The sequence below is a fragment of the Lissotriton helveticus genome, chromosome 5_1, assembly GCF_964261635.1.
Source record: "Lissotriton helveticus chromosome 5_1, aLisHel1.1, whole genome shotgun sequence".
Lineage (NCBI taxonomy): Eukaryota > Metazoa > Chordata > Amphibia > Caudata > Salamandridae > Lissotriton > Lissotriton helveticus.
This window is the reverse complement of record NC_136065.1, coordinates 1,515,450,857-1,516,027,572: the sequence shown is the minus strand read 5'-3', so window position 1 is coordinate 1,516,027,572 and position 576,716 is coordinate 1,515,450,857. Positions and strand designations below refer to the sequence as shown.

Genomic DNA, 576,716 nt, shown 5'->3' with positions numbered 1-576,716 from the left:
TTGAAAGTTTTTCCTAGTTCTGGTGTGACTTCCATGATTTTGTTATTTCCAAGCACATGCTACAGTTGTGGCATGTAAAAAAGCCCATAGATGTATCCAAAGATGGTTTTAGTTGTCTCTTGTTAGTGAACTCAGATCTGCACAAGAAGTCCTTCTTGTTCTTCGCACATTGATCCCATTTGTGGAAAGGCTGGGACGTCAGTGTTGATAGAGAGGTTAGCTGTTAGTAAGGGCCAGTGTCAATCAATCAATCGAATAAAGTAAATAATGATCTAAGAGCCAGTGTCTTTTTATGATTTTTCTGATGCTGTGGTGGCCATTGTGAAAGTTAGTCAGTGTTAGACCTCGCATCATTGACGTAAGTCTCCCTTCCATTTTGTCTGAATGCCTCCTCTGTTTTTGATATGTTTTTGCAGGTTATATGCTTTGGGCACTGTGCCACTGCTATTCAGTGCCGTGGTGCAAGTGCTCCCTATGTTATATTGATTTACTAATTAGTGATTCCATGATTGGGTTATTTGATTTACTTGTCAGACCCTAGTACAGTGCACCATGTGTGCCCAGGGCTTGTAAATCAAATGCTGCTGGTAGGCTTGCTGCACTGGTTGTGCCACCCACAGAAGCAGCTTGTAAAGTGTGTCTTAGGCTTGCCATTGCAAAGCCTGTGTGCAGTCTAGTACTGCCATGTCGACTTGACCAGTGCACCCACTTGCCAGTCCCTAAACCTTCCATTTTCTTCATATCAGACACCCCTATGGTAGGCCCAAGGGCAGGGTGCGTTGTAAGTATAAGGTTGGACATGCCCTGGTGTGTGTAGCATGTCCTAATAGTGAATTACAGCCATTTTCGTTTTTCACTATTGCAAGGCTACCTGTTCTCCATAGGCCAAAATGGGCAGTTAGATTATTACATCTTATAATCCTAACTGACTCAGGGAACATGGTAGAAATTCAAATTTAGTATGCCTGAACTCAGAATGATGAAATACATCTTTTAGTAAAGTTGGTTTCAACATTCTGTGTTTGAAAATACCACTTTTAGAAAGTAGGTATTTTCTTGTCTAACTATCCAAGGCCTGCCTCTGCTAGGTTGTGTATTCCTTGTCTGGAGTTTGAGTGACAGGGCTGGGGGATTCCAAGAGACAGAATGAGTCAGCCCAGTGGTGAATAGGGAGATCTGCATCTAGATGGGAGGGGGGAGTTGCACCTGGGTCCTGAATAGGGCTGGGCCTTCCCTCTACAATGCTGACTCCACCCCCTGGGGTGCGGCTGATGTCTCTGCCCTGCACTGTGAAAGAAGAGAAGGAATCATGTCAGCAAAGTGCTCCAGGGCTGTGCTTTCCCTCCACAATGCTGGCTCCACCTCCTGTGGGGCGTCTGATGTTTCTGCCCTGCACTTTGAAAGGAAAGAAGGAGTCCTGTAAACCGAGTGCTCAGGAACTGGTTTGGACTAGGCAGAGGCCCCTCTGCCTTCAGAGAACAAAGAAAAAAGCCGTATAAATAATGGGACCCAAGAAATTTAGATCACTTCTGGGAACAAGAAACCTTTTGCCAAGGAGAAGAACCAAAGAAGCTGCAGGAGTTTGGACTGCCCCTCTGCCAGTGCGCTGTTTGCTGGGTTGGCCTGCAGTGGTTTCTTTATTGCCAAGGAAAAGGAGAAGGAACTTTTTAAGGACTTTCATCATCTACAGAATATTCTCCAAGGGCTTGAATGTGTGCTTGCCTCCTGCTGAAGTCTCAGGGATAAAAGACTTCATCTCTAGCTCCCCCCTGAATTTCCTTGCTGGGAATTCTAACTGCAGAAGCCTGCGTGTCGCTGGGAGCTGAAAGCGCTATGCAACGAGAAGAAGCGTGATGCCGACGCAGCTCAAATCGTCGCACCGCCGGAGAAGCGTGCCGCCACCCCATCTCCCAGAAAGCGCGTCCTCGTCAAAAGCAGCCTGCTGTGGCATCACCGGAGAAGCGTGACGCCATCAAGAGAGTCGCCATTGTATCACCGGAGAAGCGTGTCGCAGGGCCTGTCGCAGCTCCAAAGTACAGAATCGTCGCAAGGCTGCCAGGGTGCCTATGCATCGTCATCGCAGAATCATCGCATCGTCGCATCAAGGGCGCCGTCTTCTCGCATCATAACCAGGATCAGCGCATCGCATCGAGGCGCCATCTTGCGCATCGCAACCAGACCGCAAGCAGAGAACCTACACATCAACCCTGCACCGGTAAGGATCACGACGCATCCCCTACTCTGAGCAAGCATTGAGGCATGATTCATCATTTGCCCCGGATCACAGAACCGACGCATCTCCCCTTTTGCAAGCCTTTTGCTCATTTTGCGTTACGCATCCAGGTACTTTGTTGAGAACTTTGTCGTATTTATCATCAATTTGAACTAAGTAACTTTTATCATCTTTAAGTCAATCTTAAGTATAGTATTGAGGATTTTTGTCATTTGTGGTCTTGTGTTAAGTCTATATAAGGAATACCTGTGTTGGGTCCATCTGTAGTGTTTTCACTGTATTACTGTGTATATTCACAAATGCTTAACACACTGCCTCTGAGATAAGCCTGTCTGCTCGTGTCAAGCTACCAAGGGGGTGAGCAGGGGTTATTTAGGAGTGTAATCCCCTAACCCTGACTTAGAAGTAAGGGTCCCTATTTGGACAATGGTGAATACCATTGCCAACTAGAGACCTCCCGATCTAACATTGGTGGTCATCGGTGAGGATTTGGACCTGCATTTGTCTTTCATATACAGTAATTGGTGTACACTACTAGTGAGTGGAGACCAAACTTGACCACATACTTTTTTTTGGTAGAATCTTTTTCCTTGGACTGTTATTTTTTCCTGAAAACTCCCAATTCTTACTACCATGAGTACACCAGAATCTGTTGCATCTATGGATCTTGGTTTTGCGGAAGAGAGGTTGGAAACCTACACTTTGAAACAGCTCAAGTATCTCTGCAAGAAATTGAAAGTTGCTACACCAGGAATTTCTAAAAAGGATGACTACCAAAAGGCGCTGAGGGCCTGGGTAGAAGCAATAAATGCCCCTGATCTTGTGTTGGAGCCAGTTTGTTATGCAGATGGGCAACTGGATAAGCCAGTGTTTCCATCCAGGGGAGGGGTACCGTCCCCACCTGGCAGCAGTATCTCTTCCAAAGACCTGTCCCCCAGAGAATTGGAAGACAGGGAGGGAAATAGGGCACACAAGCTGGAGATGGCTAAGCTTAAGATGGAGAGTCAGAGGGAAGCAGAGAATAACAGATTGTCCTTGGAGAGAGAGAGAGAATGAGAATGGAACATGAGAGGATGTTGAGGGAGTTAGAGATCAAGGCAAAGGGCTTAGAGATCAATCCCTCTGGTGGCAGCACACCATCTGTGCCTTCAGAAATCAGGGTATATATTCCCAAGGATGTATGTCATCAAAGATTTCCATAAGCATGAAGATATTGGGCAGTGGTTTGCAGCCTGTGAAATAGCAATGTTGGCCCACCGGGTCCCTGAGGAGGGTTGGGGAGCGGGGTTGTGGGGCCGCTTTGTGAGTAAGGGGAGGGATACTTTGTTAGACCTACCCAGTGAGAATAGGATGTCTTATGCCCACATGAAGGAAGCACTGATGACAAGGTATGGTTTGACCCCAGAACTCTATAGACAGAGGTTCTGGAATTGTAAGAAACTGGAGGGAACTACTTGGGTAGAATATGCATCTTATTTTTGCAGAGCTATGGATGGTTAGGTGAGGGGTATCAAAGTGGATAATTTTTAAGCGCTCTATGATTTGATTGCCATGGAAGCACTTGTCTGCTAATTGTTTTCCAGAGCTATGCCAGCACCTTATTGCTAGCAAGTTGACTAACCCTAGGAAACTTACTGAGGAGGCATAATGCTGGGTCAGTACCAGGGTCCGCAAGGGTCATGTGGGAGACTCCGCCAAGGGTGGGGAAGGTCCCCAGCAGAAGAGTGTGGGGGACAAGGGTAAACAGAGGGAGTTCCAGAAAGGGCCCCAAAGTAAATCCCAAGGGAACCAAGGTAAGGGTTCCCAGCCTCCCCTTGAGAAGAAGTCAGAACCCCCGACAGGTAAACCTGTTCATAGGGGGCCTGTTACCTGCTTTCAGAGTAAGCAGGTGGGACACGGTTGGTATGATCCCCAGTGTCCCCAAAAGGGTCAATATGTGCCACCCCGTGCACCACCCTTTCAGATGGCCAGTGTAGCCCTGGGTGGAGAGGAGAAGGGTGCCCAAGGTGGATGGGGTCCTGCAGAAATGTCCCTTGTCTCATTAGGAGACTTTGAGATGGTCCCAAAAACTCAGCTGCCTGATAACACTAAAAAGTACAATCAGTGGGTGACCATCAATGGCCATAGAGTGGAGGCTCTTACAGAAACCGGAGCCAGTGTGACAGCTGTCAAGTGTGAAGTCTGAAGAGCAGGTGGTCCCCAATGCATTCTTCCAAGTTATTGCCGCTGACAACACAGAGAGCCATTGCAAAGTGGCTCAAGTTCCCTTTGAGTGGGGGGGGGTCTCAGGAACTCTTCAAGTAGCTGTGAGGCCAGCTATGCCTGTTGATTGTTTGTTAGGCAATGTTTTGGAAAGCTCCCCTTGGGCTAAGGTGTAGAAGAAGGCTAATTTAGAGATGTTGGGTCTGCCTGAGTGGGCATGTGTGACAACTCTGTCTATGGCAGCCAAGGGTCTTCATAGATCCTGGAGCCTGAAAGTATGGCCCAGGAACCTGCCTTACAGAGAAGAGGTAGGGGGCGTGGGAAACCAGCCACATTGTTCCCACGGTCCAGGAGGAGGCAGACCTTGAGGGGGATGCCCTGGAACCTACAGGGGAGCAAGTTTCTGAACTGGGGAGCCTACCTAAACTGACCCATTGGCAGCAAGAAGGGGGGCCCTCCAGGAAGGAATTTTGTGCAGAGCAGAAGAAGTGCCCTTCTCTTGAGGATTTGAGGCAACAGGCCACAAACCAGGCAGCAGGTCTGAATCAAATTAGATCTACTTGGAGAAAGGCCTCCGGTATAGCGAGCCTAAGGTTGCTGAGCCTGGGTCAGCCCGTGTGCTGGTGGTTCCACAGTGTTTCAGAGCCTTCCTACTGGGGTTGGCTCATGACGTTTCTTTAGCTGGACATCTGGGGCAGAACAAGACATTTGAAAGGCTTTTCTCCCACTTTTATTGGCCCCAGATGCGGAAGAGTTCAGATACTCATTGTAGAACTTGTCAAACTTGCCAGGCAAGTGGGAAAAGTGGGAGGAAGCACAAGGCGCCTCCCCGACCTTTCCCTGTAGTCAGTACCCCCTTTGAACGGGTGGGCATTGACATTGTGGGGCCACTGGACCCCAAGACAGCCATGGGCAACAGGTTAATCCTTGTCTTGGGTGACCATGCTACCCGGTACCCGGAAGCCATCCCACTCAGGACAGTGACGGCCCCCGTGGTGGGACGTGCACTGATGGGGATTTTCTCTTGTGTGGAGTTCCCCAGAGTGGTGGTGTCTGACCGAGGTAAAAACTTAATTTCCAGTTATATGAAGTCTATGTGTAAGGAGTGTGGTGTTACCTATAAGTTCACCACTCCTTACCACCCACAAGGTAATGGGTTGGTTGAGAGATTCAACCGGACCCTTAAAGGCATGATCATGGGTCTTGAGAAACCAATGAGGCGTAAGTGGGACGCCCTCTTGCCATGCCTTCTGTTTGCTTACCGTGAGGTGCCACAAAAGTCCCTAGGGTTCAGCCCCTTTTAACTGTTGTATGGACACCCGGTAAGAGGACCTTTGAGTCTGGTCAAGGAAGGTTGGGAGCAATCTCCCAGGAAACCTTCCCAGGACGTGTACAGTTACATGCTGGCCTTCAGGAACCAGACTCGGCAATTCAGAGATCTCGCTCAAGCGAATCTGGAATCCAGCCAGGAAGAGATGAAGCGGTGGTACGATCAGAATGCCACTCTGATTGAGCTTCAACCTGGACAGAAAGTTTGGGTCATGGCCCCTGTAGAGCCATGTGCGCTCCAAGACAGGTGGACCGGTTCATTTGAGGTGGTGGAGCGCAAGAGTGATATCACCCACCTGGTGAACTTGCGGTCTCCAAGGTACCCTTTGCGGGTCCTACATGTTAACCGCCTGAAGCCCCACTTAGAAAGGTCCGAAGTGGGCATGCTCCTAGCAACAGATGATGGAATGGAGGAGGAGACAGAGCCTCTTTCTGAACTCCTGTCTGCAACCGAGCAAGATGGGTCAGTGGATGGTGTCAGCCTCTCTGCCACACTAACGACTGATCAGCAGCAAGATTGTCGCCAACTGTTGGGACAGTTCTCTGATTTGTTTTCCTTGGTTCCTGGTGTCACTGAGTGGTGCGTCCATGATGTGGACACATGGGGACAGTCCTCCTGTGAAGCACAAGGCTTACAGAGTGACTGACAGTCCTCCTCTGAAGCACAAGGCTTACAGAGTGACTGACAATGTCAGGGCTTACATCAAGGAGGAAGTCTCCAAGATGTTTGCTTTAGGGGTGATTGAGTCCTCAAACAGTCCTTGAGCCAGCCCAGTGGTTTTGGTCCCAAAGGCTGCCGCGCCTGGTGCCACACCTGAACTCCGGTTCTGTGTGGACTACCGAGGACTCAATTCAGTCACCAGGTCTGACGCGCACCCCATCCCCAGAGCTGATGAGCTCATTGATCGGTTAGGGGCTGCACGATACCTCAGCACGAGTGATTTGACGTCTGGGTACTGGCAGATCGCCTTGACTGATGGGGCCAAAAAAAGGTCAGCATTCTCCACACCAGATGGGCAGTACCAATTCCGGGTTATGCCCTTTGGGATGAAGAATGCCCCAGCCACCTTTCAGAGGTTGGTCAACCAGGTGTTGGCTGGACTGGAGGATTTCAGTGCCGCCTACCTGGATGACATTGCAGTGTTCAGCGCCAGTTGGAAAGAACATCTGCACCACCTCTGGGAAGTGTTGATGGCACTGCGAAAGGCAGGTCTCACGATCAAGGCGAGTAAGTGCCAGATCAGGCAGGGTTCCGTGGTATACTTCGGTCACCAGGTAGTGAGCGGCCAGGTGGTGCCCCTGCAATGCAAGATTGATACCATCCTGGCATGAGATCCCCCGAAGACTCCGACACAGGTGAGAGCCTTTTTAGGACTCACAGGGTACTAGAGGAGGTTTGTCAAGAGGTATGGCAACATTGTTGCACCCTTGACCGAGCTGACTTCCAGGAAGCAGCCCAAGAAAGTGAACTGGACTGACACCTGTCAGAAGGCTTTTGACGCCCTGAAGACTGCCATGTGCACCGCACCCGTGCTACAGGCGCCCAACTTCTCAAAACAAATTATTGTTCAAACAGATGCTTCAGAGCATGGTGTGGGGGCTGTTCTATCACAGATTAATGAAGAGGGCCTAGATCAACCTGTAGCCTTCATCAGTAGGAGGTTACTTCCAAGGAAACAGAGGTGGAGTGCAATTGAGCGTGAGGCATTTGCTGTGGTCTGGGCACTGAAGAAGTTGAGACCATACTTGTTTGGGACTCACTTCCTGGTTCAGACCCCACAGGCCCCTCAAATGGGTAATGCAGATGAGGGGTGACAACCCAAAGTTGTTGAGGTGGTCCATTTCCCTACAGGGTATGGACTTTACGGTCCAAATCCACACGCCAACGCTGATGGTCTTTTCAGATGTTTCCGTCTTAGTGAAGAGAACTCCCAAGGGGAAGGGTAGTTCTCCCCACATTTCAGCTGGAGGGGACACGTGTTAGAACTGGCATCATTGGGGTGAGTCTCCCTTCCATTTTGTCGGATTGTCTCCTCTGTTTTTTTATATGTTTTTGCTGGTTATATGTTTTGGGCACTGTGCCACTGCTATTCAGTGCCACAGTGAAAGTGCTCCCTAAGTTAAATTGATGTACTAATTAGTGATTCCATGATTGGGATGTTTGATTTACTTGTCAGACCCTAGTACAGTGCATCATGTGGGCCCAGGGCTTGTAAATCAAATGCTGCTGGTGGGCTTGCAGCACTGGTTATGCCACCCACAGAAGCTGCTTGTAAAGTGTGTCTCAGGTTTGCCATTGCAAGGCCCGTGTGCAGTTTAGTACTGCATGTCGACTTGGCCAGTGCACCCACTTGTCAGTCCCTAAACCTTCCCTTTTCTTCATATCAGACAGTCCTATGGTAGGCCCATGGACAGGGTGCCTTGTAGGTATAAGGTAGGACATGCCCTGGTGTGTGTAGCATGTCCTAATAGTGAATTACAGCCATTTTCGTTTTTCACTATTGCAAGGCTACCTGTTCTCCATAGGCCAGAATGGGCAGTTAGATTATTACATCTTATAATCCTAACTGTCTCAGGGAACATGGTAGAAATTCGAATTTAGTATGCCTGAACTCAGAATGATAAAATACATCTTTTAGTAAAGGTGGTTTTAACACTGTGTTTGAAAATACCACTTTTAGAAAGTAGGTATTTTCTTGTCTAACTATCCAAGGCCTGCCTCTGCTAGGTTGTGTATTTCTTGTCTAGAGTTTGAGTGACAGGGCTGGGGGATTCCAAGACACAGAATGAGTCAGCCCAGTGGTGAATAGGGAGATCTGCATCTAGATGGGAGAGAGGAGTTGCACATGGGACCTGAATAGGGCTGGGCCTTCCCTACGCAATGCAACCTACCCCCCCCACCCCCTCCCCCGGGGTGCGGCTGATGTCTCTGCCCTGCACTGTGAAAGAAGAGAAGGAATCATGTCAACAAAGTGCTCCAGGGCTGTGCTTTCCCTCCACAATGCTGGCTCCACCTCCTGTGGGGCGTCTGATGTTTCTGTCCTGCACTGTGAAAGGAAAGAAGGAGTCCTGTAAACAGAGTGCTCAGGAACTGGTTTGGAATAGGCAGAGGTCCCTCTGCCTTCAGAGAACAAAGAGAAAAGCAGTATAATTATTGGGACTCAGACCCAAGAACTTAAGATCACTTATGTGAACAAGAAACCTATTGCCAAGTAAAAGAACCAAGGAAGCTGCAGGAGTTTGGACTGCCCCTCTGCCAGTGTGCTGTTTGCTGGGTTGGCCTGCAGTGGTTTCTTTATTGCCATGGGACAGGAGAAGGAACTTTTTAAGGACTTTCATCATCTACTAGGTATTCTCCAAGGGCTTGAATGTGTGCTTGCCTCCTGCTGAAGTCTCAGGGACAAAAGACTTAGGCGTCCATTAGGATGTCGGGCGGTGGCACCACCGCAGTGCTGATGGGGCGGAAAATGCCTTTTTCCACCCACAAGCAGCGGAACTCACGTCCGCCATATTAGTATAGCAAAACATAGGTCATTTACCGTCCGCCGTGGAGCGACGAGCACCACCATCAAAGTGCGCCCTCCACTGCGGCGGTGGGAGTCAATGGAGACTCACCGCCGTGCGGAATGATGTCCGCCCCGCTCCACAAATTAGGATGGCCCAAAAAGGCAGACGCACCGGAGCGGGGACACCGCCCAACCAGAGACCCGGTCCTCTCCACCAGGTCATGAACGCCATGGACCCAGCTCTACATATGCATCCGGTGATGTACCTGCTACAGTACTACCATCAAATGGGCCGTCGCGGATGCCGCTGCAGGTACGCAACTACACAAATACAACACACAACACACGGGCTGACACAGGGTCCAATTCCATCACAGATACCCTGCTGGGGGTCACAACACATCCACAAGGTCACCCACACATTGCCCACCTGCCACCAAGTCACCCCTCGCGTTTACTTGCCAGACACCGTTTGACGAGACCGCTGACTCCTACTGAGGTTGAAACCCTTCAACGAACTATCGATAATCTGCACGGGCATTTGATTTGCAATCGCCTAAAGAGCCCGTGGGTAATCTGCCTCTTTCAACTATAGAGTGTGACTACGGAATTTGATGGTTATCCATCACGAACTGATTTGGTCATTGGGATTAAACCCTATTTACAAGAAAATGTTGGTCCTGATGAGAACCCCGCAATCAGGGGTTTGAAACGTGTCGACCTGACCTGACCTGACCGGACCCTTTTGTCAAATCCAAATTCTTTAAAAATCCATTCCTGACTTAAAAACGAATTTGTATTCAATATACATAGTTGTAAATAATTTGAACTAGAAATCTAGAAGTATAGTACCATCTATAGGTCTAAGCACTTATATTTTTGTTGACAAAGGGCCTTATTGTTGTTTTTATGTATAGATGTTTGAGTGGAGTATGAATGTTTTTTGTAGGATGTGTATAAATTGTAAATATGTGTAAATTTGCCGGTTTGATAATTTGAACCTTATAACTGTTTGTACATGCATATATAGTCTTTGACATGGTTTAAAAATTGCAACTAGTGAAGAAAATAATAAATTTAACTAGTGATGCAAGACTAAAAACTGACCGTTATATTTCATTCGTAAAGGTTAATACAAAATTAGCTTGAATTAAGTCCAGTATTGGCCTCTGTTTTGTTGTTTTGTTATATTTGGCTCAGCCTTACTGTGAAAAGCCAGGACCCTGTTTTGTTTTTTTCCACCAAGTCACCCCTCTGCATCAGGGACACACATCGACCGAGAACTAGCAGCAACGTCCCGTTCCCGGTAACGTCACCGCCGCGGTCAACACATGCACACAATGCAGAAGGCAGGGCCACTCCAAGATATGGGCAGGGCACAGAGACCACAGGGACACACAACCCCCAACCACACATCAACACACCCCATCAAGTCACAGGCCAGGTGCCCATCCTGTGCACCACCATGCACAGCAACAAGCAACAAGCAACAAGCACAGCAACAAGAAAGCACAATACACACCCTGCACCACACAACAAACAACCAGGGAGATAGCCACTGCAAGAGTGGCTGACAAGGAACACACAACACCAGTGCCTCACACACACAGGGAAGCCTGAACAGATGCCTGCCCACAAACTACACACAAACACCACACAAACACCACAGGAACACACACAGAACCCCAACAGAAACAGACAAACCCAGTCAGCCAAACTGTGGAAAGGCAATCGAAGCACAAACACAACATGAGTGCACAACATCATCACTCAAGAACAAAAGACACACACAACATACCACAAATCACACAAGAAATGCACCTTCACAGAACTACACTGCCACATCAAACCAACCACAGATGCACATGAAAGCACAACTCAACAAAGACCACAGGACATCAGGGGATTCACATCAGGCAATGCCAAGCCCACATACACACAGCACTGTATGCACAACAAGCAGTGTGTGCACAACAAGCATAACAGCTACACACAGACATGACTGACACAACCTCAACACACACACCACACATCAGCACAGCACAGCACAAAAACAATAGCACACCCAGGAAGTGAAGCAATACCACAGCCAACACACATACATCCAACACAACAACAACAGGATGCACCACTCTGAGATACAAGAGCAGAACCATCTACACCAGAGCACAGGGCAGCACACACAGCTCAAGTGCACATGGGCAATTCTCACTGATAAATAGCTCAAAAACATCACACATCAACCATTGGGCAATGTCCAGAGTGGAACATCACACTTGCCCAAGAACTGCACAACAAGGCACAGTCTCACAAATGAAGTGATGGGGAGGCACATACACATGTAAACAAAGGGGACAGCTGACATCAAAGTGAACCGACTTGCATGTCAGTAGCAGACATCTAAGGCATGTACCATACACAAATAAAGGGAGTGTAGACCCACAATGGCTAGGCACAAGTGACACACATAGGGGATGGCATTATACCACACACACCATGCCACACACACCATGCCATACAGGAAGAGAAAAGGCATGAGGTTCAGTGAGAATCGTTATGATGTTTTGGGCATGATCGAATATGGGCAAGTTTGGTATCTATGAACCGTAAATGACGAGTTTAGTAAGTGTACGCGTTTTCGCTACACTACTTGGAAGGGTTCGCCTTATTTACGCGTTTCTTCATCTGAACCCTCGGGTTCCATTTTAGATACGGCATCCATTTTGTTTCTTGCCCTCACGTAGTTAGCTAGCAGGCAACTGTCCGCGTCATGACCCTTAGTTCCCAAGCCTTACGGAAGACGCATATTCCTTTCATGCGTCTTTTATGACCAGGGGAATGACACTGCAAAGGCAGATGGCTCCGCTTGAGGGTAATCTTGCCGTGCCGGTCTATTGTTTCAGCCGTGCATGTGCTAGGATCGAATCCTTTGATCCTGTGATCATGCTCCCGATATTACCCTCACACTCTTTTCTCTACTGTTGTCTGTCTTCCTTGCAGCTGTTCTTGTCTCTTTCTTTTGCTCGTTTACAACTAGAGTGGAATGTGCCTAACGGTGAGAAGATGTGCTTTTACAGTTGGGAACCGGCAATGTTACTGTAATTATGTTCTGGGTTTCAAGAAGCCCTTTTGAAGTTTATTGTGGGAACTGAGTTGTAACCTTTTGTTCATATGTTGTGCAATGACGAAAATGTGTATAAAAGGAGCGATCCACATTTGCAATTCGAAGCAGACTCTCAGAACCTACACTCTGTTGTACTTCTCGTGACTTTTGCCTCCCTGCAGTAATAAACGCTGATCTTTGACGCCGAAGGAAGTGTCCCGTGTCTCTGTCATTTGTGCGCTGAACAGGTATCCCACGAAGGTTTCAGGTGTTGTTCCCTGGCACCGCTGGACCTTAGAAAAAGTCCAGTCCTTCAGTTGGCGCCCAACGTGGGGCCACATCAGCGGTACCGGTCCAAAGCCTGACGATTGTGAGGAACTTCGTGTGAAATCTCCGAGGGAAGGTGCACCCCGCTTCATCGATCTTGTTGTCGAAATAAGTGGCCCGAAGATTTTTTCCTGCGAAGCTTCCCGCTTCCTGACAGCTGCGACGGACCGATGCCCTGACTGTCGACCTGTTTTGGCACCTGGCGTAGTCCTTTCGTACGGCGAGACGATAGACGGGCCTTCCTGGTGACGCCATTGTACTCTCAGTTAAGTATTTGTGGTTCGCTCCCAGTATCCTTGGTTGTTGTTGAAGCTTAGTTGTTTTGCATGGTTCCATTGCATTTGTGGTGCTTAGTTGTTGGTTCTTAGTTGTTATTTGACAGTTGCAATTGCCAAAAACCGAGGGTTTTGTCTTTCACGAAGATTTAGTGCTTCGATAACCCTTGAAGTTTGATACTTGGTTAGTGAGCAAGATGCCTAGCCGTAGTGGTTTCTTTGGTTTCTTTAAATGTTATAACACTGATTCCCGGTTGGAGTACTCGTGTCCGATACCTCCAGTTGGAACTCCAATTTATGAGCTCTATAGTCGACATGGTGTAGGCCCTATTATATATAATGAATATTGGGTTCGTTATACGAAAAACGATGGTGACCTTAGTTGGCCACCACATGGAAGTTTTGAAATTACGATTTTAGATAATCTTGAAGCTAAATTGTTTAAAAAGAAAGCTAGGCCTGCTATGTTCGATTCCTTTTGGTTATGGCGTAAAGAGGCCAAGCAGAAAGAAATCAAACAGCTTAAGAAAAATAAAAAAGAAGGTATCATTACGATGATGCAAGGTGCAGAACAATATCAGCGAGATAAAGCAGAAAAAGAGATAGAAGTTTCTACTAGACTGCATCACATGCAGGTAGATAAATGTTATCCGGTTTTACCATCTAATCATGTTAAAAGGGAAGAAGATCTGAAGGAGGATCCCTTGTTAGCCTATTTATTGAAATCACCACCTCCTTATGCACAGGGTGCTACAGCCCCTGTAGTTCCTCCTGTAGTTCCTCCTGTCGTTCCAGCGGCTGCTGGTCAGCCTGTTGTTGGTCCTGTAATTGTCCCTTCTACTGCTCCTTTGCCTGTACCTCCTCAGTCTATTGTTCCTGTTACCTCAACTGTCCTGGCTACCTCTGCTGTCCCTACGTTCACTTCTAATCTTGTTGCTCCTGTTCTTCTTTCTCCTTCTGTTCGTAATCGTATCCCTAATACTGTTGCTACCCTTTACTCCCCACTTTCTGGATCGTTATTTCGATCCGATGTCTCTGAAACTCCTCAGAGACGAAGTCAAATCCCTGGTGGAAGGGAGAGTGCCACGTTGGTAACTATGGCGCGTAGATGGATAAGACACCCTGCTAACTACCCTCCGCGCATGGTTTTTGATACATTCTCTCAGTTTAATGAGCCCACTCAGAGATTCGTGTTTGAAGAAATGTGTAACTTTTTGAGAGAAGAATGGTATAATGATGATTTAGATAATGTACCGCCCGATATGACTGAACTTCAGAGTCAATTTTCGAACGGTATGATTGTAGGTAGAGATGTACGACGTGCACTAGAGCGATTGTTAGCCTTTAGATCCACAGTGCCTTCTCGTGTGTCATTTGATGATAACACCGATAATACGAAAACGAACTCTGGTCAGTATCCTATGAGAGAGGTTCCGCCAGTATGGATGCCAGGTGATGCTAATGCTAATCCTGTGATTCTTCCATACTTCCAAAGAGTTTGGATACACCTCCCATGGAAGCGATCAGAAGTTTTGCAGGTGAAACAATCCTTGCCTGATCCACGCAAGAATCCGGCAGGTTATTATAAGGAGTTATCCCAACTGGTGGATGCTTCTATTATGAACCTTGCTGACATCGACATGCTGTTTGGAAATGTCGTACCACAACCAATTTGGGCAAAAATTCGCCAAGAAAATCATTTAGTTGAGTTAGGTGGTGACTGGGCTACACTAGTAGCGGCTGATGGACGACAAATTGGTGGGGCTAAGCCTGAGCAGTTAATTTTGGATCTACCCCAGAAAATCATTACACTTATGAAAACACTCATGCCAGCGATGAGGGTGAATTGGGATAAATTATCGGCTTGCAAGCAAAAGAAAGACGAGAGTGTCTCCGATTTCTTTACTAGATTCGAGGAGGCATTTGTCGATCATAGTGGTCAGGACATGAGCACCGAAGGAGGCCAACGGTTGTTTGTTGATAAGTTTGTGTTAAATTTGTTGCCGGAGCTATGCAATAAATTGAAAAATTCGGAAAGTGCATGGGCTGTTTCAACCACTGCACAGATATTAGCGACGGCTCAATATTATGAGAATAGGGAAAAGGAAGAAAGTGATCGTTCAGACAAGAAACGAAGGAGCTCAAAACAAAGGTTTTGTTGCAGCAGGCATATCCTCCACGTTCAAATCAAAATGATTTACAACAACAGTATCGACCACGAGCCCAGTCCACTAGGATGCAGTCGCGCTCTGACTCCTCTGACTTTAGATCTACGCTTGCGTATAATCAGTGTGCATATTGTAGGAGAGAGGGCCATATAAAATTCGATTGTCCCGCTTTACGTGATCGTTATAATAATGTTTCGGCTCGGGGAGGTCGTGGTGGTCCTCAACAGGCCTCTCGAGGCAGAGGTCGAGGTTTCGTTCAAAATCATGAGCGCTCTACTGTTTCATCAGACGCAAATAATTGTTTCGACCAGCGAAATGCGGGGTCCGATAAATCTGCACAGTACCATGTGGACGATTATTATGTTGAGCATGAGATTGTTACAGACGACCGTTACTAGGACAGCCATCGACAAAGAGAGGGAGTAGTGTCAGTTCCGGTTGATCAGAGAGGGCCTTACGTCGCAGTTGTCACATCTGGCGTAGTTGAGCCTTTTCTGTTGGACACTGGTGCAGCAAAAAGTTCCATCATGCATTCAAAACTCCCTGGCGCACCTTTGTCTGGCTTAACAAATGTTTCCATTGGATTCTCTGGCGCCCCTGTTAGCAATCCTGTCTCTAGCCCTTTGTCCCTTGCGATTGGTCCTCGTGAGCTGGAGGCTCCATTGATTTTATCTACTGGTTGTGGTGAGAATCTTTTGGGTCTGGATTTGTTAAAACGGTTATATGCGACTTTGTATTGCTCTCCTGAAGGAGTGGAGCTTACGTTAGGTCAGAGGGTTATCTCTCCTATGTACCTATCAATAGATAAGTTCCCACCGGAATTGAGTATTCTTCCTGCGTCTTTATGGGCAACAGGTCCCAATGATGTGGGCCTGTTAAACATTCCACCCTATGTGGTCCAGTTGAAAACGAATGTTCGATTACCGCGTATACCTCAGTATCGTACCTCTCTTGATGTTGAGCGAGCGCTATTAGCGATCGTTTATGACCTGATTAAAAAGGATGTCATTGAAGAAACTCGGGGAAATGTGTGTAATAGTCCTGTGTTACCCATTTTGAAACGAACTGATCCATCTAAGCCTCCTGTGTACCGTTTTATAATTGATTTGAGAGAAGTGAATAAAATCGTGATCCCACAGTTTCCTGTGGTGCCTGATATCACAGCCTTGCTGACCCTGATTCCAGCTTCTGCCTCCTGGTTCACGGTGATCGACCTAAAGAATGCTTTCTTTAGTATTCCGATCGCTGAGGAAAGCAGAGACCTATTCGGATTCTCATTAGGTGGTCGCATTTTTAGATTTAAACGCACACCTCAAGGCTACTGTGAGAGTCCGTTGATTTACAGTCAAGCCCTTAAAAGTCAGCTTGATGCGTTTGTGTTGCCGACGGGTGCGGCTTTGATTCAATACGTTGATGATCTGTTGGTGGCAGCCGATACCGAGGATATTTGTAGAACCGCTACGGTATCGTTGTTGCAACATCTATGTGACTTACATCACAAGGTGTCACCTTCTAAGCTGCAATATTGTTGTCAAGAAGTAACCTATTTAGGTCACTTATTGTCAAAAGAAGGGAGAAGGTTGACCCCAGAAAGAATCGCAGCGATTGCTCGAATGACTGTGCCAAAAACCCAGAGAGATGTACGTGCCTTTTTAGGTATTACGTCATACTGTAGACAATGGATTCCAAATTTTTCATTGTTAGCGAAACCATTGTTAGCTCTTACGTGCAAGGATGTTCCGACTCCTTTGCCTTGGACTGAAGAGTGTCAGAAAAGTGTTTCTGAATTACGTGATGCGTTGTGTTCGGCTCCTGTGTTAGGTACTCCTGATTACAGTAAGCCGTTTACACTATACGTTCACGAGAGGGATGGTTGTGCGTTGAGTGTCTTGACGCAACAATTTGGTGACAAACAGCGTCCATGTGCATACTTTTCTTCGACCTTAGACCCAGTAGCTAGAGCATTGCCGAGTTGTTTAAGAGCAACAGCGGCAGCTGCGGTGTCTATTCGACAGTCCGCAGGTCTGGTCATGGATAATATGCTCACGGTGATGGTCCCGCATGCAGTTGACACTCTCTTGAATCGAACAAAAACTCAACACCTGACAAGCGCAAGATTGTCGGATTATGAGTTGACACTTTTGGCAAGTCATATACGAATAAAACGTTGTAATGTGTTGAACCCAGCAACATTGTTGCCGGTCAGCATGGAATCAGGTGATGTAGCACCACATGATTGCTACTTAACCGCATGCGTGCGGGCGGAATTCCGCCCGTACGCTGGGATTTGCGGTATCGCATGTTACATGACGAGCTGGGCTCGTCATCAGCGTAGCAGGAGGCTACCTCATGACGAGCACAGCTCGTCATGAGCGTCGAAGGGGTTAAGAACTGAAGAAGAGACGAAGGGTCGTATTGACCTGAAAAACACTCCATTGGTAGATCCCGATGGTACTTTGTACGTTGATGGTTCGTGCTTTAAGTTGCCGAATGGTGATGTAACGACTGCGTATGCTGTAGTGACATTGAGTACGGTTGTGGAAACTGCGAGATTGAGTCAGAATTCAGCTCAAGCGGCTGAATTGATTGCGTTGACAAGAGCGTGTGTGTTGTCTAGAGGAAAGCGGGTGAATGTGTTTACCGATAGTCAGTATGCATTCGGCGTAGCGCATAGTTTTGGTCGATTGTGGAGAGACAGAGGATTCTTTACGTCGCATGGCACGAAGATTCAGCATGGACATCTTGTGAATGACCTTTTAGATGCACTTACATTGCCTAAGCAGGTGGCCATAATTAAATGTAGTGCGCATCGGAAAGTGATAGATGATGTTGGTCGTGGTAATGCGTTTGTGGATGAGACTGCTAAAGAGACAGCCAGAGATCTGACAAATCGAATGTATGTTACGAGTTCAGTGAGATGGCCAGCGGAGACTAGCATGTGTGAAGACACAATTGAAAGTGTGAAGGAAATACAAAACGAGGCCACTGAGATGGAAAAGACTAAGTGGAAAGAAAGCACGGGGAAGTGAGACGGGAATGGATGTTGGGTTGACTTGTCAGAAAAACAGAGATGGATGTTACCGGATGCATATGTGCTTGCTGTTGTTACAATGGCCCACGGCACAGCACATATTAGCGCGAAAGGCATATGCAAGTTGTTGTCTCCTGTATGGAAGAATGATGGGATTAGTGTGTGTCGTGGCCTAGGCATAGTCCAAAAATTTCATAGCGCTAATCATCTTCAGTCGGCAGGTTTGGTGGAAGGATATAATGGCACCCTGAAACTGAAACTTGCCAAAATGCAGGCAACGACTGGTTTATCGTGGCCGGATGCTTTGCCTTTAGCTCTCTTATCGACCAGGGCAACCGTGCACTCTCGAGTAGGGCTTAGCCCATATGAGATTGTGTTCGGCCGTCCTGCGAATATTTGGGGAGTTCCGAGGCCTAAGGAGTTTAACAGAATTGAATATCCAATGTTGATTGACTATCTTTATGATCTGACTGCTAAATTAAGTTTGATTCATCAACAGGTCTTTGAAGCTTTACCGGCACAAACTGAGGGACCTGGTCATCGGCTCCAACCAGGTGACTGGGTGCTTACCCGAAATTTTGGACGAAAACGAAATCTTGAGCCAAGGTTCGTGGGTCCCCATCAGGTGTTATTGGCAACAAGGACGGCGGTTCGACTGGAAGGCAGAAAGCATTGGGTGCATGCCACCCACACCAAGAAAGTTCCGTTTCCTTTGCCAGCAGATGCATGGATCAAGAAAGGAGTCGCCTCGACAGAGACCAGTACGGTCCCGGGTTTTATGCCATTCAGTGATGCTCAGCTTGTAAAGACCGATTTAGTGCAATCAGACATCCCTGTTGAATCAACCGAAACTTTACCTACGTCATCACTAGTGGAGAGTTCAAGTCCTGGATTATTACCTGAGCAATCGAACACTGCTTTGCCATCTGAACCGTTGTTTGAAGAACAGACTCGACCCGGGAGATGTCGATATTTTCTTCGACCACGCAATAAGGACAAATAAATTCCTTTTATTATTTTTGATTTTACATTACCCCCTCACATTTGCCTTGAATAATTGTGGACATTTTATATTGTGTGTACCCTTTTCTTTTCGTGCAGCTAAGAGACTTATATTAAATTGAATGCTCAATTCATTTAAAACCTATCATCTGGGTTGGCCGTAGGGCCGTGCGGGTACTTCCTTCTGTTTAACAGGTTATTGACACTAGGTCGATTTCTTTTGTCGATTTCTGGGAACTCCTGGGAATTGATAATTGCTACTCAGAACGAAGTGCGTCAAGAACGTCACGGACGGTTTTTAGAGGATGGAATTTACTATGCTGTCGAAAAGAGAGGAAATGTCGGCGCAAAGATCTAAATTGCATAAGGTGTTTCGCGCAAAATGTTTTTTGTTTCAGATTTTTATGTTATTCCTAACTGTTTCCATGTTACTAGTGGGTGGAGTATATTTTGGGATTCAATTATTATTGCCTTCTATTTCGCCTACTCCTCCTTCACATGATTTGAATTCTGCCTCCACTATTTCTCCACATTCTTTTCATCTTCTGCCTCAACATGAACAAGTCAGACGTGCGGAATTTATGAACAATTCCTTTGTTCAACTCCTGCATCAGCATCAGTTGGTGATGAATACTACCAACTGTTGGGTGTGTGGGTTAATGCCACATACCATGGATAAGGGTATTCCGTATTTAGTTCTTCCTGCTAGTCCCCAGGGGTCAGCTCGAGCATTCCAAAGTATGTTCCGTAGTGCACTAGATTGCTACCCCCATCGAGAACCACGCTCAGTAAACCTTGGTCCTGGCCCGTACCACAAGTCTTTGGCGATAGCTATTGCTGATTTAGATAGAGACATTTTTGATGCATCGCTTATCCCAGAGGGGGAGGTGCGAGCCTATAAGGATCTGAGTGAGATTGAGTATAGTATATCAGTGGGTGATAGACAGCTTAAGAGCTCGTCTCCGATTTGGATCGTACCTCACCTTGGTCACTTCTGTCTGCAAGGTCTTGGTCAAAATCCGAGAGCTCAGTTTGGGAAGAGTGCTTGTACTGAGACGTATGTCTTACCGATGCTCTCTTCCCCTGTCTTTCTGACTGCCAAGGGTACTTATTTTGTGTGTTACGATCGTGCTTATACATGGTTGCCTCGTGATTTCTCAGGCACCTGTTATATCGCAAATCTTCAACCACCGACTTTCACTGTTGCCTCAGACTATCACAAGACTAGAGTTGTGAGAGGCGTTATTAGTAGAGCGGATACTGCTGGTCAAGAGGCAGGAGACTTCTTTAAGGGTTTTCTACCGTTTTGGGGTCCTATGGTTAATAGTAGGAACTTGAGACAGCTGACTCGTGTGGTTGAATCGACTGCTAATATCACTGCAAGCGCCCTTGGTAACCTGACAGCAGAGCTTCAGGCGGATAGACTTATGACGCTACAGAACCGTATGGTTCTAGACGTTGTACTAGCAGATAGAGGTGGTGTGTGTAAGGTCATCCATTCGAGTTGTTGCATTTTTATACCTGATAATGCATAAAATCTCAGAGTCCATACACGTGGACGAGGGAGATTGGACGCTTCTAGGATGGTTTTGGGGCCTGATGTCGACCTGGGGTTGGAAGATTCTGATGATTATAGGGATTGTTGTGACGTTTCTGTTCACGTGTTGTCTTTGCGTGCAGTGTGGTCCTGCCTTATGTGGCCTTTGTGCTACTACGTGTATGAGAAGGCCATCTGTTACCAAAGAGGCATTGATGGATAGGATAATGTTCCAGCAACACCTGAATGATCTGATGAATATTGAAATCGATTCTGATTTCGACTAGTGCTTGCCTACATGAGGGCAAAAGGAGCGTCTGAGGTTCCGTGAGAATCGTTATGATGTTTTGGGCATGATCGAATATGGGCAAGTTTGGTATCTATGAACCGTAAATGACGAGTTTAGTAAGTGTACGCGTTTTCGCTACACTACTTGGAAGGGTTCGCCTTATTTACGCGTTTCTTCATCTGAACCCTCGGGTTCCATTTTAGATACGGCATCCATTTTGTTTCTTGCCCTCACGTAGTTAGCTAGCAGGCAACTGTCCGCGTCATGACCCTTAGTTCCCAAGCCTTACGGAAGACGCATATTCCTTTCATGCGTCTTTTATGACCAGGGGAATGACACTGCAAAGGCAGATGGCTCCGCTTGAGGGTAATCTTGCCGTGCCGGTCTATTGTTTCAGCCGTGCATGTGCTAGGATCGAATCCTTTGATCCTGTGATCATGCTCCCGATATTACCCTCACACTCTTTTCTCTACTGTTGTCTGTCTTCCTTGCAGCTGTTCTTGTCTCTTTCTTTTGCTCGTTTACAACTAGAGTGGAATGTGCCTAACGGTGAGAAGATGTGTTTTTACAGTTGGGAACCGGCAATGTTACTGTAATTATGTTCCGGGTTTCAAGAAGCCCTTTTGAAGTTTATTGTGGGAACTGAGTTGTAACCTTTTGTTCATATGTTGTGCAATGACGAAAATGTGTATAAAAGGAGCGATCCACATTTGCAATTCGAAGCAGACTCTCAGAACCTACACTCTGTTGTACTTCTCGTGACTTTTGCCTCCCTGCAGTAATAAACGCTGATCTTTGATGCCGAAGGAAGTGTCCCGTGTCTCTGTCATTTGTGCGCTGAACAGGTATCCCACGAAGGTTTCAGGTGTTGTTCCCTGGCACCGCTGGACCTTAGAAAAAGTCCAGTCCTTCAGGCACCATGTGCCTGCAATGCATGAGAAACACAAACACAATGCCAGTGAGGAGCAGCAGGGCCACACAGTCTACACACACACACTCAAGACACATTGATGATCAAACAAACACATCACTGATGTGTAAGTCACACACATAATTGACCAAAACAACAAGGAGGAGTCACACAGAACTGCATCGACACACCGACACACTGCACAGTGCACAACAGACAACTCACACAAGTACATACGATCATTTACACAGGGCAGGACAATCCAAACAACAGGCACACAACTCTTGGGTGACACATGTGTGTCTATCACAATCCAGGGGCACACACACATCCACACCCACTACAACGTCACACCCTTCACACTGCACACCTCCTCACCACCCAAGAGCACACATCTCATGTAGGCCAGGGGACCAGGACTAAGGGCCAACCCACAATGACCATACGCATACACAGCTGGGCAGATATACAGGAATAACACACATACATAATGACATTGCCCAGCCTGCATGCAAACCTGTGCACAGCATCACACCCTGTGCTGGCAGTGTACCCCAACCTGACATGGCAACAACGTAGCCAACAATAGCAAACCACTAAAAAGAAAACTGCATGACAGGTAAAAGAGCCAACGCAGATAACACAAGTATCAGTGTCTGAATGGACTGAAGACCCTGCCACCCCTGTTTAACAATGTGATGCGGGCAAAGAGCTTGGCAATGTTGAAGTGACACATAGAGCATGGGGCACAGGCAACCAAATGCACACACCAAAATATCTTTAATCAGCAAGGACACTGACAAAACACACAACAGGAGTAACTGTCGTTATTCACATATTGCACAGATGTGACAGTAGAACAACAGTACACAAGAGCAATGCACAAAATGCTGATCATATGCAAGATAATCTGCACAGGCAAACTACAAACAGGAAGGCCAATGGGCATGGCACAGGGGAGAGCACAACACAGCAGAGCAACAGGGCCAGTGTCCATGGCACAGGTGAGAGTACAACACAGCAGAGCAACAGGGCCAGTGTCCAGGGCACAGGTGAGAGTACAACACAGCAGAGCAACAGGGCCAGTGTCCATGGCACAGGAGAGAGTACAACACAGCAGAGCAACAGGGCCAGTGTCCAGGGCAGGTGGCACAGCAGGTACATGAGAGGCTGCACAAGGAAGAGTCCAACACAGCAGAGCAACAGGACCAGTGTCCAGGGTAGGTGGCACGGCAGGTACATGAGAGGCTGCACAGGGGAGAGTTCAACACAGCAGAGCAACAGGGCCAGTGTCCATGGCACAAGTGAGAGTACAACACAGCAGAGCAACAGGACCAGTGTCCAGGGCACAGGTGAGAGTACAACACAGCAGAGCAACAGGGCCAGTGTTCATGGCACAGGTGAGAGTACAACACAGCAGAGCAACAGGGCCAGTGTCCAGGGCAGGTGGCACAGCAGGTACATGAGAGGCTCCACAGGGGGGAGTCCAACACAGCAGAGCAACAGGGCCAGTGTCCAGGACATGTGGCACAGCAGGTACATGAGAGGCTGCACAGAGGAGAGTCCAACACAGCAGAGCAACAGGACCAGTGTCAATGGCACAGGTGAGATTACAACACAGCAGAGCAACAGGGCCAGTGTCCATGGCACAGGTGAGAGTACAACACAGCAGAGCAACAGGGCCAGTGTCCATGGCACAGGTGAGAGTACAACACAACAGAGCAACAGTGCCAGTGTTAATGGCACAGGTGAGAGTATAACACAGCAGAGCAACAGGGCCAGTGTCCATGGCACAGGGGAGAGCACAACAGGGCAGTGAATGACAATTTCAGTGGCCAGGGAGAAATGCGGAGTCAGGACATGAGAAGCTGCACAGTGACTGTGTTTCACTGTACCCTTCCATGACCAGCAACACATCCAGGTGGCAAACAATGAGCAGGACTAGCAGACCTGTATGAGAGAGGTGCATGAGGGAAACTGTGACTCACATTTGGCTGTCAGGCGGACTTGGAGCTGGCTGTGTGTCGGGGACAGCAGGAACACTTTACTGGGGAGACAGAGGCGCAGTCGTTTTGCAAACTGGAGGGCTGTTTGGACCAGGTGGTATAGTGGCACGTGGAGGTGGAGTCATGCAGACCTGTGACACAGTGTGGGTGGGAGAGGTTGGAGGGGTGCCCTTCTACTTTTTGGGAATACGAAATGGCTTCCCTGTCTTGGGGTTAGTGGGAACTGGTGATGACACAACAGGCACACACACCAACTGTCCTGCATCAGGTTCAGACACTGGCACTACCTCTGGCGACGTGCTGGATCCTGCGGAACGCTTTGTCTGGCTACGCCTCCGGACCAGCGTCCCCTGTTTTCCTGGTGTCCCACCTACAGTGCCCTCCTTTGCCTCTTTGCCAGGGGTGGCCCCTACAGTGCCCTCCTTCACCTGCTTCACTGGGCTTGGAATTGGAGTTGATGTGGTGGGGGATGTGGCCCTGTGCCCTTCCTAGGTGTACCCTTGTGTTAGGCATCAGGCTGTCTGCATAATCCCTTAGAGTCACGTAGGGTTGAGTGCCTGCTTTTATTGTAGATATGCTCTTTTGAGCAGGTCCCTTGCTGTGCTGGCGGAGGTGGAGTTTGTCAACACTCCCCTCCTTTAAATACTTTGAACGATCAAGGAGCCGATACTTGGCTTCCTTTCCCCTGAATCCACGCCCCCTTTCATCCTTGTACCAGCATTTTTTGCCTCTCCTTGTTGCCTTTCTGTCTGCTCGTGTCAAGCTACCAAGGGGGTGAACAGGGGTTATTTAGGAGTGTAATCCCCTTTTCCTGACATAGAAGTAAGGGTCCCTATTTGGACAAAGGTGAATACCATTGACAACTAGAAACCCCCAGATCTAACAGTCAGGAAGCATATTGTTCAGCTTTTTGGTATCACCTTGCTTCCAATCTGTCCAACAGTTCATCTGCAGAAGCTATAAATGAGTATTGTTATAATTACATTTAATATATTTACATTTAAACCTAAGTAGTTCACCCTTTGGAATATATTTTTAAATGTTTTTGGGGTGACAGCTGGCAAGCCTCAGAATAGAGTTTGCTGCTTTGTCTTTTCTGTAACGTTTTGCTTGTATCTTGCCATTGTTTATGTACAGAGTAATATCAATTTCTTTATTCAAGAAAGAAGCAGTAGTCTGGATGTTACATTGATTATTATTGATCCTTTGGAGATACTGTTGTAAGGTACTTGTTGGTCCTTGCCAGATGCAGAGTATGTCATCAATACACCTCCCTCAGGAGATTATATCGGGGTATGTTCCAAAAATTGATCATCCCAGATCCCAAATTACTCTACCACTCCCATGAGGATGCAGGTGTACTGTTGTTTGAATTTGGCTCCAATCGCCATACCCTGCATCTGCCGGTAGAGTTCATAATTGAAGCTGAAAATGTTGTTAAGTAAGCAAAAGGATAACAGTTTTAAGATCATGTTATTGGACTCAAGGAAATATGATGGTTTAGTATTAAGAGCCTTTATTACTGCTTCAATACGATCAGTATGTCCAATTTGAAGAACATAGGCTTACCACATCTATGGTGGTTAGTGTGTAGTCTGCCGCCCATGTGATGTTGTCAAGTTTGCCAGCATGTTTTGTTGCCTTGAATGTAGGAGGGAAGGCCCTTCATTATTAGTTGCACATGGCAGTCAATACATTCTCTTACCTATGAACAGATAGAATTGATTCCAGCAATGATAGGACACCCTGGCGTAGGAAAGCCTTTTTATGGACCTTTGGGTGTAGTTAAAAGGTCACCATCATGGAATGGTCAATGTACTGATGACTCTTCTCTTTCTACGTTAGAAGTCCTGCATTGTACCAGTTTTATTTTTAGTCTACTTTGGATGTTCCTAATGGGATTTTCTTGTAGTTTCTGATAGCAATTATGATCTGATAGTTGTATCATTGGTTCTTTGATGTAGTCATCTGTATGTAAAAGAACCACATTGGTCCCTTTATCTGCCTTTTATATAACCAACTCACTGTTACTTCTAAGGGTCTTGATGGCTTTTCTCTCATTATGGGTGATATTTTGAGGTAAGAATTTCTTCTTTTTGTCATATTTCTTGTATTCTTTGTCCAAGTCCTGCAGTACTGCTGTATGAAAAATGTCTATGGTATGTCCTGATGGTCATTGAGGAGGGACAGTTGACTTACGTTAGATAGCATTGGTCATGGTGTAGTTAGAGTCAGTTTCCATCTCTTGTGCCAGGGTCAGTACAGTTGTTTCTTCTTCCCCATTTTCTGACAATGTGTTGACCTGATGTATATCCTCTGGATCTTTCACAGTGAGGGTACTAGTTGTGATTTGATTGTTTGGTGTAGGTTTTTTTGGTTTATCACTCAAGAAAGAGAACAATTTAAGTCTGTGAGTGCATTTGTAGAAGTCCACCTTAGTTTTAAAGGGATCCTAGAAGGCAGTTGGGCCGAAGGAAATGGCCTGATTTATAATATGTGTCTGTTGTTGTATAAGTGTGGTGCTGGGCAGATTGATCATTAGTTGGAGTTTGTTCTTTCTTGTTCTTTCCTAACGACACTTGTCGTGACACCAACGCTGTTGACTGTTCTGCCTTGTTTGAAGGGTCTCTGTTCTGGTTCTTGCATCTATGGTGTTTGTATTCCATATATCTAGACTTTGATAATTTACATCCTCCCAAACATTTACGCCTACTGTTGTAGATGTAGTTTCAGTTGCACTTTCCGGAGAGTCAATGTAAGAGTTGGATCCCTGTTCAGTCAATTGGGTATTTAGCAAAATATTGAGTAAAAAATATTGAGGCACACATATATCGAGTTTTTAATATCGTGATACACAAATATTCTGATGCATTGACAAGAATATTGTTTTTCTAAAGTAATTAATAATCATGTGAATAATATTTATGCTGTAAATATTGTTTACAGAAATATTGTTGCAAAGAATATTTTTTTAATTATCTATATGTATTTTAGTAGATGTTTTAATTGTATATGTTATAAATATTTTGTATAAGTATTGGTAATTCTTTTAATATAGCTTGTACTTTTTTGTGATTTTTAAATTGAATTTTAATGTTATTTGTGATTTTTTGTGGCATAGCAGTTTGTGGGGTTTGTAGGGATACAGGGTGGGAAGTAAATTAATTATAATTAATTCATATTAATTATTTAATTGAAAATTAATTATGCCAATTGTATAATGAAGTTATCTTTAAGTAATATTTTGGGTGCAGGTTATGGGGTTTGTAGGGGTACATTTGTGGAAAGTAAATTAATTACAATTAAGGTTTCCGTTGTTTCCGATTTTACTGATTTTACAGATAAATACGGACAGAAAACAATGTGTTTTCTGTCTGTATTTATTTTTAAAAGCAGAAAAATACTGAAAATGGTGCTTCTTGTGAGAAACTCTCCATGTTTTTTAATGAATTCTAGGCAACAGCTGAGCAGGCATAAAGCGTGGAGGGTTAAAATACAGAATTAAATTTCCTTAAATACAGGTATATTTTACCATATATTTGTAGTATGATGCTAATATGTACCTGTGAGGGTAATCTTTTATTATACATGTCTGCTTAGTTTGCTACAACGTGACAGGCATCCATGTTTAAGTGCACGTTGAAGAGTTATATAAACACAGAAATATACCATTTTACTGCTACATTTATTCTTGAAAGTCAAAATAAATATGGATAAATATCAATAAGATGACCAAAAATAAATATGGATAAATACAGACGGAAATGTTAAAATTAATTAATTAATAATTATTTTTCATTAATTATGTAAATTGTGTAATTAAGATATTATTTAAGTTATATTCCAGGTGTGAGTTGTGGGTTGTAGGGGTTAAGGGTGGGACGTTTCACTAAATATAATTAGTTAATTATATGAATTAATGCAAGTTGCATTCATTGTTTAATTGATAATTAATTATGTAAATTGCAAAATTATTATTGAAAATTAAATAATACTTTTTTATTAATTATGTAATTGATAATTATGCACATTGTGAAAATATCTTATTTGTTGAGTTATACTTTAGGCGCATATTGTTTAATTTGTAGAGGTAGGGTTGGGAAGTTATTTAAGTAATAATATATTTAGAATTGTTTATGTATTTATAAAAAATTGTGTTTATTATGTAATATGTTAATTGTGTTATGCTTTTTAATTTCAATTACATTTTAATTGTTGGCCGTTATGATTGTGAGAATATAGTATAGTGTTTTAAATAAATTAATATTTGTTTTAAATTATTATAATTATTACAATTGTAATAATTAGTTAATTTGTTTAATTTGTCATCAAATTTAGACATATAATTTTAAAATTGAAGTATTTCTATTTTTTGTTATTTAATTGAGTTGTTAAAATATGTTATTTTTTTAAGTGAACTACTCTCTCCCTACTGTTGCACAGACTAGAATGTAATAGTAAATGTTACCACACCTGAGTCCAACGCTTTCCCCACTGTTGCACCCACTGCAGTGGGACTAGTAGATTTTACTCATCCTGAGGCCAACGCTTTCCCCACTGTTGTAGAGACTGGAGTTGGAATAGTACATCTTACCCCTCCTGAGTCCAACCCTTTACCTTCTGTTGCACTGATTGGAGTGGGAATAGTACATTTTACCCTTCCTGAGTCCCCCGCTTTCCCTACTGTTGCACAGACTGGAGTGGGAGTAGTACATTTTACACTTCTTGAGTCCAATGCTTGCCCTTCTGTTGCTCCGACTGGAGTGGGAATAGAAAATGTTACCCTTCTAGAGTCCAACGCTTTCCCTAATATTGCACCGACTGGAGTGGGAATATTAAATGTTACCCCTCCTGAGTTTAACGCTTTCTCTACTGTTGCATAAATTGGAGTGGGAATAGAATATTTATTATTTATATAGTTTACATTTTATTTTACTAATATTGCTCAAATATATAATTCTTGCATGTTTGTGTATTAAATGTTATTTTTTATATATATACATTTAGGTAATCTGTAAGATATTTTGGGAAACATTTTTTTATATATTGTTTACTTTTTACATATAATTAAATTGGAAATATTTTTGAAAAAAATCAGTTTATTTGGTGTCCTTTTTATTTTTTTATGTGCTTTTAAATATATTTTTTCAAACATCTTTTTATTTTCATTAAAGTTATTGACAGTATTACATATTATTTTTTACCATTGCTTTTGGTGTATCACAAGAAACGGTTATTCACAGGGATAAACGAGTCCTTCATACTTATCTTGTTCCCACACCTCCCTTAATGATATCTTATGTAATTCAGTGATACTTCCCTGTGTCATCTTTTCATGTCTCTAGAGTTATGACAGTATGGTCTACAATGTTTGTCTTGCGTGCAATTGCCTTCTCATATTTAATCAACCCACCTTGAGGGGGTGTCCGCAGGAGTACCATCCATTTGATATTTAATGAAGCTACGATTAATCAAACAAGCATGTACATAAGGGAACATGCAGGTGGGCAGTCACTACCATAGCTCAAGCATTCAGTGGGGGGATAAGATTACATGGGGTACGGGGATCTGGGGTTACCTTTATGGTTTCTTGTTCAGTCTATACTTAACTCACCATGTCATTTCCTTTAATGCATGGGGCAGGGAGGCGAGGTTACAGGTATGAATGAATAATAATTATTTCCTTTTAGCTATCACCTCAACTGGGTCTCACAAGTCTAGAGGCTGTTGTCTTCCCAACCTATAGACATCTTTGAGTTGTTCATGCATACTATGTGTTATTTAGGTCTCGTCAGTGTCTTTTCTCTGTGGTTTATTCCTGTCTATAGTCTCATCCTCATCTTCCTGGGCCTGCTTTGGGTTCTCCCAGTTGGACAACACTTTCCTCCATTGCTCAGCCATGGGGCGGCGTCTCAGGGTTCAAGACTCTTTCTGGACCAGGACTCTGCCCACTGCCCCTGCCCAGTAAGTGACATCTCGTTTCCAGAGTCCCACCGACGGACTCCAAGGAAATGGCTATCCTTCTTTTAGCTAATGCCATGGCCATGCCGATAAATCTATTGCCCATAGTTTCTTTTAGTAAGTACATGTTAACAGATAGAAGTTGGGGAGTGTTTTGTTATGTATATCTATTTTATATTTTTAAGTTTATTTACAAGTAAGTTTTAGTTTAAATATAAGTTTTACTTAATTGGTTAGGTAGTTGTCAAGATGTATTGTTTTATTTTTTAGGGTCTGGTTAGAGAAACTGGCAGAGTTTTCTCGTCTTGCAGCAATTGTCATTTTTGAAGTAGTTAGTCGATAAAATGTGTCTGACTTTTATATTGTTGATTTAATTGTTTGTCTGATGTTATTGGTTAGGGTTGTTCATGGTTTGATTTTATTGGTTAGTTTAGTTTTAGTTTGATTTGATTTAATCAGTTATGTCTTTTTATGGTAAACACAAGTTTAGGTTTCATTTATAATGTAGGATATATAGTTTTGAATATAATTGTATTTATGTATACATATATATATTTATTAATATTTAGGTTGTTGTCTTAGGGCCTTATTATGACGTTGACCGTCTCAGAGCCACGCTGTCACCCTGCTCTGAGACCTGCTCCGAGACCGCCAAAGCCATAAAAAAAAATACCAGCGAGAAAAAGGCACCGCAATGGGAGCATCAAAGGCAGTTCCTGCAGGTCATGGATTGTCAAGTCCATTCCCAGCAGAAACTGGGGGTGCATGCAGGCAGGGGGGTACAAAGTGTGCCTCCCTGCATGCACCCCTTGGAGCAAGGGCACAAGGGGGATCTCTTGGGACCCCTTTGTTACCTCACCGCCACACTTTTCATGGTGGTCAACCGCCATAAACAGTGTGGCAGTGAGGAAACTTGTAATATGCAAGCATATTGCGGCCTGAAGACCACAGCAACACTGGCAGGGGTCTCTGATCCTTGGCAGTTGCGGCAGTGCCAATGTGGTCCGACCTCCCAAGTTCTAATGCCTGCACCACCACTGTGGCGTAGTCATAATAAGGCCCTAAATGGTTGTAGTTAATGCAAAGATTTTTTGCGGTTATATTGTTCAGATTTTAGGTATATATTTTATTGGTGTGAATTCTCAATATTTTTGAGCTGTAATATTTTTTCAATGTAAACGTATATGAATGTTTAGATTTATTTTGGATATTTGTTTTACATAAAAAGTGCTTTTTTATATTTTTGAATGATAATCTAATTATTTTGGCAATATTATTGTAGTGAATCGATATTTTTGACATATTATATGTTTATTTAAAGGTGACAATAGTTTTGCTTTTGATACTTGGGATTTTGATATAAGTAAAGATTTCTATTTTTCACAATGATATTTGTGTTCTCAATATTTGTGGCTTTATTAGTTAAGTATAGGAAGTTGTTATTTTTGTTAACAATATTTAATTCCCGATAATTTGGTGTTTCGATAATGTATGCATTGGCATTATGTTGCTGAGCCTGTTGAACTTCTATCTGGATGTCATGATTCTTACAGATATTTGGCTTAGTGACTCATCAAACATTATTTGGGACTTTCTTCTTCCCCCTCACTACTCCTTTATCCGTAGTAGCAGGGTGTAGAAGAAGTTATTCACAAAATTCTCAAAAAATCTCTAAGATGAAGACTTTTTTGTGCCACGCTATTTCCTTGCCATCCAATGTTTGTCACTTGAAATATCAGTCCACAAAACCCCTTGTATTAGGTTGCTGTTATTTACCACCTCAGTTGAAAATATCACCTTCGTCAAAGAAAGCATGAAGTTTATTACTTCTCAATTTATCACCTCTGTAAACACCATTTTCTTTAGGGGCTTCAGTCTTCATTGGGGTGGGGAGAAGAGCAAACCTGTGAACACCTTCTCCTAATTTTGTTTTTCAGAAGTGCCAGAAACTGACGCACTGTAAAGATTCTATTTTGGACCTGATGATCTTCAAAGACTCTCTCCTGACTTCTAACAATCCCACACCAGTGAATTGGTCCAGCCAAGATCAAATTCCATTCATGATATCTTTTACGCATTTGAAAATCTCAGTCCACCATATGAATGACAAAATCTAGTCTGTGATACCAACAATATTGATATTGATGCCTTTGTTAACTAAGCTCGATTTAATCTTGCTTTTCTTATTCCTCTGTAAAACATCAATGCTTCTGCTGACAGATGTATTTAAAGAGACAAAGGTCCTAAACATAAATCAGATAATAAAACAATGTAATATAGACCACAATAGGCTCTATATATTTCTTTTCCTTGTCCAGCCGGACAGGGAATTTTAATAGTTTAGGTAAACAAGAATCTTATTTTTGATACAAAAACACAGCAACAAATCATTGCAGTACAACACACTCCTGTGCCGTACCGTGGAGAACAAGAAAGAAGGATAAGGTGATAGGAAAGGGTGTATCAGGCAAAAGGAAGAGCAAACAGGACACTGTTCTGAGTCAAGGATTTTAACAGTATGTCCTGAAGTGGTACATACAACAACAAATACACATTGAATATACTGAATGCCCACTCGGAGGAGTCGACGTTTCGATCCCGTGCTCTAATTATCAAGGGATCATCATCAGGACTTAATTAAATATTTGCCTGGTATAATCATTATAGTTAGCCTGTTGGAGAGAAAACAGGGAGGAAATAAAAAATAAAAAATGCAAAAGGAGAAATTATCAATATGTAACTGGGGAGAGAGGTCAGTTTATAGCCATCTTCTGTAATTGTAACAATCGGATTCGCAGTGGGTGGGACATGCAGGTGATTGTGAACATAGAATATTCCAATTACTGCAGGAGAGCATATAAAATATATACAAAACACTCAAAAATCAGAATCGCAGTGATGGGAAAGTGGTGGGTTGGAGTCTTGACGGTGCATACTTTCGACTAAAAATTACGCTCAACCCCCTGTGTTCGTGATGAAGGGAGCAGTGTGCACTTATCTATATTCAAGGGTGGAACAGCTCAGGAGAGCCTACCTTTGGGGTTAGAGGCCGAGAGGTATCGCAGGGCGAGGGACAGTCAGCGAGTTGCAGTGCCCGCAGGTTTCAGTGCACGTGGCACTAGGTGGGATAGACTGTGGGAGAAGAGCGCGGGTGAGACCACAGTTGGGCCGGTCAGTGCCGAACTGAATGAAACGGTGTTAGGAGACAAACCTTTGGCTCATCTATGGAGCATTCAAGGCGCATCAATTGGGGTCAGAAAGACCGTTCCCTCTGTCGTTTTGAACAGTGTTAGTGGGACCGGTGAGCGGTGTCCTCAGGATCTAACAGACAAGGAATAAGGGTAATGATGACATTATAGATGGCCGCCAATGGGTAACATGATAGTGAGGGTTGTGGAAAGTGTTTAAGAAATACCCTTGAGTTCGAAAAAGGGGGGGGAAATATCCCTTTACGTTGCTGTCGCGCTAAAAATTGCACGATTCTGGGTTGCGGCGTGGTTTGATGGCCAGTGCCGGGGGCGGTCATGGAAATTCAGTGATCGGCTGGGGGAAAGAAAAGGATTACTTGGTTCCGATTCCTGAAAAATAAGTTGTTCAGAAAGGGTGACGGCGGAGTTGGAGCTTACCTGGTTTGGGCAGTGCCATGAACTGCAATGGTTCGTCCGTGTGCGCGCCGTGGTTGGGGGCGGGCACTCGAAGAAGACAGGCGAGCGAAGTCATGTGATCATGTACCAGCTCCTTGATGGCTTCAGCCTCAATTGTGGCGCCATCTTGGAGTGGGGAATAGTTAAAAAACTTGGGTAACACTTTCCAAGGACATCAGGTCCGAGCGGACTATTGCCAGAAAACGCCAGTTTAGGCGCCATTTTGGAATGGTGTTTCAGTGCGGCGAATAAAGTGAGGGGGAGTCGTGATCAGAAGCGGGGTGATGATGAACAGAGTGAATACGTGCATTTAGAGCATTCGTGCATTGGACACTAGTAATTATCTGTGGTGGACAGTAGTGCATGAATACAAGGGAAAGTACACCTGACACATGAAACCTGCATGATTATAATCAAAAACAAGAGAGGATTCATAATACATTCAAGACATGATGTCAGCCATTGATTCAGGGCTCTTAGAGGAGGTTGGTCCAATCCTCACTTCTGTTGAGTCCAGTGTGAAGGGTGTTGAATTGAATTATGGACTTGAGTTCCTCACGATTCAACAGTTGGCTGAGGTTGCCCCCTCTCTGTGGTAGCTTCACCACTTTCAGAATTGTCAATTTTAGGTCATCCACAGTGTGTTTGAGTTCAGAGAAGTGTTCAACCAGAGGCGCATTTGGAGTCCCACATCTAATGCGACTTCTGTGTTGGCATATTCGTGTCTTCGCCTTTTGGGTGGTTTGGCCAACGTACATTTTTGGACATGGGCATAGGATTGCATAAATAACGTTGCTGCTGTTACAGTTGGTGAGGCTTTTCATATCAACAGTTACGTCATTGTGGCTAAATTTACATGTTTCAATTGTGAATTCACACACAGTACATTGTCCACATTTTACATGCCCTCGGATTGGTGGGAGGCCCTAGATGGAATCAATGGTTGTATTCGGGCTTGGGGCTGGTAAGGCTGCTCGTACCAAGTGGTCCCTTAAGTTCTTGCTTTTTTTTAATGCAAAGATGGGTCTTTCTAAATTTATTGGACCGGCATTTATGGTGGGCCAATGTTTCAAGACAGACTTACGAATTTTATTCGAGACGGGGGAGAAGGTGGTAACACACGCAATCCTCTCTTGTCTATCTCGAGTCTTTGGTGAGAGTAGCACCTCTCGTGGGCAGTACCAAGCTCTTTTGGATGCATTTTTCACTAGCCTCCTGGGGTAACCACGTGCTTTCAGTTTGTTGGTTAGATTCAGGGCCTCCCTAAAGTAGTCAGCTTTGGATGAGCAATTGCGTCTGATCCTCAAAAATTGTGAATAAGGTAATGAGTCCTTTAACGCCCTGTATTTTTAGCCCTTGTCTTCTCACATTTAATCCCTCCAGGATCGTTTAAAAAGACCCTGACCTACCTAATTAGACTTACCTGGAATCATGACACCAGCTCCTCCTGCACTTCTTTATCATCGCTTGCAGCCCTTAAGAAAACAAAACAAGACATCGGAGGATGGGCAGGATTAACGTCAAAAACCAACCACAATCACTAAGAAAGGACTCTGTTTTCTAGGCAAAAGAGGGAGGAGTGAGAGGAGTAAAAGAAAGACAGACTACAGAAAAGCTGAGCGGTAGATGACGACTTGGAGGAGGCAGGCGAAAGTAGTAATGGAACACAGTCGGAAGGAAACACGACTTGGAGGAGGCCAATGCACAGAGTAACCGACCAGAGTCAGTAGGCGAAGATCGGAGAGGTGGTGTACCGTTAGACTGGGGAAGATCATGAGGAACCTCTTGAGGGTATGGCAGTGGATCGCAATGAGGATAAGGTAGCAGACGGAGACCCAGAGGAGTGGAGTGACCAGTGGTGGACACTGCCAGTGGAAGAATTTGATTTCCACTGGTTAGGAGCGAGTGAACCATGTATTAATGTCGTGAATTTGTGAAGCTTTTGTCTAAAGCCCTATGAAAGAGTATTATGACTCCATGTGAGGATAAAACCCTTTCCTCATTCTTAGAAGGTGAATCTATGCTGGATTTACGTTTGAACTTTACTGAGTTCTTTGCTGTATTATTTTTGATTTGTATGCCTATTGACTATTTCATTTGAAGGCCCAGTTTATTAATTTCAGTATTTTACTTTATTGAGTAAACCTTTAAATGGAGTACCTTGTCTGTTTTACTTTACCTGAAATGCCTTACTCTTGTCTCCTGTATGTCCTCTACATAGCTTACGGAGAAAGATGAGTCCAACAGGGACCACCAAAATCTGTCATGGTTTACTAACCGTTCCCGATTCGATGTCAGTGCGATGAGGGGAAATTTAATGTATGGATTTGCGCACTGACAGATGCCTTCTCCTGAAGCTTCCCACATGCAATGTAGAACGCTGTATGAACCTGTCGTTACCTGGAAGTGCAACTAGGAAATGGAACTCCCTCCCTCCAGCCCTTCACAATACCTCATGTCATGCCACTTTAAACAAGCATTTGCAATGCAATAGGTCTCGATTAGATGAGAGTCTGAGCTATTGGCATTGTAAATGGCAATGCATTTTATTTATGGGTTGTTTTTAAAACAGATAAATAAAAAGCATTGTCATTTACAAAGCCAATGGCTTACACTCGCACAAATGCCAGACCTATTGCAAATGCGTTTGTGCTATAAAACATTTTTTTAAAGTGATAGGAAAGAGCTTGTCCTGCCTGCAACACCGGGCAGGATAAAGCCATTTGAGAAAATAGTGCTCAGAAGCTGTAATTAAAGCTTACAGAGTAACAACACACGGAACAGGGGTTGTCACCATGGCAGGTTACAAAATAAGACAAGGCGGTACTAAGAAGGGACTTCTAAGCCTTTTGACCAATGAACAGTCACAGTTTACAGTGGGCAATGACACAAGCCAAATAAAAATATGGGCGGAGAGTGGGCAGAGCTTAAAGTCCCTAACTGCATAAAGCATTCCTGGCAGAGCAGCGCATGAGCTGCCCAGGCTCGACCTAAAAAGAAGTGGGCGGACTCACGAAGTTAGGGAGAGTGGGTGTGACATCACCATGTGTGACATCACAGGAAGTGACATCATGGCGCATGACATCGCATGTGGGATCACAGGAAGTGGTATCATAGCCCATGACCTCACAGGAAGTGATATTAGATCTTAAGACCTCACATATGTTTAGCATGTCTATCATGAGTACATTTGAGCGCATTACAATATTTAACAAATTTGATTTTGCATTGGGGTTGCATCGAAATATGGACGCAACCCCGACAAAAAATCTGGGCCTCAACTTATAATTTTTTATTTCAACCCTGCACCAAAGAAATTGGCAACAAGGAGAAATGGGGCAGTAAATCTGTTCTGCTTAATTGGTTGCAATGTCTGCATTTTAAAATATCTTATCAGGTTGAGGCACCTGCTGCAGAGATCTTTGTATGCCAGCTAAATCTCAGGGAATAATAATGGCAAGATAACTCTGGAGGATAACATATTTGCTGGAGAGATCTGTGTTTTGCCTAGTCCTAGTTTTGAGTCAAAGTACCATAGAGGGTTAATATGTTTTCTGCAAAGCACATTTTGTAACACACAGATGACAGATTTTAATGTTATGTAAATGGGTAAGTGAGTTACTGCTTTGAAGACAGACATCCTTTTGTTGCTTGCAGTTCATAAATTGTAATCCTAATATAGGACAGTCAAGTATGAAGGACACGTGGCACCTACTACTTGTAACCCTCACTGTCACTATGTAACACATCCATAATATTGATGTACACACATAAGATTTATTGTCAATGTATAAACTGTACGTGCGATGTAAAGTGCTCTGACACCCTGCATTGGGATGAGTAGTGGCACTACTCATTCCAATGCAGGGTGTCAGAGTGCTTTACATAACAGGTACACACATAACAATTTAAATAGCACTTTTTTGTTTTATTTATTTTATAGCGCTTTAGCACTACTGTAGTTTTAAAGTGCAATAAAATAAATAAAATAAAAGTGTTTTTTTTAGTTATTTGTGTAAATACTGGGGCGACCAACACATCTGACATTCTTACAGTTTATCCATATCTCTAACGTACAGGAACTGAACAGGCAAAAGCATTTCTCTCTAAAGTACTGATGAAGAGATAAGATGGGAGTCTTTGTTTCCCCTCCATTGCATCTAGGTGTGAGGCTCCCGATAGCTCCCAGCCAGGATACTCCAACAAAAAGAGGTCTAATGGTCTCTTAACTTCGGCTTTTGTTAAGGGCGACGCTGAAATATGACGAGACCCACCTCTGCCTGCACCTTGCTGCTCGAAGCATAAGCAAACAACGTGCAGGCGCTGCTGAAAGTGTCCCGGTGTCAGAAAATGACACCGGACGAGTTCAGCATATCAGGAGAAGTAGGAAAGGAATGTGGCGCTTCGTTGAAGGTGGCCAGCTTTGCAGCAGGGTAAACGGCATCTACCAGGGCACAAGTCCTAAAAAAAGAAGTGGGGGGACGCTGACGTCACGACAGGAATTGATGTCACAAAAGGTGGCTTGCACCATCAGACTCATTGCCTCCCCTCGCTCACCTCTTAGATGCGATTGCATCAGAGAAGCCAGTGCGTGAGCAGTGTTCTGAATGAGCTCTGATCTCGCCCCAGAGGGGCCAAAGAGTGAATGTGTGGCTCCATTTGCTCCAGTTATCGAGCTCTCAGTAAAATAAGTGGGGGTACGCCGTCCACCCGCGTGGTACCCCGACTCAAGCTCTGGCGTCCACCCTGTGAAAATAGTGGGTGGACAGCGTCTACACTCGACTCGAGCCCTGGTGCCAAAGTTCCCCAGGTCCATAGTGAAGGGCTCATCTGTCCGGGATTCTGCTATGTGATGCCTCTGCTGTTTGGGCCTCAGTCGGCATGGGGCTGGAATCGCGGGCTTGCGCGGGGGTAAGCTTACGCGGCAGACGCAATCAGGTAGACCACACTAGATGCCCAGTCGGAAGTGACGTGCCCCGAGCGGCCGTCCTCCTTTTATTGATTCCCCGCAGGCCACGCCTGGCCTGCGGATGTAGGGATGCCTGCGGTGCGAGACTAGACTGCAAACCATTACATCACTATCCAACTTTGTCCTTTGTTTGTCTTTGTTTGTTCACAAACACCCACAGTTACAAATGTACCTCAGATCTTACGAACAGGCGTAGTCTCTCAGCCGCTGGCTCGGGGGTGGATTAGGCCGCAGGCTGTACCGTTGGGAACCAAGGCGCCCTCCTCTGCTGTTTAGACTGGGGCTTCCAGAGTCCACTTCATGGGGAGGAGAGGAAGGGACTTCTGGGGCCTCGCCGGACTGGCTACTTGCTGGCTCCCCGGCATCGTCTTCAGCCACTGCCGTGGCCCGGGAGTTGGGGTGGTCACTAGAGGTCTCCCTGAGGTGTTCCGGCGGGACCTCTTTGAACCAGGATGTGTTTCGGGATACTTTCTCCGTTCCCTTGCAGGCCATCACCATTGTACCATGATTCGCCGTGACTTTCCAGGTACCAGGTTCGTAGCGCGTCTGGAATTTTCCTCCTTGACGTCTGTTTCGCAGAATGACCAATGCCCAAGTCTGAGTCTCCTGGGGATGGCTCGGCGACGGATATTGGCTTCCTGGTTTTGTCGCCTTCGCTCTTGTGTCTCTTCCACATCCAGGGGAGGTGACGACCATCCTGGGGAAGTTGGTAGGAGGTCTCGCTGGTGTCCCTGGAGCACGAGGGCCCACAGGCTCCGCTGGGTCGTGCAGTGAGGGGTGCTTTGGTATTCTCTCAGGAATTCATGGAGCTGGTGTTCTTGGTCTGCCTGTTCCACAACAGATATGCGAAACATTTTGTTCAGCGTGCGCATGAAACGTTCCACGTCTCCATTTGCCTGTGGCCACTGGGGGGTGATGCGGCGATTGGATATCCCACGTTGTTGGAGCAAAGTGGCAAATTCAGCCCCTTGGAATGAGGGACCATTGTCACTGCGTACCTCCTGAGGGAAACCGAACATCGCAAAGATCTTTTCCAGGATGGGTCCTACATGACTGAACGCCGTCGACACAACTGGCTCGACTTCGGGGTATTTCGAGTAGGCGTCCACGATGACCAGTGTGTGTCGTCCCCCTGGGAAACTTCTGAAATCCATGCTTACTTTGGACCACGGTACAGTGCAGGCTTCTTCGGTGATAACCGGGAGGGGCTTTTCCGGGTCACACGTTAGCTGGTATGACGCGCACCGCCTGACATATTCCTCCACCATTTCTTCGAGCTCTGGGAATCACACCTTTTCCCTCATTCGCGACTTCATCTTGGTGATGCCCTGGTGCCCTCCGTGGGCTAGTTGAACAGCCCGGTGCTTGAGGCTCTGAGGGATGACTAGCCGGGGTCCTCGCATCAGGACGCCATCTCCGAATGCACTTAGCTCATGGCGAACTCGCCACATCTTCGGGAGGAGTTCCCGGTCTTCTGGAGTCCACGCGTTGGCTTGCCGCAGATAATCGGTCCAGGAGCCTTCCTGTACAGCTCCCAGCGTCTTGGTGTACACTGCATCGGTGACAGCTGCTTCTATCACCTCGTCCAGCGACATACTCTGGGAGCACGACGTGTGGGCCACCCAGTGGGCGAACTCTTCGCTGCCTCCATCTTCTTCGGGTGTTTCAACCTGAGCGGGGTGTCTTGAGAGGAAGTCGGCGGGGTTCTTGGATCCCGGGCGGTAGACGACCTCCATCTCGTAGGGTTGTAGTTGGACGGCCCATCGCTCAATTCGTGGCGGCGAATGGGGCGCGGTTCCTTTGAAAAGGGGGACCAGTCGTTGATGGTCGGTAACCATGGTGAACGGTTGTCCTGGAAGGTATAGGTGGAAATGGTTGCAGGCCCACTTGATGGCGAGCCCATCACGCTCGATCTGTGCAGACCTGGCTTCTGTCTGGTAAAGGCCTTACTAGCGAACGTCAGGGCGGCCCACTGACCTTGTTCACGTTCCTGAGCCAGTACTGCCCCAAGGCCGACGGGGCTTGCGTCCACCAACACTTCTGTCGGCTTGGCGGGTTCGAAGTATGCCAGCGTGGCCTCCCCTAGGAGAGCGTCCTTGATCCCTTGGAACGCCTCTTCCTTTTTCCTGCCCCAGTGCAAGGCTGCGTCCCCTTTTGTGAGGGCTCGGAGAGGTTCGCTTCGGGTGGCAAGGCCTGGTATGAAACGCCCACAGTAGGTGGCCATGCCCAGGAAACTCCTCACTTCCATCAGTGTGGTCGGAGCAGGGGTGTTCTTGATGGCCTGTGATTTTCTCGGGTCCACCTGAATGCCATCTTGGTTGAACACGTAGCCATAGAACTCAAGAGAGGGTTGGAAAGATTGGCATTTTTCTCTGTGGAGGGTTGCTCCACGGGCGCGGAGTCGTTTCAGGGTTTCGCTGAGGTGTTTGTGATGCTCAGCGGCTGTTGCTGAGTGGATGAGGATATCGTCACTGACGTTTAACACTCCGGGCAACCCAGACAGCAGTTCCCTTAAGGTGTTCTGGAACACTTCATCCGCCGATGATATTCCGAAATGTAATCGTTTGTACCTCCTGAGCCCAAGGTGAGTGCTGAAAGTTGTGATGAACCGGCTCTCCTCCGCCAGGGGCAGTAGGTGGTACCCTGCGTTCAGGTCGATCTTCAAAAACCACTTCGACCCGTTGACGTCCGCGATGATGTCACCCATTGTGGGTGTTGTGTGGCGTTCCCTCTTTATCGCTTTGTTAGGTAGGCGCATGTCAATGCATAGACGGATGGCTCCCGGTTGTTTGGGTTTCTCCGCGATGACCATCGGGGACACCCACGGAGTTGGTCCTGATACTTTCACGATGACCCCTTGCTCTTCTAATTTCTCCAACTCTTGCTCTACAAGAGGTCGCAGGTGGAAAGGCATCCGCCAATGTCGCAGGGCGACTGGGGCAACTGACTTATCGATGTGCAACGTGATGGGCTCACACTTGATGCATCCAAGGCCTTTGAACAGCTCCGGGAACTGCCCTAGGAGTTCTTCCACCTGGTGCGTCCGGATTCTCCTGGCGAACGCGATCAACTTCAGGTCTTCGGCGGTGTGGCTGCTCAGGAGGGTGTCCGCTTCTCTGTCGATGAAATGGATCGTGGCCATTACCTCGAGGTCATCAGCTTTAATGGGTACTATCATTTTTCCTTTCAACGGCAGGGGCGTGTCGGCTCCATACGCGTATATCCGGGTCTTGGATGGAACTACGGGAGGGCGAGGACGCAAGCTCTGGTATTGTTGTAGACCCATGACGTTGACTGTGGCTCCTGTATCGATAACCGCTTTGACATCAGTCCCAGCCTCTTGGACTACGCAGGTGGGTTGGGGTCTGCGGCGTTGTTTTAGTTCTTTTGCGAACTATACTATGTAGGCCTCTTCATCAACTTCGTCTGACAAGTCGTCCACGGTTGGTAGATGTCTCGCGGGCTTCTTCTGGGTGTGTCAGGTGGCGTGGTGTCTGCTACAGACAGCTGTCGGACCGCACTCGTTGGGCGTCTCTGCCCTCGAAAGTTCAGGGTATTGTTGCCCCGTCTACAGACTGATGTTAAATGGTTGGGGATGCCACAGTTGGTACAGGTCTTTCCTTGAGCAGGACAGTCCTTGGCAGCATGGGGCTCGTATCCACTGTACCCACATTTCGTCCTGGGTGCATCTCCCCGGGGTCCACTGGACTGGTCTCATTTTGGTTTCGTCCTTACCGCGTCTGCCCGTTCCGTCTTGATGGTTTCCACCTTCCCTTGGGACTTGGTCAGCGCCTGATCCATCGCCGTTGCTCTCGCTGTGGACAGGTCGTGCGACCTGGCTAATATCAGGATGTCTGCTAACGTGATCCCCGGTTTTCGCAGTATGAGGCACGTAGCCTCTTGTCACGGCATCCTTGAATGAGTTGCCTCCTGATTGCTTTCGGCTGATCCTCGTCTGTGCACGTGCTGGCCAGTTCCCTGACGCGAGCATAGAATAAGTCCATGGACTCTCCTTCCCTCTGGCGTGCTTGTCCTTGCTTGAAGACCTCGAAATCCGGGTTCAGTTGCGGGTCAAAATGGCCGTTGAACACCGTCACGGCCGCGTCATAGTCATCCGCCGCCCCTGTATTCGGTAGGTGCTTGAACAATTTGAATATTTCGTCCCCGGCGTAGTGGAGAAGCAGGGACCTTTTGACTGATTTGTCCATTTCCCGGGTGGCGACGAAGTAGTTGTCTAGGCGTTCTAGCCATATCTTCCACCTGGGGGAGGAAGTTGCTGGGTCTTCAAGCTCACTGAACGGGGTAGGACTCCTGATGCCGCATGCTGGAATGGGATGCGGATTGTCGCAGCAGCGGCGTCGTCATCTCCCATGTTGCTTGGCTGGGGCGTGTTAAGACTGGCGGGACAGTCTCTGAGGATGGACCTTGTGTCTTGTGTTGTTTATGGCGTTGTGGCGGCTCTTGTTCTCGCCCTCGGGCCACCCCGTCGCGAGTGGTCCTTCTCCTCCCTTCCACTTCCACTCTCCTTACTGTGTGTCCCTGAAGGGCCTCTTTCCCTTGTCGTCGTGCCACTCACCGTCTTCTCTCAGCACCACCTTTCTCTTCCCTTGTTCTTCCAGTTCTCGTTACCCCAGGCAGTGCTGGGTGACCGATGCACATTCACCAGTTTGTGTTGGGGCAGCTATGAGGAGGTGTGACTTCCTTGAGGATCTCCCACGGTGCTGCAGCAAGCAGAGGACAGTCAGGCCTCGCAGGATCAGGGCCTTGGCACATGGGGTGTGGCAGCTCTTCTTACTCCTCTCACCCGTGAAGCAGGGGAGAAATTCGGCTGATCGGCAGGCCGGCAGGAGCCTCGCACGCGAAGGCGTGACGTCACTGGCGCTCCGAGCGCCTTCTGGAGGCAGCTTCCCGGTGTGTCTTGCTGCGGTAGATGCAGCGCCGCAGGGGCTGCGCAGAATCACCGCGGGCCCGCGGCGTTGTCGGGCGGGAGAACAGCTGACTCAGTGTCGCAGTGCAGCCACGTATGGGAGGAGTTCCCGGTCTTCTGGAGTCCACGAGTTGGCTTGCCGCAGATAATCGGTCCAGGAGCCTTCCTGTACAGCTCCCAGCGTCTTGGTGTACACTGCATCGGTGACAGCTGCTTCTATCACCTCGTCCAGCGACATACTCTGGGGGCACGACGTGTGGGCCACCCAGTGGGCGAACTCTTCGCTGCCTCCATCTTCTTCGGGTGTTTCAACCTGAGCGGGGTGTCTTGAGAGGAAGTCGGCGGGGTTCTTGGATCCCGGGCGGTAGACGACCTCCATCTCGTAGGGTTGTAGTTGGACGGCCCATCGCTCAATTCGTGGCGGCGAATGGGGCGCGGTTCCTTTGAAAAGGGGGACCAGTCGTTGATGGTCGGTAACCATGGTGAACGGTTGTCCTGGAAGGTATAGGTGGAAATGGTTGCAGGCCCACTTGATGGCGAGCCCCTCACGCTCGATCTGTGTACACCTGGCTTCTGTCGGGTAAAGGCCTTACTAGCGAACGTCAGGGCGGCCCACTGACCTTGTTCACGTTCCTGAGCCAGTACTGCCCCAAGGCCGACGGGGCTTGCGTCCACCAACACTTCTGTGGGCTTGGCGGGTTCGAAGTATGCCAGCGTGGCCTCCCCTAGGAGAGCGTCCTTGATCCCTTGGAACGCCTCTTCCTTTTTCCTGCCCCAGTGCCAGGCTGCGTCCGCTTTTGTGAAGGCTCGGAGAGGTTCGCTTCGGGTGGCAAGGCCTGGTATGAAACGCCCACAGTAGGTGGCCATGCCCAGGAAACTCCTCACTTTCATCAGTGTGGTCGGAGCAGGGGTGTTCTTGATGGCCTGTGATTTTCTCGGGTCCACCTGAATGCCATCTTGGTTGAACACGTAGCCATAGAACTCAAGAGAGGGTTGGAAAGATTGGCATTTTTCTCTGTGGAGGGTTGCTCCATGGGCGCGGAGTCGTTTCAGGGTTTTGCTGAGGTGTTTGTGATGCTCAGCGGCTGTTGCTGAGTGGATGAGGATATCGTCACTGACGTTTAACACTCCGGGCAACCCAGACAGCAGTTCCCTTAAGGTGTTCTGGAACACTTCATCCGCCGATGATATTCCGAAATGTAATCGTTTGTACCTCCTGAGCCCAAGGTGAGTGCTGAAAGTTGTGATGAACCGGCTCTCCTCCGCCAGGGGCAGTAGGTGGTACCCTGCGTTCAGGTCGATCTTCAAAAACCACTTCGACCCGTTGACGTCCGCGATGATGTCACCCATTGTGGGTGTTGTGTGGCGTTCCCTCTTTATCGCTTTGTTAGGTAGGCGCATGTCAATGCATAGACGGATGGCTCCCGGTTGTTTGGGTTTCTCCGCGATGACCATCGGGGACACCCAAGGAGTTGGTCCTGATACTTTCACGATGACCCCTTGCTCTTCTAATTTCTCCAACTCTTGCTCTACAAGAGGTCGCAGGTGGAAAGGCATCCGCCAATGTCGCAGGGCGACTGGGGCAACTGACTTATCGATGTGCAACGTGATGGGCTCACACTTGATGCATCCAAGGCCTTTGAACAGCTCCGGGAACTGCCCTAGGAGTTCTTCCACCTGGTGCGTCCGGATTCTCCTGGCGAACGCGATCAACTTCAGGTCTTCGGCGGTGTGGCTGCTCAGGAGGGTGTCCACTTCTCTGTCGATGAAATGGATCGTGGCCATTACCTCGAGGTCATCAGCTTTAATGGGTACTATCATTTTTCCTTTCAACGGCAGGGGCGTGTCGGCTCCATACGCGTATATCCGGGTCTTGGATGGAACTACGGGAGGGCGAGGACGCAAGCTCTGGTATTGTTGTAGACCCATGACGTTGACTGTGGCTCCTGTATCGATAACCGCTTTGACATCAGTCCCAGCCTCTTGGACTACGCAGGTGGGTTGGGGTCTGCGGCGTTGTTTTAGTTCTTTTGCGAACTATACTATGTAGGCCTCTTCATCAACTTCGTCTGACAAGTCGTCCACGGTTGGTAGATGTCTCGCGGGCTTCTTCTGGGTGTGTCAGGTGGCGTGGTGTCTGCTACAGACAGCTGTCGGACCGCACTCGTTGGGCGTCTCTGCCCTCGAAAGTTCAGGGTATTGTTGCGCCGTCTACAGACTGATGTTAAATGGTTGGGGATGCCACAGTTGGTACAGGTCTTTCCTTGAGCAGGACAGTCCTTGGCAGCATGGGGCTCGTATCCACTGTACCCACATTTCGTCCTGGGTGCATCTCCCCGGGGTCCACTGGACTGGTCTCCTTTTGGTTTCGTCCTTACCGCGTCTGCCCGTTCCGTCTTGATGGTTTCCACCTTCCCTTGGGACTTGGTCAGCGCCTGATCCATCGCCGTTGCTCTCGCTGTGGACAGGTCGTGCGACCTGGCTAATATCAGGATGTCTGCTAACGTGATCCCCGGTTTTCGCAGTATGAGGCACGTAGCCTCTTGTCGCGGCATCCTTGAATGAGTTGCCTCCTGATTGCTTTCGGCTGATCCTCGTCTGTGCACGTGCTGGCCAGTTCCCTGACGCGAGCATAGAACAAGTCCATGGACTCTCCTTCCCTCTGGCGTGCTTGTCCTTGCTTGAAGACCTCGAAATCCGGGTTCAGTTGCGGGTCAAAATGGCCGTTGAACACCGTCACGGCCGCGTCATAGTCATCCGCCGCCCCTGTATTCGGTAGGTGCTTGAACAATTTGAATATTTCGTCCCCGGCGTAGTGGAGAAGCAGGGACCTTTTGACTGATTTGTCCATTTCCCGGGTGGCGACGAAGTAGTTGTCTAGGCGTTCTAGCCATATCTTCCACCTGGGGGAGGAAGTTGCTGGGTCTTCAAGCTCACTGAACGGGGTAGGACTCCTGATGCCGCATGCTGGAATGGGATGCGGATTGTCGCAGCAGCGGCGTCGTCATCTCCCATGTTGCTTGGCTGGGGCGTGTTAAGACTGGCGGGACAGTCTCTGAGGATGGACCTTGTGTCTTGTGTTGTTTATGGCGTTGTGGCGGCTCTTGTTCTCGCCCTCGGGCCACCCCGTCGCGAGTGGTCCTTCTCCTCCCTTCCACTTCCACTCTCCTTACTGTGTGTCCCTGAAGGGCCTCTTTCCCTTGTCGTCGTGCCACTCACCGTCTTCTCTCAGCACCACCTTTCTCTTCCCTTGTTCTTCCAGTTCTCGTTACCCCAGGCAGTGCTGGGTGACCGATGCACATTCACCAGTTTGTGTTGGGGCAGCTATGAGGAGGTGTGACTTCCTTGAGGATCTCCCACGGTGCTGCAGCAAGCAGAGGACAGTCAGGCCTCGCAGGATCAGGGCCTTGGCACATGGGGTGTGGCAGCTCTTCTTACTCCTCTCACCCGTGAAGCAGGGGAGAAATTCGGCTGATCGGCAGGCCGGCAGGAGCCTCGCACGCGAAGGCGTGACGTCACTGGCGCTCCGAGCGCCTTCTGGAGGCAGCTTCCCGGTGTGTCTTGCTGCCGTAGATGCAGCGCCGCAGGGGCTGCGCAGAATCACCGCGGGCCCGCGGCGTTGTCGGGCGGGAGAACAGCTGACTCAGTGTCGCAGTGCAGCCACGTATGGGAGGCGGATGCACGCCGGGGCTGTGCGGTGTACCGGCGAGGGTTGGGCCCCCTCCGCTCGTCACCAATGTGATGCCTCTGCTGTTTGGGCCTCAGTCGGCCCTGGGCGGGAATCGCGGGCTTGCGCGGGGGCAGGCTTACGCGTCAGACGCAATGAGGGAGACCACACTAGATGCCCAGTCGGAAGTGATGTGCCCCAAGCGGCCGTCCTCCTTTTATTGCTTCCACACCTGGCCTGCGGATGTAGGGATGCGTGTGGCGCGAGACTAGACTGCAAACCATTACATGCTATATGTTCTGGGCCTTGTAGGGCCGTTTAAGCACTATACAATGCACTATGAGTCCCGGCATGCTGAGCAAAAGGCTAGACCTGGGAAACTCAAAAGGTCTGAGCCAATCCTGCCATTCTAGCAGCAAGGTTCATGACCTGGCGGTGTACCTCAAACTTAAGCCGTAGCTTTCACAGCGACTGAAGAATTGTGGTCATGCACAAGGACAGCCCTTCCGAAGTACCTCACTGCAGGGACTAAGTCTCGAAACACAAAAAAACACAAATGTGAAAAAAAGCGATCAATTGGCTGGCAGCGCACACAAGCCGCAAATCTCGTACAAGCAGAGGATGGTTACACAAGACCGGAAGTCAGATTTCTTTGATATTATGTACGTCACAGCTCAAGCGGTCTTCTGGGGTGAGGACGACGCTCACTGCGGAAGTGGATACAAGAGTGGCTTTTGTAGTATTCCTACTTGGAATGTCCTCATAGAATTGTTATGTTACATTGTGGGTTGAACGTTCTGTATGTGGGAGTTGGGCACTGGGAGTTGGACGTCTGATGTTTGTGGATGTACAAGCTGTTTCTCCTACAATAAACTACTCTTACCTGGAAATCCTGTCTACTGGAATATATCATAATTTGGCGACGAGGATGGGATCTATGGAGAAGAACTCATCTTGGGAAGTAATTTTTTTTTACTTCTATGAACTTTTGAGACAGCGTTCATGCATTTCAAAAGGTATTTTTGTATCTTTGTGTATATTGATTGCACCAGGGACAGTTTTGAAGTATGTGCCCTGAGAATATATCAGCTTTAAAACAAACGGTAAAAAACGACAAACAAGTCAGACATCAATTCAAATTAATACATTAATACACACAGTAACACTTGTTATGTGTATATATATATATATATATATATATATATATATATATATATATATATATATATTCACTGAAAAAAACCATAGGTTATAGACCATATATAGTTAGGAATTAGCATTTACAAAACCTTGAAAATTCACTGAAAAACCCATAGGTTATAGACCATATATAGTTAGGAATTAGCATTTAAAAAACCTTATTTTACTCACACAAAACCATTGAAATTCCATATATAGTTAGTTGCACTAACTATATATCGCGCACCCGCAATCCACTGCTGATCATGTCACATATTACATCATTCATGACATGGTCAGTGACATCACTGATGACATCACTGATGACATCTCAAATGACATCACTGATGACATCACTGATGACAACATCCAGTGACTGTATGTTTCTGTAAAGTTAAAATATGTCTTACATATTGAAGAATGAGTGGATGTATAAGTGTCTGGATGAAGGATTTAGTAGGTGCGTGACTGACTGTATGAGTGAGTGATTAAATGTGTCTCACTGAATGCATGGGTTAGTGACTAAACTGTCTTAATTTGTGCATCATTATGTCTGTTGTTCTGTAAACTGCTGCATGTGTTGATCATTAGCTATACGAGAGGCTATATGTGTTATTAATTGGTTGCCCAAGTATTTCTATGGGAGATTGAGTTTGTGTGGGGGTGGCTGGAAGGTGTGTGACTCTATGCATAGATGTGTGAGCAGTTTATTCACTAGGTGTATGAGTTCAAGAGTGCATGTGGAAACAGCTACATAGGCAGTTGACTGTGTGCATGAGTGAATGGATATCTCAATGCTACATGTCATAGTAAGTACATATGTAAAACACAGTACATGTGAGAGTTGGCATATATAAATAACTGTGCATGAGAGCCACTGAATGAGTGAGTGGTTGTATCGATCATTGTGAACTTGTATCAGGGATTGTATAAGAGAGTAAATATGTGTTAGTATATGTTTCAATAAGTAAGGTGTGTTTAACTGTATAGTTGAAGAAATGGAGGTGAGATTGTTTCTTTGCATGACTGACTGGGTGTGTGAGTAACTCCATGGATGAGTGGCAGTGTGTGAGTGTCTGTATACACTGAGTGTATCTAAGGTTATATTAGAGTCTGAAGAGGTTTATCGTATTAGCACAAGAATGATGTCATTTGAGATGTCATCAGTGATGTCACTGACCATGTCATGAATGATGTAATATGTGACATGATCAGCAGTGGATTGCGGGTGCGCGATATATAGTTAGTGCAACTAACTATATATGGAATTTCAATGGTTTTGTGTGAGTAAAATAAGGTTTTTTAAATGCTAATTCCTAACTATATATGGTCTATAACCTATGGTTTTTTCAGTGAATTTTCAAGGTTTTGTAAATGCTAATTCCTAACTATATATGGTCTATAACCTATGGTTTTTTCAGTGAATTTCAATGGTTTTTTAATAGCAAATATCATAAGCTGTCGAATGTCAAGTACGTGGTAAGTGAAAACATTTTCGCTTTTATGCACACTGATCTGCTTTGAATGGTGCCCCCCCCCCTCATTTCTATTAGGAGTACTCTCTCTTTGCAGATAGTGAAAGGTAGTTAACGCAGGCCTTTGCCCCCGTTGTAATCCGTCGTGCCTGCTTCTCTCTCCATTTGATTGATTGTTATCCAAGTATTTACTGTTTTAGAATTAGTTCTCTTTGGTTCATTCTCTATTTACAAACAAACACAGAGTCGCAATACTCTGTTTAGTCTTTGCAGATAACGAAAAATCGTGTAAAAAAAAAGAAAAGGAATCGAGCAAAATCAGTAGGCCACTAATGGGATCTCTTTTTGACCTCGCTAAAATAGAAACATTAGGAACAACCCCTCATGACAAATACAAAACTAGTGAGATGAACTGAACTCCACACAATGATGGCTGCAAAACAGCTCGGCTCCGCCACCCACCCCGCCCAAAATAACGACAAAGAACGGCTGCCATGATTGGTTGCGGAATGACCACGACGGAGCTACAAAATGGTGCTGCTCTCATGCTAACCCCAGCTTCAGTCTGAAACATCCAGAAACACTGTAGACTACCAATTCGATCAGTTCCGGTAGCGCCCCAATGTAACCCGGTAGAGAAGAACTAGCCCTCCCCTCTTTGACTGATGGTTCTTGTTGCCTGTCCCTTCTGTTGTCATTTAACAGAACTATTTAGCCTGCTGAAAGGGGTTGTGTTCCGACCGCTGGTTGGTGGAGACATTTTGACTATATTCTGTACCTGCGTTGTCGCGTAATGCGTCATATGACGCGCCGCGTTAGCGCATCCGGAAGTCATCCGGGGCGCGCAGCGCGTAACGTAAGCATAACAAGTCATGTGACTTGTTAATAAAACTTTTCATTGGTTCATTTTACTTTTCTTATTGTAATGATGAAAGGCTTGGTCATATGACATAAAAATTACGCTTTTCATTACTTCCGAACATTATTTTTTCTTAAATATATGTTATAATGTTCCAGGCTAATGTACTTTCCCGGAAATTTTACAATTGTCCTGCAAGTAAAATATATTCTTTTTTCGAGAAAAAGAGCGTTTCTTCGTCCCATGACGGAGCCGTTGAGCAAAAGAGGGTCGACCTGCTGTCTTAGTCGCCGATACGCCTGAATATGAGATTCTTATCGATCACTTTATGTTGCAGGAATAGAAAACACAACAGCCCTTGACCATTTATCTTTACTGCGTTCCTTCGTATTATACCTTTTACCCTTCATGTAATTGGTCTGCTTTATTTCACTTGCCTTTTAATGATTCTAAAACAGTCACTATTATTAAAAACTTTACCAATGTATATACTACTACCATGTTTTCTTTTAAAAACCTTTATTGTGAAAATTTCATTATACAAATACTTGCCTATAACCACGTGGGCCTGCCACAGAGCAAACTGTAATCGTATATGATGAATAGACATTTACACTGTAGAGGAACGTAACGGGCGGGCCATTAGGTTGCAAGAACTAAGGTGTCTAACAGTTACGGAATCGGTGGACGTACATTTTATAATTAAAATACGACAGGGCCAGTTACAATAAAATTATCTAGATATACATTTGCGGGCAAGTACCATGGGTGACGTTAATTCGAACTTTCAACAGTACAGTAATCAATAACACATCAGAACTTAATATCAATAGGGATGTCGAAATAGTCAATCAATTCTCGTCCCCGCCCGCCATGTGCTTCAAAACTGCATACGTATCTCGTGATTTCAAGGTTCTGCAACCAGTACACAACAAGGAGTTACGAGTCCCATTTATTCCGGCGCCATTTTGGGCGAGGACGGGCAGGTCCAGGATATAGTCAAAATGTCTCTACCAACCATCGACTATGATGATGTTCATATGCTGTATTTATTAGAGTAACACTCATTTGTCCACATGAAATTAATTTGCCACAATCTAAACATGTCATTTTAATCTTTCCAAAGTTCTTCTAAATATTTGGGACCGTTTCCCTTGCCTCTGAAGCTCTCAGTGCCACTTCTTTGATGAATGTACTAGCAGGTCAGGGGTTCTCCTCCAAATCTCTCTTTTATGAAGCACTATAATTAATTGGTGCCACCTCTCCATATGACGATGCATGGTATAGTTACCACAACTATATTTTTTTTCGGTTCCTCTGGAGAGTTCATCATGGCAGATGAAGCGTGTAACGTACCGGGCATTTACCTTTTTTTGCATGTACAGGAAAGGAAAAAAAAATCGAGCGTCCGAGTTCTAAGGTGTCCCACGGCCATTTTAGTGGACCAGGCCCAAATCCAAAGAACAGCCATCTCACAGGCTAATGGGGCGACCCACGCCGACTTTCAGCATTGTAGAATGACCACACCAGTACAGCAACTTGCTAGACATCACCTCGGTGCCATCCGGATCTCGGCGCCCCACTGCAGATGAAGTGCCTCTCAACTATGAAACCACCACGGTGACATCCGGATCTTGGCGCGTTGTGCTGCCTTCGGCCTATTCGCACATCGGTCCGCTACTGACGCCATCTCACAGGCTAATGGGGCGACCCACGCCGAGTTTCAGCATTGTAGGATGACCACACCAGTACAGCAACTTGCTAGACATCACCTCGGTGCCATCCGAATCTTGACATCTCAACGCCTAGTGGTATCTTCCATACAAAAAATATTGTTACGCTGCCTTTGGCCCCATTCTCACATCAGTCCGCAACTTAGACATCACCTCGGTGCCATCCGGATCTTGGCATCTCAGCGCCTTGTGGTGTCAGTCAGAAAATATTGTTGCGCTGCCTTTGGCCCCATTCGCACATCGGTCCGCTACTGACGCCATCTCACAGGCCAACGGGGCGCCCCACGCCGACTTTCAACATTGTAGGATGGCCACAGAAGTGCGACAACTTACTAGACACCACCTCGGTGCCATCCGGATCTTGGCGCGTTGTGCTGCCTTCGGCCTATTCGCACATCGGTCCGCTACTGACGCCATCTCACAGGCCAACGGGGCGCCCCACGCCGACTTTCAGCATTGTTGGATGGCCACACCAGTGCGGCAACTTACTAGACACCACCTCGGTGCCATCCGGATCTTGGCGCGTTGTGCTGCCTTCGGCCTATTCGCACATCGGTCCGCTACTGACGCAAACTCACAGGCCAACGGGGCGCCCCACGCCGACTTTCAGCATTGTAGGATGGCCACACCAGTGCTGCAACTTGCTGGACACCACCTCGGTGCCATCCGGATCTTGGCGCGTTGTATTGCCTTCGGCCTATTCGCACATCGGTCCGCTACTGACGCCGCCTCACGTGCCAACGTATTTTCTCCGCATTTTATACCCTATGCCGCATAACAGGTCATGTGACTTGTTTATAAAACTTTTCATTGGTTCATTTTACTTTTGGTTTCCTAATGATGGAAGGCTTGATCATATGACCTAAAAACAACACTTTTCATTGGATGAAAACTTTTTTTTTTTTCCCAAACGATGAAAGCCCCACCTTGTTTCTGGATGTTTCAGACTAAACTGGCGTCAGCATGAGAGCACCACCATCTCGTAGCTCCGTCGTGGTCATTCCGCGAGCAATCATGGCAGCCGCTCCCCACCAGAAGCCTGCAGGAGTCGGGGCCCCCAAAACTTTTGATGAATTCTCAAGGCGGAGGGGACGCTTTCGAGAATGGGGTCCAAGACCTAGCAGACAAGCGTCCGATTTCCAAGGTGTCCCAGGGCCATTTCAGTGGACCAGGCCCAAAAAGGAAAGAGCCTGCCGCCATTTTGAGAGTCCTGTGACAGCCGCCTATCGCTGCACTGCAAGAGTGGGCGCAACTCAGCTGAATTGCGGCTTTTGACACAGTGGACCAAAAACGGACGGAATGGCAACTAAAACGGTAAAGGGGCGCCCCACTACAACAGATGACACTCCACCTGGAGAGGCCCGTTCACGCCGCCTCCCCCGGGGCGCCCCACGCCGTTATTCGGAGCAGCATTGTAGGATACCAAAACCAGTGCGGCAACTTACTGGACATCACCTTGGTGCCATCGTTCTGCTGCCTTGGAACTATTCGCACAACAGTTTGCTACTGATGACCCACCCCCCGCGACGCCCCACGCCGTTATTTGCTGGGTGGCAACTTACTAGACATCACTTTCGTGTCATCTAGATTTCGGCGCGTTCTGCTGCCTTGGAACTATTCGCACAACAGTTTGCTACTGATGACCCACCCCCCGCGACGCCCCACGCCGGAAATCTGGACGTTGTGCTGCGTTGGGACTATTCGCACAGCCGACCGCTACTTCGTTGTTTTTCCCTAAAAATGTTTATATGTTATTACTATTTTTGTTTTCTTGTATATATTTATAAATTATTAAAGTTTTATAATCTTACTACTTTGTCGGAGTGCTATATATTTTTAATGTGACACATAATTGTAAAAACTTTGATGTACAAAGAGTCATCCCTGGAATCTTCCGCTTCACGCTCGGTCCCCTCCCCAATCACAATACAGGATGGTTTTCAGATAATAGCAACGCTTCTGCTGTGACGGATCTCATCGAGTGTGGGCCTTGATCTACTATAACTCCTTTGAAGAGGGGTGATTCTTTACAGCTGTGGCCATAAACTACATCTGCAGGGCTAGCTGATAGCCTAGGACCGGCCTGGACAATCGGACACAGAGGAAAAGGAGTGTCAGAGGGTGCGGTAGTGAATAGGGCGAAAGGGAGGTGTCGGGCGGGCACAGGGTGTGATTCTCAGGGAAGAGCAGCGCAGATGGGGGGAGGTTTATTACCCATGCATAAGACAGAGAGCGGGGGTGACCACTGCCTGGGTGAGATGCTTGCGAGGGTGGGGAGCCATGCTAAGGATCGACAGCGTGCACAGAGTGGGTCTGGTCAAGGCATCTAAAATGGCTGCCGTGCACGACAAAAGTGTGGCATTTGAAAAAAGACAAGATGGCGCAGACAATGTTTTTCAACACTTCCTGATTTCCTTCGAATCGAACGTTAACAGACGTTGGGGCATATTACCAAAGTTAAGCGATATTTATCCCTAACGATGCATTGCAAAGATTTTTTTACCGTCAGAAATTATCGCAGATAAACCTTGCTATTATCAAGGTTTATCGCAAATACGATAAAAAACGACCGCAATGCATTAATATCGCTGAAAACTCAGCGATATTCATGCATTACCGAGCTAATGCTCTTAGCCATGTTATCCACCTCCCATTGGATAACATGGCTAAGAACTGCTCAGGGCAGCTGTTACTTTTTGGAGATATTCGCGCTTATCTCGAATATTTCCAAAAGTTGATAATAGGAGATAGCGATGTTAGCGACTGTTTCCAGTCGCTAACATCTTGGCATGCCCACTTTGCATGTCATTAGTGATAAATATCACTCACATGCAAAGTGGGGCCCAAGATGGTCGCTATCTCCTACTAGCCGTCGCTAACTGGTGTTAGCAACAGCTAGGTAATACAGATATAATTTTATCTCCGCGAAGCGGAGCGCTGTTACAGATATATATCTTGTTTTTGAACGTTAATTTCTCAAAATGCACTGAAGCACATATATTGAGACCTAGCAAAGGCACATCGGGCAACCAGTCCCTAATATTTTACCAAGTTTCGTGCAAATCCATTCAGCCGTTCGATTATTATTATTTTTTTTTTTTTTTGCCCCGCGGGGCCCTTTTAAAACCTCCACATCAAACCTAGGGGGTCAGCGAGGATCTACTATGCCCCCTTATGGTCATTTGCCCCTTCGCTTTGGCCTCCTCTTGTCTCTCGATCCTACCGAGAGACAAGATGGCGGCCGCTACGTACTGTTTGGAATGTTTACAGACACCGGAGAGCCAATCAGCTTCGCTTCGCAAAGCTCCGTAACGCGAAAAGTACGCGAAGCGGTGCGCTGTTACAGATATATATCTTTTTTTGAACGTTAATTTCTCAAAATCCACTGAAGCACATATATTGAGACCTAGCAAAGGCACATCGGGCTACCAGTCCCTACAATTTTGCCAAGTTTCGTGCAAATCCATTCAGCCGTTGGATTATTATTATTCTTTTTTTTTTTGCCCCGCGGGGCCCTTTTAAAACCTCCACATCAAACCTAGGGGGTCAGCGAGGATCTACTATTCCCCCTTATGGTCATTTGCCCCTTCGCTTTGGCCTCCTCTTGTCTCTCGATCCTACCGAGAGACAAGATGGCGGCCGCTATGGACTGTTTGGAATGTTGACAGACGCCGGAGAACCAATCAGCTTCGCTTCACAAAGCTCCGTTGCGCGAAAAGTACGCGTCCTGGGACGCTGCCCGGTCCGCTGTTACAGATATATATCTTTTTTTAAACGTTAATTTCTCAAAATCCACTGGAGCACATATATTGAGACCTACAAAAGGCACATCGGGCTACCAGTCCCTACAATTTTGCCAAGTTTCGTGCAAATCCATTCAGCCGTTCGGGCTAAAAGTGAGGCCAACCGCCCTATGGAAAACTCAATGTTAAAAACACGTTTTGGGACCCCCCTTTTTTCTCGACCCCCCCTGGACGAACCCCCCCCCAATTTTCAGGGGCTGCTCAGAAACAAAATGTGCCATTTTCCTGAAAATTTCAGCCAATTCCGTCCACAAACGCCAAAGTTATTAGACATAGAATTTTCAAAAATCCCATAGAGAAAAAATCCTAACTATATATACCTACTGGCGCCCGCCAGTAGGTAATATATATATATATATATATACACACACACACACACAAATGAATAAATTCAGAGTTACACATCTCCCAAAAAAGGCCGCTGTTCTACATTACCTATCTACCATCACTATTTAATGGGGTCAAACGTTTCAATGAAGAAGGCCTGGACGGTAGAAAAACAGGCTTTTTTAGTGTTTTAGTGCATAAAATAACCACAAGTCCACCTGTAAAAAATAGCCCATGGAAAAAAGGTCACGAATTCCTTTATTTATGTTTTCTAATTCGCCCCATTCAGATGCTATTTCAACTTCCTAGAAACCCCTTTCACATGTTACAGATTTCTCTTTATATCTTGGTCACATGCATTAACCTAGCAAGGCCACATTGGCCTTAGGCTTCTACCGTCCTACACCGCATGGGCTGAACGAATCTACTGGTTTCCATGGGCTGAACCAAAACATTGGCTGAGATCATTAGCAGTGACTAAACTATAATCAGGTACCACTTAATTTTTGAGGCAATTAAAGACTGTACTAAGATAAGTGGTTGATTAAATTATGTGACGACAAAACGCAAATTATGCGTAATTATGCAGATATTATTTGTCAATTTACCTCATAATTTTATTACAACACACATTGATCCCAAAGGAATGACATTACCATGGAAAATTAAGAAGGTTCTGAACTTAAAAAGAAAGTATATACATCCACGAAAGGCAAGGGCGCACAGGAACACTATTTTATTCACAATACCCCTTCTAACTTCCAGAGTGATAGCGTTTTTCTAAAACATGCAAATGTTGTAGTCGACATTTTATACTGCATATCTCAGTTTCAGAACTGGTATCCAAGTTAGGGTTTACTCGGACTCAGCTCTATGGAAATCGAAAGCACCACGTGCTATTGAGAAACAAGCCTGCAGAACAGTAAATCGTTTGGCAAGTGTATAATACAAGCGTCGCGCTAAGAGACGCAGTAAAATTCGAAACATAAGAACATAAAAATGGAAATTGTATTCCCCTGTCTTCTGGGCGCCCTCCTGGAAAAACCACTCTTTTGAGAACCGTGTCAGTGAGGTAACACGAATTTACACAAACAGTAAACAAAAGTGTTTAAATTACAGAGAGAGATAAACTCAATTACATTTCAATATGCCACAATTTTTCCATGGAGCCAATAAAAGCCCTCCCGTACTCCGTCAATTGGTGGCTTTAAATCCATCTGCATAAAAGTATCACCTTATTAGAAGAGATCGAAGTGCATTAAACAAGGTATGGGAGTGTGATGCTGCACGCAAATGGAAACAGGGTAAGTGTGGGTGGGCGTGGTAAATATATTCTTTAACTTTTTCTGGCCTTTGACCTTCAGGTAACTAAATATATAACAAGCATTTACAATGCAATAGGTCTCGCATTAGGAAAGTTTGAGCTATTGGTATTGTAAATGACAATTTTTTTATTTATGTGTTGGTTTTGAAAATAGCGAAATTAATAGCTTTGTCATTTACAATGCCAATAGTTTTAACTTTCGCAAATGTGACACCTTTAGCATTTGTAATGCAATATGTGTTGTATTTACGTCTTAGATGTATTGATTTTACAAATAACAATGAATTCATTTTTTAAATAATTAATACTTAAATAAAAGTTATTGTAATTTATAATGGCAATAGCTTAAACTTTTGTAAATAACTTTTGTGAAAATTATGTTCAGTGTATTTTATTGTGACGAAAATCCTAGAACAGAAGTGAAATATTAACATCTTTTTGCGACATTTGCAATAAAGCTTGAAACATTGAGAGAACATATTTGAACCAGTTGTTGAATTATTGCACAGATTGATGCTTTGGTGGCGACGAGTGATGCTGTGGTGTTCAGTGATGCTGTGGTAGCGCATAGTGATGTTGTGGTGCCCCTGAGTGATGCTGTGGTGATGCTATAGATAGATAAGAGTGAGTGCGATAGATAGATAGAGGGAGGGCGATAGATAGATAGATAGAGTGAGGGCGACAGGTAGATAGATAGAGTGAGGGCGACAGATAGATAGATAGAGTGAGGGCGACAGACAGAGTGAGGGCAACAGACAGAGTGAGGGCGACAGACAGAGTGAGGGCGACAGACAGAGTGAGGGCGACAGACAGAGTGAGGGCGATTTTAGATATTTTGAGCACCTTTGAAAATAATAGCAGCTGTTGATGTTTTCAGTAAGGGAAATTGCAGTGGTTTGGCAGAGCAAACGTAGCTGTCCCATTGATTCTAACCAATAGTGTTTATCACTTTGTGAGCTGCATTATTTTACATATAAAAAAACTGCCCACCAGTAAATCCTAAGCATAACTTTCAAAAGCCACTGTAACCGTTCCTGCAGATAAAGTGAACCCAGTGCATGTGAGAGACCCTCGATGTGACTACCTTATGAGAAGTGGGCAGGGCATGTTCAAGGCTTGATTAACATGTTAGAAACCCCCTGTCCCCAAAGAGCACGCGTTGATTGCCATGTGACTAGGAATCGCGGAAACCAACCCTGCCTGGTAAGGTCAGTGCTTTACAGCAAATGCACATCAAGGCTGTTGAGTCATGACCCGCTGCTTGGAGACAATAAAACTGCAAAGGATTTACAGCCCTAGGTTCTCCTGCCACTGGCCTGATTCAATAAACCACAAGCCCTTCTCAAGCTTCTTATCTGTGTTTTCACGCAGGAATACAAAGATGTGCGTAGTCAGCATGCACGAGTTCTGCGTGGAGAGCTGATGTGCCGAAGCCACTTGCTTTCACTTTCAGGCTTTAGGATTTGTTGCCAGGTGCTGAAATAAGCAAAGGCTGAGACACACTTTCAACATGCGTTCTATAATCATCATCGTAGGCGATAGTAAAGCTCCTTAAGAGTGGGCAGGGGAAGACTAGCTATTGAGGCAATTCGAAATTCTGGTGGCCTTATCACAAACGAGTATGTCGCTGGAAGACTGTTTCATGTTGTGGGAGTGTGTCTATGGTGGGGTGAGGGGGAATGGTGTCCGTTCTCTACCGAAGAAGTGATTGCGATTTTGGCTCCAAACCGTATGGTGAGAGGGTTCGGAGAGCAGCTTGTGTCATTGGATGGTGGTTTAAAGCCCAGTCTTCCTGCGATCTACATTGCAGATAGTATGTTTTGCATGGGAACCCGAATGGATGTTATGTGAGGGGGAGGTGGTTGCACGAGTAGGCACGATCGGGTGGTTTTTGGAGTGTGGTAGGGAGGTGGTTTTTGGAGTGTGGTTTTTGGAGTGTGGTGGGGAGAGTGTTATCAATGCGGGTCAGGTATGTGCGGTGCTGGGAAACGCAGATCAGCAGTTTTGGCGCTATTCACAAGAGGATGAATGTTTTTGCCAGGCTCGGCCCACGGATATGTGCCCAGCTGGGGAGGCAGGGGACGTACTACAGGGTAATTTAATGCACGAAGACGGGGGAGGGAGGGGTTGAGTTTGGGTGCGGGTTTGCATGGGTGAATGGTGTGGTAGTTCGTACAGCAGAGGGAGTGCGGGAGGGTTCGGTACAGGGGTGGCGCTTGTATTTGTAAGGGAGGAATGTTTATCTGGCTTCGGAGGGGCCGCGGATTGCGGAGGGGATTCGGGGTGCAGTGTTGTTGAGGCACGCAGTGGCGGGTACCAGGAGGCGGCGACAGGCCTTTGAGGTGGAGAGGTCGATTTGGGGCACTGGGAGTGGCGTTCGGATGCAGTGTGGAGCGATGTCCGGTGATCTTGGGCAAAGTGTTTGTATTCCTCGGAATAGCAAGGACTGAGGAGGAGGGGGTGGGGGGCTTTCTCCGGGTATGACACAAGGGGGCTCATGAAGGCAGACGTATCCAGAGAGAGGTGCGCGGGGGGCAAGGGGGCACTGGTTTGAGCAGCTGGACAAGAGGCATCCACAGGTCTGGTTACAGGGCGAGGGGGCGTCCTGCAAGTGGTGCGCACGCAAAGGATTTACAGCCGTAGGTTCTCCTGCCACTGGCCTGATACAATAAACCACGAGCCCTTCTCAAGCTTCTTATCTGTGTTTTCACACAGGAATACAAAGATGTGCATAGTCAGCATGCACGAGTTCTGCGTGGAGAGCTGATGTGCCGAAGCCACTTGCCTTCACTTTCAGGCTTTAGGATTTGTTGCCAGGTGCTGAAATAAGCAAAGGCTGAGACACACTTTCAACATGCGTTCTGTAATCATCATCGTAGGCGACAGTAAAGCTCCTTAAGAGTGGGCAGGGGAAGACTAGCTATTGAGGCAATTCGAAATTCTGGTGGCCTTATCACAAACGAGTATGTCGCTGGAAGACTGTTTCATGTTGTGGGAGTGTGGCTATGGTGGGGTGAGGGGGAAGGGTGTCTGTCCTCTGCCCAAGAAGTGATTGCGATTTTGGCTCCAAACCGTATGATGAGAGGGTTAGGAGAGCAGCTTATGTCATTGGATGGAGGTTCAAAGCCCAGTCTTCCTGCGATCTACATTGCAGATAGTATGTTTTGCATGGGAACCCGAATGGATGTTATGTGAGAGGGAGGTGGTTGCACGAGTAGGCACGATCGGGTGGTTTTTGGAGTGTGGTAGGGAGGTGGTTTTTGGAGTGTGGTGGGGAGAGTGTTATCAATGCGGGTCAGGTATGTGTGGTGCTGGGAAACACAGATCAGCAGTTTTGGCGCTATTCACAAGAGGATGGATGTTTTTGCCAGGCTCGGCCCACGGATATGTGCCCAGCTGGGGAGGCAGGGGATGTACTACAGGGTAATTTAATGCACGAAGACGGGGGAGGGAGGGGTTGAGTTTGGGTGCGGGTTTGCATGGGTGAATGGTGTGGAAGTTCGTACAGCAGAGGGAGTGCGGGAGGGTTCGGTACAGGGGTGGCGCTTGTATTTGTAAGGTAGGAATGTTTATCTGGCTGCTGGGGGGCCGCGGATTGCGGAGGGGATTTGGCGTGCAGTGTTGTTGAGGCAGGCAGTGCCAGGTCCCAGGAGGCGGTGACAGGCCTTTGAAGTGGAGAGGTCGATTTGGGGCACTGGGAGTGGCGTTCGGATGCAGTGTGGAGCGATGTCCAGTGATCTTGGGCAAAGTGTAGCTGCGGTGCGAGTCTCCTCCGAGGAACGCCCACTCTTTTAGCATCACTGCCTCCAAGCAAAAGCCTAGATTAATGACAGCGGGACTGCGGATCCCTTTGAAGCACGGCCTCGCGGCCATGAACAGGGATGTAATTAGGGGGGAGGAGAAGTGGAGAAGTGAGGCCGAGCAACAGATGGCTCTGAAGTGGACGCACTCGAGGCAGGCGGATGGAAAGCGCGTGCAGCAGGGGGCCGAGCGGATCCCTAGAGTTGCATCAGGAAAGCTAAACCAGCAGGCGGATGCACGTTCACGATCACATGCACTTGTGGAAATCCGCCGGCTGGTTTAGCTTTCCTGATGCAACCCTAAAATTCACCCCTATCCATTCCTGTGGAATGGGACAGGCTCGACCTAAAAATGCACTAGGTCTCGCCTTTGAATAAATTAAAGCCATTTGCTTTCCTAATGGTACTGTATAGCAAAGCAAATGGCTTTAACTTAATGAAAGGCTAGACCTATTGCATTTTTAAAGGAGGCCCAGTCTGGGCTCCACATTGGAAGTGCTTTTCAGTGCAGGGGTCTCGGTCTCACATTTGGGAAAGTTAGAGCAATTGGCCCTGTAAATGATGATGTTTTTTTTACGTTTGTTTGTTTGTCTGTAATGGGCAAATTATTTAGAAAACGAGAGTTAGAGCTATTGGTGTTATAAATGTTAATATTTCTTTACTTAAAAATTGTGGAGTGGATGTATGTGGTATGCAGTGGAATTATGTGGATAATAACTATGTGGTATTTATGTATTGGAATTTTGTGGAGTGGGATTGTGTGTCATAGAGAGTAATTATGCGATATTGTATTTTGTGTTGTGGAGTGTTATGTAGTAGAGTTTAAATATGTTACGTGCTGTTGAATTTTGTATGTGATGTAGAATTATGTGGTGTGGATTGTATGTATGTGGTGTGTTATGTAATTGTGTAGTCGATTTGTATTATATGGGTTCTTGTTTAATTATGTAGTGTGGAATGGAAATGTGCGGAGTTGATTTTGTGGAAATATGTGGCACTGAGTGAAATTCTGGTGATTGGAATTATGTGGCATTGTGTGGAGTGTGATTATATGGAATGTTGCTATGTGGTGTAGATTGGTTTTGTGTGAGGTGTATTTATGTGAGTGAGATCACATCAAGCCTTCAGTGGCTCACCTCTATAGGCAGGGGCCGACTGGGGAACCAAAAGCAGCCCTGGCAGAAAATCTCAACCCAGCCACTCTTCATTTTTTTCTCCTCATGCTCTCTTTCTCACCTCGCTCGTCTCCTCTTCTGGTTACTTTCTGTTTACCTCCCACATCTATCTCTTTAGGAGCCTTCTTGTGTCTTCAGCAATTAATCTCAGAAGGAGGTGACAGAGGCACTAGCAGTGGCGCTAGGTTTTCAAAACTAGCCTCCAAGGGATCCAAACCACTGGGGGAATGCCCAGTGGAATCAAGGGCCAGCATGGCTTTGCCTCTAGGCTGCAGTTATGCTTTATCGTATCATTCAGCGGCAACGTGTTTTTTTTTTTTAGTTGCCCTGCTGTCAGGAGGCACACCCCCAGACTGTAGGATATATGCATTTAGCCTACCCTAACCAGTGTCCTTTGGCCTGCAAGCAGCAGTAAATGTAGCATAAAGCAAACTGTGATACAGTCTGATCTCAACTTGCAATGTCATCAAACTAGAAACACCGTTTCTGTGTAAAACCAAAACTAGCACATGTCCACCAGGCTTTTGCTTCAAAGCATGCAGCTGTGCTATAAAGTGAATACCATTAGTTGTCTCTCAGCAACAAGAAGTGAACCACAGTCTGTCGGGTGCACGTGGGTTATCTTATCACGTGACCTTTTGTTCCTCTCGCTTTGGTGCGTTTAATCTAACAAATATCCTTGACTGGATTAGCTACTCACACCTGCCATGAGACCACTTTAAATCTCACTTGCACCACCATGTGCCCACCCACTTCACATCAATCTGCATTTCATGTTTTACTTTACCATGCCCCGCTGAGGTGCAGGGCACCAGGGGTACTTATGTGCACAACTACCTGGGATCCCATCGACAGTGGATATGGTACACCTGCATGCAAAGGGAGAGGTGTGATAGTTGGTATGTGTCCGTGGATGCCCGAACGTTTGTGGCTGTGTGCCTGTATGTTTAGAGGACAGCAAAAAAGCCACACCTAATGACGAAGTCAGTGCTGCTTATACTTTGGTGATTTTAAGTTGCCTCCCAGCGCTTATCCATAGGGTACGTGTTCTTTTGTGGCTAACAGAGGATGGAAGGCTTTGGCACAGCTAAATGGCGTCCTGTGTGGCACAGCTATGAGTAGCTAGCACATGGAGCAAAATGCCCCACCTCACTTTCAAGTCGCAGCACAGACGGTCACGGTCGGAGATTCACAAGAAGCCCAACGGCCTCAGCTGAACAGAGCACAAGGAGCCACAATGCGATGAACGTTCGTGCAACAATGTCATTAGTGAACTAAGAGGCAAGTCACTATAGTGTCATGTAAACCTTGAACAGGACAGATTCTTACTGTACATGGAGCTACATTGTAGTCTATTCAATCATTCATAACAGTTGTTGCACAGTGCACATTGTGGACTCAAGTATTTGAAAGAGCTTTCATGTGTAATAATAAAGCTCTGTGAAATATGTTTCCAAGGATCACACAATTTGGGCAAGCTGGAAAGCCGGTATTGAGTCCAGGTTATCTGATTTCACGTTTTGAAATGTAGCCACAAGATATATATTTCGGTGTCTCTCTCAGTTTTACATCGAAGGACATTGTTTCGTCTTTAATTCTTGGCACACAAGGAGACTAACCAGCAGACTTAGCTGACCCAACTCAGAGCCCCCTGACCCCAACTACCACGCCAAGAATGCATTTGGAAGTGTCTCACACCATACACCCCCTCCTGAAGAAACACCCCTGAGGAATTACATGCCCGAGAGAGTGAAGAGTGGGTGTTGAAGAGGAAAAAGATCAGGTGTGTGATATGCCTATGGAGGATTTCAAAAAATGTAGGGAGAAAAGGACCTGAGTGTCTAAAGATTGAAAGATTTTAGCGGAAGAGAGGTGCAGGAGGCTCAGGGGTGCAGGGGGCAGTCTGGGAGAGGTAATGATCTTCACAGACCTTAGTAACAGTTAATCCAGACTCAGAATTGAAACATTTTCACTTCTAATCATTCTCAACAAAATTATTTTGTTATGTATTTGATTCTGGTAAGAAACATTGGCAAAGCAAAGAGGTCTGGCTTGTCTTAGGCACATGTTTGTGGTATGTCCAGAGGTACCGAAACACTGTTCAGGTGGTTTAGTGTGTGAAGCACAGAATATGAATTTACGTGGTTAATGCCACGTCCTTAAGTACACAAATAACACTTCTTAGAAAGGATTTAGAATTTACACTTCTTTGGCCAAACCTTCTAGAGACACCCCACTTTTTCAAGCCCCTTAAAGCCATTCCTGCTCCCTCAAGGCAATCCCTGCCTGAGGATGCCGTCTTTTTAGAGGCCCAGGGAGGGTATCACTTGAGAGATGTTCCCAAAAACAGCTAGGTAGGCCACCAAGTAGGTAAACATCGCAGGGATACTTTTCCCACCCTCTGGACAGCTCCCGGATACAATCGCCTTATATTTATAAGAAGTTGGGCTTAAATGCAGTGTGTTCTCAAACTCTAAAAGTCAAGGGATCTCATAGGCGCCGACAAGTAAGTAAATTCCCTGGGTTTCTAACTATTTAAATCACAACCAGGGGGGCTGCAGAGCCCCCAACGCACTAATGGGTTGTTGTGCCATAGCACCAGCTGCACTATTCTGTGCCCCTTTACAAGGTCCAGGGTTTTAGATTTTAAGACAAGCAAAGCATGCAACACTCCCACTCAAGCTCATTACCAGCTGCGAAGGCTCACTGACAAATGTAAACAAGAAAACCGTTCAAGGCATGCCAGGACAGTGATAGAAAACTGCTTCGGTGCGCCTGCATTTCAAACCAACACTATAATAAGAAGCGAGCGCGCTCCGCTAACCATTCATAGAATTAAAAAATAAGCACGGCAACACCAGGATACAAAAATATGTTTACATGTCAATCAAACAAAGAGCAGTTCACCACTTTTAAGTTTACAGCTGGCAACTGATTGATCCAACGTAAAAGTTGAAGCTCAAGCTAAACATAGGTCTTTCAGTTGCTGTCCCCACAAAACCACTGCAGTCAACCTCCCAGTATTAACCCCAGACAGTAACTCATTGCACTGCAGCGTTTTAAAGGTTCGCAAAAGTCCAGTCACACTTCCCCCAACCTATACAATTACAAGTTAGAGGGATCAGAACGCGTGAAAACGTGTAATTTGTAAACGTTGCCTAAGCGATTCAACAAAGTGCCTTTTCACGGCACACTTCCCGTGGCGTTTTTTATCAATGCTTCAAAACATGCTGCAGAAAAAACATTGCATGAAAATACGCGCAAAGGTCAACCTAAGTAGCGCTGAAAACGGTAACAAATTCAATGTGTCGCCATAAACGTTTTGCAGCACGCGAGAGCAGGTTACAGCGTGACCATTTAGAAGTTATACACTAATTAATATAGCCGTATAACGAGAGGAGCGAAGCGGGTGCCACTCACCTGGTTTTGCACTCTCCGGGCAATTTTGATATTCCGGCAGCAGTGCTAGGTGCATGGGCAGTGAACGGCACAGCGGCAGTAGCTCCAGCCCTCAATGGCAGACACCTGGGATCTTCAGGTGCCCCGCCTAGCGCCCGACAAACTTACGAAGGGGCGGGTCTCTTCTTCTGTCACACACCCACTCCAAGCGGGCTAACAGACGCGAGCGCTTCGATGTACCAGGAGACAGAAGCAGTAATACTAATGAGAGCTGCGGCATTTTTTTCATAAGAAAAAACAACAAGCTGAGGATCGCCGGGCGGGAAACAGCGTGGTGACGCAGCACGAGAGCAGTCGCCGTGAGCGTGCACGGAGGCTGAGGATCACCGACGAAGACACGCAGAGCTCCGAGTCTGCCTGTGCCGAGACTGACCCGCTGGTGAGTGGGAGGTGGGAGGTGGGAGGGGGTGTGGGGGTGTGTGTGTGTGCGTGTGTGCATGTGTGTGTGTGTGTGCGTGTGTGCGCGTGTGTGTGTGTGTGCCTGTGTGTGTGCGCGAGAGAGAGAGAGACTGAGAGAGGCATGGCTGACTTGGAGATGTGCACGGCTCGGGGGCTCGGCATGCGCGTTCACGCTGTAAAATCTACGCGCGTGCCCCTGTCTGTGTCCCTTGACAGCCGACTCAACCGCAATAGGTCTCGAGCGAGACCTAAAAATGCCCAGCTTAAATGAAAAATAAATGCAGCTTAAGTTAATCAGTGGGAAATGCACTATGGTGCATTATGAAACCTTTATTAGTTAATGCACTGCTGAGGTTTGTCTCTGTAACCAGAGAGCCACATAACTGAATCTTGGTTGGTGCAGTGGAGAATAATGACTTTGTATGTTTAATGATACAAGGTCCCAGTCTGTGACACAAAGTACTGTGAATATTTAAGTCATTATTTTAAACTTGCATTAAAGACAGGCAGCTACATAAAGCACAAAAAGGTATAAGATAAAAAAATAGCTTCAAAATATAAATTTCAGTAATACCCAGACTGTACATAGTGCTGTTCTGTTTTATAACTGTTCTTTAAAAGCACACAGTTCACAGCTCAGCAGGTAACTCCTGAAAGCACTGTCATCAGGAAACTTGAAGGGATTCCATCTATTAAGGTCACTACCGGCTTCCAAGCAGATTTACAGATTGACCAGTTGCATACATTTACATTTCTTTCAGGCAATCAGGCGCCCTGGCAAGAAGGCTTGTTTAGCTGTCTGCCCCTCCCTCGGTTAATCAGCACAGGAAACTGCCTGCCATACACTCTAGTTGAAGCATCGGAATTATTCGACCTGAGATGTCCTTTTCATAAAATAGTAAGGGAACTTTATTGCATTAAAACAGTATGAGCATGTCGTGCCCCTCAGATCCTGCCCACTTTGAACACTGCTTATTAGTTTCAGTTTAATATTAATAACTGAAAATGACCAGTTGGTGGTTGCACAGTTTCTGTAAGATCACTGCGCCACTTGCAGCACATTTTTTAATATAAACTTTGATCTGCTGGTAGTGGAATCATTAAGCGAGGGCGTGAATCACGACCCCCTGATTCTACCAGAATTATATATATATAATATACTTAATTATAAAGGATGTGCAGCCATCTCTTCATCAAATGGTCTTTTGTTGTGTCATTTACATTTTTCTTCCACATGTGGCCATGCACAGCCCACTTTAGCTATTGGCTAACTCCACTGCGAGTGAAGGCATTATTCTCATTCATGGAAGCACATCCACACACAAACTAGTTCATGTTAGTGTCACAGACTTACCCATGCAATGTGTGCTGCTAGCATTTTTCTGCAGCTCCCTCAACGATAAAATGTAATACAAACCATGTCAAAACAAAAAAAAAACATTGATAAAGTCAAAAGGGTAACAGCCAATGCCATACCTATTGACTTTGCCAATGCTTGTTTTGTCATGTTCAAAGCTGAACATTTTTACAGCAGATGGATGAATATGTGGCAAGAGCGATACAACCATATGTGCAGTGAAAACGCCACCACTGCAGAAAGGGACAGTTCCAGAGGCCATGGCTGAACCCAGAAAGTTTGGCTGAACTATGCTTCCTCTGCAGACAAAGAAATAGAAAGCATTATCCCACCGGGTAACGTCCCCCGATTTCACAGCCAAACTCCCGAAGGAGATTCATCCAATGTTATTCAGCAAATGGACAGTAGGTTGGAATTAAGTAATATTTATTCAACAAGATAGGTGAGATCATATTCAAATTCCTTCAAAGAATAGTATCATCGTAGAAATGAATGAGTCAAGTAGGTTGAACGCAAAGCATTTCGGGTGAACCCTTCGTCAGGGGAATTAGATTGCCATAACGACGACTTTCATCCATAGCTTTACAAAAATTTGCATTTAGGGTGGTACCGCATTTTAACTTAGAAAAATAACCACTTTCGACGCCTCGTCAGGAGTAGTAAGCGCTATAAAAATGCAATTACAATACAATACACCCAGGACAACACATTTTGATTCCATGTTTTGAAATAGCCCAGCATTTCACAGTCAGTTAGCTCTCACAACTTTAACAAAATCAAAGAAATGTCCCCAAGGGCTCCTGGGCCAGAGTAAACTATCACTAGCTTAACTCTAAAAAATATTTTCATCTTAAGCCATTTGCTTTGCTGAATGCTTGTTTTCATGGTATATTTCTTTAACCAATGTCAGGAGAGTGAACTCAGCTAGATTTTGTAGCCTGTACAAGGAGTGTCAAATGATTAAACTAATAGGCCGTATTAGCTGAACTGGGCTGTGTAAGTAGAAGATGGCCATTTGGTTGAACTGCAAGGAAATGTGGCCAAATTAACCAGCAATGAACAACTATACCAGTGTTTCTCCAACTCTGGGTTGGGACTAAGGGGCCGATTATGATTGCGGATAATCCCCATCCTTCGGGCTGGCGGAAGCCACCGCCGGCCCGGAGGATGCGGATTATCCGCTGCGGACTGGAAAAAGACCCCCCGCCAGATTAGGATGGCTGGGGGATATTTTTTCTGTCCGCAGCTTTTCCGCCGCGGTCGCCTTCCGACCGCAGCGGAAAAGCTCTAACATGGCTGGCGGTGTCTATCAGACACCGCCAGGCATATTAGGATGTCGGCGGTCCTATGCCTTTCCACGGCGGCATTTCCGCCGTGGAAAGGCATACGGTCTTTTCTTTGGGGGCCCGTTGCGGGCCCCCAGGGGTGAAGGGGGGGTGGGGGTGCACATGGGGGTTTTTTGCCTGCACGAAGCGGCAGGCACCGCGTGGTGCCTGCCGCTTTGTGCATGCAAATGAACTGCTTTCATTTTTAACATTGCGGTGGGTGCTGCTTCAAGCAGCACCCGCCGCAATGTTAAACATACAGGATGTGACCGCCAGGGTGGCGGTCACATCCTAATTTGCACGGAGGGACCGCCGCTGCCCCTGCGGACGGTCCCTCCACCTCTGGGGTGGCGGATGGACACAGGTCCGTCCGCCATCCTAATAGGAACCTAAGTTGGGTGGGGAGGCTCGCGAGCCAATTTTTGGTTGGTTGCGAAAGTCCTGGTCTACATGTAAGTAACTATTAAAACGATTGGTGCAAAGATACTGAATAATGTCCCCTAGTCCACTTTTAAAAAAGTATTCCCAAGCAAGATTCCAGGTGAACCACCTTGCAGTATTTGTTGCTGCTGTTTTTTAACTTCACAAAGCCATTTCAACAGACAATGTGCTCACTGTACTTGAACATACACAAGCTACTCCTTGTATGACTTTCACACACAAATTAGGAAATACGACTGTTTGTGTCACAGTTTTGACTCAACGTCCTTTGATTCTGGGCCAATCACTTAACCTCCCGTGTTTTTGATAAAATCAATCCGACAGTGTGTAATGTAATCTGGTGCTCATGTCAAGAGCTCCAATGCCCCTCGACTGTGGTCATACTATAGAAAAGTGCAAATAAGAAAAAACAAGCATTGGAAATGCAATAGGTCTCTGATTTTTTTGAGTTAGAGCTAATGGCATTGTAAATGGCAATGTCTTTTAGCCATGTGTTATGGAGTGTATGCATGTGGTATGTAGTAGAAATATGTGGGTTGGATTGGAATTGTATCAATGGTGGCAAGCTGCGCTTTAGATGAATACGTTTAAAAGTAAAGTGCACCATACTGCGATTGGTACAATAGTTTATTGTGGATGTGTTAACAATTGATGTGTGCACTGATGGCTGTTGGTGTGTGTGCCCGTAGAATTTGTTCACTGACGGCTGGTGGTGTGTGTGCTTGGTGGAAGCGTGCACTGCCGGCTGGGGGGGGGTGTGCCTGGTGGAAGCGTGCACTGACGGCTGGTGGTGTGTGTGCGTGGTAAACGCGTGGACAGATGGCTGGTGGTGTGTGTGCCTGTTGAAAGCATGCACTGATGGCTGGTTGTGAGTGCGCCTGGTAAAAGCGTGCACTGACGGCTGGTGGTGAGTGCGCCTGGTAAAAGCGTGCACTGACGGCTGGTGTTGTGTGTGCCTGGTGAAAGTGTGCACTGATGGCTGGTGGTGTGTGTGTGTTTGGTGAAAGCGTGCAGTGACATTTGGTGTTGTGTGCCTGGTGGAAGCCTGCACTGAGGCCTGGTGGTGTTTGTGCCTGGTGAAAGCGTACACTGATGGCTGGTGGTGTTTGTTCATGGTGAAAGCATGTACTGACGGCTGGTGGTGTGTGGTTGTGTGTGTGGTTGTGTGTGTGGCGGTGAGTGTGTGGTGGTGTGTGTGGTGCTGAGTGTGTGGTGGTGAGTGTGTGGTGGTGAGTGTGTAGTGGTGAGAGAGTGGTGTGTGTGTGTTGTGTGTGTGTGTGGTATGTGTGTGTGGTGTGTGTGCGTGTGGTGTGTTTGTGGTGTGTGTGTGGTCTTATGTGTTCTCCAGTCACACTCACTCTGCAGTCACTCTGCAGTCACTCTGCAGTCACACTCACTCTGCAGTCACACTCACTCTGCAGTCACTCTGCACTCGCACTCACTCTGCATTCACTCTGCACTCACTCTGCACCTGCACTCACTCTACACTCACTCTGCACTCACTCTCACTCTGCACTCATTTTGCATGCACTCTGCACTCACTCACACTCTGCACTCACTCACTCTCACTCTGCACTCATTCTGCACTCACTCTGCACTCTGCACTCACTCTGCACTCTCTCTCATACTGCACTGAGTCTCACTCAGTCTCACTCTGCACTCACTCTGCACTCACTCTCACTCTGCACTCATTCTGGACTTGCTCTGCACTCACTCTGCACTCACTCACACTCTGCACTCACTCTCACTCTGCACTCACTCTCACTCACTCTCACTCTGCACTTATTCTGCACTCACTCTGCAGTCACTCTGCACTCACACTCTGCACTCACTCTCACTCTGCACTCACTCTCGTTCTGCTGGCCTCTCAACCTCTGCAAAGGGCTGCAACTAGTCACTGCGCTTTGGTAACTTTTGAACCGGTAGAAACAGTTTTAATTTTATCTAGAGGCTACTGATAATGCAGCAGATGACGGATGGACGGTGATAACATCAATAATTATGAGAAAAACGCTGCAGCTGCAGATTTGCGCCAGTGGCCATGGTTATACTTAAACTGTTCCATTGCCATTTAATCTCATATCAAGTTCCCTCACGTTACTTTACGTTATGGTATATTTTATGGTATGTTTTATGAGACCAAGGAAGGATTCAATATCGACTACGAACTCCTTGTTGTATTTAACCCCAACAAACTAGGTACAACATGTGAAACAACTAAAAACCCATTATGTGGCAGGGTTGACTGCATTTTGTGAGACTATTAATACATTTTTTCCCCCTCATTTTCGCACTTGTTAAAAGTGTCTGGGCATAGGTTGCAACTCATTAGTACCAGTGTAACCCCCATGTGAAGCAAAAAGTAACAGAAAGTTGGCCTCTCAACCTCTGCAAAGGGCTGCAACTAGTCACTGCACTTTGGTAACTTTTGAACCGGTAGAAACAGTTTTAATTTTATCTAGAAGCTACTGATAATGCAGCAGATGACGGATGGATGGTGATAACATCAATAATTATGAGAAAAACGCTGCAGCCGCAGATTTGCGCCAGTGGCCATGGTTATACTTAAACTGTTCCATTGCCATTTAATCTCATATCAAGTTCCCTCATGTTACTTTACGTTATGGTATATTTTATGCTATGTTTTATGAGACCAAGGAAGGATTCAATATCGACTACGAACTCCTTGTTGTATATAACCCCAACAAACTAGGTACAACATGTGAAACAACTAAAAACCCATTAATTTGATTCTGAAGTGATCGAATGTGATCTTATTTACGTGCACCTACATCTCGTTTTTTTTTGTTTGACTGCGATGTTTTGAAAAGAACACAAGGCTGTGTGTTGAAAATGCATTCAAAACGTGGGCATTAAAACACGGAAACACCGTCTGGAAAGTTAAGCTCCCCATTTCGTGAAGTATATGATCCTGCCAAAGTATAGTGTCCCTCGGGCAATGGGAGAGCGTCAGCCTCGGCCAATCCCGACGTGTCTGCATCTGTGTCTGGAAAGAGTTTCTGCGAAGGAAAATGTGTGGTACCTTTCTGCAGAGAGGCGGCTTGTGGAGGGGAACACGCTGGATGCTGAGTGTTAGTGCACGGGGAACGGAGGAGAAACTCGTGATCCAGCTGGAAAGCGCTTACAATGGCAAGAGAAACACCGTGACGGTGGCACGGCAGAGAAAGTTATTACTTTTTGTTCTGTTCACTGGAGAAGGATATATATATATGTATAAACTAAAAAGCCTGGAGGTAGGAGAGAGCCGGTGCTGTGGTTACCTGGCCTAGTTCTGCTGTCCCTGTCGTCCCAGCAAACAGTTTTTGCCCCTTGCCCTCTCCCCCATGTCCCCAAAACAGGCCCCTATGATGCGAAAACGACAGCCCCTGGTGAAGGGGTCACGTTGAACCTGTGCGCGTGACGAGATATCACCTCCTGCGTGTGAAAGTGTGAAAGGAAGGTGCGTGTGTGCATGTGCGGCCCATGTTCACTAGTTCTCCGGCATCGCTCTTAGCTGACAATACTCCGGAGATTATATGCTATACATCTCAACAGAAGCAGTGCGGGGAAGAGCGTGACACCAGGGCTCAGGAGGACTTCCCCCACACAGGTGCGTGTGCACGCATGTGCACTTTGTGTAACTGCCGGTGTAGGAAAGTACACTAGAGCGCGAAAGGCCTTGGAGTCAGCTTTTAAGTCAGTCAGCAACGGCTCCACGGGAACGAAGTGCGAGGAAACCCGTCCTAGGAGTTATGCGCCTAACTCCGTGTTATAGGCTTTCTAAGTGCTGCATTGCGCCGCCAGGAGCAGTGCGCCCTGAGTCGAGTTTAGATGCGGCGGCCAACTCACAACAAGGTTTCCGGGAGGCGGCATGCTCACACACACAGCTGAGAAAAAAAAACTCGAGAGTGGTGCACGTGCGCACAGCATCTGTCTTCAACTACCGCGGGCCCTGACAGCCGCTATAATTGCAGAAATATGGCCTTCTGGTGCGCGTGACAGCACGCAATATGCCATAGGCGGAGCTACTCTACCGCCTATGGCCTATTGCGTGCTCTCTTCCAAAAACACACGCACGAGAAGGCCAATTGAAATGCAGCTGGCAAAAAAAAGACGAAAAATCACGAGCAGCCAGGAATTTGTTAGGTAAGTTTTCGGAGGCCCTAAGAAAAGGAATCTTGGGCTCCGCCCACACTGCTACGCAGTGTGACGTAGGCCCGAGCCCTAGAAAGGATTACAGAATCCATATTCTTGACAGCCATTTAGATTAAAACTATGCCAATCCGTAAACTTTGGACTTGTCTTGTCGATTTTATACTTTCACATTGTTTTGCTTAGAGGTTGCTCTTGATGAGAGTTCAAACTTGCTCTGTCACATCCTGTTGATTTTGTGTTATTTTCTTATTTTGCTTATATCTTTGCTCGTGAGCGTTGAACCTGTCCTCTAATAAAGTGCTGAAAGGCCCATAGACAATGTTTGCGCTATAAATAGCTGACAAGTTTCCCAGATCCATGTGTGACTAGTTAGGCCAGTCCTGTTTTTTTCTTAGAATTCTGGGACTTGTAGTCTTAGTTAATCCAGTAAAAAAACAGGATTACAAGTCCCAGAATTCTAAGAAAACAAAGGCTAGGAATAACTATTCATGTAGGACATTGGCAACTCAGCAGCTATGTATACAAAACTGTGATAAACAATGAGCTCACCTATAGTGTCATGAGACTATGCGTGCTAGGACCCTTGTGGTTCTGCGCAGACTCAATAGAGGAAGTACGTAACTTGCTGGGAGGTGTTAAAGTGTGGTTATTAATGGTTATGACATAATCAGAGAACAGAGTGTGATTGTATGCGGAGAAATAAAAACGTAAAATCCGAGGTTGCATGTGTGAGGTATTAATTTGCATGCTCCCAGACTGGGAGGATGCTACAACTGGCTACAAGTGCAGGGTCTGTGCCCTGAAGAAATGAGACTTGTCTTCCTGGAAGTTTACAATGCTATAGCAAACTCCTGTGTGCGCCGATTTCAATGAGAAGCAGTTTGAAGTTGGCCTGTGTGGAATTTAAGACCAGCTCCAGCAAATATAAGGCCCTGAAGAAGGTGAAGACCCTGCATAAGAGCACAGTTGATAGTCAGCCAGAAACCCAGTGGTAAGACCAAGAAGGGAGAGACTGCACCACAGCCTAACACAGAGCCATCATCGATACAAAACGAAATGCTAAACGCAGAGACAACCAGGTACAAAAGTTCAAACGTACTTACCAAGACGAGCGAGGGAAGTGCCACACTACCTCGAATCAGAGGTGTTGAGGGAGGGGGTGAGTCTGATGTTGTTAGGGAGCTCGTTCCAGGCCTTGGCTGCGATCTAGTAGAAGGCTTTTCCCCCTGTTCTGGCTCTGCGGATGCATGGGGTTTTAGCGAGGTCGAGGTTGGTAGAGCGGAGCTTTCTTTTGAGTGTGTGGAAGGTGATTCTTTCATTGAGGTATTGGGGTCTTGTGTTGTGGGGGCATTTGTAGGCATGGGTGAGTATCTTGAAAATGACTCTCTTCTTGACTGGAAGCCAGTGGAGATTCCGCAGATGTTGGCTGATGTGCTCATGGCATGGCATGCCGAGGGTGAGCCTGGCTGATGACTGGTCCCTGGATGCTTGTTTCTGGTTCAGGGAAGATCTGGCTTGGCAGTTTGGGCTGGACTGATCTCATGAAGCACAGGGTCAAGACTGATTTGTATATAGCTGGGTCTGAACTGAGGTGGCAAAGTGAGCTAAAGAATGATGATGGATTCAACCCAGATCTGTGACTGGGGGTGAGGGTCTGATAAGTTTCAGTGATCTGTCCATCATCTCCTTGTGTTTGCTTTGTTCGCCCTTAGTTGGCAGGGTATGCCCAGACGTGGGTCCCTTGCTTACTTTGCCACTGGATTCAAGCAAGCCTGGATGATGGAGGGTGTTACCCAGAAACCGGACCCAGGATGCTTGTTACCGGTTCAGGGAAGACCTGGCTTGGCAGTTCGGGCAGGACTGTTCCCAGGAGGCACAGGGTCAAGACTGATTTGCATATAGCTGGGTCTGAACTGAGGTGGCAAAGTGAGCCAAAGAAGTACCGAGGCCATCATACCCCCCTGTCCACAGTCTCCTGACCACCGTGCATAAGTGCTTGGGCACAGCATCCTGTTCCCAATTCCCCACTTAGGCAGCTTATTCACCCTACCTGCCGGGGAGATGCATTGGCCCATGACATGACCGAGGCTGACACCCACGCAGTGCCACCCACTTTTTTAGTTTATTTTATTCCATGCCTCCTTTCCTTCTCCCTGCTGCAGCGTTGAACCAGAGGCTTTTTTAACAAAGGCCTCATTTCACCACACCACCGCCCAATATCACCACTCCATAGGCCAGCATCCTCCTTTTGTTTTAACCACACCACCGCCTGTGTTTCACCACGACACAGGGGGCAGCTCAACTTCCGACGCGCAGATGCCTCCTTCTCCCTTGTAGACACATCCATGCTGGGGACATCACAGGATATGCCCCTGGTGCTCGTTGGCCGCGCGCCGACACTGCAACTGGTTGCCAACCTCCTGCATAGCCTTTTTACTGGCTTTCAGCCAGTACCCCCTAATGGTGGCACATATTCTTAGGGTGCACCCAGCCCCACAGACATCCCAGTCCCGCCCGTGTTACCAAGACCTCTCCATGAATCACCACCCGTGCCAGGACCCCCTCCCGGGCACAAACATTCCTCATCCCGCTCGCACCACCACCCGTGCCTTCCTCCCGGCCAAACAGTGCCTGCGCTCATTCGCATCCTTGTTTCCAACAGATACAGCGCACACCGGCCCTTACCACGGTGGCCTGTGCAGCCCGGACTACCACACACCTCCGTTTCCTCACCAGGGAACGTGGACTTATGGTACGTACGTGTACTTGCATGCATACAAGATGCACATGTTACGACTTATTTTCTTTTTTTAATGTAGTCTCTATGGGTGGTCCAACCTAGTTTCCAACATAGGGCTGCACATGATAGGTCACTGGCATTCCTACTGTATCATGCTCCCATTCACAGTGCACCTTGTATATAGTAGGCGTTTACATTTTAACAGGAATTGCTCCATGACAACACCAAAGGTGGGCACGGCACCATCATGTATTTTGGGGTTTTACATCATTATGCCTTCTTTGTCGTATTCGCCTACAATACCGCAGGGACCCCCTTAACTTCAAACTCCTTACATTGGACATCCGTCTTCCTTTAGGCACTGGTGTTCTAATTTGTAATCTTCGATTTTTGGACGGCATGAAATGTTATTACAGATGTATATATGTGGAGTACTATGGTGCACATTGTGTTTTGGTGGCTTCCATAAGCCCCGGATGTCCTCTCAGAAATGCTCGGGCATCATGATGTTGTCACAATACACTTATTCTACTACCCCTGTACCCTTCAGCCCACCCCCCCTCCTTCACAGATACCCTTACCAGGTGTCGCTGCCATCCACATTTCCCCCCTTCCCACATCTCCCCCCTCCACACAACTGTTTAATTTCCGTACTCACAGCTGTGTCAGGATAATCCTGTATTATACACTTGTATATGCATACTGGTGCACATTCTTAAGTGTTTTTGTTATAATTTACAGCCCTGAAGAAGTTCATACTCATGAACGAAACGCGTTGGCTGGCAATTTTTGTAAATAAAGGATAATTCAAGACTTTAATATCACAAGACTCATTGATTAATTGACTACCACTTGTCTCAACACTGAGTGGTGCACCGCTCCAATAATTTGACTTCTTCGTTTGTCTGCACAGCAGTTGGCACTCAACGACGGCAAGTGCCGGAGTAGCCTTGTGCGCACTCAAATCAGATTGACTATTCGCAATACATAACAAGGGAACACCACAGGAAAGTGCGGTCACTGTGTCCACCGTTGTTGACCAGCACACCTGACCATCCCACCAAGAAATGTCTAAACTAATTGACCGACGAGAAGAAATGGCACCAAAGCTCTTTGGGAAGGGTTTCAGTGCAGCGGCGGCCGCACCACCGACAGTACAACCTAATACTGGACTCAAATCATGCTTTTTCCATTAAAAAAAGGTCGAAAAACAAGAACTGGCTCGCTGGTGGGACGGCATGACCCTCCAGCAATACATGGACAATGACAAAATCCCAAGAGGCCTCAGGATCCTCATTTTCCCAACATTTGATGACCTGAGTGGGGGCCTCTTGGACGAATCGGAACATAATCTCAAAGAATCATCCTTCACCATGATGAGAATCCTGCTACAGCATGCTAGTGAGAAAGGCTGGAAATTGCAGGCAGAAATAGAGGAGATCGAAAAACAGATAGCAGCCATGAATTGTCAGGACCTAGTTGAGAAAAACTACGCCATACTGAATAAGGTCATTGAAGGACACCAACAATACCTCAGGGACCAACAAAATGGGAAAAATTAGAAAGGACGACCGGGACTATAGAGACGGCAGAATTTACACCTTTGCCCAAAAATATGATAACCCCACAAACAGCGATGATAGGAAAAGAGGCAGGGAAGAAAGCCTAGAAACCAAATCTGTTAGCAGCAGCTCACTAGCCTCAAGTGAAAGTACAGCATCAAGTACAGCACAACCCCCTATCCCTTTAGAAGAGGGCACATCCAACTTCAAAGGGAATTGGAAAGATTACATATGGGGAGAGACAGGCAAAAAGTAACACAAGAAGACAAGAAGAGGCGGGAGGACAGGGAGGTAAAATAGACAGTCATCCAATGTCCCTCTGTCCCAAAAAGAACAAGTAGCCACCTCCACCACTGAGCAGCCTGAAGCATCCACCATGGGGGGAGATAGCGGGCCACAACGCCCGGCATAACAAAACTCGGAGTTACAGATCATAAACCTTTCCAGCAGGCCTCTTGATAAACATGAATGCAATGTTTTAAAGATGGGACTAGGATTCTGCCCCACACAATATGGGGACTTAGTTGATTTGTACAATTTTCTTAGAACACTGAATTTAAAGGAATTCTTTGCACAGCAAGCGATTAGACCTGTCATCAATGTTGCACCCACGGTACCCACTGACCGCACTATTGGGGACATATGGGGGGTACAAACACTCATGTCTATCGAACATGATGAAACACCTGATATACAGACCGTTCTGGATGACTTGAAAATTCAAGAGAGTTACAACAGAGACCCTGGCCTTAGGTGCAAATATAAGTTCGTCCCCCCAGGGGGTTTCCATGCTAATATTGAAAATTTGGGGAACTCATCACACAGGAACTCAGGAAACTGGAGGTCCATGACAAATACACCCCACACCCAATCCCAAACCTGCACCGTGAGGAGAGGTAGGCACTCCAGAGACTACAAGATGATCCCAATCTTGTCATTAGAGAGGCAGATAAGGGGGGCAATGTGGTTGTCATGAGCCTGCAGGAATACATGGGGGAAATCGCACATCAATTGAACAACCCTCTTTGCTACAAACCCATCACACACAACCCAACCAACACCTTACAGACCACCATTAACACCAGATTCTCTGAATGGAAAGAGGAGTGCTTACTCACTGACCAGGAGTACAGATACCTACAAGTCAACAATGCACGGTTCCCATGCATTTACATCCTGCCCAAGGTGCACAAGGGGGGCCTTTCCCACCAGGTCGACTCATCATCTCTGGGGTGGGTTCCCCCACAGAAAGACTGTCCGAGTTTGTTGACCTTACACTCCAGAAACATGTGACTAACGTTCCAGCATCCTGGTGAAGTTAGATGGATTTACATGGGCTGAGGAACTTAGGTTTGTGACACTGGATGTGGTAGGACTATACACATGCCTTGACAAACACTACGGCATGCATTCCACATGCCACTACCTCGATACCGAAGGGACAGACCACTATGCTTACAATAACATGATCATGGAGATGATAGAGTTAATCCTCACCAACATCTTCTTCATACACAACAAGAAGTGGTACCACCAACTGCAGGGGGCCGCCATGGGTCCTAGATTTGCGCCTTCGTACGCCAAGCTCTTCATGGGCTGGTACGAGAAAGAGCATGCATGGGCCAGACGTGCCTCCCCCTGGACCCAACACATCGTTTACTGAGGGAGGTACATAGACAACATTATGTGTATTTGGTCTGGTTCCAAAGCACTCTTGCATGACTACTTGCACCACCTGAATGACAACCCTTTCAATGTCCAGCTCACCATGCAACATCACCCAGCACACTTTGAATTCCTTGACATCCACTTTTTTGCCAAGGATGGAGTAGTACATAGTTCACTGTACCGCACACCCACCTCCTGCAACAGCATATTACACATAGGCAGTGCACATGCTAAATCAGTAATCACCAATATTTTGTATGGGGAAATGGTACGGGCACGGCCCACATGTAGCGAGGAAGGGAGTTTCAGGAAGAACATTGCTGACATCAATAAACACGCTTCACGTCCAGAGGCTATGAACAAAGGGTTGTGGACAAGGCTGAGCAAACAGTACTTGCATTACCAAGGGCAGACACACTCATAAACAACCCCCATGTGGGACAGCTGCCCACGGTAGCAAACTGGTGAAGGACACGATAGCCTTTTTTACTGACTACACTGCACACAGCGATAAGATATTCAAGGCCTTTAGGAAACACTGGCACCTCCTGGTCGAAATTCCAACACTAAGCCCTCTGATAAACAGCCACCCATCCCTAATTTTCAGAAGAGGGTGCACTCTAAGAAGTTCCTTGTGCCCCAGTTACGTCACAACAAGGAAAAAAGGCGCCAACAAGTGGTTGCCCTGCCCACCAGAGGGTTTTTTCACATGCACCAACTGCAATGTCTGTTGTCTGGGACAGAACAAATGCAAAGACTTCAGTTACAACTCAAGTCAAACACATAAAATCAGGCACCACATAACTTGCAACACAGAATATGTCATTTACATCCTGGAATGCCTGTGTGGCATCATTTATGTAGGAAGCACAGTTCGCAACCTGAAGACCAGAATCCAAGAACACCGCATGGCTCTTATCAACCACGATGACAGGTACTCCATGACAGAGCACTACCGCACCACACATAATGGACCCATTATATTCAGCTTCCTTGGTATTGACCATATTCCATCAAGCAACCGGAGTGGCAATAGGGAATTATCACTTAGAAGAGCGGAGGCCAAGTGGATATGCAGGCTAGATGCGGTGAAAAGGGGACACAACTCTGACCACGAGTTTCACTACTTCCTATGACACTGTTGTCCTGTAGCACAGCCACCCACCTACTAACACCATGACTGCATGAGCCCTGATATATGCACCTCCAGATCATAATCAGTTCACAGTCTATAGTCCCCCCTGTATGAGTATTCTTCATGTCAGTATCCTACCGCAATGACCATTGGCACATACAACCCCCCAGACTTGACCTATATCTTGACCTATATCGAGATTTGCTGTTGTAATTTTTATATTCATTTATGTCGAGTTGTCCCTTTGCCATTTTTTATCTTTCTCTTTTTTATCTTCACTTTTTATCTTCACTCTTTATTCCCTGTTTCCCTGGCCCATGGACCCATCACCAGCACCCCACAGGGCCTCAGCTGATTCGCCCAACACCACTATTCCACTCCCTTCCAGAGCAGCTTCAACCTCATCAGCTGTCATTGTATGTGCTAACACTGCAACGGTCCAAAATTCAAGGTGGGCAAGCCCGCTCCAGACTTACCCACCCCAATATAAGCGCCTCTACTTTTCTTAAGCCTGGGAGCTACCTATCTAAAAGTGACAAACGACGTGCATTTCCAACAACAATTTTTTTTTAATATATATCTATACTACTATTATAAAGAGAGAACACAAACCTTTGAGCCAGGTAAACTCGGGAACCACAGTGCCAATCCACACACCCGATACATCGTTGAAATTGACAGGGTGTGCAGATGGACATAGGCTATATAAAATAAAAATTTAATGTAAATTTAAAAATGTAACTTAAAAAAAAAAAGTAGTCCCCTGGAAGTAGCGCCGGCCGCGACATAGCGCTGGCCACGACGAGCGTGATGACGAGGAGGAGCGGCGGACATGAGCACGGGGAGGAGCGGCGGACAGGCGGGGAGGAGCGGCCAGGCGGGGAGGAGCGGCAGACAGGCGGGGAGGAGCGGTGACGAGCGGCAAGGAGCGGCGGTGAAGTCAGGAGCGCGGGGAGGAGCGGCGGCTCAGGTAAGGCAAAGGGACACGTAAAATGTCGGGGCGGGAGAAGGAGGGGGGCGGGAGGTTGGCCCTGAAGAACGGCGGCTTCAAACAACACAAGTGAATAGGCATGTGGGGCGATTGAGGCGCAAACTGCAGCCCCGACCCGCCATTCCAGGACACTGCGTCAGAGCGACCCGCGAGCTGCGCGTGCTTTTTTCCCCGCTTTATCCTGTCGGCTTAGATTTGCTGCAAACAGTGGCAATGTTTTTTCCTAGCTGTGCTCTTTGAAGTCAATGATAAAGCTCAGTGGCATTAGTACCGGCTAGGGCGGGGGCTGGGGCGGGCGGGGGCCTGGGCGGGCGGTTGGCCCAGAAGCCTCATTGCCCCCGGACCACGTCGGGGCGGGCTGCTAGTGTATATATATATATATATATATTAAAAAAAATGTAGTTATTTTTTAATTTTTTAAAATTTTTTTAGGGATGGGAGGGTGGGACTTACGAAAACATAAAAACGCCTCCCGCCACTCAGCTGCTGCCTCACGACCTCCCTCGGCACGCACTGTGACGTCACACAGCGCGCGCCTCTATCTTCTCCTAGCTGCCCTATCCTGTGCCCGGTCTGATCCATCGGGCGAAAGACCCCAGGGGAAGACCGCTCGCGCTCTGCTCCCCCTGGGGCCCCCATCGCCCCAAAACAACCAGACCAAACACATGTTTATCAAATAGCAGAAGAGGCCACCTTTATTTTAGATCAGGTAATTCCAAAATTCAGGCAATTGTGTTTATACATCAACAATTTAGTAAAACGTGCCAAAACCTTTAATATTTTCCTGCGTATAAAATATGAGCATTTTCAGATCGAAACCCTCAATAGTATGTTATCACATTCCTTCCAAACCTTGTGTTTCATTTCTCTTCATTTGTTACCTTTACTCCTTTCAAACTTCCTTTTGCTCAAAATTCAAGGTGGGCAAGCCCACTCCAGACTTATCCACCCCAATATAAGCGCCACCCAGGAAAACCGAAGAGTTTTCCTGGACCCCACCCATGTCGTAGTTCAATTTTATTAATCCCTTCCTGTGCACCATAAATTCACTTGAAGTTCTTTTGCTAAAAATTCTCTCAACTCAAGCAAATAATATGCTAAACCCAAATCCTTCAAGTGTACCCCATCCTTCCTAAACAGGTGGCCCTCTCTGCTATTAATGTGTTCATGGCAAAGGTAATTATATCCATTCCCACGCAAAAAACCCTCATAGCCCTGTTCAATTTTCTCTGAGCCTTGTCCATTGCAGAATGATCCCTAGCGTTCCTCCAGTGCTGTCTGTAGATGAATTCAGTCTACACTATGCAAGTGCCTAACCAATTATCTTTTAAAACTGCTAAATCTAGTTGCATCCTTTTTATTAATGTTAAGCCGGACAGGGGCACCAAGTCATTTTCGCCAAGGTGGATTGCTAACACTGCTGGCAAACCTCTCTCATACCTCATCATGGCCATAGTAGGGAATAGCTCGTCCCATCTCATACCACCTTTCCCGCACCATTGTATCTCATGTCCGTCACTGGGAATGCGGAGGCTCCGTCAATAAATTTGCCGCTCAGCAAGGATGGCTGCCCATTTGACAAATGAATGCCCGACAATCCAGATTTGCTTTTTCCCAGCTACACCACGAATATCACCTATATAGAAAAACAATTAGCAAAACTACAAAAAACAGTAATCAAGCCATCATTTGCGCACATAACAGGCACAGCATCCTGACTTCCATCTACCTATTTTTTTGATGGCCTCCCATCCCAAGCCCAACCTCGCCGCCTATGTGGCTGCTCCTATCCTAAAGGATGGCGTTCCGTATGCTGCAGGGTTTTCCCCAATAATCAGCAAGGCCTTCCTTAAGACCGCCAACAAATGGGAGCTTGATATGTGGACACCAGACTTATGAACAAAAACATCCCCTCCCTTAAAGTTCATGAGCAATTGAAATTCCTCCCACTCTAATACTGGGCAACAACTTATAAAACCACTTTTACTCAGAAAAACCCAAACAACTCTGCCCGTCTTGGAGCGTTTTAACCATATACGGATCCTATTGCGTTCTAATACCACATCCTCTGAACTGAGACCCTCTTTAACCCTTACTCCCAACTATTCCGAAACTCTAAATGCTCCAAAAATAACCAAATCATGCAAAGTCTAAATGAAGCCACTTCTTGTGTAATGTAACAACAATCTGGTAAAGCAGATAAAACCTTTTGTAACAAGTGAAAAGTAATGGGGGCCCGGGGCCTGGGTACTATTCTCGTCTCTTTACTCAAACCCTTCAAATCCTTGTGACCAGAAAGCTGTCAACTGGATCAATGCCCCAATGCCAACGGCTATAAAACGAAACCCCAGATAATTTACCTCTTATTGTGTTAGGCAATAAACTTTTGTTAGACAAAAAGAAAAGAAAATCCAAAATAATGGGAACTAATACTTGTGTGTTGCTACTGGTATGAAAATGCTGCACATAACTGATGAAATCCGCCCATGCTTGTCTGTAATTCCTCTTGGTAGTCTTGGCCAAAGAGTCCTCTATCAGTTGAGTAATTATCAATCCCCTAGGGCCCAAATTTTGTCTGGGATGGGGGTTTTGCTGGCCTCTGCCCCTGGCGCCAAAGCACTAAAACGCTGCCAATTGAAACGAGACAGGGCGTCAGCAATGCAGTTATTGACCCCAGGGATGTGTTTTGCTTTAAATACAATGTTCAACCTCAAACTGATCAGCATAAATTCCCTGAGCAGTCGTAAAACCCTCAAATCCCTAGCTTTTTGATGGTTGATTAGATTCACTACAGCCATATTATCTACATGAAAAAGGACGGACCTGTTCTGAAATTCTATGCCCCATACCATGAAAGCAGCAATAAGGGGAAACAGTTCTAAAAAGGCTATACTCCTCCCTTGTGTAATCCAATTCTCCGGCCAGTGCTCGGCACACCATCTGCCGTCCCAAAAGATGCCAAAACCTTTGGAGCCCGCTGCATCTGAATACAATTGTACCTGCCACACCAATTGCTCCTCAATGAAATGCAATGGGACCCCGTTAAAATCCTGCAAAAATGTCAACCAAACCTTCAAATCTTCCTTTACTTGTCTAGAAATGCGCACCCTATGATGAGGTAGCCAGGCCCCTGACATAGCCATGCCTAAAGTTCTACAAAAGGTACGGCCTGCTCTAATGACTCTGCATGCAAAGTTCAGGTAACCTAGTAAACGCTGAATCTGTCTAAGATCCAACTTTGCTTGTCCTAATGCATTTGTCACACATTCCTTAATCTCTTGCAATTTGTCTTGCGGCAACTTTGCTAGCATTTCAACTGTGTCAATCTCAATGCCAAGAAAAGTTAACCTTGTAGTAGGACCTACTGTCTTTTCCGGCGCTAAGGGCACACCCAAATCCTCTGCCAATTTCTGAAATGTATCAAATGCCACCTGACAGTCCTGTGTCCTCCCTTTGCCATTGAAAAAAAAATCGTCCAAATAGTGACATGCGTCACCCTGCTGACACGTCTGTGCAAACACTCAATTTAAAAAGGTGCTAAAATTCTCGAATAGCGCACATGACGCCGCACAACCCATGGGAAGCATTCTGTCTACATAGTAAAATCCATCAAAAAACATACCCAACAACTCAAAGTCTGACGGGTGTATCGGTAATAACCTAAAAGCCGATTGAATATCGTACTTGGCCAATTCTGCGCCTTTTCCCAAATGATTGACAATTTTCAGAGCCTTATCAACTGACGTGTATGAAACGGTTGTATCCATGGGAGAAATGAAATCGTTGACTGATTGGCCCTCCGGCCATGACAAATGCTGGATCATTCTAAACTCACCAGCTGACTTCTTAGGAATAACTCCCAAAGGTGACACAATCAGGTTAGACACAGGGCACATCTCAAAAGGGCCTGCTACTCTGCCCAATGACACTTCCTCAGCTAATTTCTTTCTCACTATGTCAGGAAATTCTTTTGCTGACTTTAGATTTTCAGCCCAGCGCCGTACTCTAGGACCCTGATAACTGATCTGAAAACCTTCCAAGAATCCCCAATTCAATTTGTTCGCTGCATTCCAGTCTGGGTAAATTACCAACCATGCTATCATAGCGTCTAACTTAATTGGCGTAGCCGCCTTTTTGAACAATTGGGAATGGGGTCCCCCTTCCTCTCACACCCGGGCTTGCTTCTGGCATTCGTTGTCCCACCACCCCTGATAACACTGCAACACCCTGGGTAACAGAGTGACGGCCTCCACATTGGGAACATTCATGTCTAAAACGGCAGACTGGCCGGCTGCAATAACCTCTGTTAAAATTCCAACATGTTCCAAACCCTGCATCTGACCTCTCCCTGCAGTACCCGCCCCTGGCTGAGCGGGACGCGGCAGAAACGGCCGATAAACAACTGGTAGACCGCTAGCAGTATGCGTTGTCGCTGGCGGATTTCCCGATGACATCCATTGTAGCCACAATTCTACATCTATGTCCCCTCAAGGTTTTTCTGGGAATAAACTCATTCTTGCTCGAAATTCCTCTTCATAATTTAGCCATACATAGCCCCCAAAATGCGTCTGCGCTTTCCGCACCACATCCATGTATTTAAAAAGGGAAACCGCCTTCTCAGGGTATTTTTCAGTGTATATGCTGACAAATATGAGAAACGCTGATGTCCAATTCTCAATATTGCGGGGGACCCTAGGACGCCTCGCTAACTCCCACTCCTCTTCCTTCGACCCCTCTTTGGCTTGCACAGCTCTATGCAACAACTTAAAAACGTCTACATATTCATGGTCCCAAATTCTTTGTTTCGTTTTTAATGATAAATGCATACCTAAAGGCATTGCCACACCCATGTATGGAAGACGTGTCCTTGTACTCACCTCAACAACTGTCGAATTTTGAACTAACTGGTGCTTATCCTGTTGCACTGCCTCATCATCCCCCCCCTTCAGCAATGTGGGCTTCAACCAATGTATCATGCAACTTACTGTTCTTCCGAACCCCTGCCCTTACCTGCTTGTCCTGTTCCCTTAAGTCGTCCCCCACCCGTTTGCCTAAATTATGACAAGTAGAATCCCATGCAGACCACCATTGTTGCCTACCTCTCGGAATTTGCTCCGCTCTGTTTTGAAACTCTTGAATGACGTTCTGCTTACGCCGTTGTAACTTCTCTGTAGTTGTCAGGTCCGCTCTTGACTTCTGCAACGATTGAGAACAAAATGTTGCCCCCCTCCCTAACCTGCACAAATCTCTCCCCTCGCCCACCCAACCTTCATTCTCTTGCACTTCACATAATTCACCTTCCTCCAAAGAATTGTTGTCCACGACAAAATTAAAATTTGGATCCCCCCACAAGACCGCTTAGTACTAGTGCTAGGGCATACACCATCACCAATACCTCCATCAAATTGAGACCAATCTCTGACAGACCTCCGCTCGTTAGATCTGTCCGCTTGAAGAGAATCCGCTCGTGACCCGTCAAATACTGCCATATCTCTGGCAACCGCAAAATGCGCCGCTAGCCGGGGCTTCCCAACTACTCTGCCGTCATTTGTAGCTGCGCCAACAGTACTCTTCTTTGCCCGTTTACCTGATGAAGACTGATTGGAATGGGTCTCTTGATCTAAAACTGGCGAAACATTCTCTTAATCACAACTGTGTGCATTGCCATGTGCACCCCATCCCCTCTGGCCTTTCTCTTCCCACATAACCTGATCATGTCTGTGGGACCTATTGCCCGGGGGGGGGCTGGCATGGGAAAAAATATATTCAGTGTTATAACGGCTCAGTGTCTCCCTATCAGTACACGCCTGTCCTTCAAATCTCTGGGGAAATGAGTGTCTTTGGGCTCTCACCTCCACTACATCAAAATCACAACCTGTTGCCTGGAATAGGTAATCACCATCAAAAACATTCCTCATTTCTGGCTCTACACTGGTGTGCAAATTGCCATCACCACATGCAAACTGACTCTGATAACCAACAGTACTAATTTCTTGGGACTGTGCACTAACAGGTTCATTGGCCATTGAAAACCTTTCTGTATTTACTGGAGGCTCCTGAACCACATTTTCATCCTCCAAATCACTAGAATAAAGGACCAGTGATGGGGTCTGCTGCGCTATGGCGGACTTAGAAAACCCGAGGGGAATATTTTCTGGCATTCCTGCACTCTCTATCACAGCATGCGTTTTTGCGTCAGACCTTGTATCTGCCGCCTGGCGCACCACACCACTAACCTGACCACCACGTCTCCCTCCACGCCTGTTGAATCCTTTGAAAGGCGCCTTGCTGAAACAAAACAAGCCTTCCGCCCCACCCGAAATACCCCTACCTTCTCCTGTTGAAAACCCCTCAGCTGACTCTTCCCTCACAGCAGGGCGATCCTCAGGTGCCCCAACTGGAGACAGGGAGTGGGCCTGACGCTTCATCACTGTGCGTGCCGTGCGCTTGGCTCAGCAAACGCTGGCTGGTCTTCTTTTTGCCAAACGCGCAGCTCCCCGCCCTCTAACCAAACTCTGGGGCAAACAAGCAGCCACTGCACGCTGTACTCCTGTCTCCGCCTGCCTTCGAGGCCTGACAGGGGAATGCTGCGCCACCTTACGGGCCTCGGCTGATAATAAATCAGCCCGACCTGCCTCCTGTATCACTCGAAGAGCCTCAAGCAGCTCCACCTTCACTGACATGCTGCCTAAATAAAAGAATGCACCCAAACTAAAATACCCCACCGGAGACCACTCCAATGGCAAGACACAGGGCTGCCTCAAACACAGTGAGCAGGGTAAAAATTCTACTTCAGTGAAACTATGCTCAATCCCTGTCAAAAGCCTCCTAAATTGTCACCTCCCTGACAAAAAACGTCCGGGCTCCGGGCTGTGGGGCCCCCTCGAGGAGCAGCGTCTGCCGGAGCCTCTCAAACCATACTAATTACCTCGCAAATCCACCAAAATCTGCCCATATACAAAAAACAAATGACAACAGCCCCCCAACAACCATTGCGCACTTACGAAAATGAAAAAACGCCTCCCGCCACCCAGCTGCTGCCTCACGACCTCCCTCGGCACGCACTGTGACGTCACACAGCGCGCGCCTCTATCTACTCCTAGCTGCCCTATCCCTGTGCCCGGTCTGATCCATCGGGCGAAAGACCCCAGGGGAAGACCGCTGGCGCTCTGCTCCCCCTGGGGACCCCAAAGGCCTCATTTTACCACACCACCGCCCAATATCACCACTCCACAGGCCAGCATCCTCCTTTTGTTTTAACCACACCACCGCCTGTGTTCCACCACGACACAGGGGGCATCTCGTCTCCCGACGTGCAGATGCCTCCTTCTCCCTTGCAGACACATGCAGGGGACATCACAAAGGATAAGCCCCTGGTGCTCGTCGGCCGCGCGCGGACACCGCGACTGGCTTGCAACCCCCCGCATAGCCATGTCACCGGCTTCCAGTCAGTACCTCCTAATGGCGGCAAATCTTCACAGGTCCCATGTAGGAGAGTAGGGTCTGCTTTCCTATGGTCACCCCATTTTTTGCTTTTTGCTTCACTGGTTTTCGACTTAGATGTGGCTGTGGGCCTGCTAATCAGACCCACAGCCCTGCTGTTCTCTCTCTAAATTCACACCATGTACTTTAGGTACATCACCAATTGGGATTTGGGTCACTCTTGTGAGTCCCTGTACAGTGTACTATAGGTACCCAGGGCATAGGTGCACCCAAGGCCTACCAGGGGCTGCAGCATATCTTTTGCCACGTTGATCACTCAGCTGGGGCAAGGTCGTGTAATCACCCCTTGGTTAGATATAGTATACCTATATCTAACCTTATATCTAGACACATATACACCTATAAGTCACTCCTATGGCAGGCCTTAACAATCCCGCAGTCAGAGTGCTTGGTTTTATGTGAGATGGTGCTCTAGCATGAGCTGAGCCTGTCTGCAGCTTTCGGAACCATGTCCTTATAGCTGTTCTAGGATATTGCCATACCATATACTCTTAAGTGCATTATGAACCTCGCGGTTAAATGCTAACTCTGGTTTGGCTTTATCAAAACATGTCGTGTAAGATGTCATATGCTTTGGAATACTACCCCCTTGCCACTTCTGGTGACGGGGGTAGCAATCCACCCTTCTAGAGGGAGAAGACATGTTACTTCCATTAATCCCGGTTAAAGTTAACCAGAGCCTCAGTATCACAAAATGGATGCTGCTGCCACAGACACAAGTCTGACCTCCTGCTGCTGGGAATCCTTCCAGCGAGGGAGGCTTGGACAATAGGTTTCCTGTCACAGGGAGGTGCTAGCACCACCCCAGACAGGGTATAGTGTATTGGGGCAGGGAGGGCTGAATGAAATGAGACACTGCCTGGGGCACACAAGGTGTCCCATGCATAGTCCATTTCAAACCGGTGCTGGGGCACTCCAGCCCCAGCTCTGGTGCGAAACTGGACAAAGGGAAAGGGGTGTAACCACCCCCTTCCTGGGTCCCACCCATAGGAGGGACCTAGCAGGTAATCCAGCCCCTAAATTTGGTATATAGGTAGGAGCTGAGTCCCAAGACTTTAGATTTATCCTGACTGAAACTCTGATACGAAACTTTGGACCTTCGACCTCCTACTCGACATAGAAGACTGAAGAATCTCCCTTGTGGTCAAGGAGTGACCACCCTGTGCAAGCAGGCACCATCAAGCGATCAACGGGTTGCTTTGTCGACGCCCCTGCCGGAGCACGAGCTCAGAGCCTGACAAGACCCGGACTTCCAGACTTCCTTCAGCCCGATCCACAGCCACAGCAAAGCTGAGACCTGTGGAGGTGACGCGAGACGTGGGACCGGCCATCTTAGAAAGCCAGCGAATTGCTTTCCGTGTAACTTCTGGGGCACCCTCGAAGTTGTGAATTGGGGATTGAGAGGCCCCAGCCCCGAGCACCAACTGCACCGAAGATCAGCCCTCCACACTCCCCGAGTTCTGCGTGGGGCCCTTCTGCATTTTCCTGCCCGACGCTTCTGTCCGGTCCCTTGCCCGTTGGCTAGTGGCCTCTGTGACGACGAAACCTTTGATTTGAACCGCTGGTCTGGTTGCTCCAGACTGGCCTCTGCTCCCCTGAAAAGGAGCATCCCCTCAGACCATGCTGGTCTGATTAGGAAGCCGTCTTCATTTTCTGCGTGGGTTTCCTTTGCCAAGGCTTGTTAACTCCAATCCGGAAGCCGACACCGCCGACAGCGAGATCCTTCGTGGGACAGTCCGTATCCAGCACCTGGTCATCGTCGACACCTCCTGGTCTACATGGCTGCAGAGACAAGCTTCACAATATCACCTGATCGCATCCCGACATCGCCTGGTTCCTTTCTGGTTCCATCCTGGTCACTGGCTAGTGATCCAGACTCTGTCCCCTCTGCTTTCAGGTACTCTTCATCCTCGACCCGCCCTTGAATCCACCCGGACACTTCTCTCCTGGTCGCCTGCAGCATCTTTCTCCAAGGCTCCATTGGGAACAGCGACGAAACCCGACACACTTTGACATCTATGCACTCGCTTCCTGTGGGTGAGGTTACGTGAGTATTTCGGTACTCCTGTGGGTATTGAGTATCCTAGTGTCCTAGTTTCAAGTAGCTTTTCCCTAGTCCATCCGGAAGTGTCCTAAAAGAACTAGTTTCCATTTCTTTCGTTCCCATTCTAACTCTATGGTAACTTGCGTGCGTGTAAAGACACTGCACGCGCATCCCGTGGGCCTCCTGCTCTCTATCCATTGGTAGTACAGTGTAGCCCCAGCGATTCTCCAGGCCCTAGGCCTTTCCTTTGTTCCTGACGTGGTTCTTATACCACTATTTTAGTATATGGTTCGAAGTGCCCCTAGGGCATTACTGTATTTTGTGCAACTTATTGTATTTTAATTAAGTATCTTGTATTGTGCTGGTGCTGCTGACCTCATAAAGAGTTCAGAGGATTGGTTTGGAAATAAATACATATATATTTTGATATACAACCTGTGTGGTGTCCTTTCACTTGGTATTAAAGGGATTGCATATGTTAAAACAGCTGGCTTCACATGCCCTCTTGAGTTTAGCCTAAGACTGCTTTGTCCATGCTACGACTAGGATAGCTGGTCTATAAGGTTGACTTTACAACCATCACCATAAGGGTTTTTGGACTGATACAAGGTGCCCACTAGAATAGTGGACATCACATATCAGGCCAACTTCTCACATTGGTGTGCAGCGGTTGGGATTTGAGCTTGCTGTTGTTTTACCAATTGTATCTTTGCAATATCATTTGAAAGATCATACAGGTACCTATAGGTACATATAAAACAAGACTTAGAATACTTACGTTCTACTGAACTTATTTGTTGTAGACCAAAGGGCCTAGCACACCCTGACTACAACTCCTAGGGAGGTTTAGTAGGAAAACACTTAGTGTAGGTAGGTGCACACACCACACCTCACTAGGGGCCCGATATAGGTGGCAAATACCGGTCGGAAACGGCCAAATTCGGCCGTTTCCGACCGGTATTTGGCATCTTGAGATGTAGGGGGCCAGATTTGACAGATTCTGTAAATTCACCGAATCGGTAAATTTACAGAATCTGTAAGATACCGAATCGGTATTTTTACCGATTCGGTACCTTCCAGATGTAGGTGGGACTCTTCAGAGTCCCTAATGCCTTACAGAATCGGTATTTTACCACCCAATCCAATTGGGTGGTAAAATACTGACTCCAGGTGTGCATGCACATGTGTGCATGCACACCTAGCCATGTGACAGACAGACATGCTCTTAGGGCATGTCTGTCTGCCACATGGCAAACATGCCCGTCTTTGGGGTGCTAGAGGGTGTCAAAGTGACACGCCCTGCACCCTTGCTAAAATCGGTATTTACCGATTCTGTAATTACAGAATCGGTATTGCCCATTGATTCCTATGGGCTTCAAGGCCCATAGGAATCAATGGGCAATACCGAATCGGTATTTAGAGAATCGGTAAATACCGAATCTTAAAGATTCGGTATTTACAGATTCTGTAATACCTACATCTCCCCCCTTCATATTTACCGACTCTTAAATACCGAATCGGTAAAATTCGGTATTTAAGAGTCGGTAAATTTGAATTACCTACATCTGGCCCTAGATTATGTCTACCACAGGTGAGCCACGGGTGACTCTACCTGTCAGGAGTGACCCTCGCAGGGCACCCCATAGATATGAAATACTCAACTTCCAAGAGCTGAGACACTTGTGTACCACAAGGAGGTTGAAACAGGGTTCCAACCCTACCCTTCAGCACCTGATGGAAATCCTAGAAGAGTATGATGCTCAAAAGGCATCTGGTTCAGGTCCTACAGGGAATGCAGATGAGGTCATGCCCTCGGTGGAGGATACCACTGATCACACTATCATAGATAATGAGGATGATGGGGAGGCAGATGACTCGACTCTGAAGATGGGGAGGGAAGCCAAGGCCAGGTGGAAGTCAGAAGACTTAGCCAGGCCAACTTAAGCCAATTTGGGGCTGAGCATGGGGGAGCCCAATTCAGGCCTTCAAGTGGGTTTAACCAGAGGTATAGAAGGGACAGATCTCACTCAGGTGAATCTCTCCACTCCAATGGCTCTAGAGGTTCTCAGAGGGGAATGACTTCCTCTCAAAGGAGAGAACATGAGGCTAGGATGAGGGAAGTCCAACTCAGAATAGAGAAGGAAGAACTTGCCCTAGCCCAAGCAAAACTTGCTTTGCCAAGGGAGCAAAAGTTAAGTGGATTAGATTCCACTGGTGGCAGCAATATCCCTAAGGATAAAGACAGGTCCTATGACAATAGACACCTGAGTAAGATTGTGCCCCCCTACAAAGTTGGGGATGACATCCACAAATGGATAACTGCTTTGGAGAGGGCCTGCAAAGTACAGCAGGCACCCCAAAGTCAGTGGGCAGCAATCTCGTGGTTCTCCTTTGCAGAAAAAGGAAGAGACAAGCTCCTCACAGTTAGTGATGATGATGCTAACAATTACACTGTCCTGAAGAGTGCTCTAATTGATGGGTTTGGCTTAACCACTGAACAGTACAGGTTGATGTTCAGAGATACCCAGAAGACACAGACTCAGGACTGGACTGATTTTGTTGGTTGTGCCACTAAGGCTCTGGAAGGCTGGTTGCTGGGAAGTAATGTTAAGGACTATACAGGATTATATAATTTGATCATGAGAGAGCAAATCCTTAATAATTGCCAGAACCAATTGTTGCACCAACACCTGATTGACTCAGATCTGACCTCTCCCAAGAATTGGGAAAGAAGGCAGACAAATGGGTCAGAACCAGGGTTACGCAGAAACCCCAGAACCACGGTGGTGATCAGAAAAAGGCAGACCAAAAAGGTGGGGATCAGAAACAAAAAGACCAGAAGTCTTCATCAGGCCCCCAAAATTCTAATGAAGGGGGTCCCAAACTTCTAAGAAGAAGAAGAAAGAAGCTCCAAAGAAACCTTGGTGTAATTATTGTAAATCTGCCTCTCACTGGTTTAGTGAGCGCACCAAGAAAGGTACAGCCCCTATCACTGTAGCCCCTAAGGCACCTTCACCCCCTAGTACAGTTAACAGTGGTAGTTCCCAACCCAAGGCTATAGTGAGGTTAACCATGGGTACTGAGGTGGATTCTGGCCTAGTCAGGATACCAACCCAGGCTGTTCTTGTCTGTAATGTGGATATGGCTATGTCCTCAACTGTGAGTCCCAGTACTCTGGGCAAGTACAGGCAAACACCTTTGATTAATGACAAAGTGGCTCAGGCCTACAGGGACACATGTGCCAGTGTCACTGTGGTGACACCTAACTTTGTGGACCCTGGACAGATTGTACTGGGTGATAATTACCTGGTGAACAATGCTAGCAATATCACTACTACCCATAGTGTGGCAGTTGTTAACTTCTCCTGGGGAGGGGTAACTGGCCTCAAAAGAAAAGAGTTGTGGTAAGTGCAGACCTCTCAGTTGAATGTCTGTTGGGCAATGATCTGGAATCCTCAGTATGGTCAGAAGTGGAGTATAGGACTCATGCAGAGATGTTAGGCATATCAGCACATGTCCTTGCTGTGACCAGGTCACAGGCCAAAAAGTGCCAAACTGAACAGGCCTTGGATCCTGAAACTATGGACCAAGTGCCATCCAAGAGAAAGAGCAGTAGGGTTAAGGCAGTGCCTTCCCCCCTGCCTACAAGTGAGGATCAGCCTTCTCAGGAAGCTAATTCTGAGACTCCTGAAGGAACTGTCCTAGAAGAACTTGAACCTGACCAGGTTGAGTTTCTTTGGACAGGGGGACCTTCAAGGGCAGACTTGAGGCAGGCACAGTTAGACTACCCCTCTCTTGAACCCCTCAGACAGCAAGCTGCTTCTGAGGCTGCTGGGAATGCTACAGGTACAAAGATTACTGGGATGAAGGACTCCTTTATTCTGAGGGTCGAGACCCGAAGCCTGGTGTTTCCAGGAGGTTGGTTATACCTCAGACCTTTAGGGGTTTCCTTCTTACCTTAGCCCATGATATTCCCTTAGCAGGACATCTAGGCCAGAACAAGACTTGGGACAGGCTTGTCCCTCACTTTCACTGGCCCCATATGTCAGAAGATACTAAGGAGTTTTGTCGCTCCTGTGTGACCTGCCAAGCCAGTGGCAAATCAGGTGGCACAACAAAGGCCCCCTCATACCACTACCTGTGGTGGGGGTACTCTTTGAAAGAGTTGGGATTGACATTGTTGGACCAATGGATCCCCAAACAGCCTCTGGGCACAGATTTATACTGGTGGTAGTGGATCATTCCACCAGGTATCCAGAAGCTATTCCCCTAAGGACTACAACAGCACCTGTTGTGGCAAGAGCCCTCCTGGGAGTTTTCTCAAGAGTGGGCTTTCCAAAGGAGGTTGTCTCAGACAGAGGTGCAAACTTCATGTCTGGGTACTTAACTGCTATGTGGAAGGAGTGTGGTGTTAATTACAAATTCACTAGACCCTACCATCCTCAGTGCAATGGGCTTGTTGAAAGATTCAACAAGACCCTAAAGGGTATGATCAAGGGTTTACCTGAAAAGCTTAGGCGAAGATGGGACATCCTTCTACCCTGCCTTCTGTTTGCTTACAGAGAGGTCCCACAAAAGGGGGTTGGCTACAGCCCTTTTGAACTTTTGTTTGGGCATCCTGTAAGGGGACCCCTATGTCTGGTGAAGGAAAGATGAGAGTTACCTCTCAAAAAGACATAGTGGACTATGTACTTGGTCTCCGCTCCAGGATGGCTGAGTATATGAAGAAGGCTTCTAAAAACCTTGAGGCTAGCCAAGAACTCCAAAAAGCTTGGCATGACCAAAAGGCTGTGCTGACTGAGTACCAGCCAGGACAGAAGGTGTGGGTGTTGGAGCCAGTGGCCCCAGCAGCACTCCAGGACAAATTGTCTGGACCCCACACCATTGTTGAGAAAAAGGGAGAGGCCACCTACTAGGTGGACCTTGGAACCTCTAGGAGCCCCCACAGGGTGCTCCATGTCAAAAGACTCAAAGCATATATTGACAGGGCAGACATGGGCTTGCCCATGGCTACAGATGAGGGACAGGAGGAAGAGAGTGACCCTCTCCCAGACCTGTTGACTCAGAACCCTGATGATGGTTCAGTTGATGGTGTGGCCTTAGCTGGCAGCTTTGCTGACCAGCAGCAACAGGATTGCAGACAAGTTCTACAGTCCTTTAGACATATGTTTTCATTGACACCTAGTCAGACTAACTGGTGCACCTATGAAGTGGACACTGTTGACAGTCTGCCTGTGAAGAGTAAGATCTACAGGCAACCTCACCATGTCAGGGACTGTATAAAGACTGAATTACAGAAAATGCTTCAGTTGGGAGTAATTGAGCCATCAGAGAGCCCCTGGGCCAGCCCAGTAGTCCTTGTACCAAAACATCACACCCAAGATGGTAAGAGAGAGATGAGGATCTGTGTGGACTATAGAGGTCTCAATGCTGTCACTAGGACAGATGCTCACCCAATTCCAAGAGCAGATGAGCTCATTGATAGATTGGCTTCTGCCAAGTTTCTGAGCACATTTGATTTGACAGCTGGCTATTGGAAAATCAGGTTAGCTGAGGATGCCAAGGCCAAGACTGCTTTCTCAACCCCAGGAGGTCATTATAAATTTGTGGTAATGCACTTTGGCTTGAAGAATGCACCTGCCACTTTCCAAAGGTTGGTGAACCAAGTCCTCACTGGGTTGGATGACTTTTCTGCAGCTTATCTTGATGATATTGCTGTCTTCAGCTCCACCTGGGAGGATCACCTGATCCACCTGAAGAAGGTTTTAGAGGCCCTGCAGAAGGCATGCCTAACTATCAAGGCCACAAAGTGCCAGATAGGGCAGAGTAAGGTTTTGTACCTGGGCCACCTTGTAGGTGGGGGTCAGGTTCAACCACTGGAGAGTAAGATCCACACCATCAAGGACTGGGCTCATCCAACCACCCAGACACAGGTCAGAGCTTTCTTGGGCCTGTCTGGTTACTACAGAAAGTTTGTTAAGAACTATGGGTCCATTGTGACACCACTTAATGACTTGACTTCAAAGAAGATGCCAAAAAAGGTTCAGTGGACAGTTAGCTGTCAAAAGGCATTTGATGACCTGAAGAAGGCCATGTGCTCTGCACCTATCTTAAAGAGTCCTGACTACTCCAAAGAGTTTATTGTCCAAACAGATGCTTCTGAGTTGAGGGTGGGAGCTGTGCTTTCACAACTTAATTTTTTTATTTGAATATCTTTTATTGCAGGTTTTATATGAGATTACAGAACAAAACAGTATTTCTTTACAGGATAAGTTTGTATTTTCCCGTTCCCTTCCTTTGTACATGATAAAGAAAATGAGATGGTAAAAAAAAACGGGAATCATTGATGCACAAATACATATACTCAATAACAGTTCGCTAGGATAACAGTGTCTTCCATACAATTTCTGCAAATCAAAAGTTTGGTTTAGGGCACCTTTTCCAGAGAATGGAAAGTCCAGGGATGATTGATGTCTATTGGAAACCAAAGAGGATTACATCCAACAAACCGAGGAAGGTACATACCAGTTTGTAGGTGCCATTTCATTTGGGAGGAACTATGTGCAAGAAAGTTTCAGGTCGGAACAGAGTGTTGCAGTATGTCTGGTCATGGGTGTCACTCGTCAATGTCCCCATTTCTAAGGTGCGTCTCCCCTCCCGTTCCCAGCAGGAACGCACTCGTCTCTCGGGATTACAATGTTAGCGTGTTCAAGTCTGCGCCCCCAGCTGCTTTCACAACTTAATGTAGATGGTCAAGACCAGCCCATTGCTTTTATTAGCAGAAGGCTGACCCCTAGAGAGAAACGTTGATCAGCTATTGAGAGAGAGGCCTTTGCTGTGGTTTGGGCCCTGAAGAAGTTGAGACCATACTTGTTTGGCACTCACTTTAAAATTCAGACCGACCATAAGCCCCTCTTGTGGCTAAATCAGATGAAGGGTGAGAATCCCAAACTGCTCAGGTGGTCCAATTCCCTACAGGGGATGGACTTTACAGTGGGGCACAGGCCAGGGACTGACCATGACAATGCAGATGGTCTCTCCAGGTACTTCCACTTAGAACATGAAGACACAACTGGTCAAGGTTAGTCTAATGTCCCTGCGATGGGGGGGGGGGGGGTATGTAGGAGAGTAGGGTCTGCTTTCCTATGGTCACCCCATTTTTTGCTTTTTGCTTCACTGGTTTTCGACTTAGATGTGGCTGTGGGTCTGCTAATCAGACCCACATCCCTGCTGTTCTCTCTCTAAATTCACACCATGTACTTTAGGTACATCACCAATTGGGATTTGGGTCACTCTTGTGAGTCCCTGTACTGTGTACTATAGGTACCAAGGGCATAGGTGCACCCAAGGCCTACCAGGGGCTGCAGCATATCTTTTGCCACCCCTGTCTGGCCATCCAAACTGACACAACTGGCTGATCACTCAGCTAGGGCAAGGTCGTGTAATCACCCCTTGCTTAGATATAGTATACCTATATCTAACCTTATATCTAGACACATATACACCTATAAGTCACTCCTATGGCAGGCATTAACAATCCTGGAGGCAGAGTGCTTGGTTTTATGTGAGATAGTGCTCTAGCATGAGCTGAGCCTGTCTGCAGCTTTCGGAACCATGTCCTTATAGCTGTTCTAGGATATTGCCATACCATATACTCTTAAGTGCATTATGAATCTCGCGGTTAAATGCTAACTCTGGTTAGGCTTTATCAAAACAAGTCGTGTAAGGTGTCATATGCTTTGGAATACTACCCCCTCGCCAATTCTGGCGACGGGGGTAGCATTCCACCCTTCTAGAGGGAGAAGACATGTTACATCCATTAATCCCGGTTAAAGTTAACCAGAGCCTCAGCATCACAAAATGGATGCTGCTGCCACAGACACAAGTCTGACCTCCTGCTGCTGGGAGTCTTTCCAGCGAAGGAGGCTTGGACAATAGGTTTCCTTTCACAGAGAGGTGCTAGCACCACCCCAGACAGGCTATAGTGTATTGGGGCAGGGAGGGCTGAATGAAATGGGACACTGCCTGGGGCACACAAGGTGTCCAATGCATAGTACAGTTCAAACCGGTGCTGGGGCACTCCAGCCCCAGCTCTGGCGCGAAACTGGACAAAGAGAAAGGGGTGTAACCACCCCCTTCCTGGGTCCGACCCATAGGAGGGACCTAGCAGGTAAACCAGCCCCTAAATTTGGTATATAGGTAGGAGCTGAGTCCCAAGACTTTAGATTTATCCTGACTGAAACTCTGATACGAAACTCTGGACCTTCGACATCCTACTCGACGTAGAAGACTGAAGAATCTCCCTTGTGGTCAAGGACTGACCACCCTGTGCAAGCAGGCACCATGAAGCGATCAACGGTTTGCTTTGTCGACGCTCCTGCCGGAGCCCGAGCACAGAGCCTGACAAGACCTGGACTTCCAGACTTCCTTCAGCCCGATCCACAGCCACAGCAAAGCTGAGACCCGTGGAGGCGACGCGAGACGTGGGACCGGCCATCTTGGAAAGCCAGCGAATTGCTTTCCGTGCAACTTCTGAGGCACCCTCGAAGTTGTGCATTGGGGATTGAGAAGCCCCAGCCCGAGCACCAACTGTGCCGAAGATCAGCCCTCCACACTCCACAAGTTCTGCGTGGGGCCCTTCTGCATTTTCCTGCTCAACGCGTCTGTCCGGTCACTTGCCCATTGGCTAGTGGCCTCTGTGACGACGAAACCTTTGATTTGAACCACTGGTCTGGTTGCTCCAGACTGGCCCCTGCTCCCCTGAAAAGGAGCAGCCCCTCAGACCTTGTTGGTCTGATTAAGAAGCTGTCTTCCTTTTCTGCGTGGGTTGCCTTTGCCAAGGCTTGTTGACTCCAATCCGGAGGCTGACACCGCCGACAGCGAGATCCTTCGTGGGACAGTCCGTATCTAGCGCCTGGTCGTCGTCGACACCTCCTGGTCCACGTGGCTGCAGAGACAATCTTCACGACATCACCTGATCGCATCTCAACATCGCCTGGTTCCTTCCTGGTTCCATCCTGGTCACTGGCTAGTGACCCAGACTCTGTCCCCTCTGCTTTCAAGTACTCTTCATCCTCGATCCGCCCTTGGATCCACCCGGACACTTCTCTCCTGGTCGCCTGCAGCATCTTTCTCCAAGGCTCTATTGGGAACAGCAACGAAACCCGACACACTTTGATACCTATGCACCCGCTTCCTGTGGGTGAGGTAACGCGAGTATTTCGGTACTCCTGTGGGTAATGACTATCCTAGTGTCCTAGTTTCAGGTAGCTTTTCCCTAGTCCATCCGGAAGTGTCCTAAAAGAACTAGTTTCCATTTCTTTCTTTCCCATTCTAACTCTATGGTAACTTGCGTGCGACACCACGACTGGCTTGCCACCCTCCCGCCCAGCCTTTTCACCGGCTTCCAGTCAGTACCTCCTAATGGCGGCAAATCTTCACAGGTCCCAGCCTTTGTCTCATGCCTTACAGCACACAGGGTGCACCCAGCCCCACAGAAATCCCAGTCCTGCCCGTGTTACCAAGACCTCTCCCTCAATCACCACCCATGCCAGGACCCCCGCCCGGGCACAAACATTCCTCATACTGCTCGCACCACCACCAGTGCCTTCCTCCCGGCCAAACAGTGCCTGCGCTCATTCGCATCCTTGTTTCCAACAGATACAGCGCACACCGGCCCTTACCACGGTGGCCTGTGCAGCCTGATCTACCACCCCACACCTCCGTTTCCTCACCAGGGAACGTGGACTTATGGTACGTACGTGTACTTGCATACATACAAGATGCACATGTTACGACTTAGTTTCTATTTTTAATGTAGTCTCTATGGGTGGTCCAACATAACAATAGGGCTGCACATGATAGGTCATTGGCATTTCTACTGTATCATGCTCCCATTCACAGGGCTCCCTGTATATAGTAGGCTTTTACATTTTAACAGGAATTGCTCCATGACAACACCAAAGGTGGACATGGCACCTTCATGTATTTTGGGGTTTTACATCATTATGTCTTCTTTGTCATATTCGCCTACAATACCGCAGGGACCCCCTGAACTTCAAACTCCTCACATTGGACATCCGTCCTGGCCTGGTTTTCTAATTTGTAATCTTCGATGTTCAAATGCATGAAATGTTATTACAGATGTATATATGTGGAGTACTATGGTGCACATTGTGTTTTGGTGGCTTCCATAAGCCCCGGATGTCCTCTCAGAAATGCTCTGGCATCATGATGTTGTCAAAATACACTTATTCTACTACCCCTGTAGCCTTCAGTCCCCCCTCCTTCACAGACACCCTTACCAGGTGTCGCTGCCATCCACACTTTTCCCCCCTTCCCACATCTCCCCCTCCACACAACTTTTTCATTTCCGTACTCACAGCTGTGTCACGATAATCCTGTATTATACACTTGTATATGCATATTGGTGCACATTCGTATGTGTTTCTGTTATAATTTACAGCCCTGAAGAAGTTAATTCTCATGAACGAAATGCGTTGGCTGGCAATTTTTGTAAATAAAGGATTATTCAAGACTTTAATATCATCAGACTCATTGATTAATTGACTACCACTTGTCTCAACACTGAGTGGTGCACCGCTCCAATAGTTTGACTTCTTCGTTTGTCTGCACAGCAGTTGGCACTCAACGACGGCAAGTGCCGGAGTAGACTTGTGCGCACTCAAATCAGAATTCGCAATACATAACAAAGGAACAGCACAAGAAAGTGCGGTCTCTGTGTCCGCCGTTGTTTGGAACTATACTCTTCAGTTTTGGTTAACACAACACACAACATATCGCTGCCTGCCAAGCTTGATAGCTCTTTTATTTATTGTTGTTCTGTTGGCAAGTTGATGTCATGAGCACATGACGGGTGATGAAAGATTTGATGTGAATTTCAGTGATTTTCTGCATTTCAGCCAGAACCATAGAGGTGGTTTTCTAGTGATCGTGTGAGTAAAAAATAAAATAATAGCAAACTGTGTATTATGGTATTAGATAAGGGTGTACTGTGCGCAAAATAATTACAGAGCTTAATGCATCACATTTTTAAACTTCAATGCTTTGCAAAATGCTAAGCTACCAATGTTATAAAAACCCGAAAAGCAACAAAGGGGCCCTGTGTGGCCTCAGGAAAGTTTCCACTGCTGCATATGACCCTGAGCATTCTGCACTCCGGCATCATCAAGTTCCGGCGAGCAAATCCAGAAGCTACAGAGAAGGAATTGTTGCAGCACACTGGTGGTGGTTTTTGTGTCAAAATGTAAAAATTGAACAGGTGTCAGCACCTAAAATATCAGATCACCCAAATAATATGTTGCATTTTTTGGCCACTGCCATGGATTCAACCCAGATCTTTGACTGGGGGAGAGTGTCTGAAAGATTTCAGTGCTACGTCCATCATCTCCTTGTGTTTGCTTTGTTCTCCCTAAGCTGGCAGGGTATGCCCAGACGTGGGTCCCTTGCTTACATTGCCACTGGATTCAATCTAGCCTGGCTGATGAAGGGTGTTACCCAGAAACCTGTCCCAGGATGCTTGTTTCCGGTTCAGGGAAGACCTGGATTGGCAGTTCGGGCTGGACTGTTCCCATGAGACACAGGGTCAAGACTGATTTGCATATACCTGGGTCTGAACTGAGGTGATGAAGTGCGCTAAAGAATGATGATGGCTTCAACCCAGATCTGTGACTGGGGGGAGTGTCTGAAAAGTTTCAGCACTCTGTCCATCATCTCCTTATGTTTGCTTTGCCTTTCACACTCCTTCATAAGACGCATGTTGAAAGAGATGCTCAGCTTAGAGAAAGTACTGATGGTCTCTAGGGCTGAAGACAGAGCGGACCAACATGTCACTGACATGGAAGCTGGAACAGTGAATCAGCGTTGGTCTTGCAGAGTAAGAGCAATCACGAGTAGACACAAGTAAGTTGTCGTCTACCCAGAAGAGAAGTTGTGCATCCAATGTGGATTTTCATAATCAGATGAAGACAGATGTCCAGCCATAGGACAAACATGAAACGGCTGCGGTAAGGAGAACTATTTCAAAAGGTTTGCAAAGAAAAAATGGACCCCAAAAAGTTCCTTAAGCCTTCTTGCTATGCCTACAAAACAAAAAGGTGGCTCAGTTATGACAAATAGAAACCAGACAAAGTCGATTGTCGTCAAGTTCCTCCAACAGAGGTTCGTCAACATCATTATCGAGTGCCATTGAGGAAGACAGTTGTGGGCTGATGTCGTCAAACAATGGGCACACGTAGGGCTGGTTGCTTGCAAGTAGAAACCAGTGATAAAAAAACCAAACAAAACAGCAAAACTCATTTGGACATTGCCCCAAGGTTACGATAAAGGTAAACGGTTGCCCCATAACCTTCATTATAGACAGTGGTGCGTCGCTTAACATCATGCCAGTTGAAAAGTTCAACAGCCTATCTCCTGTGCCATGTCTCAAACATTCAAACATGAAAGTGTGTACATAGGCCACTTCTAAACTGTTGCAAAGTCAAGGGTCATTCACAACAACTTTGAGACATAAAGCAGTAGCATTGCAAGTGACAATTCATGTTCTTCAAGGAGCTTTGTCCCGCTCTTGCCTACTCAACTTTGCCATCACTGCTGGCATGGGACAGATACCTATCAATTACAACCTCCACACTCAGTCCGAAGTTGTGAGTTACTTCCCGTCATTTTTTTATGTACTGGGCAAGCTCAAGACAATGACAGTACGACTTCACATCAATGAGGATGTTCCCCCTGTGCCCAACGGCACTCCAGAGTTGCTTTCCACCTGCGAGAAGCTGTTGAGAACTAACTAGAAATGCTGTTGAAGAATGACATCATTTAGAGCTCCACTGGTCCTATGCCAAGGCTTTTGCCCATAGTGACAGTGCCAAAAGAGGACCGTGAGAGTGCAGTGCGCATCTAAGTTGATATGCGCCAGGCCAACAATGCAATCGATAGAGAAAGACATCCTAGTCCACATATAGTGGACAGGATCAAGCAACTAAACGGTGCCAAAGTTTTCTTCCATCTTGACCGTAACAAGGGATATCATCAACTCAAGTTGGAAGAGAATTGAAGGTACATCACTACTTTTTCGACTCATGTTGGTTTGCTCAGATACAAAAGGGTGAGCTTTGGAGTGTTGTCAGTTGCAGAACTTTTTCATGATGTTATACTTCGAATACTTCAACCTAACATAGTTTATTTGGCTGCAAATGATCACAAGCAAAAATAAAGTGCATTGTGCCAGCAGCTATAGTTTAATGTATACAATACATTACTCTAAGAAAGACTTTAAAACAATGGGAACTGCAAAGATAAAAAACGCCCAATAAAATAACATTTAAAACAACTTTAGCAATAAAGTGCAATTGTGCTGGTAAACTTTTAGCAGCAGAATCTAAAGTACCTGTGCTAGCAGCTAAAGTTGTCAATATACCAAAAGACTTTAGAACAGAGAAAGATACATAAAAAAGAACCAACCATAGTAAAATTGCATTAGGAATGACATTAGCAATAAAGTGCATTTGTACTAATAGACTTTAGCAACAAAAATAAAACGCTTAGTGCTGGCAACTTTAATTTACAATATACGATACATCAGTCTAAAAGGTACTTTATAACAATGTAAGCAGGGACAAAAAAGAAGAAGTCGTAGTAAAATACAATTGTTCAAACCTCAGAGATGGTATGTGTTTCCGCTAAGCAGACTTTAACTGTCCTGAACAAAGGACTCGGTTTCGTACCAACAGCAGCTTTGGACAAATTCAAACCACATTGTGAACTGGCGTCATTTTTTAGAAAACTCAAATTGAAGGCATTCTTTGAAAAACATGACACCAACACAAATGATGAAGTACCCAATGAAACCGGATTAAGAATAAAATCCACATTTGTGCCACCGCCTCATACAACCCCAGCAGAAATCATCACCTTTGAACAAGCAGTGTTCAATGACATTGAATCGCTATCAGTCACCAAGCAATTCCAGAACAACTGCAGTGCAGAAAACAATGCTATTTCTAAGCTCAAATCAGATAACGCCATCATAATCAAACCTGCAGACAAAGGTGGAGGCCTGGTTCTAATGGATAAAGCGGATTACAACACAGAATGCAGAAGACTACTAGGAGATGTCAGGAACTACCAACCCCTTCAATCGGATCCCACTGAAGACTTGAGGATAGAAATCATACAACTAGTGGAGACAGCAGAAGCAGCTGGCAAGATTTCCAAACAAGAAGCTGATTACCTGTGCAAAACGGAAGGCAACATTCCTTATTTCTATATAGTCCCTAAGATGCACAAAGGCAAAATTCCCCCACCAGGAAGACCAATAGTCTCAGGAATAGGTTCATTATTGGAACCACTGTCCAGGTTCTGTGACTTCTTTCTAAAAACGATAGTGCAACGCACTTCAACATACCTGAAAGATACAAAAAGCCTCATTGTACTCCTGAAAGAAATCAAAATGGAGACAGACACCACCCTCGTTAGCTTTGACATAGAGAGTCTCTATACAAGCATTCCACAAGACGCCACCATCACAGTACTCAAAAAAACTTTGGAGGAAGCTGCCTGGGAACACCAAACACCCAAGACATTCATACTGGAATGCGGCACCCTTGCCCTCAAGAGAAACTACTTTGAATATGAAGGAGCATTATTCTTACAAACTGGGGGCACCTCTATGGGCAGTGTTTTTGCCCCTAGTGTGGCAGGTTTATACGTATATGACTTTGAGCAGAAATATATCCTACCACCTGACAATCCGTACGCTATGCACATCAAATTCTGGCGCAGGTATATTGACAACATCCTGGCTATCTGGCAAGGCCCACCAGAAAAACTCAATGAGTTCATAACATGGTTAAACACACGTGACCCCCACCTACGCTTCACCCATTGTCATGACAAGGACAAAGTGATCTTTCTCGACATTGAGATCAACCGGGAAGAGGAACATCTGATCACTAAAACCCATTTCAAACCGACAGCCAAAAACAATCTCCTGAGGTATGAAAGTTTCCATCCTCGACCACTTAGGGAAAACCTCCCCTATGGTCAATACCTCCGACTCCGGAGGAACTGTAGCGAATTAGTAGATTACAAGAACCAGGCGGAGGACCTCACCAAAAAACTTAAACAACGAGGATACCCTTCAAGAATTGTCAACAAATGCCAGAAAAGGGCAAGGAACCAGCCCAGGGACGCCCTACTGGAGGACAAGACAAACGAACCAATGGAAACACCACTCACATGCGTTACCACCTATAACACAATATACAACCAGGTGAGCAAAAGCATCAACAGGCACTGGTACATACTCAATACAGGAAACCTCAAATGGGACAAACCACTCTTTTCATACAGAAAAGGACGGAGCCTAAAAGACAGCCTGGTCAACACCAGGCCCAAGTTAACAACTCCCAACAAAAATCCTAGCCGTACACAAATATGGGGGCTCCCACCAGTGACAGGACACTCCAAGTGTGGTGACTGCAGCGTATGCCACCTCACAGAAAACACCAAAACCCTCAACTTGGAGGAAGGAAAAACCTGGGAACAGCTATCACACACCAATTGTAATAGCACCAATGTGGTGTACATGATCAAGTGTGTATGTGGAATACCCTACATAGGTATGACAACGCGCAAAGTAAAGCAACGTATAAGCGAACATCGGAGCACGATACGTTGCAAGAAGAACATCACCAAACTCACAGACCATTTTCTAACAGCGCACCATACACCAAACGACATGCAATGGACAGTCATAGAACAGGGACCACCAGGTCCGAATTCACAGAACCGCCTATTTGAAAAGGAACAGAGATGGATCTATAGGCTATCGACACATAAGGTGGGCCTGAATGACAATGTCCCATGGGCTACTATTCTTAAATGAGTACCTACCAAAAATCGCACCTGAAAGTTATGGCACTAACTCTCCATAATCGGTATCCTGTTGGTACAAACCACACCTGCACAGATCTCTACGCAACTGAGCCCAGATACTAATGAACTCAACCCACTGTCAGACTCTATTTGCTGACCAGAGTAAGGACACGCCACCTAGCAACCGTGTCTATGATAGCTACCACTGGCCCTACTAACAACATAGGGTAGCCCACTTTCTACCGCTTGCCCATTATGACAATGTGGTCAATTCTACAAATATGCCTAAGCAATACCTGTGATCTAGGGACACATTTAGTTTATGTTCAACTTAGACTTAAGACATTTATTTTACAATCCTCATAGGGTTCATGTCAAACACTCCCTAATGGATCACAATCTCCCGAGATATAAGATAACCGGGCATGACTTATGACCAAATATATAGTTTTGTCCCCAGCAGTACCTGCCCTTTGACATGATCACGTTGCTCCGAGCAGGATCGCAGCTAGTATCACATTTCTGCACAGTTGGTATTCCAGCACATTTCTTTGAATCACCCGTGGTTAAAATCAACACGGCATGACTTGTGATTATACAACCAATTATGCCCCAAATAGAACCCGGTGTTTGAAACGACCACGCTGCCCCCATATGGAACGCGGCTAGCGTCACATTTCAGCACAGTTGCTCTGACAACACGCATTTTGAACTACATCCTTTTTGGCCATACGCGGTACCCGTTGCTAGTGGCATACACCCGTTTCCCTAGCAACTATCACGTGTCCACCACCTGACCCCGCCCAACACGGAACCCGGTTCCGTACTTATAATCACACAAGACACGGCGGCTTTGTAGCAGGGCAGCGGAGGACAGACATAGGTAATCGGCTGTTCTACCACGAGATAACTGTAAGTAGATCAGTTTTCCTTCACAGGACTTGAGACCACCATGGAGCCAAACCTCTTTTTCTAACGCACACCGCGGCGGGCCCCTAGCCTTTTTCCTCCCGATAATCCTTAACTCCATGTCTCCACAGAATATGTTTCACTAGTGGGGACAACTCCTCCAGCCCTCCGAGGAAAATAGACATGCGAATAGCAGTAAGCCATGAATCTACAACCATCTATGTTTGTGTGTCCTTTACGTTTTTTGTCTGTTAGTCCATGTAAGTCCTGTGTATGAATACAGATAATCAAGCACCACTAATAACTTTTTCCACCGCCACCGCAATAATGGATGAGCGAGATTGCGATATCACTTCACCATAATGGTAGGATATGTACGCGAGTCTGTATAAATGTAGCGAATGGCAGCAAGCACGCTGCCGTGAAACACGCACCTTTTGATAAGTATGCGTGACTCAGAACAGCAACAAGCCCACAGATGGCCTTGTCACGTCGTGATAATTTTCACCATGATAAACACAATATTTTCCTAATGAGAATGGCATGGAGTGAAACCACGACATCACACAACGTAGCAGGCATGTAACATAGTTCACGTCTGATTGATGTCTGTTTTTTCTCTTTCCTCCCACAGGTCTTTTTTACTTTTCCTAGACCCACCCAACGAGGTGTGAGTCTTTTTACCATTTAGCGATTTTTGCTAATTTTGGTCACAGGGAACGAGGATTGGGTGTGCCTTTTAGGGGGCATACACCGTCCAGCTCCCTGTCACAACGGTCCTGATGAAAACCTGGTATATCCCATCTTTGGTTGAAACATGTAGACCAGTACACATATAAGAGATACTTTTGGTCTTAATACACCCTCACAGTATCTCGTCCCACTTTTTTAATATTGTCCAGTTACTTGTAAATAAAATTTATACTCCCCCAAGTTAAACCAGGACAATTTTTAACACACTTTTTTCTACACTTACATTCACAACCTGCTCCACTGTAATCCAGGTGTTGTAGCACACCCTGGCAATGCCAGGCCGCTAGTGTGGACCCCGATGATGAAGCATGTCACCACTAGGTTGGTAAGTGAGGGGTTTTTAACAAAAGGATGAATGTTTTCCTTTTGGAATTTACCATTACATTAGGAATCTTCTCAGAATTTCCAATGATGGTACTCCTCTCTTTGTTTATCTAATCCTTCTACAGGGGAACAGGAGTACTCTCCGTTCACTTCTTGTGAACACTATCCCTTGCTCTCCCCTCTGTTAACGTATATTAATTTAAAGGATGCCAGCACTATCCCTAAAATCATTTAATAGCAATATAACACACAGCAACAGTACACTTGGGCTAGCAAACCTTAACGACTATAGTTTAAAGACCGTGCATAACCCAAGAAATACATTGCAGCATTATAAATAATTTTTGTATCGTAAATATCTTCACTTCAATTCTCAATATTACAAATTTTCTTTTTAACTATAAAAATAAACGTATCAAATCGGGAAATAAGATGGGTGGTGGCTCCATTTAGACATAAGATGATGGTGTTTCTACAAAATCTTACCCCCAATTCATTAAAAATAGACTTTAATATAGTTTTCCGCTCTTGTAACAATTTGGGGCATAAAGTTACTATATGCACTAAGGTTTCCTCACAAGAACCACATAACCTACACAATTTAGAGGGCCACTTGTTTTCCCATTGTGGTATTCCATCTTTAGTCGGATATCTCCCGAACCGTAGTAGCATACATTTATTCTTAATTAAGGGTTTTAAATGGAACAACAGATATGGTTGGGGAGCCAGTTTACCAAAGGACTTTGCAATTGACCATAAGTGTTTTTTTTCCTAAGTTCATCTTTATCTATTATAGTCGACAATAAAATAGCTGATTGCTTAATTGATTTTTTATAAACCACTTTACTCCTGATTTCGTCTTCTAGGTTTGGACAATCAAAATTACGTAGACACTCATTTAAGTATGTTTGCCAACTACTCACATATTCACTTTTCATCATCTCATGCCAACACTGATTTGCAAGGGAACCCTCTTCAGCAAGAGACAATGACAATAAGGTTTTTAAAAATGTAGATTGTCGGGCAAATATTTGTCTTTTTAGACCAAATTCTAGTCTTATATAGGCACGGCTAATATATCTGGGAATCCTAAAAACTGATTTATATGTCCCTATTTCAATGTCAAGTAGTTGAAGCTGGTGCACAGCCTAAGAGTTAATTCTGCGTTATGTTTCAGGTCTACGTAAAAAATTACTGGTGCTCCAATAGTGACGTCTTCCGTCAGAGGCGTCTAAAACATAAGAACAAGGAGTGCTGCTAATGAATCATTAGTTGCATCCCCAATGGGCACTCAGGAGTTCGGTTCCTCATAAAACAGTCTGAGAACTCCACACATCTTCAATAATGTTCTTCTAGAATTCGTTTATTATTTTCATTCATCAGTTCATAATGAAATTCAATCCATCATTCCATTAGTTTCAACATTTTTCATGCTCAAAAAACACTTTTGATAACCATGAGGGCTCCAATGCATTTCGGGCTCTCTGTAGCCCTTCCTCAGGGAGCGTAGCTGTTAAATAAATATAGTATAACTGTATCAGGAAACAACATCATGTATAATCCAAATCAACATCTGTGTTATACAGTTGTGCTGGCATACTCATGTGCGCAGTAAAAAAAACAAACGTGTAAAAAAAGTGACCTGTTCAAATGTGCTGCGGGTGATTCTACAAATACAAGAAACTCACGTGGTACTTAACATAGCTTCCCTTCGTTTCTGTAACGAGAAAAAATAAACTGTCCACATATCCATATAACTGCTGAGGACCTGTACATATACAGTAAACAATGTGTATCCTCCTGGGTAATCCTATAACTTCAGGAACTTACCGAAAGTAAATGGTTTGGACCTGTTTATCACGGAGACGCTGCAAACCGCATCTCTTCCTGTTCCAAAATCTGGCTACTCATGATTGGGTAATTTAGTCTCACGTGATATGAGAGCGTGGTAGCGAAACTAAGAAAAGACTATAGAGTCAAAAAGCTGCATAGTAAACAAAGGCTCAATGTAACAAATATACAATTTTTGTTTCCTATATTTGGCCCTATCGCCCAATAACGTCAATAAAATCAAATTCGTGTTAGTCGATTCTCCCTTTCTAAAACCAGTTTGTAAATTTGGAATCAAATCCTTTCTCAGAGTTCATGCTTCCAGTTCTTCCAAAAGACAACAACCGAATATTTTAGCCCCCACCTCCGTTAAGGCAATTAAACGATAATTTGCGGGATTGTCTTGAATACTTCAACCTGTCACCAATGTTTTTAATTACAGTGATGACATACTGGTATTTGGAGCAACACTGCAAGAAACATGATAAGTCTCTTATACAAAAGTGCCAAGTACTTGCTGATGCAGGTCTCACGCTGAACGCCGCAAAGTGTGAGTTTCACAAGACAAAATTCTAATTCTTTGGGCACATATTTTCTGAAGGGGGGATGACTCCTGACCCTGAAAAGTGAAAGCATGTCAGCTACTTGCCCCCACAAGATGTCCCGTGCTACGATCCTTTCTAGGTATGACAAGTTATTGCTCAATGTATATTATTGATTTTGCCACTGTGAGTGCTCCATTGGGAAAATTGACAAAGGAAATGCGCCATTCCTATGGTCTGTTGAATGTGGTCAAAGTTTCAAAAGAATAAAACATGCAATGGAGAATTCAACCAAGATGGCCTATTTGGACCCAAAACTACACAATGAGATCACAGTAGATGCAAGCCTGGTGGGGCTGGGGGCAATCATTGCTTGATATAATGGTTGTCTGGATGCTCAGAGACACATTGTGGCCTATGCCAGTCATAGCCTGTCTGACACTGAACATACCTATCTGCAGCCGGAGAAGTAGAATCTGACTGTAGTGTGGGCCTGTGAACAGTTTCACTATCATAACACACCACAAAGAGTTGTTCACCATCTTCGGAAATCCGAAAGCAAAGATGCCCCCTTACATTGAGATGTGGTTTCTGAGACTACAAGAGTATGATTATGCAATTGAACACAAGCCGGGTAAAGACCAGAACCCTGCTGATTAACTTGTATGAATAGTACTTCATTGTCACAGTTCGACATCCAAGACAGCTTAGGAGTGCATCAACCTCCTTGTCAAGTCTAGTAGGCCAGCGACCATATCAATCAAACAGATTATTGGGGCCACTCATACATACAAGAACATGCATATTCTCAAAAACATCATTCTGTCTCAATCCGGAAAAGGTGTGTTTTACGTCTTGCTGATGATGTCGAATTTCAAAAAAATTCAAAAATTTACAGGATAAACTGACTATGACCAAAGAAGGTGTTGCACTGGGCGGCCCAAGAATTGTCATACCTGAGATCCTAAGACACCAGGGGCCAGATGTAGGTAACTCATTTTTACCGACTCTAAAATACCGATTTTTACCGAATCGGTATTTTAGAAAAGGGAAATGAGATGTAGGTAAAAAATCGGTAAAAAATACCGATTCGGTAAAATTCGGAAACCCCGACTCGGTATTTACCAAATCGGTCTTTACCGATACGGAAAATACCGAATCGGTAATTCACATGCAATCCTATGGGCCCGGATGCCCATAGGAATGCATTGAATCTACCGATTCGGTATTTACCGAATCGGTAAATACCGATTCGGTAAATACCGAGTCGGGGATAAAAAATATCAGGCAGTTGAAGTATCAACCAATCACGTGTCTCCACCCCGCCCCTCAGCCAACCTACAGAGCAATACACCAATCATGTGCATCCACCCCACCCCAAAACCAGGAAGTGGCCACGCCCATGCAGGTGCAGAGTACCTGATCACAAAGGAGAGCAGTTACACAGAGACAGGCTGTTGTGAAGCAGAGCCCTGCAGGACAAACAAATGGATCCCCAAGACTCTCAGAGGGAAGGTGCAGAGAGGAAGAGGAAGATTAAGTTCAGCACTGGTGAACTTCAGGTGCTGGTGGAGGAGGTCGTCAAGAACTACCCAAAAATCTTTGGAAAGCAGTCCCTGCAGGTACCAGAGGCTGTCAAGAGGAACACCTGGCTGGGGATCCAGACCAAAGTAAACGTAATAGGAGTGACCACCAGGGAAGTGGACGATCTCAAGAAGAGATGGTACGATCTAAGGATCATTACTAAGAAAAAATTGTCAGCAAGAAGTAAGGAGGCCAATGCTACAGGTGGAGGGAAGAACAGGGCACCTGCTCTCACAGACCTGGAAGAGCTTGTGGAGTCCACACTGGAGCCAGAGTGCGTTGTGGGGATTGGTGATGCAGACAGCTCAGCCCGAGCTGTAGCTAAGAAAGGTAAGGGACATGTCCATCATCCCACACCCCCTGTCTGTGTCCCTCCCCCAATGTGGCTATGTGTTGAGGAAATCCAGTACGGACTTCAGTATTCACCTGCAATGCATTATGGGAGTGGTAGTCATAAGAATACCCATTAGAGCAGTCAACATGAAATGATGTCAGGCATGCCACACAATACAATCAGAGACATGGGAGGAGCAGGAAATAGTGATATATTAATGTGATTTAATAGTGAATTAAACGGTGATAGCACCACCAAGACACTGTCCATATCTGTCCACAGGGGAGACATCACGCAAGTCACTGCAGGTGAGGGAGAAGACACATCCCCAAAGGGATGAGAGTGAGCAAGGCAGGGATGCAGGGCCCAGCACTGCAAGACCTACAGCACCTTGCACACAAGCAGCTGCCACACCAGAGGCAGACGACACCATGCAACTTGAAGCATCTCCAGTGCTCCTTGACTCACCACAACATGAGTCACAACGACCAGACACACCAGCAGACACAGAGGTGTCAGACATCTGCAGGCCCGTGAGGCATGACGGTCCCCCGCAAAGGATCCTACAAACATCCTCCGATGAGGAAAGGGAGTGTGAGGAGTCAATACAATCAATGGCAGGAAATGCACCAGGTCTTACATCCACTCCTGTCAGCCGATCCGGAGGAACAAGACTTCGTAGGGTCCGGGAGGCAAGCGTCAGTGGCCGTGATAAGGGTGTCTTCCGTGGCCTTGAGACCACAATGGTCAAGGTGCAGCGCCTGCAGGCAAAAGCTATTAGTGCAGTGCACAGACAAATGCGCCATTTGAACACAAATTTCACTGACATGAACAAGGGAATTGCATCAATGGCAGACAGCATGAGGGACATGGCCGATGGAGTCAGGGACATGTCACAGTGTGTGATGACACTCTGTGAGGAACTACGTGAGGACCGTGCACAAAGGCGCAGGGAGAGCCATCGAATGCACCAGCAGACAAGGGGCATGCACTATCTTGCAACTGCGACTTCACTGCTGTGTCGCCGTTCAGTTGCGATGCAGGAGGGGCTTGTGCACTGCTGTACTGATCTCACAAGGGGGATGGGGAGAGTCACTACAGCAATGGAAGTGCTGCTGACAAACCAGTCAGCCAACACAGGAGCAGAAGGTGTAGGGGACACAGATACCACTAGTAGCAGGTGCAGCACCCCTGTCCCTGAAATAAGGAGGAGCAGCAGACGCCAGAGTGCCGGCGCTGGCACAGCAGACTTGGAACTAAGCCAACCTCAGGCATCACGCGGGGCTGTTCATGGGCGCAAGCAGTGAGTTTGCCATATTCAGTTGGACATGTGAGGGTGAGGTAACCCCCGTCCACCCAGTAGTGCTAGCCACACTAGTATGTGTCATTTGTGGCTTATGTCATTTCAACGTAGTGCCAAATAAACTACGTGCATTGGAGTACAACACGTGCATTGTCTCTATACTTACTCAAAAGTAGTTGTGTGTGATTTCTGCCCATCTCTGTCTTCCGTCTGTGGGTGTTGGTACTCCTACTGTGTTGGCTGCTGGTAGTGCCTGCTCATCGTCATGGTCTTCATAGTCCTCCAATTCAACCTCTGTGCCCTTCTTAGTTGCGAGGTTGTGCAACATTGCACAGGTTGCAATGATCTTACAGCATGTTACAGGTGAGTACTGCCGTGCCCCCCCACTTTTGTGGAGGCAGCGGAACCGGCTCTTCAGGAGCCCAAAGGTGCGCTCAATGATGTTCCAGGTGGATTTATGTGCCACATTGTAACGTCTCTGGCTGGGGGTTGTGGTGTTGAGGTAGGGTGTCAGGACGAAGGAACGGAGTGCATATGCACTATCCCCTAATGTGAAAGAAAAAATACATTACTCACAGGCACACATTGACATACATCTGCTTCATCTATCAAGGGAGTGTAACCCATTTATTTACCTAGCAGGTATCCTTACCCAAATTCACCCGCTGTCAGGCGGGTATAGATCCCACTGTTTTGGAATATGTATGAGTCGTGGGTGCTTCCTGGGTACCTGGCCACTATATCGGTGATAATGTACTTGGCATCACAGATTGCTTGTACATTAATTGTGTGTGATGACTTCCTGTTCCTGTATATGTGCTCAGTGGCAGCTGGGGGTCAAATGGGGTTGTGGGTCCCATCAATGCAGCCAATCACGTGTGGGAAATTTGCCATGAGGTAAAAGTCAGTCTTGGTCCTGAGCAAGTCCGCATCAGTGTCTGGGAAGTGGATGTAATGCTCCATTCTTTGCATCATGGCATCCAGGAACTTTCTGAAAAAACGCGACAGGCAGCTCTGGGACACCCCACCTACCACAGCAACAACACTCTGGTAGCTCCCAGATGCAAGGAGGTGTATGCTACAGAGCACCTGGACATGGGGTGGGATGGCGTGGGCCCTTGGTCTTGGGTGGTCCAGGAGTGGGTGCAGGTCCCTGATCAGGTCCATGATGGTTTGGGGGTGCAGTCTGTATCTTTGCAGTATCTCTGGCTCTGTCAATTGGAATAGTGTAATCCTCTGCCTGTAGACCTGCTCCTCCCTTCTCCATTCCCTCTCACCTGCTGCCCCTAGCCTTAGCCGTCTTGCTATGACGTAGAAAGCCGCCATTCTGGTTCCAGTGTTGCATTTTGGGGCCCTTTTTTATAGGCTGCACCTGATTACCACCTGTTTTCAATCCATGTTAAATACCGATTCATAAATACCGAATTTTGGTGAAATTCGGTAATTTATGGCTCACCTACATCTCGATGGTGTTGTTTTTTCCATTTCTTATTTTCCGAATCGGTAATTTTACCGATTCGGAACATTTACAGACTCGGTATTATTTCCGAATCGTTAATTTTACCGATTCGGAACATTTACCGACTCGGTATAATTTCTGATTCGGTAATTTTACCGATTCGGAACATTTACCGACTCTGTATATTTTCCGATTTGGTAACTTTTCCGATTCGGTAATATTACCGATTCGGATAATTTACCGAGCCGGTAATCTACCGATTCGGTATTTTTTGCGATTCTGTACATTTTAGGCGAGCTACATCTCAATGTCCAAATACCGGTCGGTAACGGCCGAAATTACCGATTTTCGGCCGTTACCGACCGGTATTAGGCCACCTACATCTGGCCCCAGGTCATTGAACTAGCCCATGAAAGACAATGTGGTATTGTAACTACCAGAAGAGCCCTAAGAGACTACTTGCAGTTCACGCACTTAGATGAGAGAGTTGATATGGAACTCAAATAGTATCATCTTTGCAACTGCCTTTCCCCCATAGTGAATCAACATCCACTGACTATGTCTGACCTTCCTACAAAGGTTTGGGAAAGGATTGCAGTTGATATGTTTGGGCCCCTAGGAAACTAACATCATCTCATTTTAGTTATTCATGAATGTTCACGTTTCCCTTTGGTAGAGGAGTTATCATCAACAACCCATGACAAGGTAATTGAGCGGCTAGACAACATCTTTGCTACGGGAGGTATCCCTGCCATTCTCAAATCTGACAACTGGCTGCAGTTCAACAGCTTTGAGTCCATAGAGGTCCTAGTCAGAATGAACATCAAGCATCAAAAGAGTACATCTCTCTGGCCCCAAGCAATTGGTTTTATGGAACCAGTGCTTTAAATGGGCCGGTACTCACCGATACGGAGTACCGGCACTTCTTAGATTTGTCACTCTGAGTTCCGGCACTTCTCTTCTGCCAGAGGAGAGTACCGGTACTCATGAAAAGGGAAGTCACTGGCTGAGAGTGCGAATGAGAAGGTGGGGACGTTTCAGTCAGCCAAGGCGCCACTTCTGTAGCCCCCATCCGAGCCCCTGCTGAGCTAATCGGCAGGGCTCACTTGAATAATGAGGTGCTCACTGTCACGCTGGGCTAGACAAAGCAGGGTGGAGAATCATTTTACCTGCTAGTGTGCGCGTGTGATTTTAAAAGCGCAGCACTTCAGGTAGTGAAAAGTACTTTAAACATATACATTTTAGCAGTGGCAAGGGCGGTGGATTCTCACACTTCCTGTACTTTCTGGATCAGAGGGTTAATGCCCAGACAATGCGATGGAAGAGGCTCTTTGAGCGCTAATCTAACAGCGTTCTGCACTGAGAAACCCACCTTCCTAAAAAAAAGCCTCAATTACCCAGTGTGCCTGCATTTGTATGACTGGTTTTTTTTAAGAAAAACGCGCGAGAGAGAGAGAGAGAATCAAGGCATGCTCAGGAGGTATTTTAGTATTAAATCTGTTTTATTATTAGAGACAGAGAGGAAAGGACAAAAGGCGCCTACAACCCAACGGGCCGGCTGAACAACGCACTTCCGGATAAGCCATCTCAAGGTTCTGGAGGCATATACAACATTAAACACAGCATGCCGCCTACAACCCCAAGGGGCCGGCCGCGTTTTAAATTGTAGCGGGAAAGTCCAAAGGTGCTTTGTGTATCTCCCGTAGGCTCTTTCAATGTCCAGGTCTACCCTGTGTAGCATTAGTAGTGCTAACCCGGAAGGAGGAACGTGACCATATGGCCACGCCCATCGTACAGCAGAGCAATAAAGGGGCATAAGAAGAAAGAACAAGAAAGGAAGAAAAAGAACCCCCAACTCACTCCCCCCCGAAGCCCATCCCCAACTCCCCCTCTCCCCTTCCCCCACCCTCCCACCCCATGTCCATTTCCTATTTGTACCACCCCATCGGGAATTCCCCCTCCTCCAATTCAACAGGTGTCCGTGTGTAAAAGACGCAGAAGGCGAAGGTATCTGGGGCACGTGACCTCCCTGAACTCCGTGGCTAGGATATTGGGAAATGGCCGCCACAGTTCCACATAGTCTGACCCCTTTCCTGCTTTGATGAGTGACAATTTCTCAATCCCCAGCACTGCCTACAGATGTGAAAGCCACCCCTGGAATGAGGGAACATGTGTGGTACGCCAGAGGGCTAAGATGTTCTGCACTGCGGATCCGATGGCGATGGTGATCAATCTGCCTCTCCGTGACTTCAGAGAGTACGTGATGGGGTTGGGAAGGCCTAGTAGAACATATGCAGGGAATCTCGGAATTTCTGTGTCAAACTGTGCATCAACCTCATCTAAGACCGACTTCCAGTACACCTGTAGGTGCACACAGTCCCAGAGTATGTGTACTAAAGACCCCGCCTCCCCGCAGCCACGCCAGCAAGTCGCCTCCCTAGTGTGGTCCATTTCGTGCAAGCGCATCGGAGTGTAGTACCAATATGTGACTAGTTTGGTGAGGGTGTCTGTAAAGCCCATATGATAGGCGGAGTGGCGCGCGCGATAATATATACCCTCCCACTCTTTGACGCTGAGCGTGCGTCCTAGCTCTCTCTCCCAGCGGGCCCTACCGGCGTTATAGACAAAGGAGTAGCGGTCTAAGAGCATGCGATAGAGGTCCGAGACAAGATGTTTGTCCGTTTTTCTGGTGAGCAGCCAGTATTCGTAGGGCCGCTAGGGCCTGGCCGCCATTTCCCGCACCTGACCGTTAAGTGCCCAATGGCGTGCCTGTAGGTAACGTAGACGTTCCGTCTCCGGCAGGCCATAGATCTGCTTAAACGTTTCGAAGGGAATAACCCCCTCGGTGTCATACAGGTGAGACAGGACTCTGCAGCCCGCCGGGCGCCACCGCTCATAAGCGATGATGTCTAGAAGTCTGGGTTCTCCAATATGGGTGTAAGCGGAGAGGGGAAGGTGGTCAGATCATGTTTAACATTAACGCTGTCCCACACCTCCAGAGGAACTCTGGTAATGAAGGAAGCGTAGAGATTGGGGGGTCCAATGTCGCTTACGGAGGAAAGGAATCTCTTGGAGCGGGCGACCTGCTATAACTTGGTCTTGAAATAGCCAATGTTTCTCCGACTCCCATCGGCTCCATTCCACCGGAGTTCTCAGCTGCGTCGCTTGATAATATAGGAGGAGGTCCGGCAGTCCCACCCCTCCTCTCTCCGGCGGTAGCGTAGCCAGTCCAAGTTTGAGTCTAGGCCTCTTACCATTCCAGACAAAGTGTGCTAGTTCGGATTGCGTTCGTCATAGCCAGCCCTCCGGTGGTCGGAGCGGAATGGCTCGAAATAGATAAAGAATCTGAGGCAGAACCGTCATTTTGACGGCCGCTACCTTACCCAGCCACGACATCGGGAGATGCTTCCAACGATTCAGCTCCTTGCGAATGAGGGTGCTCAGACGCGCATAATTAACCCGGATAGTGTCCTGCAAGGTGGGGGCGAGGTGGATTCCTAAATAGGGGACTGCCGATTGTGACCACCGAAACGGAAAGCTGGTCTGGAGGCAGGAGCGGGTGTGTGCGTCTAAGGAAAGGTCTAATGCTTCCGACTTGGTCATATTGACTTTAAAGCCCGAAACTCTAGCGAAAGCGTCGAGATTCGCCATGCAAGCTGGTAAGGAAGTCGCTGGAGAGGAGAGTGACAGGAGAATATCCTCGGCATATAGACTGACGGTATGAGTGTAGTCTCCGACCTTTATGCCCCGTACCTCTGAATCGAGCCGAAGCCTCTGGGCAAGCGGCTCCATGTAGAAGGCAAAGAGCAGGGGCGACAGAGGGCACCCCTGTCTCGTGCCTCACTCAATCGGAAAGCGAGGTGAGGGACACCCGTTGACTTTGACCGTCGCTGTGGGGCATGAGTAGCAGTTGAGAGCCCACGTGCGGAATTTGGGGCCTAGCCCAGCCTTCGCTAGTACTTGCTCCAAGTAGGGCCAATGGACGCGGTCAAACGCCTTCTCGGCGTCTATAGCCAAAAGCATATATTCTCCCGTCGGTCTCGTGGCCTTCTCTATGAGATGTAATGCCCTCTTCGTGTTGTCCACTGTTTGGCGTTCCGGGATAAAGCCTGCTTGGTCCGGTTCAATCAAGCAAGCCATGAGTGGTGCAAGTCGGGTCACTAGGACACTAGTGTAAAGTTTGAGGTCCACATTCAGTAAAGAAATAGGCCGATAGGCCTCGCATTGCGTCCGGTCTTTCCCCGGTTTGGGGATGACGGAAATGGTGACATCCAAAAGGTCCCTCGGAATCGCCCCAGACTCCACGAAAGAATTGAAGAGAGCGGTCAGTAGCGGAGCTACCTGCGCGCAAAACGTTTTGTAGAATATAGCGGAAAATCCGTCTGGTCCGGGCGCTTTGGCTAGTTTGAGGCGTGAGATGGCAGCAATGACCTCTTCCGGCCGGATCGGCCGATCCAAAGACTCTGCCTGCTCTGGAGTTAGGGAAGGGAGGGGAGTGGCCTCTAGGAAGTCTGCGCTCTCCGCTAGGTCCAGGGTCGACCCTGCATACAGGGAAGTGTAAAAATCGCTAAAGGCTTCGGCAATGTCCGCGTCCTCGGTAACTACTCCCCGGTTTGGTGTATGAATCTCCTGAACTGCTTGGCGTTACTGCACCTCCCTCAGTGCCCGTCCTAACAACCTCCCACATCTGTCTCCCCCTGTGTAATAGAGGTGGCGAATCCTCAGTGTGGCGTATTCCACCCGGTCTTGGTCTAACGCAGCTAATTGCTGTCGCGCCTGCCGCAACTGTCTCCACACCTTTGGTGCCCCGGTGCGTTGATGCATGCGTTCTAGCTCGCGTGTTTTCTGTGACAGCTCTTCTCTCTTGCGCGCTCTCTCCAAGTTTTCAGCCGCTGATATCGCTATTAGTTCCCCCCAGAGGACAGCTTTGAGCGCCACCCAGCGAGTGGCTAATGAGGTGTCGGTGGTGTTGTTATGCGTTAAGTTGTCGCTAATAGTGCCCTTAAGCTTTTCCACCACGTCTACACTATGTAAGAGTGTGTCGCGCAGCTTCCAGGTGCGATGAGTGCGGGGTGTCTGGGGAGGGCGAATACCGCGAGTACTGGAGAGTGGTCAGACAGGGACGCGGCTTCAATCTCAGCGTCTGTAGCAAGCATGCGGAAGTTGGTGTAGACTAAGAAATGATCAAGGCGGGCATAGTTTTTGTGGGTGTGTGAGTAATATGTGTAGCCCTTTTCGCCAGGGTGAAGGCTACGCCATAGGTCTACGAGTCCCATATCCCCCAGTCTGGCCTTCCCTTCCGCCGAGAGCGCTCCAGTCTGTGAGTGTCATTGCCCTGACCTGTCTTGTATTGTGTCCATTACTAAATTCAGGTCCCCCCCATCAAGATATGTCGGTCAGGGGTCGTGGCGATCTCCGTGATGGCTGTGTTGAGGAATTTCTCTTGGCCTTCATTTGGCGCATAAATGGAGCACAACGTGAAGGTGGAGTCCCCCAGGGAAAATCTGTATGCAAGCATCCGCCCTCTCAATTCCGCCCCTTTCTGCAGTATCTTCCCCTTAAACTGCTGTGCAACCAGAATTGCCACCCCGGCAGTTTTAGTGAGGGAGGAAGAGAAGAATTGATGTGGGAAGCAGCAGGACCACATCCTTGCACAATCTTTCTGCAATAGGTGGGTTTCCTGCAAGAGACAAATGTCCGCTTTGGAGGCCTCTAGAAGGGAGAGTATCGCCTTCCGTTTCACTGGATTGTTGAGTCCCCGCACATTTAGTGTGAGGACCCGCAATTCAGACGGGGTCATAGGACAATGCACGGGAGTCACTTCGCTTGTCAATGAGTACACTGCTGGACCTGGAACCTCCTCGCACCCTTCCCTCCCAAAGAGAACCCCAGAAAAGGAAGAAAAGAAAGAAGGAGAGATAAAACATAGTAACGCCAACATTTCCACGCATACGTATTGTCCATCATCCGAAGACGATTGGTGAACAGGTTAGGGGGACGCGTAGGGATGGAAGAAAAGAGCGATCTCCCGTTTCCCTCAGCGTCCGTCGGGACGAGACCTGGAACCAAGGGTAGGTGGTCCCCTCCGGCACCAGCCAATGAGCCCAGAGGTGCATGCCTCAGAGTAGAGAGTTCATTCCTCCACCGCTGCCTCCGTTACGCGGGCCACCGAGGCCACCGCTGCCCCTCTTTCGCGCTGAGTAATTGCAGGATCCGGTCTTGGTGAGGTCGCAGGTTTGCCAACCTTCTGCCATTCCTGGGAGCGGTGTCGCCGCCGCGAAGAGGGAGCTTCATCGGCAGGTAACCCTCCAGGCGGGTCCAGACCCAGGAGTTCGCAGGCTGCCTCCAGCGAGTGGATCTGGATGAGTTTCGAGTCCCATTTAAAGATAAGTCTGAATGGGTGACCCCAAGAATAGGGCACTCCTTGCTCCCGGAGGAAGGTCGTGACTGGACGGAAGCTCTTACTTTTAGCCAATGTGGAGGCCGCAAGGTCTTGGTAGAGCACGGGCCGATGATCTCGAAATGTCAGGGGGAGAGATTCCGTGCCATCCGTAGGATCTGCTCCTTGAGCTGAAAGTCGTGGACACAAACTAGAATGTCCAGAGGCGGGGCCCTAGTGCCACGTGGCAGACCTACACGATGCACCCGGTCAATCTTGATCTCTCAAGGTGCCGCATCGCTCAAAACAGATCGAAAAAGTGCTTCCACGTATTCTCGCAGATCTGTACCTTCCCCTTTCCATGGCACTGCCCGTATTCGGATGTTGTCTCGGCGGGACAGATTCTCCAGATCCTCCATATGTGCCTGGAGGTCCAGGTTTTGTTCCGTGAGGCGTAGGACATCCTGTTGTAGCCTATGCACATCCTCAGCGGTGCTTAGGTCATGGTCCTCTAGTGTCGCGACACGTTCCCCCACCTCATCCACATCGCGTCGTATTTCTTTGAGGTCGGACGCTAGCTGGGAGCGCAGCTCCGTGATGTCTTCTTTGATTGCAGCGAAAAGTTTCAGCATGAAAGCTTTGGTCACTGGGCTCTCGGGATCATCACGGTGTGGGGATTTCCCGGTGCTTGGCGATGTCGCCTGGTGCGTGACCCTCTGCCCAGTGTCCTTCGGTATTTTGTCCTTCTTGAGTCTGGGCGCCGCCATGTCTCGGCCCTTCAGTGCCGGTTGACGCAGTTGCCTCCCCGGAGGAATCAGGCCTCCATCGAGCTCCCCGCTGTCACGTCTCGGAGGCCCAGGAGGACCGCCCAGCCCCCACACACTCTCCTATCACCGTGTTCCCAGGGTACCGTGTGCCCCCCGGCAGCGCGCTCGGGCGATGACGGCAAGCCCGACACTTAGTCCAGGTTAGTTGTATTGTTCCCACTGCCGCGCAGGATGTCGCGGCCCTCTCCGCCGACCGGGCTTCCTTCACTCCGGGATCCCCGTGGCCTAATCCCGCCAAATTCTAGGCTCGTCGTTCAGACGGGGAGGCCCGGCAGGGCAGTCCAGCTCAGGACGGGTCAGTGCTCCGGGAATGGCCCCGCTCCAAGCAGGTCCGGGCAAGTGGGTCAGTGCTAAGGCCACTCCGCAGCAGTAGCCACTGAGACGTGGGGAGGGAGGGCGCATGCAACAGTTCAGCAGAGAGGCCCGTGCAGGAAAGCGCAGGATCCAAGGAGCCACCCGGCACAAGGGCCCAGGGACCACGGGGCGCGCGAAACCCAGCAGGCCGCAGTCTTTCACGCACTCGGCTCTCAACACCCCTCAGGGCAGCGCCGTCCGCCGATGCACGGACCGAGGGTCAAAGCAGACTAATCTCATACAAAAGAGAGTTTCCCAGGGACCAGAAAGGACTGGGTTTCAAATGATTATCAAAAAAGAATTCCTTTCTGTGTAGTTATTTCAATTGGTGACCATGAGGCCTACCCGTATCAATCCATAAGTTTTAATTTACAACTATGACGCTTGAAAAATGTTATTGCTCCACACTAAGGTGATTTGTTTGTTATCTCAAAATTTATTTTCATAAAAATACTTTTATATTTAATAAAAATGTATTCAAAGATGCATTCAATAATACTTGGGTGCTCTGGTACAATATTCTACACACTATCTAACAATTCCGTATTACGGTGTCTATCTCAGAGTCAACCCTATGTAATGTAAAATCATATAATTTCAAAATCACAAATTAAATAGAAGAGTAAATACATATCATATACATTAAAAAGTCCCCTTGACAAGGGGGGACTAGTTGTAAATTAAAAATTATGGATTGATACGGGTAGGCCTCATGGTCACCAATTGAAATAACTACACAGAAAGGAATTCTTTTTTGATAATCAAAGCAGACTAAGGCACCACCCCCGTCGCTCTCACCTGTCTCTTGTCGCGAGGGAGCACTCACCCGCAACGCGGGGATCTCACCACCGCGTCCGCAGTCACTGTAGCTCTCCGTCTGGTGGGTATGTGGCTCCAACCGGCCGCTAGCAACACCGGGTCCGGGCCGCTTCTCTCTACCCCACTAGGGCCGGGCGCCTCTCAGCTCCCTGGTAACAGGCGACGGTAGGCCCAGGCATCCCAGCGCCGCCGGTGGGCCTCGGCTCCACCCACATGCCGCTTGCTCTCGGGACCCTGAGCAGACAACAGCGCTCTCCGCCGTCCGACGTGGGATCGCTCAGCCTCCGGCACCCCCTCGGCCTCGGGTGCCGTGTCGGAGCTCTAGTCAGCTCGTCTGTTCTCCGTCGGCGCCAACCAATGCGGCTCCATGCAGGCCACACTACGCTCCTCCGGTGTCAACGGAGCAAATTGCAAACGGAGGGCACCAAATGTTGCTAGTCTGCTCCCGGTAACTCCAAACCGGCCTTGCCAACGCCGATGGGCACCAAATCGGGCGATATACAAGGCTGATTTCTGTGCGGCGCCGGAGGGACCGAGAAACGCATCCTACTCCGCCGCCATCTTGGCCACGCCCCCTCAGGAGGTATTTTAAAGAAAATGGGTGGCACGTTGTGTGTACATGTCTATGGTAACAAAGGTTCATGAATAACGTAGTAGGGAATGTTGGTGGGTGAGTCAGTGGGTGGGTGGGTGAGTGGATGGATGAGTGAGCTAGGGTGGATGTATTGATGGCTGGATGAGTGAATGGATGGATGAGTGAATGGATGTATGGGTGAAAGAGGGTGGATGATTGGATAAAAGGGCGGATGATGGATGTGTAAGTGAAAGATTGGATGGATGGATAGATGGATGAATGGAAGTGAGGGAGGATGGATGATAGGGTGGATGATGGATGAGTGAAAGGAGGTATTGAGTGGATGGTATAAAGGAGTGAAAGGGTTGATGGATAGATGAGCAAAAGGATTGATGGATAAGTGAAAGGGTGGATAAAGAGATGGATGAGTGAAAGGATGAATGGATAGGTTTAAGGATGGATGAATAGGTTTGGATATGAAGGGTGGACAGACGGAATGGTGAAAAACTGAATGATGGATGAAAAACCGAATAGACGACAGAATGTAAAGGGTAAATAGTGGACATCAGCAGGTAAATGGTAGGATGAAAGGATGACTGGATAGATCGATGGAAGAGACAAGATATCTGGGGAGGGTCATGATGATTTGCTTCATTTCCTAGTTGCCATAAGAGCTTTGGTTTGATGTGAGGTTATTTTCAGTTTCTTCCTACTCACGTGCTCAAAAATATATAGTATTGTGCCAAACATCATCAATTAACAGTATGGCATTAAGAAGGTGCAACTATTGCAAAAAAAGGAAAAGTTAACATATTATCGCATTTCTCTTTCATTTTGTATAATGAGTTAACCTGCTTTGTTTATATAAACACATTTATCATGTGTTTTGGTGTGTGCTGTAACTATTATGGAAGTTGTTAATTATCATTATGTCTTGCCCTTAGCCCCGCCCCTAGCTCCGCCCAGCCCCACCCACTCACTACAACTCTAGCTTATTTTAATGAGTACCTGCACTTATTTTTTCCCATTGAAAGCACTGCATAGAACGATTCATGGGTACCCTTAAAAGGGTTATTCAGCGAGCCTCCCTGTAGGGGATTGAATTAAAGCAAGCCCTGTGTCAAGCCCTCTGTGCTTATAGTTGAACTCCTCACTCCACAGTGGGTGAAAGCCCTGCCACTTTGCATTTCGGGAGAGCCATCAAACCAAACTGCCACAATGGATAGCAGAGTGATCCTTGAGTGCAGACAAGGTTCACGTAAACAACACTTCTTGAAAGGGCAAGATGAAGATATATGCTGATCGGTGTTGGAGAGCCCAAGGGTCAGGCTTCAATGGGGATGACTTAGCCCTGGTCAGGCAGAAATTAAAGCGGAAAACAGACACTCCTTTTGCTAGCGATCCTTTGATGGTTGTGACATGCAAAGGACACATGGTGACTGCACATCATCTCGGACAGTCCATCACACTGTATTTGTTACATTTCAAACACCTACCCCTGCAATCTTCAGCTCCTACACCTACTGATGAGGCCGTCTTGCCTATCAGTCCAGGTCAAGCATCAGAACAGGAACCATTGGTGTCTGAACAGAGTGCATTTTAACCACTTCATGTCACTCAATCTAGTTGACTATTCTAATACCCATGGAATATTTTTAGGGCTCGAATTTCCCATAAATCAAAACAAAGCAAAAAAACAAGCCTCACCGTCTGATCCAGCAGAAGCCACTAAAGAGGAAAGAGATGCCCGGGCCACCAAATTAGTACAAAGATCTGCATTGTCGCTTTTTGGATTGAAATAAAAGAAGGATGATGCGTAAGATCTGGTTTATATAGGAGTCTTTTGGCAGTTTCAGAATAGCAGTTGTACGGGAGTGTCCAACAACTGTTTGAAATAATTCGCTGAACTGAACTCTTCTGGAAGGAAATGTATATAATGTAAGACATGTATTTTTATACTTTATGTACTGTCTGTGACTATTAATAATTTAATGTGTCAGCCTCTGCAGGAGCACTTCCCTGCATGCCGTTTAATAGAAGAAACAAAGGGGGGACTAAAATGAATGGGGCAGCTGGTGAAAGTCAGTAGGATTGGACAAATAATAGAAAACAATGTTCAGGACCCGCAATGCCTCTCAATTTGAAGTCAGAGAAAGAAAAGTAAACTTCACTCAGTAAACAGTGTCTGACATTTTACCTCAGTTTTTGAATTTACAGAGAAATGGCGCTAGGAGCGAGGGCTTGTGTCAAGTGCTAAAAATCTATTAAAAAAGTAGTCCCAAGGACAGTTACTTTGATGGGATCTGGGGATGGATAGTAGTAATTGGTCCCTGCTCTTGGAGAGTGCTAAACACATAAAGAGGTATGAACAATGCAAGCTATGGACAAATGGGTAGGAAGATAGTGAGAATGACGATGGAGCCAGCAAATAGGAAGCCTATGAGCGAGCTGTAGCCCACGAAGTATATACAACATGTCTCGTCGAAACAATGCAGGCACTGTCTAGCTGAGACCTAATGAATGTGTCCCTGTGTAATGTAATTGGCCCTCATGTAAAGCGCTCCAATATCTAGGGGTCAAATTCGGTCTATACAAAAAACTCCAAATAAAAAATACCTGCCCACTTTCATTAGTGCACGTTTTTTTTAGTTTTTTTTTAATAGCGCAAACTTGACCAGTAGGTATTGGAGCATTTTACATGAGCACCAGTTACTGTGGTGACGCTCTAGTTGTTCTCGGGGCGGGCGCCGCGGGCGGAAACGGAAGTGTGGCCATTTCAGAGAGCCGCGACTCCCGAGCCCGTCGGACGCTCTCCACGGCGCTCATTGAAATAAAGGCAGTACCTACCACCCCTGGGCTCCCGTGTAAATATTGAGGTGGAAGCTGACCTTTACAAATGGCGACGTGGCACAGGATGGTTTAACAGCGTGCAGAATCGGCGCTGCACACCCGGTGGCCCACATACACTGAGCGCGGCGGAGGGTTTGAAGTGCACCCATAGGACGTGGCCCCAGTGGAGAGAGGTGGTGCATGGGGGGCAAGAACATGCCACCAGAGAGCCCAACACCCCTGCAACAGCCAGTGAGTGCACAGTACCACCCAAAGCACCCCGCAAAGAGCGAACAGGGACACAGAGGAGGGCATAGAGGGCGGCAAGAGTAGGCGGCCATAACTGACAGTGGAAGAGGCCATATTGAAAGAGGAGGAATGCCTCGGCCCACGGCGATACGGTAGAGGAGGACAAAGGGGAGAAGCTGAAACGGGGGGTGTGAGCAAAACCCCAGAAGGTTTTGCCTCTGGCCGAGCCAACTGAAGAAAGGAGCAAGCTGAGACCCAGCACACGTGTCTCAAACGCAGCCCTGGACTCCCCAAGTACGTCCAGCAGTGAGGAAGGATGCCCAGTGCCCACGCAAGAAGGCAGACAGGAAGAGAGGCAAGCGCCAGGAAGCCCGCCAAGTGCTGTCGCGCCGCAAAACCAGTCCCAACGCAATGCGGGAAGAATCAGTGCGCAGTCATCCTCTCTTACCAACCTGGTTCCGTTCCTACCCAAGAGAGGCTAACCGACGATGCCATGGGAAGACTGGAAGAGGTATTTTCTGAACTATCTATCGGCCCTGGAAGAAGAGAGCGAAGGGGCGTACTCGAGCTCCAGGAGGAAGAAGATACTCCTGCACAACTTAGGCCCAAAGGGAATCAGAGTATATGACAACCTAGTGAAGAAGACCAGGCTTTCCACGGACACAGATGAGTTCCAACATGCGATCAAGGATTTAGACCCGCACTACAGACCCGTGGAATGTGTAGCCATAGACAGATGCAATTTCTTCCAGAGGAAACAAGGCGGAGGAGAATCGATCGACGAATATGTAGCAGCCTTACAGAAACTAGCAGTGACCTGCCAATTTGGAGCATTGCACGACGAACTGATTAGAGACCAAATAATAATGCACACGTCCAACACAGCCATCCAAGAGAAGTTGTGGGTAAACGGCGATAGTCCACTCAAGGAAGTGTTGGCACTGATGAAAAAGGCTGAACTGTCGAAGAGGTGCGCAGAAGCAGCGAGGAAGGACACGATCAGCAAAATGACAGTATGCAAAGTGAAGGAAGGGAACAGACCAGGCAAGACCCAGGCTCAGAAAGCGGGAGGAATGCAAAGGCCCAAATGGGACAGCAAGGCAAACTGCTACCGGTGTGGAAGCCCAACGCACGCCGGCAACATCAAAGTCTGCCCAGCCTTCAGGGCCAAATGCTCGTACTGTCACATCATGGGTCACTACGAAAAAGTGTGCCAACGCCGACCCAGGAAGGCAGAAGGGAAGTATGTAGCCCAAGAGGGCGAAGAAGAAGAAGAAACACAGGGAGAAGAGGAAGAAGTTTTGCGCATAAACGACCAAGTCCTGGGGATTAACTGCACGGGGTCCAAAAAGCCAGTACTGAGAATGAGAATTGGAGGAGTAGAGATCGACATAGTGGTGGACTAGGGTTCCCCTTACACGATAGTGCAACACGATAGTGCAACGAACAGTGTGGGAAAGGAACTTTCAAAACGAGACGAAGGCGAGCCTAATTTCCCCGGACATACGCCCTGTCACATATACGGGCGAACCTATACCCATGGTAGGGTACTGTCCCCTCACATTTGAATTCAAAGGACGCAAGGCAGACAGCAAGCTGTATGTGGCCGAGAAAGGACCGTCGGTATTGGGATGGATGGATCAAGGCGCATTGGGTATTCAGCTTAACCCAGGAGGAGTCGACAAGGTGTTAATGACGGACACAGAACATGGATATGAAGTGGACGCATGGAGAAGAGAATACCTGGAGGTCTTCTAAGGAACTATTGGTCGGATGACCAAGTTCACGCACAAAATATGCTTAAAGGAAGGAGCACGTCCAGTGAGCCACAAGGTCCGCAACATTCCGTTCCGAAACAGGGAAGCGGTAAAGGAGGAGTTGAGGCGCCTGGAAAAGAGCGGCATCATAGAGGCCATCGAGAGTGCCGAATGGCTCGCACCCCTCGTTGTGGCACAGAAGCCCAATGGGAAGGTGCGTCTGTGTGAGGACCTCAGGGAACTGAAGAAGAACATATGGGTAGACTAGTTCCCGCTACCCAGGATCAACGAAATGCTGTTGACGACTAAGGGAATAAAGTGGTTCTCCACAGTGGACCTCTCTTCCGCGTATCATCAAATTGCATTACATTCGTCCTGTAGTCACCTAACATCATTCATAACCCCGTTTGGCTGTTATACGTCCCTAAGGATGCCGTTCGGACTAGCGTCAGCAGCTGCAGTATTCCAAAAACTGATGCATAGACTATTCCAGAAGGTGGAATGAGTGCAATACTTCCAGGACAACATCCTCATAATGGGGAAGTCAAAAAGCGACCACAACACATAGCTACACGCGGTGTTGTCCATACTGGAGAAAAATGGGCTCACGGCGGAATGGGCGAAATGCAAATTTGGAGTAAAATCAGTGACGTACCTGGGTCACGAGATCAGCGAGAAGGGAATAGAACCAAAGAGAGCAAAGCCATCCAAGATGCACCGACACCAACGAGGAAGGAGGACATTCGCTCATTTTTCTGAATGGCTGAATTTTACAGCAAGTTCATTCCGCATTTCGCGTCCAAGACCCATCATCTGAGGCAGCTTCTGAAGGAGAAGAACACGTTCAAATGGTCTGGTGAGGAACAAGTGGAGTTTGAGGCCCTGAAACAAGAGATCTGCAATGCAGTACTCCTCAAGGGATTCAACCAAGCAGCCCTATCCATACTGACCACTGACGCAAGCGACAAAGGTTTGGGAGCCGTATTGATGCAGTGGTCACAAGAGGGAGAAGTCTCCATGGTCAGCTTTGCCTCAAGGTTGCTAGCGCCCAACGAAGAAAAATTCAGCTTAATCGAAAAGGAGATGCTGGCAGCAGTGTGGGCCATGGAGCGGTTCCGACAGTTCTTGTGGGGCTCCAGTTTCCTACTTCGCACGGACCATAAACCACTAGTGAAAGTCCTCACCTCCAGCGGACATGCCCATGCGAGGCCCCGCATTGCAAAGATGACCTTGAGATTACTAGACTATGTATATGAATTTGAATACATCCCTGGAAACAAAAACAGAGTCGCTGATTTCCTAAGCAGAGCGGCGGCTATGGAACGGGCGGAAGACCAAGAACCCTCCGGATTGGAAAGCTACATGGTGGCGTTACGCACGACCATGACAGGGTGATCAGCGAAAAGGAATGGGAAGAAGCGTACACCCAAGATGAGGCCTTAGAAGCAGTGAAAGGCTACGTAATGCATGGATGGCCGGATAAGAAACACCTTGACAGCCAGTTGAAGAAGTTCTGGGAAGTTCGAGAGGAATTGTCGATTGGAGACAACCCAGCTTTCCTACTGAGAGGGGACAAGGTAGTTCCCCCACAGATCTTGGTGGAACACCTCCTAACTATCCTCCCTGAGGGACACCTCGGCATAATGAAAAGAAAAGCCAGAGCGAAGCATGCTTACAGGTGGCCTGCCATGGACAGCCAAGTTGAAAGACACGTAAGATTGTGCGAACCCTGTGGCAGAGCGGACAATACACAGATCCTGTTGAGGCCACTCCTGGGTAAACTCGCTGTTCCCTCCAGCCAGTGGGAAATGCTATCTGTGGACATTTTAGGACCCATCCTCAATACCAATGGTGTGCCGAAATATGCCATAGTCTTGGTGGACCGGTATTCCAAATAGACGGAAGTCGAGGTGCAAGAGACAGTGGACACAGAAGCAGTGTTATCCTTCTTAACATCACCTGTGACAATGGACCGCAGTTTGTGTCTGCGAAATGGGATGCTTTTATGGTCCGCAACGGAATTGAAGTCAAACATACCCCCATCTACCACCCAGCGGGGAACGGGTTGGCAGAACGATTCAACAGAGTAATAATGGGATCGGTGCAGGCTGCAATCAGCGCTGGACAAGACTGGGAAAGAGAGCTTCCGAAGAGGTTGTGGGTGTACCGCATCACTCCAGCCAGCACGGGATACAGCCCCTTCCAAATACTGCGAGGACGAGACCCTTTCACGAAGGACAATCTGGCGTGGAAACATCTAATTGTCCAGAGCAAATGGTCCCCAGCGGTGGTGCGACGGAACATTGAAAGGGCACAAGCCATGTACACTGAACATTACAACCACAGGCGGAATGTCCAGGACGTGGCCCTGGAAAAGGGCGAGTGGGTGAGAGTAAAGCTGGCGGTGATGAAAAAGAAGGGTGGCAGCAAATTCACACCACCACTACAAGTGATAGAGCCGTATGCTCAGCGATGGGAAGGTATGGTCGTAAGACAGGATGGCGAGGTGCAGCAAATCCTAAAGTGGGAGATTCCTGATGAGACAAGTCCACTAAGTGGAGTTAACGGTGAAGAGCAGAGACCCGAAGCGACAGCGGATTTGGACAGGTCAGGGGATCAACCCCGTTGGGAAGGCAATGAAGAGCAGCGCTACCAGGAGGAAGAGGAAGACGTTGCAAGGGCCAATCCCCCAATGCCAAGGGGACAAGGATGTGACAGACTCAATCAAGAACCACAACTGTTAAAGAGGAAGGAAGCCATGTCAAGACTCAAGGCGAAAACACCGGTCGGGCGCCAATGAGAACTAGGTCGGGCAGAACGGTCAAGACCCCCAAGAAATTCGAAGATTTCAGCTTGGAGATCAAGTAAGACTGTTCCTTTATCCCCTACTCCCCAGATTTGTGCTTTTGGACTGAGAAGTATCAGGTTCAGGATGTGTCCCTTGTGAGGGTGTTAAAGGGGGGAGATATGTGGTGACGCTCTAGTTGTTCTCGGGGCGGGTGCCGTGGGCGGATACGGAAGTGTGGCCATTTCAGAGAGCCGCGACTCCAGAGCCCGTCAGAAGCTCTCCCCGGCGCTCAGTGAAATAAAGGCAGTACCTACCTGTAGTGGCGCTTACTAGTCGTTGCACGTCACGTAACAACGTGACGTGCGGCGGCCATTTTAGGAGGTTGCGCGCGCAACTCATTAGGAGGCGCGGCAGAGTACAACCGACAGCGCCGGCTCGGCGCTCTTCAGGGAAATCTATACAATTAATAAAGAACGTTATAAGGCAGTTTGAATCAGCGGTTTATTTGTTAAAGGGAACACTACAGTGGCGACGAGGTCGGGATTCGACCAGCAACCCTCAGAAAAAACCAAAAACGGGAATGAAAACGGACCCACCACGTGGGCACAGAAAGGGCCAGCAGAGCTCCAATCAACCCAGACAGACCCAGCCCGAGGTCGGGCCAGCGCAGCCAAGCAACCCTGTGCAGCACGAACCGGACATTACAGAACTATAAGCACCACTTAAGGTACTGTAACCTGAAGAGCGCGGCAGAGCCATAACTGCCACACAACAGAAAAGGTGGCACAGAGACCCCAGAGCAGCCAGAACAGTGCGCCAAATCCAGACCACCCAAATTCACGTGGGGATCCGAGCTGGCTACCTTAAAGGAGGGGGAGGGGGCTGACACTGAGAGTCCCCAGGGTCAACCCAGAAAAGAAGAAACGGATAGCACCCCAGGGAGCCCCACCGGGAAAGGGAACAAAGAACCACTGTCAAGGAAGAGAAGATGAGCACACCAGCGGGATACGCTATAGCACCAGTCCAGTTCTTACCGAAACCAGGGGAACCACTGATGAAGTGGGAGGACTGGCGAGAATATATAGACAACTTCATAGGGGTCCTGGAGGACGAGAATGAAGAGACCTTCAACCCCAAAAGGAAAAAACGCATACTACTACTCAATCTGGGGCCAGAAGGACTCAGAATCTACAAAAGTCTGGTGCCCAAACAGAGAGGAAGCACGGACGATGACGTGTACGCCCACGCCATCGACGACCTGAACGAACACTACCGACCCACTGTATGTGTGTCAGTCGACAGATTCAACTTCCAGCAGAGGAAACAACGGGCTGGAGAGTCAATTGAGGAATACGTAGCGGCCCTGAAGAAACTAGCGACCACGTGCAGGTACGGAGTGTGGGAGGAGGAGTTTATCAAAGACCAGATAGTGATGCACACCTCCAGCACGAACGTTCAGGACAAGCTATGGGCAAGCGGAGACACCACACTCAAAGATGTGATGGTTATCGTCAAGAGGGCTGAACTCGCACGTAGGTGCGCTGACGCAACCAAGAAAGACACGGCAACCAGCGCCATGGTAAACAGGGTATATGAAGAGGAACCTCGCAGGGACCAGAGGTACAAGGGCCCCGCACCAAAAGGATCCAACAAATGGCAGGGCAACGCAGGACTGCAAGGAAAACAAGCAGGCAACGACAACAAGAAAACGTGCTACAGGTGCGGAAGTTGGTCCCATGAGGCACACGACAGAAGATGTCCCGCGTTCAAGGCCAAGTGTTTGCACTGCGGTATCATCGGCCATTATGAGAAAGTGTGCCGGAAGAAGATGTACAAAAGCGTGGTGAAATACATCGACCAAGGGGAAGAAGCCCAGGAAGAGGCCGCAGAGGAAGAAGTGGTCACCGTCTTATGCATATATGACCAGGTATTAAGTGTGGATGGGAGAAGGACAAACAAACCAGTATTGGAAATGATAATGGGCGGAATAACCATCAGCGTAGTGGCGGATACTGGCTCCCCCTACACAATAGTTCAAAGAGCGGTGTGGGACGAAACATTCAGACCGAGGTTAGGACCAGAGTTGGAGAAACTGGACATCCGACCAGTCACATATAACGGCGATCGCATCCCAATGGTGGGATTCCGACGCTTGAAGTTCGAGTTCAGAGGCCGGTCAGCGTTCTGCAAGCTGTACATCTCAGAGAGGGGACCGTCCGTCTTGGGATGGCTGGACCAGGGCGACCTAGGAATCAAACTAGACCCAGGAGGAAAAGAACAGATCCTGCTTACGGAACCGGAAACATGGCCCAATCTGAATAAATGGAAAGAAGACCACCCAAAGGTGTTTGGAGGTACAGTGGGAAAACTGGAGAGATTCCAACACAAGATTGTACTCAAGGAGGACGCCATTCCTGTTGCCCACAAGGTGAGAAATGTACCCATAGCGGTAAGAGAGGCAGTCCAAACAGAGCTTCAAGACTTGGATAGGAAGGGGATAATTGAACCCATCACCTGTGCAGAATGGCTCGCACCGTTGGTGGTAGTCATGAAGCCCAATGGGAAGGTCAGGCTCTGTGTTGACCTGAGAGAATTAAATAAGAACATTGTCGTAGAGAAATTCCCCCTCCCAAGGATCGATGAAATGTTGGCAAAAACCAGGGGGGTCAAATGGTACTCACCATCGATTTGACCTCCGCCTACCACCAAATAGTATTGCACCCAGACAGCAGAAAACTCACGTCATTTATCACCCCATTTGGATGCTATCAGTTCTGCCGCATGCCGTTTGGACTGGCCTCGGCAGCCGCAGTGTTCCAGAAGCTAATGCACCAGCTGTTTGGGAACATAACAGGTATCCAATATTTCCAGGACGACATTCTTGTAATGGGGCGAGACAAAATGGACCATGATCAGAAGCTCGGGAAGGTGCTGGAAACCTTGGAAAGCAAAGGCCTCACAGCAGAATGGACAAAATGCCGACTGGGCCTGGAGTCGGTGACCTATCTAGGCCATGAGATAGGGGTACAAGGCATCACACCAAAAGCAGAAAATGTAAAGGCGATCGCTGAAGCTCCGCCCCCCACCAACAAGGAGGAGGTTAGATCATTTTTGGGTATGGCGGAGTATTACAGTAAATTTGTGGTACACTTTGCCTCAAAGACACACCACATGAGGATGCTGACCAGGGACAGCACCAGTTTCCAATGGACACAAGAGACACAAAGTGAGTTCGAGACAATCAAGAAGGACGTCACGGGAGCGGTGCCGCTAAAGGGATACGATCCACAGGGCTCCACTGTGCTCACAACCGATGCCAGCGAAAAGGGCCTGGGCGCAGTGCTCATGCAAGATCGCGGACAAGGACAGATGGACACGATCAGTTTTGCATCCAGGGCATTGACTGCTACCGAAAGCAAATACAGTGTAATTGAGAAGGAGATGCTGGCCGTGGTGTGGGCCATGACGAGATTTCGGCAATTTCTGTGGGGAACCCGTTTCCTGCTTAAGACAGATCATAAGCCGTTGGTGAAGGTGCTAACATCTAGTGGACACGCCAACGCCACTCCCAGAATATCAAAAATGACTCTGAAACTACTTGAATTCAGGTATGATGTGGAGCACATTCCAGGAAATCGGAACCGAGTAGCAGACTACCTGAGCAGTGCAGCAGCCATGGAGCCAGGAGAAGAAGACCCTACAGACCAAAGGGAATTGGTAGCTCTCGTGGAGGATCAGGAGAAAGTCATCAGCTACCAGGAGTGGACAGAGGAATACGAGGAGGACAGTGTCATGAAGGAAGTGAAGATGCACATTGTCAAGGGCTGGCCAGACAAAAGACACGTGAGTGAACAGATCAAGCCATACTACGAAGTAAGGGAAGAATTGTCGGTAGGGGACAAAGGAGTGTTCACGTATAGAGGAGACAAGGTGATCCCCCGAGGAACCTCATTACCAGGTTACTGAACATGTTACACGAGGGCCATCTTGGCATAGGAAAATTTAAGTTAAGGGCCAAACAAAACTACTGGTGGCCAGGCATGGACATAAGAGCAGAGAGGCACGTCAGAGAGTGTCCACAGTGCCAAGGAGCTGACAAGACGCTCAAACCCCTGCGTCCTGCGCTAGGACGGTTCGAAACCCCGCAGAACCCGTGGGAAGAACTATCAATAGACATATTAGGACCCATCCTTGACGACCAGGGCACTCAGAAGTATGTATGTGTCCTCATGGACCGATACTCCAAATGGCCGGAGGTGAAGGTGGATGAGACCATGGACACTGAGAACATTTTAAAATTTTTGTCAGACACTTTTGTGAGAGAGGGCATCCCCAAGTCCATCCTGAGTGATAACGGCCCCCAATTCACGTCAGAAAAGTGGAACAAATTTATGCAGAGGAACGGCATCACAATAAAACACACGGCGATCTACCATCCAGCTGGAAATGGCTTGGTGGAACGATTTAACAGGGTTGTGATGGGTGCCGTACAAGCTGCGATTTCCTGAAACAAGGATTGGGAGAAAGCCATAGAGAACATGGTATGGGCCTACAGGATCACTCCCACTGGAACTGGATACAGCCCATTCCAGATTTTGAGAGGGTGTGAACCCTTCACGCATGACAACCGGATTTGGAAGGAGAAGGTTATCACCAGCGAATGGTCTCTCGCGGTGGTACGTGCCAACCTGGAAAAGGCACAGTCCATTTATACCAACCACTACAACAAACGGAAGAATGTTAAAGGGGCAAGCTTGGAGAAGGGCGAATGGGTAAGAGTAAAGTTGGCGACGTTACAGAAGAAAGGAGACAGCAAATACAGCAGGCCCATGCAAGTCAAAGAAGTGTACGACCGAGCGGCCCTGCTGAGTGATGGGAATGTGTGGTCCCAAGACCGCATGGCCAGGTGTAACAAGATCTTGCAATGGGAGCAAAACGGAACTGAATGGGAAGATAGGGAAGAGCCGAACGTAGAGATGGAACAATGCACCGGTGAGCAGCAAGGAGGAGGAAGTGCTAGAGATGAACAACTGGAGGAGAGGAGAGCGAATGGTCAACATGGAACTGATATGGACCTACAAAGAAGAAGCACGGAGGAGGGCGCGGCTGCGCTGAGAGAGGAAAGATGTAACGAGGTGCAGAGCCAAGAGCCCCCGGAGAACCCCACCAGAGTGACCAGGAGTGGAAGGTCTGTTGTGAGACCCTCCAGGTTTCGAGATTTCGATATGGACAGTGAACTGTAAGTGACTCAATTGTTGTTTGGAAAAAAGGGAGATATGTAGTGGCGCTTACTAGTCGTTGCACGTCACGTAACAACGTGACGTGCGGCGGCCATTTTAGGAGGTTGCGCGCGCAACTCATTAGGAGGCGCGGCAGAGTACAACCGACAGCGCCGGCTCGGCGCTCTTCAGGGAAATCTATACAATTAATAAAGAACGTTATAAGGCAGTTTGAATCAGCGGTTTATTTGTTAAAGGGAACACTTTACTACCACCCCTGGGCTCCCGTGTAATTATTGAGGTGGAAGCCGACCTTTACAGTTACTTTACGCAAGGACACAGGTTTTTTTTCTTTGAATTCTGGAACCTGTAAGTCCTGTTTGTAATGGAACCCAAGACTACAAGTACCAAAACTCAAAGAGAAAACCTGGACTGAAGCAGCACATCAGTATTTACCTAGGAAGGGCTGCCACCTAGCCATACCTTTACCTTCCTAATAGACTGTGTATGTAAGGCATACAAGGAGTATTCATCTTTACTTTTGTTTAAAAACGTTTACTATTTATACATTTCAACACTTCACATATAAATGTTAGTCTCTCAACTATGTGTTCTGTATGTTTCAAACTTCTAAAGAGTAAATAGGAGTAAATATTTTCGTCTAAGATGGCCGACATGTGCCCGAAGAAAAGAACGCTACAGTACCTGTCCTCTTTCTTTGTCTATCTTGAAGGTCGTTCAGTCTTGCGAAACATCACATGAGGGGGCTCGCCGTGGGAGTGGTGTTCGTCATTTCCGGTGCCGGGTTCCATAGTTACAGGACCCGCTAGCGGGCCACTGAGTGACAGCAGAAGAGGAGCTGAAGGTGAGCGGTCAGGAACGGGAAACAAGGAAAGGCACAGGAGCTTGGAGGAAAGGAGCAACCGGTTAAGGCAAGAAAAAGGAGCTATATCGCTAGTGAATGCGGAATGGAGCTTGGACTTGTCAGGGGGTCGCGTGGTATTCTTAATGGATTAGATGTAATAAAGGATGCACCTAGGGCTCGGCGGACAATTATACAGTTTTTTTTAGCCGTGGATCAGGAAGGAGCTGGCTTTGTCATTTGGGGGAATAGTACCTATGCAAAGGATTGTGCGGGCGAGACAGGCAAGTGAAAATGCCTATGCGTAGAGGGGGACTCAATGGATGTTCGGGCTGCATGATGTGTGACTGGTGTGTTGGGGCAAGTTTATGTTTATAGGGTGTGTGCTGTGGAACAGGTTTGGCTCGTGTGAGCTCAGATGAACTTTCCATAAGTGTATGCGGTGATAAAAATGACCTGTCTGTTGCATGGTTGATACGTTAAACAAAAGTAAAGATGAATACTCCGTGTATGCATGGTTGATAGGTTACAAATCCGGTCTATACGGTTTGTGGCCAAACGGGTGTTGGTTACCTGTAGTGTTCCGGGTGATCCTGTCTCTAGGTCTTGTGTGGGGGTGGAAAGAGCAGCTTATGACAGGTGTGGGGAGGCTGTAGGTCAAAGAGGACCTACCCATGTTCCGTGAACAGCTTGTTTCTGGACCTTTGGTAACGGCAGCGTGAGGGACATTGATAACCTGTGTCCTGGGGAGAAAGTGTGGAGGGTTGAGACTGTTTTTGAGCTATGTGGAAAAAGAAAACCTGTTCATAGGCTGATTCGCAGTGTCATGAATGACATGTTTATAGGATGTTTTAGGCAGGACGTAGAGTACATGTCTATAATGTGACTTTAAACACCTGTCAGCAGGTTTGGATGCCTGAGTCTAAGGAGTGTGGGTGGGAGGCAGAGGGGACTAATATATACTTTTTGCATGGATGCAGAGAGGACATGTCCATATGGTCTCTAGGGAGAGGATTGCGGTTGTGGCTGTAGAGCACGTGGGAAGTCGGTGATGAAATGTTATAGACCGGGAATAGGGACTTGTGGTGGATGTCCTTTCAGATTGTGTGGTGCATAGGGAGGAGTGTTTATATGGTGTATTGGATATTTAGCTGGCCAGCAGGGTATGTGAGAGGGTCTTAATTAGAGCGTTATAGAAAGATAATCAGGCTGCAGACAAGGGGGTCTATGAGTATTTATGTGGTGCTTACTACCCCTGATGAGTCACTGAAGCACTTTGTGAATGGGTAGAATGCAACTCCTTGGGAACCACGTGTTAGTTATGCATAAGGGTTACGGTGTGTCGTGCATTTTGTAATTTGTTTCGTGCAAATTGTATGCAGTTACCAAAATATGGAGGTTAAGGTTATGTGTTTTGCGTTATATGGGATGCTTTACCGCTATTAGGAACTTTTTATCGTGTATTATATTGGTATTTATATAGCCCTTACTACCATTGTGAGGTGGTATTGCAGTTTACGAGTGAATAACATGCTACTCCCTGGAACACTTAACAACATTAAAGACATTTGTCATACAGGTTGTTACTGTTTACCATGATTTTTATCACACAGTTGCTACAAAGCTTGTTAGTGGTTTGTCATTGAATTTACCATGTAGTCTTTTATATAAAACTGACACAAACTCTCATGCAATCTGTCATACCATATGTCCATAAGAAGTTCATGTATTTGGTCATTTAGATGGTTGGGGTGAGTAGTGATCATGTGAGCGGTCATGTAAGCATATAGCTACGTTCTGGCAATAGTGGTACCAGTGCAATATTATATGCAGTCATCCTAGAAGCAACACACTCCAAGCGACCAGAAAATGCAAAATGAGCCAACCCAATAATGACAGAATGTTAGCCCTTACGACATTGCTCAGCCTTCAGGAGATACCATAATGTATAGCCAAATTAGACAGACATACAAAGGTAGATGATCTGTGGTGTTTACTTGAGCAGTACTGAATTGTTAGATAGACATACTTGGCTGAGGTGACACATAGCAGTGTCTTTAGGAGGAGTGTGGTAGGGTAAGTGAAAAGACAGTGAGAGAGTAGAGTGAAAGAACACGAGTCGGGAAAAAATGGGCAGTTGAGGCTTGTTATCAAGAGTTGGTAGTGGCAGGCAGATTTTCGACTTTACTTGTTAGGGTACATATAGGAGTGAGAACTGTTGGTCTATAAAAATATCTATTATATTTATGATTGTTAAAAAGGTTGTACAGTTTCAGGATTTTTATACGTGGAACATTAGGTTTATGTCCCATAGGTCTTGAAGATGGTAGATCTTTGCGCAGAGTGGTGTGATTTGCCATTACAAGAACAGAAGTTCCTGCCCATGCCTACGCAGGTCCTAACAGGCCAAAAGAGGGGTGTCGCTCAAGACAGTCACCCTTTTTTTTACCTCTGATGTCCTAAACCACTGACACCTGGGTATGTGAAGCCCTGGGAATTGTGGACCAAAATCTACTACGTTGTGACAGCATGCTCAGATGGGGCAGGCTAGACCAGTGATACTCCAAGTACAACTTGGGGGCCGCATGCGGCCCTTCTGACCTTTAATTGTGGCTGCCTGGACAACAACAGCACTGGATTGCTGTTTTCCCTCAGCACTATGATTAAAAAGATGTAAAATAAACAGACACGCCTTTATTTAAACGTTAACTGAAGTTACAGAAAGGAAGTAGGTTATCCTGCTCTGCTTAACTTTAGGAACACCTTCATTTTTATAGACATCTTGCAGCAAAAGTGTAAAATTATGATACAGTCTCTTCAAAAATCAAAAAGTGTATTCCATTAACATGCAGAGCTATTTCACTTTAGTACATCCGATTTATATAAGTGCATTGAGAAGTATTTTCTTTTAAAGTGATAGTTGTCAAACATAAACTCAGAAACATTCATTCTCCATCCCCCCACCCGAAAACAGTGCCAATAGTGAACTAAGAGGCAAGTCCGTTACGTGCACTCTTTGAGTGGCCTGGGTGTCTATTATACATGAACAACATTATAGTTTGTCAAATCGAACACAGAAGGCTTTGCACAGCGAGGATCCTGAAGTCTTGCATTTTGAGATTCTCTTATATGCAATAATAAACAGAAAGGAAGGATAGTGAAATAAAACAATGGCCTGGGATCACACAATTTGGTAAAGTGGGGAAGTCAAGATTAATCCCATGTTTTCTGGTTTCACATTAGGCATTTCATTCACTAGATGTATATGCTTTGCTTCCCCTACACCAACCATACTGCAGCAACCTCACCCCCTTCATGACCGCCACAGTGCTAGCATCAATGCAGCCCTCGGTCACATCATGAACCAAACTTTGTGGCCCCTTGGAAAATGTATGCAAGTACCTATGGGCTAGACAGTCTGGCGCAAAGCCAGCCAAGTGGCCATTCCACTATGCCAGAAACCCTTCTTCACAATGTAATTTTTAACAACATTGGACAACGTTGAGGAAGCAACAAAGAGCACATAGCAACATGTTTTTCTGTTGCAAAACACTTTTATAAACATTTACATCCAAGATAGCTCACACAACACTGTAACACTTGGGCCCCAAAAAACAATTTAAGCAAAATAATACTTTGCAAATGCAAAGTTTACTAATATTACACAGAAAAAAGGATTTTGCAATCAAGGGAAAATAAAACTTCTCTTTTTCAAGTCAAATCACCAGATACGTGTTTGTTTGTTTATCAAGCACGCAGTAAGAGCAACATTTTCAGAGCCTAACTATTGCAGATGCTGTGCACTCCTGACAGAAGTAAGCAAGTATGAATTGTGTGGGGGTAGAGGTAGGGTTAGTGACACCCCTTCTACTCAACCCCTCAACGCGCTTTGGCTCTTTCCATCGCCTCTAATCCTGCCTCACCTAGATGTCTCTACTGCTAATGCTGTCCCCCGATTCTCTACATCCAATCACTTAGTCCCCCCTGAGACCCTCCCTCCCCCCGGTCTCCAAAGAACACCATCCCTCTCCCAACCTCACTCGTTCTCCAATGACCGTCTCCCTCCATCCCCTAATGCTACCCCAGACCACATTCCTACTGCCTTGCCCCCCTCCCTAGAACCCCCAAATTCTCCCCACTCGGCCCGACCTCTTTCTCACCCGCTCAGAACTGCAGTCCTCCCTCTACACCCGCTATCGTCCACACCCACCCCCCTCACGGCCTCTTATCATCTCAAACCACATCTCCTGATTCTAGGAATGTCCCGTCCTTCTCATCTGCCCACCATGCATCCTAGAACCTGTGCACTCTTCTTATCCCCCTCCCCGAACTGTCTCCATCTCCTCGCACCAGATTTTCTCCCCCGACCAACAATGAACCCATCCTTCCCTCCACCTCTTTCCCAACCGCGTTCTCCCCATTTCCTTTAATCCAGAGTCTGTCCAACATTGAACGCAACCTCTCAACATTGACAACTGAACTCACACGGCTGAGAGAAGATTTCAACTCCCTCTACTCCAAGTCCATCTTTAACCGCTCTATCTCCGTCGGTCCTGGCTCACAACGCTTCTCTAATCCTAAACCTGGGAACACTACACCCCTCGGCTGCTGTACCCATAGACCCACTGTGCATAGAGTCATCTCTTACGACCTCCATGACCTCTGCAACTCCTACCTTCCTAATTCCTCAATTAACGTTCCTCCCCCCTCACTCCAACATTCCCATTATTGTGGGGACCAGCAGATTCCCCTCTTCACCCTTCACCCTTCTCCTCCAGACCCTCACCCCTATGTACCACCATCCATGCACGCTCTCCCCACAAAGACTTCCCTAAACTCCTCGCCTGCATGCTCGTGAACTGCCGTTTGGCCTTCCAACATGCAATTGAAATATCAGACACTATCCTTAGCGAAGCTATCAACATCGCCTTCCTCACAGAAACCTGGCTCAATGATCACTCTACTTCTTGCCTTGACTTACCCCCCCCTGCACCCCAGTTACTCTATCATCAGAAAAGACCGAACTGAGAGAATAGGGGGTGTATTAATGATGATCTTTAAAAATGATCACCTTTCCCTTGGCAAGAACCCCAACGGCAATACCTTTGAATACCTTGAAGACTAACTTAAGTCTCAAGGTTCTCCCCCCGATTCGACTGCATAATATCTACCACCATCCTGGTGACCCACTTCCCTTCGTTGAAGAACTATCCGAACTTCTTACTCAATAGTCTATCTCGAACTAAAAAAATATCTTCCTTGGAGATTTCAATCTCCACTGGAATGTTACTCATGACCCCCTCAGTCAATCTCCTCACCAATCTTCTTGAGATCAGTGAACTCAAAACCTCTGCCATTCTCCCACCCACTCTAGAGGGGCCACTTTTGAGGCCAACATTGCCAACAACGACTTGGCTTCCCTCTCCAACATCATCCCCATCGACTGGTCTGACCATCACTTCATTTTGCTCTCTAGCGCCACCTCAGCTCCACCCCCCCACCAATAACATCAAAGCCACAAAATGGACTAGAAATCTTAATCGCATCCCCCCTGGTGAACTGGAGTCTAAACTCAAAACTTCTCAACCCTCTCTCCCTAAATGCTAACAAACTCACGAGCATTTTAATAAAACTGTCATCGATGTCTTAGACCAAATTGCCCCGTCCAAACTTAAAACCCTAAGAAACATTCCATCTAAATCGTGGTTCAATTCCAACCTCAATGACGAAAGACATGCACTTAGACTTACAGAAAGAACATGGAGACAACACCCTTCTCCCGCCTATCTTGCTCTCCTTAGGTGCGCTAGAGCCACGTACAAGATACAAATTTTCTTGGAAAAGGCTTTTTTCTTCCGTACACAAATCGGTCGTGCAAAACATAGACCCAGAGATCTGTTCAACATAGTTCGAAACCAAACTTCTTCTGCCCCTCCAACCCGAATGGCCACAACTGACAGATGCTAAGAAATTGCTAACTTCTTCTCCGAAAAAATAGCAATTTTAGACCAATCCTTCCTTGCATCTCAGATCTCTCCTTATCCCCTATCTATCGCTGACTCTACTTCTCAACCTCTCTCCCTATTAACTAGCCCCCCTCCCCAACTCCTCCTTCCTGACACTACCCCTCCGAATGCCAGCCTTTCTAACTCACATCCTAAGAACAGTGCCTCCTGGCATAATTTCCACCCCGTAACGGAGCTTTAAGTCTCTTAACATCTCCAAACTTAAACCATCCTCACACACCAAAGACCCTCTCCCTGCTAACCTTGTCCTGGAGCTTAAGCACATCAATGCTCCTTATTAGACCTCTATCATCAACTCCTCCCTTACCTCAGGATGTGTACCTCCCTCCAACTCAGACAAATCACTCCCATTCTTAAAAATCGAAATGCTGACCCCAAAGACCTTAATAATCTCCACCCCATCCCCAACCTCTCCCTCCTTTCCAAAGGACTTGAAAAATGTGACCTTTAATGCCCTCAACTGTCCGCTCATCTTGTCAAACTAAGTAAAATCACTTGGCATCACCATTGACAAAAGCCTTACCCTCCAGGCTCACATAAAAAACTCGGCCAAAGGAGAGCTCTTCACTCTACGCCATCTCAGAAAAATCAAACCCTTCATCCCAGTTGACTACTTTAAATCGGTTGTCCAATCTCTTCTCCTCTCGAGAATGGACTATGGTAACGTTATCCACTCCGGAACCCCAAAAGTTCACCTAGCCCCACTCAAATCTGTGCTAAACCTAGAGGCCAGGCTAATCACCGACTGCAAACGCTTTGACCACATCTCCTCGTTCCTTAAGGCCCTTAAATGGCTGCCCATCAAAGGCAGATCCACCTACAAGATGGCATGCAATACGCACAAAGCCCTTCCCGGAAAGGCCCTGCTGTATCTCACTGATAAACTCAACAAAGCAGGCTGTGCCCGACCGTTGAGAAGCACCAACGCTCTCCTCCTTGTCCCTCTCCTGACAAAAAATAAAAACACACAATCTCGCTCTTTCTCTGGATATGCCCCCAGCATCTGAAATGCCCTCCCTAAAGACCTGCGCTGTAACCCCTCCTACATCAGCTTTAAAAAAGACCTCAAATTGCACTTGCTCAAGAAATATTGGGGTCCATAATCCTTTCCTTTCCCCACTTTTTCCTACTCTCTCCCTTCCCCTCCTTTTCCCTGTATGCCTTCCCCTTTTCTTACCCTCTTCCCTCCATACTCCCTCCCCTTAATTACTACCGCCCCTTCCTTGGTCTATTTTTCTCTACCCCCATTCCTCCCTCCACCCACCTAGCCTCCCTCCATCTCAGGCTACTGTATATAATTCGACTACACATATCCATTTTATTTATGTTTCATTTCTCTTTTGGTTTGACATATGCTAATTTATATTATGCTACTTGTTCTTTATAATCTGACCTGTGTGATCTTTACGTTATGAACAACTGTATTATGCCTGTACTATCCTCACTCATGTAAATTGCTCTGATACCCTGGGGTTCAGCCAGCGCCTTATAAAACCTTTAAAATAAATGATCGGTTTGCATCACAATTCAGTTGGAATAAAGGCTGAAATTGTGTTTTAAAGGGGTTGTCTATAATGTGAAGCGCTTTGTATAGGCTGTGTACTTGAGTTTAATCTGTTCGAGTGCTGGGCTCTGCGGGTACATTTGTGCACGTAGAAACCTGTGATAGAGGCCTTTATAATCATAATATTCTGGAAAAATAACAGAACAGGAGATTTACAGCAAGAGGTCACCTTTTTATTGAAAGGAGAAGGACTGGATAGGTTGTGTGCCATCAAAGGTAAGAAATCCAGAGAACATGGGGCACCTAATGGGTTGACAGGCATCAACTCACAGCTTCTGAGTCCCTTCCGTCCCAACACCTTTTTATGTCTCGCCTATTATATCCCGCACAGATAAATAGGTGAGATTATAGTAAGCGGAAAAGAAAAGTCTACCTAGCCTGCGGTTCGCGTACAGTTCATGTGAGCTATGCGCGTGCACAAAGCCAGCCACATCACACACCACCATTTGTCTGTGCCTCGGCATCAGACTTCAAAGGAATGCGCTCCCGCCCCCCCCCCCACCACAGCAAGGCCGAGAGCTTGTTTTTTTTTTACATCCATTTCGCGAGGAAGCTGTGTTTTGTTCGGCGTTCTCTGCACCGTTCTTGGTTTTTTTTCTGGATGAAAGTGAAAGCCTACAGTGCTTGTTTACAGTAGCCTTGCTCCTCAAATGCTGTTGCTGTGTTGCCATCTCTCTAGGGACACTCCGCTTGAAAACACTCGACTTGCTAGCTGCAATTCTACATCCGCTATGCTTTGCCTCTAGGCACGTTGATCCCTCGCAGACTGTGCTGACTCTGCCCCTCCTGATTCTGAAACAGATCAACACAGTCACGACGCAGTCTCTTCTCTCTGTCTTATGATGTCTGCCCTGCCACCATTTACTTTGGACCCTCACCCTCACTCCTTCTCACCGTCACACCCTCACTCACCCTCACCCCCTCACCCTCAGAACCTTCTCACCCTCACTCACCCTCATCCCCACTCACCCTCATCCCCACTCACCCTCATCCCCACTCACCCTCATCCCCACTCACCCTCATCCCCACTCACCCTCATCCCCACTCACCCTCACCCTCACTCACCCTCACCCCCACTCACCCTCACCCCCACACACCCTCACCCCCACACACCCTCACCCCCACACACCCTCACCCCCACACACCCTCACCCCCACACACCCTCACCCCCACACACCCTCACCCCCACACACCCTCACCCCCCACACACCCTCACCCCCCACACACCCTCACCCCCACACACCCTCACCCCCCACACACCCTCACCCCCCACACACCCTCACCCCCACACACCCTCACCCCCACACACCCTCACCCCCCATCACCCTCACCCCCATCACCCTCACACCCCATCACCCTCACACCCCATCACCCTCACACCCCATCACCCTCACACCCCATCACCCTCACACCCCATCACCCTCACACCCCATCACCCTCACACCCCATCACCCTCACACCCCATCACCCTCACACCCCATCACCCTCACACCCCATCACCCTCACACCCCATCACCCTCACACCCCATCACCCTCACACCCCATCACCCTCACACCCCATCACACCCCATCACCCTCACACCCCATCACCCTCACACCCCATCACCCTCACACCCCATCACCCTCACACCCCATCACCCTCACACCCCATCACCCTCACACCCCATCACCCTCACACCCCATCACCCTCACACCCCATCACCCTCACACCCCATCACCCTCACACCCCATCACCCTCACTCACACCCTCACTCACACCCTCACCCTCACTCACACCCTCACCCTCACTCACACCCTCACCCTCACTCACACCCTCACCCTCTCACACCCTCACCCTCTCACCCTCTCACCCTCTCACCCTCTCGCCCTCTCACCCTCTCGCCCCCTCACCCTCTCGCCCCCTCACCCCCTCACCCCCTCACCCCCTCACCCTCTCACCCTCTCACCCTCTCGTCCCCTCTCACCCTCTCGTCCCCTCTCACCCTCTCACCCTCTCGCCCCCTCTCACACCCACCCTCTCACCCACCCCCCTTCACCCTCACACCCTCACCCTCACACCCTCACTCCCCCCTCATCCCCCCTCACCCTCACACCCCTTCTCACCCTCACACCCCCTCTCATCCCCTCTCATCCTCACACCCCCTCTCACCCTCACACCCCCTCTCACCCTCACACCCCCTCTCACCCTCACACCCCCTCTCACCCTCACACCCCCTCTCACCCTCACACACCCTCTCACCCTCACACATTCTCAACCTCACACACCCTCTCACCCTCACACACCCTCTCACCCTCACACACCCTCTCACCCTCACACACCCTCTCACCCTCACACACCCTCTCACCCTCACACACCCTCTCACCCTCACACACCCTCTCACCCCCTCACCCTCACACCCTCACACCCTCTCACCCGCCCTCTCACCCTCACACCCCCTCACTCACCCTCACCCTCACACCCCCTCACACACCCTCACTCACCCTCTCACCCTCACACACACACCCTCACACACCACGCTCACACCCCCTCACCCTCACACCCCTCACCCTCACACGGCCGAGAGCTTGTTTTTTTTTTTTACATCCATTTAGCGGGGAAGCTGTGTTTTGTTCGGCATTCTCCGCACCGTTCTTGTTTTTTCTTCTGGATGAAAGTGACAGCCTACAGTGCTTGTTTACAGTAGCCTTGCTCCTCAAATGCTGTTGCTGTGTTGCCATCTCTCTAGGGACACTCAGCTTGAAAACACTCGACTTGCTAGCTGCAATTCTAATCCGCTATGCTTTGCCTCTAGACACGTTGATCCCTCGCAGACTGTGCTGACTCTGCCCCTCCTGATTCTGAAACAGATCAACACAGTCACGACGCAGTCTCTTCTCTCTGTCTTATGATGTCTGCCCTGCCACCATTTACTTTGGACCCTCACCCTCACTCCTTCTCACCGTCACACCCTCACTCACCCTCACCCCCTCACCCTCAGAACCTTCTCACCCTCACTGACCCTCACCCCCACTCACCCTCACCCCCACTCACCCTCACCCCCACTCACCCTCACCCCCACTCACCCTCACCCCCACTCACCCTCACCCCCACTCACCCTCACCCCCCACACACCCTCACACCCCACACACCCTCACACCCCATCACCCTCACACCCCATCACCCTCACACCCCATCACCCTCACACCCCATCACCCTCACACCCCATCACCCTCACACCCCATCACCCTCACACCCCATCACCCTCACACCCCATCACCCTCACACCCCATCACCCTCACACCCCATCACCCTCACACCCCATCACCCTCACACCCCATCACCCTCACACCCCATCACCCTCACACCCCATCACCCTCACACCCCATCACCCTCACACCCCATCACCCTCACACCCCATCACCCTCACACCCCCTCACCCTCACACCCCCTCACCCTCACACCCCCTCACCCTCACACCCCCTCACCCTCACACCCCCTCACCCTCACACCCCCTCACCCTCACACCCCCTCACCCTCACACCCCCTCACCCTCACACCCCCTCACCCTCACACCCCCTCACCCTCACACCCCCTCACCCTCACACCCCCTCACCCTCACACCCCCTCACCCTCACACCCCCTCACCCTCACACCCCCTCACCCTCACACCCCCTCACCCTCACACCCCCTCACCCTCACACCCCCTCACCCTCACACCCCCTCACCCTCACACCCCCTCACCCTCACACCCCCTCACCCTCACACCCCCTCACCCTCACACCCCCTCACCCTCACACCCCCTCACCCTCACACCCCCTCACCCTCACACCCCCTCACCCTCACACCCCCTCACCCTCACACCCCCTCACTCACACCCTCTCACACCCTCACCCTCACTCACACCCTCACCCTCTCACCCTCTCTCCCCCCTCACCCCCTCTCCACCCTCACACCCCCTCTCCACCCTCACACCCCCTCTCACCCTCACACACCCTCTCACCCTCACACCCCCTCTCACCCTCACACCCCCTCTCACCCTCACACACCCTCACACACCCCCCACACACCCCCCACACACCCCCCACACACCCCCCCTCACCCCCCCTCACACCCCCTCACGCACCCTTACCCACCCTCACTCACTCTCTCACACACACTCACGCACTCTCACCAACAAAACATAGCACAGCATAACAAAGCATAGCAAAACAAAACAAAACATAGCCTAGTAGAACAAAACATAGCATAGTAGAACAAAACATAGCATAGCAGAACAAAACATAGCATAGCAGAACAAAACATAGCATAGCAGAACAAAACATAGCATAGCAGAACAAAACATAGCATAGCAGAACAAAACATAGCATAGCAGAACAAAACATAGCATAGCAGAACAAAACATAGCAGAACAAACCATAGCTTAACATAACATAAAACAAAGCATAGCAAAACAAAACAAAACATAGCCTAGTAGAACAAAACATAGCATAGTAGAACAAAACATAGCATAGCAGAACAAAACATAGCATAGCAGAACAAAACATAGCATAGCAGAACAAAACATAGCAGAACAAAACAAAACATAGCAGAACAAAACATAGCAGAACAAAACATAGCAGAACAAACCATAGCTTAACATAACATAAAACAAAGCATAGCAAAACAAAACAAAACATAGCCTAGTAGAACAAAACATAGCATAGTAGAACAAAACATAGCATAGCAGAACAAAACATAGCAGAACAAAACATAGCAGAACAAAACATAGCAGAACAAACCATAGCTTAACATAACATAAAACAAAGCATAGCATAACAAGACATAGCAAAATACAACAAAACATAGCATAGCAAAACACAAAACATAGCATACATAACAAAACATAGCATTGCAAAGCATAGCAAAACATAGCATAGCACAACAAAATACAACAAAACATAGCATAGCATAACAAAACACAATATAGCATAGCATAACAAAACAAAGCTTAGCATAGCATAACAAAACAAAGCTTAGCATAGCATAACAAAACATAGCATAACAAAGCATAGCATAGCATAATAAAACATAGCATAACAAAACATAGCATAGCATAATAAAACATAGCATAACAAAACATAGCATAGCCTAACAAAGCATAGCATAGCAAAACATAGCATAGCATAACACAACATAGCATAGCATAACAAAACAAAGCATAAGATAGCAAAACTAAACATAGCATAACAAAACAAAACAAAGCATAGGATAGCAAAACATAGCATAACAACAAAACCGCATAGCAAAACACAACAAAGCATAGCATAGCATAACAAAACCCAACAAAACATTGCATAGCATAACAAAACAAAGCATAAGATAGCAAAAGTAAACATAGCATAGCATAACAAAACAAAGCATAAGATAGCAAAGCATAGCATAACAAAACATAGCATAACATAACAAAACATAGCATAACCAAACACAACACATAGCATAACAAAACATAGCAAAACACAACAAAACATAGCATAGCTTAGCAAAACACAACAAAACATAGCATAGCTTAACAAAACACAACAAAACACAGCATAGCAAAACAAAACATATAATAGCATAGCAAAACATAGCATACCAAACACAACAAAACATAGCATAGCATAACAAAACATAGCATAACAAAGCATAGCAAAACATAGCATAGCAGAACAAAACATAAATTAGCATAGCATAACAAAACACAACATAGCATAACAAATCAAAGCATAGGATAGCAAAACATAGCATAGCAAAACAAAACATAGGATAACAAAACATAGCATAGCATACAGCATCACTCTGCACCACCACAGCATCACTCAGGGGCACCACAACATCACTATGTGCTACCACAGCATCACTGAACGCCACAGCATCACTCGTTCGCCATCACAACATCACTCAGCGCCACCACAGCATCAATCTGTGCAACCATTCAACAACACCTGGTTCATATATGTTCTCTCAATGTTTCAAGCTTTATTACAAATGTAACAAAAAGATGTTAATATTTCACTTCTGTTCTTGGATTTTTGTCACAATAAAATACACTGAACATAATCTTCACAAAAGTTATTTACAAAACTTTAAGCTATTGCCATTATAAATTACAATAACTTTTATTTAAGTATTAATTATTGGAAAAAAATTAAAAGCCATTGTTATTTGTAATATCAATACATGTAAGTCATGTAAATACAACACATATTGCATTACAAATGCTATAGGTGTCACATTTGTGAAAGTTTAACTATTGGCATTGTAAATGACAAAGCTATTCATTTCGCTATTTTCAAAAACAAAACATAAATAAAAAATGTGTGATTTGCAATACCAATAGCTCAAACTTTCCCAATGCGAGACCTACTGCATTGCAAATGCTTGTTTAGCACTAGTCTTGGTTACACTAGGTTTGGTTATTTTTGTTATGGCATGTTGGTGCATTTCACCAGGTTCATTTGAGATGCCACAGATATGCAGTTCTAAATGCAGAATGAGTAAAGGACTAGCTATCTGGCACAGAAACTGACGCTCTCTGGTGGGATCAGATCCTCAAGAAGTGCGGAAAACTGGTTACTGAAACCGCAAAGATTCAACAAGAAGAAAACATATAACCTGGACCTTTTCAGGGATGGCTCCCAGAATCTGGAATGCCCTACCCCCAGAAACTAGACTTAATTCCTCTACTGCATCTTTCAAAAAAGAAGTAACATCGATTCTCATGGCTAAATTCACCTGAGCATGGTCTAAAGAAATTTTGAGACCAAACGTACCCTCGCTACTGATCCTTATTATGACAATGGACCATCCAGGCATCCTAGACAATATATCAACCCTTTGCCTGACTCACAGGGGGATAGTTTTGTGATGTACCTTTCTACTTTGCTTTTACGAGATGTTATGTTTACACATCAGTTAAATGCAAGTCAAAGCGCGTAAAGAACTTTACTGTGCTAGACACTCACCTTGTAAAGCGCTCTGATATCCGCAAGGGTCTTGTTCGCGCTGTATAAAACTTTCAAACTAAATAAATTAATAAATTGCACAGTTGGTGTATTAAGGAGGTTACATCACCTGTGTACTTGATCAAAGAGGGGACTCGTTCGATTGCTCAAATTGACTCAAAATCATGGACTTTGGTTAAAATTATGCATGAAAAGTGGTAGAGCCAATAGCTTGTTCTAGGGTGGTTTCAAAGCACAACCATGTAAATTGACAGAATAGATGGGCAGTCGGTGTTCTTTGGGATAAATACTGACGTCTCTATGCGTAGTATCTGCACCTCAAAATTTGATCAATGATGCATAATTATAATGTCCTTACGAAAAAAGTAAACAAATATAAAGTTAAAGGCCGTTTAAACCGATTAAAAAGAGAAATAGCGAGGCAAAGTGGACATGAGGAAGATGCTGATTGGGCGGAGGAGCTTCACAATTAAATTAAAAGGTTAGATGCGCGGCTGGTATAAATGGAATGGAGAACGAGATGGGCAACGTACAATCATGCGAGATATTTTTTTGCGTTGTATACACTATCACGTACCAATTTGCTGACATAATTGAGATTCTTTAAAGTTATTTCCCTCTCTGAAATTAATACAAGAAACCGAGCTAGTACTTGATTAATTATATATGCTTCCTTAGGGTTTATTTAATAAACAACATGGGTACCAAAACATATTTTTATCTCGAAACTTAGGGAGCAAACGCCATTTATCGTAATGAATTGTTTTAATTTTTCTTAATTGTGGTCACAATTGAAATGCCAACAGTCTATATAGGCATGAAAGTCTCTATTTTATAATCCAGAAATGGCATTACATTTCTCTTTTATTTTTTATTGCTCCGTTGTTTAAATCTCCCTGACTTGTTGGCATGCATGGACTGTTAGACTGGCGAGCCAGGCCACCCAGAACTACAGCAGTGCTGAATCAGATTATTCACACCACTCATTGATCTCTTCCATCATCTTTGTTACTGTTCAAAAGCTGCCTAATGCTGATTAGCTGGCTCGTATTTAGATGTAGGGAGGGGGTGGGTTTTCAGCAGCCTTGGTCAGGCAAAGGCACAGGAACCATGTTCAGCAAGCTTACTGGGAAAACTTCTTCAGCTATCCTTAAAACGTCTGTTTCCTACAACTCATTCTATAAACTTTAGCCTATCCCCAATATGGTTGCTGCCTGAAGGACTCGACTCCGGTGGGGACTGGACAACAGTTAATTGTCACTTTGTGGCACAGTTTTAGATACTGGTATAGAAAGAGCCCCACAGAATGATTTCAACAAAGTGTTTATGTTCATGTAGAGCACCGCAGGGTACCTGGGCCAAAGCAATATATTGTTGGCTTGGCAGAAATTGATGGATTGATTTGCATTACATGCACACAGTTGGGGTTCTCAGTTGCAGGAGGATACACTAGGAAACAGTAATGTGGCATGTTACTTCTCTACACTATGTTCCATCTTCATACCCCACAGCAATGTGTGTTGGACTCCCAGAGGATGAGCCAGTAGGCATTAGCACCTAATAAATCACAGAATCCTTTCCTGGCATCCAATATTTTTCTTTGCACCTAAGATAAAAGGAAAATATATTGTCTTTTTTCTTTTTTAACTGTGTTTCTGAATAGACGCCATATAAACAGCCTGTGCATCTGTGAATCCTAAACAATGTCGGATATGAATGACTACGAGCTGGGACAGGTCAACAACAATGAAAGCAAAGGATCATCGTTGCGGCTTACAGAGAAAAAGGGCTGTAAGTACAATAACGACCTTGAAGTCATAAACTGCATGGTAGACGTGTGCTCTTTGTATAATAGTTACATATAGCATGAATAGTCTAGGTGGCTTGACTTGAAATATTGTGAAGAAGACAACAAATACTACTTATTCACTGTCTAGATTTTGAGGATGCGCCATATGTTCTTGCTGTTTATATTTGTTCTGTTTAAACTTGTCTCTCTCCAGGTGTTTGACACTTCTGAGTCTCTTAAACATCATATTGTATACATCAGGTTTTTGTGCCTATATGACAGTCTTAGCCGTTGTAAGCATCTGCCTCTTCTTTGTAGGTTTTCTCATTACACCCAATTCGCAAAGTCCATATGCAACTTTCATAAATTCTCTTGGTATACATTTTCTCCATAACCCTCTGCCTGCTCATTGTTGGACAAGTAGGCAATCCGCAAATGTTGGTTTAGAGAAAATGAACATTTGAATATACCCATACCCCAACTTTAATTTGTTGAAACCAATTTTTTTTTCCATATGAAGAAATCCTTTGTGCCACGCTGCTTGGAAAATTGAGTATTTTGGCACCTTCACAGACGAATTCCACCCTTATAAATTGGGATAGTTTAAAAAGTGCAATAGGTTCGGGGGAAAGGCATTGTCAGTGTTTGTGTATACCACACTAGCAATGCATGCACCTTTAAGTGAACCATCTATTTTCCCATCCACAACCCACATCCACAACTCCATCCAACCTGCCCACAGGGTGGATTGCCCAGAGCCGTAATATCTCCTTCTATTAAATAATCTCCTGTTCTACTCTCCCGTGACCAGTATTGGTGGGCACAGATTCAGTTCTCTGCACCTTAATTTTGCTTGCATGCTAAATAAAGATTATCTTCAGAATTGTGGAAAGAGTGTTGGAACACTGTACAGCATTCGCTTTATTGCACAAACTGCCAATTTGAGTCCCACGGGTTGAAAGGTATTAATCAATTAGAAACACGGTCGTGAAGTTAATGCAGCAAATATTACAATTTACTGCATAATGTTAAGGTGGTTAAGAGATCGAGATTTCAAGGTTACGGTCTAAGATGTATTGCATAACTCGTTGATGTAGAGGGATCAACACTGCTGTTGTGATATTTGAGGTGTGCTCATATAAGAGGAGGCGTTGTTTTGGCAGTTTTGAAAAAATATTATAATCGAACAGACTCTTCTATTGCATAATGAATGAACATTTCATTCTTAGGCACATTACCCGAGAAGGAGCATTTCATTGTGAATGTCTTCTTGAATTTATGTGTGTAAAGAATGTTGGGCACGACTTTCTTGGGATGTTTTTTTTTAACAGAGATCTGAAGAAACTATTCAGATGTTTTAAGATGGACTGGCTTGTAGGTGATAGGCAGCTTGGTGTTCAAGATAAGCCGTCCCAGGAGTGCTGTGACAGGTGTCCGGCTTAAATCTTTAAGCATTAGTGAGCTTGCTGGCTGATGTGTAGAGATTTAGTTTGAGTGATGCCAAGTGAGATTTGTTGAGCCCTATGGCTCGTGGGATTTATTTATTTATGCATTTATTTATAGTGTCTTATATAGCGTGAACAATGACCATCAAGGTATCAGAGTGCTGTACAAAGATCTGTAGAGGGTTGCTGTACAGGAAGCAGCAAATATTTCTGATACAATGTACATAGAAATGAGAGCGCATGGTACAAAACAAGATACAAAATGAGCTAGTGTGAATTACAGTTATACACAGTTCTCTTACGATACCTGGTTTTCTAGTAGTCAGGCTTTAACTTCCTTCCTAAAGATCCTGTAGCAGCTAATTGCTCTCGTTGAGGGTGGTAGGGAGTTCCACATTTTTAGAGCGGCTCCGGCAAAAGTGCAGGTTTGTGTTTTTTCCTTTTTAGGTTTCGACCTGGCGAAAGGAGCAGGAAGTGCTCCTCCCAGGCCGAAAACTTTTGTAAACAGTATGGATGTTTGGCACCGCCTCTGTTTCTCATTGGCTAGCTCCATAAATGGACGCTAGCCATTGGCAAACAGAGGCGTCAGTCAAATCCCGAGGCGACTGGTGGGCGTTCCGGCAATGTTTTTCCCTCTCCACCCTTTTCGCATCGTCATCAAGGCCGTGGGCTGGGTTTATTTTTTTTTTTTCAGTTTCGTTTGGTCATTGTGCGGCCGATCTCCGCCAGAGGAAGTCTAGGTCCAGGTGAGTGCTGGCCGTTCCCGCCCCCCCTCCCGCTGTCCGTGTGCCTCCCCGCCCCCTCCCCTCCCCTCCCCCGTGTCCTCGTAGGTGCTTGTTTTTAATTGTTGCCTTCCCAACAATGGGGCGGAGAGCCTGCGCTGCCGCTCGTGTCTGCGGTGATGTCAGGAGTAGTGGCAGCTGCAGGGTTTGTGCGCGCTCTACTTCCTGTATGAGATGGGCTACTCGGAGGCCGGGGCTGCTGCGGGCGGAGCTGGCTCCCGGGGCCGTGGACCAGCTGCTGGATTGCCGTGGATTTGTGGCACCTGGCGGGCATCTCCGGAGCGGGGGCGCGCGCTGCATGTGAGCCCGGGGCTGAAGAATGGCTGTCTTGAAACTCGCCGAGCAGGTAAGAGCATCGCATCCCCCTCCCCGGAGCTTGCATGAGTGCAGGGGGCAGAGGGTGCCCTGAGGGCGCTGCACCCGCCTCCTCCTCGGGGAGGAGGTAAGAGCATCGCAGCCCCCCTCCCGGAGCAGGCATGAGTGCAGGGGGCAGAGGGTGCTGCTCCCGCCCCCTCCTCATATTATTGAGGTTTAGTGTACGTAGAGGAATTGGGTATCTTTGCCCAGCTACGAGTGTGTTTACAACGGGATTGCGGAGCGTTCATGTTGCAAATGCACGAGCCTTCATTGGTCTGCCTGCGATGAAAAAGATCCCAAAACGCTGGCCTTTCTGGCTGCAGCCTGTTTTGTTTTTTCCTTATCCGCCGAGCACCCCCTCCTGATTCTTCTGCGCTTTTTATTCCATTTTGGAGCAGAGAAAGCGAGGGAAGTAGCCCCTTCCCTCCCACAACCCCGGCTGGATGGGGAGGGGCGGGGGGCCGCGGGGTTGAACGTCAAGTTCGGCTCGTGGAGCCTGTGACCGATGCACAAAGGAAATGCACCGAGGGTTTTGCTTGAAGAAAAACCGTATTATGAGTCCACGTCACTGGTCAACTGTCTGAGAACGCCATAATCTTTCTCCCGAGAAGGTCCCCAAGTGGCGGTATTTTTGTACAAGGCGAGAGTCTCACTTCCTCTGTGAGAGCCTCGGTTCTGCTTTTATGCCAGTAAAGCTGGCTGTACTAATGATGCGGCTTGTTGATCATCGTCGCCAAGTTCTTCTTCAGAGTGTTGTTATTTCGGGTTGGAATTGTTGCGGCTGTTCTTATAAGAGCATCGTCCTGATATGCACGTATGGTGGTCGTGGTGATGCAATAAATAAGCACATCTTCCTTTCTCTCTCTTTCACCTCTCTTTCTCTTAACCTCGCTCTCTTCCCCTCGCTCTCTTCCTCTCCCCCTCGTTCTCTTCCTCTCACTCTCTCTCTTCTGCTCTCGCTCTCTCTCATGCTCTCTCTCTCTTCCCCCCTCTCTCTTCCCCCCTCTCTCCCCCTCTCTCTCCCCCCTCTCTCTCCCCCCTCTCTCTCTCCCCCCTCTCTCTCTCCCCCCTCTCTCTCTCCCCCCTCTCTCTCTCCCCCCTCTCTCTCTCTCCCCCCTCTCTCTCTCTCCCCCCTCTCTCTCTCTCCCCCCTCTCTCTCTCCCCCCTCTCTCTCTCCCCTCTCTCTCTCTCCCCCCTCTCTCTCCCCCCTCTCTCTGTCTGTTTCCACCAGATAGCACAAGCTTCTGAGCAAGATACGCAGGGGATTTAGAGTGAAGGGCCTTGTGCGTGATGCATGCCAGCTTGAAGTGGATCCTCGCCTCGAAGGGGAGCCAGTTTAACGCTTTCAAGTGAGGAGTGATGTGATCGAATTTTTTTGAGCCTGTAAGTAGTCTGGCGGCTGCGTTGAGGCAGGCTTTTAAAGGAGCCAGCGAGATCTTAGGTAAGCCAGAGAGGGTGGAGCAACCGTATTCCAGTCGAGAGATGACTAATGATTGAACAGCAAGTTTGAGGTCCGGAGCGTCTAGAAAGGGTTTCAATTTCCATAGGTAGTTCAGGTGGAATCTGGCCGATTTCGCCATTGTGTTGATGTGGTCTCGCATGTTTAGGTTATAATCCAAGGTGATTCCCAGAGATTTGGCAGATTTCACAATGGTCGGGGAACAATTTAAGGCTGTGATGGCTTTAATCCATGTCTGGATGTCAGGGTTGTTCTTGGGAGGGGAGATTAGAAAGAACTCAGTTTTCTTGGCATTGAGTTTTAGTTGATTGGAGGAGAGCCATCTGACAGTCAGCTTCAGGGTTTCATTCAGGGTGAGGATCTCTGCCAGAGATGAGATTTTTATATAGATCTGAGTGTCATCATCATCTCTCTCTCTTCCCCTCTCTCTCTCTTCCCCTCTCTCTCTCTTCCCCTCTCTCTTCCCCTCTTCTCTGTCATAGGTCATGTCCATATAATTTGGCCTTGGTAGTGTGCCTGCAGCAGAGGGGCCGGCCCGCTATCGGGAACAGATCGTTTCGTCAAGGCTGTTAGCTTCATCCCCAGGCCGCAGTTATCCTTCGTGGGTTTACATCACCTGGCTAGGCCTAGGGTTTCCCTCGGGGAAAGCCGCCCAGGAGCTGGCCCACCAGGGAGTCCAGTCCCGACTGGTGTATCCGATGTTGCGCGAGACACGGCCAGGGCTCTTCTTCCAGCTATGGGTACACCAGCCTCCAGCAAATGGCCCAATGCCACCGCACCTTGCCAATAAAACAGTTCAGTAGAATTATCCGAGTGCATTTGATATCTGTGGGAAATGTTTTTGATCATATGTATTGATTTTGGTATTTAGTAGGTTTTACATTAAGTGACAGGTTTGTTTTTGTAAGTAAGTTCACAGTTTGTATGGGTGGGTTGGCACAGCTCCTGTCAGAGAAGTGTCTCAATCCTGCTGTGGATTAGGGGCACGTGCCCCTGCTTGGTCCATGGTGAGGTGCTTTTTACACAGAAAAAGGTGTCTCTGTTAAACCGTAGTTTGAGAGTATTTTTAGTTATTGTGTTTTCTTATTGTACAAAATGAATCATGGTGGAACCGGGAATCTTATGCCAGAGCATCCTGGAAAACCCAAAAAGTGAAAGTGAAAAAAACATTTTGGAGAAAAATCACGTGATGTCACAGAAATCGCTTCATCTCTTAGTGGTGTTTAATGTAGGTGCATTAAAAAACCCCAGCCCTCACATAAGGTGTCTGAAATGACTCAGACCTGGCAGATTCTCATGATGCCCATGAGCAACAGTAAAGAGCATGTTCACCGCTGAAGAGAGTGACCACTTCACCATTCATCCCTTTGTGCCTGCAGACAGAGCTGAATACTTCACCTTTCACCACTTTGCATCTGCAAACAGAGCTGACCACTTCACCAGCTGAGCATCATTTGCACAAGCGTCATTGACACCCCATACTACCGATTTTTTTTATTACATATGGTACCCACAATCACTTCAAGTACGTATGTTGTGATCGGTAGTCTGTCACCTGCTATACATTCCACCATACAGTTTAAGATTCTTTTTTGTATTTGTATTCATCCATTTACACCCTTTTACGTTAAAATAGCTATAGCTTTACTGTATAGTTGCTATAAAAGCTTATAATATGGTATAGTGTTCACTTTAAAAAAAAATCACTCCACTGCAAACAAAAAAGCATGAATAAAAAACATTGCCATTTACAATGCCAGTAGCTCCAACTCCAACAAATGTGAGACCTATTGCAATGTAAATAACAATGCCATTTATTTATAAGTAAAAAAAAAAGAAATGTCATGAGCAATGCCAATAGCTCTAACTTTTCCAAAGGCGAAACCATTGCATTGTAAATGCTTGTTTTAAATCTGGCTGGGTCTTGTATTAGGAATTTAGCACTTCTAGAATACCTTCCTCCTCCTGATAGTTTTAATACTCTGGCCTTGTTTAGGGGTGAGAGGCTTGGGGTAACAGAGTAACCTCAGCTATAATCCGGCTGTCCTAGCTATTTCCATGATTTGCAGTTTGAGATGTAGTAGTTTGAGACACAAAAAGCAACACAGGTGTGACAGAACCTCACGGACTGCATATTCAACTGTGCAGTCTAGTGAGTTTACCCAACCCCCATAGCTTCAGTTAAGACCATCAAATGGGAGGTCTACATTTTTTCCAAATATGCAGAAATTCTTCCCCGATTGCAGGCTGCAAACCCAATGGGGCGTTGGCCCACCCATCCAAATGCCCCACTGCCCATCAAAAAATGGTATGATGCAGTGGCCTAGCCTGAAATCCCCACTCTGTATATACCTATGCAAGAGGTGAGGAGTGGGTTTAGATGGCATGAGGGTGTGTGGCTCTTTACTTTTGTGAGGACACCAATGTTATTTATTTGTCACAACTTGGCTGGCAGTACCAACTTGTTACCTGGTGGCACACTCAATAGTTTAGGGCAGTAGTGCCACTGTAGCCTTCCTGAAAATATCCCAAATTGGTACAGGAGGGGACTAGTGGATGACACCTTGTGCAGGTAGTAAATGAAGCTTTTCAACTGATAGAGTATAACAGCTGGTTATTATAATAATCATTGTTGCACTGCCCTTCCAAATTGGCTGGGGTGGGGTTGCCATTGAGTCCCACCTCTTTGGTTACTATAACAATGCCATGGCTGCTCAGTGACCGTGCTCCTCCAGATAATGTGATCAATCATTGGTGTTTTTCTGCACTTTATTAACATTTTTGGGATAATATTAAACATATTGACCTAACCCAAACAAATCGGGCTGTTATTATCAATAGCAGAACAAGCAACCTGTCTTGTGACAATGAACATTTTAGTGGGAGCGGCTGGGCAGAGGGAGATCCACAACATTGTTGGCTCGCTCCTTCCCATGCCCATCCTTGTGGTGGAGGTTATACAGGTGGGCAGCGTGAGGGGGAGGAAAACAACTTGTGTAGAAAATATTTAGAAGACATGGTACTGCCCTAGTTTGTACCTAAGTTAAAGGGGATGCCCTTATATTGGGTCATGTGGGCTCTTACCACACCTTGCAAAACAGGTGGAAGGGTACTGCTGGCTGCAGTGACCTGTTCTGGTGGGAGACAATCTACCATCCCCGTTATGCAGCTACAAAACGTCTCCTGCAGGACCCAGTTATAAATTATTTCACTCTACTCACTTCCCACACCCTCCCCATGCTATAACACTACTGGGCCAGAGTTGGCTGAATTCACCATGCACATAACCAGCCAACTGCTCCTGAAATCTGAATGTTCGACCAGTTTGGTTAATGTTTCCCGAGTTCTTGGAGAAGTAATTTCAGTGTGGAAATTCTGTTCCAAACTGTATGGCACTTTCTGATAACAGTTACCCAGGTCATCAAACTGATCTTTTCTGGTGTAGGGTTTTCTTTTATAATCTTGTTTATAATCCACCTCACTACCTTTACCCAAAGCCACCAATTCAGTTGACCCTCAGTTTTGTTATAGGGGCAGCTGGAATGTTTTTCTGGGTTTGTGCCATTAGTAATTTACTGATTAACCATTGGTATGCCACCGTCTTATGTACCCAGAGATGCAGTGGCTTGCTTGGTACTTTTGCAGCAAGGTGTGCACTAAGAGGCAGCCCTTCCAAGTGCCATGCATCTCGTTTTAGCCTAAGTAAAACTGAAGGAATCACCACATGTACTTTGACCTGTCACACAATCGGCTCTCTCAGCTGACAGCATGTTCAATGCTACTTTGAAAGTAATACATTGCTAATCTTCCGAAATGACTCATGGCACCAGTCGTTGAAGATAATGTTCTCCATGATGTTTGCCTTGAAATTAAACTTATGCATGGAGGTTTATCTGCTTTTCCCAGTGTGGCGAGACAGGATGGCTGGTAGGTTGAGTTGCCTTTCAGGTTTCGATTCTTATATTGAGGTCGTCAAAGCAGTTTGGAGCCCAACAGTCGATATTCCCTAATGAATGAGCGAACAAGTTGCAGCACCATAGAGTTTCCTATTCTTTTTTTAATTTTTTTGTTCTGCCTAGATTAATTTGGCGTAAGATGGATTGTGCCTTAAATTAACGAAGCTGTGAGAGTAAATAAAACAACAAATTAGTAGGAACTCGGTGCTACTCCCGTGTTGTGAGCTGGCATCACCCAGGCGTTCCCTAGCCAGCTCCTAGTCAGTTCTGCTCCCTCAGCTGTTCTACTTCTGTTGCAGGGATTCTGCTCAGAAACAGAACTATGCCTGGGATCAAAGAACATCAGTATGTAGGGAGTTTTTCACCATACCAAATAAGTGCCTATGGACCCGAATCCGACTAGCAAATAGTGTCTCACTTGCCCTCCTAGCCATTCCAGAGAGACAAGTGATTTGGCACCTCAGAGCACAACACTCTAGACCCTCTCAGGGATCATGGTAGCAGGTCATCGCCTTTCGTTCCGCGCACACATCCACAACAAAATGAAAGAGACGTGCAAAGTTTACAATTTTTATTGAAACTAACATGCTTTATTCTACAAAAGCCGTGTTGCAATTAGAAAAAACATATGCAAGTCAATAATCTGATTAGCATGATTAATAAACTGTAAACAATGAAAAGCCCAATCATATCCAGATGACAAATAAGCCTAAGCCTGCCCTCGCTAGATATATACTATATTATACTAAAGCTCTCTGGGATTAGTGCCAGACTCCTTACCTGAGAGTCACCTAATCAGTTGGTCTACATCTCCGACTCGTAGCTTGTTCGTCTCGTTAGCTTTTCTCTGCAAACCTCGTCTCGTTCTGTATTCTGAGCTGCAAGTGTTGGCTTATATGATAACCCACTATGTTAAAAAAACAGCAGCTGGAGTTCTCTATTCTGTATAGGTGTTCGTGTCCAACCACAGAAAAAACAGCGCAGCATGTTTTTTGGCCTTGCTTGATGTACAGACTGAATCTAGGCAAAAGAACAGAAAAATAAAACTTGTGCAGCTTATTTAGAAAATAACAAAGTGGCACAAAAACGAGCATTTTACTGCGTAACTCTTGCAACGCAGAAGCGGCCTATTCAGTATGTACTTGGGCTACCAAAAGACAAAACTACAGTGGGACCTATAGGGGACCCAAAATACTTCAAGAGGTTACTGGACTCTGATGAATCTTGGCTCACCTACTGTGAGATCAGCAACCGTGAAGTTGAGCAGCTTATCATTGGCGTTCGACTTCTGCCCTGCTTCTGCTTTACTGGGCTGACTGGAAGAAGCTACAATCCATAACAACAGTAGTGAACTCTGTTGCAGTTAGTGAGAGCACCAGAGGACAGAAGAGACCAAACAAAAACAAGAGATCACCATGTATGTCAGACAAGCTTAATGAGTCTGTATCGAAGAAAGTTAACCTTTCGCTGCTAGGCCTATCCTCCCCAGCACTAAGCATTTTATTGGCTACTTGGGATAGTTCGTGGTTAGGCCTCCATAACTTAGGTATTTCACACAAGCTGTCCACACCAAATTTGTATCCTTTTTTCAACATCCTGTGTATTCTAAAGGCACCCATGGTTTGTAGATTCCTCTAGAGGGGGTCGAGAAATTAGTCAACATATAGCGACATTTCAAATGTTTTGGGTTAGAAATGGAGTGCTGCGTGTCTGGATTTTTCCTACAAATGGCAGCAACAAAAGATCTGTGATGCTTAGATCACTATCTTTCCAGCTTTCAGGAGCAGGCAGACTTGATTCAGAAAACCATTTCCTTTTTACCGCAGTTTTGGCATTTTACTGGGAGATTGCCCATATTTCTTGAGGTTTCAACTTGCTTCCGGTATATTGTGGGAACTGGTTTGAATCCCATGGTGGATCCCGGAGAGCTATACATTTCTGAAAACTAGACCAGATTCTAAATTCAGAAAGGGGTCATTTGTGTAGATCCTCAAGGTTTTCCGAAAGATACTTAAGTGTTGAAATAAAACAAACCGATTAAAAAGTAGCAGGGAAAAACATCCATATGTGACCATGTGTTCATTTGTAACTTCTCGTCATGATAGCCTATTTACAAAAGCAATACACCATTTCATCTGCTGGACCCGTCTAGTTGTGGGAATTTATAGTATTTGTGGGTTTTCCAAGAACTCGAGGTACCCAGAGCCAAACCCTGAATTGCACCTTGCAATGATTTTTCATTTTGTACCGGGTATAGAGCAATTTATATAGTAAAATATAAAGAGTGAAACATAGGTATCAAGAAAGCCTATGTATTTTCAAAATGGCCACAAGATATGGAGTTTAGAAGCAGTGGTTATTTGCACATCTCTGAATTTGTGGGTACCTATACTAGCATGTGAAATTAGAGGCCTTTTCTCAAAAGGTCTTTTTTTCTTACACACTGGCTTACATTTGGAAAGCACAAATGCAGAAAAATACAATTGTTAATAACACTTGTCATACTATTCCTATTTCCCCAAAGTCTCCCAATAAAAATGATACCACACTTGTGTGGGTAGTCCTGGTGCCTGCAATAACCAAAACACAAAATGGATACATCACATTTTTCCACTGAAAAACTGACCCTTTTTTTGCAGTGTGCCTAGCTGTGGATTTTGGACCTAGCTCATCCGGCACCTAGGAAAACCCGCCAAACCTGTACATTTGTGAAAATTAGACACTTAGGAGAGTTCGGGTGTGGTGACTTGTGTGGCTCCCACTAGATTTTCCTACCCAGAAGCCCATGCAAACCTCAAAACTTTGACTAGAAAACACATTTTCTATAGTACCTTACTTGTGTGGCCGGGCCAGGAAGAGATCAAACCAAGGTCATTGAGTGTCTCTTTGCAAGGACGGCCATTGATGTTAGTTTGATCCGTTGGTGTCAAAGACACTAAGCCCAGCCACGCAAGCACGGGCAGCATTTTTATTGGGACAAGCAGGGAAACCGTGGATGGGTGGAATTGTGTGGATTCCTTCTTATTCTGGAAGAATACATCACAGAAATGCAAGGAAAATGTGCGATTTTTTTTTTTTTTTTTTTTTTTTTTTTTTGTCAAATATTGAGATTTGCAGGACATTGTGGGTTAGAAATCCTTGTAGAATCCACGAGAGGCACACCACTATGTACTCCCCTGGATGTCTAGTTTTAAGAAATGACTGGGTATGGTAGGTTTTACTGGGTGGCCACTGAGCCCATGCCCAAAAACTGCAGTTACCCCTTTTGTTGATATTGCTACATTGCGTCTTGGACCCCTACCTTTTGCGGGCACTAGGCTAACCCCCACAGGTGAGGTACCATTTTTATCACAAGATTTGTAGGCACTCTGGGTGGTAGGAAATGTGAGGTTCCCAGCAGATTCCAGTACTTTGAAGGATCCACTCGAGTCCCTCTGGAGTCCCCCTGATGTCTAGATTATGAAAATGTCCAGAGTTGGTATATTTTCCCTAGAGACAATGCACACCATGGCAGAGAAAGTCAGAAAAGATAAATATTACTGCACAACCTTATACTCCAAGTCCACACACAGTCTGGTTGGAATTGAGGGTAAATGAAAAGTTCAAAATGTAAATTTTATTAACCAAAGAATTCTCAAAAATGAAATTAACTGTTAATAATATATTTGAAAGTTCAGGCTACTTTACCAATGACTCGCAGCTCAGGACACACGCAACCATTCACACCGCCAGCTTTTGGTTAGCACATTACAACACTCACGTCAACAAACAGTGCCTTTAAAGGGTCATCCACTTTCATACGCCCACAAGACTGGCACAGCAATCACACCTCCTGGCAGCAGACGGAGCATGTGGATTGGAGAACAACCACACACACCACAAGCCAGATGCCAGTTCAGACACAGCCGTTACACTGCCTGGAAGCTGATGAAATGTGTGGACTGGCTTTTCAGTGGCAGTATGTGTAGTGACTTGACGCTGGTGACAACACACACACACACCTTGGCAACCAAACGCCAGTCCATACACACCGCCAGACACACACACACACACACACACACCACCAGCCAAATGCCAGTTTGCATACAGCACCGGCCAAGCGCCAGTTTGCACCCACATTGCCAGCCAAGCGCCAGTCTACACACTTCAGCCAAGCTTCAGTTTACACACCACCAGCCAAGTGCCAGACTATACACACCACCAGCAGAGTGCCAGTCCATGCACGCTGCCAGCCAAGTACCAGTTTATGCACACCGCCAGCCAATCAAAAAAGACCAAAAGCATCTGCCCTCAAGGGAGAGGGTAGAATGCAAAAATATGTCCCCCAAAGAGAGATCAACCCTTGCCCAAGGGGAAGCTCCCATACAAAATCTCTGATGTATTGTGAGCTTCTGAATCCCTCTAAGAGGGCAGATCAACCTAAAAATGCCCAATCTGCCTTTTGGAGGGGGGTGTAACTAAACAAAATATGGTCCCCAAGGGTCACTCCCCTTCAGAACACAATCCCTAGTGTCTAGTGGGATTGCCCCCAGAGGGCAGGTGGGCCTCAAAATGGCCCATCTGCCCTTGGGCGGGGGGGTGGGGGGTTACAAAAAAATTATAATGGGCGCTACCATCTCATCATTTGCCCTCCCCTCACCCACCCAGGGTGAGTGACCCTTACCAAAGGGCCACTGCCCCAACAACAAAGAAAACTCTGGTGGTCTAGTGGAGTGGATTCCTGCTCCAACCGTGGTCGTGTAGCAGGATTCCACAGGAATAACTGTGTTCTGCAACCCAACTCCCCCCGAGAGAAGAAATTACTTTACACGTCCTCTCTCCTGGATGCACTGAAAGCAAATGGCTTTCAGCAATTCCTGGCACTATTAGAACAATTAGATGAAGTTGGTCACTGACGTCACAATGATGTCATTAGATCGCCGGGGGTTGGCAGCGGAAGCGCTTCCACTGCCACCCCTAGTGGAGCCATGTCGTGGGGCAAACAGCAGCACTCCCAACACAGGTGGGTGCTAGGCCTGGAGCCGGCCTCAGCACACAACCAGCGTGGCTGAGGACAGCTCGAGGCTGTACTTAGCAACCATTAGGTTTAAAGACATTTACGTTTTTAGAGTTTTCCAATATACATATATAACAGGGTAGGAGCAACTATTTACATGAGATGCAAATAAGTTACTTGAGACTTCTGGTGGAAATGTATGTGCTTGACTTCTGCACGGATAACAAATCCACTTGCTGCTGCTAAAATAGTAAGCCATGAAGTGTGTAGTTTTGGACATTTCGGTAGCTTGTGCTGCAAGTGATTGGTACAAAGCTCCTTCCAGCACTGACAGTCAAGCAGAATAAAATGAGTGTTGCTCTCCTGACAAGGATTTTCTCTTATTGTGTTTTTTGCCCTGCTTTTCACTGCAGTATGAAGTCAGACATGACTGATTTCCTTAACCTGTCCCCTTCCTCAGAGATGCTAGTGGTGAGGGTAAGGCAGTGTGAAGGGGTGTGGTTGTGTGTGTGTGTGTGCGCGTACACGTACACACGCAACAGAAGTCTAGGCCCTTGTATCACATGGCCAAGACGGAACATCAGCATTCAGGTTACATTGTGGCTACTGGGAGCCTTCCCAGTCTCTTATTTGGACATCGGAAGCAGCCACCTATTCATCCCTTGTGAATTGGCCGTGTGTAGTTGTGGTGTCATTGAGAAGTTCTTGCAGGATATGGATGTGTGGATGCCGATGAAAAGGCCTTGCTGTGCCAGCATTACTTAGGTGAGACTGTCTTTGAGAGTTCTATATGGGAGATGCATTCTGAGGTGTAAGTAAGGGGCACTTACCATAGGCCAAGCACAGAAAAGAGTTTCTCACCCATTCATGTTTTAAAAAATCTAAGCACAATGAAGAAACCAACAACTGAAGAGATGAGATAGTGCATCAGTAACCAATTTTGCTGAAAGAATGGATGGATGGATGAATCGTGTGTACTTATTTTCCAGATTTAAGTTGTGTTCTTTTTCTTATTCGGGTTAGTAATCAGTAAAAGTGAAGGTGGAACCCTGCTCTTAATAACCACCTCTATAGATGACAGTAGCAGCAGAGTTAGTTTTCTCCTTGAGCCTAATTAATAGAGGTTTATTAATACTCAAATGAAGAGCATCATAACTTTCTAAGAGGATGACTGTAATCCGCGCAACCACTGGCCACACATCGAAAAGAGGCAATATTTTGTGTAGAATGTGCATACCGAAAAGAAAATGCTGACTAAGGCTGCACTTGAACTTAAAGTCCAACTGTTCTTTCTTTTTCAAACCAAGTCATACAATGTATCCATGGAAGTGGGCATCGCAGTAACTCCACTGGTGACCATTACCTCTGTCTTTTCAAAGTTACACTTGGGCTAGTCGGTCCCTATTTTGGTCACCATCAAGTCTGACACTCTGCTTACTTTGATGAAAATTGTACCAAAATGGTCCCTAAACTAAAGGAGGATCTGGGTATCGTCTCCTTCCACGTGTGGTGCTGGAGGCCAGGGAACAGATGATGGAAGGCAGTCACTCAATGTAGATATTAAATAGGCTATATGACAGAAGCAAACTCTAGGACATTGTACATATTATCCACGATAGAGACATGCGAGGTGGAGTGAACGCTGGCTGTTTATTCTAAGAAAAATGTCAGATACTACTGATATATTAAACAGTTCCAGGTCCTCAACACCTCCCCCCACCCCCCCACACCCCCTTCTCCCCCATCCTAATGGCACCTCCGGTTATCCAGGACCAATACACAGAAGGAGGAAAGCCTATCTGAGTGTCCTTAATAGAACCAGGCATTGCTCCAGCAAAGACTAGAATTGCACAGCCACCTCATTTTCTAAGATAGCTTGGCCAGGCAACAATGAAGCTAATAATTGACCTGAATGAACCACATCGAAGCAACTGGACCACACCAATGTTAGAAGGCCCGTTTATCCTCTGAGTTGGTGCTGACACACAGTAAGAAGCTACCCTATTAAGAATATAGAGTGAACCAGATATTCAAATTCTACAACAAAGACCTAATATTAGAGATGACAAACGGTTGAAATTAGGAAACCAAGTTATTTGAGTATGTTCCAATATACTGGAGCAGAGAAAGCACCAAAAAAGTTCCCCTGAAAACTGAAAATCTACACGACACCAGGGTTTGCTCTATTGCAGTCCGAGACCCTGATTTGGTGTGCGTGCATTCAAACAAGTTTTCTCTTAGAAATCTGTTCTCATCCGGAGTCCAGAAGGACATCACCAACGAGCTAGCATTAAGCTAATTATTTGGTCCTCATTTTTAAATTGTTCCTTTTCTGACAGCGAATTGAAATGAGTAACCCACAGGTTTGACTCAAATTTGTGTCCATTAATGCTCCCCCAATAATTCGGGGTTCATGGTAATGTGAGCCTTTTCCCATACAGATGCTTTGTTTTTATGATTTGATGTTGACTAATTTCGGTGTCTCAACCCTTTTTTGTTATTGTTGCATATTACTGTTGCTTTTTGCTTTAACTGTAATCTGCCTGCCATCAACTTAAACTGATAAGCCATGTGCTATCATTTGTCTGAGCTAAGCTTCCCACAGCTAAACCTCTGTATCCATCTATGCTTCCTCTGGGCCAGGAATCTTTATTTAACTATTACCTGCATCAGCTAAAACTGCCAGGGGGTGGGGGAGAGGCTTTTCCTCTGTTCCTGGGCTTTGGATCAGCTGCTATCTTGTAATGTACCGAATCCTATAATATATCAGAAACAACACTAGACAACTCCGTGAGTTTGAACCCATTTGACAAGTTTAAAAAAAAAAAAATGACCTAAAATTATTGAAGCCTTAAATATCACCATTGAACCTGGCAAAGAGATCCCACTCAAGATCAAAGTACAAATGTTCTGATGGCTAGTTAAGCAAAGTGTTAATGTTCACTTTCTCTGAGCTACTAAGAGTCCTGTAGCCAGAATCTACACCGAGCATAGGTCAAGCAGAGATCGGTCAAGGTCTCATTTGGGCTCACATTAGTGGAAAGGGACATTGTGCTGTTATGGAGATGTCACCCACACCAACCTATCCGAGGTGACCAAACTTCAAGGGTCTATATCCTGAAACTGGGCAGTCAACATTTTTGTTTGGATGGGGCTTCACTGGTACAGGGGGCACCCGGAGGGTACACAGGGTCAACCATTGTGGCTTTAATCTAGAAGTTTGGATTAAGAGTTAATCAGAACTACAAATGTTATTACCTCTGGATCTTTAAAGACTGGAGAGCCTGTTGAGCTGGTTCCTGAATTTGGGTGACTACAGCCTCTTAGTCCAATTGGTCAAATCCATAGTTTTTTTGATCACTATGCCACCCCTGTTTGGACCCAGCCATATGAAAATCAGTCTTGATCCTGCAATTCGTTGGAACAGTCCAGCTTGGACTGCCAAGCCAGGTCCTACCTGGACTGGAAACAAGCATCTTGGGACTGGTTTTGGGGTATCACCCCTCATCAGCCAGGCTAGCTTGAATCCAGTGGCACAGCGACCAAGGGACCCACGTCTGGCATACCCATCCCACTTATGATGAAATAATAGCACCAAAAAGCACAAAGCGGTAACAAGGGATATCTGGTCATGCCAGACTGGGACAGAGTTACAAGTTCAGGTCGACCGTGACTGAGCGCGAGCCAGCTGCAGGTACCAGATTAGGCCTGTTGAACAAAGTACCTTTAAAATCCTGGTGGGGAGTGTTGCATGGAACCGAGACAAGAAGCGTTATGCAGTCAAAGCATTGCATTGGTTTCGAGATGTGGTGAAACTGCAGTGCGAGGTCCTGTGTGTCGTTCTTGATGATCCCTGTCGAGGGGGACTTTGAATGCTTGCTCAGGATGTTGAGGATGTTGGGCACAGCTGGGGCAATGCTTTGGTTCCCCTGCGCTTTGATACAGAGGCCAGTGTCGTCGACGAGCTGTAACAGCAGTGATATGTTCGTTGGCCTGAAGATGCGGCGCTCAACAGAGAAGATGCATTGATTCTGCTGGTAAGCCTCTTAGGCCCACTTCCAAGGGTCCACGACAGGTGGCAGAGTCCAGGTGCAAGGTTGTTGGAAGCCTGTTATATCCCTGAGGCTTAAGATCAGAATGCCAGCCAACTAGCCCTTGGAGTAATTCTGAGTTCTGGGGTCAAAGATGCAGGCCCAGTCCCTCTAACCCAGGCAAGAGGGCACAAGGTCAACAAAGCAGGAGCCAAGCAGGGTAGTAGTCCAGCAGAGTGGCAGCCCTTTAAGCAGCACATCAGTCCTTCTTCCTGGCAGGGTATCCACGGGTCCAGAAGTGTACTGATGAGGTGGTGTCTGAAGTCCAGTTCTTATACCCAGTGGTGCCTTTAAAGTGGGGAAGACTTCATAGAGATGCCAATGAAATGCACAGATGCTCTCCTCCTTTCCTGCCCTGGCTCCAGACTCACTACAGGGGGGGCTGTCTTGGTAGAACACAGCCCAGCTGTCACCCACTCCAGACATGTGATCAGAGTCCGGCTGCAGGCGCCAAATGGCTAAGACAAGAAAATGCCAACTTTCTAAAAGTAAGATGGATATATATATAATAAGAATGCAATACTTCTCTTGGTAGATTCATTAATAGAAAATACTGTCATCTGTAGATACGTGCGATCAGACAATGTGTACCGCCCCAGATCACAACTCTTACAAAAGTATACTTCAGGGCACATAAATCGCGCACCCGTCTGTTTCACTGCAGCGTGGGAAAACATCCCTCACTCTAAACCATTTACTCTTCAGTAGTCCATATTTATCACTTGATACCAGTAATTATACAATTCCTTTTTCATAAACTCTTCCAAACATATTAAGTCACCGCAGAGACAGCATGGTTTCATCTTGTTTCTTTATTTGACTTTTTCATATGTATCCTGTGTGCCCATTCAGTCATTACACAGCAACACATAAAAAGCAAGGTGAAACATGCAATAAAGTAGGCTCATGACTTTATGCCCAATGCATTTCAAGGCTGGAAGGCTCTTCGTCAGGGGTCTCTGCAACAGAAGAAAGCGACAGCTCAGCTAACTACTCACTGCTTAACCTTCATTGTACTAAACAAGGTATGCCACACCCACTATCTACACCCTCATTACCCAACAACTCCCGGTTTAAAAAGCCCTTGAGCTCAAACACCAAACAAATCCCTTACCCTCCCATTACTTTCTAAAAGTGGAATTTTCAGAATTGTAATTTAAAATCCGACTTTACTAGGAGTTAGGAATTTAAATTGGGATTCCAGAGACACCAAACATGAACCAGTTATATTCTCTGTTCTATATTCTGCTTATAAAATGTAATAAGGTAATCCCACGTGTTGGCCTATGGGAGATATAGACCTTGTAGTAGTAAAAAGCTAATTTTTGAGTTTTTCACTACCAGGACATGTAAACCTTAAAAATACATGCCCTGCCTTTTAAATACATTGGACCCTGCCCTCTGGTCTGCCCAGAGCCTAGCCTACGAGTGACTTGTATGTATTAAAAAGGAAGGTTTGGGCTTGGCAAGAGGTTTAACTTGCCAAGTCGACATGGCAGTTTAAAAGTGCACAAACGGGCTCTGCAGTGGCTGGCTTGAGACTTGTTTAACGGGCTACTTAAGTGGATGGCACAATAAGTGCCCCTAGTAGCCTTTAATTTAAAGGTAGTGCACATTACTAGAGATTTACAAGTAAATTTAAATATGCCACTTGTGGATAAGGCGATGCTACCATATTATAGGGAAAGAGCACTAGCACTTCAACACTGGTTAGTAGTGGTAAAGTGCACAGAATCATAAGGCCAGCAAAAACAGGAGGTATGAAGGCAAAAAGTTAGGGGAAACCACGCCAAGGATGCCAGGTCCAACACCATCCAATTATATGCCTAAGTGCAGTCACCCAAAATGCTTGCCATCCATCTATCGAAATACAAACGTTTTAGGGGAAAATGTTACATCTACATGGCTCCTCCCACTCTAACTCTCCTTCTCAAACCCTTCTCCTGAAATAAGGTTTTTCGACAGCCCAAAATACCTTATGGTGAAATAAGGCTTTTCGGCAGCCCAACAAAAAACTAAGTTTGTGAAAGCTGACAGTCCTCAGTCCAGCCAAGTATCACGCATCACGTGTGACACTAACGCATTTCAGCGTGGTGTTCCACATGACCGCACTGAAACGCTTTGTCACGCATTTTAATGCAACTGTCTTTGGTGCTACTACTAGCGGCCACCGCTCTGCTGCTCCCATTAGGTCACTTGCTGCTAGCAGGCCGCTGAGCGCTCTCTGGCTCATAAACAGTTAAGAATCATGCAGCTCTGGCTGGAAATCTGAGTGCTGCAGTGCTAGCTACATTGTTACAATTTGCGGCCTCACAGCCGCCTGGCTTAATTAAAATTTCCCGGCACCGCGCCGCGCTGCAGGCTGTAAAACTGACAAACAGCCCACACGCACCAGAGTTTCGGTTGCCTGTCCATTATCCAGATGAGACCTCACGGCGGTTCTCCTGCACAAAGCAGGGACTAAGTGAGGTCACTCGTGGATTGAAGTGAGTACAGTCAAGTCGTGCGCTCGCCGCTCAGCTAAGCTGCACTGAGTGCTGCCTCAGCAGAGCTGCTGCTGGCTGGTGCTGCGCAGTTCCACCAAGTGGAGCTGCCGCTGAGCCGGATTAACTTCCACCAGGCAGCCAGCCACAGCGCACCCCCTGAGCCGACCTGCTGGACGACGGCGGGCAGAGTGAGTTGGAGTACTCAACTCTGGCTGAGCCTGACAGAACAGAAGATAATCATCTCGGCCCGCCGGCCCCGGTGCTGCATGATGACTGGCATCGCGGGCGCTGCGGCGAGTGTAACTCTACTCGGACTGCCAGCTGAGTGACTGGTGGTGCTGCAGCCAGTCAACTGTTCCACCACTGGGCAGTGAGTGTGGACTGGCGGTGCTGCCCTAGTGATGCTGCGGGAAGTAAGTTGACTTATTTAACTAGCCTTACATTAAATTTTTTGTCAGTGCCAAACAATGCAGCCACAGGGAGCTGTCACAATTTGTACAGCCCGGCGCTGCGTGTCAACAACTGCGCACACAGTTTGTGTCTACTTTCTAGCACACAGTCATGATCTTAAGCTGCCTGCCCTGTTAGAACTGAAGTTAGTCTGATGAGTCACGTGACATAAAGCCAACCAACTCGTGTTGGGACGGTTGGGGTTACTCTGTGTTTGACTATATGTGGTGCCGCTGCCCGTCCAATTACTTTCAGTGCCACCAAAGTCAACAGAGCCTCTGTGATAACCGGGGGTCATGGTATGATGTGTGCCGATGCCTGCGAGGTTGGGCAGGTAGCGGCGCGCCAATGGAGGTGGCCTGCTCGGGGTTAATAATTTTAGTAGTGTTTGAGTGGGTGTTCATTTGTGATATTTACAGTTTTGTTAACAAGACGCTGTACTTGTTTGGGTCAAGTCTTATTTATTCATCCTATACCTATTTCCCTCATTTTCATTGCTTGATTTTGCGCTACAGAAAGTGTCACTCATAGTCATTAAATGTCACTCATAATTAAACTAACATTATAAAAATGTCACACATAGCAATCTGAAACCTTGGCAGCTATGAGTCCTAGCTTTTGAAAGTGTGCGGAATGCACCTGAAGGTTTTTCTCAATTCTTCCTTCCCACTTCCCGCGCAAAGTTTAAAAGCAACTTTTGCGCAATGTCAGAGCTACATTAAAACAATAAAGAAAATAAACACGTGAAGTTATTAAAAGGTACCCCTGTTAGGTCCTCCAAAATGTTCTGGGAACTGGCTGCACCCTATCCTCAGCCTTTGACACGGTCAACCACACACAGCTACTTGAACGCCTCAAACTAAGGATGGGATTGGATGGCTATGTTCTAAAATGGTTTAGATCCTTCCTACAAAACTGATCCTAATTAACGGTAATCTGTCTGCTTCCTCTCCGGTCTTGGTCGGATTCCCTCAAGGATCAACTCTGTCCCCCACCCTCTTCAACCTTTATCTAGAACCGCTTACCGATGTTCTACGCACTGCAAATATCTCCTATCATATGTTTGCTGACGATACCCAGATCTACATCAAAGTCTATTCTCTTGAGGAGATCCTCTCCCTGAATGGGACCCTGAAACTGACTGTCCAATGACTTGCCTCGAATCATCTTAAACTGAACGCAAAGTAAACTGAATTTCTCTTAATCTCTCTTACAAAAATCAATCCTGAGCTTCAGCTATGGATAAAGTCCATCACAGCCTTAAACTGCCCACCGACCATCCTAGAATCAGCCATATCTCCGGGATTAACCCTGGACTGCAATCTAAACATGCAAGATCACATCAACTTGATGGCCAAATCAGCCAGGTTCCACATGAGCTACCTAAGGAAACTGGCACCCTTCCTTGACTCCCCTGACCTAAAAATGACAGTCCAAGCACTTGTCATCTCTACACTGGAATATGGCTGTTCCACTCTCTCTGGCTTACCCTTGACCTCCCTGGCACCTTTGAAAGCCTGCCTCAACGCAGCCACCAGATTACTTACCGGCACAAGGGAGTTCGAACAGATTACTCCACACCTGAAAGCTCTGAACTGGCTTCATCTGGAGGCCAGGATACAGCTGAAACTAGCATGCATCACGCACAAGGCGCTATACGCAAATTCCCCGGCATATCTTGAACAGAAACTTGTGATATCTGGAGGAAGCAGAATCTCCTGGCCCGCTAGCGACCTCCTCCTCCAACCTGCACGTTTTCGGGAAAAGAATACGTACAATCGGGCCTTCTTCGGGGCAGCACCAACAATATGGAACTCTCTTCCACCCGCACGCTTCAAGAAGGAAGCCAAAACCTATGTTATGGGTAAAATCCTTGTTTAACTTTTGCCATCAACCACCACTGAGACCCTGTTTAACGTCTGGCTTTGGCCTCCCCCCTGACTACCTAGTTTTTTCCCCATGATACCTGGGGCCCTGTTTTTATGTAATTGTAAATATAATCTGTACATACTTGTCCTCTGTCCATCTTATTTCCTGCACTGTGTGAATATTATGTGATGCCTAGCCTTTGTATAACTCTATGACCCTTGTAAAGTGCTCTGATACCCTAACGGGTCAAGTTCGGTCTCTATAAAACACTAAGGGTCAGATGTAGGTGGCCCAATACCGGTCGGTAAAGGCCGAAATTACAGAATTTCGGCCGTTACCGACCGGTATTGGGCATTTGGGATGTAGGGGAGGGAGGATTCGGTAAATAACAAATCGGTATGTACCGATTCGGTATTTACTGAATCATCATTTACCGATTCGGTGTGTACCGAATCGGTAAATGACATGTAGGAAGCACTTTGAAGAGTGTTTCTGTGCTTTAAGGATTCGTTATTTACCACCGACCATTAGTTGGTGGTAAATAACGAATCCCTCTGTAAATGCAAATCTGTGCATTTACACCTGTGCCAAGTGACAGACATACATGCCCTTAGGGCATGTATGTGTGCCACATGTGCACACAAGCACTATTCAGGGGTGCAACAGGGTGTCAAAGTGACACCCTGCCACCCTTGACTCTTACCCTATTTTACCGAATCGGTAAATACCGATTCGGTAAATACCGGATCTTAACGATTCGGTAATTTTTACCGAATTATTAGCTACATAGCATTTACCGATTCTAAAATACCGAATCGGTAAAATTCGGTATTTTAGAATCGGTAAATCCTATTTACCTAAATCTAGCCCTTAATAAATAGATAAATAAATATGGTTACAGTTGTGTGAAAGCTGTGTGGACAAAAAGAAGGCCCAGACGCAGGTGAAAACTAGCTCGCTTGTGTACGTTAAAGATAAACGATAACGTTCTAGGAATTAGTAGGCTATTTAGGCATATTTTTCAGGCCTAACTGTTTCTTACTCCAGCACTGAGAGCATTGTGCATGCACAGGCACCACAGCTATCGGTTATTTTGCACTTGTTTATTTTGTTAGTTTAAAAGCCTTGTTCAAGGTCGCATGCTTGGGCAATGGGAGGCAGGTGATTGTCCTTGTGTGATCTATTCCAAACAGTAGTTGCATATAAACTCGAGTTTTGTTTTCTTTTCACTTCCTGGTGAGGGTAACAAGGACGGTCGTTCCGTTCTGGCCAGGGTTTCTGAGGTCAGAGGATCGAGTGTAATAAATCATGTGATGGGTGACTTTTCTGTCGCTACCTCCTACCATTCCACTCCACTGGAGAACAGCAGCGGTATAGGAAGTGAGGTGTGAAGAAATCGAATGTACTTAAGTAAATAATTGTGTATGTTTTATTGGGATCAGGAGCCATACAAGTGCTCCTGGATGGAAAAGCAATCAGTTAGGAGCAATAACAGTGGTGTTGGTTTTGTTGTGAGTTAGTGCAGTGCGTGGATTTAAGGCTGAGTGCAGTGCGTTGATTTAAGGCTGAGTGAAGCTAAAAGAAGCAGTGCTTGATTCTTAGGCAAACAAATACATAATTATCACTTATTTCAATGCATACCTGAAAGAACAATTACCTCTAAACCGCTAATCAATTATCTGTCATAATAAAAAAAGGTAGCTCATAAGATGTGAGTCACACCAATTCCTTTCAATGTCTTATGTTGTACGGAGGATTATTTAAAAATATTCCCAATGTAACCTGTTATTGAAGACTGTATGTGAAGATCATCGGCCAGATGATTTTGGGCACTCAATGCTATTATCATTATTTCAATGTCGGCAAATGTTTTGATTTTATTTAAAGTTTTTGTTAACTCCTTCTTATCTGCTTTCAGTGGCCTCATCATTGTAGATAAATATAGGAAATGATAGGAAACTGGATAATGCTCTGCATAACTTGTTGCTGTAAAGCCAAATAGTGAGTCACCTAAGGATGAGGCGTGCCTAGGACACCTGCCATTGATAATGGATAAAGAACATCGGAGAGGATGTTTGCAACAGTTGTTTGCACTGTATTGCATCCATGGCAATGACCATAGTTGTGGCTATAATATGTGGTGATTCAAGCTGGTGGCTTGAAACTGTGTGATGGAACAGAGGCTAGCTCTGCTCTGCCCCTTCAAATGTTTCCTTCAAGTGGTCAGTACTCTGTGCTACTGTGGATATCTGTCTAGAAAGGAGCAGGGGGTTGCGATGCATGGAAACTCAAGAAGGTTGTTAAGGTGAAAAAACATTGAAAAAGAAAATTCGCAGTAGTAAGGGAATGAGCTAAGCAATTTAGCACTTACGTGCCCTTTAGAACCTGCCCTCTCACACAATTGATATATCTGTTTGAAAATTGCTGTCTGACTGGTTCTCTTTCTTCTTCTGGTGCATGGCTCTTTGTGGAGGCCCGATTGATATTACTGAGGAATTGCATACTAGCATGGGAAGAAGAGTTAGTGGTGAAGGGGTCCTGTCTGGAGCTTCGAAGCACCAGGTATGTGTGCCTGTAAAATTCTGAGGCGCGAGAAAAAGCAGCAACACCCCTTTGTGACCATTGAAGAGCATCGGGACTTCCCAACGTATGCATGTCTCAAGAGAATCTGCAGTGGTTTACATGACTGGGTGGCTGTTTGTGAATTTCTTCCAGGTCACCCCCTCTCAACTCAACCATGAAAACAAGGTGAAACTGAATGTGCAGCAGAGACAGAACAGGGATGAGGCTATTAAGAATAAAATGGTAGAGCACCCAAACAATGAGCAGGTACGATCAGTTTCTTTATTGAAAGGCTCTATACCTTCCACTCTCACTACCTAAGAAGTCACAGATAATTTACAGCAGGTCGGACAGTTTGCAGTTAGGTGAGCTCAGCTGGATGAAATGGGACCCTCCACTTTTTATATACTTAATGAATCCCTGATTTGCAATATTAAAACTGATATCATTGAGGTGGTGGGTGGGACACCTCATGTTATTGCTGTGGCAGAATCTAAGAATATTGCAACTGACAAAGGAGCAAAATCAAGTTCCAACCCTGGTGATCTAATGGAAAGGGCTATGGGCAACAAACAAAAAATAACTTTAACGACTCAATAATTCCTGACTGGTAGGCAACAGATTCTCTGATCACAGATACCACTAGAGACCACATTTCATGGTTCTCTATCAGGTATACAATCGAGACAGATGCCTGCTAAGTACGAACTGACACAGAAGACTAATTTGGACAGCATAGTAGTAAAACAATAGAAACCAGCGTGGTAGGGCGAATTCATAGAAGAAAGTGCTTCTTAGGTACCTAACTATTATAATCAATCTAAGGAGGAATTTCTGTTATGGGATGAAGATCTTCTGTTATGGGATCATACTGCTAAGACTTTTTATACTGCATACCAGTCCTAGTAACTCTGACTTTATTAGCTTGGATATTGCATCACAGCCAGAACCTATTGCTGAGACAAAAAGTAAGGTAGAGAATCTTGTCCAGACTCCTGCTCAGCAACTCACTTTAAATTCTTTGTATGATCTATTCATATTCAGGACTACAGGAAGAATCATACTGTTTCATGGACTGCATTTCGGAAGGCACAGGCAGTGTTTCGTAATGTCTCTAAATAGATTGCTGCTCTTTGCGCAAGAAGTCGAAGAATGGACTCGCAAATTGGAAGACCTAACACACCGTATGCAGCTAACTGTATCCGAACAAAGCTCAAAAAGCAGATGATCTTGCTGCAGAGCTTGAAGACATGGAAAATAGAATGTGATTCAATAACATCCACATTCTGGGGGTACCTGACGGATTGGGGGGTGATGACATATGTAGGTATGTAATGCAGTTATTTCAGCAGCCTTCTACTGTGCTAAGTGACAAGGACATTGACTGTTGAATCCAAACGGCCCATCGTGTTCCATTTCAGTAGACCAAATCCATTCCGGACAAGAGCAATCGACGGACCATCCTTAGTTACATTACCAATTTAATTTTTCATTAGCAGTTTTTCCAGGCAGAATGACCCTCTAATCCAATTTTTCTTTTTGTTTTGTTTTGACTCCTAACTTGTCACTGTGGGACACCATCAGCAATTATGAAAATGATACCTGCTTTTCAATCAGTAGGAGCACAGGTTTTCCAGAGCTGGCAAAACTGAAAATCACTTTTAATTCATGTACACAGTTTTGTACCTTGGAAACCAAAGCACAAAGATTGTTTGAGAAATGTTCTAAATGATATCCTTTAAATATGGATTAAAAATATTAGCTGTCACATTGTTGATTTAGTACCCTAAGATCGGCTATGATGGGATGGTGGGAGGGGAAAGGAATAGAATGATCTATAATGAGCACACATAAGTATTAATGCCTGCAGGGGCAAGTTTATTCCATCTCATTCCCTTCTTTCACATGAGTTTTATATCTAGAGCTCTGACTGCCTTCAGCAGGTGCTCTAGTGGATTTTGGCACGCTAGACAAGAGGGTCTCCCTCTGGAAAGGACGTTTAGGTGAGATGTGGAGATGCAGGGGTGATAAGTGTGGTAAGAGTGTAACATGCAAAGATGATGAATAACTTTGATAGCAGCAAGACCTTAATTTATTTTTGTGAATCTACTAGAAAATGGCCCAGCAACCGGGATGGAATGACTTAATGAATAGTTTATAAATATTTATCTGTAATGTAAATGGACTAAGATCTGTGAACAAATGGTGTAATATTTGAGCTGAGCCCTTGAAACCGTTTTCTTACAAGAAACACCAAAATAGTTTCAGGGATACTGGCACAACTTGGCTTCAATATTTTTGGTGTATCTTCTCAAGAAATCCTTACTAGGTGTCACTTTATTAGTCAACAGCAGTCAGCAGTGCAGCAAGGTAAAAAAAATTATAATCCAGGAAGATGGCTAATTGCCAGACTTAGGAAGTAATTATGTTCTATCACAGTTATGCCCTAAATATTGATGATCCTTTAGTATTTCAAAAGGATGTGTGATGAAAGAGCACATGCTTATACAACGCATGCCTTAACCACACGGGATAAACCTGACCGCGTCTTTACCTCGCATGCCTTTACCATGCAATTTTGTGATAGACTTTGGTATATGGGCATGTGTGATAAGGATCACACTCCTGCCCCTCTGCCCTAAATCCCCAAAACGCCCTAAATCCCCAAAACACCCTAAACCTAAAATCTCTACCTCTCCATGACCCCAGCCCAACTGCCCCCTCGACCTGAACACTGCCTCTATCCTGTCCCTGACCCCAAGCCCTACAACTCAGCCCCATTAAAATGACTCTACCCCAGCCCCCTCCCTGAGTCCTTAAACAAGCCGTCACCCCGTAAAACCTAACCCCACCTACCCCATCCTCCCCCACAGCCTTAAAGCTGCCCCTTTCCTGTCCTCTGCCCTGAACCCTAAAACTTCCGACCCCCCCGCCATGAAACTACCCCTACCCCACCCCTAAAATTCCCCCAACCCAAATAATCTACCCCCACCTCCGTCCTCTGCCTTATCCCTAAAACTCCCGACCCCCCCTCGTCCCTGTAAACTACCCTGACCCCATCTCAGCCCTGAAAAATACACCACAACCCCTACAAACTACCACCCACTCCCTCAAAACCCGATTTACCTCTCCCCCTCGTCCCGATCCTTCCTCTTCCTGCTCTTCCACCCGGCAGCAGCAGCAACTAGACCCCGCAGATGCCTTAGCCAAGCATATGTGGTTTAGACATGCGTAGTTCAGCTCCGCGTAGTTCACACTACTTGGTTAAGGCTGGTTCCCATTTCAGAGACATGTGTTGGAACTTTCCTTGTGGGAAGCTACTTTTTATTCTTTGCAATGATTTTAACCTGCCAATTCAAATCTATAAAGATTATACAAATGTAGGAAATGCTCAGCACATCTAATTATCTTGTGCAGCACATCTTATTAGGCATGGTCTTGTTGATGTGTGGCGACGTGACTATCTGAAAAGACTAGGCATTACATTTTAGGCTTCTTCACTTAATAACTACTCTCGAGTAGATGCTTTTTTAGTAACCCAAAAACTTTCTTTTCTGTCAACTATTTGTATATTTCCTCAAGTGATATTGAATCATAATGTCTTAATGAGTTTAACCCCTGGAAAACCTTTTCAAATACCATTCACAATATGAAAATAAACCTTTGATAGAAAATTCCTTTTTAAGGTAAATTATCTTGTGTAGTTCTAAAATAATTATGGGTTTCCTGGAAGTTAACTCCAACTCAAAAAGCATTACTATGGCGTGGGACTGCCTGAAAGCAGTCATATGCAGAGCTATATTATCATTTACCTTCTCTAGAGACATGTAGGCTAAATTTGATGTAGTTTATTTAAGAGCTACACTTTTTAAATATAGACCTAATGATTCAAATTGGTCCATCAAAAATTGTATGACAAACGTATTAGAACTGAAGTACATATGAATGAATATATATGGGGTAAGTTTGTTGTGATTCTATCTAGGACCCTAATTCGATATTCCCGATTTATGCCCTTATGTGGTTATAACAAATAATATCCTTATAAAGGCATAAGAATCATATCCATATTTAGTAATAGCCAATGCAGTCCAAATACGGCAAGGCTACTCCCATAGACTCCTAGAAAGTACAACGCGTTCTTTAAACAAACCAAGCCTCCAGCAGCCCGGGAAATCCCCCTGCTTTTGTTTTGATTTGCAGAAGAACTCCTGGAGTCCAAAAAGAACTGTTAGTTCGTAGTGACGTCTTATGTCCAACCTTACGTCAAACCCGGCACCTTCCAGGTATAAATATACCAACGTTGCCTTAAGCAAACGCACGGTGGTTTGGAGCAGAGCGGCTATCTACTTGCCCGACGCCCAGCTGATGCGAGAGCCGAAGGAAGCCGACCCTCCCATTTGACGCACGGAGAGAGACGCTGTCTTTTTTCCTGACGAGAAAATCCAGCACCGGTGTTTCTAGTCACCCTTCCCACGTATTAGGCTTAGGTCAGGTACACCGGGGTAGGCGTATCTTAGAAGCACCAGTTGAGTACGTTAGTCAATGTTTTTATGTATGTATATATTTTATCCATTTTAAAGTATCATATGGCTAAGAAACCTATCAATGCTTTTACAGTATTATTTATTATTGTTTTCACACGACTCTAGAGATATACTCTTTATTCTGAGGGAGCAAAGTTGTCATGTTTATGCGGTTGTCAGAAACGAATCCCTTCTTGTCTAAATCAGGAGAGTTTTCTCCTTCCTGAACATTCGAGAAAGTTTCTAGTGACCTCTGAGCTAGCTGGCAAAAACTAGTTAAGTCTAATATAGTCAGTAGAGACCTAGATGACCTCAGTCCTACGTCTACACTGCTGTTTATATTATTCCAATGCGCAGAGCCTATTGGGAATATAGGAACTACACTACAAGTTGATGTGCATTAGCTAAAGAAAAATATATGGGGAAAGTTGATGTGAAATTTGTTTGAAAATCGTAGTGAATGCTTTGAAAACCATGAGGAAACCTTTAGCCCTTAAGATCAAGAGTCTGTCTATTGAGAATACTATTGAAACCATTATAGACTCGCAGTGCCATGAATTCTGCAGACCAAGCGATATTGCAGACTCTTTTAGGGGGTCTTATATAAAACTGAGACACAACAGAATTTGCTGGACAGCTTATCTGTACTGGAAGTTGTAACTACAAAAATCAGTTTACCTAATGGTGAGGCTGTAGGGTCCATTCAATGCCATTGGATTTCTGTGAGAGCCTCTCTCAAATCCTAGCAACCCATTTTCTAACAGTGTTTCTTTAGATTCTGGGACGTCACCCCTCCGTTCTTGAAAAGAAACGAATATTGTTGCGTTTCTGAAAAGGGTAACGTTACCAAAGACTGTCTGTTATACAGGCTATCTCTCTTTAATAAAATCTGATTCGAAGATTTTTATGAAAATAATGGTAAACAGAATTACACCTTGGACTAGAGGGTGTGCAAACCCATGCAGCATGGTTTTGATTGAACACAAGATGTTACTGATCACGTGAATTTGGCTACATCAAATCTGAATGTTGCTATTGTTACAGGTAATCCAACTGCAATAATAATGCTTGATGCCAAGAAGGCCTTTGATGGGGTCACTTGGCTTTTTATGGCAAGTACTTTGCCATTTTTGTGTGCTCTATTGTTTATTCACAGAGTTATGCTTCCTTACTTCTTTATGAAGGACTAATCATTTGGATTAGATCTACAGGAACAGTGCTGGCTCCTCTGTTATGGCAGAGGAGTGTCGCCTCACTACCAGGAGCAGTAAAGAAAGGAAAAAATAAAATGATAATAACCGAATTTTTATTTTTTCCTCCTGCTGCAGCAGTGCGTGAGGAGGCGGGGCGGAGCTGCATGGGAGGAGATGCATGAGAGGAGTGGCAGAACACTTCTGTGCGCAATGACTGTTGGATGGCCCTCTCGGGCCGTCCAAAACAGCCATGCGCCCCCCCCTGTTCTCCATGCAGGCTGCATTACAGCCTGCATGGAGAAAATGCCCACCCCTACAGCCCCTGGCTGAGTGACGTGTTCCGGCGCTCAGACCTATCACAACCCTCCATTGGTGCATTGTGATTGGCTTAGGCGTGGGAGCCTGGTTGTCTGCTTCATGTTCTGACCTGCCCCCACCCCACCCACGAGCTGTGCCGGCCGCTCCTGTACAGGGACTATAGTTGCTGTATTTGTAGTTCAAAGGGGAGCACATCAATGATGTCCATTGTCCACCGATTTCTTTGCTTTCTACCTCCAACCATATTTGAAACATCTTCTAATGAATTAATATATTTCAGCCCTGAGAATTAATAGAACAGACATCAAACTAGCTGCTTATGCCAATGAAATGTTTACAGTCCAGCCACAGCTCTTGTTATTATTAGGTATATTTGATCCAGTTACAATAAAGTAAGTCTTGGCAGTGGATGGTGCCACCAATGCTGTTGGTTGCATCTGATGGCCACTGGCATTCATTTTTATGGACAAGGACTAATGTGAAATGACCTACCTTGAAAGTACGATCTGGCCAGATCGATGTACTGCTTTTTGGTTGTACAACTGTTCTGTTAGTAGCATAATGTGTGTATTGATTCTTTAGTGAAGCCTCGGCAGGCATGTTTTTTGGATTTACTCTAAAGATAACAAAAGACCCTTCAAAAGCTTTAACATGTTGGCCAAAGCCTGAAACAGAACCATTTTTAGATTGAGCTTCTAGTCCTCACATGCGCTGTCTTTTGCAAGATACGGAGAACATACCCAGGGGCATGGAGCTTGCCCTTTGTTTACCATTGGCTGTCTTACCTTTCACTCAAATTTGATTGCTTCTTCACTGGGCTTGCCATGTTCACCTTGTGTTTGTTCTGCCCTAGGCACATTGCCAATTTACTTGTGCCCTTTAACTGCTCACTTTTAGGGACCTACTGTTGTCTTTTGCCTTAAGCCCTCCACAAGAGTGTAGGTGGATTCCAGCTGCGTCACTTCTACTCACCATGCTTCATGCTGCTTTCTGTCACCTCTGCGCTTCCCCCTGCCTGCTACACATTGCTCTCTCCCCTGTTGTTTCTCCTCCCTATCACTGGTCGCTGTGTTGCTTCCCTCTATCCCCCACCCTTATTCCCTCTTGCCTGTTGCTTCTCCCCACTCCCCTCACTCCCCCACTTGGCTTTGGGATGCTAGACAGCATTGTTAAAAACCATTGGAAAAGTCAACAGGTTTCAAAGGCAAAACCTATTGATTTGCCAAATTCTTGTTATGCATGAGCCGTTAAAAGCAAGCAGAATATTTCAGGTACTTTCTTCAAATATCCTTTTTACAGATGTTTTCTGCCGTTGCTGCAGTTCTAACATTAATTATTTGCAAATATGGAAATGAATACAAAATTAAAAGTTGACCAATATGCTAACAGTACAGGCCCTTCTTCAATAGTGCTTCAAAACCCACCCCTTGTCTGTTTCTTCTCCCCCACCCACCCACCCCTTGTCTGTTTCTTCTCCCCCACCCACCCACCCCTTGTCTGTTTCTTCTCCCCCACCCACCCACCCCTTGTCTGTTTCTTCTCCCCCACCCACCCACCCCTTGTCTGTTTCTTCTCCCCCACCCACCCCTTGTCTGTTTCTTCTCCCCCACCCACCCACCCCTTGTCTGTTTCTTCTCCCCCACCCACCCACCCCTTGTCTGTTTCTTCTCCCCCACCCACCCACCCCTTGTCTGTTTCTTCTCCCCCACCCACCCACCCCTTGTCTGTTTCTTCTCCCCCACCCACCCACCCCTTGTCTGTTTCTTCTCCCCCACCCACCCACCCCTTGTCTGTTTCTTCTCCCCCACCCACCCACCCCTTGTCTGTTTCTTCTCCCCCACCCACCCACCCACCCCTTGTCTGTTTCTTCTCCCCCACCCACCCACCCACCCCTTGTCTGTTTCTTCTCCCCCACCCACCCACCCACCCCTTGTCTGTTTCTTCTCCCCCACCCACCCACCCCTTGTCTGTTTCTTCTCCCCCACCCACCCACCCCTTGTCTGTTTCTTCTCCCCCACCCACCCACCCCTTGTCTGTTTCTTCTCCCCCACCCACCCACCCCTTGTCTGTTTCTTCTCCCCCACCCACCCACCCCTTGTCTGTTTCTTCTCCCCCACCCACCCACCCCTTGTCTGTTTCTTCTCCCCCACCCACCCACCCCTTGTCTGGTTTCTTCTCCCCCACCCACCCACCGATTGTCTGTTTCTTCTCCATCCCCCCCACCCACCCACCCTTTGTCTGTTTCTTCTCCCCCCACCCACCCACCCTTTGTCTTTCTTCTCCCCCCCACCCACCCACCCTTTGTCTGTTTCTTCTCCCCCCCACCCACCCACCCTTTGTCTGTTTCTTCTCCCACCCACCCACCCCGTGTCTGTTTCTTTTCCCACCCACCCACCCCGTGTCTGTTTCTTTTCCCACCCACCCACCCCGTGTCTGTTTCTTTTCCCACCCACCCACCCCGTGTCTGTTTCTTTTCCCACCCACCCACCCCGTGTCTGTTTCTTCTCCCACCCACCCATCTCCCACCCACCCACCCCGTATCTGTTTCTTCTCCCACCCACCCACCCCTTGTCTATTTCTTCTCCCACCCACCCACCCCTTGTCTGTTTCTTCTCCCACCCACCCACCCCTTGTCTGTTTCTTCTCCCACCCACCCACCCCTTGTCTGTTTCTTCTCCCACCCACCCACCCCTTGTCTGTTTCTTCTCCCACCCACCCACCCCTTGTCTGTTTCTTCTCCCACCCACCCACCCTTTGTCTGTTTCTTCTCCCACCCACCCACCCTTTGTCTGTTTCTTCTCCCACCCACCCACCCTTTGTCTGTTTCTTCTCCCACCCACCCACCCTTTGTCTGTTTCTTCTCCCACCCACCCACCCTTTGTCTGTTTCTTCTCCCACCCACCCACCCTTTGTCTGTTTCTTCTCCCACCCACCCACCCTTTGTCTGTTTCTTCTCCCACCCACCCACCCTTTGTCTGTTTCTTCTCCCACCCACCCACCCTTTGTCTGTTTCTTCTCCCACCCACCCACCCTTTGTCTGTTTCTTCTCCCACCCACCCACCCTTTGTCTGTTTCTTCTCCCACCCACCCACCCTTTGTCTGTTTCTTCTCCCACCCACCCACCCTTTGTCTGTTTCTTCTCCCACCCACCCACCCTTTGTCTGTTTCTTCTCCCACCCACCCACTCTTTGTCTGTTTCTTCTCCCACCCACCCACTCTGTCTGTTTCTTCTCCCACCCACCCACCCTTTGTCTGTTTCTTCTCCCACCCACCCACCCTTTGTCTGTTTCTTCTCCCACCCACCCACCCTTTGTCTGTTTCTTCTCCCACCCACCCACCCTTTGTCTGTTTCTTCTCCCACCCACCCACCCTTTGTCTGTTTCTTCTCCCACCCACCCACCCTTTGTCTGTTTCTTCTCCCACCCACCCACCCTTTGTCTGTTTCTTCTCCCACCCACCCACCCTTTGTCTGTTTCTTCTCCCCACCCACCCTGTCTTTCTTCTCCCCCACCCACCCTGTCTTTCTTCTCCCCCACCACCCACCCTTTGTCTGTTTCTTCTCCCCCACCCACCCACCCTTTGTCTGTTTCTTCTCCCCCACCCACCCACCCTTTGTCTGTTTCTTCTCCCCCACCCACCCACCCTTTGTCTGTTTCTTCTCCCCCACCCACCCACCCTTTGTCTGTTTCTTCTCCCCCACCCACCCTTTGCCTGTTTCTTCTCAACCACCCACCCACCCCTTGTCTGTTTCTTCTCCCCCCCACCCACCCACCCCTTGTCTGTTTCTTCTCCCCCCCACCCACCCCTTGTCTGTTTCTTCTCACCCCCACCCACCCACCCCTTGTCTGTTTCTTCTCACCCCCACCCACACACCCCTTGTCTGTTTCTTCTCCCCCCACCCACCCACCCCTTGTCAGTTTCTTCTCCCCCCCCCACCCCTTGTCCATTTTTTCTCTTGTCCGTTTCTTCTCTTGTCCGTTTCTTCTCCATTGTCCGTTTCGTCTCCATTGTCCGTTTCTTCTCCATTGTCCGTTTCGTCTCCATTGTCCGTTTCTTCTCCATTGTCCGTTTCGTCTCCATTGTCCGTTTCTTCTCCATTGTCCGTTTCGTCTCAGTTGTCTGTTCCTTCTCACCCCCCCACCCACCCTTTGTCTGTTTCTTCTCCCCTACACCCACCCACCCCTTGTCCGTTTCTGCTCCATTGTCCGTTTCTTCTCCATTGTCCGTTTCTTCTCCATTGTCCGTTTCTTCTCCATTGTCCGTTTCTTCTCCGTTGTCCGTTTCTTCTCCATTGTCCGTTTCTTCTCAGTTGTCTGTTCCTTCTCCCCCACCCATCCACCCTATGTCTGTTTCTTCTCCTTGCCGGTTTCTTCTCCCATACAACTGACCCACCCCTTGTCTGTTTCTTCTCCCATAAAACCCACCCACCCCTTGTCTGTTTCTTCTCCCCAATACCCACCCACCCACCACTTGTCTGTTTCTTCTACCCCGTTGCCTGTTTCTTCTACCCCGTTGCCTGTTTCTTCTACCCCGTTGCCTGCTTCCTCTCCCCGTTGCCTGCTTCCTCTCCCCGTTGCCTGCTTCCTCTCCCCGTTGCCTGCTTCCTCTCCCCGTTGCCTGCTTCCTCTCCCCGTTGCCTGCTTCCTCTCCCCGTTGCCTGCTTCCTCTCCCCGTTGCCTGTTTCCTCTCCCTGTTGCCTGCTTTCTCTCCCCCGCCGTTGTCTGTTTCCTCTCCCCCGTTGTCTGTTTCCTCTCCCCCGTTGTCTGTTTCCTCTCCCCGTTGTCTGTTTCCTCTCCCCCGTTGTCTGTTTCCTCTCCCCTGTTGTCTTCCCCTCCCTGTTTTCTGTTTCCGCTCCCCCTTGTCTGCTTCTGCTCCATCACCCACCCCCTTTGTCCGTTTCTGCTCCCCCTTTTGTCCGTTTCTTCTCCCCCCTTTGTCCGTTTCTTCTCCCCCCTTTGTCCGTTTCTTCTCCCCCCTTTGTCCGTTTCTTCTCCCCCCTTTGTCCGTTTCTCTCCCCCCTTTGTCCGTTTCTCTCCCCCCTTTGTCCGTTTCTCTCCCCCCTTTGTCCGTTTCTCTCCCCCCTTTGTCCGTTTCTCTCCCCCCTTTGTCCGTTTCTCTCCCCCCTTTGTCCGTTTCTCTCCCCCTGTCTGTTTCTGCTCCCCCTGTCTGTTTCTGCTCCCCCTGGTCTGTTTCTGCTCCCCCTGGTCTGTTTCTTCTTCGCCACCCACCCAAGGTCTGTTTCTTCTCCCCCAAGCCACCCACCCCTTGTCTGTTTCTTCTCCCCCAACCCACCCACCCCTTGTCTGTTTCTTCTCCCCCAACCCACCCACCCCTTGTCTGTTTCTTCTCCCCCAACCCACCCACCCCTTGTCTGTTTCTTCTCTGCCAACCCTCCCACCACGTGTCTGTTTCTTCTTTCCCCCTTGTCTGTTTCTGCTTCCCCCCTTGTCTGTGTATGCTCCCCCCTCTTCTGTATATGTCCCCCCTCTTCTGTGTATGCTCCCCCTTGTCCGTTTCTGCTCCCCCTGTCTGTGTTGCCTCTTTTCCCCGCCCACCTGTCCCTTGTCTGTGGTGCCTCTTTTCTCCTCCATGCCGCTGCTTGTCTGTGGTGCCGCTTTTTATTGCCCACCCCCCTGGGCAGCGGTGCCTTTTTTCGCTGCCCACCTGCCCCTTGTCAGGGGTGCCTCTTTTCCCTGCCCACCCGCCCTTGTCTATGGTGCCTCTTTTCTCCACCCACCCTTGTCTGTGGTGCCTCTTTTCCCGACCTACCCGCACCTTGACTGCAGCACCTCCTTTCCTCGCCCCTTGTCGGCAGTGCCTTCTTTTCCTGCCCATCTCGTTGTCAGCGATGCCCCTTTACCCCGCCCACCTGCCTCATGTCAGCTGTGCCCCTTTTCCCCGCCCAACTGCCCCTTGTCGGCGGTGCCCCTTTTAGCCGCCCACCCGCCCCTTATCGGGGGTGCCCCTTTTTCCCTCCCACCTGCCCCTTGTCAGCGGTGCCCCTTTTCCTCTCCCACCCGCCCTTTGGCGGTGCCAATTTACCCCACCAACCGCCCTTTGTCGGCGGTGCCCCTTTTACCCACCCACCCGCCCTTTGTTGGCGGTGCCCCTTTTACCCACCCACCTGCCCTTTGTTGGTGGTGCCCCTTTTACCAACCCGCCCTTTGTTGGCGGTGCCCCTTTTCCCTGCCCACCCGTCCCTTTTCGGCGGTGCCCCTTTTCCCTGCCCACCCGTCCCTTGTCGGCGGTGCCCCTTTTCCCCGCCTACCGGCCCCTTTCCTGTGGTAATTCTTTTCCCCGCCCCCCCCCCCCTTGCCTGCGGTGCTTCTTTTCCCTGACCAATCGCCCCTTGCCTGCTGTACCTCTTTTCCCCACCCACCTGTCCTTTGCCTGCGGTGACTCTTTTCACCGCCAACCTGCCCCTTGCCCGCGTTACCTCTTTTCCCAGCCCACACCCCTTGCCCTTGGTGCCACTTTCCCCGCCTACCCGCCTCTTGCTCCCAAAGCGTTTTTATCCCCAACCCCGTCCCATGCCCTTGGTGCCACTTTTCCCCGCCCCTTGAATGCAGTACCTCTTTTCCCCCAGCCACCCTCCCCATGCCCGTGGTGCCTCTATTTCCCGCCCACCCGTCCTTTGCCAGCGAGCCCTCTTTTCCCTGCCCACCCGCACCTTGCCCGCGGTGCCTCTTTTCCCTGCCCACTGCCCCTTGCCCGCGGTGCCTCTTTTGCCCACCCACCTGCCTCTTGTCCACCCGCCTCTTGCCCGCAGTATCTCCTACCCTCCCACCCCTTTCCTGTGGTGCCTCTTGCCCACGCCAACCCACCCCTTCTGCCAGTGCCTCTTGACCACCCACCCACCCCATGCCCGTGGTGCCTCTTTTACCCGGCCACTGTGGTAAATAAATAATTAATTACCGGTACTATTTTTGACTATAATTAATAAACGGTTAGCTCAATAAATAAGAGTCAAGATACGAGGTAGCTGGAGTATACAGGCTTTAATCAAGCATAAAAGGACAGAAACAGGACAGCCTGTACGGGGATGGGATGGCAGCTGCCGGGGGCAGGATCTGGGCAAGAGTGGCCACTTTTAATAACAGTGCACAAGTATATATAGTTAAAACATTTACATGGCATTCAATACAGTAGGCGTAGCAGTAGGCGGAGTTTGTAGCAGTCGCGAAAGATAAGGCATAAAGTGGGTGTAACAAGAGGTGTGTACAGGGCGTATACATAGACATGTGATGTAAACGTAACAGAATATGCAATGACGTGTTACCAGGAGGACTGGGGGCTATGACTTCTGCACTAGAAGAGGAGACGAAAGTCTGGAGTGTCAGAGCGACATGTACCTAAAGCCTATCTAGTATCTGGTGTTTTAGAGAACATGTTGATAGAATCCAAAAGTTATCAGGGCAAAGGCTAACAGACTCTAAGACTGGTGCATGCATTATTCTACATGTAGTGCGTGTTGAGGAATATTAAATGACCATTAATACAGTATTTCTCTTACATGGAGACGTAAAGGCTAGACTATGACTGAAACTATTGATGCGATTCAGTAGCTTGGGAATGCAGAGAAGGAGAGCTGGACTGATAACTAGAATCATAACATACTCTTGGCAGACTGGGAGGCAGAGCCAGGCCGAGCCGGGCACTGTGAGGCAGGAAGTAAGTGAAGGGTCAGGGATACAGGTGGGGGCTGTATCGCTCCTCGGAGAGGGTTCAGGAAACAGGAGCTGAATCTGAGTCCGGGCCCTTTTGAGGCCTAGAAACGGGGACTTTTCAATGAATTAACGTGCACACTGTAAAACGTGGCAACATAGCTTCACATAGGCCTAATATTCGTTGTATTCACGAAGACCGGAAACTGGCATACTAGAGATGGACACAACTGTAATTGCGTCTTTAATCGATCATAGGGAAATACATATGCATATTAATCATGCACATATAACATAGGATGGGGAACACGTAGGGACACAGAACATGGCAAAATTTACTTTTCCACACCACCCTCCCCATGCCTGTGGAGCCTCTTTTCCCTGCCCACCCACCCCTTGCCCGCGGTGCCTCTTTTCCCTGCCCACCCGCCCCATGCCTGTGGTGCCTCTTTTCCCTGCCCACCGCCTCTTGCCCGTGGTTTCTCTTTTGCCCACCCACCTGTCTCTTGCCTACGCCAACCCACCCACCCCTTCCCCTAGTGCCTCTTGACCACCCACCCACCCCTTGCCCACGGTGCATCTTGACCACCCACCCACCCCTTGTCCGCAGTGCCTTTTGACCACCCACCCCTTGCCTGTGGTGCCTCTCTTGCCCGCCCCTTGTCCGTGCTGAATCTTCTCCTCCCACTCTACCTGAAACTCAAGTACACATACTTTAATTTATTGCTGTAAATATTAAGCTACTAATTTAAGATGCCTTTTAAACTTTGTAAAGCTGTTTAACTTTCTCTGGGATTATGTCTGCCCCTGGAAAACCCAAATAACTATATATTCATTATATGACTTCCTTTTTTCCACAGCTTGGGCGTCATACATGACCAACTCACCCACTTTGATTGTAATGATCGGCCTGCCAGCCAGGGGGAAGACCTACATGTCTAAAAAATTAACCCGGTACCTAAACTGGATTGGTGTGCCTACAAAAGGTGGGTTTTACACCAAAGATGTTACCTCTATAATGCCCTGCCGCCTTTACGCGATTAACAATGTTTCCTGGATGAGCTATTGAGTTGACCGCTCTATGCTAAAGTTTTTGGTGTTTTGCTTCTACAATGTCTTTGATGTCTAAAACTGAAACCAGTTTGTTTTAAAGGTACAGGATCACAGATAACTGTCTGAATCTCTACCCTTACACCTCTGTTGCTGTGTGTCTTCTTCTCTGATTCCTTCTACCTCCTTTTTCATTCTCCATTTCGCACTCCATCTCTTTACTGCCATGCGTCAACCCTTCTCCCCTTTCTGTCCTTTCTTTTCCCTTCTTTCTATCCTCTTTCTTACACTCGTCTTATTTCTGTCTTCCACTCTCTCCTTTCCTGTTTCTCTCTTCTCTCTCCCTTCTGTCGATCAGTGTTTTTTAGCCATTTTAATGTGTTCCCTAATTTTCTCATACTTCATCTACGCCCTTAAAAGGATCCCCAAGTTTAACCTTTACCCACATTTTTCCCATCCAGTATTCAATTTAGGAATGTATCGCCGGGAAGCAGTTAGGTCGTACAAGTCCTATGATTTCTTTCGGCACGACAATGAGGAAGCCATGAGAATTCGAAAGTAAGTCCGCCGAGGGTTTGCATGCAAGGATAATCCTCTTCGAAGCGCATGCTCATTAAAAACAAGTGGGGTGTTTAATTGTGTGAAGGAGCTATGTTCTAATAGTTGTTATTAGAGTTGTACCTCTCAACCAGATTTTGTGATCCTGGTCCAACTACTTTTGCTCTTTGTACCTTGGTTTAGTTAGCAACAAATATTGAGATTATCTAGAAACAATTGAACCCCAGTGTTCTGAATCATGTAAAACACAAGGCATTTTACATGTCGCATTGTGATACGTGGGACCATTTAATGTGCATGATTATCTAGCCTTTTAGGCCTGACTACACAAGTCATTACTAGACGCATCACACCCACATACTCAAGACCATCTATATAGAGTAAGTCTTCTTGTCAACCCTCTTCAGTTTTTGGGCTTGTTTAGGTGTACCCCTTTAATGCATTGGCTCCATGAGCTGTTGTCCCATTTTAGATCAGTCCCACGGTATATCATGGCTGGTTATTCTAAAACTTACTTTGGTAAAAACTTAAAGGAGTCGTTCTTTATTCCTTGGCACACAAACATAGTGATGTTAATGAATGTGCTGTGTTCTGTAAAGTGCATTGTGGCAGGTCTTACTCTTAACAATGTGTCAGTGGCAGCCGCACGGAGCTCCCTGGTTAACTCAAGCTCAAAATAAAGGGGTTGATAGGAAATGCATTCATTGTTTCCAATACCCACGCATCTTGCCAATACCAGTGTAACAGCTTGCTGCCTGGATGACTGTGTCTGTAGCAGGGGAGTTAGTGGAACTGCTGCCAGTGTGTCCCTCTCCTTAACCCTCTTCATATTGCTGCTTCTGTCACTGTTACTATCATGGCACCTCTGGCAGCATTTGCTAAATGTTAAAGCTTTAAGACCATTTATACATGGCCTTCAGACTTGCCCAATGTGAAAGCCCGGCAACCTGCATGACTGGAGGCTATATTAGAACCTTTTGGTTTCTACTTTGGCTGCTTTCTCCTGCCACAGCCTTCAGCCTTTTAAATATTCTTTGACGGTGGCTGAAAACATGGTTGCTATATATTTTACTTGCTGTTGCTGACCATGTAACCGGTCTCAGAGTACTGAAGTGACTGCCTTTTCCCCTGTGACACCTGAAGGCCTGTCCATGGAAAAGTCTGATGGTGCGAATGATATACAGGTGCATGCCGGGTTGTGAATAATATTCTTTGTATTGGTTAGCGGGCAGCCTATTGGCGAAGAGTGGAGGGGAAAGTCACTGGTAGATCAGGCTCCTGTGGATGGAGAGGGTGAAGTGTTATTTGGGGGAGGTCAAAATGCAGTTATCAGATGTCCAGGAGAAGCCCCCCAGCAGGCAAGCAATGTCTGTTGCTTAACACATCCGCAGATTTATCTTGGATTCTAACTTTGCTTTGACCCCTGACTGGACATGATCAGAATACTCTCCAATCGTGTTGTGTTAATTTTAGAGCTAATATGCATTGGGTCAATGGATTTCGAGAAGGTGTTGCTAAAATGTCTTCACTGTTTCCATTGCTTCGCAGATTGTTACTTTCATCTGATAGAGACATCTAGCCGCAGATTCCTTACCTTTAAACTTCCAGGCATCCGGAACATTTTTCTTAGAAGTACCCCTGCGCGCCTGTAGGTGGCATCTGTTGACTCCTTGTGATGTCATCGGCGTCGTATTAGTCATTGTCGTGATGTCTGCGTCCTCAATATAACCTCCACTCTGGTGCGCTGACGTCAGTTCTTTTCTTTCCGCGCCAGCTAGCGCAGATCCGTCGAAGAGAGCTTACCCACTGTCATTTTTTGCCAGACTTTTTTTGAGTTTTTGTCGACTCCTTTTGGTGTGTTAGGATGTCTAGTAAGAAGACCTCTGGGTTCAAGCCGAGCAGCGTCTGTCACTGCGCCATGTCGGTCACGGACCCCCCACTTAGTGTGTGTCTGGAGCGCAACCACGACATGAAGTTGTGCTCCAATTGCCGGGCCATGGCACCAAAGTCTTTATGGGAGCGGTCCCTAAAGCTGATCGTGGCCCGGCATCTGGCCTCTCAGAGGTCGCCTTGCCGATCTCAGTCCTGGTCTCGGTCGAGAGGAAGGTCCGAGCACCGCTCCGTTGAATCAAAGTCCTCTACGTCTAAATCTTTGAAGTCAGGCAAGAGGCACCACCAGAAGTCGAAGCCTGCTTCGACTTCGCCCCACCCATCCTGCGACAAGGTGGAGAACCCTCAAGATTCGAGGCCCACTCCGCAGAGATGTACATGGGTAGGATCCATGCTTCCCTGCCTTTCCGGGATCGGTAACTACCCCACCAAGCTTAAGGAGTTTTATGATCCCATGTGCACCGTATTTGGGTGGCCTGACCCTACCAGTGCACCATTAGGCCCGCAGGCTCAAATGACGGGTGAGTCCCCATGGGTTCCGCGGCTTTGGTGCCAAGGCCTCCAAATGGAGCCGTTCCCTGGTCCGGACTGGTGCCGGTCGCACCTCCACAGCGACCTTCCCCCGGCCCTGTGTACTCCGCTAAGGTCCTCTGCGTCACTGGTGCCCACTGGTGGTGCCTCCCCAATTCTAATTCCCAGCGACACAAAACCAGTAGGGCATCCTCAGACGCAGAGACCGGCTCCGACGGAGCTGTCCGGCTTCTTCCTGTTCACCCTACCCTATTCTAAAGAGTTAGGAATGGATGAGGAGGATTGGGAGGGGGAGCAGGATCCCTTAGAAATCCTGCAACCATAAGCCATGGACTGGTACGAGGAACTGGGTGATGTCAGTGGTCTGGACACCTCCGCAGATTCTGGCATGCTGTCTCCACCTAACCTGGCTATGGGGGAGGGGGCATCATTTGCTATGGTGGAGGGTAGGGCTGAGGAGGTCTTGGACCTGCAGCTCCCTATGGTGGCAGTCAAGACTAACTTTTTGATAGAGGTCTAGCAGCCTGGTATCTCCAGCTCGGAACCCTTGCTGCCTTTCAATGAGTCCTTAGCGGACGTCCTTCTGGGCACCTGGTCCAAACCCAGCACAGGGGCTCCTGTGAATAGTTCGATTGCCCACTGCCATCGCCCTGCACTGGGGGACCCAGTTTTGCTCACGGTCCGCCCCACCCCACAAAGCTTGGTGGTTCAAGATTCCACTTCTCGTGGTGCATTCCCTTCCACACCACCGGACAGGGAATCCATGAGACTGGCAAGCTTTGGATAGAAAAAGGTTTCTTCCACCAGTCTGTCATAGCGGTCGGTGAACACCGCATGACTTTTGGGCCCTTACTCCCATTCAATATGGAGCACAGTTGCGCAGGTACGGCCCAGGGTCTCGGAGGTAGACCAGATCCTACTCTCCCAAGCCATTTCAGACTGGAGACCTGCAGCAAAGTTCGCCATCTGATATGGCTTTAACACGACAGACTCGCTGGGGAGAGCGATTGCCCTGACGGTGGCCATACATCACCATGCCTGGCTGAGGGCATCTTGTTTTTTCAGGGGGATGTCCATGCTAACATTGTGGACATGTCCTTTGATGGCTCCCCTCATTTCGGAGACAAAGCAGATGCCGTCCTTGAGCGTTTCAAGGACTCCCTGGCTCCGGTCAAGTCCTTGGGCCTCACCACAACATCCCAGCCCGTTACTTCTTTTTGCTCCTTTTGTGGCTATGGAAGGGACTACCAGCCGCACCAACCCTATTCCAGCCAGAGGGACCCGCAAGTGCAGCTGCCTCTGCCGGGCCGTGGACGCGGTTCACCATGACCCTGTGGGTCGAGAGGCCAGAAGTCGGGCCAAGCCACAATCCCCTCGTCCACCGCAAAACCTTTCTAGTCCAATCCCCCAGGATTATTCGCGACCATTTGGTGGCAGAATGAGCCATCATCTCCACCACTGGCGAAACATTACCTCGTACAGGTGGGTGTTGCAAATAGTCCGAAGGGGCTACCCCCCCCTAGACACTACCCCTCCACCTATGTACGATCGGCTGACTGAGGATCACCTTGCTGTACTCCGCGAGGAAGTCAAAACTCTCTTGGCCAAGGTCACTATTGAGAGGGTTCCTGGGTCACAAGTAGGCTGTAGTTGTTATTCCCGCTACTTTCTGGTCCCAAAGAAGGATGGGGGCCTTCGTCCTATCCTCAACCTCAGAGCCCTCCACTACTTCCTCAAAAAGGAGAAGTTCTATATGCTCACCCTCTCTCAGGTCCTGTCTGCCCTGGACCTGGGAGAATGGATGGTAGCACTGGACATGCAGGATGCCTATTTTCATAACCCCGTTCTGCCTGCCCATCACCGCTACCTAATGATTTCGGTGGGCCACGAGCACTTTCAGTTTGCAGTGCTCCCCTTCATCCTCACCAGTGCTCCTTGGGTGTTCACAAAGGTGATGCCGGTGATCGCAACCCTTCTGCGGATATCAGGAGTTCCAGTCTTCCTCTTTCTTGACGACTGGTTTTTGAAGGCAGGCTCATCCCAAGCAGTCGTCTCCCACCTCCAGACTATGCCGAACTTCATACATTTTCTGGGGTTCCTTGTCTCTGTGCCGATATCACACTGGACTCCCTCTCAGACATTCCCTTTTAATGGGGCAGTTCTGGACATAGTGCAGTTTTGGGCATACCCTCCGGAACAGCGACTCCAGTATATTCAGGCTAGGATGCGGATGTTTCAGCCTCTATCCTAGGTTTCTGTGAGAATGACTCCGAGGCTGTTGGGCCTCATGGCCTTCTGCAGCCTACTGGTGGACCATGCACGGAGGCGCATGTGGGCTCTGCTGTGGGACCTAAATTTCCAATGGGCACAGCATTAAGGAGATCTCACCGACCTGGTTCAGGTATCGGAGGGCACTACGAAAGACCTGCAGTGGTGGCTGACAAACATTTGGGTCAGAGGCAGACCCCTCTCACTTCCCCACCCAGATCTCACAGTAGTGATGGATGTGTCTCTTCTGGGATGGAGCTGCCATCTGATGGAGGTGGAGATCCGAGAACTATGGTTTCCAGCAGAAGACAGGCTCCATATCTACCCATTAGAACTTTGTGCGATTCGACTGGCAATGAAACCCTTTTTTTCATCCATCAAGGAAAGGCTAGTTCAGGTGTTTACAGACAACACTACCACCATGTGGTACTGCAACAAATAAAGCGGAGTGCGCTTGTGGACTCTGTTAAGAGGCTCTGTGCCTCTGGACTTGGCTGGAACCATAGGGCATTTGCCTGATGTTTCAACATCTGGATGGTTCTCTGAAAGCCAGAGAGGACGAACTTAGTCGAATGTGCCTTGAGGATCTGGAGTGGCTTCTCCATCTGGAGGTGGCACAATGTCAGCAATTTTGCTTGTTGGAGTTTCCAAGGCGGCTCTCGCTCAGTGATGCTTTTCGACGTGTGTGGAGCTCAGGCCTCCATGCACCTTTCCGCGCATACCACTCCTGACCAGAGTGCTCAAGAAGGTCAGGAGCGATCGGGCACAAGTCATACTTGTTGCTCCGGATTGGGCACAGAAAGTTTGGGATCCAGAGCTTCTGAATGATCATCGCTCCTCCGACCAGGCTGCCCCTTCGGTAGGATCTTCTGTCGCAGCAGCAGGGGAGGGTGCTCCACCCGAAACTGTCCACTCTCCGCCTCTTTGCATGGCAATTGAGTGGCGACAGTTAACAGCTTTTGACCTTTTTTCCCAAAGTCTCCGGGGTTATTTTGGCTGCCAGGCATCCCTCCACAAAATCGGTGTATGCCTGCCGATAGAACAAATTATATCAATGTTGTACTGAAAGGTGTATTGACCCCTTATCTCCCTCTCTGGCGGATATTCTCCTGTTTATTCTCCTGTTTATCCTCTGCTTTGGGCACCTAGAAGGGCAACCTTTCAGCCCGCTCTGCTTTTTTTCGGCTGCCAGATCAGCCTTCACTTTTTAAATCCCCTCTGGTACAGAGATTTTTGAAGGGGTTAACCAAATCGTTTCCCCCTTTTCTTATGCCACAATGAGACCTTAATTTGGTCCTTCCTTTCCTGATGTGCTCACCCTTTGAGCTGATGCACAACTGTCCCCTACGGTTGCTCACTATCAAAACAGATTTTTGATGGCCATTGCCTCTGCCAGGAGGGTTAGCAAACTACGGGCACTGCCATTCAAGCCTCCTTACCTGACATTCTTCCCAGACAAAGTGGTACTGAGAACTAGGGCATCCTTTTTTCCCCAAGGTTGTGACTCCCTTCCATCTGGAACAGACAGTTACTCTGCCACTTTGTATGCACCTCCGCATCCTTCCAAAGAAGAGGAGCGTCTCCACCATCTGGACCCAAAAAGAGCATTATCGTTATACCTTGATCGCGCGAACGAGTTCTGGGTCGATGACCAACTCTTTATAGGATATGTGGTAGCAAAGAAAGGGTGCGCTATCCAAAAGTGGACCATATCCCGCTGGGTTATCCTCTGCATCAAAATATGTTATGCCTTGACAAAGAAGCAGCCTCCTTAGGGCCCATTCCAACAGGGTGACAGCAGCTACCACAATCCTCCAGCGTGGTGTTCCTATTTCTGATGTCTGTCAAGTGGCCAAGTGGGCATCTCTGCACATGTTTTCCAGTCACTATTGCCTGGATTCTCAGGTTCACAGGGAGCGCCGGTTTGGTCCCTCTGTCTTACAGGATTTCCTGGTTTATAGCTTTTCCGCAGTCCGACCTCTTTGGAAGGTAGTGTTTGGGTATCTGTTCGAAGGGAAGGAATCTGCGGCTAGATGTTTCTATCATATTGATAAGTTACTTACCTTCAGTAACTCCTTATCTGGTAGAGACATGATCTTGCCGCAGATTCTTTACAGACCCACCCATCCTCCCTGCACTGCGGAATTGTCTTTTAGTGTCAGGGCTGTTCCCTTTCAGGGCCCTAGTTTCTTTAACACACCATGGTTGGTCACTTCATTTCTCCACGCTTCTGACATTCAAAGTTGTGAAAAATGCTGATGTCCGCGTGCCAGAGTGGAGGTTATATTGACGACTCGGACGTCATGACGATGAAGCTGACTCTTTCGTGCGGAGACTTCAACGCACCTACTGGAGCGCAGGGGTACTGCTAAGAAAAATCTTCCAGATTCATGTTCATGTGGTGTGTTTAAAGTGCTTACATGTGTGCTTGGTGCCTGGGGTGTACCTACTCCTTGAGGTTTTTTGTTGATCTTCACAAGGTGCATCTGTGTGCCTACCCTTGAATGTGTTTTCATAGGACTTGGTCTGTGGCTAGTTCCATGGATGCCTGTCTGACACTGCACTGTGTTTGTACCCTGGTGTGCCTGTTCTTTCAGTCGGTATGGCTTCTTGTGCCTGTTGTGTGCTAAGTCATTGAGCTTCTGGTCTGCCGTTTGAGCGTGTTCTTGCCATGACCTGGCTGCTCAGTTCTTGTGTCTATTTTCACAGCAGTGCCGGTCTGTCCCTGAAAGTGTGTATAACTCTGGTCTGCTTGCATGTTCATGGAGCTTACCCCTAGTAGTTGCTGTAGTGTATGTACCGTGCAGTATAAGAGTAGTGCAGTATAAGAGTAGTTGGTCTCCTCATCTCCGATATCCCTCTACACGCCTTCTGTCCCTTTGTCAGTGCTCTTCTCCACCATTGTCTCTTCATGTCCTATGCTTTTCTTACACTGCCTTTGACACACCCTCTTTTCCCACCTTATATTTCTCCTTAGACTCCTTCCCACACCGTTTTTGAGACTCGGTAAGACCTGACAGTTTCCCAACAACTCTTCATTCCTACTCCACACAACCATGCCCACATGTAAAGTCTGCTTGGTGAGAGTTCATGCTGCATTCTAATTCAACTTTGGAAAATGCTGTTCTTATGGAATGGATGTAAATTCACCCAAGGCCGACTATTCCGAGTCTCAGGAGTGGTGGCTGTTGCGTGCAATACATGCAGTAAGTAACAAGCATTTGCAATGCAATAGGTCTCGCATTTGCTAAAGTTAGAGCTGTTTGTGTTAAAAATGACAATGTTTTCGACTTTTGTTTTTTATTAGCAGTGGAGGTATTATATTTGCACTGCCCTATTATCACTGGTGTAAAAAAGCAAAAGTATAAAACATTGTCATTTTCAAGCCAAGAGCTCCAACTTTAACAAATGTGAGACCTATTGTATTGCAGATGCTTCTTTTATTAACTTTCTCACTGGCCCATTTGGGTTCAAAGTGCATTTATAGCGCGTCTACTACCCGTGACAAGGCGTCCTTTATACCAGCATTCACATCTGAAAAATAAATATAGCTGAACATGCACACTCTACAATTAAAATGTAATCGCTTTATTTACAATTCACCCGTGTTTATTGTCATGAAAATTAATTTCAGAGAAAAGACCCAGTCAAACAATAATTCATAAACAGAATGGCTAACAACAAGCAGCCCAAAAATATAAGATGGAACAAAGGAATATCTCCGGTGAATTTTTAGCTACAAAACCAGTAAATCAATACTTAGCAAATTTTAGGAAGATCTTTAGGGGCCCAGGATATCCTTTAATTCGTTGATGAGCTGACTATTAATGAGAGGCAACAAGTGGGGTGCTTGAAGCTCACAAATACGAATTAAGTTCTTGAGGCATCGCAAAAGATCGAAGCCAGTCTGTGATGAGAAACTTCCAGGCGGTGGAAAGGTTGATTACTTCCTGCACGCACCGGAATACAATCATTTGGTCCATTCATGGCACTGTTGGGAATGGCTTCTCCGAGTTAGTGTTTAAATTTAAAAACGCTGTTCCGAATTCCGAAGACTATCATCTTTTATGTGGTCTTTTGCATAATTTGACTAATGCATGAGGCTGTAATAGTCCAGACAGACGCTTGAATCGGCTACCCCAACTAACTTGTTGGCTCACTCATCTGTAAAGCTAGTTGAAAGAAATCTCATAAACTGGTTTCTAGTGCATACATGCCCTCTAAGTGTCTACTGAATTACCTTTTAAGTCTTTGGTCTCTCTTTTCATAAATCAATGCCAAGTTACTGACCTTCTCCCAGTCTTCCTGGACTGCAGAAGGAATACGTAACAAAAGAAAGGGGCAACAAAGGGACCGCGGAGGAACGGGACAGATATAAAATGAAAACCTTAACACTTGACTTTGCAAGGGACACACGTATTATAAACGGCCGGATTTCGTAGTGCGAGGTGGAAGCCTCTTCGCACGGCTGACTCATGATTCACACCAACAGAGGAAGAGGCAGTGGTAAAAATAGAAGATGGACACTGCGGAGGAAACATATCTGTAGTGAAAGCATTAGAAAGTTAAAATGTGCAATTTTATTTTTTTCATTTCCGTAAATTCTCTGAATTTAGTGTAGTACCCAGGTGTAAAATTGCAGATCGGGTCCTCTAACCATGCTAATCTGCGGATTCGCCACAATGTAAAGCCTGCAATATGTGCAGTAAACAAATAAAGTATACTTTATAATGTTTCATATATGATTGCCCATGATGTACGCATGAATTAGTAGCCACCTATATTAATAATTTATTATTGTTAAAAAGCCGCACTACGTGATAGAGAACAAGTGATTGGGGAAAAAATCATAGACTTATACAGTATGCAAGAGGGCCACTGTGTGATTTCCTTCAGGATGTCCGTCCCTGGCCAGGCTCTATGCACAGCCTCTACAGTGTCTGAGCAGCTCCTGCCTCGTACACCCCAGGTGCCTTTTGCGAAACATTGGTGCCGGTAATTTTACCCTGAATTGCTGGCACTTTTTAACTTTGATGGTTGGATGTTGATGCACACGGCAACCAATTAACATGCACATTTCAAATGTTATCGGTCTCATATTTGTAAAATTTAGAGCACCCAATGTCTCCGATCAGGGAGACCAGAGGGTGAAGGACAGCAGAAAAAAAAGAGTTCACCTACACCAGACATGAACACTGACTCGTAAGGAAATGGCACTTAACCGGTGCACCTTTGGCCGTCAAAGGAAGTGACGCATTGACAACTGAACCAGTTAGAAGGCACCAGAGAAGAGGGACACAGGGGATCTACCAATGGTGAGCAGGAGGCGGGAATAAAGTAATTTTTTTCAATGCAAAAGGTCTTGCAGACAGCGCATGAGCGCTGTTGTTCGACCTAAAAAGCGTTAGCAAAGCCAATAGGTCTCGCTTTTAAGACCCATTGGCTTTGCCATTGCTGTTGGCCTATGCTGTGGGGTATTGCCCTAAACAAAAACTGTGATGCGGCAGCGTTATTTCATAGACTTGATCATGTTTGGTTTATTCATGCGCATGCACCCCAATGCATGTGTGCACCTACAAAATGGCGTGCCTACATTTTTTTTTTTATTTACTGATCCAATATGGATCAGTACATTGAAATAAATAAATGAATCTGAGTAGCACTTTTTGTAAAGTGGAGTGTCCCGGCAGCAATTTGCCGCTGGGACAGGTTTATGGCATTAGACAAACATTCTTCCCTTTCGAGACACAGCATGGAAGCATTTATTTTCCCATGGAAAACACACTGCTTATGATCATGATAATTGTTGTTTGACTCCCTCAAGCTTAGTGATTATGCTGTCCATAAACTCACGCTATTTTCTTTAATAAAAAAAGGATACTGTGTAATCTACTGTCTCATCGGAGTACCGAAGCAATTAAACCTCAGAATAAGTACAGTGAGGCAGAAGGCTCACTGTAATAGTGCAGACAAAGACGAGCATTGGCAGAGCCAACATGTCTCGCCTTTATAATGCGAGTGGTGAGATTTTGGCTTTGCCAGTGTTTGTCTGTGAAGTACTTTTTTTTAAAAAAGGTAAAAGGAAAAAATCGGAACACTGAGAAAACCAAATGCATATCTTTTGGTATCTCAAAACTGTACATTGAAATCAGTATTTTCATTATTTATAAATGTCATGGTTTATTTTTCAAATACTTTTCTTTCAGAAAACTGATCATAATTTGAAAAGAATAAAGATATGTCAGCATCTAAGGAGAAATGCTTGTCAAGGCCTAATTTACTTTCTACAGGATTTGATTATTTGGTCCTCTGTAGTAGCCCGGGAAACACATTTATGATCTTCCAGGAGCAGTTTTATGCTCAGTAAATCTTCTGCCTCGTGCACCAGCTGAGTGGGTGCAGCAAATAGTCTTCCCACAGCATCACAAGTGCCTTTGTGTGCTAAAGATTGTATTTTGATTAAATATGTTGAATGCAGGACATAAAAAAACACCTGAAAAGTCTGCTCTTCATCCATACTCCAGCAAACATATCCCTGTTACTGTGCTTTTACAAATAAGCTGGGAGAGGTGGAGAGCAACACAATACAGGCAGAGGGGAGGGGAGGGGAAGCAGCACTTGAAGAGCGCTAGAAAACACATGCACTTTCAAGAAGTGCTGAATGGAAAAAAAAGTAATTCTCTAAATGTGAGCTGTAAAAAGATGCAAGTCATTCAATCAGGTAGATCCTAAACAGAATATGCTCCACGGGAGGAACAAACACAAGGGGAAGGTAAGCCATCACATAAGAAGTAAGCAGATTACACAGTGGCAATAAAGTGAACCAGTGGTAAGCAATGGGTGGGCTCCTATTCACAATAGACATTTCATATCCCAGACAGTGCAAGCTGGGCTGTCTGGTTGGTAGAACCGAACAGAAACAAGCACGCATTGGCAAAGCCAATGGGTCTCGCCTTTGTTATCCGATCTTTTGGCTTTGCCAATTCCTGTTGCCAATTCTGAACAGCAACGTGAACAAAAACAGTAATTGGCAAGCCATTAGGTCTGGATTTAATGTGAACATGTAAAGAAATCAGAATTGTTCATGTTTTTGACTTCATGCATTGCAAAATTAAAGCTAATCGTATTAGCATGCACACACAGAAACAAGCAGCCCATAACAAGACCTATAGGTTAAGACCTACAGATATACATGCACACAAAGACAACACATATATGGACATGCCCAACAGAGGCACATTCGGCACTATAAAGATTTTGCAACTGCAGCTGGTGGCAAAACAATAATTAAGACGGAGGGAGAAAGGAAGTAGAGGGAGAAAGGGTGGAGAATGGTATCTATTAGAGCTATAGACGAAGAAAGCACATGAAATATGGGAAAGAAACAAAAAGAAGAAAGACTAAAGGGTGGAAAAATTAGAGGGGAAGACGAGAAAAAGGAAAGAGTGAAAAATACCACATAATTTAGATCTATTAGAGAGAGAAAAATATATATGCATTTGCCTCCAGATGATGAAGACATCCTTAGCCAAGCAAGCATTCATAAAGCCAAGATGGAACACTAAGGTAGAGGGGCGCTCCATCTCACCTACTTAGATTGAAATAACCGGAGTTAACAAACGATTAGAAGGGCCTGACTCTACAGTGTTAACCTGCCTTAAATTTAGTTGCAAAAAAACAAAAACAAAGACCGAGCAGGAGCTTGGAGGAAAAAGGTAGCATACCAAAGTTAACGTACGTTTACCAGTTTGTCCTCCTTCTCTTTGTAATCAGTACCTCCGCAGATTACCCATTAACATGGGTGGGCAGAGGTTGGGCGGGAAAGAAAGTTCTTTTTTTGGTGCTGTGTCAGTCTGTTCCACGACGATTGGTCATTGGCAAGCATAGGACATTGGATCAATATATTGCTTCATGTCACTAGCGAGGTATTGAAGCAGACCGAAAGTTAGACTGAATTTGGACCGGGCAAAGTGCTCGGCAACGTCGGGAAGTTCCTAAAAAGAAACCGAAGAAAGAGAACGGTGTTGCTTGGGCTGAACAATTTAGAAAACAGTGGGTTGCTCCACTTTCCTTGACACACAAAATATCCGTACGAGCAAAAGCGAAAGTGCCCGATATTAAATATTAAGTTTAATTAGGTGGTGTTATGTTGCAGAATTCACTAACGGGGGTGCACTATGCATTCCTCTTTGAGAGCTTTATAAAAGTCTGCGCGGATTTATGCAGGCACGTGGACACCTTGGAAGCAGAGGCATTGGTCTGCTGCTTCCTACAGCTGTTGCAACCAGTGCTTTAGATGGGCGGTAATGTCCGGTACAGGGTACCTGCACTGCTTTAATTTGAGAGGGAGTAAGTACTGCACTTCTAAGGAGAGGCACAATACTTGTAATTGGAGGGTACTCTGGTATAGGGTACCTGCACTTTTAAATTTCCATTAAATTTCCATTTCAAGCACTGGTTGCCACATCTTAGGATAAACAGAACGTTTTTGAACTTCGCTCCAGTTTCCATGAATGTGTAAAAGGGGAGAGTAGAATGCAACTACTGGAAACATTGGAAATAAATCTCCAGGTCTTAAAAGCAAATAAATATGTACAAGAATGCCTCCACTGTGAGAGCGCCCCGCAGAATACTGCACTTTACTGATAGTACAGGGAGTGGCTGGATGGGAGCTAAGGTCCAGCCAGTCAGTAGGCCGAAGAGAGTTGAACAATGCCTGGGAGGCAAACCGGATTTACTGCGACATTCTGCCTGCAACTTAAATAATTATGTTAACAATAGGAACAGAGTTTCAGATTGCACGTTCACATTGCAAGAACAGTATTACCCAGTCCAGTGGCATTCACTGTATTTACACTGGAAAGTGGAACGGCTGAGCTGGCCCTGATCCCTCTCTGCCGCAAGGCAACCTCTCCAAAAGCTACCTCTATATTCATTTTAAAGGCCCAGCTGCAAAGAGAACTGTTTCATTCATGTGACAAATCACTACTGTTCTCACACCAAAACCTTATTTAATCTTCACCTGTCCCCAAAGCCCCATCCGACATAAATACCCCCTCATTCAGATAAAGGAGGCCCCTGATATTCACGCACAGGCCTCGTGGGCCCCTACTATCCACAGTCCTATCAAGGGAAAGCAATTTCGGTGCTACTCTGGAAACGAGCAACAATTTTGTGTCTGTTTCATCCTAATGACTCTGTTGTGGCCGCCTGTGATTGTAAATAATCCACTCATCTGGAATAGTCTTCTCCTGGTGCTACAGCTACACCAGACGTTATGGCCCAGTCAGACACTGACTTGTGCTGCAGGGGTTTCATGTTCATAGCAGCCACACATTTGGTCAAACAAATGATTAAATTAGAACTGGTTGCACTGATGTACAGTGCAAAAGATCTTTGCAGCAGCCACAGGGTCGTAAAATGAAATAAAATGCCCTGGTGCAGAAGAAAGGAAAACGAGATTGCGACGATGGAAAGGTATTTTTTCTACCTAATTCAACAAGAACAAGCATTGGCTTAGCCAATAGGTCTCGCCTTTGGGACCTTTATAAGTGTTTAGCCATGCAACAGTTTATGTTGTTGCACCAAGGATATTGTGCTGCATAACTAAATACTTATAAGGTCCCAAGGGCGAGACCTATTTGGCTTTGCTTATGCAACAGGAAAAGGCAAATTATGCAGCATAATGCAGCACATTTTTTGATCGTTTTACTTCATTATTTTGTCATTTTTACAGCTGTAACACTGTCAGGAAAAATAGATCACCCTACTAGTACCAAGTACAGAAATAAGCTACTGAAAGATGACCCGTCAACCTTTGCACAAAGCCTTCCGGTCTGCAGGAAACCAAGTCACCATATTTGTTGTAACTTTTCATCCGTTTGAGCTAGGTACAAAGTTTTTATTTTGTTAAAATCAAAAGACTTTGCTGTATATCGTGGATTATGTGGCAAATGCGGCAAACCCATAATTATGTGAAAATAGAAAGTATTAAAACATGAATAGGAGTGCTTCAGATTAGGATTGGGGTGAATCAACAGAGCTGTGGGCCCTTGCATAGCAAGGGCTTTGCATGTCAGGGCTGGAGTAACAGAGATGTGTGTTGGACCCAGAGGTGAAATAGAGGTGCATCGGCAGAGCCGTGCATCTGGGCCTGCAGAGGTCGCTCGATGTGTGAGCTCGAGACTAGAGCAACAAGATATGTAGGCCCAAGGATTGGAATACCCAACTCCGAAGGAAGGAAGGCTGAGCCAGTCCGACTAACGACTGGAAACTATGTGGAAATGCTACATGAGTGCACACACGAGAAGCGTGTATGCAAAGACAGTCAGCCTACAGCTCGAGTAGGCTGCTCGTCCAATCCTGCACTGACAGTTGTGCACTGTTTGTTTGTGGATCAGCCTCTAGCTCCAGGGGTCTGCTGTGCAACGGCCACTCAGGGCAGCGCTTTTAACAAACGGTCCATACAATACGACATGCACATTGTTACCAGTTTGGGTCTTCAAAGCAGGACTTGACCAACATAAAATTGTGAGTTACCTCTGTGAGGCCAGGAGGCCTAGGCAGAAGTCAGTCACATTTGTTTGGCGCACAATGGTCTTTTCTCCAACCGGCAGAAATAACGACAACCTTTTCCTATAGGTGAGTCCAAAGCGACCAACTCATTTCAATGCTGAAAAAATACTACATAAAACTCAATGTTTTTTAAAGGGAGCTCTGCGTTCAAGTGCTCCTAAATATGGCAACTCTCACTTGCATTCTTAAAACAAGCGCGCGCGACCAAGCTAATTGAAAACAGATGGCCCCTGTGCACCGCTGCTCGCTCCCGCAAGGTGGATGCCGCCACAAGCATGAGTGCTTGAAAAGTGCAGACCAATTTATAAAAGTCACCTCGTAGGGCTGCGCATGCACACTGCGTTAGGCTCGACTCAAAAAAGCCCCTTAGTGGGAGCAGCAGACACAGAGAGTGCGAGGTGAGAAGAAAAAGAACCTCAGTTAAATCAAGAGCAGTGGACGGGCATGGATTAACTTGAATCCATCTGTGCTAGGTGTGTGCTCCACACAAGGATCAGAAGCATTGATTGGCATGAAGTGATAATTAAGGAGGCTGCAAAGAAGAGGGACACTGAAGCCAACAAATGGCGAGCAACGGGCGGGCTTCAACCCCTTTTTAATTTTTAAACAATAGTGTCTCAAGCGAGAGTCTGTTAGCGCAAGCTGCACCCTAAAAAGGGCTAGCCATCTTAGGACAAGCAGTGCTTGTTTGCACTTTCTTGGTCCTAGTACAGTAGAAGATAAAACATTAAAATACAATTCGGCCTACTACAGTGAACCCTGGGTGGTCATTGTAGGGTAGGAAGCACTTCACCAGCTAAGCTATTTCACTGGCTACCTAAAAAAAAAAAAAGATTGCGCTTACATATTACCTGATCCTCTTCCGTGATTTTTAACTTGAATGTAACACAACTTTGCGTTGTTTAATCTCATTTTAGCTGCCTTTCGAGCATTTCCTAAAAATAATTTATGGAGAATGTCTGTGCTGTCACCACACTGTCAATAAATACAGGGTTTATGGCACCACTTATTTTACCTTTGCGGAACGAGACCCCCTTCCTGAGTCTTTATTTTGGAAAAATGTACTCTATAGAATGATTGCAAATTCGTTTATGCACATTTGCTGATAGTTAGGCTGTGATATTTCTCTTAAAAACTGATAAACAACTGTGAAGAAGTTACAGGTAAGGAAGTGTATATGGAAAGAAACTTTTCACGACAGGGGTAGTTAGCGCTATAGAAATCACATTTACTTCCTACCCAGTGCTTTGAAAAAGGTGTTACCACTGAAATTGGTAATTTATTAAACGTGACGACTGACGCCACTCTCCGGGAAACTTTGTGTTACTGCTGCCACAGTAGTCTGTGAAGCTTTCATAATCACAGTTGGTAAATGTTAATCCCCCCCCCAAACTGATAAATTTACTGTGATAACTGAAATACCTTAATTTAGCCATTCGCACTCTGAGTGCCCTGATACCACATTTTAGGACCGCAATCAATCAGGGGATTGTAAGCGTAAACAGTGGGTGTAGAGAGCAAGGGCATGGTGTCAGGGTGGTGGAGGTGTGTGTGCGCGGGCTTGCTTTTAATGCAAAGTTCCCCCATTGTGTATCAAGCTTCGGGTAAATTCTAGTTTAACGTATTTAGTGCCTTCTGTACCCTAGTCCTGATCACCTTGTAATATTTCATGGCTTTAAATATACATATTTTTGGATGGACACAGGCGAAAGCAGAACAAAATCACCCCTTTGGCAGAGAATTCTGCACATTTAATTACGTCAAGGCAATATATATATATATATATATATATATATATATATATATATATATATATAAAAAACTTTTTATCCATGTGCTTGCAGCGTGCGCACAACAAACATTTTAAAAAACGCAAACCAAAAATGCCCGTAAAAATATTGCTAACCTCTTCAAAGGATGCGGGTGGACAGACCTAAGCAAAGAAAGGCTGGGTCCTCACATGCGACTCGCAGACTTCACACGCATTCGTTTCTTTTCTATAATCATCCAGCACAAACCACTGTTCGACTTGGACCATTAGTTTATCAAAACCCCGTATCAGTGCGGGGCAAGTGAATACTTACCAGGATAGATCAGACTGTAATAAAGCAAGACCTCTTGCGACCAAACAAACGCTTGAATGTCCCATTTCTGGCTGTACCACTTCAAATTAAAAGCCGCATGTAAAAACACGGACCTCTTAAAAGAGGCTGTCAGCGCGGCATATACGAATACACAGGCTTCAAAGCTTATGGTACCGTTAAATATCCTGAGGATTACGTTGTTTTTAGCCGACCAAACTTCACCTTGTTACATTGCTCTTTTTTCAGCTCAGAGTTGTCTTTGGGATCCGCTTCTTGGCAATGAACAGTTTTTATGTAAATACACGTGTGTTTACACATCGCCTGACAGCGGTTCTTCCTTGTTCATCTAGTTCCAGGCCGCGAGCGCGTTCTTCTCTCTCACGTTGGCTGCTATCCGGGATTGCGTTTGACGTATTACTCCAGTGTTCTTACATACTGATTTATTGCTTTTGCACCTTCTGCCACGGGGCTGGAGTGTCACTGAGCGCTGCACCAAACAGGGTCTCTTCCAGTTCTCGTCCATCATTTCTATGACCCAGAATAAGTGTGCGACTGCTCATCATATATGTATTTAGATAACACTAGCACCCAGTACTAACTATCCGGTCCTCTGTAGAGTCTGGGCAGGAACCCCTCACAGACGTACGAGGAAGCAAAACATGAATGCAGTGATACAAACTCAATCTATTGGAAGCAAACCAGTAACTGTATATGACTCCCAAATACAACCCTCAATAGCAGGCTCATCAGGGGGAAAATATGTATTCAGTGTCCATTCCTCTGCACATAGATTTGATCTAAAGTAAGCCAATGCAAACAACCATTGGCAAACCAAATAACTTGGCACGCTCTTATTGCAGCCAAGGCTTATTTTGATTTTCCAGGTGACGTTAGAAACTGCTCCTCTTCCAGTGTTTTCAAGAAACTGATGGTAAAAACTATGCTCCTAGGGAACCATCGTTACTGCCCAGCTTTAGACGCTGCCTGTAATGTGTCCTCTTAACATGTCTGTTGTCTTCATCCTTATTGTTTATTTTTTATTTCTTATAAAGTCCTCATTAGCGTCTTTAATGGAAAGAAAAAACATTGACGTTCTTCCACTTGCACATTTTGATGGGCGATGGAGACCTGAACTCATGTGCTTTTTAACAAGTTGGAAAGAGAGACGGCCCTCGGACTTAACCTCCGTCTTCCCTGTTTTTTTTTGTTTGTCTCAGCCCTCTCACTTTCCAACCGGGTGACTAGACAAAGAAAACCTAACCAAAAACCTGCTGAGGCTGAGAAGGCTTAATCATAGGACCTCTGAATTTCTCCTGTTATATTTAAAACATCACACCATTTGAAACAAGCATTTGCAACGCAATAGGTCTCGCATTTACGAGAGATTAAGCTAGTGGCATTCTAAATGACAATGTCTTTTATTTATGCTTTAAATACGAAAACAAAAATAAAAGGCATTGTTATTTGCAATGTCATTAGCTCAAACTCACGTAAATGCAAGACCTATTGCATTGCAAATGCTTGGTGTATTTATGCATCTGGTTTCCCCTGTTTTATTGTGTGATTTCTTGGTTTCAGTGTTGTTTGGTGCTGCTTGAAATGCTTTACACACTTTTCGCTGTGAAAGGCCTATCGCTATGTACCAGTGTTACGATGGGTAAACCAGTGGCCCCTCTCTGAAATCTGTCTCACTGAAAAATCACTGAATTATTCCTTTGATGGGTGATCACACCCTGCTCTTCCTCTTATTATGATAATCCAGAATTTCAAAACCATGTGCATATGTTGACTATATAAGTTTTTTTACTCTGTAAGATTTGATGCTCTTTAGACAGACCCCATTGTGTTGACCAATCAAACGAAATTTTCCAACACCAGGGAATTTTTTGAAAATGAAAAGATGTGGCACTGTGTCCTTCCTACGTGCATTTGTTCTCTTCCTATAATCTATGGTGTGTGCATTGCCAAATACCCTTGGTTGTACACAAGGCCTTCACTGGCCGGTCCGCAGTGTGTATGTACAGCTATCCACGGGGCTGCAAGTGGCTACCTTGTGTTTAGAAGAGGTGGTCCTTCTCTGCCCCTTGGCATGAAGGATACAACTCATATCCTTTACTCACATACTCATTAGGACTTCTTACACTGCACTGGCAGTAAAGGCTTGCAATGGGGTGGGGGCTTGTGAGGCTTGTGTGCTCTTGTGCAAACCTCCAGCCTGTTAATTGACCCTTGTCTGACTTCGCTTCTCAGTTTGTGAGGTTTGATACTGTGGAGCAACCACAGGCGGGAGATCCTTCTCCCACCTCGCCGCCAATACATGGAACACCCTCCCACTGAGCCTACGACAGACTCAAGACCTGCTGACCTTCAGGTGGATACTAAAGACCTGGCTGTTCGATCAGTAGCGGGCCCCCCCTACCCCCCCCCTAGCGCCTTGAGACCCTCGCGGGTATGTAGTGCGCTTAACAAATGACTGATTGATTGATTGATTGATTGAGCAAGGTCTCCAGAGCAGGGACTGGACGTGGGGGCCCTCTCCTCCTGTGGGGGACTCTTCACAATGTCACGCAAAGGGTGAGATGTGAAAGTTTGTGGTTCCTGCTGGAGTGAGTCTCGTCTCTTATCTTCTGTCCTTATCTTTCACTTTGTAGTTATTCCAAGCGTCTGGCCTTGCATCAGCCCGGCTACTTTTTTTTATTTTTATTATTGATTTTATTAACATTTCAAAAGAAAAACAGAGATAAACCAAGGAAAAGGCATCATAAGCATTGGCAATATTCTCTGACAGCAAATAATAGGCAAGGAAAACACAGCGACATTAATAGGTGCACATCAAACATAAATCAAAGCAGCACAGAGGAACGAAACCAGGCATAGCGCCCAGAAACATCCAAGGTCCAACACCGCGAGCAATTGTAATAGGAGATGGGCCATCCTGAATACGGAAGAGCACCGTCTCACTCGAAACACAGTATCTGCATCATCACACTACCCAGGCACCTCACTCAGAGTGCTGCTCAGTCGCAGTGCCCGGTAATTTGCTCGGCAACTCCACACTACTATCCATGTCAGCCTCTGCAGTCTCATCACCCCTAGCCGTCTCGTCACGAGTCAGCGCGTCATCTAACATCAAGGACCAGAAATTCTTGGGTCTGTTGCGCGGAGACATCAAGTCGCTGTAAAGCTCGGATTGCGTGCAGCAGTAAGTCAGTTCCCTCGTCCAGGACTTGAGAGTGGGGTGGGGCTCTCACCCAAGCGCGCGCAATGCACCATTTAGCTATAAGGAAAGCCATGTCAATTAGACGCCTATGCGCAGGATGTAGGGGCCTCGAAAAGCCCAATATGGCTAAGACTGGATCTGGAACCAATGCCAACTGCACGACTCTGTTGATCTTCCTGTATCCCGCGTGCCAAAATGACAGGACTGTAGGGCAGGCCCAGGCAACATGCAAAAAATCAGCGACCTGCTCATTGCACCTCTCACAATTAGGGGAGTCTCGCAGCTTATACCGGAATAGTCTCTCTGGGGTATAATAAGTTCTGTTCAAGAACTTAAAGTGTATGAGCCTGTGTCGCCCATTCAGGGATATCTTTCTGGTGCTGGTGCAACAATACTGCCACATCTCCTCCCGAAGCTCAATTTGCAAATCAAATTGCCATGCCAGTCTTGGCTTCGCATATTCCGTCGTTCTCTCAGAGATGGCGATGCGGTATAAGTTGGTTATTAATTTAACGGGGGACTTCGCGTTGACCACATAGTCATATGCCGTGACCGTCAGGGGCTCCTCCATATCGTTCCCCAGAAGGTCCCTTAGTGCATGTCTCACCCTGTGGAACTGGAAGCGTGCAAGCATCGGAAAAGGTGTGTCACCGGACACAATCCTCTCCCACGTACGCGCCGTTCCCCCCCACAAACAGATCTCCCATGGTGTGAGTGTTCAACAGGTGCATCGCCGACAACACTGCCCTCTCTCTACACTGTGCGAGCCAGGAACACCACTCTATTGCCGCCTTTGGAGCATATAACTGCGAGCACGCCTGGGCATCCATCATGTAATGCCAAGCGTGCCTGACATAATTCAAGGAGTCTAGAATCCCCGTACGGCGATCCCTAGGTCTCGCCAATAGAGCAGGCAGCGGGGTCGGGTCTGCGACAATTGTTTCAATGCGCACGGGTGGGACATTCAGTGGTCCGTGTATCCAATAATAGGCATGGGCGCTCTGCGCAGCACGGTAGTAGAGTTCCATATCCGGGGCGTTGAGGCCCCCCTGCCGCATATGGACGGATTAAAATGCTCCACGCGACCCTAGGTTGCTTACCCGCCCATGCAAGGTGGACCATCAGCGCCCGCAGCCGCCGGAAGAAAAGCCCCAGCTACTTGGCCCACTCCCCGGCTCCTTTGCCGCTCTGAAATGGAAATAAAGACAGCAAGGCAGCTACATTAGATGAGATCTCTTTCGGCATCATATCACAGTGCAGAAATGACACCTGGGTTGAATATGAAAAGCATAACATTAAAAGACATATCTGAGGCACTGGAAGGCGCAGGACGCCGGCCAGAAATGTGATGGAGAAAGACAGTGAAATTTATTCTTAAGGGTGATTTTCTTTCCAATTCTCTTGGTTAAAACCCAGTTTTATTTTATTTTGCGGTGCTTATTGTATTTGTGGCGAGCTGACCTCCCCATGGGAAGCAGCGCAGAGCTGCACAGAGCATAGAATAGGCATATAAGCAAAAACGCATCCCTGGCTTGGCAAACAGGCCAAGATGACTGCTGCATGAAAGGTGGGTGAAGGGAAACACAGAGGAGGCGCATTGGCCGCCATTTGTACTCCTAGTGGAAGGATGTGTTGACTTATATGTCCTGAAGAGGTACAAAGTCATGGGTGAAACTGAGAATGTATCTTTCTTGTATTTTGTTTGAAACGATTTGGCCAGGGAAATAATGGCTCAGAATTTTGCACTTTTCATCCTTGGTAAGGTTTTGATTGGGTATTCAGTTTTTTTTGTTTTGTTTTTTACAGCCAGGGCTTTGTAGCTTATGCAAAAGGATCGCAGAATGTATAGAGTGTTTCGAACTGCGGACAAGGCCATGAAGTGGTCTGATGAACATTGGCTCCACGAGCGTCCATTCTTTAAACTCACAGCTTGCATAGATGTAGTCTGACCTAAGTGCAAATGTCTGCGACACGCGGCGTTAAACAGAATTGCATAAATCGGGAAATGCGATATTTCTCGCGTTTCATTGATGATCTGCCCCAAAGTGAGGCGTCTAGAGGCGCTGAAAGTATTCTGGGTGCCCGCTGCCTTGAGATTGGCCCTAAGCTCGTCCTTTTAGCGCCTGATCAGTGAATACATGGACACTGTGCTTGGCGCTTCATCGGATGAGTCGCGGATCCATAGCGGCGAAGCGGCGATCGGAAGCTGCAGTGATCTATGCGTGGAATGCCCCTGCGGGTACAGCCTGCCACATAGGGGTAAAAACAGCTCTACGGAAGACCTATTGGCCCACAGCCTTCACATCTGGAAGACACGGCTCTGCTTTTACATTTCTGTCTCATGCATACAGCCCTCAGAAGACAGATGTGGGCACTGGAGCGCTATTCCGAGCCCCTCCAGTCCATAGAACGTAGCCACACAGCACCTAAAAGGCTATGCGTACAGTTTGGCCCAACCAGTTGAGCGCAATGTTGTGACAGAGTCCGCAGCTCCGTCTGTAACGCAGCCCCCCCTTTTACGTCACCTGCATTGCTGACATGCATGCACGTTCACAGGACCTCCACGTGCACACGCTGCACCCTGGCTAAGAGCCGTGACCTGGGGATGGAGGAAAGCCCTGTAACCTGAGTGACATTGTTTTCATGTAAATGTGCTTGAAAGTACTTTGTTTCACACTGAGAACTGCCCAGTGGGTTCATGCACACGAAGCGGAGGTTTCAAGTTCCATGCCAGAAAAAGGTAGCTGGACAGTCCCTGCTTCTAGGCACTCCCAGCTGCCTGCGGTGTTTTATCTGATTGAGCCCAACAGTGTTCTAAGGGTAATTTTTAATGAGACTGAAAACCCATTCCCAAAATATAAGGCATGGGGGACGCAGAGCAAATGTCTACTGGGGGGGGGGGGCAGAGGAGGGGGGGGCTGGAAACCGGCCTTTGGCTAAAACATGAGATGGCGAGCCTCCCAAAAATGAACGGAAGTGGGATGACCCCCAGGGCCACAGCAAGTGTTGGACTGTAGTACTACAGAGGGTGTTTCTATCACACAAGAGACGTCCATGAACCTTTTTGTGTCAGTGGCTGGGTGACACTGCTATTGTGGGCAGAATGGGGGTATGAGGACTGCACGCCTTGATCTGTGGGTCGAAGGGGGGCAGGCATAGTCCTTTGATTAGTTCTGTACTATTTAAATTAATCAGAGAATGTGGAAATTACCTATCTCTGTGAAAAACAATGAAATATAAACCAGCATTGGCCGCACGCGCGAAAAACAAGCCCTGGAGTTGTGTGTGCGCGCGCGCTAGAAGCAGGGGGGAGGAAAGTGGCCTGTGTGATTTACTTGCGGGAGCGATAATTGCTACCATATGGTGGCGCTCGCTCCCGCAAGTAAATCGCCTCACGTGCATGCGTTGCCATTGAAGGCAATGGGATGCGTGCACGTGTTTGGCTGAAAAGCCATGGCGATCGGAAAAGGTCTTTTTGCCTATGCAGCGCATGCGAGACCTAAAAAGGAAGCCAGAAGTTAAGATTTGTAGAGTTCTTCATATCTAAAGTGGCTGTATGTTTAATGGAACGCAACCAGTTATCCAAGCTGGGGGGGCAGCTGCAACCCACAACTTAAATATCTCTCTCCGCGCCAGTAGTATGCCATAAAAAATAAGCCTTGCCTGGTTTTTAGTAGTTTTAGACACTGATTCCACGTGTCCAAAAATAGCACGCATAACACTTACGTCGATATTGAGCTCCATCATTTCAGACCATGCCCTACTCACTTCTCTCCAGAATACCTGTAATTCTGGGCATTCTACAAACATGTGGAAATCATTCTCTTTCATCCTACCACACTTTGGACAGGCAACTTCACCTCCTCTCCCAAACTTTGACAATTTCTGGGGAGACCAGTACGATTTGTAAAAGTAAAGGAGATGATTTCTTCTCGGGTATGCAGGCTTTACTATTTTAAATAGCATAGACGTAGATACTTTCCATTGGTGTTCCAACGATGACTCCGGCAAGTATTTCCCCCATAGTTCCGCAGGCAAAGTAAAATCTCCATCCTCGATTTCAATCATTAGCCAGTAGATAATCGCTAGTTCCTTCTTATGACCTGACTCCTGCTTAAGTCGTGTTTCCAAGTCATTTTGTTCACCAATCTTTGTCTTCATCCTTATTGTGTGTGTGGTCACTGTGGCTTAGTATGGACAAGCTTTATGTTGCTTTACATGTGTTTTTAGCCTTATATTAGATCTTAATTACTATCCAAAGCGTTACTCCACAAAGTTTTCATTTTTGCTCAATAAAATCATGCCTGCAGCTTCATGCTACTGCCTAAGAGTGGCCTCTCAACTATGTTGCACACAGTGACCTCCTCACTCATCCTGCCTGCCACGGGGGAATGCCTGCAGTTTTTGGTCCAATTAACAGAAAAAAAATAGTAAAGCCAATAGTTTTGGCTTATAGTTGAATACTCAGGTCAGCGCTGTTGGCTGTGCTTGTTAATTTGACCCTTCAGTTAAGGGACATCCTATTAATAAAAAAAAAGCACTCCTGGACGCCATGGTTTGCCCAGAATCACACAATTCAATAATGTGAGCTGAGCTCTCTCGGGTATTCACTCATGCCTCCTGGTTCCACAGTGGGAAAAAAAGTGACCACTAGATCATATCTTTCCTTTGACCGATTCTTTGTGCTCTGCCCTGCCACCGTAGTTTACAAAATGGCGTTTCATCGATGCTTGTGATTTATAATGCTCTCTTTCTTTATAGACAGTGTGCTTTGGTAGCCCTGCAAGATGTAAAAACGTATCTGCTGGAGGAAGGTGGTCAAATAGCTGTAAGAAATCAACAATTTATTTCTATATTTAATCTTTTCAAAATCTCTTTTTATGACTGACTCACTTTTCTTGGTTGTGTTTTTTTGTGCCAGGTATTTGATGCAACCAACACAACCCGCGAGCGACGAGACATGATCCTTAACTTTGCCAAGGAGAGCGCTTTCAAGGTGAGTCTGTGTCCTCATCTCGGCATGTGCCCTTCAAGATTAGCCACGTACTCGCCACTAACACTGCCGAACTGTTCCTTGAATTCCACTTTGAACCGGCTGAGTCTGAAATCAGCCAGTAGATAGTGCTTGGCAAGTTTCTCGGTCTGAAATCTTAAAACGATGCTTCCTATTAAAATGAATCACCTGGTTTCTTGGATTTTTTGTTATGGCATTTCCACTGCATTTATCTCTATTCCTTTTTTAATTGCTATTCGTATTTTTCCATATTTATTATAGGTCAGATGGAACAATGAAGTTGCAACTACAATATTCCATTGTTTTCAGATGTTAAATGTATAGTTGCGCTTTAATGAGCTAGGATTGAATCCACTGAGTATACATGCACAATAAAACAAATTTACCTTAAATGTTAGCATCGAAATAGAATATCAGCAACGACTTAAGCGTCATTAGGCACACTCCTTAAAAAAAAAAAAAAAAAAAAAAAGTTCTTAATGTGCACGGGCAATTGCGGTCATGACGCATGGGGAGACGTCTAAAACAGACCATGGTCTTTTTTTCTTTTTTTAAATATGCAATCTAGACGGGGGAAATTATTATTTTGTATGTGTTTGTGTAAAGATCAGTCGGAAAAGCTTTAGAAAAATAGCTTTACAAAATCTTATGATTGGTAGAATCTTTGCTTTGCGGCACTCCCCGTCGTGTGTATTGTGAGAACACAGTTATTGTGTTAGTATTTTGACTGCTTGGAATGGGTTTTTATTGGGTTTACAGGAGCTTGCCACAGTGTATGAGAAGCCAGACCCTGCCCATTGTTGGTCCAGTCTCTTCCTAAATATTTCCTTGAAGTCCAAGCATTTTCATAAATGGGGAGGGAGTATAGAGCCCTGTTAAACAATTGTTTAAAGGCTACTTAAGTGGATGGCACAATTAGTGCTGCAGGCCCACTAGGAGTATTTAATTTACAGTCCCTGGGTACATGTAGCACCACTTTACTAGGGACTTCAAGTAAAATAAAGAGGCCAATTGGGTTTAAGCCAATTCTACTATGTTTTTAAGGAGAGAGGACAAGCACTTTAGTACTGGTTAGCAGCTGTAAAGTGCTCATTGTCCTAAAGGTCAACAAAACCGGTTCAGAAAACACAGGAGCGTGAACTCAAAGTGCGGAGATGACCCTGCAGAAAGGGCCAAGTCCAACTCTCTCATTTCTATAAATCTACATACAAAGGCTGGAAGTAGGTGTGCAGAGATAGTTTGAATGCCCTGTGAGTTTTTCCATACCCACTAATTTGCATATTGAAGGGTATTTATGAAGTGTTTGCCAAACTCTTCCCACACTAGAAAAGTTTGTAAGTGTATTTGTACCAAGGGCAGTAGTTTAACGCTTGGGGGTAGAACCATTATATGCTCAGCAGATTTTGACATTAACAAACCTGACATAACCTAGCATGTATATATGTAAAGCACAAATTCACCCTAGGGTGCAAAAAACAAAGAAATTGTTTGTTACTCAAGTCAGCAGTAGTCCTTTTACTAACTTTGACAGGATTAAAGGCTGACTGATCCTGCTGGGATTCGGACATGAGTCCATGTATATTTTTTTTTCATGCTAAAACAAAATTAATAAAAGTTTGCTAGGGGTCCAGTTTCCAGGCATACTTTGGTAAACGTTTGCCAATTCCTGTAACTGTACACACTTGCACCAGTGCAAGGGCATATATCTGCTTGTGAACTTTTGCTTCTTGAGTTTAAGAATTGCCCTCCTAAGTTATTTTCATGATTCTCCTAATGGGTTTACAGTGATTGGCCCTCAATTACATTTTTTTAAATATTGACATATATCAAATACATTTTACTAAAAGATGCCTGAGAGAATTGGTATTTAAAGTTGAGCAACAGTTTAGCAAAACGCAATTTTCATGTTGAAGTTTGTGTGTGTATGTTTTATTTGACATGCAAAAAAATCACTAATCTTCCTTTCAAGCTTCTTCTTCATATAACCAGGGAGCTTTTTAAGTAGCCACAAGTAGTTACATTTTGCAAATGTTTACAAGTTTTTGTACTGGACTCACTGTCCGTAATATTAGCTGAGCTCATATCTCACTGCATGTACTATCTTATCTGAAAGAGACAAGTTAGTGATAGATTCCTTACCTTAGAATATCCCCAGGCGTCAGACTGAATCTGGAAAGTTTTTCATCAGCAGTACCCCTGCGCGTTGGTAGGTGGCGTCGTGTGGCTCCGCGTCTGTTGCTGGTGTCGTAAGCGCTGAGATGACATCACAGAGACTACCTAGGCGCCACCCATCCGCGCTGATGTCAGTTCTTTCTTTTTCCGCGCGAGCAAGCGCAGATCCGAGAAAGAGCGGTACTTCTAGTCCATAAACTTGACTTGTTTATAAGACTTGTCTCATGTTTTTTTTCAAGAATTCGACTTTTTGGTGCAGTAGGGATACCCGGGTTAGGTCCTGGTGAGACTGCCGTCAGACCATGTCGGTGACGGACCTGTTCAGTGTGTCTCTTCTGCTTGGGGCACGCCATCTCCCTGAGACGTGCTCCAATTGTCGGGCCATGGCAGAGAAGACTTGCAGGAGCGTTCCCGGAAGTTGTTTGAGGCCCGGTTCTCGGTACCGCGCCACTCAAGGTCCCGCTCCCGTGGGAGGTCAAGGGATCGTTGGCACAGCAGACACCATCGTTAATCAGGGTCAGGTAAGTCCAAGCGCCATTAAAAGTCGAAGGAGCGGCGTCGCTCTTCGTCTAGCCCTCACCGGTCACGGGACTCGGTGGAGGGGGCGGGTGGTCACTCCCCCGCGGCTCCTTTGGGCTCTCCGTTGTGGCCTGCGGCTTACCCGCATTTTTGGGGACCGTATGTGCCTCCGGAAGAAGTACAGGTACTTCTGTCAGCCATAGGCTGTTTCTTTGTCCCATCAGGTCCCTCCTGAGCGCCTTTGGGCCCCGCGGACCCCTTGGGTGGTTCTGCCCCATCCCGCTGCCTTTGCCCCCGGTTACGCTGGAAAGATACCCTGTGGCGCCGTTGGCTCCGGCCTCGTCGCCACCACCACCGTTGGCTCCGGCCTTGGCACTGAGGTTGGCTCCGGCCTCGGTGCTGCCATTGGCTCCGGCCTCGGTGCTGCCATTGGCTCCGGCCTCGGTGCTGCCATTGGCTCCGGCCTCGGTGCTGCCATTGGCTCCGGCCTCGGCGCTGCCGTTGGCTCAAGCCTTGGCGCAGCTGTTGGCTTCGGTGCCGCTTTCGGATCCCGCATCGGCTCCGGCTTCGGTGCTGCTTTCGGATCCCGCATCGGCTCTGGCCAAGGTGCCGCCTTCGGATCCGGCATCTGCTCCAGCCTCCGCGCCGCCTTCAGATCCGGCATCGGCTCTGGCCTCGGCGCTGCCTACGGATCCGGCATTGGCATCGGCGACACTATTGTGTCACAGCCACGGCGTTGTTGCCTCCAGGACCGGATTATATAGAGCCTGCCTTGTCCTGCCTCTAATTCCTGTTCCTGACCGAAGGAGGGTCCTGGGAGGGTCTGAGGACCTTCTCGCAGCTCGCCGTGAGGATGATCTAATCTAGATTGACCATCTAAAAAAAAAATTCCCCGCACGCTGGAGTTATCTCCGCACTCTGATACATTGTCCCCCTCCTCTGTAGCTACGGAGGGGGTGGGTTCACTCTGCGATATGGCGTAGGGGATGCTCCTGCCCTCAAATTCCCTACAGTTCCTATCTGGGCAAATCTCCTCTCTGCAGTTTTTCTGCAGCGACCTTTACTGAGCCGCTACTACCCTTAAATAACGCACTTTAATTACAACGTAGGGGCGCCTGTGCATACGATGCAACCCCAGTTTAATCGCACAGCACCTTCCGCTTTGGCCCTCTATTCCAATCCTGTGTGAGACATGGTGGCGCAGGTGCTGCCATTGTCTAGCGGAGGCTTGGAAGGTGCTCTCCCAAGCACTTGCCAATGGAAGAGATGCGGCGGGATTCACCATCCCTTGTCTTGACCCCGCATCCTCCATAAGCAGAGCAAATTTTATGACAGCAGGGTGGGTCCCAAGGCTAGCAGGCAGACAGTCCACTGCCACCCCTACCACCGCTGCCTCATGGCCTTCCTGGTCTGCTTTTCAGTTGACAGTTTCAGGCCCACCACACGCCAGTGGGCGGCAGGTTTCGCCATCACCTCCCCCACTGGCGCGCCATCACGTCGGAAAGGTGGGTTCTGCAAACAGTCCGAAGGGGCTACTCCACCCCTTCAAGACTCTTCCTCCTGCTATGCCCTGTCAGTACCGCTACAGGTCGGGGGATCACTTGACGCCTTGCAAACAGGAAGTTGTGGCGCCCTTGGCCTAAGGGGCCATCAAGAGTGTTTTATACCTGCGGAACGTCAATCGTTTCCTGGACTCGCAAGACCGGATGGTAGCGTAACACTTGCAGAACGCCTACTTTCACGTCCTGCTGACCCACCTGCATTACCTGCAGTTCACGGCTTGCCATGAGCGCTTTCAGTTGACCGTGCTCCCCCCTTTGGGCCTTACCAGCACTCCTCGGGTGTTCACTAAAGTGATGGCTGTGGTCGCAGCTCGTCTGCGCAGATAGGGGGTTTCAGTTTTCCCCCTATCTCGAAGACTGGTTGTTGAAGGCGGGCTCGCCCCAGGCAGTCGTCTCCCACCTCCAGACTACGGCAGACCTCCTGCATTTACTGGGGTTCTCCATCAACGTGCCGAAGTCAAATCTGATTTCCTCTCAGAAGCTCCTCTTCATCGGAGTGGTTCTTGCCACGGCGCAATTACGGGTTTCCCTCCAGAACAGCAAGTCCGGGACACCCTGGCTATGATTCCGATCTTTCAGCCCTTGTCCTGGGTTTCGGTCAGGAAGACACTGAGGCTGCTGTGCCTCATAGCCTCTTGCATCCAGCTGCTCAATCATGCTAGATGGCATATGCGGGCTCTGCAGTGGGACTTGAAGTTCCAGTGGGCACACCTGTCCGACTACGTCCACATCTCGGAGGGCACTGCACAAGACTTGCAGGGGTGGTTCACTTACCAGTGTTGAGTCAGCGGCAGATCCCTCTCCCTTCCCCAACCAGAGCATACAGTGGTGACGGATGCATCCCTCCTGGGATGGGCGGCCACTTGGGAGAGGCAGAGATCAGAGGCCTCTGGTCTACGGTGGAGTCCTGGCTCCATATCAACATCTTGGAGCTTCGGGTGATCCGTCTGGCACTGCAGGCATTCTTTCCCCCTGTCCAGGAAAGTGTAGTGAAGGTGTTCACGAACAACACCCCCCGCCATGTGGTATTGCAACAAACAGCGCGAGGTGTGGTCACTGACGCTATGTCAGGAGGTTCTGCGCCTCTGGACATGGCTGGAACATCAGAGCATTACCTCGGTGGTTCAACACCTGGCAGGTTCTCTGAACGCCAGGGCAGAGGTACTCAGCTGCCGGTGCTTGATGGATCACGAATGGCGTCTGGACTGTGACGTGGCGCAAGGTCTCTTTCTGCGGGGGGGAGAGCAATGGATAGATCTATTCGCCACCAAAGAGAATGTGCAATGTCATCAGTTCTGCACGTTGGAATTACCAAGGCGTCACTCACTCTGCGGTGCTTTTCGTCGCGAGTGGAGTTGTGGTCTGTTGTACGCCTTTTCGCCTATACCACTTCTGGCCAGAGTGCTGAAGAAGATTCGGCGTGACCGGGCCCTAGTCATCCTTGTGGCTCCGGCTTAGGCACGAAGATACTGGTATCTCGAGTTACTCAGCATGGCGATCGATCCCCCGATCCGACTGCCTCTTCGGGAGGATCTTCTGTCTCAACAGCAGGGGACAATCCTCCACCCAAACCTGTCCAGCCCCCATCTCCATGCGTGGAGATTGAGCTGCGACAGTTGACAGCTTTTGATCTTCCTCCCGAAGTCTGTGATGTCATTCTGGCAGCCAGGCGTCCCTCCACTAAGACGGTATATGCCTGCAGGTGGAACAAATATATGGCATGGTTCACAGCAAAGGCTGTCAATCCCCTTTCTGCCCCTCATTCTGAGGTCCTTCTGTTCCTACCATTCTTGGCCCACCAGGGCTCTGCTCTGGGCACTATCAACGGTTATCTTTCGGCCATCTCCACCTTTCTACGGCTTCCAGATCAGCCTTCGCTCTTGAAGTCCCAGGTTGTCAACCGTTTCCTAAATGGCATTACACACACGTTTCCTCCCATGCCTTTCATAATGCCGCAATGGGACTTAAATCTTGTCTTGACCTATCTGATGTGCGCTCGCTTTGAGCCCCTTCAGAACTGTCCTTTATGTCTTCTCACTCTAACGACTGCTGTCCTGGTAGCTATCACCTCTGCCAGAAGAGTGAGTGAGCTCCAGGCTTGTTCTTCTAAACCTCCTTTTCTCTCTGTTCATCCGACAAAGTGGTTTTAAGGACCTGTCCTTCTTTCTTGCCAAAGGTTTTCACGCCCTTCCACATCGGGCAGATCAACACTTTGGAAGAGCGGCTCCACCGTCTGGACCCAGAGCGCGCGCTCTCGTTCTTCTGAAGTACACACAACAGTTCCGGGTGGATGACCAGCTCTTGTTGGCTACATGGGCACCTAAAAGGGTCGGGCCGTGCACAAATGCACCATCTCCCGCTGGGTCGTTCTGTGCATCAAAGCATGTTACTCGGTGGCCAAAAGGAGCCTCCTGTGGGGCTGCGCGCCCATTCTACCAGGGCAACAGAGGCAACTACTGCCTTGGGACGCGACGTTCCCTTGCAGGACATTTGTCCGGCAGCTACGTGGGCCTCGCTGCACAGTTTTACCAAGCATTACTGCCTTGACAATCTGATCGGAGAGACGGTTTCTTTGGCCGTTCTGTTCTCCGTGACTTTCTGGTGTAATCTTGTTCGCAGAACCACCACCAGGGTTGGTATTGCTGGGGTATCTATTCTAAGGTAAGGAATCTATCACTAACTAATGTCTCTTACAGATCTATTGTTACACAAGTAGTAACTTGTGAGACAGGGCTGGCCTGAATAGTAAAGGTTTTGCATTAATGAATCATTTATACAAGGTGAAGCTATTTAGGCATAACATTTTTATTTTATTGGCAGGTAACCCTTTCACAGTTGTACAGTAAACTGGCAGCCAAAAGGTTTGTACTTCAGGGAGGGTTGTGCCTAGGCCTACTTGTCCTTTGGGCATATTAAACCTTCAAACCTGCTGCCTTTAGGCCCAAACAGTAAGGCCCCTGCTTCAAGATCGAGAAGGAAGTGCCTCCAGACCAGCTACTGTGTTTGTGAGGCGGGGAGGAACACCAGCTACAAGAGAGAAGGCAGGCTGCAAAGTTAAGTAGAAGGGAATAACTTAGTGGTTGATCCACATTAAAACAATAGGGAGAGGTGACTACAGATTTAACAGAGAAACAAATGGGGTCAAGTAAACTACCTGTTTATGACCGGGAGGGTTGTTTGGTCATTCGACCCAGGGATGGCAAGTGGGTAATAAATTAATAGCATCAGCTTTAGTTAAGCCATCTGAAAGACATGCAGAGGCCTTCCAAAGCCATGAAGTCCGCATATTTCATGAAAAAAGCAGTTGCAAAGGAGGCCAGCACTTGGGTAAAATTGCAAGAGGGGCAGAGGGCCCTGAATAAGATCACTTGAGAAGGTGGCATTAGTTATCTCTTGCTACTTTTAACTGCATAGTTTCTGCAAAGGATGTTTTCTCAGAGGTTATCAAGGTAATAACACATTGGTTCGAAAAAATATGGCCATACCCCTTCTGAGGAGTTTAGTACAAACTTGTAAGCAGGATCAGGGTCTGACGGGCCATGTAGTCAAGATTCTAAGAGGATGCTTATTTCAATTGATTCTAGGAGATGAAAAACCTAGTGTTTCTGGCGAGGAAGAGAACGCACTGAAAGTGGATCGCTGAAGCTGTTCGGAGGATTTACTTGTGAATGAAATTTCCTGGGGGAGGGGAGAAAAGGTGGTGGCCACACTCCTGGATTAAAAACACAATAGAGTGCTACTTTTTAAAGTAATTCGTTAAAATAACAAGAGCTGGTAACCCACATACAAGTAAATGAATGCTAGTCAAAGGACATACTCAAAAGGCGGGCGGTGTGCGAGGCACCAGAGGAACAGGTTTCCTTACATCTTTGTCCAACCATTCCAGGGCATTCTCCTCTGGGTTGGGCCACCTCTCGGGCTCATCAATCACAGAGTTATGACTTCTTGGCCTCTCTTTAGTTACGTTCTTTGTTCTTGCCATATGTCCCCAGGGGGACTGTGTGTTCTGCCGCTTTATTAGCTGTTCCTCATTTTCCTTGTGCAGCTCCTTGTTTCTGTTCTTTTGAGCTTCTTGCTACTCATCTTTGAAGTGAATTATTTGTTCATGTAAGACCAGCTGCTAATCTTTCCACTGCAATTATTGAAAGATCATTTTTCGACCTATGTGGTTTCAAATGTTGTCACAGGCACTGTGTGAACATCCTTGCCCTTTTACAGGGGTTCTGGAGAGGGACTTGGAGTCTTTGCAGTCCTGGCTGGTAGATAGGCTGAATGATCTGGCCCCTTTGAGGACTTCTCGTGCTTTGCCCAAGCGGGTTTCTGCTCCGTGGTTCACTGGAGCGCTGCTTGCGTCCCGCAAGCAGTGCAAGGTGGCGGAAAGGGCCTGGAGGGCTAAGTACGATCCTGCTGCCAGACTTGAATACAAAGCCTTGATTTAAATCTACCACCGAGATATTCTCCTGGAGAAGAAAAGCTACTTTGCGAGGAGGATCGAGGATGCCTCGAACTCCTGCAAAGAAATTTTTACAATTGTCAGGGAATTTACTGCCCCTCGGTCGAATGCGAGTCAGTCTGCTTTTACTGAGACGTGGGCATTGGACCTGGCTTGTGTCTTTACTACAAAGATCAAGTTAATTCAGGATTCATTTCCACCACGGCCGGTTATTGCTTTCGTGTGCTCTGCGGATGGTCCTGTTTCATCGGTGTCTCCAGGGCCTGTTCTATCTGACTTCCCGCCTATTTTGAATGCTTCGTCATTGTCGTTTTTGGCCAATCTTAAATCTGGTTCGCCTCTCGATCCATGGCCGGCCAAATTTTTGGCGAAATGGCGGAAGTGGTTAACCCGCTGGTCAACCCTCTTTTGAATCTTTCTTTGAGTCAAGGTGTGGTTCCGTCGGTGTGGAAACAGGCCATGGTTATTCCCCTTATTAAGAAGCCCGGTTTGGCTCCCGAGGTTTTAGCCAATTATAGACCCATTTCCTTACTCCCTGCACTGGCTAAGACCTTGGAGAAGCACATTCATAACGTCCTTTCTAATTTTTTGGAATCACATGACTTGTTACACTCCACCCAATCGGGCTTTCGTCCGAATCTTAGCACGGAGACTGCACTACTGGAGGTCTCCGAGGTTATCAAGGAGACATTGGACCTGGGTGGCAGAGCTATGCTGATTATGCTGGATTTGTCGGCGGCCTTTGACACCGTTCCCCATGAGGATCTGCTGGTCAGACTCTATGAAATCGGTCTGAGGGGGACGGTGTTCAGCTGGTTTACTTCCTTCCTGGCTGGCCGTCGACAAACGGTCTGGGCCTCCTCTAGCTCTGCTGAGATACCGCCATTGGGAGTCGGAGTCCCGCAGGGCTCTGTATTGAGCCAGACTCTTTTTAACATCTTTATGACCCCTCTGGCGGCTCTGGCCGAGTCTTTTGGGGCCCAGATCGTATCCTATGCAGATGACACCCAGCTGCTCTTTACCTGCCGGAAAGGAGAGGATTTTGATGGAGAGAGCATACGTGAGTGCTTGAGTGCTGTTTTTAGGTGGCTCCAACTGAATAGCCTCAAGTGCAACTCAGACAAATCAGAGGTGCTCTTCTTCGGTTGTCAATCCGATCCAGACTGGCAGGTGTGGTGGCCGGCTGGCATGTCTCCTCCGGGGCGATCGTCGCAGCTAGCTAAGAACTTGGGGATCAAGATCGATAATGGTCTGACCCTAAGATCACAGGTTCTTGCCCTTACGGGCACCTGTTTTGGTCTGCTTCGTATGCTCCGGAAGTTTTTCCCTCTGCTCTCAGAGGACCACAGGAGGGTTACGGTACAGGCCTTGATTGGTTCAAGATTGGACTACTCAAACGTGTTATATCTTGGCCTGCCGGAATATCTCCTGCAACGCATGCAGGTGGTCCAGAATGCGGCCGCGCGTGCCATTTTTGGCCTGCATAGGCGAGCTAGAGTCTCTGGCTTATTGCAGTCGCTCCACTGGCTGCCTATTCGCCAGAGGATAGCTTTTAAAGCCTTAACGCTCGCTCATAAGGCCTTCCATGCAACAGGGGCTAAATACCTGCAGAAGAGGCTCTCTGCCTATCGCCCTCTCCGATCCTTGAGGTCTGAGTCCTTGTTTTGGCCACTGTCCCTCGTGTGAGGAAGGCACGCATGGGAGGTCGCTCCTTTAAGCTCCGGGCCCCTCAACTTTGGAACTCTCTGCCCCTGACTTTACGGAGCACTCCAAATCTGCTGGCTTTCAGGAAGGGCCTGAAGACCTGGCTCTTTGCCTCCTAGATCCCTGTTTTCGCTGACCTGTTCTTTTTTTTTAATCGGTTTGTTGTGTTTAGCGTTTCAGCTTGTCATTAAAGCGCCGGGACACTCTTTTGAGTAGCCGAGCGCTATAAAAGATTACAAAAAATTATGCAGAGTGATGCTTCCAACTGAATTGCTTTTGATCCGGCTCATTGTATAAAAGCACTAGAATAAACTGAATCAATAGTCCGCCAACTGTGTAATGATGGGGGGCGTGGCCTGACGGTGATGGAGACGGGAGCCTGATTCGGAGCTCCCGCCGGTGATCCCCTCTCCAGCACCATCCTGCCCGCTATAGAGGGGCCCGAGCACAGTGACAGGCCCTGGGGGTGTCGGAACCTCAGTGGCGCCGGGGGCACACGTTATAGATGTTTGGCAAAACTCCCCATGACTAATAGAACCGACAGACCTGCAAAGCCACAGACCGCACAAAATGGCGGCCGCTCAGCGATAAAAGCCCCGAGTCAGATGCTGCGCAGACGGCGGTGGATGGCTGCCTGTTGCCCGCTCTGATTTGCCGCTGCGAAAAAAGGAAGGTGGACGCCGGCGGAGTCGGGAGCCGGGAACACTGCAAGTAAGGGGGCAGCTCTATACGAGGACTGAGAGGAGCCTGGGGCCTGGCGCATAATAGCCCACAAGCTAGAAAGCTAACCTCCCGGCCCTGACGAGGGCCCAGAGGGCTGGGGCTGAAGTAGGGAGGACTGAACTGTCCGTGCGGCCGATACAGCCTGACACGCATGGCGACCTGCACCCCTCATGGCGGAGTGGCAGAGCTGTGAAATGGCGGCTGCTTGAGGCAGGGCGGAGACTGCACGGAGGAGCTCACAGGTCACCGCTCCAGGCATAGAAAGGCACACGGAGGGGCACAGCAGGGGGAGTTTAGTACCTTAAAGAAGGTCCCAGGAGTCCCACCACATTGCAGTGCAAGGCAAACCGCGAGGGGAGTGGCGGATATGGAGGGGCAGAGGCACACCATGCCTGCGGGGGGCCCTTGATGAGCCACGGCGGGTGGTAGCACTGCATTAACGGCCAGCAGAGAGACTGGGGGCTGCTATAAAGCCCTGGACAGTGCAGCTGACTGCGGGCCCCCTGAATCAACTGAGGAACCTTGGTGGCGGCTGGGACTTCACGCTCAGGGCGAATGAGGCACGGCCTGGTTTGGAGGTGAAGGGCCCAAAGGCAGCAGAATCAAAGGTAGAGGTAGAGCTCAGTTGATGCCAGTACGGTGGACCTGGATCCTTTCAGAGGAGGGACTAGCGAGCAAATATAGTGCAGCGGAATAGGGACAGAGCGGTGGGACCGGCCTCCGCCCCCACCATAGCGGAACAGAGCACGACCGTGACCGACTCACACGGTCGTTCGTCACATCGGAGGCGGAGGGGGCCGGCCGCAAGGACACCATGGGACGGACCACCAAGAGACAGGACACTGAGCAGCAAAAGGCACCAAGTGAGGAAAGCGGGGACTCCAGTTCACGCTCGGGACCCAGGAAGGAAGGGGTGACACCCCAAGAGGAGCTATCACTTCATGATATCCTGCAGGCCATAGAACGGTTGAGGATGGCAGTGGAGACCAAGATAGACACAATCCGGGAGGACCTGGGCCTTCTACGAGCTGACCATAGGAAGCTGGCGGATCGGGTCACTGCCACGGAGGGGGAGAGAGAAGGTCTGAGAACACCGGTGGCTGCGATGGCACGCAAAGTCACGGGCATAGAAAAAAAGAGTCCTGATCCTGGAACAACGCGCAGAGGATGCGGAAAACAGGGCCCGCCGCAACATCATTCGGGTCACGGGCCTCCCGAAAAAGTGGAGGGGAATGACATGGTGGTGTACCTTGAGCGCTGGCTGCGGACAGCGGTGGCAGATAAGGGGCTATCGACATTCTCCGCCTTGGAAAGGGCACACAGCGTTCCAGACCGAGCTCCACAACCTGGCAGGCCACCGAGGCCAGAGGTGGCCTGCCTCCTCTCCTACAAAGATAGGGACTATGTACTGAGCCAGGCGCGCCTCAAAGGGCTACTCAAGGTGGAAAACAGTATCGTGCGGATCTTCCCAGATTTCTCTCGGGAAGTGCAACAACAAAGAGCATCCTTTACTGCCGTTAAAAGGAAACTGCGCCTGATGGGGGTGTCCTACTCTATGGTCTTTCCAGCTAAACTTCGTATAGTGCGCCCTCGGAGCACTTTATTCTTCACCACCCCCCAGGAGGTCTGGGACTGGATTGAGGAGCAGGACCCCTGAGGAGAGCCACAAAAAGGAAAAACCCTGGTTGAACAGACCCTGACACGCTCTCCTGATAGAGGGACGACCTCAAATAACCACCCGACGACGGAGGAGGCGAACCGGGCCAGAGCCAGTGTAATCGCAGCGGCGTCCTCATTGAGTGCGGCGGACACCCGGGACCCACTGTTGCATTCTGGGGAAGAGCAGAGGGACTCGGACTCTGAAACCAGCTTGAGCTTGGTGGGGGATGCCAGCCAGACCCTGCCGCATGTCACTCCCAGATCAGCAGATGACCTGATGTGAAGTGGGTCGCACAAGCAAGTATTGTCGGGCCTGTGTTGTGGGGAGGGGGAACTTGATGTTAGTATAGCCTCACACAATGGCAGGAGGGGTCCCTTAATAACTACCCGAGACATTTACGCGGCGGGGGAACCAGGGGGGGCGGAGAGGACTGCTGTCCTCCAGGCAGACTTTGACCTAGCCACCACTTCCGAACTTTGACTGTTCAAGCACCAGTGTGCATGGTTTGTATGGGGGAGACATTCTCACTTGCCCTGGGGAGCGGGAGTTGGGATATTTTTATTAGATTTAGTTGGGGGCACTGCTGTCTTATCCAATGGGGCGATGCAGAGTATCACGTAAAGGCTCGCACTCCACGATATGGGTCGCCAGATACCGGGGGAGCAGGGGGAGCTGGACGGAGGGGGAGCGGCTAATCTCTAATGCACAAGCAGACTGAATACAACCTTCTCACCTGGAACATCCGAGGGATGCACTCCATGCAAAAGTGGTACATTTTATCACAGCTGAATAGACGGGGGGTCCACATAGCGATGCTACAAGAGACACATACATTAGCAGCGCAGGGAGAGGCATTACATCGTAGGTGGAGAGGACAGGCATACTACACCACGTATTCTGCATTTGCCAGGAGGGTCTTGATTTGGATCAGGGCGGGGGTCCCCTTCCAACATACTGCTCACAAGGTGGATCCAGAGAGCCGATACGTAGTGGTCACAGGACACATCGATGGTCAGGACATTACACTCATCAATGTCTATGGCCCGAATATAGATCAGGGGGCTTTCCTGGAGCGACTGTCAGGGACACTGGCCCCATACCGAAAGGGGGCAGTTATCATGGGGGGCGACTTTAACTGTATAGCAGAACCACTCCTGGATCGCTCGCACCCACCACTTGAAGAAGCCCCAGCACATAGGATAGCTAAGATGTTTAGGGACTGGCAATCCCGTTGGGGACTGGTAGACATATGGCGAAAGACGCATTTATGTTCACCAGATATGCACATCCGACTCCACAAGACAGAATACCTTGCGCGGAGGGTGTCTGACCACAATCCTTTATTAGCCCGACTGCAATGGGAACATAAACGTCAACCCATCCCCACTTGGCGCCCCAGGCCAGAGGCACTTGAGGACCAAGTGTTCCATAATGAGATTAAAGAGCACATCGTCACATACTTCATGGACAATGCACACACTACGGACTCTAGGGTGACTGAACGGGAGGCCTTTAAGGCAGTGATTCGGGGGCATTGCATGGCACTGTCCATAGGGGTGAGACGTAAGCTAGTGAGGGACGTGGAAAGGGCAGACCGGGTGTTGAGGGAAGTGGAGTGCAGACGTCCGAATGCTCTGGACCTACAGCAGGAGTTGCTCGAAGCGAAGGAGGATGTGGCGGTACAGGAGGAGAGATTAAGGTGCTTCGATCACCGAGCTTAGATGGATAGAACACATGCAGAGAGAGATAAGGCGGGCAGATTGCTGGCGTGGCTTGCTACCCCTACCCGTAGGGAGCAAGTTATTCTAGAGTTAACGGGTCCAGGAGGGCAACATCTGTATTAGCAGGACAACATTAATGAGAGTTTCCGGGGGTACTAGGAGCGCCTATACATGAGCACAGGACCCAGGGAGGAAGGGGACGTGGAGGAGTACCCGGCGGACCTTCCAATGCACGCCCTGATGGACGAGGAGGCGGCACCCCTGGGGGCAGCAATCTCAGACAGAGAAATCCGAGTAGCTATTAAAGTCCTGGCGAGAGGGAAAACACCAGGCACGGATGGGCTCCCTAAAGAGTTTTATGCCACATACTTGGATATGCTGACCCCCAGGCTAGTGGAGATGAACGCAGAGGCCAGGGAGAAGGGCTGCCTGCCGGGTACGACTAGAGAGGCGGTGGTAGTCCCGATCCTGAAGCCGGACAAATCCCCCCTGGAGTGCGAATCATATCGCCCATTGTTGATGCTCAATCTCGACTTTAAAATTCTAAGTAAAATACTGGCTACACGCCTACTCCCCTATATGGTACCACTGGTACATCAGGACCAGGCAGGATTCATACCTTGTCAAAATACAACCCTAAATATACGCAGGCTACTGTCTAATATTGAATTAGGAGCGGCGGCGGAGCAGAGGGGGGCAGTGTTCACCATAGACATGGAAAAGGCATTTGATAGCCTTGAAGTTCCTATATGCGGTATTGTCCAAAATGGGTCTGGGAGAGGGCTTTATAGGCTGTGTGAAACTCTTATATGCTGATCCAGTGGCAAGAGTCCACATGGGTCACACAATATCTACGCAATATCGAGTGGAGAGGGGGACACGCCAGGGATGCCCCCTGTTCCCTCTGCTGTTCGCCTTAGCAGTGGAGCCATTAGCCTGTGTGGCACCGTCCGGTAGGGAGTACCAGGGGATTCAGGTGGGAGAAATACGGCATCAAGTGGCGCTATACGCAGACGACCTCCTACTATTCCTCAATGATGCAGAGGGTGACCTACCGGGAGCTAAGGCAAAGATGGAGCACTTTGGCTCCTTGTCTGGGCTACGTGTCAACTGGCTGAAGTCCAGGCTGTTCCCCCTGGTGAGGGACGCAAGACCCCCTCTGAATTTGGGGAATTTGAGGTGGGAGCCCCATTGCTTTCGCTATCTGGGGGTCCACATATTCCACATGGTGGAGGACGTGAAGGAGGGCAATTTAGGGAGAGCGCTCCGCTCGCTTAAGGACACTATTGCCTTTTGGGGGAAGCTCCCACTCTCGGTGATGGGGCGTATCTCGCTACTTAAAATGGTGGCGTTACCCCGGCTGCTTTACTTTTTCGTAACATTGCCAATTTGGCTATCAGCGGTCTGGTTCAGGGAGCTGGACTCTTGCATGTCAGCTTTTGTATGGGGGTCGGGACGAAGAAGGGTAGCCCTTGCTACATTAAAGCGACCCAGATTAGGGGGTGGCATGGCACTGCCTGATATGGAAGCTTACTACCTGGCGGGACAGCTGCAGCGGTTTACACAATGGATTGCGGGCGCGCCCGGGACCCAGATAGGGGGATGCCTCAGTTTGACCGGGAGGGGCCTGCGGTGTTTCGAACCCTGCTGAGGACGATTAGAGCCCAACAAATCGGCAGTAATGAGCATAGGGTGATATACGGCTGCTGGGGCCGGTGCCTGCAGAAAACTAAATTAAAGCGCCCATACTCCTCAGAGATGGAGGTGCAGGTGCAGGTACTGGAGGCTCTCCCTCACCGAGGGCAGTGCAACAGCCTGCACGAATGGAGGGAAGCGGGAGCGACAAAGGACGGGGATTTGTTTCGGGATGGGGAGCTCCTTCCCTTCGAGGATTTCAGAGCAGACTGGGAGATACCACCAGGACACTTCCTCCTACACAGGGCGGTCACGGGAGCAATACGGCGACACTGGGGAGAGCGGGGGGGGGCAGAACCTCCGCAGCACCACACATGTGGGAGGCACCATCAAGGCGGTGGCCTGCTTATTCAGAGCTATTGGGCATGACTCCGCACAACCACTAGATAGACTGAAACACAAATGGGAGGACGACACTGGCAGGCCCCTAGAAGGCCCCTAGAAGATAAGGACTGGGACAATGTTTTGGAGCGAGCTACCAAAGCTTCTCGAAATGCCCGGTTTAGTTTGATCAGGTTTTACATACTCCACCAAGCTTATTTAACCCCAGAACGTATTAACCGATATTTTGCTGGTGCGGATGCTAGATGCCCGAGGTGTCAGGAGCAGGGGGCGATGTTTATACATTACAATTGGGGGTGGGGGTCGCACACTACTCGCACACCAGCGGTATCACCCCTAAGGACTGTGGTCAATGTAGTTACGTGTTCCGCGATGCATCTTCTTTCGATTATCTGCTATCTTCGCTATCTTTGCCATCCCTGGACACGTGTTTCGGGGTATCACCCCTCGTCAGCAGGGATAGACCGTGTTCTGGGGTTGCCGGTGGCTGCCAAATATCTGCCAGGTTTAGTACCACTCAGGCGCGCAGGTGTGGGGTCCCAGGCTCGTCAGCCAACTGCTCGAGGGAGCTTTAACATTACAATTGGGGGTGGGGTCGCACACTACTCACACACCAGCGGTATCACCCCTAAGGACTGTGGTCAATGTAGTTACGTGTTCCGCGATGCATCTTCTTTCGATTATCTGCTATACATATGGTTTGGAGCTGTCCCTCCCTAACCCTATTCTGGCAAGAAGTGACACAAGTGACAGCGAGGGTGACGGAAAGGGTGGTCCCATGCACACCGGCTCACGTACTGCTTCACTTATTTCCCACACTCTGCTAAAACCAAAACCACATCCAGATAGGAAATCACTAGTAGCTGGAAGAAACCGGGGGGCCCCGATGTTCTCAGGTGGAGACGGGAGATGGAGAAGTGGGCGGGTTGCGAGAGCAGAGTACTACTTAGGAACGCACGGCGGGGAGTGGGCAAGCCGAAGAGGGCCCAAGCATGGGAGGGTCTAGTGACAGACTTAGTGAGGCTGGACAGGGGTTCAGAGGCTTCCACACCAGAGAGAATCCAACAGGTAGCGCACCCCCCCGGGGCAAGGGCAAAATGGGGTACCCCAATAGAAAAGCAATAATGGGTCTGGCGTCGGCCTCTTCGGGGACAGTAAGGGGACTCCACAGGAGCCCTCGGCGCACCATTGTTGATTACGGTTGGAATATCAGGGAGCATATTCACCGATTGGAGCGATGCTCAGGGGAAGACAGCAGTGCGGGAAGGGGGGGGCTCGCAGTTGTTGTTTGAGGCCTTGTATTTGGGGGGTACAATCTGTAATTAAAGGGACGATGGAGCAATCCCGCACTGCCATGAACGGACAAGGCACAACGAGGATATTGACAGCAACAACAGGTCCATGGGCTGGTTTGCCTGACCAAGGCTAGCATGTAATGAATGTCTCAAGGTGTATGATGTATGCAAAATAAAAGGCAATAAAGTTTGTTTTAAAAACAAAATGTGTAATGATTGTAGCTCCCCTATGCTTGCACACCTTGCCAGTCTCCCTATTTTCTGATGTTCCTGCAAATTTGGTCTGATGAGCAATTTAAGACAACGTTGGGAAATATTAGGCAAATGTTCAAAAATAATTATAAAATCTGCAGTAATTAGCAAATCAACATATTCGACAGAAAATCGTGCTCTGTAGATTTACACTGTCCAGAATCGTAACTCTGCTCCTCCCACCACTCCCAGATATTATTTAAACAGCCCCTAGTTTACTATTAACCCTCCTCCCCATGTGAATCTCCTATTTTTTCAAATTTTAGTGACACACATCCCCTCGGAGGCGGAGAGGGGGTGGTCGGACTGCACAGCACTAGCTCTCCTGTTGAATGAAGGAAGTGGGGGGTAATTAGCGCCGGGACACCTCCGAGTGAGGTAGCTGTTCGCGATCAATAAAATTCTGTATTATTATTATTAATTGACAAGAGGTGTAGCTTTGAATCGGTCATGATCTCCCTACCCTTTCACATCATTGGTCATACATAGCATATCACATATGTGGTTTATGCCATGCTAGTTTTTTCCATTCGCAGTAGTTATATACAACAGTGTTAACAAGAACACGAAGGGTTAAATCTGTGCAGTGAGATGAAAATAACTACTAGGCCTTGTGGGTCTGTACTGAACTATTTTCTGGATTGCATTGTGTTTGTTCTAGTATACAAAGAACTGTCTTCTGCTTACTTTGATACAATTGTTGTGGAAACCATGCTAATTTCCCTTTCTCTGATTTAGGTGTTCTTTGTGGAGTCGGTGTGTGATGATCCAGAGGTCATCGCTTCTAATATTATGGTTTGTACATTCAGTACTTTTATCTTGCAAGGCACCTGTATTATGGAGTGAAGTTTAAACTTAAATGGCTTGGGAAGGAGGAGAATTCGAATGGTAGTATAGGGTTTATAGGATTCTAAATCTCTACTGCTACTGGTTACAAACAGCTTGACACCTTACCTACAACTCTATAAGTGACAACCATGGCACATTAGGGATGTAGATTCTTCATGGATGCTCTTCTCCGGCAATCCTGTATCCCAGTGCTGCCTCCTTTTCAGTTACCGGAGAATAGTAGACTGAATACAGATTTAGCCTGTAGCTCGAAGCACTGGAATTCTGATACAGGGGAGGGCCAAATTATGCGGCAGGGTTGAATACATTATTCAGCAAAAAAGGCAAATTATGAGGCACATATTGTGGCAGTATTACTTAATGATTGTATAAATGTTTTACCTCACCTCAATACCTAAATACAGCAATCAGCATCAGAAAGCTGATCTGTTATTCTTTAGAAAGAGCATGCCACAGCATGTCAACATGTGTGACAGCAATGTTAGTACACTTTGAGCAAGAAGCCAGTTTTTATGTTAAAATCTGGAAATTATGCAGTCAATTATGATTTATGTGGCAAGTGCAGCAAATCCAAGCTGTGCGGAAATTGGCACAGTTGCAGAATATTTCCAATGCCCCCCATCTATAGTTAGGGCTATTCGAATTCTACGGTAGCGTAGTGTTTTAATACTCATTATGCAATTTCCAGATCTGCCACACAATTATCATTCCTATGTTCTTTGCAGATTGCATTTTCACACTGCTCCCAACATATTATTAATGTTCTGACTTTCATTAACCTGTTTATATTTATTTTCAGACACAAAATGAATACTTTTTTAGGATGATTCATATTGTCCAATTTGCTGATTAGTTTGTTTGAAGGCCTATAATAAATGCAAATTATTTGGGCTCCAGAAAATTTAAACGCCTCGTACAGGCTAATTTAAGGCAGAACATAGTGTTGCTCTGGTGAGTCACTGAAGCATATGTTAGCATTCAACTGAAGTGGCAATGAATGAAAATCTATTGGTCTGCTCAAGTGCCATCATATGTTTCGTCTGCCTATCATAGCACGGTGCAGTGGGTCAGTGCACTTCATCGGTTGACTGCTGTGCACTGTGGATGAGAGCATTTTGCCTGAGCAAATTTGCATATGTGCTTGAAAAGACGCACTTCAAGGACAGACCTTTTGACTTTGCCAGTGCTTGTTTCTCTGGTATTCCCTGACTTAGAATGCAAAGCTAGTTCAGAAGAAGTCCTATACGTCAACGCAAACAATCCTGCATTACAAGGTGCAGTGTGCCTGACGTGCACTTTCCTGTCCTTCCTTTATTTAAAACGGCAAGTTCAGTTGAAGGAGAAAATGCAGAATTCTGGTTGTATTAATGCTCTTACAGCTCTTCTACTTTTCGCAAGATATTTGTTTTTGTCTTACTACATCTGGAAGGCGAGAGAGGGCAGTTTCCTGGTTCATCTGTGGCTACTCCAGTCCTGCCAAGTATCACGCATCAGGTGTGACACTCGGGCATTTCAGTGCGGTGTTCCGCATCACCGCACTGAAATGCATTGTCATGCATTTCTGCCGACTCGCCAGCTCGCGCCACAGGCACGGTTCCTGCTGCTTCAAGTCGAGAGTGTGCTGCAGCCAGTGCCAGCAGCTGCTCTAGTTCATTATAGCTAATCATGTTAATCATATGGCTGCTCTCAGCTCCTGGGCTGAGTGAGAGCGCGGCAGCCCTAGGCGGCTATAATGTAACATTAAACAATCCTCGGTGCTGGCTCCAGGCTGGCGCTGTAATTTCCTGCCGCTCCACGGCTTAAAGTTTGACAGACACACACTGTTGCAATTAAGTAACGGGTGAAGGCAGGGCCGCCCTCTCAGTACAATGCTGTAACTTGCTGACACAGCCAGGTTTAATCACCAGGGGCGCCAAGGTGATTCACTGGCTATAATCCGGATGTGACGCTAATTTGCTGTCTTGTTCGGAGGAAGTAGTGTAAGTGAGCACACTGTGAGGCAGAAGCGGCGGGCCACTCAAATGGAATGGGAGTCCTCGCCATATTGGCTGGCGTGCTGCACTGCTGTCTTCGTGCGCAGCTGAGCGTCAGCCACAAATAAAACCGCGTTGGCGGCCAGCCCAGAGAGACCCCCGGGCCGGTGGGGACTCACTCAGTCAGTGACCCCCATGACTCGCTTACTCGCCGCCGGCGCCCGCCGTTCAAGAAGAGGCATTGGTCACGATGATCGCAGGCAGTGCTGGAGGCGCAAACTAAACTGCGACCAAGTAGGTGGGACGAGTGTGTCAGCAGCCACAGGGTCGGAGAAGAAGACTGATGCAGTCCGGCTGCAGATTGCATCATGCTGCAGAGCGGCCTCCGGACGGACCGGAAACCTCTCTAAACTTGACTAGTTCAAGTAAGTTTATAATTATACTGTTACATCAATGAGGCCGCATCTGAAAAATAAATTAATTCACAAAATGGCATCTGATCTGCAGGGCTGCTCACTCTGCACGACCTGACACCTTTCTCAGTGCCGCCTAAACACTCTAATCTACTAATGCCAATCACTACTTGTACTACCGTCGAGACTGTCTGGTTGTTTCATTGGCCCGCAGACGTCATGTCCTGCCTCCTAAATAGACAGTGCCTGCGGTGTCCAAGAGTATGAAGGCAGCCGGCCGCAATAATTGTGGCGCTCCCGGCTCTTCTCAAAGCGGCCTGGTGCTGTTTCGAGCAGTGCTGATTGACTACTGCTAGCACAGGCCGGGCCACCCGCGGACAGTTCATTCAATATAGCAACTGTGCCCAGTGGGGAGAGTGCAGTGCAGGGGTTGTCGGAGCCATGACCTATGACCAACCGCCACACTAAAGGACCGTCTGATTCATTGCAGTGGCTGCCAGGAGAGGACTCGGGGACTCTGGACACGCTGCCTGAACTAACAGAGCACCGACGGCATTAAACCAAGAATGATTGCTGTCGAGGGTGGTTCTAAGCATTCTAAGCGCAGAGTCAGTCGCAGCCCTGCGGCTGCCTGGCCGAAGATCTGATCACCAAAAACATTTAGTAAATAAACTAGTTACCATTTGCCACCCCCACCCGAGTAGTGTACTGGGTTAGTGGTGCACTTTAATTTCTAGTGCTGTGCAGTTATTTTAAGATCCTTTTAAAGTATCTCTTTGTCGAAATTAGTGTATTTTCTGATAATTATATGCTTTCCTAATCTTTAATGCTTTATTTTACTTTTGAGAAAGTGTCACTCATATGGCTCAAATGTCACTCATAATGGCACTAAAATTATGAAAATGTCACACGTACTGATCTGAAACCTTGGCAGCTATAGTAGCATTTGAAGCAACAGGCGCCGCCTGTGGCGCGAGCAGGCGAGTCGGCAGAAATGTGTGACAATGCATTTCAGTGCAGTGATTCGGAACACCGCACTGAAATGCGGGAGTGTCTCACCTGATGCGTGATACTTGGCAGGACTGTGCTACTCCTTTCGGCTGGGCCGGAGCCAGGCTCCAGCCTGCCTTGCCTGGCCTGGCCTGGCCTCACCTACCTGTAATGCAGAGGGGATGGCAGAAGCATCGTGCTCCTATAGCAGTATCTGCTGCTATGTCGCCTGCACCATTCAGCCTTCTTAGAAGGTGCCGGTGGAGTTCCGAATAGGTAGCAGGAGTTGGTATTGTAAGAAGCTATTCAGACTTATTTCAGTTTCCGCCAGCTAGTACAGGTTCAGTTGGGTGGATGTTTGAAGCAAGAACCAGCCCAGCCCGTTTATGACAAGCACGCTATTTACCTCAAAGCAATATCTTAATACTTGGAATATGCTAAGCTGTTCACAATAACCAAGCCAAGTGTTACACGTTTCCCTCTAGGCCACAGTGAATGGATTTTAACGCAGTTCGGCTCACCTTGGAGGAGAGTGGAGGCGAAGGGTATTCATGGTAATCTCTTATCGAATCCTACAGTTTGCAGTGGCATTCTTTGTGTTTACAACATGTGCTGCTGTTACTGTGGTCGCTGCTGCTGTCCCAGCTGGAGGTCCCTGTCTTGGAAGACCAGTATCCTGTGCCCCTCATCGTTAGGCTTTAAATCCAGTCTTGCATTTGCAGCGGTTGTATTTAGTTACTCATAGAATTGTGGTGACATAACTTTAATGCCGTCTGAAAGGACATGTTCTGTGCGTCTTGTTTCTCAGCAGTATGAAAAGCGTGAAAGTGTTACACTGTCCTTACTTCAAAGCCACACAGATTCTTCTCCTAGTTTCTCGTCATTTGGTACAGCCTTTGACTCTTTGAACGTCTCCGTGAAATTCTCAATTGGCTTGCTCTAACTTTTTGCGTTGTTTAGTGATTTAATCCAGTTTTTGTGACTTTTGCTGTTTTTACCTCGTATGTTTCTCCTGACCATGCCTTTTTTTTTTTTGCGACAGACTGCCTTGCGTGACACTTCAAACACTGAATCTTCGTGGAATACTAGGATTTCATTAATTGTTTTTTTAATTTTTGTATTTTTGAGTACAGGAAGTTAAAGTTTCCAGTCCCGATTACCCTGAAAGAAATCGTGAAAATGTTATGGATGATTTCCTGAAAAGAATTGAGTGCTACAAAGTCACATATGAACCTCTTGACCCAGATGATTACGACAAGTAAGCTCTATGGGTGTCGGCTTCTGAACCCTGCTGCTGCATGTTTTAAAACTATGTGGATTAATGGTACTTTGGGGGATTTGCAAGTGAATACAAACAAATTAACGCACGTGTTTTGATTCTTGGCAGAGGGCACAAATTGTGGCCACAGTGACCTTTTTATTTTTACAGTAAAATAACTGTATTTAAATTATGCGTTCAAGGTATCCTTGAAGCAAAATAGATTAAGTGTATAACAGGTCGTTTACTCATGTGGTTCAGTTTATCAGTCACACAAAACTTCCATTTATGACAGGCTGAGATTTACACATTTTGATCATGGTTGTCGACTCGCCAAAATGGCAGGTGCTGCAGAAGTGACATTAGATAACCTTAAATCCAGACTCCCAAACATAGTCACTCAGCAGCACCCTGTTTCCTATTTGGAAGAATAAGGTGTGGAACACACAAAATGTAAACAGAGCTCATAGACCCGTTTCCTTTTTAATAGCCGACTACAGACCGCTTTTTCTGTCTAGCAAGACCATCATGCTACCACTAATCACAACTCACATTGCATCATACTGCGTAACATATACTTTACAGAAAGGGATTTCGGGGCATTCCTCTTCAGTTTTTGGCTGTAGCATGGTATTTTGCAAATGTACACATTTCAGCAGTTGAAGCTTCAAGTAGTGATGAGTTAAAGTAGTTCCTTCTTTTATACATTTTGCATTAGTAACATAACATAGTCTATATTCTGCGTCTTCTTCCATACTTTGCTGCTTGAAGTAGTTATGAGTTATAGTAGTTCCTTCTTTTATTCATTTTGCATTAGTAACATAACGTAGTCTATATTCTGCTTCTTCTCCTATACTTTGTTGGCCAACTGTTCCCATCTGGGAGCCCCTGATAGGCTGAATCATGCTGCCCCTTGCGGCTTTGCTTTCCAGTCATGCCTCCCTTTCCACCACATGGCTCTTAACACGGCCCCCATCATTTTGCCCCCGATGCTTTCTTCCCCTTAGTCGCCGTGCTTTCCATTGGTGTGCGTCCAGTGGGTCCCAACATACTACCGGCTGTTCCTTTATAACCCCTTTCCCCCAATCTGCTTGGCATCACTAACACTCTTTTATCTGTGTAGCATATGGATTGCTTTATCAGTGTAGTGATGCCTTACAAAGTGTCCACACAAAAGCACAAGTGCAGATTTCCACAGTGTATAGGACCTGTTGAACTGGCGAGTCTGCCCGCTCGTTTAATAGACTCTGATGTGTCTGACATGCAGTGTCAGCATTATTAAGACTGCATCAGCATGCTTACATTACTTACATTCCTAGTAATGCACTTGAATCGGTGTCCCATCGGGGTTTGTTTTGGATATAGTGGTGCATCCGTAACTGTGTGGCGGGCACAGACTGCACAAGCGTCTGCAACCCAATCTGTAATACCAAAGTGCCCCATTGAACAACTAATTGGCGCACACGCCTGCTGCAGACTCTGGATCGGTTATATGACAGCAGGGGGGTACACAGCATGTGCAGAGTGTTTATCTGCACTGGCTCTGTCATGCTGGTGAAAGGGACAGACTCTCTTTGATGTCACAGGTTCATCCACTCCAAGTACTCTTCAGATCATTGAAGGCCTCCAGAATGTTGCTAAGCTGACTGCTGCCTCGTGTCGCGTTGACACTGCTCTGGGTAGTTTTGCGGGCTCTTCTCTTTTCACTTTCTTTTTAACCAAGTGTAGTCCGTTCGACTTTACAACATCCCGAAAGCTAGACGTTATGCAGATTGAAGGGTTTCAGCCTAACTTTTCTGAAAGGAAGGACCTACAAGATGAGGGTTATTTTTATTTATGAAGCAAAAAGATCTGCTAAAACCATGAACTCTCGCAACTAGTATTAAAACCAACCCACTCCAGGGGCCATCTCCTTGATCCTATCTTTAGCAACTGTAAGAACCTCACAGCTGGCACACCTTCACCCCTTCCATGGACAGATCACTTCTTGATACCCATCTCTCTGACCATCCCAAATATGTCTCTCCCCTCCACCTACAGCACCTCGGAGAGACTGCAACTGGTCGAAACTTAGCCATACACAATGGGCAGCTACCCTGGAAACCACCATTCCTCTGTGCAACCCCGACCCCATCTCTAGTAATGAGAATTATGATAGATGGATCACACAGTCCTTGGGTTCAATACTACCGTTAAATCACATTGAACCCAAACACAGGCCCAGGACTGATCCCTGGTACTCTGCGGAGCTACGAAAAATGAAACGCCAATGTAAAAAACTTGAAAGGAAATGGCGCTTAGACTACTCACCCTCAGGGAAAACCGCCTATCGGACGGCCTTATTATCCTACAAAAATGAAATAAGAAGCTCGCAATACACTTTCTTCGAAAACAAAACAAATGCATCAGCCTCAAAACCCAAAGAAATCTACCAAATCGCTGAAAGCCTGCTTAAAATCCAAAAAAAAACCTTAGACCCCCCCATAATGCCCAATTGCGCTGTAATAACTTAGACGAGTACTTTCACCAAAAAAATCATACCACCTATTCCTCCTTCCCCCTCGCTCCTTTTCCCTCCACACTAACTGAACACGGGGATGTAGGCCGCCAATCTTTAATCCTTTTGGAAACCCTTCCTCCTATGGACCTCACCACTCTCCAAACCATCATGTCGTATATCAAATCAGGCTCTCCTACTGAAACCGCACCCGCCCATGTTCTGCAGATTGCTTCTCCTCGAATTCTCCCCATTATTCTGGATCTGATCAAAGCCTCCCTCGCCATAGGCATTGTCCCGCCCAGCTGGAAACAAACTATGGTCAAAGTCCTCCTAGAAAAAGCAAACCTCGATCAGGAAAACCCAGGAAACTTTCGTCCCATTTCCCTATTACCCTGGATAAGCAAAATCACAGAAAAACAAGTTAACAACATTCTGACAGAGTTCCTCGAAACGAATAATTTATTAGACCTCTCACAGACTGGGTTCTGCCCCATGCACGGGACTGAGACCGCTCTCCTCGCCGTGACAGAGGAAGCAAGGATGATCACGGATCAAGGGGGCACTGCGGCCATCATACTCCTGGACCTCAGTGCCGCCTTCGATACTGTGAACCACAACTCCCTTCTATGGAGGCTCTCTGACCTAGGGATAGCGACAAATGCTAGGGCATGGCTTGAGTCCTTTCTATCAGACCGTTCTTTTCAAGTATTTGAGGACAATGTCACCTCCCCCAGCAAACCACTTAACTGCGGTGTCCCACAGGGCTCCTCCCTGAGCCCTACGCTCTTTAACGTGTATATGAGCCCCCTAGCTGAGGTCGTCCGCCCCTTCGGAGTAAAAATCCTTTCTCACGCAGACGATACTCAGTTAGTGGTGGCTCTGAATCACCCCCAGTCCCAGGCTAGTGACCTGAGGGGCTGCTTAGAGGCCGTCTTCTCGTCCTGTCTCAAATTAAATGGAGACAAGACGGAGTTGATGGTGTTAGGCAATTCCCCTCAAAACCCCGTCGACTCCATATGGCCAACCTCTCGGACCGGCACCCATAGCAAAGGACACTATCAAGAGCTTGGGAATCTGGCTGGGCAAGGGCTTACCCTCCACCCCCAGGCAGTCAAATTCTCAGCTGCCTGCTTTGGCTTACTCAGACTCATCAGAAAAATCCTCTCCCTCCTCCCATTTAAGGCAAGACAGATTATGATTCAGGGCCTAATCCTTTCCCGGCTGGACTTCGGAAATGCTCTCTACTTGGGAGCCCCCCAATCCACTCTAAACAAGCTATAGGTGATCCAGAATTGTGCCGCACGAACCCTTCTCCGGATCCCCTGCCGCCTCCCCGTAAGATGTGAACTAAGAGACCTCCACTGGCTACCCATTAGGAAGAGAATCGAATTTAAAAGCATGTGCATTGTCCACCATGCATTCTGGCGAAGGGGGGCCACCATCAATCACTCGCTTATCACCCCCTACATCCCAAACTGGCAGCTTAGGTCCGCCCATGCCTTCCGAGTCCTAACACCTAGGATTTGGAGGGCCAGGTGCGGGGGTCGAGCGTTCTCCTTCAACTCTGCAGGACTTTGGAACTCCCTGCCCCTTCCACTTCGGTCAGAGCCCAATTATCTATCCTTTCGTAAAAAATTAAAAACCCTACTATTCAGCAATTAAGCCAGCTCACGTCCCTCAAACACACGTTCAGTCCACAGCACTAGGACGCCTCAGGGTAGCTATCGAGCTCTATAAAAACTAATTTCATTCCATTCCAATGTATACACCCTTTCACAACCGCCATTATTCATGAGTCGCCAATGAGATTTTGAGAATTTTATATGTGGTTTATTTTCACACAGGTTCCTCCTTAGTCGTCTGAGAACTCAAATGTGAGTGAACTCCATAGAAACGTGGTTATCACAAATCAAAAAATAGAATGCTGATGTGAGTCGCCTCTCCCACATGTTCTACAGGAAACCAGATTGTGTACCTAGCAAGTGTTCCCTCACCCCAGCCACCTATAGCTGCTTTCCCGCACCAGCCTGTCCCGCTAGAGTTGCCTTCCCAGCCTGCCTTGCTATAGTTGCCTTCCCACCCCAGCCTGTCTCGCTATGGTTGCCTTTCCACCCCAGCCTGTCTCGCTATGGTTGCCTTTCCACCCCAGCCTGTCTCGCTATGGTTGCCTTTCCACCCCAGCCTGTCTCGCTATGGTTGCCTTCCCACCCCAGCCTGTCTTGCTGTAGTTGCCTTCCCACCCCAGCCTTTCTTGCTGTAGTTGCCTTCCCACCCCAGCCTGTCTCGCTGTAGTTGCCTTCCCACCCCAGCCGGTCTCTCTGTAGTTGCCTTCTCACCCCAGCCTGTCTTGCTGTAGGTGCCTTCCCAACCATTGGCCTCGCTGTAGGTGCCTTCCCAACCGTTGGCCTCGCTGTAGGTGCCTTCCCGCCCGTCTGCCTCACGGTAGGTGCCTTCCCGCCCGTCTGCCTCGCGGTAGGTGCCTTCCCGCCCGTCTGCCTCGCGGTAGGTGCCTTCCCGCCCGTCTGCCTCGCGGTAGGTGCCTTCCCGCCCGTCTGCCTCGCGGTAGGTGCCTTCCCGCCCGTCTGCCTCGCGGTAGGTGCCTTCCCGCCCGTCTGCCTCGCGGTAGGTGCCTTCCCGCCCGTCTGCCTCGCGGTAGGTGCCTTCCCGCCCGTCTGCCTCGCGGTAGGTGCCTTCCCGCCCGTCTGCCTCGCGGTAGGTGCCTTCCCGCCCGTCTGCCTCGCGGTAGGTGCCTTCCCGCCCGTCTGCCTCGCGGTAGGTGCCTTCCCGCCCGTCTGCCTCGCGGTAGGTGCCTTCCCGCCCGTCTGCCTCGCGGTAGGTGCCTTCCCGCCCGTCTGGCTGGCCGTAGGTGCCTTCCCGCCCGTCTGGCTGGCCGTAGGTGCCTTCCCGCCCGTCTGGCTGGCCGTAGGTGCCTTCCCGCCCGTCTGGCTGGCCGTAGGTGCCTTCCCGCCCGTCTGGCTGGCCGTAGGTGCCTTCCCGCCCGTCTGGCTGGCCGTAGGTGCCTTCCCGCCCGTCTGGCTGGCCGTAGGTGCCTTCCCGCCCGTCTGGCTGGCCGTAGGTGCCTTCCCGCCCGTCTGGCTGGCCGTAGGTGCCTTCCCGCCCGTCCGTCTGGCTGGCTGGCCGTAGGTGCCTTCCCGCCCGTCCGTCTGGCTGGCTCGCCGTAGGTGCCTTCCCGCCCGCCCGTCTGGCTGGCTCGCCGTAGGTGCCTTCCCGCCCGCCCGTCTGGCTGGCTCGCCGTAGGTGCCTTCCCGCCCGCCCGTCTGGCTGGCTCGCCGTAGGTGCCTTCCCACCCGTCTGGCTGGCTCGCCTGGCCAGTCTCGCTAGTCTCGCTATAGTTGCCTTGCCAGCCTGGCCAGTCTCGCTATAGTTGCCTTGCCAGCCTGGCCAGTCTCGCTATAGTTGCCTTGCCAGCCTGGCCAGTCTCGCTATAGTTGCCTTGCCCAGCCTGGCCAGTCTCGCTATAGTTGCCTCGCCCAGCCTGGCCAGTCTCGCTATAGTTGCCTCGCCCAGCCTGGCCAGTCTCGCTATAGTTGCCTCGCCCAGCCTGGCCAGTCTCGCTATAGTTGCCTCGCCCAGCCTGGCCAGTCTCGCTATAGTTGCCTCGCCCAGCCTGGCCCGTCTCGCTACAGTTGCCTCGCCAGCCTGGCCCGTCTCGCTACAGTTGCCTCGCCAGCCTGGCCCGTCTCGCTACAGTTGCCTGGCCCGTCTCGCTACAGTTACCTCGCCAGCCTTGCCCGTCTCGCTACAGTTGCCTCGCCAGCCTGGCCCGTCTCGCTACAGTTGCCTCGCCAGCCTGGCCCGTCTCGCTACAGTTGCCTCGCCAGCCTGGCCCGTCTCGCTACAGTTGCCTCGCCAGCCTGGCCCGTCTCGCTACAGTTGCCTCGCCAGCCTGGCCCGTCTCGCTACAGTTGCCTCGCCAGCCTGGCCCGTCTCGCTACAGTTGCCTCGCCAGCCTGGCCCGTCTCGCTACAGTTGCCTCGCCAGCCTGGCCCGTCTCGCTATAGTTGCCTCGCCAGCCTGGCCCGTCTCGCTATAGTTGCCTCGCCAGCCACTTGCACATAAAGGCTTTGGCTCGGTGCCATCGATCGAGAGGAAACACCCAGGTGCATCTTTGGGAACACTTCTTGCAATATGTGTTTACTAAAAATGCACATCTGACTGGTTTGACATGTAAAATGAGTAGAAAGAGTAGGCACTCAGAAGAAATGGCCATAGGAGTGCGACAAGGGCTAACATTCACTTATTAAATCATTCTTGCATCCTCCCACCCTTCTGTCCACAAAATCACACAGTTACAAATCAATAAAGCAATACTTTTTAAAATGTGCCAGACCTATTGGCATTGCGGTCTTCCTGGCCTCGCGTCCTACAGTAGGTAGGTGGAGCAGAGGCCAAGCAGTGGTTAGGTATTGAAACCCTCTAAGTGACGTTTGACGTGAAGCATTCTGGGTCGTATGAGTCTGGGCAGGAAAGGTCCAGAAAGAGGGTGGTAGGAGAAGCACTTCATTCACACATAAAATAGTGGTGTGTCATTATTATTTATTTATTTATTTATTTTGTAGAGACCACTCCCTCATCAAAGTGATAAATGTGGGACAACGGTTCTTGGTAAATAAAATCCAGGATTACATTCAAAGCAAAATAGTCTACTATCTCATGAACATCCACGTCCAGTCACGCACAATCTACCTCTGCCGGCATGGTGAAAGCGAATGCAATCTTATGGGCAGAATTGGTGGGGATTCTGGCCTCTCAGCACGCGGAAAACAGGTATACATTTGAAAGTTATACTAATCGCAATAACTTGTTTATATGTAGTGCTTTGCAACGCATTCCTGCCAATTCTGAACACTGTTTACAACTGTTGATACTGTTGTCAAATTTAATTACATTCTGCAGTTTCCTGATCTTTTGTCTCCTACGTATTTTTGCAAGAAATAGACATTTTTGTGATTAAAAGTTCTCTGTTTGCTTAAGTGTACAAGCTAAAACCTATACAAACCCTGTGAGTTGTTTTATTAGAAATTGGCATATATTTTACTGGAGATACAGGATGGTCACCCTAATAGTCTTAGGTGGGACGTTGGGTAGAGACTTGGATATCTGTCCTAGCTGAGTAGCTAACGGGTGCTAACCTAAGATCCCTTCAAGAATTCCTGTTTTTCCCGTTGGTAATGTAGGCCAAGCCTAAGGCTCTTTCTAGTGAGCTGCTCCTGGGTGCAAGAATCAACAGTTCCAATATCAACAAGATAAAATAATGTAAGGTTCATGCCGATCAATAAAACGTAAATCTATATACATGAACCACCAGAAAGTGGCTCTATCCAATTGATTGAAGGAAACTAGAGGGATGTATGTCGTTACAACGCATGCTTTTTCCACGCATGCCTTTACAACGCAGGTTTTACAACGCAAGTCGTTACAACGACTTGCATTGGGGGCGCTGGATAGTGAATAGTTTAATATACTATTCCAACTCCAGTCCCCGTGGATAGTAGGGAAGGTTTTGGATAGTAAATTAAACTATTCCCTATCCTACAGCGCTCTCCAGCGCAAGTCGTTGTACCGACTTGCGTTGTAATTCCTGCGTTGTTAAGGTACTGCGTGGAAAAAGTTTCATTGTAAAGGACGTTTCCCAACTAGAGTGACATCATTTTAACGTTTTTCAGTATGTTAATGGTGCTATAATTTTTAAATCTGTGACAAGTAGTGCAGTGCTATGGGAAACTATGGCGTGCAGGTTTCCCTTGCAAATACACTTTACCTTTCACGTTCCTAGATGACTGTCTCCTCCAGTCACAGTCACCGACAAGGAATTCGGATAATCTAGTTGAAGGCTCTAGTCAAGAGCTGACCGGACAAACTCTCCCTGTGAGAATTGTGTGCTTTCCAGTAAATTATTTTAATTTTACATTTAAAACGTTTTGTTAAATACTTACTGAGTTCCGTGGTGCATCAGGGAAAAAGTATTAAGAACAATCCAAGACCTAATAATAAACTTGAGAAATGGAAAATAGCAGCCACAAATGGGTTAATGGAGCTAATTTGAAAACCATGCAGGTGTTAACAGGAAATTTACAATACGTAAGGCACATACATTATGTGGGGACATGGATGCAGATGGTGTTGGAATTACATTCTTCATATCAAAATCAATCTGTAAAGGTATTGTTGGGAAGGAATGCATATGGGGAATAAGAAGCCATGGACAGTAGAGGTGACTAGGAGACACTGCAGAATAGTGCATCCTTAGCTCTGTGCAAAACGGCCTTACAACATTGACGGTGAGAGGTGATGGCTGAATAGAAATAGTTTTAGATATTTTCTGAAAACCATGTGGAAGTTGGTTATGAGCAGTTTACGGCAAGGGAATTCTAGATCATGTGAACACAACCTGGGAACTATTGGGTCAGGGTTCAGTGCTTCTGAAATGCTGTCACTGTATATGAGCAAGATTTCTGTCCTGTGATTTGATCGATAACCTGGTATACGGGCAGTTTCTCAGCCAGATAGTGAGGAGATTCAGTATTAAGACTTTTGTTCACCAGCATATGCTACTGAAGATTCATTTGACACTGATGTGGAGCCATTGCATCAAGATCAAGACCAGGCAATTGGTCAAAGCACCTAGTTAAAAGGGCCACGTAAGTCGCCGACAGGCAGCTTTAAAAGGGAGTTCCTCCTTGTGTTAAAGTACATTTCAAGCACGTTTTGAAACAAGCATTGGAAATGCAATAGGTCTCGCAGCATTAGAGTTAGTGCTTTTAGAATTGTTTATGGTTTTTTTTTTTAAATCTTTAGCATTTTTGTTTCCTGTAGGCAATGCTAAAGAATTACAAAGAAAAAAAGCCATAAACAAATCTAAAAGCTCTAACTCAAATGCTCCGAGACCTATTGCACTGTGTGAGGGTGAGGGGTTGAGGGTGAGTGAGGGTGAGTGAGAGTGAGGGTGAGTGAGGGTGAGGGTGGGTGAGGGTGAGTGAGGGTGAGTGAGTGAGGGTGAGTGAGGGGTTGAGGGTGAGTGAGAGTGAGGGTGAGTGAGGGTGAGTGAGAGTGAGGGTGAGTGAGGGTGAGTGAGGGTGAGGGTGAGTGAGGGTGAGTGTGAGTTAGGGCAATGCAATAGGTCTCGCATTAGGAAAGTTTGAGCTATTGGTCTTGTAAATGACAATTTTTTTATTTATGTGTTGTTTTTGAAAATAGCTAAATTATTAGCTTTGTCATTTACAATGCCAATAGTTATAACTTTCGCAAATGTGACACCTATAGAATTTGTAATGCAACATGTTTTGTATTTACGTGACTTAGATGTATTGATATTACAAATAACGATGGCTTTTAATTTTTTTAATAATTAATACTTAAATAAAAGTCATTGTAATTTATAATGGCAATAGCTTAAACTTTTGTAAATAACATTTGTGAAGATTATGTTCAGTGTATTTTATTGTGACGAAAATCCAAGAACATATGTCAAATATTAACATCTTTTTGTTACATTTGTAATAAAGCTTGAAACATTGAGATAACATATTTGAACCAGTTGTTGTTGAATGGTTGAACAGATTGATGCTGTGGTGGAGCTCAGTGATGTTGTGGTGCCACAGAGTGATGCTGTGTTGGTGCTGAGTGATGCTGTATGCTATGCTATGTTTTGTTTTGCTATCCTATGTTTTGTTTTGTTATGCTATGCTATGCTGTTTTGTTATTCTATGCTATGTTTTGTTATGCTATGCTATGTTTTGCTATGCTATGTTTTGCTATGCTATGCTATGTTATGCTATGCTATGTTTTGTTATGCAATGCTATGCTTTGTTATGCTATGCTATGTTTTGCTCTGCTATGCTATGTTTTGTTGTGTTGGTATGCTATGCTGTGTTTTGCTATGCTATTATGTTTTGTTATGTTTTGTTCAGCCATGCTATGTTTTGTTTTGTTAAGCTATGCTGTTTTGTTGTGTTTTGTTATGCTATGTTTTGTTATGTTATGCTATGTTTTGTTATGCTATGCTATGTTTTGTTTTGCTATCCGAAGCTTTGTTTTGTTATGCTATGCTATGTTTAGTTTTGCTATCCTATGCTTTGTTTTGTTACGCTATGCTATGTTTTGTTATGCTATGTTTTGTTGTGTTTTGCTAGGCTATGCTTTGTTATGCTATGCTATGTTTTGTTATGCTATGCTATCTATGCTTTGTTGTGTTTTATGATGCTATGCTTTGTTTTGTTATGCTATGCTTTGTTATGCTATGCTTTGTTATGCTATGTTTTGTTATGCTATGCTATCTATGCTTTGTTGTGTTTTATGATGCTATGCTTTGTTTTGTTATGCTATGTTTTGTTATGCTATGCTATGTTTTGCTGTGTTTGGTATGCTATGCTGTGTTTTGCTATGCTATTATATGTTTTGTTATGTTTTGTTAAGCCATGCTATGTTTTGTTGTGTTTTGTTATGCTATGCTATGTTTTGTTGTGTTTTGCTAGGCTATGCTTTGTTATGAGATGTTTTGTTATGCTATGCTTTGTTATGCTCTGCTTTGTTTTGGTATGCTATGCTTTGTTATGCTATGTTTTGTTATGCTATGTTTTGTTATGCTATGTTTTGTTATGCTATTCTAAGCTTTGTTTTGTTATGCTATGCTGTGTTTTGTTATGCTATGCTATGCTTTGTTGTGTTTTGTTATGCTATGCTATGTTTTGTTATGTATGCTATGGTTTGTTGTGTTTTTCTATGTTTTGTTTTGCTATGTTTTGTTTTGCTATGTTTTGTTATGCTATGCTTTGTTATGGTATGCTTTGTTATGCTATGCTTTGTTGTGTTTTGCTATGTTTTGTTTTGCTATGCTATGCTTTGTTATACTATTCTATGTTTTGTTTTGCTATGCTTTGTTTTGTTATGCTATGTTTTGTTATGCTATGGTATGTTGTGTTGTGTTTTGTTATGCTATGCTTTGTTATGCTATGCTATGTTTTCCTATCATATGCTTTGTTTTGTTATGCTATGCTATGTTTTGTTATGCTATGCTGGTGAGGGTGAGTGAGGGTGGGTGAGTGAGGGTGGGTGAGTGAGGGTGGGTGAGGGTGGGTGGGTGAGTGAGTGAGGGTGAGTGTTAGAGCAAGGGTGAGGGTGAAAGGGTTGTGAGTTTGTGTATCCTATGCTTTTTTTGCTATACCATGCTATGTTTTGTTATGCTATGCTGATGAGGGTGTATGAGGGTGAGTGAGTGAGGGTGAGAGGGTGAGTGAGGGTGTGTGAGGGGGTGTGAGGGTGAGGGCGCCATGGGGCCAAACGGGGAACGCTGTGATTTGCAAACCTAGACCTAATAGCAAATGTTCACATTAAGTATACATTGAGTGGCAGACAACATCCATCGTACTCTAAGCCTTGCTAGTTTGCTTGGCAGCCTCTAGCAGATACATCTAAACACTTGTAGTAGGGAGGCTCAGCTCTTCCCTCCCCACAGTCACCGTGTGTGGGCAGGCGAGCCATTCCAGGTGCTCTTCAAACAGCTATAACATTGCTATCGTCTTCAATGAGCACGATTACTCAATGTCCTCACAGAACAACAAAGCCCCTAACAGGAAAGGTCTACACCACGGAAGAAATAAGTAATATTGCCTTAAGTAAAACAAAAACTAGCCATTGACTAGCAGTAGGAAATGCGAAGGAATCCGGCGCGTGACTTCTATGTGCAGTGTTTGCTAACAGAGCACGGCAGAGGCAGGGGCAAGCGAAAACTCCATTTCCTATTCTAAAACAAGTTTTCGTGTCAGGAAAAATAAACCGAGAACACAATGCGTTCTTCCCCGTGGAGGAGTTAAAATATTTCACTGCACCACTTGGAGTTACATACGCATTATATAGATCCATGTATGCACTTACCGGTCTCAGAGGAGCCTCTCTCAAACGTGAATGCAAAGAACGCTGGGAGAAGCAGTGTGAGAACAGTGGGCCCTTACATGAAAAAAAATTTGCAAACATTTCTTTTTAAAAAATTTACACCTTTAATTAACAAAATATGGGTTTAGGAAAATAAAAAGTCAAGAAAAGGCGGGTTTAGTATAATAGGGCTGCCTTAAGACGAACGTCACGGATGCATTGTTTGTGTCCATTAGTACGTGGCTCAGAATGGGCCCAGAGAGCTGCTCTGTGTGTACTCTCCCATCTGATCTTCATTAACTGTGGTAAACACTGTAGTGAGGTCAACCCTTCCCCTACCCACACAAAACGAGGCACTACAAGCTGCAGAGCCTGCAGCCTGTCCTTGGCATGTTTCAGAGAGAGACATACATGACGCCAGGAGAACCAGCACGGAGTGGCATTGGGCCCCAAACCTGAAGAGCTCCAAATATTCCCACGCTATCTTACTCTCTTGAAGGGGAACAAATGGCAGAAAGAGGGCCCTGGGGCCCCGCAGAACAGGAAGCACACAATCCAGGCATCGGGCACCTTCTGGGGATATGTAAATGGATTATGCAAAGGCACGGGATGACTTCCTCTCAAACGGGCAATTGATTAGCACGTCCACTCTAATCTGCAGCACCGAGGCCAGTCCCAAACACAGCGCAGCGGCGGCTGCATTTCAGACAAACATCATTATTTTTAATGCGCACACTGGTAAAAACTGCATGGGACAAAGTGAACAGCAGAAAGAGCATCAGATGAGAAAACCTGCCCGCAAACTAAAACTATGCCGTGCACTTTTAGCCAACGCACTTAAAATGCATGAAGGCAACTCTTCTGAAACAAGCTGGAGGAGCGGCGGCAGTTCAGCCGAACTACATAAAATGTGCTTCTGTCATACCAGAGAGTGCTCGGAGTCTAAACAGGCCGGGGCAGGAATTCCTGGAGTCAAATAATTTGAATGTTTACAGCGTGACAGAAAAGAGCTGCATGCGCCATTGTTGACTGGCCGCCGTGTTAAAAGTGAAAGCGGGTGCCGCGCTGAAACCTAAGCGGGGCCCGGGATAGGGAGGGGGCGGGCGCCCTTGTTGACTGCTATTAATGTAAAAGGGTGCATTTTCGTAGGTCTGCGCGTAATTTAAATTAAAAAAATAACCAACAGGCAAGCATAGGGTCAGATTGACAACATGCAATATTATCAAGTGTCAGAAAGACAGCTATTTCAAAAGAAAGAAAACAAGCTGGGAGGGGGGCGGGGGGATGACTTCCTCTCAAACGGGCAATTGATTAGCACGTCCACTCTAATCTGCAGCACCGAGGCCAGTCCCAAACACAGCGCAGCGGCGGCTGCATTTCAGACAAACATCATTATTTTTAATGCGCACACTGGTAAAAACTGCATGGGACAAAGTGAACAGCAGAAAGAGCATCAGATGAGAAAACCTGCCCGCAAACTAAAACTATGCCGTGCACTTTTAGCCAACGCACTTAAAATGCATGAAGGCAACTCTTCTGAAACAAGCTGGAGGAGCGGCGGCAGTTCAGCCGAACTACATAAAATGTGCTTCTGTCATACCAGAGAGTGCTCGGAGTCTAAACAGGCCGGGGCAGGAATTCCTGGAGTCAAATAATTTGAATGTTTACAGCGTGACAGAAAAGAGCTGCATGCGCCATTGTTGACTGGCCGCCGTGTTAAAAGTGAAAGCGGGTGCCGCGCTGAAACCTAAGCGGCGCCCGGGATAGGGAGGGGGCGGGCGCCCTTGTTGACTGCTATTAATGTAAAAGGGTGCATTTTCGTAGGTCTGCGCGTAATTTAAATTAAAAAAATAACCAACAGGCAAGCATAGGGTCAGATTGACAACATGCAATATTATCAAGTGTCAGAAAGACAGCTATTTCAAAAGAAAGAAAACAAGCTGGGAGGGGGGCGGGGGGAACGTCGAGGGCAGGCAGGATGACTCAGGGGAGGGGGCGGAGCGGGGCAGAGCGGCATGTGGGTGTGAAGAAGCCGGGCCTTTGAAGTGAAGCTAAGCTTCACTTCAAAGGTGTCGGAGGAATGCGGGCGGCTGTGCACGCGCTTTTAAGCTCAATGCACATGCGCATTGAGCTTAAAAGTCAAGGGCACTGCAAGGAATCGCCACGATTCCTTGCAAGTTAGATAAAGAGTCGATGAGCCCCTATAGTCTCGCTTGCTCGATGCGCATGCGCATCGACAGGCGAGACCTAAAAAATGAAGGGCTTCGAATACGTGCGCACACATACCTGAATCTGGATACCGTACAATGGAGGGAAGACCTATTGATGTCCATGTCACTGCTTCAGAACCTGGGGTTCATACCCGATGCATCGACATTGAAGTTCGAACCTTTTTAAAATATCATTTTCTTGGGATTAGCCATAGGCACAGTAGAGGGGACGTTGAAACTTCCCCAGGGAAAACAATTACGCTTTTTGTGAAGGAGCATCAGAATCGGAGCATTCTGAGGCATCTATCCAGAATTGTGGGACTTCTGGCATTGTCTCTCCAGGTGATTTTTCCCAGGTCCGCTACACTAATGATCACTGCAGAGACTGAAAGCCACCCAGTTGACGAAAGGACTAACCTACGCGGCAGAGATGCAACTCACAATAATAGCCAGGAAGGAACTTCAATGGTAGTTGAACCATATGGAGGCCTGGAATGGCAGAGCATTAATCTGATCTATACCAGAGTAGCCCAATGTAGGAAAGTTACCGCAGGGCAGGTGGCCCATGGTCGAAGCAGGAGAGGCACTTGCACATCAGCTGCCTGGAACTGTTAGCAATTGAAAAGTCTGAATAGAGTCAAGGTCGTATGCTCTATAATATTGAAGATGGACAACAAATCCCCAGTTCAGTCAGTCAGTCAGTCAGTCAAAAGCAATGTTTATTTAGACCTTAGTCTTTAAACTGCAATACCCAACAATATGAACATTAAAACAGATAAATACATATTCAATAACACACAATAAGAAAAAACAAATTAATCAATACATTCTTTTTCGTAGATTTGCTTTTTGATGACCAAATTCAATCTGGGGCTCACCGAGCAGATACAAAAACATACTTGCACTTTAAAATTCTACCCTGATGGGACCGAGAAAGTAAAATTTAATTCATATTACGTTAACATTTATAAATACTCCTCATAAAACCACTAAAATCCAGTACAATTCTAAAACTATTACAATCTTTTGCTAAGAGCTTTTTACAGACTTCATATAATTTCCAATTGCAATAGCAACCTCGAGGTTAGGCATTTCTGTGAGTAAATCAATCGCCTGAGTATGAGACCTTATTTCATATTTTACAAAAACAGGTCTCAAATGCAATTTACGCTGTGGTATAAGCGCCATCCTATCTAACAAAATATGCAGCATATCACCCTTATTGCCTAGAAAGCATTTACAATTCCCATCCGGGTGGAGCCTAATGACCTTCTCCCTCTGATTTGACAGCCAGGGATTAATGCCTATCCTTTCTCTTAAAATTTCACATCTAAGCCACTTATTCGGAAGGGTGTCCAAGTAAGGGTACCAAGACTAGTGTTGCCAGGCTGCGGTCATAAATTGAACTGATGATTTCCCGCTCAAATAGCCTTGATCAATTGTTCTAGACAACTCAAGGCCTTGAGTCCTGAGCTCCTTCTTGGAAAATTCAGCCTGGAGTGACTGTTTGCAGAGTCTCACCTGTAAGTTCTCTGCAACCGTAAACAATTTCATTCTGATCTCCTTGGCCCATTTTAAATCACTTGATTCGATCTCCTTCCTAAACCAGAGGGAGACCTTCTGCACCCCCGGGTCCTGTCGACTCCACAGCCTTAATACATTTATTTGGGCCTGTACGCTCAATGATGTTGTACCTAACTCTAATCTGATTGCCTGAACCATTGCTGAGCTGAGAAGCGAGAGTAAGGATTTCAGGCATTTACCCTCCTCAGCGTCCCAATTAACTTTGCCGCCAAGATAGAGTACTTCTGAGCCATACAGGACTTGAGGAGGGATCATTGCATTGAACGCCTGTATCACAGGTCTATGTGACATGTCACCATACTCACTATTACATTTTTTTAGCCCACACACTGAGATGTAAGTCTTTGCTTTCTGGGCTGTCAAATGAGCCGGCCACTTTAATGAGTTTTCAAACCAGACTCCAAGGTATCTATATTCTTTTACTACCTCCAATTTTAAGGGCCTAGATACCAACTAAAACCTAAATCTCTTTTCCCAAAACACAAGATTTTAGTTCTATCCACATTTACAGTTAGGGACTTTGACACACAGTATTCTTGGAAGACATTTAATTTCCTTTGAAGGCCCATCGCTGTCTGATCAAAAATCACCAAGTCATCTGCATAAAGCAGACATGATAATTTTAATCCATTCATTTTTGGGCTGGCACTTCTATCAATCTCTAAGGCCTTTGGAAGATCAGCGAGGAAAATGGCAAACAAGAGAGGGGCCAGCACACAGCCTCGTCTAAGACCATTTCCAATTTGTATTTTAGGAGTCAAGGACCCTTCCTTGTCCGTAATAACCTTTGCCCAGTTCTCAGTATGTAGCTCTTTTATTAAAGCAAAGAACACTTCTGGGATTTTATACTTTCTTAGGGTTTCCCACAGGCAATTCCGGTCCACTAGGTCAAAAGTCGCACGGAAGTCAACAAAGCAGCAATACAGCTTCCCATTTTTATCAATTGACTTCCGTGCGACGGCCCACAAAGCAAAACAATGATCATTTGTCTTTGAACCCACCTTGCTCTATAGGCACGATTGCACAGTCCTCGACCCACTCTTTTAATCTTCCTAAAATTCTCTTCGTAAACACTTTCTCCCCGATATCTAAAAGATTAATCAATCTGTAATTTTTAGGGGCATCAATGTCACCCATCTTATGCACCGGTCGGATGACTGCCCCCTCCAATTTCTCGGTATTTTCCCCAGCTCTAAAATCCGTACAAACATATGAGATAAGAATTCTGCCCACCATTGTGGCTGAGTTTTCAATATCATTGCAGGCAGATTATCGGGCCGGCCGCCCTAGTCAGGTTTAAGCTTCCTATTGTTTTACTAACATTTGTTACTGAAAAGTCTGCTTTTAAGTCTCCTACCAGATCTATCCAATTCATAGGCTCGTCTATAACTGCGTCATTTCTGGGACTATATAATTCCCTTAGATACTCAGCCCATACAGCCTCTCCCACAACACAGTTCATTGCCCCCATCGTATGCCCAGCCGCTCCCTTCATTAATTGCCAAAACTGGTGACAATTTTTTGATTCAATAGCATCCAGGAGATTTGCCCAACATGTTTCTTTATATGCTCTTTTTGAATCAGTAATTAACCTTTTATATTCCCTTTTCAGATTTAACAGGTTTAACGATCCAGGCCAATTATAGTTGACTTTTAGGTTACGTTCTTCTTTCCTTATTTCCCTCTTCTTTGCTAGACATACAGCTGAAAACCATTTTGTTTGACTAGCCAGCGGATTTTGTTGATTTGTTACACCTACTTTGGCTTTTTCTTTTAATTCCACTTGGAGACAGTGCACCACCTGACAGATTTTTCTCTCAAACCAATCCAGTTTATGCCCTCGGGGGCTCTCCAAGACTAACCTCTGTTGCAATTTTAGCACCTTTTCTATGTACTCATCCGTTAATCTGGTGGTAGCCCGTCTCGGGTACTCTACATTTTGAGCGATTACATTCCGACGCTTAGACAACACCACATACTGAATCTCAAACTAGAGTAAATTATGGTCACTATTGTCCATTTGAGAAACCATAAAACCCTTCATTAAGGCAAAGTTCCAGGCATGCGTAAAAACATAATCAATTGGGAAATTTAGGGCACCTATCTTAAATGATTTCTTTGCAGGGCAGTCCTTTTCTGACCTACCGTTTAAACAAAATAGACCCTTTGTGGCTAGATAGTTTACTAGACTTCGATCTTGCTGTGAAGAGACACAATCTGTGAAGGTTGCCATGCTTATATCATAGGCTTCCAAAATTTCTATATGCCTTGAGTCAGACTTAGAGGGGTTCAATTTATGGTTAAAGTCACCCATCATAAGAATAATATCAGAGTCGTACTTTTCGGTCAGATGATCCAAATCTTCTTTGAAAAGCCTCAGCTCTTCCCCATATTCATCTGGAAGCCCCCATTGCATATACACATTTTTTTTTTTTTTGTGTTCAAAAGATTTTTATTAGGAGCTGCAAAGAGATTCATCAGTACAGGAATAGTCGGTTCAGTACGAATAGTTACAGAGCATCACGTTACATAAGATTCCCCTTACAATGTCCACATACATTCCGATGATACCTGATGTCATGTATAGCCTGACCTGGAAGGAGATAGGCACCACCCCACTAGCGCGGAAGCTACATAAGATGTATATTTTCGTAGACCAAATCTGTAGTACATGAGGGAGCTGGAGTCATCTCTCTGTGGTAAAGATTGTACAAAAACATAGACTGGCTAACAAACAGAATGAAACATTGTGTGATGACACGCTCTAGAACCTTGAAGACAAGATTCAAGGAGGTTTGTATGCATCAAAATGAGTGTCTAGCGAGGACCAGATTTTCCACGGGGTGGAGGTCAAGGAAATATTGTCAGCACCTCTCAAGTACGATACCCAGTTCAACCAGTGAGGAAAGGAGGCTTTGTTCGTGCTTTTCCAGTTGTTAAGTATGATTTTAACCCCAGCCGTCAGCAGCAGGTCCAGTAGGGCTTTATCGTTTTCATTGAGAGTGACGGCTTTGGCAAAACCTAGTACAAGCGACGAGAATTCTCTTGGCAGAGTAATATGTAGGACTTCCTTCACGAAACCAAAGATCTTGTCCCAATACGAGATAACACAGGGGCATTTGAAGACTAGGTGCTCCAGATCTCCTCCCACCCCTGAACAGTTCCAACACGTGTCATCGTCCTTGATTTTGTGAAGAAACAACCTCCTGGGAGTCCAGAATGCTTTATGTAGAAGGAATATACACATTTATAAGCACAACATTTTCAAGCTTGTTTTCTTTAACATTTAGGAGTACTCTACATGCCAAAAGCCATTTACATTTGACGCTTAGATGTATTGCATCTTTCACCTTACTAGAATACAACGGTATCATTAACCCTCCAACTGGACGGCCAAAACTTTTTTTCCGCGCCGGGCGGTGGAGTTGGATATAGTAATCAAAAAGGGGTTTTGTGGCACAGCCATGTTTCTTGGAGACCAATAATATCATTCATCTGAATTAAAGTACTTATACTCCCTTGTTTTATCACGTCTCCAAGACCATTTACATTCCAAGATACAATTCTAAGGCTATGCGAAAACCCAACCTCCTACTCCACATTACTTAGGTAAACAAATTCCCCACTGGGTCGTCGAAGGGGGCCTGTAGGGCTACTCTCATGACTCCAATTACCCCACATATCAGATATCGGAATTATTAACTATTATCTTCAGATTACCTTCAACCATCCCCTGTGCCAATTTTACCTGGCCCTTCTCCAACCCTGCATGGCAGTTTAAGAAGCCCGCCCCCATTTTACTGCACCCTGCTTGGTCTCCTTCCGGGATTAGTCTTATCCCTTCCATTGCCATTTCACCCCCTGCATTTTCTATTGCTATTTTTACCAGTGTTGAATACACTAACACCCTGGTAATTTCCTTCCCTTCTGGGTTAACACTAAAACCCACTTGGCGCAGATCTTTTGAGCCAATTCCTCTCAAACTCGGACATTTGGAAAATGAGAACATAAGTTGAGACCTATTCAAGGGCACTACCTTTCTTATTCTTTTCCCCCGCTGTAATTGCTGAACAGGTTCAAAGAATAACCACTTGTTGCCCTCTGCCTCGTTTAACACCTTTGGGGTTGAGGGGCCCACCTGCACTGTAATTTGTTGACTCCTGCCTCTAGCAATTCTAGAGCCCACTTGTTTTACCCTTGGGGACTGAAATCTTTGACCATTCCCCTTTTCAGGGTTTCTATCCCGCAATGTAATATTTGGGCCATATCGGAAAGATAATTTCCCAGGTAACTCTCTTATTTCCCTTACTCCAGTCATAGTACTATGCTGTCCTATATTTTTGGAGACCCTTCTATTCCCCTTCTCTGCTACTAATATAGGGGGCCTCTGCTCCAAAAGAGTAGAGTCTATACTATTATCGGTAACCCTGGGTGTTACAGGTTTTTGCCTCCTCCTCCTTTCTGGGGCTTTCTTTATTTTTTGGCACCTGCGGTTCCTTGCGCTATAACCCAAATAATGCCCTTCTTTTTATCAACATCTGCCATTTGGAGATACATACATTTGCTTGTCCCTTAGGTGTCATAACATCTGCAGAGTCCGTTGGTAGATCCTCGCTGATGGATCTTGTCATTGCAGTCATTTGTCCCCTAATGCTTTGCAATTCCCCCACTACCTTCTGCAGTTGTTCTTTTTGAGATTTTAAAATATCAATATTTAGCATATTTACTTCCAATAGACCTTGCAGGGTTTTCTGAAGGAGCACCATTCTATCCAACATTGAAGACGCCGGAGTTGCAGAAATATTAAAGTCTAATGTAAGGTTTTGGCCAAGACTCTCTAGTTTTTCAGTTGAATGAGATCCCGACTCTTTACTTGGCTCTTATCTTGGCTCTTACCTTGGCTTTTATCCATTTTAGTGCTTAGATCTATATCCGCTGCCTCATCCCAGGACATACTTGCCTCCTCACTGTTGGTATCGTGCTCTTGTTGTTCTGAGAATATTCGTGGCGACGAGGAGAGACGAGGGTTAAGGCTTAGCTCACTTTGATCTAGGTTTGTAAGATCAGATAGGGTATGGCCCACCTCAGATCCAGCAAAAATCAAAATTAGGGAGTGAAGAGGTGGTGCTGATCAGCACCAAGGTGGACGCACCCTCCTCCAGTAAATGGTTCAGATAATCTAAAAGGTCCAACCTCAAGTAGTTAACTGTGAGTCCAGATATTGTTGGCATAAACAGTGTTTGTTAAAATACCCCTCACACACCAAAAGGGCCCTTGGTGTCATGCTTCATCATCGGGGTCTTCCCGTTCCGCTGCGGGACGGAGCGTGCTACGACTAGCGACTACGCTGGAGCACCTTAAATAATTGTGAGTGCTATGTGAGTTGGAGTGAGTGTAGGTAGGGTCAGGGGTGTTTGGAAAAGTGAATCTAAAATGATACCTGGCTTTGTGAAAGCACGGAAGCCGAGGACGAGGGAGGATGCGAGAACTATTCGTGGCCTAATGGAAGTTCCATTTACCCCTCATCCCTATCGGCTCATGGGGCATTAACCCCTGCTTGTGACAACCCACTATTCAGCAATACTGATAGGACTGTACACTATAGGAATTAATACATACAGCATATGTATAGATTATCTTCACCTGTATTTACACATTGCACATACTGTGAATCAACATTAGTGAGTGACTGAGGGATCAGACTCCGTCCTGACGAAGAGGCGTTCTGCCTCGAAACATGTTGACGCCACTAGGAGATTAAGCTCATTGTCAAGCCTATCCGTCTCCGCTACACCTTTTTAACGATACCAGCTTGTGACTAATAAATAGTTTTTTGCTTTCACAAAGCCAGGTATCATTTTAGATTCACTTTTCCAAACACCCCTGACCCTACCTACACTCACTCCAACTCACATAGCACTCACAATTATTTAAGGTGCTCCAGCGTAGTCGCTAGTGTTAGCACGCCCCGTCCCGCAGCGGCACGGGAAGACCCCGATGATGAAGCATGACACCAAGGGCCCTTTTGGTGTGTGAGGGGTATTTTAGCAAACACTGTGTATGCCAACAATATCTGGACTCACAGTTAACTACTTGAGGTTGGACCTTTTTGACCACCTCAGATCCATCCAAACGAACCGGTAGCTCGTCCCTACAGTCCAAAGATCCATCCTTAGACTGTTGACCAGGGCCTGCAGCCTCTCCTGGAGAGCCTTTTTTCTAAAATGTTTACCAACAAAGCCCTTCAGTGATTTAGAGGCGGCTGCACATTTTTATCTTGCGTAACTTGCGCGCCCCCCCCCTCTCCCCCTCCCCCCTCCGGGTTTCTTTATTGTGGTTCTCGCCAGCGTTTTTTTGGCCCTTACTTTCCGGGCTTTTAATACTCGCCCTTGTTACTCTGTGCTCCACAGTAGACTGCTCCAGCACCGGGGGTTCCTTTTTTTTTTGGTGTTTTTTATTCACTTGTATAGCGCTATCTACCCGGAGGCCTCGTAGCGCTTATGACTAGAAACTTACTAGCGCGGGCTCAGGGCAGATCAGCAGGACTTAGCATACAGGTGAGTTTTCAGGGCTTTCCTGAAGGAGAGATGATTAATAGTTCCTTGAAGGGGTAGAGGGAGGGTGTTCCAGAGCTAGGCCGCAGTATATGAAAAGGAGCGGCCTCCCCAACGGGTTTTCCTAACTCTGATGGAAGTGGACAGCTGGAGGGTGCAGGAACGGAGAGAGCGGGAGGGGACGTAGGGAGTGACCAAAGACTGTAAAATTGCGGGGCCAGTGCGATGAAAGGCCTTGTGTAAAATACACATAGCCTTGAATTGTACTCTAGCTGCGATAGGCAGCCAATGGAGCTCCCTTAGAGCATTCCTTGCTGACTGCCAGCGAGGAAGGTTGTAGAGTAAGCGGGCCGCACTGTTTTGGGTGACTTGGAGCTTCTGGATAACAAAGGAGGGGGCTCCCATAAAGAGGGCATTCCCATAGTCCAGGCGAGATAGTATAAGAGCCTGGACCAGGATCCTCCTAGCCTGAAATGGGAGCAGAGGGAGCACCTTCCGCAGCATCCTCATCAACCCAAAACAGGTAGCCGCGATCTTTGTGGCTTGTACCGAGAAGTTCAAGGCTGTATCAAACCAAATCCCCAGGCTTTTTATTTGGGGCTTGGGAGTGGGAGGCGTGCCCAGACATGGTGGCCAGATGGATGCAAAGACAGAGGGAGAAGAATTACCCAGTAAGATGACATCTGTCTTCTCCCCGTTGAGTTTTAAACAGGAAGATTGCATCCATCTGGCAACAGCCTCCAGACAGGGGCCTAAGGTGTGGGACGATCCCTCCTCGTGGTCTAAAGAGACCACCAGTTGAGTATCGTCCGCGTAGGTGACGATACGCACACCGAAGGGCTGGACTATCCTGTCTAGAGGTTCCATGTAGGCATTAAACAGAGTGGGGCTCAGGGAGGAGCCCTGAGGAACCCCACACCTGAGTGGGTGTTTAGGGGACACTGCCTCGCCCTCAAAGACCTGAAAGAACCGGTCAGCCAGGAAGGATGTCAACCATTCCAGGGCCGCGCCAGACACGCCCATGTCCGCCAGTCGTTGTAACAGCGTGACATGGTTGACCGTGTCGAACGCGGCGCTAAGGTCCAAAAGGATAATAGCGACTTTTCCACCCCGATCCAACACTGCTCTTGCTTCCTCCGTGACCGCCAGGAGAGCGGTTTCAGTCCCATGTAAAGGACGGAACCCTGTCTGAGAGGCACGCAGAAGACTATTTGACTCCAAATAGTTCGTCAAGATGTTATTTACGTGCCTCTCAAGCAGTTTGCTCAACCAAGGGAGCAGGGAGATAGGACGGTAATTCGCCAGGTTGTTCTGGTCAAGATTGGGCTTCTTCAACAAAGCCCTCACCATCGCGCACTTCCATAAAGGGGGAACGGATTTAGAGGAGATGGAAGTGTTGAGAACGTCCAATATGACCGGGCGGATCACGTCCATGGCCAAAGTGAGAGTCCGGGGGGGTGCTGGATCGTTAGGGGAGCCAGAGGTAATTTTAGCGACCAGTTTATCCAATGCCGGAATATCCAAGAGTGGAATTGTGTCTAACCTACAGGAGACCGAAGCATCGGGGATTGTAGAGGTGGGAGTTTCCAAATCATCGTTGGCGTCCCTAAATAAGGAATATATAGTTTGGATTTTTTGGGAGAAAAAATCGGCCAGATCATTGCAGCGATTTTGAGCGCCATCAGTAGAAGGACATTCGACAGGAGGTGAAATAAGGGATTTAACAATTTTAAAAATTTCCCTTCGGGCGTTGGCGGCTGCGTCGATTTTGCTACTGTAGAAGGCGGCTTGTGCCACTTTTATCTCTTGTTTATAGAGCCTGATGGTGGCTCTATATTCATCCTTCCTAAGTTGGGAGTAGTCCTGTCTCCAGGCTCTCTCATATTTACGACAGGCTGATTTCATAATCTTAAGAGCAGGTGTAAACCATGGGGCGGCTTTGGGTTTTTTAGGAAAATTATTAGTTTGAACAGGGAGGACCATGTCAAGTGAGGAAGAGATCCAACCATCGAAGTCACTGGCTGCTGTATTGGCATTCAATGTCTTTCTAGGAGGGTCTCTAACCAAGGCAGCTTCCCATGCAGGGAGGGAAAGAGAGGACCATTTCCTACCTTGATGTTTAGCAAGGCAGTGAGTGGAGGGGAGGGTATTTGTACGCCAAATAAAGGGTATCAGAAAATGGTCGGTCCAAGGCAGTGTGATAGAGGGCTCAACCGTAATGTCATTATTATTGCTAAAAATGTGGTCAAGAAGATGACCTCTATTATGCATTGCATAAAAACCTTTTTGATGAAGGTCCAGCGCTTGAAGATTGGAACGAAGAGAATTAGCTGCAGTATCATGAGGATCATCTAAGTGCAGGTTAAGATCCCCCAACAAAGTGAAATTGGGTGAGGATAAAACGGTACTTGCTGCAAGATCAGTTATTTTAATAATAAAATTGTTAAGAGCGCCAGGAGGACGATAAACAAGGATGCCAGAAAAGGTGGTAGTGGGGGAAAGTTCTAGCGAGAATTGAAAGCTTTCGCAAGTAGGTGATGTGGTGGGGGTAATTCGGCATTTATAGTTGTCTCGATAAACAATGGCCAGTCCCCCACCTCTCCCAGTCTTGCGATCCAACCTCTTTAACGTAGATCCTTGTGGAATGGCCCAGACCATAGCTGGATCATTATCTGTCTGAAGCCATGTTTCCGTTAGGAAGAAAGCGTGAGGATTGAGCTCTTCAATCAATATATGTAGTTCAGTGTGATGTTTACTGAGAGACCTACAATTTAAAAGGAACATTCTCCATTCCTGAACAGAAGATGGGGGACATGCAGGACGGGGAGAAGGGCTCCAATTGCAGTTTTTACAGGTAAAATCTATGTGAGTAGGGAGGAATGAATGATCACATAACAGACTAGTAGAAGGACGAAGGGCATGTAGCAAGGAAGAATCATACGAAAGACCTGTCATAACGAATGATCCTAGCCACCAGTCAGCAGGAAGCGTCTGGACGCGGACTGGCGCAGACTGGCTTCTCTTTGGCGCCTCTTCGGCGCGTCAGAGGCGCTACCGCTGCGCGTCACCGCTGCGCGGCGAATAAGGGACTATATAGATTGGGCAAAGGGGTAGAGTAGCGCGTCAACCCTCCTAAGATGGCCGCCTATGCTGGAGCAACCAGGAAGTGGTGCTGCTTGCCTCCCTCCACAACAAACAGCACAGGTAGCTGCGGTGGACCGGGGAGTGAGCGAGCACAATGCAAGTAAGAAACACAAATTTTTAAAAGTGTACAGGTTAAAATACAATGAAGCTTGTAACAGTCTTAGCTCGCTGCCAAGCGCTAGCGCAACGAAGTTCGTAATCAGTTCCTTAGAGGCTTAAAGCCTTTTTGGCGCCATCCCCTTCCCTTGATGGCTTCTAATAGATCCAAAATCAAATATGAGCGTCACTTTTCTTAACAGCAGCAAATCCAATCAACCCAATAGGCTGTTTTCAGCGCCTCGTGCCCCTGTTATCAAACTCTTAGAATCTAACATACCATAAAACCATCAAATTTATAAAAATTAATCCACTTACCTCTGTTGAACCACCTGCCTGACTGCCGAGCCGTACTTCTTCCAACACAGTTCACTTTAGGACATTATAATTTTAATGCCCAAATCTTGCTGTTATGGCCTCTTTTGCCTTAAATGCCCCTAGAATGAGTCCTTCATAGACTACAATGTCCAATCTGAGGACCTCTTTCCAGGGACGCTCCTCCCGTTGGGCTGGGTGCCTCCAAACTTTCACCTATGGCCCCTTGTGGCTCCCGTCAGTCTCTCCCCCAAACTCCTCCAACAAGAACCCTGCAATCCATCAACCAGGGTCGCTGAGTAGAGGAAGGAGACTTCGGGGCCCCCTGTGGTCGGCCCTGCAGCTCGCAGCCCTGCAGTAAAAACCGTGCCGCAGGTTCTTGATCTTCTCCCCCCCGGTCCTGACTCCCAGGACGGGCGTTTCGCGGCTCCGATTACCGTGGGCGAGCGCGCATGCGCTAGAACTTGGCGCAACGGGATGAGGCAACGTGGCTACGGCAGCAGCAGGGGTTCAGCAGAGTTTCAGTGTCCACTCAGTCATTGAGTCAACTCTCTGATGAATTCTGCAGTGTGCTGGGAATAGAACAGCTCCGGTCCTGTTAGCAATTGAAAAGTCTGAATAGAGTCAAAGTTGTATGCTTTATAATATTGAAGATGGACAACAAATACCCAGTTCAGTCTCTTTCGGCCAGGTCTCTCTCTCTCGCTTGTGATCTCTCTCTCTCGTGCCCTCTCTCTCTCGTGCCCTCTCTCTCGTGCCCTCTCTCTCGTGCCCTCTCTCTCTTGCGCTCTCTCTCTTGCGCTCTCTCTCTTGCGCTCTCTCTCTTGCGCTCTCTCTCTTGCGCTCTCTCTCTTGCGCTCTCTCTCTCTTGCGCTCTCTCTCTCTTGCGCTCTCTCTCTCTTGCGCGCTCTCTCTCTCTCGCGCGCGCGCTCTCTCTCTCTCTCTCTCGCTCTCTCTCTCTCTCGCTCTCTCTCTCTCGCGCTCTCTCTCTCTCGCGCTCTCTCTCTCTCGCGCTCTCTCTCTCGCGCTCTCTCTCTCTCTCGCGCTCTCTCTCTCGCGCTCTCTCTCTCTTACACTCTCTCTCTCTCTCACTCGCTCTCTCTCTCTTCCCCCCCACACCCCCCCTCTCTCCCCCTCTCGCGCTCTCTCTTGCTCTGGATGGAGGACCTATTGATGTCCACGTCACTTTCACCAGCCTCGTAACAGGCTTCAATGCCCCCTCACCATCAACTCCAAATCCTTCATACTCCTCAATGACCTCAACTTTTACCTAGAAGACCAAATTGACCCCTGATCCAGATCACTCCTCGAAACCCTTAACAACCTTGGACTAACCCAATTCGTCAAAGTACACACTGAATCTCATCTTCACCACATGCAACAGCATCAAGTACAACACAACCTCACCTGGACCCACCACTCCATAATCTACTTCGAAATCAACAAATGTAAACCTACACTTCTGCCAACGTCCGCCTACCAACCCAGAAGTGGGGCAAAATATCAGAATCAGACTTGCTCAATGCCCTCCGCACGGATCGACCCAAACCCACAGACAACTTCTCTGATTACATTGTCAACTTTAACGACTGGATCAAGAACAGTGCAGACTCCCTCACATCCATCAGACTCAACAAACGAAGAAGCAACAAGCAAGGCAGTTGGTCCACAGGGGACCTTCGGGATTCCAAACAACACTGCAAACAGTTAGAAAGAAAAGGGAGAGCCAGACAAGAGGCGATCGACAGAATCCCCTACAAAGCTGCACTTGGACACTATCACCAGCAACTAAGACACCAATAATAGAGCACTAGCTGACCACATTGAAGGGAGCTGCAACAGCTGCATGGAAATCTTCTAGATTATCAAGGACTACACCACACCCATGTCCTCCGTCAACATCACCCCCTCCCAAGAACTCAGCGATGACCTATCCAACTTCTCCCACAGCAAAATCATTTCCATCTACATCAACTTCACACACCAGCCAGACCCTATTAAACTAATCGCTAACCTGTCCATCACCAATCATGACAGCTATCTGACCACATGGAAGACCGTCACCAGGGAAGAAACTGCCACAATCATGCAGACCATCCACTCAGGGGCCCCAACAGCTGCATGCCCTCACCACATCTACAACCTTGGTACATCACCAATCAGCACAGCCCTCGCTCATCAACACCTCCATCACCTCAACCACCTTCCCAGAAGACTGGAGGCACGCTGCAGTCCTCGCACTGCTCAAGAAGCCTTCTGCCAACTTCTGTCCTATATCTCTGCTCCCCTATCCAGCTAAAGTGATTGAGACTTTCATCAACAAGCAACTCCCAAACCACCTCGAGCTCCACATCTACTCGACAACACTCAATTAGGCTTCACACTGCACAGAAACTTAACTCACCACAGCCTATGAAGACATCAGGACTTTTCTGGATCGAGGAGAAACCATGGCCCTCATCCTGCTGGATCTCTCTAGTATTCAACACAGTTTCCCACAACACGCTCATCAGAAGACTCCAAAAGATCGGCATCTGAGGAGTAGACCTCCACTGGATCTGCTCCTTCCTCACAGAAAGAACCTAAAGAGTGAGACTGCCACCCTTCAAGTAAGAGTCCAAGAAGCTTATTAGCGTGTCCCCCACAGTATCGTCCCGGAGACCGACCCGTTCAACATCCATATGACACATCCCACATACACCTTGCGATCCCAAGGCATCACCATTATCTCCTAAGCAGAAGACATTCATCTCATCCTTTCCCTGACAGACAAGACAACCACCACCAGGTCCAACTTCACCAACTGCATGACCATGGTGGCACAATGAATGAGAACAAACTGCTTGAATCTTAACTCTGAAAAGATAGAGGTACTCTTCTTCGGAAACAAGAACTCCCCAAGGAATGCCACCTGATGGCTGACAGAACTAGGCCCAACCTCTTCTGACCACGCCAGCAATTTAGGGATCATTGTGGATTACAAGCTCAACATAACCGTACAAGTCAACGCAGTGAGCTCCGCCTGCTTCCACATTCAGTGAATTCTTAAAAAAAAACTTCAAATGGCTGCCATAGAACACTAGACATGCTATCACGCAAGTTCTCATCACAAACAGACTTGACTACAGCAATGCACTCTACTCCGGAATCTCGAAGCAACTCCTGCACAGACTTCAGATCATTCATAACACCACAGGAAGACTTATCCTCAACCTCTCACGCTGCACTCAGATCTCACCTCCCCTCAACTCGGAGAGCTCCACTGGCTCCCCATTCACAAATGCAGCCAATTCAAACCCCTCACACACACCTACAATGCACAACACTGGACCAGCATACCTGAAAAGCTGCATACACTTAAGCAATCTTGCCAGACACATCCAGTCAGTCTCACTCTCACATCCCCTCCATCCACAGCAAAACAGAAGGTCTCTCGTTCACCTACATTACACCCAAAGCATAAGACGACCTACCACAACACATCAGACTCCTCCTTACTTCTTGAGTACCTCAAGAAACTGAAGAAATTGCTCTTTGAATAAGTGTGCCGGGACCATTCGCCTACACACCGCTCGAGTGCCTAAATACCCTCACTAGTGACAAGTGTGTGCCACAAATTGACATAACATAATTAAAGAAGCAAATTTTTAAAAGTGAAAACATGTAAAACATTCAGTAAATTTGAAGGAATTCGTGATTGGAGGATAAAAATGAATTCAATGTTCTCAGATTGATTTATTGGAGCAGTGCAAATGCCTCAAACAGAACATAGTATGGACGATGGGTGGCAGTTGAATTTTGAAAAGCCCCAAGATTCCCATTAAAATGAACATTTTTTTTTTTTTTTTTATATTTGTAAATTTAATTCAGCGAGTGTGTATTTGTTTGCTGAATTCTTATTTCTGTATTTTAGTATATTGTTTCAGACTATCAAAATTGTTTAAGGTGGGGTCCCTGGCTTCTAGTCATGACTGAGAGGGGATCCCTGGATTCCAATAATGATTCAAGAGAGGATCTACAGAAGTCAAAAGGTTAAGAACCACTGGGCATATTGTAATTCCAGACACATTATAGATTTCAGTGCATGGAAACTAGGTCTGGAAATGTTCAGAAGGATAATGCCCATATGGGGGTTCATGGCAGATAGATCTATTTGCATCTAAGTTTGACCATCAAATTCTGCGTTTCTTCAGTTGGAAACCAGACCTGATGGCAGAGATAATGGATGCTCCACTTTAAGACAGAAGCCAAAGCAAAGGATTTGCATCCCCAACCTTCTCAATGATTACAAGGCTCGAAGCACAGGTAAGGAGACAAAAATCGAAGCTAATGTTAGTAACATTTCTTTGAAGATCGCAAGTTTGGTTTACAGTTCTTCTGGAACGTTTTGGGATATTCCAGTCTTACTTCGACAGAACCTGCATAATCTGAAGGACCTTCACATCAGGTCACATGTGTTTGTGCTTGGCAGGACTCTCCGTAAGATGACATGGAAGATAACAAGGGAAACTGGGATGTCTTGGACAATTCAGAATGGGCTTCAAAGCTCAGTAGAGCCGTCTCAAAATCCACAACCAAATGATAAGGTTTATCAGGACGAAGACGATGCCATTGGTGTCTGAAATGGAACCTGGGTCCCATCGGGGGTTGATGTAGAGCACATATATTTTCTATCAAAGGTAACAGAAAAGGGACTTGCTTATCACGCTGTTAATACATATACATTGGTGATTTTAGCAAGTCCTTTTTCATTTAATGGATATTCAAGATATGGTACTTAAAAGTAGTATTGCGACTGCTGGAAGAATAATCCGTTCCTATCTTGAATAGGATAGCAGGGTAGTTAGCGATGCTTCCATGTCTGATGATAGAGCATTAGGTATGTCTTACAGAATTTTCCATCTTAAAAGGGTTGCTTTCACAGAGACTAGAAATACAAAATCTCACCCTAGGGAGTTTCAATATCCTGGTTTTCCTGAAAACCCAAAGTGTGTTGTAAGGTGCATTAGAGTTTATGAAGTAGTGACTAAGGACATAAGGCCTCCTGGCACTAGGCAAATGTTGATTGCAATCAAGCATTCCTACAAGCCAGATTCATCTCCCACTATCACAGTTTGGGTTTGTTGGGTAATAAGTGAGACATTCAAGTTTGGAGCGCAATGCTTTTTTAGGTTTCGCCTGCTCAGCACTTGCCCTGTGCTTGTGAAATCTATTGTATTTAATATACATGTTAAAAGTGTCTTACATCCCACCCCTTGCTTTTTATTGGTTCTTGTACTTTCCCTCTGTTTCTATTGGCTGTAGCATACTGTTCCTCGTGTTCGTCTCTTATCAGTTTTCCGATGCTGGAGTACTATTTCCATCCGCTTTTCCGCAACTATTATTTTTTAAACTGTTGCATTTGAAGTGTGCTTGCGAGCTAACAACCAGCCTCGAACCTGGCTCCCCACCTTGAAGGTCGACAGTTACACCACACCCTTTGTCCTGCCCCTTACCTCTATTTTGTTTGTTTAATCTGTAGCACTCCAAAACGGCTGTTATTCTTCATCCCTTCATGTTGCTGGCATCCACCTCCAGCCCTGTTATTGCTACTTTACATTGACTGCTCCAAATAGTGAAAACTAAAGGAGGATTACCGGATCAACAATGTTTATGGGAAAAGGACTCCATATCAGTTATAGACTGTCAGTACAATAGAATTGCAAGGTTTCCAGGTCTTCATCAAGCAGTTTCGCATTGGACATACAAATAGCAACTAAACAATGCTTGCCACTTGACTGTGCTACTTTTTCAAACAAACATATGTGTTTTTAATAAATTGAGTGTAATAACGCTACTGGTAGTGCGCCACTCTTTCACCTATCAATTCTATGCTGCTACGTAGGTAGATATGTGCTCTTTGTCGGTTGCTCTGTTTTAAATACTTCGCCGGCACACCGACCTGAGACCTGTGAGCATTGGGAAAAGTGCTGAAGCAGTCCCCAAAATATTTTTTGTGTCTATTATTTCAGCCTTGTTGTCCTCTTTTAATGATTATGGCACAACATGTCAGACCACGGCCGGCAATTGGTTGTTTCTGGCCCCACACCCCATCCAGTTCACGGTGATGAAAGTCCTCTGGTTTACGGTCATTACAGTGCGGTGTGTTTGTTACCAGAAATTGACATTGTCTTGTCTTTTACTGCACGCAAATTGGCTCCTATGCTCGGGAAATAGAGGAATTAAGTTATGCTAGGTGAGGTGTGAGTTGATTACCATCTTTATTTTTTATATATTTCGGGACCTGGTGTTTTTTACTTTTAACACTGCATGATCACAAGTGCCAGACTTTGACATGAACGGTTGGAGTGCTACCCCTACTTTCATGTTACAACAGAGGTTGCCACAGGCTGTTTTAGCACAAAGGGACTAGTATTGTGATCAGGAACAATAACGGGGTGGCAGACTCAAGGGGAAAGAGAGGCATTTTATTTAATACAATCTGCAATCGCCATCACCAAACAATAATTGAGGTGCTTCTCTTGGAATCCTCAGAGTGCGACGTTCTGGGAGGAACTAAGCATGCGCGGAGGAAAGAGGACAATAAAAGACACTTGTTGGACATTTCTTCTATTTTTAGCATTTTTAATAGCGCAAGCTCGACCAGAATGAATCAGCTCTTTGAATGAACACCTATTACTTTCCTCAGTTTCAAATACTTTCTTTTTGAAGGAAAGGGAGATTAAGGAATTTGCCCAGAATCGCAGGATGTTGAGCCGACGCAGAGACTCCAACTTGTTTACCCAGATACCAGTTAGACAGCGGAGGTATTCCGTATTTATCCTGTGGGCAGATATACTTCACAAATTATCCATCAGCTCGTTAAAAAGCAGAACATTTTCTCTTTCTTTGTTTTGCTCATCGTCACTTAGAAGAGTTTCTTCAGTAGTATTGCCGGCAGCATAGCTCAGGGAATGGAATGGTCGCTGATTACAAATACCATTATCTAAAGACAGTTGTAGCACTTGGAACCAGTAGAATTGTGGTTTAAAGTTGTTACATAAAAACCCATAATGCCTACAGTCAGTCTGCTGATATAGATATCTAACTGATGTTTTTACCGTTTTACTTATGGTCTTGTTATATAGTACAGGTTGTTCTCTTGTCGCCAGCTTACCGCGTAGTTCGCAAATACCCTTCATCATTTATCTGCTTCATAAATGGCAGCTAGGTTTTGGGTTGCCAGGTACCCATCAGATTTTGTTTCGTTATACTACTCTTTCATATATCACAATCACTCTTTGCTATTTATCCAGTACACTCCACTATCTCACCTGTCAACGAGGTTGGCCTCCAATAAAACTTCAATTTTAAGTTGTTTGAAATGGGTTAAACATTATTCAGTCATAAATTGGGTAACTGAAAAGGGGAGGTGAGGGTTCAATGAAGGTTCTCCTTGAGTTTTTTTTTTTTTAGTTTTTTTATTGTTTTTATTCGATTTTTTTCCAGAAAACATGTATCGAAAACAAACAATACAAACATAGTGTCGCCAGAGAGCATACATACACAAATATAGAATCAATTACAGTCTTATAAAATTCCCATGAATAATAAGCAAAGTGCAGTGTTGCGTCGGTCACAAAGTAATAGAAAAGGTTACACACGTGCTAACAATCATCCATGCCCGCGCCCCAAGCCCTCAGTTCCCCACAGTACAACAAGTCACCACCCATCCCTAGTGCATAGCAGCAGTCCAGTCCCTCCCCTCGTGTCTCCCAGCACACACACTCGCACCAGAGCAGTCACACAACCCCCGGTACAACCACCAGCCAATCCCCCACAGCCCATTTTCACCAAGAAAGACCCCCGCTCACTAAGTTTCCTCCCCATCAGCCATCAGCCGCCTGGACTCTCGCTCTCTGCCATTGGGGAAACGGTTCCCATATATCTAGTGGCCTCGAGGTGGGTGGCATCAGCTCCCAAAAGGTTCCCAGCTGGGTGTGACCGTAAGTGACATCCGCCAACCAGTTCTGAATTGTCGGCACCTTGCGCCTGCCCCATTTAACAGCCACCTGTCGCTTAGCGTATAACAGCAGCAGAGCATGTAGTTTCCTCAATTTTGGCACCGTGTGTCGTACTTCACCCAAGATCGCCAATTCAGGGGTCGGGACATCAACCCTGCCCACTATCTGGTTCACAGCATCGAACACCGAGGACCAGTATCCCTCCAGTTTTACACAGGACCAAGCCATGTGTAGGAACATAGCAGGAGCGTGCCTGCATCTCCAGCAACAGTCCTCCTCTCTCAACCCTATTCTGTGCAGGCTGACCGGTGTTCTGTTGAAGCGATGTAGGTATTTGAAATGAATCAGTCGCAATCTGTAGTTAGGGGACAGCTCAGTGAGTTGTCCACAGCTGAAAGACCACTGCTCCTCTGTGAGTGGGGCCTGAAGCTCTGCATTCCAACGTTGAAGCGCAATCGTGTGCTCGGAGGAGGCGGCGCCCTGCATTTGTGTGTATAGCCTAGTGACCAACTTCCGGGGAGAAGGGGAACTGACTATCGCTTCAAGTGCTAGGAACACCGGAGGTGCAGCCGGCAACTCACTGCACAACTCTTTGCAGGCCGATTTTCAACCTATGGTACAGAAACATGTCTGAAAAAGACACCTCCCGCTCCTCATCCGCTAAGGGTGGAGGCATGAACTTGCCGTCAGGGAAAAGGTCAGCAAATGTGCGGAGGTCCAGCCTCTGGTGCGCCGACTTGCTTATTCCACCATTTATGCACGGCAGAAGGGGATTCTGCACAACAGAAAGGGACGGCGCGTACATTGTGGGTACACCCGCCATCTTCCTTAACTCGCCCCATGCCCATTTCAACATCTCCGCCGTGCCGACCTCACCTCTGGGTCGCCGCACCTTCGCACAAATGGCCACTTCCAGCGGGGTCGGCGCTATGCTGTCACACTCCACAGCAACATGTGGCTGAAAAGGGGTGGGGTGTATCCAGTAGTGTAAGTACTGGGCTTGAGCGCAGTGCGCATACAGGCACATGTCCGGGGCCCCCAAACCTCCCTTCTTCAAGGGTAGCGTCAACACCTCCCAGGCCGCCCTTGCCTGTCCTCCCGCCCATACCAGTTGTACCAGATTGGATTTCAACCTGGCGAAAAAAAGAGATGTCTGGGGAATCGGGACATTAGCAAACAAATACAGAAATTTAGGTAGCACTATCATTTTAGTCAGTGCGATTCGTCCAGTGAGCGATAGGGGTAAGCGCTCCCATAATTTTACCTTCCCTTCCAGCCAAGACATGGCCCTGCCATAGTTCATGTTCCAAATCTCTTGCAGGTCTCTGCTAATCCAGATTCCTAAGTACTTAACCTCTGAGCTGTCCCAGCGCAGCGGGAACTCCGACACGACGGTCTGGGCGTTGTCCGTCAGCGGAAAAACAACCGACTTAGACCAATTTATGCAGATGCCTGCAAATCCACCAAACCTTATGAATTCAGGTAGCACCGGGTCCAAGTTAACCTCCGGATTTACCAGATACAGCGTTACATCGTCCGCATATAAGGAGATTAGGAGGCTGCGAGAACTGAACCCTATGCCCCGCGCAGTACGGTGTTGCCGTACACGGGCAGCCAATGGTTCCATCGCGATGGCGAAGAGCAGCGGGGACAGGGGACAACCTTGCCGGGTGCCCCGTGAGATCGGAAAGGGATCAGAAATCAACCCATTTATCTGTATCCTAGCGCAAGGGGCAGTGTACAGAAGCTTGATCTTTCGTAGAAAGAGCTGACTGAAACCCATATTGAGCAGAATTTGAAACCTATATGGCCATTCTAGGGTATCGAACGCTTTCGTGGCGTCCAAGAATACCACAGCCGCGTGCACAGAGGGGTGCAGGTAGTGTAGCACGGAGAATATAGTACGTAAGTTGTGGGATGTGGCCCGACCCGGGATAAACCCCGACTGGTCAGGTCGCGCTATAAGCGGCAACAAAGGTTGTAACCTATTGGCGATCAACTTGGCAAATATTTTTGTATCCACATTGATCAACGAGAGGAGTCTATAAGAGTCCATCTCGTCTTCAGCTTTACCTGGCTTAAGCAACGTGATTATCAGAGCTTCTCTCATCGAGTTGGGTAGTGTGCCCACCTCCAAAGCCTCCTCGTACAACGCTAGTAGTTTAGGCGCAAGCTGTTCTGCATATGCTTTGTAAAAGGAAGTGGTCAGGCCATCCGGACCCGGTGCCTTATTGGGAGGCATGCTGTTAATGACCCGTGTAATGTCTTCGGCTGTGATTGGAAGATCCATATATTTCCTGTACGTATCGTTGAACCAAGCGAGCTCTATAGACTCAATAAACGGCCCAAACCCTTCAGGGCAATCGCTCTGAGTGGCGGTGTACAGGCCTGTGTAAAAGTTGGATAAGGTTGCCAAGATCTCCTCCTGCCCCCTTACCACCCTGCCAGATGTGTCCTTAATCTCATGAATGTGGGTAGCAGATCTAGAGGGTTTGATCATATTAGCCAATGTGTGACCAGGGCGGTCCCCCTCACCATACCTCCTAGCCTCCACGTGTTTTCCCAGGAATTTAACCTCTCGCTGCGCTTCTTCAGCATAGTCTAACAGTTTCGCCTTCATTAGTCCGGGAGCCTCACTGCACCCGTCCTTATAATATTGTGTTTCGAGTTCTTTGATGGCTGCCTCCAGTGAAGCCAGGGTCCCCCTTATAGCCTTGAGCACGCCCGCCTGTCTGGCAATGCATTGCCCTCTGATAACTACTTTAAATGCCTCCCAAAGTGCGCTCACCGTATCAACTGACCCCGTGTTGTTGTTGAAGTAATCCTCTATATCATTTCCTATCTCAGCGGTAAAGACTTCATCCAGTAAGGCGTGCGGCGGCAGCCTCCATGTACGTGTTCGCTTGTACATATTGGGAAGGGACAGTCGCAGCAAGCATGGAGCATGGTCCGAGAGGGAGCGGGGTAAGTGCGCGATTTCAGTAGTGCAGGCCGCCATATCCCAGGACACCAGCCAGTAGTCCAGGCGGGACCAAGCGTTATGGTGCTCTGTGATACAAGTGCCCTCCCGTAGCCCAGTGTGTCTGTTCCTCCAAATGTCCACTAAAGCCCCATCTGCAATGATATCTCGGAGGGCAGCGCTAGCCGCCGGGTGTAGGGATCTGGTGGTGCCCCGTCTGTCCAGGTGGTAGTCGAGAATGGCATTAAAGTCCCCTCCCCAAATAATCGTATCACACCCTAGTGTTTTAACCGTTGACCATAGGGACGTAAAAAATTCAGGAGAATCTGTGTTTGGGCCATATACACACACAATAACGACGTAGAGGCCACTCAGGAACCCACGCACCAGGACATACCGGCCCTCAGGGTCAGTCTGAACCAAATCTTCCTTCCAATCCAAACCACGCCTCAGGAGAACCGCCACCCACCTAGCATAGTTAGAGTATACTGCAGAGTATGTGGACCCCCATCTGCTTGGCCAAGCTTGCGGGATTGTGTACTGTTAAGGTGTGTTTCCTGCAGGAGGCACAGGTCAACACCGTGCCGGGTTAAGTAAGCGTGCACTAGTCGGAACTTCCTGCCGTCATTCAGGCCACGGACATTCCAAGTAAGGCATGTCAACTGACTACAAGCAGCCATGTGCAACTCGGGCAATCCGACTCATCACATTCCACCTTGAGGACACAACACCGCCATCAGAAGCGACTATCTCACATCGTGTGCTTGATCTACTGGCAACATTGAACCCAACAACTCCTCCCATCCCCCCGCCTCTCACTCCAACCCCCCAAACAGGTTGTAGAATATCCCACCCTATGTGAACTTTTAAACAGAGCAATAACATTGCAAATGGGAAATCTTCCCTAGGGGGCGCAGCTGTACCGGCATAAACCCTCACTTTATGCAAGGTGGCCGGACCAAGTGCAGGCCATCCAGTCCGCCATCTAACTCTTAGCTTAGAGGAACAAGCAAATGTGCATATAAGCAGTCTATGCAAATACAACCACCCCAGCCAATCTGCAGGCCGCAGTGCACAGCGCGGCTTAGTCATCCTGCCACAGCCACATCTCAGACACTACAGTAGTTAATGCGATACCGCTGTTAATCATTGTCACTTAGGGCCCCTTCCATTGATGCTGCCGGAGTCTGCTTCTTCTTGGATCCCCTGCTCCCGACGTGTTTGGCGAATTTCAGCGCCGACTTAGCATCCGTAAAAAAATGTTGCGTTCCATCTAGCGATACCTTTAATTTCGCAGGGTAGAGTAAAGAGTAGGGGACCTGTGCCTGCAGCAACAGACGCTTAGCTGGCATGAACTCTCTCCTCGCCGCCTGTACCGCCGGGGAAAAATCGGGGTAGAATGAAATGGTGCTCCCTTGGTGAGTGATGGTACCTTTCTCCCGTGCCTTGCGGATTATGGTGTCCCTGTCCTGGTAGTTCATTAGCTTTGCTATGATGGGCCTAGGTGGCAGGCTGGCAGCTCGACGTGGCCCCAACGACCGGTGCGCCCTCTCCACAGCAAAGACTCCGGACAAATGGGGATCAAAGAGCTCCCGAAGCAGATCCGCGACAAACGTCTCCATCTTGGTAATGGCGGTCGTCTCCGAAACTCCCGTGATGCGTACGTTATTACGCCGTGATCTTGCCTCCAAATCCTTGTTCTTAGCCCTGATGATTCCTAGCATCTTGTCCATATTAAGTAGCTGTTCCTTCGTCTCCACCTGGAATTCGTGGTATTCAGTATGTCGGTTCTCAAGGGCGTCAAGACTCGTTTCGTGTGCTCCAACTTGCGTCTTTACGGCGTCCAGTTGCGATGTTAAATTGTCCAGTTTAGCGTCTATATTTCGCAAACTAGAGCACATATCAAGAATCAAGGTGCGCAGGTCCTGTCTCTGTGTGTCGTCGTCATTACCTCGAGCCTCCTCCATGTGTGCTGTCGGGTCAGGTCCGCTCTGTTTGTTGGCTTTTTTTACGTCAAACGTTATCTTGGGCTGCCTGGTATCGTTCTTCCCCATCGTTGCACGTCGCCAGGCGAGACCGGGCCAACAAACAGGCACAGTGGGTCCCAGGTATACTATTCCGCCCGCAGCCAAGCTTCCTCTCGTTGCCACCAGGCCGCAGCAGATCACACCAACTTGTGGACGCTATCGGGCACGCCGGGCACCCAACAAATGGCCGGCCGGCCTCAGCTTAGCAGCCCCGGGTAGTGTCTATGACCCAGCCGCAACCAGTGGTGTGGGCAGCGGGCCGAACCAAGCCACAACAGCTGGGGCTGACCAATGTTGATGACCGTGCTGCATACAACCGGCCACTGCGTGTTGTGTATTGCGCCCAGTCCAGTACAAAATGGCGGCCCCACCAGGAGCTCCACAGGGCCCAGTGCGCGTGACCCCAGATCGCTAGTCCGAGTGCACGACAGTATTCCAGCACGTCCGTGGCACACCCGAGCCTGGGAGCGCTTCTGACAGATCCCCACTGCCTCTCCGCTCCGCATACACATGCCGGGGGAAACGCGGCGGACGGCACCGCGTCTGACCGGGCAGGTCGCGCCCTCGATGACCCCCTCACAGTGCACTCACTCGAACACGTCGTGCGGACCCCGCCCGACTCCCGCAGGGCCCGCGGTTCGCCTCAGCCACCTCACCGGCTCGGCCCGCCGGTCAGCACCAGGTCCGCAACAGGGCGGCGCCACACAACTCGGGGCCGTCTTTCCTGCCTCTCCGGTGATGGCGCCCCACCACACAGCAATCGTCCACAGTCCTGCCAACTGCCGTCGTGCAGATCGGCCAGCAGGACCACCTCAGCTTCCGCCGGTTCTAGGCCCCTCAATCCACGGGCTCGCGTGGTTCCCCCGCCGCCCTTAGAGCAGCGCGTCTTTCCTCCGCGTGACCGGTCGGAAAATCACTTCAGTGTATCTCGCCCACCCGGACTGCCAGGGGTTCCGGGATTGCGGTCGATCGTACCCCGCACAGCCTGCTTCCTTATTTTACGTTTCTGGCGGTCCGGAGTTCGCCTGATGTGTAGGATTGATTAAGGATAAAGTGTCCAGCCTACGGAGCGCGCTCAGAAAGCGGCCATTCCGCAGCTCAGCAGGCCACGCCCCCAAGGTTCTCCTTGAGTTGATGTAGTGGCAGAGGATGTGGTAATATGTAATTATTTTTTCCATTGGTCAGTGCCAACTCAGTTTTTTTTTTTTTTTACTGTATATTGGACTTGGCTTCTTGGTCACTCTGGTTTCCCTACTTCTGATTGATCAGTGCCTCCTGCTTTCTACATGCGCTTCCACTGTGTGTCCATGCGACCAATGACATTCCATTGGCTGCAGGCTAACACAGATATTTTTTCTATATTTTCTTACATGCACTCTATTTGAGTATGTGTATCCAGTTTCCTCCTCCCCCCACTGTCGCAGGGATTCAGCTCCTACACAGAACTGCATAGAGACCTAGAACCTCAGTGAATTAGGGTGTACCAAAACTCACCTCAGTATCCAAAATCCCCTACTAGACTAGCAATCAGTGTCTCATTGGTTCTTCCATACCCCCAATGATTAGACAATCCAGAACATGGACTTGGAACACCTCAGGTAATGTGGAACACATGAACACTCTTTCGTTATACTAACATACCAATCCAAAACGAGGAGTAAATGAAGACACATGCAAGTTTGAAATGTTTATTTCTAATGCTGTGTTCTAAGGCGCAGTATCTTAGCTAATACAAGCAAACCTATTGTAAGCAACAAGGTTATCAGCATAGTTACTAGTCCATAAAATACAAAGGGAGAAAGCATGTTAAAATGCTAAAGGGAAGAAGGCTAAATGGCACCTCAGTCTTACCCTCCCTTGCTAGTATATTATATTATATCTAAAGAAGGTCTCTTTGGGTTTTAGAAGGGCGGCCCCATACCTCTTATCTTAGTGGAAAGGGATCACATCATCTTCCACCAGCTCTCTGCATGCGAATATTCATCAAGTGTGTGTGCATGCTCTGCGCAGTGCATTATTAAACGCGCCAAAAGCCAGAGTTGGCCACAGCTGCATATGTGATATGTCTAAGACGTGCGCTGATCAGACCTCACAACAACCACTGTGTTGAAATAACCTTGAAGGCCTCGGCACTCTCTGTTCAGACATAGCTTACCAAGCAAAGCTGATACAAAAAGAAAACATTCTCTTGTGAAGCAAAATATTCTACTAGGCTCAAAGCATTTATAACAATATGTGCCGTGTGCAGAAGCAGCAAAAAGGAAAAATGGCGTTTAAACTTCTAATAAGCTCATTCTAACGTAACACAGTGTAAAGGCAAAACCTATCTACACGACACCACCATCCTCGCTTTTGCTTCCCACCCCTGCCTGCTCTGCATTGTTGCTGCTCCCTACCTCCTCCCCCACACCTCCCTTGTGTTGCTTGCTCCAAGTCGTCCTTCCCATGTCTGTTGTGTTGCTAACTCCCCCCATCACTGTTTTCACCCTCCAGCCCTTTCGTCCTCCATGAAAAACATTAAGTACATGTTTTTTTCTAGACAAATTGCATAGCAACTCAGGCTGCTGTGCAATATGGCCGAAAGAAAAAAATGCTAGTACGCAGTCAACACTGTTGTAGCACTGTTTTTGTTTTTTAACTTTATGCCAGGTTGTATTTAGCCCACACTGCTTTGCAGCATGTCTAGAAAACATTGACAAATCAAAGAGATCTTTCATAGGCAAAACCTATTGGCTTTGCCTATGCTTTTTATGGGTTTTGACAAGGCGCAGAGGAGGAAATTACAATCATTACAAAATGCTGCTGCATGATTGTTATTAAACATTCCTAAAGGCCATCCCTCCTTGCCTGGCATAAGGTCATTACATTGGCTCCCTATCCAACAACGAGTCGAATTTAAGGCCCTCTGTTTTGTTCGTAAGGCACTATATGGAGGTGGTTTGGTTGATATTAAGAAATTGTTTTCATGTTACACTCCCACGAGAAATCTAAGATCCACAAATGCGGGTCTCATTCATATCTCCAAAATTCGAAGAGCAAGATGGGGCGGTAGGAGTCTATCACACTGTGCAGCCAAACTATGGAATCCGATTCCTATCGCTATGAGACCACAATCCAACAGGCAGCTTTTTTAGGAAATTGCTAAAATCCTGGTCCTAACTAAGTCGCTGGTAGAACAGTGCAGTCCCTCTTCACACTTTCAGCACCAAGACACCGCGGCATTCCAGCGCTTTACAAACTTATCTGATCTTATGCTTGTATTTGGGAGGTCGCTTGGAAGAGATTCTAAATGCAACTGACTGGTCATCCAATTCAACTTTCAAAATGTTAATATTTCAAACCAGTGACAGGTGGCATCATTAGGGATCATTACTCTTTGAACTTGCATAATCTGAGCCCCTGGTCCTTACTTAGAATTTCAATTTCCTAGCTGTTGTGAGGAAAGTGTCATTTCTATTAAGCACACTATGATGAGAATTATATCACGCAGAAGACTACAAAAGTATTAATAGTACACCAGGATATATATATATCATAAGGTATATGTATGTATGTGTATAATTTCACACGCATAAAGTGAGAGTGGCTTTCCTTGTGGATTGTCTTATGGAGAGTTAGAGAGCTGTGAATGGTAGACATTGTTTTATGCTATAAGGACTCATGGGACTAATTGTCCTATTGTTTGTGATCTTGCTAAAGTTAATATGGACTACTGAGCAATAAATGGAGACAGTTTAATGCATAATCCTCGCCACTGTGTCCTTAATAGAATTGAGACTTTACTTCACAATAGCTAGGAAATTTTATATTCACCATAATGTTATTCTTCATAGATGTCGGTTCTTTGACTTGTCAAAAACATATCAAATTACATTTCCCGGAGTGTGTGCTTCTTCTTAATGTGGTATTTAATGATAAAACGTCCTTGTTTCAGTTTTCCCAGGCACTTCGTCAGTTTATTGAAGAGCAGGAAATTGTTGACTTGAAGGTTTGGACAAGCCAATTGAAGAGAACGATCCAGACGGCTGAAGCACTTGGGGTAGCCTATGAACAGTGGAAAATCTTGAATGAGATTGATGCAGTGAGTGACATTCTTTATTATCTGTTCATTGTGGGGATGAAAGCTAAATGTTTCTGCTTGGTTGTTTGTAATAGGGATGTTGAGGGGTTGTTGCAAGGGTGGTGGTTTTCAGGGTTTATTTTGAGAAGGAAGCATGAATGTGTATAAATTATATTTCTGTATTCTGGAGGCAGGGCATGCTTACCATTATATGGCCAGGCTGCAAGGATGAGAATTATATTTAAATGAAAAAATATGACGATAGCAATTGCACTTTTCCCCCTTTCTTAATTCCCTGCCCTATTAGATTCTTTTAGAGGGAAGTTGTAAAGTCTAGGTTAAAAAACAAAATCAAGACTCGTTCTATTAACGTGTGCATGATTATAACTTTTTTGTACTGGACATAATTCTTACTTTGCTACTGTAATAAGAGAGAGAAAGAAACTGCAAACAGCAAATTTGTGATATGGTTGTCGCTTCTTTCCCACATCTCCCAGTGCTTCTGTTGCTCTGCACCAAGCAGAGCATATTAGCTTAAGCATAACTCTCTGACACTGTTTTATGTGAATCTGTGTGTAACGTAAAATGTGAAAGGGTTTCTGTTGCATTTTGGTAGCATAAATACTTTTTCAGGAAGAAGACAGATCATATGGCAATAATCTGCTACCCAACGTATCCCACCTACCCAAAACTATCAGTTTACCTACTAAATGTCCATCCCCCCAGAGCAATACATTTCAATGGAAAGTTCAAGGATGTACCACCATTTCATTATCTGCTGATGCGAAGGCCAGCACCATCCCTAGCCCTGGATGAAAAAGCACCCATGGACCCACCTAGAGCATCCTTAGTGTAGCATGGAAATCTATTTACTATTCAAAAGTCAACACTAATAATATTTTCTGTGTAGGTGTAACAGTAACACCGACCCTAGATAAAAATCCCACTCCTTATTGATCCACCCTTCACAGTTTCTAAGCGTTGTGATTTCTTTGATGTGTGGGTAGCCACCCGGCCTTTTTATGTACTTCAAAGCATATCAATTACAAAACCCTAAAAGAGCAATACAACTTCCTATGAAGCTCTAAATCCTGAGCTTCATATAATTAGCTTAGCTTTGGCATATTTAGTTAGGTTGATTAATATTAGCAGAAAGTAGTGTAGTGTTCATTATTTAGCAAAATATGCTATGGTCCGTAATTAACTGTGTCTGTGATTGACGATGGGCACCACCGACACCTTCTTCATCAGACTGGAAGTGGTTTGTATTATTCCTACCCTTTCCCATTCCAGCCTCCTGCTGCCATCATTCACAGATCAGCTGGAGACAGAAGAGCAGTTTTTTTAAATTTCCACAAAGATGCTAGAGACACGACTGACCGTACATTCATCCTTTACTATTTGTTGTATGGGTAGCTTACTAGTAACACAAACTGTAATGAGAATGTAGGTACGACAGTAGTTCGCTTTCTAAGAGTGCCTCTGCTCTTGCCAGGCTGAATGTGAAGCTGGGTGGATCACTATCGAACGTCTGTGTTAAGACTCTGCCATCCTCCCATCTGGTGGCACTCTCGAGGGCACGGTGGGGTACAGCTGTATGACAGAACTCTTTCGAACAACTTGCATTTCCAGCTGCACATTACATCCCAGTCCAGGATTCCACTCCATTTCCTGATGCATCATTGTCCCTGTAGTCCTTTCTGTTTCCAACCCCTGCCTCCATTATGTCCTTGTGATGGCACTCTATTCTCTATCTGAATCCCCGGATCCTGGATACGGGATACTGACCCCTCTTTACCTGCCTTCTGGACGTTTTAATCTCTTGTCTCCGATCCGTTTCTGGCCTTCTATTACTGTCTCGTGCCTTCTGGGTTTGCTGGTCTTCCCCTTTCCAAGTCCCAGTTGGTAGTACCCTGATTCCTTACACCTGGCACTCTCACTGCATCTTTGCTTCTACCCTGATTTCAGCCCTGAGAGCTCAGTGTGCAGAAGCTCACAACTGACTTTTGATGAGTCTCCTTGTGCTCAGTTGTTTTCCCGGTACTATCATTCTGGCTTGTTGTTTTGATTCAGTTTCAACTATTTTCTGAACCCATATTCCTAAGTTTTGGCTATTTTTTTGTAGTATCTGGTCTTGTTTTTTATCCTGCTTTTTAGTAGCAAGGCAATAATAGAAACTAGTCCTTCTGCACACCTCATGACCTGCCTTTTAATATACAACATGTTTCTGTCTTACCTAGGTAGGGTGCAGAGTTTTCCTAGTCTTGTTGTCCATATTCATAGTTCTGTGTATTCCAGTCCTGCTTCTGACCTTGATTCCAGTCCTGCTTTTCCCTGAGCTCAGTACTCCATACGTTTCTTTACCTTTTCATCAATATTTCCATATCTCCTGGCAGACACAGGTTCACCTGAGTGCGAACTCTAAGACTGGTTTTGTGTTTGGGGGGGGGGGGGATTCACCTGCTTACACTGGCCATAATAAATGAGTCTGCTTTGCAGTACCTGATTTGGAGAGCTATTTTTTTATTTTATTATAAAGTCACATTTTGCTATTTGATGAATTTACTCTTGGAGTGCAGCCCTGCCTTTACTGATAGTGACCAGATTGACACCGGTGTCACTGGACACCATCTAGCCACTAAGCAGCTCAAACCAGGCAGGTTCATAGAGATGATCAGGTGCACGCATTGGGAAATGTGATTGATGGTCAGAAAGTCGTGTAGGCCTCAGATTTACTCTCCGGCCATCTGGATTTGCTAAATCTCTTCTTTGAAGGCCGTTTCCTCACCCTCAAACATATTAGTGGATGGGATGACAGTAACACCCTAGTTTATAGATTACCACAGGCTGCTATGACATGTTGGTATACTAACCCCTGCAAGCCTGAGGAGTTCTCCTCACTGATTCAGATGTTTCTAGCCTCAACAACGGGTGAGTAGTTCATGAAATGCTATAAATAAAATGGTGAATGCCTGCCTTCTGATCACAGCATCAACACTGATCAAGCTGACCTCAGTGTGACGGTCCCTGAAAGGGTATGGAGGTTCTCCTAAGATTAGAAAATATTTGTCTATAAACTATAGACCTAAACTCATCCATTTTTACTTCCTGAGTTTATATTATACACACATGTTGTTACATAGCATTGATACTACACACTCTTTAAAATGCGCTGGATGCACAGATGACCCTGCAAAATATTTGCGCCTGGCATTGTCTATATGACCTCAACCCAGAAGTTGTGGACATGTGGGCCATTAATGACATAACGTCTGCCTGTGTGGCCAACACACCCTTGAACCTGCTGCTAGGCTATCTCGCTGACATCCCAAGTGTGAACAGGCATTTGGCTGCTTTACTGATGCTGCCTCCTAATCAATGAGTGTTGTGAGATGAGGGGTCCCATTCTTAAGAAACGGGCCTGGCTTTAAGGATGTTATGTTTTTGGAATCAAAGGGCTAAGACCTATGCTACCATACTGCCTCCACAGACGAGACCAACTACTTGCTTAGTGTGGCAGATGCAGCTGAGCTACTGATGGAGCGAGATAGAAAACAAAATTTTGTTTAAACTCGCGAAGTCACATTTCCATAACATGAATAATAATATTAATAATTTGTGATATGTTGTGCTAATACAACTTAGATTAAACTTTACACATGGGGGGACTAACATGTGTGCTCATAAACGTGCATATTTGTTGCATCTTTTTGTTCGTGCAAAATAATAAAATAATTTATTGTTTTCGTTTCTGTCATTACTAACTGCTGCAAAAATTTAAAGAAGCATGTGCTTATTTTGCTTCCCCTTGTCTACGTGATGTCATTTCTACTATTCTAGGTGCAAATAAATCTTATGGATTGGTAGATATAAACGCTGCTTTATTTGTTTGCATTTGCTAGGTAACATTTGACTAATCGGGTTGGTTAATTAATTAGTGAACCAAGGGGTGGATACAGAATCTACATTATTTCTTACATTAATACTTTTCTTGTGTTTGTTTTATACTAGAAAGCTTAAGTTGCCTGCTTTTGGGCCTAGTCACTTGAGTTGCAGAAAAGAGCTGACTTGTAATTCTGCAAAAGTCACGAGACGCCCATTCTGAATTAAAGCGTTTATCAAAGCTGCATTCGCAAAGCAAAAACTGATGTGCTGTCATCATTCTGTCGGACGTGGCCAAGGTCGAAAGTGAACATTTTGTCAGCCTTAACTTGGCATCCGCGGAAGTTGCTTGGACGTAGTGAGAACAAATTTGAACATTTGTTGCAAACTCAGGAAGCTCCTGGTTTCACGTGGAAGAGACAATGGTCTTTATGAAACATGATCTAATGGAACTTTTGAAAAGTGGGTGACATGTCACTTGTCACTCTCAGCCAATGGGACGTCGAAGATTTCTGAAAACTTTCCTTTGCGTAGTTTAGTTAGCGTAGAAAGGTATAAAAAGTCATGCCCCTAGGGATGGGCTGGCTGCTGCTTTCTGACTTTCTGATGAGGGTGATGTGCTGTCGGACTTTACTTGGAGCACGTAAGAATCCTCAAAGAACTTTACTTTAATTTCTATTATTTTAGCTCAGTTAGGGACATAGATTTTAGAAATGCTAAACTTTTAATAATTCTCATAAACTTTGATTAAATTGCTTAAACTGCTTTTTCTCATGAATTTTTACATACATGTTTACTTTAATGCTAATAAATTTCATTATAAAACATTCAACATATATACCATAATTTAGTAATAAAAATCTTACTTTTGACAAACAAGCTGGTCTTGGTTATTCAGAAGTGTGGGTTACTATTAGCTAGATCACGTCGCCTATGGTGGTCGTTTAAATAGTGAGAATGTGTTATAATGACAATATTCTTTTCGCTAATGTATAATAGTGTATATAGTTTGTAAATTAGGTGTATATAGATTTATTCTGACCACCTGATTCAGTAGGCCCAAAATATGTCAGGTTTATAAAATGGGTCCATGAATTAGTGTAGAGTTTGTTAATAGGTTATGAAGTTGAGTAGCGTTGTTTATGACATATTTTCTATAGCCTGCTGGATCAATTCTCTGGTAGCAGAAATTGATGGTTGCTAAGGGGTAACCAAGGTAATATGTTGGTTGCTAAGGGTTACTAAAGTGTTATGGTATGGAAATAGGATCGATGTTTTAACACATGTTGAGTCCGTTATTCGTGCTATCTGTAAGCTATACCGGTATAGATTGTGTGGCGAGAAATTAGTCACGCAAATCTGTTCTGTTTGTAGTGATATCGCCGAGTATCACAATTGGTATCGCCGTGTACCAGAAGTATTGTCGCCGTGCAATACAGTGTTGTCGCCGAGCAACACAGTGTTAGGGCTAGGTGTGAATCTTGTATAGTGAGGGTTTTCTAAGAAATTAGAGCAGCATGAGAATAGGGACAAAGCGCCTTCCATAAAACTCACTGTGATAAGAGTATTAGTTATATTCGAGCTTGAGTGAAGGGTAGGATAACGTCGGTGCATGATTATCTATAAACAGGTTAGAGTCCTGTACGGGTACATGTTTCATATCTATAAACAGGTGAGAGTCCTGTAAGGATAACGTCGTTGTTTTGCTAACGGTGCATGATTTCTATAAACAGGTGAGAGTCCTGTACGGATTTCATGTGTGTTCGAAATTAGGGAATTTTCCGTGTGAAAGTGCGAGTTTGATTTGTATTTTATGTTCAAGCGGAACTCTTAGAACTGTCACTTCGCGGTGCTTTCAGAGCAAAGCGAGTTCATAATTATACGTGTTAGAAGGGTGGGGTAAGGGTTACTCTACTGACAATTGAAAATTATCCTTAATGTGAATAGCGCCGTCTATTCCGAAGTGTGGATACTTGAATGTGTGTAAACTATCCTAAATAGTGAAACAAACAGATGAGTCTTTATTGTCATTGTTAAGAATTAATTTACACTGAAAAGTGTTCTTAAAATGGCGCTGTGAAAAGATTTTGTGAAGGAGGGGTAAGCGCCGGAGTGAGAAACGAGAAACCGCAGCTGCTGTGTACGTCACAGAGCCGCGCTGGGATTGGGTGACCTACGTCACAAACTGTACTCTGATTGGCTCTTGAGTCTCTGACGATTCGTAAGCTGATTGGTTCGTCAGGAAAACTCCATTTTTATTGGTTGAGCTGAAAGGTGACGTAGCTCGACTGTCATTGGCTTGTTAGTGTGTTTCGCGCACGGATTGGCTAATTTTGCGGAACATCCCGGAAATATTTTACGAACGATTTTGTAAATTAGATTTAACTTTTAAAAATGAGTTATCATTTTAGACATGTTGAGAAAAAGCCAACATTACTACAAAAGTTTAAGAATTTATTTTCGCCTGACAAGAAAATCGAAACGCGAGGTGGTAAATTACTTCATAAGTATAAAACACCTGCAGCGTACATGGAAGGTGAATATGGATATCATACTGTCTTATGGTTCGATAGTTGGAAACGTTATACTAAAAACGACGGTGTTTTAACTTGGCCTGATGATGGTTCATTTAATGTGAAAGTCTTGAGAAATTTACGAGAAAAAATGAATGCTCTTGTTCCAAAACCGAGACCAACTCAATTTGAAGCTTTAGTTGAGTGGGAAGATGAGATGTATCAGTTACAAAGAGAAGCTAGTGGAATTAAAAGACCTTCTAAAAATCCACCATGGAGAAGAGAAACTCATGAAGATAGATTGAGAATGTGGAGACAGGGAAACATGAGTGAAGGATTGTATTTAATACAGGAAATGGTAATGGGTACTCCTACAGGGAAATCTATGGAAAGTGAATCTGAAGATGCTGTTATGGAAGAAATTTATACAACAGCTAGAAAGAATCAGCCTTTGAGACCTCCTAGATCATGGTCTACTCCGGTGGTTTCTACTGAAACTTCACCGAGTGCACCTCCAATTAATGAAGCTCCTAAACTCTATCCAAACAATTGTGAAATCATTGAAACTCCTAGAAGACCAGATTTCGATAATGCTCGAAATGAAGGCAGATATTTTACAATGGCTCCTAGAGCAAGAGAAGCTCCAAAAGATTATAACAGAGAGGCAAGAAATGTTGAAGATGTCAATTCTGCTGAATATTTGAGATCTAAAGAAGAATTAATTAAAAGAATGACAAAAAGCATGGAAGCTGTGACAGTTCCAGTAACGATTGGTCCTGTTCAGCCTGTATTTGACCAAAAAGAATCTAGCAAAACAGGTTTAACTATTCCTCTAAATGCAGAAATTCAGAGAGTTGCTGAAAAATTTTATTCAGATTTATCTGAAATAAACTCTTCTAGATCGAGAATGCCTGATTTAACCTTTAATGAGGATTTATCTCCAAAAACACCAATGGGTGCTGTATCAGATGTAGGGAGTCCTGAAAGCAGGATAACCACACCAAAACTTGATGTGGCTAAATTAAAAGCAAATATCGAAGAATTAATAATCGGAACAATTGGTCCAGATAGTTTAAATTACTATCGAGATGATGAACTACTGTTCATTTGCAAAAGCATTCAGTGGAAAACGAAAAACAAATATGATCAATTAGAGGATCTAGCAGCAGAACTTGAAATCGATGTGAGTAAACAAAAGAACTTTGCAAAACATTACAGATTAGATTTTTCAGAAAGTGACATTGAGAGTTTGAACTCAATGGGAAGAATAGTACATATAAAGGATTTGATTGTTTACATCAAAAAGCTAGGAGAACTGAATAAGTGGAGAGTAAAATGGACGAAAAAGAAGGAAGATGAAAGATTGGAAAAATTGTCAAAACAATTTCCAATGAGAGAGATTGCAGGTGGAGGATATGTTCATGTCCCTTGGTCGAGACAGGACATTCTGTTATTCACAAATGACTTTCCAAAATTGAGGGAAAAACCAGTTGAATGGTACAGGCAAGTTGATAGATTTATCAAAGTGTCAAAAGTTCTGTGGATTGATTTAGATGGATTTTTCGACATTGTCGTTCCATCTGATCTTTGGACAGAATGTAAAATATCAATTAGTTGGCCAAAAACAGAACCTGAGCGAATTAAAGAAACAGGTGCTCCAAATCCACTTGTAATGGATTTTTATGAAAAAGTAATTGTTTGGATGAAAAACAAAATTCCACCCAAAGAAGTTGATTGGGTTAAAATAGAGAGGACTGAACAGGAAACAAAAGAATCAGTTCATTCTTTTTATGAAAGACTACTGTTAATCTTTAAACAATACAGTGGTTATGAAAAACTAGATGAGAAAGACATGAGTCATTTTGTCTATAGATTTGTTTATGGACTAAAACCTGAAATTGGAGACATGATCAGAAATAGCATTGTAGGATGGCAATCACTTTCTGTGGATGATATACTGAGAAAAGCTAAGTATTGCAGCGATGAATTAGAAGTGAGACAGAAGAAGCTCAAGGAAAAAGCAATGTGGGCACAGGTGAAAGTAGCTGAGCAACAGGTTGCCAGCATGGGTAATAAGAACACTAATTTTGTTCAAACTGGAAATACGAACCAGGTACAAGGAAAGTTTAAAGGTAATAATTTCCAAAAGAAATTTAGCCCAAAGATTGAGGAGTTAAAACAGAGATTACCTTGTTTTAATTGCGGCGAAATTGGACATTGGAGAGACGAGTGTCCTCATCCTCCTAAAAACTTAGAGTCCCTTATTGAATCCACAGATGCAGAATGGTGTTGAACTGCAGCAACAGCTACAGATGCAACAGGGGTTAAACGAATTTAACATTCAGCGACAGTTGCAGCAACAGCAACAGCAACACCAACAGGTGAATAATCGTCAAGATCAATTGCCACAACCACCTTTTCCGAATTGTGGGGGAGTTCAAAAATATAATCCAAATGTGGGATTTCAGGGAAATGAACATGTAATAAAACCACAAAAACAACAAAAACAACAAAGAATTCAAATGCAAAATGCTTCACAACAGTTTCTATTAGCAGAAAGTCAAGACAGTGATTCTGATGATTATTGTTGACGATGCCCGAGAGAGGAGGAAGAGTGTGTTGTTGGAGCCACTCTTGAGGTTGACCAGTCTGGTCCTTTTGTAAACGGGAAAGTTAATGATGTAGACATCACTTTTCTAGTGGACACTGGTGCTACTCGTTCTACTGTTAGATCAGTGGAAATTGAAAACCTACCTCTCTCTGGGGATACCATCCAAGTTGTCGGAGTAAGTAATCAGCAAATTAAAACAGACTTAACTGATCCAGTTCCAGTTGAAATTGGAAATTATAGAGACAAACACAGATTTGTGGTTTGCAATAGTAGTCCAGTGAATCTGTTAGGCAGAGACATCCTATGTAAAATGAATTGCCGAATATATTGTTCTCCTGATGGAGTAGAATTACAAACAATGGAGGAAGATGGTTTGTACAGAATGACAATGATGATGATGGAAGCAGAAGAAACAAAATTGTTTCCTGCATTAGAAAAGAAAGATTTGCCTGAAGAGCTCAGAGAAACAGTAAATTCAGAAATATGGGATTTTGATGGAAAAGAAATGGGTCTAATGAGAAAAATAGATCCAGTGAAAATTACATTGAAACAGGGAATAGAATTTCCAAACACTCCACAGTATAAAATGAAAACAGAAACAATTGAAGGGATTACACCAATTATTGAAAATTTCATTAAACAGGGTGTATTAAAGGAAATGGAGAGTAGTCCTTGTAATTCACCAATTATGGGAGTTAAAAAGGCAAATGGAACATTTAGAATCGTACAGGATTTGCGAAAGGTTAATCAAATTGTTGTTCCATGTTGTCCAGTGGTTCCAAATCCAGCAGTAATTCTGTACCAGATTCCACATGATGCTGAATGGTATACAGTCATTGATCTTTGCAATGCTTTCTATACGGTTCCTTTACATCCAGACAGTTATGAAATCTTTGCTTTCAGATTCCAAGGTAAGACCCTCGGATGGAGCAGAATCCCTCAGGGCTATACAGAGAGTCCTTCAATCTTTAATGAACTGTTAAAAAGATCATTAGAAAACCTAGATTTACCTGGTAGATCTACGTTAGTGCAGTATATTGACGATTTGTTAATAGCTGCAAAGACAAGAGAAAATTGTGTGACAGACACAATAATTCTGTTAAATCGCCTTGCAGATGAGGGACATAAAGTGTCTCCAGCTAAGTTACAGTTTTGCAAACAAGAAATAAAATATCTTGGTCACAGAATTGCAAAGGGAAAAAGACAAGTAACAATTGAGAGAATAAAAATGATTCAAGCAATGTTACCTCCAAGAACACAGAGACAAGTCAGAATGTTCTTGGGAATGGTTGGTTACTGTCGACAATGGATAAGTGGATTTTCAGTAATTGCAAAACCACTACAAAGATTGACAAAGTCAGATGTAAAAGATCCAATTATTCTCAATGATGCTGAGATGGAATCTTTTGAGAACCTGAAAAAGAGCTTATGCCAAGCTCCTGCTTTAGGTATGCCAAATTATGAGAAAGATTTTGAACTGTATTGCAGTGAAAGAGAAGGATGTGCATTATCTGTATTAATACAGAGACATGGAAATCTAAAGAAACCTATTGCATACTTCTCTGCAGTTCTTGATCCTATTGCAAAAGCATTACCAGGTTGCTTAAAAGCAGTTGCAGCTACAAGTATTAGTCTTGAACAAAGTGAAGGAATCATTATGGGATTTCCTGTGAAAGTTTTTGTGCCTCATTCAGTTGAAATATTGCTGACAAGAGGTAAGACTCAGCATTTAACCAGTAGCAGATTGACAAAGTATGAGAAAATCATACTAGGAGCAGATAATGTCTCGATTTCAAGATGTTTGAATCTGAATCCTTCTACATTACTACCTGATTCTGAAATTGTGGATGACATTGAAACAGAACATGAATGTTTAGATGTCATGGAGTTCTGCACAAAACCAAGAAAAGACATCAAAGACAGACCTTTGTCTGAATCGGATTTTGTCTACTTTGTAGATGGCTCATGCTTAAGATCCGAAGGAGGTGTCTTGAAAGCTTCATATTCAGTTTGTACAGTTAAGGATGTTGAAGAAGCATCATGTCTCGAAGGAGTTCGTTCAGCTCAAGTAGCTGAATTGATTGCTTTGATTCGTGCATGTGAAATATCGAAAGATATAAGAGTTACCATCATTACTGATAGTCAGTATGGGTATGGAGTTGTACATGATTATGGACAACTCTGGTCACAGAGAGGATACATGACATCAGCAGGGTCACCAATTAAGAATGCAGTCTTCATTAAGAGATTAATTGAAGCAATACAATTACCAAAAGAAATTGCCATTGTTAAATGTGCAGCGCACACTAAAGGAGTTGATTATATCTCCAAGGGCAATGCCTTTGCAGATGAGACCGCGAAATACTGTGCGAGAAAAGGTTATTCATATAATCGGGAAAGAAGTAAAGAAACTGATTCAAATTCATTAATGCTAACAACAGTTGTAGAAACATGGCATGAGATTAGAGATTTACAAAATGAAGCAGACGATGAGGAAAAAGACTTATGGTTAAGATCAGATTGTAGACCACGAGAAGAGGATGGAGTGTGGGTTTACAAAGATGGCAGAGTGGTTTTACCAAATTGTTTGATTGCTGACATGGCCAGATTATATCATGGTCCAGCACATCTGGGAAGAGATTCTATGGTCCGACTTTTCAGAGAAACATGGTTTAACACCAAGTTTAGAACAATTGCTGAATCTTTTTGTCAAAGGTGTTTGTCATGCCAACAAATGAATCCGAACAGAAAATCAGTGGTGGGGACGGGAATAATTGGTCGAGAGGGTGGTCCCTTTACCAGGTTACAAATGGATTTCATTGAAATGCCCTTACACAACTGTTTGAAATATGTGCTTGTAATTGTTTGCTTATTTTCAAGATGGGTAGAGGCTTTCCCCACACGACATTGTGATTCAATTACAGTGGCAAAACTGATGCTCAGAGAAATCATCCCAAGGTACGGTTTTCCAGTCACTATTGAGAGTGATGGAGGAAGCCATTTTGATAATAAACTGATGAAATTAATTTGCGAAGCTTTGAGCATTGAGCAGAAAATACACTGTGCATACAGACCAGAGGCATCTGGAGTGGTTGAACAAATAAATGGAACAATTAAAAACAGAATTGGAAAAATGTGTCTTGAAACAGGGGTAAAGTGGACTGATGCTCTTCCACTTGTTTTGATGTCATTGAGAAGTACACCAGATAAAAAGACAGGTTTGAGTCCTCATGAAATTTTAATGGGAAGAGTTATGAGGCAAGCTTTTGTACCTGTAGGTAAACTGTTAAGCATAAATGACAGTGCTATTTTGGATTACTGTAAAAGGTTATCTGATATGGTAACTTCTGTGTCTAATCAGGTGGGAACTGAAGTACAGTCAAATGAAAAGGTTTTGACACATGATCTGAGACCTGGCGATTGGGTCAGAACAAAAGTACATCGGAGAAGAAATTGTCTGGCTCCTAGATGGCAAAGACCTAGGCAAATAATTTTGGTTACTACTAATGCTGTAAAGTGCAGAGGATTGAAACGGTGGATCCATCCTAGTCATACTATTCCAGTACCAACTCCTGAGAGTTCTGATGTTGAAAGTGACACCACAGATGATTCTGATTCTGAAGCAGAAGGTGAAACTGAAGGTGAAATAAATCCAGATTCTGAAGATCGACAAGAAAGTCGACATCTGGAAACTGTACCAGTGACAAGAAAAGACTTGGAAATCATTGAAATAGATTCTGAAGGTGACGAGAATCTGTTAAAAGGAAAGATAACTGAAGATTCGGTTGTCTTAGTCGAAGACAAAGAAGCAGAACAAAAAGAAGTTTCAGACCAGGAGAGTATCGAAAGGCAGAGAACAAGCTCTGAAGTAAGGAACAGAAGTCCGAAATCTGGGAAGTTGGGGGTAATTGAAGAGGAGGAGGAAGACGAATTACCGAGTACCAGTGACGGAAAACAAAGTGGAGTTCCTGAAGGAGTGAAATTGCCGAATAGAGAAGTTCCTGAGTCAATTGAAATTTCAGATTACGAAACTGAAGAAAGTGACGTGGAAAGTAGAAACAAAAAGAAAAGGACTTGGAAGTCAGAATCAAATAATTCTGAACCAAAAGAAAAGTACGTGAGAAAAGCAGACTACTGGCCTGGTGGAAGATTGAGAGTGAGGTTAGTGAGAAAACCGAAAGAACAAGTCGAAGAGATCAGTAGTCAAAAGAGTCCTGGAAAAGAAGTTGGAATTGGAAGGAGAATTGAAGTAGTGTCGAGAAAAGGAAAAAGAGTAATAAGACCAAACCAGAAATACAAATCTCCTGAGTGGACTTATTTAGTAATTCCACCTGTTATTGACATATATGATAGTAGTGAAGAAGAAAACGAAATTCATGAAATTAGTGACGATGATTGAGGTACAGAGATATTAATTTGGCAAAAGGCTGAAGAAAAATTTGTTAGTTGACATAAGGTCGAAGAAAAACTGTTTAGTTGAAGAAAACTTATGTATGACATAAGGTCGAAGAAATCTTGTTTAAGGTTTTAAAAAAAAAAAAAAAAAAGAAAAAAAATTATTTTAAAAGGGGGGTGTAAATATAAATTTAGATTTAAAAATTTTGTTTTATTTTTTAGGTTAAACTAACCAAAAATGCCTTATGTTAAGGAGAACACTTCAAAGTGTACTATTTTTAAGAGATGTTGTAAGATGACTCTAGTATGTCTGCTCATTTTAATTCTGCTCTGGTTGGTTTTAGCTGTGATTATTCCTTTAGAGATGAATAGAGAATTACACAAAGTTAACATAACAAGCAAAGTTTTGGATAGCCAAACTAAACATAGTGCTTCAGCAAAAGTTATTGATCATCAACCTAACATTCATCAAGATAAAACAATTAGTGATTTTTCAAGTAATACATTCACAAAGCTTTTGAGTGAATATGTTAAGGTAATGGATGCAAAAGACTGCTATGTCTGCGTTAAGTTACCTGCTTCTGTTTCTGAGGGAGTAACATATAATATGCTTCCTCTCACTTATGGTGTAACATGCAGTGTGTTAACTAGCTTATTTTATCAAACTGGACGTTTAGAATATTATTATTCAGATTTTGACGAGATTTTCGCAAACATTAAGGTTGAAAATGCTTTAAATAAACACAAAAAGGCAAAACAAATGAGAGAATATTTCCTTGTTACTAATGAACTCACATATGAGTACGCTTATAAAAATAATCTAACTTGCAAATTAAGTGCTGAAGGAAAGAAGTTTTTAAATATGGTTGAGGAGAGAAGGGCAATTTATAAAAGGAATGAATTAGTCAAGCAGACTAAGTCAAGCTTCTGGCAAAGAGAGGATGGAAAGTTAAATGGCAAAATGCTTGAAAATGTTGCAATTCATATAGACAAACCAGTTAGTGGAAAGCTTTGCATTAGAAGAGATAACACACTTTTTGATAATTACTTTGTTGGTGCAAGTAACTGTGAAGATACTTATCAGATTATGGGAGGTTGGGGATTCAAAGGTGGAAAGGATCCAATCTTTCCTGGGATTTATTTTGTTTGTGGTGACAAAGCCTACTACAACCTTCCAGACCATTGGTATGGAACTTGTTATGTGGGAATTGTTTTTCCTAAAGTGTTTCATGTTGACAGAGATTCAGAAGGATTGTTTAAAATTCATAATTATGTAAATAGAGTTAAAAGAGAAACTTTTACTGAAGTTCTGGGAGATATTTTTCAAGCAGTGATACCTTTTGTTGGTATAACCCTAAATGCGGGGAGAATCAGAAAATTATCCACTATAGTTGATAGATTATCAACTGATACTGCTGATGGATTCCAATTAGTGAATGTTGAAGTTATTGCAATTAGATCCATGGTAATTCAAGATCGTCTTGCTCTAGACATACTCTTAGCAAAAGAGGGAGGAGTCTGTGGCATTTTACATGTACAACATTGCTGTACATATATACCTGATGAAAGTAAGAATATTGAAATGTACATTAAGAACATTACACAAATGCATTCTGAAATAATTCCTTTAGAAGAAGAAGATTTTACAGGGAAACTTTCTAAAAGATTCCAAGAAATTAAAAACTGGTTTCATAATATTGGGAGTTCAATTCTTGGCAAGATTCTGGCACCTTTGATTATTATATTATTCATTTTTATTTTGACTAAAATAGGTTGTTTGTTGCATAAAAGAAAGAAACAGTTGAAAGAGAAAAAGAGGATCTATAAACTTAGAAAAGAAGAAGAAAGGGAGATTGAGTTACAGGAATTACATAGAGAACGTTATGCAGATCGTGAGGAATTTGCAGATACTGGCTTTTAGAATTTACTGACACAAATGAATTTGAATCATTTTCTCTGAAGTTGAAATTATAAAATTTTGGGTATTGGTGTGGTGATTTGTTAATCACCAGATGAGGGAGTTGATGGAGCGAGATAGAAAACAAAATTTTGTTTAAACTCGCGAAGTCACATTTCCATAACATGAATAATAATATTAATAATTTGTGATATGTTGTGCTAATACAACTTAGATTAAACTTTACACATGGGGGGACTAACATGTGTGCTCATAAACGTGCATATTTGTTGCATCTTTTTGTTCGTGCAAAATAATAAAATAATTTATTGTTTTCGTTTCTGTCATTACTAACTGCTGCAAAAATTTAAAGAAGCATGTGCTTATTTTGCTTCCCCTTGTCTACGTGATGTCATTTCTACTATCCTAGGTGCGAATGAATCTTATGGATTGGTAGATATAAACGCTGCTTTATTTGTTTGCATTTGCTAGGTAACATTTGACTAATCGGGTTGGTTAATTAATTAGTGAACCAAGGGGTGGATACAGAATCTACATTATTTCTTACATTAATACTTTTCTTGTGTTTGTTTTATACTAGAAAGCTTAAGTTGCCTGCTTTTGGGCCTAGTCACTTGAGTTGCAGAAAAGAGCTGACTTGTAATTCTGCAAAAGTCACGAGACGCCCATTCTGAATTAAAGCGTTTATCAAAGCTGCATTCGCAAAGCAAAAACTGATGTGCTGTCATCATTCTGTCGGACGTGGCCAAGGTCGAAAGTGAACATTTTGTCAGCCTTAACTTGGCATCCGCGGAAGTTGCTTGGACGTAGTGAGAACAAATTTGAACATTTGTTGCAAACTCAGGAAGCTCCTGGTTTCACGTGGAAGAGACAATGGTCTTTATGAAACATGATCTAATGGAACTTTTGAAAAGTGGGTGACATGTCACTTGTCACTCTCAGCCAATGGGACGTCGAAGATTTCTGAAAACTTTCCTTTGCGTAGTTTAGTTAGCGTAGAAAGGTATAAAAAGTCATGCCCCTAGGGATGGGCTGGCTGCTGCTTTCTGACTTTCTGATGAGGGTGATGTGCTGTCGGACTTTACTTGGAGCACGTAAGAATCCTCAAAGAACTTTACTTTAATTTCTATTATTTTAGCTCAGTTAGGGACATAGATTTTAGAAATGCTAAACTTTTAATAATTCTCATAAACTTTGATTAAATTGCTTAAACTGCTTTTTCTCATGAATTTTTACATACATGTTTACTTTAATGCTAATAAATTTCATTATAAAACATTCAACATATATACCATAATTTAGTAATAAAAATCTTACTTTTGACAAACAAGCTGGTCTTGGTTATTCAGAAGTGTGGGTTACTATTAGCTAGATCACGTCGCCTATGGTGGTCGTTTAAATAGTGAGAATGTGTTATAATGACAATATTCTTTTCGCTAATGTATAATAGTGTATATAGTTTGTAAATTAGGTGTATATAGATTTATTCTGACCACCTGATTCAGTAGGCCCAAAATATGTCAGGTTTATAAAATGGGTCCATGAATTAGTGTAGAGTTTGTTAATAGGTTATGAAGTTGAGTAACGTTGTTTATGACATATTTTCTATAGCCTGCTGGATCACTACTCAGAATGTCCTTGATCAATTTTAACACCGTCTTCTGAATTCATTGATGTATAATGTACTGTTTGTCTGCTGTTCCTTAAACCCTGTCTCTAAGGGTCCCGTCCCACTCTGTATGTGCTGGCCAGAGGGGATCTTTGCTGGCCTTTCATTGATGACCCTTAAGCATCATAGGACAACTGCACTTGGAATGCTGTTTTGCCAGCTACCCTGTGCATACATGTAACTCTACACTGTCACTGTGAATCATTGTACGCAGTATATATTTGCGCCACTATTAAGATATTGTTTTATTTTGATACTTTTTAGTACACTTCATGAATGGGCCTTCAAACTTCACCAGACACTGTTGTTTTTCGTATATAAAAACTCAATACATAGATGTTAAAATAAATACGATGTAGTTTGAGCTCTTTTTTGAAAAAGAGTCGAGACGGTGCTTGACTTATTTTCCCTAATTGAATTCCATGCCTTAACACTAAGAGGTGCAAATTGCTCTCCGATCTTCCCTTTTCTGCCTTGGCTGGCCTTGGGCTGTCCGATGATTCTGCTGCTTGTCTTGTGCAGCCTTCTGAAAACCATATCTTGGATAAAAGTGGTACGGTGGGGAGACACAGTGCACTGGCGTGTGGATTATGCAACAGGTCTTGAAGGTGATGCAAATGTGTATCGGGAGCCAGTAGCGGTATCTGATCATTGGAGTTATCTTGTTAAACTACAAAGGCGATGTATGATGTGTGCTATTTTATGAAGGATGCTTTTCAGAAGAGTCGAATGGGTGTCTGGGAGGCTGGCCAATAAAGTGCTGCCTCAATCCTATTGTTATAGTCTTTGGGTTCAATTTGTCATAATCCACAGAAATCAAGGCTTGGATAGTGGGGAGGCAGTTCTTTACCTGATTATTTTGTGGTCTGATGTGATCCCCTGAGATGCATGTCCTCTTCACACAAATGAATGCTGATCATGTCAGCGAGCAGGGTATTAATTGGCTCCAGAAATATGTTGAAAATTATAAGTGAGAACAACGAGAGAGGATTTGGCATAACGGAGAGGGTGGTCGACTTCAAATCTGGGGAACCGGGTTCGAGTCTCTGCAACGACGCTCAACATCCTGTGATTCTGGGCAAATCACTTTATCTCCTCGTGCCCCACAAAAATGAATGTGTCCTTATGTAACGCAACTGGTGCTCATGTAAAGTGCTCCGATACATGATACCTTCGGGCAAGGTCACGCTATATAAAACTCCGAAAAAAAGGAGGCATCGCTGGAGAATGCTGCATGGAATTGACATGTTCTAGAAGAGCTCATTTTGCCCAGCTGCAACATGTTCATCAGGCACAACTCTTCCATTGTAGGTCTGTGCCAGACTGTTGCATTCACTTGGGGATCAAGCCGTGCGTAATTTGTACCGGTGGTTTACGGTGCTCAGCGCCAGCACTTAATCATCAACAAAGGCGCTTTTCATCAGTTAAGGACACATTCAATATGGGGAGATTAAGTGATTTCTCCAGAATCACAGGATTTTGGGCCGACGCCAAGACTCTATCCTGGTTCCCCAGCTCCTAAGTCTACAGCTCTGGCCATTACACCACATCCTCTCCCCACTTCCATGGTTAGCAGTTGGTTCTGTTTTGGGCAGCGGTATCAAGAAAATGGGCTGGTACACGCTGCCTCCTGACTATAGCCCCAGCACTTATGTTTTTTACAAATCAACCACGTGTATCAAGGGTGTGGAATGCTGCAACAGCATGGAGGAGGCCTTGGTTTTCTGAAGGAAGGCATTATTTATGATTTTTGTCATGGAGCTGATTCTGATGGCCGCCTAATTTGATCTTAATTTGGAATGGTAGGTGATTGACTGGGTTATAGTTTGCAAGTAATGTTTTTCCAGATTGGTGTGAGAATTGACAGACTGTCTGAATTTGAGAGCATCGGTGTATATATATTTATTTTACTATTCCTAGGTGGGGTGCTGAAGTGGTATGCCACACAGGTAACATGCTACATCGTGTAGGGTGTTTGGTTGGGAGAGGGTTGTCTAAACATTAAACCTATGTGTGTTTTCATGTTGTGCTTGATGGCCACTGAGGTACGATTATTGGGCCATCGGATGAAGCACTTAATTTGGTGAGTGAAAGGAATAAGTAATTAATGCTTTAGTTTTGCTTTGCTGTATGCTGGCGGCATTAGTTAGCTCCTACTAGCCCTGCTCCCTTATTTAGGTTTTGCCTACCAGGCAACATAAGCGGTCTGTTTGAGAAAGACCTATTAAGGGCTTTAAAAAAACATGCAGTGGGCTTTAGACTACTCATTGCTTTCCATTGTTTGGTTTTATTATCACTCTGGCTTGCGTCTTATTCAGTAGCTTTCCTTGTTCAATTCAAATAAAGAAATTGATGCCTATGACATTCTGTAGGCACACCCATGCGTGGTGACGCACACACGCACCCACTTACAGAATGACACCACTAGCAACAATGGTTGCGTTATTGTGCCTTTAGGTTTCTTCTTTTTGTCTGTGGCCAGTGCTGTACAGTATCTGCAAAAAACACTGGCAAAGCCAATAGGTTCAAAAGGAAGACCTACTGACTTTGCTAATGCTAGTTTATTTTTGTAGTTACTATAAGGGAGATTCCGGACCGGTTTCTGTATTGGTTATCACATTAAGTCTCCTCATATTGCTGCTTTATGAGGCTGTACGTGTATTAGGAGGACAGAAAAGAGGGTTTAGGATCTGCCCGGAGGGACTGTGATACAGTCCTCTTGTGTAATTGTCATGGTAGGGTGAGAAGCAAAGGTCAGAGTATATAGCTTGTGAACCTACAGTGCCGGAAAAAGTTTGAGTTCTCGGTTAGTCAGCATTGTTTGACAGACCTTTGTATAGTATGCCTACTTTGTGATTTGCCTTTACACTTACTGTTGGGGAGGCTAGTTGTAATGGTCTGGAATGGACACTGGTTCATATAGCCATCCTGAAATCGTTGCATCACCTGTTTCTATGTGCTAAAGCTAGATTAATGTTTGTCATGCAGCCTGTCTTCGATACATGCTCCTGTGAGACCCTTAGTGTTTAACAGAGCAGCAGCCAGCAGTAGTATAGGTGTTCTGGGGTGGCTGTTCCGTTTTGATAGGGAGCTTCCTGGAGGCTGTAGCCAGCAGCATTTATTAACTACAGGATTACAATGCTCTAATTTGTTGGAATGGCAAATGGGAGTGGCTATCGTGGTAACAGCCAGGTTTTCACCACTCTCCTGTATTTTAAGTGTTCTTGGATACAGTAGACCTTAGCCGGTGGAGGGGTCCAAAGTTTTGCTGCTTGAACTGAAAGAAGCTATACTCCTATGGATTCTGTATGGTAAGCTGTAATACGATGCTATGGGCCAGTCTGGAGCATAGCTGTCTGTATTGTCTGTATGGTTTACATTTTATTTTAGGGCACAGTAGTCCTTTTCCTTGGGAGGCTAGGGTACTACGTGCAGTCCTTGGAACATTCTCTCTTGCTACCGGTAGCCAGTGTGGTTCTTGTAGGATTGATGTGTGTTCCCTGCAGTATAGATGGAGAAGTAGACTTGCTGCAGCATTCTTAATTTGTTGTAGTGTACGTATAATGAAGCAGAGAGGTGCCAAGATGGATGCCACTGTCATAATTCAGCTTAGATATCACAAGTGTGCGAATGGCTTCCACCTTTTGTTGGTATCCAAGATATGGGTAGATCTGGAGTAAGATTTTCAAGGTGTGAAATGTTCTTCCCATTACTTTAACTTGTTGTATCAGGAATATGTTTGAATTCATGGTTCCTTCTATGTTCACTTCTCTGAATGTGGTTGAAGCGGCATGCAGTAATCTTGGTTTATATTTTTACCATTGTCCACGGGTTTATGATCTGTTTTTGTGATGTAAAGCTTCAGATGACCGTTCATCATCCATGTATCTTATAGCTAGGAGGCAGCCCGCCCATCTATATTACTGGATGGCTTCTGTTCTGTCCATTTGTAGGGTCATTTTAGTATTATCTGCCTAATTATACTATAGAGATTTAAGGATTTTATCCTATTTGGTAAACGAGTGAAGTAGATTTTAAATAAGAAAGGGGAGTGATGGATCCTTTACGGGACCTTCACACAGTTGGGTGTGAGGAGCTGACATGAAAGGAGGTAGGAATACCAGGCTTTTCCTTTCCCTGAAGTACGAGGCATTTCAGTATGTTGAGGCCTCTAGAAGATTTTGCAAGTGGAATATGTCAAATGCTGGTGGTGGACCAAGGAGTAGTAGGGCAACAGTGACATCATTTTTTGCTATGAGCTGTAGATCATCCCATGTAAATAGTGGGGCAGATTCCGTGCCATTAACTGGTCTAAAGCCAGGTTGCTGATCTGATATTATGTTAGGTTCCTCGAAGACAGTTGTGAAAAGGCTGCTTTTTAAAATAGTTTACCCAGGAGGTTCATTAATCTGGGGGAGGCAGCTCCAGTAATTTGTTTAGAATGTTCCTAGCTACCATATCATTTGAGTGTTGCAGATGGAGTTGTCATTTGGAGGTCCAGTTCGAGTGAGCTGTCAAGGCGCTGTTAAATGCTGTTTTTATTTTCTTTGTCCTTAAAGTTGTCGATGACTGAATATTTCTTGGAGTCGTTTGCTGGGTGTACTTGTTTGGGTTAATTCAGTGCTCTATGGCCACGGAGAGTGCTCTGCTTTGTTGGAGTCCTTGCTGATGATGCTTCTGTAGTTGATAGATGTAGCCTTTAAATTTAGTTGCTTGCATGTGGGCAGAGATACTGCAGATCGTTTGGCAGCTGCATGCATCTCTGTTCTTTTTGAGAGGGCAGTATACACAACTTTTTTTAATTGACTTCTTTATCAGATCAGACTAACAGGATGTGATGTCTTATTGACAAAGACTAGAATTTAGGCTGGTGGCATTGTTCTGCACAAAATGCAACCTCTCCATTAGGAATTTGGGAACTCCCAATTCAGGGGCTCAGCTGTCGTTTGTTTAGGGCGAAGAGAAGTGTTAACTATCCTAATTTGTCAATCTTATGTAAGTAATGGAAGGATTTTTCAGGACACTTTCGGTTGGGTCAAAATAAAGCATTGAACAAACAAGTGCTAACACCTGACCTTTGCGCACAGTTGCCTGCCCACCCGTGGGTGGTATACACAAATATATTTTTCACTTAAATCCAGTCTACAAAAACAGAAACCAATGTCAACTCAATAGGTTAGTCAAACAGTCAAAAAGATTTATACTTGAAAGTTTTTCATATCCTCAAATAACATTACATGTAACATAAATACATCCTTTTACAAATTTTGCATGATAAATCGCGATATTTGTAGATCTGCCCAATGCTTTCGGGCCTTAGGCCCTTCTTCCGAGGCTTTGATCTGTAAACAAAGTAAATAAAATACATTGAACCCAAGTTTGCAAAGAAGCAGAAACATTACTTTGTAACTCATCCAAGATTTACTGAATCAAGTGACATCCTCACGATACCAACTAATAAATATAAACCGAATCCTAAACTGAATGGTTCAACAAATACACGTAAAACCTAAACACAGACACACACAAACAGAAGTTTATGCATTAGTGAAAACCAATCAGCCGTTCAAGTCAAAATACCCCTTACTCATCATCTATGGCAAACTTATAAACCACATTCTCACGAATTAAATGGTGCAATCTTAAAACTTACTCTTCAAGTTCCTTAAACTCTTGTTGACAACAAGTAACTTGAATATGGAGGTGGCAGTCCGATCTGCGAAATACAAGAGCTATGATAAGTGCTACTTCCAAACCCAACTCCGTGATCAAAATGCTGGTCATGATCCCTGAGAAACACAGCTAACCCTTGTGTTGGTAATGCAACACTCGCTGTCCGTAAACTCCCCACAAAAGCCTCCGCGCTGTTTGTGTTTCCTCACAACTCTGTAAAAACAAAAGGATGCCCTTACAAGTATGCCGCTATACCAAACACCTCTTGTACGCTTAACCCAACTGCTAACTCCGCTGTACCAACCTTGAAAAGTTTAATCTCTTTCGAACCCGTTCCAACGCTTCACAAACACTTCCGCATCTACTGCTGGTTCTCAACACGGTGAACGTGGCTTGTGCGCATTATAAACCCCCTTCATGGTGAGAGTCAATGAACACAATCAACTGACTCTCTTCGTTTAATCCATGCGACTCTATACCGCGTGCAGGCTCTGAACCGTATACCAACCTCAGCTCCATCTTGAAAACCTGGGTCAACCAATACGTGACGACTGCCACCCTCTTCCTACGCTCAAAAAACAAACGACGAAACCTTCCTAATCAAAGAATATGTATGCAAAAGATGTATGTAGCAACCCCTATCCAACACCCTGCGTGAAAAACATAATGAGAAAAAGAAAAAGAAAAGACAACACAACATGTAAACATACACAACCACATTAAAACATTAAACGTGTGATGGTCGCTTCTTCTGAAATCTTAGAATGCATTAAATTCATACAATGCTGAAATGTTTCTAGCGCAACCTAACTCTCCATGCCCCTTCGTATAGTACAGTCTATAAGAAACAACCTAAATCTACTCTATCATTGATCCCTTTCGGATCTTGAGTGTCTAAACGCTTGATCCAATGAACCTCTTTTTGGCGAAGAGTTTTGGACAAATCTATCCCAGGGGCGTTCTTTCACTACCTCGAGCACCTGAAATTTCAATTGTGCTATTGTGTGTCTATTCGCAGTCCAATGGACTGCTAAGCTACTGTGTACATTCTTTTTCCTAATGGTACTTTTATGTTCTGAAATACGTGTTTTGATCTTATGCTCCGTTTTGCCTACATACAACAGGCCACATGGACATTTGATGGCATATATAAGATTAGATGAATTGCAGTCTCCATTGTGTTTTGTAGGAATTGTCTCTCCTGTATGAGGATGTTGAATACTTTTAGTGACCATAACATTATTACAATGAACACAATTCTAGCACCTCCGTGTGCCTCTGTAATTATCCTCTACTTCATTGGGTTTGAATTTTAAAATCTCCTTGATGTTGCGCGATCTTTTGTAGGCGAAAATTGGTTTATTCGCAAATAAGTCCTGAAAATCACTTTCAGTAGCTAGAATCTCCTACCGTGCATTGATGCTTTGCTTGATTTGTCTTGAGCTGGTAGAAAATTTAGACACATACACTTGTCTATTGGTACTTGCTTTTGATTTAATCTCCAATAAACTGCTCCGGGTGTGCTTCTTAACTTTCTCACTTGCTTCATCTAGTAACATAGTCGGATACCCTTTAGTGGTCTAACTTTGCTTGATAATGTGTAACTTCTTTTGAAATGTAGTTTCCTCCGAACAAATTCTCTTTGCACGTAACATCTGGGAATATGGTAGATTATTGATAAGATTTTGAGAATGAAAACTAGTGTGTAACAAAGCCGTGTTCTTGTCTGTGAGTTTATGGAACACTTCAGTGTGAATCGGTCTCCCCTTGATCTTGACCAAAACATCTAGAAATTATATCATCTTTTTGTTAATGTTCTTGGTGAACTGGATGTTTTCATCATATGTATTCAGCTGATCAATTTTCCTCTCCAATGCTTCTGCACTGTTCTGCCACATCAAAAAGATGTCATCAATAAATCGACAGTAAAGCAGTGTATTCTCCGTCCATTCCTTGTCATTGAATTCAAATAGCTCTTCAAATCTAGCCATGTACGTGTTGGCATACGCCGGGGCCCCGGCGAAGCCCATTGAAGTACCCTTCAATTGCAGATAAAAATTGTTGCCCCACAGAATGAGGTTTATAAGTTTGCCATAGATGATGAGTAAGGGGTATTTTGACTTCAACGGCTGATTGGTTTTCACTAATGCATGTACTTCTGTTTGTGTGAGTCTGTGTTTGTTGTACGTGTATTTGTTGAACCATTCAGTTTAGGATTCGGTTTATTTTTATTAGTTGGTATCGTGAGGATGTCACTTGATACAGTGAATCTTGGATGAGTTACCAAGTAATGTTTCTGCTTCTTTGCAAACTTGGGTTCAGTGTATTTTATTTACTTTGTTTACAGATCAAAGCCCCGGAAGAAGGGCCTAAGGCCCGAAATGCATTGGGCAGTTCTACAAATATCGCGATTTATCATGCAAAATTTGTAAAAGGATGTATTTATGTTACATGTAATGTTATTTGAGGATATGAAAAACTTTCAAGTATAAATCTCTTTGACTGTTTGACTAACCTATTGAGTTGACATTGGTTTCTGTTTTTGTAGACTGTATTTAAGTGAAAAATATATTTGTGTATACCACCCACGGGTGGGCAGGCAACTGTGCGCAAAGGTCAGGTGTTAGCACTTGGTTGTTCAGTTATTTATCTTCAACACACTGGGACAGTGTGTATGCATTAGAGGCACACCATGTTTAAATAGTTTAGAGTAAAATTTATCGCAAAGTTGAATTAAGAGAGGTGTGCACCTCGCATATGATAATTATCAAAATAAAACATGCCACAACTGTATTAATTCCAGGAACCAGGAAAACCGTGTTGGAAATAAAGCCCCGATTTTGTGCTTTGGTTTAGGTGTAGGAAGAAACATCATTGATTCTAGTCAGAAATTATTAGTGCCGAAAGTTTACAACCTGACTCTTGTTACAACTGAACTTCAATGTATTCTGAGCCACTCAATGTGTCACAATCCCAATGAGCAGGAAGTTCTGAAAATAATCTACTATCACGTCTAGTTCACAATTAAATCTGAGGATGACCTTGGTGTCTTCCACAATACTTGTTAAATGCAATCTTAAAAGACTAAGGGTCTTAGTTAGAGTTTAGCCTAGAGGTTACTCTGTTACAAATGTGATTGGTATCCCGTCCGCCTTATTACAATGGCATTATATAGTATGGCACTTGTAATAAAAGGTCAACAGGATATCCTTCGCATTTATATTAATCATCTGCCAAACTCTAAATCAGACCCCAAATCAAGAAGGCCACAAGAACCACATAGAAGCTGAATAAAACTCTGCTGTGGGGAGATGCTTAGCAGACCACACACTTCTGCTGTACTTAGTGTATGGCAGACGTTATGCAGCCTGTGCTCGGTTCAAAAAAGCCAATCTCTGGGCATGGTTGCTCATTCAGGAAGTATGGATGGACTAGGTGATTTCTTCAAAACCTACTAACAAGTGTAGCCATTTCATGGCCATAGGTGATCTCTAGCTGTGATAACATAGCAAATCTATAGATTGCCTTATGAAAGCATGATTAGAAGAGTTGCATCATAGTTTGCCATTGAATGATCCCCTCTTGATAACAACTAATTCACTATAGTTGTTTGTTCATATTCTAGGGCGTGTGCGAAGAGATGACCTACAAGGAGATTCAGGAGCAGCATCCGGATGAATTTGTGATGAGAGATCAGGATAAATACCTTTATCGCTATCCAGGTGGCGAGGTGAGAAACCAGCAGTTTACTGTTTTGTTAGCTCTGCTACTTTGAACTTTCCTTGCAAGTGATGTTAAAATGTCTAGGTTAGAAGTTCAGATTTACAGCTTGCAACAAAAATACCACTCTGTCCCGTTTCGTCTTACATAACCAGTCTGCTGTATTGCTATCACATCAACATCTGGTAAATTGATGGTTTTGTTCCCTGGTTTTTCCTCACTTTATTCACTGTCTCAGATGCCCTGCTGACCCCATTTATTTATTTCGGATCATTTGTACAAAGCAGCTGCTGTCCCAAAAGTAATGAAAAGTTGCAGGACATATCTCAGGGCCATTGGATGCACTGGGGATCCGTGCCCCCCAAGAGCCCGCTCTCTCCAGTGGCCCTAGTCTATCAATATACCTAATAGCAGTATAAGCTTGTCATGGCATATTCAAGTGGACACCTTTCTATCTAAGTTACTCTAGTTACTCTAGCACTCAACAAAGGAATGTTTCCCTCTTTTTATAGGTTCATCACCCATGGTGATTAAGATTTGCTTCACTTTCCTCTTGTGTGCTTGCCAAATAAAACAAAAAAAAATCTTATATGAAAGAATTATTTTCAATAATGATTAATATTTTGATTTAGAGAGCCTAATAATGCAGTTGCTTTTAAAGTGCTATAAATACCAGTTACCCAATTTATTGGTACATATTCTATCAACCTTGGAGAGATAAACATGTTGTTTGTGTAACTGGCATTCAAGCTTATGGCCTGCATTTCACAACAGAAGTAAGTTATCTCTGTATATCTGATAGACATCTAGCAACAGATTCCTTAACTTAAAATACCCCCAGGTGTCAGACTGGATCTGGAAAACTTTCCGCAGCAGCACCTATGCGCGCCAGGGGTCGGGGCCGCACAGCTCTGCCCTGATGTTGTCCTTGGACATGTCGTCAGCGGAGCCATATATGCCCCTCCCGGCGGGCTGACGTCCGTTTTCTTCTTTTCAGCATCCCAACGCGGATCCTGGAAAACAAGCGGTTCCTTGGCCTGTTTTTCGGGTCTTCTCGACGCCTTCGGCGACCCGGAACAGTGTTGAATGCCTTTGGGCTTTAAGGCGTGTGAGACCTGTGCACGTCAGATGTCTGTAAGGGACCCGCACGCCATCTGAATGTAGTGTCTAGGAATGCACCACGACTCCAAAGAGTGCGACGCCGGTCTACAAATGAAACTGAAGTCCTTACAGGAGCGTTGTATGAAATTACTGGCCGCACGGCAGTCTGGTCCTGCACCTTTGCCTCAACGCTCTCCCTATCGGGATCGAACCCATTCCCGAGGTCGTTTCCATGAACATCATTCGGAGGTGGTAAGCACAAGCCTAAGTCGCGGAGGTCTTCCTTCCATACGCGTGATGCTGGCGCCCGTTCCTCTCGCTCCCTGCCAGGCACGGGCGTCCGGCAATCGCCTCCTCCATACCCTCCCTTTCCGTGTGTCGGAGTGACGCGTGCCCAAATGGAAGCTTATTCCAAAGCACTCCACTCTTACTTTGGGTCACCCCTTCACCCTGGTGTGCCTTCGGGTCCCATAGAGGTGGAAGGTACTCATGGTGGGTCCTCGCCGATGGATTCGTCCTCAGCGCTGGCTGTGTGCTTCGACTCTGGTTCCGGAGCCGATACGACGCCGACAGGACACGACCCAGAGGGCCCTCCCAATTGCCCGTCCAGACCACCCCTACAGTCACAGCATAGCCCTGAGTGGCTTCCTGCACTGACGTCTGAGGCAGCGCTGGGCTCGATGCCCTGTCGACATATTTCCTCCCCACATGTTGCAGTGGGGTCGACGTCGGATGGCGCCCTGGCCACGTCCCTTTTGGAGGTCGTCGACATCCAGACGACTACGCCTCGGCATCAGTCGGCACCAGTGCTGACGTCCACACCTCCTCTTTTCATTAGCTTGGTGTCTCACCCAACTCCTCAGACGTCGATGCGACTCCCACACGGCATCTGTCGACACCGGTGCCGGCGCCTATGCCTTCTCTTATGCAAGAGGTTGACGTTCCTCTGGACTCCCCAGATCTGAGGTCGTTTCGGTCAATGGTGCGGGGACCTGGTGTTGTGTGGCCTTCGGATCAGCCTCCGGCTCCTCCACTTTTGCTGTCTAGTGGACGGGTTAGTCTCTAACCGTCTCCTACCGATGGTTTATTGTCACCTCCCCGGATGGCAACAGAGGCTAGTGCTGCCTACGCACGTGATATTCATAGGGCGGCAGCTATTCTTCATGGATTCCCTGCCTTCTGATCCTTTGTTGGATCTTATCCACATGGAGCCAGTTGAGGTAAAGCCTTAGCTGACCCTTGGGGCATCTTTGTTTGACATCATGCTTGGCACATGAGCGAGGCCTTCCTCTGGTGACCCTGTTGATCGGGCCATTGCGCGTCAACGCCATCCTGCCCCGGATGATCCGCTCTGCCTGTCCCTTCACCCTAGAGCTCATGGCCTAGTTGTTCAGGTGGCTTTTGACTTAGTCTTTTTCCGCCTTGCCACTGTTACCTCCCACCAGGGAGTCTAGGTGGTTGGACATGTGTGGTCACCAGCTTTTCGCCTCTACCAGTGCTGGCAGCCGCACATGAAATGCGGCTTGCGTGTTCGCATGCACATCCTCTACTCTTTGGGACTTGGTTGAGAACCTTCTTCCTTCTATTCCAAAAGGGCCGCGGGTAGAATTACTTTGTCTTCTGCATGATGGCAGGGGAATGGTGCAATTTTCCCTCTGCTCCGCCCTTGACGCCACTGACTCAGTGGGACGAGTTCTTTCTTGGTCTGTGGCTTTGCGCCGCGATGCATGGCGGCGCGACAGTAGTTTCCCAGACAATGTTCGGGATGCTCTTAGGGATCTGCCATTCAATGGTGAGGACCTTTTTGACCACCACTCTGATTCTACGGTCTCCCGCCTCTTGTCTGGACTACCGTAACTCTTGCGGCACAACTTCCTGCCTAGTGTTTTTCTTCTGCATGGGCAATGTTGCCTTGTTGGTTAGATTTTTTTCAAAAAAACAAAACTTAAAAAAAAACTCTGGGTTCTTGCATAGGGCCTGGATAGTGTAAGCGGTTGTTCCACCATTTCAGTATTTGTTCAGTACAGCCGGATGGCTGGTTCTGTCATCCTTCCACTCCTCTGAATGTGAAGAGGACCCCCCTCGTAGGGGTTGAGACTTGCCCTATGTGGGGTATTTGCTGGCTATGTGGTGATTGCCTTAGCCTTGGTACGCTCTTATGGAGTCTTCCTCTCGGACATCCTTCTGGCGGTCAGGCTGTCCCATTTTTCTGCTGCTATCCTCCCATTAGCATCGCTCTATTGCACTTCGGTTGCAATTGGCTCCATTTGTCTGTAGTACTTCCTAGGCATGGGGTCCTTGCTGTACGGTCTCTCCCTTGCCTGCCTTGACAAGGTCTTTCTGTTTTTTCAGCGTTGCAGTGATCCTCTTCTCTGTAATGGCTGCTCTTCTTTTAACAACCACTGTCTCTCGGGGCCCTTGTTCCCTTCACTTCAGGCGCAGTTCTTTCTCAGCTGACGCCCTGTCCTCGTTTTGCGCCAGGGCCAAGAGTTGCTGTGCGGCATGCTTACTACTATTGGCACAATCTTGGGTACACCCTGGTATGTTTGCGTTGTTGTTTCTATGGTCGGCCCTTACTCGGCTTGTCTTTCAAGATAGCGGATTTACTATGTCCATCTTTGCTGTACATTGTCTTATGGCCTTGTTTTCTGGCCACTTTCCCAACTGCAGTTTTTCCACATTCCCTGCTGCTTCCGCACAGGTGTTTTCCACACTACTGCTTTGGGCTCATTCTGTGACACTCCCAAGGGGAGTGTTCTCTTCAGGATACTCGCTTCTTGGGTCCCGGGACCTTTAGGTTGGTCCTGACTGTTTCCACTTACACAGTAGAATCTGGCAGGCAACTTTCCTTCCTGTGGTGTCCGTGGTCCTTTGACTCGGTCTGCTTGTGCTAGCAGCTCTTCTATGGGTGTCCGGCTTGCTGGTCCCCTTTTTGCTGGTTGCCTTCTTGCTGTTGCGTCTCTCGCATCTGGGCTGCTCAAGCTACCCTACAGGAGGGTGTTTGCTATACTCAATGTGGTTCTAAAGTCCACATCGTCTGCTTATGTACCTTCCAGCCTTCTAGTCTTCCGCTTGGCTATCGTTCTTACAGTAAGTCCTGTAAGTCTGCTGGTTGCCGTCTGCCCTTTCACATGTCTGTGACAGACCGACTATGTACTGGCGTGTCTTCTGTTTCTCATACCACTGGCATTTTCTGGTCTAGGGTTGGCATCCTGCCGCTGCTGTCACATGTATTTTTGCGGGTTTCTACAGTGCTTCTTTCCGCTGTTGTGCATACTGCACCGATATGAGCTAACTCTGTCATACCAGTTGCCATCTCTCTAGGCCTTACTTGCGGTCGGCACGCCTGATCCTGCGGATCTATCAGACCCTAGGTTCAGTTCCACTTCTTGCGAAGTCATGCACTTTCCTTTTCACACCTACATATCTAGTATGTGTTTTCTTTCTCTCACCCGGTATACATACTGGGGTTTTCATGCTGTTCTTGGACGGCTGGTGGTGCCTTTGCCTCCCCATGTTTTCTGCTCTTTTATGGGCTTCATGGTCTGGTGTAGCTGCGCTGGCTTGCGGTCCTCACCGGGTTTCGTCACCTTGTTGACGGTGACGTTGCCTCAGGAACTTCATGGGGTTTAGTCGCAGAACCGCCTCCTCTATGGGTATGGCTTTGGTATCTATTCTAAGCTAAGGAATCTGCGGCTAGATGTCTTTCAGATGGACGAGTTACTTACCTTCGGTAACGATGTATCTGGTAGAGACACAGTCTAGCAGCAGATTCCTTAACGCCCGTCGGTCCTCCCCTTTCTGCAAGGACCTTTTCAGGTGGGCTTTTCTATACTCGTCTCCCTCCGGGTGGCTTGCCTTTCTACAGGGTGACTTTTTCACTTCACTCCGACACAAAGTGTTTATTCTGTTTTCATTGCTCTTCACGTGATTTGGCGGTATGCTCGTATGTTGTGTGTCCGTTCCAACCCTGTACCTGGATTGTACGGTGTGGGATCTATTCAGGTTTGTTCCTACCCTCCGCTCTCCCCTTCTCCATCGCCTTGGGGTCTCTCACCACTCCTACGACCCATTGGTTCAAGTCTTATCGGCTCTGCCACATTCTATTGGTCTTTTATTGGGGTTGCGACGTCTTTCTGGTGATGTCTTATGGATAAATTGTCCTTGATCCTGTGTTCTGGACATGTGGTCCTTCACGGTTATACATTATAGTTGCAGGCTTCTGTTGTCTGCCATGCTGTTTTTCACATCTTCCTCTACCTCCACAGGTGGTTTGTCTTTCGCATTTGTGGGGGTGCTTCTCAGAGTGGGGCTCTGCTCCTCCTTCTACTAGTTTGCAGGATACTGTGCCTGGCACTGTCCTTTGTGATTCTATTTTTCTTCATTTTTGCACACTGTTCCTATATTCTCACAGTTTTTGGTGGTGGCTCCGCGTTGTGGCGCGGAAATGTTTCTTCGCCGAAAACTGACAGCAGCGCGCCGGGAGGGGCATATATGGCCCCGCTGACGTCACGTCCATAGACGATGTCAGGGCGGAGTCATGCTGCGCCACCCCCGGCGAGCAGAGGTGCTGCTGCGGAAAGTTTTCCGGATCCAGTCTGATGCCTGGGGGTATTATAAGTTAAGGAATCTGCAGCTAATCTGTGTCTCTACCAGATACATTGTTACCGAAGGTAAGTAACTCGTCCGTTATAAGTTATAGAGCCTTAACCTCTACATTTTCGACGATGTATTTATTTTGAACATTTGTATATAGTGCTTCCAGTGTATCTCAGCTGCTCCAGAGTGGTTACCAGTGGAGAGTGTTAGAAAGTGAGTAAATAAAGAGCCAGTAATAGGATGCACACTTCTGTCATTTGATGTTCTTGTTTTTGCTGGGGTAATTTGACAAGTGGGGGTTTTAACTTGAATCTCAGAACCTGAAGGGAAAGGGGATTCCAGAGAGAACATTTTTGTAGATGAAGCCATCTCTGGCCAAACTCCTTGTACATTCCCAGGTGTAGGGTGCATGATCTTAGGTGACTGGTCAGTTGCTAAAGTAAGAATATCTCATGTAAGGTACCTGGGATTCCAGTATGTTGGATACTATGCAGAGCACTTTTAACTGTGTCATTTCTCCACCCCTTGAGTCATTGTGGACACTTTAAGACCGGTATAATGTGATCGGATTGCATGATGCCAAAACAGTCTGTGTAACTTGGTTCTGGGCCAATGGAAGTTAGCTCAGGGATTTGGCTCGTAAGCCTTTGTGTACGGCATTAGAATAGTCTACGAGTCCAAAATGTGATGAAAGCCGAGGATTTTCAATAGAACTGATGGGATTTACCGAATGATAGTTGAAGGAAGATTGGCGACTGACTGACATCGCCGTGAGGAGGCTCGCTGAGCCTTCCCTGAAATCGAATGTTGTGCTGATCGGATCGAAACGGAGATATCCAAACACACAATCCCAACAATCTCAACAATCTCCTCAAAGCGAAATGTGCTTCCCGCACAATACAGAACTAAAAAGGCTTAGTAAAACAAACCTTGTGACCGGTTGCGGTGGAGTTTGCTGTATGCGCAGAGGCCGCTGATTCTGCTTGTAACTGTAATTGCTCCCGACCACGATAACGCAGCATCTCTTACTCGGAGCTCCTGGATGGGGCTCGACCTGCGCGGCTCTTCCCCAGCGTGTCGGCGCTGTTGAGATCCTTGGTGCAAGGAGGACGCGCGCTGTGTGGCACGCCAGAGAGCAGCCCGAACGCAGCACGGTACTCGGCTCTGAAGGAGAGACGACACCCGGTCTGTGCTGAGAGATATCAGCAACACGGCGAGCCGGATCAAGGCAAGGTCAATGATCCTCTGCTGTATCCAGTGTGCCTTTCAAAGTAAGATGATCAGCAAGGGGGTGAGAGGCGGCAAGGGCAAGGCTGCTGCCCTTCCCATTCAGCCAGGCTTGGCTCAATTAAATATGCCTCAGGACCTACACGCCTAGGTAAGAAGCCGGAGAACATCAATGTGGGATTAAAAGTGAAAGGAGGGGGAGAGAGCGGAAAGTATGGGCAGAAACATGCCGGAAAAGGATAAAGAAGTATCTATGGTGAAAAAACCTAATACCAGGCTAACCAAAGAAACTGATAATTTGCAGCCATTAATCGCCAGTAGCTTTCCACTGGCCGGTCCCCCGGGGAGTAGCAAACAAAATAGTGAAGGCGCGCCGAGGGCAGACACTCCCGCAGACTCTCCCACAAAGGAAGGCTCAGAGGGGGCAATTGGGAAAGCTACAGGGGAAACAGATGGCCTCACCAATAATATTGTAAGCAGCCTTCCCTTACAAACAAATTCGTCTCCCACAATCTCTATCGAGGGCGCTACCGGAGGTACACCTCTCCCCCTGCAGGGGTGCACAATGCCAATTCAGCTTTAGACTGAAGCCAGATGACGCTAGATGATCAGAACAAGTTCTTTTAATTAAATGAGGAATCAGAAATATCCGACAGTAGCATCTCATTATCAAGCGGGGAAGAAGGCAAGAAATGGTTCAGCAGCCCGAATAAAGGCAGCCATAGATCCAGATCTGGGACCAAAAGGTTTTTATAAAAAACGAAACAGTGACCGGACACAAAGAGACAATGTCAACGAGGGTTCCGGTGATGAGAGTACCAATTATCTCAAATGGGACTATAACAACACCCCTCTCACACAAGTCCCATCCCTCTCTCTGACTTCAGGGGCTGCTCCAGCACCTAGCGGACCGACTAAAGTGAGCGGTGGTAAGGGCACAACAAGCAAAGATGAACAATCCGCATTATCAGTTGTTCTCAAATCCAGGCAGATAGCCAACGATCCCGTATGGCTGCTAAAAAATTACAAGGGGCCGTCAGAAAGGTGGGAAAAGCATGTGCAGACATAGCTGAGCGAATGTCCTTGGTGGAGGACAGGACGGAACAAATTGAAAAGGATGTATCAACACTTCAGACGCAGCATGACGAACGTGAAGGATTAGTAAAAGACTTGATGTGGAAAATGGAAGAGCAAGAAAACCGCCAGAGACGCAATAACCTCCGCTTTCTAGGGATCCCGGAGGGAGTAGAAAAGGAAGATCCCAGGAAATTTATGATCAAGCTGATAAAAGGAGCATTCCCAGAGCTTCAATCATGGGACCTGGACAGGGAGGTTCAAAGAGCCCATAGATTTCCACTAGTCCCTGGCAAGCACGCATCCGCATCACAGCATCCTCGAGCCATGCTACTATTCTTTGGAAACTTTATCCTCCGTCAAGCCCTGTTTGACCTAGCAAGACCGACTAAGAAACGGACATTTGAGGGAATAACCTTTTTCACCCGACCAGATTTCGCTCACGCTACTGTAGAGCGAAGGTGGAGGCTGCAACAGTTATTTGATCCATTTCTGAAACTTGGAGCTGAAGTGTATTTGCAGAACCCGGCCAGACTAAAAATAGTCTTTAAAGTGGTCATACGCAGTTTTGTTTCAGAAATTCAGGCACAAAAATATCTTGAGGAACTGTCTGGACAAAAAAAACATAAGCTCACTAAAGCAATCTTCTTTTTCACTGTGCCGAAAATGCTATTTGTACTCTAGATGACTCCTATCTAGATATGGGGCGCTGCTCTTGCCACTTTTCAGGAGTATCTGTCACTTCGCCTGGCTATTCTTTTTGCTTTTGCTTTGCTGTTGCTTTTGCTTTGCTTTTGCTTTGCTTTGAGGGGGTTGCCATTTTGTATTTTGTTTTCTTTGTTTCATTAGTTCACAGAGAGACACCTATTGCATACAGAGATTGTGTTGCTAAGTTATAATGATGTGATTTAGGGATAAGGCTGTTTGCAGGGGAAGGCCCGACGGGCTGGCGGGGCTCTGCACGTCAGATGTCACAACCCTGGCCCTGCCAGGTAACCTTCAGAAGTGGTGGGGGTGGGAAGGGACAGACAAGAAGGGTCACAGAACAGGAGGGGAAAAATGGGGGGGGGAAGAGTATAATTGGGAGAGCGGGGATTAAGAAAATAACAGAAGGAAAGGGAATAAGGAATAAAGGGAAGTTAACTCATTACTTTTGCATGGAACATTCCAAGAAAATAAGATGGGGCTTGTGAGAATATTATCAATGAACATCTGTGGTTTAAATGACGTCAAGAAGAGACAAACAGTGAGGGCAGCACTACAGGCCTGGGAGTCTAATATTGTGTGTTTGCAGGAAACTCATATTGAAGGGTCTTAAAGGCATATTCTGAATACTCTAGGACATCGGTTGATATGTGCTACATCTCAAGGAGCGAGGTTAAGGGGGGTAGCTATTTTTCCAAAAGGAAAGGGGTTAATCTTTAACGATTCCAAAGCTGACAAATGTGGCCGCTGGGCCATGACAGAATGCCAACTTGGGAATACGCAGAAGTTGACTCTTTGTGCTGTTTATGGAAGTAACCATGATGAGGCCTCTGTTATTGAAGAGATCTCAAATGAATTAATGCATCGGACTCTGCCGCTAGTGATTTGCGGGAATTTAAATATTAATCTGCCTCATAACTGGTCTCTAAGCGGTCTCTACACAGGGCGGAAACCCAAGGTTTTCAAAGCTTTGAAACAGCTGTGCTGGAGTCATGGCCTGGTCGACGGGTGGCAGACCTCTAATCCTGGTGACCCGGGATTTACATATTTCTCTAACCCACATCTTACCCATGCAAGATTAGACTACTTTTTAACATCTAATTCAATTAAAACCAAATGCCAGATAACGAGGCTTCCCCGGATCCTTGCGGATCATAATCCTCTTATCTGTTCCCTTGAGGTAGGCACTAGTAATAATACACCCAATACATAGACTTTTGAGAAATCTCTACTAGGAATATTGTAACCACATGAGGGAATGGATTCCACGATTCCTAGTCAAGAATGAGGGTGGTGCCCCAATCGAAGTCATATGGGATACGTTAAAAGCTGGGATCCGAGGAGAGACCATGCAATATTCTCTAAAGTCTAATAAACAAGGTTGGATAGCTATGCAGGGGCTGCAAGACAAACTGAAGAGGGCCGAGGAAGAACTTATAAGTGGCACAATTGATAGAAGCTTAGTCAGGACAGAAACAGTTGCAAAATTGCAGAATCAGGTTGCAATTGCGAAAGCCAGAATATTGAATGTTTTTACTGAAAAAGCAATAAAGAAAGCTCCAGCTCAAAAAGAAAAGATTTATAAAGTGCATGAGCAAATAGGACATCAATTAGCAGTACGCATGAGACATCAGACCACCTTAAACCTGATTCGTGTAATTCAGGATCCAAGGGCTTAATGTGGAAGATCCCAAACTTATAAGAGAGGCCTTCTTGCAATTCTATCAAAATCTATATACTGGGAATGGGGAGGCTGAATTAGAAAACATCGAAAACTATCTGGATAACTCCAGGATTACTAAATTTGATCAAGAGGATGTAATTCACCTAGAGGAGCAGCCCTCGGAGGAGGAAATCCTAGGGGTAATAAAGAATTTACCGGTAGGGAAAACCACAGGGTTAGATGGCGTCCCATCTGAATTCTATGCCCTATTTTTAACTCAGTTGAAAAAAGCCCTGGTGGACTTGATTACATATATATTTAAAGGTGGCACTCCACCGAATTCGTGGTCTCGGGCTAAAATAATTATCGTTCTCCAAAAAAATAAACCCCCTGAACAGCTTGGTTCATACCGGCCCATCACTCTCATCAACTCCGACTCTAAAATCTATTCAAAAGTTCTAGCCAATAGAATTGCCACTTTGATCCGCAAAGTAATTTCACCAAGCCAGCACGGCTTCATTCCTGGCAGATCTACTATAAACCATGTTCACCGGGTAATCACGTTATTTGACGGCATGGAGGTGGCAGGGGACCCTATGGCGCTGATCTTGCTGGATGCGGAGAAAGCGTTCGATAGGATCTCCTGGCACTTCCTCTGGGCTGCAATGGCCAGACTAGGTATACAAAGAGGATTTATTCAGGCTATCCAAAAACTATATGTTAACCCTACGGCTGTCGTGATGGTAAAGGACAATCTTACTGAAGAGTTTTCAATATCCCGTGGTACACGCCACGGCTGCCCGTGCTCCCCATTGCTGTTTGCAATTTATATTGATTCATTTAGCAGGCGACTAGAGGAGAATAGGGCAATTAGACCGGTAATTTTAAAATGTTTCCCTTCTAAAGTGCTAGCCTATGCGGACGACATCGCAATGGTAACAGTCGACCCAATCGTGGCCATGCCCGCGATAGAGGAAGGGGCAATTCAGTTTGGACAACTGTCGGGGTATGCACTCAATCAGGGGAAAACCCAGATCGTGTTAAATGAGAACTGTGGGCTGAGGGACGAGCGGGTGGTGGAACAAGCAACGTATCTGGGCATTTGTATTACATCCAATCTTGATAACTTGGTCAATGTCAATCTAAAACCAACTTCTGTTGCAATACGGAAACAACTTAAACGCCTGGATAATTTACACCTCTCCATTATAGGGAGAGTTAATGCGATCAAGATGGTTCTCTTCCCAAAAATTCTGTACCTATTGAGAGCTATCTGTTTAGAATTTTCTGCGTCCTGGTTGAAAGTCATTGATCGAATATTCTCCAATTTTGTTTGGGCATATTCACAACCACAACACGCCCAGAAACTCCTTACCCTTCAGAAAGATCGTGGTGGGCTTGGCCTCCCGAATCTACAGGCGTACTACTGGACTACCGTGATGCTCTACAGTAAAGAACTAGTGGGAAACGAAGCGGAGACCCACATACCATCTATTTTCCAATTATTGCTAGGGAGTGAGTGCACTGGATATTGGTGGAGACATACACATGATAACTACCACAAAAAAGTCAAATTTAAAACACTACTTAGTGGACTCAAAATTTGGAAATCCTTGAGGAAACTGCTGGGGATAGGAAAATTCTCATTTTACACACCTATAAAAAATAACCCTGATCTGCTGACAATTTTTAATGACAATTACATTCTTGAATGGCACGAAGCAGGGATTAAGCAAATAGGCTGTCTTTTCTCTCCTGCTGGGATCCATTCCTTTGAAGAACTAAAAAGCAAATTTAGCTTAGACTGGCGTGACTTTTTTAAATACCTTCAAATTAGAGATTTCTTGTCGCGAAAGATGGGTGGGAGGGGGGCATGAGTAAAATAAATTTAATAGACAGACTAATATCCGACGAAGGGAATAAGATTGGGGGCATTTATCTATATATTATGGCAACGTTTCCTGATGATTTGGAAAAAGTTTCGCTGAAATGGCTAGAGAAAGCGGGCATTTCAAATAATGAGGTTAACTATGCCTATGAAATGTCCCAAACATTTTTAATGTCCACCAAACTCCAGACACAATTTTACAAAACTTGCTTCTTTCTTTATTACACGCCGGATAGAATAGCAAAATGGGGGACCGGCCCGAGTACTTGCTGCCCCAGGTGTAAATTGTATAGTGCTGATTGCATACACATTTTCTCCTCCTGTGAGGAATTAAAAGAGATTAAACAAGAAATAGAGAAATTCCTTTCTACAATTTTAAACAATTCAATTACACTATCTAATGGGAATATATTACTTTGGGCCGCTGATCCCGAAAGCCCTAGAAATAGCCACAAACTTATTTTTATTGCCGTGGCAGTTTTCAGACTTTGCATTGCCTCTGCATGGCGAGATAACAATGCTCCATCATTCCAACAATGGTTGGCAAGATTTCTTGCTATCGCCAATGTTGAAATTGCCATTTATAACCGCAAGGGCAAGACGTGACAGAGAAAAGGCCTACAAATTTGGTCTCCCCTGATAACTTGGCGCCAAAACCTTGGCTTCTCAGAGTGAACCACACCACACTACACCCATAAGAGCCGCTAAATGATAATTGGATCTGGTTATCCCAAGGCAGAACTGGGCAACGCCAGGTATTCTTCTTTTTTTGGTTATGTTTTTCTGTTTTAATTTTATTTGTTTTGGCAGCTTATACGCTTTCACAAAACTACATAATCCATATCCCGTGCTCTCCATCTTCTATAAAAAATTGTTTTCTCTTTGCTTATTTTGTTTGCTTTCTCTTTTTCTTTTCTGGGTTGTGTGATATATATAAGCCGCTTTTTGTACTGTTTTCCCTGTGTTATAATGGTACCTATATCTGTCTGTCCTGGTGGGTGTGGGGGGTAGGGGGAGTTGTGGGGTAACAATTACAGTGGCTGTAAAATTGAATAAAGATATTAAAAAAAAAACAATAGTCTACGCGTCAATAATGACCGTTAAGGCAGGCTATGCTTTGCGGAGTAGTTATTAAGAAGAGTATGCATTCAAGATAAATGGAGATGTGGGATTACACAAGTGATGTCTGTGTTCTTTGATGTGAATGGAGATCTGTTTAATTGGTTGATGTGCTTTCCAGGAATAATGTAAACAAAGAAAAAGCTGCACCTTTTATTCCTTCCCTGGTTTGCAGATGTTATGGTAATAACATGTATTCAAAAGTCATAGATAAATCTAGGAGTATGACATGTAGTCAAAAGTCCTAGATGATTCCAGAAGTATTAATGTGTATATTCTTTCTTCAGCTCCAGAAAAATTCGCAAATGTTCTTTGTTTTTTTTTTTTGCCAAACATTCCTTGTTTTTGTAAATATATTTCTTTATTGTTTGTTTTCAAATCGAAGCATACAAGTCCGTCTGGAGTATTAGAGGAAGAGATATGAGTGAAAAAATGAGCAAGCTGAATTGTGGCCCTTTTATAAGGCACAGAATGGAAAAAGAGCAGAAAGAAAACAAAGTTTTGTGAGCAAAACAGTTGTGCATCAAATGTCACATCCCTTGTCAATAATCATCGCAGACCACAGCATAGCAAGGTCGTATCTCACCCTACAAACAATACCCAGATGTTCTTTCACTGGTAGTAGAGTTGTGTCTGTTCATTTCCTAAAATGAATGCCCAATTGCTTTTACTATGGATATAATCTTGAAATAAATTGTTTTGGTCTAGATTAAAATGAATACAATACTCTAGTGTCTGGCCCAAGCTCCCTTCATTGAGTTGCAGTATACCCAGTGTATATCTTTTTAAGGAAACGCAGACCATGACCAATTAACTGATTTTGTGGCATGAGTTTAGAAGAACAAGTCAAGGACGGATGGTGGCATTGGGGGCGAGGCCATGGAGGCGACCAAGATGGCCGCCTTTGCTTGAAGCTCCGCCGGCCGGGCTCAGATATAATCCATTTTTCATGATGTAGGAGCGATCCCCTACTGGCAGACACCCTCCATCTGTCCCGGGAGCACGAGCGGAGCAATTTGAGGCCCGGAGCGGCTCACTGTTTGAGGCGTAGCTGATATGCGGAGAGCCTGCATGGGAGATGGGAGCGGCCTGTCAGCCTTTTCCCGGATGTGGAGCGGACGCTGAGGATAGCGGTGAGAGTGACCCTGGTGGTTGCCCGGCGCCGATTTTTTGCTTCCCCCCTGCCCCGTTGGATCGGCTTCTCTCCGCCCCGTCCCCCCGCTGGTGCTGTTTGCCAGGTCCCGCTGTGTGCGGGACGTTCATGGGGCTCGGTAGGCCTTATGGGCGTCGCTGCGCCGGGCCTCGGCATACTGGTTCTGGCGTGAGGTGAGGCGGGCTAGCGAGGGGGCCTTGCTGTTGAGATCGGGGGCCACGTTGGCACTGGGCCCCATCGGATGAGCCGGCTCTCCCCTCCCCCTCCTCCCAGGCACTCGTTTTCAGGAGGAGAGCCCTGCCAAGTTTAAGGGAGGTGAGCGCGATCAGGTGTGGAACAACAAGATTCCCTCCCCGGCTATACAATGTGCTGCACACCGTCTGCATCCTCGTGTTTGGCTCTCTCCTGCCAGTTGCCGGTCATAGGGGATCTATTTTAATTTGAATTTGAATTTAAAAGAATTTATAAAGCGCACATATACCATGCGGTGCCTTGGCGCTGAAGGATGCTAATACAAAGGGCAGGAAGGCGGGTGCCTAGGACAGAAAGGCTTGCCGGAAAAGGAAAGTTTTAAGGGCTCTACGAAACTCCATGTAGGAGGTAGCCGATCTCATGGCGAGCGGGAGTGTGTTCCAGAATGAAGGGGCCAGGACGGAGAATTTCAAGCCTCCCATTCTGCGTTTCTTAAAGCGAGGAACTGAGAGAAGGCATTTGGAAGAGGAGCGCAGCTCTCTAATAGGATGATAGGCCTGGATTGCAGAGGAGATGAAGGCGGGGGCCGTCCCTGCACGGGCTTGAAAAGTCATGCAGCCCATCTTAAAGAGAGCCCGCTCTTTAATAGGCAGCCAGTGTAGTGCTTTAAGTAAAGGGGTGGCATGATGGAATTTAGGTAGGCCATGGATCAGGCGGGCGGCCTGATTCTGCACTAACTGGAGGCGTTGAAGGCCAAAAGCGGGAACACCGTTATACATGATGTTCCCGTAGTCCAGCCGCGATAGAACCATTGCCATAAGAATCAGTTTAAGGGTCGGGAGAGAAAAGAACCTAGAGATCTTCCGGACAATGCGAAGGGTAAAGGAACAAGAGGAAACAACAGAACTGATCTGGGAGTGAAGTGTGAGATGTTGGGTTAATGTAATACCTAGTGTTTTGACTGAGACTGAGGGAGAGGGAGGGGAACCGAGAGAGGAGGGCCAGAAAGTGGGGGACCCGGGGCTGCCGCTGCCACCGGTCAAAACTAACTCAGTCTTATGCGGGTTGAGTTTGAGTTGGTTACAGTTCATCCAGTCCCGGATAAACAGCATGACTGATTGGAAACTGTGGATACCGGCTGATGAGGAGGAAAGATTAAAAATGAGCTGGAGGTCATCGGCGTAGTTGTACACCGTGACCTCCATCAGTTGTAATGCAAAAATAAGAGGAAAGATATACAAATTAAACAATAAAGGGGAAAGGGAGGACCCTTGGGGGACACCGCACTGCACTTTGCAAGGGAGAGCAGAAAAGTCAGCCAGATGGACGGCCTGGGTCCGGTCGCTCAGGAAGGAGCCAAGCCAGGCCAATATCGAGCCCCCCAAGCCCGCCGCCTTGACACGGGACAAAAGAATTGAATGGTCAAGCGTATCGAAGGCGGCGGACAGATCTAGAAGGACGAGGGCCTGAGGGGTGTTTGTATCCAATCCCTCCCTGAGCTGGTCCAGAACGGAGATGACGACCTTCTCGGTCGAATGTCGAGGGCGAAAGCCAGACTGGCAAGAAGCAAGATACCCGCTGTCTTCCACAAAGGAGCTGAGTGCCTGGGTGACGTAGGACTCAAGGACCTTGCCCAAAAAAGGAAGAAGGGAAATTGGCTGATAATTTGCGGGGAGGGAGGGGTCGGCCCCAGGCTTCTTTAAGATGGGGATGATGGTGGCCGCTTTATGAGGAGTAGGGACTATGCCTTGTCTAAGGGAATCATTCATAAAGGTGAGGGGGGCAAAAACGAATCAGAGAAAATTTTACTCAGGACGTGAGCTGGACAAATATCAGCAGGGGATCCTGACTTAACACGAGCCAGGAGAGGAAGAAGGGTTTCTTTGGTCAACGGCTGTACATGGGTAAGGGTAGACCTATTGGGGGGAGGCTGGGGATCACAGAAGGAAGGGGACGAAGGGGGTATGTTGGCCTTGATCAATGAGACTTTCTTAACGAAAAATTCATTGAGGGAGTCGCACAAAAACTGAGAGGGGGGGGTTTTGAGGGATATCCTATCAGAGGAGGCCAGCTCCCGTACTGTGGCAAAGATTTCTCTTGGCTGATTCTCTGCGGCAAGGATCCTCCCCGAGAAGTATTCGGTCTTGGCGTGGAGGATGTCCCTTTTATATTCGTTAAGGACTACTGTGTAGCGTGCTTTAAGAATGGGACAATAGGCACGCCTCCAAGCCTACTCGAACACTGGGCCACAGCTGTCACATCATTGTGGACTGGCCGAACACACATGTACTGTCCCTGCTGCTCACCGCCATTTCCTCGCTCACTCCGCTGTGGCCATTTTGCATTCTATCATTGACTAAACAACCTACGCTCTCCTTTGCTCTCTTCTCTGTGTGGGTGGCCTGGCCTGCGCTGCCGTTCTCTCGCCTTCCTGGGGCGCTGCCAGAGTCCTACCATTTGCTCATTCCTGCCATAGGTGCCCTACTCCACCGCCGACCGCTGGGAGGTTCTATTGAGTTGCTCTTCTGTTGGGGTGTTCCCCCGCGACGCCCCTGAACATCTCCGATCCTGCTGATTTGCTACACCCGTCTGGCTCCTGCGGCAATTGGGGGCACCTTTGCTCTCCCTGCAGCATGGGGAGAAAAGACCCTAAACAACGCTTGCTTCAATTCGCTAAGGCCCCCTGCACAACCTCAGACTACCCTCCCGACATGGCCTATGGGGCACAAGGCTCAGACGACACAGAAGACTCTGCCTCCCTTACTGCAGCTATGCTAAAAGAGATGAGAGCTGGTTTCAGGGCGCTGGACGGCAGATTTGATGCGCTAGACAAGAAATTGGCTGACATGGGTGCAAAAGTTCAGGCACATGACCAGAGGTTGGATGTGGTGGAGGCGAGGGTTTCGGACATTGAGGACGGGGCATCGACCTTACAGAAACGGCTGGAAAGGGTGGAGAAGATTTTTAAGGATGTGGCAATTTAAGAACAAGGATTTGGAGGCTCGCAGTCGCCGGAATGACATTCAAATTATTGGAGCGCCGGAGACTGCCCCCACCAGGCGCATAGACACTTTTGTGGAGCAACTACCAGGCGCATGGGCACTTTTGTGGAGCAACTACTAACGGAGTTGTTTGGGAGAGAGACCTTCATTCAGGGATTTGTGGTAAAGCGCGCTCACAGATCGCTTGGCCCTCGCCCGGCCTTCTCCCGCGACCCATTATCGCCAGACTCATGAACTTTAGGGAGGGCCGAGCTGAGCGGCCCTCTGCTCAGCTCGGGCCGTGGGGAGGTCCGGTGGCAGGGAAGTCAGTTGTCCTTTTTTCCGACTTCACCATCATGGTCCAGGAGGCGAGGCGCAAGTTCCATGGAGTTAAGGCCACCCTGAAAAATCTGGGTCTTAAGTATGTCCTGCTCTACCCAGCGAGGTTGAAGGTAGATGTGGATGGCAGGTTCCGCATCTTTGAGACACCGGCGGAGGCACAGGAGTTTTGTCAAGTGTACAAGAAAAAACATACCGGAGAGTCAGCCACCCCGCGTTCCACTTCCCCTCCGCAAAGTGGGTCGGTAGCCAGCGTTGAGCTCTTCTCTAATCCCGGGACTGGTTGAATTGACATTGCATTCATTTTTGTGTGCTGCTGTGTTTGTATTATGAGTGCAAATGTATTCTGTTTGATATTATCGCGTTCCGAAATGCCAGACCGACGTGGCGTTGCTGCGCCTCATGGTGAATACCAAGGTTTCTTTTCTTTTCAGGCTAAATTTGTGGTGTGTAAATTTGTTTCCTGCAGTGATGTGGTCGATTGCATTGCACCGTCATTTGGTCAAGGGAGTTGGGTTCTACCTCGCAGGGTTTGGTATGAGGCTGGGTGGTGGGGGGGACATTTGCTTGTTTTTCATGTAACTTTAGTAGTCCTTGCTCAGGTTGCTGGTATACGGCACGAGGTTGATTTACATTGCGGTGCATTTCTTGTGATTGCTCTCCAATGGTACATCTAGGTTGTCAGCCCGGTCCTTCCGGGCTTTCCTTGATTTCATAGAATGTTAGGGGTAAGCCAGGGGGATTGCCATATTAATACTTAGAAGAATCCCCTTCTCATTACAAAAGATGATGGTGGATGGCGAGGGCCGGACGTTGATTGTGACCGGTACATTGATGGCACATAAAATCGATTTGGTCTGTGTTTATTGTTCTAATGTGGATTCCCCTGATTTCTACCATGAATTGCAGGTGGGACTATTGGGACTGGCCCCTAGCCTTCTGATAATAGGGGGAGATTTCAATTTATTGTTGGATTCCGCCAGGCATAACACCTCTTCCTCTCCTGACACTACGGCGCTTAAAGACATATGTAGCCACTTCTCCTGTTGAAAACAAACTATACCCGCATCTTGCGGATTACTCACACTATTCTGGATTCCACAACACATGGACTCGGTTAGATTATTGGTTGGTTTCCTCTGGGGTTGCTGGCTGGACGGGTGGATTGGTTACTCTACCATGCAAACTCTCAGACCACTCTCCGGTCGTGCGTTAGATTAACGTTCCCAGACCGGGAGGGTATGAACGGCAGTGGCGCTTTCCCAAAAGCGCTCTTTTAGATCAGATTTTTTATGAGGAACTTAGAGAGGCTATTGAGGACTATTTTGAAATTAACACTGGGTCGGTGGACACCTGGGCGGTACTTTGGGAAGGGTTTAAGGCATATATCTGGGGCGTCTGTATTGCTAAACCTGCAGAGGTCCTGCGAGATCTCTGCTCTACTTTAAACCGTATTGAGACAGACATCGCTGCTCTGGACCGAGATTTAATGGTAACGGCATCGGAGGCCGGTGACTCCCGGCGCTTAGCTTTACTGCTTGAATTTAGGGAGGCCACGGAACGAGAGCTATTGTTCCTTAACAAACAACATGTCGCTAGGCGATATGGGGAGGGCGAGCGACCCGGAAAGATCCTAGCACACCCCCTCCGCCCTCCGTGGGATAAAGCTTACATCACTGAACTCATTGGACCGAATGACACGATATTGCACTCCACTACAGACATATACGACACGTTCCTCTCCTACTACAAAACATTATACACCTCCAAAATTACAGGGGACTTGCGAGAACAAGGGTAATATCTTGCGGAAATTGCATTGGTCTACTTAGAACGGTATATGCAGGACTTCCTATCCGTTCCCATATCTCAGGATAGCATTTTGGAGGCGATAGAAGCGTTGCGGGGCTCTTCTGCTCCTGGTCTCAACGGATTCCTGGCCCATTTTTACAAAGCGTATAAAGATATCTTGATCCCAAGATTAGTTGAGGTGTATGCTGAGGCTCTGGAAGTGGGTAGACTTCCTCCAACGTTCAGGGAAGCGGTAATTATCCTTCTGTCTAAACCGGGCAAAGACCCCAAAATCTGCAGCTCCTATAGGCCGCTGTCACTACTGAATCTTGATTATAAAATATTGCAGAAGGTAATCGCAATTCGGTTATCTTTATTAATGGAATCCATTATCTCTCCAGCCCAACCGGGGTTCGTGCCTCACAGATCTACATCACTTAACTTGCGGACTCTTTTCACGGTGCTGCACAGGATTGATCCCGACACGCCTGCCGCCGCTGTGCTCCATGATGCCGAGACGGTACTCGACTCCCTAGAAGGGCCCTTTTTCCTATCGGTCATGCGTCGTAAGGGTATGCCCAAATGTTTTGTCTCTACGGTTGCTCTCTTATACACTGACCCCACAGCTAGACTGTGCCTGAATGGTACTCTTTCCGGTCCTTTTAATCTATCTCGTGGCACGAGGCAGTGATGCCCCTTGTCCCCGTTACTTTTTATACTGGCAATGGACCCACTAGTTCGACACTTTCAAGAAAAACATTTACACCGCTGCTTACAATTTCGCACTGGGCCTCTTCTGGTTTCTCGCTACGCTGACGATACCATTTTATATGTCAGACTGCCTCATCTCAACCTCGAACCCCTATTCGGGAAATTATTCGATTTGGTAGGTTCTCAGGTCTCAGCGTCAATTGACATAAATCGGGTATTTTCCCGTTGACTGCTAGCACAACTTCCTGGGACTGCGACTTTCCACTTGTGTGGTGCCAAGACGCTGTCAAGTATCTCGGAGTTTATATCCATCTGGACACCACCCCTATGATCAGACTAAATTATGGTAGGGCTATTAGCTCCCTGGAATCGCAGATTGTGAAATGGCTGCGGTTGCCTGTGTCAATAGCCGGGAGAGTGGCTATAATTAAAATGGTGGTCCTTCCTCGGTTTTTATACCTTTTTAATAATATTCCTATTACTCTCACCCAGACCTTTTTTCTGCAACTTCGTACTCTCCTCTTGCGTCTCGTTTGAGGGGACAAGATACAGCGTGTGAAATGGAAGACCTTGACCCTGCCGTATGAGAGGGGAGGCTTTGGGGTTCCAGACATGTATTTGTATTACCTATCTGCACAATGTTGTTATGCATATGCCTGGTACCACCCGGACGCACCTGTCCCATATTTAAAACCGGAAGCTGACATGGTACTCCTGCGGAAGCTTTCTGCTCTCCTGCCCAGGGGCTTCCCCAGGGGCCCCGTGACATCCATCAGTCTCCACCACCTGCTGGGCGTGGGACAGGCTGCTTAGGCTCTTGGGCCTCATCCAGTTATACTCTCCGGCATTGCCACTACCTAATCCTTCATTGCTTCCCATAACAGGGGAGGTTTTGATTCAGCGTACACTTGAGAAATTTCACATCCACACGAAAGGCGACCTGTTTCCTGATGATCATGTCTTCTCGGTGTCGGAGGAGGCTCGATTCAGTGAGTGCTCCTTTATGGACACCTTTATTCTGAAGCGTATGTATTCCATGCTTCGGGCCACGTTCCCTTACTTTCCGTCGGCTCCCAAGCCGGCCCCACCACTGACCATGCTTATCGAATGTCCTACAGGCGCACATTTGATCTCTAAACTATACAAACAATGTGCGATGTCCAGGCCATTCTCTGATGCTAAAACACGCACGGCCTGGGAGGTAGATTTGGGCAGGCCTATTACAGACGTCCAGTGGGAACAATGTTGCAGGGCAACTAAGGAGGTCTCATTGAATAGCAGGCATAAGCTGCTTCATTTTAAGTTTCTCCGCAGAATGTACCACACACCCACATGGTCCCATAGGATAGACCACACCAGGCCTCACCATTGCCAGAAATGCTTGGCTCCATTTGCCAACTTTGCCCACCTCTCCTGGGCATGTCCTAAAATACAGCAATACTGGACTCAGGTGCACATCACACTAGGGGACATACTTTCCATGCCGCTTCTACCAACCCCTGACATCGCACTGTTGGGGTAGTTGGTTAATTTCCCTAGGAAGGTCAGGAAATTGGCAGCGCTAGGTTTCCTGTTAGCTAAACGGGAGGTTGCATTACTATGGGGTAGCAATAGTGCCCCTTCACTACAGTCATGGCTTCGCAGCTTAGCATTTTGCAACACTAATAGCGAGGAATACGCCACTTTGGTCCCTAGTGCTTCAAGGCCGGTGGACATTTGGGGACCATACAAGACTTACATTGCTATACAGGCATTTGGGCAGTAAAGAGTCTTGGAGGACCAAAGAAAAATTAACTGCAACCTGTGCAATGACTTTCCATGACAGTCTGTGGTTGCTTTATGTGCCGCCATCCACATCGATGGTATTGCTGGTCTACAAACAGTTAAAGTATGTCGAAGGACAAAGTGGTGCTCAAGTCTAGAAGATCTTCAGCACAAGAGCAAACACATTTAAGATCCCCCTGGTAAGGCAGCCTCTAGTGTACTCTTGAATCTCTGATGTCCAGGAGAGAAGAATGATGATCAATGTATCTATTCAGTGGTCTTCTTCTGTTTGCATCCCTTGCATCAAGCTGATTCATAAACACTCGCCTATTACTTCTTTGCCATTTATTATTTAAAGGCCTTTGAAAATGGAATTGCTCCATAGAAGAAAATGTGGTTTCTTCAGAGTAGAGTTTAGAGGATGACATCTCGGACGCGAACGTTCAGTATTTTTGCCAGGATCGGCCGAGGCGGCGCCCCTGTCTTTAGCTTCCCTCCCGGTACTCTGTGGGCCCGTTCTATCACAAAGAATTTGGACGGTCCCTTCAGCTGGAGGTGGGTGAGTATGAGATCTTCTACGAAGAGGTCCGTCTCCTGCCCCTCTGCTTTTTCCCGAACCCCAATAATGCGCACGTTTTTGCTGCAGGTGCGCCCTTCGTAATCATCCAACTTTTCCTCCGTAAATTTCCAGAAGGTCAGAAGGTCATTGACTTTGTGCTGCAGCTGGTAGGTGTCATCTACTAGGCTGGAGGTGGTGATTTTCATTTGTTTCACTCATTCCCGATTCTTCGTTAAATCTGCCCTAAGGAGCGTTGCCTCCATTGTAATCGCGTCCGTCCTTTGTTCAAGGGAGGTCCGAACACCCATGATAGCGTCCAGTCTGTAGTCCTGTAGTGTCCGTTCTGCCTGGCACCCTTCCATACTCGTCTTGGCGGTAGCCTCTTGTTGGGGTTCCGGCGGGGCTGATTTAGTGAAGGTGTATTTATCCAGCTTGTTCTGCTGTACTGGATTGTCGCCTCTGGTCACCGACATTCTCTCAGTGGCTCCCCTGCACCCCAGTCCTCAGCGAGGTGATGGGTTGTGCAGCGTTGGTGCTCAGGACCCCTTGCTATGCCAGTGAAGGAATCAGGATTCTTGACTGCAATGTTATCAGCGTATATGCTGTGTGGAAGGCCCTCAAGCTTATGGGTTCCAATGTAGGGTGTCCGGAGCGCCCACTGATCAAGGGGGACAGCAGCCAGTTCACTCACCGAAGGTTGCTGCTTGTGGCTGCCAGTAAGTTGTCTGCCCTCCAGGCGCCCTCTAGCACCCTTTCGCCGGGTCCAGGGGGAGCTGGGCATCCACCAGGCTCTCAGTACACTTCTTTGTCTCCTCCGGGGCAATCCGCTGCAGTGCCCCCACCGACTTCACCCTGTGAAGGCCCCTCCTGTTCAGTCCCTGTGGAGGTCTGTGGTGGGCCTCCGGGCCCTTGTAGTGATTTCCGATGCTTGCCGGGAGGGGGGCCCGTGCCAGGGCTCCTTTCATGGTTGCAGGAGGGGTGTGGGGAGGGAGGATTCCGATGTCACTGGCGTCCGCCACCTACTCCCAGGGGCGGCGGGATGCCAGGCTCATCTCCGTATATCCGGCCCTCTGGGCTGATCATGTGGGTTTTAAGTGGGCCTCTTCTGCCAGGAGCAGCTGCAGTTGAGCGATCGTGGCGATCACCTTTGCATCGCGCGTGTCTCCATAGTTGCTGCAAACACTCCTCCACCTCTGTCACAGAGGCCACTGGGCTGTGTCTAAGTGCTGGATTCTTTTACGCCAAGTCTATTCTGCATTTAGGGCCCAGGACTCAGGGCGGGCTTGCGTCACGGGGCAACTCGATGATGCACGTCACCCCCGCCCTATGCTTGCAACCACAGCGTGTCGGGTCCTGGCAGCTGAAGTAGGTTTCCCCGCTACTCTGGATACAATAGTCGATGCGGATGTTAGGGAGAGAGTCACGGATATCGGAGCTCCTCTAGCTCACGCCCATCACGTTCAGTGGCTTGGCCACGCCCCCCCGAGATCAGACATCTTTAACGGACATGACTTTTTGCAGAGCTCACCTTTTTTTGGGATAAAGCAGACTCTGCCTTGGAGCATTTTAAACAGAGTAGATTCACAGTACGCGCTTCTGCTCCCACAACATAAATTCACCTGCAATTTTGAGCTGAGTGGCTACAGTGAAGATTTCCTCTACATCAATGCCAGCCCTTTTCTCCAGAACACAAGCTTTTCAGCCCTTTTGTGTCTGAGGCCATGCATTTTCGGTGACAAAGAGGACAGCAGGGACAAAGTGCAGTTTATTAGTTTAGTCCTCCGCTCCTCCAATGGCTTCAACCTCAAAACCACTTTAGTATTTCCTTGCCAAGAGGTAGGTAGAATATTTACTCCAAGGGCCACAGACGAATAGGTGCTCCAAACTTCCATCAGGACTATGCTCTTTCTGCCTTACAACGTCTTCCACCTCTTTCAGGTTGGCTGATGTAGAACCATCTGTCTGCCTGTCTAACGGTAGGAAGTGCAGGGCCTTTTGGCCAATGGGGCCATATAGAGGATTCTAGCCTTGGAAGTAGGAACTGGGTGGTACTCCCACTATTGCCTTGTGACAAAGAACTGCAGTCTTCATCCTATTTTAAAACTTCAACACCTTCCTGCGGAGGGACATTTTCAAGATACTCCTTTAAGCCTAGGTTCTATCTGGTTTAGACCATGAAGACTGGTTGGTGGCTTTGGGCCTGAAGAATGCTTATCTTCACATCCCCATCCAGTAGGCCCTCAGACACTACCAATGATTCACAGCGGACCAGGAGGATATTTAGTTTGCAGGCATCCCTTTTGGGCTCACCATTGTCTCTCTGTTGTTCACAAAAGTGATGGTGGTGGTTGAAGCATATCTAGCAAAAGGACAGTGGTACCTGTATCTCCGTTACTTCAAAGACTGGCTGTTGAAGGTTAGCTCGTCCCAGGCAGTTGTAAACCACCTCCAGACGACAGAGAACCTCCTAACATCATTGGGGTTGACTACCAATAGGTTTAAATCACACCTAACTCCTTTGCAGATGCTCCCTTTCATCTGAGCTAGTCTGGATACATTAGTATTTTTTTGGGTTTCCAACCAGAACAGGGAGTCCAGGGCATTCGGCCTATGATCCCGATGTTTCAGTACAGATGACACTGAAGGTACTGGGTCTGCTAGTCTCTTGCATCCTGCTGGTGAAACATGCAAGATGGCATATGCGGGCTCTACAGATGGAACCTGACACCCCAATGGGCACAACATCAGGGAAATTTGCTACATTGTGTCAAGAAAAAAAGATCTTAAGTGGTGGCTGCTGGACCGTGATTGCGTCAGTGGTAGCACCTCTACTTAGCCCACCCAGAACTGACGGTGTTCAAGGATGTATCACTGCTTGGTTGGGGAGGCTATCTGGGAAAGGTAGATATCAGAGGCCTCTGGTCTTCAGTAGAGACTGAACTCCACTTCAGCTTGTTGAAGTTCAGGATGATTCACATGGGATTGAAGGCTTTCCTGCCTTCCATCAAAGGGCGGTTGATGCAGGTGCTTACAGACATCACCGCCATGTGATGCAATAAGCAGGGTGAATTGGGGTCTTGGCCCTGTTTCAGGCGGAGCAGCACCTTTGGAAGTGGCTGCACCGCCAAGGAATTTATTGGTGGTGACCCTCCTAGCTGCATCTTTAAATGCTAGAGCGGACAAACTCAACCACAGGTCTCTTGCAGATCACAAATGTCAGTTGCACTCAGAAGTGGCACGAGGCAACTTCCAGCAAAGGGAAGAGCCTTGACTCGAACTTTTCTCCAGTACTGAGAATATGCAATGTCGGCATGTCTGTACTGAAGTTTGTAAAGTAGCTCTTCCTTGGAGATGACTTTAGTCTAGACTGGCGTGCAGACCTCCTGTATACCTTCCCTCTCCTGCCGTGAGTTCTGAAGAAGATCTGGAACAACTGGTTCCAAGTCGTCCAATAGCACCAGATTGGGGTGGGAGATTGTGGTTCGTGGAACTCCTGGGCATGGTATCAGTCTTTCTTTCAAACTTCTGCTTTAAGGGGCCTTCTGTCACAGCAGCAGGACAACAGTGCAGCATATTGCATCTGGGCATGCACAACTTTACATCACCATGCTTGGAAATTGAGCAGCGACAGTTGACCTCCTTCAACCTGTCATGACTTCATCTTGGCGGCGAGACATTCCTTCACAAAATCAGTGTACGACAGCCATTGGTACAAATTTGTGGATTGGGTCGGCCCCAGACAGATTCACCCTTTACAAGCAAAGTTGTCTGATATTTTACTATATTTTGTCTCTAGCCCAGCAAGGACTTTGTTTGGCACTGTTAAGGGAATTTATATTGGCTCTTTTAGCCTTCTTGTGATTGCCGGAACAGCTTTTGTTATTCAAACCACTGGTGGTGATCAGGTTTTTGAAAGGTTTGCAACATTTGATTCTACCAAACCTTATTGTGATGCCCCTAAAGGTCTTGAATGTAGTCCTTGCTTTCTTGATGTGCACCCCTGTTCTCCCTTGAGACCTTTGACATTGAAAACACTCTTTTTCATCAACATAGCATTTGCTGGATGTGTGAACATCACCATACCATTGGCTGGATGTGTGAGCAAGCTTTAGGCTCTGTTTAAATCCACCTTACACTACCTTCTTTCCTGGCAAGCTGGTTCTACTTACCTTGGCTTTATTTCTGCCCAAAGTAGTCACTCGTTTTAGAACGGTCAGGCTGTCACTCGTCTAGTGTTCTTTGCTTCGCCTCACACCCTAAGGTGGAACAGAAACTCTATAGCTTCGCCCCTATGTAGGAAGGTTGCTAGCTATATAATGTTCTACAATGAAGTACTCTGTGCCAAGAGTCTAGTTGGTCCGCACTTGGTTTAGAAAGCCTAAGTAGATAATACTAATGCTCTGTTGTGGTTGTGTGGGTGAGCAGTTAGTCTTATCAGAGAGTAGTGCTAAGCATTAGTTGTACTCACAGAGGCAAACTCAAAGAATAAATCGGAGACTAATTTAGAAAAAAAACAGCTTTTTATATATAATGTAAACTCAAGAACATAGTTTCAAGGTAATTACAGTTTTAGATATACATTTTCACAGGCAATTAGCACTTTAGAACCTGTGTGCTTTTAGGCACAATGCAATCCTATGGGAGGAAAAGTCAAAGGTACATAAAGGTAGGTACAGTCGGTTTCAGGGGTTCACCTTCTTGGATCAGGATAGTAATGGTCCGAGGTTGAAAGTACTACCTTCAGTTCTTTGGGAGCTGCCTGGGTTCTACCGGGAGCAGGGCAGTTGTGAGACTGGTAGCTGGCGCTAAAGAGGAGGGAGCCACCTGAAATGTAGCTACACAGGGGGTCTTGCAGGCAAGACTGAGGGCTCCCAAATGGGACTCAGGTCGCCAAGGGTCGTGGAGCGCGGGTGCAGAGCCAGATCATTGGGCCGGGGGCTCAGGAGCAGAGGGGTTTGGTCAGCAGGGCTGGGTGTGCAGAAAGGCACCTCGCGGTCAGGCACAGACCGCTGGGAGAGGACAAATCAAGTCAGTTGGGCCACACTCGAAGTGGGTCTCAGTGATGCTGATGACCCTCAACAGCTGCTTGGTCTCCCGGTTGGTGTTTGCTGCAGGGCGTCTGGTACCCTAGACTTGGTGCTGCACAGCTCCGGTTGGTCCTGGTGTCTTCACACTCTGTGGGGTGACGTATCTTACCTTCCAGAGCATGTGTACCTTCTGGTCATCTGCTGTTGCGGTCGGGCCGGGAAGCTGCAAGACGGTGGATCGGACTCTGCATGTCGGTGAATTCAGACAGCAGGAGAGCTCCTCTACTGCAAGGAAAACCTTCAGTGTTTGCTGACATTCTACCCAAGGCCATGGTATTTTTCCAGCTTGCAGGATGACTCACTCTGTCGCGATTGTCAAGAGAAGTCTGAGGATCGCAGGGTTTTGTGCCAAAGTTCTGCTGCAGTTCTCGCCAGGCAGTGACTCAATCTAGTGTTGATCCATCGAGTCTGAGTTCATGGGTTCAGGGTGTCCACCTAAATACTAAATTCAAGGGCGTTCACGGGGCGTGATAGGTAGTGGACAATGGGCTACCTATCTTAGGTGGGGTGTCTACACCCTCTATATGACCATTTCTGTGGGAGGTGGGCATAACCCTGACACGAGAAGGCTAATTCCTTCCAAAACAAGATGGAGGAATTTGAAAAGTGGAGTTCACATTAGCTGGCCTGCCCTAGGGGTGGTGCTGGCTGAATGTGGGCACACCCTCTAATATTACTAATTTTTCCCACCTGTATTGTCGCCACAAATTAGGGTATGGACAGAGGATTGGGCACCTCCACTATTTGGAGAGGCCTGGGATCTCATAACAAAGGTGGCAGGGCCTTTGAAGCTAACCCTCCCTGGAATGTCCATCCTGCGTGGAGGAGGTGTGAACACCTCCGCCTAGAGCAGGCTTTGTTCCTTACCTCCAAGAGCGAAGGCTCTCCCCTCAGGATACCAGAAACGTGTCTATGGTGGATAGCTGGTTAAGACCAGTCCGTCAACACACTAGTAGTTGGTAGGGTTTTAGTGGGCACCTCTAAGTTGCCCTTTGCATGCATTTATTGATAAATAAATCCAGCACTGGCATCAGTGTGGGTTTATTAAGACAATGTATTTGGTACCAAACACCTTGGAGTATAGTGAAGGTATCATGTAGCAGGGGAACTCGTAATCAAGCGTGTAAAGCCCATGTACCCGTTATGGCTTCCCTACGCATTTGTAATATCTAAATGTGACCTTAGATATCACTGGGACACATCCACTCAGATAGATATACCCACATGTGGTTATAGTGCTCCCTGCCTTCGGTCTGTAAGGCCAGCCGTAGGGGTGACTTACCTGTACACGTGCTGTGCTTGGCTGGCATGACACGCAGGGATGTGTGCCATGTCAGCTCTTCGATTTTCTCTGATCCAAGTCACGTAGGCTGCAGTGGTGGTTTGTGTGAACTTGGGAGGGGGGGGGCGGGGAGCGCGCCCTTAGGTTGGCACAATTTGTGCTGCAGCCCTTAGGGACCCTCTTTAGGTCCAATGCCCTAGGTACCAGGGGTTCCAAATACTAGGGATTTACAAGGGGTCTAAAGGTCGTGCCAATTATGGAATAAGCATACAGTTTAGGGAAGACACTGGTGCTGGGGACCTGACTAGCTGGTCTCCAGCACACTGTCAGTCAAAGGTGCATCAGATACCAGGCAAAAAGTGGGTAACCATGTCAAAAGAGGCACTTTCCTAAACCCTATAAAGCCATTGAGCTTCTATATAGATCATATGAAAGGACTGTCAAGCGGATGTCCAGCTCTTTTTAGGGTTTCTGGACCAAAGCAGGACAAAGCAATGCAGAAGTGGGCCATCTCCCCAATGGATTGTTCTCTGCACAAAAATCTACTATACACTGGTGAAAAAGCAGAAGGTCTGTGTGGTCATTCCACAAGGGTCAGAGCTGCTAGCATTTCTCTAGCGTGTGGATTGCCTGTCCTAGAAGTCTGTCAGGCACCTTCATGGGCTTCAGTGCGCACCTTCGGGAAGCACTACTACCTCGACAGTCTGGTCTTTTGAGAGTGGCATTTAGCCTGCTAAGTCCTGCAGAACGTTTTGGTGTGAGGCTGTTCCGACACACCACCTTGGGAGGTACTGCTCTAATGTCTATTCACAAGTTTGAGGAATCTGCGTTTAGAAGTATTCATCAGAAGAACAAGTTACTTACCTTTGGAAACAATCTTTCAGATGGATACTGTATTTACCCACAGATTCCTCTTCAACCTTCCCACCTCCCTTTTCTTTTCCATCTAAAATGGTCTCAATCTAGAGAGCCACACTCTTAATATACCAATTTGCAGAAGGACTTACTGTTTGGGGCGTGGGCAGCCTTGAAAGTAACTGAGGTCAAAGTGCATGAGTGCCGCTAGTCATTTTTGTTGTGGAACGACTCCAACGAGCCGTGAGCAGAATGCTCTGAACCTTTGTGACTCCAGTCTGGTACCGGGGGATAATGCAAAAAGTGATGAATCTGCAGTTAGAGTGTTAACCAGAAAGATCATTACTGGAGGTAAGTAACTTGTTTTTAGAGATGATTCGGAATTGTCAATGGTAATTAATTTGTCTTTTCACTGCGTAACTCCTGAGTAGCGGATGCCGTGGGTTGCACCCCAATACATTGTAAAGTTACATTTTCTCTTTTTACACTATTAGAATTCTAATAAACAAGGACCTTGCTGGGGGAGGCTCCTGGTGCAGAATGCTTCTTTTATTGGTGCTGTATTAATCAAAAGCGGGGAGAGGAGCTTTGAACTGGGCTAATGAAGGTTAATAAGAGAAAGGGAAGCGTTGGTGGTTGTGGTGCATATGGTTTAGCATACACGCTCTAGGCTCTTTCTCAATGTACTAAAATGGGTTCGGTTTTATCTCCAGTTTTAGAGCTATGCGACCGTATTTTAGTATTTAAATGAATGTCTGTTGAGCAGAGTTATCGCTGTCCGCTTGGTGTGAGCAAGAGTTCACACAACAAAGCCATGGTGAGGTACAGGAGATGTGACCAGAATAGAGTCACACCTTTGTAACATTTGTTTCTAAATACCTCAGGTGAAGGTCGTCCGTGACCGACTTTTCTGCAGCATTGGCCATGATTGTTCACTATGTAGTTGAGGAAGAATGCAGCTGTGTTTTACAGTACTTACATGAAGATTGTTCAAAATCTGCTGATGTGATGTGGTTTTGATCTCTAAAGTGTTTAGAGGGTGTGCATTTGTTTCTTATATCTTTTGGTAATTTGAATATTTTTCCCTAGTCGTACCAAGATTTGGTTCAGCGATTGGAACCGGTCATCATGGAGCTGGAACGACAAGGCAATGTCCTGGTTGTCTGCCATCAAGCAGTCATGCGCTGTCTGCTGGCCTACTTCCTAGATCAGAGTGCAGGTACAAGATTCTACCAAGTTGATCTTTGATTGTGTTTTTCATGATTCATTAAGTCTCTTATACTTACTGTATGCTTTGCAAATAACTGGCGCCAGGTTTGCAAAGATTCACGAAAAAGGTGTAATTTGTATGAGTAAAGGACTTACTGATGTGAGATGCAAATTTCGTAAACTCTTCCATCACCTCGTAATTCCAAGCTTCCATATTAGATACCTAGGGACGTCCACTCATTCATATCTTTCATCTCAAAAATATGTAAAGTAGTAGTTGACCGAATGCAGAGACTTTTATGTAGGCATGTGCGGTACCTGTATGTGTAACTTGAACGTGTCTGCACAGATTGCTTTTGCTAAATGTTTGTCAGACTTGTGCCTCGAAGGAACCCTGTAGAAAAGACCCCTAATTGGGAATGTGTATTGGAGAGTTACATAAATAGTTCGCTGTGTCTGGTTAGATACTGCCTTTGAAGTAGCATTTAACTTGATGGAAATAATGGAATACCAGTTGTTTAGAATGACTTCTGCTCCAGATTTCTTAAATTAAAAAATGCGTTTGTCTACCTATCGGGTACTTCATATTGATTCTACTTGCTAATTATTGTTTAAATATTAACATTTTGCTCATGTTTTGTGCTATTCAAGTCGGTCTTGTTGTTGGGATTCACTATGGAATATTTTACTTTTGTTTCTCTTAATAGCACTGCTTTACTGTTATGCCTTATCTGCACTACAGTGCTTCGGTACCTGCTTTAATGAATAAATCTGTTAGCACTTTTGCTCATTGGAGCATTTTGTACATTTACTTCGCAAAAATTTGATACCATTTGTGCCCAGATGACGCTCTAATGCACATCAAGAATGGTCAATTACACCATGACAAATGCTGCCTCTCTAATTTACACCCATGAATGAGCTAAAATTGGCTTACTTCAGTAGAGGACAAACAGAAAACTGGATCCCTGCTTCTACAAGAACCTAGGTGCTACTATTTGGCTGGGTTTCTATTGTTGGAGCTCTTGCATATAAATCCATCTTGTTTAGAAGGCTATGTCCCTTTTACTCGGACTAGTCCTGTATTCCATAAATTATTAGATTAACCAACAACCTCTTCCTTCACTTTTGCTGCTTCTGCAGACAGTACAGGTGGAGCTCGTGTGATCTGTCACCCTTTCTCACATTGTTTGTTGCAATTGTGCCTTTTCTGGTCTCTCCACAGAAATGCTAAGCATGCCCCAGAGACTTCAAAGGTCTTCTTCCTGGCTTATATTTGGGCTGAAAAACACCTACTATATCTCCCCATTGTCATTGTCCCTGATGATCTATCAGAGAGTAGAATGCAAACGTCTTAATTTGTGCATAATGTTCCGCACGGTAAGGCACCGGAACAGCGATCAAAGTTGCTGATCCCTTTCTACCTAGCCAGACACCTGAGGACGGCCATTTTCAAGATCTAATTACTACTACTCCCAGCACTTTACAGCAGAATCGAGGGAAGATCACTATGCTCTCAAAGCTCCACATTATCGAATTTTGGGCCCTGTCTCCATCATCTGGAAATGGGAATTCTGTAGATGGTTGAAGTTTCCTTACTTCTATCAAGTGTGTGGTTTGAAATTACAACAATGCTAAATAAAATACAATAAATTAACTGTCTGTCCATTGCAGTGTTTGTGCCTCTGTCTAGTCCCAGTCCTCAAAAGGTTCTGTTAGGGTTGGTTTTCTCATTGTATGCAACACATGTTGTGAGTGTCTAACTGTCTTTGTTTGATTACTTTAGTCTTTGCTGCCCATTAACCTTTTGTTGAGCACAATTAAAAAGCCTGCGTTATAGGACGTTAAAGGTTTTATTATGTTTTTTGTTGCAGATGAGTTGCCTTACATGAAGTGTCCTCTCCACACCGTATTCAAACTGACTCCTGTTGCATACGGTATATATGTTTAATGACTGCCTTGCACATTTTCATCTCTGCCTCAAACAACTGTCTCAGGTTTAAGTTGAACTTTACCAGACATAGCAATCCTTGTATTTCAGTCACTTTTGCTAATGCTTGAGTATGTAACAGACTTCGACTTATGAAGACATTCTAGCCTCTGCAGTGTAAGTGTGCACCCTAGTCTAAGCTGTCATGTTCTTAGAGGGAAGTAGTGATCCCACAGCACACATAGGTGAGTCCAGAATACTTATTGTGTGTAGAGGAGTTGGAGTGGTGAGGATTACATGGATTGGTTGTGCTTAGTCCAACACTACTAATTATACTGGTAATGGAGAAGATCTGGGTTGGCTATGCCTGTTGCAAATGTTATTGAAGACAATGGTTGTCTTGCACAACGTTTTAAGCTAAACAAATAGAGGGCTACATTAATAATGTTGGTAGCATTCATTAGATGTTATTACTTTGATGCTTGTCCAAAGATATCATGCTTTTGTCTTGATCACCACATAGAAACCTATAAACTGCGACCATTCCTAAACTATAACAGAAATAATCTTGAGATTGTGCAGAAAGGTCAATGGTATTGATTGTGATTTAGTGGAAAAATTAATTCTTGCATTTTCGAGTAAAGAAATGGATTTACCAAAAGATTATTTTAATTGTTGTGCTTTATCGATTATTGCAGTTGCAGAAAATGCTTAGATATTTTAATAGTGTTCATTTTGTGCCTCTGTACAACAGTCGCATTTTCTTAGGTGAATACCTGTGCCCATTCCGTGTTCCCCCATTACCCCAGTCATCCACATTTTTATGTTATATTTTTATTAACTGTTCCTCACCATTGTTACTTCTAGTCCTTCAATTTTCTCTCCAAAGTGTTTGTGAGATCTGTGTCTAGTAAGTTTATTCAATGAACCTGTCCTCAATCTATGATGTGCTCTTCCTTAAATCTATTTTCATACTCCCTTTAACTCTTCCCGATTTTTACTATTCTTTCCAATTCCACCTACATTTCGCATACTTAATATTCATTTTTTAAGTTTTCATTTTGAAATTGTTCTTGGAGAATACAGGCTTTGCAAATTTTTGGAGTCCGTAATACTTTTTGTATGCTCGTAGCATAAAATTGCCACATTGGCTGTGTACTTGGATGACATCAATCATACGATGTCGTGTGCCATGCATGATACGATGCACAAAGCGCCAGTGTAAGTGTGGCACATTTGACGGTATTCACCATGTAATATTTTTCTTTTAAACACCAGCAAATGCACCAGTCGTCGGCCTGCAAACCAGCTGCAGTGTAATCTAAAGCCTAATGTACATCAGCAAAGGAATTTGAACATTTACATTGAAAATGTTTCAGCAGACTAGACAATTTATCAAGCTGTAGCAGTCAGAAGAAGTGTCCTAATTTTGGTTTATTTTTCCAATTGTTTAAGGATGTAAAGTGGAGATGATCAACCTGAATGTAGAAGCAGTGGACACTCACCGGGACAAACCGATCGTAAGTAGACCTCATTGTGATTGACTTGTCATGCCTGTTAAGTTTGCAGTTTTGTTTTAAAAACATAAATGATTTTAAGACCATGCTCGTACGGTAATGTTTACTGCACATGAGGGCGGAACATTTTGAAATACATTTTGGAAGTACAGTAGTTTTGAATAATGACATCAAAATTTGAGTCAATGACTGTTTGTTTAATAATTGGTCAATATTTTTTAATTTTATTTCAATGGCAAAACTGTTTCTGACAAATTGGTATAAATATTTGAAGAAAAAAGTAATGGTGATTTCACGGTAATTGGTATTATGTATTTTTTTACCATAGGGTTCTGGGAAAGGGCATATTTTATTGATTTGTGTGCTTGAAATTTTCCCTGTTATGGGAAGAGCTGTATCTTATTGAGGCTTATAGATGCAGATTCCTTACCATAGAATTATCCATAGATGTCAGACTGGATCCAAATTTTTTTGTGAGCAGTACCTCTGTACACTAGAAGGAGGCGTCGTTCGGCTTCTCGTGTTGTCATCAGTGTTGTCCGCGCCAGATGTGATGTGCAAGGTGCCTTATAATCTCCACTCCGGCATGCTGATGTCAGTTCTTTTCTTTCCTTGCCAGTCAGCACAAATCTGGAGATATCTGCCCCCAATCAATTTTTGACTGGCTTTGACTTTTTGTCAACGTTTTTCTTACACTTATCTCCAGGTATCATTACATAGAAGGGTAGACCCAAAGGTACTGGGACCTAGGTATTCAGTGTTACAGGGAAAAAGGGTCCCAGTAAGTACACTTTTAGAGAACACAGAAAATTCTTTACACTGTTCTACGTGAAAATAATTACACAATTTAATGAGAGATGTTATTTATTCACATCCTCATCCAAGCATATATATGCAAAGACGTGTTCAATGGATATAAATAAACATTGTGCTCCAGAGTCGTCACGGAGAGTGATCGACTCTGGAGGGTTGACGTCTGGTCCTGCGATTGAGTCACGGGCTGTTTTTTCCTGGATCGTTTGTACCACCTAGGAGCGATTCCTTGCCTTCACCTAAGTAATTGTGCATACCTGTGACCAGGTGTTAGCGCGCTCTCTGACAATAGGAGCCAACAGGCCCAACCTTCCGTTATTGACCCAGCCTCACACTTATGGTGGCTTTCTGTGCCCCTCTCCACCCCACTTCACGTTCTAGTCCTGAGGAAGACCCCATAGTAAGGTGGAACTCAACCTACGCCATTCGGGGGTTGAAACGTCGACTTTTATATCTTCACCTACCCATGAACAACAGATTATTGTTACTGTGCTTTAGTATATGGGATAGGTCTGCAAATGTTGTTTATGTGGCTTAAAAACGTACCTATGTGATGTCAACTATTCATTTTGTGACCACATTGAACCTTTGAATCTATTCACTTAACCCCAATCCTCACAAACCACTTACCTACCCCACCTCTTCCCCCGCTATTCTCTGGGCACATTGTTTATTTATATCCATTGAATACGTTTTCGTATATATATGCTTGGATGAGGATGTGAATAAATAACATCTCTCATTAAATTGTGTAATTATTTTCACGTAGAACAGTGTAAAGAATTTTCTGTGTTCTTTAAAAGTGTACTTACTGGGACCCTTTTTCCCTGTAACATTATCTCCAGGTATGGCAGGAATGTTGAGGAAGGCTGGATTCAAGGCCTTCGGTGCCTGTCACTGGCAAATGTCTGTTACGGACCTACACCTCGTCTGTCTCTAGTATCTTGAGCGCAACCATGATGCCAAGACCTGTGCCTATTGTTTCGCCATGCACCCCAAGGCCTTAAATTAGCGATCCCTCAAGTTCTTTACACTTGATGTGGGACAACGTGACTGGTTTGATCCCGGTCATGCGGATGGTCCCGAATTGGGCATTGAGCCATAGATCTTCGTCACAGTGTAAGTCGTCCCACTCTGGTAAGCCCACACAAAGAAGACGAGCAAGAAGTCTATAAGGGATTCAACTTGACCCTATCAGTCAAAATCATCCGAAGAGACGTGGGATCATTGTCACTCGAGGCCTGGCTCCGCTGTTGAGCCTGGGCCGTTTCAACACCTCCATGAGTTTCCAGGAGCCGTAGTAATACCCACCCATTCCGAAAATTCTATGAGGCCATGCAGCTTATATTTTGGTGACTTTTCCCCGCTGGCTTGCTTTTGGGCCCCATGGGTTCAGAAGCAGCCCCTACTAGTTACAACCAGCGGGTCCACCCTCGTTGCCATGCAAGCCCCTGGGATCCACATATGGATCCGGACTGATGCTATGCCTGGCTGAGGCCAACTGGCTTTTCAGGGGATGCCCCAGCGTCACTTATGAATATGCCCTTTGATGGCTTCAGTCTCTGCAGAGACCAGGCAAACTCAGCGCTGGAGCGCACCAAGGACAGCAGATCTACGGCCAGGTCCCTTGGCTTTTCCATGGCCCATGTCAACCCCAGTCCACCTTTCATTGCCACCGGATGCTTCTCTGCCCATCAAGTCACTGTCTCTCACAAGCTTCCTAACTCCTGTGTGGCCCCAGAGGCGGCACCCACACACCACGTGAGGTCAGGCAGCCAGAGTTTGGCCTAGTCCATCACCCAACCGGCATCTGCAGCCTCCAAGCCTTTTTAGTTTGCTGTCTGACCATCATGGGCACCCAGTAGGCAGTAGGATATGCCATCACCTGCACTACTGGAGGTTAATAACATCAGACCACTGAGTTCTCTCTAGACTGTCCATATGGGCTACTCCCTCCCATTCAAGGCTACCCCTCCAATCATACCACCCACTTCGACAGGCTGACAAATGACCATCTTTTGTTTACTCCACCAGAAAGTGGTGGCTCGCTTGGCCAAGGAACCCGTAGAGAGGCTGCAGGCATCAGAAGTAGGTTGTAGTTGTTATTCCTGCTACATTTTGGTGCCCAAAACGGACGGAGGCCTCTCCTAGACCTGCGTCCTCTAAATTTCTTCATGAAGAAGGAGAAATTCAAAATGCTCACCCTTGCACAAATTCTGTCTTCCCTGGACCCGGGTGACTGGATAGTGGCGCTGGACTTGCAGGACGCTAGTTTCCACATCCCAGTCCTTCCTACCCCCAGATATTACCTGTGGTTCTTGGTAGGCCACAAGCACTTTCAGTTTGCCCTGCTACCCTTTGGCCTTACCAACACCCCTTGGGTTTTCACCAAGGTGATGGCGGTGGTTGCAGCTCACCTTTGTCAATCAGGAGTGCCAGTCTTCCCTTATCACGACAAGTGTCTGTTGAAAATGGGCTCATCCCAGGCAGTTGTCTCCCAACTTCTGACTACGGGAACCTTCTGTGCTCTTTGTGGTTCACTATCAACTCAAATATTGTTTAATCCATCTACAGCGTTCTTTTTTTTATACAGTTTGCAAAACAAAACCAGATGGAATGTGGTTTGGGATGACCTGTTGTCACATGGGCATGTGGCCAGAGTTCTGTGCCAGTCGTTTTTAGCTGGGAATGTCACTAAGCGGTGGAATAGATTAAACCTAAATCTGGTCAGGATGAAGCGTTCGAACCCCAAAGTCACAAGGTTTAGATATGGTTGTATTCTATGGGTGGTCAACAACAATTGATGTTCAGGCACAGTTTTCCTAATGACCTCCCCTCCAAGCCTTATTATGTTAAAGTGCTCCATACATAGTTGTTTCAAAACTTTCTTAGGGATTTCCCCAATTAGTTTAGGGTTACTGTACCATTCTGACCTTTGTATGTCAGTTAAGACCCTCCTGACGTACTCAAGCCATTTAATGCGCTCTACGTTATCAAGGGCCATAACGTCGCTGATTATTCCCTGATTTAGGCCAAGTTCTTGTGTCGCCCAAACTCTACGCCACAGCAAAACTGGTTGGATTCTAATCAGGTCAGTTAGATGGTCCATACCTAATTCAGCGTGGCAATTATGAACAGATGTGCCCTTCGGAAGGGCCAAAAGGTATCTAAAAAAATTATTTTCAGCAATTTGGAGTGATGTTACATCCCGATACCCCCAAATCCCTGCACAATACATTCTAATTGCATTCTCTAAGTCATTGAATTCATACATTTAGCCTCATAGTATAAATGTGAATTTGAATCAAAATTCCCAAGTTTCATTTTTTCCAACAATCAATCGTTCAAAATTTCATAAAATTGTACTCCAGATTCTGCTCAAACACAGTATTCATATCACATAATGAATTATAGTAAGTGTCCAAGTGTAAAGAAAAGGGACCTAAGCTGACCCACGGCATGATGAACTGTACACAACAATCAATGCGAAGAGCAAATGTGCCAATGTGTATGTCCAATGGGGTAACACAAGTGATGAATGTGAAAATTGCATTTCGGTAACATCGGTAGATTTGTGCTGTAGCATTAACAAGAAAACTCTGTATAGGAAGTTCATAATTGCTCACTACAAAATGACGCATGCATAAATATTGTACATGTTCCTCTCCCCCTTTTTTCGTATCTAAGAGGTAAAAGGTAAAAGGGACTTCAGCTGTTTCACGGCAGGACTAAAACAACAAATTAGTAAACTGTACACATCGTAATCTTTAACTGATGTAATTCATGTTGAATACTAATGTTGAATAAAAAACTGCATGAATAGCAATTTGAAATGCCGATACATATGGAAATTGCAAAAATGCTATTTGTAATGAGGTGGCATAGAATTACAGCTAATTTTTGTATAATGAGTTTGAATTGCGGTAAAGGAAGAAACGCTATGGCAAACTATGGTAAAAAACGAAAGAGATGCACTTAGAAGCAAAAGTGCATACTACAAAATGGCGCCCATATTGGTAATGCTGTGAAAGTCCCTTTTCATTGTGACTCTTAATGGTAATGTGGATAAAAATGGCGGCCTCCCGGTGTGTCGGTAAAACAAGAGGAAGGCATCGCCGGAACGTGTCTGTTTGTTTGAGAATAAAAGAACCCGGAAGAAAGTCTCTTGTGAGTGCTGGTTTCTTGGGGTCTTGTCTGTTCCATTCATGTACTGCACATTCCCTATCTTCTGTGGTGGTGCATTTCCCCTCCGGGTCAGAGGTAGTGGTCTGGAGATCTGATGTTGTTCTGAACAGATATGCATGTTCTTCTTCACGGTTCCTATAGGCACCTTCGGTGCCTCGGATGCCATACCCTTCGGATGTGTCTTTTTCCTTTGGGTGTCACCCTAATCTGTGTCTGGTGTGCCTGCGGAACCGCTCCTCTGATGAAGGTCATCCCAGGTGTTGCGCCATGCGTCTCTGTCTGCCGTTTGTGCGTTCTCCCCTTGTCCTTCAAACTGCCTTGTTGGGCAGTCCCGTACTCATCTTAGCTACGCCACCTTGTTGTCTCCATAGCTGTCTGCTATGTGCATGTTCTCGTTGTTGTCGCTTCGGTGTGCTGCAGCGTGGAGCTGTACACTCCTGTTGCCTTCGTGTGACTAAGTGTGCACTTAGCGTGTCTTATGTTCCTGCCTTTACTTCTGAGACGTTGCTCAGTTCCTGCCTCTTGCCCATCGCTTCCTGGATGCTGCCGGTCCGGCCTCCTGTGCGTGGGCTCTGGTTACGTCCCTTCATGTTGTCCTCTAGCTTTCGTTGGTGTCAACTTAGTGCACCATTGAGTTCTGGGAGTAGTTCTTCGTTATGAACTCTCTTCCGTTCTGGGATATGGCTTAGTGCTGCTTCTATATCTCATACTCACACGGGTATGGTCTCGCGCCATTCTGGCAGTCTTGTGATACCTTGCCTCCCGTTGTCTTTTGCTCTCCGAGCTGCTTGGGTTGCTGACTGGCTGCACCGCCACAGCTTTCCCCATAGTCCGTCACTCTGTGGCCGGCTCAATGCTATTGGGCACCTTATGACTGTTCTGTCGCAGACCCACCTTCCCCTTTCGGTATGGCTGTGGTATCTATTCTAAGTGAAGGAAACTGCGGCTAGATGTCTCTATCAGACGTACGAGTTACTTACCTTTGGTAACAATCTATCTGATAGAGACGTGTAGCCGCAGATTCCTTAAGGCCCACCCATCCTCCCCATTCTGCGAGAACCTTGCCAGGTGGGATTCTCCACTTTGCCTCCTTTCAGTTGGCACTGGTCTTCATCCAGGGTGTTCAAATTGGTGCGACCCTTTTAAAAATTGCCATATGCAGCCGCCGCCCTCCAGATGGCTTCTCTTCCTGTAGAGCGGTGCTTTTTGCTTCGTCCTGTAGATTCTTCTTCCCTTTCTTGGCATTCCTGCACTCTGGTCCTTCCAGTGTGCGGTCTTCTCCTGTTGCTTTCCCTCCCTCCCGCCTCCTGCATCGACTTAGGGCTCTTGTCTCCTCTACAATCGTCTTCTTTGGGATCTGCTGGAATGTGCTTCGGCCTTCCATTACTATAGGGAAAGTGCCGTTCTTGTACTGTCTTTTCGCAGTAGATTGTTGTTTTTCCTATGCTCTGCCCTTATTGTCCGGCGTAGATCTACGTTGTAATAACAGTCTACTTTTTGTCTGTCGAGATATTCTTCCCTTGTTTCTCAGCCTCTGGGGAAGGTCCACGCTTTGCTTTGCGGGGTTGTTTCTCAGAGCGATACTCTGCCTTTACGTCTTGGTTTGTAAATAGACAGTGTCTATTACTGGCCTTTATGATGGTGTTATGGACCGTCCGATTTCTTTGTTTTACGGATTTTTTTCCTCCTTCGCACACTGTTCCCATACTTCCACAGTTCCGCGTTGTGCCGTGGAAAAGTTTCTCCGAAGAAAACTGATGTCAGCGCGCCGGGAGGGACTTGTGTGAATGGCTGACGTAATGTCCGTGGACAACGTCGGGGTGGGGTCGTGTGGCACCGTCCCCCGGCGCGCAAAGGTGCTGCTGCAAAAATTTTCCGGATCCAGTCTGACGCCTGGTGATAATTCGAAGTTAAGGAATCTGCGGCTAGGCAACCTCTCTACCAGATACATTGTTACCGAAGGTAAGTAACTCGTACGTATATATCATTGAATAAACTTGACTTCTACAGTTATAATCCTAAATTGTGAGCACAATCTGGAATCTTCTAATAAGAACATAAATACCAAATCAGAAAGGATAGCAAATTGAATATGACACCTGGAGGAGTGTGGCTCACTGATTAGAGCGGCAGACCCTGATGCAGAGGTCTTGCCCGGGACCAGGGTTCAATTCCCAACGCGGCAGGGTCCTGAGCCCAAAATGTCCACGGACTCGATAATTCGCGCCTCGGTGCCTATTCTAATCATGGGGTCCCACGCTGCAACTCTGGGCAATAGTTGCCTAATCTTCACTACGGCGGCCCACCCGCTGCGGGATGCCTGGCTTTCACCCTGGGGATACCCAGTAGGGGTTATCTCACAGGGAAAAGCCAGGACGGGTTCCCAAGGCAAGCGCCTTGATGCCTTCGGGTGATACGTGCGCTATATAAGTCGCAATACATTTACATACATACATACATACACCTTAACCAATTCAATTAGTTTTTGTTATGAAGTGCACATTTCTGCTCTTCCACCAATTCACAAATAACCTGTGGGAATGTGAATAAAAGCAGTGGGAGTGTAACATGTTACATTAAAGTCAATTGGAGATATTTTTTGGTAAAGGGCAAGAAGCTAATTAAAAAATGCTGCTGTATCAATTGAATTTGTATTTTTCGGAGATTATATGTGCGATGGTAAATCATATTCTGATGATATTTTACAGTTTGTGCTTAGCATTCATTATTAAGAAGAATTGGGCATTAACTACCTGTGAATGAGTGCAGTAATGTGTTCTCACAGATTAATGAAGGGTCATTTTACCTATAGAAGTCTCTACTGTAAATGTTTTTTGAGCCCCTGTGCTTCCTCAACTTTGTAAAGTAACGCAATATTACATTCTGTTGACTGGAGATTATATTTTTGCGCTCCTTTTGTATCCTTGTCTGTGTACTTTTGCACCCTATTGAGGTGGAGAAATGTCAGAATACTTTAAAAGGTTTGCGTTAGTCCCTCTACTCTGAACTTGTAGGCACTCTGCATGTTTCGGGAACACTCAAACAGAAATATCTGGAAAGCTTCATTTGCAGATACAAATGCAGTGTATGCTGATGGAAAAATTGTCCCATGTTCCCTATTGTATTTTTATTTTAAGCTTCATTCAAAGCGTTTTGCCAATGCCTAATTTGTCCAAATGATAAAAAGGAACTGAGGCAAATTTCTTGCAACCACTTATGATAATACCATTGCTTATTAGACCTTTTAAATACATGAATCATTTTTTGTGGCGAATATCAAAGTTAGAAAAGATCCTCTTAATATTTTTTGATGTTTGTATATTTCTCAGATGTGTGTGGTGCTTCTAAAAAGAAGCATTAGCTGCAATAAAAATATTGTTAACTTGATTTTATGGTTGCTGGTCCCTGTACTTACTTTAGGACTTCTAAATGTGTGTGGACTTGTAACCTTTTCAAAACGTTCAGTGTAATGGATACCTTGGTTGAAAAGTATGATTTGCAGTGTAATGTGTGTTTTGTAGGGTCAGAAATGGGTCAAATGTTTTCTCTCTCTCTCTCCTTTTCCTCATATTTTATTTTGGTTCCAGTTTCATTCCTTTCTTAATATCCTCATTTTTAATCAGAGCAATCTACAAAAGAACCAAACTCCCACCCGGATGAGAAGAAACAGCTTCACACCTTTGGCCAGTCCGGACACCGTAAAACGGCCACGAAATTACAGTGTTGGAAGTCGGCCTCTTAATCCCATAGGGTCTCTCCGCTTCCGGGAGGCTCCAGATGGGGCAGATCGTCCACCAATGCAAGTCAGTGGCTAGCCATACCCCACCTGCTTCTTTACTCCCAGCTTTGACTTCCTCATCACTTCCCTACATGGTCACCTTTCTTTTATTGAGCAGGTTGATAAAAAAAAATGCAGATTCTGCATCTTTTTTTGGTTCATCCACAGGCTGGTTTTAAAATTGTTCTTCACACACCACTTCAGAATCTTTGCTTTCCTGCCTGCAATGGAGGACCGACCAGCCAAAATCCATATTTCACCCGGGCTGGCCCTCCCAGCCATTGTTGGTATGTTTTGCCACTCCTGAACCTGTTTTGCTGTGTTTTGTATTCCCAATCACATATGCACTCATTTAAACAAAGGGGAAACTTCATCAGCTCCTAGATGTACGTTTTTCTGTATGTGCTCACGAATCAAAAATGGGTTTCCTGGTTTCCAAGCATCTGTCATTGTTCTCTCCATCATGAAAGATTAAGAATTTATATCACAAAGGCCCAAACAGCTTTATTTTATTCCTGTATTTGTTCCTCCAATAACTGGACTCAAGTCTTTTACAAATTGTTTTTAGATTTTAAATTTTTTATCAACAGGGCTGTGTCCTATTTCAAATGGGAAGTTCTGTTTTTTAAGTACTATTTTATTCTCTGAGGTTGGTGGAAACAAAATGTTAGTTTTTAAAAACAGTGCGTAAATATGCTTTTTCAAAAAAGAAATAAGATTAAAAAAAATACATATATAAAAGCTTACACATTAGTGATCTGTACTTGGATGGTAATCTTGAGAGCTCCAAATTTAAGTGTCTAACTCATGTTACAAAATTTAAAGCTGTATGAAGTTTCTCCTTTTCTTCTACCATTCTGTGCTTGCATGACATTTGAACATGTTTCTTGAGGCAAAAATCAAGAGACTATCATCTATTTTCGTCTTTATAAAATATACAAAATATAGCTTTCATTAGCACCAAAATACCCTAAAATCGGAACAGTAAGCGTTGCTTTTCAATTAATTGCAAATTGTCATACTTGCAGTTAACCACTTATAAATTTGTTTTAGGTGCCTCATTTTTAACCATACACCAATATTTGTTGAAACCATTTATTGCTCTGGCCTGATATAATCGTCTTCATTGAAGTATATTGGTTTCAGAGCACAACATTAGTTTAGCGTTGATTTCAAATAGTTTTGTGTGGTAATCTGTTAACAAAACTCTTGTAAGTTTTATGGATTGTGTAAAAGGTAAGAGCTCTTCAAAATCTTAAGCATGAAAGTATTCCAAATGGACATGTGATATCTTTTTGGTACTATATTAGGAAATAAGTAATACACTCCTAATTTGCTTGTGTTATACGATATTCCTAAATTTGAAACTCCACTACAAACATTTCTCAATCCAGTTTGTTTCCAATGCATACTTGGTCTTGCGTTTTTATGGCTACTTAATTATATGTTCACAATATTTGGTCCTCAATATTTTGGCCACAATATTCTGAGAGCATGACATTGTGGAGTCGATATTAAGGTGGAATACAGGGTACTTTACTTCCATTGTAAAGGGATGTTTTTGCATCTGGCTTAAATTAAAATTGTCCCACTTGACCCCAATAATATAAGATATAAAGATTTTCTCTTGTCTCATCTTCGACATTAGACTGTTCACAAACGGACTACTTCATTCTTTTTCTGTATTCTTTTTTTGGATCTACAGAATCACAAATAAAAAGCAGTTCCATCTGGACAGAATTGTTGGCATAGTATTGCCTGGACATTGTCTCTGCAAGTATAGTCAGGGAAAGACTTAGAAAAAAGGCTGCTGTAAAGTGATAGGAGTCATAACTTGGGAAGTTCATTTTAACCATTAAAAAAAGAAGCTTTCACGTGTGTAGAGCTTACTCCATTTTCTTTGTTTCAATCTGTATTCTTTAACTGTTAGCTCCACTCATAGTTTCTTATAATTGAAAACCTCTGCCTCTCAAACATAATTGGCAGAGATTATAAGCACTATTTTTCATAACATTTTGAATTCTTTGGAAATTTGCTTTCAACAATACCTGGCTGATTCGACATGAATTCTCAGCCTTCTTACTCTTCGGAAACCTAAATACATATTTCCAAGTGTGTGATAAGGATTTTTAGATGGGATACTAGAAAAACAATCTAATCTCATACGAAAGACCGCTTGAAATCGTGCACCATTCACGAAACCTGAAGTTTTTTGTTGCCAAAAGCACACAGTTAATTTTCTGAGGACACATCAAGTCTGTATATATATAATATCTTTATTTTACAAGCTAGCTATACCCGAAAGTAAAAATTTCCATAACTATGCTTTAGCTCCCTCCACTAGAATTTTGGTAAAGCAAAATGAATAAACATTAACAATCAAGAGTGAATAATAAAGCATTAAACATCCAAGCCCCTTCTGGTTATTTATGTTTCTTAGTCCAAACTTACTAGTAGCCTGCCAATAACTCCTAATGTTGACAAAAACAAATTGTTGCCTAATTTAGATCTGGCTTAATTCTTCCTATAGGATATGATGCAATGAATCCCTCTCTCCAGTGGGATTTTACTTCTAACATTAAAATTAAACCTGTTTCCTCCAATGTTGCAACTAACATACATATTTGGGCTTTCTTCTGCTATATTTGCTTTGCAGCCTCCAATGGGAAATGCTTGCTTGTGAGTATAATCAAAAATATTTTTTTTGTAATTTATTTGTTAATTTTTGTATCAAAGATGTATTGTTCTTATCCAATATTAGCTCCCAGAAATTACACTGCCATTCTTATGCTATCTATGAATATATTCAGCAATGCTAATAGAACCCAGCTCATAGTTTCTAATTTTACCTAATGTTAGTAATTTCAGCTGTGTCCACACCCGATTCAAGCCAGCTGCATGTCCAAAAAGTAGTCCATGATGAGTAAGCACTCTTACATACTCTGTCCCACTCTTCTCCCCAGGGAACAAACTCATATGAATACCTGTGATTCCTTTGTCTCACTCTCGGGCACCCAATGATGTGAGACAGAGCATCAATCTCCAACTCCTGGATGAACAGAATCTTGAGAGCTTGACATCCCATCCATGTCCTGTCTGTTATTTTGGGCATAGATGCTGTTGATGATGCACTTGTATCCTTGTTAGTTTAGATTTTCACCTGCTGGCTTTTTGTCATTATTTTTAAATTGCACATATTGCCATGATGAAATTAATAGTGACATATAAAAATGTACTCTATAGATTTATTTTTAAATGAATGTAGTATATTTTGTTTTTAAGTGAGCATATGATTTGTATGTTTCTTCACATGCAGTTTTTAAAGTTGTTTTTAACAGCCTTCAAATGCTCCATGCATAATTGACTCTCCTGCACCATTAGTCCCCATCCCATTATTTAATTGCGTCGCTAATGTATTTAGATAAAAGAAATTAAATCACTCACTACCCCACACACACAGGACAATTACACTTTTGCATGCTGTGATTGTAGGGCAACTGAAAAAGTATCTGCGCAGTCTTCCTGCAGATAGCATGATTTGGTAGGACGACGTATATTGGGAGAGCTTTAATTTGTTAGTCAATATGATGGAAGGAAGGATTTGTTGAACAGTGTAATGCCAAGAGCAGATAAAAATTGTCATAAATAAGTAAGCTGCAATAATGTCAGCGCCATGGCTGGTACAGCACAACATGAAATTTGTCATGCTGGCTACAGAATATCCTGTACGAAAATATGTACACCACCTACTTCAACATCTAAAATGATGCGAAACTGCACACCCCATCAAAACTGAAATCCTCAAAGTGGTGTTACTCTTTGGGGACCTTTTAGGACCACTTCAGAAGCTGTATAATAAAATATAGAAATTCTCAACAGTAATATCGTCCAGCTGGGTAATTAACAGAACAATACATGTTTAAAAATGACATGTGTTCTGTATTCCTAGCGTCATTACAGAATGTAAACCTAGCCACTCCAGTCTCAGATGTGCATTCCATTTCTTCCATCTCATGTATGGAATATTTCATCCCAACTTTTTAACTCCTGCACCAGTGGTGTTAGTCCACAAATAATAGTACATGAAAAGAAGAGAGTACACTGGGAGTTTACATTTTCCTCGTCTTTCAATAATTATCACTTTTTTGCAAGTTTGGTGTATCACTCCCCCAATTAGTATGTTTCTGGCCAATGTGTTGTGCTATCACTCCTATTATACAAGCATGCAGAAGAGTGGTGCTCTTGTAGACCGCTAAAAATAAAAAATCATTACGGACTAATTGTATCGTAGTTTAAACAGAAGACGTCTTGAAAAAGTGCTCAACATTCCTGAAAACCCTCACACGATATACCCATAATCGGTGTTTATCACCTTGCCACAAATCTTCAGTTCCACACTCATTAAACACTTTACTTTGGACATTATTAACAGTTTCACCTCTCCTTTCAATTGTGTACTTACCCTTTGCTAAATGATTTAACATCTAATATTTCTCTTTTGTACTTCTCAGCTTGTCAATTCCTTTCAAGTTGAGAGCAATATACTTGTTTTTTTAAATGCGCACGTTTTGGTAGTAGTTTAGAAATGTTTCCTGTATTAACTGCAATAATCAGGCCAAAGCTAGTTCATTAGATCTGACCAATATCCTGAAAACATAAGTAGCCCAACAACTCCAAATACATTTGGCTTCTATAACCACCTTCAGCGTTTTCCGTACATTTTTAAGACGAGAACAAAGCGGATAAGCAGATAAATGGCATTTCAGTTAGTAATTCAATCTTTTGGAAGTTGCTGTTTTAAGATCACCATTTGTATTTGCCCAGTCTTCTCTCCAGGGGAGCACTCTTTAAAGTTATTGTCCATGTTTCTTCTTTTCTTTTTTTTATTGACCTGTACCAAAAGTTAAAATATAGGCCCCTTTCTTACTAAACTTACAAAACGAGGATTGGTAGGTTTCCTTTCTCTCGTCCTTGTTATTTGATATTTCTCTGCCTTCACATTCCTAAGGCACCTTCTTATTCACCAAGCTCTGGTGTCTTCCCATTTGTATGTATGATATGAATGAATGTTATTTATAGCGCACGGTTACCCCAGAACGGGGTGTCCTGGAGTTTAAGCTAGTCTACCCTAAAGGGCAACAACTGTTGAAATAGCCATATTTTGAGGGACTCTCTAAAAGAGAGCTTATCATATGTCATCCTTAAGGTGACAGTCCAGGAGGTTCACATCTTAGTGGTATTTCGGAAGAAATAGCACCTTCTCTTGTGGCATCGTCTGAATTTGGGGACCTGCAGTAGCCTGGCTCATGTGGAACAAAGAGTGCCACAGGTGAATACGTATATAAGGAACAATATCCCAACCGGTATTCATTTGTAGACAGTTATTAAGGATATCTGTACAGTATTATTCCAGAAAGAAAAAGGAGACTCAATTTGATTATCTATGTGCTCAAGGCATCTTTTATAACCATTTCAAAGGTTTAGAGGATAAACATAATTAACAGTTAATTTCAACACTGCAATTAATAAATAGTATGTGACAGCCCAAGGTTGTACAAGGTGCACGAGTGCAAGGTGAGTGACACTACGGCGACACAAGTGACAGTGAGAGCAGCGTGCACGGCGCAAGGTGTATAGTGAACAATTATGTACAATGAATAAAAACAACAACAAAGTGGTTTCACATTAGTTCCAGAAGAATGTTATTAATTTTCAATTATTTTGTAGAAACCACTATGCAAAAAGCGCCTAGAATCTCGCTGGAGAGTCGACGGCGTTTCGATCCGTAACATTTAGGATCATCATCAGGACAAGAGCGGGGCTGGAAGCAGTGTGTTTAGCCACAGTTAGGTGGTAGTATGTGGCGGGAAAAGTCCGTGAATTGAGGATTTGGGCGAGTGCCAGAATGGACGTCCCGTGGAGCGGTAAATTGCGGGCTCAGTTGAAAGGTACTTCTGATTCAGTACAACACGAGTAGGATTGGATGGTCAACCTGAGTTGCGAAATCCATGCACAGGTGGGCGCTGATTCCAGCGTGATCAGCGGGGGTGTGGAGGGATGGAGAGTCAAGGGTAAACAAATTATCCAGAACCAACGTGGTCCAAGGGTATGTATACGCTGAGCCCAGCGCGGTCAGTGGCAAGAGCGGGATAATTCGGAAATTGTTCGGAGCTAGCCTGGTCCGGTGGTCAGTCAACGCTGATCCCAGCGTGAACGGCGGCGTGAGGGGAGTCAATCTTTCCTCAGTGTCGGGACGGGCGAATGAAGCGCTGTCCTGGCGTTGCAGGTGAATACGCACAGATATTTTTGGAGAAGTAAGTGAGGCCGGTGCAAGAAATTGCTTTAAAAGCCAGGTATAAAGCCTTGAAAGCACATCCCTGCCAGATAGGTAGCCAGTAAACATTGGTAAGCTTAAGAAGCACAGATATAACTGAGGTCCTGCAATAGAGCTTAAGAAGGATGTGCTACCACATTTTGTACAATTTGGAGGCTATCCAAAACATAAGATGGCAAACCTAAATAGAGGGTATTAGCATAGTCCAAAACACAAGGAAATATGTGTCTGGATCATTGTTCTACAAGCAGAAATGAGCAAATAATTCTGTAACCTTGGGCAATTTCACATCAAAACAAGCTTGCCATGCCCGGTTCTGCAGGGCTCTTCATTGAGCCCCACCCTTTTCAACCTGTATGTCGCCCCCCTGATCAAACTGATAAAATCCCTAGGTTTTTCAGTACTGTCATATGCTGATGACACCCAAATTGTGGTGTCAATCTCTAAAGATCACAAAGAAGTGGGTCATAAATTCAGTTCCTGCATGCTCCAAATAGATAATTGGAGGAAAACCAATTGCCTAAAATTAAAACGCTGATAAAACAGAGGTTCTATTGTCCGGAAATAATAAATCTCTTTGGTCGCCAATCTGGTGGCCTCAGAATATAGGTCCATTACCAACTCCAGTACAGAAAGGGAGGAACTTGGGAGTTATTTTGATGATAAACTCCACTTTGACCATCAAGTAAAAGCCCTCTCTTCATCTCTTTTTTATACACTAAAATTAATCAAAAAGATCTGTCCATGCTTCCCGAATGATTTACAAAAAAACAGGAAAAAGTTGTTACAAAAACTTCAAGAAATGCAAATTGCGGTTTCACAACTTCTTTCCGGAATTCCCAAACATAACTCGGTGGCACAAGCACAGGTCAATTTGCATTGGTTACCTATAGTAAAATATATAGAGTTTAAGACCTTATGCATAACCTTTAAAGTATTGCATCATTCAGGTCCTAGCTACCTTCGTGCAGAATTTGCCAGGTACTCCCCAGGCAGAATACTCAGACCCTCAGATGCAATGCTGTTATCCGCTCCAAGAGCAAAATATGCTACATGGGGTGGTAGGAGCTACACTTGGGTACAGTGTACAGCTGAACATAAGGAGATGTTCTGATTTCCTGGCCTTCAGGAAATTGATAAAAACCTGGATGTTCTCACGCTAGTTTTTTTTGGCAGCAACAAGGTCCCTTTGGGATTGTTCACGACAGCAGCAGCGCCAAGACGCCTCCAGGCATTCAAGTGCTATACAAAACCAAAAATCAAATCAAAAATATAGATTCACAAACCACTTGAAAGCTACACTGAAGATTTGAGTGACAAAGGAAAGGTCGGAATTGAATAGTAGTCCTATGTTTCTAGTGCAGTGATTGGAGATGGTGAGGGCCAAGTGCTTCCAGCCTCCATTTTGGAGCACCACTTAGTATTGTTTGTTCCAAATAGTAAATCTTGTTTTTCTTTGTATTAGGTTTCAGAAAAACGGAGTTAATTCATTCAAAGATTGCTAACATGCAAGTTGAGAAGCGGCTCCGAGTTTCCTCCAGATTATCAGAGATGGAAAATATAATGTGGGTGTTGTCCACATACGTTATGTAGTGTCTTATCAGAGCCTCTAGAGGAGCCATATATGTTATATAATGCGGGGCTCAAAGATCCCGGCGAAAGCTTTATTGGAGACAATTTGGGAAAGAAAACCACAGTTAGATTTGTCAGAAAGAAAAGGGCTATTTTCAATCCGAGGCCAGTCCTGTGACTCTGGTGTTCCTTAACCTTTCTTAAAGCGTAAGGAGATCCAATAGGATCAAGGAAGCAAGCTACCCTGATCCAAAATAATTGTGATGTCCTTGGCTACCGCAAGAAGGGCTGTCTCTGTGCCTTGAGAGGGTCTGAAACCAGACTGGACGTCATCCAGTAACTTGCTTTTTCTAAACCGGTGGTTAGCAGGAAGTAAACGTGACTTTCAATAAGGCCGACGTATGTCATACTTTCCTCCTGCCTGAGATCCTAGCCTGTCTCATGGTAAGCTCTTGCTTATTTGAGCTAAGAGCTAAAACTGAAAGTATAAGTTAGGATGAACCATCTAGACCTGATGACCCCTTTCCCGTATAATTGTTCAATATGACAATTGTAGATTGCACACACAATAGAGAAGTGTGCCAATATGGTGGACATATCTGATAGTGACTTCTACCTGCAGATTCCTTATCGCAGCATTATCCTAATCTATTGCCCACATACATTGGTATGAAATTCTATCGTTTGAGCCCTGTTCCAGTGAAGTCTTGTTTTCTTTTGTTTAGAGCATTTCATGGAACTGATCCATCATAGATCCTACAGATTTGCAATATTTTTAGAGATGCCTCTGCTTTCTAATGTTTTTCTGCTATCTGTTCTTCTGATGTCAATACATATTTGAAGTCTTATATGAAAGTTCGGCCAACTTTCTCACATAAGAGGATGTTAGAGTTGTTAACTTAGTGTTCATTTAAAACTATTTCAGTTCTAACCTGAATTGTTTCTCGTATTAAAATAATTTCCATTGAATTAGCATTTGTAGGTTTACCTTTTTCTCTGCCTTTATAGTTGTGTGTGTATGTGTGAGAACACAAACTACCCCTACATCTCAGTGCTAATCTATTTTAATTTATATTGTCTGCCGTAGATGCTATAAACAAGTATGAGCCATTTAGATCTTTGAAGTACTGATCACTCATTCCATTTATTTTGCATTGGTTAAAGATCTCTCCAATAGGATAGCTTTGAGTTGGAGGTAGAGAGTGGCAATGTAGGTTGAATAGAAAGTGGACTTCCAGATAATTTTGGTCACGCTTGCACAATATCTGTCCAAACAAATTGTAGAACATTTTCTTTTTAGGTTTTCCAATCCACAACGAAGATCCCTTTCAGGTATCTTGGCATGTATTTTGTCAAAATGAAAATCGTTCCGTAAGAGAATTTTATGCCTTATTTTAAAGAATTAGCAGATCGTTCGTGATCCCAGATATGTAGCTTTCTGAAAATTAGTTTATACTGATCTGCTCGGTGCTGCTTTTGAAAATCTGTATATTTTGTAAATTTAAAGATATAATTAATTTGCTATTTTTATATTATTTGTAAACCTGGCTGAACTTTTGCTATCTTTTCACTGTATCGAAAATTGTCTTATACTTAAAATAGTTTCTTAGACTGCGATAATTTGCAGTAGAAAACCCTGTGGCGTCTATTATGAATTGCTACCATGTTAAGGCATATTAATTTCCAATTTATGTTGTTGATGTGCTTTAAGTTGCTGTCTAAACTAATGGTTTCCTCTTTCATGGTCTAAACAAAATGATTTTAATTATTATTGAATAATGCAAAGTATAGTGTATTTGTGATCAAAAGGCCTACAGAAAGACATACATTAATAAACCAGATTTAACTCCTTTTTCAATAGGATGTGGAATTTGTACACTAGTTCCATAGAGCATTACCTCTGTCTCTTGATCACTGACTGTTACTGTATCTACTGGAAAAAATGCAGCAAATTACCTGCAATTGTAATGTTTTATTTTCATCTTCGTAGTTATGAAATGCAGTAGAAAATGTTTTCCTTTTTAAAATGATTGGAGCCTGGTACTCTTGCCATTTTACAGCCACCATTAACTTAGACATTTCTTTATCATTGACTGATATTGTACCTACCTGAAATTATGTTGTAGTTCCCATACTTTGTAGCATATTATAACTACCAAGTACAAAATATCAACTTGGCTAGAGTGTTACTTTTTAGGGCCAAGTTATGTAATGCCTAAGTTTGTAAACTACGGTACTTTTGGAAATCAGCTTAAAACTGTTATATTTAATATATGGATAGATTAAAGTTAGATTATTCAGATTAGATTGCTAAACCTTGCTTGTTATTATCCAAAACATTATAATTTTGAACTTTGTAAAGTTGCAACACTCCCACATATAGTGTTTAGCTGTAGAAAAATAATTCTGTATTTTTTTGTTCAAGCATTAAAAAATGTACAATTTGGAGTGTAAATCTTTCGTGGATGTTGTCTTATATATATATATATATTGTAATTGCAATATTTTAGTGTTGGAGTTTGCCGTCACACTGGGTGGTATTTATTGTTCTGTTTAGTTACTTCTGGAACTAATCATCTGAAGAAAATTTTGTAAATCTGGTACTTGGTTTATAGTCGTAGAGAAAATGTATCAATTAGTTCATTTTTGTAGTAGATTTGGGAGTTATTCCCACTCTGCTTCTGTCTTCTGTACTGTTCTCTCACTATGCTGAAAACATTTGCTGTTCTATATTACTGACGGTTAGGGGCGGATTGGCCAGATACCATTTTCTCAGAGCTGAATCGTCTCCCTTGCCCCAGCCATAACACCCCCTTTCAGTAAGGCCTCATTCTAATAAATCCTCCAGGAGTGTAATGTTGGATGAACTTTTGTGCCAGGGTAGATTTATTTTTCCATTTTGGTCCTGCTCACAGCATGGTAATGTCTGCATAATATGGTATTCAGGGTAGGAAATGGTATCCATTGCATCAGTTTACAGTTACAACCACTTTGATTGTTTGAAGTTGGTAGGAATTGCCATGGTTATACCAAGGAAACCTTTTAAAAAGGCAGTGTTCCCAACATTTCATCCTTTTCTTTAGAAAAAAGCTCTGTGACCTACTTTAGTTTGTGCTGTGCTCAATTTACATTAGAAACATGCATAAAGCAAACCATGATATTTCCTAATTTCTGGCCTTATTAATACCTCATTTGAACTTAATTTTAGTTTCCATATATTGATTTTAAGCTTCAGAAGCATTCAGGTTTTTGTTGTATTAACAACATGTTACCCTCTTATATCTGCATCACCCTTTTCATAAAGATTCTATTTAATAATGCATGAGGTTTTCTTGTTGCAAAGGTGTCCTCAAGTGATCTTGCCTACTACAGCTGAGCTGGCTGGATTCATTAATATTATTCTATTGTATTTCTCCAGCATATATGTTGAGAAGTTTCAAAAGAATTCCTTTATCTCTTGGTAGTGTTCAGGGATCATCCAATAATTGCCATATTTTGGGTAGTTTCATTGGAAATGACTTAAGAATTTAATAGACCTGCATCTCAAATTATGTGATTAAAAGCCATAAAATGCATTTCTGTTTCTTGGTTTCGGTATAAATTTTGTTTTAGAAAGTGTTGTATAAACGGTGCTTCTAAAAATGCATTTAAAATCAGAGTAGTTATGTGTCATAGATACTGTCTCTCTTTGGCCACTGTAAATGGTAAATAGCCTGGGCTTGTACTGAGGAATTGTTGCTGAGCCCATTCCTTTAGTACAATAGTTATTGTAGTGGGTTAGTAATTTAGGTTTTCTCTACAGATGAGCGCCGTTACATTTATCAACAAAGTTGTTAGGCAGGTGCCGTTAGTATCCACATTTTCAAATCCCTGTGTATTTGTTTGAAATATTAGGACTGGTGCACTCTTCCATTTTGGACCCTTGGCTACTTCTTGGAAAGCAGTTCATTAAATTATAGTGAACAATTGTTTAAAGTTATTGATATGAGCCTGTCAAATCATCTCACTTTACAAAAGATTTGTAAAACATTATGCAGGAGAGTAATATTAGTAAGCAAATCACATGCACTTTATCCAAACGTTTCAGACTTTGAAATTGTTTTGTTAACATTACCTTAATGTTGGTGACTTCCAAGACTAAGTTTCTACACATCTTGTTCTTGTTCCTCATTGTATCTCTTAAGTGAAAGTTACGAAAAGATAACTATTCTAGAAATATTAAATGTGTATTTCTGTGTGCAATTAGCTGCTGTTCACATGCGCACAAAACATAATTATGTAGAATGACTGTAACATACGCGTTTTGTCTTATGTATTTATAGTTTTAAAAAAAGGGAAAATGCAGCATCTACTATGAACTTGAATAATGCAAGTAACAATTGCAGTGTACACATGGATATTGAGATCAGAATTCTTTTTCATCACCTTGTATAACGGACTATAAATCTGCTTGTCCTGTACAAATATCCTACCTTACAATGTTCTTACAACTGTATGTTTGAAATAAATTATGAATGATGCTTTAACAGCCATGTATTTTTTATAGTTATTGCAAATGAATAAACTGTGGTTGCAAATAACAAGCTAAGGATTTATGTTGCTTTGTATTTTGACAGAGCAAATTGAAGGATAAAATGTAACTTTTAATTGTTTACAATATCATCGAGTTTAGTCTTCTGCCCAAATTACCATCATGAAGCTAATTCACTGTTACAAAATGAACTAATTTGGAGCATATGGGCTGTCTGTCAGAGCTTAATGCTCATTGTGTAAGCTACACAATGATTATTAGGCTCTGTCAGAAGGTAGCATTTTTTTTCCTTCCTGCCCAAAACCTTTATGCCCATTTTATAAGTCAGCGGGTGGGAGGTGGTGCATGTTTCTGATGGGAACTGAAACCATTAATAGTTCTAGGCTTGTCACTTTAATGCAAACTGTTGAAGATGAGTGTAATACAAAGGGGATGCGTTTAGAGGGGTGTGGAGGAAATTAACTACAATACTCTACTGATGTAAAATAGCTATTTAAAGTTGTTTGATCTTTGTATGTATTGCAGTTTCTTTCCAAGCTTGTTATGCCGTGATGTTTGTGAGTATTAACAAACCTTCTGCTGATCCTCTCCTACCTTGAAATGTTTGGAGTTTTACTCCTGCTAAGAGCAAGAGATATCCCATTCCAGAATGGCTAAGAGAATGGAACATCCCCAAACTACAAGGGGTTTCAAGGAAGGAAAGATATTTTCTGTAGGGGAAAGATCATTTACTAAAGTAAAAAAAAATATGTTATTGTGCAATTACATAAAGACGCTGGTTTCCACAGTGCTGAGTTGTGGAGTGTGCAATGCTGCATCATGAAAATACCATCATGTGAATAAGTCGCAGGAGTATGCTCGGAAAACTGCTATTAGAGCCGCTTTCCAGACGTTCTTCAAGAAAGTTTTGTGAATTGCCTAAAATTGTAAGTGTTTACATGTGCATTGGGGTATTTGAATGGGTTCAGATTTTGCTTTTCTTTTTAAACTGGGCACAAGTTTTTTAACTGAACCACTTCAGCCCCAGAATTCTGTTGAATTCCACCGTCTCCATTTGTGTTCTGCATTAACCTTCTTATCTCTGTAGTTTCCTCAAAGAACTCATATAGGTCTGCTTTTTCTTTCTGTGCTCCACTCCTTTTTTGATTTTCTAGGAGTGCTTGACCTCTAATTTTTAAAGTAACCCTCCTTTCCCCCATCAATATTTGTGAACCTTATCTGCCATTTTAATAAGAATGTCAACAAGGAAAATGCAATTTTTTTAATGTACGTAAATAGAAAGGCTGGGGTTTCAATTATTTTAGTGCATGGACAGTACAACTCCACTACAAGCAGATGTGTGTACCTTCACACATGCACACACAATATTAAATGGCATATGGTTACTATACATTTAGAATACATGCTTCTGTGTTTGCTATATTTACAACTTATTTTAAAAAAAATCAACATTTACTTTGGTAGTGTTTATTAATGATACTTCCTCTTCCATTGGGTGTCCTAAGTCGTGCTGTGGTTTTCCTGTCAAGGGCTAGCAAAAGGTTTCTTTATTGAGGGTAGTAAAATTATTTACACCAGCCCTCGCCACAGAAATATTGCTGGACAGCTACTTGAGTTCTCTCCAATCTAAGGTGGACCAAAGTCTCCTTTTATTCTCGATTTGAGGTATTTGCATCTACTGTGAAAGTCAAAAACTGCCTTTTTTTTGTCAACGTTAACTTTTCTTTCAGTAGGTAATTAGTACAGAGCACGTGCTTCCCTAGCGTTATTTCACAAAATTGCACACTCCGTTGTGGACTGAAAAATGGAAACACTCCATAGGCAAAGTCACACAGCCATTAAGAAAATGTTGGTCAGTAAGAAATACGCATATGGGCTAACCCAAAATGGGAACGTCATTGTATTCAAGCAATGGCTGAAAGGGGCTAACCTAAACAACCAATGGCCGAAAACCCTTTGTGTTTATTTGTTTGTTTACTTTTTGCCAGTAGATCTAGATTACAGCTTAAGTGACTAGATTACAGCTTAAGTGGCTCTTTGAGTCACTGTTGACTTTATGCACTAAAAATAAAATTAAACATGGCAGCTGATGCCCTTCTCAGTGTTGTGCTTAGTCCATTTTTGTTTTAAAGTTCAAGAATCGCCTCCCTGCACAGAAGCAATGTGTTCGCAATCTTGGTATTGACAATACCATTTCATGATGGCCATCCAGTTCAGAAGCACTGGTTGTGTGGGGTGATGTGCACTCCAGATGAAATGAGCAGCAAGGTAACCGACTGGGACCTACATAATCAACTTAGTGGTACTGTATTGAGCATAAACTTTCCAAAAGAAACAAGTGCAAAATAAGCATTTAATTTCAGTGGTAGCAAACCACTTCTGCCCAATCAAATACTCTGCTTAAGTAAATCAAAAGATAGGCAGAGCTAAAGCCCCTCTCAGTAGTGCCTTAAAGTTCTTTTTTTGTTTATCACATAAGGTCTAGGGACAGCTGCGCTCTGAAGCAAGACCTAAAAAAGGGGGCATACTCCTGTTTGCTTTCTTCTTGTATTCATCTTGAGAATATGGTAAGATACATTATACCCTTTTCTTCTAAACCAGGTTTTAATTAGCTCCAGTTTCTCTCTAGAATCTACGATTGGAATGCCCTGCTCAGTGGCTTCCAAAGTTACAGCTAAGCAGTTTTACAGTCTTCACACAGGGAGCATATGAATTCCAAAACAATGTGACAAACTGTCACCTGTTTTGCATGCCTAACTTTGCCTCCCCCCCCTACCTCTTATTCCACGTTTTCCTTCCCGGCCAGGACAATTTCAGTCACCCTCCAAGACACCCGGCATCACCATCACCTAAAGAGCCTTTCACCATAATTCTCCAAAATACTTCTTGTGAGCACAAATCGGTTCTTATAGCCTCTATTTATTTTACATCAGGACACCCGGATTCAGGAACTAGTGCATATTTCTCTTGTTTTTCAAATGCTCCTTCTGAGACAATGCTTGTGAATTCAAACACAAACCCACCTGAGACTACCTTTGGATTTGCCCACCACATCTTCAGCAAGAGATTGTTTAGCCAAATTCTTTCTTTATGACTTGTTAATATGTATATACCTTATATTTTGGAAAGTATTGCACATTTAGGAGACTTTACACTTTCGTATAGTAGGTAGACTGTTGCATATATACAGTGATATTACAAAGCGTGCCGTACTCATCTCAGCTTTTTATGTGTATACACACAAAATGTAGTTTTGTCTCTTTTTTTCAACTTTGCACTCAGCCTCCTACCTTGTATAATGCTTTGATACCCCTCTCGAGGTGTCAGCAGAGTTACATAGATATATTTATTGACTCTCCATATTTGTAGCAGTTCTTCTGTTAAGTATCATATCTATGTATATCTGTCCAGTTGCATTATCTGTATAAATAACTTAATTTATTGTTTATATCTGGTACCTAAAGAGAGCTGGCCCTTTGGTAGGTTGAGATGCACTTAATCAATAATTTGAGAATTCTAATAAATGAAAACTAAAGAATTCTCACAAGTAATAACATATCCATGCACTTTCTCTCTACCCATTGTTGTTTGTACATTGCCCTCTGTAAAGCCCCTATCGCACACAATAAGTTGTGCACATCTTTGATTTGACTGAAAATCCAAATCAACAAGATTACCTTTACTTGCTTTCTCCTTCTACAGCCCTTAAGAAAAGTGTTACATCTTCTCCCTACTTCTACAGCTAAACCATCATTAAGGTTTTAATTAACTTCCATTTGGCCTTCTGCAACACTCTCTTCTAGTGCTTCCCAAAATACCATCTAACCCAGCTCCATGTGGTGTGAAATGCTGCTAGGAGCCTTATCTTAAGTTTTAGTAGGTGGGCCAGCATCTCATTGGATTTGGCTTTATTACACTGGCTTCCAGTGGCCAGATGCACGGCTGTGCCACAAAGCTGTTCAAGGAACAAACCTAGTTTTCTCAAGCAACACTTCACAAAGTAACGCTTTGGTGTTCAAACAACTTCCTTGTGGTCTCTCATTGTTGCTCCTATGCAGCGAATTTTCCGTTTTAATAGCAGTACCATGATATTCTTTGTCACTTTCTGACATGTCTATTGATAATAACTTTTTGTTCCACAAGAAACTTAAGCATGGCTATTGTTACCTCTCCTGAAACCCTTGTCCCTTTATTAGAATCTATTCTCTGCTTCTATTGTGACTGCTGAAGCCAGGCCCCCCTTTATGTATTGTATAAGAATCTGCATGTCTACCACTGAAGTCTATTATTCTTTATATACACACTCTCCTCCATGGCAATTATTGCCTCATTAGTTTGGTTTGCCTCATTTAGTTTCCTTTCTTTTTCTGATCAGATCCCTCTGTTTATTTCACTTTTATCTTTTGTTCATGTTCTTCTGCCTACAGCCATAGTTTGTAATGTGTACAAAAAAGAACTTTATTTCTTTTGCTTCCCACTATATGATTCATAATCCAGCTAAATTGGCTTTAAATATAGCGGATGCCTGAGACAGACTAAGCTGTCTGTCTGCTACCGAGGCCCTTTATCTATTCAAGATAATATTCATTACACTGTGTATGAGCACTGTTTCAGTACCACCCGTAAGCTGGTCCTAATATTTTGCATGGGGTAATAAACCACTGAGTCATTTTTCCACCTAAAACCAGGAAGGGGATATTGAGCACTTTAATGTTGTAATTTTAAAAGCTACGTACACTTCAAATGCTTTGCCTCGTTCCTTTTTTCCTCCAGTCTTTTACAGATTAGCATCTCCTTCTTCTAGTCAGTCTCTGCATAATATGGAGAATTGTGTAATGGCCAAGTCCCTTCGTTTGTGGAGAAGCTTTTTTCCCCTGAACCTTCTACATCAGAATTGCTAGATGCAAAAAATAGAACTCCCAATAAACTATTTGCGATTATAGAAATCTTACCAATCAGTCGATTTTGTAAAGGTAAAATGTCAAACTACTCCTCTTGCTTCTATTTCAGACAAAACAGGCTGACGCTTGGAAATTCTAAATTAAAAACTATTATCAAATGCCTTGCCTTTAGCTTTACTAAATCAATGCAGTAATTACGGACATTCTTGCTCAGGATGCCATTTTTGATCTGGCTTGCAGATGGTGAAGACTTATTATTGCAGTTACTTCTGAATAAACCAGCATATGTTCATTATAACAACTAGGGCCATCAATTAAGTAGTCTACATCTTGAGGTGCCGGGTTTTTAGGAACCCGGTGGTGCCAGGGGACAACACCCGAAGACCTCTGAGTTCTCCCTTGTTCCGGACCACAGAAACAATGAGTCTTCTAGTCGCAGTCAGAGATCAAGTTTTTATTGGTAGCTACCAAGTAACACGTGTCCTAGAAGCACGACAAACACGGGTCATGTATTCTCAGGAGACTGTACGTGTTCGTTTTTACAGAACCAGTCTTCTCCTTTTATACAGAAATAATGGCTTCAAGCAAGAATTCTTGAGTTTATGATATGGCTGTAAACATATTTCTGTAATAATACAAAGTGCGGCGTCACGTAAGCAAACCCACATTTTAGATGTCCAGTTCGTGACAGATTACCCAGCAAGATCCGGGACTCCCATCAGATATCGATGAAACACCAATAAAGGCAGGTACCACCCAGTCATAAAACTGGCCATAAAGAAGAAGTATGGACAGGTGCATGTTTGTAGAAAGCATGTTCTGTATGGGGTGAATGGTTTGTGGAATGTTATGTGTCGATAGTATCGTATTCGGCCACTGGGCGGGGAGCCGCCCAAACAGGTTTGGCTTAAGGCAATGGAGTCAGTTTGGACAGGTCAGGGGGAAGTCAGGGAAGGTGGACGTGTCCTTTTGGATCAAGCTCGACCTTTAATTGACTTAACATGAGGGCAAGACGTAAGATGGATGCCGTTCACAAAATGGAGTCTAAGGGATTGGGACGGAAACTACGATTTAGGGGTGTTGGCTACCCTCGATTGTCACGCAAATACATAGGAATGATGTCCTAATCATTATCGGTTCACGGACACTAAATTCGTCATGGTACGTTGATATTTTGTGACACGGGTATTGGACCTCGATATTGGGATAACAATAGGGTCCAGATTTTCAGAACCACAGACCCTCCTTTTGCCCTTATGTAAGGCAATAACTCATGTTAATCCGAGTCCAAATCTGTATGAAGGAATTCGTGGAGATGCTGCTGTAACATCATCCTGTTGCTTAGTTCGTCCCTTGACGCAGGCTTCCGTACACATGAAGTAGCACAGAGGCCACAGAGTGCAGGAGCGCACTGGACACATAGGCAGAACATAAACAGAAGTGTTAAGATCATCCCAATGAAGATTAGCGTTTTCCATCCCCAGGCAGCGATCAGTCCCCAGAACCACCCTAGCAAGGACCAATCCCCTTTCTCAACGTGAAGGGAACCAGATATTTCATGTAGTTTAGAGATGGCCTGGTATACTGTCGGTGCATTATCAGGGATGAATATGCAACAACTGGATTGGATGACTCTACACACACCACCACGATCGGCGAGTATGATATCAAGGGTAATTCGGTTCTGAAGGGTCATAAGTCGATCCGACTGAAGCTCGGTTGTCAAATTGCCAAGTGCTCCGGCCGTTGTAGTCACGGCGGATTCAACTATCCTTGCTAACTGGCGAATATTCCTGCTGTTCACCATAGGCCCCCAAAATGGCAGAAAACCTTTTGCGAAGTGAGCGAATTCCTGACCCGCGGTGTCGTCTTTACTCACGACACCTCTAGCTGTCCTTGTCCGATGGTAATCTGCTCGGGCCGTGTAGGTAGGAGGCAGCAGAAATGAGATGAAGCACGTGCCTGAGAAGTCAGGGGGTAACCATGTATAGGCTTGGTCGTGGCAGACGAAATACGTGCCTTTGGCTGCTAAGAGTATAGGGGAAGTTCGGGAGGCGAGCACATATGTTTCTGTGCAAATGCTCTTTCCTAACTGTGCAGTGGGATCTCTACCAATACCTTGTAAACATAGGTGACCTCGGTGGGGCACTATCCAAACTGGGCGGGATTTCTTTGCTGCCTGGCTCTTGATCAGGTAAACGCCATGTTTGGTTACGTTCCAACGAGTGTATGGAGTCAGTTCATCTTTGGGGATAGTCAGATATGTGTCGAACTCTCTACTCATATTTCTTATCCCTGCTATTAGTGCCTTGTTACTGGAATCGCTTTCAGTGGAACGGGTCGGGTATGGTTCTAGGGCGAATAGGAACATGGTCTGAAAAGCCCACAGAGAACCATAATAACTAAATGGCAGGATGAAGTATGGGATACCCTTATCCGTCGTGTGCGGCATGAGTCCGCATATCCAACAGTTTGATGTGTTCATTATAGACTGGTGTTGGTGTAGGAGTTGGATGAAAGAGTTATTTACAAATTCGAGCCTTCTGGCAGACTCGTGTTCAGGTAGAGGGTGAAAAGAATGTGGGGAGAGAGTGGGAGAAGGCATCGGCAGAGTGTCATTTGAGAATAGGGAAACTTGAAATACGAATAGAGCATAACCAATCAAAAGCATCACAGTGCTACACAGCATTAGAACACATATTATTAAAAATCTTTTCTTGGACAGTATAGTACACAATTGTTTTTCAAAGTTCGTAAGCTTGACAGGTCTCTCTACCCTTGGAAACTCCATCCTCTACTTGCTGCCCGCGGTGGTAGGTTGATTCTGCCAGGGAGCGCGCTCCGTTCGGTCCGGGGTGACTCCCTCGGACCAACCAGAACCGTGGACCTAAAACTTCCTTGGTTGCACTCCCTACACTTCAACCGCGACCCTAGCAGCGGAACCGGATGGCGGTTCGAAAATCAAAAATGAGCTAGTTCCCTGGGACGAGAGAGCTGGAAGATAAAAAATAGTTCTTGGGGGAAAAGGGAAATCACATTAGATCAAGGTTTTATTAGTCCCTGGGGCTGGATCTCAGGTTGTATCGTCGCTTCTCAGGTACGGTGTGGTCTTTAAACAATGTCTTAGGTTCGGTAGTGTCCAATTGCATAGATGGTGACACACGTCCTTGCAAAATACGATCACTCTCCTTTTCGGTACCAGTCTCTTTTAAACGTGCATCGCTGAAAGGGATGAAACGAGGTACGGATTCAGTCTTAGAGTCGACAAGTCCTTTATCGACCCACCGGTCGTATGGAAGGGGCAGAGGGACCCGTTTGCAATGGGTCCCATGCACCCAGTTCTTTTTGCCGTCCACCCGAACCGCTGATCTCGTGGAAAGAAGTACCAGGTATGGTCCGGTCCACCTTGGCTGTCAGTTGCTGGTGCGCTGGAAGTTCCGCACCAATATCCACGTACCGGGTTTGATTGTATGACCTGGATCGTCAGAGGCTGGCGGAGAGGAACTGTGAACCTGTTGGTGTAAAACACGCAATTTAGCTGTCAATTCGCACAAATAATCAAGCAGTACGGGGTGTTCTATTTCGCGGAGTTTCTTCGGTCTTGGCACGCCCCAGACGTTGGCTGGGCGGCCAAACACGATCTCGTGGGGGCTAAGACCTAATCTGAATGGACGGTCATCCTAGTTGACAAGAGTGCTAGGGGCAAGGCGTCAGGCCATTTAAGACCTGTACTGGCTTGGATCTTGGCTAGCTTGAGTTTCAAAGTGCCATTGTAGCACTCTACTAATCCAGCTGATTGGGGGTGATTTGCAGCGTGGAATTTCTGGTGTATACCTAGACACTCACACACTCTCTTCATCACTCGTCCTATGAATTCACTTCCATTTTCACTCCAGACAATTCTAGGCATACCGAATCTCGGGAAGAACTCTTTGACAAGGGCTTTGGCAGTTGTCATAGCAGTATTGTCTTTAAGGGGGTACGCTTCTACCCACCTTGAAAAAGCGCAAACAACAACGAGCACATACTTTAGATTGTTGCACCTTTCCATGTGAATGAAATCGAGCTGCAAAACCTCGAACGGATACGTAGGAGGCGCAAAGTGACCAGCTGGAGTTGGAGTTCCTTTACCGGGATTGTGTTTTAGGCATATCATACAGTTTCTGACCACATTTTCTGCATATTTTGGGATATTGCTACTCTGCCATACTGGGGCCAATAGCTTACATATTCCTTTCAAATTAATGTGTGCCATGCCGTGAGCCATTGTTACTACTGCAAGTACGTATGCATTAGGTAGTAGCCATCGCTGGTGTTCCGATAATTCGACCCAACAACCATTCGCATCCAATCTACCCTTACTTTCTCTCCATTCATTCAACTCATTCTCAGTTGCCTCAGCTTGTATGCATTTTATGCTTTCAATGGTGTCCTCACACATTCCCACATCAGCAGTACATCTAGCGGGACCCGCAACATACATTCGACTCATCGTGTCCCTTGCGGTCTCTTTCGCAACCTCGTCTGCAAATGCATTCCCGCGGCCAATATCGTCTTGAATTTTCTTGTGTGCACTGCATTTCATAATGGCAATTTGTAGTGGCATGGTCAGTGACTCAAGGAGCTCATTAACTAGCTGACCATGTTGTATCTTTGCACCATGTGAGGTAAGGAAACCACGTTCACGCCATAATCTCCCAAAACTGTGAGCCACGCCAAAGGCGTATTGGCTGTCCGTGTACACATTCACTCGCTTTCCTTTTGCTAACACGCATGCTCTGGTAAGTGCAATAATTTCCGCAGCTTGTGCAGAGTTGTGGGAAATACGTGCGGTCTCTATAATGGTGTGTAATGTTGTTACAGCATATGCGGCAGTCGTATCACCATTCGGTAACTTGAAACATGAACCGTCAACCCATAAAGTATCATTGCATTCAGGAAGGGGAGTGTCCTGTAAGTCTACTCTCCCTTTTGTCTCTTCTTCTGTCCTAAAGCAGCAGTCATGTTTATCACTCTTGTCTGTTCCTGTCGGACTGGGTAATAACGTTTCGGATTCAGTGTATCACACCTCTTTATGTGGATGTGGCTTGCTAGCAACGTCAGTTCGTAACTGGATAGTCGAGCGCTAGTAAGGTGTTGTGTCTTCGTCCTGTTTAGTAAAATGTCTACTGCGTGCAGAACCATAACGATCAGAGTATTATTCATGACTAATCCAGCGGATTGTCGAATGCAGACAGCTGCTGCGGCGGTAGCCCTCAGACAACTTGGTAGTGCTTTAGCCACAGGATCCAGAGTTGCCAAAAAATACGCGCATGGGCGCTGTCTGTTCCCAAAATGTTGTGTTAAGACTGATAATGCACAGCCTTCCTTCTCATGGACATATAATGTGAAAGGCTTACTGTAGTTGGGGTTTCCCAACACAGGGGCTGAACACAATGCATTACGCAACTTGTGAAAACTCGTCTGACAATCTTCAGACCAGGGCATAGGATTGGGCGTATCTTTACGGAGTAGTGCCAGCAAGGGTTTAGCTAGCAGTGAGAAATTCGGTATCCATTGTCTACAGTACGATGTAATGCCCAAAAAAGCTCGAACTTCTCTCTGTGTCCTTGGGGCACTTAGTTCTGCAATTGCCTGTATTCTTTCTGGTGTCAGTCTCCTTCCCTCCTTCGACAAGACGTGACCTAAGTAGGTTACTTCTTGTCGGCAAAATTGTAGTTTGGAAAGGGAGACTTTGTGCTTCATGTCACATAAGTGATGCAATAATGATAACGTAGCTTTCTTGCAAATTTCTTCAGTGTCCGCAGCGATCAGCAGATAGTCTACGTACTGAATCAGGGTTGAACCACTTTGTAGAACAATCGTGTCTAGTTGTGTTTTCAGGGCCTGACTGAATATGGATGGGCTTTCGCAGTAGCCTTGAGGAGCGCACTTGAAGCGGAAGCTTCGTCCTCCTAAATTAAATCCGAAAATATCTCTACTCTCCTCGGCAATCGGGATACTGAAGAAAGCGTTCTTCAGGTCAATCACTGAGAACCAATTTGCTGAAGCTGGAACCATTGTCAATAAAGCAGTAATGTCGGGGACGACTGGAAACTGTGGGATAACTATCTTGTTTACTTCTCTGAGGTCGATCACGAACCTATACACAGGGGGTTGTGAAGGATCAGTACGTTTTAAGACGGGCAAAACCGGACTGTTACAGACATTTCCTGTCGTTTCTTCGATGACGTCTTTATCAATTAAATCATGAACAATTTTCAACAACGCTTTTTCGCATTCGCTAGATATTTTGTATTGGGGAATACGTGGCAACCTAACGTCGGCTTTCAACGTTATGACATATGGTGTTATCTCCAAACGACCTACATCATTAGAACCATTAGCCCAGAGTATATCAGGAAGTGACAATAATTCAGTTGGAATATTTTCCTTTGATAAATACATCGAAGAAATGACCTTCTTGCCTAAAGTAAGTTGTACTCCCGAGGGAGAACAGTACAAGGTCGCATATAACCTTTTTAGTAAGTCCAAACCTAGCAAATTTTCACCACAACCTGTTGTCAAAAGGAGGGGTGCTTCTAATTCGCATGGGCCAACAGAAAGAGACATAGGACTAGAGATCGGGTTTCTAACAGCGGCGCCAGAGAAACCTACTGAGACATTCATTTCGCCAGACAAAGGTGCGCCAGGAAGTTTCGAGTGCATGATAGAACTTTTTGTGGCACCAGTATCCAGCAGAAATGGCTCTGACACTCCTGAGGCTATTACCTCGACATAAGGTCCATTCTGATCTACCGGAACTGAGACAACTCCCTCTCTTTGTCCATGGCTGTCCTAGCAATCGTTACCCTCATTTTCGTGTTCAGCGTAATAGTCGTCAGCATAGTACTGAGCTGATTTAGACGATGAAATATTCTGTTGGTCAAAGCTATTCATGGACTTCTGAGGCGGAAAAGAAGTTGTATTCTGAGTGAAATTTCCACGGCCTCTACCTCTAGGGGCATGTTGAACACCTCTCCCCCTTAAAATGACCCTCTTCTTTGCAATACGCACATTGATTCGGGCCATATGTAGGACGCTGGTGGGAAAACTCGTTACCTTGCGCGTTCCTCGAATACTGCTGTCGCGGTTGATAGTCGGGCTGACTAGCCGTGCGAGGCGGATAGGCCTGCTGGAGGAGAACCTTAGTTTTCAAATCTTTCGTCTTTTTATCTGCCTTGTCTAGCTCGTCTTTACGCCTATTCTCATAGTACTGGGCTGTAGCTAAAATCTGTGCTGACGTAGAGACAGCCCAAGCACTCTGAGTCTTTTAGTTTATTACATAGTTCAGGGAGCAAATTATGTACGAACTTGTCCACAAACAATCTTTGGCCACCCTCGGTAGCCATATCTTGGCCACTGTGGTCGGTGAATGTTTCCTCAAATCTCGTGAAAAAGTCAGACACATTCTCATCTTTCTTTTGTTTACATGCTGATAGCTTGTCCCAATTTACGCGTACTTCAGGCATTATTGTCTTCATGTACGCTATAATTCTACCGGGAAGTTCAGCTATTAACGGCTCAGGTTTAAAACCACCGACTTGTCTAGCATCTGTAGTCGCAATGTTCGCCCATGAGTCACCTAGTTCCTGATCGTGATCCGTATGACGTATCTTGCTCCATAAAGGATGTGGAACAACGTTCCAAAATAACATGTCTACATCTGCTAAATTCATTATACATGAGCTTGCAGTTTGCGATAACTCCTTATAATACCCAGTTGGGTTCTTACGAGGGTCAGGTAGTGACTGTTTGAGTGCTAATACTTCCGATCTTTTCCATGGGACATGTACCCATACACGCTGGAAATGGGGCAGAATTGGTGGATTAGCATTCGCATCACCTTCCCTCCAAACAGGAGGAACCTCTCTCATGGGGTACTGTCTCGCTCTTTTCCTACTAGACGTACCACATTCAGACGATGACCCAGAGTTACCACCTGTGCTTCGATATGATAATAATACCTCAACTGCTTTGTCGACATCGGGACCTACAATCATGCCTTCCCCGAATTTAAATCGTATACTACACAACTCTCGAGAGTTGCTCTCTTGACCATTATCTTCCAAATCCTCACACAGAAAAACACACATCTGTTCAAAAACATATCTTTGCGTCTGTTCATCCCATTGACGGAAAACGTTCATGACAGACTCTACATCATATCTGGCTGTATCCAGAGCCCAATTCCGTGCTAACTTATTCAGGCATTCCCTCTCTCGATAATCAGGCATTTGGCTTCGTAACTGTCTTAGTCCCGTATTAGGGGTCGTTTTAGGCGACCGAAAAAGTGGTGAAGGAATGTTAGTAATAATGCTGGCCGTTTTATGCCAGACGGAAGGTGAAAGAGGAGGAATAACCGGTGTCAGAACAGAGTCACGCAAAGCAGAAACAGAAGCGTTCGCAGAACTAGTATCGGAAGAAATAGAAGGTGCGCTAGGCGAAGTTGTAGAAGGAACAGTAGGAGAAGTAGATGTGACTGGTGAGCCTTGAGGAGGCTGCACTAGAGAAATAGAAGCCAGCTGAAGAGTAGCTGGTGAGTGCTGTAGAGGAGCTGGTATAACAGCTACCAGAGGTGCAACTAAAGGTTGCGGAGGTGCTGTGGCATTTTGCGCATAGGGTGGTGGCGAACTCAGCAAATGCGCCATTAATGGAGCTTTCTCACGCTCTTTTACTGTCTCTTGCTGAAGAGATGGTAAAACAGGATAGCATTTATCTATTGCCATTTTACGTTGCCTGTGCAACTGCTCACTTATTCGATCCTCTTCGTTGTCTTTAAATTTTATCGCGGCTTGTATTACTGAAATACCCCTTTCCCTCTTATTCTTCTTTTCTAGTTTAATTGCCTTTTTACGGGTGTATTTTATCCACACTTCATTATATGTGATAGGACCTATGCCATGTTTTACATAGAGCTCATACGTTGGAGTTCCAATTGGAGGAACCGGACACGAATCCTCTAATCGGGAGTCCCTATTATAACCAAGACAAAACAAGTTTCCAAGTCTGCTAAAACCAGGCATCGTCGCTCACTAGTCTAGCTTCAAACTTCAAAGGTTTATCTATTATGATATTTCTCGTGAAAACACGAGTCCTTCGGCTTTGGGGCTTGCAAGTGCCAAATCAAGTCGTATCTCCAGGATACCAAAAACTAAGGACAAACTGAGGACTGGGAGACGCTCCACTTATACTTAACTGAAGTATTTGAAGATCGGTGACGTCGCTAGAAGACTCGTCTATCGTTTCGCTCTACCAAGGATCACTGGGTCCAAAACAAGGCGATAGTCAGGGCAGCAGTCCTTCGTAGCCGTCGGGACGCGGGGAACCTCGCAGAAAAGACCTTCGGAACCACGTCGACATACAGGGGTCGCTGAAGTGGCTGGCCGTCCTCCGGAATTTTCACACGAAGCTCCTCACGAACATCTGGCTTGGACCGTCGCCGCTTGATATCGCCCCGAGTTGGGCGCCAATTGAGGTGCCGGGTTTTTAGGAACCCGGTGGTGCCAGGGGACAACACCCGAAGACCTCTGAGTTCTCCCTTGTTCCGGACCACAGAAACAATGAGTCTTCTAGTCGCAGTCAGAGATCAAGTTTTTATTGGTAGCTACCAAGTAACACGTGTCCTAGAAGCACGACAAACACGGGGTGATGTATTCTCAGGAGACTGTACGTGTTCGTTTTTACAGAACCAGTCTTCTCCTTTTATACAGAAATAATGGCTTCAAGCAAGAATTCTTGAGTTTATGATATGGCTGTAAACATATTTCTGTAATAATACAAAGTGCGGCGTCACGTAAGCAAACCCACATTTTAGATGTCCAGTTCGTGACAGATTACCCAGCAAGATCCGGGACTCCCATCAGATATCGATGAAACACCAATAAAGGCAGGTACCACCCAGTCATAAAACTGGCCATAAAGAAGAAGTATGGACAGGTGCATGTTTGTAGAAAGCATGTTCTGTATGGGGTGAATGGTTTGTGGAATGTTATGTGTCGATAGTATCGTATTCGGCCACTGGGCGGGGAGCCGCCCAAACAGGTTTGGCTTAAGGCAATGGAGTCAGTTTGGACAGGTCAGGGGGAAGTCAGGGAAGGTGGACGTGTCCTTTTGGATCAAGCTCGACCTTTAATTGACTTAACATGAGGGCAAGACGTAAGATGGATGCCGTTCACAAAATGGAGTCTAAGGGGTTGGGACGGAAACTACGATTTAGGGGTGTTGGCTACCCTCGATTGTCACGCAAATACATAGGAATGATGTCCTAATCATTATCGGTTCACGGACACTAAATTCGTCATGGTACGTTGATATTTTGTGACACGGGTATTGGACCTCGATATTGGGATAACAATAGGGTCCAGATTTTCAGAACCACAATCTGACGACTTGCTTATAGTCCAATATCTTCCCTATCAAGATGTCTGAGGAAAGTTCATAGATTTATCATTTCTTGGTATATTTTAGTTTTCTCCATTACTTGAGGAGGTGCTGGAAAAGTCCATACTGGGATGATGACAGCTGGTTCTTGCAGTGTGTTGATTTCTATACCTGTAAGCATGCGTAGTCTCATGACTTTAACCTTTTTGTACCAAGCACGTAATTAAAGTAATGCAACAAACTAAGATCAAATGGGAGAATCCTCCTCTGGTGCTCCAATGGAATATTCCAAATACATTTTTCACTGCTGTGCAGGAAACTTTAGTTTACTTATTAGAGCATGGTTCCTGTGTAAGCACTAAGAATGTCAATTTCATAATTATTGGCCACGAGTAACTTGGTCCTCCAAATCATCATTGAAGTTTATGACCTTAAACTTTCTTTCTGTCCCTCCTTCATGTTCCCTAAATATTCAAAGGTCATCACTTTTCACAACTTTCCTCCAAGTTATTTAACACTCCCAACTTCAGGCCCTTATTTGATCTTTCTGACCTGAGCTAGCTTCTCCTTATTGCCCTTAGAAATTCTGGCCCAGATACTGGAGGCCATACAGATCAGCAACTATGATATTTTTTAATCTTGCAGATGGGTACTGGCTTTTTCACCCATTTGGCTCTCTTAGCTCTGCTTTGAATTCCTTAACCTCATCTGGCCCAAAACTGGACTCATTCTCACAATAATTCCAAGGAAAGTTTGGTTTCCGGCTGGACACTAATTAGTAGTGTTTTTTAGAATCTGAAAGGGCACTACTTTTAAGAACCCCATCCCTACTGACCACAGATTTATCATAAAATAGCTTGCGGCTTATTAGACCATCTGACTCATGCCTGCTGGATTCTCCAAGTGGCAATCTGAGTATGAACCTTCTAGAATTCATTGTTTTTTTCTGGGCATGAAATGTTTCCTCTCTTTCGAGAGGAAAGTTTTCAAGATATCACAGGCAATGTTAGTGTTTTAGGCACATAAGGGATCTCGTTTGACTGATATGTAGACAACATTATTCTGCTGCGACCGTCCCCTCTTTTTGCTATGGAAAATGTGGAGGCAAACTTCTTAGACTTACTCTCTGAAATTTAGATGTTCCTGCAGGTTAATTTGGTAAAGCCACAATCTGAAAGAGACAGTTATAGATTCCCTTACCTTAGACTTACCCCCAGGAGTCAGACTGGATCTGGAGAATTTTTCCTTAGCAGTACCCCTGGGCGTCGGTAGGTGGCATCGGTCAACTCCGCGTCCGGTGGCAGCGGGGTCACCGGGATGACATTGTGGTGCCTACTTGGATGCCTACTTAGATTCCGCCGCTGCTCACTGACATCAGTTCTTTCTTCCAGAGAAAGCTACCCCTTAGTCATTGTGTGACTAGCTTTTTTCGATGTTTTGTCGAATTCTTTTTCGGTGTCCTAATGCTGGACCGGCTTCAAGGCTTGCAACTCCTGTCTCAAACTGATGTCTGTGACGGATCCGCACCTCATGTGCCTTTGGTGTCTGGAACATGACCAGGACCCAAAGTTGTGCTCCGACTGCTGGGCCATGAATCCAAAGTCTTTGTGGGAGCAGTCCCGAAAGTTATTGGAGGTCCGGAGGTCGGCTCTACATTTTTTCCGGTCTCGTTCCAGAGGATGGTCTTGAGGCGGCTCGCGGAGCCCCTACACCTCGTCGCATTTCATGTCTTCGGTTAAGTCCAAGAAGAAGAAGGCGAAGAAGCACTGGCGCTGTTCGTCTTCTCCCAGGCAGTCAGCTGGTTAGACGTGTGATTCGGAGCGTTGTTGCTCTGAGGTTCCGTCTCCGGTGCCTATTTCAGGGAATAGTGTGCCTCCCCCGTTTCCGGGAGCCACAGCATCCCAGTCCAACTCCGCAAGTTCTACAAGGCCCTTCACCTCGTCTTTAAGCAGTCTGACTCTGCCGGCGTGCCTTTGGGCCCTGTGGAGCTGGTTGGGGGCCCTGGACCTTCGATGCCGGTAGCCCTGGCGCCAGAGGGCCCCAGTGAATCCAGCCTGGATCCGGATCGACGCCGGTTAATTTCACTCGTTCTTCCCCGGCGTCGATTCTGGCGACGATGCCCCCAACGCCGGCTGTGCCCCCTGCTGCCGCAGTCCCCATCCTCACCCCCGAGATGGACCCGGACTGACGTCTGACCCGACGCCAGAGGGTAACTTTAGTTTCCCTGTACATCCCTGGTTCCCTACAGCCCAGAAGGTGGTGATAAGGACTGGGAGGGGTCGCTGGACCCATTAGTAGACCAGCTGAAAGAACCGGACTGGAGAGAGGACCTAGGTGATGCCAGTGGTCTGGACACTTCCCCAGACCTTGGCATGCTTTTTCCCCCTACCATGGCTATGGAGGAGGGAGCGCCCTACGTGTGGTGGTGCGAAGGGCGGCCGCGGCCTTGAGCTCCCTTCAGTGGCAATCATGACTAACCTTCTGACAGAGGTACTTAAGCCTGCAGCATCCTCCTCTGAACCACTTCTGCCCTTCAATGAAGCCCTCACTGACGTCCTCCTGGGCACCTGGTCCAAGCCCAGCACAGGGGATTCTGTGGAAAGGATGATTGCCCGCTGCCATCGCCCGGCCTCGGACGACCCAGTTTTCCTCACGCAACACCCCCAAGAGCTTCGTGGTCCAAGCCTCTTGTTCAAAGGGAGCATTCCCTTCTTCTCCTCCAGGTAGGGAATCTAAGAAGCTGGATCACTTTGAGAAGTGCATGTTTTGTTCCTGCCAGCTTGGCACTGCAGTCTGTGAATACGGCGTGCCTCTTGGGCTTATATCCACACCATATGGGATACGGTTGCCCAGATGCTGCCTCAATGCCCGGAGGAGGCCCGGGCCATTCTTTTCCATGCAATGGTGGATGGGAGATACACAGCCAAATTCACAATCAGATTTGTGGGATGGACTACAACTCACTAGGTGGAATGATTGCCACGTCTGTATCCCTTAGGTGCTATGCCTGGTTGAGGACATCTGCCTTTTCGGGGAATGTCCAGTTAACTTTGTTTGGACATGCCGTTTGATGGCCTTCATCTTTTTGGTGACAAAGCAGACTCGGTGCTGGAGCACTTTAAAGATTCTCCAGCTCCGGCCAGATCTTTGGGACTCGCTGCGCCTTCCCGATCACTCCTGTCTGCTTTTTACCCCTTTCGTGGTTAAGGAAGGGGAGCCCAACCACATCCGGCACAGCCTAGCCACGGTTCACGCAAGCTACCCAGCCTCTTCGTGGCTGTGGACGTGGGACCCAGTGACCTCGCTGGTCTGGTAGCCAGCGGGCGGGCCAGTCCACCCCCCCCCCCCGCCGCAGCCTCTAAACACCCCAAATCCGACATTTCTGGCCCATCAACGGCCAGTGGGCGGCATGATTCTCCATCACCTCCCCCACTGGCAATCCATCACTTTGGACAGGTGGGTTTTGCAAATAGTCCAAAGGGGCTACTCCTCCCCTTCGAGACTACCCCTCCCTCGATGCCACCGTCTTTCGATTGCATGCCAGAGGATCATATCATTTGATGCTTCTCCGCCAGGAAGTCTCAGCTCTCCTGGCCAAGGGAGCTATCAAGAGGGTCCCTGCACCAGCTATCAAGAGGGTCCCTGCACCCAGGAGTACGTTGTGGTTGCTATTCCCGACACTTTCTGATGCCCAAAAAGGACAAAGGCCTGCGTCCTATTGTAGACCTCCGAGTCCTCAACCGCTCCCTCCGGAAGGAGAAGTTCAAAAGGCTCACATTGGTTCAGGTCCTGTCTGCCCTGGAGACTGAATGGTGGCACTGTACTTGCAGGACGCCTATTTTCATATTCCTGTCCTGCCAGCCCACAGACGCTACCTACGGTTCACGGTAGGCCACAAGCATTTTCAGTTTACCATGCTCCCCTTTGGCCTTACCAGCGCCCCTGAGGTGTTCACGAAAGTGATGGCGGTGGTCGCAGCTCATCTGCGCAGATCAGGGGTTCTAGTCTTCCCCTATCTCGATGACTGGCAGTCGAAGGCGGCTCGCCCCAGACTCATCTCCCACCTCCAGACTACGGCGACCTCCTGTACTCGCTGGGGTCACGGTCAACATGCCAAAGTCACACCTGACTCCCTCTCAGACGCACCTTTTCATCTGAGCTGTTCTGGACACGGTGCAGTGCCTATCCTCCCGAGCAGCAAGTTCAGGATATTTGGGTTATGATACCGATGTTTCAGCATCTTATCCCGGATTTCAGTGAGAATGACCCTGAGGCTGCTGGGCCTTCTGGTCACCTGCATCCTGCTGGCGGATCATGCCAGATGGCATATGCGGGCTCTGCAGTGGGACCTGAAGATCCAGTGGGTGCATCATCAGGGGAATCTTTCCGACTACGTCCATATCTCGGAAGGAACTACACAGCAACTGCAGTGGTGGCAAACAAACCAAGCTTGGGTCGGAGGCTGATCCCTCTATCTTCCCCAACCAGAGGAAACAGTGGTGACAGATGCGTCACTTCTGGGATTGGACAGCCGTCTGGGAGAGGTGGAGATCAGAGACGTCTGGTCTCCATCAGAGTCTGGTCTCCAAATCAACCTGAATTCCTTCCCTCGCTCAAAGCGAAAGTGGTGCAGGTGTTCACCGACAACACCATCGCCATGTGGTACTGCAACAAACAAGGTGAGGTGGGGTTGTGGACCCTGTGTCAAGAGGCTCTTCACCTCTGGACATGGCTGGAACATTGGGGCATGACCCTCTTGGTTCAACACCTGACAGGTTCTCTGAACGCCAGGGTGAACGAATTCAGCCGCCAGTGCCTGGTAGATCACGAATGGCATCTTCACTCAGAGGTGGTGCAAGGTCTCTTTCAGCAGTGGGAAGAGCCTTGGTTAGATCTATTCACCATCGAAGAGAACATGCAATGTCAGCAGTTCTGCGCATTGGAGTTTCCATGCGGCACTCGCTCGGCGACTATTTTCGTCACAAGTGGAGTAGAGGCCTCCTGTACACCTTTCTACCTGGATCACTTCTGCCCGAGTGAAGAAGATCAAGCGCGACCGGGCCAAAGTTATTCCTGTGGCTACGGACTGGGCACGAAGAGTATGGTCCCCCGAGCTCCTGAGCATGGCCATCGATCCTCCAATGAGACTGCCCCTTCGGGAGGATCGTCTGTCGCAGCAGGGGAGGGGTTCTACACCAAAACATGTTGAGGCTCCACCTCCTTGCATAGTGATGGAGCATTGACAGTTGACAGCTTTTGACCTTCTACCCGAAGTCTGTAATGTCATCCTGCCAGCCAGGCGTCCATCAACCAAAACGGTACATGCCTGTAGTTTGTGGCATAGTGCACAGAAAAGGTTGGGGGTCCACTTCCTGCCCCTCTTTCTGAGGTTGTCTCGTGTATACTTTGTTTGGACCAGCAGGGATCCGCTCTGGGCACTCCTAAAGGTTATCTTGCAGCTCTCTTCTTTCCTTCGACTGCCAGACCTTCTTTATTCAAGGACCCTATCCTAAATAGATTTTTTAAGGGCATTACTCACCTCTTTCCTCGATCTCCTTTCATAATGCCCCAGTGGGACTTAAATCTCGTTTTAACCTATCTTGTGTGCTCCCTTTGAACCTCTTCACAAATGTCCCTTCAGGCGCCTCACTCTGAAAATTGACTTCCTTGTTGCCATCACCTCTGCTTGCAGGGTGAGTGATCTTCAGGCTCTATCATCCAAGCCCCCTTTCTTCTCTGTGCATCATGACAAAGTGGTGCTTAGGACGAGGCCCTTGTTCCTTCCTAAAGTGGTACCCCATTTCACATAGGACAAAAATCACTTTGCCCACCTTTTTCCCACCTCCGCACCCTTTCAAGGAGGAGAAGAGACTCCACTGTCTGAACCCTAAGCGTGCGCTGTCCTACGTTGACCGTACAAAAGATTTCAGGGTCGATGATCAACTCTTCGTTGGCTATGTAGGTGCCAAGAAAGGTCGGGCTGTTCAAAAGCGTACCATCTCTCGATGGGTTGTCCTTTGTATTAAAGGAACCTCCAGTGGGGCTGCGTGCTCATTCCACTAGGGCTGTGGCAGCAACCACTGCATTGGCACGAGGAGTCTCACTTCTCGACATCTGCCAGGCGGCCACGTGGGCTTTCTTGCACACGGTCACCAGACAGTACTGTCTGGACAGCCAAGTCCGGAGGGGTAGCTATTTTGCCCATTCGGTCCTGCAGGTCTTCTGGTGTGAGCTTAGTTTGCAGACCCTGCGGATGGTAAGTTAAGGAATCTATAATTACTGTCTTTTTCAGATAAACAAGTTACTTACTTTCAGTAACGATGTATCTGTAAGAGACATATGTTAGTAATAGATTCCTTACCACCCCACCCATCCTCTACGCTCTGCAAACCGAGTTTTAGAGTTACAGGGACCTAGTTATGGCGCACCAGTGATCAGTGTCTTTCATGGATCTGCGCTTCTGGCGTGGAAAGTCTTGTCAGAACTGACATCAGTTTGCAGGGCCTGCGTCTCAGTGGGCACCACAACGTCATCCAGGCGACCATGACGCCAACGATGGACACAGAGTCGACAGATGCCACCTGCTGACGGGCAGGGGTACTGCTGAGAAAAAAGTTTCTGGATCCAGTCTTAAACATGGGTGTAATACTAAGGTAAGGAATCTATAACTAGCATATGTCTGTTACAGATACATCGTTGTCGAAGGTAAGTAACTTGTTCTTTTTGTCGTGCCGAATATAGTTGACAATACTTCTCTTCTTGAAGAATAACTTTCTCATTGAGAATTTTGTAGAGCACTGCCTGCAGTCTTTCCTTCATTTTAGAGAAAACTAGGCATAAGCAATTCTAAGCCTAGAGCTGTGAGGACTAGTTGTAATACAATCTTTGTTGCATGGCTCAGTGTATTATACTTTATCACAATTCTTAGGTGCAAGGCGCTCAGTTCATATAAACAACCGGGCCTGCCCTTCTAAACCAGGGGCAAAACATATAAATTGTAACATTGGTTTCCAATGGAAAATATCCGAAGCAACAAGGTACTTTTCTTAAATCACACAAGCATTGAAGGAATAAATCAAAAACAGACAATTGGCTGGAAAAGTGTATATGGAAACAGAAAAAACTGCTCAGTGCTTTAGTAGTGCAGGACAAAATCGAAGTGGAGAAAAATAAATCAAAGTGTATTTGGTACATACATGGCAATGGAAAACATAGATTTAGGTAGCTGTACACGACCCTGTTACCCCAGATACATCCCTAGAGTTTTTTTGATTTATATTTCTTAACAGTTTTCATCTACAAGTACCACAATTAATAAACAATGATCTTTAGTTACATCAAGGTTGCAATCTCCCGTGCTCCACTAAGGCCACCCATCACAACGTAGCTCTGTTACATCCCCATTATTACGTCACAGTCACCAAAGGCCTCAAACACGTTGTGAACAATCAAGCTAATATAATCAGATAAAGAGAACATTCAACATTACAACATAAAATTAAAATAAAAATGCGTATGAGAAGGGGAGTTTAAGGACAGTTACCTGTTGCGAGGGGTTATCCCATGGGGGCCTATAAGGGTAGGATGTAAGGCAGGTGGGTAAGGGGCAAGCCGTTCAGACAAAGCATAAAGGTTCAATGAAAAAGCTTGAATGCTTTGAGCCTAGGAGGTGTGAAATATGAGTGTTCCAATCTTGAAAAATACAATATGCGGGGCTGCCAAATGTGGGTGAATTTCTTTTCCGTATAGGTGATACTATGAGACAGAATTTCCATTGCGAGGACCTGCCACATATATGTAAACCAATGAGCCATCGGGGGAGCATGCATATTTTTCCAGTACAGGGCTATTAGTTGCTTGGCATTCCCTAGCATGTGACTAGTTAAGTACCATTCTGCGTGGGTCATAGCTTGCAAGTGCAGGAGCTGGATGCCTAGAATAATAATCGAATAAGACTCAGGGAGAGGGAACCCGACTGTCTACTTTATATGACTAAGAATCTCTTTCCCAAAAATGTTGATAATGGGACAGGTCCACCATATGTGCAGAAAGTCCTCCGAAACTGCCGCACAATGCCAGCAGAGTGGTGAGGAAGCAGGGAAAATAGTGTAGGTGCTTGCGTGTGAGATACCAGTGAGTCATTACCTTGTATGCCTACTCACATTGTGATATGAATTTGTGTATTTGGGAGATATCTCTCCAAAGTTGTTCCCAATGTTTTGTGGCTATAGCCTCACTAAACTCACCATGACATTGTGTTGGATAAGGATGTGGGTTGGGTGGGGAGAAGTGCTGGAGAACCTGGTATGTGTAAGAGATCAGCCCCTGAGTTCCATCAAATGACTGGACCAAGGTCTCAAAGGCAGTGAACTGGCGCATGGCTTCCTGTAGGTTGGACATAGAGAGCCTGTTGGCGAAGTTGAATATACTATAACTTAGTGGCTTTAGTAAGGCAAAATTCCTGCCAGTTATTGAACAGATCGCTAAGAGTGTGACAGTCACCTTCCCTCCAATGATGAACAGAGTGTGGTTGAAAGGCTAGGGAAAATTCTGGGTTTTGCGCCAGAGAAATTTTGGGTGAGGGGAAAGTCGGTAAGACCTAGTTTCAAAGCCACCCTACCCGGTATTTCCAAGACAGTTTGCGTAGGGACAGCTATATGATCACTCTGTGGCCTTGCATGTTTAGGCAGCCATGCCAGATCCCAAAGGGGTAGACAAGCCACGGCATGGTCCATGTGGAACCAGTGCTTGTTGCTTTCCCTCACAACCCACACAGAATTAAATCATGAGCCGGCCAATAATACCTTAGGAGGTTGGAGCATCCCAGACCCCCCTTGCCCCGGAGTAGCATCAATATTGAGTTCGAGAAATGAGCAATCTACTCCCAGATGAAGGAGCATATATTGTGCTGGATGCACATAATGTCATCTTGAGGGATCGGAATAGGCAGAATCTGGAAGAGGTAAGGATCTTGGGGAGGAGGGACATCTTTACTGCGTTCAGGTAACAGTACCATGAAACCTGACGTGGCATCCAACGGCGAAGGTCTTCCAGAATGGTTTTCCGACATTCTGGCCAATTAGCTGCCCATCAAGCTAGAGAGGGCATCAGGTTGAGGTCCTAGTATCTGATAGCACGAGGGGCCCACTGGTAAGGTGTAATGGGTTGTATTGCTAATAAGGCTGCAGTGTGGGATGGTTAGATTCAAGGCTTGGGATTTAGCCATTTTAATTTTGAATTCTGAAACCCTTTCAGATTTGGTCAAGGCCTGTACTAATGCCAGGAGGGAGGACTTAGGCTGGGCGAGAGTCAATATGCTTAGGACTGACTTTAGAAATGGCTGAATTACCCTGTTGAAAACCTGTGCATCAAGGGAGAGAAGGAAAGACCGGATAGTACGGTGGTGTGATTTGTTTTCCACCAGGTATGCCAGTCGGCAGACATTGTTCGTCCCCTGTCTATTACTGATGAATACCAACCTGATCTGGATTGTTATTTGGAAGTGCTATGGGGCGAGAGGAGGCGCAAGAGGAGGGGTCTTTGCCTGATTTCAGAATCAACTTGATCTCCGCTTCTGACGCCGAAGGAGCACTGTCCTTTTGTGCACTGTGTTGAAGTAAAACTGTTCTTCTATTTTTGGGAAATGTCCCGGTTTTTTGCATTATAATTCTGGTCACCCTAGGTAAGACCCAAAACTACTTTGAAAGTGTTAAACAGAGTAAGTAAATGCTCCTGCAATTGAGGTAAAAATATATCATAAAAACTACTGGGAAACCATTGGGCCCGGAGTCTTCTTGCCAAAGGGAAGGGCCTTCAGAGCTAGTTGAAACTCCTCTGCGAAATAGGAGCCTCCAGTGCCTCCAAGTGTACCTGATCCAAAGTGTCCCACCTGCATCCCGCAAGGTAGTCGTCAATGGTCCCCTGAGGGACATCCTCGCCATAATAAAAGTTGTGGTAAAAGATGTTGAATGCCTGCTGTTTGGCCACTTCTGGGGTTGCCAATTTGCCTTCTGCAGTCCGGCATAGATTCAGGTTCGCTGTTGCAGAACTTTTCTTGCCAGGAGGACTCCCACCTTATTCCACCCCACCCACCTGAAAATCTTTGAGTGCCAGTAAGTGGCGTTCTACCTTGTTAGTACTATATGCCTGTAACTGGCCCCTCAACAATGCTAGATTCCATTTATTGCAGCTGGATGGGGCTGAACGATCAAGGTGTTCCAGCTGCAAGGCCTGTCTCCACCAGCCTGGCCTCTCTTGTCCAACCAATAGATAAAGTGGTAATGACTCTGCAAATGGTAGCCTTGAATCCGTCCCAAAGGGTATGCGCCAGATATTAGGGTGTGAGTTAAGTTCAAAATAGTTTGCTTTATCTAGTCGGATGTCCTCTACATCCACTGGATCAGGCAATAACAGCAAAGGGAGGCGCCACCAAGGCCAGGACCGGGTCTCTCCCCGCCCCTTCCCCTCATTGAGACTAAACGAGTTCTAAATGTGCGTGTTCGGATATTGAAATATTCTATATCGGAGCACTGTCTAGATTGCACAGGATGGAAGTGAGAAAGAGATAATGCGCAAGTAGGAATGATGAACGTGTGAAAAAAGAAAAAATCCTGGACGTCTGGATGGTGGTGTCATCATGCATCGAACAAGCACATGTCAATGATGTACTGGTTAAGAGCTGCAGAAATAGCATATATTCCCTGTAAAGACGTAGTACTACGATCGAGGCCAGGTTCCCAGAGCAAGTTAAGGTCTCCCCTAAAACCGCACCCCCACCCCCCTCTCCTGTGGCAACTGATTTTTGAGCAAGCCCTTGAGGTAAGCATCTGGAGGCTGATTAGGCTCATAGTTATTTAAGAGTGAGGGTGTGTGGTCGCATTCTACAGTTCATTTGAAAAAGCGACACAACCCATCCCGAACAATCAGTGAAGCCTCAGAACAAAAAGTGGCCTTGCAAAGGATCGCAACGTCAGCTGTCTTGGTTGAGGCACATGCTCAATAGTGAAAGGGGTATGCAGAGTGTGTTGTGCGTGAAGTATCTTGTCAAAGAAGATAGGACTCTAGAAGGAAAATAACATCCGCATTCTGCTGAAGTAGATATCACCAGACTTGTTTTCTTTTTTTGGGCATGTTAAGCCCTCGTACCGTGAAGGTGAGGATTTTGACCCCCGGATCAGTGGTCATAGGTATGTATTGAGACGTATGCCTATAAAATAGATATGTGAAGTGTTCCCAGGGAGGGAAGAGACAATGAGTGCAGAGGAGGGGGGTCAGGCAAGGGGCTAAAATGGAGGACTAGGCCACCTACAGTGTATGATGTGTGTACTGCTATAGTTACAACGAAAAGCCAAGAGAGTGGCCCCCAGGTATGATCGATAAACTAGGAGAGAAAATATGCGTGTCAAAGTGAACAAAAGTAAAAGGCCAAGAGGGCCCTAACAATTGACCCAGATTTGGTTAGAGTCTATGACAAACGGCTCTGCCATACAGGGGGTGTCACTCCTTGCAAATCTGGATCTGTGGGATGGGTAGGTGGCAGCTGCGTGCCCAAGAACCTCCAGACCCCATGACCTATGTGTGTCAGAGACAGCAATATGCCATTGTATCACCCACGGTGGAGCAGCGTCAATAGTGGTGCTGTAAGGAAGAGCTGTTAATGCCATGCAAGACAGTGTCCAGGCAGGATCCAGCTACACACACCCCTTCCACCCACTTGGGAAAGCATGAGGCTGCCCTTCGGGGACATGTCCCGTAAGCACAAAGCCTATCCATGAAGGGATAGTCGTCTCTAGGTCTCAACCAGGTCTAGCGGACACAGCGAGCAAAGCATTTCAGTTTGACTCCAAAGTCGAAGAAGGAAGGGCAGTGGACTTCTCCATGTGGAATAATGTCCCTCTTGGCTTCACGAGACATTGGATCCCATTTGCACTTGGAAGCGTTCTTAGGAATGAATGACTGGATACACATTTATATAGCGCATGGCTACCCATGGGCATCTCAGCGCTTAATGTGGCACCTAATAAACTAAGAGCAAATCAAAGGAAAAGAAAAGTTTGAAGCTGTTTTCTGAAATTAAGATGATTAGATTTCATACGTATATGATTGGGCAGCCAGTTCCAAACTTAGCTGCATTGTATGAAAACTGCCGACCTCCCTTTCGTGATTGCCTGATCCTGGGAACTGCAAGTAAACGTTTATTGTCGGATCTCAAAGTCCTATTAGGGCGGTAGAGTTGCACCATAGAATGGATCAATGGGGAGCCTTTCCCCGAAATAGCTTTATGGGCAATGCACATTGCCTTGAATCTAATTCTTTCCTGGATGGGAAGCCAGTGCAAAATAGTAAGGGCTGGTTTGGCTGAGCTACGTTTGGGAATGTTCAGTAATAGGCGGGGTGCACAGTTCTGAACAGTTTGCAGTCTTAGTGGTGCCCTGTGGTGCTCCCAGATATACTGCGTTCGCATAGTCCAGCCAAGAGAGAGAATCAGGGCCTGAACTAATAATCGTCTTGCGACAAAAGGAAGAAGAGGATGAATCTTCCTTATCATCCTAAGAAGTCCTTAGCAATTGGCTGCGACTTTGCGAGTTTGTTCTTTAAAGTCCAAATTGCAGTCAAGCCAGACTCCCAAACTCTTGATCTGTTTTTTCGGAGGGCCTAGGTGGAGGGCCTAGGTAGCTGGGCCACAGAGAATGTATATTAGCGGGGGTAGAGTGACCAAGGAGCATAAGTACTGTCTTTGCTCCATTCAATTGTAAAAATGACTTGCCAATCCACTCAGAAATCTTCCAGAGACATGAGGTTAAACCAGAGTCCGATTTGTCCTACTGGCTGAGGGATATCACCAATTGGGTGTCGTCAGCGTAAGTGACGATCTGTATCCCCCATGGACGCACCATTTCTGCCAGAGAACTCATATAGATGTTAAACATGGTAGGACTTCAGGAAGATCCCTTGGGGACTCCGCACATCAGAGGAATCTGCTTTGAAGCAGCATCACCTTCATAAACTGTAGAAAGTCTATTATCAAGAAAAGACAGAAGCCAGTTCAGGGCGATTGCAGCCACACCTACCTCCTTGAGTCTTTGAACCATTAGTTGGTGATTAACAGTATCGAAGGCTGCGCTAAGATCCAACAGGATAAGAGCAGTTCAGCATCCATAATCAAGAATGTTTCTAGACTACTCTATCACGGCAATGAGAGCAGTCTCCGTGCCCTGTTGGCATCTGAAACCTGTCTGCGTGTGATGAAGGCAATTGTTATTTTCCGGAAATGCTGACAGTACGGAGTTAACATGCTTTTCAGCTAATTTGCTGATTCCTGGCAACAGAGAGATGGGCGGATAATTAGCCCAATCCTCGGGGTCAAGATTTGTCTTTTTCAAAAGTGCTTTGACCCTTGCCTGTTTCCAGAGGGGAGGCACCAGTCCTATTAGGAGAGAGGTATTTATCACATCCTGAATAACCGGTGATACTTTTTAAGTGATAAGATATAAGATGGCAGGGGGGTGGGGTCTACGGGAGAGCCCGATTTTAATTGCCTCAGTAGTCCCTGCAGGGAAGGTAAAGTCAAAGGAGGAAACTCTTCCAGCAGGACTTGCTGTTTCGGAGTTACGAGATCAGTTGAGGAATTAGTATGTGAAAAAGTCCTAAAGATGTTTTGGACTTTGTCAGAAAAGAATTCAGCTAATTTATCACACCGCCGCTGCGCGCTATCTGAGGCAATGGGGGGGGGGGGGGGGGGGGGGAGTGAGGAGGGATTTAGCAGTTTAAAAAATTTTCCGAGGGGAATTGGCCGCTTAATTAATTTTGTCATGATAAAAACTTGCTTGAGCGTCCTTTATTTCCTTTTTATAGAGTTTTAGTGCCTCTCTCTATTTGGCTTTGTTGACAACCGCAAAATATTTTGTCCATTTTCTTTCATATTGTTTACATACTTGTTTAAGTTGCCTGTGTTTATGGGAATACCAGGCCTTTTTATTGATTCCTTCTCGATGGTGGGATTCTTTCCTGGGGAGGACTAAGTCAAGTGAAGATTCAAGCCAACTATTCAAATTATCATTAGCGACAATGGGGTTGGGATGAGGTGTGGGAGTAGTGTTTTTAACTTGGTTGCCCAGGTTTCCAAAGGTAATTTAGACCAGATGCGAGCACATTTTTTTATTCTGGCAAAGGGCAACAGGAAATCCAGTGGGGTCCAGGTTATTGGTAATAAGAAATGATCCAACCAGGATAGGATCATCCACCATAAGGTCATGTAAATTAGAGAATATGGGGTCAAGCAGATGACCTTGATTGTGAGTGGGGCCATACACTCTTTGCTTAAATTGAAAGTTGGGGGGGAAGAGCTTGACCTATAACAGAGTCTGAATCCTTATTTAACCAGATTTCAGTTAGAAACAGAACATCTGGGCTCTCCTCTTCTCTTCTCTTCTAGCAGTAAATGTATTTCGGTTGAGTGCTTAGGGAGTGAGCGGCAATTAAGTGAAAGCATCATAATCGTTTTGTTGTCCTCTAAGGTTATAGATGGTAGAAAAGTAGGGAAGAATTAAAAAACACAGTAAGGACATTGAATACTCATCTTATCAGACGACTTTACCTGCACACACTTGCTCTTAACCTCACCTCTAAGCTTATTGAGCTGTTCCCTGTTGTAACGATGGTTATCTAGAGGAAAATTGGCTGGGGTTCTGGTCCCTGGGCCCGGTCTGGCGCGGACGGGCACAGACGGGCTTGCCTTTGGCATGCTCCTTGTATACCAGGTCTGACTATTTTCTAGAGGCCTTTAGAATTTCTTCCTTCTCTACAAAGTAGTGCACTTGCACAAGAATGTTGGGAAGAAAGTCTGGTCAACCTGGTGTCGCTGCTGCTCTATGTACCCTGTCTAATACTGGGATGGGGGGGGGGGTCTCTGGGTCCTCCCGGATTGCATGGATAAGATATGGTGCAAAGACCACGATAACCGAGCCCTCCATGCCCTTCGGAACTCCCGTAAGGCAATGTTATTTCACCGACTAGGGTTTTCAGTATCTTCTTGCCTTAGCTGAAGGTCTATTTGATGGTCTTCCAGTGTTGCCATTCAACGCCACAGGGCCTCTAGGTCTGTGCAAGGGTCCAGAGCTTGTTCCATGTTGTTGACCCTTTCGCCAAGCCCCTCCACATCCCTCCGGATCACATGTATGCACATCTTGAATTCAGACTTGAGGGAGCCAATCCAGTTTCTGGAGAAATGTATCCATATATGCTTGAGGAATAGATACAGACTGTGTCTTCTCAGAAGACAACTCTGCTTCCACTGTAGATGACTCCATTGACGATGTGGTTGCTTTACTCCAGAAGGAGGCAACTGATATGTCTTTAGCTACAGTACCAAATGTGGCCCTGTTTTTATCCGCCACGGGGCATGGCAGGGGGTGTGAGATATGGAAAAAGTGTTTGAGTCATTGCAGTTCAAGCATCCAGGCGTGATATCAAGGCCGAAAAAAATTTGCTAAGGCTTGTTGTAGAACCAAAGCTGCTAACTATTCAGATCGAAGTGCTAACGTGGGTCTCGCAGATATGTAGTTGGGAGTACTTGCTAGCGTGTCCAGCAGTAGAAGCCACCAAGTGCTAAGGAGCAAATTCTTCAGAGGAGGTACAGCAGACATTCTCAACTTGTATGTTAGGCTTCCCCAGGGGGGACAAGGGGAACACACACTTCACCCAAGGCCACTGTACCCAATGTAGAAGAGGCTAGAGCAGTAAGGTCCGTAAATCCCGCTGCAACGAACAGCAGCAGGAAGCCTTTGTCGTTAAGGGTGGAGATAATCCTCCAGGTCAGTAGACCACTACAACTATGGCAGTTCCATCAGGCAGTCAAAATGTTAAAGCAGATCATGCAGCAGGAAAAGAAGGTGCAAAGGCTCGCCAGCCAGGGTCAAAATCCTCCACCTCTGATCGCTCCTCACCTCTCTCGCAATCCACCGGGGTCACCAGTGCCCACACCAAGCCACGTCCTCAGGAGCACTGCCTCGGTGCCCAGCCGTAAATTCCTCAGGCACATCAAGGTAGAGAGTAGCAGCCGCCAGCCAGCCAGAGGATGCAGTGTATATTCAGGATTCCCATGGAGCTGGGAGTCAGCCTTGAGTGCGTAGGGCTTCCAGCCCCACAGGGCCACAAATACACCGCTTGACGACAACGGCAAGCAGCAAAGGGTGAGACAGGGTGATCAAGGGCCCACCGGTGCACTCACTGCCATGAGCGAAGTGGAGCTCCAGAACAACCGCTCAGGGCGACCACTCCTTACCAGGCACCAGGGTCACTGCAAGGTACCTCCTCCACCCCGTCCCACGGGTTGGCATCGGCGGGTGGTGGGTTAGCCATTATCCGGGTGTCCAAATGCCAGGCAGATAAATTCGCCCGGGCAGTGCTAGTGGGCCAGCAAGGACAGGCCAGCACCTCCCAAAGAAAGGCCATCTCTCCCAGGATCTGCAGTCAGTATGGCTGCACCCTCACACTAGTTGCCCAGGGAGAGCACAGTCAGCGGAACGCATGTGAGACTTTTAGGCTTCCACAGTGATCTGGAATGACGTGGATGGTAGTGGGTGACAAGGCTGTCCAGCATGGTATTCTATACAAGCCTTGATTCAAATGATGGCAGTGAATAGGCTGCAGGGGTCTGGAGCCAAGGCAGGATACGTTCTATGCCATGCTCAGTTAGGCCACCCACCATCCCCATTGTTTTATGCACTAAATAACTCAAATATTCATAGAGTTAATTTGCCTAATGGACAGTTTAAGCATGGCATGCAGGTTCTAAAGAATTTGGAGTATTGATGACCTGGATTGCTATTCTGCAGAATTAGACTTGCAGGAACGAACAATTGCTTGTAACAATTAGGAATATACCTTGAAATGATTTTCATAGTAAAATTACATGCTACACAGCGTACAAGAAAGGCTGAGGTAGGAGCGGCAACGGGAGAATCCACATGGAATACAATGTTTTCAATTAATGGAGAATGGAACTCTGTAAACCGGCTTCTCAGCGACTGTTGTGTTAGCAGGGAAGGAAAAGCTACTAAGGGCAATACTTTCAGCAGTGTCAGAAGCATCCGCATAACATAAAAACTAGGCAAGGATGGGATTATGAAACTTGAAGGATCCTGATGGAAGCCTCTCCACGATATGTGCAGGAGAACAGTGTCCCCTGCACTGCGAGGTCTGCATCCCATCCGGGTTATTGGATACTGGGGATAAGCATGAATTTGCAAATGTCTAAAATTAACCACTGCAGGTACTGATCAATGTATATGGAAACAATCCTGGGGCCATGTGTGGTTTCAAAAACTTCCTCCATATTGTATAAGTGACAAAAGAAACCCAATGTGAATTCCCTACTTGGGTCAGCACCACGGCTCCATCCTGAATTTCATGTGCAATTATAGCAGATGTTCTGTAGACTTCTTGGACCTGACCATTATACCGACAGAGGCCATTTAGGAGCCATTGTGTTTCATAAACCAACAGAACGGAATGCCTTGCTACAGTATTCCCCCTATCAACCCAAGGCACTATGAAATGTACTGCCATATGATTAGATCTAACGTATTCAAAAGAATTGTAAATGGATGCAAGTTTATTTCAAGGAAGCAGAAATTAAGCACAAAACTATTCAATAGGGGTTACTTACATAAACTAGTTCAAAGGGCCCTAAAGAAGCCCCTAGTAGTCTTTGGAGCTACTAACTTCTGAAAACATGAAGAAAGCCAACATTATAGTCTGTGACTACGTTTTGTACTCCAAGCAAATCTGATGCAATCTATTGTTCTAACCACTGATCCATCAATCTCCTCCACAAGAGGTAAGAACTTGAAGGATCATCTTGTAACTGCTTACCGGTACCTACCAAAATATAGGGACATTACAGTGCTTTATGGCTTCAACAAAGTAATTGGTCATTTCCAGTGTGGTAGTTGTGTAATGCGTAACCTCATCAACAATTGTAAAACAATTTAAACTTGGCACCATAATACGCACGCTTAATTAACATTCTAATTGCAATTCAAGTAGTGTAATGTACAGCATTTGGTGTCCATGCGGACTATGTTATGTTGAGCAGACAACTTAAAAAAGGTAAAAACATGACTGTGACAATATTGCAGCAGAATCAAATCTAAAGTCTTAACTATTTCATTGTTGTCACATTATGGTGGTTTACTTCTACTACTTAATGTAGATGGATACTAAAATGTGATGGAATTTCCAATGAAATAAACACAATGGAGATATGTAACTATCTTTCTGACTGAGTTCTCTCACTTTCAAGGACAGCTTGGGATCTTGGTCACCCTCTTGTTCAATGTCTTTTAATTAGGTGCCCGCTATTACTTTGTGTCTGGTAGACCATTCATTGATTATTTAGAATGTTAATTGTGTGAAATGTATTTCTACATTTATATTATCGTTAAACTATTCCCCATTATTGTAATGTTTACGATGTGTGCAATATTTGTGAGTAAATATTATACTCTGTGCTGAATTCTAACACCTTTCGTCACATATACGATATGGATGATGTTTTGTGAACCGCACATTGGTCTAGGACTTCCCCATGTCCATTGTTTTGTAGCTGCGGTCTACCATTTCGAACTTATGGGGATGAATACATCTGTGCTCATCTCCGTTAGCCATTAACTCTAATGAAATATGGATACCTTGCGCAATGCAGTGCAATGAAAGTTGTTCTCCTGAAAATAGCCTGGAGAAACAACCTCTCTGATTCCTTTCCAGTGTATGCAGTGGCTACTGTGATGTTGGTCGTGGAGTTTCATTCTAAGACCTTTGCCTAATTTGTGTCTTACGTGTATGCTTTTACCGCCACTGGAAGCATTTGCCTCTTAGTAGCTTTTCCTTTCCTGCAGTTGAGACGCCTGTTTATGTAGTTCAGTTCTCCATCAGTTGGCAACAATTTATCCCAACAGGATGCTTCCAAAACTGCTTCTACCTCAGACTTTCTTGTGTATTGTATCGTTTGTAATTTCACTCTGCCACTTTCTAGCCAACCCCATTGTTTTGAAGTATGATTCCTCTACTATTCTCTTGATGTTAGCAATTGTTAGATTCTGCAAGTCTTATCCCACGGAACATCTATACAGGACTCTAAATTCCTCTGGACCTGCATGCCGTTCTTATACCACTCATGGCCATTTTGTAGTTGGTGTTACTACAAACTATATTTTGCTCATGTTTTCACCAATTTTATATTCCTCGCTCATATGATTTAGAGCTTTGCAATTCTTGTACCAAAATAAAAAGAGTAATATACCTTTCTCGAGGGTGATGGTATTTTGTGTACACCCAACTCCAGACTCACACTGGTTTTTATCATTTTTGTTTAACAGGTTGTGCTAGTCGTTAGAATACCTGTTGTGCTACAAATCCGGCTCCTGAGCCCGACATAGCACCGAAACATTATTATTGAAAATAACAGAATCCATCAAGTAAGGCTTAGATCAGGGCCTAACGTTGCCTTGGTCCTCCTGGATTTATCATCAGCATTTGATAATGTTTCACATGAGATCTTGCACAGGCTAGAAATAGTTGGCGTGGGAGGAATTGCATTAAAATGGCTGGGCTCCTTTCCAGAGCAGCGGGGTACAAGCGGTGTGGATGAGGCCCTTCCACTTAGAGGAGAAAGCATTGAAATGTGGGGTACCACAGGGCTCTTTATTGAGCACTACCCTTTTTAATATCTATATGGCACCACTGGCACTTCTAGTAGAGTTCTTAGGCATCAAAACCGTCTGGTATGCGGACAATACACAACTGTTGTTGACCTACCAAGGCGACTCGTCCTCTGCTAAACAAACTTTTGTATTGTATCTGGTAGCAATGATAGACAGGTTTCGATCCAATCTCATTCAATGCAACCCAGACAAAACAAATACTGCTGTTTGGCCATGATCCTACTTCTGGATGGACAGGTGCCTGGCCAGGCAGTGGGGTTTTAAAACTCCCCCCACCTCCAGTGGTTGCTACACCTGGGTGTTATGTTTGATAATCAGCTCTCTTTTAAAGCCCAGGTAGCAACAGGAGTGAAAGCGTATCTCTGGATGCTATGAATGCTGAAGATATTCCTGGACCTCCTTACACAGGAGGCGCAGATAACAGTGGTTAGAGTATTGATTTGGTCCAGATTGGACTAAGTCAGCATGCTTTACATGGAAATTTCAAAATATCTTTTTTACTGCTTGCAGATGGTGCAGAATTGGGCAATCCGACTGCTGTTCAAATTGCTTAACCGATCTTCGGTTACCCAATTTAGGGAACAACAGCACCGGATGCTGGTCTGAAAGAGAGTGACGTTCAAAACCTTAACAACAGTGTATCGTGCTTTTTATAATACTGGACCCAGATATCTGAATGAGAGGATCACTGAATATTGTCCGGATAGGGCACTGCGTTTCAGGAATGCACAGCTGATTGCTGTCCCTTGTTTTAGTAGGAAGCAGCGGGATGGGTGCCTCCTTTGTGGCACTGGTAACAAAGCTGTGGAACCAACTTCTTCTCCAGCTAATAACCCATATAGATTAAGCTCATTTCGGAAAAGCGCTGAAGACCCATCGGTTCAGGCAATAGGTCTGCTCGCAGTCTGGTTTCTGCCACAGAGCTGCGACACTCTGTGAGTAGTTGTGCACTTTATAAATCAAATCATTAATTCATTCATTGGCACGTCAGCAAGTATAACTCTTCCCCTTCTTAGACGTGGGCCTTGACTTTTAATTTGGCTCTTTTGTAATGACACCATTTTTCATATTCAATTTCTCATTTCGGAAACACTGCTCTACTCTCAACTTGTCACTGTCCTGATGACCACCCTTTAATTACAACATTTTGAAATGCCATTGATGCCAATTAGGGAATGGACTCTTAATAATCAAGTTATTTAGCTGGAAACAAGCTAGGGGATGTGCCCATGCTAATAGGACCATATACAGCTACGAAACTCTGTTTTACATGGTCTTGTATGTACCAAATATCTGACTTGATTTTATTTTTCCACATCTTTTTTGTCCTTCTCCATGTGATCACTGAGCACCGATTATGAAGTTTTTTTCTGTTTCTATAAACATTGCTCTGAGCGATTGTCTGACATTTTCTTTTATTTATTCTTTCCATGCTTTTGTGATTTAAGAAAAGTACTTTGTTTTTTCTGTTACTTCCCATTGGGAGCTGTTACAATGTATAAAAGTTCAATTGAAAGCAAGCTGGAAATGTCAGTTTTCAGGCTCTCTCTGAAATCCTATGGTTGTTTTCTTCTCTTAAACCTGGGTGCACTATGTCCCAGAGTTTGGGACCCATAACTCTGAGGGCCCTGCCTCCGGGAATGCCCTTTGGGTAACAAGGTGCAAATGCATGTGCAATATCGGACCACTAGTTTCTGTTAGGCATGTAAGGAGTGTAAGATGAGTCTTTGTGGATATCTTTGGCCTTTGCCCCAGTAGGTGTTGTGGTTAGCACAGACCACTTTAAACTTGATCCTGACTTTAAGTAGGAGCCAATACAGAGAATTCAAGACTGACTTTAGGTGATCGTGCCTCCTCCTTTTCAGGCAGTCCTGTTACTTTATGTTGTGGTCTTTGTAATCATTGCAGTTAAATGTTTTGTGGGAGAACAGTGTGCACCATGTTGCAGTAGTCTATACTTGCCATTACTCTTGTTTCTCGTCCTTTGATAACCTTGACAACCACAGTTTCCTGGACCACAAATCAAGCTTTGCATTACAATGAATACCAGGCTTCTTATTGTTATTGCAGCGGAAGGTGGTGCTTGCATCCCTAGGTCCCAGATATTTTGATTCCGAGGCAATTGTTGCCTTTTTTAGCCTCTGCTTCCATAAATGAACTACAGAATTCGGTATTAGAAAATCTATCCTATGCATATTTTAGTTTAGCATAAGGAAATGTAGCTATCATTTATGTCGCTAGAACGTAATCTCTTAGGAAATGATGCAGAAGAAAATAAGTGATGTTTCGCAACAGGTATTGTCATATAGCTCCTGTATATCCTTATATCGTGTTAAGTTAGCGTAGGTACATTTGAGGTTTAAACACCATTTTTCTTTCTTGCAACTTCTGCACACAACACTTAATTGTTGACTTAGCTTTCAACCTAGTAGTTTGCCGTGGTGTATGTGAGAATAATATGTTATTGCTCTGATATCAGCTTTGCTTAATAAACTATGTCTGCACGAAGAGTGCTGAAGTTTCAGGAACAACACGATATGGAATTGTTATGAGGTCTGATCTCCACGCCTTCATAGTCATAACACAAGTGCAGCCTTTGCCAACTCTGGCTTCAGGCGGGATTGATATTGCTTTGCACGAGGCACATAGAACACACTTGATGCGGTGCACATGCAGAGAGAGCTGGTGTATGCCGATGTGATTCCTTTCATGCTAGGACACTAAGGTATGGGCCCGCCCTAAAACAACCCAAAGAGACCTTCTTCGCTAATAATATAATATATGTGTTAGGGTGGGTGAGATATAAGTGTTGTTAACTCTTATTCATTACAGTATGTTAACATGCTGTCACCATTCGCTTTTTATGTCTTAGTAACTATGCTGGTAATTTTGCTACTGATAATAAGTATACTTGTATTATCTAAGATACTGCGCCTGAGAAGACGGCATTAGTAAATAAACATTTCAAATGCACATGTGTCTTCTTTACTCCATGTTCTGGTTTGTAATGATAACATAACGAAAGAGTGTTCATGAGTCCCACGTACCCTGAGGTACAGTAAGTTCATGTTCTGGTTTGTCTAAACATTGGGAGTTTGATATGTCCAATGAGACACTGTAGCTAGCTCGGTAAGGGGTGAGTTGGGTACTAAGGTGTGTTTTGGGTCACCCTAATTCGCCGAGGTTCCACTCCTCTGTGCACAGTTCTGTGTGAGAACAGAAACCCTGCGACATGGCGCCCAACGGTTTCGGTGGTCTTATATCATGACACTCGAGTAGTTTATCGTTCATACCTTTACCCCTTCACCTCCGTTTCCGGAAAGCGAGGGGTGTCGGTGAAACCTACCTATTTTTTGAAATAGGTCTTATTCAAGCTTGATTCTTTCTTAAACGGTTTCTTTGAATTACTACCCAGTTGTGCTACAAAGTATTCTTTGTATTTTCTTGTTTCCAGTGTTGTCATGGCGGCGGTGGCCATTGCGCAGCATAGTCGCGTGGCGGTGCGCAACCATCTTCAGACGTACCAGGTCCCGGTGGATGGGATGGCTGTGATTTTCGTGGTATGTGCAGATCCGGCGTTCCCTTACGAGTTGTTTTACTCTTGGGTTACGTTTCCGGCTGTGGACGCAAATTCTGGTTTGTTCCACTCCTACACCGCCTCGGCTGTCCCGGCTGAGTATACACCGTACAGGGCATTGGAAATACCTATTGATCATTGGCAGCATCGAGTTTGGTTTGATGGCGCCCCCCCCCACTCTTTGTCCGCTGCGAGGTTAGGTCCACTCTCAATTCCAGGTACAAATTGGCCTGCGTTGGGTGGTTTTACCCCGCACCCGAATCACGGCGCTTGTACCCTGCAGGAAATTCGTAGGCTACATGTTGTTTCCATTTCCGTGATTCGAGCATTAGTGCAATACATCGGTCGCCACCTGCCTGGTGGTCCCCAGGGGGGTGCGGCCGTTCCCATGGATCGAGGCGGAATGCGTCTCAATCCAGTGATGGTAAATTCGGTTTTTGGTGCACGTCCAGTTGACAACGATGACTTCCCGTTCTGGCTAGCAGAGAAGTTTGATCAACTGGAGGCGGTTTTTCCGAATTCTACTCCTGCTGATAAGCATAGAATGTTGACGATTACTTTACCGAAGGATTTAACTCCTGAACTTGTTGACTGTGAAAGCTGGGGAAAAACATTTGCGGCCGTTTATACGAGGTGCTTCGGCACCCCGTCTATGAATGCCCTGCCTGACATCATTAGACGTGTTCAGAATGATCACGGTCCAGAGGCGGCGGTTGAGTTGGGTATGCGCCTGTGTGGTTCTTTTGAGATTGTAAGTGATCTCATACTCTCCAATGTTAAAGGGGATGCTGTGAACTTTCAGGTGTCGAACGCTTTGGCTGCTCTGCCCGATGCCGATAAACCCCGTCAGTTGGCAAAGATTGTTGTGGCCGCTTATAAGACGATTGGCCGCACAAGTAGAGGTCTGAAATATTTTACAGTAAAGGAGAAAAAACAACCTCGGGGACAATCTGCAGTTGCAGATGTCCAGCCTAAGTCCAAAAAACAGAATGGGCCTAAAAAACAGACACAGGGGAAGCAATATAAGCAGACTCAGGATTCTTTTCCTGCACTACAGGCTCCTGCGCCGACAGAGAAAGTTTATGATTTGCGCGATCACGCGATGATTAAATCACCTGATCGATTTCAGGGTTCTGATCAACGCTCTCCTCGTTCCTTTCAGGAAACATCGGCCCGAAGACCGGTGGAGGAGGGGGTGGACATGGACGTGGTGGCCAACAGGGACGTGGTCAGTCCCGCCAAACGGACGGCGCAGTGAAGCAGGAGGATTCTACGCCTAAGAGACCGCAGTTTGCGAAAAAGAAAGTCGCAGCCTTAACAGCGCATCGATATGCCACAGATAGTGAGAACGCGGCTTCGGAATCTGACGTGGGCTCTGACCTTGCTGGACAGCGCGGCGGAGATAACCATAGTCAGAGAGGCGCTGCGTCCACTACTGAGGGTGACAGCGACTGATGTCTACGTTGTGATAGAAACAGCGGATACGAGACTTGCTCCCCCAGAAAGACTTTATGAAATTGTCCTGTTAATTGAAGGTGACATACAGCGTACCGTTAAAGGTGTATTTTGGGAAAATCTGTCTTCTACGTATGATATTTTACTTTCGGAGGCTGACTGGCCCCCACCTTTTGTGCTCGCGGCGCCGCGAGGGGAGGAGGTGATCCTCCCCAGTTTCGCGAACACTGTCTCGAAAGAGCATGCGCAGCATTTTGCAGAAGAGTGGGCTCGAGCTCTCGCGCCGGCTCTGTACCGTAACCAATGTGGTTGGGATAAATTGTCGCCTTGCCACGAAATTCCGTTGCGGTCTCAGCCGCAGCCTCAACCTCAATATCCCATTAGGCGTGAAGCAAAATCTTCCGTCGCGGAAATCCTTGAACAATTGGAATATCAGGGAGTTATTGAAACGTGTGTGTCACCGATGAATAATCCCCTTTTTACTGTGAACAAACCTGACGGATCATATCGTTTGGTTTTGGATTACCGGCATTTAAACTCGCATTGCCGTAACTGTGCAGTACAGAATACTCACGGCTCTGCCCTTGTGGATAGTCTCGTGCGTAAGCGTTTCAAGACAACGCTTGACATATCCAACGGTTTTTATGCCCACAGATTGGACAGCTTTAGCTCCCAATGGACCAGTTTTACGAGCGCTGGAGTCCAAAAACAATTCCGGCGTCTTCCAATGGGCTATAAGAATAGTCCTGGTATTTTTACCGCTCGCATTGTCTCTATTCTGGAGGCACTCGACACTGATGCTTTTTCGTATGTGGATGACATATATCTCACAGACGACGATATTTGGGAGCATCTGTGTCGTGTAAATTCTGTTATTTGCAACTTCGCTGACATGGGTTACAAATTTAACTTTGCAAAATCGCACATTGCTTAACACACAGTGTTGTTTTTGGGCTATGAGCTCAACAATGAAGGTAGAGGTTTGGCTCCTCACTTCTTGGAGAAGTGCGCACAATTGCGCGCTCCTACAACACTGAAAAAATTACAATCTTTACTGGGCTTTTTGAATTTCGGAAGGACATACATTCCGGAATATGCCCAGCGTATCAAGCCGTTGTATGCATTAATACAACCTACTTTCTCAAAATCATGCTGGGTGCCTGAGCATTCAGCCATTTTGCAATCCTTGCAGGCTGATCTGCTCGCTTCTAAATACTTACTGACTCGTGATAACCACACCAACCTGGTGATAAGAATAATCCCAGGGGCGGTGGGTTTCACGTACCTGACTTTTAATGAAGGAGACACAGTGCCAATTGCTTACAAGTCACACTTGTACACTTCGGCTGAATTGCGGTTTCCCACTGTGGAGAAAGTTTTAACTGCTGTACAGATGGCGATTCTTAAAGAACGAGCTCTGTCACAGGGGAAGCGCATGTTAGTGGTAACACCCTGTCCTCATTTGGAGGCAGTCACGAAAGCCAGTGTACCAAATTCTAAAGCTTTGCACCCACGGTGGATTCAATGGGCAGCGTCATTGACGTCCACGGATGTCACATTTATTTTTGACGCCTCTTTACGGTCGCAAGAGTACTTGCAGTATGAGTTCGTTCATCCTGCTCCTCTGGCTATGCGACCTTTGGAGGACTTCCATTGCATCATTTACACTGATGGGTCGGCGCAGGTTGCGCATGGCTCTAAACATGCCTACGTTTCCGCATGCGCTATTGTGGTTGGTGCTATGTTGAACGATGAATTCATTTCCAGGGAGGTACACACGTTGCCCCTGGGCGATTGCACTGCACAATTGGCTGAGCTTCGTGCTCTTTTACTAGCGTTGGAGTACGCAGATCCAAGTGTTACTACTCTGATTGTAAGTGATTCTTACTACTGTGTCCAGTCTTACAATGAAAACTTGTTCTTTTGGATTCAAAATGATTTTCATGATTCCAAGGGTAGCACAATAAAACACAAAATGATCTGGGGTCGAGTGGCAGAGCTTAAGGCTATGTTGCCTCTCGTTTATGTGATTCATACTCTCGGTCATCAGCGCGTAGGAGTTCACGCTGTTGGCAACTCGCTTGCTGATGAAGCAGCGAAATCAGCAGTATCTACATACTTAGTTGCAGCGGTTACTAGGTCAAAAACCAAGATTGATAGCGACATCTTGGCAGCAATTGCTGCCTCTGAGAAGGGAAGTAAGCATCCTGCGGGATTCCCTTCGAAGTACAAATACCACTTAAGTCCCGAAAAGGTTCCTTTTGTGACAATTCCTGACGTTGGGGAACGGCTGATTCCCAACTCGGATCGCAGAGCAGACTTGATTACAGCGGCACATGAAGGTGTGGCGTCTGCCCATGCGGGCATCTCGGCCACTGTAACTCAATTACAACAACGTTTCTGGTGGCGGGGACTGTACAAACAGACGCGTGATTATGTCCTTCTTTGTGACATATGCCAGCAGATTAAACCTTCAACTGCTACGCGTCCGCCACAGACTCAGTTGTACATTTCTAATAAACCGCTAGGTTGTGTTTATTTAGATCACTGCGGTCCTTTTTCATCTGATACTGCGTATAAGTACATCTTAGTAGCAGTTGACTCATGCACACGCTTTGTGTGGGTATGGCCACATCGCAGCGCTGATTCACGGACTGTCATTAGAGATTTGCGTGTCTTTATAGGGATTTTTGCCTGTGGTACCTTCCATTCGGATCAGGGTCCGGCTTTCGCCTCTAAGGCGTATAAGGATGCCATGACTTCGTTGGGGGTCCAAGTCAAGTTTTCGTCTCCCTACAGACCTGAGGGTAACAGTGTAGTTGAGCGAATGAACCGTGATTTAAAGCAATCTTTGACAGCCCGAGTTATAGGCACTGGCAGAAACTGGCTGGCTCACCTCTATGGCGTGCAGCGTGCTCTTAATAATCTCCCTAGAAGGTCTCTGGGTGGGCGGACCCCATACGAAATGCTCTTTGGCATCAAGATGTTCGTCCCTGACCTTGACGGTCTAGACTGTGTGGTTCGCGCCACTAGCTTTGACGCAGATGAACATTGCACTGTTTTACAGAATCTACAAAAGACCAGAGACAGTCTTGCAAAGGAACATTTGCCCTCCACGTCGGATGATGCGTTGCAGATCCCGGTAGTTGGCTGGCTACCCCAAGTTGGCGAACTGGTTCGAGAGAAGATCGATAACAAGAAAGAATTTGGTCCTTCCTATCGAGCTCCGGTTCCTGTCCTTGGAGTGAAAGGCACAAGAACAGTCATTTTACCACCACTTCCTGGACGTAAGGAAAACAGGTTTATTTCAATTGACAATGTCAAGATACACAGAGTGGCCGATTCTTCTTAGCATGACACCGGCTGTTTCCTGTCCTTCCATTGTGAGGAATTCCGTTATGCCCACTGCTTCTAATATTGAACCTGAAGTGGCCATCGAATTACCTGCTGTTTCCAGTCCATTATTAAATAATTTGCCCGGAACTAACATTGATGAGATAGACTATACCTACCCCACTGATTTGTCCATGCCTGACCTGCAAGCTCGTTTAGCCACGGAATCCAGATTTTCATTTGACTCTGCTTCCCTTGCCTCGAAGAAACCCTCTCAAATTACAGTTTATGCTAGCCTGTTTATACCCCCTTGGACTTACATTTGGCTGGTCCTTTTTTCAGTTTACCTTTTTATGTCAATTGGTTTTGTGTTTTATTTTTTTCGAATCATGAATGGACACTATGTCGAGGAGAGAACTTGCATTACTCATCTGAATGGAACTTTGGCCCCGCTTTCCTCGTCCCATTCTACACACAGATTTAAAAGAGACTTGACTTTGGTTAACATCACAGCATGGCCTGTCCTTGATGGAATCGTGTGGGATGCAGTTCGGTTTCAGATTCATGGCCCAACGGAAGTCGTTAATGTCCCTAATGTACTTAGAGTGAATATGGGGGATGTGGTGAAACAAAACATTCGTTCTGATGACTGGGATGTCAATGCTGTAGAAAGTTTATTTTCTGATTTGCAATACTATGCTGCATTTGATGCTGAGGATTTATATTTAGAATCTGCTAATTATGGTGAATTATTCTGTTACCAACATTATGGCAATCACTTCTTACACAAAACATCATCCAGAAGGGATACTGTTAACTTTACTCAGTGGGAACATTGCCCAGCGCCTCATCAGGGGAGTTCTGAAACATTTCTGAGAAAGTATACTTACTTCACTGACTTTAATCCGTCCAATCCCGAGTCCTTTTATTTTAAGTTTCGAAAAATGCCAATGTCCAAGGTTAGACTTACCGATACTAAATTGTTGTATTCCAAGTCCTTCCTTGATCAATTAGTTACTGGAGGCTATGAGTTATGGAAGGATACGATTGACCTTAAATCAGTTTGGGGTTCAAAGGCCTGGCAGGTACAAGGCACTGAGGCTTTGCACCGTGCATGTCTCATCCCGAATCATATGCTGTTTCTGAATGAAACAATTTCCCAGACCACATGCTTTGGATTGGCTACTTCTAAAAAATTAAACGCTCCTTCTTTCCCGGAGTTAGAGGAATATGATGGTTGGAGTAATTTTACTCAGTTGTCCATTAGAGAATTACAGACTCTGCTTCTTAATTCCTCCTTTAACATTTCCAGTGTGAATCCTAAGGGTTGGCTGCTTTGGCACCGTAGTGCTGATTCTTGCCAACATAGATTTTTGAATTTAACTGACGGGTTTAAAACTGTTATATCTGATCCCCGTTTTGACTTAAGTCATACTGTCACCTCGTATTCGGTAGGCAAATTGTGTCAAAACTGGCTGAAACATTCAACTTTACCGGCGGTTAAGAATCACCTTTCTAAACTAAATGCAGATGTGGACTTGAATGATTTCATTAAAGGCCCGGCTAGTGGAAGGTCGAAAAGGTGGTTATATGGGGTTTACAATGAAATTTGGAAGCTATCACAGATTGAGGCTGCTACACGCCTTAGGGCTATTGATCAAGCAAATCTTGAGAAAGTGCTTGCAGTTGTTGACAATAGCATTAATGTGCTTTCCTCTAGAATTTACACGTTGGATAATATTGTGTCGTCAGTCGTCGATATTATACATGATGAAGTGTCAGTATTATACCATGGTCAAAATCAATTACGATCAATCATGCAGTTTGCATGGACCCTTCAAACACTAAAAATGGGTAAAGTTCCCTGGGGGTACATGAACGTTTCTTCTTTATTTGCACCGTTTAATTTGACTGACAAACAACGCTTACTTTCAATGCGTGATGCTTCCTTTTCTATGTTACATATTGAAAGGTTAGAATCTTTACCTTTTTCCGTGGCTGAAGCCACTGCTGCAACGTGGCTTATCCACGGTTTAATAACGCTGCCTTTTGCTTTATATAAGTTTTCAAATTGCATGAAATATGTACCCATAGGTCGTTATGAACCTTTAGGTAGCGGTTTCCTTCATGAAGTCTGGTCACTCCCATACACATACAGATATTTTAAGGATGACCAGGAAGTTTATCTGACAGGGGAGGAGTGCACTGAGACGCCAGATCATTCTTTAATGTGTAGACACATACAGTTACACGGTTCATGCAACAAGGACCGACCGAATATGGCTTGCGTTTTACAGGGCACGCCAGTTCCTGCTATCATCCCCACGTTTAAATTATTAGAGAATGGTAGTTATTTAATGCTCAATAATGAATACTGTTGTGGGTTAATTAAAGGTATAGCTTTCATAGTAACAGTAAGTGAGCGGGTTATTTGCTGCAGAAATGTGCTTTATCCTCCCACACGTGAACATAGGGAGTCTTCCATCTGGCCACAGATACCAACCTTGGGAGCAGAATTCAGCGGCATGGAAAGAATAAGGGCTCTTTTGTCCCAGAAAGAGGTGGCCTTGAGCTCGGCCCGTGAAACTTTCGTGCTTCACATTGCAAACACCCGTACAGAGGTTCAGGCTCTTTTGAATACTGATTTGCCTTTGCATTTCGGAGCGATGGTTCGAACTATCTTTAACGCATCCTCCACAAAAGGCCTTGCACATTTTTTTAAAGTTGTTAGCAGTGGTCTCGTGACTTCCTTTGAAAAGATTTTTGGAGTCATCCCTGCTTTCTTCCATTCTATTTTTTCATCCTTGTTTGGAGGGTTCCCATTTTTACTTGCATTAGCAGCTGGCGCGCTAGTGGTTTTTTGTCTCTTTAAATATGGATGTCCATCCTGTGCAAGACCCCGCGCAACAGCTACTGACGCGGTTTCGCAACCGCATGCTTGAATATTATGGCACACTGCCGTTGGCGACATTGAGCACGGCATATGGATTATCTTTTCGATTCTCCTACTTCACCTGTGTCCAGCCTGTATTTCACTGCCTGACCTGTGATTTCCATTGGGCCATTGATTTGTGTCTCTGCGGACCGGTTTCTCATGACGTCGATTTTAATCAGCTGATGAGTCCTATCATTGCTCACGAGTTGGTTTGTTCTGACGAGAGGATTATGGCCTTAGCAGTGGCGCATGGACTAATGGGTCCCTGGGATATATTGTCGGCAGCACAGATTTTCTTGGAACTAAGTTTTCTTGAAAACCCACCGAGCTGTCCTCTGATGGTTATAGAGGATCCGGTGCTGGGAGAACACGAATGTTCCTTTCATCTTTTAAATTGGATGGCTGAACTATTTTCGGATGAGGACAGTGAATTCCTGTTAGAGGCAGTTGCTGCTTACTTTTCATATACAGTTTTATCATAGACACTGCCTCGGATTGACGCGCTGATTAATAGCATTTCATTGATTTTATTGACTTATTTGTCAAGAAATTTTTATTTTACTTGCCTATTGGCTTGAGCCACGTTATATTTTTGGGCTATTTTTTAGCATTACTTTTTAAAGTTTAGTTTCGATTCATGCTCGTTTACTGTTGAGTTCTGCTCTCATGTGATGGCACTTCTGTTGTGATATTTAGTCCGTTCTCGGATCATGGGGGGGTGTCATATAGCTCCTGTATATCCTTATATCGTGTTAAGTTAGCGTAGGTACATTTGAGGTTTAAACGCCATTTTTCTTTCTTGCAACTTCTGCACACGACACTTAATTGTTGACTTAGCTTTCAACCTAGTAGTTTGCCGTGGTGTATGTGAGAATAATATGTTATTGCTCTGATATCAGCTTTGCTTAATAAACTATGTCTGCACGAAGAGTGCTGAAGTTTCAGGAACAACACGATATGGAATTGTTATGAGGTCTGATCTCCACGCCTTCATAGTCATAACACAAGTGCAGCCTTTGGCAACTCTGGCTTCAGGCGGGATTGATATTGCTTTGCACGAGGCACATAGAACACACTTGATGCGGTGCACATGCAGAGAGAGCTGGTGTATGCTGATGTGATTCCTTTCATGCTAGGACACTAAGGTATGGGCCCGCCCTAAAACAACCCAAAGAGACCTTCTTAGGGGGGCGCTAGAGGGCGCACTGCGATATGGCTGGCTGAAGTGTCAGCTCCGCCGGATGGACGCAACTGCGGGCCTCCTTTCGCCTCAAAAACCCGCCGTTGCAGCAATCAAACGGCATTTTCGGTCGTCGGAACATAAGCCCGACGATCCTATGGCAAAATTGTAAGTGACCGCAGCCCGGTTGCTGAGCAAGCACTAGAAAATCGGGACACTGCTGGAGAGCCGCAAAATGGCCGCGCACTGCGCTAAAGGGTATCGGTGCTTGCTGGAGACTGGCGACAAGCATGAACGGCCCCATGTCAGCAACTGAGCGGACGAAGGATGCCAGGTAGACTGGGAGATAGCGACGTCTGGGAATCCCCCGCATCTGGCATATAACGATATCTTTTGCTGTGCGTTCCAGCGGGGACAAGATGGCGGCGGCGCTGGAACGCAACTGACCAACAGCGACGGCCAACTACAATGCAGGCGGGTCGGACTCGCTGATGACAACGGGCAACATTTTCGGTGCCTATCCGGTGAGTGAGCCTTGCGGAACGCGCTGAGAGGGCAGCTACTATCCCGCTGATCCACGCATTGCGTGCTGAGAGCCCAGGGTAGGTGGAGACTGGTGCTCGGGTCACAGAAGCACATAGAACCTTCCAGGGTACCGCAGGGTTCAGAATTACACGCTGGTGCAGACCAGCGCCACGTGGCCTCACCCGGCAGCGACCAGGCACTGAGGGACATGACTTGCGCCTAACACCGCGCCTGTGGGGATCCCGGAGTCCGAGGGCAATTGGCTTACCTGCGCCATTGATGACGCTCCTTGCGGCCACTGGGACAAATGAATAGACGTACCCCGAGGTGGGGCACCAAGACGCCGACACCCCAGGATACCCTTACCGCTAACAGGGCACCGACTAGCAGCCCGAAGGCTACCACATCTACAACGCCTCCGCCACAGTGGAGCATGGGAAAGCCGGAGAAACAGCAAACCAAGCTCCCGTTCGAAACAAAAAAGCAACAGAAAACCACGGTGTCCCCCCCGGACTTGGAAGTCGAGGGAGAAATGGCGGAAGGGTCGGGCATGGAGACGTTGCTGCGAGCGATCCAGCAGAGCCTGCAGGAGATGAATGGAAAACTGGATAGCGTGGTGCAAAGAGTGGACAACATGGCAGCTAAAATAGAGAAGCACGACGAGCGGATAGTTGAAGCAAAACAGAGAATTTCCAAAGTGGAAGACGGGCACAACACCACCTCGAAGATCTGCGGGGGTTTGGAGAAGACGGTAGAGACCCTGCGCGCTAAGGTGGAGGACCAGGAAGCCAGGTCCAGGCGGAACAACCTTCGAATATCGGGCCTGCCGGAATCCACCAACACCGGGAGAATGGAAACCTATATCGAACTACTTCTGAAAGACATATTCGGCGCCGACAAGCTGTCCCCGATGTTCCTGATCGAACGAGCTCACCGCTCGCTGGCACCGGTACCGAAGTCAGGGGCTGCTCCACGAATGATAATTGCCCGTGTGCTCAATTACAGAGACAGAGACACTGTGCTACGGCTTGCTAGAGAATTGGGCAAAGTTACGCATCAGGGGAATACTCTGGAGTTCTATCCTGATCACACCATGGCGGTACAGCTGGCACGAAAAGAGTTTGCTCCAGTGAAGAAGAAGTTGAGGGACCTGGGTCTTGAGTATGCGATGCTGTACCCTGCGAAACTCAAAATTACGAACGTGGGTAAACCTGTCATTCTGCAGACGGTGCAGGCGGCACATGATTTCATCAAGCACCATGTGAAACGTCGAAAAGCGCAGGAAAGGGCAGAACCGACGAGCGATGTGGACTGACGTGCAGCGTTGCGTTATCCGCATATTGTCCCTGGCAAAACTATGAGGCTGCACTGGTCCTTCCACTTTGGAAAGGTGACGAGAAGTTGCGCCAGGTCGAATTCAATTGGCGCCAGAATCACTTTAGACAAAATGGACGCCTGCGGGAACACGTCAATCGAACTGTAGATTACAGCGATCAGACCTGCGATGACCGTCTAAGCAGTGAGTACTCGCTGGGCCAGACATTTCGGGAGGGTATATGGCTAACCACTGGGACCCGAGGTATAATATGCGCCACCAGCTGTTATACAGGTCTCAGGAGGACATACGATGGTGGGCCAACGGGTCGACCCAACTAAACGGGCGCAAGTTCGTACTGTTGCCGGACTAAGGGCATGGGCAATGATAAAGTTTGATGCTTTGGTTGTGATTTACTACTACTCAAGTTTCTTGTTGGCGGGAGGAGAGGGAGAGGTGAATTACTATGCAATGTACATTACTGACGTTATAAGCGTCCATCCACGTCCACTTTGTGGATGGAGTTGTGTGACCCTGGTGACACCCCCAGGCGGGTGCGCCCCAAACTAAGTTTTCGTATGAGGTTACTGTTTATTAGGGGATGGCTTTGGCAAAGTTTGGGTGCTAAAGTGGGAGGTGGGAGGGGGGGGAAATCAGAGACCACTGAGCTACGTATTCTGTATCTGAGAAGCATGGCGATCTCTCTGGCCATACACGACCGGGCAGGTTTTAAATTCCGTCACTCTGCACTGTTATGGATATGGCACAGTACAATTAATTGCACAGTGGCTGAGATGCACCTAACACGACTACAACTCCTCGAGCGGAAATTGTTTTTGGAATCCACTATCTCTATCGAGAGTAATGGCGAAATATAGTGCATTGAAATTCCTCACTTGGAATGTGCGGGGTCTGGGCGACCCTAAAAAGATTAGGAAATTGTTTGCTTATTTTGATCGGTTGAATGTTAACATTGTTTTCTTACAGGAAACACATTTGGCTCGAGATAGCACATCCACGTTGGGCGCTAAATGGGCAGAATCCGTCACCCACTCGAGCTACTCATCTTAATCTAGGGGGGTGAGCATATTGATAAAGAAAGGGACGAATTTTGAGATCACTCACATACACAGGGATGCTGATGGGAGAAGCGTTGTCGTGGCAGGCACAATTAGACGACAAAAGATTCTATTAGTTAATATATATGGTCCCAACGTGGATGACCCGGGCTTCTTCAGTAATGTATGGCACACAGTAGCTGATCTCCAGGTGGATCACATGTTGTGGGGGGGTGATTTCAATGTCACACTTCAAGACATGATAGACAGGGCAACACACACAGCGGAACAACACGGGAAGGCCAGGATGATGCTGCAAGACGTAATGGAGGACCTTCATATAGTAGATATGTGGAGGATACGTAACCCAGGGGCGACAACGGCGACACACATTAACGCGGCAAACAACAGCTGGTCCAGGCTGGACTACTGGCTAGGCACACGTGAAGTACTATCATGGGTTACAGATATCAAACACTTACCGCGCACAATGTCCGACCACAACCCGGTGCTGCTGGACATGACCATTCCACATTATGACCCGCCACCGTTTACATGGCGCTTCAATGCCACTGCACTGCGAGACCCGATGTATAGTGACACCATACATAAAGCGATAGTGGAATACTTCGACATAAATGGCCCATCGACGGAGGACCCGGGCTTACTATGGGAGGCCTTTAAGGCTACCATTAGGGGAGTCTGTATTAGTACGTCCTCAGGTATCCTCAAAGATATTCGACAACAATTGCACACACGAGAACGCACCATTCAAGAACTGGAACAGACATACACCCGGACAGGCGATACGAAGGTCCTGGGGGACATTCAAACACTGCTAACGGAACACAATAAATACGCACTGGACGAGCTTCAATATGTGTCTAGACGGGCGACTGCTAGAAGATATGGGGAGGGAGGCAGACCGGGCAGGGAACTGGCCGCTAAAATATGCTCAGGTAAACCTCCACAAAATATTAAATCTATCTGTACTGATTCAGGGGAGGTGATCACTGATATGAAGGGGATACTGACAGAATTCATGCACACATACGGCAATCTATACGAGGCGTGCCCGTCACCCTCTCAGGCTGACTTACTGGCATACATGGAAGATATTGAACTAGCATGGCTAGCAGATGGACATAGGCAATACTTAGAACGTCCAGTTACGGTGGAAGAAGTAACGGACACCATCCAGCGCTTACCAAATAACAAGGCACCAGGGCCGGATGGCTTCGTAACAGAATTTTATAAAAAATATGCTGACTTACTTGCCCCACATTTGGTGCGTCTATACGGGACGGCTCATGAAGCCCAAACACTGCCAGCGTCCCTGAGAGAGGCATTGCTTGTCACACTGCTGAAACCGGGCAAACAAGAGGACAGATGTGATTCATACCGCCCTCTTTCGTTATTAAACGTAGACACGAAAATAATAGCTAGTCTGCTGGCTGATAGACTAAAACCTCTTATGCCCCTGTTAATAAGACCCGACCAGTCCGGATTCATCCCTGATAGAGCCACCACACATAACACCCGCACATTGTTTGCACTGGCGCATTACCTGGCTCCTGAAACGAAAGCTGTGGCTGTGTTGCTTGACGCCGCAAAGGCATTTGACACTATTGGTTGGCCTTTTATTCAGGCAGTATTGGTGCGTATGGGATTCCCATTGATTTTTCTGGGTTGGATATCAATGCTGTACACTGACTTAACTGCACGCATTAGAGTGAACAAGTACATTTCGGAACCGATTCACATAGGCCGGGGCACTCGACAGGGTTGCCCACTCTCCCCGATGTTATTTGCATTGATTTTGGAGCCGCTGGCTTGTAAAATCCGACAACACCATCACTACTCTGCACTTCAAATGCCCTCCCGTCCAATACACATTTCGCTTTATGCGGACGACATGGTGCTCTATGTAAAAAACCCTGAACAGCATTTAAATCCGCTCTTGCGGGAATACATAAAATTTGGTCGGAAGTCCGGTCTGCAGATAAATTGGGATAAATCCCTTATCCTGTCGCTGACGGACAGCACGCGCCCGACACAATTAGACTACCCACTGGAATGGCAGGAGGAACCGACAAAATATTTGGGTGTGTGGTTCCACAGAGACCCGGAACTGGTCATACGGACGAATTACGGGCGTACCATAGCGGCCCTTGAAGATAAAATTAAAAGATGGAACAGACTTCCCTTATCCTTGGCAGATAGAGCCGCGATCATAAAAATGGTACTTCTACCGAAGTTCCTATACTTATTCAATAATATTCCGATCAAACCCCCAGCTGCAGTGTTCCGTAGTATTAATACGTTGGTACTTAATTTGCTTTGGGCAGGCAAACAGGCGAGGATGGAAATGCGCACCATGACACTGCCATATGCTAAGGGGGGATTTAAGGTCCCTGACTTCTACCTATACTACTTATGCGCTCAAGCACAATTCGCACATTTCTGGCACCACAATATACCCTTTTTGACACATGTGGCTGTGGAGGCGGGGGATGCGGATCCGATTCCTCTGTCTAGCATACTGACACATCAACGTCCTAGGCTACATGAGCGCGACATCAATCCGGTAAATACGACCACGGAGGCTTGGAGATTAATGGGGAAGGCAGCACACAGCTTACCACTATATGCACCAAGGCTTCCTCTGGCACATCACCCGGCACTTTCGGTCACTCAGGAACAGATGGGTATGGACCTGCTTAAAAGGGCTGGCTTAGACACGCTGGGGGATCTGTATAAGGATGGTAAATTCCAGACCCTGGACGAATTACAATACATCAGCAACCCGTCCCCGCTCTTTAGCTTTAATTACTACCGACTACAGAGAGCACTTCGGGAACATTACCCCACACATCCTGAAGAACCAAAGACACTGGAACCCCTGCAACTGCTCCTCACCACACCCACAGCATCACACATAGTGTCTAAACTATACACGAGCATTCAGGGAGCTGTGGGGGGCAACACAGACAAGGCTAGGGATAAGTGGAACTCTGGGCTAGCGGAACATCTAACGGAAGGTGAATGGGAGTCCGCTTGTATGCTTACTGGCATGTTGACACCTAATGGTAATCAAAAAATCTTACATTACAAATATCTACATCAAGTGTATCATACGCCCCAGCGACTATATAAATACGGTTTGAGAGACGACTCAAAATGTTGCAGATGTAGTCAAGAGGATGCGGACTTTATGCATCTAGCTTGGCACTGTCGCAAGGTAGCAGGTTACTGGGAACAGGTCGTGCAGATTCTAACTGAAATGCTCGGAGTTGCTGTGGTTTGTGATATTAAGGTCTGTTTGCTGGGTATTGTTCCACAGCTCAAAGCTTTGAAACGCAAATTCTGTGTGGTTGCGCTACTGTTAGCCAAAAGAAGGGTTTCCCTCCATTGGAACAGCAGGAGGATACCGGAGGTGAAGCACTGGATTGAGGATATGGTGTATTGTCGAGACACACTCAATACATACGAAGAGGAGTTGCCAATTGGATCTAGACCAAGAGACTATTGGGGGTTTCTACGCACATATTTACTAAAGCACGGCACATCAGACTCGGAAGCAGACACTGAGTGATATCATCATCAGAAGGTGCAATTAGAGCGTACTACTGGTTAGTATGGGCACTAGGGAGAAAGGATGCTGTGATGCAGAATATTAGTGGCGATAGGGAATCGAAGGTTGGGTAATATGTTGTTCTTTTTTTGTTTGGTTAAGTTTAAAAAAAAAAAAATTGGGAAAATGTAAGAATACTATCGAACATATCGGCAAGAATGGCACTGTTAACAGCTAATGGATTTTCTGATAATACGCCGCCGGTCCGTTGGATGTCGGCTGATGGGCTGTGTTCATCCTCCACCATCTATCACTGTTGTGAATACATGTAGCCGGCCCGTTGGGGTTGTAGGCGACTCATATGTATATCTTTATATGCGATGTACGGTGCACTCAACTTTCTTACGCCAATAAATAAATAAAAAAATAAAAAAATGTGTCCTCTAAGCAAGAGGAAAGTGAATTGGTTGTCTCTGGCAGTAGGATGCACCAAGTTTGTTTTCTTTTTCACTGCAGTAAAATAAAAGAATGTAAGCACCCCTGAGCAAAAAAAAAAGAGACCTTCTTAGCTAATAATATAATATATGTGTTAGGGTGGGTGAGATATAAGTGTTGTTAACTCTTATTCATTACAGTATGTTAACATGCTGTCACCATTCGCTTTTTATGTCTTAGTAACTATGCTGGTAATTTTGCTACTGATAATAAGTATACTTGTATTATCTAAGATACTGCGCCTGAGAAGACGGCATTAGTAAATAAACATTTCAAATGCACATGTGTCTTCTTTACTCCATGTTCTGGTTTGTAATGATAACATAACGAAAGAGTGTTCATGAGTCCCACGTACCCTGAGGTACAGTAAGTTCATGTTCTGGTTTGTCTAAACATTGGGAGTTTGATATGTCCAATGAGACACTGTAGCTAGCTCGGTAAGGGGTGAGTTGGGTACTAAGGTGTGTTTTGGGTCACCCTAATTCGCCGAGGTTCCACTCCTCTGTGCACAGTTCTGTGTGAGAACAGAAACCCTGCGACAGTATGTCGACACACATATACATTCTCTTATAGAATCTTTTGATTACGTTTTGAATGTTGTATCTTGACAGGAATTAAGGTTGCTAACTAGAAAATACAGCATATTTGACTTTAGCCATCTGAAATGTTTTCTTCAGCAAAAAAGTAGAGTGCACTCATTTCAACTGTGTCCATTGCCTTCATCCTTCTATGAAGGACGACCCTTCAAAGAGACATTAATCTATTTTTGGACTATGCTAATGCAAAAACCTTTATACCCTTGCCCACCGGTGACATGGATTGACTACGTTGGAAGATTAAATTTTAATTATCAGCAAAGACTCTTCTGAAGGGTTCCAGTCCATCAGATTATCCCATTTTTTATTTGAAAGGTATTAACTTAATTTCAGGTTAAGCAAGAAACTGTCACGCTGGTCTTTCACTTTCAATCACATACTCATTCACCTGAAGCAATTTTGCATGATCTATATATTTGAGATCTTATCCTGGAAAGGACTATGGTGATCTCACTACAGGCAACAAGTTGACAAAAGGCACTACACAAGTAGTTGTAGTATATCTCAATGTTACGACATTGGAGGAGTGCAGGCTCTTTAGAGATGTTTTGCTCATTTTATGAGATCAAATGTAGAATTGTAGGCCTCATAAAGATGTTCTTATCTTACGCATTTGCAGGGCAGCAAGGTGGGCTAAGCGATATGTTTTATGTAAGCACTAATCACTGGATGTGTCTTTGAGATTGAATGCAACTTTGTCAGGAAGTTCTTCTCAACCTGTTTGCTCAAAGCTTTGCTGAGAGTATCTTTTTCTTGTCACATCTGCTCCCATTGTTTTAAGATGTCTGTCTGTTGCCCATTTAGTTGGTGAGGAAGTACATCAGCATAACAATTTATGTATGTTTTATTTGTATGGTTTATTTGTATAGTGGAAATCTTGGCAGGAGAGCGCTGTACAGGGTCAATGACAAGACTTCAATCAAAGGGTGGTTTGAGGGGTGGCTGGCTTCTCATGTTGGAAATAGTATTACATTGTGTTGTAGTGTTCTTTAACAGATGTATCTTCAGATTGTTATTTCCATTATGATGGTGCCCTAACTGTGGGTGTGTAGGAAGCAGGCTCTCTATATACTATACCAAAATGAGGTATAATGTGCAGAGTCCAATGGATCCCCAAAGGCTTTACAGAGGCTAAAGTAGATAATACTAATGCCCTCTTTTGTGGTAGTGTGGGTGAACAGTTGGGATTATCAGAGGACAGTGTTAAAGATTTGTTGTACACACAGTGGCAATAAATGAGCCACACACTGAATTAATAAATCCGAGACCGATTTATAAAAATAATAATCAAGTAGCTTGTAAAGCTCGACTACTCACCCAGGGTCTCAAGGCGCTGGGAGGGTAAGAGGGTGTGGATGGCTGCAGATCTGTCTAAGCAACTGTGGTTCAGTCGAAGAGCCAGGTCTTGAGGTCCTTCCTTAATTGGGGCAGCGACGGCGATTGCCTTAGGCAGAGAAGCAGGGTGCTCCAGGTCTTTGCTGCGAGGTAGGAGAAGGATCTTCCCCCGTCTGTGGTCCTGGGGATACGTAAGATGGCAGCTAGGGCCAGTTGAGCTGAGCGGAGGTCTCTAGTGGGTGCGTGGACTGAGAGGCGGTAGTTGAGGTGTGCAGGTCCGGTGTTGGATACAGCTTTGTAGGAGTGTGTGAGGAGCTTGAAGGTGATCCTTTTGTTGACTGGGAGCCAGTGGAAGCCTCTCAGGTGGGTGGGGATGTGGGTGTGGCGAGGCATGTTGAGGAGGAGTCTGGCAGAGGTGTTCTGGATGCTTTGCAGTTACTTTAGGAATTTCTGGGTGATGCCGGTGTAGTGTGTGTTGCCGGTGTAGAGTGTGTTGCCGTAGTCGAGTCTGCTGCTGATGAGTGCATGGGTGACCGTGTTTGTACACTCTGTGGGGAACTACTTGAAGATCTTTCGGAGCAGGCGTAGCATGTGAAAGCCAGATGATGAGACGGCTTTGATCTGGCAGTTCATTGTGAGCAAGGAGTCAAAGATGATGCTGAGATTTCTTACGTGGTCCTTGGGTGGAGGTCCAAAATTTTCAGGCCACCAGGAGTCATCCCAAATGGAGGAGGTGGAGCCCAAGATGAGAACTTCAGTCTTCTCTGAGTTTAGCTTGAGGCAATTGTCCTTCATCCAGGTGGTGACACCCTTCATCCTTTTGTGGAAGTTTCTCTTGGTGACTGTGTGTTCACTGGTGAGGGAAAGGATCAGCTGGGTGTTGGTGTAGGAGACGATGTTGAGTCCGTGCTTCCTGATGTTGGCTGCGAGCGAGCCATGTAGATGTTGAAGAGAATGGGGCTCAGGGAGGGGCACAGTGAAAAGTTCCTTGCTGTTGTGCGCATTGGCATTTATCCTATCTTTTAGGGCCTCTTTCTTTGTTGTTCTGATGAGATGATGGTGTGTGGTGACAGTGGTTTTGTAGGCTGAGGGGTCTTCCACGGTCTTGCTGCTCCTCCATCTCTTTTCAAGCCGTCTACAGGAGCGTCTGGACTCATGTAGGACAGGGGAGAACCAATGGGCTTTTTTGGAGTGTGGTTTGCCTGGCACTTCCTTGATAGGTGCCAGTGCATCGGCCCAGTTGGAGATCCATTGGTGGAGGTTGTGAGCTGACGTATCAGCGTGTGCAGAAGTCGAAGGCGGGGTGTTGCTGAGGCAGATGGTGAACTGTTCTTCAGTGACCTTGTTCCAGCTTCTGCAAGGGTAACCTTTGGGTTTAGCGTGTGTCCTGCTGAGTGGGTTGGAGAGGAAACTCGTTGTCTGAGTCCGATGGCGGCGAGGTTTTCCAGCAGGGACAATGTGTTCTTGTTGTTTGGGTTCTCCAGATGAAAGTTGAGGTCGCCGAGGAGGATGTAGTCATAGGAGGCGAGAGCGTGGAGTGCAATAAAGTTGAGGATAGAGTCGCTGAAGGGTGGACAGGGTCTGGGAGGTCTGTAGATGTGGGTGTCACGGAGGGTGGTGTTCAGGTAGGTCTGGACCTGTAAGTGAATGTGCTTCATGTTGGCTGCATGGTCGTCTGAGTGGGTGATGAGGCGGAGGGTGCTCTTGTGTATGATGGTGCCGCTCGCAGCCTTCCAGGGATCACCTTGCTGAACGTTGGTTCTTTTAAACTGCTTTTAGACTGCTGGTCTGAACAGTCCTTGCATCCTGACCCACGAGGACCTTGGACACACGCGGACGCTGCCGGGGCTGGGACTGCGAGACCCAGGGTGCCTAGCGCTTTCAGATCCCAGCGCACCTGGTGTCTCTTCCCGCCCCCAACTCTCCTATTTTAACATAGCGGTGAGCGCGCATGCGGGAAGCGCGCGGGACATAGCCCGGGGCTAAGCCCGGGCAAAGGGCGGGCCCCTCTGAGGCCCTCCGAGGACCGTAGGGACTGGACTGGCTTGTATGCCCTTGAGGTTTTAATGTTTTTACTTTTATTATCTTGTTGTTGTTATTCACGTGGAGTATCTACTTATGGGCTGTTAATGTTTACTTTTTAGCAATCCAGGCGTACCAGTTGCTGTTTGTAGTATCCATTATTATAGGGTTTGTTACCTAAGTGTCTGCCTCTCCTTAGCTGATTAGTAGTCCCCTTGCTAGCCATCTGTTGGCCCCATACATTATGTCGTCGCGTAAAACGCGAAGTCAGGCGGTGTCTGGGGCAAAGAATAAAACTAAAAAACTAACCAGTACTCTGGATAACTTTATTCTTCGTACTAATACCTTAATTGATGAGGGTATTGTTTTGATGGAACGGAGGGTTTCTCAGGATTTGCTTCATGCCAAAAGATCGTCACTGGGTAATTTAGCCTTAGCATGTACCCCGAATAGAAATCAGAGCAACTCAGATTCGGTCCAAATGATAACTACCATAGTGTCCCCTACAACAGATGTGCCCCATTCAAATTGTATAAATACATCTCCTGTACCCCCACAGACAGTTCCTTCAATCGTGTCTGCCCTTCCTAATAATCTAGTAGTTACTTCTGCTATTATACATATAGCAAATTCACAACCGGAAGGTTCTCCTGTGGAAGGTATAATTTCTTCCCCCAAGCTAACTCCCTCCGAGGTGTCTAATGTTACTTCAGCTAACCAGAATATATTGTCCCCTATGGGGAATTTAGCTTGTGTGGGTAATGGTTTACAGGAGGGGGGGACAAGCATGGGAGCCTCAGAAGGCACTACGAGGCCCCAGCGTGAATCCCACCCCTTGTCTCTAGGCATACCAGATGTAACAGCCTCAGATACAAGTTTGGCTAGCATTCTTGACAATGGTAGCTCTGATGATTCACTAGAGGGTGCAGATGATGAGAATGCCCCATTTTTTGACTCTCTAGCGGCACTTATTAGGTCCTTGCTTTTGCCCTTGGAGACAAGACTCCAGGGTATAGAACACCATCTTCAGATTATATGCAAGGACCTAAACCGCAAGGAGGAAAAATCTATTCAAGCGACCCAGAAGAATAACTCTGGTCCATCAGGAAATCTTTTGCCAATAGCCAAGAATATTTTGCCAGTACCTAACCAATTAACTAAGAATTGTCCCACTGCATCGATTGTGCAAAAGGCTAGTAAAGTGGTCTCCAAGCCAGCTTCTACAGTTGCCACAAAACCCCTGGAAAAAGCAGGTTCATCTGTTTTAACCGCTGTTCCACCACCTCCCCAGTCGGAGACACCAAGGGCACGGCGGAATATTAGTTTACCATCCGACGCCTGCCCGTTTGTGATTGTACTAACAGGTGTTCCAGAGCTTACACCAGCCACCTCCGAACCATTTGGGGCTCTTAAAAATAAAGTCTGCCACTGGCTGGATAGGAATTTCCCTCCCCCTCCTAATGTTAATAAAACAATGCTTATGGTAGAGAGAGCGCCCTGGGTAGGAGAGAAAAAGAAACATCTCCAGGGAGACTGTGTTGTGATTACATTTGAAGACCCACGTTTAGTAGAGTTTATTTGCTCTGGGTCTCGCTGTAATAACGACACGGAGATCACTGTTAAACCTTTGTCATATTTTTACATGCCCACGGGGAGATATGATAATAGATGGAGTTGGTTGAGGGCTCCTATCCAAGATAGTGGTAGGAGGAGACCCGGAAATCATGGGAAACAACGTTTTCATAATTGGGGAGGGGACGCTAATGGAGATTGGCAAGAAGTCCGAAGGGGGGGAGGTAGACCCCTTAATGGCGGCAATTGGTTTAAAGAGGGATGGTTGGGCCCCCAGCTTGATTACCCTATTCCGTGTTATAATCGTTTCAATGGTCTGGAGGAAGTCGATTGACTCCCTATCCAGAGCATTGAGCGATCTGGAAGTTGGGAGGTCCAGGTTCCGCCTGGGGATCAAGTAAAACCGACCGTAGAAAGAGTAGCCACTATAGGTTCCTCTAGCGAAGGCACAGATGGTACTGATTGTCGGGTTCCATTCGCTAGACATAGTTACTATGGGACCTATGGAATCTGTGGCACCCTCCTCCTCTATTAATATATTGTCATGGAATATAGCAGGTTTAAAGAAAAATTTGGCCAACCCTGATTGGAATGATTTTATTAACACCTTTGATATATGCATGTTTCAAGAAACCTGGTGCCTATCCCCACAATACATAAATGGTTACTCAACCTTTTACGTTCCAGCAGTTTCGATGGGGAAAGGGCGCCCTTCTGGTGGCTTACATATTTGGGTAAAAGTGTCTCTGAACTGTACTGTTACTTTTAACAAATATGTTTCAAATGACATCTTGCATATTACTCTAAAAAATCATCCAGGGGGCTATAGATATGAAATTTTTTGTATTTATGCTAAAGGCCTTCAAGGTGGGCTCGCGTCCCCAATTCTAGAATTGTTGGATGCAAGGCTATCAAATCTCCCCATCAGATCCAAAATTCTAGTTGGGGGGGATTTTAATTGCACTTTTGAACCGCTAGATGATGAAGTAGTACTGGGGTCTAATATAGAGGATGGTAGACAGATCATACCCCCTTTGATGCTTACTCCCATTAAGAAATGGTCATTAAGAGCTATTCAGTTGAATGCCCTGGTGCTAGATCACAATTTATGGGCACTCAATGGCCGTACAAGGTCAGATCGCGAAGGAGCCATGACCTTTAATAGGCTGGGATGCCCCTCTCGTATTGACTACATCCTCTTAGATGAACAATCTTGGCCTGACGTAATTGACATGGAGGTCAGGCAGTCTTCCTATAGTGACCACAACCCTTTATGTATGCAAATTCATTGGGTAAGAGGCCACGATATAAGAGGGAAAACGGAGCTGATTACTAAAGAGGTTTTCCCCACAAATAATAACCGGAAGCTAAAATGGAATGTGGTCAAATGTGATGAGGGGAAGCTCCAAAATATTACAGATTTGGTTCTAGAAGAAACAAGCAGATTGACAGCCTTAGCCTCACCGTTTGTCAATTCGGTTGAAACCAGTCTATCGGCCTCTTACAATAATTTAATAATTAAATTAGGAGCCCTTTTTTGTAAGAAGCCTAGGGCGAAATCTCGCTCTAACGGTGTCCACTCTAAGAGTAATCTGTGGTACACGATAAATTGTAGAATTAAAAGGAAAGCAATCACAAAAGCGATAAAAAGTAAGGATTCTGTGGCTGTCCGGCTGGCCAGAAAAGATTATTCAAACAGTATAAAAACAGCAAAGAGAGATTGGGAGGAAGAGCATTGGCAGCAGCTGAAGGCAGCAGCCTGTGGGAAAAACACTGTTATTTTTGGGAAATTAATTAACGCTCTAGAAAGTAGGGGTGCAGGACCCATTTTAAACCATATAACTGAACAGCAATGGTATTCCCATTTTTTAAAACTATATTGTGAGGATAGTTTGGAAAGTTTGATATTACCACCAGTCACTATCCCCCAAAGCATGTCTTGTGAACATCCAATTCCCAAGACAGACTTATTTTCCCAGCGTGAAGTCCAAGATGCTATCTCTAAACTACTTCCCGGGAAGGCCACTGGTCAAGATGGTCTTCCAGGGGATATGTTAAAGTACGATCCTAAAGTTTGGGCAAAGTATATATCATGTCTGATGAATTTGATACCGTCTGGTTACCCTGTTCCAGATTCCTGGCAAGGCGCTGAGGTTATAACCATATATAAAAAGGGTGAAAGGGATGACCCTGCCAATTACAGACCGATAAGTCTGATAGACATTATCCAGAAGGTGGTTGGCAGGGTCATCATAAACCGAACAGAATCTTGGCTTGTGGATAAAGGCATTTTGTCTCATTTTCAGGCAGGGTTTAGATGCAACGTAGGTGCAATAGACCAGGTCTTTCGATTTTGTGCAGTCTGTTGGAAGTCAGTGTTAATTGCCAAGGGCAGTTTATACCTGGCTTTCATAGACTTGAAGACCGCTTTTGACGTCATCCCACGGGCCAAGCGCTGGTCGGTTTTATCTGATATGGGTTTTCCTAGTTACCTCTTACAACTTATTATTAAACTCCATGAGGGGAATTATGCTAGGATTCGTTGGGGAACCCAGGGCCAACTGACAGAGAAGATTCCGGTTAATAGGGGAGTGAGACAGGGATGTGTGATGGCTCCAACCTTGTTCTCCCTCTTTATAAATGGGGTGGTGGACCATTTGAGGGAGGACCCTGCTGATGCCCCCGTCCTTGCAGGAGAGAAAACACCTACCCTCCTCTTTGCCGATGACACCCTTCTCATGTCGAAATCCCCCATGGGCTTGCAAAAATTGCTTGATCGTTTTTGCATTTTTTGTAAAGACAGGGGTTTGTCAGTAAATACCTCAAAAACAAAGCTGATGGTGTTGACTGCCAAAAAGAAATATAGGAGGGTAAACCTCTCGTTGAATGGCACTCCACTGGAGGTGCTAGAAGAATTTGATTACCTCGGAGTAAGACTTAGTAACAACTTGAGTTGGTCTTCCCATATCGCCAAAATGGTTTTAAATCTCAAAAGGGTATCAGGAGTAATATCTAAGAATCAGCGACTATCTACTAGTCGACCCATAGCTCCTACTTTGGCAGTTTATGAAGGGAAAGCATTGGCAGCGGCAGTATATGGTTCAGAATTGTGGGGTGCGGAAAACACTAGAGCATTGGTAGTGGCGGAAAATAAGTTTATTAGAGATATAGTTTCGCTACCCTTATCGTCCCCCCTGAAGCCATTATTTTTAGATCTGGGTAAAAAATCGATTTCTGATTTGGTCCAGATTCGCCCCTTGTTATTTTGGGTTCGGCTTAGAAGGACCCCAGAACTTTTTAACTATGCCCTGGTTCTGGATGAGCTGATTAGTTTGAATGTAGCTAATAAAATTAAATGGCTCAACAATTTAAAGAAGCTGGTGATATCTATAGGTCTGGAGAATAGTTGGATTTCACAAACGCCGCCACCAAAACTAATTGTTAAAAAACTTTATTGGGATTGGATCGTGGCTAAAGAACTTAGGAACCCAAACTGGGGTCGCTTAACTAATATCTTCCTTGACCACAAGCCTCTTAGAAAGTTAGAGCCATTCCTGGATTTCATCCAGGTTCCTCGTGACAGAACGCTGTTTTTGAAATTTAGATATGGTATTTTACCCCTCAATTCATTCAAGGAAGGGTGGAAGGGACGTAGAGGAACTGACCTAAAATGTCCCGGTTGCTCCTGCCCGAAAGAATCGCTGGGCCACTTCCTTTTCGCATGTGCTGCTTACAAACATCCAAGAGCAAAATGGTTGAAACCTGTTTGTAGGGAGCTAGGGGTGAGGGACCATAGAACAGCTATGCGTGTCATTCTAACTAATGCTACTTCAATGTACATTGTTTGTGGGGTGGCCAAATTTGTGGCGAATGCATGGTATATCAGGTCAAAACTTTTACCTGATGCTTGATATTTTTTTTTTCTGTTTGTGGTCTGTAATATTGCAATGTATTTTCATATGCTGAACATTTGTACTTTTATGAAATTTTTGTTTCGAATAAAGTATTGGATTTGGTATGATGGTGATACCTCCACAAAGTTTGTCAATGCGGTCCTTGTGAATGATCTTGTAGCTGTCTGAGATGGCCGGGGCAGAGGTGGAGCTCATCCAGGTTTCCGTGAGGAAGGAGATGTTGGGCTGGTCGGAGACTAGTAGCTCCCAGATCTTCATGGCATGTTTGTGGAGGGAGCGTCTGTTGAGCAGGATACAGCTGAGAATCTCTGGTCCAATATATGTTGGTTGTGCGGTGGTTGGGGCTGTTGTGCGGTAGCAGGCGAAGGTGCAGCAGCAGTGTCTACAGAAGGCACCCTGGGTGTCATTCGGTGGCACCTGGCGACAGGCGATGTGATGGCCGGTGTTGAGGGCGTGGAGGGTGCTGGCATTGTAGCAGGGAATGGTCCTAGGGCCAGGGCCCGTTGTGCTTGAAGTGCTCCAGGTGCCTTTGGCGCACCTGCGGCACATTCACGCTGCAGTGATCATGGAGTGGCGTGAGGGATGAGGGTGGGACCGCAGGCGGCAGGGAGGCGGGAAAGGGAAAGCTGCGCAGGAGGAGGGCGGGCCGTGAGGACTAGCAGCTGCGGGGACATGTGAGCAAAGGCACAATGTGACAGGCGGGAAGAGAGGTGAAAAAGCAGAAAGCAGAAGGGGAACAAACTGACCAAAAAGGAGATGCAGAATGTGAATAGCGTGACAGACTAGCACAAAATCCGAAAGGAGGAGAAGAGATCAGATCAGGAGGGGAGGCAGAGGCTGAGAGACAGAGCAGACAATGGCAGCAGCCCCATTTACCAGGCCCCAGCTGTGTGTACCAGCATCCACTTACCTAACAAATCTTTGGCCCAGCAGGGGGTAGCAGCAGCCGCCTACCCAGGGGACACTGAGGCAGTCTACAGGGCATGGCTAGGGCTCTGCAGGGGAAGCCGGAGGGGGCAAAACAGCCTCCCAGGACTGAGGAAGCACTCCGGGCTCGCAAGTGCGCCAGAATCACGCAGTGTGAAGCACTGGCCTGACGTGGCGACCCCGCCCATGACTTGGTTATATTTATTTTACAGAACCACAGAATTTCATCACAGGTAAATGTTTTTCAATAAAAAAATTCAGTTTAGAAAATATACGCAGTGCAATTTTCAGTCTTTTCAATGTTAACCTATAGAAGGAAGAAAACCTTCAGCATATACATAGGGTTAACATTGACTTACAAGGCCAGGCTTCAGAAGTTAAGGTCAGTATTGGGCAAGGTTCAGATAAGCACCAACAGTGCACCACCAGTTGCACGGGCGGGCAGGTGCAAGTTCCAGGTCTGCTGCCCAATACAATTCAATGGGGATTGGGGGCAATCATACAGAGGCTACTTACAGGTATATAGCAGCAGCTTGGGGGGAGCAAAAGGGATGGCAGTCTCTGGGGGTTGAAGCAAGCACTGGACGGGGCCCAAAGCGGCACCAATACTGCACCACCAGTGGCACAGGTGCAGCCTGGTGCCAACACAGCGTTGGGTGCCCAATGCAGGACAATGTAGAACGTTCATATCGGAAAAGGCCTGCCACAGGAAACCTTCTGCTGCAAAGCTAAGTTGGAATGCTCTGGGAGGTAGGGACACCTTTGGTCATCTTCACCAAGGCCCAGACCGAATGGGTGCAGGGGTGCCTTTTGGTGTTGGAAACGGCTGGAGGTGTTATCAAGGAGTCCAGAAGAGGTCAGCGCACGATGGACTCTGGAACTGGTGGGCCACTTGAACTTAGGCCAGAGGTGGAAACCAGGGGCATGCTTTGTGGTTCTTCTGGTCACAGAGTCATTTCTTTGAAGATGGTTGTTGATGAACAGGTCCACTTTTCCCAGGAGTCTTGATCTTAATTGAAGGCAGTCAGTCCTCCCAGGGTTCTGGAGGTTGTTGGGTTGCAGGTCGGTTGTCTTTTGTTGCAAGTTAGTCGAGGGCTGCAGACAGGCCGGTAGGGCTGGGGCCAAGTTAGTTGGTCTCTGCAGTCTTCTCTGCTGCTGCTGCTACTGCTCTGTAGTGTCCGGCTCTAATTAGGTCGTCAGGAACTGAAGTTCAGGGCCCTTGGGGGGGGGGGGGGGGGGGGGGGACAACTCACTACTGCATTTAGGGGTGTTTTAATGGAGTGCCAAGTAGTAGCCAATGGGCTACTTACCTAAGAGTGACTACACCCTGTATATGCTCATGTCACGTGGGAGGGTGGGCATATCCCTGATCCTGAATGGAGTCCCACCATCTTCAAGATGGGCACTGAAAAGTGTACTTCACCTCGCCTCCAGGTCCTGAGGGGTGGAGTTGGCATATTCTTTCTACATTTTCCCACCTGTCCTGCCAAAAAGGGAGTGAGGCCCGGAAGGAGGCCTGCTCCATCTAACCGAAGAGGCTGAAATCGCATTATGAAGGCGACAAGGCCTTTGAAGCTCCCTGCCACAGATGTCTCTTCCTGACCCGGGGGAGGTGTGAACACCTCCACCCAGGAAAGGCATTGTTCTGTGTCTCAGAGTGGGCAGGCACTCTCCCTAACCGGGCAGAACACTGTCTGATGGTAGCTGGCTGGCAAGGATTGGTGGATGTCAGGGGACTCCTCTAAGGGGTCCTCTGTGTGCACTTTTCAATAAACCTGACACTGGAATCAGAGAATGCTTATTATGCTGAGATGTGTGGTACCAAACATCCCATGTTTTAGTGAAGCCATCCTGGAACTGGGAAACCCGTAGTGACAAGTGTCCAGCCCATGTACTAACAATGGCTTCCCTGGTCAATTACAATATCGAGGAATCGACAAGGATTATACATTTTTTTTCCTTTTTTACAAATGACTTATATGTGAGCTAAAGGGGGTGCCAATTGTTTAAACGAAAGGTACAGTTTTGGGAAGGAGATTTTCCAGGCAAAATGTGGGTGCTAACCATTTCCAATTGACGTACTTTCCTACAGGTTGTGTTTAGAACTATTAAAGGGGCTGCGCTTGTTAGCCAGATAGATGAGGTGTTGGTTGTGTTGGCTTTGTAGACGATGCAGTTGGGTTTCAAGACGGTGCAGGTTTGCAAATGGAGCTATTGGAGTTCCATCTGAGGTGATGTGGTCGTAATTTCTTCATATCCTTGATGTGTCTGAAGGTATGTAGCATGCCTTTATAGAGGGACAGTGTAAGGACATATTACCTAGATTGTGATTCCTGCTCTTGTAAACCCTACTATACTGCCAACACCTAACCTTCTACCTCTTAAAGTGACATCTACTGTGCTAAAAGCATGCATGTTGGAGAAAAACATGTAGTAACTGGATGTGGCAGTTGGTGAATCAAGCACGGATGGGCAGTTGTACATAGTTCTTATAGCGACAAGGTCCTTGTGAAGTAAATAGCACAAGAAAAAAATAGTAATAATTACATTTTCATGTATTCTGATATTGGTTTTCAGATAAACATCTAAGGAGACATGATGCCAAGAGGGAACTAATTAGTCTTAGTCTGATGTACATTAATCCTTTAGAATTTCTGTTTCTATCCAAGGAAAGAATCTGCAAAGCACAGTTGTATTCCCACAGTGTGTTGTTTATACAGATCAACTTGGGGATTGAGGGGGGGCCTGGGATGGGAATGTATGCTTCATGGTATACTGGCATGTTTCCCTGCCCTGGGTGCGTCTATAGTATGCATGTATTACATGGGTTGACGTAAGCTTTTTTGGGCCATATGTATCAAGCCTTTTTCCTTTTTCCTTTTGCAAATGGGCCGATTCTCAGAATTGGCCCATTTGCGAATTAGAAAAAGCCTTTTTGGATGTATCATCCCAAAAGGCCACCGCAAAATAGAGAATTGCAAAATGTGCGATTCTCTATTTTGCGAATGCAATTAAGGAATTGCAAATCATGATTCCTTAAATGCAATTCTGGGAGCACCAGAAATTTGCTATTTGGCTGTAAGGAATTGCAAATTACCCCCAACTTCAAGTTGGTGGTAATTTGCGATTTTCTTATAAAAAAACACTTTTTTGATTTTTTAAAAGTGCTATATGTCACACATACATGCCCTTAGGGTATGTATGTGCGCAAAATGTGCACACATGCATATTTCAGAGGTGCAATAGGGTGTCCTTTTTGCACCCTTGCAACCTAGATATTGCATTCTCAATTTGCGATTCTCTAATTGGTAATCGCAAATTTAGAATATCTTCCCATTCATTCCCATGGGCCTCCTAGCCCATAGGAATGAATGGGAAAGTATTCCTTAATTGCGAATTTCAATTTGCAATTCGCAAATAAGGAATATGTAGGATTCACAAAAATGTTAGCAAATCCTACATACATTGCATTTTGCGATTCTCTATTTGTGATTCGCTAAAAATTGCAATTTGAGAATCTCAAAACTCTTTTTTGATACATAGGGCCATTTGTGTTTATGCATCTGAGTACTGAAGCCAGTTTGATCCTTTTTTGAATGCCTGTAATTTAGAATGCCACAAAACAGAAGATGAAGAGAGCTTTCATAGGCAGTAGGTGTGTATTGCTTGTGTTACTCTGGCTTGCAGGTGGCGATTCAGATACCGAAATGAGGATGATAAGGATTCCTTTAGAATTGATATGAATACTTTGTTAGCAAGAGACTGCTGAATTACTTCTTCCTGAGCACTGCCATTAGTTAGATGGTAGAGGTGGCACTGCAGTTTCTGTTTTTCAAATTGACAAGGTTTCTAGGCCAGGCCTGCACTGTTGTCTGTTCCTGATTAGTGAGTCAGAAAGCCTGATGACAGCCAGGTGCAGAGAAGTTGCACCACATTAGCGATAGCCCCTCTGCTTCTTGATTTGAGAAGCATCACTCTACACAAAGCTTGTGGCAGGAAAGCAGCCTGAGAAAAACATTTGAAAGGAGGACCCACCCAAACGACTTGTGTAGTTTGAGTCAGTGTATCCATATCCAGTGTTGGAAAATGTGTATAAAAGTGGGTTTCAAGAGAAGGGCGTAACTAAAATGTCTTCGGTGTGTAAGTTCCTAATATAAAGATAGGGTGATATCCTGTGGAAGCCACGTTGTCAGTCTTTGACATGGAACATGAAGCTGGAACTTGCCCTCTAAGGAAACAGTCCAGAAGGAAAAAGCTGGTGTCAGAAATCAACAACTACCGCACAAGTACATGGTGGAAGGCAAGCAAGGAAGGAGATTATTAAGAAAAAGAATAGCAGGGAAAATGAACTGGGTAACAGCCAGGAGAGTTGTGACGTTCCTGTAGGCCTATATACTGTACCCTGACCTGTAAAAGGAAGTAGTTCCTCCATGTTCTTTTGAGATAACCTCATTCAGTCCTAAGAGGTGGCAGCCATGATGTGTTGGGTGAAAGATTAGGAAGCTACACCCCATAATGGCACTGCAACTTCCTGCTTTTGCCCTACTGCCTGGAAGAATACACAAGATCCCCCGTTGCCTCCCACATCACTGGGTCAGCGCAGCACTAAAAATGTACCACTAGGACGAAGGAGTGGCCCACAACTGCCTGCCACTGATGAGCATTTTACTGGATGCGTACAAAGGGTGTGCTTGATAGTTTTCATAGGACGCATCCTGCGGGTGTACCTGGCAGTGCGATCCAAACCTCACCACTTTATTCCAGTACCAAGTTGTTCTTCTCTAAGGAAGAGCATGTTCCACAGAGTGCTTGATGTGCTGCTGTGTAACCGGGGTTGATCTTTGCCAGGCCATCAGCCTCCCAGAGGTAATGGGACATGACTTGAGAACTGCATTTTCTCCCGGAGGATCGTTGCGCCTGCCTGCTGCCTAGAGGTCTGTCTGATTACAGAGTTGAGTGTGTCTGGCCCTGCAGGAGGCGATCCTGTCAAACAGGGCAAGCCCATCATTTTCTCAGTGTGTGGAGCGCTTGGTAAAAACAGATAACAGAGAGCGAAGCCACATGCAAATCGTATCATGAGTGGATCTCCCAGTCTCTGCACAGTTCCTACCTGAGAATTGCATTAAGTGAAGCATGGCCTCCAGTCACTGCTAACTGTGAAGTGGTGCTGCTGCTGCCGGTGCCAAGATCAAGAAAGCACTTTGCCGCTGTTAGCCTTGTTGTATGGCGTTTTAGATTCCGAATGGATTTTCCAGATTCCTGCCCTTATATAGGTACAATTCACGTTGCCCTTATATAGGCATAGAAATCAAGCCCTTATTTAGGCATAGCCCATGCAACCCAAATACAGGCATGGCTACTTCCATCCTTTCACCAAACATCACAACGATTTCTTGAAAAACTAGCTTAAGCCTTTAGGGACTTCCCCTTGCTTGAATATTGATTTCTCCAAGATCTCAGTTAGTTTTACAATGAACATCCAACCCTTAGGGGTTCATTCATGACGTTCATATGCCTGACTTTACATCAAACATGGCATTCCTAAACACCTTCAAGGTATAAATATACCTTCACTTGCTATGGCAAAGCACGGTGGTTCGGAGAAGTTCGATGACCTACTTGCCTGACGCAGCTCGCTACAGCAAGTGCCGAAGCAAGCCGACTCTCCAGCTAATGCACTGATCAGGAAGCTGTCCTCCTCTGCTGAGAAATCCAGCTCCAGTGCTTCTGACTCCCCTTGCGGGGTGTTGGGAAATCGAGTCCCGAGACAGAGATACCAAACCGCCTTTCTTCTAAGGTATGGAGCTGATTAGAACCTAGAGAAACCTTTGGTAGATTCTTGGCAAAAACTAAACCTATGCTAAAGACCATACTTACTTCTTCCTTTGTACTAGACCTAGGTTAGGTACATTGGGGTAGGCGTATTTTAGAAGCACCAGTTGAGTATTTTAGCCTGTGTTATTTATGTATATATTTTTATATGGCTTAAAAACCATACAATGCTATTACAGTAATATTTTATAATACTATTCTCACTGTATGCATTATACTTTGCATTCTGTCTAACGATTGTAGCAGTTCACCTCTCTTGCATGAGAAAGAAAACTGTTCAATAAACCTTTTATTGAAAACGCCCGTCTCACTATTTCTCTGCAACTCTGTAGAAACGAAGCATGCACGATTGACTGAGTAAAATAGTTATCTATTGTTTCTACGACTCTGAAGAAATGTTCCAGTCCTAGGGAAACAAAGTTGTCATGTTTATGAGGTTGTCAGAAACTAACCCCTTCTTGTGAATTCAAGAAAGTTTCTAGTGACCTCTGAGCTAGCTGCCACTCACAATTAAGTTTAGTATGTTCGATAGAGACCTACTGACCTAAGTCCTACGTCATATCTATAGGATATATTATTCCAATGCGCAGAGCCTATTGGGAATATAGAAACTACACTACATGGCGCCCAACGTTTGGTAAGGCACTAATTTAACACTAGATACTAAAGTAACTCATTCTTGCTTTTCTCAGAGACCCCTTTTTTCCGTATATACTCAAATAGACGTCTGGAGTGGGTAAAGGGATAATATCCGCCATAACTGAGTAGGACGAAAATCCAATGTTTTAGATTTTGGTTTGTTCAACGTTGAAGGATACAGTGTTCCAACATTTTGTGCACCTTATCTTTGTTTCCTTGAAACTTGCTCTGCAAACTTTCAGTCAACAAAATGGCCAACGAAGTACTTCCCGGGGCCATTGGAGCTGCTGCGGCTGATACAGCCGGTGCAGCTCTTAACTATTCAGGTTTCCAAGAAACCGACGATGATGCTATAAGCATTCCTACAAATTTAAGGAAATATACAGTATAAAACGTATAAAAAATGGCCTAACATCGAGAGGTGGTAGGGTAGTTTTTGTGATAGAGGCACACGAATATCATCAGACAGAGGTATTCTATTCATGGATAATCTTCCCTGAAGCAAATCCAGTAACACGTGTTTCACGTCTACAAAGAAGATGAATCACCAATGGAATACATTCCTTTCGAGGATATTAAAATTCCACCAACTTACGAGGAGCATGCGCTCTGGTTTAAAGGCGCCCTAAAACATATATAAATCACATTACCTGGCTCGGTCCACTAGGTAGACCAGGAGCAACATAGCCGGTTTTAGCCAGCTGTACTGCACATCCTGAAATTAATTAAATGACAGATGTGGAACTACAAGCTCAACTCAAAGATGATTCCACAATATACCTCTCACCAGGGGAATACAAATAAAATTACACCACAGACTCTACATTCGGTCATTGGTAAATTACCCGCAAAACGGGAACAAATTCCATTCTGGATAGCTCAAAAAATGACTCAAATCGAGGCAATATTTCCTAATACTACCCCTCATGAGAAACACAGAATTGTAACAATCTGTTTAACAATGGAGATCGCACCACATCTGGAGGACTGCGATACTTGGGGTACAGTCTTTGCTGCAATCTACACTAAAACATATGTGTTCCGTCTATGGCGGCAAAACCTGACATCCTGAAACAGATTCAAAATGAATATGGGGCAGAGCCTGCTTTAAATCTAGGTATGAAATTACTGAAAGATTTCAAACAGGTCTCAACAATATTGTTAGCTAATATTAAAGGTGAAGCAGCATATGTGGTGATCCGCCAAAAGTTAAGGGAATTTGATGTAACTGGGCAACCACAAGAACTGGCCAGAATAATTGAAAAATCCTATGAAGAATTAGGCAGAGACAGCTTGGGTGGGAACCAGTTAAACCCCAACTGCCAGAAAGTCCTGAAAAGGTCTTTACTAAAAACACTCCTACTCCTATTAAAAAGAAGTGGGAAAATAGCAAACAAACTTCTAAAGAGAAGCGTTCTCAATCCAGAGGTAAGTCCCCTCAAAAGAAGCCCTCTGAAAGGAGATATAACCTCAGGAATAGGGATCATTTGAGAAAATCTGATAGATATCAAGACACTGATACACGTTCCTCTCGTACCTTTTAGACTTCATCACAGAAATCCGAAAGAAGAGGACGGTCAGAAAACAAGAAAGAACGCGTGATGTCCAAAGACGATCAACATATTCAGAAAAACAAGAAACCTCAATTCACCAAAAAGTAGGCAGCAGGTCTAAAAATCAGACATGCTGAGGATCTTGAAGACACAACTCAAGAACGGGGAATGGGCTCAGACAATGTTGGACTGCGCAGCAGAAGTCGCCATAGCTCGCAAGAACTTGAAGGATCATCTGGAGACTGGACTTGAATGAATTCATTCAAGTTGAAACTGCAGATACCAGGGTTAGTTGTCCACATACGTTATATTAAATAACACTCCGGATGGAGGAGGGCATACCAGGAAAAGTGAGAGCACTCTTTGGGAGCGACTTTCTAAGGGTTATGACATTCTTCTAGCTGAACAAGACTGGCCACCACAATTTGTTAGGGAGTGCCCACATGGCGAAGACATCATTATGCCAGCCTTCTCCAACCATATTCCAATTCATATACTTATGCCAGGAAATGGGCAGTAGCCCAGGCTCCTGCATTATATAAAAGTTACGTAGGATGGGATGAGTATTCTCCTCACCATAAAATCCAGTTAAAAAATTAACCGACTGCACAACAGCAGTACCCAGTTAAGCAAGAAGCTAAAACACAGGTCAGAGAGATATTAGACCAACTTGAATAACAAGGGGTGATTGAAACATGCACCTCGTCAATGAATAATACATATCATCTAGTATTGGATTACAGACAGTTAAATTCTTGTTGCAAAACATTTGCAGTACAAAATGCACATAGTGGAGCATTAATGAATAACATTGTGAGTAAAAAGTATAAAACCTAATTAGATATTTCTAACGGTTTCTTCTGTCAAAACATTGCACCAGAAAGTAGGTATTTGACCACTTTCTTAATTATGGGGACACTGCGTCACTTCTGTCGTCTTCCTCAGGGATTCAAGAATAGTCTGGGGTTATTTTCAGCAAGAGTAACAGAGTTACTACAAACTTATGATGATGAAGTATTATCATATGTGGATGACATTTATCTAGCAGACGATGTCTTGGATAGGCACTTGAATAGTGTGAATACAAATATATTTGGATTCGCCTCTGAAGGGTATAAATTCAATTTCAAAGAATCGAGAAGTGCCCACCTCAACGTTCTATTTCTAGGATATGAGTTATCAAGTGAAGGCAAAAGCCTGGCAGCAAACTTTCTACAGTAATGTGCGCTGCTCCAACCTCCAAAAACACTGAAAAACTTACAGTTGATTCTAGGTTTCCTGAATTTCGGAAGAACGTACATCCTAAACTACGCAGAAAGAGTTAAACCTCTCTACGCCGGGAAACCTTCCGGTAGCTGTTGCGCTGAATAAATGCAATTAATAATAATAATAATAATACGAATTAATCAAACCTGATTTCAAAACAGTTAATTGGACACAAAAACACACAGAAATGTTGCTTTCATTGCAAACAGATATGTTAGCAACTAAACCTTTGCAAACACGGGTAAACATACGCAACTTAGTGATCCCAATCATTCCAGGACAATGCGGATTCACGTACTTAACTTTTAACGAAGGTGAAAAAGTACCAATAGCTTACAAATCACATTTGTAAGCTGAAATGAAATTCACTTCAACAGAAAAAATTCTGACAGCTGTAGCAAAAGAGAGAGCCCTCGCACAGGGTAAATGCATTATGGTCATTACACCTGTACCTGCCTTAGAAGCAGTGACAAAAGCGAGCATTCCAAATGCTAAAGCTTTATATCCGAGATGGATACAATAGTTTAATTCTCTTGCTGCAACAGCCGTTGAATACGTTTATGACCCATATTTGAAGACACAAGCATTTCTACAATACGAACAAGAATGTCCTCTGCCTTCTGCCTCTAGAGCTGTATGAATGTATAATTTATACTGACGGATCAGCTCAACCTGCTACGGAGGGTAAACAAGCCTATAGTGTGGTGTGCACGATCGTTAAAGGTCGCTGACGCGATAGCAAATTCCGACCAATGGTCACTAAAACTCAATGTCTAGGAGATTGTACAGCTCAGCGAGCTGAACTACAAGCCTCCAAAATGGCACTTGAAAATACAGATCGCGAATTCCCCACACTCCTAGATTGTATTATTGTGTTCAATCTTACAATGAATACTTGCAGAACTGGATTCAAAACGGTTACAAAGATGGGAAAGGTGGCACAATCAAGCATAAACTGCTTTGGGAACAAATAGTTCAGTTACAACAAGGACTACAAAACACTCACGTGATACATACACTGAGTCATCAACGTGATGGCGTTCACGTTGCAGGGAATTCATTGGCTGATGAAGCCTCGAAGGCAGTTGTGCAAACCGCTTCCGTGCAATGACTCGTTCAAAAAAAATAGATGGCGAAATAATGCTAGCTGTCAATTCTTCAACCAAAGGCAGCGGTGCAGCGTTACCTAATAAGTTTCCACTCAAATACTCATATATAATTGATACAAACTCCGTTCCTTTTGCTCGAATCCCTGGAGTGGGGGACAGAGTAATTCCAAACGGAAGACGTAGAGTAGCTTTGATTTACGAAGCACATTTGGGAGAGTGTCTGATACATCAGGGGATCTCTAAGACTATACTAGAATAAAAAGAGATGTACTGGTGGCCAGGAATGAATGCACACATTCACACATGTGTAATTAACTGCATAGACTGCAACAGAGATCGCAGCACAGAATGCTGCCGGATACCTGACTACAGCTTGGCCAGCCCAGTACAGACACCATTTTTAGACCGCATTAGACTTTCTACACGCAGATGTCCCTGTGGACAAATGCGGTCCCACAAATATTAAGACAAGGTTCATTTGGATGTGGTCTCCGCGCTCGGCTGACGTTCGAACTGTTATAAAAGATTTGCAAGTCTTTATCGGCACATACGCAGTCGGCCCGCTACATTCTGACCAGGGTCCTAAGTTTAGCCCCTGAGCTTACAAGGAGGCCATGGCCAAATTGAGCGTTGCATTGCGGTACTCTAGTCCATTCCATCCTGAGGGAAATTCAGTAGTGGGGAGAAAAACCGGGACATAAAACAATCTATAACAGCTAGGGTATTAGGCTTGGGTTACGGGTGGGTCAAACATCTAATAAGTGTTCAACGTAGTCTTAACAATCTGCCAAGAAGTTCTCTAGGGGGTATCACTCCATATGAAGTCCTTTTTGGGACCAGAATGTTAGTATCGGACCTCGATTGTCAGACTTCAGTGGTAGACCAAAAACCCTTTGATATCAAAGACCGTTTGGCTGTTTTACAGGACTTAAACGAAATAAGAATGAAACAAATTAACGTGTCCCTGTAGCAAACCACCACTGAAGAGAAACTGACCATCCCAGCAAGGCCTGTCTGGATTCCTAAGCTTGGGGATTTAGTCAGAGAGAAGATCGCTGACAAGAAGGAATTTGGGCCTTCTTACAGACAGCCAGTACCTGTCCTAGCAATCTACAGATCAAGAACAGTATTACTGACGCCCCTTGCTGGTTAAAAGGAGAACAGGTTTGTGTCCATCGACCTGGTAAAACCACATAATGTGGCCAATCATAAGCAGTAGGCCAAGTGGACTCCCACCAAGTAGCAGACGCCCTAATCTGGCTACTATCCAAGAGGTTCAAACTGAGAGACTCCTCATCGTTGAGCAATCTGCAGTGCGAAAAGAAGGACTATGCAGCAAAGCTATGGAACTTGTACCTCTTGAGACCCAAATAACAGTTTGTCAAGAAACACCTGTCTGCAACGAAGTAGCATCCGACTACAAGATGTATCGTTGATCAAGTGGTTCAAGCGATTTCAATGAATCCTGATGCAATCCCTACAATTGACAGAACTGCCTCTGGCTATTTCATTAACTTTGATATGTTTTCTAAGGATCCTAGCGAGCCTGAAACGACGCCAGCAAAAAGAACTTTCAAAGAACAAGCAACAGCCCTTTTTCAACACCTGGAACAGACTTATTTGGTTTCACCAAGGATTGAACTTTGGATTGTGTTGGGTGTGCTTTTTCTTCTACTTTGGTTGACTCTGGTAATAACTTTGGGAATGCTGGTAAATGGAAGATATGTTAAAAAGAACACAGCAAGTAAGAACATCAACTTAATACTCAAGCCCCACAAATCATCTCATCGTGAACAAAGAGACTTGTTATCAGTGAACATCACAGCCATTCCTATACCTGGTGGTATAGCTGGGGACAGAACTGAATGACATTTTTGGCCCATCGAACACTAGTTCAAAATTTCCTTGAATGACTTTGTTTCATCTAGTACCTTTTCTGATGATTGGGACTTCGAGACTGATAATAATATGACGTCAGACTTATAAATGTCTGCTGTATTTACAAATCATGAATACTTAGAAGGTTCATCAGATTATGAACAAATGTATTGTTATAATCACTATGGTCATCATTTCTTGCACAAATCTGCAAACCCTAGAAATGTATTGATGCATAACCAATGGGAACATTGCCCTATGCCACCGAAGGGTAGATCAAAAGCATTTGTGGGAACATTTCCATACTTTTCAGATTTTAATATTTCCAATCCAGAATCATTTTACTTTAAAAATGTTAATAAGACAGGAATGAAAAGTGTGTTGACAAATACCAAGCAAATTTATTCTGCAGCCTTTTATGCTCCGCTATCTTCGCTAGGTTTCGACTTTTGGAAAGACAACATTGAGACAAAAACTGTCTGGGGCACAAAAGATTGGCAAGTGGAGGGGATAGAAGCTTTATTTAGAGCCTGCATCATCCCGGAGCAAATTATGTTTTTGAATGACACTGTCCAACAGACATCTTGTCTTGGGTTAGTCAAGATAAAAGATCTAAACAATCCGTCTATACCTACACTTACACCTGTTAGTGATAACACTTCAAAGGGGGAGGTCGACTTACATACTATTATTTTGCAACACAACAGAACAGATCCAGATTGGAATAAATGGTTAATCTGGCCCACAGACAAACACAACTGTCAAGATAGATTCCTGAATAAAACACGGGGGGGGTTCACATTCACTAGGCCAGGTCTAAGATATGTTCAGATACAGCATCCAGGAATAGTTACAACATACAGTGTAGGGAAACTGTGCCTTGAATGGTTACATAATTCTACACTCAAGGATGTGAAACAACACTTATCTTTACTTAAAGATGGCTCTGATCTTATGGAATTCTTGCTAGGACCAAGAACACCGAGTCATAAACGTTTTATATATGCCGGTATCTATGCTGCTTATAATGAAGCATAGAAGATTACGCAAGCAGAGACTGCAGAAAGAATACAAGAAATTGATCTATTAATTTAGAGAAAACTCTCTCTGTAGTTGACAATGGGTTAACGACTCTGTCGTCCAGGATATATTCTTTGGACAGCGTAGTATCCTCTGCCATGGACATCATGGAACAGAACTTGGTCATGTTGCAACATGGTCAGTCGCAATTACGTTCTATCTTGCTATTAGGCTGGACGTTACAAAGCCTACGTTCAGGCTATATGCCTTGGCGTTTAATCAATACTACGTCGCTGTTTTCAGAATTCAATCTCACTGATAAACAGATCAAACTAGCACAGAGGGGAGCAGACTATACGGTGCTTGAGCATTGAAAAACTGGAAAGATTGCCATTTACAGTCGCTGAAAAGCCAGCCACTGAATGGGTTATACATGGAACAATCACTCTGCCTGTTACAATTTTCCATTTTCAGTGTTGCCTAAAACATATACCAGCAGGCACATATGAAAGGTTGGGTAAAGAATACATCAAGACATCCTGGGAATTACCGTACACACACAGATGTTGGAGTGGGGGAAGAGAAGAGTTTTTTAGTGGTAAAAATTGTGAAAACGCACTAAGCGGTTCTCTCCTTTGTCAGGGTATTAATTTACACAGGGCCTGCGATGGTTCCTCTACCAACTTATCCTGCCACCTGCAAGGTTCACCAGCTGCGGTAATTGATCCAATTTTTGCCCACCTTTCAAATGGAAGTTACCTTATGTTGAACGATCACAGCTGCTGTGGCATGTTGGCAGGTTTACCCTATCTAGTAACTGTGTCAGCCAGGGTCACTTGCTGTATGCAAATATTGTTTTCAAAAACCAAGACAGGCCCGGAGTCGCCATTATGGCCTTCACTGAACATCTCTTCTATACGAATTGATACTTTAAGCAGAATGAAAGACATTCTTTTACAGAAAACTGTGCCACTGACCTCAGCCAAAGAGACCTATGATCTGCAAGTCGCAAGAACTTCTGCAGAGATACATGCCTTCTTCACAATAAATTTCCCGATTCCTTTCTCAGAAATGTTAAGTCGTATCTTAAACGTGTCTGATATGAGTGGTATTGTACATGTATTTCAGTATTTTCTGGACTGTTAGCACCTTTTGAAGCAGTACTAGGAATATTTCCAAACTTCGTGCACTCAGTGTTTGGTGGATTGCCTTTCATTTTGGGACTCGCTGCAGGAATACTATTTTTGCTCTTACTGCTGCGATATGGCAAGTCAGACTACAAGCGACACCCAGTTCTCCATGGAGACAACTCTACTGGCGATGAAGTGTTGTGAGCGTATTGTCCAAATTTTAGGATTAACTTGTTTAAGAGAATTAAATACCACATGGTTTCTGTCATTCAGACCAATTTGGCAAGATTGCATCTTACCTGTTCTACGCTGCCTGCTATTCGGAGAAGAATGCGTGCTAGACATATGTCTGACACTTCCATCAGTCCCACCAACGGATGTTGATACTTTGCTTGAACTAGTAACGGCCCATGCACCGTGTTGTCCCCAGCGGCTACCAATTCTGATGATGGCATTCATTGAGATCTCACAGACGCAAAATGCTGACGGTGAGGTACGACAGGAAACAGGCACACCGGTATCATCCACTATGAACATTGCTAATGCAACCAATGCTGATGGCAATGCTTCACATCTATGTGCGGTTGATCTTCTTAACGAGGTAATCCAACTTTCACCTACAATGGTAGACAACTTTTTTACAGACTAAGAAGATGCAATGTTTTCTTCAAACAATAACACTGTCTTTTGATTTGGCACACAGTGTTCTGAGAGACTCTTAATTTGACCTTTATTTTTTTTCAAAACAAAGTTCTAACTTTGGAACTCTTTTTTTCTATGATTAACCTTTTTCTTTTTCCAAATTTGTATTTTTCATTTTTTTGGCACAAAGTAATCTGCTTAAAGTAGAACTATTCATAGAGAACTAGAAATAGTTGAAAAAACTTCCAGAGACAATATTTGACCTTGTCCGCATACACAAAAAGTTTTATGTATTCTGACATGAAATGGTTTCTGTTTTTTTTCTTCTGTATTTACGAGCCATTTCATAAATATATATTTTCATGATTCATTCAGTCAGCATTTACAAATGTCAATTAAATGCTTAGAATGAACCATTGCTTTGAATGCGTACAGCACCAATGTGCTTTTGTGTACAACCAGTACCATTGCATTTGTATGTATTTTGGGTGAGTTTTTAACACATCATGTTTAGATATGTTTATCGTGTTTAGAACTTAGTAGAAGTCGTACATAATAAAGTGGAGTGGGTGTTGTATGGCATTTTAGATTACAAATGGATTTTCCCGATTCATGCCCTTATATAGGTACAATTCACGTTGCCTTTATATAGGCATTGAAATCCAGCCCTTATTTCGGCAGAGTCAATGCAACCCAAATACAGGCATGGCTACTTCCATCCTTTCACCAAACGTCACAACGATTTCTTGGAAAACCAGCTTAAGCTGTTAGGGACTTCCCCTTGCTTGAATATTGATTTCTCCAAGAACTCAGTTAGTTTTACAAAGAGCATCTATTCCTTAGGGGTTCATTCATGACGTTCATATGCCCGACTTTACGTCAAACATGGCATTCCTAAACATTTTCAAGGTATAAATATACCTTCACTTGCTATGGCAAAGCACGGTGGTTCGGAGCAGTATGACGACCTACTTGCCCGACGCAGCTCGCTACAGCAAGTGCCGAAGAAAGCCGACTCTCCAGCTGACGCACTGATCAGGAAGCTGCCCTCCTCTGCTGAGAAATCCAGCTGCAGGGATTCTGACTCCCCTTGCGGGGTGTTGGGAAATCGAGTCCCGAGGCAGAGATACCAAACCGCCTTTCTTCTAAGGTATGGAGCTTATTAGAACCTAGAGAAACCTTTGGTAGATTCTTGTCAAAAACTAAACCTATGCTAAAGACCATACTTACTTCTTCCCTCGTACTAGACCGAGATTAGGTACATTGGGGTAGGCGTATTTTAGAAGCACCAGTTGAGTATATTAGCCTGTGTGATTTATGTATGTATTTTTATATGGCTTAGAATCCATACAATGTTATTACAGTATTATTTTATAATACTATTCTCGCTGTACACATTATACTTTGCATTCTGTCTAACGATTGTAGCAGTTCACCTCTCTTGCATGAGAAAGAAGACTGTTCAATAAACCTTTTATTGAAATCGCCCATCTCACTATTTCTCTGCAACTCTGTAGAAACGAAGCATGCATGATTGACTGAGTAAAATAGTTATCTATTGTTTCTACGACTCTGAAGATATTTTCCAGTCCTAGGGAAACAAAGTTGTCATGTTTATGCGGTTGTCAGAAACTAATCCCTTCTTGTGAATTCGAGAAATTTTCTAGTGACCTCCGAGCTAGCTGGCACTCACAATTAAGTTTAGTATATTCGATAGAGACCTACAGACCAAGTCCTACGTCATACCTATAGGATATATTATTCCAATATGCAGAGCCTGCTGGGAATATAGGAACTACACTACAGCCTGATTGGTCCAAAAAAGCCATAACTTCATCTTGCTGCTGTGAACTTGATTGACCAGGTTGTTTTCATCTGCACCTGATCACTCTTAATCTAATCTACCTGGGAGGTGTCAGTTGCATCTCGCTGCTTTATACCTGTTAGTCGAGGGAGAGTTTAACTGCTCATCACCTTTGTGAGGCTGATTGGCTTGGGAGGTTATAATTGCACATCGCTGTTGTGAGTCTTATTGGCCTGGTTTGCCTCAATGACATAAGAGCTCAAGTGGTGGTCCAGAACCGGCTGTGCTGCTTTCACTCAACAACATTGTGAGCAAAGAGAGACTCCTCGAAGACCGGCAGTGCGGGCTGTGCCGCTTCATCATCTGGCCTGCTAAAGCCGGTGCATAGGCATTGTTCAGTTCCACAATGATTAGAACAAAAGAGCTGAGTAACGATCCATTGGCATTGCGTGCAGAAAGCTGAGACTTTCTGGCTAAGAAGTGAATGAATTGTGCTCTAAACTCCACTGTGGTAACAGTGATAAACTGCACCTGTAGCTATTTTGTTCCTCTGCCACCAGATACGGCAGACAGTAATTCCCAGGGGCTACCCATATCAGGAGAGGATCTGGAGCTGGAGCATGTCGTGCCTTCTGTAGAATGCGACCAGGGATAGAAAGAGCTAAGATTTAATACATTGAGAACAAATCTGGGCCATGATACTGTCCTACCTGAAATAATGAAATTAGCGCAAGTCTCTTTGCACTATATTATCTCAATTTTTTATCCTGAGATGCCATTCACTACTAATATTGAAAGTGGAAGTTGTTCTGGGAGGAAATTCTAGACGGTCAGGAGGATGCCACCTTTTGTAAACTAGAAAGAACAAGGGATCGAAGAAGAATATTGGGCTCACATGGAGGAGTGGGGACACCAGTGTCACTCGAGGCACGCCAATTCACTCTTGCGCTGTCAGAGCAGCAATGTACCGAACTCAGTCTATCACATGTGCATGGTGCCAGTCTTGCTTGGGTCTGAGCCACGACCCGGCTAGGAGTCACCTGATTGGTGTTCGTCTGCCTTTGAGAGCCTTCAGGAGCTTCAGAGAGGCTAAGAGTGTGCACTCTTGCACAAAATGTTGCCTTTTTTTGGCCTAGCACAAGTCGGTGGTTTCTGAGCATTTTAAAATGTGTGTAGTTTCGGCCCAGGCTGCCTTCCACTTCCATGGAGTGAGTTTATTTATTAGTAGGCAGCATCTGTGCCTTTAAATTAAATAAGAACATACATTTTAAAAATTAAAATGCTTCATCGATAGAGTTAATGTCATCATTTCCCAGTCTGGTCATTTTGGTGTCCTTTTACTCATTCGGTTTCATCTCTGCCTGGTATATTTCACCTTACGGATTACTGTTCTTTCTCTGATTAGCCCCTTTTTGAAATACAGTCACATAGCATCCTGCTACCCTTGGCTATGTTGATTCATCCTTATTTTAGTTATTTGCATTTTTATGCTTCATATGCCCTCACTCACCACTCCACCAGACACAGTGTCCCATAACTGCACCTCGTCATCACGCACAACATGAAAACACTTCCCAAACTGGCATAAAACAAAATCAACACCCTTCCAACCAACACATCTTACATGGCGTGTAGTTTGCTATCCATGTGGGTAAGCACTTCAGTGCCTCACACACGGGTATAAGCATTGTACAAATTCTACAATACAATATAATCGCATGAATTGAATTGTGTTAGATTTAGTTCTATTGCATGACAAAAGTACTTATTTTTTCTAAAAGGCCAAGCCCTGGGCTAGTCATTAAGTTATTGTTTCTGTTAGTTGGTTGTTGAGTTTTCAGCTGTTACATCCCACACTATCTCTCTGAGAAGTTTGTGACTGCATCTCTTGCGACCCCCAGAGCTCTGTACCAAAAGAATTGTACTTGGCTGGGTTTTTACAACGGTTGGTGCCAGGTAACTCCCTTTGCCCTTGAACATCATCTTACAAGACGTATTAATGCAAGAAGCAACAGGTTTTGGAAAATTATTTTGAAAAAAGGAAGTAAATGAGTTGACTAATCTTAAATCTCGGCTCATTATGATGCCTGTGCATCATAATGATGCTAATTATAATGATAATCATGAGAGCCAACTGGTTCACTGAATGCTACAGGGAAGCCAAGAGGAAAAGAACATAGAGTGCCAGAATTAAGATTGTGTAACATGTGATCAGTTACCTGAAGCTTTGCTTGTCCTGTGCTGCAATAATATATGAAACCTGACTGAAACCTCTAAAATAATCACTGCTGGAAATGTGTTGTGAAAGTTGTACTGCAACACTGCTTTCAAGTACTTTAGCAAAGAATGGAAGCTTTGAGATAAGACTAAAGGTTACTGAGATCCTCTTGAGGAGAGGAGTGACATCCAATTTTGAGGCAGTCTGGGAATATTCCCTGTGCAAGAGAGCTTAAATTTTAAGACGCTTGTAAGCAATATTCCTCAGAACCAGGACTGTGAAAAGATAGGAAAGTTTAACTTTATTAATGGAGCCACCTCATCTTGTATTTACATATAAGATTAGTCTTGTATATGACTCATGAAGGCATGGCAACAACTTTTCAATGGATGTAACTCACTTATAAAGAGTCTAGTATTTTCTTCAGATTTAGGTCTTCAAATCTGAAAAGGGAGGAGGATTATTTGCCGCTTTAAGTGCATCAATGATTTTCAAGGAGATTCATGGTATTTCTGATGAGATATGACGTGGGTAGGGTGCCTTTAGAATTGAAAATGTTTATCTTATAAGTTTTTCTGGCTTTCCAAAGGAAGTGCAGGTTGGAAGAGTAAGAAGATAGTTTCCACTTGTTCGCCAGTGCTCTTAAAGATGTTCTTTCCTCAACTCATAAGAGAGCTAAGGAGCAAAAGCTTTGTCTTTTAATTTTGCCCCTGAGAGAAGAAATTTGAGTTTGCACATAACTACCTTAACTGTGGAGGTGGAGATATTGACATCATCATAGGGATTTGTAGGAAAGAGGTTGCTTGCAATAATACATTCTCTGGCGAGTACCCGGCTAGAGTCACAAGGCTCAAATTTCGAACCCCCTGCACAAGGATTTAGTCAATGTACCAATACAAAATAGAAATGTATACACAACGCACTGAGCACTAGAGTGCAGGTTGTGTTTCCTGGTAACGATCAATCCACAAAATGAGCTAAGAGGCGCAATGGTACTCAAGACCCTCTTTCGTTAATGAAACAATACTCGGTGGCAGCACTGAGAAACTGGACGTGCCTTTTAAAATGTTTGTTTTGAAATTCCAACTAAGTGCAAAAGATTTGAATGCTAAACATACAGATTTAATGGTGTGAAGCATGTAATGGAAATTTTAACACAAGATAAACTCAAGCATTGTATTTGGGTTGATAAGGTCCGAACACCCTCGAGTGTAAGTGTAAGTGATTTTACCTGAAGCCATAAATAGCAAGCCGGTTCTCGAGTTTCAGAGATGGTTTGCACAGCATTCTTATGTTTTCGTTATGAAATAGCAAGCCAGCTATTTCCTATTGAAAGTTGATTCTGCAAACAGGCTTGACCTCTCTATCTCAATAGCCCAAGTACGCATTCCCTCTCTAAAATGTGTTCCTATACCCGAGTTTTTTTAGTATCTGATCATCGCTCTATTTTATATTGCGAAAACAATTAAACACTAACCCTGCAATAAGACAAAACAATCATAGTGACAGATGTGTCAACTCGATTATTATAGTGATAAAAGCAGATGCACAGGATGCAGACACGTTTTTGCATTTCTTCACACTTTCTATCAAAGATATAGAAGTGTCAGACATATCAAAAATGATAGAAACAGAGAAGTCTGTACAGTAACTATCACAGTGTTCACGGCATCTCCAGAATAATAATTGAGATAGAAGCATTAAAGTCATCATATATGTTTGCATGAAATAAAAAAAATGCAAACTGGGGAACTATTCCATTGTTATTGTGGCTGGGTGCGAAAAAGCAAATAAAGTTAGAAACTGTCGTTTAGCTCACAGTTATCTCTAGTCGTTCCCAATTGATAATGCTGATGCCATGAAGTACATGAACTCCAGGAGTTATTGTCATGGAAGATTGGACACTTGAAGACAGAGCATTTGAATGCTCTACATGTCGACCTATCCTTTTTGGTCCAATAACCATTGTCAATATAGATCGAGATATACACTAGGACAGTTAATCTGTTTATAGGATATTCTGAGATGGAGACATTTCCTGTGGATTGATACTTGTTGATGCCAGTGGCTCATATATTGAGACTGATGTTGTTGACTTGAAAGTGAAAGAGCAGATGATCCATCATATCTAGCACATTCCAGTATTGGCAGTTCCAGTGCACAACATTAGGCTTGGGGCTGCCTAACAGGCTGAAATAGTTATTTTGTGTTGACAGATGCCATTGCAGACATCTGCAAAGGTATTGCTAGGAGTTTGCCTTGTTAACAGTTTGTACAGCATAAGACTGGTCTTATTTGTGGTGACTTCTACTGGAAATGACCGAGTACTGTGCCCTCTTTGTTCATTCTGCCATTCGAATCATTAATTTCTTAACTAGAAGATGACTCTCTCTGCATTAATATTACAATAAGTCATATAATCAATGTCTATTTTATGCCAAGAAACATTTTCAAATATCCTATGTGAGGAAGGATACAAAATGATACCACAGCATTTCACAGTTTTCTTCCTAACAGGGAAAGCCAGCTGTCATGTTGCAGCATATTCCATTTGTTAGGAGGGGGGAGGGGGGGTGGTGCAACAGGAATGGCTGACTAACAATTTGCAATTTAAACCTGGCTTCTACAGGTTAGAGGCTTTGTGCAGAGTGATAGAATTGCAGAAGAGTGAATCACCTAGCGAAGTAGTGCACGCACCTTTACTAATGAATGCTCAAGTCCTTTGGGTGAGAAAGTGAAAACTTTCACTTTCGCTGAAGGAAAATGTTATGCATTTTTTCATACCAGTCCAAGGACCTGAGCTTCTGATGTTCATGTACGTGAAAGCCTGTAGTAAATAGGTAAAATACACCATGGGGGAGCCAGGTGATATCTGGGCCTTCTGCCATGGAAAATGGGATATTTTCTATCTCTTCAAAACTCAAAAGGGTGTGAGTAGATGACTTTGTATCCACTGTTTTTTAAGTGAATGTTAAGTCATAAGGTTCAAGCACAGCACTCGCATTCATGAGTTGCCAAGGCACCTTAACCCATTTAAGTGTTTGTATTGCCCAATTTTGCTTTGTAATAGCTTACATCGCGGCTTGTTCGTGTTGTAAAAAGATTCAAGTCGTTCAGTCTATTAAGGGCCAAAGGCATTATTCTTCTCATTGCATACACGTGTTTTGAGAGAGTTTGGAAACCATAGTCTGTAACTTTACAAGTTGTCTGCATAACTTCTCTGTCAACTTGTCATCTTCTTTCAGCGGCTTCTCGTTCTGAATATGGTTGTATTTCTATATAAGTGGCATATATTAACAAGGTCACAAAAAGTTTGCTTTTAACAGGATGTGGACCTATAAGAAAATCATTAAAATCTATTTCTTCACTGTTTGTGAATAGGTGCTCTAGCCCAGCCACTAGACTGCAATGTGCTAACCATTGCTGGCACAGCTTACCCACACTGTAGGTGGTAACAGTTAGAGGTTTGTATCTATTGTACCAGCAGTCTGGGTGATTAGCGAATGTACCAGGAGTCTTGGAAAGAAATCGATCCATTCATTAGTACCAAATAGCCATGGAATACCATTATGAATCATTTCGTTCAAATCTGTTATCTGAAACATTTTTGTTTACTTTCCATTCAGAAAATTGTATCAAATTGACTTTTTGAACAAAGGTGTATTTGACCCATATCCCATTCCAAAATGTCCGCTGGGCGTTTTTTCACATTCATTTATGGGGAGATTAAGTGATTTGCCCAAAATCACAGTTTCTTGAGTCGACTCCCAAGACCCAAACCTGGTTCCCCAGCTCCCAGGTGTATGGAAACGCTTTTGGGTGTCATTAATATGTACAGATATTTGGTGTTTAGTACCTATATTCGTCTTATTTTGACAACCTTCAGCTATCCTCTAGGTCTTATAGGTGCAGACTTCCATTACATGCGACATATACCAAATCTTGCTGAAAAAAAGAAGAAGCTTTTAATGCGATGGCCAAAGTTGGCATTGTTTTTGTTTATCTCAGTGACCACCCTTTTTTGGCTGGCGCACTTGGATTTTGCAGGCCTGATGACAGAAAATGATGGGTTCTCCCTTGATAGACTGTATCTTACGGTTTTCGCTATCATTCTGTGCCGGTCTGTTCATACCCATGTAAAATTAGCAGAATGTTGGAGTGCTTGTACTCATTAGTCCAGTGCTGTGTATTTTTTCCTCTTTGTTTTGCGACTGCCTTGTTGGTGATCATGCATTTTGGCTCTCATTCTTAATGTTCTCTCTATCCACCATATAATCATTTCTTGTTGTGATTGAAATTCAATATATTGATATTTTTAGGTGGGGGCTGCTCTTGTAAATTTCCAGCAACTTTGCACATTTATTATTTGGTTTGTCATTAAATGCAGGTTTACCTGTAAGACGTTGCATTTATTCTCACTAATCTTGTGGGCTTTTTGGAACAGGGTGCATATGTCTTCTATCACCTTTGCATGAATGGCCCTTCCCCCTGTTCCCAAAAACAGATCCAATATTGCTTCCCACTGGTGCAAACTTATCACCACAGGGAGGTGTACAATGAGATATTATTGTCCGCATGCTGTCTAATATAACATAGTGTCTACACTTAGACAGGTCCTAATGTCACAGCAAAAGCACATTTCTTTCCTGGAAGAAGAGTGTATAAAGAGGAGCAAAACATCATCTTGTTTTTATCCAAGCTGCCAGGTACCATGGCTCTCTGTGTTGCCCAAAATATGAGATGTTGTCTGGTATGCTGTTGGGGTGGAATTATTTTTGCGTGTATGATGTGGTGTACAGCAGTGCAATGAGGTGTGGTTTTTAGTTGTGGGGTTTGCAAGGTGTGGCATTGTGTGGCGATGTGTAGTGATGGGTGATTTTGTATAGGATATTGTGAGGTGGTACGGAATGATGCGTTGTGATGCTCTGTGGTGTGATCTGGAGCCATGTTGTATGGAATACTCCAGTGATGTAGGATGTGGTATATATTGCTACACTGTGGTATGGTTTAGTCAGGTGTTCTACTGGGTGGTGTGGTACTTTGTAATGTTTTGTAGTTTGGTGTGATGTAGGATAGCATGGTGATGTCTGGTTATTTGTTAATTTATAAAGTTACATGAGATGTAACGTTGCTTCAGTGAAGTTACATATTGTGTTATGGTATATTGTATAGTGTAGTGTGAAAGCTGTATGATGTAATTTTCCATTTTGTGTAATGTGTGAATTGTGCCAAGTGACGCTTGGTGATGCGATGTAGTGTATCATAGTGAGGTCTGTTGCTGGCCAGTGTGTTAAGTTAATGGTGTTTGGTATGGATGTAGATTTACAATGTAACTTGGTTTATTGCATGGGGGCGGCTGTTAAATGGGAAAGTGCCATATAGTATCATGTGGTGTTCTTTGTGGAAAAGTATTATGATGTCTTGTTAAATAGGGTATTTTTCAAGACAAGAGGAGCTGAAGATTATCTCAAATGTCGGGGATAGAAACGCCATCGACCTCATAACTATATTGAACTCCTGTTTAGACTATATAAATTCATGTAAAGGTGTTCAATGTTATGCTTTTGTAAGAGTGCATGTTTGTTTACTTCCTTTCACGTACCAGAGCACCTTTTTCACTAACCTGTGAGCACTTGATCATATATATTTATATTTTTTAAAAACGAAAAAGAATACATTAAAATATCTTTTGAACTACTGCAATGAATAAATTAATTGCACTATAGACTAAAGTGTTTGGAGGTTGGTTTCTTTGTAAAGTGTTGCATTTTCATAATATCACATATTCTAGAGTCCAGATCAAAAATGTACGGAACCTATTTCCATTTCTTTTTCCTTTCATGCAAAAGGGAACACAAAGGTGGCCACGGGTGCATTTTGAACCACTGTTCGCAAAACAAATTGTATATACCCCAGGTTCTCTAATTGGGGGATACCCTTGTCTTGAAAAATATACTATGCGCAGTTGCTGAACTGCAAGGGTAATCATCATCTGATTATTTTTGTTGTTTTTACTTTTACGTTTATTTATTTGTTTAATTGCTTTATGCTTTTGTACCTATTGTTATCTATATAACTTTCGTACCAGTTTATCACACTGTGTTTTCTGTCACCTACACTCTTCATAATATATCCAAACACGGATAACCCTACTTACACAGAAGAGTACTTTGCCAAAATCATTAGTGGCCCACCCCTATTCTATACTCTGAAAGATATCCGTACAGACTTGCATGCATGTATGCTCACAGAATATCTGAGCAGACATCATTCCGGTGGGCTTACAAGTCCGTAACATCTTCATCCAAGGTAAAAAATCTAAGCACTGTTTTTCCCAAATTTTCACAACATGCTCATGCCACTGGATAGTTCTTGGTTCTTGGAATAGATACTGCACTAGAACACAGTAGAAAAGAACTAGAAGAAATACAGGAACTAGAAAAAGCGATCTTAGAATCAGATACATTGGTGGATCCCTAGGCAGTTCTAGAAAAACTTGAACAAACAATATCAGCTTTGCAAAAATTTGAACATAACAAAAAGTCGACAAAAGTGTCCAAAGACATAAAAAACTGCAGTAAAGAAAGAACTTGCAATATTTATTGGGCGACTATATTATGGCACAACAGGGTCCCCAAAATAACTTTACTGGTACCTGGGGTAGATTCAAAGGACAACTAGTCACTTTCTCTGATTCCTCAGCAGAGTCAGACACTTCTGAACAAGACGCAGGTTCCGGACCTCCACTAATCTTAAAAGGATTTTTTTAGGGAGAGGCCAACACACATACGGAGGACAGACCAAGGATCAAGGGAGGAACAGGAGCTATCGACCACCAGGAGAAGGCCAAACTCGGTGCAAATTCTACCAGTGGGCTTACCAGTACTAGAACCTATGATGATGGACCCATTGAGTGCGATGATGGAAATTCCTATTTTCAATTTATCGAAACATATGCTTTCCTCAACTAAGATTTCATTACTTAGGGGCCGATTAGGATCGGGGTGAATCCGCATCCTCCGGGCCGGCGGAAGCCACCGCCGGCCCAGAGGATGCGGATTCACCGATGCGGAGGCTCCAAAGACCCACCGCCAGATTAGGATGGCTGGTGGGTCAGGAAGACCATCCGCCGTTTTTCCGCCGCGGTTGCATTCCGACCACGGCGGAAAAGCTCTGATATGGTGGCGGTGTCTATCAGACACCGCCAGCCATATTAGGATGGGGCAGAAGACATGCTTTTCCACGGCGGCTTTTCTGTCGTGGAAAAGCATGTGTCTTTTGTTTTTGGGGGCTCGTTGCGAGCCCCCAGGGTGTTGGGGGGGGTGCACATGGGGGGTACCTATGGTACCCCCCTGCATATGCATGCACCAAGCGGAAGGCACAAAGCGGTGCCTGCCGCTTTGTGCATGCATATGCAAAGCATGCACTTTTAACCTTGCGGCGGGCTTCAAGCAGCACCCGCCGCAATGTTAAACATAGGGTATGTGACTGCCAGGGTGGCGGTCACATCCTAATCTGCATGGAGCCCCTGCGGACGTTCCCTCCTCCTCGGGGGTGGCGGACGGATGCAGGTCCATCCGCCATCCTAATAGGCCCCTAAGTAAGGGCCTTCTTTTGTAATTACTGAAAAACCTGATTGGTTCACATTATACACTGAAATACTCCAGTTCTTTAGAAAAGTACGACTCAATTTCTTCTTTGCTGACAAAGATATTACAAGGAATGCAGATACAACAGGCCTACAACAGAAATCCTCTTTTCAACCATTAACTAATTCAGCGGCCCCAGAAATCCTGACCTCTGAACGTCTGGTAATACATGATTTTGAAAAACTCAGATTTGACTACTGTTTCACACCTAACAACATCAGTCTTGATGAAAGAAACACCTTATGTGACCTAAATCCAGACATGCTATAACAATAAAACCATGTGACAAGGGAGGTGGTATAGTAATTCAGGACACAGAAAGCTATAACACAGAAATCCTCCACCAGCTTAACAACACTTCTCATTATGAACTGCTTTCTAGCAATCCGATGACAGATTTAAAACATCAAATCCAAAGGCTCACTAAGGAAACAGAAGAGTCAGACTTAATAAACCACAATGAATAACTTTTTTTGAACAATAAGAACTCCCCAACCTGGTTTTTTATACCTTTCCAAAAATACACAAAGATCCAACTGTACCTCTGGGTAGACGAATATTGTCAGGCTGTGGTTCCATATTGGAACCACTGGACCGATACATTGATTTCTTTCAAAACTTGGTCCAAACAACTGCCACTTATTTAAAGGATAACTCTCGCTTCATCAATTTGTTTGAATCAGAATATTTAGATTGCACATCGGAATTACCGCAAGAAAAAGGCTTAAAAGTTATCAAAAAACATCTTAATGCAAGACCTGCTCCTGACCAAGTCCACACTTTTATTAAGCACCTCTTAGAATTGGCCCTCATCAAGAACTATTTCCTTTTTGATTAAAAATACTATAGACAGTGAAAAGGCTCTTCTATGGGTGCAATTTGTGCTCCTAATTTTGTTATACTGTTTGTGGATGACATAGAGTCAACATATATCCTAAACAACAGCAACCCTTTCCATGATTAAATTAGTACCTGGAAAAGATATATTGATGATGTCTTCATGATATGGTCCTGCACTAGCTCCGAATTACTCACATTCTGCAACTGGCTGCACAACTGCCAACCTGATCTGAAATTTACCCACAACTTCAGTAATACACAAATTGACTATTTAGCTGTCTCTGTAAAAATCCAAGAAGGTAAACTCTACACTACTCTCTTTAGAAAACCTACAGAGGGAAATACGTTACTATAATACTCAGAGCACACCCCAGAGCTCTTAAAGATGGCCTACCCTATGTCCAGTTTTTGCGTGTCCGTCACAAGTTAAAAAAGAAGATTTTTCCAGAGAGGGTGAGGCTCCATTTTAGAAACTCCAAGATAGAGGCTACCCAAAGCGACTAGTGAAACAGTCCCTCAAACGGGCCTGGTACTCACATAGAGAGATACTCTGACAACCCAAACACAAGACTTCAATACCCAGAGTAACATGTTTAACCACCTTCTGCCCCATCAGCAACAAACTCATAAAGAGCATTAAAAAGCACTGGAATGTCCGGACCACTTCCTGTACCTCACCTGAAATGCCTCTTTTTTTTCTTTTTAAAGAGCCTGCAACATCAAAGACCACCTAGCAAGGGACTACAAATCTAAACAGGCAGACAACACCATTCACACTGCACTAGGACTTCCTCCATTACTGGGACACTACAAATGTGGAAACTGTCTGTCCTGTAACTCCGCAATCAATACTAAAACATTTGAACATGGCAACGTAAAACTCACTCTAGACTTTTTTCCCAAACTGTAACTCTTGTACATGCTGTCCATGTGACCATATATATATATATATATATATATATATATATATATATATATATATATATATATATATATATATATATATATATATATATATATATATATATATATATATATATATATATATATATATTGGATTTCGGTATAGAAAGAATGCAGCATTACACACCAGCATCGCCCACTGAAGGGGAAACAACAATGAAGCTAACAGCGTACTACGAGAACCAACATGCTTTGAGAGACAGTCAGCCCTTCGAGGCGGCCACCAGAGGGCAAAACTCCTAAAAGGAGCAACTATGGCTGGTATGCTGTTTAGCCTTCGAGATGCCATGGCATCCTCCTTTGAAAAAGGTCAATGGTGACCGAAATGCATTAGCAAATGCCAGCGCTGCAAAATGAAATTAAATGCTTTTAAATTTACCGGAATCTGTGCGGCTCATCCCTTTCTCTAGCAGAGAGGTTCCTTGTGATGTTATGAGGCTTGGTCCAGCCTCGAGCAACGCACCGCCATGAAAAGAGCGCCGAGACTGCCTGTAATTGGACCTCCTTGTGTGGTTTGCGGAAGCATAAAGGGCAGTAGGCAGCCACCAAGGACTGGACCTTGGTAGGACCCCAGCAGCCTGTAAAGTGGAATGTGAGGGGATTTCGGTAAAAAAAGAACTCATCATTACACACCGGCATCGCCCACTGAAGGGGAAACAACAATGAAGCTAACAGCGTACTACGAGAACCAACATGCTTTGAGAGACAGTCAGCCCTTCGAGGCGGCCACCAGAGGGCAAAACTCCTAAAAGGAGCAACTATGGCTGGTATGCTGTTTAGCCTTGGAGATGCCATGGAATCCTCCTTTGAAAAAGGTCAATGGTGACCGAAATGCATTAGCAAATGCCAGCGCTGCAAAATGAAATTAAATGCTTTTAAATTTACCGGAATGTGTGCGGCTCATCCCTTTATCTAGCAGAGAGGTTCCTTGTGATGTTATGAGCAGGGCCGTTTCTGCCATTAGGCAGGACTAGGCGGCCGCCTAGGGCGGCAAAATGATGAGGGCGGCATTTTGTTGTGTGTGGCACTAGTCTGGAAACAGGAAATCATGCAGTGGAGAGTGCACTGTGCAAGCGCACGGTGTGCACCTGCTGTTTGCAATTGCTTGTTGCGTTAGGAGCCGAGCGGCACACCGTAGATTAATGGCGTGTGTGTGTGTAGAGCGGGGTGCGGGACACACTAGTGTAAGTGTGGGTCCCCAGGGCCGTCAATCTTGTAGCGCTGGGATAGCGCTACCAATGACCGCCCTGGAGAACATTCTTGGCCAATCCATGAGCAGTGCTTCGGCCAGGGAGGGCAGGCCAGTGACGGTGACGCGCACGGCGCACCAGTGCCACCATCTCTCTCGGCGCGCTTGGGGGACGGTCGGACTGTGTGTGTCGGCTGGCGCGCTGCTCCCCCTTTGCCCATAATTTAATTAGTATATTGCAGCTGCCACCTGCCAGTGGCACACAGTCTTGTTGTCCGGTCCGACTCCGTCTCCCGCCGGCCCTCTCCCCAGCACCACGAGCCTGCAAAACAGCATAGCCGTGGTCAGGCCTGGCCGTGGTGGTCGTGTCGTGGGGACGTACGTATGCAGCAGCAGGTCGTGACTTGAGCAGTCAGTGCACGCACCGGTGAGTCAGTCAGAAGGCCGCTGGCTGCGAAAATAAATATAAAAATATATATTTCGGATCAGATCGGATGCATTTGCATGCTGCAAATTCAATTGCAAATGAATCGTGTGTTATGTGTAATAATGTTGTTACATTCATCACTCAGGCCTAATGTTGTACATGAGGCGGTGGCGGGCGGGTGAATCATTATCTGTTATCTCCGACTCCGGACCGAGCCCGTCCTCACGGTCGGCTGGAGAGTGGCGCAAAACACTGTCACTGAGTGGGCAGGCTGCAGGAGCTGGGTAGCAGGCAGCACTGTTAGGGGTGAGGTGACGCCCTGTGTCCGAGTGAGGACGGTTTGGATAATGGCGCGGGCGGGGCGGGTCTGTTTGCTGCAGCAGGCCAGGCAGGCTGAAAAGATCTGAGAGTAGATAAGATGGCGTTGGTGGCGGCCCCATGTCCAGGCCTCCGGCCTGTGACTGAGGTGAGGTGATGATGGAATGAATCTATGATCTCTGAGTCCCTGCATGTGAGTGAGGCTGGAGGAGCCTGGAGGAGTAGTAGGACACGGGAGAGGGAGTCAGGGAAGCACGAAGAGAGTGTGCACAGTGCAGAACTTAAGAGTAGAGGACCCCTTACCTTATCTATGCGTTTTTATATAGCGCAGACTTTACCTGAAGGTGTCAGAGCGCTTCACAATAGGAACAGAACTGATACATGAGAACATTACAAGTGAACAAATTACAAAAGCAAACATTACATTAAATGAGGCAAAAGTGACATTTGTGAGCCAACAAAATACAATAGGTAGCAAAGTTAATACAAGTTCTTTTATATCTAATGCATTTATTCTTTTAGCCTGGATGACGGGGGAGAGAGTGATGGTAGAAAAAGGGAGGGGGCGGCATTTTTCAATTCTCGCCTAGGGCGGCACAACACCTAGAAACGACCCTGGTTATGAGGCTTGGTCCAGCCTCGAGCAACGCACCGCCATGAAAAAAGCGCCGAGACTGCCTGTAATTGGACCTCCTTGTGTGGTTTGCGGAAGCATAAAGGGCAGTAGGCAGCCACCAAGGACTGGACCTTGGTAGGACCCCAGCTACCCGAAAAGCGGTATGTGAGGGGATTTCGGTAAAAAAAGAATGCAGCATTACACACCGGCATCGCCCACTGAAGGGGAAACAACAATGAAGCTAACCGCGTACTACGAGAACCAACATGCTTTGAGAGACAGTCAGCCCTTCGAGGCGGCCACCAGAGGGCAAAACTCCTAAAAGGAGCAACTATGGCTGGTATGCTGTTTAGCCTTCGAGATGCCATGGCATCCTCCTTTGAAAAATGTCAATGGTGACCGAAATGCATTAGCAAATGCCAGCGCTGCAAAATGAAATTAAATGCTTTTAAATTTACCGGAATGTGTGCGGCTCATCCCTTTATCTAGCAGAGAGGTTCCTTGTGATGTTATGAGGCTTGGTCCAGCCTCGAGCAACGCACCGCCATGAAAAGAGCACCGAGACTGCCTGTAATTGGACCTCCTTGTGTGGTTTGCGGAAGCATAAAGGGCAGTAGGCAGCCACCAAGGACTGGACCTTGGTAGGACCCCAGCGGCCTGAAAAGTGGTATGTGAGGGGATTTCGGTAAAAAAGAATGCAGCATTACACACCGGCATCGCCCACTGAAGGGGAAACAACTATGAAGCTAACAGCGTACTATGAGAACCAACATGCTTTGAGAGACAGTCAGCCCTTCGAGGCGGCCACCAGAGGGCAAAACTCTTAAAAGGAGCAACATGTGGCTGGTATGCTGTTTAGCCTTCGAGATGCTGTGGCTTCCTCCTTTGAAAAAGGTCAATGGTGACCGAAATGCATTAGGAAATGCCAGCGCTGCAAAATGAAATTAAATGCTTTTAAATTTACCGGAATGTGTGCGGCTCATCCCTTTCTCTAGCAGAGAGGTTCCTTGTGATTATTTATATATATAGATATATATATCATATCATATCGGCATGCAATAGCATATTGGAGAACACCAGCAAATATGTCGATTTCTTTTTGCAAGACTTTGTTAAAGCATTGCCCCCCTTTGTACTGGACACAGGGGACTTTCTTAAAAAAGTGTATGACACAAAGTGGAAATCCAGCTATCTACTAATATCCCTTGATGTGTCTGCATTGTACACAAGCATACACCACAGGGACGGCCTGAGAGCAGTACAACACTTCTTGAACTCTCGACCAGAGCAACTAAGAGACCACACATGCATGATCATGGACATGATCAGCTTATGCTTGGAGAACAATTTCTTTCTTTTTGGAAAGCAATACTTTCAACAAATCAGAGGAGTTGCAATGGGGGCCTGCTTCTCTCCCAGCTATGCCTGTTTACACATGGGATACTGGGAGGAGCAGGTCCTTGCACTCAAATTTGCGGACACCATGTCTAACAAAATAGTCAAATGGTTAAGGTACATCGATGACCTTTTTTTAATTTGGGACGGCTCTGCACAAGAAGCTGTTGATTTTATTGATAAATTAAATGACAACGAGCTGAACTTACAATTTAACAGCCAGATCAGTGAAACATCTATCTGCTTTCTAGATGTAGAAGTCTTTGTAAAACAAGGTAGGCTGGAAACAAAAATGTATAGAAAAGCCACAGCTGGTAACAGTGTCCTGCACTCCAACAGCCATCACCCTGCCCATCTTATTAGGAGCATACCTTACGGGGAAATGCTCCGTATAAGACGTATTTGCAGCACAGAAGAAGATTGCAGGGCATCCCAGTTACTTTGTAGAGACAGATTCACACAGAGGGGCTATAAGGATGAGGTCGTACAAAGAGCAATGAACCGAGCGAATGCTCTAGATAGGGCATTTTTACTATCAACAAATCCTCCTGACTTGGTAGGGGCTCAGACAGAAAAATCAAGGGTCATCAAGGCAGCTACTGGTACAGCAGACAGTGAAATACGATTGATATTTACCTATAGTAATCAACACCGTACTATAAGGAACATTGTTAAACGCAACTGGTCACTGATTACCAGTGATCCAGTCTTAGGAAAAGACATCTTGGGGGCTCCCAAGATAGCCTATAAACGCGCTAAAACCATGGGTAACTGTCTAGTGTCCAGTAGTCCAGAGATAAGAACCAATAATGTGTGGCTAGGAGCTAGTAAAGGCTTTCTACGCTGCTCTTCTTGCAAAGCCTGTAAGAATGGGGAAAGCAGAACAGAATACTCCACGCCATTCAACAACATACCTACCACCATCAAGGTAAAACTGACGTGTCGCACCGAGTACGCGGTGTATGTGCTGGAGTGCCCCTGCGGCCTGCGCTACGTGGGTAGCACAAGACCGCAGGTGCACAAACGCATACTCCAGCACCTAAGGGCCATTACCAACGGCAACACTACGTACCCGGTGGCCAGACACTTCGGTGAGGTCCACAACAAGAAAGCGTCTGATTTGCGGTACTTTGTAATAGACACGGTCCCACCACAAAGAAGAGGCGGTGACCGCGAGTTACTTTTGCGCAGATTAGAGACACGCTACATCATTCTACTTGACACGAAAAATCCCAATGGGCTCAACGCAGGGGAGGACTGCCATACGTATTTATAAATACAAACTAACATACATACCAGATTCAGAATTATCCCATAGTAAGGCTGCCTCAGACCTATATTCAGTTAACTTTATATTAGTAATGTTATTTTGCAAATTTTCGTATATTATTTGTCACACAGGGTAGCACGTAACAGCTCTTAACCAATATTCATTTGCCATATTTGCACACATATAGATGTCTATCTAATTTTGAAGGTGTCTATAGCCCACCGGGGAACAATTATACCATAGTAGCTCAAGATTATCTGTAAATAGAGAATAGAGGGAGCAATATTTGCCTCTACGCTAGTCAACAACAATGAACCAATTAGGAAAAGAACCAGGTTACTCTGTAGAGGCACAAGATACTTACATTTACTGTCTTACTTTTTATAAAAATTGTACGAATATTTTTGTGTAATGTTGGTATAATATGTCTACTGCATCGTTTGTACATTGCATTTTTTGCACAGTCTTTACCACCCCTTCTCCTAAATCTTTTCCTTTTAAACTTGCTGCTGTGGTGTATATATATGAATTTAATTGAAGGTAACATGCGCGCTATCATACATAAAATTATTGTTTATTAGCATGCAAGTACTAAAGTAAATTGTATAATATGAATTATTTTATTTATTTATTCAATTATCTTTCATCTCTTGATACAGTAAAATCAAACAACATAGCTACTAGCTTATAATGATATCATGTATCTGCATTTACGCAGTTACCAAATGATTACAGTATTTCATCTATGTCTATGATGATATTGGCACGTACCTATTGGTTACTAGCACTTTAAATGTAGCACATCCGCCCTAAAACGTTGTCATGTGATCAAGGTGCTTCGAGCACCGAAACGCGTCGTGGTGGAGAGGTGGTGAGCGAATAAATCACTGCACTATACCTGGGTTTGCTTCGTCTCTTTTTGCTGCCAGACCGCTGCAGGACCTACTTATGCTGAATAGATATATATACATGCTGACTCTTTGTTTTAATAAATGTCCTGAACGAACCCCGCTGGGTCCCTTCCCTTCTTTGATCTCGAAGAGGATTTGTGGCAATATTTCAAGTGCATCCTGTGGCGCTTTTGAAGGGACCCCTTCCTATTCGGGCTGTGATACTTACAGGACGTTGGGCAACTAACTTTAAACATTCGAGTAATCGAAATATCACAGCCCGCCCTCACACTGGCAACATCGAGGAGCTGCTGTCATAGGCGGACTGGGACTTCCCGGGTGAGAGGCGTCCGCATTGTCCTTCGCCTCCAGCCTCGATGACACATCGCTATGAGGGCTTGGAAGTAGGGGACCCAAGGACATTTGTTTTTGCAACTTCGGGGGTCTTTCTACTCCCTGCGGCACATCAGACACCAACATGATGCACGACGGGATCAGTAGTCCGTGGCAGAGACTACTGTGACGCCGGCAAGAGTATGTGTTGCAGCTGGGCCTCTCATTACTGAATGGGAGGAGCTCGTTATAAATCAAGGGGAAAATCACCTCACACGAACTGCGGCATCTGAAGAGGCTTGACGCCGAAACCGGTCATGCTGACTCTTTGTTTTAATAAATGTCCTGAACGAACCCCGCTGGGTCCCTTCCCTTCTTTGATCTCGAAGAGGATTTGTGGCAATATTTCAAGTGCATCCTGTGGCGCTTTTGAAGGGACCCCTTCCTATTCGGGCTGTGATACTTACAGGACGTTGGGCAACTAACTTTAAACATTCGAGTAATCGAAATATCACAGCCCGCCCTCACACTGGCAACATCGAGGAGCTGCTGTCATAGGCGGACTGGGACTTCCCGGGTGAGAGGCGTCCGCATTGTCCTTCGCCTCCAGCCTCGATGACACATCGCTATGAGGGCTTGGAAGTAGGGGACCCAAGGACATTTGTTTTTGCAACTTCGGGGGTCTTTCTACTCCCTGCGGCACATCAGACACCAACATGATGCACGACGGGATCAGTAGTCCGTGGCAGAGACTACTGTGACGCCGGCAAGAGTATGTGTTGCAGCTGGGCCTCTCATTACTGAATGGGAGGAGCTCGTTATAAATCAAGGGGAAAATCACCTCACACGAACTGCGGCATCTGAAGAGGCTTGACGCCGAAACCGGTCATGCTGACTCTTTGTTTTAATAAATGTCCTGAACGAACCCCGCTGGGTCCCTTCCCTTCTTTGATCTCGAAGAGGATTTGTGGCAATATATATAAATATATATATATATCGGCAAACAAATATATATATATATATATATATATATATATATATATATATATATATATTTATATATATATACATATTTATGGGCTGGGGGGAGGAGCTGGTCCTCATGCGGCAACATGAATTGGTTTGCAACAACAATGTAGTAATTTGGTTGCTCTACATTGATGATTTATTCATTGTTTGGAATGGAAGCAGCGAAAGTGCCTCTGAATTTATTGAACGATTGAATCATAATGAAATTAACCTTCATTTTACGGCAGAAAAAAAGCAGAGAAACAGTGACATTTCTGGATGTGAGGGTACAAATGACACAAAATGAGCTTAGTACTACACTTTATCGGAAACCAACATCAGGTAACACACTCATACATGCCTCAAGTGCACACCCCCCACATTTATTGAGGAGCATCCCATATGGGGAAATGCTTCGGCGGATTTGTAGCAAGGAGGCGGAATGTGAGGTCAAACAAAATGAGTGTAGAGACAGGTTTCTGGATAGGGGGTACAACCCAGAGGTGATTGAGGCGGCTATTGGGAAAACCAAGTCGATAGCTAGAACAGATCTTTTGCAGTACAAGAAGAAACACCAGTGTGAAGGGATAGAGCAGGAACCGATTCGACTAATCCTGGGTTTTTCAAAGCAACAGAAACAAATCATGGAGATAGTCCGTAAAAATGTGCCTATGATCAAAGGTGATCCAGTAATAGGGGGTTCCATGCCAAGAATGCTGTCGATTACCTTTAGAAAAAACAATAACATGGGCACCTCTTTGGTAAGAAGCAATTTTGAGTCCAAAGGAAAGGCACCATGGTTAGTGGCAAGAAAAGGCTTCTTTAAATGCGCTGTATGTAAGGCGTGCCAGCATGGAGTTAATACGACCAGTTACACCCCGGCATTTGGCTATGCGGCCTGTAAAATCGGACAACATATAACATGCAAATCTGAATTTGCGGTATATGTGCTTACCTGTAGCTGCAACCTACGTTATGTAGGAAGCACAAAATTGCCTGTGCATAAAAGGGTGTTACAACATATCCGTGCTATATGTAATAAAGATGACAGCTATCCGGTGGCACGGCATTTCCAACAGAGCCATAATAGCGACCCCAAACATCTCAAGTATTATGCAATAGACACTATTATGCCTCAGCGGAGGGGGGTGATAGGGAATGCAAACTTAGAAGATTAGAAACATCTTATATCCTCAGGTTTGATTCCAAACACCCTAATGGTCTCAATATCAGTGAAGACTTATACACCTTCCTATAAACACTTGTCAAGGAGTCTGTAATGTTAACTGAATGCTGCTATTATAATGAAATCAAAAATTGAAAGGAAAACATGAAGGTACGGAATAGGTTTTAGGAAAGTGCATTGTGACATTTGTAATGTTCACCAATTGTATATATGTGTATATATATGAATTTTAGTGTATATGTGTGTAGGGATGGTAGTGATGGTTTACATATTTATTATAGATTAGGGACATGAGTTTTAAAATCATTATATAAAAAGTATGTATAATTTTGATACTTCAAATATTTTATGATGATTTTAGCAAAGGATTGACCCTGGTAATCATAACAATGAATTGTAGGCTGGATTGACTGTCCATATAGCACTGTGCACTTTATGTCTATATAACACTGTTTTCATGAAGGTATGTCGCCTTGTTGACTAACTGAAACCATCTAAATTGTTATTTAATACTTATTCACTTTACGGTTGAGCACTATTATTTTTTTTAGGCACTAGGATAAGTTGATAGATTCATTCATGGTGATTTGCTTCGGTACTATTGGCATTTAGGCAATGATTAATTCTACAGGCGTACATGGCATTAGTAGAAAAGATCCATTTATGGAGTAATGTGTATTGAGAAAGAATTTTAAAACTCAAATTACAACGTTTTCTTTGACTATATAAAGCAGTCAATGTGGAATGCAATTGTGAAAATGTACTGAAGCAGTAGTATTCTTACCATGTTTATTAATGGCTGCTATGCACATGCACTTCATAAAGCGAATGGTGATGCCTTTAGGCTGTCATGTGACCAAGGGAGTGATCTCCCGAAATGCGTTATGGCGGCAATGGCTGAATAAAGAAAGCACGATAATTACTGGGTCCACGCAAACAACTAAAAAAATAAAGTCAAGGATCTCACAAGACAAAACCAGGATCCGATGTAAGGTACTCACTGCCAATGGACTCAACACACAAGAACAATGGAATACAATTCTACAATGACAACAGCTCCACAAAACCTTGAAGTCAATGTCCAGGAACAATGGAACATAATCATAAGGGACAACATATGGCTGTATCTCTGTCAATCAACTACCTCTGGACCAAGGTCAATGGAATACAACATACTAATAATGATGTATCCTTGATAGTATGTATTCAATTCAAGTACTTCTTGTATACCATCGCATGGATTAGTCAGACATAGATGTCTGACTTCTCATAGTATCCTTCGTCATGGTTCACTTGATGCAATCTATTATTTATTATTTATTATTTATTGTTTATTGGTTACTGTTTTTCATCTTTTGTTTCACATGTAGTGATTATCATTCTTCACTACACCAATCATCTACACATTCTGTCCCTAAATGTATAATTCCTGGAATTGTTTACATTGATGTATGTATTTTCTCTCTATACAAATTGGGCTAAGGCACCTGTCCCTTATCCTTATCTATTCTTCTTTTGAAGCAAATGTCATCTATGAGTCACTTACCTCTCGTTCTTGAATGAGCCCCTCCCCACATGACTTGCTTCCAAAGTGGCTACCTCAATTCCAAATGAATTCACTTGCCACTTTTGTGCATGCGTGCCACACAGTGGTTAGCATTGCAGTCCCCTGCTGCATACGCAGGTTCCAATTCTAAGTGGCCAGTATATACCACTTCCGGGTTACTTGAGCTGCACGTCTCATTCTAACTGAGGAGACTCACACCGGCGGAAACTCATGCCCGACCGACCTTTGCATTAAGTATGTTGTCCTTTCGTTCCCCTCTTTCCCCCAAAACCGAAGTAATAATTGCACACAAAACTTCAACTCCCAATCCGTTCTCTCTTAGTTACCACCAAATAACTTCTGGAGTTAGGTTCACTGAACCTCACCCTGGATGCTTGGCACCACAGTTCCTCATTCAGTGTTTTAAAAAGATGGGTGCCTGACCAACCACGACACTCCCATGAGGTTTTGACCCCTTCGCTGCTATGCCTTTTCCCCCCAGTGCTAAGCCCATTCATGGCTATTTGGGGTAGTTCGCGCTTAGGCCTTTGTAACCTTTTGTCTACATAAGGTATTCATGCCAAATTTGTGTCCTTTTCTTCTAACATCCTGAGGATTCTAAAGGTATCCAGGGTTTGTGAATTCCCCTGGAGGGGACTAAGAAATTAGCCAAAATACAGCAAAAGTTTGGGTTTTTTAAGGAAAAAGTGGGAAAAAGTGCTGCAGAAGAAAGCGTCTGTTTTTTCCCCTGCAAATGGTATCAACAAAGGATTTGTGGTGCTAACATCACCATCTTACGCGTTTTCAGGAACAAGCAGACTTTTGTCAGAAAATTAAAATTTTCTGCTCAGTTTTGGAATTTTACTGGGACATAGCCTATTTTTCCTATTATTTGTGATTTCAACCTAATTCCAGTTAGTGGTAAGAATGGGTGTAACAGTAATAATGGATCCCAGAAAGCTATTCAATTCTGAACTGTAGACAGAAGTCTGAATTCAGCAAGGGGTCATTTGTGTAGATCCTTCAAGGGTTTCTTATAGAAACAGTTGAAATAAACAAATATTGAAATTGAGTTGAAAAAAACAGGCAATTGTGCCACAGTTGTCACCTGTAACTTCTTGTAAGTATGACAGAGGTTTGAAAGCAATATACTGTTACATTTTCAGGACCCTTCTGGTTGCAGGTATATATAGGACTTGTAGGTTCAACTAGAACCCACGTTACCCAGAGCCAATAACTGAGCTACGCCTTGCAATCGTTTTTGATTGAGTACCAGGTATATAGCAATTAATTTGGTAAAATAAAAATAGGTATCAAGGCAAGCTATATATTTCCTATATGGGAATAAAATATAGAGTTTAGAAGCAGTGGTTATTTTCACATCTCTGAAATTGTGGGTACCCATACTAGCATGTGAATTAGAGGCCATTTTTCAAAATGACTTCTTTTTTACACATTGTCTCACATTTGGATGGCAGAAATTCATAGAAATTCAATTGGTAATAACACGTGTTCTACTGTTCTGTGTTCTCCCAAGTCTTCTTATAAAAATGGTACCTCACTTGTGTGGGTAGGCCTAGTGCCCGCAGCAGGAAACGCCCCAAAACGCAACGTGGGCCTGTAATATTTTACAGTGAAAACAGACAACTTTTTCGCAATGTGACTAACTGTGGATTTTGGTCCCTCGCTCAGCTGGCACTTAGGGAAACCTAGAAAATCTGTACATTTTTTAAACCCAGTCACCAAGGGGAATCCAGTATGGGATGACTTGTGTTGCTCTTCCCAGGTTCTGTTACCCAGAATCCCTTGCAAACCTTAAACTTTGTCAAAAAACACATTTTACTCACTTTTCTGTGATGGAATGTTCTGGAATCTGTGGAGAGCCACAAACTTGCAGCACTCCCTCTAGTCTCCTAATACAGATGGTACCTCACTTGTGTGACTAGGGCTAATGCCCACGGCAGGAAACAGCCCAAAACGCAAGGAGGGCACATCAAATTTTTCAAGTGAAAACTGACCCTTTTTTCGCAATGTGCCTAGCTGTGGATTTTGGACCCTTGCTCAGCCGGCATCTGGGGGAAACCTAGCAAACCTGTATTTAGTTGAAAACTAGATACCCAAAAGAATCCAGGATGGGGTGAACTGTGTGGCTCTCACCACGTTCTGTTCCCCAGAATTCCTTGCAAACCTGAAACTTTGTAAAAACAAAAAAATTTTCCTCAATTTTCTGTAATGGAAAGTTCTGGAATCTGCAGGGAGCCAGAAACTTTCACCCAACCAGAATTGCCCCAAGTCTCTTCATAAAATGGTATCTTACTTGTGTGGGTAGGCCTAGTGCCCGTGACAGGAAACGGCCCAAAACGCAACATGGGAACATCACATTTTTCACAATGTGCTTAGCCGTGGATTTGGACCCTCGCTCAGACAGCACCTAGAGAAACCTAGCTAACCTGTACATTTTTTTGAATCTAGACACCCAGGGGAATCCAGGATGGGGGGACTTGTGTGGCTGCCATCAGGTTCTTTTACCCAGAATCACTTGCAAACCTCAAACTTTGTTTTTAAAAAAACACATTGTCCCTACTTTTCTGTGATGGAAAGTTCTTGAATCTGTGGGAAGTCCCAAACTTCCACCCACCCAGCTTTCCTACAATTCTCCCATTAAAAATGGTACCTCACTGTGTAGGTAGGCCTAGTGCCCGCTGCAGGAAACACCCCAAAATGCACTGTGGAGTCTTCAAAATTATCAATTGCAATACTACCTGGTTTTGCAAGGGAGTCACCTGCAGTTTTGGTCCTGGGCTCAGCAGCCTTCTAGAGAAACCTACCAAACACAAACATTTCTGAAAACTAGACACCCTTGGGAGTCCAGGGAGGTGCAGCTTGCGTAAATCCCCCAACATTTTCATATCCAGAATCCCCGGCAAACCTCGTATTTATTTTTTGGAAAAACACGTTTTCCTCATTTTTCTGTGTGGGAAGGTTGTAGCATCATTGGGCCGCCACAAATTTCCTACCATCCAGCATTCTCCCAGGTCTCCTGATAAAAATGGTACATCAGTTGTGTCGGTAGGCCTAGTGCCCCGACACGAAATTACCCAAAACGTACCGTGGAGAATTCAAAATTATTGATCGCTATACTACCTGGTTTTGCGAGGGAGTCACCTGCTTTTTTGTTCCCGGGTTTGCATCCACCTAGGCAAGCCTACCACACCCAGACATTTCTGAAAACTGGACATCAAGGGGAGACAGGGAGTTTTGGCTTGCTTGGACCGCCCAACATTTTCCTACCCAGAATCCCCTGCAAGCCTCATATTTCAAATTTTTCTCACATTTCTGTGTGGGATTACCATGCTAGCACTACTTTACTACCACCCCTTGGGGGGAGGAGCAGGAAAAGGCACTGTTGCCCCCATCTGCCTCCCAGGGGAGGCAGAAAGGCTGTGGCAATTTAGTTTGGGGGGTTGGGCATTTGCATGCCCATTTTGGGTAACCCCCACACCTATATAACAAAACTCAATCTCTAGTGCCTGGTGGTTTTTCTGCTCCCCCTGGGAGGAGACGATCAGAGGCTATTGCCCCCATTTGCCTCCTGGGTGCATTGGCATGCCCATTTTGGGCAGCCCCACTCCTATATACATTAAGAAAAATCCTTGGTACCTAGTGTGCTTTCTCCCCCCCCCCTGGGGGCAAATCGGGGGCTATTGCCCCATATGCCCCACGGGGGGGCAGAAAGACTGAATAAACCCCCCAAAAATTGGGGGGAGCAAAGGCCCTTGCCCAAGGGGCCGCTCCCCCCTCCCTGGTGTCCAGTGGGTGGATACCTGCTTGGGGATCGCCCTCCTGTGGTGATCATCAAGCAGGAATTCACTAGGGTGGGGTATCATTGGAAAGGTGAGAGTCTGCCCTTTCCAACAATACCTCTTCTGTCTGCCTACATGCTCGGTGGGCTGAGATAGCCCTCTAAGCATATAGGCCATGAAACTGAAATAAGCCAATCGGCTAATTTCAGTTTCGGTTTCATTGAAATGACGTCAGCGCGACGTGTGCTGATTGTTATTGCACTGAAATAATCAAAACAGCCTCTGGAGCTGAGGAATCTCTTCCCCAGCTCCTGAGGTTATTTTGGACTGAAAGAAATGCCTCTGGTGCCTGCACCAGAGGGATCATAACTATATTTAACTCCTGTTTTCCCTATATAAATTCATGTAAAGGAGTTCAATGTTATACTTTTTTAAGAGTGCATGTTTTTTACTTCCCTTTCACCCACTAGAGCACCTTTTGTCACAGATCTGTGCGCACTGGATCAATATATTTATATTATTTAAAAACTAAAAAGAATAAACAAAAAATTCTCTTGATATTCTGCAACGAATAAATTCATTTCACTATAGACTAAACTGTTTGGAGGTTGTTTTTTTAATAAAGTGTTGCATTTTCATTATATTACATATTATAGAGTCCAGATCAAAAACGTACAGAACCTATTTCCATTTTGTTTTTCCTTTCATGGCAATGGAACATATACGCGACCACGGGCGTGTTATGAACCACTGTTCATAAAACATATTGTTAAATAGGGTTTCATGGTCTGGTTCACCTAAATAATTATCCTTAACAAATGTATAATGTTAAAAGAAGAATGAACAGCAACAATAAATGTAATTTATAGCGTGCGCTAATACTCAAGGGTTTCTAGGCATGAGAACTCTGATTTCACACTATAGAAACAGCTAAAAGATACATAGCGACAGCCCCAGTTGGCATTCCTATTTTTGTTTTCTTTCAAATAACCATGTATTTAACAGTTTACGAAAGGAGAGAAGTTCAGTTTCTTTCTTTAATGCCAGCAGTAAGGAGTTCCACAGCCTAGCCGTGCCTGCCACAAAACTTCAACTCCCCCCTCCATGATGCTGTTTTAGCCCTAGGAATCACCAGGTTAAAAGAAGAAGATTGGAGCTGCCTTTTTGAAGAATTTCTTTGGAATTTGTGTTTAAACTAGTGTGGTCGGTGCCCATGTAGTGTTTTAAATGCAATGCAAAGGGCCATAAATTCAATGTGCCTTTCAATCAGCATCCAGTGTAATATTGGTAAAGCGTTAGAGACCGATTGGTATTTTGGTATGGCCAGCAACAGGCATGCTGCAGCATTTTGGAGAATCTGCAATTTATTTAAGAAGCTTGCTCGAATGTTAAAAAATAGCGCACTACAGTAATCAATCTTAGATAATAATCAAATGGCGGAAACTACAGCTTTCTGAAGATCTAAAGGAATGAATGGTAGAACTTTCTGAAGAACTTTGATCATGAGAAAGCATGTGGAGGTGGTGGCATTTATTTGGCCTTTGAAAGATAATTTGTTATCGAAATAGACTCCCGCATTTTTTACCTTCAGACAGGGTCGGGAACATCTCCCAATTGCTGGGGCCACTAACTGGGTGTCCAGAACGGAGTGTCGCGTCTAAACAAAAGGACGCCGGTCTTTCCTGCATCCAGTTTCAGACAGTTTCTGGACATCCATTTCCTGACTTCATGCCTACAATCATGAAACGTAAGAGCGGTGTCCTCCGTATTACCCACCAGAGATGACACGATCTGTGTGTCATCAACGTTAGACACCACAAAAAGCCAAATAACTTTATCAGCGTGGCAAGTGAGGTGACATATAGATTAAACAGCATTTAGCTCAGCGAAGAACCCTGCGGCACCCCACAAGGAAAAGAAAAGGAGGTAGACCTGAATCCGTCTAGCTCCACCTATTGTTCTCTGTCTGTTAAAAATGATTTAAGTAATTCAAGTGCTCTGCCTCAAATGCCCAAGGTAAAAAGTTGGTCAATGAGGAGACCGCGATTGACCATGTCAAACCCGGCGGAGAGGTCCAACAGGATCAAGGTTGTCTTTCTGCCTTTGTCCAAGACTTCCCTAATCTCCTGTGACACATTTATCAGTGTCAACTCTGTACTATGCTGGCATCTAAACTCGTATTGTGAGTCATCCAAGAGGTTCTGCTCTTTATGATTTGTGATAATTCCAAAATCATTGCCTTTGCTTCAATCTTCGTGAAAGACATTTGATGTTATGAAATTTACAATTGATGAAAATGAGAAAGAATTGTTGAAAAAAATATATATATGTACCTGAGCAGGTAACAAACACAGGATTGTTTTCCACATCGTAGTGTCAAGTAACATCATAGACAACAGTAGTGAATTTAGAGTTATGCATGCTCTTACTTGAAATCGCAAGGTGAAAAAATATCCTTTTACCAGTCCACAAAACATACATATGTAATGTATACTCCCATTCAGCAGTCGACAATCCCTCCCACTAATCTGACCCTTTATGCCAGCTGTAAAACGTAGGAGTTATCGAAAACCATACAAATATGGTCCAACCTTACGACTTTCTCATCAGCTCCTAATGCCCACAAAGTAGAAAAAAAAGTTGAGCAATATCCTGGTCTCCCTTTCTCCTATTTCCTTCTTGTCCTTTAAATACATGTTAGAAAATCGCTGGTGTCGTGCATTTCCCCTTTTTCTTGTGCCCCCTATTTTTACCTTTTTAGAATACATGGGATTCTGTAATCCCTATATAAATGACAATCCGTTATTTCTTTATAATCGCCGACTTGGGACACACCAAGTTGATGATTATAAAGAAAAGACATCAGAACTCTACTAATATAAGATTTTTACAGTCGAGGTCTAACGTCACAATGCCTAGTGCCAGAGCCGGCAACTAAGGTGAAAGGCAGATCTAGTCACTGTCCATTTTAATAGCATACAATGACAAGCAGAGAGTATGTGTTTAATTATTACACTCTTTGGATAGAGAAAAGCTAGAATATTTCTGCATGTTTCTACACGTTCCAAGCTACTGCAGCTGTTTTTTTTAAACTGATATGTATTGAATTGTTTCTGACATCAATTTGCATCAACAGGTCTATGATGTGTTCAGTTGTACACTAGAGGTTTCATTTATATTCTTTGTTTGCAAACATGCTTGCATTTTCATATGAAAGAGCTACGCACCAAGTGGTTTATGGGAAAGGTGATGGTGTGACCATGTATTATCTGGGATAAAGTACACCCAGGCGTATATTATAAAGATATTGCAACTCACCTCGGAGTTCCATAACCTTATCAAGGAGCTTTTCCTTCTGCCTTGTTCCTCTATTTGGTTATGGAACACTTACAGGAGTGTGAGGGTTAGTAGTTGTGTTGCTATAGTTATTGCCAGTCGAAACTGCAGTGGACTTCTGACGAGAGCCCTGGCACTTAATGTTTTACAAATTAAGCATTGTAGGTTTAGTGTTTCACTTTGACAACACATTGTTATTTCTGGGATTGGACCATTTCTAAATTTCACTGCTGTTTAACTAGCCAAGCAAACAGAAATTAAATTGCAGTACATGGAACTCTTTCTAAAAGAAGTGTTCCATGAGATTGCTCCTGACTGACTTCAGCCACTCTCTAGTTTACCACCCAGCTCAAGAAGTGGTCTGGAAAATCGTTTTCATTTTCAGGGAAGTTTGTTTTCCAAGTTGTGAGTGAACACTAGGGTGCAGTCAGTGCGGGACTGGGGAATTAAAACCAGCCCTGACAAAAATGGTCAAACTAGCTCTGCTCCGTTCATCTGGCGCAATCTTTCTCTTTCCATCCATGTATTCTCTCTTCCCTTCTCTCCTCCCTCTCTCTCTCTTATCCTTCCCTGATCAGTTTTTTCTCTGCCTCCCTCTCTTTCTCTGTCTTTCCTGAAGCGGGACTCGCTGTGCTTGCTGCAATAAACCTCGGGTAGCTGTGGAATTGGCAGATGCTCCAGGAGTGGTCCTGGACTTTCCGAATCAGCCTCCAGGGTCTTCCAGCCCACCAGGGAAATGCTCGGTGAAATAAAAGGCCAGTCAAGTCCTGAAAGCAGTGTATCCAGAAACCAAAATGGTTTACTTTGCCATTCTGCAACTGCTCCTCAAAGTCCAGCTGCTAAGGGAGACGCTTCATAAGATTAAACCATCAAACATAGTATGTTAGCTGATTACCAACATCTTCCCTGGTTTTTAAACATAATTTTATTTTCCCTTTTTGTTTATAGAAAGCGGGTGATTTATAGATTTGAAGAGCTGAAACTCTTGATTATATACATGAAGTGGATAGCACCGGAAACAAAGCGTACGCCAGTGCTGTTTCTTTGGCATCTGAAGCTACTGTTAATAAAGACGTGTGGAAGTATTCCTGCAACAGACGTGGACCACACTTTTCAGATAATGATCAATTTGTTTTAATATTGATGCAATTTGCCAACTCTAACCCCTCTCTCTCTTCTAGTTGGGCGATATAAATAGTGCCACATACTTATTTTGTATACAGTGCAAATGTAATTTGTATACAGTGCAAATGTAAATCAAACTATCATTCGGGAAACCGTCCTTGTTTTGTTTGTTATATTTTGCAAGCTGTACCATTTGTCAAGTAAACTGGCCTTCCAGATGTTTAGAGGGCTGGTGGACAAACCCATTTAAGGTGTACTGATCATCAACTGGATTATGCGGTTGGTTTGGTACAGAAATTCGATTCTGATAAAGGTAATTCAAGATCACAGCCTGTTCAGTCAATGGCCTTTTGTTGACAAAGCGATCCTGGGAATGTTTGTTTCTGCGGGTGCTTGGTAGCCATGAAGGCTCATATTAGTTCACGGGTGGTTTATTAATGGAGCAAGACTGGTACTAAAAGCTCAGGGCCATTTGCCGTTTTTGACTGATCAATCCTTTTTCTTCCTCTGTCTGGAAACCACTACAAGCCTGTATTTCTTCCTGTCCCTGTCTGCGGAGGACCATATGTGGGATACTTTACTTTCAACTCAGCCTCTAACATATGGAAATAATGTGTTTGGGACCTTCTAGTTTCTTATGCAAGCCATCCTTCACGGCTGCTATGTTCGTGTTATCCTTCCTGTATATAATGCCTGGGTTTTCCTGTTCAGATTATATCAACCTCCTCTGTCAGTACTTTCGTTCACCTTTCCAACTCTTCCCCAGTGTAGCCCATGCCAAGTAGTTTGCAGTCTCTTTACATTTTCAGTGTCTCTCGCTCTGCGTGATAGTTTCATTCACTTATTCTCCCATTTTCAATCTTTTTTGTCTTGTCTCACTCAGTCTTCCTCTTTGCCTTTTGAGAGTGCTTTCTCGCTCTTCTTCACCGCTGTGATAATTTTGACTAGTGGTTTATACCTCAATACGAATAGGTCTTTTCTATGGTGCTTTTATATTAAATTACTCAAATGTCCATTTTTCTATAGAATCTGATAGATACATTTGTTGTCACTCACGTCTCTGTAATGTACAGAACGAGCTTAAGATAAAAGTGCCTTACAGGTATGCGTAGTAAACGAATATATCTCGAACCACCTGCCAACCCCTCCGATCAATCAAAAGCTCCTACTTCTGCTTTAATTTCTGTCTAGAATGCAGTCTTTTATGTAAAAAAATATGGAGGTGTAAAGTTTCCTGCAGCTACAAATATGCCTGAAAGTACATCTTGAGAATGTTGTCACCTTAGTGACATGGGCAGGGCTGAATACCGGGAACCTGCTGTCACTTCGCTTGCCTTTTCTTAACCATGTATGTTCTTTTCAATGCAGTCTTTCCCATTTGAATTTAAAAAAAATAGTTTTTAATTTGAGTGTGTGCTTCTGTATCAGGGGCTAACAATAATCATTGCCATGTAGTGCTACAGCAACAATAAAAAAGTAATGAAACATAACGGGATGCTTAACCCTGATAAACGTGTCTAAGTAGGTCCAACGTGAGTTGTTGCAATATGTTATACCCACATTAAATGGCTTTAACCTCTCAAAATTGAGTATGCAAACGGGTTAACTTAATTTTTCTGTCACTAGTGTGATTTGCTTCGAGATTCTGCATTATAAAATTCACCTTACACAAATTGCACTTACTATCATGGAAACCGCTGCTGTTGACTTTTCATGCAATTTTAATTCCCCTTGGATTCCTTTTCTAACCTTGCATTGTTTTTTCCAAGTTTATAAATCTCCAGGTTCTTTAAATTGTGGCTGTTGCAATGTCTATAAATGTAGTGATGTACACGTTTCTGTGTCATAACCGAACATGGAACATGTTTCAGTTTCATAAATGTACTTCTTATGATTTATGTAATGCAAAATAAATCAACATTGGAACACATCCATATTTTAAAGACCATCACATAGTATGGTGCTGCAAAGGTTTTGCACCATTCATTATTTAGTATTTGCTGTAATCGAGGATTTTAAAACGAATAGTTTTGTATGATTTTAGGACTGTAGTTCAGCTGACAACCATCTCTAAAAGATGAATAGATGGAGCAAACTCTTCATGATGGATACTTTAAACTCCATATTCCTCGCATGTAGAATAACCTTAGCGCAACACTGGATATGGAAAATTCTCCTAGCAATGACTCCTGCGTGATAACAGGTGGTGCCGCCTGCCTCCATGGCAATCTTTTACCGCTCTGGAAGGGACTTAGTGGATTGGCATGTAGGTGCCACCCATGCGTACTGACGAGGGTCTCTCAATTTTTTTCCTTTCTTTCTGTTTGGATACGGATCTCTGCTCCCAACTTCGTCAGTTCTCTAAGGACTCCAAAAATACTTTCAAGACAGTGTGCTGGTGAAGAAGTGTCCCTCAAAGACGAAAGGATTCAAGGAGTGCAGTGACTGCAGGAAGCCAATATCTGTTACAGACTCTCCTGTCATGTTTTTGGTGTCTGGACTATGGCCACAGTTCAAATTGTGCGAGATGAGAGCCCTCATATACTTGAATAACAATGTCTCCACCCGGAATCATTAAATAAGACAAGTAAAAAACAATTATATGTATGATCTGATAAAATAATTTGTTGAGCGCACGTTCACTAGCGGTTTCTTGGCGCTTAGGTGGAGAAGCATTGACAACTGCAATGAGCGGTAATCAGTTGTAAGCCTGAGAAAAAAGCCATGTCTTGAGGGATTTCCTAAACTGAGGATAGGAGGGAACTAGACTCAGTGCGGGGGGGAGGGTGTTCCAGAAGTGTGGTGCCGGTGACGAGAATCTTAGTGCACCACGTTTTTTCCATTTGAATGAGCAAGGGGTCAGTAGGTTCAGACTGGATGAACGTAGCTCGCGAGAGGGGGCATATCGCTGTATTCTAGTGGCAATAAAAACAGGTCCATGGGAGGACAATGCTTTGTGGATCAGGCAGCCAAGTTTGAAGAGGATGCGCTGGGTCACTGGGAGCCAGTGCAGACTCTTAAGCAAGGGTTTTGCGTGGTGGAATTTCGGCTGGCCGTAAACAAGCCTAGCGGCTTGATTCTGTACCATTTCTAACCGGTATGATTGGTATGCAGGGATTCCGGCGTACAGGAAATTGGCGTAGTCAATACGCGACATTACTAAAGCCAGAGTAACTTGGATGAGAGCCTCAAAAGGATAGGGATCTGCCTATTTTCCGAATTCTTGGCAGGTGGAAGAAGCAAGCGGAAACCACTGAATTAATCCTGGCCTTCATGGTGAGGTCACTGCTAATTGTGACACCTAAGCTTTTGACAGTGCTGACTGGGGAGGGTGGACATCCCAAAGAACGGGGCCAGAAGTCTGAGTTCCAAGAGTTAGCTGAGGACCCAGTAAGGATCAACTTCGTCCTATCAGGGTTAAGCTTTAACTGGTTTGAGTTCATCCAGTTGCTGATGAAGTTCATGGTCGATTGAAAGTTCTCCATAGAGGAGGGTGGTGAATCAATATTAAAAACAAGCTGCAGGTCATCAGCATAATTAAAAGTAACTAAATCTCTCTTTCGAAGCTCTAAAATCAGGAGGAAAATATACAGATTAAAAAGAAGAGGGCAGAGAGAAGAGCCCTGGGGGACCCCGCAGATCAGTCTTTTTTTCTCTGAGGAAAAATTGGAGAGACTAACTGCTTGGTAGCGATCGTCGAGAAAAGAGATGATCCATCTTAGCGGGGACCCCGGATGCCAGTGCGATCGACCAGCAAGTTGTGGTCGACGGTGCTGAAAGCCGCCGACAGATCCAGCAGCACTAGTGCCTGCGTGATGTTCTGGTCAGCCCCCTTTCTGAGTTTGCTGTGAAGAGGCAGAACAATGGACTCAGTAGAATGTTCGGGCCTAAAGCCCGCTGGATGAGAGTCTAAATAATGGGAGTGTTCCACAAATATGCTAATAGGCCTCCAAGATTCTACCCAGAAAGGGTACCACCAATATGCGGTGTAAGTTGCTAAGCACAAGGTGGTCAGAGCTTGGTTTTTTTGAATAGGAGCAACTTCCGCTGTCTTGAAGAGGTTAGGGACAGTGCCCGTGATGAGGGAGTTGTTGAGGAGGGATAAGGGAGGTTCAGGAATGTGGAGAAAGACCTCCCGGGCAATATGAGGGAGGCAACTGTCCAACAGGGAGCCTGAGCGAACCCTTTTGAGGAGGGAAAAGAAGACCTCCTGAGTAATCGGTGGAATGAGGTCAAGGTGGAGAGGATTGCGATAGACACAACCGGGATCAGGGGATGAGGTGGCCCTGGGGATGCTGGCTTTGAAATTGATAATTTTGTCAATAAAATAAGCATTAAGAGAGTCACAGAGGGATTGTGATGGCGAGGGTTTAACAGTGATACGGTCAGGTTTTACGAGTTCGTCCATGATGGAGAAGATGTCTTTAGTTTGTTAGTGGATTCGAGGATTTTCAGAGAAAAATAATCTGATTTGGCTTTGAGAATGGCACTTTTATAGTCTTTAAGGGCTGATATAAAGATGGATTTTTTGATGGGACAGTAGTCCTGTCTCCACTTGCACTCAGTTTGGTGCAAGGCAAGTTTCTTGTCTTTGAGCATGTTAGTAAACCAACGCTGGGTGTCATGGGGCCTCTTGTTGTTAAGCTTTCTCAGAGGAGCTTGGCTATCTCTCGCCGAGGCCAACCAGGCATTGATGTTTCATGCCTGAGTATGCGGCGAGGCCAGATGGCCCGTGGGCTGAGAGCTACAAGGCATGGAGGTGGCTAATTGGGAACAAAATGTTGTGATATATACCCGGCTCCAGTTCCTGACCACGGACGAATCTGGTGGAGGAGCTTTGGTGACTAGGGGATTAACAATGTAAAAAGAAATAAAATGTAGACGAGAGGGTAATAAGGGAGACCACAAAGGTTTGGAGAAGAAAGTAGGGTCTATTTTTGAATGGAAGTAGGTATATCAGCACTACATTACATTATATGCAAAAGTAACCCAATAGTAAAGTGTACACATACGTGCTTGTGAGGCCAGTGAACGGCGCAAGTTTGACACGTGACAGAAAAAGTGAAGTAACAGCAGGATACAGTGCAAAAACAAAATGATTAATGGTCGCGAAAACAGTCTGTAAGCAATTTGCAGAAAGGTTTCAACTGTTTAAGGACACATAGTGTTCATGGACTTACAGGATGCATATTTTGACTCTGTCTGCAGTTCATTTTGGGTTTGGAACACTTATAATTTTATGAGCTGCTCTTTGGCCTGAACTCAGCCACTCACACATTTACAAAAGTGATGCGGTAGTCGCAGCTCAACTATGAAGGTCAGGGATAAATGTATTGCTATACCTGGATGATTGGCTACTCAAGATGGACTCAATGCAATTAGTTGCAGGCCACTTCTGAATAATGGCTGCCCTATTCACCTCCAGAAGTCCCATCTGAGCTCTGTGCAGGGGATTACTTTCATAGTGGTGATCTTGGTCACAGTGGTATTTCAGGGCATTCCATTGCCGCCTCAAGCCAGGGATTTTCAGAATATGGTTGATATGTTTTTGATTCGGTCCTGGGTCTCTGCGAGGATGGCTCTGAGGCCCCATGGACTCATACTTTCATGCGGCTTCCTTGTCTCATATGTTAGATGACACTTGCGGGCTCTGCAATGGAACTTCAGGTTTCACTGGGCAGAGCACCGGGGCAATCTCTCCGTTGGTGGCTGCCAGCTATATGGACCTGGGCTGGGGGAGCGATGGAAATAGAGGGCAGGAGGAAAAGATAAAAAAAAAAATCTCTTACCTGGCTTGCACGTTCTCGCTCCTCCTTATCTTCTTCTCCACTCCAGAATGGGCCCAGCAAACTCCCTTAGCCATTCCTGGTGCTGCTCTCATGCTGTGAGAGCTGCGCCAGAATTGGTTGGAGTGGGCTGGCGGACGCTCCTTCAGGCCCATTAGGCCTGTGCTTGTTCTCCACCCAGCAGTCTAAGACAGCTATATGGAGAGCTTCAAAGTGTTCATATCACTTTGGCCCGCGCAAGACAGCCGGCCAAACTGACATGTGCACTTTGGAGCATCCAGTCAGCAACTGCTCCTGTCCTCTGATAATATGCCCCACATGTCTTTGGGCTCAGAGAAGGCTGGATGCTGCAGTGCGGTAAATGTGCATGTCAGAAAAATAAAATGACAATGAGATCTTTTAATTACCATTTTATTTTTCCTGCGAAGCTCACAGGCGGGCCTAAGCGAAGAAAACGCTGCTGATCCCCTTGGACTCCATTCAGCTGTCTCAGGGGAGGGATCTGGATCTTCTGTGGTGGCAGGTGAATACCAACCTGGCCTGCGGCATGCCTCTCTCCCTTCCCCATCCAGTCCACAGTTGTGACAGATGCAACACTAGATTGCGTGGGGGTATCCAGTAATTAAACAACCGCCCTACCTTTACAAGCATACTTCTTTCTTTTCTTGAGGGCTTGCTTCCACTCATACTGTCCTTGACTATCGCCCTGATGGTGACCCTGATAGATAACTCATTGATGGTCGAATTCTCGACTTATTATCATTATGAATTGCTTTTGCAGGTCATTACTACATATTAGAGGGAATGGGACTTAATATCCCGTCTGCTGGGAATCTCTATGCAACTGTATTTGCATAGTTCTCGTTTGTTTACATGCTAGTTATGTTCACTGTTTACGCATGTATTATTCCTAAGCACTGTGCCCTTCACTATCCGCTTTTGAAGTACCTAATCATTATTTATACATGTTTTAAATGTTTTCTCAATGCATTTTCTATGTATTATCTGACATCTGTTGTTCGTACTAAAACACGTAAATGATCTCATTCCCCACGGAATATACCACCAGGCAACCTCAAACCTGATGACCTGTGCCATTGATTTTATTTTTTCTCTCTTAGTACATTCATATAATTGTAAGCAGTTGAACATTACTACTCCATGTCTTATTTTAATTCAGATTTACTAATGGAAACTACTGCTCTGTTTGACCATGAGCAGGAGGCTGGTGCAGGTCTTCGTTGACAAAATGACTGCCTTGATGTATTGTAACACCCATGGCAGAGTGAAGTCCTGAATCCTGTGCACCTTTGGAGATGGATGGACCAACAAGAGATCCTTCTGGTTGCCAACCACCTGGCAGGGTCCCTGAGCCCCAGGTTTGAATGAGCTGAGCAAACAGTGCACCACAAATTGTGTCTCCATCCAGAGGTGGTAGTAGGCATTTTCAAACAGTGGTACTATCATAGATAGATCTGTTTACCACCACAGAGGACGCACAGTGTTGAAACTTTTGCACTCTAGAGTTTCCTGCAAGCATCCTGTCTGAGATGGACACATGTGTCCTGTATGCATTCTTACCCTTACCTCTCCATGCTAGAGTCCCAAAGAAAGTCAGGACGGAACAGGTTTAAGCCATCTTGATATTCCTGAATTGGGTCAGGAGGGTATGGGACAGATATCTTTTTTTTGGTTGAACATTTGCCCTCATGTCCAGTGATCTCTTCAAGGGGACCGTCTGTCTCGACTACATGGGATGGTCCTAAACCAGAATTTCCATAACCTACACCTCCAAGCATCGAGATTGAGTTCCTCTGATTTGCCTCCTGAGGTTTTGGATGCCATCCTTGCAGCTTGACGCCCTTCAATAAAATCTATTTACACTAGACACTGAGAGAAGTTTCAGGACTGATATGGGATCTGTCATCTTGATCCTCTACAGGCAATACTTTCTGATGTATTATTTGTTTTGTGGTTGGCCCAGCATGGCCTTGCATTGGGCACAGTTAAGGGTTACATGATGCTCCTTTCAACTTCTTGTTTGCAGATCACCCTCCCTTTTTTAATCATCTCTTGTGATGCTCTTTCTGAAAGGTCTGATAAGATATGATATGATAAGATGGTGATCCCATATAAAGCTAGTAGAACCCTTCGCTCTGATCAACAACATCTAATTGTGGTCCCTAGGGTCAAAAAGGCCCGATCAGGAGGAAGGAGATTCTCCGTAAATGTTGCAACCCTCTGGAACTCACTCCCCCTAGGTTTACGCTCGGAGCCTTGTCTTTTACGTTTTCGTAAACAACTGAAAACTCTTCTCTTCTGCTAATCTGTTGGTCCTCCTCTTTGTTCTTACTGTTACTCTGTTTGGTGAAGCGCTGGGAATGCTCCAGGGTAACCATGCGCTGTACAAAACTAAAAAGATATGCATGTTCCATCAAAAACATTTGTCAAGCAACCGTGGGACCACTATTTAGTCCTTACATTTCTTATGTGTACACCATTTGAGTTGATGCATCGCTCCTCCCAATGCTGCCTGAGAATCAAAATAGTTTTTATTATCCCTCACTTCTGAATGTCTCATGAGTGAACTGCAAGTTCTGATGGTGCAACCTTTCCAGACCACTTTAGTTCCGTACAGATTGGTGCTGAGGACTTTGGCTACTCCCCTAGATAAAGTTGCGTTGCTCTTTTCGACCTGCTTCACTTGGCCACAACCCTCAAAATCGGAGGTCAGGCTTCATTAACTTGCCCTGAAAAAAGCCCCAAGCTTTTACAATGACCATAATGAGGCCAACAAGTGAATGTGGGCTTTGCTGGGACCAAGAATGGCAAGGCGGTGCAAATAAAGACTCAGTCTAGTTAGATAGTCCTTTGCTTAAAGATGTTTTACGTGTTGGTAGGAAAATTGACCCCTGAAGGCATGTAGGCCCATTACCCCAGGGCCAAAGATGCAACAATTGCACTGGAAAGGGGAGTACCTGTCCTGGACATTTGTCAGGCTGTGACGTGGGTATCTGTGCATACGTTCACAAAGTAATACTGCCTTGACAGCCAGGCCTACAGAGAGGGCGATTTTTCCTGCTCTGCACTACTATAATTCATAGTTTGAATACAGTTCTCTGACCTTCCACTTTAGTAAGGTACAGCTATGGTACATATTCTAAAGGTGAGGAATCTATGGTTAGAAGCATCCATCGGAAAAGTAAACTACTTACCTTTGGTATCACTTTTACTGGCGGGTACTTCATCTAATCACAGATTACTCATTGCCCTCCCTCTTTCCCGTTCTGTTGAATTGGAATCTTCACAGCGAAATAAGGGCCCAAGTTACATTTCAGCACACTGTTGCCTGCAATTCATTTACAGTGATATGTGTCCAGAGGAACAGACTGTGGAAGATTAGGAAACTGGCCTCAGTGTACATGGAATGGTGCTGGTTTGTGGTCCCACTAGGTCACATGGTGGAATGAGACCGCTGCAGAGCCACATAGTGCTACCAAGACATGCAGGAATCTTTGGTGGGAGAATTTTCCGGATCCAGTTTGGTGACTGGGATATTCTAAAGGTGAGGATTCTGTGTTTTGATAAAGTATTCACCACAAAAAGTGTTATTGAAGTTAACTAACTTGTGCTGTGTTGATATATAATGTTTTTAGCTTTGTAATGAGGAGTCGTGAAGATGTTACTTTATGAAGGAGTGGTGACTAGGGAACCATAATACTTCACATCTGCACTCAACCACATTGTGAGATGCTGGGAAAAGCATTATTTTTCTCCATTTCCATAATCAACAAAATTGTGAAAAGTTAGATTTGAGAACATGTATATATCTTCTTTTTGTATGATTCGCATATTGATGGGGCTTCCCGAAACCACGGATCTGCAGAAAACCCATGCCTGCACAATGAGAACCCATACACAAGACAAATCTTAATATGGTTACACTGATGAATGAGCCACGGTAAGGGCTATGTCTGACGTGCTAACAACTGCATATTTCCGAAGACTTAGTAAGAATTGTCACCAGAAAGGTTATGCTGAGATCAGATGATAAAAAGAACATGTTCTGACCTCGCCTGTCATTGCAGCATTAAAGGCCACGTGCTATGAAACGCTCCACTCTGGAAATATAGCAGTAATTCAGAAATGTGTGACTGCTACAATCCCATAGCAATCACAACATGGATGACAACCTGGCTAAATATATCTTTTAATTGGCTAATGGGGTGTTCAATTTCCTGACGGCAGTCAGTATGGGTGCAAGAACGATTGCCTTGTGATTACCTTACGAAGCATTTACTTTTGACCAGATCTGAGAGCATATTGTACATTTTCATCTTTGTGCAATTCTACCATTTCAGTATTACACTGTTTTATTGCCATTATGAAGATGTCAATCTTTTTAAAATTTGTTCTGAATGTGAAAAGACAATGGACATTTATGAAAAACCTGATATTCAGTGCTAATTTGTTTTCAAACGTTTGGCTATTTGCATCTGTAATTATATGAAGTGTGTGTTTTATGCATATTTATTAAATTAAATGTCACAATTAGGTCTATGTTTTAATAAATATGTTTGCCTATCAAAGTTAATCAGTGTCAGCTAGTATCTTTAAGACACAACTTCCTGTCCTACATCTATCTCTCTAGGGTGATTACTTATAGGTGGCAGTAGACGCTAACTCCACACGTGGGGCATCCTGCCCGCCACCGTAGGTGCGGGACCATCCACCAGGGGTGGGGTGGTCCCGCACCTGCAATTATGGTGCCACTGTGGCGGTGGCATCCCCTATTCCCGGCATTGTGGCATGCACAAGGTCACATGCACCGCTTGGTGCCTGCCACCTTGTCCATGCCAATGTAGGGGGGGTACCTTAGGTATCCCCAAAGTGCACCCCCACCCCCCCAACACCCTGGGGGCCCGCAACAGGCCCCCAAAAGCAAAGACCGCATGCCTTTCCGTGGTTGACATCGCCACCATATTAAACATGTTTTCCGCCCGGTCGATGAGTCGACCGGTGGAAAAGCAGCAGACGGTCTTTCCGTCCGCCACGGACCCACCAGCCATCCCAATATGGCGGGGTATCCTTCTGGTGTGGATGGCGGGCGGTTTGCCCACACCGGGCCGGCGGGGGAGAACTGCTCCCCATTCTAATGGGCCTCTTGGTTGTGATTCACTACAAAATTAGGATATGCCTCAATTATTCTTTAATAATTGAGCTTAATGACTTTCAACAGTAATATGCACCAGGGCTCAGTATAATAATGTGGAAAAAATACAATAACATAAAAGGTGAAGCAAAAAACCTTAGGGAATTTTTAAATATATTTAATTATCATTCCCTGATATAGAAACACACTGGACACTTAGACCACTCCCGATAATGTGGCATTGATTAGCAGTGGCACAGTGCCCAAAGCATAATTCCTTAACAAAACAGAAGAACCCACACTTCACATTACTTCAACAAGTATTATTCAAGTAGAGAAATGAACAAACTTTGTCATGTTCATCTCGGCAATTATTTACGCCTTTTAATCGTTTTTTTGAAATAGACAATACTGTTTCTAGAAAGAGAAGAAGACGTTCTTCACAAACATGACCACATACATTTGTTGTCTGAGTTATGCAACAACCTATGTGTAAAGAGAGTGAAACATACAATTCATACGATTCATTTCATGGTACATCGTATTATTTAAAAAAATATAAAACAGGTGGAAAAAGAAATTTTAAGTGAAAAAAGATGTCAAAATTATTTCAAATGGACATCAACACAGAAGCACAGTTTTTTCAAAATACTGAATTGTCATAAATCACTGTAGATACTCAGTATAAAATTAATGTCAACAATATTTGCAATAAATAAGGTTCAGTCCCCTTTGTGAACAATGTTTTCAAGAATATAGGATTTAATCCTTTTTGCCGTGCTTTCAAGAATATAGGAGAAAATCCTACATACATTTGTTGTCTGAGTTATGCAACAACCTATGTGTAAAGAGAGTGAAACATACAATTCATACGATTCATTTCATGGTACATCGTATTATTTAAAAAAATATAAAACAGGTGGAAAAAGAAATTTTAAGTGAAAAAAGATGTCAAAATTATTTCAAATGGACATCAACACATAAGCACAGTTTTTTCAAAATACTGAATTGTCATAAATCACTGTAGATACTCAGTATAAAATTAATGTCAACAATATTTGCAATAAATAAGGTTCAGTCCCCTTTGTGAACAATGTTTTCAAGAATATAGGACTTAATCCTTTTTGCCGTGCTTTCAAGAATATTTTCTCCTATATTCTTGAAAGCACGGCAAAAAGGATTAAATCCTATATTCTTGAAAACATTGTTCACAAAGGGGACTGAACCTTATTTATTGCAAATATTGTTGACATTAATTTTATACTGAGTATCTACAGTGATTTATGACAATTCAGTATTTTGAAAAAACTGTGCTTATGTGTTGATGTCCATTTGAAATAATTTTGACATCTTTTTTCACTTAAAATTTCTTTTTCCACCTGTTTTATATTTTTTTAAATAATACGATGTACCATGAAATGAATCGTATGAATTGTATGTTTCACTCTCTTTACACATAGGTTGTTGCATAACTCAGACAACAAATGTATGTGGTCATGTTTGTGAAGAACGTCTTCTTCTCTTTCTAGAAACAGTATTGTCTATTTCAAAAAAACGATTAAAAGGCGTAAATAATTGCCGAGATGAACATGACAAAGTTTGTTCATTTCTCTATTTGAATAATACTTGTTGAAATAATGTGAAGTGTGGGTTCTTCTGTTTTGTTAAGCATATATTGGGCCCAACCCCACTTCAGTCCAAAGGGCCATACCCCCCAGTTTTTCAAAGCATAATTCCAGCAAAAACATATCAAAACAGAGGAGGCAATCCATCAAAAATGGAAGGGAGACTCATGCCAATGATGCCAGGTCTCACAGCGGCTCACCAATGTTAAGTTAGTGAGCGCAGGTGAGAATTTACATCCCCTAGCATTGAGTTTTCTCAATGCGGGACGTTGTGGCAGATTGGGATTGTTCGATTGAGATAGCTGCCACTTAAGTAGAAAATCTACTCAATTGACAGAAAGAAGCAGCGCCCGCTGTGTCGTGTGGTGCAGTTCATACTGATTTTATAGCGCGGAACAAGCTCCAAGGACTAAAAAATTAGCGCAACATGAAGAATTCCACCTGCTCGCAGAACTCCGCGAAGTCTCGTTGAGTTTTTAAATTTCGCAGATTGAAACTCCATTAGCTGCCCCAACCCCTATACTGTACCCGTGTGTACATGTGTAATCAAAAATGAAAATATAGTCTAAACTCATAAAATGTTTAGAATGTAATCAACCTAAAAAAAAAATCAACATGAAGCACTACAGAGAGGGACTTTTGCCCTGCCTACAAGTTGGTAACCAGGAGTACATGTCTTGATTGGGCAGAAATTGTGTGCTACTGCCAAAAGCAGTGCTTCCCTTCCACCAGATGAAGGCTTGAGTTGGTTATGGTGAAAGCCATAGGCGTCATTGGTGCACTGTGAATCGTTATGGCATCTGCCACAGATCCAATCTGCTTATTAAAAAACGCTATCACAAAGGTAGTTCATCTAGTTTATTAATTTTGAAAATCATTTGTTAAAGCCAGTAATCCTCTAACAGTTAGTTGCTATTACATTGTGGTGCAGGCTAAATATGGATATTTTCTTACATGTAATCTCACAGATTGTCATAGTAGGCAAGACTTTTGGCATTTGCCAATGTTAGAAATTGGATCTGTAGTTGGCAGAGGTTTGCACCCTGTACAAGTAAAGAGCACAATCCTAGTCAGGTAAGCTAGACACACATTTTAAATTAACCTATACTCACCCTCTGGTAGCTTGGCACAGAGCAGGAAGGCTTAACTTAAGAGGCCATTTGTAAAGTTTATTTTCAACACACACGCACAGCAACACAATGAAAACACCACAAAAAGACTCCACACAGGTTAAAGTAATGGAGAATATTTATCTGAGTAAAACAAGACCAAAACATTAAAAACCCTATCAAAATAAGTCGAGATATAAATTTTTAAAGAATACATGCAAAAATATTGCTTAGAAGTCACTAGCGGTCAAAAGGTTACTTGAGGTCGCGAGGGACCAGTACAAATCCAAAGTTCAGGGTGACCCAGACGGGTCCCGTTGAGGAAATACTTAGGCTGGTAGCAAGTATCGACATCGAAAGCCAACTGCATTGTCGTTGAACCGTGCAAAGGGGGTCCCAAGATGTGGTCGAGCTCCATTGAAGTGAATGCAATGCATCGTTCTCAAGCCATGCAGAGCGTCGTCCTCGAAATAAGAAGGCTGTCGTCGAACAACATCTGCAGGTGATACAGCAGAATTTCTCACACAGTCAGAGCAATGGATCGGTTTTTGTATAAATCAACTGAAGAACCCACTATTTAGGCCCAGGGCCAGAGGGGGAACCTCCGGCAGGGATAGGATTCACAGATGGCAGAGTCCAGCAGCAGCAGCAGGAATGCAGGAAGTCTTTTGTATCCCTGAGACTTCAGAAAACAGGAGGCAGTCCTCGTAGTCACTCTGGGTTCAAATAAGATGGGTCTAGCCCTTGTCCTTAGCAGGACAGAAATCATCAGGCAGCAGGACAGCTCAGCAAAGCAGATAAGTAGTTCATCAGAATAGTCAGTCAAAGTGGCAATACTTACAGCACAGCAGTCTTTACTCCAGCAGAGGTTTTTCCAGGTCCAGTAGTGTACTGAATTGGTAGGGTCAGAGCCTCAGTACTTCTACCCAAAAGTGCCTTTGATGTAGAGGGTGACTACAAAAGAGCTCTCTCAAGTGCATAAACATCCGTTTCAACCCAGTATTGTCTGCCATGCTATCTCTGAGGGGTAAATCAGTGCTTTGTGTGTGGACTGGACACTACACTACCTATTGAAGAGTAAGTGTCAGACCCCGTTCCTCCCTGCCCAGGAAGACCCATCAGAATGCAGATGAGTGCTTAGAATGCAGATGAGCCTCAGCTTCCTGTGTTTGTGACTGTCTAGAGAGAATGCACAAGGTGTAGCAGTCATCCAGCCTAGACGTATATTGGAGGCAGGCTGCAGGCCCACAGTGCAAAGTTAAGAGCAGAGAAATATCCACTTTCTTAAAGTGGCATTTCTAAAATAGTAATGTCAAATCCAACTTTACCACTAAAGAGGATTTGTCAGTACCATTGCAAAGATATGAAACACGATTAAGCTACTCCTTTCTAATCAGGAATTACAGATTTAAAGTGTTTAAGGAATTCCCAATGCTAGCCTTTGAGAGGAGTAGGCCTCACAGTAGTGAAAAATGGATTTGGCTGTTTGTCCCTACCAGGACATGTAAAACTTAAAAGCACATGTCCTACCTTTTAGGTACACAGCACCCTGTCCATAGGGCTACCTCTGGCCTACATTAGGGGTGACCTATGTGTAATAAAAAGGGAGTTCAAGGCATGGCAAGTGGATTTAAGTGCCTATTTGACATGGCAGTTAACTGCACACTCAAGCCTTGCATTGGCAGGCCTGAAACAGGTTTGGACGGCTATTTGTGTGGGTGGTACAATCAGTGCTGCAGGCCCACAAGTAGCATTTAGACTAAAGGCCCTGAGTATATGGTATACCACTCTACAAGAGACTTATAAGTAAACTAAATATGCCAATCAGTCATATACCAATGTCACCGTGTACAGGGGAGATGCATATGCACTTTAGTACTGGCTAGCAGTGGTAAAATACTCAGGGTCCTAAGGCCAACACAAAAATACAGCAAAAAGTGAAGGTAAGCACTCTAAGACCACTCTAAGAATGACAGATCGATCAGCCACCTAATTTCAAAAGCCCTGGGCTTTTCACTCTGATGATTCTTGTTGGACCCTGCTGAAAGGAGTTGTATAGTGTTCTGCAAGCTGGATTTTCTACATATTTGTCATTTGGTATCTGTATTCATGATGGTTGTCAGTTTATGTGCACTTGAATAGGCCAGTGTTGGGTAAGGGGTAAAGGTTTCATCAGTTCATTTGAAACATCATGCCAGATTTTCTAGGTTTGGTCTTTTTGCTAAAAACCAATATGACAAAGCCAGTAGGACTGTGCTAAATAGCCTATAGGCTGGTATTTTGTCACATGGAATTTCACAGATTATCATAGTTTGCAAGGGTGTTGGTGATCCACCCGACCAAACCGTGAAGACAAGAATTCTGAATTGTTAGGCCCTCTTAGGCGAGATACTATTTTGCTTTGCCAAATGTACTTTTGATTACTATGTAATTTTAGGACTGAATACCTGATGGTTGCTTTTTGGGAAAGCTAAGCTAAGTACATGAGGCCTCATTTGGTTATGGTGACAAGCCAATGACAAAAGCTAGGGTTCTCATCGATTCACCAGGAAAGCATATTACCAATCCTATAGGTATGATCGGTTTATTATGAAAAAGTTATGATGGACGCAGTAGGCTTGGCATATTGGTTATACAGAGCTTATAAAAGTCAAGAGGGATTCAAGGGTGGATTGTTATTTCTCTGTAGTAAAGCCTACCGGTGAAATGTCACAGACCTTTATAGGGAAAGATTTTGATGTTGGTTACCGCATATGACAAACCCTAGGGGGAGATTTGGACTGTAATTATTCTTACTAGAATCTCTTTTTAGCTGTTTACCAGGATATTATAATAAAAACATCAATAAATACATCCATCCAGATATATATAAATATCTATCCATAAAGATACATTGAGGGTCTTTAGGCCACTCTTTTCTACCATTAGTCTCTCTGACTGAGGATTACAGTCGACTTCCCACAATGACAGCATACTTCACAGGGTAATTGTTCAATCCACATCAATCATTGGCTTTCTTGCCCTGCGAATGACCTCACTTTTTGATCATATGTGTATACACCTGAAAATGAAAGCACTTCATTGTCAGGGCTGGTTGGAAAGCCCTTTAATTTTCATTTTTCTCCTTTTACGGTTCCCCTTTCCTTTCTTTGCTTCACTTATTATTTTAATGTTTCTTACGAGGATACTAGTGCTCACCAGGCAATGCTAATGGGTAGCTTGCATGCCAATTTATTTCATCTGCAGTATGCCGCATCCCACGTGGCCACTTCTAAACCTTGGACACAAATATGGAATGCTGTTGTCTATAGTGTATCGCTGTTTCCCATTACAAGATAGACAACACATGTGTTCTCAGTATGGTGGCCATGCTGCAACTTTAATGCAATGTTAGACTATTTACAACACCTCTACAAGATGGACACCTGCTGCTGCTATGTTTAGTTTTGTTATTGCAAGTATATGTCCACTGTATTTAGATGGCATCATGTTTTTATTTTCTACTTGTAGTCCTTTAATTTATCTTGCAAATGTTGAGTTTGTGTGCGCTTTATTGTAGTTGTGTCTTGGGCAAGAATGGATGGATGAATGGGTGCATGAGTGAAAAGATGAGTGACAGAGTGCATGAATGATAACTTATTGAGTGCTTTAACCCATCAATGTCTAAATACAGTTTCATACATAAGCCACACCTATTGGCATTGCGATGCTCGTTATTAAGGTCTCACTGTTTGCAAATGTATTCATCATGTTAAACACTTAAGCAGGACTTCTTGTCTTTTAGTTTGTCAGTGCTACTTTGGAAATACAATATACAATTCAATTGAAGGGGGGGTTCGAGGGACAGTTTAATGACCTGAGCACAGTATATATCCCCCTGGCAGACTATGAGAAAACAACGGATAACTGTGGGTCAAAATCAAAATGAAAATAAAATAGAAGGCTATGTGTACGTGGCTGCTTAAGAGTATGTTTTAAGAGTGAAAAATAAGAACATACTCAAGGACAATCACCCTTTGTGAAAATATGTCCATCAGTTACGTATTCTGTACCACCCAGTACATCATTTGGTCTACTTCACAGTAGGTAGTCCTTATTTATGTCTCCTCAGATAGTAATCGGAGACAGTTGTCAGACACCGATGTCTGGTGACTGTTGGTTCGGTCGTAACTTGGAGCAGTGCAAAAGTGATAAGTGAAAAAGTAAATGTGTGTATTGTTAAAATTAGATAGTGCAGGCAATATAACTTTATTCTGGAGACAAGCACATCTAATATTAAAATGTATTAAGTGCAAAAAAGTCAGATGGTTCAGACAGATAGCTCCTGACTGGGTAATTTGGTCGACATGTTTCTGCGGACAACTAGAGGCCACTCATTGTACCTGCCGCTTCCTCAGGACCCATTAACTTGATTGCTACTGCTTAAACGTGATATACAGAAAAATTATATATACAAAAAAGGGACATACATGAACAGAAATACTACATGTCATCTGTTCATCTCTGGTTTTCTTCCTGGAAAGTGTCAGAGAGCCCCAAAATACAGCCACCACATTACATCCACATAGACAAGAAAAAGAAAAAGAAGAAGAAAAAGATAGGATAACACACCTTCATTAGTATGGGTTATCACGTTGCCTTCATGTTGCACCTGACATATAGGTATAATAACCATTTTGCGTCTCCCATCTAAAAGTAATCATGGGCTCACCTTAATTTGTAAGGAGAAAAAGCCTCGCCTCACCTGGCAAACAGCTCAGGAATACGAAGCACCGCTCTGTAATACAGAGAAACAAACATAATAAAAATAACAAGACAGTCATGAACATAACCCTTTTAACCTCTTCAATGTCGGATTCACCAATAACGGACACTCTTTATTTTTTGTGTGGCTCTAAGATCACAATAGCCTCTTAATCTAACAAGCCTGTTAGATTCATATTTCTTATTATAGAATCTTGTGGTTTCTGATGTACCAGGGTGCTAGACAACCACCTCTCCTGTATGCAATTATTCAATGGACCAAGATATCCATTCTTTCTTTCTTTGTCTCTGAAACCACTAGCCCTTGCTAGAACGTCACCTCGCCTTTCCAAGCGACATCAATCAAGCATTGCACCTAAGATGATATTAGCTTGACTCAACCCTGTCGATTTAGTTGTAAAGCGATAGGGACAGAAGATGAAATAAGTGTATATGCTGTTTTTACTTTTCATTGTCTGACGAACGCTCATTTCACTTAGACTCTTAGCAAACCTTCAATATCGCTTTGCATATGGAGAACAATACATTCCTCGGGTGCACGTCCTATTGTACAAGGTGCTCGTGATTAGAAATGTACGGGCGGCGCGTCCCTTCTCAATTGCACATCACCCGGGACAAAGCGCTCGTACTTCACAAATGCACCGATGGCCTATCCCGGTTGTAAACAGAAATCCCAAATCGGAAACATGACTCTTACCTATCCGTCGGTACTCCGCTCAGCCTTCCGTGCTGTTTGGGGAGGTACCGCGGATCGGATAGTGAACTTCCTTATTGACTTTCCTCCCTATTCTGATTGGTTATCAGAACTATCGCTAAGGATCATGGGATTTGTGGTCCCATATGTTTCTCTATCGAGACAGTCACCGCTAGCGCTACATGATCATTGTCACTAGGTATCACCATAGAATAACGACCAATGATTTTAACTTGTATTTTTCCTTTTTCCTACGTTTGTTCTAAGATAGCTGTTTATTATAACTAATGACCCTCTCAATTTTTTCTGAACTTTGCGCATGTTTTTCATTACTTAATACAGAGGACTCTGGTATATGTAGTTTCTTATGGTCATATTCTCCCATTGAAATAATGATGATAAATAAATAAATGACCTGAGTCTGCCTCTGTGGAGTCAAAGGGCATTAGATCTAGAGCTACATAGGTGACTCAGGGAATATTACCCAAGTGTCCATAGCAACCAGAGCCGGCGAGATCTCTCAGAGGAATTAAGGCAAGGATTAAGTCTACAAGACCATCCATGGGATGTCTTCGTTCAAACCAGATTTATCGCAGTTAAGTTTATACACCCATTTCTGTTCAATCATAAATAGGTGTCTAGACACATCCAAAATGTGCGTTGGGATGTTGGGTTGCTCCAGCACAGTCCACTCCGCAGAAACATGTCGGCCAAATTACCCAGTCAGGAGCTATCTGTCTGAACCATCTGACTTTTTTGCACTTAATACATTTTAATATTAGATGTGCTTGTCTCCAGAATAAAGTTATATTGCCTGCACTATCTAATTTTAACAATACACACATTTACTTTTTCACTTATCACTTTTGCACTGCTCCAAGTTACGACCGAACCAACAGTCACCAGACATCGGTGTCTGACAACTGTCTCCGATTACTATCTGAGGAGACATAAATAAGGACTACCTACTGTGAAGTAGACCAAATGATGTACTGGGTGGTACAGAATACGTAACTGATGGACATATTTTCACAAAGGGTGATTGTCCTTGAGTATGTTCTTATTTTTCACTCTTAAAACATACTCTTAAGCAGCCACGTACACATAGCCTTCTATTTTATTTTCATTTTGATTTTGACCCACAGTTATCCGTTGTTTTCTCACAGTGCTACTTTGGATCCAGATGAGTAAATAAAATGTTTTCCATTTACTTTTAAATATAGAAAGTACCAGGACAAACGGTATGTAGATCTTCCTTTTAGTCATTCGTTATTTCTTTGTGGCCTTACTGCGATGAACAAGCATTGGTAGAGGCAATATGTGCCACATGCTTGTGCTAAGTCATGCAAACAGCATTTGTGCACGCCTGTATAATCTATACATTGAGACATTAAAGTCAGACCTGTTGACTTTGCCAATGCTTTTTTAAATGTTGTTTGGATTAGCTTTATTTTGCCTTTTTCCATGGTTTTAAAACACCATCTCCGTGCATCGTTCCAAAAACTAAAGATATATTGGGCCCACAAAATTATGTATGAAAGCATCCAGTTATCGGGAAGATGAACTTCAGCAAATAGAAATTAGAATGCCAGATCCAAAAGGGTATACAGTCAAAATATCGAGTTAAAAATATAGAATTGCATTAATATCGAGTAAAAAATATAGAATGGACTAAATATCAAATGGACAGAATATAGACAACAAAAATATCGAGTGTAATGGACAAAATATCGAATGGACAGAATATAGGCAACAAAAATATCGATTTTGAGGTAAGTAAGTTCAAATCGATTTACATAAATATAGCAAGTCAAAATATCGAAGTATATAATATAGATGTTAAATATATGGATTTTTTAATAATATCCAATTTTTTAAAGTTGTTTTTTATGTTAGTATATGTGTAAAAAGTGTATATTTATTTTATAATTTATTTTAAGTAATGAATATTATGGTATTTAATTTTTGCATAATTTAATTCTGTAGCGGGTTGTGGGTTTATAGGGGAATAGGGTGGGAAGTAATTTAATTATAATTTATTAAATGTTTTAATTTTTTTATTGGTAATTATCTTGAATTAATTGGTAATTAATTTTTAATTGCTAATTAATTAAATTATATTTGGTAATTAATTTGTATTAATTGATTAATTGATAATTATGTTAATTTTGTTCATTTATTTACTGTAGCCAGTTGTGGGTTTATAGGGGAATAGGGTGGGAAGTAATTTAATTATAATTGATTACATGTTTTAATTTATTTATTGGTATTTATCTTGAATAAATTGTTAATTAATTTTTAATTGGTAATTAACTAAATTATAATTGGTAATTAATTTGTATTAATTGATTAATTGATAATTATGTTAATTTAGTTAATTTATTTACTGTAGCCGGTTGTGGGTTTATTGGGGAATAGGGTGGGAAGTAATTTATTTGTAATTAATAACATTTTTAAATTTATTTATTGGTATTTATTTTTAATTCATTGTCAATTATTTTTCAATTGCTAAGTAATTAATTGTAAATTGGTAATTAATTTGTATTAATAGGTAATGATTTCTAATAAATATTTTTTAATTGTATTTTTAATTGATTAATTATTATATTATATTAAATTGGTAATCATTTGTAAATATTTTGTAATTGGTATTAGAATGTAATTTTTTAAAATTATTATATGAAGTATTTACTTTCCCTACTGTTGCACTCAGTGGAGTGGGAACAGTAATTTTTACCCCTACGCTATCCAACGTTTTCCCTACTGTTGCACTCGCTGGAGTGGGAATAGTAATCTTTACCCCTACGCTATCCAACGCTTTCCTTGCTGTGGCACTCTCTGGAGTGGGAATAGTAATTTTTACCCTCCCGCTATCCAACGCTTTCCCTACTGTTGCACTCACTCGAGTGGGAATAGTAATTTTTACCCTTCCGCTTTCCAACGCTTTTCCTACTGTTGCACTCTCTGGATTGGGAATAGTAATTTTTACCCCTATGCTATCCAACGCTTTCCCTACTCTTGCAGTCTCTGGAGTGGGAATAGTAATTTTTACCCGTATGCTGTCCAACGCTTTCTCTACTGTTGCACTCTCTGGAGTGGGAATAGTAATTTTTACCCCTACGCTACCCAACGCTTTCCCTACAGTTGCACTCTCTGGAGTGGGAATAGTCATTTTTACCCCTACGCTATCCAACGCTTTCCCTAGTGTTGCACTCTCTGGAGTGGGAATAGTAATTTTTACCCGTACACTATCCAACGCTTTCCCTACTGTTGCACTCTCTGGAGTGGGAATAGTAATTTTTACCCTCCCGCTATCCAACGCTCTCCCTACTGTTGCACTCTCTAGAGTGGGAATAGTAATTTTTACCCCTACGCTATCCCAACGCTTTCCCTACTGTTGCACTCACTGGAGTGGCAATAGTTAATTTTACCCTTTCCGCTATCCTACGGTAAAAATATTGTATTTTTTCAATTAATATTACGTATATATATATATATATATATATATATATATATATATATATATATATATATATATGCATTAAAAATTTAATTTGTATGTTTTTTTACTTACATTAATTATTTATTATTGTAAGGTTATTTAAGTATTTTAAGTATGTTTAAGTTAATTATATTTATTATATCATTAATTTTTAATTACTTTAAAGCATTAAAAAAATCGATATTTTGACTAACTATATTTTTTACAACGATATTTTTGATTCAAGATTTTTGTACTTACCTGTTTGGAGATAGGGGTTCGATATTTTTGCATTCTATATTTTTTACTCGATATTCTTGCAGTTCTATATTTTTGACATCGATATTGTTTCGGTGATCCCTCCAAAAGCTGTTGTGTGACTATCGAGCAAAGAGCCAGATGGCAAAATATGTGCAAAATAGACACACATTTCTAAATCACAACAGTGTCTTAGCAATTACAGTTCAGTGAAACACGCGCCTAAAGTACTTTCCGAAAACAACAAATATTGACAAAGCCACAGTTTGGCTTCAGGGCTACTGACTTTGCCACCGCTTGTTTACTTTGCTGTACTTGCTTATGACTGTAGTATTCCAAGTTCGCGCAAATGTAATACCAATGTGTCAGCCATCTTGGAACTGTAGAGCAAAACAAATGCAAGATGACTACATGTACGGCCATGCTGAAATTATTTTGTTATGGTTTATTGCAAAACATTCAAGTGTGGCTGCATGTGCTTGCAGACACGTGCAAACATGTTCACGCGTCTAACTTAGAACGTTTCTTTTTACAACTATAACAACAAGTATTCGCAATGCAGTTAGGTCTCGCATTTGTGAGAGAGGTATTGGGGCTGTAAATGAGAATGCCTTTCCCCCATGTGTTTTCGATTGGATGTATGTGGTGTGGAGTGGAATTACGTGGCTTTGAATTGTTAGTTGGGGAATTGTGTGTTGGATTTTGTAGAGTGGATTTGTGCATTGGGATTATGTGGATAGTAATTATGTTGTATTGAGTGTACTGGAGTTTGGTGTTGTGGGATTGTGTGTCAGAGTGTAATTATGTGAAATGGCATTTTGTGTGGTATGTTGAGGACACCCAGCTCATCCTCTCACTCACAAAGAACCCCGAAGACACCAGACTATGCTTCCAGGAAGGAATGAAGAACGTGGTGGCCTGGATGAAGGACAGCTGCCTGAAGCTAAACTCAGAGAAGACCGAGGTCCTCCTTCTCGGACCCTGCACCTCTGCCTGGGACAACACCTGGTGGCCCTCCGCCCTCTGGAGCCCACCCACCCCCACAGACCACGCTCGGAACCTCTGCATCATCCTTCTCCCCTCCCTCTCCATGAACCGCCATATCAATGCCGTTGCCTCCACTAGTTTCAACTGCCTTCCATCCTCCGTAAGACCTTCAAATGGATCCCCCCACTGCCTCCACTAGTTTCAACTGCCTTCCATCCTCCGTAAGACCTTCAAATGGATCCCCCCAACTGCAGAAGGACCGTCACCCACACACATATCTTCCAAGGTTTCAGATTGCTAAGTGTGACATTTTCAGAATTTCTGTGTAAATATGAGTGACATTTCAACAACTATGAGTGACACTATCTCCGTCACCACTGACCAGAGTCACCCCACCGTCACCGGCGAGTTAAGTGCCACTTCATTTTATGTTGTGCGGCGCAGGGCTCCTGAAAAGTACTGTGCACTAGTAATGTACAATAAAGTAAGTTCTAATAAAATGTGCATCTGTTTACTCATGTGAACTCATCGGCTGAGATGAAGCCATTCTGCCAGAGCTAAGGTGGGCCCCACTCTCCACAGCATGTATTTATAACCCAGCACCCTTTAAAGGGGGCTAGCCCTATCGAAAGATTACGTCAATGCATCGATACATAGTAAAGTGTGGGGTGGGGTGTGATCTCTGATAACCAAAGTTCAGTAAAATGTGGAGCAGGGGTCTAGGTGGTCAGGGTTTTTTTAGCCAGTTGCAAATACTACTAAGGCAGTGATATTGACTTTTGTTCAGTGCAGTGTTTACTTGTGCACTAGCAGTGTCATTCTTTTGAACCATAAACACACTATATGAGCACCAGAAATTTTGCTCTCAACCTTTCAAAGTTATGAGAGTCCCTGACAATGAAATCACAAGCCAACTCAAAATTAAGATTAAAATGTTTCTGCCAGCGCAATGAACTTTTAGGAACTTGAAATTGTTTTAGTGGCACCAGCTAGGCCCTCAAATGAAGTTCATGTGATTGCAAACCCACACAGACAAACGGGCACAGGTGCAGGGTATCGTGGTTCACTCAGAGCACACACAGCTTCACTCAGTCCACCTGCCTTCCTCGTGGAAAAAAAGGTGCACTGTGTAGTTGAATTGACTGCCAACCCCCATCACCGTGGCTGCTATGACTCCTAACGCTGCTGCTGCATGGTTCTTTCTCGCTCAACCCTGAGCAAACATAAAGTCTCAGGTGCGGCCGGTGACGGTCAGGTTTGGTTATGGATACTGCGTGCCAGCAGCTCTCTGCCATAATGCTGGGACAGAAGTGTGTGCCACTGCAGATACTCAAAAGGCCGCCGAGTCCATGACGTCGCAGGATACTTTGGCATGGTGAGAGCTGGCTACCAGTCCCCATCAGCACCTACACTAGTGTAGACTACAAACATTAGGAATGCTGCCCGCCCCCGCTCGCTAAAGGTAGACTGAATGCTTGTGACTGCAGATCTTCAGCTGTAAGATGGTAGACAGCTGAAGATAGATGACAGGGGCGCACGCTAAACTGAAGAGCTATTATAATTTATAAAAACAAGTTGAAGCAGATTCAGGGAGATACCTCACTCCTAGCAGGTCTGATTCACTTACTTTGCGAGGCTCCTGGCCTCATCAACTCCCAAGGGAAATGCTGCCGGTCAAGGCATGATTTAGAGACCAAAGAGAATCCACATCAGGATTTTGTACGGGTGGTCCCTACAATGGTGGGGAGCACACAGTGTTTTTTTTAAATACCCCTCACACACCAGACCCCACCATTGTAGAGACCACCCGTACAAAATCCTGATGTGGATTCTCTTTGTTTATTTAATCTGAAAAGGGAGAACGAATCTACTCTTTTCTCTCCTTCCCCCTGTTGTTACATTTGTTATGATTTAGAGACCCATACAGCAGGTGCCCAAGGGCTCCAGCGGCCGCCGCAGTCCGTAGGGTTGGGTTGGTCTCATCGTTAATTTTTTTCAGACAAACCTGCCGGTGCCAGCAATGCTAGCTGCCATTGCTACTATTCCAGCCTCCCACAACTTCTTGAATTCAACTTCAGTCACTGCGCAGCTGCGCTCCCACAACTTCTAGTTGAATTCATCTTCAGCCACTGCTGCGCAGCTGCAGGTCGTAACGGCCCGCCGGCTCAGCCAATTAAAGTGCACGTCGCTAAAATGTATTGACCAGTCACCTGCATTATCAGGATTGACTCGTGACTCTTGATGGAAGCTAGCTCAGCCAGCCCCCAAGCCTGCGTGGAGCAGCGCGCGTAGTGCGCTGCCACTCTTTTAGTTTAATACTCGTGAATAATTAACCGCTCTAGTATGGCTTGACAGCCGATTAGTCGCTATGCCTAATATGCATTTCAGTGCGGTGATGCGGACCACCATACTGAAATGCGTTGTGTCACTCCTGATACGTGATACTTGTGAGGGCAGCACGCACTCATTGCCAGTAGACTGCACTACGGCAACGCCCTCTATGCCGGAATCAACAAAACTCTTCTACACAAACTCCAAACCATCCAGAACGCCGCAGCCAGACTCGTCCTCGGTAAACCGCGCCACGAGCACATGACCCAATACCTACAATGTTAAAGGATCATACGCTGTTGCCGGTTAACTCCTTTACATTTATATACAATTGTCATAATATTCACAACTGAGTTCATGCTTATTGTAGACTAGGAAAAATATAGGAGGGGCAACCAGGTTGCACTCAATGATCAAAAATTCAAAAAAATTATGTTAAATACTTTTGAACAATTGGACATTAAACAGTCGCGTGCAGCAAGTTAAAGGCTCTGCTGGCCTTTGGGAATACAGAAAAAGGATACACCAGATAAATCTCTGGGAAACCTGATGCACAGCTCAAGTCACTCCCATGGAGTGTACATAACGAATCAGTAATCAATGTTGCAAAACTGAAACCATTAACATCAATACATGTCTACATTCAAAACAACGTTCTTTGAAATCAACAGCATTAAGTCTTGAAGCTTCGGGTTGATAAATTTTATAGTAAATCATAACATTCAAGAAAAGTGTTCAAAGTCACAACATCTTCTTGATAGTGAGAGTTACAATCATGCTTCAGTTCAATCTTTCGTTAATAGTCCCAATGCATTTCGGGCTTAAGAATTAGCCCTTCATCAGGGGAATCTAAACAAACAATATGAATATTATCAACTGCTATAACATGAGTACAATAAACAGTAGACAGTCATGTGCCCAATTGGGGGTGGGGAGTGCATAGGTTGCAGTGAAAGTACAATATCGATTTCTCAAGTGAAACGAATAAAATCCTGATATGTGGTGGTGAAACGAAAAAGTGAAAGCTAAAGAAGTCTAGACCAAGCTGAAAACCAAACAGAAAACCAAATGGTGATCAATAATCAAGAAAAAGTGCCCTCAACCCATAAGAGTGCACCAAAGGTATTGAGCGAATATATACAAATTAGGTGAGGAAGTGCATATTCTTACCAATATGAACAGCGTGTTCATCAGAATGTAAAATGCACGAATGCGTGAGCCAACAAAAGGCTCAATTGAACTGTGTGGAAACAGAGGGGAAATGTAAAGGTTAGGAAAGCAAAACGCACGAAAAGTGAAGAATGCGGGACGAAGAGAAGTGTAGCAATCTTACCACAAGCTTATGTCGGGCAAAGCCGGACTCGATAGACAAAATTGCGAAGGTTCCTGTAAAATAACACAAACCTTCATGTAGCGGGATCGCAAAAAGTGAATACAAACGACCAGTGTATGCAAACAAACGAAAATAAAAAGTTAAAACTCACCAACTAAAAGAGAAGGTCGAGTGGTGCACACAAAACGTAGAGTCAGTGTCAAACAACCGAACCGTGAGGAGAAAAGCGGAAGAAATATGAAGTGATAGAAATAGAAAGAGGACTACATAAATTGAAGACGAGAGTGGCCATCTTGGAATAGGAAAAGGAAAATAGATAGAAGGCACTGAGATGAAAGAGGGTGAACGTGTAGCGTACCGGTGGTGAGAAATATCAATGTACATTCAAAAAGTAACAACCACGTAGAGGGGGAACTAGGCAACTCAGTGGTGGTCCAGCAATTGGTGATAGTAATGCAAAAAACGTGACAATATCGCAAACAATACATAGCAAAGAAATGTATATACATCAAGAGGTGATACACAGTATAGTAATGTGGGTGATATGACAAAAATAGTATGGCAAGCAGTACAATAAACATGGTACAATACGAACAAAAGCTCATGGATAACAACATGATACAAGAATAGGTTCTAGACAGGGATGTATCATAGGTAACATGCTAATTCTAATTTGTCATTGAGCCCTGTGGGCATAAGTGTTTGCATGAACCAAATCCAATGAGTTTCACGCTGTGATAAGAATTTGTTAGTGTCTCGATCAGGGCGGTGTTCAATGAGCTCCAAAACTCCACATCTGAGTTGAGCTATATTGTGTCTCATTGTTCTCCAATGCTGTGCAATAGGGGAACTGGTAGTGTTGGTCCGAATCCGACTTTTGTATTCAGTGATGCGAGTACGTAAGGCTCGCTCTGTCTTTCCCACATAAAATAGGTCACAAGGACATTTTATGAAGTAAACCAAATGGTGACTATTACATCTAGCGTTAAAGTTAAGGGGGATAGGTTTTCCAGACCTAGGGTGATTTATCATTTTCCCTGTGACGATATTGTTACAATTGGAACAATTCATGCAGGTCATCATCCCTCTGTAGTTTACTGTAGGTTTCAAGGATTGATTGAGAATTTCTTTCAAGTTGCGTGAGCGTTTGTACGCAAACATCGGAGGTTCTGCAAACATTTCCTTGAAGTCAGGTTCTAATTGTAACAAGGACCATCTTTCCAGAATGATGGACTTCATCAATTTAGACTGAGGTGTATAGGTGGATACAAAAACCTCTCATTTAAGAGAGTCTTTTTTCACTATTTTAACAAGTAAATCCTTGCGTTCACGTGTAGCGGCCCTGACAGCTGCTTGGTCTATCACTGTAGTGGGGTTGTCTCTTTGTGTGTATTTTTGCTTAAAAATCTCTATGGTCTGCAAACCAGTTTGCTCATCTGAATGTATGCGTTTGATGCGCAAAAATTGAGAAAATGGTAGGTGGCGCTTTAGTGACCAGGGGTGAGCGCTATGATAAAACAGAGCATTGTTGCGATCAGTTTTTTTAGTGTATAAGCTGGTGGTGATTTGTCCATTTTGTAATGTGATTAATACATCAAGAAAAGGAATGCTGGTAGCTTCAATTTGGTAGGTGAACTGAATCCTTGAATTAATGGTGTTCAGTTCATTAATACAATCTTCAAGTGAAGATCGTGGTCCGTGCCAGATGATGAGAATATCATCAATGTATCTTTTAAATACAACAAGATGATCTGTCCAATGTGATTTAGGTAAAATGTGTTCTTCTTCGTATTGCATCATGAAGATGTTGGCATAGCTGGGGGCTCCAGAAAAGCCCATGGACGTGCCATTGGACTGTAGGTAGAAGCGATCTTTCCATTGGAAGTAGCTTTGGAATAGACAGAAATGAATAATCTCTAGAAGAAATACACGATTAGCTCTCAACTGATCACATTTCAATAGTGCCCATTCAATGGCTTCTATACCTTCAAGGTGGGGAATGGAGGTGTACAGCGAAACAACGTCCACTGTACACAGCCATGCCTCACCATCAGGTATGTTGATGTGCCCCAAAATGTTAGGAAGGTGTTTGGTGTCTTGCACATAAGTTGAGCTAGATTGGACTATAGGTTGCAAGAAGTTATCAAGGTATCGGCCTGGTGTGTCGTGCATAGATACGCAACCAGATACAATTGGTCTCAAAGGTGGGTTATTGAGAGACTTGTGAAATTTGGCAGCATGTATAGCCGCGGTCTGCAAGGAAATTTAACCAAAAGGTATTCCTTAGTTTTGTGATTGATCCATTTCATCTCAATCGCCTTAGTGAGAATAGTGTCAAGAACTCTGAGGAATTCATTAGTTGGATCGTTGGATAATGGAAGGTATGTGGAAGAGTCTTTCAACATTACTTCTATTTGTTCGTCATATTTAGTTTGATCCATGATTACCAAAGCGCGGCCTTTATCAGCTTTTGTGAAGTGCAAGGCTGTGTTAGATTGCAAAGAGCGCAAAGCGTCTTGTTCGCTTTTAGTCAGATTGGTATTGAAATGGGAAACGATTGGAAGCTTAGCAATGTCCTGCTTGACCAAGGATTCAAAAAGGTCAATAGTCTTGTGTGAAGTTGGTGGTAGAAAAGTACTTTTAGGCTTAAACTCCTGGTAGTCAGTCAACTCAGGGGTGGAAGTTGTTGTTTCAATGGTTGAAAAGAAATGACGTAATCTAAGTTTTCGTGTAAATCTGAAAAGATCTATTTGGGAGTCTAAATTTTTAGCTTGTTTAGTCCGCACAAAAGAACAACCTTTGTTTAAAACTGACATCTGAGTCTGTGGGAGTTGTTTACTTGAAATATTGACCACTAGTGTTTCTTTTTCCTGCTTGGTTTGGCTGAATCTGTGACCTCTACGGGTTTTGGTGTTTGTGTTGCTAAAGGTGGTTTGTTGGCAGCTGGGCTTATGGTTAAAAAATACTTCGATGTGGTGGGACTACAGTTGGCAGTAGCACTAACGGATACTTGCAAAACTGGTGGGCGAGACATTTGGGTGTCGGTAACTGAAACCACACTTTCTTCTGATGAAGCAGTACCAGTTTTCTTTTGCCAAGTTCTTTTTTGAGCATAGACCTCAGCCCAAGAGTACACCTCGTCTGGCTTATAATCTATGGTATCACAACAGAATTTTCAAATTTTCCGTTCGTGAAGATGTTTAGCATAAGAGTCTAGTCGAGAGTTGATGTCTTCAAGTGTCGATGACCATGATTCAGTTTCCATGCGTTGGATCAGGGTGGCTTGTAAATCTTTAATTTCAGATTCTAGGCCTGAAAGGACCTGAGATAATTCTTCAACTATCAGTAAAATAAGGTCGAGGGAACACTTGTTAAGGATGGCGTACCATCTCTCCATGAATTTTTTATTCATTTGAAATAACATGGGTTTAATAGCTAAACGTAGTCCACGTGGGATTCTACTTGCTCGGTGATACTGGATGAGTGTTGTGGCGTGCAGACGCTGATTTATTTCACGTCGCATGAGCTATTCTAGTTGTTTCAACTGTTGCTGGATGGGACCCGAGGTGACATCGAACTTCCTCACCTCCCTAATGAGTTCATAAATGTCTGCTGCCTCCGCAGCTGTATAAACTTTGGTTTGTGCCTTATTATCCGTGAGGTGTGTTATATCATCAAAAGATGCCATGTTGATCATTTTAATGTTTGACACAGGGGTGGTGCAGGTATGATTGCAATGCAGAATTACTTCAGAAAAAGACCGCGGCTATACATGCTGCCAAAAATTCACAAGTCTCTCAATAACCCACCTTTGAGACCAATTGTATCTGGTTGCGGATCTATACACGACACACCAGGCCGATACCTTGATAACTTCTTGCAACCTATAGTCCAATCTAGCTCAACTTATGTGCAAGACACCACACACATTCTTAACATTTTGGGGCACATCAACATACCTGATGGTGAGATATGGCTGTGTACAGTGGACGTTGTTTCGCTGTACACCTCCATTCCCCACCTTGAAGGTATAGAAGCCATTGAATGGGCACTATTGAAATGTGATCAGTTGAGAGCTAATCGTGTATTTCTTCTAGAGATTATTCATTTCTGTCTATTCCAAAGCTACTTCCAATGGAAAGATCGCTTCTACCTACAGTCCAATGGCATGTCCATGGGCTTTTCTGGAGCCCCCAGCTATGCCAACATCTTCATGATGCAATACGAAGAAGAACACATTTTATCTAAATCACATTGGACAGATCATCTTGTTGTATTTAAAAGATACATTGATGATATTCTCATCATCTGGCACAGACCACGATCTTCACTTGAAGATTGTATTAATGAACTGAACACCATTAATTCAAGGGTTCAGTACACCTACCAACTTGAAGCTACCAGCATTCCTTTTCTTGATGTGTTAATCACATTACAAAATGGACAAATTACCACCAGCCTATACACTAAAAAAACGGATCGCAATAATGCTCAGTTTTATCAGAACGCTCACCCCTGCTCACTAAAGCGCCACCTACCATTTTCTCAATTTGTGCGCATCAAACGCATACATTCAGATGAGCAAACTGGTTTGCAGACCATAGAGATTTCTAAGCAAAAATACACACAAAGAGGCTACCCCACTACAGTTATAGACCAAGCAGCTGATAGGGCCGCTACACGTGAACGCAAGGACTTACTTGTTAAAATACTGAAAAAAGACTCTCCTAAACGAGAGGTTTTTGTCTCCACCTATACACCTCAGTCTAAATTGATGAAGTCCATCATTCTGGACAGATGGTCCTTGTTACAATTAGAACCTAACTTCAAGGAAATGTTTGCAGAACCTCCGATGTTTGCGTACAAACGCTCACGCAACTTGAAAAAAATTAACAATCAATCCTTGAAACCTACAGTAAACTACAGAGGGATGATGACCTGCATGAATTGTTCCAATTGTAACAATATCGTCACAGGGAAAATGATACATCACCCTAGGTCAGGAAAACCTATCCGCCTTAACTTTAACGCTACATGTAATAGTCACCATTTGGTTTACTTCATAAAATGTCCTTGTGACCTATTTTATGTGGGAAACACAGTCTTACGTACTCGCATCACTGAACGCAAAAGTCGGATTCGGGCCGACACTACAAGTTCCCCTATTGCACAGCATTGGAGAACAATGAGACACAATATGGCTCAACTCAGATGTGGAGTTTTGGGGCTCATTGAACACCGCCCTGATCAAGACACTAACAAATTCTTATCACAGCGCAAAACTCATTGGATTTGGTTCATGCAAACACTTTATGCCCACAGGGCTCAATGACAAAATCGAATTAGCATGTTACCTATGATACATCCCTGTTTAGAACCTATTCTTGTATCATGTTGTTATCCATGAGCTTTTGTTCGTATTGTACCATTTTTATTGTACTGCTTGCCATACTATTTTTGTCATATCACCCACATTACTATACTGTGTATCACCTCTTGATGTATATACATTTCTTTGCTATGTATTGTTTGCGATATTGTCATGTTGCTTGCATTACTATCACCAATTGCTGGACCACCACTGAGTTGCCTAGTTCCCCCTCTACGTGGTTATTACTTTTTGAATGTACATTGATATTTCTCACCACCGGTAGGCTACACGTTCACCACCTTTCATCTCAGTGCCTTCTATCTATTTTCTTTTTCCTATTCCAAGATGGCCACTCTCGTTTTCAATTTATGTAGTCCTCTTTCTATTTCTATCACTTCCGCTTTTCTCCTCACGGTTTGGTTGTTTGACACTGACTCTACGTTTCGTGTGCACCACTCGACCTTCTCTTTTAGCTGGTGAGTTTTTACTTTTTATTTTCGTTTGTTTGCATACGCTGGTCGTTTGTATTCACTTTTTGCGATCCCGCTACATGAAGGTTTGTGTTATTTTACAGGAACCTTCGCAAATTTTTTCTAATGAGTCCGGCTTTGCCCGACATAAGCTTGTGGTAAGATTGCTACACTTCTCTTCGCCCCGCGTACTTCACTTTTCGTGCGTTTTGCTTTCCTAACCTTTACATTCCCCCTCTGTTTCCACACAGTTCGTTTGAGCCGTTTGTTGGCTCACGCATTCGTGCATTTTACATTCTGATGAACACGCTGTTCATATTGGTAGGAATATGCACTTCCTCACCTAGTTTGTATATATTCGCTCAATACCTTTGGTGCACTCTTATGGGTTGAGGGCACTTTTTCTTGATTATTGATCACCATTTGGTTTTCTGTTTGGTTTTCAGCTTGGTCTAGACGTGTTTAGCTTTCACTTTTTCGTTTCACCACCACATATCAGGATTTTATTCGTTTCACTTGAGAAATCGATATTGTACTTTCACTGCAACCTATGCACTCCCCACCCCCAATTGGGCACATGACTGTCTACTGTCTATTGTACTCATGTTATAGTAGTTGATAATATTCGTATTGTTTCTTTAGATGCCCCTGATGAAGGGCTAATTCTTAAGCCCGAAATGCATTGGGACTTTTAACGAAAGATTGAACTGAAGCATGGTTGTAACTCTCACTATCAAGAAGATGTTGTGACTTTGAACACTTTTCTTGAATGTTATGATTTACTATAAAATGTATCAACCCGAAGCTTGAAGACTTAATGCTGTTGATTTCAATGAACGTTGTTTTGAATGTAGACATGTATTGATGTTAATGGTTTCAGTTTTGCAACATTGATTACTGATTCGTTATGTACACACCATGGGAGTGACTTGAGCTGTGCATCAGGTTTCCCAGAGATTTATCTGGTGTATCCTTTTTCTGTATTCCCAAAGGCTAGCAGAGCCTTTAACTTGCTGCACGCGACTGTTTAATGTCCAATTGTTCAAAAGTATTTAACATAATTTTTTTGAATTTTTGATTATTGAGTGCAACCCGGTTGCCCCTCCTATATTTTTCTGAAGTGATTCTGCATTGCAACCATACCTGCACCACCCCTGTGTCAAACATTAAAATTATCAACATGGCATCTTTTGATGATATAGCACACCTCATGGATAATAAGGCACAAACCAAAGTTTATACCACTGCGGAGGCAGCAGACATTTATGAACTCATTAGGGAGGTGAGGAAGTTCGATGTCACCTCAGGTCCCATCCAGCAACAGTTGAAACAACTAGAATATCTCATGCGACGTGAAATAAATCAGCGTCTGCACGCCACAACACTCATCCAGTATCACCGAGCAAGTAGAATCCCACGTGGACTACGATTAGCTATTAAACCCATGTTATTTAAAATGAATAAAAAATTCATGGAGAGATGGTACGCCATCCATAACAAGTGTTCCCTCGACCTTATTTTACTGATAGCTGAAGAATTATCTCAGGTTCTTTCAGGCCTAGCATCTGAAATTAAAGATTTACAAGCCACCCTGATCCAACGCATAGAAACTGAATCATGGTCGTCGACACTTGAAGACATCAACTCTCGACTAGACTCTTATGCTAAAAATCTTCACGAACGGAAAATTAGAAAATTCGTTCGTGATACCATAGATCATAAGCTCGACGAGATGTACTCTTGGGCTGAGGTCTATGCTCAAAAAAGAACCTGGCAAAAGAAAACTGGTGCTGCTTCATCAGAAGAAAGTGTGGTTTCAGTTACCGACACCCAAATATCTCGCCCACCAGTTTCGCAAGTATCCTTTAGTACTACTGCCAACGGTGGTCCCACCCATAGAAGTCTTTTTTAACCATAAGCCCAGATGCCAACGAACCACCTTTAGCAACACAAACACCAAAACCCGTAGAGGTCATAGATTCAGCCAAACCAAGCAGGAAAAAGAAACACTAGTGGTCAATATTTCAAGTAAACAACTCACACAGACTCAGATGTCAGTTTTAAACAAAGGTTGTTCTTTTGTGCCGACTAAACAAGCTAAAAATTTAGACTCCCAAATAGATCTTTTCAGATTTACACGAAAACTTAGATTACGTCATTTCTTTTCAACCATTGAAACAACAACTTCCACCCCTGAGTTGACTGACTACCAGGAGTTAAAGCCTAAAAGTACTTTTCTACTACCAACCTCACACAAGACTATTGACCTTTTTGAATCCTTGGTCAAGCAGGACATTGCTAAGCTTCCAATCGTCTCCCATTTCAATACCAATCTGACTAAAAGTGAACAAGACGCTTTGCGCTCTTTGCAATCCAACACAGCCTTGCACTTCACAAAAGCTGATAAAGGCGGCGCTTTGGTAATCATGGATCAAACTAAATATGACGAACAAATAGAAGTAATGTTGAAAGACTCTTCCACATACCTTCCATTATCCAACGATCCAACTAATGAATTCCTCAGGGTTCTTGACACTATTCTCACCAAGGCGATTGAGATGAAATGGATCAATCACAAAACTAAGGAATACCTTTTGGTTAAATTTCCTCGCAGACCGCGGCTATACATGCTGCCAAAAATTCACAAGTCTCTCAATAACCCACCTTTGAGACCAATTGTATCTGGTTGCGGATCTATACACGACACACCAGGCCGATGCCTTGATAACGTCTTGCAACCTATAGTCCAATCTAGCTCAATTTATGTGCAAGACACCACAAACCTTCTTAACATTTTGGGGCACATTAACATACTTGATGGTGAGATATGGCTGTGTACAGTGGACGTTGTTTCGCTGTACAACTCCATTCCCCACCTTGAAGGTATAGAAGCCATTGAATGGGCACTATTGAAATGTGATCAGTTGAGAGCTAATCGTGTATTTCTTCTAGAGATTATTCATTTCTGTCTAATCCACAGCTACTTCCAATGGAAAGATCGCTTCTACCTACAATCCAATGGCACGTCCTTGGCTTTTCTAGAGCCCCCAGCTATGCCAACATCTTCATGATGCAATACGAAGAAGAACACATTTTAGCTAAATCACATTGGACAGATCATCTTGTTGTATTTAAAAGATACATTGATGATATTCTCATCATCTGGCACGGACCATGATCTTCACTTGAAGATTGTATTAATGAACTGAACACCATTAATTCAAGGATTCAGTTCACCTACCAAATTGAAGCTACCAGCATTCCTTTTCTTGATGTGTTAATCACATTACAAAATGGACAAATCACCACCAGCTAATACACTAAAAAAACTGATCGCAACAATCCTCTGTTTTATCGGAGAGCTCACCCCTGGTCACTAAAGCGCCACCTACCATTTTCTCAATTTTTGCGCATCAAACACATACATTCAGATGAGCAAACTGGTTTTCAGACCATAGAGATTTTTAAGCAAAAATACACACAAAGAGGCTACCCCACTACAGTGATAGACCAAGCAGCTGACCGGGCCGCTACACGTGAACGCAAGGAATTACTTGTTAAAATAGTGAAAAAAGACTCTCCTAAACTAGAGGTTTTTGTCTCCACATATACACCTCAGTCTAAATTGATGAAGTCCATCATTCTGGAAAGATGGTCCTTGTTACAATTAGAACCTGACTTCAAGGAAATGTTTGTAGAACCTCCGATGTTTGCGTACAAACGCTCACGCAACTTGAAAGAAATTCTCAATCAATCCTTGAAACCAACAGTAAACTACAGAGGGATGATGACCTGCATGAATTGTTCCAATTGTAACAATATCGTCACAGGGAATATGATACATCACCCTAGGTCAGGAAAACCTATCCGCCTTAACTTTAACGCTACTTGTAATAGTCACCAATTGGTTTACTTCATAAAATGTCCTTGTGGCCTATTTTATGTGGGAAAGACAGAGCGAGCCTTACGTACTCGCATTACTGAACACAAAAGTCTGATTCGGACCAACACTACCAGTTCCCCTATTGCACAGCATTGGAGAACAATGAGACACAATATAGCTCAACTCAGATGTGGAGTTTTGGAGCTCATTGAACACCGCCCTGATCAAGACACTAACAAATTCTTATCACAGCGCGAAACTCATTGGATTTGGTTCATGCAAACACTTATGCCCACAGGGCTCAATGACAAATTCGAATTAGCATGTTACCTATGATACATCCCTGTTTAGAACCTATTCTTGTATCATGTTGTTATCCATGAGCTTTTGTTCGTATTGTACCATCTTTATTGTACTGCTTGCCATACTATTTTTGTCATATCACCCACATTACTATACTCTGTATCACCTCTTGATGTGTATACATTTCTTTGCTATGTATTGTTTGCGATATTGTCACGTTGTTTGCATTACTATCACGAATTGCTGGACCACCACTGAGTTGCCTAGTTCCCCCTCAACGTGGTTGTTACTTTTTGAATGTACATTGATATTTCTCACCACCGGTAGGCTACACGTTCACTACCTTTCATCTCAGTGCCTTCTATCTATTTTCTTTTTCCTATTCCAAGATGGCCACTCTCGTTTTCAATTTATGTAGTCCTCTTTCTATTTCTATCACTTCATATCCCTTCCGCTTTTCTCCTCACGGTTCAGTTGTTTGACACTGACTCTACGTTTCGTGTGCACCACTCGACCTTCTCTTTTAGCTGGTGAGTTTTTACTTTTTATTTTCGTTTGTTTGTATACGCTGGTCGTTTGTATTCACTTTTTGCGATCCCGTTACATGAAGCTTTGTGTTATTTTACAGGAACCTTCGCAATTTTTTCTATCGAGTCCGGCTTTGCCCGACATAAGCTTGTGGTAAGATTGCTACACTTCTCTTCACCCCGCGTACTTCACTTTTCGTGCGTTTTGCTTTCCTAACCTTTACATTCCCCCTCTGTTTCCACACAGTTCGTTTGAGCCGTTTGTTGGCTCATGCATTCGTGCATTTTACATTCTGATGAATACGCTGTTCATATTGGTAAGAATATGCACTTCCTCACCTAGTTTGTATATATTCGCTCAATACCTTTGGTGCACTCTTATGGGTTGAGGGCACTTTTTCTTGATTATTGATCACCATTTGGTTTTCTGTTTGGTTTTCAGCTTGGTCTAGACGTCTTTAGCTTTCACTTTTTCGTTTCACCACCACATATCAGGATTTTATTCGTTTCACTTGAGAAATCGATATTGTACTTTCACTGCAACCTATGCACTCCCCACCCCCAATTGGGCACATGACTGTCTACTGTTTATTGTACTCATGTTATAGTAGTTGATAATATTCGTATTGTTTCTTTAGAATCCCCTGATGAAGGGCTAATTCTTAAGCCCGAAATGTATTGGGACTTTTAACGAACGATTGAACTGAAGCATGATTGTTACTCTCACTATCAAGAAGATGTTGTGACTTTGAACACTTTTCTTGAATGTTATGATTTACTATAAAATTTATCAACCCGAAGCTTGAAGACTTAATGCTGTTGATTTCAAAGAACATTGTTTTGAATGTAGACATGCATTGATGTTAATGGTTTCAGTTTTGCAACATTGATTACTGATTCGTTATGTACACTCCATGGGAGTGACTTGAGCTGTGCATCCCACGTGGATTACGTTTAGCTATTAAACCCATGTTATTTAAAATGAATAAAAAATTCATGGAGAGATGGTACGCCATCCTTAACAAGTGTTCCCTTGACCTTATTTTACTGATAGTTGAAGAATTATCTCAGGTACTTTCAGGCCTAGAATCTGAAATTAAAGATTTACAAGCCACCCTGATCCAACGCATGGAAACTGAATCATGGTCGTCGACACTTGAAGACATCAACTCTCGACTAGACTCTTATGCTAAAGATCTTCACGAACGGAAAATAAGAAAATTCCGTCGTGATACCATAGATTATAAGCTCGACGAGATGTACTCTTGGGCTGAGGTCTATGCTCAAAAAAGAACCTGGCAAAAGAAAACTGGTACTGCTTCTTCAGAAGAAAGTGTGGTTTCAGTTACCGACACCCAAATATCTCGCCCACCAGTTTCGCAAGTATCCTTTAGTACTACTGCCAACGGTGGTCCCACCCATAGAAGTCTTTTTTAACCATAAGCCCAGATGCCAACGAACCACCTTTAGCAACACAAACACCAAAACCCGTAGAGGTCATAGATTCAGCCAAACCAAGCAGGAAAAAGAAACACTAGTGGTCAATATTTCAAGTAAACAACTCACACAGACTCAGATGTCAGTTTTAAACAAAGGTTGTTCTTTTGTGCCGACTAAACAAGCTAAAAATTTAGACTCCCAAATAGATCTTTTCAGATTTACACGAAAACTTAGATTACGTCATTTCTTTTCAACCATTGAAACAACAACTTCCACCCCTGAGTTGACTGACTACCAGGAGTTAAAGCCTAAAAGTACTTTTCTACTACCAACCTCACACAAGACTATTGACCTTTTTGAATCCTTGGTCAAGCAGGACATTGCTAAGCTTCCAATCGTCTCCCATTTCAATACCAATCTGACTAAAAGTGAACAAGACGCTTTGCGCTCTTTGCAATCCAACACAGCCTTGCACTTCACAAAAGCTGATAAAGGCGGCGCTTTGGTAATCATGGATCAAACTAAATATGACGAACAAATAGAAGTAATGTTGAAAGACTCTTCCACATACCTTCCATTATCCAACGATCCAACTAATGAATTCCTCAGGGTTCTTGACACTATTCTCACCAAGGCGATTGAGATGAAATGGATCAATCACAAAACTAAGGAATACCTTTTGGTTAAATTTCCTCGCAGACCGCGGCTATACATGCTGCCAAAAATTCACAAGTCTCTCAATAACCCACCTTTGAGACCAATTGTATCTGGTTGCGGATCTATACACGACACACCAGGCCGATGCCTTGATAACGTCTTGCAACCTATAGTCCAATCTAGCTCAATTTATGTGCAAGACACCACAAACCTTCTTAACATTTTGGGGCACATTAACATACTTGATGGTGAGATATGGCTGTGTACAGTGGACGTTGTTTCGCTGTACAACTCCATTCCCCACCTTGAAGGTATAGAAGCCATTGAATGGGCACTATTGAAATGTGATCAGTTGAGAGCTAATCGTGTATTTCTTCTAGAGATTATTCATTTCTGTCTAATCCACAGCTACTTCCAATGGAAAGATCGCTTCTACCTACAATCCAATGGCACGTCCTTGGCTTTTCTAGAGCCCCCAGCTATGCCAACATCTTCATGATGCAATACGAAGAAGAACACATTTTAGCTAAATCACATTGGACAGATCATCTTGTTGTATTTAAAAGATACATTGATGATATTCTCATCATCTGGCACGGACCATGATCTTCACTTGAAGATTGTATTAATGAACTGAACACCATTAATTCAAGGATTCAGTTCACCTACCAAATTGAAGCTACCAGCATTCCTTTTCTTGATGTGTTAATCACATTACAAAATGGACAAATCACCACCAGCTAATACACTAAAAAAACTGATCGCAACAATCCTCTGTTTTATCGGAGAGCTCACCCCTGGTCACTAAAGCGCCACCTACCATTTTCTCAATTTTTGCGCATCAAACACATACATTCAGATGAGCAAACTGGTTTTCAGACCATAGAGATTTTTAAGCAAAAATACACACAAAGAGGCTACCCCACTACAGTGATAGACCAAGCAGCTGACCGGGCCGCTACACGTGAACGCAAGGAATTACTTGTTAAAATAGTGAAAAAAGACTCTCCTAAACTAGAGGTTTTTGTCTCCACCTATACACCTCAGTCTAAATTGATGAAGTCCATCATTCTGGAAAGATGGTCCTTGTTACAATTAGAACCTGACTTCAAGGAAATGTTTGTAGAACCTCCGATGTTTGCGTACAAACGCTCACGCAACTTGAAAGAAATTCTCAATCAATCCTTGAAACCAACAGTAAACTACAGAGGGATGATGACCTGCATGAATTGTTCCAATTGTAACAATATCGTCACAGGGAATATGATACATCACCCTAGGTCAGGAAAACCTATCCGCCTTAACTTTAACGCTACTTGTAATAGTCACCAATTGGTTTACTTCATAAAATGTCCTTGTGGCCTATTTTATGTGGGAAAGACAGAGCGAGCCTTACGTACTCGCATTACTGAACACAAAAGTCTGATTCGGACCAACACTACCAGTTCCCCTATTGCACAGCATTGGAGAACAATGAGACACAATATAGCTCAACTCAGATGTGGAGTTTTGGAGCTCATTGAACACCGCCCTGATCAAGACACTAACAAATTCTTATCACAGCGCGAAACTCATTGGATTTGGTTCATGCAAACACTTATGCCCACAGGGCTCAATGACAAATTCGAATTAGCATGTTACCTATGATACATCCCTGTTTAGAACCTATTCTTGTATCATGTTGTTATCCATGAGCTTTTGTTCGTATTGTACCATCTTTATTGTACTGCTTGCCATACTATTTTTGTCATATCACCCACATTACTATACTCTGTATCACCTCTTGATGTGTATACATTTCTTTGCTATGTATTGTTTGCGATATTGTCACGTTGTTTGCATTACTATCACGAATTGCTGGACCACCACTGAGTTGCCTAGTTCCCCCTCAACGTGGTTGTTACTTTTTGAATGTACATTGATATTTCTCACCACCGGTAGGCTACACGTTCACTACCTTTCATCTCAGTGCCTTCTATCTATTTTCTTTTTCCTATTCCAAGATGGCCACTCTCGTTTTCAATTTATGTAGTCCTCTTTCTATTTCTATCACTTCATATCCCTTCCGCTTTTCTCCTCACGGTTCAGTTGTTTGACACTGACTCTACGTTTCGTGTGCACCACTCGACCTTCTCTTTTAGCTGGTGAGTTTTTACTTTTTATTTTCGTTTGTTTGTATACGCTGTCGTTTGTATTCACTTTTTGCGATCCCGTTACATGAAGCTTTGTGTTATTTTACAGGAACCTTCGCAATTTTTTCTATCGAGTCCGGCTTTGCCCGACATAAGCTTGTGGTAAGATTGCTACACTTCTCTTCGCCCCGCGTACTTCACTTTTCGTGCGTTTTGCTTTCCTAACCTTTACATTCCCCCTCTGTTTCCACACAGTTCGTTTGAGCCGTTTGTTGGCTCATGCATTCGTGCATTTTACATTCTGATGAATACGCTGTTCATATTGGTAAGAATATGCACTTCCTCACCTAGTTTGTATATATTCGCTCAATACCTTTGGTGCACTCTTATGGGTTGAGGGCACTTTTTCTTGATTATTGATCACCATTTGGTTTTCTGTTTGGTTTTCAGCTTGGTCTAGACGTCTTTAGCTTTCACTTTTTCGTTTCACCACCACATATCAGGATTTTATTCGTTTCACTTGAGAAATCGATATTGTACTTTCACTGCAACCTATGCACTCCCCACCCCCAATTGGGCACATGACTGTCTACTGTTTATTGTACTCATGTTATAGTAGTTGATAATATTCGTATTGTTTCTTTAGAATCCCCTGATGAAGGGCTAATTCTTAAGCCCGAAATGTATTGGGACTTTTAACGAACGATTGAACTGAAGCATGATTGTTACTCTCACTATCAAGAAGATGTTGTGACTTTGAACACTTTTCTTGAATGTTATGATTTACTATAAAATTTATCAACCCGAAGCTTGAAGACTTAATGCTGTTGATTTCAAAGAACATTGTTTTGAATGTAGACATGCATTGATGTTAATGGTTTCAGTTTTGCAACATTGATTACTGATTCGTTATGTACACTCCATGGGAGTGACTTGAGCTGTGCATCCCACGTGGATTACGTTTAGCTATTAAACCCATGTTATTTAAAATGAATAAAAAATTCATGGAGAGATGGTACGCCATCCTTAACAAGTGTTCCCTTGACCTTATTTTACTGATAGTTGAAGAATTATCTCAGGTACTTTCAGGCCTAGAATCTGAAATTAAAGATTTACAAGCCACCCTGATCCAACGCATGGAAACTGAATCATGGTCGTCGACACTTGAAGACATCAACTCTCGACTAGACTCTTATGCTAAAGATCTTCACGAACGGAAAATAAGAAAATTCCGTCGTGATACCATAGATTATAAGCTCGACGAGATGTACTCTTGGGCTGAGGTCTATGCTCAAAAAAGAACCTGGCAAAAGAAAACTGGTACTGCTTCTTCAGAAGAAAGTGTGGTTTCAGTTACCGACACCCAAATATCTCGCCCACCAGTTTCGCAAGTATCCTTTAGTACTACTGCCAACGGTGGTCCCACCCATAGAAGTCTTTTTTAACCATAAGCCCAGATGCCAACGAACCACCTTTAGCAACACAAACACCAAAACCCGTAGAGGTCATAGATTCAGCCAAACCAAGCAGGAAAAAGAAACACTAGTGGTCAATATTTCAAGTAAACAACTCACACAGACTCAGATGTCAGTTTTAAACAAAGGTTGTTCTTTTGTGCCGACTAAACAAGCTAAAAATTTAGACTCCCAAATAGATCTTTTCAGATTTACACGAAAACTTAGATTACGTCATTTCTTTTCAACCATTGAAACAACAACTTCCACCCCTGAGTTGACTGACTACCAGGAGTTAAAGCCTAAAAGTACTTTTCTACTACCAACCTCACACAAGACTATTGACCTTTTTGAATCCTTGGTCAAGCAGGACATTGCTAAGCTTCCAATCGTCTCCCATTTCAATACCAATCTGACTAAAAGTGAACAAGACGCTTTGCACTCTTTGCAATCCAACACAGCCTTGCACTTCACAAAAGCTGATAAAGGCGGCGCTTTGGTAATCATGGATCAAACTAAATATGACGAACAAATAGAAGTAATGTTGAAAGACTCTTCCACATACCTTCCATTATCCAACGATCCAACTAATGAATTCCTCAGGGTTCTTGACACTATTCTCACCAAGGCGATTGAGATGAAATGGATCAATCACAAAACTAAGGAATACCTTTTGGTTAAATTTCCTCGCAGACCGCGGCTATACATGCTGCCAAAAATTCACAAGTCTCTCAATAACCCACCTTTGAGACCAATTGTATCTGGTTGCGGATCTATACACGACACACCAGGCCGATGCCTTGATAACGTCTTGCAACCTATAGTCCAATCTAGCTCAATTTATGTGCAAGACACCACAAACCTTCTTAACATTTTGGGGCACATTAACATACTTGATGGTGAGATATGGCTGTGTACAGTGGACGTTGTTTCGCTGTACAACTCCATTCCCCACCTTGAAGGTATAGAAGCCATTGAATGGGCACTATTGAAATGTGATCAGTTGAGAGCTAATCGTGTATTTCTTCTAGAGATTATTCATTTCTGTCTAATCCACAGCTACTTCCAATGGAAAGATCGCTTCTACCTACAATCCAATGGCACGTCCTTGGCTTTTCTAGAGCCCCCAGCTATGCCAACATCTTCATGATGCAATACGAAGAAGAACACATTTTAGCTAAATCACATTGGACAGATCATCTTGTTGTATTTAAAAGATACATTGATGATATTCTCATCATCTGGCACGGACCATGATCTTCACTTGAAGATTGTATTAATGAACTGAACACCATTAATTCAAGGATTCAGTTCACCTACCAAATTGAAGCTACCAGCATTCCTTTTCTTGATGTGTTAATCACATTACAAAATGGACAAATCACCACCAGCTAATACACTAAAAAAACTGATCGCAACAATCCTCTTTTTTATCGGAGAGCTCACCCCTGGTCACTAAAGCACCACCTACCATTTTCTCAATTTTTGCGCATCAAACACATACATTCAGATGAGCAAACTGGTTTTCAGACCATAGAGATTTTTAAGCAAAAATACACACAAAGAGGCTACCCCACTACAGTGATAGACCAAGCAGCTGACCGGGCCGCTACACGTGAACGCAAGGAATTACTTGTTAAAATAGTGAAAAAAGACTCTCCTAAACTAGAGGTTTTTGTCTCCACCTATACACCTCAGTCTAAATTGATGAAGTCCATCATTCTGGAAAGATGGTCCTTGTTACAATTAGAACCTGACTTCAAGGAAATGTTTGTAGAACCTCCGATGTTTGCGTACAAACGCTCACGCAACTTGAAAGAAATTCTCAATCAATCCTTGAAACCAACAGTAAACTACAGAGGGATGATGACCTGCATGAATTGTTCCAATTGTAACAATATCGTCACAGGGAATATGATACATCACCCTAGGTCAGGAAAACCTATCCGCCTTAACTTTAACGCTACTTGTAATAGTCACCAATTGGTTTACTTCATAAAATGTCCTTGTGGCCTATTTTATGTGGGAAAGACAGAGCGAGCCTTACGTACTCGCATTACTGAACACAAAAGTCTGATTCGGACCAACACTACCAGTTCCCCTATTGCACAGCATTGGAGAACAATGAGACACAATATAGCTCAACTCAGATGTGGAGTTTTGGAGCTCATTGAACACCGCCCTGATCAAGACACTAACAAATTCTTATCACAGCGCGAAACTCATTGGATTTGGTTCATGCAAACACTTATGCCCACAGGGCTCAATGACAAATTCGAATTAGCATGTTACCTATGATACATCCCTGTTTAGAACCTATTCTTGTATCATGTTGTTATCCATGAGCTTTTGTTCGTATTGTACCATCTTTATTGTACTGCTTGCCATACTATTTTTGTCATATCACCCACATTACTATACTCTGTATCACCTCTTGATGTGTATACATTTCTTTGCTATGTATTGTTTGCGATATTGTCACGTTGTTTGCATTACTATCACGAATTGCTGGACCACCACTGAGTTGCCTAGTTCCCCCTCAACGTGGTTGTTACTTTTTGAATGTACATTGATATTTCTCACCACCGGTAGGCTACACGTTCACTACCTTTCATCTCAGTGCCTTCTATCTATTTTCTTTTTCCTATTCCAAGATGGCCACTCTCGTTTTCAATTTATGTAGTCCTCTTTCTATTTCTATCACTTCATATCCCTTCCGCTTTTCTCCTCACGGTTCAGTTGTTTGACACTGACTCTACGTTTCGTGTGCACCACTCGACCTTCTCTTTTAGCTGGTGAGTTTTTACTTTTTATTTTCGTTTGTTTGTATACGCTGGTCGTTTGTATTCACTTTTTGCGATCCCGTTACATGAAGCTTTGTGTTATTTTACAGGAACCTTCGCAATTTTTTCTATCGAGTCCGGCTTTGCCCGACATAAGCTTGTGGTAAGATTGCTACACTTCTCTTCGCCCCGCGTACTTCACTTTTCGTGCGTTTTGCTTTCCTAACCTTTACATTCCCCCTCTGTTTCCACACAGTTCGTTTGAGCCGTTTGTTGGCTCACGCATTCGTGCATTTTACATTCTGATGAATACGCTGTTCATATTGGTAAGAATATGCACTTCCTCACCTAGTTTGTATATATTCGCTCAATACCTTTGGTGCACTCTTATGGGTTGAGGGCACTTTTTCTTGATTATTGATCACCATTTGGTTTTCTGTTTGGTTTTCAGCTTGGTCTAGACGTCTTTAGCTTTCACTTTTTCGTTTCACCACCACATATCAGGATTTTATTCGTTTCACTTGAGAAATCGATATTGTACTTTCACTGCAACCTATGCACTCCCCACCCCCAATTGGGCACATGACTGTCTACTGTTTATTGTACTCATGTTATAGTAGTTGATAATATTCGTATTGTTTCTTTAGAATCCCCTGATGAAGGGCTAATTCTTAAGCCCGAAATGTATTGGGACTTTTAACGAACGATTGAACTGAAGCATGATTGTTACTCTCACTATCAAGAAGATGTTGTGACTTTGAACACTTTTCTTGAATGTTATGATTTACTATAAAATTTATCAACCCGAAGCTTGAAGACTTAATGCTGTTGATTTCAAAGAACATTGTTTTGAATGTAGACATGCATTGATGTTAATGGTTTCAGTTTTGCAACATTGATTATTGATTCGTTATGTACACTCCATGGGAGTGACTTGAGCTGTGCATCCCACGTGGATTACGTTTAGCTATTAAACCCATGTTATTTAAAATGAATAAAAAATTCATGGAGAGATGTTACGCCATCCTTAACAAGTGTTCCCTCGACCTTATTTTACTGATAGTTGAAGAATTATCTCAGGTACTTTCAGGCCTAGAATCTGAAATTAAAGATTTACAAGCCACCCTGATCCAACGCATGGAAACTGAATCATGGTCGTCGACACTTGAAGACATCAACTCTCGACTAGACTCTTATGCTAAAGATCTTCACGAACGGAAAATAAGAAAATTCCGTCGTGATACCATAGATTATAAGCTCGACGAGATGTACTCTTGGGCTGAGGTCTATGCTCAAAAAAGAACCTGGCAAAAGAAAACTGGTACTGCTTCTTCAGAAGAAAGTGTGGTTTCAGTTACCGACACCCAAATGTCTCGCCCACCAGTTTCGCAAGTATCCTTTACTGCTACTGCCAACGGTGGTCCCACCACATCAAAGTTTTTTTTAACCATAAGCCCAGATGCCAACGAACCACCTTTAGCAACACAAACACCAAAACCCGTAGAGGTCATAGATTCAGCCAGACCAAGCAGGAAAAAGAAACACTAGTGGTCAATATTTCAAGTAAATAACTCACACAGACTCAGATGTCAGTTTTAAACAAAGGTTGTGTCCAGGTTTGCTCCACGGAATCCGGCTGATGCTTATAATGGTCCACCTCCCAACGTCACAAACACTCTTGCTTAAGAACACAGAGTATTTGAGCCATTAGGCGAGGGAAAAAAGGGAAGGAAAGGGAAGGGACAGCGAGGAAGGGATAGACCTGTAACGACAAAACATATACTTAGAAAACAAGCAGTAATCATTAGGCTACTCTCATATGATCTCGCTAATATCTCGTGTATACCTGTAGGGATTGTGGAACAAGACCCTGAGTAGAATATATCGTCAATCACACCTTTTCGGACTGAAGTGCCTAATGAAACATAAACAGAAGGTCATAAGCCATACATACTCTTTTATGAAACCAACACACTTATAACAAAACCCCTTTTTTCCTCCTCGTACCATAAAGGATGTAATTGATACTTTGTATGAATTCAGAGTTCAAGCAGTAGGATACCTCCTGCTGTAAGGTTTTAATACCCACAATCCTCTTGGAAAGTTTAAAGAATAAAAACACCTTGTAATCCCAGAAACGGTGGTGTGTAGGGAGCAAGAACCACCACACTCCGCTCTGTAATCAATTCAGGTACATGTCTTATGGATCTCACCATAGATTAAGTAAAGTATTTGCACAACTTGTTCCTGGTAAACCATGGACTGCCCTAATGGGTGTGGAACAAACAATGTCCGTGAGCGTGCGGACACGGCAGTGAGGAGAACAGAACCCCTTCACTCCGCTCTTTGCACAGTTTTGAGGAAAGAAAGAAAATACCACTCAAACGGTAGTGCGTAGCTGCAACCACCACTGCACTCCGCCGAAATAAAGAAGAAATCCAACAAAAGGCAACTAGAAGTTCAGAAGCACTTCTAGAGCGAGGAACGGCAACGCCTAGCCAAGACTACAGCGCTCCGCTCCTAGCAACACAGTCAAAGGGTCCGCTGCAAGCACGGCAACAAGCAAGCGCCAGGATAACACAACAGTTTCCCCGGGCTCCCCGATCCTACCTCGAAAACGGGGACCCGGTCGATAACTCCAGAAATGGGACTCCAAGCCGCGAAAGTCCTTGCGGCGTGCAGAAGACTTCCCTTCCTCCTAACGAATCCGGAAGTAGCATAGAATTACACGCAACAGGAAGCGTGTCGAATATCCTCATATAACTTCCACTACCTTAGGAGTCTGGGACATGTAGTTTTTGTGTCGGATCCAAGTTTCTCACCGTGCAAATTACTGACGATACCTGCACATCTCGCAGTAATGCAGGCGCAACATGTGAAACCTGACAGGTTGTTCTTTTGTGCCGACTAAACAAGCTAAAAATTTAGACTCCCAAATAGATCTTTTCAGATTTACACGAAAACTTAGATTACATCATTTCTTTTCAACCATTGAAACAACAACTTCCACCCCTGAGTTGACTGACTACCAGGAGTTTAAGCCTAAAAGTACTTTTCTACCACCAACCTCACACAAGACTATTGACCTTTTTGAATCCTTGGTCAAGCAGGACATTGCTAAGCTTCCAATCGTCTCCCATTTCAATACCAATCTGACTAAAAGCGAACAAGACGCTTTGCGCTCTTTGCAATCCAACACAGCCTTGCACTTCACAAAAGCTGATAAAGGCGGCGCTTTGGTAATCATGGATCAAACTAAATATGACGAACAAATAAAAGTAATGTTGAAAGACTCTTCCATACCTTCCATTATCCAATGATCCAACTAATGAATTCCTCAGAGTTCTTGACACTATTCTCACCAAGGCGATTGAGATGAAATGGATCAATCACAATACTAAGGAATACCTTTTGGTTAAATTTCCTCGCAGACCGCGGCTATACATGCTGCCAAAAATTCACAAGTCTCTCAATAACCCACCTTTGAGACCAATTGTATCTGGTTGCGGATCTATACACGACACACCAGGCCGATAACTAGATAACTTCTTGCAACCTATAGTCCAATCTAGCTCAACTTATCTGCAAGACACCACAAACCTTCTTAACATTTTGGGGCACATCAACATACTTGATGGTGAGATATGGCTGTGTACAGTAGACGTTGTTTCGCTGTACACCTCCATTCCCCACCTTGAAGGTATAGACGCCATTGAATGGGCACTATTGAAATGTGATCAGTTGAGAGCTAATCGTGTATTTCTTCTAGAGATTATTCGTTTCTGTCTATTCCACAGCTACTTCCAATGGAAAGATCGCTTCTACCTACAGTCCAATGGCACGTCCTTGGGCTTTTCTGGAGACCCCAGCTATGCCAACATCTTCATGATGCAATACGAAGAAGAACACATTTTAGCTAAATCACATTGGACAGATCATCTTGTTGTATTTAAAAGATACATTGATGATATTCTCATCATCTGGCACGGACCACGATCTTCACTTGAAGATTGTATTAATGAACTGAACACCAATAATTCAAGAATTCAGTTCACCTACCAAATTGAAGCTACCAGCATTCCTTTTCTTGATGTGTTAATCACATTACAAAATGGACAAATCACCACCAGCTTATACACTAAAAAAACTGATCGCAACAATCCTCTGTTTTATCAGAGCGCTCACCCCTGGTCACTAAAGCGCCACCTACCATTTTCTCAATTTTTGCGCATCAAACGCATACATTCAGATGAGCAAACTGGTTTTCAGACCATAGAGATTTTTAAGCAAAAATACACACAAAGAGGCTACCCCACTACAGTGATAGACCAAGCAGCTGACAGGGCCGCTACACGTGAACGCAAGGATTTACTGGTTAAAATAGTGAAAAAAGACTCTCCTAAATGAGAGGTTTTTGTCTCCACCTATACACCTCAGTCTAAATTGATGAAGTCCATCATTCTGGAAAGATGGTCCTTGTTACAATTAGAACCTGACTTCAAGGAAATGTTTGCAGAACCTCCGATGTTTGCGTACAAACGCTCACGCAACTTGAAAGAAATTCTCAATCAATCCTTGAAACCTACAGTAAACTACAGAGGGATGATGACCTGCATGAATTGTTCCAATTGTAACAATATCGTCACAGGGAATATGATACATCACCCTAGGTCAGGAAAACCTATCCGCCTTAACTTTAACGCTACATGTAATAGTCACTATTTGGTTTACTTCATAAAATGTCCTTGTGACCTATTTTATGTGGGAAAGACAGAGCGAGCCTTACGTACTCGCATCACTGAACACAAAAGTCGGATTCGGACCAACACTACCAGTTCCCCTATTGCACAGCATTGGAGAACAATGAGACACAATATAGCTCAACTCAGATGTGGAGTTTTGGAGCTCATTGAACACCGCCCTGATCGAGACACTAACAAATTCTTATCACAGCGCGAAACTCATTGGATTTGGTTCATGCAAACACTTATGCCCACAGGGCTCAATGACAAATTCGAATTAGTATGTTACCTATGATACATCCCTGTTCAGAACCTATTCTTGTATCATGTTGTTATCCATGAGCTTTTGTTCGTATTGCACCATCTTTATTGTACTGCATGACATACTATTTTTGTCATATCACCCACATTACTATACTGTGTATCACCTCTTGATGTATATACATTTTTTTGGTATGTATTGTTTGCGATATTGTCACGTTTTTTGCATTACTATCACCAATTGCTGGACCACCACTGAGTTGCCTAGTTCCCCCTCTACGTGGTTGTTACTTTTTGAATGCACATTGATATTTCTCACCACCGATAGGCTACACGTTCACCACCTTTCATCTCAGTGCCTTCTATCTATTTTATTTTTCCTATTCCAAGATGGCCACTCTCGTTTTCAATTTATGTAGTCCTCTTTCTATTTCTATCACTTCATATCCCTTCCGCTTTTCTCCTCACGGTTCAGTTGTTTGACACTGACTCTACGTTTCGTGTGCACCACTCGACCTTCTCTTTTAGCTGGTGAGTTTTTACTTTTTATTTTCGTTTGTTTGCATACGCTGGTGGTTTGTATTCACTTTTTGCGATCCCGCTACATGAAGGTTTGTGTTATTTTACAGGAACCTTTGCCATTTTTTCTATCGAGTCCGGCTTTGCCCGACATAAGCTTGTGGTAAGATTGCTACACTTCTCTTCGCCCCGCGTACTTCACTTTTCGTGCGTTTTGCTTTCCTAACCTTTACATTCCCCCTCTGTTTCCACACAGTTCGTTTGAGCCGTTTGTTGGCTCACGCATTCATGCATTTTACATTCTGATGAGCACGCTGTTCATATTGGTAAGAATATGCACTTCCTCACCTAGTTTGTATATATTCGCTCAATACCTTTGGTGCACTCTTATGGGTTGAGGGCACTTTTTCTTGATTATTGATCACCATTTGGTTTTCTGTTTGGTTTTCAGCTTGGTCTAGACGTCTTTAGCTTTCACTTTTTCGTTTCACCACCACATATCAGGATTTTATTCGTTTCACTTGAGAAATCAATATTGTACTTTCACTGCAACCTATGCACTCCCCACCCCTAATTCGGCACATGACTGTCTACTGTTTATTGTACTCATGTTATAGTAGTTGATAATATTCGTATTGTTTCTTTAGAATCAACTGATGAAGGGCTAATTCTTAAGCCCGAATGGCATTGGGACTTTTAACGAAAGATTGAACTGAAGCATGATTATAACTCTCACTATCAAGAAGATGTTGTGACTTTGAACACTTTTCTTGAATGTTATGATTTACTATAAAATGTATCAACCCGAAGCTTGAAGACTTAATGCTGTTGATTTCAAAGAACGTTGTTTTGAATGTAGACATGTATTGATGTTAATGGTTTCAGTTTTGCAACATTGATTACCGATTCGTTATGTACACTCCATGGGAGTGACTTGAGCTGTGCATCAGGTTTCCCAGAGATTTATCTGGTGTATCCTTTTTCTTTATTGTAGACTAAGGGCATGTGTATTGTAACTCCTTTAAATTAATGGTTATTGGCACTATGTTACACTTGAAAGGTCGAAAACTGTAATGTTGTATAAATGCATCAATTTTTAGTCGGTTGCTTTTCGCAATGCTTGTTTCTTTAGCAAATTGATGCAAGTATCATTTCCCCACGTGAAATCCTCACATGGAACAACCTTAACACGGTGTTTTGGCTTCCACGTGAAGCGCATGCAAATTTGGAACCGCCGCTACACAGAAAACTATAAAAGGAGCGCTCGAGTACGTGGCGGTGCTTTGCTTCATTCCACAGCATCACTACGAGAGCTCCGGACCCCAGCAATCCTCGGTTTTGAAGTCGCCATGTATCCTGATCTCATGCTCAAGCCGTTTTCTACCCACACCTCCCAGACCCTCCGCCCACCGGACTCTGCCTTACCTGAATCTTCGGAGCTCCCGAACTCCTTCACTGCAGATCGGCTGTTTCAGGACTCCACATCGACCGCGTCTTCACCGGAAATCCGGCCGGCAACGTTTAAAGACCTACAAAGGGAAAGTAAGCTTCAGTAGGTTGCTAGGCAATCTTTCGTATGTCGTTTGGGAACTTTTAAAAGTTATTACGAGTGTTTTTATTACTCTTGATTATAAAAGCGCTTGGAAACAGTTTAACAATTCCGAATTGTCATCAAGCATTGAACAATATAATTCAGAGTTGCAAACAAGCATTGAACAATACGATTCTGAATTGCCAACAAGCATTGAACAATACAATTTTCTAATTATTAATAGGCTCAGGAAAGACATTAAGAAATACTCAGTTGTAAGACAAACCATGTGTCTATCGGAATTCCAATTAATGTGTATTATACATTATTAATACCCTTGAACAAGTAAGAGACATTAATGAAGGACCACCCAGTCCAAGTGTACATTTGGTTTTCTTTTGGAATTGTTTTTCTTTTTTAAATCTCTTTGCAGAACAAGAGCTCCAAGTGAAGGATTCTATCTCAGGTCTACAGGTACGCCTCTTGAGTTAATGTTTGTTTCCTGACCCTTACTAACCATATTAATCAGACATCCACATGTGAGAACATGAGCATTTACAATTTAAGAGATAATCTTATATGTTTTTTTTTAAAGGGTGCTAAGGTCTAAATCAAGAAGCAGAGTAAACCCCAAGAACAATAGAAGTGATGGCATGGACCTACAGATAAGTGGTGTGTACAAGTATACTTATGTGATTATTGTTTTAACTGTTTATCCAAGAGAGAGTCTTGTTTATTTCTTTCTGGTATAACTATGATAGAAGGAGTAAAAAGCCGGCTGGCAGAAACTTCACAACAAGGTCCAGAGCACTTCAGTAAGAGAAACTAACATCTGGATTTCTCAAGACGAAGGCCCAGTGTTTTGTCTTGTTTCTCTCTCCACTTCCCCTATCCCATGGGGACGAGTTAGCTCATCAAGTGTTTCCATCCTTGCTGAGTTGGCTGGTTCACAGGGGGATTGGGACTGTACAACATCAAGAAGGCAACAACCGGAACGCCGTGTGTGATTGCGCAACATACAAGACCTCCACTCGCTTCCCGTTGAGAAGACGGTCACCTTCAAACTCCTCACTCACGCTTACAACTCCCTCAACAACATCGGACCCAAATACCTCAACAAGAGAGTATCCTTCCAACATACTCAAGAGGAACCTCCGATCCGCTGACCTCGCCCTGGCAACGGTCCCCCGCATCCGCAGAAACAGAACCAGTGGGAGAGCTTTTTCCTACATCTCAGCCAAAACCTGAAATGAGTTCATTTGTTTTGCTCATCCCCTCAAATGTTAAAGTATGCAGGGATCCCGTGTAATTTCCAAATTAAATTATGCAGTAACTTTATTTAACTTTTTGAATGTCTCTCTGCACTTGACTCTGAAATGGCTTGCTATCGAGTCAATAGCCCTGTCTCTGGGATAAGCAGACACTAAGGGGTCCATTACGATGTCGGGCGGATTTCCTCCGCCAGGCTGGCGGTGGCCACCGCCAGCCTGGCGGAGGAAATCCGCCCGACATCAATTGCCCAATTCCCCCCCGCCATATTAGGATGGCGGAGGGGACCGTGGCGGTGTGAAACACCGCCCGCCTGTTTTCCGCCCCGGTCGCCTTGCGGCTGGGGCAGAAAAAGATTAATATGGAGGCGGTGTCTGCTAGTCACCGCCCGCCATATTACAATGGGCTTTTGCTGATGCTTTTCCGTGGTGGGAAAGGCATGCGGAGACTCCCTGCGTTGGCCCCTTGCGGGCCCCCTGGGAGTCCGTGGCTTGGGGGGTGCACATTGGGGGTACCTATGGTATCTCCCGCATTTCTAAGTGCAACATGGCAGGCACCACGCGGTGCCTGTCATGTCACGCTTAGAAAAGCACAACTTGCACTTTTACCATTGCGGCGGGCGGAGATTTCTGCCCGCCGCAATGGTACATATACAGGATGCGCCCGCCTGTGTGGCGGGTGCATCCTAATGCCCTGATCGGAACGCCCGCCCTTATGGCAGGCGAACCCGGGTCCCGGTATGGTGGCGGGCGGACTAAATCCGCCCGTCATCATAATGGACCCCCAAGTTCTTGTGACTATGGGCCAGATGTAGGTAGGCTTTTACCGGGTGGTAACGGCCGAATTCGGCCGTTACCACCCGGTAAAAGCAATTTGACATGTAGGTCCCTGTAATTTACAGACTCGGTAAATTTACCGATAGGTAAATTTACCGAGTATGTAAAATACCGAGTCGGTATCATTACTGATTCCGGAAAATTGGTATGTAGGTGGGACTCTTCTGAGTCCCACAAGCAGTACAACATCGGTATTTTACCATCAAATACTACTTGATGGTAAAATACCGTTTCTGGTGTGCATGCACATGTGTGCATGCACACCTATGCCATATGACAGGCAGACCTGCCCTTAGGGCAGGTATGCCTGCCACATGGCACCCGAGCCTCTTTTGGGGGTGCCAGAGGGTGTCAAAGTGACACCCCCTGCACCCTTGTGACAGTCGGTATTTTCCGATGTGGTAAATACCGACCGGTAAATGCCCAATCAATCCTATGGGCTTCAAAGCCCGTAGGAATGCATGGGCATTAACTGGTCGGTATTTACCACATCGGAAATTACCGACTGTTTCCGATTCGGTAATTGCACATCTGCAATTACCTACATCTCGGTATTTTTATTTTCCGACCTCTTAAATACCGAGTCGGTATGACTCGGTATTTAAGAGGTCGGTAAATAAAATTTACCTACATCTGGCCCTATGTGTTTTAGCTACAAACGTTTTTAGGGACCTTGCACGTTGAAGCAGGTCCACCTCATTCAGGCACTCCTCTCTATGGGTGTATACCTATGGGTCAATCTTATGCGCTTCGACTGTATGACTCGTTATGCATATGTTTTTTCTCACGAGCATACTCACAAAACCCATTGTTGCTACCTATCATTTGAGCAGCCCCTACAGTCAATTTTTAGGTTTACAATATCATGTACAGACTGTGTAAAAACAGCAAATGATATATCTAAGGCAAAAACATCATTCATATAAAATCTTCAGTGTGTGTACCGCTAGCATTAGAGAGCTTCACAGCTCTTAGAGTTCGTGAAAGTTCTAGGTAACAATTCAAACACCACAATTAAATTGATGGTAGCATGTTAAGTTAAATCACCAGAGTCAAGACATTTGACCATTACATTCATTGCTGGTCCTTGCAGCTTGCACTTGACTCTTTTTTAGGCTGCTCTGCGAGACATTTAGAAGCGGGGTTTCAAAGTGCTACCACGCTACCACAGGCTTTAGCCACCAGCTGGCAGTTACGTGCGCGTGCACACGCGCAGCCGCCGTCACGGGTCATTAAGTGCATCACGATCGCGATCACTTTCAAGGCGCGCGCTTCTTTTCACGCACGCACTACTTGCGTGCTTGTTTTACTTTTCGCGCGCACACAACTCCCGCTTATCCCCGCCCCCCTCACCACAGATCACGTCTCGTGCCCGCTCGCGCATGCGGCCAATGCTTGTTATCCCTGAGATGGACTCTGCACTAGTCTAGTGAGCTGAGAGTAGGGCTTCCCTGCATTTGCCAAGTCTTAGCCATGTCTTCAGCCGTGCTTCCCGGCAACTGCATAAGTTTTAATTGTTTTGGGTTGGGATAGAGAAATTGTAATGTTGCCTATAGTTTTTCAACAAGCATTACTTTTCTTTAGTAGACAGGATTTGTAGGAACCTTATCAGTTTCAAGAGACAAACAGACACCTGCCTTAGAACCCCACTCACTCAAAAGGCACAAATATAAAGACAAAATCAAAGTATTAAACTATCATATTTATTTGAACCTTCACCTTGTCTGTATGTGGTAATCATGCGAGCTTTGGCAGAGGTTCCCTCCCCGAACCTTTGATCTTCACTTGCTATTAAAATGCTGCAGGGGCCTGGAGGTGTGTGACAGCAGAGAGCCCTCTGCGCTCTCGAGCGCTTTCAAAACAACAATCGAATCCGCATAAAATATTTAACTTCAGCACATAAATATGACACATGCCTAGGAAAATAGTCCCATAGTTATTATGTTTCGTGAACTCTAAATTAACTCTATTTGCACTCGTACTGCAGAGGGATTGGGCAAGCGAAGGGAAATAAATCATTTTGGAGAGCTGTTGCCTGCATGTTGTCGAGATGGGCGATTTCTACTTGAAGCCGAGAGACAGACTTGTATCGAAGGACGTTTACATGGTGAAAGCAAAGCTTTTGCGTTATTAACTGGAAATATATTCACGCAGGGGTTGGGTTTGTGGTGTTGTGCGCAGTGGCTGCGCTGTGACCGGGAGGTGGGCCTAATAGGAAGGGCACACTATAATAATTACAGGATACAGGGAATGGGGTTTACTGCAGGGACTCGCCTCCGTCGCCTAACTGGCTTACGTTTGCACGTCCCAATACTTTTATTAAACAGGGGTCACATGACCCTTACATTCTGGACGTGCCTGTTAGGTCACACGGCACAACATCACATTCCTCCCCAACAAACATCAAAACAACACAGGGCCACAGGTACCCCCCAATATCGGATCAACGATTACAACATACAAGCTAGAACCATCCCGCTCATACTCAGCCAACAACGTGTTTAGAACAGTCTTACGTGAAATAGTCTTTCAATCGGCATGATGGTTCAGGATTTCTCCGCAGCCGATACTGGGACTGGCCTCGACTTGGAGATGCAGCCACTTCTGCATCAGAGGTGACCTCACAGCGACCACCCTCAGACGGAGCCTAAGAGACAACCAACTCCGCACGGCGGGTGGTGTCTTGTCAAGGGAGACTAGAGTTGCTAGAGTCACCACCTTCCTCCACGGGACCCTGTTCCACCGCTCCGTTGTGACTGTCCTCAGCTGCTGCCAACTGACTGTCCTCCAGCTCAGGCTGAGTCGGGGATGACGCTGAGATCTCAGAGTGATATCTTTTAAAATGGGACACATTTCGGGCCACAGTCTCCCGGCCTCTGGCTGCAATAATCCGTGTTTCTTTGACTTTGACTACAGTCCACAGCTTCTTTTCATAGGGCAAGTGAAACTTGCCAGTGGCGAAATGATTCTTGAGCAGTATCAAATCCCCTTTTTCAAATCGGCGAGTCTTGGCGTTCCTCCGCTGACTGACTTGGGCATGCGCCTCCCTACGATAAGCATCAATCCTGGTGTCATCAGGTGTCTGCGGCTGCCACTGGGGGTGATGAGGTATTAAACCTGTGACCACCCAGCCCATCAGCAGATGAGCAGGAGCAACCCCCGTGGTGGTGTGGGGCGTTTGTCGGTAACTTCTAAGAAATTTAAAGATAGCCAACTCTATGGACTGCCTCTTGTCATGAGCAATCCGCAATACTTTATTTAGAGTCCTCATGAATCTCTCTGCTTCACCATTGGCCTGTGACCATCGGGGAGTGATTCTGCCATGCCGAATGCCGAGATTGTTGAGGTAGGGAGCCAGTTCTGGCCCTTGGAAGGGAGGCCCGTTGTGTGTGCACAGCTCTTTTATTAGGTCATGTGCAGCCATGATCTTTTCAATCTTGGGTATCACTTCTGCAGCACTGGGAGATGACACAATTTCAACCTCAGGATACTTTGAATGTTCATCAATAGATACTAAGGTATGGTGGCCATCAGGAAGACTACCAAAATCCATGCTGACGCAGGACCACAGAGACCTCGACCGAGGTTCCGCAATGACTGGAGCAGGACGGGGCATCTCCCCCGTGGCTTGACATGATGAGCAGGAGCGGACCGTGGCCTCCACCAATTCGTCAATTAGCGGGACCACACTTTGGTTCGGAGCCGGGATTTGGCTTTCACCATGCCTTGATGCCCTACGTGGGCCAATTGGATGCATCTGTCCATCAGAGGCGTTGGAACTACCAGCAGGTGTCCCCTCAGCAAGTATCCTGTAGGGTCTTCGGTGAGCTCATTGCTGACATGGTATAGGCTCTCCATGATCCGCTGGGCAGGGATCGTCAGGATCTTCCATTCCTCTTTAGCCATGTGCCAGTTACCACTTCGTAGAGCCGCTTTGGCTCTTTGCAAGCAATCATCTCTGGAAGTCGCTTCTGTGAGATCCCTCATGGACAGGGGAAGAGGACATGAACGGGTCATTACACACTTTACATACTCATTGGTGTCAGCTGCGTCTTCCATCTCCTTGACTGTGGCCGCTCGGGGATGCCGAGACTGGTAATCCGTGGGATTGCGGGACACTGTTTGGTATTCTATTTTACAATTGTAGTCTTGAAGCTGCAACATCCACATCTCAATCCGTGGAGGGGGTTTCGTAGATGTCCCGGAGAACAGAGCCACAAGGGGTTTGTGGTCCGTCGCCACCACGAATGGCTTGTCGTAGACATATCGATGAAAGTGGTGACTCCCCCAATAAATGGCAATGGCCTCCTTCTCTATTTGAGAATACCTCTGTTCTGTTTCGGTGAGTGACCGGCTTCCGAAGGCCACGGGGGCCCATTCATCTTATGACGTTGTCATTGCAAGAGTACAGCCCCTAGGCCCATGGGACCCGAATTCACCGCTATCTGGGTCATCTTTCCCGGGTCAAAGAAAGCCAGCGTTGTCGCCTCTGAGAGCACGTTCTTGATCTCCTTGAAGACCTTGGCTTGGTCTGGACTCCATTTCTACAGGACCGAGTCCTAAGTGACCTCTCTCAGCGGCAGCGTCAAGGTGGTGAGGTCCCGAATGAACCTGCCGCAGTAATTTATCATGCCCAGGAAGCTGCGGACTTCCGTCACACTGGCAGGGACTGCGGTGTCCTTGATGTCTCGGACCTTTTCTGGATCTGGGTTGACTCCTTCTGTGGAGAAGGTGTAGCCAAAGAATTGCAGCTTTGTCTTCAGGAATTCGCATTTTTCCTGATGCAGAGTGAGTCCGGCGTCCCGCAGGCGGCGAAGCACTACGGTGAGGCGAGAGTTGTGTTCCGGAAGCGATTTTGCGTGTACCATGATGTCATCACTGACATTGATGACGTCTGGGATGTCCATGATCAATTCATGTATGATGTTTTGAAAGACCTCAGCGGCACTAGATACTCCGAAACTCAACCGTGTATAGCGTCGAAGCCCCACATGGGTTGAAAAGGTGGTAATGTTTCAAGAGGCTTCATCGAGCACCAGTTGATCGTATCCGGACCATAAGTCAAGCTTGGAGAACCAACAGGCTCCGGCCATTCCCCAATGAGATCATCTATGGTCGGGGTGAAGTGGCGCTCACGTTTGATTGCGGCATTTGGTAGTCGCATGTCCACACAGATCCTCACCGCGCCAGGCTGCTTTGGCTTCCGAGTGACAACGATGGGAACAACCCAGGGTATGGGATCCATCACTTCCTTGATGATTCTCGTTGCCTCCAGCTTCTTAAGTTCCTCCTCTACCTGTGGTCGCAGATGAAAAGCTATCCGCCGATGCCGTATCGCTACGGGTTGGACAGTTGTGTCGATGTGAAGATGGACTTTGCCTTTGAATCTTCCGATACCCTCGAAGACTTCTGAGAACTCATCTAGCAAGTGTTAGATCGACTCATGATGCACACTGAAGGCGAACGTCACTACTCCTAGATCTTCTGCAGCACGGCACCCCAGCTGCATGCCTTGGCCATCATCGGTGACGTACACGTTGGTGGTGATAGAGCAGTCTCCATGGGTTATGGATGTTTGAAACGACCTTGTATGCTCAGGGGGGTATCTTGACCATAGCAAAACACATTGATCGCTGACGGATACAGCTTGGATGTTGGGCACAACATCTGGTGAAGAGCGGATGCCATGATGTTGATGGTAGCCCTGGTATCCACGACAGCCATGACGTCCTGGGACCCCACACGAATGTTGCACTGCGGCAGACTTCACGCTTTGCGGGTAGCGGTGCCAATCAAGTGTACCTTGTGTACTTCCCGTTCTTCCTCCTCATCGTCATCCATGTCGCTTGGTGTCTTGTCTCCCTCAGGTAGAGCATTGACCACCTGCCGTGGCTTGCGATACTTGAAGTATAAATCTGCATACTTTCTCAAAATAATTAAATCGCGCGCATTCCAAGCATCTCTTCCCTTTTGCCGGACACTCGGCTGCCTGGTGCAGAGATCCACCGCAGTATCCAAACGTCTTTGCCTATCCCGCCGTCGCGGTGCCGGGCCCCTTTTTGCTCCACCTCATCGTGGGCTTGGTTGTTACGGCATTAACTGGTTCCGTCTTCATCGGGGCTTGGAGGGCCGCCTCCACATGTGCTGCGCGGACCTTGGTCAGCTCCTTGGTGCGCCCCAGGGTCAGGATATCGGCAAGGGATTTGCCTGATTCTTCTAGGATGCGTTCACGGAGTTTGGTAGAGGCACACCCCTGAATCAGTTGCCCTCTTATCTCTTCCGTCTCGTATTGAAACTCCCATGTTGCGTGTCCAATGACTCTTCGGGGAGTTGGCGCGCTTGCCTAAATAGGAACCTCTCATAGTCCTGATTGGCCATCGCCTCAAAGTGTGCATTGAGGGCATTTATTAGTGTGTGGTGGTTCTTTGGCATGGCTTCTACAAGCGTTTTGGCGATATTATGTATGTCTTTACCTCCTAGGTGCAACAGCATCCCTCCTTTCTGGTCCTTGTGAACCTTGGTGGCCTCAAAAATTTTTTGCAGACGATCCACCCAGTCTTTCCACTTGGGAGCCAGTGAAGAGGGCGACCCTTCTACTATGAAGGGTTCTATGGGCTGTATCTGTGATATGGTTCGGGTTGAGGACCTTGTGACTGTCTCTGCAGTGGACGCTTTGCTCCTGTGAATTCCCGCGACGCTGTGCTAGTGGTGTGTATTCACTCCGCCCTTCTCGTGGGTCTTAGCTGTCTTTGCGTGGCGAGACAGATACCCTGATGTGTGTATTGCTTCTTCCTTTTCCCCTTTTATGGGCGTCTGCCCCCTCTGCTGGTGTGCACTTTCCCTTACTCTGCCTGTGGGATCTCCTGCAAGGTTGGCGGTAGGGCCCTATTTCGTTTCTGGGCTGTGCCTCACGAGGCCTGTGCAGGGCCTTGCTGTGTGCTAGGCCCGTGTTGAGGCATTGATTCCTGCAATTTATTAGGCCGGTGTTAAGGCCTTCATTTGCCCCCACCACGTGGTGCAGATCGCGCTTTCCAGACGGGCCTCCAGGCACAGCTAACACCTCTGGAGCCGAGCAGAGGCGCAGGCTCTCCAGGTCCACAGTTTGGGCCACACGAGCTCCGCCGACGGATGGGGCAGCGTCCTCCGATCATGCTCCTGCACGAGGGCCGTTGCCGCGTGGCTCTGCACAGCCCCGGCAAGGAGCACACACGGCGGGCGGCTCCGTGGGATGCCGCGCAGGGGCAAGCTTACCTTCTGGCCATGCCGGGCCGTGCAGACTTCCCCAGTCCCCACACGGGACACCAGAGCTCCACCACGGCGCCACACGTCGGGGAATGAACGGCGCAAGCAGCTGGAAATGCTCGCGCCCGCCTCTCCGCTGGGTGCGAGGGCACGACCACCCTCGTCGCCAATTGTGGTGTTGTGTTCGGTGGCTGTGCCAACACTTCGGTGACCGGGAGGTGGACCTAATAGGAGGAGCACACTCTAATAATTACAGGAAACAGGGAATGGGGTTTACTGCAGGGACTCGCCTCTGTCGCCTAACTGGCGTATGTTTGCGTGTCCCAATACTTTTATTAAACAGAGGTCACATGACCCTTACGTTCTGGGCGTGCCAGTTACATCACACAGCATGACATAACAGGGCTGTGGGAGATGGAAGAAATTTTGGTGTATTATGTACTCTGGGCGAGTGACACGTAAGCGGTAAAAAAGAGACATTTTCCTTAAACGAAAAAATAAATCAGTCCCAGCGTTAGCTAATTTTATTAAGAAAATGCACTATTAAGAGAAGATTTTTAGGTGAGAGACTGCATTGAATCTCAGGAATGCATGGAACTCCACGCTCGAGACAAACACAGGAAAAGTGTGCATAATTTGTATAAATGAATGAATGAATAAATAGACCAACAGGTACATAATGTTGCAGAGTCTCTAGGATTTCTTAGGAAGCAACCGGCAGAGCTGGAAAATGCTGGGGTTGTCAAATACTGAGCCCACCTAGAGTTGACTCTGTGCCATACCTCTTTCTTCACTTTCTCTCCCCCCCCTCCCTAATGCAGGTTTTCCCAGTAATTTGCACCCAAGTATGGATTCTGACTTGGGACACAGCTGTGCACAATGCTCACCAGGAAAAACCAATAAATAGTGTGTGAAAACTGCACAAAGTCCAAGTATACGCACCTCAGGACAGGGGGAAAACACAGGCATTATCTTCTTTCCAGTCTGAAACTTAGAATAATGTATAAATTGTGTGCCTCTGAAATATAATACTGTATTGTTTTGGTGTTTACCAGATGCGCAGTTCTCAACATAAATTGCTTAGCCTTTGTAATGAGGGCACGTGTATTAAAGAGCGGCTCCAATGCCTGTTGTGTAACTGCGAAGACAATTAGCACCGGATATCGCTCAGCCTTCGAAATGAGGCCCCAAATATGAACAAGCATTTGCATAGCCAATGGGTCTCGCCTTTGGAACCTTATAAGTGTTTAGCCATGCAACAGTTGATGTTGTTGCACCAAGGATGTTGTGTTGCAGAACTAAATACTTATAAGGTCCCAAAAGCGAGACCTATTGGCTATGATAATGCTTGTTTCCAGTAGGCGCTTTTGTACTACATATATCTCAAGAATGGTCTCTTCTGCAGAGTTATGTCTTGCTAATTAATGTGAGCCACAGGGGAATCTTCAAACAAGGGAACTCCGGGAGTGGAGGGGGAGGCTGGGCAGAGCAGCGGGGGCACCAGTATTTGGAGTCAACAACAATACCGGGGCTCACTGAAAATGCCGGCACACATTGCTGGGATGGTGGTGACATCAACGCGGTGAGAAAGCGCATAGCATGATGGGACGTGCTTTTGGTGCACTTAGAGCATTTTAAAAGCAACATGAACCACGTGTCCCTGAATTGAGTGGAACAGTATTTGATTTCTGTGAGCAGGTGAAAAGATGATGAGCCACAGGGAGATGAGGTGAATGGCAAAATGAATATAAGTTTATGTACTAAACACACAGCAACGCTGGGATAGGTGCGGACGGGCGGGCATGAAGCACATGGGAGGAGGTGGGAGAGAGACGGATGGGTGAAGGATAGGAGAGCAATAAACAAATAAATAAAATAGTCCCCCAAATGAGCGTAACTATAAAGTAGTTGACCCCTGCTCGTGTGGGAGGAAACCAAAAGAACAAGCATTGACCAAGCCAATGGGACAACAGGCCATGTAGAAATTTCCCTTCAATGTACATATAGTTATTTATAAAGAGTGGTTTGATCAAGCAAATAAAACTTTACCAACCACTGTGTGTGTATGTATATATATATATTCACTGAAAAAACCATAGGTTATAGACCATATATAGTTAGGAATTAGCATTTACAAAACCTTGAAAATTCACTGAAAAAACCATAGGTTATAGACCATATATAGTTAGGAATTAGCATTTAAAAAACCTTATTTTACTCACACAAAACCATTGAAATTCCATATATAGTTAGTTGCACTAACTATATATTGCGCACCCGCAATCCACTGCTGATGATGTCACATATTACATCATTCATGACATGGTCAGTGACATCACTGATGACAACATCCAGTGACTATGTTTCTGTAAAGTTAAAATATGTCTTACATATTGAAGAATGAGTGGATGTATAAGTGTCTGGACGAAGGATTTAGTAGGTGCATGACTGAATGTATGAGTGAGTGATTAAATGTGTCTCACTGAGTGCATGGGTTAGTGACTAAACTGTCTTAATTTGTGCATCATTATGTCTGTTGTTCTGTAAACTGCTGCATGTGTTGATCAGTAGCTATATGAGTAACTATATGGGTTATTGATTGATTGCCCAAGTATTTGCATGGGAGACTGAGTGTGTGTGTGGCTGGATGGGAGGTGTGTGACTCTGTACAGATCAATGTGTACTTGTATCAATGATTGTATAAGAGAGTAAGTATGTGTTAGTATATGGTTGAAAACGTAAGGTGCTCTATGTTTAACTGTATAGAGTAGAAAATGGAAGTGTGATTGATTCTTTACAGGACTGACTAGGTGTGTGAGTAACTCCATGGATGAGTGGCAGAGTGTGAGTGTCTGTATAGGTGTATGAGTGCATATGATTGTGTTGTAAAGATGAGTGATTGTATGTATGAATGATTGTATGGGTGAATGAGTGAATGTGTGTGTAGACGTAGGAATCAGTGAGTACGTATGTAGTAACTAGTATTGGTGTGTCAATGGTTTCAAAAATTATACTCTGTTTTTAACACTGGGTGAAACAGAGGTTATATTAAAATGTGAGGAGATGCATTGTATTGTCACATGAATGATATCATCAGTGATGTGGTCATTGATGTCAAATGAGATGTCATCAGTGATGTCATTTGAGATGTCATCAGTGATGTCATCAGTGATGTCACTGACCATGTCATGAATGATGTAATATGTGACATCATCAGCAGTGGATTGCGGGTGCGCAATATATAGTTAGTGCAACTAACTATATATGGAATTTCAATGGTTTTGTGTGAGTAAAATAAGGTTTTTTAAATGCTAATTCCTAACTATATATGGTCTATAACCTATGGTTTTTTCAGTGAATTTTCAAGGTTTTGTAAATGCTAATTCCTAACTATATATGGTCTATAACCTATGGTTTTTTCAGTGAATTTCAATGGTTTTTTAATAGCAAATATCATAAGCTGTCGAATGTCAAGTACGTGGTAAGAATTTTTTTTTTCGTGTTTATGCACACTGATCTGCTTTGATTGCTGCCCCCCACCCCTCATTTCTATTAGGAGTACTCTCTCTTTGCAGATAGTGAAGGGTAGTTAACGCAGCCCTTTCCCCCTTTGTAATCCGTCGTGCCTGCTTCTCTCTCCATTTGATTGATTGTTCTCTTTGGTTCATTCTCTATTTACAAACAAGCACAGAGTCGCAATACTCTGTTTAGTCTTTGCAGATAGCGAAAAATCGTGTAAAAAAACAAAAGGAATCGAGCAAAATCAGTAGGCCACTAATGGGATCTCTTTTGACCTCGCTAAAATAGAAACATTAGGAACAACCTGTTGAAAATAGCAATGCGTATGTATATAAGCGGCGTTCATTTGTGTTCACAGTACCCCTTGTTGATTGTTTCAATCGAGCATTGAATTGTTCGAAGTTAATTCTCTTAACGATCTTCTCTACCTGCAAACGAGGAAGAATAGGAATATTCTATCTCCCTTTGCAGATAGTGAAGGGTAGGTAACGCAAGCCTTTAACACGTCGTACCTATTTCATTCCTCATTGATTGATTGATTGTCCGAACATTGACTGTTTGGGAATTAGTTCTTTTTGGAGGTATTCCCTGTTTGCAAATAAACGTAGGAAAATCTTTGCAAGTAGTGAAAGGGTACGTAATGCGGACCGTTCTCCCCCGTTGTAATCTGTCATGCCTATCTACTCCCCACTGATTGATGCACCTTTTTCACCCGGACCATTTACTAGAGATACGTCATCTGGCCCGACCAGAGAGCACCCCTAGTGAAAAGGACATATGCAATAATAACGAAGTGATCACTGTATCCTGTTAACAGAAACTTTACCATGAAACAACCTGGAAAGAAAAAAATAGGAAAACGAAAATCAGTAGGCCACTGATGAACATGAACTTTTATTAAACAACGAACAAAGAAATGATAACATAACGTAATGATAAAACCTATTAATGTCCTAGAAACAAGAAAACGTTAAAATATGCCAGTGGTGAGAGACCAGAAAAACAGTAAGAGAAACCAAATCACCCCTCGCTGTCCCACCGCCTGCCACGCCAAAAAAATCGATAGACTAGGGAAAATGCAAGTCAGTAGAACATCCACCCCCACTCTGGAAACTTCCAAGGTGGGGCAGGGTTCCGGCTACGCCCAGCCGGGAGCAGCCCATATAAGGCAGGTCCTGCTGCCACGCCTCGGCCAGGAGATCCTAACGTAGGGTGTAGCCGGAGGAGAGGCCGAGACCAGCGGGACCCGACCAGGGGATTGCCTTTACAACGCTGAACAGTTGCAGGGGGGGGGAATGTCTCCTCGACCCTCCCCTCTCTCTCCCAGTCCGGCCGCGGTGGCCCTTGAGAGTTGCAGGTAGTCCCGCCACATGCTCTTCCGGTCCGACCACCAACGGTCGGGGGGCCGAGGCCGACGGGATCCGGCTGCAGCCGATAAACCAAGAAACCCGTTCATGGGGCCAGAGCCAGGGGCGTCCGGCCGACATCCACCGGAAGCCCGGCCCGAAGACGGACGGGACACTTCTTTCTTTTATAATGGCTGCGACAACACTGGAGGGGGATGTCTTGCACATGCCTCCGACCCCCCCCTCGTCCTCATCGCCTGGTCCGGCCATAACAAATCTCAAGCGAGACGCCGTGGGGTGCACTGGGAGGGAGAGACGGTGCGAACAGGCCTCTCCCGCCTCCCCAGGTGGAGGCTTCCCAGCTGCACCCTCAGCGCTCCAGGCGGTGGCATCCTAACAACTACAGTGCTGCACAGTTTCGGAACGACCTAGATAACGGTTCTTCCACTGTGGCCATGCTGCAACGTCTCGCCCGGCAGGGTGGAGCCCGTCCGCTCATGTGACCCCGCGATCGCCGGTAGCTGCCGAACTCTCAAAATGGCTGTCGACCTGGCAAGAGCGGGCCCAACATAAAGAAATGGCCCGGTCACTGGTTGACTCCACCACCGTAGTCCTCCACGACCTTGAAGATTCTAGAGGAGCCGCGGGAGTCTCCGACCCCCGATGGGGAATGACTGCCATGATCGCCCGTGGAGTGACGAAACTGTATCCGCGGGACGTCGGCGCTCCCATGCTGGCGCCAGCCTCACTTTGAATTACTACAATCCTGCAGACCTCACTTCCGGTGAAAGCACAGTGTGACCCGGTAGGAAAAATTATTGCACCCCCTCCCCTTTTTGACTGATAGTTCAAACCACCGATCCTTTCCTTTGCCTTTTTAACGGAACTTTGGACTGCCTCCCCCTCTTTTACATTTTCTAGAGAAAACAAAACATTAACCACTACATTAGCATAGCAGTTGACACCAGAACTGTTTTCAAATTGAAACCAACAACATCTTCAACAGAATCCTTTTTGTTTCTGCTGTGACCCTGCTACAGCACAGGCATTGTCCCCAGCAGTAATTCTGCAATGCCGGTAAGAATAGCTGTGGTGCCTACTGGACTCACTCACCCCCGCGGCGCCCCACGCCGTTTTTTGCTGGGCGGCAACTTACTAGACATCACTTTCGTGCCATCTAGATTTCAGCGCGTTCTGCTGCCTTGGAACTATTCGCACAACAGACCGCTACTGACAAGAATATTTCATTATTGGTGCTGTCAATTTCAATAAATCTATTGGATAATTAAAAAGAAATTGCCACGGTCTCTTCGTTGTTTAAATGTTTTTACTGTTTTTGTTTTGTTGTATATATTTATATGTTATTAAAGTTTTATATTCCTACTACTTTGTTGGAGTGCTATATATTTTTAATGTGACACATAATTGTAAAAACTTTGATGTACAAAGAGTCATTCCTGGAATCTTCCGCTTCAGGCTCGGTCCCCTCCCCAATCACAATACAGGATGGTTTTCAGATAGTAGGAACGCGTGTGCTGTGACGGATCACATCGGGTGTGGGCCTTGATCTACTATAACTCCTTTGAAGAGGGGTGATTCTTTACAGCTGGGGCCATAAACTACATCTGCAGGGCTAGCTGATAGCCTAGGACCGGCCTGGACATTCGGACACAGAGGAAGAGGAGTGTCAGAGGGTGCGGTAGTGAATAGGGCGAAAGGGAGGTGTCGGGCGGGCACAGAGTGTGATTCTCAGGGAAGAGCAGCGCAGATGGGGGAAGGTTTATTGCCCATGCATAAGACAGAGAGCGGTGGTGACCAGTGCCTGGGGGAGATGCTTACGAGGGTGAGGAGCCATGCTACGAATCGACAGCGTGCAGAGAGTGGGTCTGGTCAAGACATCTAAAATGGCTGCCGTGCACGACAAAAGTGTGGCATTTCAAAAAAGGCAAGATGGCGCAGACAATGTTTTTCAACACTTCCTCATTTCCTTCGAATCGAACGTTAACAGACGTTGGGGCATATTACCAAAGTTAAGCGATATTTATCGCTAACGATGCTTACCAACCAATTTTTTACCACTAAGCATCGTCAGAAATTATCGAAGATAAACCTTACTATTATCAAGGTTTATCGCAAATGCGATAATAAACGGCCGCAATGCATGAATATCGCTAAAAACTCAGCGATATTCATGCATTACCGAGCTAATACTCTTAGCCATGTTATCCACCTCCCATTGGATAACATGGCTAAGAACTGCTCAGGGCAGGTGTTACTTTTTGGAGATATTCGCGCTTAGCGCGAATATCTCCAAAAGTTGGTAATAGGAGATAGATATCTTGCATGTTGTAATGCAAGTTATTGTGGTATATGGAACTCATACCATAATCTCTCAGGAAAGCAGAAACTGATCCTTTTGGGACCGCCTAAAAAGGCCTAGGGGGTGAGGAGTACTCTACTTTGCCCCCTTTTCACGTTCCGAACTATTTTATTTTACTCTCTTCTGTAATTACACAAAATAGCAGCGATAAGATGCATCGGAGACACACAGTGAGAGAAAGGAGGCCGGAGATGAAGAAGAGATGTCAAATACACATTGGAGATAATATAGTGGCAGAAGGGAAGTAAATATGAGTAAACTTACCATGTAACATAAAAATGTTGCACTCTATACTATAAGTCTCATTTTATACTACAATCACTTCGCTACAACCTCATAAATTAAAAATAAAAATAAATAATGTCTCAAACAATTTTTGATTTCTAAATATAAATTTATTCTTCAGAATTTTCTAAATTTGAAACAACTAGTAACATGTCCTCATCAGTAATTTCCTCTTCAATCATCTCATCTGGAATCTCCTCATTAAAAGTCTGCAATGATGATTCTTGTAACTCTATGGTCTCCAAACACTCGATAAATTCGCCATCAAGAGATTGATCAAAAAAATCATTCAAGTCATCTCCTCCTTCTGACAATATTTCATTATTGGTGCTGTCCATTTCAATCAATGTAGTGGAATCATTCAAGTCATCTCCTCGTGACAATATTTCATTATTGGTGCTCTCAATTTCAATCAATGTAGTGGAATCATTCAAGTCATCTCCTCCTTGTGACAATATTTCATTATTGGTGCTGTCCATTTCAATCAATCTAATGGAATCATACAAGCCATCTCCTCCTTGTGACAATATTTCATTATTGGTGCTCTCAATTTCAATCAATGTAGTGGAATCATTCAAGTCATCTCCTTGTGACAATATTTCATTCTTGGTGCTGTCCATTTCAATCAATCTAATGGAATCATACAAGTCATGTCCTCCTTGTGACAATATTTCATTATTGGTGCTCTCAATTTCAATCAATGTAGTGGACAATTCAAAAGAAATTGCCACGGTCTCTTCATTGTGAGCCATTTTATTTTGAAATTGCTTGCTGTAAATTGCAGAAAAAAATAATCACTTTCATTTATCGTTTTTAGTAATACATAATATAAAACTAACTTCATCAAGTATTTAGTATAACAGAAGGACTGCAAATAAATAACAGAAAACATTTTTCAAATTATCTTCAAGTGTACAACATAGTTCCCCTTACAAATTAACAACTCACCTTTTTAAAAGTAGCAGAAGTGTTAGTACTGTGTAAATCAAACACCAGAAATTCACCACCAAAAATTCCTCACAAATGTACCTCAGACAGTAGTATCACAAAATGGCTGTGGTTTCCTCTCATTTGACATATATACATAACCAATTAACTTTCATCACACACAAATACAAAACCAAAGTAACATTTTAATTGGTTCTAAATTTCAACACTTTCAAATGTGTTTTCCCCATGCAATTTTCCATAGGACATTTACATACGTCTACAGCCTGAATGGCTGAACAGAATTACACCAAACTTGGCAAAATGGTACATCAAACCTAAGAGGTCAGGAAGGATCTACTATGCCCCCTTATGGTCATTTCCCCCTTCGCTTTGGCCTCCTCTTGTCTCTCAATCCTACCGAGGGACAAGATGGCGGCCGCTACGGACTGTTTGGAATGTTGACAGACGCCGGAGAACCAATCAGCTTCGCAAAGCTCCGTAACGCGAAAAGTACGCGAAGCGGAGCGCTGTTACAGATATATATCTTTTTTTCAACGTTAATTTCTCAAAATCCACTGGAGCACATATATTGAGACCTAGCAAAGGCACATCGGGCTACCAGTCCCTAATATTTTGCCAAGTTTCGTGCAAATCCACTCAGCCGTTCGATTATTATTATTTTGTTTTTTTTTTGCCCCGCGGGGCCCTTTTAAAACCTCCACATCAAACCTAGGGGGTCAGCGAGGATCTACTATGCCCCCTTATAGTTATTTCCCCCTTTGTTTTGACCTCCTCTTGTCTCTCGATCCTACCGAGAGACAAGATGGCGGCCGCTACGGACTGTTTGGAATGTTGACAGACGCCGGAGAACCAATCAGCTTCGCTTCACAAAGCTCCGTTGCGCGAAAAGTCCGCGAACCAGAGCGCTAACCGGTCCGCTGTTACAGATATATATCTTTTTTTAAACGTTAATTTCTCAAAATCCACTGGAGCACATATATTGAGACCTACAAAAGGCACATCGGGCTACCAGTCCCTACAATTTTGCCAAGTTTCGTGCAAATCCATTCAGCCGTTCGGGCTAAAAGTGAGGCCAACCGCCCTATGGAAAACTCAATGTTAAAAACACGTTTTGGGACCCCCCTTTTTTCTCGGCCCCCACTGGACGAACCCCCCCCAAATTTTCAAGGGCTGCTCAGAAACAAAATGTGCCATTTTCCTGAAAATTTCAGCTGATTCCGTCCACAAACGCCAAAGTTATTAGACATAGAATTTTCAAAAAACCCATAGAGAAAAAATCCTAACTATATATACCTACTGGCGACCGCCAGTAGGTAATATATATGGCGGTCGCAAGTAGGTAGTTATAGTTAGGACCTACTTTCCATAGGAAATCCACAACATTCTATTTGGAATAACTTTGGCGCCGGTGGACGAATCTTCGTGAATTTCTCAAAGAAAATGGCCTGCTCAGTTCCGCTCCTTCCCTAAAAGTTTGGGGGTGATTCGTCAAGTGGGGGCTGAGAAAAAGGGGGGGTCCCAAACGTGTTTTCCCCATGCAATTTTCCATAGGGACCTTTAGCCAGAGCTACAGCCCGAACGGCTGAATGGAATTCACGAAATTTGGCAGAGAGGTAGAGTTCTGTTCGCAAATTGTGCTTTTTGTTAAATGGTGTAAATCCGTTCAGAAGATTCGGAGAAAATTGCAAGTAAAACCATAGCGATATCTAGAGACGGAGTTCAGCACGCGTAAGGAAATCTGTACGAGCGCGAGCTGCATGGAAGTGTTGGTGGCCATCTTGTGCTTCGCTAGAACCAAGTCACAAGAAAATAGTAAAACAAAGTTGAGAAATAAGGGAAGGGGGTAGGCTAGAGACATTCTGACCCTCTAGGCTTGCTCAGGGGGTCAATATCGATGTTTAGGCTCTATTTTTTATTTTTTATTTTTGAAAGAAAAATTGCGGCGTACACGTATGGAAATACACATAATTACGAGCAGGAGCTGGATGCTGATTGGCTGTCAATACTCCAAACCAGGAAATGTTGGCAGCCATCTTGTTTGTCGGGAGAGCAGAGTCACAAGAAAACAGTAAAACAAAGTTGAGAAATAAGGAAAGGGGGCAGGGTAGAAACATTCTGACCCTATAGTGTTGGTCAGGGGGTGGTACATGGATGTTTAGGCTCAATTTTAATTTTTTTTTAAAATAAAAAATGGCGGGGTACTCGTGCAGTACTTGTGCGCGGTGGAAAAGGTGAAAAAAAAGTAGAAGTCCGGTTTATTAATTAGGTCCCGGGGGGGGCAAATTACGGGGGCAATTTTTCTGCATAATGGGGGTTTGTACGGTGCCCCGAGCACTGGGGAACGGCACTCCTCTGGTTTTATTTTGAAGTATGCGGGGGGTTACGGTCCTACTCCTCGCAGTCTCGGTGAGCGGCACCCCTCAGGTCTTTTTTTAAAAAAAATATATGTTTTGAGCTCTCTCTCTCTCCCCGTTCAAGTCGCAGGGAACGCCACATTTCTGGGGCAGTGATATGTAAAAAGACCTTCCAGCTCCGGGTACATGCATTGTGTGGAGTTTTTTATTAATGTTGGGAGGGTGGGCTTGATAATACGTCCTTGTAAATTCCCATAGAAGCCTATGTTAAATAACAAGGCCGTATTATCAAGCTCATTATCGCCGTTTTATCAGCAGTTTCCTGCCAATAAAATGGTGATAATTTTAACACCGGTCCTTGATAATATGGGCCATATTATCAACAAAATGCGATACATTATCGTCGCTTTTATCGGCAGGAAACTGCGGCAATAATGGGCTTGATAATATGCCCTTGTGAATAACCATCGGAGCCCAGGTTAACACCAGAACCTGGGCTGCTATGGGAATTTACAAGGGTCTATTATGAAGTCCTTTATCGGCAGTTACTGGCGATAAAAGCGGCGGTAATGTACTGCCTTTTGTTGATAATATGCCCCTTCATTTCTATGATAGTATGTAAAACTTTCCTTTTTTTTGTGTAGCAGTTGTACTCTCTACGCATGCGCAGCCTTGTTTCGAAGTCGACGTTTTTTTCTTTTTCTTTAAGTTCAACAAACAAAGCTTTCTTTATTTCAGGTATTACATTTGGCGCTTTGTTTTCCCGGGTCGTGTGTGTCATCCGCTGTTGTACTTTTGTAATGTATTAATAATCGTATTTTATCTACATTTATTTGGATGTACGTTGTTACAATGCATGCTTTTACCATGCATGCTTTTACAACGCAGGTTATTCAACGCAAGTTGTTACAACAACTTGCGTTGGGGGGTGCTGGATAGTGAATATTTTAATTTGCTATTCCAACTCCAGTCTCCTTGGATAGTAGGGAAGGTGTTGAATAGTAAATTAAACTATTACCTATCCTAGAGCGCCCCCCCCCCAGCGCAATTCGTTGTAATGACTTGGTTGAAAAACCCGCGTTGTAAAGGCACTGCGTGGTAAAAGTTGCGTCGTAAAGGATGTTTCCCCATTTATTTGGAACGTAGTGTCGAGGCGCCAAAAGTGGATGAGGTACTCCGTCCACCGCCATTTTAGTAGTTTTTCACCATTGTTTTTATTACATCTGTTACTTTCATTTTATCGTCCTCCTATTTTCTTTGTGATCGATAAGATTTCGAGGCTCAGACACCACGGTGTTTGTCCTTAAACTCTGATCTTATCAGACTCGGTCACACGTATACCTAAAAACTAATTTGAAGGACGCAAGTCACAGCCATTACAACGCGTGTTCGTCAACACAAAGACATTATTAAGATTATCGCTGCTTTTATCGGTAGGAAAACTGCCGATAAAGTGGCGATAAAGGGCTTGATAATAGGCCCTTGTGAATTCCCATAACAGCCCAAGTTAACACCAGAACGTGGGCTGCTATGGGAATTTCCAAGGCCCTATTATCAAGCCCATTATCGCCTTTTTATCGGAATTTTTCCTGCTGATAAAAGCGGCGATAATGTATCGCCTTTTCTTGATAATGTGCCACTTCGTTTTGTGTCCTGCATCGCATTTTGCGATGCAGGGTGCAGGATACGAAATTCATTGTATTAATTTAATTCTTTACTTACCTGCTATCATCCACATTCTGCTGTTTATAACCCCCTTCTTGCCCCTCCTCTGTCCCACTTGCCTACCTCACCACAACTCCCTCCACGGGCCGCGGCTGAGTCAGTTATTTGTACTTACCTTAAGCATAATAAATAATAAAAAAAGTATATATTATAAAATTGGCACCTGTGGAAGATAGAAAAAACGGAGTTACTAGATATATTTTACAACACAAAATAATTTGTACAACATTTCATTTGCCTTTTTTGCTGTTCTCAGAATATATTGAATTTTACTATAAAGAGTGAGTTCAATAGTACTCATCACATAACAGCGGGCAAAAAAAGACAATCCATAAGGATATCTTTAAAAAAAACTGTCAACATTCTCAATAACAATATAAAAAATAGAAATAAAACATATCCTAAATGTTTTTTTCGAAGAGCAATTTCTTACGTAAATATAACATATCTCAAACTATCATAAAATAATAATACATTCTGATTAATTTTCTTACACTGTAAATAATGATACTTACAAACAGATGCTGACAAAATACACAGCAAAAAGTCCCTAATGGTTTTGCACACTTTTCCTTACGGCCAAATAGTATGCATCAGGTCCTTTGTTTGGAAGTTGTTCAATAGAAGTCCTGAACGTCCGCCTCCCAGCCTTCTGATCCAAAACCATCGACATCATCTACGGGTCCCCCAGGACTCATCCATCAGTCTGACGCTGTTCAACATCTACATGGCCACCCTAACACAAGTAGCCCACCATCACAACTTCAACAACATCTCCTACACAAAGAACACCCAGCTCATCATCTTTCTCACGAAGAAGCCACATACTACCAAAAGTAACCTCCACGACACAATGAAGGACGTCACTAACTACATAAAGAGCAGCACTGTAAACACAAACTGGCAGAAGATGAAGGTACTCATCCTCAGAACCACTCCATCAGCCTCAGGCAACTCCTGCTACCTGACTACAGTGTGAAGAGTACCAACACCTACCAACCATGTGCACAACGTAGGATTCAACCTCAACTGCTCCCTCTCCATGTGTTAGCAAGTCTACACCGTGTCCTCGTACTGCTACAACACTCTCCACATGCTCCGCCACATTTACAAGTGGATCCTAACCAAAAGAAGAAGAACAGTGACACAGGCCCTCATAAGCAGCAGATTACACTGTGGTAAAACACTCTACACATGAATTCTAGCCAAACAACTACAACAAATCCAAAAGACCCTCTATGTGACTGATTATCAATGTCCCCGGCTGCACCCACATCACCCACCACCTGATACACCTACACTGCCTCAATATCAATAAAAGGATCAACTTCAAGCTCCTCACCCTCACTTACAAAATACTCTACAACACCAGACTAATGTACCTTAACAGCAGTAATCCTAAAGGGCAAATTTTGTTCTTAAAATTTTGTCTTTAAACATATTAGGTTAGAATTTGGTAACTCTTCGGGCAAACGTTGCTTAAAAACTAATTGAGTATCATTACACTGTATCCAACCTTTCAGACATTTTAAATAAACAATGTAATGTCCAGATGTGGTAGAAGGTCCATCATGAAAAATAATAGCAACAGCTATAAAAGTTCATCCTGATATTGAACATTGGCCAGCTACAAAAAATTTTATTAAAGTTTTCAATTTTGTTCCATCAGTTTTACAACGTTGCAGCATTTAAAATAACATACTGTCCATATCTTTGTATAAATAGTGTTGATGATATTTCTGATTTACATTGGCTACACTCCATGTTTTGACTTGCTCCTCTAATTAGATTGTTAAAAGACACTGATTCACAGTCAGGTAAAGTCAAACATATGAATCTCTCAGTGTCTATGTCAGTGCTACATGTAAACAAACAATTTCGACAGTCATGATGCAATTTATAAGAAAGGCCAAAAAGGTTTTTAACATCTATACCTTCATCTTCCAGTACACCAAGCATAAACATTAAAAAATCCTGACAATCTTGCTGAATATTCTGTGTAAATTGACTAGAACCAGAACATATGTCCAAAACATTTCGAATATCAGAAACACTTTGTATTTTACTTGTATCACTAGTACATTTCTCATAAACAGAATTCAACAATAAACAGAATCTTTTGTCCCGATTTTCTACAATTTGCTGTTGGAAACTTTGAAGAAAATAAAAACCAACATTATCAACTACATTTGCATAGCAGTTGACACCAGAACTATTTTCAAACCGATAACCAACATTCTCTTCAACACTGTCCTTTGTCTTTTTGCTTGAAGGCGCAACTTCATCTTGTTTTTTTTTCTTTCTCTACAGTTTCAGAACAGATAAATCTTCTTTTTCTACCTACCACACGCTTTTCAATCTCTGGATATTGACCTAAATTGGGTGCATATTCTCTTCTTAACCTATTATACTCTTTCACACAAATTGCATCTGCAGAAACCTTTGTCTCATCAAAATCAATCAAGTACAATCCAGATAAAGTTCTGACTCGAGACAAAGCAACATATGCCATACCTTCTTTAAACACGGTACTTCCAATATTTACTAAAGCACAATCTACACTTAAACCTTGAGATTTATGAATGGTCACCGCATATGCCAAACAAACAGGAAACTGTTTTCTGCAGACATACAAATCTTTTACAAGCAAAAAACGAGCTGCACAATGACTAACTTGTTGTACTTCTGCAATTTCATCAAATTTGATTTTCAAAAATTCAATGCCAGCTCTGTTTACATAGTTAACAAAATCAATAATTTTACCCATTGCTCCATTTACTGAACCTTTTTGCACATTCAAATTACGTTGCAAAATTACCCTACAATTTACACATGCATACAAATTCTTTTCTAAACCAGCAGTTTTACTTATCAATTTCTCTAAACAATCCAATTTCCTCTTCAAGTTTTCACTCAAAATAATACTGATTCCTTCATGTTCTATTTTATCAATTGCTTCCAATTTTATAATTTCTTCATTTTCCAACTTTAACATTTCTTCATTGAATATAGAACATTCACGCAGTGTTGGCATTAATCAGATTACAGATTTGTTTTCTGCAATTCTCATGTATATTTTCTCTGGGACAATATTTGCAGTTGGAAACAAATTGGAAAGCAATCGTGTCTGTAAAGTTTGTTTGCCATGTTCGGTCAATTTTTCAATTTTTATATCTTGAAGAATAGTTCCACAATCAACATCATTTGCTTGTCGCATATTTGTAGTAAGTTCCTTATACTGAAAATATGACCAAATGTTTTACATTGCCAATACTCCCCAAAGACTTTCTAGTATCTTCATTCACCAGTGTTTTAAACACTGGCTGTCCTTTTACAGGAGTAAGTTGTAGAAGATCTCCAAAAACTATGACGTGTTTTCCTCCGAATAATACGTCATACTCTGTTTTAAGAATTTGCTGCATTCTTAAATGCACAAAGGTAAGCATTAAGTTTGAGACAATGCTTCCCTCATCAATAACGAGAGCTTCATTTTCTTCAACACTCTTGAAACTTCATAAGAAGCTTCTCCAGATAGCTTGTGGTATTGTAATTTGTTGTAATTCCTTTAATATTGTGTGCCGCCAACCCAGTTGGAGCAGTGACAACACAAGACAAATGCTAGTCAGTTCTTTTCTGTAGAAAACTTGTGATTACTTTAATTAAAATACGTTTTCCTGTTCCAGCTTGTCCACTCACATACATACGGATAGGTTCAAATGATGAGCAAGAGCACTCTTTCTTCTCATGAAGAAATCCATGGTCAATCTGTTCTCTCACTTGCTCATATATTTCTTTCTGCTCAAGATTTAGTTGTTCTTCCAAGTTTCCTAAGTTTGTTAGATATTCTTGACCTTGATACATTACTGTTTCCACCTCTTCCATAGCAGTTGCTGCTTCATTTAGAACAATTGGTTCTCCAAGTGGGTCCTGACTCAACGGAGCAGAAGTTTCACTGTCTTGAGAACTTTCTCTAGCAATCTCAGCTGCAATTGTAGCTTCTTGCTCAATTTTGTCATTCAACATTTTGATATAATTAGCAAAAACAGGACATTCTATAGTATCTTTAGTTGCATTGAAGGAATCTTCATAGCTTTCAAAATTTCCAAGTAATTCCAATTCTGAATGCCACGGCTTGAAAAGTTGCAAAAGAGCTAAATAGTAAAATTCCCTTTTGTCAGGTGTTTCGCAACTCAGTTTACGGTGATTAATCAAATGTCCTTTTCTTTGTTTCACCAGACATCCTTCAGAACCAATAACGGCATATATACCATTATTAATGTTTTCGGTAATATTCCGTTTAAAAATATAGTTTTGCAGCACTTCATAGAGACAAATGTTCTAAAGATGATGACTTCTATATGGATAATATGTATCCAACATGTTTGTTTTCACAATATCAGTACTTTCTGTCTCTTTTTCAGCTAAATATTCAATTTCTTGTACAGATTTAAGAACTCGGTTTTGTGTTGCAGCAAGACCTATACTCACCCAAATGATTCTTCTAGATTTGGAGTATAGATTTGCAGATGATAAGCGAGCCGAGCATTCATACGCTCCACTTTCTCGATGAGATGACATCTTCAAACTGTAACTGTATAATTTCTTACTTAGACTCTTCTCATGGGAAATCTCTTCCCACATTTCCTTCAATTCCATCTTTTCTGACTTTGTTATGTACGATGTCACATATCGAGCAACAGCAATGGAATTGTCTGCAACATATTGAATATCCATATTAGCATTCCACATAGACAAAATTACTGAGTTATAGTCATTTATGTATTTTGACTGTTCATTTCTTCTTAAGTTGTAGGTATTTTTTGGAGACTTTCTTGTGTTATTATGTCACAAAGTTGACATAAAACTGTTCACTCTTCATTTCGATATTACAGGTCGAGGAAATGCAAAACAGCATTTGCTGTAGAATTTGTCCTTAGATTTGTACTTTCGACGACAGTATTTGCCACAACGATGGCTTTGGAATCGTAAGACTTGTTGTCTTAAGCCCTTATCTTGTGTACTTTTGGGTACTTCACATGTAGCATATTCTTCAATAAAAGACAACACAGTATCATCTGAGTCTGTTCCAAATTTGGGAGCATCTTTGATCCATAATAGCATATGTATATGAGGAGCACCTCTCGCTTGATACTCCTTTCTCCAAAAGAAATCCAGAACCTCTCCAAGAGGAGGATTTATTTTTATTGGTGATAAAAGACATCATAGCTTCGAATCTATGATTGAAATACCTACATACATTAACAGGATCCAAAGAGCACAATTCTCCAGGTGTCTTGTATTTGATATTTGGTATATTTGAATTTGCCTCTCGAAGAAATTGAAGTAAATCGTCCCACACATCCACTTTTTCAATTTGTCCAGATGGCAAGTCAGTATCTTCTTGTACAGTTATTTCTTCTTCTCCTACATACACATTTTTGTAATATTGATTATTTTTTACCAGATAGAACGTTGCCTTTTTCACTTTCCTAACCACTATCCACTAATTCTTGCCAGATTTTCAAACTCTTAGTAGGAACGCCATTAACAAGAATAACTAAAGGTTCATCCTCTACATTTTCCACACCAATAGTTTCCATATTTTTCTTTAAATCTAGAGGCAAATAAACAACTCTTCCCTTTAATCCTCTCTGTAAATCTGAAGGAGGCAATTTCCCTGTCTTAGGCTCCATATGAACAATAGCCTGAAATGGATGCACACATTGAATAAGAATAGACTCATAGGTATTTAAATCCATCAGTTCAGAAGGAATATTTACCAACTCAAGATTATTATGCAGAGCTCTAGCAGGCATTTTGTTCTCTTCTAATTTGTTATAACAATATTTACAAATACGCTGATCAGAACCCAAATCAAAACAATTCTCTACCAAGAAATAAGTTGCAAAATCCTTCCACTCATTATTATTTTCCTTTTCACTTTTTAAATACAGATCAACAGTCCTGGTCTGATTTTTATAATGAATTCGTCGACAACAGATACAAGAAACATTTGGCCTTTCACCTGAAATCACCTTAAACTGTATAATTTCTTGCTCAAAAATTTCTACACTGCACTGTCCTACATTCTCTTTGACATTTTCTTCTATTAATCTCTCACTTTCTGCACTGTCTTCCTGAGGACCAAAGTAACTAATCTCAATTTCATCACAAACATTTGTTACATCTGATACAGATCCATGCAAAAGAGCATTGTTCAACTTTTTTAACATTAGTGCTGGACTTTTCGCGTAATACAATGTTCTGACTAATTTCCTCATCTGAGTATGATGAACTGCTAACATCCTGAAATGGTGGAAAACACTTCGACATACTTTTTTAGAAACACAAGGCAGAGAATGACCTTGCAAACCAGTATTTTCTCTCACTCTGCACTCTAGTCCTTGTAACATCTTAATCTTTTGTTTAACACTTTTTCCTGGTATAATTACGTAAGAAATTGCGTAAAAAATCAATACATTCTTGTCGCACAGTGCAAATACTACTACAATTCCAAGTGTACACTGGAGCTTTAGGATGTCTCCCTAAAACTTCACCAGCTAACACCTCTTCTGCATTTCTAGGAACAATTTTCTCTTTCTCAATAGGACAACCATTTCTAACCTCATAAGCACGACCAGTAGTGTCAACTGCATGCAACAAATCATTACTCTGAAAATACCTTTCTTCATTAAAAAAAGGCTCAGAAGTTGAACTATATTTCCATTCACCCAAAAAAACTCACAAAAATGTCTTCTGTTAATTTGTCTTCTCCACCTACTTTTGCCCTTCATTAAATGGATTGGTTTATTTAGTGATCTAATTCTATTGATTACTAAAATAAACAGTTTTCTTTTCAATTCCAAAGCTTTCTCAACTACATTTTCTGTAGCTTTCTTTTTCTTATAAAATACTGTTTTTTTCTTATATACTTTAATTTCTTTCATTAAATTTGATACCAATCTATTATAAAACATTTTTTTCCTAATTTCCATGTATTTCTTTTTCCTCCTTGTACTATACACAGTTTTGTCTGCACTTGATTTTCCATTATTCTTTTCTTTATTAGTAGTTTTTTTTCGTTGCTGATACACTAAAGAAATGTTTCTGTTTCTGAACACTACTCTTAGTCTTTAGTATTTTCCTCAAAAAAGTGCTCCTGCTCTTACCAGGACTTTCTTTCTGTTTGTTAAGACATCTCTCTTCATGTAAATCTTCTTGGTGAGTTCTCTTCAAATACACACTTTTCTTTCGTTGCTTTCTCTTTTGGTACTTCGTTGGCATGATGCAGTAGTTTTAGTATCGATAAAGACAACCTATAATAAAAAAATATATATAACATTACAAAAAAAAATATCAAATATTCTATTATATTACTTACAAGAACAGAGGGAAGAGTATGAGGACAAACCTCGGAGTATAAAAATAAGAGGACTTACAGTAAAAGAACAAGGAGTATGAAGCAAGGAAAATTTAATAAAAAATGAGAGTATAGATAGACAGTACAATATAACGGAATATAGAAACAGCTGCGGCCCGTGGAGGGAGTTGCGATGGAGCAGACAGGTGGGGCGGAGGAGAGGCAGGGTGAGGAGTGATAAACAACGGAATCTGGGGGCATATTACCAACAAGTAGCGATATTTATCGCTTAATAGGGTTAGCGACGATTTTTTTATCGCTGCCTATCGCTGGATATGTTAGCGGAGAAAACATGGTATTAGCAAAGTTTTTCTCCATTGTGCTAACATAGCCAGCGATAGTGGCGAAATGCGTGAATATCGTTGAGAATACAGCGATATTCACGCATTAGAGACAAAATGGTCTTAGCCATATTATCCACCTGCCATTGGATAACATGGCTAAGAACTGGTCTGGGCAGGTGTTAGTATTTGGAGATATTCGCGGTTAGCGCGAATATTTCCAAGGGTACGACTGCTTTGCTAATAGGTGATAGCGACGTTAGCGTCTGCTTTCAGTTGCTAACTGGTTGGGTACGCCCAGTTTGCACGTCATTAGCAATAAACATTGTTGACATGCAAAGCGGGCCCCAAACTGCTCGCTATCGCCTAAAAGCTGTCGCTAACATCAGTTAGCGACAAGTTGCTTATAGGGCGATAGAATTATCGCCGCTTAGCGGCCGAAAACAGATGCTAAATCGGTGATAATTGCCTATCGCCCCCTTGGTAATATGCCCTCTGGATCATTGCAGGTAAGTAAACAATTAAATTAATAAAATGAATTTCGGGATATATTTTCACAAAAAGGAGATAGATTATGGGCCATATTATCAATAAACAATGATACATTATCGCCGCTTTTATCGATAGGAAACTGCCGGTAATGCTCTCGATAATATATCCTTGTGAATTCCCATAGTAACCCAGGTTATGGTGTTAACCTGGGCTTCTATGGAAATTCACAAGGATATATTATCGTCGCTTTAGTGGCAGTTTCCTGCCGGTAAAAGCGGCGATAATGTATCGTCCTTTACTGATTATATGGCACTGACGGGCATATTATTAAGGACCAGTGTTAAAATTATCGACGTTTTATGGACAGGAAACTGCCAATAAAACGGCGAAAATGGGTTTGATGATATGTTCTTGTAAATTGCTATACAAGCCCAAGTTCTACTGTTAACCTGGGCTGGTATGGGAATTCTCAAGAGCATATTATCAAGCTCATTATCATCGGTTTATTGGCATTTTCCTGCCGATAGAAACGACAATAATCCCTTAATGTACAGAGGCACAAAATGATATTAAAGAAAAAAAACATAACAGCATGCATTGTAGCAAAACACATTTACTACTATAAAACATTTAACAACGGATGAATATAGGAGCATATTATCAATACAAGCGATAACATTATCAACACTTTATCTGCAGTTTCCTGCCGATAAAGTGGCAATAATTGTATCGCCGAGTCTTGATAATATACCCCATAATTCGTTAATGTACAAAGATACACCGCACACACGCACTCCCATACAACTTTTCAACTCACCTTTCAAATTGAATACTAGATTAACAAGAATACCACTCACACAGTGTATATTCTTCTACAAAATCTCTGGAGTTCATTGTTTGCAGCACAACCATCAAATTGAACATTTTCCCTCTCATTTTACGCATACATACATATAAATAACCAATTAAAATCCTGTTCACATTAATTCAAAAGAAACACACATTTCTAATGGTTTAACATTCCAAAGCTTTCGAACTAATAGAACTTTCAACCCTTCCCCCGTTCCAGAATCTGCCAGTTACCATAGAAACACTTCAGGGAACACCTTACTTAGCACACAGGTGAAAAGTTCATCATATATTGTAGCAAATTAAAACAGAAAGTGTGCTTGACTGGAGAATATACTAGCTTATTTTATGTAACGTTCTTTTTTAGCACTTTTTCCTAACCAATGAAAATAAGGCTTTTAAAAAACAGAATGATGGAACCTAGTTTTCTGAAAAATGTTGTCCAACAACCAATCATTTCTTTTCTTTTTTTGAAAACTGCATGTTGTCCACCATTGTAGAAAAATCTTATTTTTGAAACTAGCATTTCATTTACAGACGCCATCAGAGTGCATCCAGACCTCTCTTCAAAATGCTTACAGTGTGGATTGTGGGACACTGCTATATTTTCTGGAGTCAAAGTTACGCACAACAGAAAAGAATTCACAAGGACCTAGGTTTACCAAATGTAGACATTAAATGGATTGAACAGAGAGGATTAAAGTTGTACCAATTGATGCCATTGGTGAAATCCTTTATGCATCTCGAACACCTTGACCTCATAATTGTGCACTGTGGTGGCAATGACCTAGGCACTTTGACTGGGGTAGCTCTGGAAATGCTCATGAAGGACACCTTTGCCCAACTGATGGCACTGTTCCCCAAAACTGTCTTTGTATATTCTAATATATGCCAAAGGCAGAGATGGAAGCGGTCCAACCATTATTGCCCACAGTTTGAAAAATCTAGGAAATATGTGAATAAATCTGTTTCTGCCTTTCTCGGAGACTACCGAATGGGGTCCATTTACAACAATAATCTGTGTTTCAATATGCATGGCATCTATAGGAGAGATGGTGTACATTTTACAGATGAGGTGAACAGAGTGTTCCTTATAAACTTAAGACTCTGCATCGGTACTTACTTGTAGGTACTAAAATCTCATAATAAACACAACGGCTCTTTTTAGAGCCACACAATACATACACAAATACACTTCATAAATATCTGAATTTATTTTTAGTTTTCTTGCTTAAGTATGCTTACGTGACGACTTTCAACATTTCAGCTGTACGTCGTCCATACGTAGTTGGTACGCGTAAAATAAATCTACCACCGCCTCAGTGAGCAATACTATAGGTTCAGAATGTTTCTATCGTGCCCCCTTTCCTTGTTTGTCAACTTTGTTTTACTGTTTCCTTGTGACTCGGCTGCCCTGACAAATAAGATGGCTTGCAACACTTCCTGGTTTGTAGTATTGACAGCCAATCAGCATGCAGCTCCTGCTCGTAATTGTACATAATTCTGTACGCGTACGCTGCGATTTTTCTTTAAAAAAATTAAATAAAATAGAGCCTAAACATGCATGTACGACCCCCTAACCACGTGTGATCGTCACCACGAAGCCCTTAGCATGCATTTCGGGTCATACTATCTACAAAACGAGATGGATTATCGCCGCTTTATCAGCACTTTCCTGCTGATAAAAGTGGGGATAATGTGTCGCCTTTTGTTGATATCGCGTTTTGTTGATATATGGCCCGAAATTCATTTTATTAATGTAATTGTTTAGTTACCTGCAATCATGCAGATTCTGTTGTTTATCACCCCTCACCCTGCCCCTCCCACGCCCACCCTGCCTGCCCCATCGCAAGTCCCTGCACAGGCCGCGGCTGAGACGCGGTTGCGATCTAGTCATTTACCACAGAGTTGTGGGGAATCCTTGGTGAGGCGCGCGCTCACTAACGAGTGCGCACTTTATCGAAGACGTTTCGGAGTTTTGACCCGTTTTCAGTTGCTCTTTAGACATTCGTGAAGAGAAAGAGGAAATATTTCTGTGAGAGTTAAAGGACATTGTTTGACAAGTTAGTGACTAAGTAAACTTACCTGATTTTATAGACAATATTGAATGTACTCAGTCGATGTATTTTCTCTAACTAAAAACAAGAAACGATAAAATTCGTGTTAAGCAAGGTCTTAAGGGAAAAGAACACATTGAGTTAGGAAGAGTAGAAAGACTTTTGAATTAAGAAGGAACATTAATGAAAAACACAAGATATTGAAGGATTGACAGAATAGATAACAAGCAACTGCATAAAGAAAAGTTTTTTTTGTTTTTTTTGTTTTTTTTTGGGACTTATATAGCGCAACGGCTACTCCAAAGGAGTGTCCCGGCGCTTTGAGCTCCAGACCTAAAAAGAGAACTAGATAACATAACAGTAAAAGAGCAGGGGCCTAAAAGAGGGGACAAATTATCCAGCGAACAACCAGGTTTTTAAGTCTTTCCTGAAGACAAGCAGATTTGCGGTGTTTCGCAGGGACACCGGTAGAGAATTCCATAGCTGAGGAGCAAGGAAACTAAAGGACCGGCCGCCTAGCCGAGCCTTTTTGATGCGTGGCACCCGAGCCAACGCCAGAGCTTCTGACCTGAGGGATCGCGCAGGTCGAAAAAGTCCAGCCTCCTCTGAAGATATTTGGCACCATTGCCATGCAAGGCTTTATGGGCAAGAGTCATGGCCTTGAACAGTATCCTTTTCCGCACCGGAAGCCAGTGAAGGGATACAAGGAGATTGGAGGCACTAGTGCGGCGGTGCAGGCCAAAAATTGCACGCGCAGCAGCGTTCTGAGTGACCTGCAAACGCTGAAGGAGGTATTCAGGCAAGCCCAGATATAGGACATTTGCATAGTCCAATCTGGACCCTATGAGTGCCTGAACAGTGATCCTCCGATGTTGCTCCGAGAGAAGGGGAAAGAACTTGCGCAGCATTCTAAGAATCCCAAAACATGTTCCCGTGAGAGTAGAAACCTGGGATTTGAGCGAGAGCTCGTTGTCAATTTTAACTCCCAGGTTCTTAGCCCACTTAGAGGACTGAGTGGGAGGGAACATGTCAGCAGGCCACCATCCCTGCCAATCTGGTTAGTAGAAGAACAGAAGGAAACTAATAATATAAAAATTAGATAAACTGAGAGGCCTAGGTTAATGAATGTTAGGTCATTATAGTTGTATAATTTTGCAAAGAACTAAAAGTCTACTAATGGAATGTTATTAGATAATGGTATTTATATAGTATTTTTTGTAGGCCAAAATAGGTGAAAACTGTAGTTTTGTATTATATATTACGAAAAGTGATAAAATAAACTGTTTATATTTTTATACAAGGAGCAAGAACATAAAGGAAAAGTTATGGAAAGAGAACAGCCTCATACTCAGGAGATTTTGGATATTACCTTGAGTATAATTGAAGAACTAATCGTATCTGTCACAGGCAATGAGAGTGAAGAAGGGGAAATTAGTGCTGCAGACATGAATTGTGATTTTGAAGACAAAAGCTGTGATGGAGATTTCGTTGAAGTTTTAAATTATATTGAAATTTTAGAACACATTAAATCAGAACCTGCTGACGAGGACATTGATCTGAATGATATATCTGATGAAGTTGTATTGGAATGTCTGTTAAATTATGAGATGTTACAAGAATACATTTATTGTTGAAAAATAATAAAGGTTTGAGCACTATCTACTAATGTATTTATTGTACTAAAAGTGAAGCAGTTATAGATTCAGTTATATATTCTTTAAATGTTTGTATTGATTTAAAATATGCATTGTGGGTTTGAGTGTATCGATTGCTTAAACTCCGTATGGAGTATACATGCAGTCTTGTATGCAGGTGCAAACTTGTGGTTTATGCCTTCAATTCCCCAGTCTGTATCCTTAGACTTCCACCAAACACCCTGACACTGCTGTTTTAGTATTGTAGTGAGCCACTCAGCAGTATGTTCTTTTTGATTGTACGGTGGTAAAACTGAAGCTGTAATACATTTAGTGAGGAACTTTCTTTGCAGAAGTGTAATGATCCAGTCAGTATCTAGATAGTCATGCATTAAAAGAGGACTTAGTGCATAGGCTGTTTCAAACCTTTATGGACTGTGGATGCACTGTTCTATGCACCAGCAAACTTATGTTTTATACGTTCAATTCCACAATGTGTATCCTAATACTTCCAGCAAACATTCTCACACTACTGTTTCAATATTGTAGTGAGCCATTCAGCAGTATGTGTTTAGCTGTATACTGTGGTACAACTGAGGCTGTTATAAATTTGATCAGGTTCTTACCTTGCAGTCTTGTAATCATCCACTCACTATTTAAGTACTCATGCTTTAAAATAGGCCTTAGGGCATAGACTGCTTCAAAACCCTTATAGACAATGTATGCAGTCTTCTATGTACTTGCAAATTTGTGTTTTATACATTCAATTTACTAGTTTGTATTGTTACACTTCCAGCAAACACTCTGTCACTGTTGTTTCAGTTTTGTAGTGACTCATTCTTCGATATATAGTAATCCTATCACTAAATTAAAAAACTATCAGGCACATATACAATAACTGGCATATCCCCAGGAATATGTCAGTTATTGTGCTCCGTGACACTACCACCATGGATGCGCCGTATTTACAATGCGGTGTACCATGGGACACAAATGGCACATATATGTGATGTATCTGTGCTGTAAAGGTGGTGCATTGTTTGAGTTATGTTGGAAGTGCAATGTATCTCTAGCAATGGTCTGGGGGCCCTATGCTCAGACTGTTGTGTCAATCCTTACACCTGCTTGAAGGTAGTGCAGGGTTTTGACACAGCATGAGCGCAAAAGTGACAAAGTGAAATCTTGTAGATTTTAGAGAGCCACTTTTAGGAGGTGTTCCTGCACCGGATCGCCCCCCCCCCCCCTTGAACTCCCCCATGTAGGAATGTCTCCTTCTGGTACAGGGATTTACAATGTGACGCACCTCCCAGATACATCACATTCTAAATACCACATACTATGGCGCATCGTTTGCACCATCGCTTCATCAGAAAAGTGATGCAACGGTGGTGTAAAAGAGGCACAAGGAATTTGTAAATCTGCCCCTAACAAACACTTACAAATTCACCCAGGCAGTTTCACTAGCAGTGCATTCTTTTTGAATTTACTTTTGTTATTATTTTACATAAAAAATATAAAATGTAACTTTAAAAATAAAATAAATATTAGTAATTAAAATAAAAATGTAGGCAATTACTATAAAAAGATAGAAATATAATAATTAGTATATTTCAATATTATCATTTACAAAACCTTTGAAATTCACTGAAAAAACCATAGGTTTCATACACGTTATATTTAGGAATTAGCATTTAAAAAACCTTGGAAATTCACTGAAAAAACCATAGGTTTGACCCATGTTATAGTTAGCTGGACATTTCTCTCATACCAAACCTTTGAAATTCCTCCGTTATAGTTAGCTCAGCTAACTATAACTTGCGCATCCGCAATGCACTGCTGATGATGTCACATATTACATCACTCATGACATGGTCAGTGACATCACTCATGACATCACTGATGACATCTCAAATAACATCCCTGATGACATCACTGATGTCATCATCCTTGTGGAAGACGTCCTCTCACTGTAATATAACCTTTGATACACACGATCAAAAATAGAAACAAAAATTTTCAAAAAAATAGAGATAGCAATTCCAGTTAGAATAACCTATTCAGTAATTCCAAAATCTACATACACATCCACTCATTCACCAACAATTCTATATAGTTACTCATACATGTATTCACTTATCATATGTACTCATACACCTATATATCCTGTTATACACCGACTCTCATCTATAAAGTTACTCACACACATACTCACACATGCAAATAAACTATCAAATATCCATTTCCTTGCATATACAGCTATACACCCACCACTACACTAACTTCTACAGATTCGTACACATACTTACTCTCTTAAACAATCACTTATAGAAACTCATACTTATTTATACAGGAAGTCTTAGAATCTCTTGCTCTGACATATACTCACTTATATACATCGATACTCACATATACTAGTTTAAAACATATGTAGTTACTCATAAAGATACTATTGAGACAGTCATTCACTCACTAACACACCCATACACGCACTCATCCACCCATACAGTCCTGCACACATGCTGTCTTCAAAACACATACAAACAATGAGTCAGTCATTCATGCATCTGTGCGCTAAGTAGTACTCCCCACCGAACCATACACACACTCATTTTGGTACTCAAAAAAGCAACTAATAACCCATATACACACTGATGTAGCTACTCACCAACCCATGCAGCCACTTATATACAAAGTGAGACACTGATACAGATATTTAAATATTTAAAGATTACTTGCTAATACACCTATTCACTTAAATATACTTAATAAGTCAGTTATACAATCAATTTTACAAAAAAACATCCATTTAGATACTTTTTTACCCATTTATTCTTCCATCGACGTTTAGATATACATATATAAAAAATATTTATTTTTCAGAAAGACACACATTCACTGGATGATGTCATCAGTGATGTCATCAGGGATGTCATTTCAGATGTCATCAGTGATGTCATGAGTGATGTCACTGACCATGTCATGAGTGATGTAATATGTGACGTCATCAGCAGTGCATTGCGGTCGCGCACGTTATAGTTAGCTGAGCTGAGCTAGAATAGTAGAGAGTGAGTAGTAGAGAGTGAGTAGTAGAGAGTGAGTAGTAAAGAGTAGTAGTCGAGAGTAGTAGCGAGTGAGTAGTAGAGAGTGAGTAGTAGAGAGAGTAGTAGGGAGTAGTAGAGAGTGAATAGTAGAGAGGAGTAGAAAATGAGTAGTAGAGAGAGAGTAGTAGAGAATAGTAGAGAGTGAGTAGTAGAGAGTGAGTAGTAGAGTAGTAGAGAGTGATTGGGGGAAAGTGAGTAGTAGAGAGAGAATAGTAGAGAGTAGTAGAGAGTGAGTAGTAGAGTAGTAGAGAGTAGTCAGTCAGTGTCAGTCAGTCAGTGTCAGTCAGTGTCAGTCAGTCAGTGTCAGTCAGTCAGTGTCAGTCAGTCAGTGTCAGTCACTCAATGTCAGTCAATCAGTATCAGTCAGTGTCAGTCAGTGTCAGTCAGTGTCAATCAGTCAGTGAGTAGTAGAGAGAGAATAGTAGAGAGTAGTAGAGAGTGAGTAGTAGAGTAGTAGAGAGTAGTCAGTCAGTGTCAGTCAGTCAGTGTCAGTCAGTGTCAGTCAGTCAGTGTCAGTCAGTCAGTGTCAGTCACTCAATGTCAGTCAATCAGTATCAGTCAGTGTCAGTGAGTGTCAGTCAGTGTCAATCAGTCAGTGTCAGTCAGTCAGTGTCAGCTATAGCAGCTCTCTGGCTCTAAAGCAGCTCTGCTGACCCGGTTCTATGGCTCTAAAGCAGTTCTGCTGACATGGTTCTCTGGCCGTAGAGCAGCTCTGCCAACCTGGTTCTCTCCCTCTAAAGCAGCTCTACTGACCTGGTTTCTGTGGCTCTACAGCGGCTCGGCTGACCTGGTTCTCTGGCTCTAGAGCAGCTCTGCTGACCTGGTTCTTATGCTGTAGAGCAGCTCTGCTGGCCTGGTTCTCTGGCTCTAAAGCAGCTCTGCCGACCTGGTTCTCTCCCGCTAAAGCAGCTCTGCTGACCTGGTTTCTCTGGCTCTACATCAGCTCTGCTGACCTGGTTTTCTGGCTCTAGAGCAGCTCTGCTGACCTAGTTCTCAGGCTCTAGAGCAGCTCTGCTGACCTGGTTCTCTGGCTCTACAACAGCTCTGCTGACCTGGTTCTCTGGCTCTAGAGCAGCTCTGCTGATCTGGTCCTTTTGCTCTAAAGCCGCTCTGCTGATCTGGTCCCTTGGCTCTAAAGCTGCTCTGCTGACCTGGTTTTCTCCCGCTAAAGCAGCTCTGCTGACCTGGTACTCTCGCTCTAAAGCAGCTCTACTGACGTGGTTTCTCTGGCTCTCTAGCTCCAGAGTAGCTCTGCTGACCTGGTTCTCTGGATCTAAAGCAGCTCTGCTGACCTGGTTCTATGGCTCTAAAGCAGCTCTGCTGACCTGATTCTCTGGCTCTAGAGAAGCACTGCTGACCTGGTTCTCTGTCTCTAAAGCAACTCTGCTGACCTGGTTCTCTCCCTCTAAATCATCTCTGCTGCCCTGGTTCTCTGCCTCTTCAGCAGCTCTACTGACCTGGTTCTATGGCTCTAGAGCAGCTCTGCTGACCTAGTTTTCTGGCTCTAAAGCAGCTCTCCTGACCTGGATCTCTGGCTCTAAAGCAGCTTTGGTGACCTGGTTTCTCTGGCTCTTGAGCAGCTCTGCTGACCTGGTACTCTGGTTCTAAAGCAGCTCTGCTGACCTGGGTCTCTCCCTCTAAAGCAGCTCTGCTGACCTGGTTCTCTGCCTCTTGAGCAGCTCTCCTAACCTGGTTCTTTGGCTCTTAAAGCAGCTCTGCTGACCTTGTTGTATGGCTCTTAAGCAGCTCTGCTGGCCTGGTTCTCTGGCTCTAGAGAAGCTGTGCTGACCTGGTTCTCTGGCTCTAAAGCAGCTGTGCTGACCTAGTTCTCTGCCTCCAGAGCAGTTCTGCTGACCTGGTTCTCTGGCTCTAAAGCAGCTCTGCTGACCTGGTTCTATTGCTCTAAAGCAGCTCTGCTGGCCTGGTTCTCTGGCTCTAGAGCAGCTCTGCTGACCTGGTTCTCTGGCTCTAAAGCAGCTGTGCTGACCTGGTTCTCTCCCTCTAAATAGCTCTGCTAACCTGGCTCTCTTGCTCTAAAGCAGTTCTGCTGACCTGGTTCTCTGCCTCTAGAGCAGCCCTGCTGACCTGGTTCTATGGCTCTATAGCAGCTCTGCTGACCTAGTTTTCTGGCTCTAGAGCAGCACTGCTGACCTGGTTCTCTGGCTCTAAAGCAGTTCTGCTGATCTGGTTCTCTCCCTCTGGAGCAGCACTGCTGACCTAGTTCTCTGGCTCTAAAGCAGTTCTGCTGACCTGGTTCTCTCCCTCTAGAGCAGCTCTGCTGACCTGGGTCTTTGGATCTAGCGCAGCTCTCCTGACCTGGGTCTCTGGTTCTAGAGCAGCTCTGCTGACCTGCTTCTTAGACTCTAAAGCAGCTCTGCTAACCCGGTTCTCTGGCTCTACATCGGCTCTGCTGACCTAGTTTCTCTGGCTCAACATCAGCTCTGCTGACCTGGTTCTCTGCGCTCACGATGCACGCACCCGACTTCGCAAAAATATATTTAAAAATAAGTACAAATATATTATTTTTATGAATATCTTAGATAATCTCTTGTCCTAACATGTATATTGAAGACACATACATATCATTTTGGAACATAAAGGTTTTTTGCGGGAGTCTTGCCCCAAGCGCGCCCCAGCATGTACATGACATCACGCGGGACCCGCTATTGCGCAAGCGTCTCGTACCGTAAGGCGCATGTGTTGTGAATGCGCGGGAGCAGGAGTCGCGGACTAGTCGCATACCAATCGCGCACATCACGTAATATTAAATGTATATGATGTAACTTAAAAACACGCAGCCTTCGCACACCGTACGCGGATCCTTCACGACTTTTCTAAAATGGCAGCTAGAATCCGAAAGCCCCAAGGTGATGTGTACGCTTTGAGTGCGCGGCTCCGAAAAAATTGGGAATTTTTTTTTTTAAAGAAAATAAATATAAATATATTAAAATAAAAAATGAAAAAAGAAATTCCTCAATATTTCAGTTTGAAATGTTTTGAAAATTTTTTGAAAATTTTTTGAAAAATATATAATGTTATTTAATTAATAAAATATTTATAAATGAACAGTTAAAAAACTGTAGAAAATCAGTACAAAAATAGGTATAACTACTATCCCACTTAAAAATTAGCATTTAAAAAACCTTTGAAATTCACTGAAAAAAAATATAGGTTTCAGAGACGTTATAGTTAGCAATCAGCATTTAAAAAACCTTAGAAATTACCAGAAAAAAACATAGGTTTCAGGGGTGTTATAGTTAGCTGTCCATTTCACTCGTACAAAACCATAGAAATTCCTCTGTTATAGTTAGTTCTGCTAACTATAACTCGCGCGCCCGCAATGCACTGCTGATGATGTCACATATTGCATCATTCATATATATGTGTAATATCTAGATTTTGCCATTATACAAAAGAAAACCTTCCTTCCCCTCCCTACTCCCTCTGACTCCTCA

At 45.0% G+C, this 576,716-nt stretch overlaps 1 protein-coding gene across 8 annotated transcripts; it reads left to right on the top strand.

The window, feature by feature from the left end:
- Positions 1-139,026: 139,026 nt before the first annotated feature.
- LOC144755520 (6-phosphofructo-2-kinase/fructose-2,6-bisphosphatase 2-like) lies at positions 139,027-481,900 on the top strand. Of its 8 annotated transcripts, none has more exons than XM_078644528.1 (17): positions 139,074-139,202; positions 155,349-155,476; positions 194,489-194,614; positions 195,140-195,236; positions 220,566-220,632; positions 220,726-220,800; positions 239,655-239,711; positions 244,275-244,399; positions 251,480-251,687; positions 287,617-287,763; positions 314,029-314,133; positions 345,303-345,432; positions 347,297-347,359; positions 348,808-348,872; positions 357,491-357,670; positions 360,302-360,324; positions 360,609-362,308. In XM_078644528.1, exons 2-17 carry the CDS (start codon positions 155,389-155,391, stop codon positions 360,664-360,666), a joined length of 1,614 nt encoding a protein of 537 aa, XP_078500654.1. In that variant the 5' UTR covers positions 139,074-139,202; positions 155,349-155,388; the 3' UTR covers positions 360,667-362,308. The 8 variants fall into 8 exon arrangements, with proteins under 8 accessions (XP_078500651.1, XP_078500656.1, XP_078500650.1 ...); XM_078644527.1 differs by having other exon boundaries at positions 357,455-357,670; XM_078644525.1 differs by lacking the exons at positions 360,302-360,324; positions 360,609-362,308 and adding an exon at positions 357,814-358,174 and having other exon boundaries at positions 139,027-139,135.
- The last annotated feature ends 94,816 nt before the right edge of the window (positions 481,901-576,716 follow it).

Coding starts and splice junctions, on each gene's coding strand:
- LOC144755520 (XM_078644525.1), top strand. CDS start 155,389: ATGTCGGATATGAATGACTACGAGCTGGGACAGGTCAACAACAATGAA. Junction 195,237..220,565: donor GAAGCCATGAGAATTCGAAA/GTAAGTCCGCCG, acceptor CTTTCTTTATAG/ACAGTGTGCTTTGGTAGCCC. Junction 347,360..348,807: donor ACTGACTCCTGTTGCATACG/GTATATATGTTT, acceptor CAATTGTTTAAG/GATGTAAAGTGGAGATGATC.